Raw genomic sequence first — 501649 nt, forward strand, 5'->3', positions numbered from 1 at the left:
TAGTGATTGTAGATATTGTTGATGGCATATATGATGAATTTATTCTTTTAAGGGAAGTTTTTTCGTATCAAAAATCGCATTTGTCTATACATTACACATAAATATCATTTATATTTTATTGAATGATCGATCTGCCTCACGAAACGTGTTCGTGTGACAAAGAAAATGTAGTGCCTTTTGACAATTCCATTGCCAAATATCACATTCGTTCAGCACTCTCGCTAATGCCTTTTTGATTACCGGTCATTCTCGGATACGTTCGCACGACTCGATTCGAAGCGATCGCGAAAATTATGATATTATGCGTGGATTTCTTTCCTATTCATATGTAATGTGAAACAATTTAGTGTTAATATAGCCCGACGTTTTACATACATAGATTCGAGTTCACGTCAAATATGACAAGTTTAACGACCATTAACCCGGCGACCCCGTTTTAATCTCGCCGCCTAATGATCTTTACAATACTGTCGCTTTCCTTTTCATCAATTTCCCTCTCTCACGGCTTTCACCCCTCTTGACGGTGAGGCATTTTCGGCTGCCTATTATTATTTTTTCGAAGCCGTAAAAAATGAACGAAGATTTACTCAACCAGTTGATTTTGTAATGTAATTGTTTTGAAATATGAACATGAGAGTTCAATTTAATCGTTATGTGTAGAAAATCGGTGATATTAATACAGCAATATGACTGCTAAGTTTGCTATTAATTTCGAAGTTATTGAGCTTGGTCCTTTAACTTTGAATGTAATAATAACCCTTTGAAGTCGAACAATGTACGCTTCGCGTATTTTGTAATGTCGAATAGCTATGTTGGAGTTCAATAGGTTAATATTGAATTCGTATATAATAAAGTGAGCTAGTAGGTGTGTAGATATACGTGTATATATTCTATAAAAAAAAATCACCTTCAATATATTGGAAAATAAAAATACAATCTAATGGCAAGTAGAGCGTAAAACCGCTTGCAATCAAACGCCTGTCGATCAAAATAGAAAATTTTCTTTTCGAGCTGTCAAAAAGAAAAGCGAAGCCCCGTTTTTGTGCACTGAGTTGGGTCCTTTTGTTTCAGAGCCTGGTCTCTTTTCCGTGCTGGAAAAATAACGTTATAAAAAAACCGGAGGCAAAAATACATTTTCAGGAGAAATAATTGAGACGTTGACGGGTGAGACGTTGGGCCCGTTCACTTTGCGTTTTTCCCTAATTCTGCTCCGAAACGGGGACTTCTTCTTCTTCTGAGAAAAATAAAATTAAAATGCTTTCAACGTTTGATGTGGCGATATGCTTTCAAGATGTGCGATAAAAATCTACAATTTTTTCCCTATTTTATTTTCTACCCCACAAATAAGTACAGGCATATAAAAAGTGGGGCGGTAAGCCCGTTGAGCTTTCGTGGAAAATATTACATTATTATTTTAATTATAAACTTCAACACATCCAAAGCCTCTAATTGCGTTCAAAAAGTAATGGTAATGGCTCATATATATGTACATACGTACATGCATATGAGCCGTTATATTTGAGAGTCCAATTTTCAGTTCCAAAAACACTATTTCAGTTTTACTTTATTCACATTTTACTGTATTGTTATCACTTATTTTAATTCGATATGTCAGAATCTCGGAAAAGCAGAATAAACGTAATAAAAGCCACCAGTATTTTAAAAATTGTTAAACGCAAAACATTATATTAATTTTTCGTGACATATTTAGACTAATGCCACTTTAAATTTTAGCAACTCATATGTATGTAGCTTAATGTAAATAATTCACAAAATCAATAACACATTTCATATACATAAAAAATTACTGCTTTATGTATGAATTAAAAATATTTAAGAAAGCCAAGATTGTGTATCTATCAATATTTAAAGAATTCAACGTTTATTTTGGATCATATTTTGCTGCAGCATATGTAAATACAATACAATACTAACAACCAATGTACATATGTATTTATGTATGTAAATAACAAAATAAATTTTTATGTGATCATAGTACCTATACCTCGTATTCTATAAAATTACCATACACATTTTAATTGTTTTGTTTTAATTTGTTTCAGGTGAGTTCATACTTGCACAGATGCCATTAATTATTTCAAAACATTCGATCGATCAAATCGTAAGTACGTAAATTATTCCGTTCATTTGTATGCAAATTTCTGAAACAGAACAATCGTTTCAAGTTTCAAAGAACTTAATTACACTATTTCGAAATATTTTAAATTTATTTATTGGAGATAAAATCTTCAGTGTTTACATAAAAAATGCGAGAAAAATAGAAACGAACCTCTCCGAGTGAACGTTGCGTGTTTGTAAAATGCGACGGAATTTTTATAATGATTTTATACTCGAAATATGAATGAAACGAATTTACATAAAATTCATATGCAATTCATTGCGCAAATTCTTTGCAAGCTATTAGCCAAATGTAAAAATATACTCAATTCAATTAAATTAAACAAAAACTGGTTATGTAATCTAGTAAAGTCTGTATACAATTTTATAAAACTGAAATGAATTGTGCGCTTTTACTAAGCCGTATACATTCTCGTGCAATTTAGCTTATAAAAATCCACAGTCATCTTGTATTATAAAATATAGACTAGGATTAGGTCTTAAAAGCATCCATTTAAAAAAAGATATATCTATTTTCCGATCACACTATATGTGTGCAATCAATTATAGTGCACGAACACAGCACCCCCGATCCATAAGGGGTGACCACCCCAACTGAATAATTGGTCGGCTCACACCTGAGCCATAGGGGGTTGAACCTAGTAAGAAACTACCGCAATTAGTTACCGGCAAGAATCACGTGATTCGAACGAACGTACCAGAACCAAATGGAAGGGGGTTAATTCGACCACTTGGCAGTGCGCTTGGGGTTAACGGGCACTCTCATACACGCAACATCCGCAGCGCATCGTTTAGATTTGATATTACATCGATTATAACTCAAGTTTAATGTTACATACATGTCTATGTATAATATGTAATCATAATCCCACTTCTGACAAATGCCTCTTGGATTTTTGTTAAAACAATATGGTTTTAATTGAGCTGTTCTTCGAAAGAGTAATAGATGAAAACTTAGTCGATTGTTCGTCTAAAAAGCTATCTTCAAAAAATTCAAATCTATAGTTCAAAAAATTTTAAATACTTGAACCCTAGACATAGTGGATAAACAGTTATATCTTAAAATCGAACTTTTAGCCTTTTTCAAAGATGGGAAAAATAAAATTGGGAAAAAAAAATTGTTTTGCTTAAAAGCAACTTACAAACCAATCAGTTCATTAAGTTCATCAAGTTTTCGGTTTCTCACAATTTTGTATGTAGATTTTTAGATACTTTCCACATTTAATTTTTAGATATAAAGAAAAATGGTTCAGATTTATTAGGTGTAAAAATTTAAATATATTTCTTGAATGAATGAAAAAGATCTTCTTGTAGAAAAGCTGAAGAACATTCTTAAGAAAATTGGAAAACTTGCCACATATGATGTAACCTGATGAAATGATTTAAAGAGAATCAAATTGCTTTTCAGTGATAATGTATAGTCTATGGGGTGCAAACGATAGAAAAGCGCCAGAAGACTGAACCACAGATTAACGACACGTGTACCTTATGCGTGCGCACTGCTCGCACTTACACACATCAAAATCTACCTGAAGTCCCGACATACCTACCCTGTCTACGTTCTGTGCTTCTGATACTTAAGTTCCGAATTTTTCCTTATTAAATTATTAAAACCTCGCCAAAAACATCCAACTCAATTTTAATAATTACCATTTTAATAATTGCATCTGTGCACATCAAAAGGTTACTCGTCATCTGATGTGCAATTTTTCATTCGTCAAGTCGAGAATTGCGTTTAAAGCAGCCATCCAGTTAATCTGTGGTTCAATCTGTCTGGCGCTTTTCGATCGTTTGCACCAAACCCTGTATAGTATATATTTAGTTTCTAATATAAAAACTGGATATAGAAACTAATTTCTAATATAGAAACTTATCTTTAAATAAGAGTTAATATTAAAAGAAGAACTTATGAATATTATTCGATTAACTATATTATTTATTTTATCTTTAAATTATACAGGTAACCCTAATGGACCTTCCAGGCCAGAAACATTTTTCATTTGATAGATATATTATTAGTACTATACAAAGTACATAAATAAATATCAATTATTATCCACGGAGACATTTACGGTCAAATTCCTAAATATGCAGCATTTCAAACAATTCAGCAAAATTCGAGATTGCTGAGAACTCGAAATTTTGCGAGAAAATGGGTAGGGTTTGGCAATTTGTTAGAAGCGTTTCAATTAAAATCAGATAAATTGGCAAACTCTGATAGGAAACGATCGACTTGAAGTAACAAATCCAAGGTCTGACCAGCAGAAATTAGTGGGATTTGAACTCGTTACCACTCGCTGGTTCTATATATAATATAAGGAAATATTTTAATTATAGTACACATGGATTTTGATGTAAGAAGGTATATAAATATACATAGATACCTGTATATGATATTTTTAACAGGTAATGGATAAAAGATTTTGTGTACATGTTTTTGGATAATCTGGGGCATGCATTGGAAATAATGCGATTTGAGTTGCATGCTACAAAATGATTTATTTCACAATACTCTTTTCTATGGAGGTTTCGTGCAAAACTCAACTCGTTGCCCATTATGCGATACATTTTTTTTGCTCCACTTTTACGATGCCGATAAATTATGACTTCCAACACGTAAACTTCAATAGCGAACATAAAATTATAGAATTTGCCATATTTTTTTCCGTCTTTCTCTTTCAATTTTCCCTGTCGGTAGGAGGGGTGCGGGACGCAGCAGCAAATGACCCGATTTTGAGAAAAGAAAATAATAATATAAAAAAGTTCCGCCACGCCGTAATAATTTTTATGCAAATATTAACGAAAAGCGTTTTACGGTTCGGGGAAAAAAATTATGTCTGCGACTTAATGGATTTTTCGGGTTTTACTGGACGTTGCCACTTCGGTGCTTAATTACCCGTGTTTGAATGCATTACCCCCCCCCCCCTCCCCGAATTTATTGCTCGAAAACGACAAAATATTATACGTGTGTGTGCAATTAACACGTTAACGCTTTCCAAAAGTGACACGCGTTAATTTAATTAATAATTCAATTTGCGATCGCTCTTTTTTTTACTGCTTTTTTGTCGTATTTACATGCACTATGCTAATTGAACTCTGTGTGGTATTTTTCCCTTTTTTAGTAAATTAATCATTTCAAATGGAACCTAATTTTTAACAAACGTATCTAAAAATAACTTTACATTGATGAAAATTGCCTTTATCATAATAAACATGACAATATAATCAGACCTGGTCAACGTTTGATTTTAATTTTATATTATTATATTACATAAACACTAGAATTTCATTAATTCGTATCAACTAAAAACATTCCAATGGTTTATCTGCTTTATGTATCCTTTATTTAAAATCATTATGCATACTCTATTGAATGTATTTCATAAATATTTCATCTATTTATTTAATTTCTTATCTAAAAGAAATCAAAATAAACACTAACACATTCTTACTAGCATAATATTACATAGCTTCAATGAACAAAATATAATATACATACATATGTACATACGATCCATTATTACATTTCAAAGTGGAAAAAGTCCACTTTTCTTCATTTCGAAAAATATTTTACAATTTATAACGTTTAATTATATTTAAAAATATTGGAAATACATTTATTCTGCTTTTCCCAAAATCTGAACACATCGAATTAAAATAAGTGATAACAATTTGTGAATTACGTCAAACAGAAATAGTGTTTTCGGAATTGAAAATAAGACTATTGCCACTTTCAAATAAAACGGCTCATATGTTGATAAAATAAAACATAAATATGTGTATATAAAATAATTCACAACAGTTCTCGCAATAATCAGGACTAAAGTAGATTTACTCAGTGTATTTAAACGTACATAGTACTCTATTTCTTAAATTTCTTGGTGGATCATATATGACAGTAATTTAAAATTTAATACAACACTACGACTGACTGTTAGTAACCAGGCCAAATGATCAGCATTATTTACTTGCTCTAATCTTCTACATATAAGTATCTGTGATTTATATGCTATTTTTTCATAATAGTAGCAGCCTCACGATTAAATACCAATATACAAATACCTCCATAATCCTACTGTTCTGAGGCTGCTGTACAATCTGCTGTGTATCTTGGAATACGCCTCTATGATCTGGAGTCCTTCAACCACATCTCTATCTATCAAACTAAAACTTATCCAAAGACGTTTTCTTCAGCTACTTTATAAGGAGCAATATGGGATTTACCCATATTTATTTCCATCACAATTCGTCATGGATATGGTCAGCTACAATTTTCTTGAACACAGGAGGAGTGTTGCCCACATCAAGTTCTTGTTTTCAATATTTAGAGGTTTCATCTCCTATTCATCTCTTCTGGCTGAGTTGGGCCTTCATGCTCTGGAGGGTTATATACGAACCCGCCATCGTCCCCTTTTTTGCACTCTTCTGGTTAGAACTGTGGCTTATAGCAATTCTCCCAATCCTCGTGGCCTTGGTTTCTTAAATTCACTGGATGGTGCCATTGACATTCGTCACATCTCTTGTCATTTTCTGCACCACTTTCTCGGTTACAGAGGTTGCGACCAATTAGAACAGTTGAGTTAGTTTGATCAGTTAAGAATTTTTATGTCCATGTGTATTTTTACAATTATCTTCTTACTTCAGAAACGATTTGGTCGTGTGACAAAGTTTGGGTTCTTATCCGATCGTTTCAAACTTTGCCATTTGCTCAGTTTGGTCATCAATATAAGTGGAAATGACGTCCCTCATTACGACGGTGAAAAATAATCGTAATAGACACGTTTGAAAATACTCCATCATATTTCTTCTTGACGTCTATCGTCCGAATTGATCGTTCAGACTGTTCGTCGAGTTTGTTCGTTTTAGCCTCTTCTTACTTTATATCCCTCTTAGCTGCCATCTCGCTATATCAGATTTTAAGTGTTTAAACGCCTATAAATTTATCTTTTTTCACTCTATATTTTTCACACTCCTTTGGCTAGAACTGTGGCATATAGCAATTCTCCCATTTTTCGTGGCCTCCGTTTCTTAAATTCACTGGATGGTGCCATTGACATTTGTCACATCTCTCGTAATTTTCTGCACCACTTCCTTGGTTACAGAGATCGCTACCAATTGTAGCAGTTGAGTTATTTTGATCAATTAAGAATTTTTATGTCATGTTTTTTTTTCTCTTTTTCTTTTCTTCTATTTATGTATTTTTACTTGTATTTTCATATACTTTTTTTCCATTCTTAGTATATTCAGCACACTCGTCACTTTAGAGCAATCTGTTAAACGAGTGTGCTTGATTAATTGATGTATAATAAAAATAAAATATGTACATAATATTACGTCAAAAACATAGATAAAGTAAAAAATAGCATTCAGAATTAAAAAAAAATATATATGATAAATGACAAAATGTCCAACAATTACATAAATTTAAGCGCGCACGATACGACCATACAATATCCGTTTTTTAATGCATACATTACCTGCAGTCGTATAATTCCCGTATTATATAACCCATTCCGGCACACGTGGGGTACGCTTCCGAACCCATACACACACACACAGGTAGGTAGGAACTCGGTTAAAAAAAAGAAACAATTTATTCTTTCTGTGGTAAGCAGACACGGCCGCTCACAAAGCCTTGTTACGGCGAAAGCTTATGTGTGGCGCTCATAATTCAGTGAGTTATAAGAGTGGGGAACGTTGAATACATGCATGCCAAATGAACTTCCTTCCAAAAGCTCGGCGCTTTCCCGCTCTTTTTTTTAACGGCAGCATCCTTAGTACAGCCTTCGAGCCAACGCTCGAATCAGACGAGAAGAATTTTAATGAACGACTAGTAGAAAATGCCGGACGATGTTGCCAAGACGCGGTTGGGTTAGGCGGTTGAGTGTTTTTTTTTTTTGCATAATGATATAATTTTTGGACCGCTTTGAAACTAACTGTGGTGACTCTGGAAGTTGTGTTTATGAAGTTAAAAATAAAAAAGTGACACTTTTACTACGTGATTTGAAGAAAAACAACTTTGAAAGTTGATTTATGGTAATGCCGTACATACATACTATCGGGGCCGCTTTGCGTGCAATTATGTGGAAAACGATGGTTTTTCCGAACAACGCTTTAATATAACTTAACTAATATTATTCTTATTTAAATTGTTATTCTTATTTAAATTGTAATATTCTCAAAATATTATTATTTTTTAAATTGTTAAAAATATAACTTTTATTTATATTGTTATATTCTTATTTAAATTATTATTCCAAATGTATCGTTCATATGTTTAAAAATGAAATCAAAGAAAAAGGCTTTCATCAATGATTAGAAATACAGAGGATATAATAATATTTTAATTCAACCTGATTTGAAGTATTGGTTGTTTGATTGATTTTTATTCGCTATTTATTAAATATTCAATATGCACAAATACTATATATTGCAGTTTATTTATTATAAATTGATATAATTATATATCTCAGTTTTGTATTTAATATAATATGTCAATATATCGTTACCTTATTTTGAAAGAGTTGAACTGTAAGTTAGAACATTTTCAAAGAAAGGTAACGATAATATATAAATCATGATTAGAAATACATTGCAAAATTTTAAGCTCTAACTCATGTATAAAAAAAACGTAACGTATAAAAATATGTATTAATAAACTAATACATTCATACGTTCATTTATAGATTTGATATCTTTAATTTATAATTATAATAATATATTATATCAACAGCCATTGTTCCTAGATTTTGTCGATTACGAAAAAGCCTTCAATACAGTTAGTTATATAGTGCAGTATTTAGCGATTTAAAAACACATGGAGTACCAGGACCCTTTTTGGGGCTGTTAGCTGCAATATAAGAACGCCACAGCTTCAGTTAAACTTTGTTCAGATACTGATAAATTAAGCATAGGAAAAGGAGTCAAAAAAGGAGATACGAAAGGTGGACAAAAGAAGTGCTTGCATGGTACCCGAAAGAATTCAAAAGGGTAAATGGAAGACCGCAGGGAAGATGGGTGCACGAAATTAGGAAAATATGTGGGGTGAGATGGGTGAGAGTTTCGCAAAATAGAGACGAGTGAAAGCGTGTTGGAGAGGCCTTCATCCAGCAGTGGATGGTGAATGGCTGTAGATGACGATTATGATATTTTAATAATTATAAATTTAATAAACTAGTTGTAATCCCCCGGTGCCCCCCATCCCCCGTCCCCATGTCGTCATGGAAATTTTGACTTGTTTTCGAAGTTCCCAATCATTTTCCAACCAATAATACTTACATACAAAGTCTCTGTCGAAATTATATATTGACCTAACCTAACCTAACCTAACCCAACCATTTTCCAACCAACAATACTTACATACAAAGTCTCTGTCGAAATTGGGTGACCGTAAAAAAGTCGACACAGTGAAAAAGTCGAAAATGTTCATTTATCATGCATATATATGAAAAGCGGTTAGTATACATGTATATTATCAGTGGCGTGCGACAAAAATCTCTCTCCCCTCGTCGTACATCCTCACTTAATTTGCGCGATCAGGATACAACAGGAACAAGAGTAACTGGCTTTTCCTCCCATATCCTGCACGCGCACATTAAACAAGGTGGTATGACAAAAAGAGATGGAATTTCACCGCAGTACTGTTTACCATGCTCCCTTTTTTATCTTTCGACTTAAGATCTTTTGATTTTCGATCTTTGCCTTCCGATATTTCTTTTTTCGACCTTTTCACCTCGGTGCCGTGAGATGAACCCGTCGAAATTATATATTAGATATATATGTACATATGTATGTACGTATACAGGTTTTCATGTTTGATACAAGTTGATTGCTTTTAAGATCCAATGTATTAATCCCAGTATATACATATATGACTATTGTATTATTAAATTTAAAAAAAAAAGTCCTTAAATCACCAAAAATATTTAGTCCCAAAATATATACATACGTAAAATAATAAGATAAAAATCCTGTCATTAAAAAAACATGCTCAAAAAACTTTTATCCTTGCCAAAAAATTGTGTATACAGAATGAACGCTCTCAGAGCGTAGGCGAAAATGAGCGGCTTTTTTTTTTAGATTTTTCCCCTTTGCGACTTTGAATTTCAAAGCGCGGAAAATTGTCTCCGACTTCCGGTTTTCCCTTCTAGGCGTCGAATATCGCGTTACGACGCCCAAAAAGGTTCGAATTATTTGGTTCGCAATGCGAAATTAGCCAAATTACAGGGGTCCCGCATACTACGGACCCGTTACGGTCGCACAATGGACCCCGGTTCAGTGATCCGTAACCTTTTCCGCGCCGGGGACCTTTTGAACACACACACACACACATACATAATATACACGTCGTGGAACTTGTAGTGTTCACCTTTGTTGTTCGTATGCAAATTCAAAATGAGTACGTGATCCCATATAATGGGACGACAAAGAGCCATTCGCCATTATGAACGTGTGTACGTATTATAGATAGATGTGTGTTTGGATAAGTGTGTGCGCAAAGGGTTAATTTTCAATGGAATTTTCTTCGACGAATTTATACACAGTGTAATTTTATATATGTATATTATAGTTATAATAATGGTGATTTTAGTTTCGGTTAATTAATTCAACGTGCTCGCTTTCGTTCCGAGCGAGTGAACTGAGAGCAAATTTGAATCAATTTACGATGCATATGCTCAAAACTGCATTAATTTCAAATGGTGGATTTAATAAGTTTATTAACGCATATGATGCGGCGGCAATCTGTGTGCGGTCGATTAATCAATTAAAAATAATGCTCCATCCACGAAATTTTCATTTTAATCTGTTATTGTTGATGTTACTTTAGATGTTTGATTCTGTCATGGAAACACCCCTTATTTTAAAAAATTAATTGAACAATTTAAAAACTTCAACAAACTTGATCTTAAATGTTGCGATGAAAAATTTTCCAGAAAGACTCTTCTTTTAGAACAGGGCTTCCCAATTACTTTCATGTAGCGACCCTCTAAATCTGAAATAATTAATTCCCGGCCCCTAAAAAAATTTTTTTTCTAGTTAAAACATTTATTTGGCAGTAATTATTACAATTATAATACACATACATATTTATATTCAGCAGAAAATTATAGGAACTTGCTTAAAAACATTTTTTTTAAATAAAAACTATACACACATGAAACAATTTAATAACAAATCGATCATCGTTCAATGTCAGAATCTTCCAAAGTCTCCGTGGAAAGGCATGACTTTTGCTTATTTTTTAAATATAAGTAATGACGAAAATGCTGTTTGGCATAGGTACGTAGTCGCTAAAGGAATAAGAGTTACCAGGGCTTCTTTTCCAATAGCAGGATATTCTTGCTGTCGCCTTAACCAAAATTGTGAAAACTTTTTTCATTAAATTCCACTTCAAGCAAATTATCTAATCTGATATCGATCAACTCTTCTTGGGCTCTCCACGTAATATATTAATATTTTAAGGACTTGGCAAATGGTGTTATTATCCAATTGCTTTCATCCTCATTCAAGTTTGGGAAATATTTCCTTAAATATATACATTTCTTAAATATATAATATGGAAAAATATTCATAAATGAATATTTGTACTTTCTATTGAATATTTTCGCGGCCACCGCGAGAAATCCTACGGCCCCCCAGGGGGTCTCGACCCCCAATTTGGGAAGCACTGCTTTAAAACAATAGGCGAGGGAAGAAACTTTTCAGTCATGGCTAAGCAATATTCTGAATATGAATTACAGACTAAAGACCAGATACAAAGATAACCACACACTCCTGATTATCGTTAAACTTTAAATCGAAAAATAGTTTATAGAGCAATTTTTGAATTTTTCTTTCATTTTTTAATGTTTGCGTTCCCGTTTCAATTAATGGTTGGAGATCAAACAGCGTATATTTAAAGCCGTGTCATCATAAACCAACTGGTAACATGGTTGCTTACGAAGATATTTCCTCGAATAAACAATGACGTTTCAAACTTTTGCTTCGGTGAAATCTTAATTACGAATATTATTATTAAAAGATTTTTTCACAATATTTTTTTCCAAAAATTCATACAACAAACCCTGAAAATTCCATCGTAATCGGTTCACTGGTTTAGGAGCCTATACGTGACAGACAGACACACCAACAGACATTCAATTTTATATATGTATACATACATACAAACATGTAAGAAATAATTAAAAAAAATATATATTATTTCAAGTCCTTACAGCATTCTCAGTTCTCGTAAGTCAACCATATATGTTGCCTTGAGATAAATCCTGTCACGATTTAAATCAAAATAAAAAATAAAATACTATAATATACATATGTGCATGTATTAATAGAGATTTATTTTTAAAACAATACAACTAACAGTCTGATTTAAAGTCCTGCACACATATATACACAGAACTACCCCATTTTGAATGTCCACCGACCGGTCGCGCAACATTCCGGTCGACGTTGCGTATGTAAAGCGACCCGATCCGACGAGGCAGGTTCGATATATCACGCGGCTTTTTGTCGACGTGTTTTCGGGTACCTTTTTCTATCGGAGTAGGCGTGAGGAGGGGTGGAAGAGAGAGACCGGGGGATGATTTATCGGGGTGGCAGCGGCCACCTGGCGCCCGTGTCGCGAGATGTCGTGACCACAATAACGCGACCCTCGAATTAACGACCCACCGCACGTGACCACCCCTTCGCTACCCCTTCGTCACCGCTGCAATTGAGTAACGACACAGCCTCCAGATCCAGGTTGATTTTTACCCACATTTCCCTAGCGAGGTGGTGAGGTGTGACGTGTGACGTCACTAGCAGGATTTTCCAAGCTTGATGGTGGTAATTGGCGTTGGACGTACCTATATGTACATATGTACATACATATGTAGTCAATGTTGTATAGACTTCATTGGTCAGATAATAGGGTTGGAGCCAATAAAAGCAATATCTTCTTATGTCCAAACATCCAAAATAGCGTTTTGTGTCTATATATGTATTGGTACGTACCTTGCTTACCAATGTTTTAACTTTTTGTTATATTAAATTATTTAAAATATAATTAATTTATTATTAATATTAAATTAATTATATTTTAACGATATTTGAAAAAAATAGAGATAAGAAATCGAACACAACCTGTTTCTTTATATATAAAATAAAATAATATATAAAATAAAACTTTATTTTAACTCGTGTATCAAATCCTTTCCGAAACCACCCGATGAAATCGGGTTTGGTGCATCCGCTCTAAAATCGCCAGATTAACAGAACGGCAGCTTAAAACGTAATTTTCGTTTTCTCGAATGATAGATTGCACATCAGATGACGAGTAACCTTTCGATGTGCACATATGCAATTATTAAAATTGAGTTGGATCTTTCTGGCGAGTTTAATAGGGCAAGATTCGGAACTTATCGAATCTTCCCTTATTAAACTCGCCTGAAAGATCCAACTCAATTTTAATAATTACCATTTTAATAATTGCATCTGTGCACATTGAAAGATTACCCGTCATCTGATGTGCAATCTATCATTCGAGAAGACGAGAATTGCATTTAAAGCAGCCGTCCGTTTATCTGTCGTTCAATTTGTCTGGCAACTTTAGAGCGGATGCACCGCATCCGTTGAAATCAACGGGCCTAAAACTAGTAAATAAATACATATAGTGAAAAGGATGGTTTAAAGCCAATTTGATTAAACCCTTTCAACAGTGAAACCAAATAAATTGGCAAAATCTGATGGGAAACGATCGACTTGGAGTCGCAAACATCTACATATGTAAGGCTGACCAGCTGGATTAATAATAACCTATTTATTCCAGACGAAAGGGAGAATAGTGCAATTCCCATCGTCCATATAACAATATATAGATAATAAATACAATAGTATAGAATAATTTTTCATAAATTTAAATAATTAAACATTTCATTTGGCCCAGTGTCCGGTCGGCCAAACATCCATCGGCCTATTGCCCGTTCGGCCAAGCGTCCGTCGGCCGAGTGACCGTCGGCCAATAATCCATCAAGCAAATTTTCACATACTTACCCATTCCAGAAAATTAGACCAAGGTCAATTTTCTCCAGGCCTCCTCCTCATAAACGTGTCGTCAAACACGACATTCCCGAGTGTACGATACGACAGTCCAACATCAGAAATGGGCTAGGACGTCATTTAGTCAGCTCGCATCCGAGCAACCCCATCCTCCCCCGCATCCCATAACTACCCCGTATGTGAATCGGTGTATACACGTGTGTCGGGCGTAACGTACGAGCGGGGCCCCCGTCACAGGTGTGCGATAACACCTGATTAATGACAGCCAAGATAACGGGGGCTCGAGCACATTCAGACACGTGTAATTGCCGCGGTATTTATTAACAGGCGGACATAAATTAGCGTGCGGCCCAACCTCGGCTGACAATCGGGCCAGGTATTACGACACCTTCAGGCGTTCTAATAGTCGCTCTAAATATAGCGTTTAGCTCGAGCGTGTCAAAAGTGTGTGATGCTGTTGCCCTCTCACTCGCACTCGTCTGTGTGCCGTAGCGTCTCGCTCGTACAGCGCGCTTTATTGTTTTGTCTGCTGCGGAAATGCGCCTTTGAGCTGTTTCTCTTGGTGGATATTTGACTTGAATACGACTGGTATACATACAGACATGTTGACTGTATGAACAAGACTCTGTCGACTTGGATATCAATGCCTCTGAACCACTATCAAAGGTGTAAAATCTTCTGGCTCAAATGTATCAGACTTAATATATGGTGGTTGCGTTTATGCTTAGCACCGAGAGGTTACCGGTTTTGATCCCGTGACAATCTTTAATAATGCTGGTCAGACTTCACACGAGTTTCATTGCTGAATCATCAGGCTAAATAGAATTATTACTAGTTCAGCTCAAATTAAAGCTACCCAAATTTTATAATAATAGAAGTACCTTTACCAATAAATTGCCTGTTTCAAATTAATAAATGTACCGTCTTACATATTCACTTCAGAAATAAAAGTTTTATTTTGATATAGATTAATTTACAATTTGAGTATATGGTGGTGTTTGGCGTTGGTAGCCAATCCGTTTCTTTTCTCAATTGATGGATTATTTTTATCCACTTTTTTGTATTTGTCTATCCTTGGGAACTCTTAAATTAACGTGTAATGTATAGTTTCAACAAAAATATGTATAATATAAAATGAACGGTGTTTATATTAATTAAACTTTAATAATTGGTTACTAATATAATTGATTATTCGGTGCCACCATATTACATGTATTGGTAAAAGAAATGTTTTTAAATTTGTTTAAAAATATGTGGTGCCACCCCTGAAATTGTATGTAGAATGCATGCAGTCACCATAACACTTAAAAACTGTCAAACTACGATGTTATTTGAATAATATGTTACTTACATGATTAATTTACTTATAAAAATGTATCTCATGTTGTTTATTTTGTTTTTTTAATGCATTGTGCAATTTTTAACGATGCAATTGCCCATCTTGCGAGTAAAATTAACAAAAAATCGGACATTCGTCGAGCACTAAGCATCAAACACGACTACCGGACTAATTATTATGAAATGTCCACAGACCTTTTCCACTTAACAACAATACGACGCCTAAAGCCACTTATAAGTTGTAAACTCGATTTTTGCGAGAAACAGAACAGGGTTACCAATTTGTTGGATCCGTTTCAATGAAATCAGATAAATTGGCAAACTCTGATAGTAAAGAATTGACCTTAGTGTCACATATCCAATCCAGGGATTGAACCCAACACTACGCAATTGAAAGCTTTACAAATTGCATTTATTTATTTACATAAATGTTTACAAATATCATTACTTGGAAATATTGTCTATGAGTGTGTCCACAAATTACTTATATATGTACCCGTTGTAAATGTACCAATGATATGTTCTCTACAGTCTACAGTATAGATGTAAATGAACCTTAATATTATATACATATATGTACCTATAAATAGATATGTATATAACAGCAAAATAGTTAGTAGTTCATTCCTTATTCACAAACTAAAAAATTTCAGATATATTAAAATTTATATTACAAGCAAGGGAAATTTAAACTTCTGAAATAATTTTTAATTGAAAACTGTTATGCATTATGGGAAAATGCTCCGTCTGCCAAAGTTTTCAACTCGGGTTTTGTATTATTATTAGACACAACGACAAAATTGGCCAAAGTTGCAAAATTAACAGTTTCACCATAGTCAAAGTTTACGTCGGCCACGTAGGATATCAAAAGTGCCAGAAAAATTCATAAAAATAAACCCAAAATGGAAATTTCCAACATGGCAAGCTCATCTCCGGATCACGTGGGTACCACCAGTACCTCTCTGGTCTAGGGAGCGTTACAAAAACCGCCAAATCATGGTCGGAAATTATCCGCATGATGTGCTGAAAATGCCCCTAAGCAAAGGACACGAATTATACACGGTCCTGACAATCAATCGGGGGTCGAACGCACGGTGTGAGAGGGATAAGGGGGTTGATTTCGAATAAACAATGGTAGGTTTAAGACACTTCATAAATTATCCATGGTTTGTGGTTTGACGTGTGCATTGATGTCTTTTATCGTTGCTCGATTTTTCTATGGTTGATTTTGATTGAAAATTTAATGGAAAACGATGCGATCCATACTTGGAGTGTTGGAATGTGTGATGGAAAATTTTCAACGTTTTAATTTTTATTTTTTATATATGTAATAAAAACAGAGTATAAAAAAAACTGCAGTAAAAAAATAAATGTATATAGAAATAACCTAATGTACTAAAATATAAAAAAAATAATTATCAAATAAAATAAAAAGGCAATTTAAACAACATTTTAACAACAAATGTACGACAGTTTAATCTATAAATATATAAAATGTGTGGGAATTCATGATTAGGATTTCAATCAAAAAGATTTCAATTTTTGGGATTTCAATAAAAATTATGATCCCGACTTAAAATAATGTAATCAAATAGAGGTTTGGGCCGCATAAATACGTATGTAATGATATAAATGCGTATGAAATGATATAAAATATCACAAAAGTGAAAGTTAGAAGAGGTTAGTAAAAAGCGGACCTCGTACTATTTGAGTAATATCTCTAAATTTATTTCCAAGTAGCGGTGCAGGGGGTGCTCTTGTGTGTGGTGAATGTCTATATAATATTCATATTTAACTAATACGAAAGAGATTTCACCATAAGAAATAAATGGAAAGTACTTTTCGTTACCTTTTCGTAAAGTTCTAGCTGGTACAGTCGCGCTCATAGAAGTTAACACTGCAAGATTCTGAGAAAATTGCGTTTGTAGCCTGTCGAGAAGGGGCGTTAAATACGTAACGGTTTATTTTGAAAAACACAATATTATAACGCTTTAAAGTTTTCATTGAAGGGGAACAAAGCTGGACATCCATCACGCGCGATAAAATCGCTTTAGTCGCGCGCGCGCAAAAGGTTATGGCACAATTCGCATTTCGTTAGCATAAACTAACTATAATCAAGCGAATAATCACGCTGTAAAACCTGAGAGATTAAGGCCGCCGCAATAATCTCGAGCATATTTAAAATTCAAAACATAAGGCACCCCACCTCCCTCTACATATATATTATATATACAATTTACGCATGTTATATACGACAGGGGTACGAAAGCTTTTTTTTTAATATCCATATGAGTCTAAAGTAGCACTTACATAAATATACTTTAACATGTACATACATATATGCATGTATATTTAAATAAACGTAAAGTATTATTTAATTTATTAGTCATATTTAAAGCTATAACATAAAATATATTTCCATAATAAACATTAGACTATAGTTGGGAATAAACTTATCGCCAACCACAAGTAATATTATTGTTAATCCCGTACTAGAAATAGTATTAATGTTGTGCCCGTTGATATTTCAAAGTGTGGCTTTGGAAATTAATTGATTTATTATTATAAGATAACGCTTGCCATACTACATATACATAATATTCGTTTCGATTCGACATACATATGTATGTACGTCACAGCCAAACCACTGCCAAAACGTACATTCAAATACAATAATAAAAAAAAAATTATATATATATACTATTTGCTACCAATGTTTCCTCTTGGCAGAGAATTTACCGCCATATATTGAAAATTTATGGCGGTAATTTTTTTATTAATTTTTCTATTGGTGTTTTATATTATTTACATGTAGGTAGGTAGGTAGTTCTTAATTTTTTTCATATTTAACAATTGAATATAAATATTAAATTAAATATAATTTAAAGGTATTTGAAAAAATATTCGAGCGCGTGTGGATCGAACCGACACATTTCTTTTAATTTTTTTTTATTTAATAACTTAATATGCCAACACCCATGCGACGATATTTCATCAGGTACTACACTAGCTATTTATATAATAACCAGCATCGTTGTATAGTGGTGAGTATTGTATTATTTCACGAAAGGTGTCACGGGTCCGATTCCCACTAGAGTCTCGTTGTTGGCCAGACCTTGGTTTGTCGAGGTCGATCGTTTCTAATCAGAATTTGCCAATTGTTCTGATTTTCATTGAAACGGTTCCTGGAAAATTGACTTTTCTTATCCAATTTTCTATTGCAAACCTCGAGTCATTGTTATATCTCAGGTTTCGCCAGAATTTTTTCCATATATGTCTCTGTGGATGATTATTGAATGTAAAAATTCGTATTGTTACATGAAAAATGTTATTTATCATATTGTTTACGATGTTTGTAATGTCTGACCATAGATGGCAGGCGTTGTTTCAATTTACATGTACAATTTCTCGAGTCTTGATCTGTTTAGCACACTCGCCACTTTGGAGCAAAATGTTAGGCGAGAGTGCATGATTATATGAAATAAAATAAAAATAAAATAAAATCCCCTCAATATTATTTTAACATGTGTATATTCAATGGAATTTTTTTTATATACATATATTTATCAGTTTCGGACAACCATTGGCTCGCTTGCTACAACCCGAAGAGAGGTCTCCGTAGATTTTTCCATGGAACCCCTTCTCAGTACCTACCCTCGATTTTTCGACGCTGCTAACGATTTGTTCGGCGGATATTCGCGCGGCTAACGACCGGGCGCCGTTACGTTGCCGTTATGTTACGGCTCGGCCGTTATAAAATAATAATAACGGCCGTTAAGGCGCTAAAAGCCGACGCCTCTTCTCACACCACAACCACCACTGTTCCTCACTCCCTTACACACCTACACATACCCCTCAAATCGCCAACCGGGCATTGCGGATTCGTATCTGAGGCTTTTATTGCAAAGTCGAGTGTTGCTCTCCTCTCCTCGACCTGGGCCCTCGCAATTATTAAATAAAAAAAGCCGAAGAGAGGCTGTGGGGGATGGGAGAAGGGGGGGGGGGTTCAGGAGTTTTATATGTGTGCGGAATTGCGTTTGTTCCGAAACAAAGTTTGTAAGCGCGGTTTAGTCGTTGACCCAAATACGTACAAATTACCGAGGCATCCCTGCCTTCCCCTATGCCCACTTCCCACATTCTGAATACATTCAACTGTTTCACCACACTTCACATATTGTACAATGTGTAATTGTGAAATTATATTTTGATTGATTAACTTATTTGATGCTGTGTGTGTAACGATTTTGAATGCAGATTGGAATTTTCCGGTGTGGAATTTATCAAAAGTATAGCAAAAGTCTACCGATGCGGTGCAAGCGATCGAAAAGCGCCAGACAGACTGAACCACAGATTAACGACACGTGTACCTTATGCGTGCGCACTGCTCGCACTTACACTAAGCGAAATCTACCCGAAGTCCCGACATACCTACCCTGTATACGTTCTGTGCTTCTGATACTTTAGTTCCGAATTTTTCCTTATTAAATTATTAAAAACTCGCCAGAAAGATCCAACTCAATTTTAATAATTACCATTTTAATAATTGCATCTGTGCACATCGAAAGGTTACTCGTCATCTGATGTGCAATTTTTCATTCGTGAAGTCGAGAACTGCGTTTAAAGCAGCCATCCAGTTAATCTGTGGTTCAATCTGTCTGGCGCTTTTCGATCGTTTGCACCAAACTCCTCACATATGTACATATGTACATATTATATGAACAAAATTTTAAATTTCATTTTACATATGTAGATATACATACATATATCAGGAAGGCTTGATAGGAAGACCCCCAATGCGCCTTCCTGGACAATTAATTAGAAACAATGCAGCATTTTATTATTATATAAATGACTGTATTTCAAGAAGCTGAAGAACACGAAATAAAATTTAATTAATTAATTAATTAAATAGTTAATCCATTGAGACATCTATGGATTTACATTTGTATATAATTTTTACAAATTGTACATACAATAAATACAGAAGATTTGTGACAACAGGAAAGATGATTTTTTGCCAAACTCTAGGAACTGTTTCAACAATGATCAGATAAAAGTGGAAAACTATGATAAGAAAGGATCGGTTTGGAGTCTCAAATACCCCTAAATCTAACCAGCAGTATAGCGGATTGAACTCACTGATCACTTGGTGCTAAACATACACGCTACCATTGAGCCATACTGCTGGCTAAATATGTAATTAAACTTAATATGTATTAAGAAAAAAATCCGAAATAAAGGGTTATTGTTTGATTTTTAAATTAAAACTTCATTGATGACGAATGAATCAAAAAATTGTTACGGGATTGGTGTAACGGAATCGTATAGTTTGGTTTGGGACTATTGACCGAATGAACACTTGGCCAGTGAACATTAGGCTGACAAACGCTTGACCAAACCGACACTTGGACGACAAATTTCAACTAATGTTGTGCCCGTTTATATCTTCGGAAATGATACAAATTGATACACAAATTAAAATAAAATATTTTATATATAAATATAGTGTAAGGGCCGGGCCGCACCGTGCAACTTTGACACGAAAAAATGTATGGAAATGTGTGCGACAAACAAGTTGACGGGTGCGGCATGTCCCATCTACCTGCATGCATTGGTCTGGTCGCCCTCAACCAAGTTGTTCGCGAGTTGAGCGGTGCGGCCCGGCCCTAAGGTTATTTATATGTAAGGAAATAAGGCGCGCGCGCGAATTAATCGTAAAAAGTCATAAAATAAATACAGAAGATTTGTGACAATAGAAAAGATGATTTTTTTTGTCTATTTTGAGGAACCGTTGCAACAATGATCAGATAAAATTGGTAAACTCTGATAGAGAAACGATCGATTTGGAGTCACAAAGCCCTCGAATTTAACCAGCAGTTTTGGCGGATCGAACCAGTGATCGAATGGTGCTAAACATATACGCTACCATTAAGCCAAACTGCTGGCTAAATAGAAGTTTTATTTTGTTATTGTATTCGTATGTACGTTTTGGTAGTGATTTAGCTGTGACGTAAATACATACATATGTATGTATGTGAAGTCGAAATAACTATTATACCTATAGTACCGTTTTTGTATTTATTATTATATATTACATATAACTAATATGTTAATTCTTATTTGATGAAGCCCTATATCTGCAGGTCTAAAACAACACATATGACAAAAAGTAACAAGTGTAGCAACAAGCTCGCCATATATGTACACTTGAAACAATTTCCACGAAGAGAGACAGGGTTAAGGCAACGTGAAATCACACCAAATATGAGCTGCAAAAAAATCTGAAAATCCGTGTTGCGAGTTTGCACGTGGGGATTCGCTCCTGCCGCGTAAACTCTCGCATTAACGATCCATAAAAAAAATCGTCCTGGATCGCACGCGTGATCCTCGCAGACTCTCAGGATGTGGGTGGGTAGGAAAAACCCCACAGGCAACGTCGTCGTAAATATGCGCTCGTGCCATCGTACACCACCAAAGTTTATGGCTTCATAAAAAAAGCTAGCGAGCTTCAAAACGACATGGCGGATTTTCGGCACGTGTCATATCCGCACCGCGCCTAATATGGATTTATTGAATACGAATAATCCCGTTCAATATCATGTTAAAATGTTCGAAAATCAATGGCCTGCTGATTGAGCTCTCATTTGTGGAAAAACTTTGTTCTTAACAATTGTACTGAATCTATAGATATTGGGGGAGCTGAAGGGGATCGAAGTAAATATAGGGGAAGTCACCCTTCAGTTTGCCTAAATGTTGTTTATTCTGCTGATGAACGAAATAATAAACTGTGCAATTAGTCTTAACTCTGTCTATGTATATATGTATATGTATATGTATATAAAATTGAATGTCTGTCTGTCTCGTATAGTCTTCTAAGCCACTCAATCGATTACGATGGAACTTTCAGGATTTGTTATATGCATGTCCGGGAAGCTTACTGTGAAAAAAAAACGGGAAAATCCTGTTGATAATAATATTCGTAATTACGATTTTACCGACGCGAAAGTTTGAAGCAGAATTGTGTAGTCGAGGAAATGTGTTCGTTGGTAACCACGTTACCAATTGGTTTATGATGACACGGCTTTGAAGATACGTTATTTGATCTCCAACCATAGTGGCACTTGGTCTAAATTTAATTTTAAATAAATAAATTAAACGAGCAGCATGGATAAGTGGTAAACATATATGCTTTCGAACATAGTGATCACGGGTTCGAGTCCCACTAGCTGCTGCTGGACAGACCTTAGTTTGTCACTCCAGGTCGATCGTTACCTATCAGAGTTTGCCAATTTATCCGATTTTCATTGAAACGATTCCAAAAAATTGGCAACCTTACCCATTGTGTCACAAGTCTCGAGTATTCAGCAATCTTGAATGTCGATGAATTGTATAAAATGCTGTTTATTTACAAATTTGACCATAAATTTCTCTGTGGATGATAATTGATATATCTTTATTAAATTTCGAAGAATTACAAACAAATTTGACCATATACATATGTATGTATGGATGAACGTATGTATGTATGTATGTCTTTATGGGTTTTAATCGATATTTTTTTGTATAAAATAATACTTGTATCAAATGTACAATATTTCTGGCCAGGAAGGCGTATAGGGGTTACCTGCTAGCCCTTCCTGGTATAAATTAAAAATAAATAAATGTATGAAATCCCATAAATGATTATATATAGTTAGCATCAGTAACTTATTTAACAATAACAATAAAATTTCGCTGAATTGTATAAAAAAATACTGCAAATTGACACAATTGACTAAAGATGTCTCTGTGGATGTTAATTGGTATTGATATTTACTTTGTATAATAGTAAATATTAATACCTGTTAGGCCTTCCTGATACCTTCCTAATACCTGTTAGGTCTTCTTGGTATGCATTAAAAATAATTGAATTATAAATTATATATGGCTTCATTCACAAATTGAATTATTATAATTATCCAAAACGCTAATTTATTAAAAAAGAAAATTTTCTACTACATATCACTTTTGACTACATATGAGGATAAATATTTAAAAACGCTTTTCAAAGTAGCAATAAAAGCTTTGAATCCACGTGCTTGTTTATAAATGCATTGGTTTAATTTTTCAAACCGATTAATACACATGTATAAAATATTTTTGAACGCTCAATATACCCACTGTGTCATGATAGAATGTCCCTTTTTTATTAAGCATATTTTCATCGTGCATATTTACTACAAAAAAATAAAATAAAAATACGGATGATAAATGTGACGCGTTAATGGACGCTCTAACCGTTGAATATGCAAATAATTTCACGTATATGCGAAGCTTATGAAAAAAAATTAAAGCTCGATTTAATTAAATCACTCTTGTAAATATTTAAATTCTAGATTAACATATTTATTCCGACAATCACAAGACCGACGATCGCCTAAATCCGCGACAGTTTCTTCAACGGTTCCACTTGATCTAATTGCATTTGAAACGCTGCAGTTTATTTTTAAAGGAGTGCTGACTTGTTTGTATTTGCAACGTACGTGGAAAGTGGCTGCGAATTCTGTCCGGATTCCGATGAATATTTTCCGGATTTAGCGGACGGTTAGAGGCGCCCGGTTAACCGGATGCTGGGAGCTTTCGCAAACGTTTCCGCCGATAGTTTTCCGGGTCGTTTTCCCGTAACGATAATCCGGATAGTTATCGCCAAACACGGCGACGTTGCTTGCACTTTGGTAACGACGTAACGGCATAACGGACGTTACGGTCACGTCGCGAAAAACACCCCGTGAAAATATCGTTGGCCATATTTCGCGTTTTATCGGCCAGATTCTATCTCGCTCGCTTCGATTCAATTACACAAAAGCGTCTACGAAACACCTACGCGATCCAGAAGAAGAAAACAAAAAATGTACGATGAAAAATCTTCAGTTTTTCTATTGAAATAAATCCACCATATACATATGTACCATAAAAAATTAAGCTGATACTCATAAGAATGTTTTTCAATTTAAAGTTTCTTCACAAATTTATTATATGTCAAGAATGATATAAAAAGTATGCGCAAAAACGATTTTTAATGAGCAAAGTACACACCCACATACATTCATTACAATACAATCATATTCCGTTTGTTACAGACATTACTAACAAACTAACAAGTAGATTCTATGACAGAATCACTAATAACCATACTAACACACTTGTGAAGAGTCTCGGTGATTACAATTAAATGTCTATACCCTTTAGGTATAACACACAGATTACCTAAATACAATCTGCTTTAGGTCATCGACTTTAGAGAGTATTTCATTAATATTATGTATTAGATGTATTATGACCATTTATAAAAATTGGAAATAGGTTTTTTGGGCTCTTTTTCCTATTATGTTGTACATTAACATTAGAAAAATAAAATTACTAACAAAATTAAATTAAAATTGTAAAATAGAAAATGATCAGTAGCTATTAAAATAGATATAAGATGTATTGTGAACATAATTTCGTAACAATAAAAAGCATTTAAAAATCAAAATCAAAATACATTCATTACAAAATATAGAACAAACTCATTTCAAAATTGTTTTTATTCATTACTAGCTGTATTACCCGGCTTCGCTCAGTGTTTATAAAATAAACCGCTTAAACATGACTAAGCTAATAGTAAACATTTAATTAAAAAAAAAAAATTTTTAAAAATTTAAAAAAAAAATCAAAAAAAAAATTAAAAAAAAATAATAAAAAAAATAAAAAATAATAAAAAAAAAATCAAAAAAAAAATCAAAAAAAAAATTTAAAAAAAAAAAATCAATTTTTTTTTTTTGCCTTCTAGGGCTTCGCCCTCGGCGCCCCCTTGAGCCTTTGCCTTCTAGGGCTTCGCCCCTCCACGCCCCCATGAGCAATTGCCGTTTAGGGCTTCGCCCCCATGATCAGTTGCCTTTTAGGGCTTCGCCCCTCCGCGCCCCCATGATTAAATGCCGTCTAGGGCTTCGCCCCCCTTAGCTAATGCCTTTTAGGGCTTCGCCCCCCTTAGTTAATGCCTAATAGGGCTTCGCCCCTCCGCGCCCCCATGATTAAATGCCGTCTAGGGCTTCGCCCCCCTTAGTAAATGACTATCAGGGCTTCGCCCCTCCACGCCCCCATGATTAAATGCCATCTAGGGCTTCGCCCCCATGATCAGTTGCCGATAAGGGCTTCGCCCCTCCACGTCCCCATGACTAATTGCCGTCTAGGGCTTCGCCCCCATTATCAGTTGCCTTTTAGGGCTTCGCCCCTCCGCGCCCCCATTATTAAATGCCGTTTAGGGCTTCGCCCCCCTTAGCTAATTTATTTTGGGGCTTCGCCCCTCCGCGTCCCCATGGTTAATTGCCGTCTAGGGCTTCGCCCCCATTATCAGTTGCCTTTTAGGGCTTCGCCTCCCCCTAGTTAATGCCTTTTAGGGCTTCGCCCCTCCGCGTCCCCATGATTTAATGCCGTCTAGGGCTTCGCCCCCCTTAGTTAATGCCTTTTGGGGCTTCGCCCCTCCACGCCCCCATGATTAAATGCCGTCTAGGGCTTCGCCCCCATGATCAGTTGCCGATAAGGGCTTCGCCCCTCCAAGTCCCTATGGTTAATTGCCGTCTAGGGCTTCGCCCCCATGATCAGTTGCCTTTTAGGGCTTCGCCACTCCGCGCCCCCATGATTAAATGTCGTCTAGGGCTTCGCCCCCCCCTAGTTAATGCCTTTTAGGGCTTCGCCCCTCCGCGTCCGCATGATTTAATGCCGTCTAAGGCTTCGCCCCCCTTAGTTAATGCCTTTTGGGGCTTCGCCCCTCCGCGCCCCCATTATTAAATGCCGTTAAGGGCTTCGCCCCCCTTAGTTAATGCCTTTTGGGGCTTCGCCCCTCCACGCCCCCATGATTAAATGCCGTCTAGGGCTTCGCCCCCATGATCAGTTGCCGATAAGGGCTTTGCCCCTCCACGTCCCTATGGTTAATTGCCGTCTAGGGCTTCGCCCCCATGATCAGTTGCCTTTTAGGGCTTCGCCCCTCCGCGCCCCCATGATTAAATGCCGTTTAGGGCTTTGCCCCCCTTAGTTAATGCCTTTTGGGGCTTCGCCCCTCCGCGCCCCCATGATTCGGGGCCCCACGGGGCTGCGCCCCCTTTTGAGCCCCATGGGGCTGCGCCCCATGAGGCTGCGCCCCCCTTGCGCCCCCTTCGGGGCCCCACGGGGCTGCGCCCCTTGTGGCGCCCCTGGCGGGGCCCCATGAAACTACTCGTCTTGCGCCCCCGCGGGGGTGAATCCATTGAATCGAAAAAAACAAATCGGCGCCCATGGATCGAAAAAAAAAAAAAATCGAATCACGTGTTCGATGACGTCACCGATCTACGGACGACGTAAACGACGACCAAGGATACTTACATACAAAGTCTCTTTCCAAATTATAGATTAGACTAGCTGAACCCGGTTGCGTTGCAATGCCACAATAAGGCATGAGTTAAGGGCAGAGGACAACCCTCTACCATTCTATTAATATATCACCAATTCGTCACTAGTATGACACCATCATGTTTGAATCAATTTTAACAATTAAAATAACTAAACAGTAGGAATAATACACACCATTGATATGTGGCACACCTTATTTAATAAGTAGCTCCATTGATTTGTGGCACACCTAATTTAATAAGTAGCACCATTGATTTGTAGAACACCTAATTTAATAAATAGCACCATTGATTTGTGGCACACCTAAGCACTTACTAACCGAAATAGTACGACACGTCTCTTCAACACTTTATTGTTTTAAAGAAGAGTATATAAACTCACTACTGTTTTTTTTTTTAACTTGATACGTTCAGGGGTGTGGACAGAATCGTGGCGAAAACATTTTTGACCTTTCTAAGAGGAAAAAATCCCACTTCCGGTTCATAAAATTTAGTGATTTTTTTTTTATTTTCATCATATTAAAAGAAGAATTAGGCTTGAATTTTTTTGTGAAGAACACACATGTTTAAGGGGTCGAAAAAAAGTGGTTCGATGGAAAGAGAAACGAAAGTATTGGAATTAGATTTTATTTTTTTCTCGTTATATATTAATGTAATATAAAACATATTTCTATAGATAATAAAATAGATATCCTTTACTTTTGTGTATTTTTCATTAAATTTAAATTATAAACGTACGGTTTAAATATTAAATGAATTTTTGGAATTGTGCTAAATTCGTTTTTCGGGAACGGTTTATATTCTCGACGGTCGTCACCGTTATTATTGTAACGGTAAAGTGTGTAATTATTTATCTTTCTTTGCGTTTCTCGACAACGTTTTCTTAGGGCTAGTCGTTAATCGCTTGATTATGGCCATAAATTAACGCGAGAGTTTTCCGAAAAGGGAGCGTCGGCGTCGTCCCTTTTTGCTCTTGAAAAATATAAATTACTTTTCCTTTTACAGTCGCCGCAGCTTATTTCATATTATACGGTTTTGCTTATACATTTTATTATATAATACATATTTCTGAAACACTTTCATGTTTTACTTAACCCAGTTAATGAACTTTCATTTAAAAATTTATTCCACACACTAAATACATAAATATTTATGGTGACTAAACACATATTTTCGTTTAAATCTAAATTACATATAAAAAACGTACATTCATATTAAAAATTAAATGAATGTCATTTTTTTCATATTAGAGACGAAGTAGAATTTTCTCGTTGAATATATCGACGGGAAATTTTGACTGTCACACAAGTGACACCGTGTAAATTGATCGCCTGTCAAAATAATCGTTAGCACTTTTTCATAGAATCGATTGTCAAATTTACTTGTATGAAACATCGACGTATACATACATACATACATACTTAAATTATATTATTTTTTTGATAAAATCATTAAAACACCATTTTATTCGAACTTATCCACAACATAATGTTATATCATTTCACATTTTCAGAAAGATTTTAATACAACGAGAAACCTTATATAAAGACTTGTATATATTTAAGTTTTAAAATTCAGTTCTTTTGTAGCTTAAAACTTTTTTATTTTTTTTTTACAAATTCAGTCTCATATACATTGTTATGTATATGTGTTTGTACATATTTATTTATTTATTTATCTATACAGGTAAAAAACCCATTTAAGTAAATTACTCAATAAAAACATATAATGAAATCTTATAATATAAAATTAACAATAAAAGAAAAAACAAAATCAGAAAAGAAAGTAAAAATAAAGGAAACACAATATTCTGAATGGATCCTATAAACCGACCAAAAGTAACACTAAATATGTCAACGTCCGTCTGATCAGTTAAATGGGAAAAAAGCCATATAGGCTGTGCATATAAGAGTATTTAAAAGTATATTGTTTTTTTATAATAAAATGCAGTTTTAATATTACTAAAAATTTAAATTAGAAAAATTTACTATTGAACTATTTTCCTCCAAAAACATTCGCTTCAATACTTCGACTGTTGACCCAAAAATATACTGTCTCATTGAAAAAGATTCTTTATTTTCATCAATATAACTCTTTATCAAGAGTTATGATGTCTTCAATCAAATGGCGTTACATAAAATTGAGTCTGATGTAATTCAGTATAAATTTTAATAATTGCATATTACAGTGTTGAAAGTTCTCTTAAAAAAAATGAAAATAATTTTTAAAATATATGGAAAATAAATTTAAATCAAAATTAATTCTAACATCATTCCGGCAACTTATATCCACTGAAAGAGCGTTTTACGTTTTTCGCTGTGTGCATTCTCACGTATGAAGCTTTGCACGTAGAGTGCATCATCACTCTAGTGAAGTAGTTCTTGCCCACCGAGAAATTCCTTCTTCGCTCGTTCTCGGGCGTGTTTTATATTATTTTTTCCATTTTTTTATATACGTCAGCGTCTGTAAAAAAAGCGAACACAAAAACGCGACGACACAAGCAAAACATTTCCACAGAGGAGAAGAAAGAGCCAGTAACTTCTTTACGACGCTAAATTATGTTGGAAACTTTAGAAATGCGCACTTGGAAACTCTTACGAGTGCATTATGCAAATGCGCACCGAAACGCAGAGGGTTCGCGGCGATCTTCCGAAAACTTGATAAGTCATCAAAAGATTATGTCGTTTTCATGACGAGAAAGAGCTTAGTCTCTCTGGCTATGTACATACATATGTACTTGTATACGTCTGTTGTGCATGTGCGAGGTGCAGTCGAACGTGTCGGTAAAGTTTTGACGTGCTCTAGCTAGCTAACCGAGTTACACTCTCATGTTTTTCATAATAATCTCCAACTGCATTTAAAATATATAATATAAAATATATAATATATATATAAATATATAATATAAAATATATAATATAAAATATATAATATATATTTTATTAGCTTTTTAAAATATATCAACGAATAAACTTTATTTTTATTTCATGCTATTCAATTTGCTTTAGAAACTATGACATATAAAAAATATTAGATTAAAATATTATTATACTTTAGTTAAACGTACTATACAGTTTCATGGAAATATTATAGTAGATCCGATTAAAATTTATTCAACATAAAATTTTTGTCAACATTTAAAATGATAATTCATAAATTAAAAAATAAACTGATAATTGTACATGATTCATATTTATCTTATATTTAATATTTGCTTAAAAATATATAATTTCAGTCATTCTACATAAATATAGATCACAGCAGCATATATCAATGGTAAGCATGTAATGCTTCGAATTATGTGGTCACGAGTTTTATCCCTGGTGTGTGCTGCTAGCTAGACCATGAATATGTGACTTCAAGGTCATTCGTTTCTTATCAGAGTTTACCCTTAGTTTATCTGATTTCATTGAAATGGTTCCAACAAAATGTCCTATCTCTGTCCTATCTCGCTCGCAAAAATTAGAGCTGTTTGGCATCTCGATTTACGCTGATTTGTATAAATGCTGTTAATTTGTTCATAGATATCTCTGTGGGTATTAATCGTTGTTTGTATTTGCCTTGTATAATACTTACTATATTTATTGTAATCGTATTAAATTTAAAAATATAATTAATTAATACTTATATACCTTATATAAATAAATTATAATTCTCAATCTGTATAGCAAACTCGTCGCATTGGAATAATCTGTAGAGTGTGTGTGTGATTGATTGAATAAAATAAAATAAAATATTTAGGATCTGGGTGTCAGGCGATACAGTAAAATGTCTCGTTGAGCGGTTTAAAATATTTTTTACTCGGTGGAGCGCCACAACGATCTAAGCGTTGCATGTATAAGATGACAACTAAACTATTCTCCAGCTCATGCACACCAACCTAATAATTCATAAATTAAATATCTATTTAATACCTATGTTATGAAACTAAATCCCCTAAATATGTACATATTATAAGTTAATAAACAAGACTACTTAAACTATTATCTGCCCATTTTATTTAGTTTATTCGATTTACTCGATATTTACAAGTACGTCTATCGCTGCCGGTAAGATTTTGATGGTTATTAAATCTAGTACGACCATGTCCTGTTAGGGTTCGCCCATTTATCTAACTGCATTGTTGTAATAAAATCAAAACATTTCCCTTCCTGTCTCTCGCACAAATGCGGCTAGTCCGAATTCGTTGATTTTCGCAAGCATACATATTCTTGCTGTTTGTAATTAATATCTGTACACGTATGTATATTGTATAATGTGTTTGAACATGTACATATTAAGCCGTAGTGTCGATTTAAGAGACGTCATAGCAGTATGACATACATAAATAAGTGAAAAGAATACTTAAAAATGAAATACAAACTATGTTTGTATTTCATTTTATTTTTCCTTTTTCCCAGACGCTTATTTGCAAAGTAAAATTTTCGGTTATTTTTTTTTCGTAGAGCACTTATCACAAAAATCTTTCTGGAAGAGAACGTACGTACGCCTACGCCAGAGGCTTGAAATCAGCATCCCAGTTCATTTCATTATGCTCTCCACAGCTTTTCATTTTGCTCACTGACAGCGGTGTACCTTTCAATTTGCATAAATTTGCTTCGGACAAGCGAGACAGGACCGGCGCTAGTGGGCGAAACTGGGCCAAGAGAATGGAGAATGGAGATAGGGCCCTTCCATACAACCACTCGCACTCGCCCTACCCTCCTACGTACCTACAGACTCCCTTTTTATTTCCACATTTTATTGTCAATAGTAAAATGCGACGTGTCAACGTAATACCGCCATAATTCACGTTCGGTTTCCGCCACCCGCTCCATTACAGGCTTGTTTTTCGAATTTTTTTCCTCCTTTCCTCCTACGCTTTTTTTCATCCACCCCCTCCCCTTCTCGGAGCATAGTGGGTCAGCCCGTACGACGATAAAACCATCCCATCGGTGGTTGTAAATTTGATCCTATTGCAATTATCAAGATTTACGCAGCTGGAATGGACATTAATGATGGCCAAAAAAAAAAAACCAGCGCCCTATTGGGAAGTGCATTTTAACGCGAGACAATTGATTGTACGAAAAAGTAAAGTAAACCGAGACGATTTATGCTCTGCGACAGCAACCCCTGACCTCGTGCACCATCAATAGGATCAAATGTTAGACTAGTGTTTTCAGACCATTAACAAGCTTCGACACATTCTCGTTTATATACTTCAAAGATAGATCACTGTTCACACTTACAAATACTCCCAAAAAAATAAAATTACATGACGTACATCGGATTCAATCTTGGCACGTGAATTCCTTTGTTGTACGCAAACGGTTCTGGGAAGAATTCGAATGTTTGCTTTACAATGTAAACTTTGTAATTTTACCTACAGAAATTTCACACTTGAGTTTATCGATAGGATGTGAGACATGATAGCAAATATGGCACCAAAGGTACCGAGAAAACCACACGACACAGTTCATTGAACTTTAAATGTAGATATTTTAGATAAAGCTGATCACTTGGTTTGATTATAACAATTTTGGTAACTTACATAATTGTGTTTTGTATACAAGCAGCAGAATAGACTAGTGGTTAGCATATAATGCTAACCACTAGTCTATAATTATATTTGAAACCAAGTCAAAATTTGATGATTTGGATTTTCCGGATTATCCGAGTATTATTAGTACTTTGTAAAAAAATACTAATAATATTGGAATTAAATGTACAGTTTCTATCCAGGAAGGCGCATTGGGTTTACCTGTTAGGCTTTCCTGGGATAAAATAAAAATATATAAAAAATATATTACCACTGAGCTCTAACAATGCAATATAATCGTGTGTACATTATTTAATTAGAAAAAAACTATATTGCATTTAACAATTCAGTCAAACGTACTATACATTGTCCGGCATACTTTTATATAGTACGTTGAACTATATATATAACATTTAACATTTTATGTTTAATTAATATTTAATTTAGAATTGAGTTGAGTTTGCTTTATTCGATGTTCGCAAAGTTTTGGCTCATAGCAATGTTGGAATTTGAGATATGGCGAGGGAGACAGCGAGGGGGGTGGGTTTTGGTTCACATAGGGATTATATCGTTGGACGTCTATTCGTCACCGAATTTGCAACACAGAATCCAATTAAATCTAACGTTCGCGGCCGGAATTAAAAATTTTGATTGTGTCCTCCCCTGTGCGACGACAATTGTTTGTTTTGTGAGAGAGCGGCTGTCCGCGTACTAAATAATACCCTACATTCCCACCCAAACCCCACCCCCAACTCCACCTATCCCGCACGCGTATAAATTGCTAGAATTTCTGTTCCATTTCATTTTTTTTTCCAATTATAAATTCGTATAAACTTTTCTAAACTAATGGGAATTGATGTACTGTACTCTATGTAGCGAAAAAAATACATACACATGTATCTATTACGAACACGAAATACAATTCGATCAAAAATAGGTTTTTCATTTCATTTAATTTAATCTGACATGCCTTTTTTATTTCGAACGTTTCAATTTCATTTATTTGCTCGCTAATATTTGTAATCATATTTATACATATAAACCTATCAAGATCATAATTCGTAATAAAAATCCTTGCTATAATAAATAAATTTTTTATCCAATATAAAGACTTTTTAATTAAAAACATGTTTCATTCAATATTTATTCTGAGCCTTATTTTATATTTTTAGCATTTTTGTAAGCTTAAATTTGTTTGGAGGTAATCGTGAATTAAAATCTGAAAACGCTCACATTATTTTCTTGTATCGTTCATCAGATTTCATTAAAAAAATCAGATGAGTTCAAAGTACATATGTACATATGTCTACTACCAGTTTTGCTTCTTTTTCTTTTTCAATTTACATCATAAACTATGAAAAATTACTTCATACCACATACTCAAAAAAAATTGAGCTCAGTTTTCGAAAGTCTTCATGGATAGAAAAGTTTTTCAACAATATTTTTAGTCAATCTAAAACTATTTTCTCTTTATGTCAACTATTCAAATATTTGCTTTATAATTTTAAAAGTATTTCCTATCTTTGCAAATCTTCAAACTTACAAAACCTCATCTATACATAAATATCACAGCCTTACCAATGCTTTTGGCACTCTTTGCAAATATCAAATAAGCGCCCCTTTATGTATTTTTAAATAGCTATATGGCAAAAACATAATTCAATAAATAGTTCTATTATGAAAATTATTTCTTGTATTAAAATTACGTTATACAAAATTAAGCTTTATTTAAAACAATACAATTGTAAAACATAAATTTATTATGATAAAACATTTTATTTCGTTGCCGTACTAATTTAACTGCTTATTCATACTTAACATTTATATAATAAAACGTTTCTATACTCTTATTCTTCTCGCTTTTAAATTGAAAATACTCATAAATGATTTAAATACTTATTAACGTTTTATTGATAATAGACTTGAATCAGAAGTGAGATTTTGACTCTCAAATAATCTCAAATAATTTTTCATTAATTTTGGAATAGAGTACCTATACATAAGTTTAAAACTAGAAATAAGAATAAATTAATTATAGGTAGAGTTAAGAAAGCAAAAACTGCAGGAGGTGTTCAAATATATAATGCCCTTCCTGAGAGCATTAGAGGTGCTAGTAACATTGGTGCTTTCTTGAGGGTTGTTAATGGATATGTAAGTTTAATAAAATGTTTGGATTTATATTATATTATTTTAGGGTTACTAATTATAGTTTTGTTAATTTTGTTATATTATATGTTATATTATAGTTGTAAGTTTTAGTTTAAAATTGTTCATTGTGAAATAATTCATTAGCAATTTGCTATTTAATTATAAATAAATAAATTATTCTTAATTTCCTGAAACTTCTTTCGACTTGTCTATTGTTGGTGGCATCTTCAGAAATGTGCATATAGTTTGTATTATACTTGAATAATTGAATTCTTGTAAATTCCACTCGCTCAGTACATTCAAAATATCCATTTGATAAACAGTGCTGGGGTCTTTATTTTCCAGTATATATTTTTTGATTTTTGCGCCCTTGGCAAATGTCCGGCTGCTAATGCCTTGATACGGTTCTGCATATAATCATTGGTTTACACTTAAATTTCTTTCAATATATGAAAGCTACCCAATCTCGAATGAAAATCAGAGCGTCTAATCAAGCTACACATCAAAAGCATAAACAAACATCTTATCAAGACTAGACCTTTTCCAAATTGAACCAATATATTTATCAAGTATACACACATATGAACCCAAAATCAAAATAGAACTTCCGTAATGGAAATTAGAACCGGCCGGAGAACACTTCGATCCAGATCTTTGCCCACTATCTTCCACAATTTACCAATTATCGCGGACCGGTCATTGTCGAGATCACCCCGCCACCCACAAACACGCCCATCCCGATTTCGGCTACCACTTTTGTGGTGTGTGAAAATACAAAAATGAAGTGCGGCCAGCGTTAATAAGTTTTACACGTAGCAGAATTGCCGGACGGGAGTTTACAGACCCTGGCTCGAGTGGGCATTTTCCTCGGAAAGCAATTAACGCTAAGGCGTTTTTCCCACACCCCCTCACTCCTCCTGTGTATTTTCTTTAGAGAGAATGGGAAAAAGATAGAGTGGGTGAGCTTTTCTGAGAGCTTTTTTCATCTGCTCGCGTCGAATTTTTCCCCTCGGCGGGAAAGCATCATCGCGCCCATCGCGTCGAATTTATCGCTCTCTTTTCTAATTAAAATAAAATTCCACTTCATAAGGAACCCAATATACACCCGAAGAAATTGACTATCGCTTCAGACTTAGGTATTACACTTTATTGTGTCTACATTGGGTTGTAAATTGTTACCCGTCCGACGATTAAGGTGAATCTCTCGTGGATTTGCCAGCTTTAACTGCCTTTCCCAAGAGCAAACTATTATTTAATGAATGCGCACATATAAACGTACAAGTGTGTTAACTTTGGACTGTTATTATTTAAGCTTTGTCTTGTATACATAAACTGCATTATCTTTGATAAACCGAGCTCGTCCTTATGATACTGTTTTGGAATAGGATTCGGTGCGGTGAATAGTTTAAAGGTAAACCGTCGTTTAATTTAAATAAATGTGCAATTATGAGCTATGGACGTGCACATTCTCTCTATTGTCACGGATATTCCATTAGATCCGTCTTGTTGAAGCGTGTGGAATATATGGTCGATTTGGGTATCACTTTTGATCCTCAACTCACCTTTCACAACCATATCAAGAAAGTCGCTGACGATTCCTTTCGTCGACTTGGATTTGTTTTGAGATATGCAAGATTACTCTCCAATCCTTTGTCTTCTCGCTTGCTTGAGAAGTAAGCTATAGTATAATGCGATTGTGTGGAATCCGCATGAAGCAAATTACTCTCTGATGATTGAGAAAGTGCAAAAAGCATTTCTTCGTTTCCTATATAGGAAAGAATATGGGTATTACCCATATCTCTACCCCACTCATTTCCTTTTGGGCATGCTTGGGTATAATTCCCTTGAACTTCGGAGAAACTTCTCATTAATTCGTTTCGTTCTCCTGCTCTTACGTGGTAATACGTCATGCCCGTTGTTGCTGGAGCAGTTGGGATCATTTGCTGGCTGTACCTCCTGCCCGCAGAGTTCTTTTTCGAATGGCTCCTATTCCAAGAGCTATTCGACTTCTTAATGAAATCGTTGCTGCCGAGACTGAATGTGATATTTTCCACCTTTGTGAGCGTAAATTGTCGGAAATTACTCTAACCCATTTATCTGGTAGTCTGCGCTCATCATTGTTTTCATGATTGATTGTGATTTATGAGTGAAATTTTGATTAACTCTCTTCCATTTGGGCCTACATGTTTTGTATTTGTAGTTGTTTCTTACATATTTATTGAAACTGCCTGTAGGTGCAAGGCATTCCTTATGCTATATATTTTTTTATTTGATATTTTTACTTTATCTGTTATTATTAAATGCTGTTTTTTATGTTTATGTTCAAATGTATTTTTTTTATGTATAATTGATGGGTGTATTATTTTTGTTGTGTATTGATTTGTGTTTAATTGTTATTTTGTTTTTTTTTGTGTTATGTTTTTGACCATTGTGGCGCTTTAGGAATTCCTGTTATGCCACAATGGTCTGTTTAGAATAAAATAAATAAATAAATATTGCTCATGCTGTTTAAATGGAAATCAGTTTGTAATACTGAGATTATTTAACTACAACAAAAGGGTATCTATAATTTTAAAATTCAGTATATGTCACAGATATGTACCTCGTGGTAGACATATAATGTCACGGTTTGATTCCCACTATTAGCTGCTGGCCAGACCTTGGTTTGTGACTTAAGGTTGATCGTTTTCAATCACAGTGACCCAATTTTTCTGATTTTCATTGAAACGGTTCCTGTTAATTGGAATTCTTTTCCAATATCTTTTTCAAATCTCAAGTTATTTAGCGCCTTGACGTTCGTCAATTTGTTTAATAAAAAGCTGCAAAAATTTCTCAACATATGTATGTCACTGTGTATGAGTTTTTGTATGAATTCGCATTATATAAAGCTTGTCTTAATTGTATTGTATCTGTATGAGTTCACTCGTCGCTTTAGAGTGATCTGTTAAGGCAAGTATTCATATTTGATTGAAATATAAATAAAATTAAAATGTAAAGGTTTATGTATGTAGATGAGTAATGAAATTGTAGCATTTAAAATCATGATTCATAAGAGATTTTGCTCCATAACAGGATTAAAACTTCAAAACAATTTCTACGTTCTTCTATTGTTGATTCATTTATTTATGAGTATTAAAATTAAGATGCAAATCCTTATTGGGCCTTTATCGTACGTGGCTTTTCTTGTAATATACATATTATTCCACTATCCTATCAATGCGTGAACCAATAAGTAGGGATGTTGCCAAGTTTTCTTTTATTTTTGTCACTATCAGCTTTGCTTAACGACAATATAGTCCTCTAAAAAGATTTTTTTCATTTTTTTAATCCTCTTTTCCAGCTTATACATACATATGTACATACATATGCATATACAATTTCTGATATATTCTTTTTTCAAAACAATTACTCAAACATTTCTATTTTCTTCTTTTGATTATATTCACCGATCAAAATATATGAAATTTGTAATGAATTTTAAATTTGATACTCATTTTATTGTAATTCAATAGAATGAAGACTCTGAAATTATGTCATTGAAAATTTAAGCTGTGATACTATTATGCAATATTTATCTTGTGAATTTTCCATTATAATTACACTTTTAAATGTCGCCAAATAAAGACCACTTAAATTTTATTTTATTCTTATAAAATGCTATTTTCCTAGACATTTGACGATATCTTTTAAACCATCGTCGACACAATTCAAACACTTCAATCGTATATTTGTTGATACAACTCAGTTCAAACATACGTCTTACTTTATAAATATAGTCTTTCAAAACAACCAAACACCTTAACCGTCTTATCCGCGTGATCTTTTTTTTAAATCTCATCTTAGAATAAACACATTTTCACTATTTTCTTTGTACACTGAACTACGGGGTAGACATAGACTATGCACACACTAAAAATGCCATTCATGGCATTTATTAATACTATATTATACCATTCGGAAATTTATATTCATCCTATACTAAAACAGAGGGTATGGGTGAGGTCCTTCTGCCCCACAGAGATAGTGTCCCGTATTTAGAAGGTTCAATAAGATAACGGACCGGTTGTGTAATGATATCGAAACGCGCGTCGGTAAAACGAAGGGTTATTGGCCCACATCGCCAACCGGAAGTGAGGTTTATTGCGGGCATTCGGGTCATTCTGACCCCACCCAGCATCCCAGGGTTGCTGATTTTGCAACCCCGGAATAAATATGGCGGCCGTCTAAATAACAACACAGTTTCGCGCAAATCCCACTAGGCAAACGTCAAAATACACATACGCACGTGTATATTTGCACGTGTGCCCTTTTTCCCTTATCTTCACTCCTCCCCTTTTTTTCCTCTCTTTTTCTCTTTTTCGTATCCCACTATATTATTGAGACCTTGGGGGTTGATAGGTCCAGGAAGGTGCGCGAAGGGTTCCGGCGAGTCAGCGCAGATTCATCTCACACAGAAATATGGTCATGGCTTTACTAAGATCTGCTTTTTTCTCGGCTTTCAGGCACAAAGAGATCGATTTCGCATCGGTAGTTTTGGGAATTGAGGTCTCGCTATCTGTATTGAATTTATTATGGGCGTTTTCCATCTATGTTGTATGTTTAAAAATTAATGTTTATTAAATTTGGGCACGGCTCTGAGCGCCTTGGCTGTTGTTATGTCTGATAAATTGATCAATTTCGGCAAGTTTATTGTCGTTCAATTTATCTCGCAGTTCGTAAAATGTCTTCGGCTTACAATTCAATTATTATGAATTGAATTCGGTTTATGGTTCATGGGTCTGTTAAGCCATTATTATTATAATTTATAAGTGTTTTGTGAATGATTCACTTCCATATAACAAATAACGTTATTGAGGAAAATGTTCATTATTATCATTCTTGAGTTATTATTGAGCAAATCGAACCAAAACATGTATTCGATTTCCTTAATATCGTAATTTTCATAATAAATCCTCCTTAAAATTAAAACAATGTATACTTAGACTAAAATTTGAAACCTATAATAAATGTTTAAAATCAATATATTACTTTTATACAAAATTTAACCTTTTACTCTTGTAAAATATCCTTTATAAAAGGAATTGCGATTAAGACTTAAAACTGCCAAATATTTTGTTCAAACTTTTGGTAAGAATTTCAGCTTTATATTTGGGTGTTTTACTTATCAAAAAGCCATCGGATAAAAGTTTACAGCGAATTTCTTACACATTAAGAAAATAATGGAAGAAAATATACTCCAAATTGTTGTTTGACCAAGTTAAAAATACCATACGCGGAAAATGGCGAACTTTTCCACCAAAACCACGGTGAATTTATCAATTTGCGGAAAAACCATATCAAACAGCCCACATCTAGGAATCAACCCATTACATTCCACTATAAAATCCATCACAAACACAAAGCCCTTTAATACCATTTGAGCCGCAAGTTTCATCTGCAAATTTGCACACAGCTCAAAGCATAAATTCACCAAGCGTAAAATCTCCCAAGATTTCATCACGGCACAACCCCCCAAACCACCATAAAGAACGAAGACCCAAAAAAAGTTCATTATCGCATCTGGCTCACGGAGATAAAATCATCCCGGAACCGGCATCCAAATACGTGAATATTTAACCGGGGGATATCTGCGGGCATCCCCAAACGGTCATCCGATAAATCAATGTCTGGAAGTCGTTGAAAAATTTATCGGACATATATCATTCAGCTGTATATCGGATGTTTGGCTCCTCAGGGTTATCCCCAAATCGTGGATATATCCATACATATCCGGTATCCCGTCGAGCTCGAGATGTATCTAATATTAAAACTGGCCGTTGTGCTAGCTCCGGGAGAGATTACTCGAGCAACGGGATACCCCTACGCTAAAACACGTGTAATACGCACGAGAACTAGTCTGGACTACATAATATATTGAGTGGATCACCTACTGACCTATATATTCAAATCGGAATTCTGGGTGAAGATGCCCGTGTGGAAGTTGAGAATTTGAGATGTAGCTAAGTGAGCTCGAATATGTTATGCAATACTTGAATCGATTGAAAGATCATCTACATATTTATCATTAGAGGCATCTCAAATATCACACATATTTTACTTACATCATACTTAAAGTCCTCCATACTTCTCTTGGGTGCTTTGTATTTGATGTATTTTCGTGTCGATGGTTTATCCATATATTTCCTCTTTATACCGACAATACCATATTTTTATTACATACCTCTTTTATTTTTCACTTACGATTACTATTAAGAAAAAAATTTTCCTCTTATCGGATCGTTTTCATACTTTGCCATATTGATCATTTTGGTCATTTATATAAGTAAAGGTATCATCCGCCATTACGATGGTGAAAAAATATCGTATTAGACGCGTTTGAAAATTCTCCCACAAAGATGTGCCTGACGTTAATCGCCCAAAATGTTCATTCGCACTGTTCGCCTACTGCGATCGCTTTAGCATTTTCTTGGTGAATATCCCTTTTTGCCGTCATCTAGCTTTGTCAGATTTTAATTGCTTAAACGCCTATAACTATTTCTTTTTCACTCTATATTTTATGATTAGCTCTGGACAATCTTAATATGCTACCATTATGCTACAATCTTCATAAGTTCCCATTAAGCCAGCATTCACGGTAGCGTGTTTGTTTAGCACCAAGTGATCAGTGGGTTTGATCCGCCATACTTCTGGTTAGATTTAGGGGTATTTGTGATTCCAAATCAATCGTTTCGTATCAAAGTTTGCCAATTTTATCTGATCATTCTTGAAACGGTTCCTCAAAATAGGCAAAATATCATCTTTCCTGTTGTCACAAATCTTCTGTATTTATTGTGTGTATAATTTGTAAAAATTAGGAACAAAATCTAAATCCATGGATGTCTCAATGGATTAATTCTGTAATTAATTAATTAATTGTTATTGATTTTGATTTTGAAATGCTTTTTAGTATTACTAAATTATAAACATCTGCTATCTATTTTCATAGCTACTGATCTACTGATCATTTTCTATTTTACAATTTTAATTTAATTTTGATAGTTATCATAGTATTATATTATTATAATGTTAATGTACAGCATAATAGGAAAAAGAGCTGAAAAACCTATTTACAAATCTTATAAATGCTCATAATATATCTAATACATAATATTAATTAAAACTCCTAAAATCGACGATCTAAAGCAGATTTGTGTTTAGGAAATCTGTTTTTATACCTGAAGGGTATAGACATTTTGTTGTAATCACCGAGACTCTTCTCAAGTGTGTTAGTATGGTTATTAGTGATTATGTGATAGAATCTACTGGTGAGTAGTTTTCATCTACTTACAACTGTAATACATTGCGATCCGAGCTCTCTTTTGTGTCAAAAGTGCAATTTTGACACATCAATTCAAATTTAAATCGCTCTATTAAGTCAGCTAACCTTGTTTTTTGTTTCTTTTGTCAATTTTTCACGATGAGAATACAAAATTCCATACTTTTTACACAGAAACTTTGTTTAGATTGTGTTTAGTTTGATATAAAAAATAGTTTTACATGTATGATTTAATTAAATACTGTACCAGTTGATAATAATCAATGAACTAATTGTGATTCTCTGTATATATTACGTATATAATATACAAAATGGCATATTCCAGCATTCCAAAGGCACGAAGCACATCTGCAATAGGTAAAGGTACACACAATATCCCCGGTATTAATTATACATACACCAAAGGATTCACTTCTCGTCGGCTAATCTACGACTAATGCGAGCAACATTCGCAGAATCAGAGTATTGAATGAGGTCTGTCTCGGTGTAAGGAAACGGTCTGAATGGTATTGTGAGTCAAATCCGTTCGGCGCATGCATAATGCACAGACGTTTCTCTCCATGTGTGTGCCTTCCTGGTCCGTCGGTTGGTTACCCCTGATTGATGAAGGCCTGTGAGTTATGGTTGTCCATGATTGCCTTCCGACAATGCTGCTGTGTGCTCGTCCTGCGGGAAATTTACCGCAAGATCGATTCGTGGCAGTGGTCTCAGGAAAACCAATTAAATTCCACACATTGGTCCACTTCGAATTTATTTGTTCGGCGTACACGTTTAGCGACCACATTGTTATCAAAGTGTTTTCCGGTATATACAATGTGGGTCAAATCGTGACCGTGCGATTGGTTTCATACTTGTGAGAATTGTTCCAATGTGGTTTTGATTATGGTATTGTGAGGTTTTGAAAGCTTACTTTGTATGTACATACGTAATACGCATATTAAAATGTTTAAGAATTTAATTGATTTTTGAATGCTTTTTATTATTACGAAATTATGTTCACAATACATCTTATATCTATTTTAATAGCTACTGATCTACTGATCATTTTCTTTTTTACAATTTTAATTTAATTTGGTAAGTAATCATAGTATTATATTATTGTAATGTTAATGTACAGCATAATAGGAAAAAGAGCTCAAAAACCTATTTACAATTATTGTAAATGCTCATAATACATCTAATACATAATATTAATTAAAGACTATCTAAAGTCGATGACCTAAAGCAGATTGTGTTTAGGTAATCTGTGTTTATACCTGAAGGGTATAGATATTTTTTTGTAAATGTGTGAGAATTTAATATGTGCGATCAAATCAATACGTAAACACAGTTTGATAGCTCAATTTAAAAGTTGCCAAGTTCAAAATGGAACCAAAACAGTATACATACATATATGTACATATAATATATTCTGTAAAATGTTGTATTTTAAGAAGGCTGTATACCCGAAACCTTAATTTTGTTGCCGTTCCTTTCTTCGATATATATATTGAGTGAATGCGACAATATATGTATATCAATATATGTATTCGACCAGATAATACCTATTTTAAATCGACAAAATTGAGGTTTCGTATTCTCCAGTTTTCTCCTCCGAAACTGGACCAATTTAAAAAAAAAATCATCATCTGTATGAGAAAGATATTTTCTATGTTTGTGTGCTCGTATTTTTTTTTTTAAATCAACCGTTAAATAAGCACGCTGGACTCTTTTCGTGGGTGTAAAAAAGAGGCGATTTTATAGATGTTTGGCGGCTCCTAGCTCGTATAAAAAATAATTAATCAAAAAAATGAAAATATAGAAACATGCCTATGGTGTATATCCATAGAATATTAAAAAATAAGTTCTCTAGTACCATAATTTAGGAAGGTAATACGTTTGAATGGACAAGGCGCTGGTGTCCAGCCCTCTTAATAGCTACTTATAATATCTTCGATTTTATTATGTACAATCATTTTTGGCGCCACTTTAGTATGCGGTCTACCTTAGCATGCGATGTACCATTGAATCGCAATCGACTATTTTTTTACTTTATTTGTATCGTAGCAACGACTTGTTTATTATAATTTTTGTTTTTTATAGGGCCAACCCTAACTTCACCTAACTTAACCTTAATTTAACCTAATATTAAATATTCATTTGTTTTTTTATTAAATTTATTTGAATCGAAAAAAAATAATATTCAACCAATCGAATCGTCATAGTAACTGACTTGTTTTCGATTTCCAACAAACTTAAGTTACAAATTTACAAAGTCTCTTTCGAAATTATATATTAGATGTATTATATATTATACCAGAACCCGGTGGCTCGCCCGGCACCCTTCGCCCCCGGCACCCCCGTCCCCCATCCCCATGTTGTCGTGGAAATTTTGACTTGTTTTTGAAGTTCCCAACCATTATCCAACCAACAATATTTACTTACATACAAAATCTCCTTCGAAATTATATATTAGATTTGTATTATGCTTATATGTCTGGTCACAGTGACGCGTTAGAGTATTCTGTAATATCACTGTAGCTAATATTTAAATAAATAAAATTAAAAATTTTATATATATATGCGGATATTTCTTCAAATATATATATAAAATGTGATTTTTTTATGTTTGTATATCATACTTTCGACATTGAAAGTATTTATTAGATTCACATCTCTGATTTTATTGTGTGCATTTTTTTCGACTGGGCCATAAATTTTTATTGCGCGCACTAAATTGTTTTATGACTTTTCGAATACGAATATAAAAACGAAATAAGGGAATTGCAGACGGGAAGATGAACATATCATTTTTTCCTCTCTCATCTTATTGTTATCGAAAACGAAAAAAAAAAAATGAAATATTACATTCGCAAATCTCCGGAGACTGAAAAGCGAATATTTTACTCGTGCCTATTTATTTTGGCAAATCCGAAAAGTGAACGGTTCGTTTTAAGATTATTCTGTTATTGATAGACTTGGCTTGCGCGACATGGCCGCGTTCCAGCCTGTTACGACCGATGGTTTTCGCACGACTATTAACATTTTCCACTAGGTTTGCTCTACATACGTACATCGCACTGAGAGCGACTGGGGGTGGTTTAAAATTCCCGTTTTAAAACGCGTTTGCGCTCATTCACCATATTGTTTTAGTGGCACTTCAACCATGGTGGGTTTATGGGTGTGTATATGGTGACAATGAACACACGCCATGAAGAAGGGGTGCGTGAGCACACTTGTCGTTGAAAGGCATGAATTGAGGAGTAGTTAATTCCCGCAACGCTTCCATGAATTTAGCGCGAGCAAATTTGAGAGGATCCCTTGCCAAAGATCTTCCTGTGGGAGCAGGCACCACTTAATTAATTATCCTGGAAAATTGAAAACCTTTACTCAAGCCCCTCTTTTGTGAAAGGCGCGTCTTTCACCTGATAGCGATCAAGGAAACGTATCTCTATTATATTTCTCTCTATTATATGTGAATAAATTTTCTCGTGTGCGAAATTAAATAGACGATATCTCAATGCGTGTTTTATGTATGGGATTATTCCGTGTTGTTAATTTTGACTGTTTTTCTTCCACTATTTTTTTCGACCCCTTTAACATGTGTGATCTTTACGAAAAAATTCAAGTGTAATTCTTGTATTAATGTGATGAAAATAAAAAAAAATGATTAAATTTTATAAACCGAAAGTGTGGTTTTTTCCTCTTAGAAAGGTTGAAAATGTTGTGTCCACTATTCTGTCTGCATCCCTAAACGTGTCAAGCTGAAAATTTATATTTGTATTCTTTATGTACTAACTTAGAGCTGATAATGTTTTGGTCAGAATTCGTAAATCGGAAGTAGTATTAATTTTTAAAACAGTATTTCATTATTTTATTTTGACCTCTTAAATTATTTAATTTTCTTGATATTTATGGCGTACACTACTGATAGTAATTGTAATTAATAAAAAAAAATTGAAGAAAATCCAACAATCGGTAAAACTTTTGTCTTGTTCAAGTTTCCATACATTTGCGCTCAATTTGTAGCACAAATGCTGTCATTCTATTTTTAGAGTATATAATAAAATAATTATATATCATATAAAATACACAAGGCCGACTTTCTTCAAATGAAGGCCCGGGGGAAAAAAATCTGAATAGACTAAGGTACATGACATGAATACGATATATATTATAATAATCAATACTATGAATGATCACAACATTTTCTAGGTTAGATTTCAGACTTTAGTTAGATATATCAGTTTCACTCTGAAGAAACTATGTATACGAAACTATAACACCGGTGAGATAAGATGTATCTGAAATAGTTTTAGTCCCATTTGTCGATCGGTACAACCATACAGTATTTATTTACAACTGCCAAATGTCAAATCTGACCCAATTGGCCATAAGACAATATTTATCAATATATATGAAAGATAATGAGAACCTATAAAGCAAGTTTAATAAAATATAGAGTGAAAAAAGAAAAAGTTATAGGCGTTTAAACAATTACAATCTGACAAAGCGAGAGTGTGGCTAAAAGGGAAAAAACCATCGGAACATTGTGGATAAATACGGCAAATAGACGTCACCGAGAACGATAATGGAATATTTTCAAACATGTCTATTACGATTATTTTTCACCATCGTAATAGCGGATTTGATTTCCACATATATTGATGACCAAACCGAGCAAAATGGCAAAGTTTGAAAATGATCGGTTAAGAACGCAAATTCCGTCACACGAAATTAGACTAAATAAAAATAGAAAGCGAAGTAAGAAGAGACTAGTAAAAAAAATTTTTGAAAAAACTCGTTCTTGGTTCGAATTTGAGTTAAAAATACTTGATATGATTTTTAATATATTCATATTATAAGATCTCAATTAAATTGGCCACATATCAGAAACATGCATTCTTAATCATTGATAGCTTGATCAAAAACTGTTACTATCGTTTTTTTCATTCGTCTGTTTAAAAGAAAATATTATATCAAATTCATTATGAATTGTATTTTAATAAAATTAAATATTGCAAATAATGTTATTTTTATATTAGCTACTTTCTCTTAACTTAAAAACTTAATAAATTTGCTTATGAAATCTGTACTTGTTTGAACTGTACTTGTACATTTATTTTGATACAAATATGTACATCTTTAAAAACGAAGATTTTTTTATTTTATCACTTAATTTATATTAACACGAATAAAAAAATATTTTTTGTATGTTAAAATCCTCGTGAATGTTTTAATTAATAAAAACATCTTCCGTATTCATCTCACTCAGCGAGAGCGTCACAAAATTACCTTTTAAAAATAACTTTACAACATCGTACTACGATATTAAAACGTGTTCAAATTAATAAAAATACACAGTCGTTGTTTTTTTTCATTAGCACTGAAAAGGTCAAGCAAAAATATACTTTAATAAGAATAATAATACAAAGAATAATCGAGTCGTCCGAGTGGAATTTTTCAGTTCTCAATTTTATATTCCTTTTAATTGTGAAAAATCTGTCAGCTGCCGCTGATCGTAAAAGCTTTTCGAGCGTAAGTAATAAAAAAAAAACTTTTCTTGGAAAGTTTTTTCCCCTTACAACCCTTCTGTTCTTTCATGTCTTCGCTTAATTTAATGGGGTACTTTTTTCATCTTTGCCGAGAAAAAGCGCTACGCCATGAGCCGTATCCGTTTTCGCGAAAATTCCTACAGCGAAGCTCGGAAGGAAAAACAGGCAAAAGCAAATTGATCCGCAATTAATATTTAAATACACATCCTGCAAACGAAGTTTCATAGTTTTTCCTGAAACGGAATAAACCTTTGAGTGATTCTACACAATCGAATTGATTTTAGCCTTTCCCCTACCATGCCAAAAGGTTGCTTCTACGATGTCAATTTATTCAGTTGACTATCAAACTTTTAGGTTAAGGTTAAGCCTTGATAGTTATAGTAAAATTATACAATAAAGAACAAAAAAAAACATATGACACATCTATGTACATATATCTCGAGCCAACTGGCTTTTTGCTACTAGTGTGTTATACCTATACAAGAGCTGTCTCATGGATTCTAAAAAAAATTCATAAAGATACTGTATCATAAATTTTATACTTAGCAATTTCTTACTAATAGCAAGTTGAATCAAAAGCCCTTTACTGAAAAGTAACTTAAATTAAAATTCAGTATATTAACAGAGGTATTCACATAATTCGTAAGAGTGTAAGATACAGTAAGGTTTAATATACACCTACCTACATATATTCACTGTAAATTCGTCGCATTGATCCACAATCCATCACGCTTGGCATAATAAAGCGCGGCCATTTTTTTCCGTTTCCAAACACTGCATACATACGTCGAGATAAGGTCTGGGTTTCAGTCCCGGTTGTATATCTCAGAATCAGTGGTGTATGCAAACTACAAAGCTCAACTTTATACCTAACCCTGGCTAGGTACACTCTATATGTACGTGTAGGAGGATTGATATACGCCGAAACGATGGGCCGGGTCGGAAAACTTATCGCGGAAAACGGGCCGACTCGGCTCAAGTTTATATCGAAAAAAGTATATGTAAAAAACGGAAGGGAATAGTGGAATTTTTTTTTATTTTTGGGGGTGCAAAAAAATTGACCCAGACACCAGGGCGACCCGGTTTATTTGCGAATTAAGTTTGGTAAAGTTACAACCGCGTCGACTTATAGCTTTCAGGCCGCGAGCATATTTCATAAGGAATTTTCCTCCTTCTCTCTACCGAACGGGAAAGTGAAAAACATTCCGTAATCGAATTTGCCTCTCGCTTTATCGACGCTTTTTAAAATGTTTGTGACAACTGGTTGTTTACAAATAGTACGCATTTGCCCCGATCAACTTTGTGGTGCGAGCTTTTTAAAAATAAAAGGAAAATTCAGCGTAAATAATGCTGATATTTATGAGGAAAAAAACATTTCTTACTTTCGAGTGACGACAAATAAATATTATATTTAATAATATTAAGAATGTATTCCTAAGTATACATTGTACATCCATATATGTACGTCACATATATATAATTCATACAATCTTTATAATAAACAGCATTTTCAAATAGTTAGTAAAATGATCTTTGAAAACTAAAAATAAAGCGATTAACATTCATATAAGTATCTTTTTATATATTTTATGAATATTCCTAAGCATATTCAATGTGGCTATTCCTAATAATATTCAATCTAAACACATAGATAGCCAGATAAAGATAATGTCATATTAAATAAAACCAATTTAAATAATTAGTTTTGAAGTCTTTATTTCATTTATTTCAGGAGAAGTAGCTCTCCAAAAACCCATTTTATTCAAAGCCGCTATTTAGTGAATTACATCAAAGTATAACTAAGTATAAAAGAAAAATCTAACAAGATATTTAGTTAAAGAGTCTATGTTTTAGTCTAGTTTTTAGGTCTTTGAAAATGACCTAGTTTGCTGAAAAATTAATATTGTTTTGGTTTTTACTCATTCTTTTGGGGAAAAACTTACAGTTTAATTCGTTTCTTTTGACAATTTATTTCGATAAGTGTTTTTTTTAAGTTTTAGAAATTTTAATATTCGTTAAAAATAAAACAAGTATAATTTTTTTGTTCTTAAATAAAGAACATTGACCTGTAAGATTTATATAAATAAAAGTATTTATAAGCTAATGAAATCTTAAATATTCGACAAAGTAATATCTACATGAATAAGAAAAGATATATATATACATACATGTACATATGATAAATGTAATAAAGCTTACATTAAACTATATATAGTAAAACAAAGCGAAATAATCAGTTGATTGATGATTTTGTTTTTGATATTAAAGACTTGTCTTTTTTCATTATGTAAATAAACATCTTTTCATTTTTCATATGTATACATACGATTTTCTATATATTATTATATTTCATATTTTCATATATTGAAAAAAATATATTTACACACGCGGGATAATATAGCTGGAATAATCGTTTAATACATTTATCGACAACACTCACTTATCTCTAAGAACATATATAGGTACATATGTATATATACACACGTTTCCATTGAAAACGTATCGGAAAACGCGCATGATTTTGGAAAGTGACAAGATAGTTGCTCGCATCACGGAATCAATGAAACGCGAAAAATCGTCATACCCATTCATTCCATCACATTGCGCGAGCGAGCCTTCAGGGGAAAATTCACGAACATATTTTCCCGCGATTCGTCGCACAAAAAAGAGGGAAAAATGCGAATTTCCCGCGACAAAATGACACTTTTTCCACGGCTCGAAATATCGAATTTTTCGATAGCGGCGCGATATCGCCTCGTCCCTAATCGAATTATGACGCCATCCGATGCCTCATAATGACGCGAAATTAAAAAAAAGGTTCGATAGGCAAAATTCTCCCTTGTCTTTTTATCTCTCGGACTACAGACGTGAATTTCGGATGATTAACCATTTTTACACTTTGCGTTTTTTCATTTTATTATATGAACGGAAGAGGAATTCTCGGAACGCCTACAGCGAGCTTCGAATACTTTTAATTTTTATTAATTTTCTAAATTTTAAATACAAAATGATTCATTACTGCTAGTAACATATTTTGAAAGACTTATAAAACTATCCGCTTTTCTTTGAAACAAAAATACGTTTGTTTTTTTTATTATTTCCACAATATGAAAATTTTCTTTGTGGGTTAACTTTTCCGGAGGAATATTCACGGTTTGCGGTCGTTGGTAATCCATTTTCTGTTGAAGCTCCCGACGTAGAGGCTGTAATCTGCTTTTGCAACTGTTAGCTAACAACTTAACGTATAAATTTTTGCTTTTTCAAGGTTTCAAATTAGAAAACGAATGAAAAAGTTTTTATCTTGGTAAACTCGCGAGGGAAAATCCTTTGGCTTACATCCTCTTATTAATTCTCCCGCTCGTCTCGGTGAACATTCGGAGAAAAAATCACCATCTCTTTTCAAGAATTAATTTTTGATATAATATAATACTGTAGGTATATTTAAGTATTTAAATTCAACTTTAATCTAGTCCATAAAATTAAACCCAAAATCACTCAGACGTATTACACATATAAGCTGTTGTATTTGAAAGTGGCAAAAGCCCAATTTTCTCCATTTCAATCAATATTTCGCAAAAAATTAAATATAATGTCTAACGTTTAACAACATCTAATTAATTTGAAACGTAAAGGAAGTTTGTAAAAATACTGGTGGCCTGTATTACATATACATATATTTCGCATTTCCAAAATTCTGGACTTATTGAATTAAAATAATTGATAACAATTTGTGAATTAAGAATCAGACTTCACTTTCAAATATATCATCTCATATATAGTTAATCTTGACTAATATTAATGTATTAATATAATTAGTATCTGCAAACAATCTTAATAGTTTAAATCCCAAGAGGCACTTAACTCATTAACTTCACTTACTTTTACCAGCAAACTTAAATAAACCGCACATTTCATTTCGTAAATTGAATTTCAGACAAATCTTTACATTTTCATGAACATATTTGAATAACTTTTAGCAAAACACGCCTAAAATTAGATTTTCTATAACTACATATATTCTGTTTATATACGTAGTATTTCCTAGATTTACAAATCTAAATTTAAAAATCTAATGTTTTTAATTAGACGAAATTTCCCTACATAGTTACATATGTAATACAAAAATGTATAATCCATTTTTGGTGAATATTTTATGCCACTTTTGCCACTTTCAAATATAACGGCTCATATATTGGATATTTTATTCAAAGTTCCATATACCGAAATCAAACATTATTCAATTCAAACGGAATCCAACGACCACCTACCGCAACCGTTTGAATTCAAATAAGCCAAGACACTCTCCAACCAAATGGTACATCTATGTATATTGACGCCGGTAATCGCGTTTCGCCTAATGGTATCCAAATATCGGACATGTGCATCCAACCTTTGCCAAAATGCATCTAACCAACGGCAAATAGAGGTAATCGCTTCAAATACACAACCTGTAAATACATACATACACCATCGTACAATATCATATGTAAGCATCATACTAGAATACATCTTTTAAAATGAAACCGTTTCCTTCCGCATTGTAAATTTAAATTTCATTCAAAATAAATGCATTTTTTATCACCATTTTCTTTCTTTTGTGTACGAAAGCGCAGCCAGGGTCGTTATTTACGTCAACAGATGTTGCAAAGGGGGTCCCTTTCTCTCGGTATAATAGTAATTCGCGGAAAAAATGGAGATTACACCGCAAAATGCAACGACGCGATGCAAATTTGCTTTAGCGACTGCATAATAAAATCAAACGACGATAGCCGCAAATTCCAGTCCCAATATTGCCGTTTCGTATTTGTCGAAAATTTTGCAACGTTTATTTTAGCAATTCGGATTTATTGCTATAAACGCAGCAATCCATTCGAATCTGCTTTAAGTTCAATTCAACGATACAAAAACGCGAAATCAATAAAGTTTCAATTTAAATTGCTACAATATATATGTAGATGTATGTACGATTTTCGTTTATGGACGATTTTATTTACCTTCATGGTAAATAATATCCATCAATTGAAATAAACGTTATTTTGCAATTATTCATACAATTCTAAGATTTAAATTGAAAAATGTATATACATATATCAAAGTAAAGAAACAATTTTAATCAATTCAGTACAAACATAAATTAATTTTTCAACAAGAATTAATAATTAAAACAAAACTAAGTTGATATGAGACATATTTAATATTTAAAATTTAAAATTTCATATTTCTTCATTTTATTTGATCACTATGGATCGATCAAATACGATCTTTTTTTAATTCTACTTCATTTAAAGGCTGTCGTACCTCCAAACGAAAATCCTGAAAACATTAACAGTATTATTTAAAAAAAATGGTATCAAACACCCAATCATAGATATCATGCCAGTATATCCTTGTTCAAAATATCGATAGTTTAAATTTAAATACATATTTTTGTGGTTTAAAGCTTGACTTTTCTTTCAAGGAATTTATCGAAAATATTCCGAAATTCAGAAAAGATTTCAAATCCTCAGATATCTAGATTCATTGATTTTTTTCGCGTAACAAACTAACATTATAAATTGATCGCTGTGTTATTCATTCAAATGAATAACACAGCGATCTTAAAGATATGTATCGTTTGTTACGTGAATACATATTGACATATGTATGTATATAAATTTTATAAAAAAATGAATAAAACAATCACCACAGTTTGATAAAAACTGATCTGATCAGAACTATAAATAAGCTGTATTCCAATTTAATAAATAGATAGGTTTCATTAATATTTTAATTCATTGAAATTCATTTATATTTTAACTCAAAATTTTCCTAGTTGTTTATTTAAAAGTTTAAGCTCATTCACAATATAAAATTCACAGATAATAAGCTTTTAATAATTTAACAAATTTAAGACAAAAATAAATCGTTTATTCAAACTTTTTAGCATTCAAGTAGATTAAAAAAATAATTAGTTAAATAGATCAAGTAGATTTAAAAAATAACCAGCAGCGTTGAATAGTAGTTAGCATATTATGCTTTCGAGCAGAGTGGTCACGGTTCAAGTCCCACTAGTAGCTGTTGGTCAGACCTTGGTTTGTGACTCCAGGTCAATCATTTCCTTTCGGAATTTGCCAATTTGTCTGATTTACATCGAAACGGCTCCTGTTAATTCAAATTTCCATGACAATCTCAAGTTATTCGGTGTTTTGAGGTTCGCCAATTTCTATAATAAAAAGCTGCAAAAAATTCCCCATCAATGTCACTGTGGATGATGTTTGTATGAATTCCCATTGTATTAAAAATGCTTTTACTAATTGTATTATTGTATTGCATCTGTATTAGTACACTTGTCGCTTTGGAGCAATATGTAAAGGCGAGTGTATGTACATGTTCGACTGAAATAAAATAAAATAAAAATAATTGATTTTTTGATTTTTAAATGCATTTTATTATTACTAAATTATGTCCACAATACATCTTATATCTATTTTAATAGCTACTGATCTACTGATCATTTTCTATTTTACAATTTTAATTTAATTTTGTTAGTAAGCATAGTATTAGATTATTCTAATGTTAATGCACAGCATAACAAGAAAAAGAGCTCAAAAACCTATTTACAATTCTTATAAATACTCATAATACATCATAAATATTAAAGACTCTCTAGAGTCGATGACCTAAGGCAGGTTGTATTTAGGTATAAAATAATGTGTAGCTATGTACCACCAAAAAAAGATAAGGTAATAGGAAAAATGAGCATATGTAGTTGTGAACTTTTTCATTCGTCATATTTGATTAATATTTACATGTTAATAAAATATGATGCTTACACTTTTTTATACTTAAATGTAACATAATAACCAGTATCAAAAATACAAAAAGACTCGCATTATACAATAATTAAATAGACAAATAAGCGAAAAATGCGTACTCATTATAAATGTTCCGTTTGAAATGAAAACTTGTAAATTGGTGTCGGGGCGCGATTAATTCAATCTAAAATTCAATTAAAGCTCCGACACTCGATGGCTGCTCGAAACGTATAATATTTTGTTAGCCGTTGTTTATTTCAATTAATTTCAACAATATCGGGGGGGGGGGGGTAAACTTGTTATTCCGTTTCAGGTTATATATACAAATTCAAGATTGATTTACCGAATCAACACTCGAGCGAGAGACGTAATTCGAACGTTGTCTTAGCGATTTATTTACGCCCCCACCAGACGTTACCAGTGATTAGTAATGTAATATGATTACGTGGAAACCAGATATTTATTATACATATTTATTTATCAAATATTATCTATAAACATATATGTATGTACATATATGGCAAAATATCAAATCCCAAATAATAATTCTAGAAATGTATAAACATGTTATATAATGAACGAATATACATACGTAACTCCCCTGATATGTATGTTCTACTTATTTACGACTTCTTTAGATACCATTTTTCATATAAAGAGTATTTAAATTTATTTTTAGACATACTTTACTTTTAAAAGAAGGATTGTTTAACAGTATAAGATCTTGATATAGATTTATATACATACATACATATGTATATATGTAGATCTGAATAAAATACAGTCATAAAACATCCAAAATTACGGTCATTAAAATTAGCAAACCGCAAATCTAAATACAACCAAATTTACAGACAAACATCTTCACATATAGTATGTATGTATATGTTCAAGTGAAACTGTAATAGTAAGTGAAATTATAATTTCACTGACTCGAGCAATCAATACGGTAGATTATAATAGAATTACAAATTCAATGCTCAATGTCAGTGATTTTGTCATTCAAATTACGAATTTGAATTACAACGAACTACCAACCGTAACAACCTTATCGTATATAAATAAAACTAAGCCATAACTTAACCTATCCTAAAATTAAACAAATAAAACCAACCGTAACTTAATTTTGATTTTTAAATGCTTTTTATTATTACGAAATTATGTTCACAATACATCTTATATAAATTTTAATAACTACTGATCTACAGATCATTTTCTATTTTACAATTTTAATTTAATTTGGTTAGTAATCATTGTATTATATTATTTTAATTTTAATATATGTACAGCATAATAGGAAAAAGAGCGCAAAAACCTATTTACAATTCTTATAAATGCTCATAATACATCTGATACATAATATTAATTAATGACTCTCTAAAGTCGATGACCTAAAGTAGATTGTGTTTAGGTAATCTGTGTTTATACCTGAAGGGTATAGACATTTTGTTGTAATCACCGAGACTCTTCACAGAGCCGTAACTTAACCTAACCTAACCTAACCTTAAATAAATTAAACCAAAAACGATGAAAAAAGTGTTCGTGAAAAAAGCAAAAGTGTGAAAGTGATTTCAGCATCGGAGTGGGGATGGAGAGGAGCGGGGCTGTGACGTGGGGTGGCGCGATTCGTATCGGTGACGCACTATCATCTAGCTCACCTAACCTAACCTTAAATAAATTAAACCAACTTAACTTAACCTAACCTTTAATAAATAAATGTTGGCTTCTAAGTTATTATGATGTGTTTGCTTCCGCATTGAAATGGATAGAGGATCACGAGGAGAGTGGGAATATACAGAAGTGGGGTTGCGGGGAGGCCGTGTGAAAGCGATTTCGGCATCGGAGTGGGGATGGAGAGGAGCGGGGTTGTTACGTGGGGTGGCGCGATTCGTATCGGCGACGCACTATCATCCAATTGTCAAACATTATAATTTCAGTGATAGGGGCCACTGAAAATGTAACTGGTTATTATAATTTCACTGCTGTTTCACTGTGACATATACATATTATAATATAAAATACATTCGATTAATTTGAAAACATAAAAAAGTCTAAAAATTGTATAGAAATCAAACATTAACCATAAAATAGAAATCTTTTCATTTTCAAAAAAAAATCTCGAGACACGGAAAGGGTACGACCATTCCCCGTGATACATTTCCACCCCGTCCTGACATGAATTTTCACATTTTTTCCCACCCATACACACGTATATACGTTTTATCTGACATACGTACGAATTGCCCGTCATACGTTCACGTCTTTCGCGCAAATGGCGCGTCACGGCGAATAAACAATTTCCCTCATCCTTTTCGCCCTTACGGTCTCGGCTTTTACACTAAGTCCTGGGGCTTTACCCCACCTGGTCCGGCAGTTGACGTCCTGCATAATTCGGCACTACTCGCATATAATATGTATGCCCGTGTTACCGACATTATCTGCCACACTGCTCTGCTGGACCCTTTTTTTCCCTTTACCCGGAACTAATTTTGAATATCTTTCGAAAGACCCAACAGTCTCGTTTTACGGTCTTCAATCGACGCTTTGACACGTCGACACACCTATCAAAAAGGACGCAAAATTCGTATCGTGACTTGCTTTGTAAAATTGTCACTCATTTGTCACGCCCAGGTGTGTTTATAAAGTTGGGCAATAATCCCCGTAGAATTTATTTCATTTATGAACGGTATTTGATAACAATCTTAATGAATTATGTTTTTTTAATTATATATGAGTGTGTTTTCAAGTATTTTGTTCCGAGTGTAAAGCAGCATTGAAGTGATTTGTAAGGAGTTGAAAAACTTAATTGTGAGTTTGAATTCTCTAAGGTATGGTAAGATACGGAATTATAATAGTTGCTAAAACTTTTACTCCAGTTAACTACCAGAGGGGTGTATTTTTATTAGTTCGCGTTTTTTTTTAACTTATTAATATATGCAAAGCTAAATAAAAGTAATGTTTGCAGGAAGTATATACATACATTCAGGTGTTAATCCTTTCCAGATTAGATTATTCAGAATTTACTTCAACACGATTAAAGAAACTTTTTTTTCTCAAATAGACCCACTATATTCCGTTCCTTTTAAATTTATCATAATTTTGGATCGTTATGTTTATATATACAAATTAATAATTGAATATATCTAGAAGGCTAATAGACAAATATCAGCAGTAGCTTTATTGAAAAAATAATAATGAGGCATCAATTTTGGTTCATAATAGATACTTCTAGGTCAATTTTGAATTGCTGAATTTGAATTTGAAACTGATCCGATCACTTTTTTATATTGGCAGTATACATATTAATTATACTATAAATATTATTGCCAAAAAAAATAGAAAAATTCAAAGTACGATAAACTAATGAGTCAGTAAGTAAGAGAAAACTTTCTGGAAAATTTTTGGTAAGTAGTATGAAGAAAATAACAAGAGGTTGGTAAAAATATAAGTATTAGCTAATGAACGTGCTTTACACATTTGAGGAAAGGTTGCCAAAAACAATTCTCTTAAATGTACAATGCTCTTAAAAGGACCCAAAAGATCTTTGGATTATATGTATTTCTGTAAGCTATTTTGTAGTAACTTGAAAGGTCGTTGTAACCCAATTTGCCAAGGGAAAAATAATAGAGAATGTTAAATTACAAACATATCTTCTGTGGGTTCAGAAAAAGTCAAAAAATGTTTTCGGTCTACTGGCTATTGAGCAGATTCTAGTGATAAGTCACAGGTTATATAAGTAAATATTTCTTACATAAATCGTTACATTCATTTTTAATTTTGATTCGTTTAAGTAACAAATGCAAACTACCTTAGTATAGGTTATAAAAAATGATCCTCTCAATAGTTCAGTATTATAAGATAAATATGTAATGGAATTACCCAAAAATAACTGATTTCAGTAGTAGCAATGCACATAATAAATTCACATGGAAAAAACTTTTGATATCTTAACCTGATATTGGATAAAAAGGGAAGCAAATAATTTCACTCACATTTATCTTTCTAGGTTTATGAATGATGCCTTTATGGAAATAAAGAGATGGCATTCAATATACTAAATCTTAAGATAAAGATCATCATTTCATATTCAGATCGGTGTGTGTATTATTTTCACTACATTTCAATATAAAATATTGTTTTCGTGTTGAAATAGGCATAGAATAATATTTATTATTTTGAAAAACGTCCAGAGATAGTAAAGCGTTTGTTTTTCCAGCGGCAACAAAAGAGCAAACTAAACATATCAAATCAAAAGCTTTCGTTCCACCGAATAATATTTGACTTTTGGTACAGAAACGAAAGCGCACACACACACACACACACACACACACACAAACATATATCATTTTACTTCCCATAAACTCAATTTCCTCACACAAAAGAAATTACTTAACCAGAAAAAAATAATATGATATTTTCGTACAGGTTCAATATCTGCGAGATTCTCGTATATCATTCGCATTCTTTGTTTCCATCGCGATCAAGACATTACTTGGGAATGGGAATTTTCGTGGACGAGAGGTTGAGAGGGGGGGGGCTATATTTATATACGTATATGATATAATGTAATCCAATGAAAATATCTCTCGGCATTTTTCCGTATAAAATATTTTATATCCTTTTATTAATATGAAACGAAAGCCTTCCAGCATAATGTCACATTTCAAAAGTTATTCTTTCCAGAATTCTTCGTATTACTCCTCTCCTATACGTAATAAATATCAACGAAAGAATGGAATCTCACGACGTGCTTATTCTTTAAGAATTATAACCCGCGCTTTTACATTCTCCGCTATATTATGTTGTATTATATTAAAGCGTATCAGCCGTGGCATTAAAGTTATTTCCAGTCTCTCTCTATGTCGGTTTAATTGTATATTCCTTACATTTCCAGATGAATATCGTTCGCTCGGAACTTAATGGAACAGATGTAGGATTACCGTCGAGAAATGTACATATATCCACATTCACGTGCCTCTCGGCATACCTAATATTACATTCATGACTTTATCCGGTCTAATTCAATGCTGAATCGCGCAGTTGAAGGACAAATATGCAACAAAGTTGATATTTGTCGAATTGATCCCATGAGAAATCATATGGGAGTTTTATCGTGTCTTCAAACGTAAACATAAACATGCCTTCAAAATAAACATCATAGTATGACTTACATATTTTCAAAATGATGGTATTTTTACTTTGATTTGTATCTGATATGCTTTACGTGTAACTTCAAAGTCTAACAGCTTTATTTTACATTATTTAAAAATATTATACTAAAACGTATATCCATTCAAAATAAAAATTAAACTAGCAAAATAGACTAGTGGTTAACATATAATGCTTTGAAAATAGTGGTCAACAGTTCAAATCCCACTGGTTTCCGCTGGCCAGACCTTGAATTTGTGACTCCAGGTTGGTCGTTTTCTACCAGAGTTTGCCAATTTATCTGATTTACATTGAAACGGCTCCAACAAATCAGCAACCTTACCTAATTTCTAGCAAATCTAGAATTTCCAGCAATCTCAAATTTCGCGTAATTGTATAAAATGCTGCAAATTTATAAATTTGACCATAAATGTCTCTCTGGATGTTAATTTATATGTATTTACTTTGTATGTATAATACTAATAATACTTGTATTAAAAATACAATGTTTCTGGCCAGAAAGGCGCATTGGAGTTACCCGTTAGGCCTTTCTGGTATAAATAAAAAAAAAATGAAACCTTCAATCAAATAAAATATATATATGTATGTATATTCTTAAAAGTATTCTAACTAAATAGCCTACATTCAAAATGGCCCACGAGAGACAGCCCTTAAAAATAGCTCACATGTGTTAACATTAATTAACTGTTAAAAAAAATAATGTCATTATAATAATACATACATACATAATAATTACATGAATTGTTTAAACATTTTTGGCTTTTGTATTTTAGTACATGCGAATGTTATATTTAAAAAAACTGTTCGATTTTGTATTGAAGCTATTTTTATTATAAATACATACATACATATATTCTCACTAATTCAAAATCATTTTTAAATAAATATATACTTAAGGATATTATTGTAGGAAAAAAATCAAGATCGAGGCTATTTTGATGGTTTATAATTCAATGTAATAACAATACATTTCAAAAACATCAAAGATAAAAAATAGAATAAAAATAATACTACATATAAAACATGTTGTATGTATAGGTATGTACATATGTATGTGTTTGGTCTTTAAATATAAATTGAATCCGTATCTCATAGAATATTTGCATGGAAATAAGGAAATTTGCATCTACGCATTGAATTTCCGTTTGATAAATAAAATTGAATGAAATTTGGACGCAAATAATTTTGCTTCTATATAATATGAGCTTTTGAAATATCGCTTCAAAATATCGGATAAAAAAATTAAAATTGAAAATGTTTAAACGACCTCAAAGCCGCCGATGAAACGCGGCCAATTTTTTACGATACATTTTGTAAAAAAAGCGATAACAATTTTAATTTCAAATTACACAGCGTGTTTGTACCACCCCCCCCCCCCCCCGCACTATTTTTTGTCGATCGATCGGTTGTTGGAAATGTTTAAATTAAAAAAATTACTCAATGCGAACGTTGTTGCATGAATAATGTACGTGTAGTATGTGGGCACAGGCTTCGGCTATGTGGGCAAGGATTATAATAATGGAAGGGGTGATTTATGCGCAGATAAGGGTTGAAAAAATTGCCCTGAAAACGTCAAAGCTCGAATTTAATGGCACTTATTAAAGCATACAAATACGTATAAGGCACCCACACACACAAATTCAAAAAGAACCCCGACGAAGAACCTCGTAATATAATATGAAAAAAATATATATTTTAATTTTATAACGATGTAACACGAACGTGCCTGATTTTCATTCAAAACGATTATGTTTTTTACAACTGTGCTGTATATTAGATTTAAAACTTAAATCGGGAATTGTCTAAAATTGCCCATTAGTGGAGATTTGTCTTGTGACAGAACGGCAGATATTTCTCTAATGATTTGTTTGTTACAGAATTTTAACAGTCGCAAGTAGGTTTTTTTGATATACATTATTTTTTAGAAGCAGTTAGTATTTTGTCAATTAAATCTCTCAATTGTATAATAGTTTGTAAAAAACATTTTTTGTATAATAGGAAGATTTCAAAAGATTTATCTCTCTGTGTGTCTCTTAATTTGTCTTTAGTAACATCTTTACTTACAAAAAATTACACAGAACAGAATTAATCATAAACAATCATCATTAGCATTTGTAGTACACTTTTAAAGGGTGCAAGCGCTCGACAATCACCAGACAGACTAAACGACAGATAAACTGGACGGCAGCTTTAAACGTAATTCTCGTCTTCTCGAATGATAGATTGCACATCAGATGAGCAGTAACCTTTTGATGTGCACATTTGCAATTATTAAAATTGAGTTGGATCTTTCTGGCGAGTTTGATAAGGCAAGATTCGATAAGTTCCGATTTATTTATAAGTCGCGGCTAAGCTTTAATTATATAGTTGATATAAAATGCTTAAATGATTATTGTAAAGATTAAATTTGTTCTGTGGCTGTAATCACGCATGTGTTTACATGAGCAGAAATGACATTGGAAATAAAATTTATTCATTTCAATGAATTAAAGCTTTCTCTCACGCACGAGTTAGAATGTAAAAGGTTAATAAAAAGACGATTTATCACGCGAGTTATATTATATATTAAAAAAATTATATTCGTATGATCAAAATACAATGCTAATTGTTTAGTATGGAAATTAGAACATCACATAGTTCATACAAACATACATAGGGTTTTATGGCAATGAATCCATTTATGAGCTAATCTTCGTATCCCATGTGCGCCAATTCATTAGCTCTCATGCAGACTAGTTCAATTAGTATTTCAATAACCTATCGGCTCTGCGTTGGAAATCAGTATATGTAATAAATTTGAGGATGATTGTGTGCAATGAAGCGATTTATCGCTAAAAAAAATAATATACGACTGAAATAAGTATTATAGTAAGCTATTTCGTAGGAAAATTACTTTTTTGATGTAAATTGTTTAAATTTACATACGCGTATGTGGGACGATAAGATTCGTCAGAATCGGAACGAAAAAAGTTCATATTGAAAATGTGTAACAGCCAACTTTTTCCCTTCGACGGATAAAATAAAAAGGTAGAGAGGGTGAAGCGTGGAGAGTACTTTCTAATTCGTACAGATTGAAAAACTCGAAGAGTTTTTCTTTTTTTTATTATTATTAAATCGATTCAATATTAATAAAACGCTCCGTCGAGAGATTCAACATTTTTTTTCCGCTCGCCAACTTTCTTTTCAATATTCCGGCACAAAAGATGGGGAAAAATAAAATTGCAAAGCGTATCGCTCTGGAGATCTCACTTGATCAAATATGTGAATCAAGTGCTAATTAAGAATTTAAAAGTTGACGGAGTTCGTCTGAAACGGTTCCCGACTAAGTACGAAAAGTTTCCAAAGATATTTAATATTCATGAGAATTTCATGCTTTCAAAGATTTACACTTAATTTTATCCCGAGTGCTGTATATACAATGCGCTAATATTTTTATGTATATAAATAATATTATATATACAATATCCATACACACGAAGAACTTATTTTTAAAAAATGCTGAAAAAACATGTGAGAATGATTTAATTTACTTTCATGTGTAATGGTCGAAAAAATACAGAAAGATGAGAAAAATAAAAATACATATAACCAGACAAAAATACATTTATTCATAATCATAAAAACAGCAATAACATTATTATTTTATTTTATTTTATTTAAATAGGCACACATAGAGAATAAAATATAAAAAGAAAGTTGTATAATGATACAAAAAGATAATAATAAACATAAATAAAAATATAATATTATAATAGCAGATAAAGTAAACATATCAAATAATAAAATATATAGAAGGGATGTCTTGCATCTACAGCCAGCACCAAAATATGTAACCTGACGCAAATACAAAACATCCCTGCGAGGCTCAAATGTTAAAGAGAACATCAAAATTCCACTCATACTTCCATTAAATCATGAAAATTACGATGAGCGGGATACCAGACAGACAGGTTAAAATGACATATAATTACTGAGGTAGAAAATATCACATTCGAGCTCAGCAGCAACAATTTCATTGAGAAGTCGGATAACTCTCGGCATAGGAGTCATCCGATAAATAACTGCGCGCAGAAAGTACAAGCATCAAATGATGGTGTCCACCGCGCACATGATCATTAGGGATATAGAGTCCCAACTGTTCCAGCAACAACGGGAATGACGTATTACCACGTAGAAGCTGAAGAATAAAATCGAATTAATGAATTTCTTAAATAAAGTGTCTCCAAAGTTCAAGGGAATTATACCCAAGCAGGTCCAAAAATCTATACTGGAACCAATCTGCTGTCGTGAAGATTGAAGACTTGGAAACCGAAAAAGTCGAAATTCGTCAAGGGGTACGGCAGGGATGTGTATTGTCGCTCATGTTCTTCAATCTGTATTCGGAAATGGTGTTCAACCAGGCAGTCGATGGTCGAATAGGACTAAGAATAGGCGGCGAAATTATAAATAATATCCGTTTCGCTGATGATACGGCAATATTGACTGAGAGTGCCGAAGACCTGAAATCATTATTGATCGCAATTTATCAATCATGTCAAAAATGGGGTCTTTCTATTAATATCAAAAAGAAAAAATCAATGGTCATATGTAAAGAAAATACGGATCCATTAAACCTGAGTGTGCGCGGACAAATGATTGAACAGGTCGAACACTACAAATACCTAGGAGCAATGATCAATACGAACGTCAGTTCCGAAATGAAGATAAGAGAAGAAGGATCGAAATAGCAAGAAATGCCTTCGGTAGCATGAAAAATATTTTGTGTTGTCGAAGGTTGTCTATGAAATTGCGCTTAAGAATACTGCACTCCTATGTTTGGTCGGTGTTGCTGTACGGATGCGAAACGTGGACGCTGTTAGTGGTATCCATAAACAGGATAGAGTCCTTTGAAATGTCGTGCTACCGGAGGATGTTAAAGATCTCGTGGAAGGAGCATGTAAGAAACAAAACAGTCCTCCAGCTTCTTCATAAAAAGAAAGAGCTTCTTGACACGGTGAAGCGCCGTAAGATGGAATATTTTGGCCACATTATTCGCGGCCCAAAATATCGCCTTCTACAAACAGTCATAGAGGTAAAAATAGAAGGCAAACGGTGGCTTGGGAGAAAGAAGCTGTCTTGGCTTCGGAACATCGGGTCATGGATGGGACTCGGTCTCGAAAAGTTATTTCGGCTTGCCCATGATAGGGAAGAATTCGCACGGGCCATAAACGATGTCTGCCCATGGTAGTCGCCTACGTTCGAATACAGATTTGGCATTAGAAGAAGAAGATGTCAAAAAAAAAGGAGTAGGTTAGAGATATGGGTAATACCCATACTCTATCCTATATAGTAAACGTATAGATGCTTTTTGCACTTACTCAATCATTATAATGATAATTATAAATAAGTTCCATAAAATAAAGTAAATGCCATGTACACACAAAATAAATGTCTCACGTGACTACTTCTAAGTGACAGTTTTATTCTGTAGTATCGCGAAAGCCAACGAGCAAACACTCGTTTTCGATACAGATTGTTATCGTCGAATTGTTAAGAACCACGGAGGGCTTTTCGACTTACGCCGAATGGTAAGTAAACGTTTTACACGAGAAAAGGAGAAAAATTTTAGAAAGAACGTAAAGTGGCATTTTATCAACACGAGGATCGACATATAACCGTCGAAAGTAGCTTCTGCTTTGTACGTTCGAATGACTGAAAACGCTAGCGGTGGAAAAAAGAGAGAGAGAGAGAGAGCAGAGTAGAGCATCCACTTCCGTATCCGATTTAACAGCATAGCTTTTTTATATGTGAAAAGTGGAATCGGATAGGTGGGCGGTGAGAGTGGAGTGGGCGGGTGGGTGGGGTGGGCTCGCAAAAGTATCGTGTGTCGGTGGAAGAGCGGCTCAGGGTACATAACATATGTCATCTGAATGAGCTCGCAGCGTAGTCGTCTGGCAAAAAAATCGCTTTCGCTTGCTAAAAGCAATTTCAATATTGTAATTTGTCATTTTTTATTCATGACGATTTACTTTTTTTTTTCAGTACATCTCGCACCGCACCGCGCCACTGCGATGCGCCTTGGGCCGATCAGGGGCGTGCCAATATTTTAAAATATGCAATTGAATTGAAATCACTTACGTTATTGCTCTATCGTTGAAATTTTTTTGATTCAAAATAAACGTATATACATATTGTCATGTTCCAAAACGCAGTTTATATATTTTTTAAATTACTTCCGGTCAATTAGCATTTCATAAATAAGTGTCAGTTTGGTGAGACTATCGGTGTTCAAAAAATCCCCAAAATGCACACCCATTTTTTCTACATAGATCATGAAAACGTAATCAGTGATCGATTATTTATTCTAATCAGTCAAAATCTCGAATTCAAACTTTCACATGATCACAAAACTTCATATATTGTTACTACGTACTGTCATGTTCCAAAACGCAGTTTATATATTATTTAAATTACTTGGTTACAAACCAAGATTTCTTTCTTATCATAAAAACGTTACATTTATGTTATTGGTAGATATATTCGAAAACTACAGATTTAATTATGGAAAGATGATGAATTTAAAATGAGATACGTAAAACTTTGTTTCACTAATTAACTTTGGTTCACTTTGTTCTGCTGCTGTGCTGACCGTCACTTGATAATAATGACTACTACTCTCGGAGTCTCGATGGTGTTGACTAACTTATGTGATCGAATCGTGATCTATATAAATGATTATTATCTTATGAGTTGGGCAAAGTCTGGCAAAGTCTGGCATTCCTGGGTTGAGTTACGTTCGGCACTCCTGTTTATCCGACTATCCTTTTACAGGACGTACATATATGAATGTGAGAAAGTGAATTTGATTATTGTGGGAACTACATGTACATTGATAAGCGAGGTACATAAGAATATGTATGCAAACAAAGCATACACAGTACACAATTAGTCGACTTAGACTTTAGAGTCACTTGTCATAGCACTATAATATACATATGTACATATATTAGCCAGAAGTATGGCTCTGTGGTTGCGTTTATGTTTAGCACCGAGAGGTTACCAGGTTCGATCCCGAGCTAATCTTAAATGTTGCTGGTTAGATTTGGATATTTGTGACTCTAAGTCGATCGTTTCCTATCAGTGTTTGTCAATTTATCTGATTTCATTGTTGAAACGGTTCCTTCATCAAATTGGCAATAACCATCCTACCTGAATATCTGAATTTGATTTTTATGTACAAGTCTTAATCCATAGATGTCTCTATGAATTCATTGATTAATTAATTTTTAATTTAATTTAATTTATACAGCGATTTATTTGATAAAAAAAATACTGCAATGTTTGTAATTAATTGGCTAGAAAGATGCATTGGGTTAACCTGTTAGGCCTTCCTGGTATATACATACATATATGTAAAATAAAATAATCATCATCATCATCATCATCATTTACAGCCATTCGCCATCCACTGCTGGATGAAGGCCTCTCCAACACGCTTCCACTCGTCTCTGTTTTGCGCAACACTCATCCATCTCATTCCGCACATTTTCCTAATTTCGTTCACCCATCTTCCTTGCGGTCTTCCTTTTACTCTTTTGCCTTCTCTCGGGTACCATTCAAGCACTTCTTTTGTCCACCTTTCGTCCATCCTCCTAGCTACGTGTCCCGCCCATTGCCATTTCAATTTCTTCACTCTATCCACTATGTCCACTACCCTTGTCATATTTCTCACCCACGTGTTCCGCTTTCTGTCTTTCCTCGTTATGCCAAGCATACAGCGTTCCATACTTCTTTGAGTGCATTGGATTTTATTTAGCATCTTGGCGTTCAGTGTCCAAGTTTCACATCCATACGTCATCACTGGCAAAACGCATTGATCAAAGATCCTTTTCTTCAGGCAGAGTGGCATTTTTGATTTAAAAACAGCATTCATCCGTCCAAATGCACTCCATCCTAATTTCATACGTCTCTTTATCTCTTCATTTTTACTACCAGACATGTCAATTATTTGACCTAAATATAAATAACTATTTACTACTTCTACTGGTTTATCATCTAAGGGGATGCTATCAGGCATGCAATAACTATTGAACATTAGTTTAGTCTTATCTACGTTAATTTTTAATCCTACTTTTCTACTTTCCCTGTCCAGCTGTGTTAGTCTGATAAGTAGGTCAGCTGAATCACGAGCTACTAAAACTATATCGTCTGCGAACCGAAGGTGACTCAAAAAGCGACCATTGATGCTTACTCCGGCTGTATCCCAATCCAAGTTCCTGAAAACTCCCTCAAGCACCGCATTGAATAACTTGGGCGAGATTGTATCTCCTTGTCTTACTCCTTTTCCTATGCTAAATCTATCTGTACCTGAAAAAATTTTAACCGAAGCTGTGGCATTCTTATATATTGCAGCTAACAGTCCCACATAGGGTTCCGGCACTCCCTGTGTTTGTAGAGCGTTAAGTACTGCATTATGACTAACTGTATCGAATGCTTTCTCATAATCGACGAAACCTAGGCACAATGGCCGTTGATATTCGTTGGCGCGCTCGATTAGTTCGCCAACTACTTGGAGGTGGTCCATTGTGCTGAAATTTGCCCTAAACCCTGCCTGCTCTATAGGTTGGTTCTCGTCGAGGATATTCTTCAGCCTTTCTGTAATAACCTTCGTGAAGAGCTTGTAGACCGCTGAAAGTAAACTAATGGGTCGGTAGTTCTTGATATCGCTTTTGTCGCCTTTTTTGTGTATTAAAATGATAGTTGCGTTATTCCATCCTTCTGGTATAGCTTGGTTCTGGATGCATTTGCTGAAAAGCCTAGCTAAGATATTAATTAGGGGGGGGCCGCCACATTTTAGTAAGTCAATGGGAATATTATCTTCCCCTGGGGTTTTACCGTTCTTTGCAGTTTTTAGCGCGGCCTCTACTTCACTAGGCAATACTGCAGGAACCCTTTGGCCGTGTGTCGATTCCGGAGCGGGAAATTGACCGTTGTTGTTCTCGTAAAGTTTTGCATAGAACGTATAAACTCTGTCTATGATCTCTTCTCTATTCCTAATTATTACTCCGCTCTCTGATCTGATTGCGTTTATATATATACATAAATACAATTGGATTATGTATAAATGTCTCAATGTTTCTTTCGTTTGGTATTTGGTAATCCAGAGTATAGCATCTATCTTAAGCATTCAAACAAGTTATACTTTAAAAAAAAATGACTGTTTTACATACTCTCGTGCATATTAAAATACAGAATACCATTGCATCGAATTGTAAAAATGCAGATTTTATTCGAATTATGAATATCAAACGAATCTTACCCATTAATTAATTTGCTTCTTATGTACTACGTTTTAATTCGAATTGTTCATTTTCTTAATTTGAAATGTGAATTTTGGATATATGTATGAGTTGAGAATTTCTAAGCTATGCGATATTATTTTTATTAAAATCACTTTTATACATTTTTTTGTCAGTGGAGTTTGTCCATAAGATAAGTTTCTAAGCTACGTAAGTACCTCAGCTTCTAGCTTTACATAATGTGTAGAAAACATTGATAGTTTCTTAAATGAAAAAAATTCAAATCTTATTCTTGTTTTTAAATTGTAGAAAACGTTATTAAAAATATTAATTCCTTTCCGTTTCTAAAAATTTTGTTACAAATTTATTCATACATGCAAACTTATATTATGTGCATATTATATATAATTTCACATTTTTTTTTGAATACATATTTAAATGTACATATAATTGAATATTAAACTTTATTGTGACACTGAAGCTGAAGCTTGTTACCTTCAGTTCAAGGCCAATAATCATAGAACTGTGATTAATTCTTTAATAAATTTCAAAGATGACCAAATATGCACATGTATGAATACATAAATATTTATATATGTATATATATTTCGTGATACTTGTTCCTTGAAAACACTATATTTATGTAAACCATGTACACATACACATACGTACATACATATATAATTCAATTTTGTTTTCCTTAACAAAACACACTTAACTAACCAGTTTCAAAGTTTTGTCATTGTTGTTGTTTATAATTAAAGCTTCAAACTCAATACACACATGTTTGTATATCCATAAGTCGTGGCAGCTCTGAAATAAATAATAGAATCAACAATACACATGTGAATAAAATATGCATAAAGACACTCTTCCCACCTAACTGCATTTCAAACATGATAAAGCGGTGAACCACGTAAAGAAACCCCGTAACATACATACTTTCCACCCCACGGAGATATTCCAGAGGGGATAAGAAAGAAAATACCTCAGAGCACTTTATCCAGAGCTGGAGGAAATTTTGCAGAGCTCATGCGGCCTCGGGACGCAGTCGACGATCTTGCATTATTTAAAACGTGACTTTGAAACATTTCAAATTATCACGCAACGAGCATAATTGGACCAAATTACAGTTTTATTTAATTATGTAATTACGTACGTATTACAGTTTTGTGTAATTACGTACGTATTTTTAGAAGGGAAAACTTTTGATCCAAATATTTTTAAGAAACAATTCCGAATCTTGAAAAAAAGTATCACGCAATAACTGTATTATATTGTAAAATTTAGTATATACTCATGCGTATCTATTTCAATGTGCGATTTCAAGGAGAATCTACAAAAAAACCCTTTCATTGTTATTATTATTATATTTCGCAAGTGAAAAGGGTTCGTTTGGAAGCGAAATAGAGAGAGAGTGAGAGGGAAGCGGTCCTGCATTAACTTTTCGCACGGTCGAAAATCTTTAATCCGGGAAATTTTCATACGCGCTGCGTTGTCAAACAATAAATTAAATCTTTCGAGTCCACCCCTGCGTGATAAATTCTCGTTCGCGCTTTGCGGGGGGTGAATTTAAAACGGGTGGGTAGAAATAAAAAAAATATCGCTCAATACAATCCTTGTGTACACACGAAAAAAAGAACGAGAAAAACTCACTCACAACATGCAAAAAAGTATTCATAGTTTGCTTAATTGAAAAATATACTGTTCGGATCTGAACAGCTATGTATAATGAAAGTCTATTGTGATTAAAGTTATGTTGAATTGAGGTATTTTATATGAACTTATATTAGTGATAGCCAGCAGCATATATCAGTGTTTAGCGTATACATAATTCTAACGACTGAGAGGTCTCTGGTTTGACTTTGAAAAGAATTTTGTTTGAAGTATTTCTAAATATACAAAATGAAAAATAATCAATTTTTAAGATGAATTTAGATATTAGAAAGTCTACTTGAAAAGAATTTAAATACTATTATATGTACATATGACACTATAATACAAATCAAAATTACTAAAGGTTTATAAAATCATATATAAACAAATATAATATATTGCTTACAAATCAAGGAAACACACTTTATCACACAAGTCATGAACACTTTGAATAATTAATTATAGTATCCCATCAATATTTTCACCAATCTAGGACGACCCACGAGATGATACCCCTACTATAGACGTTTAATTTAATAATCGACCGTCGTAAATAACCGGTGCAAGAGCACACAGTGGCGCATCCAACGAGAAGTCTTCGGGGATGGGCTCGAGAGGGTATAGGGGGGGGGTGGTTAATTCGGAGGCTCTGTGGGGTGGTCGGGAGGTGGCTCAAAGGGGTGCCCAAACGGGGGAAGTTTGATTGCACAGTGACCCAGATATATCCCTTGCCTGAGGGGGGAACCCGAACGGCAAAATCTCTACAGGCGGGAATCAACCCCGCATTATACGGAATCCAACCCCCCACATACGCCCCCTGGTACTATCCCAGTACAGTGTGAAACTACTTCCAACTCTCCTTTCTGAAATTATTATGTACATATTAACGCATGCGAGTACTTTGTGCTCGTAGTGTGCGATGTTTTAAAAGACGCATTGGGGTTTAATGATGTGGGTTTTATGGGTGCTTTGGTTAATTCAAAAGTGGTTGGTATTTTTTGGCAAGGTTTTATGATCGTTTGATTTTATCTGATTTCGCTTTTGAATGGGTTGTGTACAATTTGGCAACGTTTTCATCTCGATTAGTATACTTGAGGTGAATTCTGTGATACAGTTAATATGATGAAGATAGTTTGGAATGAATTTTCTTGGTTGGTGACGTAAAGTTAAAGAGATTGTATATATATTTTTTTAAATATTCGTAATATTTTGTTAATATATGTACATACCAATAGCAATATTTAATTTTAAAAATAATAACAAAAGGAAACAAATCTTTCATTTTAATTAGAAATAAACCGAAAAATACAATGTAATATATTTTTAATAAGATATTTAAATATTGACTTTAATATATTAAACGACTAAATAAAATAAATGTGTTTAAATTTATTTCAAATTTAAAAAAAATGGGTTTTTGTTCTTTTGTTTATGGAAAATTTTCAGTAATCACTTAAAATATTTTAAGGCGTGCTAGAAAATTTCAAATCTATATTTTAATACATCTATCTATCTATCTCCATGATTTATCTGTCATCAAAAATAAATGAATATGAAGATTACATACATTACGTAAAACAACAATAAATTATATATTATACATACATATGTATGTTGGTGCTTACTTAACCTATTTAATTTGATTTTTTTCGCTTACAGAAAGTAGTTGTATTTTTACATACCTCCTTTATTATTCAATGAAATATCTTCCTGAAGACATTTTAATGGCTATCAAATGAAATACAGATGAAGAAATCAATGAAATACAGGTTGAATTCAGTGAGTAAATATTTATGATATTTTGTTTTTTAAAAACGATGAAAATAAAATGGCAAGCATTCGGTTGATTTTAATGGATTGATAGTTGATAATAATTTTTATTATAATTAAAAATATGATGAGTTAGTTTTGTAGAGACTTTTTTTGACATATCTGCAGTCAATTTTATTTAAATCAACGCAAAATACAACGAACTTCATAATTCTTCCAACAAAAATAACAACCAACTTGAATCCAGTTTGTAGAAAATTTCATAGTTCAGAATTTTAATTTGAAAATTTTTCTTCGTCTCCGAATTTCCGCCGTTTTTAATTTGTCAACACATTTTCGAACGATTGTAGAAGTTTTCTTTTGAATTACTCTCGTTAATGACCTCTTTTTCTTACAACAAAAGCCGGACTTGCTCTTTCGTATTTTAAGACGAACCCGATTCATTGGAAAGCGTATTGTCCTCGTTATTTTTTCGCAGAATAAATCCGAGGCTTAAAAATCATGTTTTGTAATATTTATATGTAGATTCGCCACATTAAGATCACGTTGAATTAGCGCGAAATGGCAAAAACTACTTTGGCCGGGATAAAAGGGCAAAACGACCAATTGAAAAAGAAGAATGAGGAGTGGGTTTCTCTTAAGCAAAGATAGCAACCATTGTGGTCGGAATAGAAGAACAATAAACGAGTCTCAAAGTGGAACTAAAAAAATAAAAGCTCTATTCGTTTCCGGGATTCTCTAAAGCTCCATTCGGGCTTTGGTGAATTTTTCATTTAACACTCCACTTGACTTTTATTTTGTTTTTTTTGTACGTTTCGAATTAATATTTCATACTCTAAATGAATTTAAAGGTACAAGCGAAAGTTTTGAAGAACAAGTGGGTAAAAATTTTACGAACCAATTCCCAGTGTCAGCTGAAAAGTCGTTAGTTTGAAGGTGAAAAGTTTTTCCGACAAGGTAAAGGACGCTAATTAGAGACCTATCGTCATCGTATCGTATCAACTTTTCCATTTGTGAAATCGGCCAGTCCTATCAACCGCAAAGTTTCCGTTTGATGATTTCCAAAGGCAGATAAACGCCGATAATTGATTAGATTCGACAGCTTCCAAGTACTATTATGTATATACATAGGTATAATAAAAGAGCATGTAGTTAAATTTTAAGAAATAAAATTTTCTACTCGGCAATTTATATTGTGATATTGAACAATTCTCGATGAAGACGTTTCGAGAGCAAAACTTGGACTTTCAGAATTCTCATTCGCTAATGAAACAAAACTGGTATGAAATACGACTGCGGATTTTCCCGAAGGCTGCACTAACTTATTGTAGTTTATGACCGGCGCAATCTTTGCCTAGTAATGGTTCAGTGCAATCAACTAATGCATATTTTCTGTATTTCCTCGTATTTACACGCTCTTCAAATAGTCAATTTCCAATTCTAATGTAGAAAAAAGATGCATGAAAACGATAATCTTAGAATAATTAATCATCATAATATGTCTTCATACTTTCTAATATTATACAATATCGTCCGAATTGATCGTATAACGTTTGATATTCGGTTTTTTTTTCATAGATTGGACCTAAGTCTATATTCCATTTCAGAAAAGGATCAAAGCATGTGTATCGTTGGATCCGCTTATTAAAACTATTTATAAACTTATACCTTTGAGAGATTTAGGTCATAATTAAACGCCAATGCCAGGCTATGAATTTATTAATATTTTGAACTTTGATAACTTAAAAGCAAATGTATATAAAATGAAATACACAAATGTAAATACATATGTAGTAAATATTATATTCATATGTTTGTCAAGTATTTTGTTCTTTTAAATTACATTGAACGGTATAGAAAATCACTTGATTTTTACGATCGATCTTACTTATATCAGTGAATCTTTTAACTATTTTTATCCCATCCAAAATATATAAATCTTTCTGCTTTATTTTCATGTTAAGTCACATATAGACATATGTATGTATGTATGTATAAAACATTCCCAACTAAGCACTTCTACCAGAAAAGAAAATGCCAATATTTACTGTTATATAAAGAATCATTAAGTTTATCTTTATCATCATTGTTTAGTAAATTGTTTTGTGGACATCATTAAAGTTAATCATTTTTGCAATCACATAAAAAACATCATACATTTTTCTGATAACTTCAATGCAATGCACCACATAAATTGTAAATCAAATACCAGATGTATCGTTAAAATACAAATCGTTGCAATGTGAGAGATTATTTCGCACGTAACGAAATGATTTCAAATAATTTTTAAAATTGATTCCTTTAAATTGAGCATTAACATTATTTAACATTATGATTTACAAATACAAATGTTTCCTTATCAAACGAACCCTTCGAATACAAATATTATTATTACAAACCCCGCATGTACCAAGCTGCAGGTGAATGCTAAACAGCACACGGCGACCCTTAGCCGAATATATTCAACCCCTTCGAGGCTAATAAGAATAATAATCCTCCGAGTTTATATTAACATCCGGTTTTAATTCGCGTATTAAAAATACATTTGTAATCGGATTTGATGCTGACCAGTCAGCCGGCTCTCTCACCTTCCGCTTTCGCCTCTGGGGTCAGATAGAGAGAGAGAGAGAGAGATCTCGGATTGGACCGAGGCCAGCTTCCGGTCTGAAAAGGAGTCCAGAGACTTTTCCACATGGGAAATGGGGGAGGAGGTAGGAGAGGGGGAAGCTCTTGGCCGTAGGCTCTTCTAGAGGCCCCACTTCTGAGGGACCCTCGGCTTCCGGTCGGCGTGCCAGCACCAAATTATTCCAATCGGAGAATTGCCGGCTACAAAAACATTTTTTTTCAATATTATTTTTCGGCGCGTCATGTGTAAGGGTGGAAATATAATGGGGACCATTTTTAACAAGGGCGCGTGTATTAAGGGGACCTCCCCCCCCCACCCACCGTTTAAGGGCCTTCCATATTAGGAAAGAAAGAGTGCGCATTTGTGAAGGTCGGACTTTATCGTTTCCCCTCCGACACTAAAATAATTGTACGATGATATTTCTAGGCCGAGAATTAATGTTTGAGATATTTGTATTGTTCATAGTTGAATTTAATGACTCGTTTTTGTATTGTAAAGCCCCGTTTGAGTGAGTTTGAATGTCTGTGATGTTTTAATTATTTGGTTCATATATTAAATGAAACATTTGCATCTATGATTATTTGATTGATGGATTCTTAGTGTTCGTTTGTTCTTAGTGTTCGAGATATTTATTCAATTACACTTGTTATACAAATAAATTTTTATATTAGAATTTCCATATAAACTTTTATGTTTATCCACAGTTTTCAACTTAAGACCACCAAAATTGTTATACTGCTTTGTAGTACTCTAACTAAAACGGGTTTTAAAAGTGGGAACTTGAAACATTAATAAGAATGTACAGATTTGATATTGAATCGTAAGGTATGTATATAATTTGAAAGGTCTAACTTTAACTGGCTCGCTTCATGCTTAAAGTATGTATGAGTGAAAGAACATACCTAAAGAAAAATACAAGTAACTTCCAGGGTAACTTTATCGATTGGTAGAATAACAAATTTCATGAGCTAATGTTAATGGGTTCAATTTATATAAATGTTATACCTATATATATTACAATGATATCTACCATTGTAAAAAGTTACTTATTTTTTTCATTTGAATTATAGACAGCTTCCATTGTTTCGAAAGATGTACTATGTAGTAGTAGGTTTACTGGTGTTATAATTCTTCCAGTTTCATGTTTCATATATTATTCCCCCAATGTATATTTTGATACGCCCATAAAATATATATTTCCTAAAAAAGCACCGTATTTCCCTTAGAAAAATATATTTCCGGATTCGCATGAGAAATTATTATTAAAAGAAAGCAGGTGAATCTATGCAGAAGTAAATCAAAACTGAGGCTTCGCAGCAAGCGGTTTATCCGATAAACCGAAAGTTGGCCTGCTCTGCAAATCTAGCATATATATCTAAGTTATATAACACACACATACGTATGCATACGTATATATGTACATATGTATGTACATACAGACATGCCACCGAAATCCCGTAGGCATATTACAAACTTTCAGCCATACATTATTATTATATTCCTCTTTAGCGGCACTTCTTCGGCGCGGCCGTAATGTACGCTTTTTTCAGCGCCGCTGAAAGGATGACAAACACATTTTCCTCGGGTATTAAGTAAGCCAGATGAAAAGGCTTATGTTGACGCCGGGGGAAAAATCTGAAAAATGCGTCGCGCGGGAAAACTCCCATACGATTTACATACGCGTGCGCGCTCGCGTTTATACCGCACGTGTGTGCGTATGTGCGTAATATAATTTCTCATTGCGGAGCGAAAACGATCAAACGATTAAACGCAATGCTTGTCAGGCACTTTAATAATATATGGTTTATAATATTTTATCAAAAGTTTAGCATAAAATTTTATTTTCGTTGAACAAAAATGGATTTGAAATACGCCCATATTTCTGCCGCACTTTTAATATTAGTGCTTAAATGAAGTTGATTTTTTTGCGATGGAATTTTTTTTTGTATTTTGTTTGATTTTTATTACATTGAAAATTACTTATATTTTATAATATAATGATGTAGTTTTCAAAATAGATTCTATTTTTAGTATAAAATGTAGATTTTTTCCAATGCGAGTGTGGGTTACGCTTCTCTAGAGGCATTGAGGCGCTGTCATCGATATTTTTTACGCCGCTGGAGATATCTTATAAACGATTTTGAAGAGCTGGAACTGAATATAACGATCGTCGACAGACAGACAGACACTTACATCCACTTCTACTGAAGAAAAGTCGCCTGGGTAAGTGAAACGACAGGCGCGCTGGAGAACGCAACAAACAAAAGGATAAAAGGGAGAACCGACCGTGATTCACAAGTTTTGCAAAAGGACAACAAGCACATCGAGAAACAAGTTGCTAGGGGATTTGCGACGAAGGATAAAAAGCATGGGAGGAGACGAGAGGATGGAGTTTCGACAGAATAGTGAATTTTTTTTCCGTTGCGCGCTTCTCTTTCGGTTTACAATTTGACGAAAATTGATATTCGCTCGCTTGTTTCGAAGCGCTACAAAATTGAATGACTTTTCTATGGATACTTACGTTCGCTTTGGATCAACAATACGTAGCCGTATTGAGTTCGACTCCATATATGGTACACATAACAAACACGCCGATACTTCAGAGCATCCATTACAAATATATTGAATGACATCAATCAATTTTATACTTTCATAATATTGTTGCGTAGGGGTGGGTGGAGGATCCAAGTAAAAGGCCAACAGCCGTTTCACAGCATTTATTGATGATTAAGGAGATACACGCAGTGTCACTGCCAAGTCCAGAATGAATTATATTGCCTACGTACCGCCTTATAAAGGGTAGATCTCTCAGGACGCCTAATCTGTTTACCTGTTGTATAGTCACGTATTCGGATATGTATTTCCAAGACATTGGGTCTTCCCGTACCGATTCGGAGAAATAACTAATAACGGTCATTGTTTAGCCTAAATGCACTTAGAGTCCAGATATAATCTTTGGAAGTAAGTGCATGCTTAGTTAATCCGATAACAGATATCCGTTGGTCTAAGTGCAATTCGCTCAATCCGCGGCGTACGTAACATTGCCTCCCTCTTAGGTCAAATCGTCCCGATTGACCAACAAATCCGAACTGATAAATCTACAGCAGTTACATTTATCTTTGATATCAGTCACAGTTACATTTACAATTACCGTCGTTATCTTTACAGTTACAATGGAAACGATGACATTTAAATTCTATTACCGTTACCTTTACAATTCTAATTCTGTTACAGTTAGATTAACGTCACCTTTACAATTGAAACAATTACATTAAACCTTCGTTAAACTTCAATTTACGTCACCTTTACAATGGAAACAATTACATTAAACTTTCGTTACACTTCAATTTACGTCATCTTTACAATGGAAACAATTACATTAAACTTTCGTTAAATTTCAATTTACGTCACCTTTACAATGGAAACAATTACATAAAACTTTCATTACACTTCACTTTACGTCACCTTTACAATGGAAACAATTACAGTAAACTTTCGTTACCCTTCAATTTACGACACCTTTACAATGTAAACAATTACAGTTATATTTCTAATCCCTAAAATTAGTCATCCGATGTTCTACATTTGGAAATCATTATTTGTTAGCTCTTCGGTCCAAAATTTTCTCACGTGCTTGGTCCATGTTGCTCGTATCACCAAAGTCCAAATTTGCTATGGCAGCCCCGTTTTCCTGTCATGTGGTCCAGCATCCTGCTGCAGACCAACGTTCAACCCAGAACGTGCTCCAAAGCCATGTCCCACAAGAATTGCTCCCATCCTCACAAAAGTGACTTGGTCCATGTCTCTCGTGTCACCATCGTCCAAATTTGCTACGATGGCCCAGTGTTCCTCTGTCATGTGGCCCAGCATCCTGCTGCAGACCAACGTTCAACCCAGAACGTGCTCCAAAGCCATGTCCCACAAGAATCGCCACCATCCTCACAAAAATGACGATTGACCCTGGAAAATGTGCACACCTCAGTCTGCCACTCTGCTGGTTGTGCTTCTTTTCCGTTCCATTGACCTTGGTAAATGTGCACCCAACAGTCTGCCACTCTGTTGAATGTGCTTCTTTTCCGTTCCATTGACCCAACTGAAATCCATTTCTTTATGATGTATTTTCCCGTTACATCTGCGAGATGATCTAAACACTGCTGCAACTGTCCATGTATTTTTTCAGGTACTCGTGTTTCCACTAGTTTCCAACTAGATTTTTTTCAATGTTGACGTATATCAATTGTTCCGCTCTCTCTCGTTGAAGTCGCGATCTGGCGTTTCTTCGGTTTCAAATGCCCTCACGTGGTTGATCCAAGTCGCTCGTTTCCCCAACGTCCAAATTTGTTGCGGTGGCCCCGTCTTCCTGTCATGTGGCCCAGCATCCTGCTGCAGACCAACGTTCCACCCAGAACGTGCTTCCGTTGCCATTCCCTCTGAAGCGGTGCCTCTATCCTCCCAAAAGTGACTTGATTGACTCCGCCGACTGACCAACCAACATTTATCCAATCTGATAAATGTGCCTCTCTGCTGTTGCATGGTTCCGATTGAATTCCATTTCAATCCGTTTGCTTTCCGACTCTTCCAATTAGACTCGACTAGTTTCCAATTAGATTTTTTTCCAGTTTGTTGACATCTGCCGTCAACAAACAGTTGAAGGGAATAGTGGCTTGTAATCGACATCTCTCAGTTGTAGTCGATCTCCGCTCCTCCTCTGACGACGATGCTTTCCCGTGGATCGTCGTCACCTACAGCCGCTAATTCTTGCTACTTGCGGCGTAAGTAGACTGGCGAACTGCACTCGTCCCGGTCGCCCTTTGGATGACTCTGCAATTGCCGGATGCTGCTCCTCGATGTTGCCCTTGACAGCGCCTCAAGTTGTCCTCTCCCGGCATTACTTGTACGAAACCTCCAGTTTCGTAACCTCCTTCCGTCATCCCGATGAATTCTTGGCGGCCACCGCCGATAATGTCAAAGTCGAGTTGCAGTGATAACTGCAATTCGACAACCGAATATGTGATGACCGATTCTGTGTGTTGCAGTGAAAACTGCATTTTTTTGTTTCGTGTCTCCATGGATCGAACTCTCTCCTACAGCTCCCGAGGATGGCTTCGCTGTAGCTTCTCTTCCTTTGCTGGTGACTTTGTTCCACGGCCCATCTTGGATCCCACTTCTGACACCAGTGTTGCGTAGGGGTGGGTGGAGGATCCAAGTAAAAGGCCAACAGTCGTTTCACAGCATTTATTGATGATTAAGGAGATACACGCAGTGTCACTGCTAAGTCCAGAATGAATTATATTGTCTACGTACCGCCTTATAAAGGGTAGATCTCTCAGGACGCCTAATCTGTTTACCTGTTGTATAGTCACGTATTCGGATATGTATTTCCAAGACATTGGGTCTTCCCGTACCGATTCGGAGAAATAACTAATAACGGTCATTGTTTAGCCTAAATGCACTTAGAGTCCAGATATAATCTTTGGAAGTAAGTGCATGCATTTAGTTAATCCGATAACAGATATCCGTTGGTCTAAGTGCAATTCGCTCAATCCGCGGCGTACGTAACAATATCAAAAGAATATTGACACCCAAGTAGCCCGTCTTTCTGTTCATACATACATATATTCAAAGGTTATGTTTTTTCCTTTTGCAAGTATGTAATACAAGTGGATTTGTAAAATTGTAATTGAAAAGTGAAAAATGAACCTATTTGTTATAGTCTGAGATCTAAGATACCATTAGATAGTTTACCAAATTTGGTAATCCTCAGTTGAAAAGTATGACTTTGCATAGCACACTCTCCTAGTGTAGTTCGAGATCTTCTGTATGGGATTCAATCCCGCTAAGGTCTTAAGTTTGAAATGGATTGTCAATGATTTATTCATTTTGAAAAAAAAAATTATTAGCTTTACTCTTGTGGGTTTCATTCTGTTTATCAGCTTCACACCATGAAATTCCTGAGCGTCAAAAATTTATTATCTGATTTTGACCTAGCTGACATTGAAGTAGGCTAATGTTTCCGGTATGAAGCTAGAGGAGTTTAATCATTAACGAACTCGTTTAAAATTACAATGGAATCTTGTCTAAGATCAAATCGATGACAACTAGCTATCCACTCGCGGCTTTCGCGAAAAAATTGATCAGTGGTAAAAGTAACTTTACATTTACTCTCAACTCATTTAAACTTGATATTTCAAACTATTTTTGCATAGGGGTTGGTCGATCATCCAAATAAAAAGCCAAGGTCACTTCATAGCATTACGATACCACCACTCACTTCAGAATAATCTGACCTACCGTGTGTACATCCTCATAAAGGACAAGTTGCACATCACAGCTTCCCCGACCCATTAATGTTTCCATTGTCTAGGAACGCAAAACTCTACCCTGGAGATTCTAATCGTCCAATATGTACTTTCGCAGAAGACGTAATTCTTAGATGTGTTTTTTATATGTACACAAAGCAAAATTTCAGATGAAATATATTGTAAGTATGTGTACTGTTATGTATGTACCTCGCTTGTTTCTCACATTTATACACGTGAGTAACAAGTCCATCCAAATTCATGTGAAGTAATAGTCAGATAAGACAGGAGTGCCGGGCGTTGCCCAACCCAGAAATGCCGGACTTTGCCCAACCCAAAAGATAAAAATCATTTATATAGATCACCATTCGATCACATAAGTTAGTCATCACCATCGAGACTCCGAGAGTGGTAGTCATTAATATCGAGCCCGCAAGTGACGGTCAGCACAGCAACAGAACAAAGTGAACCAAAGTTAATTAGTGAAACAAAGTTCTACGTATCTCATTTTAAATTCATCATCGTTCCATAATTAAATCTGTAGTTTTCGAATATTCTACCAATAACATATATGTAACGTTTTTATGGTAATGAAGAAATATTGGTTTGTTAACCAAGTAGTTTAAAAATATATAAACAGCGTTTTGGAATATGACAGTACATGATATTCTTAGTAAAAAAACACACGCAATAAATCCAAAAACGTCGACAATCCCGATTTTAATTCAAATAGAATTATTCTGATATTCGCGTGCCAAGTGCGCAAAATTTCGTAAAGATTTTCATTCCATTTCTGTATTCTGTGTGTGTGTTGTTTGTCGTTTTTTTTTTTTTTCATCTTCGTTGATATTATTGAATCGGGTGATATACGGCCGTACTTTCGGGACAGTCCAACGGTCCACAATCGGAGACTTTGGAAACTTTCCGATCTGTTGTGCTCGTCCATAATAGAAATTAGATTTTTGAGAGCCACTTGGCCGCCGGCCATGAAATCTCACCATTGTAAACTTTGTCGACAATGTCGCTCCGACGACATATTTGTACACAACCCTCTCGCACAAAAGAATACCATCATCCCCCGACCACCCCCCGGGCGCGGTTGAGCATCCCAGAAACGGTCCAGGACCACATCCCTACTAGGCCAGGACCGTCCTTCTCTCGGGACACGAGACGTTATGCAAGGGGTAAGGTCTCGTCAAGAATAATACACGACGAAAGTCTCTTCTTGTCGTCTGTGAAATTTATACGGCTAATTTGTCCACGAGGATGAACACAAGAGCTGGTGCAAAAGGAACGAATGCAACTTTGCCGCTCTCGGAACTTGTTTGTCTCGCAACTATTTGCTCAAGAATGAAATTGTATATATCTGAACGTGTGTTACGTAGCGTTCCGTAACTTCTCGTTAAATTGTTACACTATTGTTCTTCCGGTAAACTTTGAATAGGGAACGTAAAAGGACAATTAGCGACGGTGTGATACGTAAATATGAATTCATATACGATATCAAATGGTAGATGTATATGGTTCTAGGACACTTACCCCCGGGAAATACAGATCCAGAAATCAATAATCAATAATAAAAAATCAGTAATCAATAATAATAATTAAAAATATACAAAGCTCAAAAATCGATTACATATATTTGAGTCTCTTTTTCTGTATTTGCTTTTCTCGATTTTACAAATTCCATCATGGATAGTCTAAAAATATTTAAAATAAAATAATAATAATATAACAATAATATATTATTTTATTAAAATTTAATTTCAATACCACAGAACGCAAACTGGTGACTAAACGGCTCTACTACACTTAATTTATTCTTATTTATTACTTTACTTTATTATTAACTAGTTGTTTTACCCGGATTCGCTCAGTATTTGTAATATAAACAGCTTAAACATGGCGAATCTCATAGTACATATTCGTTGTTGTTTTATTAAATTTATTTGAATCATTAACTTACATACTTCAACGTTGGCTAACCCCCCGTATGTCGGTAATATATCAAAGTGACCTAAAGAGTGCAAATGGTTCAAAATGAGATCACAATTTTAAATTATAAAAATAAAAGCTTATAAAAATCTTGTAAAAAAATCATTCTCTCCCCAATAGTGATTGCTCACCCTAAGAAATCTTATCATATTAACATGGCATAAATACTATATAGTATTTAAATACAAAATTTTGTGGTTCAAAATGTAAAACTGCAAATTTGCATAAAAAAACGTTAATCTACAATATATACATATGTGAAATGCATCTATATACATATATGAAAATTTAAACAACAATACATACATACATATATGTATGTACATATATAAAAATTTAATTGATACTAATATGTCAATAAATTTATTTAAAGGTTTTCGTATTTTTCGATGTCAAACCTCGTGAATTATTATTACTATATTTATAACTTAATAATGAAATTAATTTAATAATACTTTATTCTCTATAGAATTTATCATTTAAATCGGATAAGATAGATTTATTTAATATTACGCAAAACTGCGTAGGAGTGGGTACACGTTTTATATTACTTACATACATATATCTATTATATTTGGTTGTCAGCCTCGATATAAAGCATCTTTCGTCTCTCTTTCCCGGTTCCTATATGTAATTCAAATTCGAGATAACAGATGTATTATAATAAAATTTGCTTTTAGCGTATTGTAATACGAGAAGCTGTTCTCGACGTCAAAACAAAACGAATTGAAATATTTCCACAAAGAGTTAAATTTTCAACAGAACGTCGTCAAATTAATCTCATATTTAATTTGAAAAGTTTTCAGATTTCCAAAAACCTACCTGTGAATATAAAAGCAAATCGAATACTTAAATATGAATATGAATCTCGAACAAACTCGAGTGAAAATTGGTATATGTACATATGTAAATCAGTTTTATTATAATTTTTTGTTTGCAAAAAATGCATACGGGAAATGAGCAAATTCATATACCTTTAATATATAATATAAGCAGAAGGTAAAAACAAGTAAACGAAATATCAGAAAGTATAGAGTGAATATTATAAAAATTGCTCAAGTGAGTGAAGTGCAACTTGAAACTGAGATATGCAAACTTCAAGTATAATATTTTAATTTTAAAAAGGCAAAAGTAAAAAATTTGCGTTATTATTTTAATATCCACCATTTACAGAAAATAGATTAAATTTATATTAAATTTTTTCTTCGAAAATAAAGAAATTAACAATGAAGGAGCACTTGAAACTTTATATTTATTTTTATTTTATATTTCTTTTTTAATACAGCATTATTTACTTACGTTTTTTTTCGTTTATTTTACTATTCAAACTATCATCTGTTTAGTATATTTATTTGATTTGAGTGCGTAAATATAAATTTAAGCGATATGATTTATCATAAAAACCTTTAAATAATAACTATAACCAATATATTATAAGTATTATAAAAAAATCGATCAAAATCAGTTGGGAAAAAATCTTTTAATGTTGTTTAAAGCATTTTTTCCATGTCAATGTAGATAAGTGTCCATTCGTCTCCGAAAAACTGTATAAAATGTTCAAAAACATACACTTTAAGCGGGTTTAATATATCACTCTTGATTTATTCAACTTGTCTTTGAAAAATCAATATCTGACCCAGTTCAATGAACATAAAGTATGAAAAATAAATTTGTCACGACGCTTTTCATCGGGTAAAAAGGGTAAACTTTTGAAAATTTCTTTCGACCGGTTCCGCTTTAGTTCCGGTCCGCATAATGAGAAATAACGCCGCGTTACGCAAAACCCCTAACGAAAGAAAAAGGAATAAAAAAAAAGAGAAACTCTTCTGAAAAGAGTAAAAATCTTGAAGCGGCAAACGAAACGTGATCCATCTTGCGGTAATTTGTCTTGCTGAAGATAAATCACCTGAGGAGGAAGTGAATTCGGCTTCCGAAACGTCTCGCGCTTCCACCAGAAAGAAAGGGATTAATATTGGACAGAGCGCGAGAAAGGAGTGTGGGTCCGACGCGAATACAAAACAACAACAACACAAGATTTTACCCGTTTTGGCGAACCCCATCATCCCTCATCAACGGTGGGAAAATCGGTCTAAAGTGGTCCGAGTTTCTCCCCCACCACCTCGCCGCTTTTCCGCAAATTCAGAGTCGCACACATGCTTCGTACTTAATAACTGCTACATTTTCTATTACGATCATAAACCAAATATGTTATTTTGACCCAGAATTACATACTTTTGTATATACACCAGATTACGAAAATTCGGAGTCTTTACAATCTCTTTTACTTCGAGGTTATCTATCAACAATGCTAGTATCGATTTACAGTCAATTCGTTGTATTTTATTTAGATATGAAATGAATGAGATTTTGTATGATAAATGGCCGCAATAAATGAAACTATTGTTCACAAACTAAATATGCAAAATGGTAATATCGATATAATATAAACTTTGTAATATAAACAACAACTAAATATGATATTTTAAAGTTTAAAGACATGAGATTAATCCAGCGATTTTACAATGTTAATTTTGGTGTTGAAATCTTGATGTATTAAAAACATTAGTTCTATACTTTATTCTTTATTTATGTAGATGTTGTTTAATATTTTTATATGTATAGGTAGATGTTGTTGAATATTTTTTTTTAATATTTTAAGTCAATTTGGTTCGATTGTTTGTTAAAATTTTAAATAGCATAAAATATTGACTTATGTGTGTTATAATTTATATTATTAATATTATAATTATTGAATTACCCTCTGGTTGTGTAAAATATGAAATAGGCAAAAAGCCATTTCGAAATATAATCAAAACCTTTTTGATTGCATTTTAAATATTATAAACATTTTTCGATTTATAAAAAATATGTATTCACAAATATATACGAATATTTATAAAATTCAATCATCAAGTACTACTGTAAATTTGCTAAAGCTTGGTGTACTTTACTAATATTTGAATTTAGCTGGAATTTTCTCCGATAAATAAACATTAGTACGTTTGACTCAAAGCTAATAAAAGAGTTTCATAATTAAAAAAATCCAATTATATTTTTCGATCAAAAGTACCGAATTTTTCATTAGAAATAATAATTTCCAACATTGCTAAATACACGTTCAAAGGACCGTACTTTCGGACGAATCTCGTTTAATCGCTCGCCGAATTAACTTTACAGACCGTGATAAATCGAGATTATGCAAAATTATGAAAACGTCGTTGGAAAAACGGGCTTTGGTCTGGAAGAGGCATTAGCCTCGTTTTATCAATCTGAAACTCTACCGATATTTTTGGAATAAAATTAAATTGGGGGTGGATCGAGAAAGAGAGAGAGAGAGTTCTCGGCTCGATGGTAGGGGATGGCATTAATTTTCGTGTTGACTTAATAATAAACACGCTGAGGAGTATCGGCTTGAAAAGAGGTTTATCGAATGAGTTGTTAATTTTGACCTTTCGAGGCCCGTGTAAAATATCGAGGGGTAATTTATCACCTGGAGATGTTAAGCGTTGCGATTAAATTAAGATTTGTGTATTTTACACGAACGTATCCAATTTCCAATTGTGATTTATCCGTTAAGGTTTCTTTAGCAAGAGTCGAATGTTTTCAATGAAATTAAAATCTTTCGCTGAAAATTTTCTGAATTTTTAAAATATTTTGCGTTGTGACGGTTCATTGCAAATTATTTCTTTTAAACCTCATTAATTTATATTCAAAGGGAAAAAAAGGGACCCATCTTTGGCCGCTTCGGTAATGAATTCCAACGGCAAGTCCTAGGGTGAAATTCAATAGTGAAAGTATTAATAATTTTTAATTGAATTTGTGGCTCATTTTCCTCTCCTTTCGAGTCTTCGTCCTTTCGACTGAATGATTTTTAACGTTCACTATTTTAAGCATCAACATTTTTTCATTACTTAGGCTATGAATATGAAAAAAATGAACCTATATACGTACATATTATATATTCATACGAAGTAACAAATTATAAAGTGTTGAATCTTTTTATATATTTTTCTTTGAGAAAATGTCGTTTCAATTTATGGGGAATAATTTCATTAAAAATTACTAACATTTAATTCTGAAATTAAAGAAAGTTTAGCTGTTTAAATTATATGCAAACAAACTTTAAAACGATTACAAAAATTGACAATTCGATCTGGAAAATGGACGGCCCATACTCATAACTAAACAACTTTTTATGATATATGCTACGTATGTATATACAATAACCTTCACTCATATGTACATATTTATTTATTTATTTTAAAAAATCAATACCACAGAGACTTGACAGGTTGCCCCAAAGCGTCAATGTGATTTTAATACAAATAATAAAAATCATAAAAATTACAAAAAAAACATCATAAAAAAAATAATAAAAATCATAAATAAAAAAAACATAAGAAAATAATAAAAATCATAAATAAAAAAAACATAAGAAAATAATAAAAATCATAAATAAAAAAAAAAAACATCATAAAAAAATAATAAAAATCAAGTAAAAAATATGTACACAAAATAAAAACAAAGAAATAAGATTGAAAAATTTATATCGTGCTATTTAGGATGTGTTCCACCAACTCAACATAACTGGCATCGAATAGGTCCAAGTAATGTGCCAGTAAGTTAAGGAGTCGAACAGCTCTCGAGAGGTGGGAGTTCATGAGCACGTTTGATTTAGCCCTAATTGGTAAAAATATATCATGTTTTCTTAAAACTCTACGATTTTCCGGGGCCCAGAATTTTAGTTTCTCCAGGATAGTGGGATTGTGAATCTCTCCTCTAAGTAATTTTACGAAATGTTTCCCAAGAAATAAATCTCTTCTCTTTGCCAGGGAGTTGAAACCCAAAGATCCCAAGACAAAGGCACTAGGGAACAGATATGGATAAAATCCAAATGTCTTCAGATATAAAAATCTAAGGAATTTCCTTTGGACTCGTTCCAACATTAGAGAGTAACGAAGTTGATAGGGAGACCATATAATGGAGCCAAACTCGAGCACACTGCGAACTAATGTACAATATAAGAGACGAATGGCAGTGAGCCCTAGTTCGGACGAATTACGGATTACGAATCCAAGGATTTTTGTTGCCCTATCACAGATATTCTCAATGTGAATGTTGAAACTCCAACTATTTTCGAAGACTATTCCCAGATCAGATATAAATAATTCTCTCTGAAGAAGAGAATCATGAAATTTATACGGATATTTAATAGGAGAACGAGAACGAGAGTAAGAAATGACCCGACACTTTAGGATATTGAAGGGAAGTTTATTAACATTAGCCCATTCATAAATAGAATTCAAATCCTCTTGCAAATAAAGAGCGTCAGGTAAATCAATTATTCTCTTATAGATTTTTAAGTCATCCGCATATAATAAAAATTTAGAATGGTGAATAGAAGATTGAATATCGTTGATAAATATTAGGAATAATAAAGGGCCAAGATTTGATCCTTGGGGAATCCCAGAAGTGGCAACATACTCATAAGAAAAGCAACTCCCAAACTTAACGAATTGACGTCGATCCTGTAAATAAGAAATAAAAAGACCAACAAGATTATAAGTAAATCCAATAAAACTTAATTTACTAACCAAAATTTTATGATCAACTTTATCAAACGCCTTCTCAAAATCAGTATATATTACATCCATTTGATTATTACAATCCAAAGTGCTGGTTATGTCATTAGAGAAACATAACAAGTTGGTAATGGCTGATCTGGCCGGACGAAAGCCATGCTGCTGATCAATGAGCATACTTTGAAAGTGATTAAAAATGTATCTGTGTAATATTACCTCAAACATTTTGGCTGGCGCTGACAAGATAGTTATTGGTCTGTAGTTCCTTACACAAGATTTATCGTCCTTCTTATGAATAGGAGTTACTTTAGAGCATTTCCATAAATTGGGGAATGAAGAGTTCCTTAGAATTAAATTAAAAATGAATTTTAAAGGTTCTAAGAGACTAACCTCACATCCTTTTAGGATGTAATTAGGGATGGAGTCAGGACCGGAAGAATAAATATTTTTTAACTTTAGAAAGCCATATTTCAGATCGGAAGAGTCAAGATGATTAATCGCTAAAGTGGGGAAAGTAAATTCCGAGTCATTGGTAGGTTCCATGGAATCAGTAGGATTATTGAAAACTGATTTAAAAAAGTCGGCAAATCCATTAGCAATGTTTTGATCACCCTCTAACAATCCAGAATCATTGTACATAATGGTCGACTTTACACGATTTACACGTTTAGAATTAATGAAGTTCCAGAATTTCTTAGGGTTTTTAACTATGGAACTTTCAAAATCAGCTACATAAACATTATATGCATTATTAATTAATTTCTTAATTTCCGTACGTAAAATACGGAAATTATTTAAGATAAGAGGATTGCTCGATTTCTTCCAGAGTTTATGTGTTTGATATTTACTTTTTAAGAGATTAATAATTTCTTTAGTAAACCAAGGCGGATAAATCCTTTTACTCGTCACTAATCCTTTCAACCGAAAACAATCATTAAAAATAGAATATATAATGTCATAGAAATTAGAGAGGGCCAAATTAACATCTTTGCACTCAAAAACTCGCTCCCATTGACAATTACAAAGAATATCATTTAAATATTTGAAATCAACATTTGTAAATAACCATCCATTTAGGACAGAGGTATTAAGACAGTTATTTATTAAACGAAGTGAGGAATAAGTTATAGTTAATTTTAAATGAATATCAAGAGCAGGATGATAGCTGTCTTCAGGAACCAAGGAATCAACTGAATTTGAAATAATAATATTCTGACAATCTAAATTTGTTAATAGAAAATCCAACATGGAATTATTAAAATAGTTTCGAATAGTATTAATTTGTTTTAAGTTGAATAAAGATATAAAAAAATTAAGGTCATCAGGAAAACAGTTAGAAGAATTCAGATTAAAATCTCCAGATATAAAAATGCGACCATTACTTAAATGTGAATAATTAGATATAATTAAATCAAAAAATCGCTTATAAATATTTGGTGGAGATCTTGGTGGAAAATAAATAGTACATATGTATATAAAAAAAGGAATGTTAACAAATCTTAGTTTTAGCCATACACATTCATGAATGTCCTCAAGATGACAAAGTCTTTCAACCGAAATAATATTTGTATTTTTAACTGCTAGAAGAACACCACCACCTCTGGCAGATCTATCATGGCGATATATATTGAAACTGCTGTCAAGTACTTCGGCATCATGTACAGATGAGTTTAGCCATGTTTCAGTAATAGCAAGGACGTCAATAGATCTAGAAGCGGCGTTGTTGTAGAATTCCTTGAGTTTTGTATTTAAACCCCGCACATTTTGATAATAAAGTTTAATGTTACGGGTCACGGGTTTGGGCAATCGGTTTCGAAGAGATTTTTTTGAGAAATAACCATTCTCTTATGCCAGTACCCATAGGCCAAAATTCAGGATTGATAATTATATTAAAAGTTTCAGTATCTACACTAATTTTAAATGACGAGCACATGTCAGTTTTAGCAACCTGAGAAACGTTGATTCTTTTATTTTTAATTTTATTTAATATGAACTGTTTCACAGTATCACAAGTGCAGTTATTTGCCAAATTAAAAACGTGTACATTCTTCAATTTCGGAATAGTGGCCACCTGTAAAGTTTTATCAGGTGCTCCAGATCCACGAGTGTATGGCAGTCTCCCGGAAGAAGTCCCAGCGACCTGACTGAACGAATTTGAAGGATCTACAGTAGAAGCAGAAGCAGGAGCACAAGAGACAGGAACATAATCAGATGTTGAAGCAGAAGCTGATGCAAGTGTAGCTGAAGATGAAGATGGCAGAGGTGAAGCAGTAGAAGATAGCGCTGCGACCTGACTGTAAGATTTCGCAGGTTTTATAGGAGAAGGAGGAGAAGCAGAAACAGAAACAGTAGAAGCAGAAACAGTAGCACACCCAGGAGTAGATGCTGAAGCTAAAGCAGACGCGAGTGAAGTTGAAGCTGAATAAGGCGGAGGTGAAACGGTAGAGGATGCCGCTATAACGTCATACGGGCATCTGACAGGTGTTTGTTTATGTACTGTAGTATTGTTACATTCAGTTGACAGTGTGGAGAGTTCTCGTAATGTTACCTCGCCCGATTGCAGAGTTGTAGGTTCAACAAAAACAGCTGGAGCCAGAGCTGCTGGAAAGGGACGACACATCATCCTCTTTATTTCACCGACATCAGTGTGGATAGTCTGGAGGGACTCCACAGCGATTTTTAGCGAGGCCAGGTTATTAAAAGCGACGCGTGCGATGGATACTATATTTTTAATTTCGTCGCTGATGTATCGCACCCTGTCCTTGGTAAGGACATTGGCACCAGATCCTTTATTTGAAAGGTCCGCGAGTATTCTCTGGCTTATAGTAACAATATCCTCCATGGTAGAATGCGAACGATTTAACACGTCCAGACACAACGATAGCACAGATATGAATGTATGTATGTATACCATCTTAAATAAATCCTGATTGGAATTTAGTAGATTTTTTTTCATAAATGCTGCAAATATTAATTATAAATGGCAGCTGAACCATTCTTGACGATTAGTTATTCGAAAAACTCTGACTCTGCAGAGATAAGTTTTTCGTTGATTTTTCATTTATTAAAATGGTTTTCTTTAAATTTTTTATTTGTAGTGATGCGCTCAAAGCTATCTAATTTCATTCACACTACATATAGTCTCTTCGAAAGTTCTTAAACGATTCAAACTAAAATACAACTCATCTCAACTTTTCTCATTTGAAATCGACATTTTTAAAATTAAATTTGTTTTATATTGAAAAATGAAAAAGTTTGCAATAAAACACAGAAGTTCACCGGGGAAAATTGTAAAAAATTGCACGCCCTACCCTGGCCAAATTGAAAAAATACATGATTGCTATTTTACTCATCATTTTTTGATCCATTTTATTTGTGAACAAATTCTTCAAATCAAAATTTATTTCAAGATTTCATTGAAAGTTTCGTTAATATTTCTCAATACTAAGACAATACAATAACATTATGCTTATATCTGACTTCTCGTATAAGCTTCAAGACCAATTTGTTATTTTTACAAAGTGACTTTTTTGTTTATTTTAAAATATAAGAGTTATTTCTTTGCGAGAAATAATCTTGAATTTATGTCGATTTTAAAGGCGACATGCATAAACATGGTTTTAGGTCAAAACTATTATCATTTTTTAAATAAACTGGAATAGTATACTTTGAAATAAATACACTCAAACTACACATGTATGATAGTCGCACAAAGCAAATTTTCCAAACATTTTCCCCTTACACTCATCGCCTTCGGTCTTTCTTTATGGTAAAACGTGGCCAAGATTTTCCAACAATTGCACCGGAACCGATCAACCGGACATGGGAGTAGAGGGGGGAATAAAGTAGACGAAGTGGTGGGAAGGGGGTAGGGAAAGTGCGTCCGTGCCAAAGTAAAACGATTTTTCGCATATCGTATGAAAAATACGCGTCGAAGGGTGGAACAGTGGGAGGGTGGTGGGGGTGTTTGGGTGTGAGTACGACGACCATTCGTCTGCTGTGTTTATCTGCACTACCATCCCCTTCCGTCTCCAGCATCCCCTTAAACCCCTCTCCCTTCCCTTCAACCCCTCGAGCGCCTACCGGGCAATCCTGAGCGCTCGCGTTCCGATCGATTAGGCTTCGTCGTTTTGCGACCCAGCAATATTTCACTTCCCTGAAATACATATATATGTATATGTACATATATACATATATATAAACCTGCCGAACCTCTTTCCTTCATCCCCATACCTTCGTTCCTCCCTTAAAGTGTGCCCTCTCTCACACTCATCTTTCTACAGATCTACACACTTTGATGTCTCGTTTTCGTAGTCGTGCGTGAATATTTGAATTCACTTTGAATTGTAAAATATTTTTATTTATAGCCTCGGGTCTCCAACTGTCACTTTTCAAGTGTGGAATTTCACAAATGCAATGAGTGTCTTAAAATAATGGTCTTAAGAATTTATCGATTCAATTCTGCGGTAGCGTGCGGTATTTAATAGGGAATATTCCTGGCAATGACACGGGTTTTGTTTCTGGATGTGTTTTATTGCCGTAATTGATCAATTTAAATGTGAGAGATCGGCGTAAATTACGCTCATAATGTTGTACTAATATTATCAAATACCGTTTGTGACGTTAATGATTCATTGAGAGGAAAAAATTATTTTAATCTCATTTGATTTATATTGCTGTGAAAACTTGCAAACTCTAAAATAACCTATGTAACCTATGTATAGTAAAACGCTATGTATATATAATTAAGATTAATATTTTAAAGATTTTTTATAATTATCTAAGCCGTAATACTCTTTGACCTTCAAAAGAAGAATCTGGCGAGATAAATTGGATATTCGTTATCTTGTTTAAATGTAATGGTTAAAGTTAGGAAATCGTCTGTATAAACTCATACATATAATTCAACTAAATAGTAAACTGTAAGAATATAATCTTGAAGATTTATTTCACAAATTTACCCAGTTTTTATTATTTTTAATTTATGTTCTTGTTTAATGTAATATTTTCATCTGGTAATATTACATAAAATCCCATTAGATAAATACATATATAAAAAAAATGTTGCTTATGTTCATTTTGCAGATAAAATCTAAATATTAAAAACAACATTCAAAATAATGACTGCGTTGATTTTATATGAAAATAAACTTTTCGCATAAAATTTTCTCTCCACAATAAGATCCTTAAAATGTGGAATTTATTATACAAAATGCAAAATTGAAATCATATATTTTCAAGGATTTTATATCATTTGAATTAAATTCACAATAATGTTCGTCTATCATACATATACATACATATGTATCTATACATATAAAACACTAATGTTTGGGTTATGTATGTATGTGCCAGTGCGTGGTTGGGTGGTCATTGGTTGGGTCCGTCGTAGGTTGGGTGGGAAAAACACGTTCGATTTTTTTTTTTGCGCAGCCAGATGAGGCCCCGCCGGGGGCACAGCCCCCATGGGGCCCCGCCGAAGGCGCCACAGAGAGTGCAGCCCCCATGGAGCCCCACTGAAGGGGGCGCAGCTTCCATAAAGCCCCACCGAAGGGGGCACAGCCCCCATAGGGCCCCGCCGAAGGGGTCGCAGCCCCCATGGGACCCCGCCGAAGGGTGCGCAGCTTAAAGGGGGTACAATTAAAAATAAAAAAATTCGGGTTTGACCAACACATGACTTTATCTATGTATTTGAGGAATATAAGAAAGTCACAAAACAAAATTCTATATTGAACTGTACAGACACATTCTCACATACCGGCAGCATTATGAAATACTAATAGCTAAAACAGCATTTTCGGTACAAATTGAGCGCAAATGTATGGAAACTTGCACAAGACAAAAGTTCTACTTCCGGTTGTCGGATTTTATTCATTTTTATTCACACACAATTTTTTTCTAGATCATGAAAACGTGATCAGTAATCGATTCTGATATTATATAATATCAGATCTTAATAATACCAATTAAATTTTATTGAAACTCAACATGGAGCATATTTCTACCGATTATTTTTTGAGAATAGTGCGACGATCGGTAACAATTATATTGTATTTAATTAAATACCTTTCAGCATCCACACTGTTGACGGGACACCAAATAGATTTTAGAGCTGCTCAACCGAATTCTTTAATTTTTGTTGCTATCAATAAAAGCAATATATCCGGCTTGGATTTACTTTTTATATTCTCTATTAATTGTCTAAAAAAGTGCTGATCCCCTTCCAAAAACTGAGCCTCTGTTAATACATTAAACAATGGCAGGTTTCTAAAAAACAAAACTGTTTTGTACCTGCCACAGATAGATTGAATAGTTTACTCAATGTTTGGAGGAATAGATTTGTCTCATTTAGTCTTGAATGCGATTATAGTTTTGAAGCGCTTTTTTGAGCAAACGTACGCACAATGGTGTAAATAATGCAAAAATTGAATTTTAAAAATAATTATTTTTACATTTCTTTGTTATTTTAGCATCTATTCGCATATTTTACGAATTGAGCATCTATTAGCATCTTTTCCGAATTTTAGCATTTATGGCAAAATGCCCAAAATACGTGTCTCTAGCCATAACCCATACGATGATATTTCATCGGGCACAACACTAGTATTGTGTTTGTGTTAATATTCTGTTGAAATCTTTGTAAAATGCCATGTCAGTTTCTGTGTGTGATATTAAATGAAGGATGATCGTTTTTTTATATCATATAAATGTATGGCAATTTTGCTATACTTTTAATATATAATAGTTTTTACATTCACTTTAAATCCGATTGAAACCATTAAAGTTTAGAGCGCGAATACCGCACGTGCATTTCTAACAATGGATCAAATTCTTGGAAAATCGTAGTTTGTCTCCGACCATCGAAGAATATAAAAGGAACACACATTGAAAGGGATAGCAGCGAGGGGTACGAAGAAAAGCGGTTAGGTAATAAAAAGCGATTTATGACGATATTTTCGTCCGTCAACACCGTTAAGTGGGGCTGTTAACTTAACGGGGGTTGGGGATTTACCCCGCTCAAAATATACATACATACATATATTGGGTGTAAAAGAAGACGAAAGAAGATAAAAAAACAACTCCAACTGAAGGGCGTCTAGTTAAACAACCGCTAATAACCCCAAAACGCCCCTCTAATATAATCCGCGTAATGGATTGTTAAATTAACCTTTTATTAGCGACTATTATCGTCGTTCGCGTGTTTGAACCGCGCGATTAAACTTCAAACTATCCTCCTGTTGAACTCGCTAATTTCGCATCTGCGACTCGCCGACCCGAAATCGCATTATTTTGCAAGCTAATGTGTGTATGTGCTATCGGTAATTGAAATAATTCCGCCATTGAGGAAAATTCTCAGGTGGTAGTTTGTATAATTTCATTGCCTGTTGTAATGTGGAATGGAATTTTCCAGGTACTATTCATGTTTTCGTTAAAATATTCAAAATTGGCCGAATTATGTACGTGTGCCGGAAAAATTGACTTTTATTGGTTCCTTAAAATCATCCCACAGTAATAATTAATTCAAATTTATGTAAATTTACAAACTTTTAATCATTATATTCAGTCTTCCGTAACAGATCAGGCTTTTTTTCATAAATTACCTACTGATACATAAATGGCTTTTTTCGATTTTCATGGTATAAAAAATTATTAAATCGTTCATTTTCAATCTTGAATTTATAACAGATTGATAGTCGTCTGTTTAAATTTGTTCTTTTTACGTGGATGTGTATATTTTCAGAATATGCTTAAGTCCACGTCAAAACATTTCGAGAATTGTTCATTTAATAGTTAATGATACTTCCGTGTGCTTTGTATTTTTCGGGAAATTTCAAATTTTGACACAGCATTGAACTATGGACGATACGAATCCGGCCATTTTTCGGCTATTATTTGACGGGAAAATCTTCAACAATCTCGCCTGTCAAAGTGTCCCATCTTTTCTTTGTTTGCGTCCTCATTTTTTCCGTCACAAACAGAGGAAAATTCTGCGTCTCGCTCGATCGAATCGTCGGTTTTCCAATGCTACCCCTCCTCCACCTCTGTCTTTTTTTTCCGTATGAGGGAAAAATATAGTCACAAATCCGAGTGTCAAACGATGTGTGTCTACGACGACCGACCGTTGCTTTTTTTTTTCCTTTTTTTTCGACGTATGTGTGTGTATTTTGTGCAGGGTTGTTTCAATACATTGGTTTAAAGGCTTGAATGTGACGCCTTAAGTGACTTAAATTTGTATTTATCAGAGGATAAAAGTAAATGTTGGAGAAGATACGGTCATCGGATCATTTGCTTCTAATCTCGTTGCCTTAACACGTTATATATCGGTCGGAAGCTCTATTCAAATCGAAATGTATGTACTATTTTAAACGAATATACGTATTTTTCTTTATAAATAAGATAGCTTGCTTTGAAAATTTAATTTTGATTATATCGGAATTGTTTCCAACAATTAATAATGTTGTTTTTCAAATATTTCGCCTGAAGTACATACATATTTGTTCCTTTTATACAATTTCGAACGAATAATTATTCATAATGTTTCATCTTATAAACTTTCAATTCTATAATTTATTTAATACAAAGGATTACTCATTTCATGACGCTTTTTCTATACCTTTTGTTATGTATACAATTGAAAATATTTCTCGAGTAATAAATTTCATTAGATTATATGTTTTAATATATGTATATATATATATATATATATACATATATATATATATATATATATATATATATATATATATATATATATATATATATATATATATATATATATATATATATATATATATATATATATTTATATATATATATATATATATATATATATATATATATATATATATATATATATATATATATATATATATATATATATATATATATATATATATATATATTTATATATATATATATATATATATATATATATATATATATATATATATATATATATATATATATATATATATATATATGTGTGTATACATATATACATATACTCAATTACATAACAATTAACAATAGTTACATATATCTCTATTACGTTTCTTTTATTTAATTCATAATACAGATGAAAAGTCGTAGAAGAATTTGTGTGGTTTTTTACATACCTCCTTTGCATTTCACATGGTTTTCGTGTAAGTAGTCATCTCTTATTTACTCGATTGATTCTAAAGCACGTTTCAATGTTTTCTTATTGAGCAATGTTTATCTGTTTGTTTGGTTTCAATCTTGCAGTCATTTTTTGATTTAAATTTCACAAGTTGAATTTTTTGATGATACTACAATATTTATCAAAATATGACTTACCTTTCTTAAAAAAATCTTTTAACCGTCAAAAGATAGCAAAAGTCAATAGATAATAGTATATCTCAATATAACTCGAATACGATATCATTTAAAATTCAGTTCAAGCATTGTTAAAGTGCATATGTATATGCTATATTTTTAATATAATTAATGGAACAAAATATGTAACTTTAAAAAATGTTATCATGGAGTTTTTTGTACGTATGCATGTATATTATTATGACTATCTTATATTTAGCGTTTGATTTCGGAGAGAGCCTAAAACACAATTTTAATCAAATTAAAAGCAGTAAATAACAGCTCATACGTTAAAATATATAGTGCATGTGAGGGTAGCCACTGTAATATGATAAAAAATTCAAAAGGAAGTAGATAGAAGAACCGCACTTTCTAGTCCGGTCCGGCTGCAACGACTTCGACTTCGTACATTATTAACTTCAAATTTATATACGGTCGCACACATATTTCGTCTAGACCTGTGTATCTCTTTCTGTGTGTGTATATTCTATTTTCAACTGTTGTGCACATACAACCGAACAAACATTTGCCAGAAAGTGAGAAGAAACAACGGAGAAGTTTCACCTAGGAAGAAAAATAGAACATGGGAAGGAACCGGTGGCGGAGAAAGAAGCACTGCTCTGTAGAAGTTCTCGTCGAACTTTCTCCGAGACAAAGCTTGCGGAGCTTTTTAGTCGCACAGATGAATTTACGATGCAATAAAGCGCATTTGTGCATTGTGTGTGTGTCGTTGGCGTCAATAACGCCTCGTTAACTTATTCGAAAACTTTCGAGAGCGCCGCGAAAATGCGGAAAATGCAAAACGGTTAGACTCGGCGTGGTGTTGTGGCAAAATTGCACACAATGCTCCCGAGATCAAAAGATTAATGAAATATTGTTGTAATATATATAGTTTTTGAAACTTTATGATGGAAAATTGTGTTTTCTTTGGTTGTGTAGTGTTTGACTCACTTCGACGAGGTATATGAAAAGGTGTATATGCTTTTTGAAAGCTAATGCACACAGTATAAATAATAATGCTATTAAATGAAATACATACATATATGCTTTACAAGAATAATTTTCTTATTAGAATAATCTTATATTTGTGAAAAATAACCCTTGCTAAGAATTTTGCGACAATTTGTTGTTTTTTTTTTGAAGAAACTAGACTGAAACATACACCAAATTAAACACATTATTTATTTAACATACTTGGGAGAGGTGGCAAAGCAAATAGACCCAAGGAGTTTGATTTATACATATTATATCAATTTATACATAAGTAACATATGTATTAAATAAATAACATATTTATAAAAAACAGAAGTTTTAGACGATCAAAGTTTTAATAACTACCTTCAAATTACACTGATACACATTTTATTTTTGAATCCATGAAAAGGAATCAGGGATCATTGCTTCCTACATAGATAAAAATAAGTCAAAATATAAAGGCCAGTTTTCTCACGTTTACAATACTTCCATCTATTAGTTTTTTACTTCGTATACAAAACTAAAATCATTTTATTCGTTTTAAGAGTGATACTTGATTCTTTTTGATCAAAAATATTGTGTTTAATAATATTCCGAAAATATTTGTTATTCGTTTTTGTCGTGTTTTTCCACTTTTTAAAGACAATTATGAATATATTCAATCGCATGGCAAGTTGGTTGCGTTGATACTTAGCACCGAGAGGTCACCAGGTTCAAACCCGTGAGCTGACTAATATTGAAAATAATTTATTCTGAGTATATATTTAATGCTGCTGGTCAGACTTTGATATTTGTGACTCCGAGTCGATCGTTTCCTATCGCGTAGTTTGCCAATTTATCTGATTTCATTTTAAAGCGGTTCCTCCATCGAATTGGCATAAACCATCTTACCCACTATGTCACCACTATTTGAATATGATTTCAAAAATATATTATCTATAAACATATGTAAATGTCCCGCTAATTTTATTATATATAGTATTTGTATTATGCTTATTATTCCTGAAAAATTGTCTGCTTTAAATAACTCGTATCTTGTAAAGGCTTTCCGGTTCCTTAATGTGATAGATGAGCATTTTGGACCTGTTAAATTGTCATGTTGATGAGCTGGTCAGTTTCATGAGATTCACCACGAGTCTATTTTAATGAGATGAATGATTGGTAATTTTTATTGTTCTTTTCTTTGCCATTATCTTTTTTTGTAAGACTGGTGTGACACTTTGGGGCAACCTTTCAGGTCACATTGGTCACATTATTATTATAGAATAATAAATAAATGTCCAGTCAAAGTGACGCGTTATAGTATTATGTAATGTCACTGTGGCTAATTTGTAAATAAATACATATGTATGTAAATATTGTAGAAAAATTTACCATATTTTTTAAGATTTTCTTTGTCAACGACATTCAACTGATAAATTCATATTAGAATTCCAATTAATTGGTTGATTCTTGCAAGAGGAGAACATGGTGAAGATCACCATTACAAAACATGAAGTGTTCTTAGTATTTTGTACCATTTTTTTATTATTTTACGTATTATGGTTTGTGAGGTAGACATGTAAGAATTCAAAAAACGTGTAGTTTCCATTTTTCCATTATAAATATGTTGGTATATCTACATATTTACATTGTTCTTATTAAACATACATATATGGTAATGATACGTATATAAAATTTCGTTTGGGAACAATTCATGGGGTAGGTAGCACAACAACGACCCACCCCCGCTAATGTCCAAGAGCATTATGTGGTCATTGTGACCCGAGCATAAATTCTGCATCGGTCAAGGTACCCAACATAAATTTAATGAAGTGTAAACGACTAACTGTACAACCCTCTTTTATCGCCCGTTCACCTCGGAGATGCGAATACATTTTCAATGTTTGAAAAGCTATTCAAGCCCCAGTTTGAACCCACTCAGTAAGAATAGAAAATGATTTTGTGGTATTTTAAAAGGAAATGCAGTAACAAATGTCGATTTGCATTTACGTGCGTCGATATCTTTGCACATTTCACGTTGCAACTTGCACATTTCTCGGACAAGATGATATATCGAACGCTAGCTTTTTCCCGAAGTGGTCGGTTTTTCCGAACGGTTCCCGAAAAACTAATAGGGGTGGGGGAATTTCCATTGTGCTCGCTCAGATTTCAAACGAACTGAAAGTGAATTATTGCTGCATTTTCCGCGAGAGCAAATCCAATACAACAACCTTGCGAAAACTAGACAGACGGACCGATAAATAAAACTTAAAGTCACTTTTCTACGTATCGATTCTTCGCTTGTTTTGGATTTTCTTTTTCGTCTTTTGCTTCTCGCAACTTACGTTGTTTTCCGCGTGGAAAATTGTCGCAAGACATATTCTGTATTTACATATGTATGTGTGTATATTTGACGTTCTACATTTCGAATTCCGTTCGACTTTGCATTGTGTCTATTGTTATGTAATATACATAAATAGCACACGCTTTATCGTAAAATTATCATTAAAAGTTTTGTATTACGTTTCTATAATAAATGACACTAAATAAGAACCTTTATATGTATGTATTGGGTTTTATATTAGAAAGAGTATTGAATGTTTTCGAACAGACATATTTTCTACTTATACAATCTTTTGTGTTATATTTTTTCTATTCTTATAAATTTAATAATCATCATAGCGTAATATAGGTAAATAAACTATTTAATATTGCGCTTTTATAAGCAACAACAGATATTAAAAAATGCCACTTAAAAAAACGTTAGTACACACTTTACACAGAATGTAGCCAAAAATTTATTTATTTTTATTTAGATTAAAAATATCAGAATTTTTCATCTAGCTACAGAAAAACATTTGCAGAAGTTTTTTTGATAAATCTTTCAATTTATACATTTATACTTTGATATACATACTTTCAATTTATACATTTTCTTTCGGTATTATACGTAAATTAAACCGAAACTAATTTTTACAAGCATCTCCTATGTTTGCCTTCGCTTGTTCTTCAGAAAACATTTGGATTTGATATCATAAATTCTTCCCATCGTTTTGAAACTTTGAAATTTTGCGTGGTTTGGTCAACAATATATGTACGTGGTTTTTATACAACAATTTACGTGGTTTAGTCAAATCAAATCCGCCAGTACAATGGTGAAATATAATGTAATAGACAAGTTTAAAAAAAAGAGGCTAGTTAAAAATGCTACAATTTTGACCATATTGACCTCTAAGTATATGGTAAGTTGCCATATTTATTTTCCGTTCTGCTACCCTCTAGCTTTGTCAGATTTTAATTGTTAAACCGCCTAGCTATTTTTCTTTTTCACACTATATCTTATAAGATTTGAATTTTGGGCTCTTATTATCTCTCATATATATATTTACTTCACTCATAAGTTATATAATTATTTAATAACTGACGAGGGGTTTTTGACCGGGGGGTAAGTTTCCAGAGGGTAAGTTTCCTAGAACCGCTTTTACACACATGAACAACTACTGGTTATGTACGTATGTACATATATTTATGCAGTTTTTGCACACGAATGAAGCTTTGAGGTATTAAAGCCGTTCATTTCAAAGGAAGTATTACAAGTACAGCTTAGCACAAAAGTGCGAGATGAAAATAAATAAGAAAAACTGATTTGTAGCGAGAAAAAAAAATGAGAAAACTTTTCACTGCTGAAGAGCTCCTGTGAATTGCAGGCATTTTTTACGCTTATCACAGCCTTAAAAGGAAATCTCTATTAACGCTAAGTCGTGTTTGAATTAAAAAAGCCGTTGAGTGACCGTTTTTCCTCATTGTATGTATGTACATATATGTCTATTTAATTAAATTTAAAAATAAAATAAAAAGTGTCAGTGAAGAGACGTCAACGTGGAACGTACTGAAGTGTCGGAATGATACGGAAGGTTGTCGTCGCCGTCACGGAGCAGGTGCCAAATTATCTATTCGGGTCACGACTATCTCCGGTGGTGTCCCTTAATGAGGTATTCAGCCGTCAAAAGGTTGGGCACGGCTGTTACGCTAATGACTCGCTGTTCTTCACCTGCCGCAAGACGGGAGCGCGCTTAATGGGTTAGATTCAAAACGGAGACTAACCTCGTTATGAACTCTCTCTATATATATCTATCTCTCTAAGTGTGTGTGTGTGTGTGATAAATAACGAAGTAGGAAGTGCCAAATCAGACATTCAGAGCGTGTAATCAATGTTGCCAGCTCAAGCTTTATCTGTAGGGTTGAGTGTTTATATTGATGATTTGTGCGCGTGTGGAAGTAACGCTTTCGAAAATGTAACAACACATATATATTGTAGAAGCGATGATGCATTAACAGTGATTTTTACATTGCTACCAGTAAGTAATGAATTGGAATACCATTGAGAGCATAAAAAATACTCAAATGTTTTAGGGTTCTTATATTGTATTTTTTATATGTTATCTTAGCTATCAAGCTAATTTAAAAATACATCTTAATAACTTAACTCTAAAATTTATAATTAACTTATATGTACTGTCCCTCACAGAGGTGTCTCTTCGCACCTCGCAAGAATGCATCCATGGTCTTAGCAGACCCGATGCACTCAGGGAGGGCATTATATGTACATGAGCACACCCCTGTGAAAAACACCCACAGATGTCTTATTTTTTACATACCTCTTATGCATTTCACATGGTTTTTTCTTACTCTACAACTAGTTTGTCCTTATTTCTAGTATAAAAATTATGTTTATCTCTATTCCTTATTATATTATCATCAAAGTAATAACTTATAATCTTAACTTAAGGCAATAACTTATGATAAACAAAAGACAATATACTAATATTTAAACTAATTCTAATACTCATCCATCCCAATTCATTTAACATACTTCCAATACTCTTAAATCTACTCACATTCAAAATACCTCTCATAGCTTTATTCTGTATTTTTTGCATTTTTTCTAAATCTTGGCCACTAAACAAATTAAGCACAGTGGCACAATAAACCACAAGTGGCAAGACAATTGAATCATACAGTAAAATCTTACTTAAAATATTTCTTAATCTACATGACTTTTCTAGCCATTTTTTTATTATATAGTAAGCGTGCATTTTATATTTTCAACTTTTTTAATTAAATTATCATCAATTCTAATTTCATTCAATATATTTTTATTTCTACCATTGACTGAGAGTGCCGAAGACCTGCAATCGTTATTGATCGAAATTGATCAATCATGTCAAAAATGGGCTCTGTGTATTTAATATCAAAGAGACAAAATCAATGGTAATATGTAAAGAAAAGACGGATCCATTAAAAACCTGAGTGTGTGCGGACAAATGATTGAACAGGTCGAACACAACAAATACCTAGGAGCAATGATCATACGGACGTCATACAGAGTGGTATTTAGCCTGAAAACCTGGGCAAAAATATTTTTTTACATTTTTTACCAGAGAATAGCTTTCTATACTATTACATGCGACTATGGATCCCAAGTCCGAATATTCGAATACTTTTTATATGAACTTATCTTTTTATTTTAAATCTACAACACATTTAGTTTTTTTTTGATGTTCCGGATAATGGTTCTCTTAAAACTTTAATAATATCTTCAACTTCTTAAAACTACAAATAAATAATTTAAAGCTACTATTCGATATTCGATATTCGAATATATTCCAATATATTCGAATATTTGGGATCCCTACATGCGACCTATTGACGATTGCAAACAATCTAAAAATTGTTGATAATTTTTCGAAATTCCTCAAGTTTCGTAGGAGGGCACTTTGTAACGTTTACTAGTTTTTTTCTTCTCAATCTTTGAATTTTTTGAATAAAAAACCTTTCGGTGCTTCCTCTTATTAAATCATGTAGATGTTTTCGGGTAATAGACATGAAAGAATCCTCAGAAACTGGAATATAAATCAAAGAATGAAAATAAGTAAATAATTTGAATTAAAAAATACGCTTAATTATTATCGATTATTTTTTTAAAGTGAAAATTCGTGCAAACTTTGTTTGTCTGTTAGAATAAAAATATAAATCCTAAAGTTTCATATCACATAAATTTGATTCGGCTTAAATAAGCTCAATACGTTTAAGAATATCAATTTCTACAAAAAAAGTAAATGAAATAGTGGAGTTTGTGGACAGGTCTAAACATGTAAAATAAAATTTTAAAAGTAATGAAGAATATGCTCACTCTTTCCTATTTCATAATTTTATACGAATTGCTTGTGAAATAAATTCTATGAATTATAATGGAAACTTACATATATTCTCTATTTTTTTGTTTAAAGTATGCAATAATTCGTTCGAACTACATATATTGTTATTTATAAATCTATCTGAATATCTATAAACGATTTTGTATGTATTTAAGTACATTTTTTTTTTGAAAAAACGGCCTTTGAAATAAGGTTGTTTATCTTTTCATTTGATAAGTATTATTAAATAAGGAGTCCCGTTCGAAAAGCACTCAACGTAAGGACGGGAAGAGATTAAAGGTTTAATTAAATTTAAAAAGAAAACTCTTTTTTTGTTATTATTTGAAACTCGAAAGCCTCGTTTTTTTAATGATCCCCCTGAAGTCTGGTATGTCGGAAAATTATGCCGGATTAAGCGCAAGGATTAATCGCGCTTTCCATAAATAGTACTCTTTCTGGAAAATGATTGCAGCTTTCCACCGCGGCGAATCCCTCGAAAGGGCTCGAAACATTTCGACTGTGCCAATCTGTAGTAGGGAACTTTTTTGTTTGTTTTATTAATTAGCGCTGCAATCAATTTCGAATCGCCAAGGTTTTCTTTCATTTCCATAGACACGAAAGCGTACAAATGCCGCCGCGAAAAGCGACTTTCTTCCAAATTTACGAGCCTGAAAGTTTTCGATAAAGTTTCTAATGCCTCTCTCGCTCCCTTCTGTTTCTTCCATCTCTCTCCCCATTCTCCGGTCTTCGAGGCTCGACGTTTCGGTCGTAAAACTTCAGAGCTATTTAGGCCGTGAAATTTTGAAGTGGGTAATTAATACCTATATTCATCGCAAAGTTGCCTTCCCCATCAGAGCATGCACACACATTATATTAATTTCAATTTGATGATATTTAACACTATTACAATGGATTTTTTTTTAAGCTATTTTCAATCAAGAGAATTGATTTGATGCTTGATAAACAATTTTCTTAATTATTTTCTTCTCAAAGTCACATCAATTTATGTATTATATATAAATTGAAAATAAGCCTCTTTTTTTCTGTGATACATTACAAACACTTTCATCATTAACTTCCATATATACTAACTTGAAAAAACTGCATACCATAAATAATATTCCGTTATTTACAGACATTACTAACAAACTAACCAGTAGATTCTATGACAAAATCACTAATAACCATACTAACACACTTGTGAAGAGTCTCAATGATTACAACAAAATGTCTATACCCTTCGGGTATAAACACAATTTACCTTAACATAATCTGCTTTAGATCGTCGACTTTTGAGAGTCTTTAATTAATATTATGTATTAGATGTATTATGAGAATTGTAAATATGTTTTTTTTCTCTCTTTCCTATTATGCTGTACATTAACATTAGAATAATATAGTACTATGATTGCTAACAAAATTAAATTCAAATTGTAAAATCGGAAATCATCAGTAGATCAGTAGCTATTAAAATTTATATAAGATGTATTGTGAACATAATTTAGTAATAATAAAAAGCATTTAAAAATCAAAAACCATATTATATTGGTACCAACCTTAAAAGAAAACACAACTAAATATACAAAGGTACATATGTATGTGCATAATGTATGCTGTAAAGATACATTAGTAAAGATTCACGTGTATGTACACGTGAAAGTGAATTTATATTCACGTCCAAACAATTACTCGAACTCACCTACCCGTGTTCCAATTTACCTGTAGTCTTTTGCTAGCGTTAATTTCACGGTTTCTTACCTTCCCATTGTCGAATTATTCACCCTTTGAAGTGGGATTTCAGTGGGGTGGGCGTTTGTTGATGTGATCTTTCCTTCTCTCGTCTCGTCTCGCTACGAATAGTTGAATTAAAATTCCTCGAATGTACAAGCTGCGAACTAACCCCCGAGATCCTGTTATTTACATTCGGTTAATGTACAAATAAGGACATCTTAATAACTTTAACGGATCGTATATCTCTCTACGGGGCGCGGTGGCTTTGCGACATTCGCTCTGCATACACACACGTGTATGTATGTAATATGTGCGAATGTCGTGTTTAAGGCTAAACTTACGGTAAATAGGTTCAGAATGTCTTCGAGCTGTACAGCGAATGTTTCAGATGAGAGTTAATCTTGTCAGTTTTATAATTGTATTGTTTGTTTTTTTGCAGTACCGTTGACTCAAGTTGTGGCAGTGGCTGGTGAGCCTGTTTATCTCCCTTGCGACATCTCCACGACTGATTATGGAGATGCTGTGCTTCTGGTGTTGTGGTATCGAGAGGATCTCGGTACTCCAATATACAGGTAATATATTGATTTAATTTCGTTGCATATAATTATATTTAATAGTGTCGTGTTTCTCGATGCAATGTGTTGTTATGTGTACGTTGTTGCGTTTGAATTAGACATTCTTTGCAATATATTGATTGCGTGTGTAAGTAAACCTTTCTCCAATTGAAATTATTTGTCGTTTCATCCCCATTCTTCTTGCTAAAAATATATATTTGAATAGTTTATCGATTAAATTATAATATATTTATTTATTTTTTCAATCGAAAATGTACACCCGTCTATTTAGGCCGCTACAAGGCGACGAGTGCACTAATACAGATCAAAAATCATGTATAAATACATAATTATTATTATTCATTTATAGTTTTAGACAATTGTGGCATTAGACTATGCGCCACAATAGCCTACATTTGAAAAAGAGAAGAACACAAAGTAAAACACAATAACATGCATTAAATAAAATATAAAAAAGCAAAAGCAGATAAACATGATAAAACTAGAGTAAAAGTACTACTTCCGGTTCAGATAAAAATATTTAAAAAATATAAGGTTATAAAAATTATTATTTCTATCACATGTAAAAAAATTCAGTCTGATTCAGTTAGCGGCTTGGGAGATAATTGAATTCAAAAACTTAAAAAAAGAGGACACCAATGTTATAAGGGGAGGTACCATTTCCAGCCAACTTAAAAATTTGAAAAAAATTTACGTCTCGTCGATAAGAATTTCAGTGACCAATATTAAGTTTCACTTCGATAGGACTAACAGTGTTCAAAAAATCTTCAAAATACACAGTCACACACACGGACACACAAAAACACACACATTTTTTTCTAGATCATGAAAACGTGATCAGTAATCGATACCTATAATAAGGGGAGGTACCATTTCCGGTCATCTTAAAAATTTGAAAAAAATTACGTCGTGTCGATAAGAATTTCAGTAACCGATACTAAGTTTCAGTTCGATGGGACTAACGGTGTACAAAAAACTACACACACACACATTTTTCTATAGGTAGATCATGAAAACGTGATCAGTAATCGATTCTGAGTTCGAATCAGTCAAAATCTCGAGTTCGAATTTTCGCATGATCACAAAACTTCATATATTGTTACTCCGTACAAAAAAGACAAACGAATAATAATACATAATAAGACAATATATAAAAAATAAATGTATATAAAAAATTACTAAATACTAAAATATAAAAAAATAATTATAAAATAAAAGAAAAAAGCAATTTAAACAATATTTCAATAACAAATGTACGACAATATAAATTATAAATATATAAAATGTGTGGGAGTTTTCATGATAAGGATATCAATCAAAAATATTTCAATGATTCCCGGCTTAGACTAATGTAATTAAATATAATACTAAGAGGCTTGGGCCGCGTAAGTACGTATGTAACGATATAAAGGCGAATACGATTATTTACGATGTATTAGGATTATTTTTCACCATCGTCATTTCCACATATATTGATGACCAAACGGAGCAAAATGGCAAAGTTTGAAAACGATCGGATAAGAACCCAAATTTCTTCTGACTAGAAATCGTGAGTGAAAGTAAGAAGTTAGTAAAAATGAAGATAAGGTGAAAAAATCAAATAAAACAATAAATAAAATCCTCAAATCCTATTCTTAGATTCACATTGAATATAAAGTAAGTGTAATATTTATTTAAACATTAGTTTGTACCATTGTGGCATTTCAGGAAGAACCAAATGCGCCACAATGGCTTCCATAAGAAAATAAGATAGAAAAATAAAAACAATAATAATAATAATAATAATTCATAGATTAAAAAGAAATAAAAGGCAGAAAAATACTATAACACAAAAGAAAAATAGTACATCAAAAATCACAGTGAGGCCCAAATGTTAGAGAGTATATTAAGATTCCACTCATGCATCACATTTATATTAAGAAATTATATATTTTTACATTATATACGATATCTATGGTCAAACATTGCAAAGGAGCATTCCATGAATTTGCACAGTACGATCAATACAAGAATTTATACAATGCGATTTTATACAAACATCATTTTACAATTTTTACAATTTTGCAGTATTTATATAAATTATAAAGCCAGCAGCGTTTCTTGGTGGTTTCGTTGATACTAATCACCTATAGGCTATCGGGTCCAATCCCGTGAGCTGACCTCGATTGAAAAGACTTTATTCTGAGTATAATCTTGAATGCTGCTGGTCAGCTTGGATATGTGACTCCACGTCGATCGTTTCCTATCAGATTTTGCCAATTTATATGATTTTCATTGAAAGGGTTCCGAAAAATTGGCATCCTTTACTCTTTTCTCGCAGATTTCGAGTTTTCAGAATAAGTATGTAGTATATTGTACATTCTAAAATGATTTTCCACGATTCAAAATGGAAATACATAATCTATTATTCAGTTTATTTTTGTCAAATTTAGTTGTCGAAATATTGCTAATTCTAATTTTTCTAATGTATATTAAATACAATTTTATTGTTTATTTGACTTTCGAAACGAAATCCGTAGTAAAATAGATTCGAAGCCATATGGCTAAACACATTCTCCTTTATTTATCAGATAGTGATTTTGTATAGGAGGGAAAAAATTTCATTCAAAAACAACGATGCATTTTACGGGAGCGTTATCCATTTACCAATTTCCAATTTTCGCAGTTTCGACGTGGTAGTTTTTTCGCAGATTTGACATCGCCAAAACTGCGTTGAATCGCTGATCCGCTACAGTGATTTTCGCGGATTTTCCGCGCACAGCTCAGAGGACGAATCGACACTTTATCGCCGTCGAGCTGATTTTCCACGCTCGCAGCGAAAAACGTCACGTGTGTGTATTCTCGCACACACTCGTATATACACATATGTATATATTTATATATGTACTGGCAATAAAAGCCTCCAGTCGGTTAGGTTGTAGGTCGGCGAGATGAAGGAGGATGGGGCTCGGAATGGGAAAAACCCCCGTGTACATATCTACCGGTGCTGCACCCCTCTTTCGTCGGTGGGAAGATTTTTCCCAACCCTCGGGAGCCAATTGATTCCGATAAATTTCTTTGGCGGGAAGTGACCCAGAAATATCTCATGTATATTGAAAAATCTGCAAAGTGCCGCACATAAATAAAAGTCGTGCCGGGGATTTTATTTCGCCACACTGTCTGCATACATCGACGGACAAAAATAATATTTTATTACGGAGGCTAACGTTGTTTGTCCTCTTATTTATTTTTTCCCCTCTCGTATCAATTTCTATCAGGTTGGGGCGGCTTGTCCCTTTTTTTGCAACCCTTCTTAGAATCTCGTTCAATCATAAGCGGGTAAACAAGAAGGAAAATATACAACACGCGAATATTTCATATTAAACGGTAACTTTTTGTAAAATCTACTTTTTTTATATATGTATGTACATATGTAAGTATGTAAAGTTTTGATTAATGTTTCTCATTGGGGATGTATGTATTTATACTGTAAAGTTTATTTTTACTTTATCTATGCACATAGTAACAATAGATGAAGTTTTGTGATCATGCGAAAATTCGAACTCAAGATTTTGATTGATTCGAACTCAGAATCGATTACTGATCACGTTTTCATGATCTACCTATAGAAAAATGTGTGTGTTTGTGTGTGTGTGATTTTTTGAACACCGTTAGTCCCATCGAACTGAAACTTAGTATCGGTTACTGAAATTCTTATTGACACGACGTAATTTTTTTTCAAATTTTTAAGATGACCGAAAATGGTACCTCCCCTTATTATAGGGTCCTTTTTTTTTAAGTTTTTGAATTTAATTATCTCCAAAACCACTTACTAATGGGACTGAATTTTTTACATGTAATAGAAATTATAAATTTTGTAACGTAATATTTTTACCTGAACTGGAAGTATTACTTTTACCCTAGAGAATCAAGGCTTTTTTTATATTCTTCTCAGAAGTATTTTAGTTAATTGAACTGAAATTTCATATCTAAAAGTTTTAGTTTAATATCAAGTTATGTATAAAATTTGGTAAGTATCCGTCAACCGGAAGTGGCAATTTACTATTATTCGATTTTTCTTCCACTATTTTTTTCGACCCCTTACAAATGTGTGTTCTTCACGAAAAAATCCAAGTATAATTCTTGTTGAAATGTGATGAAAATGAAAAAAAATCACTAAATTTATTAAACCGGAAGTGGGATTTTTTCCTCTTAGGAAGGTCAAAAATGTTGTGACCACTATTCTGTCCACACCCCTAAACGTATCAAGCTGAAAATTTATATTTGTATTCTTTATGTACTAACGTAGAACTGATACGGTTTTTATACATACATATATAAAAATTATCTCAACCATTTATTTTCATATTAATGCTGTATGTCCTGATTTTCATTTCTAAGCTAGTAACAATTAAATACAATGTACATAAGTAGTAGACGTTATCAGAATTTTTTCTTTTATGTAACTTCAAATGTTGATTATTTCAATTATTCACTGTTTATTGCAATTTGTATAATTTGGAAATAAATTATACACATTGCAATAAATTATACATCCTTGGTTGGTAATAAGCTTTTACATTTGAAATGAAAATTAAAAACATATACTTTTTAAATGAAATAAAAAACATTTATAACAACTAATTCGGATTGTTATTATTTAAAGAAGTCCAAAATATTTGAATTGACATTAATATAAATTTTAAATATTAAATCACCTTAATTTATTATTAAAGTAGTTCAAAGATTTTTGTCGTTAAAATATTATTGCATTTGTAAAAATTTAAGCCGTAATCATTTTTCATAATTAATCGTTATAATAAAAAATACAAAACATCATAATTGTATCATTATATTATATTTTATTTATCTCGCATTTTCTCTACTATATATGTATATGATTCCAAACGAAAAAAATAGTATTTGATCTAATAAACACGTGAGCCTTTTAATAGATATGAATGCTTTGGGCGTTACGAAAGATAATACCTCATTTATTTACACAACGACAAACTTTCGCAGTATGTAAGTTTTGTAAATAGGATTAGGCCCTATTGATATATTGTAGAAGTGTTTTTAATTCTTTTGCAACGTATCGTTTTGGCGTTTTGATAACATACATATAATTATATGAATGTAATCCGAGTGAATATTGCGGCTTATGTGAGTCGTTTAATTTTCAAATTAATCAGGTCGCTGGTTGAGCCTTCGAAGTTTCAGGTCTCAAGTCTTGACCTAGTTTTATTTACAAACCTAAGCGACAAACAAGATCCCGTTGGCTGCAGTCGAATGTATTATTTGTTTGTTTTCTGTAGTAAAAGTTAATGATTCTAGACGTCGGGAAATTCCTGTCGCAACTAGAACTTCATTAAAACAAACAATTCCGAAATCGATGTATCTCTCGAAGGATGCTGGAATTCCGATACGAAGGTACTTTTGACTTGTGTTCGTATTGGGACATCCCTATTGGTGTGACCCAATCTCAGAGATCGAATGATAAACTTTTTTTAAGGGTGAAAATTTCGATTCTACTTTTGCAACTGATTGAATTGTATTTTTGTTTGGTGCGAAATTTTATTTTATTTCATTATTTCATTGGAATATTAACATGATTTAGTATAACTTAATCGGATTTGGAACTGAAACAGAAATCGGGAATCGGTTATGCCAATTGAATTATACAATTAAAAATAATAATAAAATTATAAAACCCGAAGTCAACAATCGAAGTCGATATCGTATTTTTACGTATTTATAAAAGTACGTATTTTTACATTGCGTGACGTAAGATTATGTATGTTTAATTTACTAAACCTAATACCCACAATTATAAACTAGTGGTTTTACCCGGCTTCGCTCGGTATTTGTAATATAAACCAATTAAACATGACTAATGTAATAGTAAACATTTTATTAAATTTATTTGAATAGTTCTAATTTATATAAATTTATTTGAATACTCGTTTGTTTTTTTTATTAAATTGACTGACACGAACAAACAAACATATATAATGTTACTTTGAAATTATAATATATACCAGAATCCGAAAAAAATCGAATCAACGCCTATGAATCAAAAAAAAAAATTTAACGTGTCGTCTACGAACGAAGGTTACATAATACTCGTACATATATACAAAGTCTCTCTCGAAATTATATATTAGATTACATATATATGTAGATCGCAATTAAATTATTTTTTATTAAGAGCACTTTCTCTATCGGGACTATAGTCTATCGGTCTGCGTACAGTGCTCTAGTCGTGCGGGGTGTAGGTTCGATTCTGCGATATCGAATTAATTTTATTTTTCAAATATCGTAAAAATATAATAAATTTTAATTAAAAATATATATTTAATTGTTTAATATGAAGCCAAAAAAAATGGTTCAAAACCGCGCTAAATAAAACTATTATTACAAATAGGAAAACATTGCAATTAATGTTTAAAAAAAAGGCCATTTGAAAATTCGACGCTGGCTTCATCGCGAACTCTCTGAACTCAGGTATACCTATAAGAGGATATTTTTGTTTGCGCGAGGGTACGTGGGTTTGATTCCGAATGAAATTATACAAAGTTTAAGCTTTTTATCGATTCATTATGTTCGGCTTACATTAGGACACACACACACAGAATAGCGTCTTTGTATACATATATAACAATACTTCATTATAGGTTTTATTTTATGATATATATGTAGTTGTTTGTTCTTTGATTACCGATGGTTGATATTTGAATTTGATTTTTTTTTTCAGTGTTGACGCAAGGGAGAGGGACTTTGCCATAGCAGAGCGATGGTCAGACGAGGACGTTTTCGCAAACCGAGCATATTTCATGCCGGAACGTCGACCAGCTCAACTTGGAGTTGACAGGGCAAGAGAGTCCGACCAGGGCTTGTACAGATGCAGGGTAGACTTCAAAGTGGCCCAGACCAGAAACAGCAAGGTCAACCTCACAGTCATAGGTGAGATTTTGCACAAATTAAACGTAATCTTGACAACTCCACCCCACCCCCACCCCTCCCCCGAACACCCGTGCTATTTCCACTCGTGGAGCTATTCGAGGCGTTCACTTTGAGGTTCGCTTTGGGTTGTTCAGCTGAAAATTCCCGTTTGATACGAGCCGGCGGCAGCTTGGCATTCTTGAGGATATCCATATTCAGCCGACTCGCTTGTAATAAGATAAACATGACAGCTATTGTGTTTCGTATAAAGTGAGTAGTGCCACGTCTCACCCAACCCTCCCCCCCACACCACATGCTCTTCTTCTTCGTCCTCTTGGAGATGGAAACCCTTGTTGTTTGTGCGGCAGAGGCTTGTCGTCGTCGGTAGAGACGAAGACACTTGAAATAAGTCAAAATTTGAATACCAAAAGCGTCCCGTATCAAAATAGTGGCATTTTCGTGTCGGCGTCATGTTGCTTGCTCGTTGCCGATTTTCCGTTTTTCTTTCGATTGTTTATGTACGAACGAGTTTGCACTCGTGTACGCAATTTTGATTTTGATTTTTAAATGCCTTTTATTATTACTATAAATTATGTTCACAATACATCTTATATATATTTTAATATCTACTGATCTACTGATCATTTTCTAGTTTACAATTTAATTTCATTTGGTTAGTAATCATAGTATTATATTATTCTAATGTTAATATACAGCATAATAGGAAAAGAGCTCAAAAACCTATTTAAAATTATTATAAATGCTCATAATACATCTAATACATAATATTAATTAAGGACTCTTTAAAGTCGATGACCTAAAGCAGTTTGTGTTTAGGTAATCTGTGTTCATACCTGAAGGGTATAGACATTTTGTTGTAATCACCAAGACTCTTCACAAGTGTATTAGTATGGTTATTAGTGATTCTGTCATAGAATCTACTGGTTAGTTTGTTTGTAATGTCTGTAACTAACGGAATATTATTTATGGCATGCAGGGTTTTCAACTTCGTATAGTGTGTTATAAATTATTTTGTATTATTTGGAGCTTGGAAAGGTTGGTATTTGAGGCATTTTTCCATACAGGTGAAGCATAGGTTTATAATGGTAATATGAGCGTGCTATGTTATTTTATTTTATTTTTAGTTGATAAAGAACTATGTCGATTAAATATTGGGTATATTGAGGATATACCTCGCATCGCCTTGCATTTCATTGCCTCAATGTGAGGTGCCCATCTCATTATTTTATCGAACGTTACTCACCTTCACCTTCGGTTCGCAGACGATATATTTTTAATAGCTCGTGATTCAGCTGACCTACTTAACAGACTAACACAGCTGGACAGGGAAAGTAGAAAAGTAGGATTAAAAATTACCGCAGATAAAACCAAACTAATGTGCAATAGTTATTGCATGCCTGATAGCATCTCATTAGATGATAAACCAGTAGAAATAGTAAATAATGATTTACATTTAGGTTAAATAATTGAAATGTCCGGTATTAAAGATGAAAAGATAAAGAAATGTATGAAATTAGGATGGAGTGCATTTGGACGAATGAATACTGTTTTTAAATCAAAAATGCCACTCTGTCTGAAGAAAAAGATCTTCGATCAATGCGTTTTCCAATGATGGCGTATGGATGTGAAACTTAGATGTACGCAAATATACTACACAAAGTCCAATGCACTCAAAGAAGTATGGAACGCTGTATGCTCAGGTGATGAAATTCACATTTTGGTACGTTCAACAAATGAAGAGAACAAACTGCGAGATTCATTCATACATACATATGTATGCTGAGAACGCGAGTATTTCTCACCAAATCAACTACCAGTTTAAAGAAATGTTTCCCCAGATAGTATTATATAGTATATATGTACATATATACTTATATAGTATTGCAGTCTGTGAAATACAAGTTGATATGAGTGTTAAAATGAATATGTTTAATTTCTGAGTTCTTCTAACTGAACGTAATCGATTTTAATATGACACTGTCCAATACTCCAAAAGTTGCTCAGAATGGGGATCTTTCAATTTTATTGAATCGATTGTATGTTTTGTTTTTTCTTGTATTGTGCAAATTGTTAAAGTTGATATTTTTCTCCCCGTGTATTTTATTTCATTTTATGGTTGTATGTTAGTACATATGTATGTAGTTATCCATTCTTTGGAGGGCTGTCTCATTCCGTATTCTATATCTTCAATATACTCACGTTTACATGGCTTCTATCTATGAAGAGAATATTGTTCGTTTAAGGCTTCCACACTTATGTATGTTCCGTACAATTGAATGGAGAAGACACAGCATCTTGCCTATTCGAGCGCTCATTTTCAGTTAACGGTCACGATTGCACAAGAATTTTGCATTTGACATTTCTACATAGATTTCTCATTTAATATTTCATTTCCGTGGCTTGCTACCGTTTTTCATTCGCGTGTCTTTTCAAGTATTATTTTTGAAAATGATTATATATATGTAGTTTAAAGATTTACATAACATTTACATAACCAGCAGTATGGCTCAGATATTGCGTTTATGTTTAGAACCAAGAGATTATTGGGTTCGATCCCGACCTAATCTTTAATACTGCTGGTTAGACTTGGATATTTGTGATCGTTTCTTATTTATTTATTTTTACATACATAGATATATACCAGGAAGGCTTGACAGGAAGACTCCAATGCGCCTTCCTGAACAATTAATTACAAACAATGCAGCATTTTTTATTATTACATAAATCACTGTATTTCCAGAAGTTGATAAACATGAAATAACAATTAATTAATTAATTAATTACAGAATTAGTCATCTATGGATTTAGATTTTGTACATAATTTTTAAAAATTATACACAGAATAAATACAGAAGATTTGTGACAACAGGAAAGATGATTTTGTGCCAATTTCGAGGAACCATTTCAACAACGATCAGATAAAATTGGCAAATTCTGATAAGAAACGATCGATTTGGAGTGACAAATACACCCAAATCTAACAAGCAGTATGGCGGATCAAACCAACTGATCACTTGGTGCTAAACATACACGCTACCATTAAGCCATACTGTTGGCTTATCAGAGTTTGCCAATTTTATCTGATCATTGTTGAAATGGTTCCTCAAAATTGCCAAAAAAAATCATCCTACCTGCTGTCACATTGGGGTATATCTATGTATCTTCCTGGTATATATTTATGTATAATAAAATAAAATATTTGAAAGTGGCAGAAGACCTATTTTCAGCTCCAAAAACACTATTTGTCTTTGACTTAGTTCACAAATTGTTATCACTTCTTATAATCCGCATTGGGGTCTTCCTGTCAAGCCTTCCTGCTATCTATGTAATATTCTATGCAAAATAAAATAATAAAAAAAAACATAGCTCTGATCAATCAAATTATTATGCTTACGTTAATGCAATTTTTTTTGTTTAAAAACATTTGAATAACTATTTGTATATTTATTATTAAATAGAAAATTGCTATTGAAATATTTCACAATTAATAATTTTAAACTAAAACTAACAACTATAATATAACATAGTTCAAAAAATTAGCAAAAAGACTTATAATTAGTAACCCTAAAATAATATAATAAAATTCCAAACATAACATTTTATTATACTTACATATATGTATGTATAATAGAATAGTAGTCTTTATTATTATTATTATTATTGTGCAAAGATATTTAGAGTGTTTTGGAATAATATAAATGGACGTTAAGTGAAATTACTTTTGAATTTTCTTCGTTTTTTTACACTCAAACATCCAGTCAAGTTTTCTTTTGCCATTGGGTCAAAAAAAGATATTTTTTCCGACTCTCACTCTAAGAATGCTTTTCCCAAAGTTTGATCAAACAAAATGGAGAAAGCTCTGCAGGAGCTTTTCCCCTATTTTTCGGAGCTTTCATTGAATTCGACGATGTCAGCGCGACCGTGAAGCTTTCTCGCCTCCTCACGCCGAATAATTAAAACTCACTTTTTCCCCGTTCAATTTTGCGAAATGCGTAAATTTGATAATAGTACGAATAAAATGAAGCGAAAAAAAATGTATAATAAAGAGGAATGTTTTCGTCGAAGAATTTATCTCTTTCGACAGCTTGACTTTATCGTAAGCCCACTCCCGGTGTGTGTGTGTGTGTGTGTGTGGGTATGTATAAAAGATGGCGAACGGGAAAAGATGTAATGTCGAAATTCTTGCAGGATTCAGCTAGTTTTGCGAGTTATTTTATTGCCGATCGGTCGAGTGGATCCGGAGATTTTGATTGGACTGAACAAAGTTAACGAACTCGCTTTCGAATCCGCACTATGCGATATTTACGAGAGGATTTGTTTTCGATGGAAAATCGCTTGATTTATTGCAAGCGTATGTTTTGCGTGTGTAGATTTATTCTTAATATGATAACTATTACAATCAAAACATACAAAGTCATTTTTTAGATTAAATCCTCGATTTTTGATAAACCATGTATGTACGTACATATGTATATGTAATTGGAAAAGTATGAGTTCATACGTAGAAATTTAGACTCCTCCATATATTTTCCTTTCACTTTTTTTGCTTAAATTTGTAGTGTAGTTCAGTTATTTACATAAATATATTGGATGTATTTTTAATATATTATTATCACCAATTTTTTTTATTTAATTCTCTTTATTGACAATTATGTAAGAAATATTCTTTAAATACATAAATATATATAAATGAAGGGAATTTTGGGTTAGATGGGTTGAATTTTAACTAACTATGAATGTTTCAAGAAAGATAAAAGCTCCATTTACAATTATACTTATATTATATAAAAATTAACACTTTATATGTATTAGAGCAAATGTAAAGAAATATATGTAAAGAAAATGCTTGGCTACCAGTAAATAATTTTAGAATTAAACATCCTCATTTTAAAATTAAATATAATACTTCTGTAATAATCAAATGTGTATATATAAATACTTGTATGTTGAAAACAGGCGGAAATATACATAAATACAATTTACATATTACATTACATATCTTTCATTAAAATCTAATGAAAGCTGTTCAATCGACAATGAAAATGTACTTTAGATCTCCATCTCTCATTAAAATATCGATTTTTATTACTTTGTATTAAATATTTGGTTTCATTCAACAGGATATACATATGTATAATTTATTTTCTTAAGATAATCTTGAAATGTGTGTTTATATTCTTCTCGAACTATCCTATTTATCTTCTATAACAGTGTAACATATCTGTATAAATGCTATTAATGGCTAAACTTTAACATCTAACAGAAATATAATGCGGAAAATGAAATTTATATAATACTAAGGCAACTTTAGGTTAATATGAATATTTATGAAAGTCAATTAAAATCTTACCCAAGATACAATCGATATAAACTCGCATAAATAATTCAAATCCAAACATTTCGAGCAGCTTTTGTAGTAGGCACTCAAAAATTGAATAAACATTTCGATCGTATCTAAAATCGAATAACACAATGCTTCGCTCGTTCGCCTATACGCACAATGGGCATCGAAACTTTGTATATTACATATAAATAACAAACACATTGAGAAGTTTACATTGAGATAGAATCGCTTTGGTACGCGAAGATGGGGTGGCCATTCTTTCGGTCAGTTGATTCGGTCCTCAGACCGCAATATATCCTGCAATCCTGCAGATCTCCTGAAATATAATCCACAGAAGCCCGGTCCAGTCCAACAGAGACGGAGAAACAAAGTCAAGGGAGAAAGATAGACTAAACGTATAATACATAAATTCCCAGACCGCTTAGCCACCGCCACTGAGCCGCGACGCAAAGTTTTGCCAATATTTTATGTGATACTTTAGGGTCGTGCTTCATGCACACTTTGCACAATGGGGAAGTGGTTTCCCTTCTTCGGGAAGGGGTGGTGTTGGTATGGGGAGTCTTTGCGAATTCTGCCGCCTCTTTAACCCTCTAACCACCGGCGTCTTAGCGACAATTATGGCGACCAAAAGTGCGCAATGGCGAAAGACCCGCGACCGACTTTCGAGCCGCAAACATACTCCGTGTAGTGTTATGTTGTCTGAGTGTTAATTTCTGTCCTTGGAGTTGGAAAACTCTATGGACAATATACTTGGTGGTGAATCGTCCAAATAAATCATTGGTACGATTACACTACATTGTATATGCATATCATCAACCGTACTTATTCTCATTTTATTTTTATTTTTAACTAGCTGAACCCAGCATGCGGTGCAATGCTACAATAATGCATGTAATTCCCGTTCCCATTTGTCGGAATAACGTCGGCAGCGAACACATTTGAAAGTATTTAATTGTTTGTTTATTTTACCCTAACAACGCATGTCGCAACGCGAAAACATTTGAAATTATTGCGTTGCAATATCACTGATTGTCGTTTATCCCATTTCTGATCCCGTTTTTGGACGATCTTTTTTCAGTGTAAGATTTCCGAACATGCATACAACAAATCCTGAAAGTTTCATTGTAATCGGTTGAGTAGTTTGGGAGCCTATACGAGACAGACAGACAAACATACATTTTTACAAACCTCTTTATAGTTTCACTTCTGAAAAAAATTTGCGTCTTATCCGATCGTTTTCATACTTTTCCATATTGTTCATTTTGGTCATCAATATAAGTAAATGTATCCTCCGCCATTACGGTTGTGAAAAAATATCGTATTAGACGTGTTTGAAAATTCTCCTACGAATAAGTGCCTGACGTTTATCCAGCGTTTTTTTAGACTATTCTCACTTTTCGCCATGTCAGATTTCAAGTCTTCTTTCACTCTTTATTTTTTATATATCTACTAACTGAACCCGGCATGCGTTGCAATGCCACAATAAAGCATGTAATTCCCGTTCCCGTTCCTGTTCCCATTTGTCAGAAAAATGCAACGAACACGATGTTCGCGACACGAAAACATTTAAAATTATAGCGTTGCAATAACACTCATTCCCGTTTTTTCCGTTTCCGTTCCCGTTTTTTTTTTCAGATTAATCTTCCCAGACATGCATACAACAAATCTTGAAAGTTTCATCGTAATCAGATCAGTGGCTTAGGGGTCTATTCGAGACACACAGACGACAGACATTCACTTCAAATATAACGGCTCAAATATTACATTAAAAAAACATTAAAAGACTTTTAAGGGTTCTTTTCTTTTAAAATATAATTATATTTTAACTTTTTTTTAATATACGTAAAATTATTAAAATTATATTTTTAAATGATATTACATATTTTCTAACTCGTACAATTTTTATGAAATGCTAACGATTAATGCTTATTTGTTTTATAAAATGCGACTTTATATTCTCCCCAAATTTTATTTACATAATTAGTATTTCAAGTAAACGTTTGATCATTTCAATTCACATGGCTAATATCATAAATATTGATAATTATATATATGATGTATTCTTAAATATATATTATTAAATTGAACACTCTTCTTATATTTGTCTTTTCATCGTATCGCGTTGTTCTTTTTTTCGCGAAAGGAAAAACTTTTTTTTGCGTTTATAAGCGACGATATAAATTTTTCCAAATAGATCGCACCACTCATAGTAGAGGGCTTTCACGGACAACCCTTCTCAGAAAAACAACAACGACTATGTCCAATAAATAATATAAAAGGCTGCGGCAAAATAGGCAATTGCCGATAGAAGAATGACTTTTACGATAGATTTTCCGATGTTCCAGAAAAAAATTTATTCCCGAATGATGTGAAAAGCTCACAAATAAAAACATATTTATTTCACTTAGATGAAACATAATAAACGAGATCATTAAAATAAATAATGAAATTATTATCCGCTGCTTGTGAATTCTTCCAATTAACGACTGTGTCACAATAAGGTCCTCTCTTTCTCTGAGACGAGGACTTATTTTTGATTTGTTTGTGACACGCTCGAATTTTGTTTATCATCTTGAGAGTATTTTATAATCTCCCGAGAAATGATTAATTTTCTTGAAAATTGCTCTGAGCGTCGTTGTTTCATGTGTTTTTTCATTTTCTCACCTGGTTTTTCGCGAAAATCAGCTGAGCGAGGAGCGGGGGGGGGGGGAGGTGGGTAGAAGACGACATTATTAATGAATCGTTACGGCCTTTGTGCAACATTTAAAGCGGCGATAATGGAAACTCGTGACGAATATGAAAAACTCTGCGCCGAAAATGAACCGCAAAAGGAAAAGTGACACCCGGGAAATTCGGCCAGGAAAAACCTCGAGGCAAATTACGAGTGGCGGTGTCGAGTTATTAATGGGCGGGGACGGACTCGGAAAAATTGTGTCCTGTTTTTAATTCGCCATTGATTAATTAATGAGGTTTCGATGATTAATTGCCGCGCGTTCTGAATGGTATTTGGTTGCATGTGAATTAAATATCATATTCCTTATGAAGAATAATTATGTTTTGAAATATGAATGAATGTTTATAATTTTTGCCATTTGAACGATTATTATCACAAAAATTAACAATATGACTGAATTAAAAGCATTCGTTAGCTAAATAAAAACAAATAATATAGAATAGAATTATGTTTCAATGTCATTCTTTAAAGCTAAAATCAATCAGATGATTTCAGACATCACTTTTCGTAGGGTAATTTTTCACTTAGTGTCCTATCAAAAGCTTGCGTTGTCTTCGGTTTATGCGTTCGGTATAAAAATGAGTAGGGGGTCGCAAGATGGCCGTATATTATTTGTGTATTTGTTTTCCGCAGTGAAAGGTTTAGATACGACGGCACAGTGTCTTCATTTTCATTGTTTGGGCATTTATCTTCCCTTTGTTCCCTCGGGAGAGATCAACGAACGTTTCCTACTGGCATTTTTCTGTTTGGCTCATCTTCCCCACTTTTCCTTCCTCGGAAAATTCGCGCACCACGGAACGAATGATTGAATACTAGCGGGGAAACTTGCAGACATCATTCCTTATAAGAAAAATGTACAATATCTATACTTTTTTATGCGTAATGATTTTCTAAACAAAGTATTTTTTTATGTGAATATTATTTTAAATTGAAATCATTTTCTTTCTTCTTTCTTGATTAATTTTATTCTTCATATCGTAGATGGTAATAATAACTGATTTCATCAAAGTTTGTAGAAGTAAGCTTGTAAGTAGTTCTAGCCGAAATACCTGACATTGGTTGATTTTATACTAATCAATGCTGTCAATTAAATATACACAGATATTTATTTAAAGTTTGGGCAATTGTGGTTTTTCAGGAATTCCTATTGAGTGAAGAAAAAAATATATATTAACTATAAATAAATAAAAAATATGCTAAAAAAGCAGCAAAAATTCAAACAATAATATAAGTAGTCAAAAAATATATAATAATACTTAAATTCAAACAATAATATACATAGTCAAAAAATTGGGTCTTGCATCAATAGTCAGCACCGATATTTATTTATTTATTTAAATTCAGACCATTGTGGCATTACAGGATATATAAATATATAAAGGATAGAAAATGAAGTGATTGTTTTAAAGTTTCAATAATATAAGATTGTTTTTCAAAAAACTTTAGATTTGCATCCCAGACTGACAAACAATCAAACATTTATCTGCACAAACTGAATTAACCAACGTTTTTCAAGTGTTTGTAATGGAGGGCGTAGACAAAACCACAGTTGAAAATTTCGAAATGAACATTTCCAACATGTTTTATATCTCTACGAAAAACACTGTTTTCAATCCGCATTATTTTATAAAATGTTTCGTGAAAATTTTCACTCACAATCGAAATTTTAGAGTACACGCGACTAAGAGCAAAATGAATGATGACCAGGACCAGACTGGAACCATCCGAAATGTTTTAAGCTGCCGGGGTCGAGACAATGTGTCATGTGTCACGCAGCATGAGTGACGACCCCTGTCCAGAGCTGAATTTCGCTCCTTTTTTATCATTTTTTCGTAAAAACATTCGTGTGTCTCAATTTCGAGCGCATACAAAATTTATACATAAATACCTACATATGTATAGGTATATATGTACCAATAGATGATATCTTAAAAGCATGATCATCAAGTAATCCAATTCCAAGGTAATCACAATGAAACCGTTGAATGAATAATACATTCTTTTTGTAATTATACACTCATTAGTCTCACTCAGATTACCATTCCGTCCCTAATAGGGCTTTAATTCACCCTCTGTCCCTCCTCTGGCTGAACGAACACACACACACATTTACAAAAATACACATACAAGCTTTTCCGGGTGAATCAAAAGAGAACCTCTATTTAATGAAACACCGAAAAAAACAGGCATTCGATAGTCGCATTCACACACGATAGCCCTTACGACAGGGGGAGGGAAAAAAGGACCTTTCTACACAGACAAATAGGCGATTCGATGGCAGTAATTATTTGCCAAAAGCACACACTAACATGTAGATATATTATACATATGTACATGTATACGTGAAAACCAATCGGCAATAACTAACGAGGACGAAACCGTAGAAGAAAAGCGCTGAAAGTGGAGACTAATCACCGTCAACGTACGGTCGTCTATTTATGTACGTCTTGATTTGAGCTGTGGTGTGTGTTTGTGGGAAAGTTTAGTTTATTTTGAAGTGGGTGTAAGGTTTTTGGTGATGAAAAATATTGGTATATTTGTCATTTTACCTGGGCTTTGTTCACTCTTTCGTTCGGAGGGTAGAATGGCGTACTGGGACTGGCGTATTAACGAGACAACGGTAAAAGGTAAAAGGCTTTCATTTGTATGTCGACGCAAATGAATCTCGAGGCTTTCCATTTCATTAGGCGATCATTATTGGACCAGTGGCTTAGCTTTAGCCGTACGTGAAAACAAAAAGGTTACGTACCAATGGTAATAAATATAGAATTCGAGAAAGGGACGTCTGCGGGATGAATTCGTTTGATTAAACCGTGTGAATACATTTTTTTTAATGTCCAAGCAAAATTTAATGGAATTTCCATTTAAACATTTCTATGAATGTACATATGTATATATATATATATATATATATATATACACACACTCGTATTGATGAGATATTTGCTATAAAACATGTAGTATTTACTATATAACATTTTATTTCTCTATAGATTACATAAAGCTTTGAATTGTAAGAAATATCATTCTGAAAAGCTTCGCAATCTCAATTAGTTTTACTTGAAACTTTATTTAATTTTTTTATTAAAATATACAATTTTGATCTCAACTTTTGTTATATATTCCGAGGCCATTTTTTGTGAATATTTTGTGACAACGTATGATAGCGTGATGTTCGAGAATAACAAACGAAATAATTGGAAAAGGGGAGCAAGAGAAACGTGAGTTGTTTGTCTCGGTTACATATCCAGGTGCTCCCAATCTATGGTATTCCGGTGGATTCAATTATAATAATATTCCATAAATAGACCACAGCTATTGTGTATTTAATTTCTCTTTTTATACGGTGTAATTCAAATGTTTATATTAATAAAATTAAATTATTGTTAATTTTTATTCAATTTATTTAGATAGTATTTTTTTATATCAAAACAAATCGTTGGAAAAATAGTTTGGGATAAACTTAAGCAATAATTTTTTTTATACGGTAAATTTTTGGATGGTTTTTGTTTAATTTTAAACATTATTTTGCAAGACATACAAAAAAAGTAATAATCTTTGATGATGTTCTTATAATTTTCTGCAGTTATCAATTGAGTCGCTATATTTGAAAGTGGGATAAGTTCACTTTTCTTCATTTCGAGAAATATAATGATTTGTCTTTAACAATATTTTAAAATACTGGTGGCTTGTAATACGTTTAGTTTTCTAGATTCTGGATATATCTAACTAAAAGTAGTGATAGCAATTTGTGAATTAATTCAGACAGAAATAGTGTTTTTGGAACTGAAAATGGGACTTCCAATACTTTCAAATATAACGGCTCAATTATTGTTTCTACAGATTGCAATAGCTAAATATTGGTATATTAGAAAGAGACTGCATATGCAGGATAATATTATGCCAACAAACTCATTTTTTTAAAGATGATGTTGATCAAACAAGATAAATTCGTGTATGGATCTGGAATAGTAAAGTAATGGACAATATTCAACAAAGAACTCAATTTTATTTATAAATAATCTTCAAAAAAATTACTTAAACGAAGAAAAAAGTATCATAGTGCTATATTTGTATGTATGTACATATTTAGTTTGGTTTCATGAAACTAGTAAATATTTACATTATAATTAATTATTTCTGTCCATTATTAAATCATACATTTTCTACCCAATCCTGCAAATAAAATTTTAAGTAAAATTTTTTTAATATTTTTATTTTTTATAATGAATAATAGGCATATTTTTATAAGTATACGTATATAGAAAAAAAGGCTAGTCAGGTGGATTTTTTCCCACGGGCTTTGGGGGACGAGATGAAGAAGGGTAGGCGAAAGCGGAGTGGGGGGGGAGGCTTAATCTGTGATTATATACTGACCACCGCGGCTTGCGAGAAAACCGGAAAAATTGCCGGAATAACCGGGTATTCCCCGCGGTGAACAAATAGGGGCGCGTCAGGTAGGGGCGGTTGACTGATGGGGAAAACGCACACGATCGCGGAAAAATCCCCCCTAGGTACGAAATCACGGAAAAACCTGTCACACTTTTCATTACGGATAATACAAAACGTGCCGGTTATAGTTATCACGTGCGTAACTAGTGAACACACACACACACATGGGTTTCCTTTTGAATTATGTGTGTCTTATGTGTATAGTTTTGAGTTTGACCGAATTCGACCTACGTTTTGAGAGGCGTAGTAATAATAAAAATAAGATGCGTAAAGATATTATTTACGTACCTACGTTTTTGATGGTCTTTACGGATTCCGATCGCGTCGTCTCGCGTCCGGAAAGCTTCCGGAACAGACGTCACGAAAGTCGTTTCGCGTGACATCTGCTGCGATGCGTTTCACTTCGGGTATTTTTTTTTCATTTTATGTATTTTTTGCTATTTTTTTGAACACCCTGTGTCGCGTTATCACGTCAGACCTGTAACCGGGTTAAAATTGGGTTCTAAGAACCCGGTTTTATAACGGCGACTGTACGTGAGTTGAACCCCTCGACGAAATTAAATAAAAATCCGCACACGACATCACACACAATCACGGACGAGAGTGTGTTTTCATTTCAATTTAAATTAAATTAAATGTGTATAAAAATGTGCGGTTTTTTATTGAAAAACACTCGAGGATTATAGTCTATTTTTGTATACTTTTTTAGTTGAAAATTACACGAGCTTTATATATATTTTTTTATCTTAACAAGCTTAGCTTTGGAACACGCTCGTTAAAAGTACAATAATATTTTTGTGTTTTTACTCTTTTATACGAGAACAAGTCTATATAAAATTTTATTAATATGAATTTTTATATCTGAACTGGCACAATCCATACGAAAGTATAATTATGTTTGTCACAAGGATGATTTCTTTTAGTAATCAGTTTAACTTCACAATTACATAGTCATGACAAAATTTACTTAATTTTTTTGCGTTTTTTTGTAACATTTACAGTTTGAATTGAGTCATAGTATATTTACATTAAACTTAATGTTGCGTTCATTTTTAAAAGCTAAAGCACTCGCCCAAACGCAAACCGTATACTAATTAACCCGTTATGTACTCAAATGGGGCAAAACAGTTGTATGTTGTAGTCGACAATTGAATTTAAGTGATTTAAAAAAATCACATTTTATATTATATATTTGGCTCAATTGATTTATTGATTGGATTTTCAACTTGAATTTCAAACCATATATCAATTTCTTTCTAAAAATACCTATTGAAAAGTATACTTTCAAAACATACAAAATAAAAAATTGTCAAACTTACAATTTAAAATAAGATTAAATAAAACTGTGTTACTTTTTTTAATAAATTGGTTTAGTGCCATGAATAGGTCGTCCCGAATCAACATTGTGGACATACATTTACATAAATAAAACAAGCAACGTGATCTAGTGGTTAGCATATTATGCTTTCGAACAGAGTGGTCACGGGTTCAAGTTCCACTAGAGACAAACTGCTGGTCTGACCTTGGTTTTTGACACCAGGTCGATCGTTTCTTATCAGACTTTGCCAATTTTTCTGATTTTTCATTAAAACGATTGCTGTAAAAAAATGGCATCTCCTCTCCTATCTTTCTTGCTAATCCTCAAGTTACTCAGCGTCTTGAGATTCGCCAATTTGACTATAAAATTCTGCGAAAAATTTCTCCATAGATGTCACTGTGGTTGTTTGTATGAACTCGCATTTATAAAATGCTTATGTACATTTATTAATTGTATTGTATCTGCATAAGTGCACTCGTCGCTTTGCGACCGTTCATGTTCTATGAAATAAAATAAGTATTTATGCACCATGTAGGGATTGAAATAAAAATTAAAATCATCAGAAATCGGTAATTATGATGAAAATGAATGAGACGATTTTTGAGGAATGGTTTCAACTATTAAATCAAATAAATTAGAATATTATAGTAGGCAATTATCGAATTGTATGTCACAATTACTAATATGTGATCAGAAGCACTACAAGTTTATATTTAGTCCCTATGATTTCTTTGATTAATTATATGCTATGAATAAATCCCCATGGTGATAATGACGAGGTATACTAATATTAAATTATAAATGAAATTTATTTTTGATTTTGAATGAACCAATGTAACTTTTTTAAATTTAGATACGAGCTTTCAAATGTTGCTTATTATTTCTGTGTGGGCTTTTTTAGATTGAAATGTTTTTTGTTTAGTGGGCGTTAGTGTTGTTTGAAATATAATATAATACAATACGTCAAAAAAATATATATATATATTCACATAATCATAAAATCTCCAAAAATATTATACAGCATCATTAAGAAAGCGGATAAGAGAAGAAGAATGAAATGAACAAAAAAAAAATAAAGTAAGAGCAGTGTGTATCTAAATAATAACGCCAAGTTCCGAAAATGTGGGTTGACACCGTTGACGTAGACATGTGAGGATTTTTCCGAAAGCTCGAAACGTTAGCGAAAAAGAGTGCGTGGCCTGAGACGAGGATGTGACTTGTGACATTTTCGTCCTTTGAGCTTTGAGAAATGAAAATGGAAAATGAAGTGGAATGATGGAGCGAAGCCAGCGCGGATTACGTCTTCAGACATCGCTTTATTGAATATAATATACAGAGCGAAAACCCAAATTACGTTTAGAGCATTTATTATATATATGTAGGGATACGAAAATCTATATATATATATATATATATATATATATATATATATATATATATATATATATATATATATATATATATATATATATATATATATATATATATATATATATATATATATATATATATATATATATATATATATATATATATATATATATATATATATATATATATATATATATATATATATATATATATATATATATATATATATATATATATGTATACCTATATATATAAAATTCGGATTAAATTTGAGATTTCTAATTTATTATATTTTTTTAGGTTTACATGTGTGAATGTCGGTGTATACATACATGCGTAGATACGTCGATCCCATGCTCGATGTGTGGGATTTTCCGATTTTTTCGTGTCGAGGGTTCGAGATTGGTGGAGGCTGTTGGGAAATATATAACAATAATAATAAAATGGGAGGCCGTGTGGAAGTCTGTGGAAGTCCGGCAGGAAGTGCTCCCGCAGACACGCCATTAACCATTTCGGTGCCATCAGATGGCGCACATCGATCAGCCGTCGGTCTGCCATATTCGGCTATTTTTTCTGCACAAGAAAACCACGGCTCACTGATTCCGCAAAAATGATGAAAAAAAATCTTTTGTTTTTGGACCCTTGGAAAATTTTGTTTTCGCGAGATTTCCTCGTCTTTTTTTAGTGTGTATAGTAAGACGGTGAGGATTCAACTGATGTTTTTCGGATCTGCCTACTGTTCTTAATTAAATTGTTCTTGATTATAGTGAATAGATGTTTTGATATATGTATGTACCTCACTTATCAATTGACTTTGCCCAACCCAGTGTTGTGTACATACCTCGCTTATTAACGTAGTTGACTAACCAGTAGGGATAAGACGCATCATTGATATGTGACGCGCCTAAATTAATAACTAGTACCATTGATTAGTGGCACACCTATGTTACTGACACGTGTCTTCAACACTTCATTGTTTTAAAGAAAAGTATATAAACTCATTACTGTTAGAATTTAAGTCAGTCATTACCGTCGACTCCATATAGTCAGTCATCACCATCGATTCCACAAGTGACAATCGGTCATTAATATCGACCCCGCAAGCGACAGTCAACACATCAGCAGCAGAACAAATAATGAAGCAAAGTTAACGTGAAATATTTCTACGTATCTCATTTAAATTCGCCGCTCCATAATTAAATAATTCGTTTTTCGAATATATTTAACAACAAGATAAATGTAACGTAATAATAATTACAAAGAAATCTTGATTACTTAACCAAGTTGTTTTTAAAAATGATCAATCTTTCATTTAAACGCTGCAGTGATAATTTTGGTGGCATCGGTGGAGTGTAAACTTAAATGTATTAATCTTTCATTAGAACGTGACATAATGTATGTACATATTATATGTATGTAGAGAATGTATATTTTATACATATTTATTTATTTATAAAACATGTACAGAAATGGAATTTTAGCATTTAATAGAATAGAAAGCAGTATGTGTCAATGTTCATCGATTGGATGAATATCATCTGGTGTACCGCAAGGGTCCACCTTAAGTCCTTTTTTGTTTCTTTTGTTTGTTAGTGATTAATCACTTTAGTTAGTATGTCGATTAATCACTCTGAATTTCTGTATTTTGTTGACGATTTTTTTTAGAACAATCAGTGTTACCATTGGTTTATAACAACACGGCGTTGAAGAAACGTTGTTGAGCTCCAACCATCACTTGAAACGGGAACGAGAAGCATGCCTTATTCTGACATTGCAACGCATTCCGGGTTCAGCTAGTCACATATAAATTGCCTGTTCTTCCCATATGGCAGTGTCCAAAACCGATCTGAAGAAGCACTGTAAATCATCTTCCCCTAATCAGAGCTGACTATACTCGCATAATTGATGTTTCAGCTGATTGTAGACAGTGTGTAAACTGCCTTCCGACCCCTTTGCGACTTTTCATCACGTCGAAAGTTGCGCAATAAATAAGCTTTCGCTCTCTCGCTTAGCGCGGCGATTACGCGTCGCGCATAAATCGGCGGGAAAGCGCGTGGCGTGGCGCGCGACGCACACACACACCGATTAAATTACCAGCGGACGCTTTTGTCTCATAATCACCCAGTTTCCTACCGTTTCGGCGAACCTATACATCATCATTATTGCCTCAATTACGTCGCATTACAACAACTTTTGCATACAAATTTTTATTACACGCACACGCGCGTTTTGTGTTTTTCGCGCGGATTAAACCGCTTAAATTATTCATATTTGCGTATAGACTTTGGGGGCCGGAAGATTTACACCGCTCATTGGCCGCGTGTGCAAAATATTTATTTTTTCGTTGGACGGACGATTAATTAAAATGTGATTTTTCAATTTTTATTTAAATACGATTCATTGAAATTCTGATTTTTTTTTAATCATTTTTTCCTAATTTTGTATGAACGTTCAATGATTTTGATTTTTAAATGCTTTTTATTATTACTAAATTATGTTTTTAGGTAATCTGTGTATAAATATAATAGTAGTTCTACATTTTATTACAGTGGATAAATCTACTTTGATCTTTGATCATTTCCAAGTGCACACTCAAATATTGAAATAAAACATGCAAACAGCAAATTTATATTTAAATTTTGCATATTAAAAAGCAAATTACAGTAAAAAATCTAATATTAATTTTTTGATTTTGTTTTTTATATGCTTTTTATTATAACTAAATTATTTTCACAACACATCTCATATTTATTTTAATAGCTACTGATCTACTGATCATTTAATTAATTTTGTTAGAAATGATAGTTATATTATATTATTCTTAAGTAAAGGTACAGCATAATAAGAAAAAGAGCTCAAAAACCTATTTGCAATTCTTATAAATGCTCATAATACATCTACATAATACATAATATTAATTAAAGACTCTCCAAAGTCGATGACCTAGAGCAGATTGTGTTTAGGTAATCTGTGTTTATACCTGAAGGGTATAGACATTTTGTTGTAATCACCGAGACTCTTCACAAGTGTGTTATTAGTGATTCTGTCATAGAATCTACAGGTTAGTTTGTTAGTAATGTCTGTAACTAACGGAATATTATTTATGGCATGCAGTTTTCAAGTTAGTATATATGTAGGAGTGTGTCATAAATTATTTTTAGGGATTTATTTTGTATTACTTGGAGCTTGGAAAGGTTAGTATTCGAAGCATTTTGGTAATAGTATATAATGACTCCATTTTTTAAAGAGAAAAAGTTGAATGTTTCAAAATAATGATCAGCATGTCGTTCAATTGACAAAACAATATTCCATAAAATTATGCATCGCACACTATATGCAAACAATGATTTGGTGAATTGGTCATCGTCACGTACGCGGTCAGTAGGCAGGCAGTAGGCCAATACAGTGTGGACCGCGAATAAAGCGTAATAATAAAGGGTGGGTTATTATTTTTACAGCGTGTATTTACGTAGCATATATAATATATTTATCGGGGGAATGCGAGTCGTTGGTAGCGATAATGTTAAAGCGTCGTACGAGAGCGTAATATACGACGCCATTACGCTCAGAATTATTTCTGTTGCTGACGTGCGTGAGCTTACAGCTTCGAGGAAATAAAAGCGAAAGCTCGCTTTTTCACGCACATACATTCATACGTTCACGTGATGCCACGTATACGTACGTACGTTGCGGCGCGCTTATTTAATTACCGGAAACAACGCGATTATCCGCACCGGAAGTCGCTGCGGCGCCGGAATTATGCCGGACAGACTCACCACCTCATCACCCACCCCAACCCCCCTTTCGTTTTTACCATCCATTTTTATGAATGTCACTTTTTGGCGTGGAGATGCATCGGCTCGCGAGGGTGCGAAAATATGTCACTTTTATATCAAATGCGTATTTTATTGAATACAGAATACAATAGTGATAGTTATAATATAATTAGTCAGTTTAGTGATTAGAATTTAGTCTGCGTATGAATCAAATCAATGCTGTTGGATTTAGCAACGGTTTAACATTTGATCCAATAATCCTATTAGCGAAACTAATATATAGATATACTATATATGTCTATGTAGTACAAGGCAATGATTATTGCTATGAAATATATTGCTCTTTGTAAAACTAAGACTGTGATATCGTCATTCTAACAAAAGTGGCACTTTCCTTAAAATTCATCATACCTATGAATGTAATTTATCATAGCTTTGTTTACGAATACAATAGATTGAGTATTTTAAAAGGTAGTTCAAATAGAAAATTAAATATGAGAGAAAATTTACACTTCCAATCAACTTTGAGTACAAATCAGTCAAAAGCTCAAGATCAAATTTTCTCACATTTATTTTTAATTTTTTCATACCTTCTATAAGATGAATTAAATATGACTTGTATCCATTTTTTTAATAAATAGCATTCAGCATGCATATAAATCATAAATCATATACGAATTTAGTGTAATGTTATGTTTTCTTCATCCAGATAATTTTTTATGTATTTTTTTTTAATACTTGGGAAAGCCGGTGCACCCAAAGAGTTTTTTAAACACAAATACCTTATAAAATAATAAAATAAAACCCAAAAACAAGGAAAATAAAATAAACAAAATGAAAGAACTTCAAAAACCCATTTATTTTGAATAAATCATCAAGTTTATTTTATAAAGATTTGAGTTACTATTTCATTGGAAAGACTATTCCAAATTTATGCCAATCTATTTGAATAGAAGGATTATCTAATTTTTAAATTTAAATTTTTGAAGTAAATATATTTTTGGAGTCTGAGAGTTTGACCTCTCATATGAGTGTTTTCGTATAACTTAAGGAGATTAATCAAAAGACAATTTTTATGGTTATTTATAATGTTATAAACTTCAATAAGATCACTTCTCATTCTTCTCGTCTTCAAAGTAGAAAGATTTATCCATTTTATTTATTTAAAGTTCGGACCATTGTAGCATTACAGGAATTCCTAATGCGCCACAATGGTCAAAAATATAACAGAAAATTGATTAATAATCAATTTTAAACTCGTATGATATAAAAGTGTTTATAATTATCTCGTTATACCTTTTTAAGCATATAACGTCTATTTTAAAGGTTGTAAAGGTTCAAGTTTTTGGTGTATGCAATATACATAGGGTTTATAAATTTGAGCCAAAAATTTTCATTGAAACAGTTAAAAACACGTTTAATAACATGTAGGAAAAAATAACAATTTTTAATTATAGAATTTATACGAGTCGAACATTTTAAGTTGTAATAATTTCAATGTTTGTATTTTCAAATGAACGCCTTGCGTCAAATTTAAATTAATATAATATTTCGTATGTATGTATGTATGTATGTACACATGTGCATGTATTTTATATTGTATTTAAGCTCTAGGAAAATACGATTCGCTTAAAAGACCCAACAATATCCCGTTCCATCGCGGGTTCGGATTGCGTTTTCGCATTTTCCCATTTTGGATTTTCCAAAGAAGAAAATACGTTCGCTTTCGTTCGTTCGCGCTTTCCATTCTTTCTTTTGCTTTTCCAACGGTTAAATCCTTTTCTTTTGATGTATTTTAAATTTTCACATAAGCTTTTTCCAGTTGTCGTCGTCGTTTTCACGCTACGCTTACAATGCTCGCGTCTAATGGCCACACAATTGTGTGCCAACATATGCGAATTACAATGAAAAAATAAAAATAGAAAACTACACAAAGAAAATCTACAATGATATAAGCGGTATCGCGAAATGCCAAGTACAACTTTCTGATATTCAAAAACCAATTTTCAAACACCATTACGAAGTAAGAAGTTCGCATAACAATACGAAGTCGAATTTTGGCTTTCACAATACAACATGAAGGTTGAACTATCTTAATGGAAATTATACGTATTTTTCGATTTATGTTGTATTAAATTTCGATTCAAAAATATGTACGTACGTGTCGTAGAAACAATAAAGTTTTTTCGTGCATGTTTTATTCGGTGAAATAATAAAATTGCCAACGCGCAGTTGTCGCGAAATCTCGTTTCCGCAGAATTTTCCTTTTCATTTGAATTTTCTTGGCGGTTTGAAGGGCACTTTCCTTGGAGGCTTATCCTCCAATCAATCTTGTTTGTGTAAGCCGTGCTGTTTCATTTTATTTACACTGTGGACCCGAGCATCCATTGCTTTGTCGCCGCTTTTCATTTATCTTTCGCGAAATTTGAAAATGTGAAGAATTTCCTCACATTTCCCGAACCCGACGAGTTTCACTTTTACGCTCGCGCATCGCTTCCGCATTGAAATGTTACACAATATTTCTATGCACAAAATTCACGGCGCGTGTATTCATATTTCAAGGGTTGTTTGTTGACGTTTCATTTTTAATTGAGTGGATTTATAATGTTCCCGTCAATATACATTTTTTTGAAAATGGCCATAGAAAAAAATAAGCGATGTTCGGTAATATAGTGAGCGGCAGGTGAATGATTTCGACTGCCTTTCTTCTCGTGGATTTTCCCAGATAACCGTGTTTTCGACGTTTTATTTTTTTAATATGCCGTTAAGATACGAGATAAACGGCCGTTATAGCCGTCTCGGATACGCGGCCTCAATAAACCTCTCACGGCTATTTTTTTTCGTTTGAAAATAGAAGGATTTTTCAATATCGCTTCTTGGGTCGTTACAAAAAAGAATGTTTCCTTTTTTTCTTTCATTTTTCTTTTTTGATAAACTGAATTTATGATTTTTTTGGTAGATAGATTTATTTCAAGGTGAAATTTGAAATAATAAAATATGATTATATTTGATACTTTCAATATTGAAATGAAATATTCACTTCATTTTAAATCCAAATTGAAAATAACAAAAACCAATATAAAAATTTGAATAGCAACGTCTATAGATTGTTTTTCAATAGAATATAGTTTTTTTATTTTATTTACAGATAAAAACCACTTTGATAAATACCAAAATATAATTATTATAAAAAATAATAGATAAAATTAAATACATGTCATTGAGTCATATAAATGAGGAATAAAAATATAAATCATAACAATAAGGAAATGACATAATAGTAACATGCAAATGTAAAAATAGTAAAAAACATAATAGATAGAAGAGGAGAACATTAATAACATTCTAAGGATATACATACATATGGTTTAGTATACGTTTATGTAAAAAAATTATAATATTCATAATATTGACGTCAATATTTGAGTTTAATATACAAAATATTCTATCCATTTTATTTGACTCATTTTATCAATTTAAAATGAAATATTCACCTTATTGATACAATTCATTCTTTTGATACAACTCAATTTTATTATATTCCGGCTAGATTCCACTGGAGTGCGTTTAAGTGCTTCAATCAAGTCAAAATGATTATTTTTTTCAATATATGTTGGAAAATTTTCTTCGCATAATTAGTTTTATTCCTCGTAGTCTAGACTCAAGAAGCATTTTTTTCTATATTTTTTGCAATAAAATTGTGAATTTGTTTAATATAATTCTATTTTTTATTTGTCTTCCGAGATATTTCTGTAACCCTGCATTATTCTATTTTAATCAAACCGTAACCAATTATTTCCATAACAGTTACCTACAAAATACTACCCAAATTGAACTATTTTTAGACCGTTATTTTAAAAACTCATTCGTTTCCAACTAATGAATTGACACATTTCATCTACCTATTTTTAAATATTTTATTTTTTTATGCTAGGAAATTTAATTAAAGCATTTACATAAACATATGCAAAAATTAAATATTTTAATAAAATCTACAGTTTTCATATGTCATCTGCAAATATTGAAGCTTTCACTTTCCAAGATCATACACAAAAATATCGCAACTCATATATAGTGAACTAGCATTCGGTAATAAATGTCCACGATTGCGCAACAGTCCATGTGGCGAAATAACGATTATAAACTGCCATCGACCGCAATCAATCGCACTCCGACCGCGTAATAGAAATTGATGGCCATCGACATTTCGAAACAACAGAGTCGTTCGCGCTTTTCCGCTTTTCCGACATCGGCGGGACGAACCAATACGAAGGACAGGAAGGGGGTCAGACAGAAGATCGGGAGGGGTAGGAAGAGGGCATGGGTCGTTCCGGCGCGAATTCTTCCGATAATAAATGTATATTTTTTCGAAAGAGGATATTAACGTCAACCGAGTGATTTATTGCCCGGGGGGGTGGGAGGATTTCACCTCCTCCTCCCACCGGAACAGAAAACAAAATATCATTTCCCAGGGTGTCGACTCACACCCCGTTGACCGAGTGTGGGGGTTTGTTTCGACCCCCTTGCGAAACCTTTGGCCGTTACGTTTCTCGAATTAGCCGCTTAATACTAATTAGCGACTGCCTTTGAGATTAATTTCCATTATTATTATTGTTTTTATTATTATCACGGCGGGAAAAAATTGTATACGCAAGCGATTAATGCGGATTATACTCAGTGTTGTTTTGCACGATTATCTCGTGTTTGTGTGCTCACAATAAATAAATAAATATGTAGGTCGTAATAAGCTGATGAGTTCCGAATAGAAGCCTCTTTATAATACATAATGTATCTATCAAATTAATATTAGTCCTTTATCAACTCAAAATAAAATAAAATTATATCGCGCGCTCATATTACCTTTATTAACCTATGCTTCACCTGTATGGAATAACAACTTGAATACTAACCTTTCCAAGCTCCAAATAATACAAAATAAATCCCAAAAATAATTTATAACACACCCTTATATACTTACTTGAAAAAACTGCATGCCATAAATAATATTCCGTTAGTTATAGACATTACTAACAAACTAATCAGTAGATTCTATGACAGATCATTAGTAACTATACACATCTCTGTGTTAGATGTATTATGAGCATTTATAAGAATTGTAAATAGGTTTTTGAGCTATTTTTCCTATTATGCTGTACATTAACATTACAATAATATAATACTATGATTACTTACAAAATTAAATTAAAATTGTAAAATAGAAAATGATCAGTAGCTAATAAAATATGTAGAAATTTGTATTCTGAACATAATTTAGTATATAAAAAAAGCATATAAAAAACAAAATTAAAAATTAATATTAGATTTTTTCCTGTAATTTGCTTTTTAATATGCAAAATTTAAATATAAACTGTTTGCATGTTTTAATTCAACATTTGAGTCTGATAGATTTATCCACTGTATTGAAATGTAGAACTACTATTATATTAATGTAGGTGTTACAAATTGTATTTTTCAAAAGAGCATATTAATTTCGGCAAACGTACAATATAATTGTCGTTCGCAAATAATAGCCGATGAAATATGACCAAAGCTGTAATGTAAAGTCACAATGGCATGACCTGCCTAGTGTTGTGACAAATTATACACTATTCATCATACAAACTTATTCGTACGGCATGCAAGTGGCAAATGAGCGAAAATGGTTAATTTTCTTGTTCGAACCGCTCGTATAATGCAGTGGGTACTAACTCAAAAACTTTCAATTAATTACAATATGACTTTGTGCCCCCGTTGTTATAATATAACCCACTTATTCCATGCCTATTACCAATATTTGATTTAAATAGGGCATCGCTAACTGCAGGACTTGTAGCTTTAAGCATCTAAATTGATGTACATATGTGTATTATATTTTGTAGATTTTTGTTGACTTAGGTTTTGATATTATTCTACATTAAGCCGTTATATGTATTGCTAATCTTTAATTCTGCTGGTCAGACTCGGATATTTGTGACTCCTAGTCGATCGATTCTAAGTCTAAATCCATATATGTCTCTATGGATTAATTGCTCTTCTTCAAAGGCTTCAAAGGCTCTTCAAAGGCTCAGGACCCATTATAGTATTCATTGTTAATAAAAATATAAAGTAAATATGTAAAAAAAAAAGGCTGTAGGTAAATTTATATATGAACCGTATTATTTAAAAGTGGGGGTCCGATTTTCAGTTTCAAAACTACTATTTCTCTTTGCCTTAGTTATAATCCGATGTATTCAGAATCTCAGAAAAGCATTTTTAAATACTGTTAACCGCAAAACATTATATTTAATGTTTTGTAAAATATTTCTCGAAATGAAGAAAGGTCAACTTATGCCACTTTCAAATATAACGGCTCATGTGTGAGTTTTCAAAATTGACTTTGTATCTTTTGATCGTTTGAAATTTTATTCTTATTTTCGTTGGCAAATGGCATACGAAAATACTTTTTAACATACATTCTTGAATTCTTCATCAAAACTTCGGTCCAAATTGTTGTCAAATTTTGAAATTCTGTTTACATACATAGGTTGAAAAAATATATTTGAACGTACTTATACCATTAAGTTATTTTGATTGTACATTTTTTATAAAATGTGATAGTGTTTTATTCGGCCTAATTTTTTATTGAATCCAATTCAACTCTGTTCATAATTTAATACACTTTTTCCTCAAATGGTAGCTGAATTGATTTTTTAGAGGAAAGTTTACGTATGTACGGAAAATTCAATATATTTCAGCATCCAAACTGATTTGGTTTTGAATTTTGTTTTTCTTAAATTTAGGTTGAAAAAATATATTTGTACGTACTTAAGCCATTAAGTAATCCTAATTGTACGTTTTTTATAAAATGTAATAGATTTTATGTGGCCTAATTTTTTATTGAATTCAATTCAAATCTGTTCATATTTTAATACATTTTTTCCTCAAAAGGTAACTGAATTGATTTTTTAGAGCAGATCTTACGTACATGCGGAAAATTCAATATATTTCAGCATCCAAACTGATTTTCTTTTGAAATGTTTCCTAAATTTTGTATGGGTTTTTTTATATGATTGAATCCGAAATTTTCTTTTGATCCTTTATATTATATAAGTAAGTTTTCTTAATATTTAACTGTTATTCTTTTTATCGATGTTTTATTCTTAAAATCTACAACGCCATTTCAAATAAGCAGAATGATTCATCACTACAAATCTAAGATAGTTGAAAGGTTTATAAAAGTTCATCACAGCGTCTTCAATCTTACTCTTTATTTGATGTCGAAATCAAGACGAGTCGTATTCAATAAAAAATTTCCCAAAATCGCACATAAATTTTGCAACGGTGAGCGGTGGATCAAATTCATCAGTGAAAGGGTTAAATCCTGCAACCTTGAACGCCTTTAGGGCAAATTTAATTCGCACTCGAGTGATGCAACATCGGGGAATTAATTTCATAAAGCGAACGAGCGGCTTTCCGGTCGTTAAGCCAAAGAACTTGGACAGCTCGGCCCCAGCTTCCCCACAGCCTCTTATTATTGTGCGAAATAAGGGAAAACCGCATACAAACACGACCAATTTCCGGTCGAAGTTTGCCGTTCGCGGAAATCCTATTAGCGAACCGACATCTGCATTCGCACCATTCTAAATTAATTTATACAAATTAAACTGCACTGGACCGGAGACTAACTGCGTTGTGAATTCAGAGAACTGTATAAGTACATTCAATGGAAATACAGTGTAAGTTTTGTATTTATGTACATACATACGTATATGTACTACAAAATCTTCACAAGACCGGGTGTTGAATTATCAACGATCAAAACACTAAATCGTGTTAATCATTTCTAACCAAAAATCAAACATTGATTATTATACTATAGACTGTCTATTTATATTACCCAAAGAATTTTGTTTTCTACTACACTTTTCCGTGTTCATTTTCCGAGCAGAAAATATATCGGAAAATATCCAATAGGCAACAAACACGTCATTACAGATCGCTCCAATGCGACGAGTTTACTATACAGATGAAGAAACACACCAAATTTTATACATAATCATTACATTATTCGAAATTATCCCTCCCTCACCGAAGTCGGGTATTCAAGTGCCCCAATTTTTACGTTTTTCGTAATAACTATGTGGTTTTCAAAGCTATATACCCTATATTCCTTGTATTCCTAGAATTAACTACAAGAAATTTATTTTAATAGATTTTGTATGATTTCGAAAAGGGGTACATCGTAAAAAAATACATTCATACATTTTTACGTTCCAAAGTATGATTTAAAGACGGTAGCGATAAGTCATGTTTTTGACTGTTTGCTTGCATATTCTTGTTGATCGATGAATCAATGCGAGAGAAATAAACAGCTATATTTTCGTAAGATATTGTTTTCGTCGCTTTCGGCGCTTGGCTATTGAGTCATGCAGTCGCTTGTTGGCCTTACCTATGTGCGTTTGCGTGTTGATGCTTGTCGCTATTTTTTAATACAAAAATAGTCAAAAATATGCCATAGGACTAAAACTTTTTATGTTTATGTATAAAAGGATTAATAAGATATATGTTGAACCCATTTGTATTGAGTAAAGCTGTATTTTGATTAAAAAATACTCGATCCAGGTTCGGGACACTCGTTTGATCTCGACGCTCTGTCCTTCAAAGGTTATGCATGATGTCTATGTACAAAATTGGGGGGGGGGGGGGGGTTAGAATAAGAGGAGTCTGAGAGCGACAAATCAGCATTTGTGAAAAATGAAATAAAAGTTTATTTGAATATGAAATACGGCAAAGGTCGACCGGGTAACGGCCCTTTGTTTGGCGGGTGGTCTGGCGTGGCCTTTGTTTACGATAACGCGTCATGCAACCTAATTTTTACCCAAATTCAAACACGAAACGTTCATTATTGCCCTGCGTAAGATTCACCCGTTGGTGTATTGGAGTTGAATACCCCTAGATAATTTTTAACGTATCAAAATATCCATGAAAAATAGCACTAAGATATTGATAAATCTTTCCTACAAAGATTATCGAACACTTGTATTTTAATACTTAAAATCTTTTCAAAGTTTTTAAAATTATTCAACCGGGTTAAAGCTGACTTAGATGTCACATGTATGATATATCTTTAGTTTTCTTTACACTTTTAAAACAGGCTATATAAATCGGTATTTCATATGCGGACTATTTTATCTTAAGCTATATTATCCGAGCTATTTTAACGTGGGTCATTTTGTCTTCGGGGTATCTTATCTGAAGCAATGTTATCTTTACACTTTTTAAACAACCTGTTATGTTGGGATTTTATATGCGGGATATTTTGTTGAATTCGCTATATTATGTCTTAGGCCATTTTGTGTGCTTACTATTTTGTCTTGACCTATTTTATTCGATGCAATAAAGTCTATACACATTTCGATCAACCTGTTTGATCGAAATTAATACACAGGCTATTTTGTCCTGAGCTTTTTGAATCCGGTGTATTATATCTTAGATCATTTTATGTGCTATTTTGTCTTAGGTTATATCATCGGATGCAACGTTGTCTTTAAAACAGTTTTTAAGCCACCCGTTTGAGATTTTTCGGGCTATTTTGTCCTGAGCTATTTGAATTCGGTTTATTTTGTCTTAGGTCATATTGTGTGCTGACTATTTTGTATTTACCTATTTTATTTGATACAACAAAGTCTTTACACATTGCAATTAACCTGTTTTTATCAAGGGCTATTTTTTTCTGAGCTTTTTGAATCCGATGTGACTTAGATCATTTTGTATGCCATTTTGTCTTGGGCTATATCATGGGATGCAACTTTGTCTTTTGAATACTTTCTAAGTAACCTGTTTGATTGAGAATTTTGCGGGCTATTTGTCCTGAGCTTTTTGGATCCGGTGTATTTTACCATAATCCATTTTGTGTGTTGCCTATTTTGAATTGGGCTATTATATCAAATGCAACAAAATCTTTATACATTTCAATCAATCTGTTTGATCGAAATTTATACGCAGGCTATTTTGTCCTGAGCTTTTTGAATCCGATGTTAACTTAAGTCATTTTGTGTTTTATCAGATGCAACGAAGTCTTAGCACATTTCAATTAACTTTTTTGGTTGGAATTTTTCACAGGCCATTTTGTGTGCAATTTTATATTGGGTTATTTCATCGGATGCAACGTTGTATTTAAAACACATTTTAAGCAACCTGTTTAATTGAGATTTATGGGTGCTACTTTATCGTGAGATTTTTTGAATCCATTTGTCATGGGCTATTATATCATATGCAATGAAGTTTTATAACATTTCAATCAACCTATTTGATCGAAATTTATATGCAGGTGTATTATTCCTTTGTGGGCATAATACACCTGCATATATGCATGCTATTTTATCTGGTGCAACGTATACTATACATATTTCAAACAAGCTTTTTCTTTGGGAACTACCTGTACACACATATGCATGTATATGTATGTGCAAGTTATTATGTTCTTAAGCTTTTGAATCAGGTATATTTTTTAAGCCATTTGTATACGAGAGTTTTGTCTTTAATCAAGGTTATTTAATCAGGCTAACGTGTGTATGTACGCACATGTATGTATGCTTACATGCATATGTGTATATGTATGCATGTCTAGACTTTGATTTGTTAATCAACACGTTAAGTCACAACATTTCAACGTAAAATCATGTATCTATATATAAATAGCATATATCTATTCCCGAATTTACATTGGTTTGTCCTCGAAAGTCATACTCGGAATAATATTGTATGTATACGTATTCAAATATTCGTTCATGAAAACTATTGTTAAAACTGAAAACGTGTTTGCCAGACATTTATGCGCGTTTTTAATAATAAATAACGAGACGCTCACAACTGCATATTTTCACATGAGAAAATTCCGTGTGAATAATTCATGCGAAATAAACAATAACGCCAAAAAGTTTGAGCAACTCTGTGTGACGTCACATTACGCTGCTCGCTTTTGTTTTTATGAATACTTTGATATGACGAATAGCTCCGTTCCACACCTCGTCACAAACGAATTTAATACTAAAACTCAATTACATGAAGTTCGGGGGGGGGGGGGGCAAAAAAATTGACTTGCATTTTAGTACGCCACACGTGTGTAATATATAATTTAAGAATTATTTTTTAATTTGACATTCATCTCATATAATTCACCGGTAGGTTAGAATTAAAACTTTTTTATGAAATTGGTTATACATTTTTGTGTGGATTTTTTTCATAATAAGGCAAGAGTTGGGCTTAATTTTACGTTGCGTAATGACGTTCATTATTAACTGTTCTGAAATTGCTTATTACTCTGACCGGTGCAATTTGATCGATTTTTCTTATTATATCGTATATATAATATTGCTTAAAATAAAAACATCAAACGCCTTTTTAGGTGCATGTCAATAAATCGTTATTTTTTATACAGTTTAAGAAATGATTACCATACAATTAGGTATGTTATAACATGTATAAAATTCGATGGCTTAGAGTTGGTGGTAATTTTTAAGGTTGAAAGTCCCAACTGTTCGGCAACAAAGGTCTGAAATACATTAATACTCAAATGAGAATCTCTCGAGGATGGCCCCTAATTTACATCGGTTATTTGCAAGGCACTATAATTATTCAGGGTTTGAAAACAGATGGAGTACGAGCGGTGTATAGGGGTGTGGATGATAGGGGGTGGGGATGGCTTATAACAAAAGAGGCTCTCGATGAGACCGCGAATGTAGCGATCAATGTTTTTGGCTCTTTAGATAACACATACCAGTCCATGGAGCCCATACACACTCAAATGTACGTCGATGAATCGTATGTATAATATGTTGGTTGTGTAGAGCAGCAAAAGTAAATTTATGGCAGACCAATGGAGTGCTTTGACATGGGTCGCGGTTTCAACACCAATAGAAAATTTCGCTTAAATCTATTGCTTTGTGTATGTTTAAAATTTCATTCGGTTTTGGGTTGAGTATTGCGTTATTTAATGTGGTATTTAATTTAGACGCAATACTAACTCAATACATAGTTTTAGTATAGCTCACTTTATTTATCATTTATTTAAGTATTTGTCGTTAGTAGTATAGGAATATATGTACATATATGCATATAGAGAAAAAAACAAATTTCTTTTGAAGTTTAGCTCTAAGGAGAATATAATAATTTTGTTGAGTGCTTGGTGTCCGGAATGTTTATGTTTTGATATTTTTTATTTTAACAGCCACCTCTTTAAATAAAAACGTTGCACTTTTCTCATACCATTAGTGTAAGCTTTTAACCTGCTGTTCCTTATGAATATTTTTTGATGGATTGTGTGAAGCAGGTTTTTCATTAGCGTAGGTTATGATTAAGAAGAGGTAGATAAGAGTTAAGTATGATTATAGTAGGAAGATGGAGATGCTATTTAAATCATTTATAATCATTATAAATATAAAAACAAACAGCAAAAAATACTCATATAAGTGAAAGAGCGTTAAAAACCTTACAATTTTTTTTTTTTTGAGCTTTGGAATACTATATCTAACCAAAAATTTAATTCTAATAATATTTCAAAAATAATAAGGTTTATTCCTCTTAACAAATGAATTAATCTAAATATGTTTTATTTTCTTAATGTACTATTCGCTAATTTATCTACATACAAACATACATATGTAGTTGCAAATAGATGAATTTTTGTCATCATATTTGGTTTTATTTAGTTTTGTTTTTATCTACTATTGTTTGTTCTTCAAACAAATCGCTTTCCCAAATATTTTTTAAATAAAATAAAATTCATTTGATATTAAAAACTGTCAAATGAGATTTATATTTATTATAAAAGCTAGAATTTTTGACACTTTTATAAATATAAAGCAATTTCATTTAAAACACTTCACGAAAATAAATTAAAATTAGTATTTGACTTCAAATACTTGAATAGCGTATGAAACGGAAGTATACAAATATGTCTGCTCTACTTTCAATGTATGTGTAAGTACTTGAAACATTTTATTTTAACTCTATTTCTCATGAATTTTTAATAAGCTTTAGTGTATTGAAATGTTTTTTTAACTATATAATATTTAATAAATGTTTTCCTTTGAATAAAATAATTTTATAATGAGAAAATTTTTCTCCTTTGATTAACATTGAACATGTCTAATTTTCAATTTAAATCTAAAAAAAAGTACTGTAAAAGGAAAAACACGACCATATAATAGCTTTATGTGTATAACAGAGTTTCATACATACATACAATAATGATTGGAAGGAACACATATGTACATATTTCTTAATCAAACTCGTTCAAATTATGAATAATGCCTTGCAATTGTGTAAGATTTATTTTAGAGTTTTAACGCTCTGCACTTTATCTCAATTTTAATGGTGCTTTCAGCAGGCAGGAAAATACATATGTATAAAAAATAAAGCGAAAATACAAGACATTTCAAAAGCGAAAGCGCAAACGCTCGCTTTGAACCCTTTTCCTTTTAATATTACACAAACATTCATACATACTCAAGCAGACATAATATTATTACAATGCACCGGAAATTTCCTTTAAACTGAACCTCTTCGCCTTATGTAACAATACTTCAATCTGAACACCCGCTTATTTTGAATGTTTCGCATTTAATTTCCGTCCACTTCATTTGACGAATAAACTTCAACGGTCTTATCGCACGAAATGATTTCAATTTAGTTGCGAAGGAGCATTCTTTATCGCGGTAAGTGTCCATAAATAACGGTAATTTTCAATTTAAAACAACAGTCAACGGAGAGAACGGCTCCTCGTTACCTGAACCGCGCAAGCTGCGGTCGTTACTATGCAAAAAGCCTGATTATGTTTGGCCAGGGGCGTCCAGGCAAGGAGTCTTCAGAGACGGAGGTTAATGGCGCCTCCAGTTCCATTTAAAAAGTAGTGGGCGTGAAAGTGTTACGTGGTCGGTCTTGTCAGTTTTTCACCGTCTGAAAGGAGTGGAAATGAAAAAAAAAAAAAAGGAAAACCGTTTTGTGAGGTTTGGAAGGTAGGCAGGTACATACATACATATATACTACATATATGAAAAACAACAAGAGGCGTGGAGTATAAGAGACCCTTTGCTTGTCTAGACTCCAGCCACCGTGTAAAAGCATCGTTGAAAACTCGCATTCATTTCACCGACATGCAAATTCGATTTTCCATGCATATACTGAATATTCATTGTGTGTGTATATTGGAATCTATTGTTTCATTTGCGGTCTCATGTATGATATTTTTGTAAATATTTAAGATCGTAGAGGTGAGAGGATTACTCAGTGAGGCTAAGTTTGATTTTTAAATGCTTTTTATTATTACTAAATTATATTCACAATACATCTTATATTTATTTTAATAGCTACTGATCTACTGATCGTTTTCTATTTTACAATTTTAATTTAATTTTGTTAGTAATCATAGTATTTTATTATTCTAATGTTAATATAAAGCATAATAGGAAAAGAGCTCAAAAACCTATTTACAATCCTTATAAATGTTCATAATACATCTAATACATAATATTAATTAAAGACTCTCTAAAGTCGATGACCAAAAGCAGATTGTGTTTAGGTAATCTGTGTTTATACCTGAAGGGTATAGACATTTTTTTGTAATCACCGAGACTCTTCACAAGTGTGTCAGTATGGTTATTAGTGATTCTGTCATAGAATCTACTGGTTAGTTTGTTAGTAATGTCTGTAACTAACGGAATATTAATTATGGCATGGAGTTTTTTCAAGTTAGTATATATGGGTGTGTTATAAATTATTTTTATGGTTGAGGCCAAGTGAAAGTCATATACTTTATTAGTTATTTTTAATTTCATTTTTGTTTATTCTGTCTGCAAAGATATGTCGGGATGAATTTGATAATGTGATTCCTAGAAAGTTCTCCTCAAAGCACGAAAAGAGCGGTTTCATTTGTAAAATTTCATTAAATTTCAAATGTATAAATAAAACTGAAAAAAATATATAATATTTGATATGTAGTTGAAAATTTTCCTATAAAATATGTATGTATGTATTTGTGTGTTTCGGGACACCTTTGACTAAATGAAATATTTGCTCAATTTTAAACACATCTCTATATTTCCTTTCAATAGAGCGTCTTTGCATATTTTCTACAAATTATTACACTGAAAATTCGTCTACTTAAAGTTATTAAAAAGGGAAATTTTCAGCAGGAAAATATCCACAAATGCATCATTTTCCTTGGTTTATACACTTTGTTTTTCTTAACGGTACTTTTAGGAATTTTTCCATCAATTTTTAGTGTGTCGTATACAGGGACAAAATATATGAACATACTATGCTAGAAAGACAAAATTGTATGAAATTTTTGCTCTCAAATAATTTTGCGATATTTTAGCATAAAATAAAAACACATATCAATGACAAAAGAGACGAGCTCAAGGTTAAAAATTTACTTAACTGTTGGCAGAAACATCAGACTTATATGTATAGGTATATACAAAACTTCATCGTCTAAAACATTTATATGCGTATCACAAAATGCCTTAGTTTCCCACGCACATTCAGTGCTTTGACATTTATTATAAATGTATTCAAATTTAAAACTTTTCATAAATTTCAGAGACGAACAATCTTTCTAGCATTACAAATGTCTAACTAGTATACTAGCAGCTTAAACTTGACTAATTAAAGTCGCATCAAACAATGATTAAATAACATTGAATGCAAAGATCACAAGTAAATCGTATAAATATAGTGTTGTGTACAATCGGTTAGCAAGATATTCAAATTGTGTTATTCTGCGGAATTAGTGGTGAAAAACCAGACACATTCGGGTTTTCCGTGTGGGAAACTCGACACACTATAATTCGAATCGGGAACGGTGCGTCATTTGTGGTCTACCGCCGGAAAATTCGGAAAATACATTCGTTCGTATCGACACACATGACGGATCACGCGGAAAACCCATCCCTCCATTCGCGGAAAAACTAAATCGATTTGTCGAATATGGCCGCTGTCCACTGAAATGTACATGCCATGGAAAAACACACATCGGTCAGTTTTAATTGGATTAAAGTAATACCGAAAAGCGCACGAAAAATTTGTAATGCAGATGCATGCGTTCAAATGTATGTAGTTTCGTTATATCATAATAATAAATATTGCGACTGTCGAATCAAATTCATAATATAAGTTTCATTTATATATGTACACACATATCGAAACAAATTTTCTTTTCTAAAAATATCACGTTAACAAAACTAGTTTCAAAGACATTAATTTTGATATTAATTTAAACAACCTGATCAATTGATTTATGATCAACATTAAATATTAAAATTGTATTATATTACTCTATGGAGTTTATATGTAATTTGATATGGATGAAAGCATATTTGACTGCAAATATACATACATTAGCCGTTCGGCTAAAATTTAGCTATGCATGTTATATCCTTAACATACTTATGTATGTACTTTGGCAACACTTTTAAAATTTAGACGTGAAGCTTCATGTTCACACCACAATTAATTATTTTAATATTCAAATCCAATTATTTTTCAGCTGTCGAAATGGAATTTTTCAATATCGGATATACGTAACTTCATTTTTACTATTCGAAATTAAATTAGTATACAAATATGCCAATTTTTTAAAATGGAAATCCTTCAAATGAGGAAATAACTACTTGGAATGTATTGTATATATATTTTTTTCAAATTTTTTGATTTATCCGGAAATGGTACTTCTCCTTATACATAGGTGTTCTCTTTGTTTTAAGCTTTTGAATTCAATTATTTCCTAAACCGCTAACTGAATTGGACTGAAATTTTTTTACATGTAATATAAATTATAAATTTCATAACCTAATATTTTTATCTGAACCGGAAGTATTACTTTTACTCTAGAGAATCGAGGTTTTTTATGTGTTTCTAAAAAACCTTTCAGTTTGTTGAACTGAAATTTCATATCTAGAAGTTTAAGCTTAATACCAATTTATTAATTCTTCAAGCTTTCACTAACCGATTGACGCCTATTTTCTGGCAATTCTCACCGTTTTAATTATAATTTTTTAAATATGTAATATGAATGTGTGTATTAAAATTTATGTCCGACTAGTGCATTATCCATATAATTTATGTATGTCAGTGCATATAGCGCAGTTTGCCTCTATATTGACGATGAAAATCGTTTTTCGCAACAAATAATGATATTGCACAGCCTCTCTTTTATCAATCGCCTTTTGTTAGTTTTCGAGTGAGCTACGATCTAAGATAATATGACTTAGTGCGGATTCTCGCTTATCTTTATTTCCCCGGAGGTTTGAGCGAAGGGCGCGGCTCGCGTACGTCAAACCGTTTCTTCATATCTGAACCCGGCGGAAATCCGACGTGTAGGATTACTAAACTCGATGAAAACTCGATACACGAATCCATCCCATTTGGGAAACGGTGGGTGGAAGGGGGGGAGGGTTGTGGGCCTCCACAACAAATCCCTATTTGTAATCAAATTTCTCGGGAAATCCTTCGACCCGCTATGCGCAACGGGAGTTCAACTTATAATCGAAACATAGCACGTTCGATTCAATCAATTTGTCAGAATGTATGAAAAAATACAGTAAGGCTAACTTGATTCATTTGCAGTGTTTTATCAATAAGCATTTCCTTTCAATTCAATATATTATAACTAGAATTACAATCTAAAATGTTAATCATACTTGTGCTTAGACTTCATGTGAAGACTTGGTGCCATAAAATATAATATGTATGATTGCTAACGTCATGCTTAGTGTTTTCAAAATCTAATTACGATACGACTATATATTATGATTTATGATCTTTAAATGCTTTTTATTATTACTAAATTATGTTCACAATACAACTTATATCTATTTTAATAGCTACTGATCTACTTCCTATTTTAAAATTTTAATTTAATTATGTTTGTAATAGGCAGGTCATGCCATTATGACTTCACATTACAGCTTTGGTCTTATTTTATCGCCTATTTATTTGCGAACGACAATTATATTGTACGTTTGCCGAAATTAATATGCTCTTTTGAAAAATACAATTCGTGACACCTACATTCCTAAATATAATAGTAGTTCTACATTTCAAAACATTGAATAAATCTACTTTGATCTTTGATCATTTCCAAGTGCATACTCAAATGTTGAATTAAAACATGCAAACAGTTTTTATATAAAGTTTGCATATTATAAAGCAAATTATAGTAAAAAATCTTATATTCATTTTTAATTCTGTTTTTTATATGCTTTTTTTTATTACTAAATTATGTTCACAATACAACTTATTTATATCTATTTTAATAGCTACTGTTATACTGATCATTTTCTATTTTACAATTTAAATTTAATTTTGTTAGTAATCATAGTACTTTATTATTGTATTGTATCTGTTATTTGTACACTCGTCACAAGGCGAATGTATGTATGTACATGTTCTATTAAAATAGAAATATTCAAATATTTTTTACATAAAACATTTAAGATGAAAATCATATTAAACTTTATAAATTAAATAACATGAAAATCATGTTAAACTTTATTAATTAAATAAGATGAAAATCATATTTAATGGGTCTCAAGATGTTTTCTAGAAAGTCAAAATTTAATAATCAACATAAAATACGTTTTCAATAAGTATTTAATCATGTACGTATCTAGAAAATTCTCAAGGTTAACGTGATAAAAATTTTACATCAAAAAAATACTTCTTCAATTCCTCGAAAAAAAAAGAAAACATTACTATTCTGAGCATCTTAATTATATGTTAATCATTTCCAATAGAGTACAATAATGTATTCTACATGCATGTACATACATGTAATGTGATTTATTCTATAAAAAAATACAAAAACAGCAGAAAGAATGGGAAATGAGTGAAATTAGTTGTGTCCAAACCAATGAGACGCAAATTTGAAACTGCTGATGTGTAATTTCAAGCATCAAATCATAGTTTTAACGCATTTTAGTCACCCTATTACAAATGCGACTAGAAATATTTTCATCGAGATTTCAACCCCTAATCCATTCATACACGTATACGGTTCGGTACATACACGCACATTAATAATCCTGATATATGTAGATATGCAGGGAGAAATTAGAGCTGTGGCGCTTGCGTATCGGCGTTAACCCTTTCGGTGTTCGCTTAATTTAGTCATCCGGGCTTTTCCCGGTGATTTTTCACCGTTTCGGCAGTGACTCGGACGTCGGGTCATTACTCAGCGTTCGCCAGCCCTGGCATATAACTGATGTAGCATCATATATTTCAATGTCACTTTAGGGCAAAGTTGGTCCCAAAGAAGTTTTCCCAGGGGCGAGTCTCGAGCAAAAACCACTCCTGCTCGCAGCTCCATTTTTGAAACCCGGCGACTCGATGACTCAATTTCAAAGTTTCCTCTGTGTCCGAGGCGAATAGGTGATATATTGTCATCTTATATCTTATACCCAAATGCACACTCCGTATATGTGAGTTTGATCAGTGGCTACCAAACTTTTCCGACATAAAATCTTAAGATTGCAACCCTCATATAAGATTTCTTTTAATTTAATTGATTTTGATTTTTAAATACTTTTTATAACAACTAAATTATGTTCAAAAAAGATATTGTATATATTTTAATAGCTACTGATCTACTGATCATTTTCTATTTAACAATTTTTATTTAATTTTTTTAGTAATCATAGTATTAAAATAAAACTCTCTAAAGTCGATGACCTAAAGTAGATTGTGTTTAAGTAATCTGTGTTTATATCTGAAGGGTATAGAAATTTTGTTGTAATCACCGAGACTCTTCACAAGTGTGTTAGTATGGTTATTAATGATTCTGTCATAGAATCTACTGGTTAGTTTGTTAGTAGTGTCTGTAACAAACGGAATATTATTTATGGCATGCAGTTTTTTCAAGTTAGTATATATGGGTGTATTATAAATTATTTTTCGGGATTTATTTTGTATTATTTGAAGTTTGGAAAGGTTAGTATTCGAGGCGTTTTTCCATACAGATGAAGCATAAGTTAATAATGATGATATGAACGCACGATATAATTTTATTTTATTTTGAGTTGATAAAGAACTATGGCGATTAAATATTGGGTATATTGAGGATATACCCCGCATTGCCTTGCATTTTGCTGCCTCAATTTGAGGTGCCCATCTCATTATTTTATCGAACGTTATTCCTAAAAAATTTATTACTGACTGCCAGTTTAGACTTTCTCCAGAGGGGATTAACAGATCTGAGCTTGGCTGATGCTTTCTAACACTAAAGAATATGGCGTTTGTTTTGTTTTGATTATTTTCAATTTTCTACTTAGTGAATTTAAATTTATTAAATCCCTATCCTTATACTGTGTTTACTTAAATCTTCGATTTGTATATATATTTGTCTTTACTTAACATAGTTGAGACATAAATCTACAGTAAACTATCGTTTATAAATAACATCCATAGATTCTAAATGCGAGCCATAGATAAGTAAAAGTCCTTATATGAAAGGTAGTAAAAATAATAATAGAAATAGTAATAAAAAAAATTTAAAATGCAGATTCTGCAGTCAATTTGTAAATTAACAAATGTCATCAGTTTTACACATGTGTAGATAAAGGATAAATCTTTTGGTTTAAATAAAAATCCTTATGTGAAAGGTATCAAAGTCATTCATTATTTAAAAATATCAATAGATTTTCTTTGAAATACGTGGAGAAAATTATATAAAGTCCTATTTGCGTACATAATCACTCATATTAAACGTCACACTCTCGGACTCCGAAAATAAAAATCGAATAAATTGATCAGAGATACCTTATTTTCAAACAGAGTCGTTACAGCTTGGAATAGTTTTCCCAACAATGTATTAAAGTCTGCTAACCTTAATATTTTTAAAAACAAACTAGATATTTTTCTTTAACTTAAAGGATTATTGTAATTCATCTTTTCTTATATCTTTTTTCTATATTTTTATTTTCTTTTAGTAACTATGCTAGCGTTCCAATTCAAACCCCGTGGGTTTATCGGCATTGTCGCCTTCCCCATGTATTTTTTAATAAATAAATAAATATTTTATAATAAATAAATCAACATTGAAGAACGAGTATATTGGTCTTTGAATCAGTGATATAAATTATCTTTTTTTGGGGAATCATTGCGAATAGATTGAATTGACAATGAGTGGGTTGAAAGAAGTGCTCAAATGGTACCCAAAAGAAAATTTAAAGACTGCAAGGAGCGCCGCAGGGAAATGGGTGGATGGAATCATAAAAATATTATGGATGAAAGTTGATCAAAACATGACAATAAAAATTATGATTATTATAAATTAAGCAGAAAATAGCAACTGTGCAAATAATGATCAATATTTTTATGCATGTATATGTGAATCAAACTTACAAAATTACATTTATTTTTAAATATTACATACTAATATTTGATGGTTGTGTAAATTATGAACCGAGTTCATTGAAATTCATAGGCTAAAAGTCATTGTTTTATAACTCGATAACGATCAGTATAAATTTCCCAAAGCTTTCTTCGTCGGATCGACACAGTTTGAAGTGAAATGAAAATTAACGTGTAACAAGAGCAAATTCGAGAAAATGATCAATCTTTCAAGCCGGGGCTTAACCCTCACAGCACCGCACATTATCGTATCTCTGCTGTCGGGACGAGTTTTGCGGCCAACTTTATCGTTTCCGAAAAGCTATCCCCCGCACCCGAACTACCCTAGTTTTCCGCAGCCGTAGAAATTCCTGGGAAAATGGTCCACATCTCCCTGCTAAAGATTCAGCAACTTGGTTCCAGGATTGTTATCCGTTTGAATGGCGCACTGATCGGATTTGATTGGAATTCAATTAAATTTAATTTTCACCGCAGAAATGAAAAGCCGGCCATTGTGCCATGCCGTGGGAAGATAATGCGCGGAAAACTTTGCGAATCGAATAAATCACTATTCACCAGTTTGAGAGAGAGACAGAGAGAGAGTGTGTGTCTTCAGTGGAACTTTCATCCCTCGCTCAGACTTCCCCTCTATATTATTGTTTAATTTCATATATGCCCGTGTCTTGGTTAGCGTTCGTGTTACTCATTGTTCTCTCGTATCGATTTTGCGGTGAAAATCGCAATTGGTTTTCGGAAAAATGGACGGCCAAACAATGGTGTCGAAGCCAACAATGACTAACCGACGGTTCGGCGCCACTGTTCTCTCTGCGAGGTGGTTTTGCCCTTTTATTAATTAAAAAATTTGATTGATGACACGTCCACAATGGAAAATTCGGTTCATTTTCATAGTCCCGACTGATATTTCAAAATGAAAATGAAAAGTCCACAAAAACGTATGTGCATTTTCGCATTGAAAATATTTGATTTGCCCCGTATATAAATTTAATAAAGTTGTCATACGAAAAATCATACGTACAGGATAGTCAAAGAATTACTATAAGTATAATAATAATATTTATGTGTCTCTATCAAATAATTTATGTATCAATCGGACATATGTACATATATGCAGATTCAGAGTATAAAAGTAAGTATTGGTGATAGTATATGAAGGCTACATATCCCTCTCTGGTAAATAACCACGGTTTATTTTGAATAAAGATAAATGCTAGTATTTCTGTTGTAAAAACTTGCAGTTTTCAATTCGAAACCATTCAACTTAATATACATTTGTACTATTTCATGGTACTTTATTTTTTCAAACTCTCTTCAGACCGAGCAACGCCAGGCACATCGACTATTTTTTTTTATATATTTGTATATAAATAAGAATGTTTGATTTCTTCCTTTCCGATACGTGAATCCACAATTTTTAATTAAGAATTTATAAATTTGCAATAAAATTCATGGTTTTATGAATCCGATCGTAATTAGATCGTAATATTATATTATATACATAAGAAATTTTCAGATGGCATTGCATAATTTTCGATTTTCCTACGTGAATATTGATAATATTATAAAAATTAGAAATTTATATCTTATGATCTCTAACATTTAAAATAGACAGTATTTTGCAATCAATGTGATTTATAATATTAGTTTTATAAAATTTTTACTGAACCTTTTCTAATTTAACTTTATGTAACCAATACCAACCAAACTCACGTAACGTAACTAAGCCCTTTCCAAATCAAGCGTACCAATTTATCATTTTGACCGTTCCATATAATATATATTATACATTAGTACGACGTATTTCATAAGACTCGTGCCGTAAATGCTATATATTTTATATGAAATGATCAATATTTTGTTTTGTTTCAGGTAAGTGCGTCATACTTCATTCGAAAATCCCGTAACATTTCCGGGAAACCGACGCTCTCGTCTTCGGAGCCAGGTACATACGATATATGAGAAGGTAGGCAGGTGAGCCTTCGAAAAAACATACATATATGTTCGTATTTTCTGTAATATGATTTGAAGCCATTTTTCTCTCCCTACCTTCGAAAAAAGACATACGAAATAATTCAGCACTATTTACAATATTGTCGTAAATAGTGGAAAATTCAGTTTGAATTTTTTTTATTATATTTAAAAAAAGTGAGATACGAGCTTTACATCGTTCTGTATAGAAAAACCCCGTTTCCTCTGAATTGTGCTTCTCTTTTGGTCTGGGTCGGCCAAAGCCCGCTCGTATTTGAATATCATTTCGGTTCAATTTCCCTTCAGTGTACTACAAACCCTCTCGTAATATTTCACCAGTTCCGAGGTCACGAAGGGGTCTGAAAGCATCTTCTTTTTTCCCAAAAAGAGCGATCCCCATTTAGTTCGACACTAGGAGCATCCTAACATTTTTCAAGAATCAAACGATAGCCGCAATGGTCTTGCATTGTGTGAATTGTGTCAATACAATCAAAACTTACGTACATATAGAGTTCCGTTTGAAACTATATATGTATAATATATGACATTAATGTTTTGGAGCATATATTGTTTTCTTTGACCTGTGAAAGTATTTTAATCAGCCCGTTTAATATCTCATAAACTTATCAGAAGGAATGTCAGATGTTGAGGCGATGGGGTGGGAAAATAATTTTCTCTCGAGAAAACGCGAGTCCTTCCGGGACGAGCGGACTTCTGGAAAACGGGAAGCGTGTCCCGGGAGGGAAAATGGAGGTTAAAAGTGGAGATGAAGGCTGTGGAACAGGAAATAACTCGACTCCTACTATGACTAACGTAGAAAGGAGCGAGCGGGGTAGACGAAACCCCATTCAAAAATAAAAATCCGGAAAAATTCATTCGACGGAATGTTTCTTTGAAAATTTACGAGAATTTCTTATAAATTAAACTTTCACAGTATAGCAGAATAATTTTATTTATTCACTCATTATATCAAAAGTTGAAACAGATCTTTTTTTACCTTTTTCAAATCATTTCTTATTATATAATATTATGAACAATGTATAAATATTCAAAGTAAACATTCTCCTACAATTTGTATAAAAACATTATTATTTTATTATGCTAATACTAATATTTTATATCATTACAAATATTTACAATCTTCTTAAATGCAAAATAACATTTAAGAAAAATTAAAAACTGTTTATCGACTTTTTCAAATACATATGTACATATATATTACTTTTGGCCTTATTTTTATTTATCTATTTATTTGAAAATACATGAAAAAGGCGGCAAAGCCGATACACCCACGGGGTTTGAATAAAACAAAAACAAAAATATTCATAACAATAATAAGATAATAGAAATAGGAGAAAATACCAAAAGTAAAATATAAACAAACATAATAAGTAAAATAAAACAAAAATATAGAAAAGATATGGGAAAAGAAGAATCACAAAAATCCTTTAAGTTTTTGAAAGACATCTAGGTTGTTTTAAAAAATATTTAGGTTTACAGAATTTACTACATTGTTGGGAAGACTATTCCAAGCTCAATTTATTTAATTTTTCTTTTTGCAGTCTGAGAGTGTGACTTCTGAGATGAGTGTTTTCTGAGATGAATTATAATGATTATTATTATTGTATTATTTTACTACTTAAAAGTTATTTCATTATCCATTTTTATTTCAAAATAAAAAAAAATATGGTGGTATTTAATTCATTACCACAACTCAACATTCTAATGGTGAAAGAAACCGATAAGAAGAAACATTAATTTTCCAAATTCAATTCAATATAATTCTTGACCTTTAAATTTAAAGAAAATTAATTCAGTTTGTTATGAAAACGTCAAAATTCGATTCATCGAATTTCGGCTAAGTTAAATCAGGCAAACCCAATCACACAATACAAACCGAACTGATCTATATTTAACCCACTGTACAAAATGTTCAGCAAATTCATGACATGATGAAAGAACACGACCGATAGAATCTTGTGATGAAATTGCGTCAGAAATAGTTGAAATTAACCTCTGAAGTGGAAAACAAACGATCGCGCGTCCCAGTCGATTTGGGCTTTGACAGTTTTCGCTCAGGCGATTTCGGCCTTTTCGTCTCTTAATCTTATTATTTTCCCTGAGGAGAGGCGACGGGTGGGTAAAGGGCCACCCTCTGTCGTACAATAAAAGCCGACTTATCATCTTCAGGTGATCGGCCGAGCACAAAGGGGTTGAGGCCGAGCACAAACAATAGAACACGCTCCCGTGCCCGCAACGGGTCAAACTCGATCAATCAATAACACAAAATAGCTGCCAATCGTCGAAGCTCCCCTAATACACGTCATTGTTGTCGGCAACTACTATTATGTTAACTTGTATCTATATTTTTCACGTATATAACGTAATAGTACGATTCATCGCCATGTACCAACCAATCTTTGGTGGTGCTATCGATAAAATGCGAACTAAAGTATTTGTTTTGTATTTTTATTTGCAATATCCAAAATACATATAATCACTGGGCATCATTTACATAATTCCAAAACTAAATAAGCAGTGAGTTTTAGGAGCAATCGACATTTGGAGAAAATGATTTATCATATTGCTTGTTTCGAAGTTGAGCTAAATATGTATATATTATATATTTGAAAAAATGATAAAATTTGGATCGGTACTACGAATGGTAACATTTCCCTAATTTATTTTAATTACAATATAGCCATAGTGACAAAAGGATTTATATATGTAATCCCGAGCTAATATAAAATGAAGTATATTGTGGGATCGGCTTAGGTATTAAAAGAGATAAATCTATAAATATAGAGTTTTTGATGCGTGAAGTCTCCAAAATTTAGTTATATATATATGTATGTAGATTTAGCATCAATTTAAGATTTCAGTCGCTTTATATCCATATTCTCGAAATATGCATATACATATATGTATATAATTTATTAAAAAAGTTTTGAGACATTGAAGGTTGAAATTTCTATAAGACACAATGTTTGATTTTGATTTTTAAATGCTTTTTATTATCACTAAATTATGTTCACAATACATCTTATACATATCTATTTTAATAGCTACTGATCTACATTTTCTATTTTACAATTTTTATTTAATTTTGTTAGTAATCATAGTATTATATTATTCTAATGTATATGTACAGAATAATAGGAAAAAGAGCTCTAAAACCTATTTACAATTCTTATAAATGCTCATAATACATCGAATACATAATATTAATTAAAGAATCTCTAAAGTCGATGACCTAAAGCAGATTATGTGTAGGTAATCTACAATCTGATTCATCATATGGTTTGCTTCGAAGTTGAGATAAATATACATATTTGAAATAATGCTGAAATTTGGATCTTTACTATGAATGGTAACATTTCCCTAATTTATTTTAATTACAATTTAGCCATAGTGATGAACGGATTTACTTCCGGTCGTCACTATGGCTAATATAAAATGAAGAATATTGTGAGATCAATAGAACGAACGTCAGCTTAGGTGTAAACTTCTTTATTGTAGTGAATTAATATAATTTGATATGTAAGATAATTGAGGTAATTCGATGAAAATAGGTTAACTTCTCTTAATCCTTCCGTTTTTAGTTAAAGAAAAAAAGGATGATCCTAATGATAACAAATCATCATTTATATAATAGTGCAATTCTGTGAATGTGGGTGTGTGTCTGCGATAACACTCGCCATACTTTAATAGTCGTTTCAATTCTACATATGTACATATGTAAGTCACAGTTAAAGCACTGCCAACAAAATGTACTAATATAATACGAACATAATAACAATTCAAGAAAAAACTTCTATAAATACTGTTTGCTACAAATATTTCCTTTAGGGAAATAGTCTCGGAGCATTTATCGCCATCTATTGAAAATTTATTTAATTTATTTATTTTTCTATTAGTGTTTTATATTGTGTATACATGTACATAGGTAGGTATGTAGGTAGTTTTTAGCATTTTTTTTCATATTAAACAATTAAATATAAATATAATTAAAAGGTATTTGAATAAATATTCGAGCGCGTGGGGATCGAACTGACACATTCCTTTTATTTTTTTATTTATTTAATAACTAAATATGATGATATATCATCGGGTATAACACTAGTATATTATATCCCATGCGATGATATGTCATCGGGTACAACACTAGTATATTATATCGCTCTTTCGAGCAAAGTACTATTTAAATGTTTCATGTTAACGTCTTCATTAAATATTAAAATTTAGTTTCATTAAATATACTGAAATATTTACTCAGTTGGCTGTAATTAAAGTTTGCAACTTTCAAAAAACTGTTTGACCAGACTTAATAGTGAAAAATTAGCTTTAATAGAGATAAATCTATTAATATGTATATAGTTTTATATACGTGAATTTTCACTATATGTAACATTTAATATGTAAATTTATGTTAGTAAGTCTCCAAAATTTTGTTAAATATAGGTTAAGCATAAATTTAAGATTTCAGTCACTTTATATCCATACTCTCGAAATATATATAATTTATTTAAAAAGTTTTGAAACGTTGAAAGTTGAAATTTCTGTAAGACATATAAAATGTACATACGTAGAGTTGTTACAGAAAGATCGTGCTTAAATATATTTTCAATTCATAGTCGTGAATTTTCTATCCAATGACCATGAAGAATAAAATGACATTCAATTTTTATTTATTTTATTTATTCATTTTTGTAGAGATTTAGATTATATTATATAGCATAATATTTATTTTTGTATACAAATCCCAGTTTAAATTCGTCTCTTATATTTATAATGCCTTATTAAAATTTTAATATATCCATTCCGTTAGAAGTTTTAATCCAAAATTATTATAATTAAAATTTCAAAAACTCCAACCTTGAATATACCTTTCATAAACTAACAACTTGATTAAACTTCACAAACTTGTTCAAAAGCAAATCTTTCAAAATTGATTTTCTCTTTAAAACTGAAATTTATCCTATCGTAGTTCAATCCGTTTACGTCTTATAGCTCAGTCGTTTAATTAATACTCGTTTTATAAAAAGAATATATTTAATAAAAAAACTCTTATTCAATATAAAAGTCAATATGGAGTTGTACTACTAGTCTATACCTATAACAGTTGGGCTGAAAAGTTCGTAGGCTAGCATAGAAAAAATCTTTTTTTTGTTAGAATTTGATTTTATTATTCAATATCGTTGTATCGCCTTCGAGGGCGATACAACGATTATAGCGGTCATACAATTTTTCGATACCATTTTTATAGTACGATTTGTCTTTAGCCTCAAAATAGGCTTCAGTTTCGGCGATTACCTCTTCATCGGCGCAAAATTTCTGTCCAGCGAGCATCCTCTTGAGGTCTGAGAACAGGAAAAAGTCGCTGGGGGCCAGATCTGGAGAATACGGTGGATGCAGAAGCAATTCGAAGCCCAATTCATGCAATTTTGCCATCGTTTTTATTGATTTGTGACACGGTGCATTGTCTTGATGAAACAGCACTTTCTTCTTCTTCAAATGGGGCCGTTTTTCCGCGATTTCGTCCTTCAAACGCTCCAATAACGCTACGTAATAGTCGCTGTTTATGGTTTTTCCCTTTTTAAGATAGTCGATGAATATTATACCATGCGCATCCCAAAATACTGATGCCATAACCTTGCCAGCCGACTTTTGCGTCTTTCCACGCTTTGGAGTCACTTCATCACGTGCAGTCCACTCGGCTGACTGTCGATTGGACTCCGGTGTGAAATGATGGAGCCATGTTTCATCCATTGTCACATATCGACGCAAAAATTCGGGTTTATTACAATTGAACAGCTCCAAACACTGCTCAGAATCATCAATTCGTTGTTGTTTTTGGTCGATTGTGAGCTCGCGCGGCACCCACTTTGAACAGAGCTTTCGCATACCCAAATATTCATTCACGATATGTCCAACACGTTCCTTTGATATCTTTAGGGTCTCAGCTATCTCAATCAATTTCACTTACGGTTATCCAAAATTATTTTGTGGACTTTTTTGATTTTTTCGTCGGTAACAGCCTCTTTGGGGCGTCCACTGCGTGCATCGTCCTCGGTTCTCATTTCGCCTCGTTTAAACTTAGCAAACCACTTCTCAACGGTTGATTTTCCTGGTGCAAGGTCCGAATAATGTTTATCAAGCCAAACTTTGGCTTCAATAGTATTTTTTTTCGCCGAAAAACAATGCTTTATTAACACACGAAATTCCTTTTTATCCATTTTTTCAAACTAATAAAAGTTGCTTCACTCAAAATGCTATAACTCACAAACTAATAGTACGACAGCTGTAAAATTTATACACGTGTCTTTTTAAGGTTAGGGCTAACTAAAAATCATATGGATTTAATACTAGTAGCGCTATCTATGTGTCAGCCTACGAACTTTTCAGCCCACCTAATATATATGTAGTATGTATTATATGAACACACTTGGCATACAATGTCATACATGAATATTTAACTTGTCCATTTGAAACTGCGAGATAGCGACTATGTAGTTTACGGTTCTAAAACAAACACACACATATACGAGCCTCAAACGAGGGCAAGACGGGAATCCGGAAAAGTTCCCGGAAAAAGTGGAAAATTTCCCCAGAAAGATGACGAATTGTAGAAAAGTTGGAGACGGTCGCCCCGCTAATGAGAAAACTTATCTTCTACACCGCATCAACCACACACACACATTTTTATTTTTACTTTAACTTTTTACACAATATGTAGGTCATCTAAAGTACTTGTTCCTTTAAAAAAAATGTGTATCGGATAATTTATACGTAGTGAAATATATATTTTTTGCCCTTTTTGGCTCTATCTTTACGACCGGTCATTATAGACGAGACGTTGTAATTTTCCTTTTATTATATTATATATCAAGCCATTAAACGATACTATCATATGTATATGTAGTTGAAAATTTTATACGCAATATAAACACAGTTTCAGCTACAGTTATTTTCACAACACTGTTGGTATAAAATTCATAATTTATTGACAAATTTCTATGCATGTCTTAGGTGTATAATTTAATGATTTATTGTTGATAATAATAACGAATGTACTCACAGCTTATATTTTTAATAAAATATAAGTAAATCAAACACATTACATGTATGTACAGATAACCTAAACACAATCTGCCTTAGATCGTCGACTTTAGACAGTCTTTAATTAATACTATGTATTAGATGTATTTTGATCATTTATAAGAATTTATTGTAAATAGGTTTCTGAGCTTTTTTCCTATGATGCTGTACATTAACATTAGAATAATATAATACTATGATTACTAACCAAATTAAATTAAATGGTAAAATAGAAAATGATCAGTAGATCAGTAGCTATTAAAATAGATATAAGATGTATTGTGAACATAATTTCGTAATTATAAAAGCATTTAAAACATGTATGTACATGTTCAATGTTATATAGTATATAAGTTGAAGAAAGTTTTAGGCCTTTTGTTTTAAAAATGAGCACATTTTTACATGTGAAGAATGCGCTACATTATTTCAACGATGTAATATATGTCATAATTCAGAGAATTCCTTTCAAAATTCTCATATTTTGCAGATATTACATTATATTCTCTTTTTTTCGCAGAAAATTGCCAATATATCACATAGTTCAGCGTGGTAAACTACAATTTATCAAAGCTTATTTCTCGTACCATTTTTCAAACATTACCCCTTTCCGCATATACAACTTTATTTTCGTGATAAATCTATGAGCCTTTAAAGCACACGACGGCCGTCTTGCAAAATCAATTTTTTTTCATAATAAAGCTGTCTTCTCGTTTGATGCTCTTACAAATATTATAGTTTCCGTTATAAATATATAGGAAAATGGTCCTAATTTGGATGCCCAATTAGCGATAGAATCGGTACGCAATTTCGGCCGGATTTTCTGGACACTTCTCCGAAACGTCTGAATGGCGTTGTTGTTTGTTCGGCTTTCAAATTAAGTCGTTTGCTCGGTAATTAGAAAATTTGATTTATTTTCAGCTGAAATCTCCCGCCTGGAGGCAGCTCTCGAGGAAATGATGCGACGATCGCCACTCATAACTAGGTTTTACGTTTTGATTAAAATCTCCGTTCACCGAAGTAATTTATTATTGTTTCATTTTTTTAATTTTTACTTTTTTTTTTGTATATACGTCGAAATGAAACGAGAAAATTTCATTCGCAAACAATTACTTTTTAATGGGAATGTGTATTAAATTTTAATTTTGTATTATGCTTTGGGTGATTTGCTGGCCCATTACTGAGTATTATAGCGCGATACGTTCATATATACAACGCAATCCAATAAAAAAATCAACAGATTCAAATTAACATTCATCCTCGCAAATTTTTATTTCGGTTTTTAGCCTTTTCGATAATAAAACTGAAGCCGAAAATAATTCTTGAAAGTTGTAATATAAATTCAAATATGCAGTATGAAAATGCATCATATCGTAATCATAAAAATTCTTAAACCATTGTTTTATTTAGTAAATTATTACTTGAATCTAACAATTTCGACACTTAAATATCGAATATAATATTATATATCAAACATTTTGGAATTACTGACAAAGCGCATAAATTGAAAACTTAAGTTTTATTTTATAACATCTTAAAATGGCTGGCAGATATATAAAAGTTCTCCGAATTTAAAAGCAGCCATTATATAGAAAAATCATAAACCCAATCCTATACTTTTATACAATAACTAATATCAATAAAATATTAAGAATTATCTGATTTTGAAGTTGTTAGATAAGATTGTGACTGATTAACTTTCTTCTCTTGTTCATAAATTGATTATTCACGAACAACATGGTTTTCTCCATAAAAATTAGTAGAATCTAACCCTGATTTCATAACATGTTCTATGAAAATCAATATCAGACTGATGCTATTTATGTTGACTTTTCAAAGGCTTTTGATAAACTCTCTCATGACGTTTTATTCCAAACACTAAAACATTATGGATGTCTTCCTAAATTTCCAATTAAGTACATAAATCTTGTTTTATAAAAAAGTATTCTCGGGAGTAAATCAAGGTTTTCAATTGGGTCTTGTAATATTTCTTATTTACAATAAAGATATCAGGTCTTTCTTGAACTCATCTTTTCTGCTATGTATTTGCATAAATTAAAAAAATATGTTATAACCAGTTGTTTCTCAATGTTACGAAGTGTTCCCACATTACTTTTCTTTTAAAAATATTCCTCTTCATATTTATCCTTGTTGTTGCGGCTTTTTACCTTTTTCGAACAATTTTCTTAGTAATTGTCACGTTCCAATGAAAGATTAAATAATTTTTCTTATTAGTAGAATTAAATTATGGAACCGAGAATTTAAATGAGATACGTAGAACTGTTTCACTTTAAATTTGCTTCACTATTTAACTTTGTTCTACTGCTGATGTGTTGACTGCTACTCTCTGAGTCTCGATGGTGATGACTAACTTAAATTCTAAGAGTAATGACTTTATATACTCTTCTTTAAAACAATGAAGTATTGAAGACACGTGTCGTACAATTTGGTTAGTCAGTGTTTAAGGTGTGCCTTAAATCAATGGTGTTACTTATTACATTAGGTGCGTCACAAATCAATGGTGTGTCCTATCCCTACTGGTTATTCAACTAAATTGATAAGCGAGGTACATAATAGTACATACATATGTACATATGTATGTACATATATTTATCCTATATCCATATTCAGTGCTTTTCTTTTTTGTTTATAATTTTTATTTCACTGTGTTTATTCATCTCTAAAAACAAAAACTGCATTAATAGCCCAGTTTAACGATTCGATGTTCTTGCTACAATGGTGCTTTGAGGAGACGATATTGTCTCAAAACATTTTTTACCAACCCTAAGCAAGTTGCAAGATTAATAAAAACATCAACTGTAAATTAATTTTTGTGGGCTGCACCAGATTAGCCTTAACCAGATCATAATTGCTCTCCACAAGCCGTTCTTGCGAAAAAGAGACCACACAATACGAATAAAGGTGTGAAAGAGGTAGAGGGTTGGGGAAGGGAGTATTTGTCCGTATCTCGTGTGACCATTTGTTAACGATCTTTTGTTCATATGGGGTAGCAATTGCCGCAGGCTGCGACAAACGCGAATACATTCGCACAGCAAACCCACCTTTTCCATAGGAATCTTTAGCAAAACAATGCTAACGATATGTCCTTTGTGTTGCGTATAATAACTAGCTTAACAGTATAATCAGCCACTGTACAAATTTCAAGGAAACATTTCTAATTTTGCGCCAATTACAAATCTACATGTTTTCACACACACACTACTTTCACTTGATATCTAGATAATACTTTAAAGAGCAATAAGCATTACCGGTATAAATCTGTATTATTTGATTCTAGGCACTACACTACAAAACATTTCACTTCAAAACGATTGAAGTACTCATCGCGAGACCTATTATTTAGATTTCAACGATTTTTAGAGTGCTCTCTGCATTTACATTTTCCATTTTCTATCACTTTTCACTACAGCTTTTAAGCATGGATATTTTCATCAAAAAACCAACTTGTCTTTTATTTAATTTTCTCATGATCCAAATTGATTCATCGATCCGTAAAGATTTGTTTCTTTTTGCTTATTCTATCTATTTGATTATTTTAATTATTAAATGCTTTTTATTATAACTAAATTATGTTCACAATACATCTTATATCTGTTTTCATAGCTACTGATCTACTGATCAGTTTATATTTTCCAATTTTAAGTTAATTTTGTTAGTAATCATAGTATGGTATTATTCTAATGTTAATGTGCAGCATAATAGGAAAAAGAGCTCAAAACCTATTCTCCTAAAAAAGATTCTCTAAAGTCGACGATCTAAAGCAGATTGTGTTTAGGTAATCTATGTTTATACCTGAAGGGTGTAGACATTTTGTTGTAATCACCGAGACTCTTCACAAGTGTGTTAGTATGGTTATTAGTGATTCTGTCATAGAATTTACTGGTTAGTTTTTTAGTAATGTCTGTAACTACCTAACAGAATATTATTTATGGCATGCAATTTTTTCAAGTTAGTATATATGGATGTATTATAAATTATTTTTAGGGATTTATTTTGTATTATTTGGAGCTTGGAAAGGTTAGTATTCGAGGCGGTTCTATCTTTTAAAATATTTGAAAGACTCAATAATATCAGCTTTTTTTCTAACCAAATCCATGTTTGCAGATACAGAAAGAATTTGAATCTGACATTACTATTGTTCAGTCGTGCACAAATCCTGATAAAATAATTCTTAAAACCACGTTATATTTGTTATGAATATATAGCATTTTCCTTTAGAAAAATAGGAATTTTCCAAGAACTTTTCGGTATGCTTGTATATTAGGATATATATGTATTTGGTAGAGAGGCCAGAGATTAATCTCAAATGCGTGTTTTTCAGTCGGTGTAGAGAATTATTACAAAAGCGTGGCCAAGACGCCATAAGACAAATTATCATTCCGCGGCCATAAAAATGTTTTAAATTCTGGCAATTTTCATTAAGCGCACGCCATTGAACGCGCTGCACTCTCGGGGCGCACTTTCGGGAAAATGGAAATTTTCCCCTCGTCCTAATGTGTTTGTGTGCATGTATGTATGTATGTATATATTCTCCAGTGTAGCGCGCATTAAATTTACATTTCTCAATTGTTATGTTTTTCGTTGTTTTCCGAAAACCGAGTGGCGATCAATCATTTCGGAGCGAACATTCCCTTCTTAAAATTCTTACCAGTTCTATTGTACATAAATATAATAAACAAAAAGTTCCTTTTCAATTTGTATTTTATTTTTTAATGTATTATAATTTTAATATTTGAGTCTCCACAGTTCACTAGTCGAGAAATGCTGATTTAAATTAAAATTATGACGAGTATGTATGATTATAAACTAGATCAACCGTCGATGAATTTTGAGATGATTCCATATAATTTTCAACATTAAAAATCTTATCTACTAATAAAAATCGTCATAAATTCCTATTCTCTATTATTTCTTCTCCAAAAGGCAAACAAACATATAACTAAAAGTAATAACATTTTCCAAGAAAGCTATACTTAGTGTAAAATAGTACATATGATGTGCTTAGAATCGAATATTCATTTTAATTAGTATTCAGTTCATTGTATAATGTTTTTTTTACCATTTCATTGATATGCTTAAGGTTCAAATACTAACACAAATATAAACGAAAACAAAAAACCGTTATTCTGAAGGAATTTTCGAAATTAAAAATGAAGAAAATACGTTTAGCAATAATAAATTATAGCGAGTACAAAGTTTCAGTCTCGTATAGTTACATACATACATACATATATCACAAATTTTAATAAAATACAAAGCTTCAATAAAAACTTTTTATAAAACAGAACTAAAGAATTTGAATTTGCTTCTAGAAGTTTTTAGTTGAGGAACGCCTGTAGAAAAATATGTATTTTTGAGTCTTTTTATGCCCGTATAATAGTTTCAAAAAATATATTAAACTTTTATTTGTTTTATTATTTTCATTCTTCTTTGATCGTCAGTTTTATTTTAAGAAAAAAATCTTATTTAATTAAATTCTCACAGTGAATTTATGTAATTTCATGTAAAAATATACTCCTCTTTGTAATAATACTATGAAATGTGTATTTTACTTGTATAAAAAAACACCACCCAGCTCTCCTATACCTCAATATATTATACAAATTCAATTTTGATCTATTTATTTGCTATGCGAGATATGTAAATTTATTATTAGAATTCTATATCCTATCCCACAACCCCTGTTTAAATAAATATTTGAAGGTGATCAATCTAACCCAGTTTCAATCCAGCCATTCTAGATCATAGTCTATATACCATTCGAAGACAATTCCAGAAACTCAGGTCGAGGTCTAGGCCAAACGTTATTCACTATCTCTCCATTTCGGCAGTACTATGTACATAATAGGTATAGAGAACCACAGTAAGTTATTGCCTTTTGTCTGGTTGTAGCATTTTAAATGTAAAATGAGCCCTCGGGCCAACCATTTACATACTAGAGGGTCGTTTCATCCCCTCGAACCCACCCCATTTCGAACTCGATGTTCGCACATCCACTGTACCACGGCCTCGTTGTGAAAATTCTCAAATTACCGTGAAAACTGTGGCAACTTTTCAGCAAAACGTAACAAAAAATAATAATACGTATTCATGCGCTCGGATAGTATGCGAATGAACTGCCACTAACTTTGCACTTTTCCCAAGACTGTTCTTTTGCCTTGCCTTTTAATACTACTTTGATACCAACTTACCATATTTGGATTTTATTTATCGAAATTTTCCATTCAATTGCTTCTTTTATACACTGTTTTTTTGATATATTGCGTATATGTATACGTGTGTATATAAATTTTGCTGGTATGAAAGTAAGTAGGTGTTCTATTTGCGGAATCTTGCGGTCTGCAGACTGTGAGCAATCTATTTAGTTTGGTTCATTGGAGACGTCGGTTGGTACAAGGAACTTCGGGCTGTTAGTCAAGACCAACATGAGCAATTGTGCCGCTCGATACGAAACCGGCAAGTCACGGGTCGTTTGAGACCCATCTTTGCCCGATTTATTTCAGGTGAAATACCCTCCAGCTGCCGATTAATCGAATGTTTTAAAATCGGCGATTAAAATTTTCAAGTTAAGGAAAATTGGAAGAATGAACTCATTTCAATTTTTATGTACATATGTATACTGGTATCAAATTAAGGACTAAAAGTTTCTGATGACTCTTCGGACTTTGTTACCAAATCCATGTCCAATAAATTTGATTTGATTTTGATTTTTAAATGCTTTTTATTATTACTAAATTATGTTCACGATACATCTTATATCTATTTTAATAGCTACTGATCTACTGTTGTTAGTAATCATAGTAATTTTGTTAGTAATCATAGTATGGTATTATTCTAATGGTAATGTACATACAGCATAATAGGAAAAAGAGCTCAAAAACCTATTTACAATTCTTATAAATGCTCATAATACATCTAAGACTATAATATTAATTAAATCAGATTGTGTTTAGGTAATCTCTGTTTATACCTGAAGGGTATAGACATTTTATTCTAATCACCGAGACTCTTTACAAGTGTGTTATAATCTACTGGTTAGTTTGTTAGTAATGTCTGTAACAAATGGAATATTATATATGGCATGCAGTTTTTTCAAGTTAGTATATATGGGTGTATTATAAATTATTTTTAGGGATTTATTTTGTATTACTTGGAGCTTGGAAAGGTTAGTATTCAAGGCGTTATTCCATACAGGTGAAGCATAGGTTAATAATGGTTATATGAGCGTGCGATATAATTTTATTTTATTTTGAATTTTATTTTATTTTGAGCTATGGCGATTAAATATTGGGTATATTGAGGACATATCCCGCATCGCCTTGTATTTCGCCCCCTCAAAGTCGATGACCTAAACCGATTGTGTTTAGGTAATATGTGTTTATACCTGAAGGGTATAGATATTTTGTTGTAATCACCGAGACTCTTCACAAGTGTGTTAGTATGGTTATTAGTGATTTTGTCATAGAATCTGCTGGTTAGTTTGTTATTAATGTCTGTAACAAACAATAAATTTGAAAATCTGTTTCGGAATATTCTTCGAAAATTAATATAATTAACAACGTTCTAAATACTGATAACTTGTGAATTTGTACCAGAAAATATGTTCATATAAGGTATCTCGCTCCTGTAAAATTTTCCGAAAAAGGACTTTTTTCTTACAAACACCAATTTTCTTACAAGCACAGTTTTAGTAATCTCGCAATTATTTGTAAATTACATAAAATGTCATAACTTTCAAAGTATTTAATATATTTTGATATTTTTTTCAATATCAAACTCACCAAATCCCGGAGCAGCCGAACATTAAGATCCAATTAACTTTACAAAATAAAGAAAGAGAAAAAGAGTATTTATACTTTACCCGATGATAACCACCAGACTACGTAATCGGTAAAACTACCCTTCCCGCAAGTAACTATCAGTCGGCGTAAAGGGAATTAATACCCGTCCCACATTGAATGTGTTAAGATAGTTTTATGTAAAATCCACTACATTGCTACGCATATGGACATATCTTTTTCATAACTTTTCAATTAAAATTTAAAAAAAATTATATTATTTTATATACGAGTCAACGGTGATAAATTTCCTGATGTATATTTATGTGGCACTTTTTCTCTATACTTTTTCCTTTACTATCGCGCCTTACAATACGTCCCTTGAGCCGTGATTCATCCGGTATATGCCTTAGCCTCATCGGAGTGCCTATGGGTTATATTTTCAGGACCTAGCAGTTCTTCGCCGTCATAATCCGAGCCCGTTGACAGTTTTATCGCCCCAGTTGAGAGTTTCATATTAACGTGTATAATAATGGGCGCCCGTCTTAAATCTCCGCCTAGGATTAGCTCTGATCCGGACGAGAGCAAAAAAAAAAGAAAAAAACCATCCCCTTCGAACGTAGACTACCCCAACTCTGCGAATTCGCAACTCCGACTGGGATGGGTTAGGTTTCTCTCCACTTTTTTCTTTTTCGGCCTCTCGTAACAAAGCCTCGGCACTTAACTTTCGGTCGCCGGGCATAATAGAAGTTGCATTTTTATGTGATTAAGCTAATTCCGAGACCCTCGCGAGGGCGTGCTTCTCCCTACCCTGTTTCCAAATGCCTCGGTTAAAGTCTAAGGCTTTGGCCTAACGACGCCAGGATTAAGTGCGTCGACCTTAACTGGGAAAATTCGGCCCGAGAGCGGGAAAAGCCGGTCGACTTTTTAGGCTTTCAGGCTATGTATTTCGGCGCGTTTAAGTTCGTTTCGTTGATGGGGTTATGTAGTCGTAAAACTTTCGTGTTGAATTGGCCCTATTTTGGCCGTGCATTCGGAATTCGGATGCCTTTCGACCGGGGGACGGTAAAGGTTTCGCATATTTTGAATGGCGACGAAGCCCCGTTCCCCGGATTCCGATATCGATTTTCGATTTTGGCATGTTTTGACGTTCCTGCGTGGTTCGGTATTCGCAGTTTCAGTTTGAATACCTATGGAGTGACCTTGTGGGCTTCACATCAGGGCTGATTCAACTACAAAGATTGAAATTTGGAAAATTTACTAAACAACCCAAAAACAAACATGTTGTATAATATTCAAATTGCCTTGAGTCATTTCGTAGTAAGATAACGCCTTGATTTTTTATAAACGGGAACTCTAGTATTTTCTTTTTCTATAGAAACGCAAAGGTTTTCCACTTATATGATACAAGTTTGATATCCAGACAGATTGTCAGACGATTTCCTAATGATTTCGATTGGTTTGTATGAGATCAATTTATTTATTTAAAAGTTTGAACTAAAGTGACATTACAAACAAAGATAAAAAATTCGCATGCGTCAAACCCACTACTTTATCTATGTATGTATTTGAGTAATATAAAAAGTATAAAAAACAAAATTTGATAATGAATACGTACATAAACTTTCTCGTTTCAAATTGAGCGCAAATGTAGGGACACCTACACAAGACCAATTTTGTTCAAAATTTTTATGTTACTTAACAGCACTATACATATATGCACATATATGTATTATAAACGTAAAATTTCAAGAAGATAGAAATAATTTAAAAAGAAGACACCCAAGGGAAAGAACCATTTCCGTTCAATTGAAAAATTTACGTCATATCGAATAGCATTTCAGAAATGTGTCAGTTTGGTGAGACTATCGGTGTTCAAAAAATCCTCAAAACACACAGACACACACTAATTTTTTCTAGATCGTGAAAACATAATCAGTGATTGATTATTTGTTTGAATCCAGCAAAATCTCGAGTTCAAATTTTCACATGATCACAAAACTTCATCTATTGTTACTACGTACTGTCTTGTTCCAAAACACAGTATATATATTTTTTAAATAACTTAGTAAACAAACCGACATTTTTTTGTCATCATAAAAACGTTATATTTATGTTATTGTTAGATATATTCGAAAACTACAGATTTAATTATGAAACGATGATGAATTTAAAATGAGATACGTAGAACTTTGTTTTACTAATTAACTTTGTTTCGCTTTGTTCTGCCGTTGTGCTGACCGTCACTTGCGGGGTCGATATTAATGACTACCACTCTCGGAGTCTCGATGGTGATGACTAGAGGTAGGATAGTCACAGTGCTATACATTGTTCCAGTGTTGTAAATCCTTTGTAAAAAAGGTTCGGCAAACCTTTAACAATGCATTTACAACCTTTGAACAATATGCGGCACCTTCTGGTTCCGGTGACTAGTGATGACTATCTTATGTGATCGAATCGTGATCTATATAAATTGTTATTATCTTTTGGGTTGCGCAAAGTCCGGCATTCCTGTCTTATCTGACTATCCCTTTACAGGAATTTTAAAGGACTTGTTACTCACGTATATGAATGTGAGAAAGTGAATTTGATTATTGTGGGAGCTATGTACATTGATAAATGATGTACATAATATTACAAAGATAAAATAAAAAGATACGATACATATAAAACACAGGAATTGAAAATCCAAGTAGATGAGAGACAAATAAAACAAGATCACGAAACCTTCCAGACTTACTCCTACATAAAATTAATAACCAAATAAAGTGAATAATAGAATGTCTATGCTCACTTGGGCAAAGAAGCAAGATGGATTTTAACCTTTGAAGGACGGAGCGTCGAGATCAACGAGTGTCCCGAACTGGGGTCGATTAAGACCCCAGTATTTTTTAATCAAAATAAAGCTTTTCTCAATACAAATGGGTTCAATATATACATATCTTATTAATCATTTTATACATCAACATAAAAAAGTTTTAGTCCTATAGCATGTTTTTGACTATTTTTGTATTAAAAAATAACAAGTATCGACGTGCAAACGCACATAGGTAAGGCCAACAGGCGACTGCATGACTCAATAGCCACGCACCAAAAGCGACGAAAACAGTAGCTTACAAAAATATAGCTGTCTCTTTATCTCGCATTGATTCATCGATCAACAAGAATATGCAAGCGAACAGTAAAAACATGACTTATCGCTACCACCTTTAAATCATACTTTGGAACTTGGAAATGTATAAATGTATTTCTTACGATGTACCCCCTTTTCTAAATCATACAAAATCTATTAAAATAAATTTCTTGCAGTTCATTCTTGGAATACAATAAATATAGGGTGTATAGCTTTGAAAACCACATAGTTATTACAAAAAACTTAAAAATTGTTGCACTTGCATACCCCACTTCGGTGAGAGAGGGATAATTTCGAATTACATATGTAATGATTATGTATAAAATTCGTCTGTATAGTACACATGTCGCATTTGAGCGATCTGTAATAACGAGTGTACATACCTTGATTAAATAAAATTTGTTTGCCTATTGGATATTTTCCGATAGATATTCTGCTTGGAAAATTAAAATGGAAAAGTGTAGTAGAAAACAAATTTATTTGGGTAATATACATATGTACATAAATAGACAGTCTTTGAACATAATCACTGTTTGATTTTCGGTTAGAAATGATTATAATGAAAAACGTAAAAATTGGGGCACTTGAATACCTCACTTCGTTGAGGGAGGGTTAAAATAGTATAAATAAATAAATAAAAATCGCAACCTATACGGGAAGCAGAATTATTGTTATAATAGAATATGTATGTATGTACATATATCCAGACTTTCTTGCTCTTACCTCACAATCAATCAATCATGTCTACTTTATTTTAATATTAGATACACATCTTTCCCGTGAAAGGGTATAGATCGCGTCCCCCATCAACATGCATAAACAATGTGTATTGAAAGTTAAATTTGACCCCGTGAGATAATGCACTAGTGAGTGCATCGTCAACGTTGCATCGTCGTTGAACGAGACGAAGTTTCCAGTTTTTCGGAGCCCGGCCCCGGTAACGACCCTCGCATAAACTGCAACTGCACCCTGCAACTAATTGCATTCAAACTAACATGATCAAGTGAATTTATAAGCGGCGTGGTCTCGCTTTACGAGCTAGATGTACCTTCCCATCCTCTGTTTCCCCTCGACACACTACTTCGTATTAATTATAACCGGGACACGGACAAAGATCGAGTGCCCGATACTTGGCCGGCACGTAACAGCTTACTCGGCGATTGTTATTAATTTCACCGTTGAGGTCTTAATATAATATTATGTTATATATATAATATATAGACAGAGGGAGAAGCCGTCATAAATAACGGATCCGATACTGTTTTCGTCGGACGCTAAATATTAATTAATTCGTTCAAATGCGAGCATATTGCCGATGAAACGTACGTTTGGATTCTGAGATGAGAAATTTTGCGATGGAATGCGGGCTTATTTCATTCAGTAAAAGCTTTCTTGTATATTTTTTAATACACGCTCAAATTTTCATTGTAGAAGTATTTTATAATATTAACTCGTTTACTTTCAAATGTGTACTTTTTATTAAAAAAAAATTGGCTTCCAATGTAAACAAAATGGATTTCATATATGTATGTATATGTAGGTATATTATACAACTTAACCAACCATAGTGATATCAATTTAAAAACACATAACATATGCTACATAACACATAAAAAATGTGTTACGAAACAAAATTAAGTTTTGATGAAATAGGAAAATTTGTATTAAATATGTTGGTTGTTAATGTGATAAATCCGTTTATAATTATTAATAACCAGCTAATTTTATTAATAATATTATTATTTTTAATTTTTACAAACCTTTACGTTTAACTTATTACTTACTTTACTTACTTACTATTACAATAGAGAGGACTTTTTATCTCTTATCCAATCGTTTTCATACTTTGCCATATTGCTTATTTTGGTCATCAATAAACGTAAATGTATCGTCTGTCATTATTTACCAATGCCACTTCTAATTCACTGATTCTGATCAGTCTCACTGGTCGTTTATTATTAATTATAAACATATTAGTCACATAAAAACTTTTCATTGAATACTATTATATTAGAATACAAATCTTGATCAAATTATTATATACTATAGGTATTTATTGAAACAAATTGCGTTTTGCTTGACATTCCATTCTAAATGTACAAATAATTGGAAAATACTTTTCAGACATATATTTTTTGTCATTTTATCACCCTTCATTTTCCATTCTCATTGTTTCAAAATGTAATAAAAATTATTAAATATGAACTCACATTTCTTATTATTTTTCATTTTTGTAGAATATTACATTTTTATACTAGTTCTGATTCAATAAATGGCACTCAATCATATGATTTTGAAACATCATCATCCCCTCAGGCTTAAATTCAAATACACTTCAACTTTAAAAGCACTTTATGAAGTCTAAAAAGTTTGCGTGTATTTTCGAACTTTCGTTTTAGATACAGGTACTCTCCAAAATAAAAATGCCCTTTTTACAGAATCCCACTGAGATTTGAAGCAGTAAATTCACTATATATATATATATATATATATCGTATCTCCAAAATATATACCTCATATAATACATATGTATGTGTATTTTATATGAAAAAAATATATATACATATATATAGTATATTTAAACGAAATTTTGACCCCGATACAAAATACTCGTTTTGAGCACGTCGTCTCCATGGATCCATAAAACTGGGGGGGTGGTTGGACCGCAAATCCCCTCATTCCCCACTTTGGACAAAGGGGTGTAACCGTAGGCTTTGGTCCGCAGTCGAACACGGATCAAATTGCTTAACGACAAATCAAAAGGAAGTAATATAACGTTTTATTGCCGCCGATGTGTGGGGATGAGAAGGTTTGGGGGATGTGCGGGACGATGGGGGTTGTGAGCCCTTAGGGGCGGAATAGGCTTCGACGCGTTCTGTTGACTCTGGCCAAATCTGGGTACGATTCAATCATTGCCCGGGACCGACTGCCCTTTAATTTATATTTAAGGCTTTGGGGTAGAGGGTTTTCGGGGTGTGTGTATTTGTGTGTGTGCTAGGGGAGGCAATGAAGGGTTTCGCCCATCAGATTTCTCATAAAATTCCACTTGTTTTACGAGTAACCGTAAGTGGCTATTAGCATGCGGTCGTAGAGACGGGTTTCCGATTCTCGATCTATGTTACTGTATTTGGATGTATGTATATATGTATATATATGTATATATATATATATATATATATATATATATATATATATATATATATATATATATATATATATGTGTGTGTGTTTTAATAGGATTTTATAAACTATTGAAGTATAATAACATATAATGTATGAATTAAATTTCTATACTTTTAAATATTTATCCAAAATATCGATAATCAAATTTGCATATACATATGTGTGTCCATACATACATATATTATTTTTATATATGTACGGCCCAATATTTAAGAAATCACCATAAATTAACTCGGCTTACAATCTTATCTAAATTATCTCAATGGTTCCGGATGCAAATTTAGGTGCTTTATAGGAGGTCGTTACCTGAATAGATGTATTTATTATACCTACATACATATGTATATGTACATATGTAATATTATTACCAAATTTAACATTGTTTCATATGAACATACATACTTTAATTCAAATCAATTTTTTTATTAAATTTGATTTAATCGAAATTCTCCCTTAATTTTTTTGTCTCATATGTGAATATATATGTATGTACATATATTCATATTTGGGTATAAAGCATCTTTGTAATGATCTTTTTAATTCTAAATATAATAAGTTCTCATATGGAAGAGATTTCTATTAAACTGTCATTTTATTTCTTTGATTCTCCCAAAACATTGAGACGGTTTATCAATATATAAAATGATCATACAACCCCCTGTACTCAAAGCTAATATTGACTGAAAAATTATTTCATTTTCAGTCAATAAATCAACAATATTTCACGGTTAATACTTTAAATACATTCAACATTATATTTAGAAAATCAATGAATCATTCTAGAGTTATGTAAATTAACTTATTTTCAGGAATAAATCTAGTTTGTTTATAGAAAACTTTATTATCTAAGATTTCCTTATCCCAATAGACATATTTCAAACTTTAATAACAATAGATTTTTCGTTTGAAAATCTAAAATGATATCCATTTAAGATTCACAATTTTGTTGAAAATTAACAGAATTTTCATCTGACGTTTATAAAGATTATCAGGCAGAAGTAAATTAATATATTTATTTATAGGTAAAAACCTATTGAAATACATCATACATATAATAAAATAAGATAACAACAGTAGATAAAAATAATAATATGTCATTTAATTATATAAATATGACAAAAAAATAGTAGAATAGAAGTGAATTGTAAAAAACGTTAAAGATATGATAAAAGGAGATGACACTAATAAAATTAGAGGAAAAACTATATACTGTACAGATCTAACAAACTGACCATAAGTCACATTAAATATGTCGAGATCCGTATGATCGGCTACATGATTAAATAACTCTATAGCTGTGCATATTAAAGAATTGAAAAGAATACTAGACTTCGCAATAAGAGGCGAAACAGAACATGTTTACGTAATCTAAAATAAATTTTAGGTACATTAAGACTGGATTCACGGAGAATCAGTGGATTATAATAATGTTACGAAGAACAAGAAACATGTGTCGTAATAATAAAAACAACGACAAGAGCCTATCATTCCCCAAGGCTAGTACAGAATCCATACGCTTTAAAGTAGAGAAACCGTAAAAAAAATTGTGGACTCTTTCCAATAAATTAATATACAATTTTATGATAGGTGGCCAAAGTTCCAAAATGATGATTCCAAAATTAAATTGTATATTATATTCGATTACTACTACAGTCTCGTTGTTGGCCAGACCTTGGTTTATCGAGGTCCATCGTTTCTTATCAGAATTTTCCAATTTTTCCGATTTACATTGAAATGGTTCCTGTAAAAATTGACTTTCCCTTTCCAATTTTCTATTGCATGACCTTGAGTTATTGGTATATCTCAGGTTTCACAAGAATTCTCTCCATAAATGCTTCTGTGGATGTTTATTGAATATAAAAATTGGTATTGTTACGTGAAAATGTTATTAATCGTATTATATACGATGTTTGTAATATCTGACCATAGATGTTAATAATTGTTTTGATTATGTATTTAATATATATAATTTCTTGAGTCTTAATCTGTTTAGCACCTTTGGAGCAATCTGTTTCGGCGAGTGTGCAGATTAATTGAAAAAAAAAAAAAAAAAAAAAAAATATATATATATATATATATATATATATATATATATATATATATATATATATATATATATATATATATATATATTTAACAAGCTAACAAAAAGCAAACATTGATATTCATATATGTATACATATGTATTATAGTAAAAGACACAAAAGCGACTCTTGGAACAAATTTTATATTTAATCTGATAAAAATGCATAACTCCGAATAAATTGCGCCACATCTAGCCCAACATATGTGCATCAAATATAAAATATGCAAATAGTAAAATTCGAAACACAACATTGTCGTTTTCCGTCCGACAAACAAGACCCTTGAAATATAATATGCGAGGATGGTTAAAGGTAACGTGTGGTTCTCGCTCACGTGCCGGGAAAACGGCAATTTTTCCGCGATGTAACAAGTTAGCAATTCGCCGCTGCCACGAGGGGCAGAAGGGGGCAATAAAGGTGAAATAGAGGCTTTGGCCAACCGGAACCGGATGCATTACTCATACAGGATTCGCGGTTAAACAGCCGTTGCCCTTTCGAGTGCATCTCGTCGGTTATTGCCGGGGGAACGTTTCACAGATTTTTCTACATGGCCTTTTCTCTAAATAAAGCCTCGCTTCCAGTCGAAACGCATTTTATTATAATAAAACCACTTTCAAAATAAAAATTCGCCCCGTGCACTATTCGGTGCTCGTATGAATGCGTTTTTAATTGGCGAAAAAAGCTTCCAAAACGCTAGACATACTACGTGCCTAGATATATGTATGTAAATATATAAAATTCGACAACTTCAGCATTATATTATATTTTTATTTAGGCTTTACAGGTTACCCCAAATGCGCCTTTCTGGTCAGAAAAATTTTACATTTTGATACAAGTATTATTAGTGTTATACAAAGTAAACACTAAGGCTTCCAATTCCAATCTGACTGAAAACGTTTTACATGTAATAGATATTGTAATACTAATTTTATACCCCAATATTTTTAACTATTTTTTTCTAAACCGAATGTAGTACTTTTACTCTAGAGCAGCGGTTTCCAAACTTTATACTACTACGCCTCCCTTTTTTTCGCGCCTCCCTACTTTTTATTTTTTAATAGATATTATAATATAGACACGTTTTAAATAATAAACCTTTGTTTAAAAAAAAATACTGAAAACTACAATAGACAGAATGATAAAAAGGTTTTGCTATAACATAAATGTATACGAACATGTATATTTATTTTTGTATTAAATTAATAATTAAACTACATCTAACACATCAAAATTTAATGCGAAGGATGTTGTTTTTTATTGGCACAAAGTTTATCAAATCTTAGGGGCAATATGGAGAGTGCCACTCGTAACTCCTTTTCGACTATTAACCTGGTTCGATATTTGGTTTTCATTGCAGCTAGTGCCGAAAAGCCCGTTTCGCATAAATAAGACGTTACAAACGGTAGAAGCACTTGCATTACTTTGCAATACAAAGATTCATACTCTCCACTAAGATTCATCCAAAATTTAATTATCCTAGTTTGGATACCGCTGCTCTAGAGAATCAAGGTTTTTTATGTTTTTCTTAGAAACACCGGTTTATTAAACTGAAATTTCATATCTAGAATTTAAAGTTTAATACCAAGTTATGTCTAAAATTTGGAAAGCATCCGTCAACCGGAAGTGGCAGTTAACTTGATTTTTCTTCCACTATTTTTTCCAACCGCTTAAATTCGTGTGCTCTTCACGAAAAAAATCAAGGATAATTTTTGTATCATTTTGTGATAATTTTGATAATGTGATAAAAATAATAAAAAAAGTCACTAAATATAATAAACCGGAATTTGAATTTTTTCCTCTTATGAAAGTCAAAAATGTTGTGAGCATGATTCTTTCCACACCCCTGAACATATGAAGCTGAAAATTCATATTTGTATTCTTTATATATTTTAATATCTGTATTTCTGAATCTGTATTTTACAGACTGAAATAAATTAGCATTGATACTGACTTTTTTTTATTAAAGATACTGTCAAGTTTTACATACCTCCTTTACGTTTCACATTGTTTTCGTGTAAGTGGTAATTTTTTATATCTCTTATTACATACCTCTTATACGTTTCACTTACGATTACAATTCTGAAAAAAATTTGCCTCTTAACCGATCGTTTTCATACTTCGCCATATTGCTCATTTTGGTCATCAATATAAGTAAATGTATCCTCCGCTATTACCATGGTGAAAAAATATCGTATTAGACGCGTTTGAAAATTCTCCTACGAATAAGTGCCTGACGTTTTATCCAGCGTTTGTTTAGTCTCACTTTTCGCCATGTCAGATTTCAATTGTTTAAACGCCTATAACTTTTTCTTTTTTCACTCTATATTTTATAAAATTTTTTTTAATATATACATATATTTTTAGTTCACTCATTATAAAATATTTTTATCCTTCACCCGGGGGTTTAATGTCCAGGGGTTTTTTGATCGGGGGTATTTGTCCGGGGGGTATGTTTTCAGGGAGTAAGTGTCCTAGAACCGTAGGTAGGTAGGTAGTTTTTTCCTTTTTTTTCATATTAAATTAAATATATTTAAAAGGTATTTGAAAAAAGTTCAACTACGTGGGAGTCGACCGGGGATGACCGACGACACATTTATTCAAATTTTTTTGTATTTAATAACTTAATATGCCAATACCCATGCGATGATCATCGGGTACAACACTAGTGTAATATAACAGTCACAAAATGGCTTGAGAATCTGTGATGCAAGCGAAACGTCTTTGACTTCCTCACACAGCTATGTAGAAATCCTAAATAAATATTTGCACGAACCCTTCACTTGAGAAGTTGGACAGAGCAAGTAAAATTGTTAATTTGAACAATTCATAGAATTTGTAATGCAATTAAAGTTCCAATCCATACACAATTTTAAACTCGCACACCATAATAAAATTTACCATAAAGTGCGAAAATCGACATCGGCATTTTAGAGATGTTCACAGTATGATGTTTGCTCGTCTCAATACAGTTAATAAAAGCTATTTCGTCGGGGTAATCCAGCAAGACGGTTAATCCCCGTTAACCCTCTCAGGTCGCCACCGCTGATTACCCTTAGAGCCGGTCGACCGGGGCCTAATTGTGACCGCGAATTGTCTTTGGCCACCCCTGAAAACTTGCTTCATTAATATTTAGTAGGTCTGCAACGGCCAAGTTCGAACAATTTCGTAAACGCACACACACACACACGTACCCAGCTATCGCCAATCTGTGCAGCAAGTCTGGTGAATCTATCATACTTTTAGATCTATCGGATTATGTAACGCGACGATCTGTAACTTCGTTCTAATACTTTCCATTTGAAAGTCTCGGCGTTCGTTAAGCGTTTCATTCTCTTCGACATGAATATTTCATCTCGGTCATTTCTGTTTCTTTTGGTTTGGAGCGATCTTTCTCACTTGAGCGGTCGCTCGTTGAATATCAATGCTGAAGTGGTGGATCGTTGATCGTTGAAGTCGTTGAATTTTATGAAGGTGGATTTTAAGTTTTTAATTCCTTTCTTCTTTTGGATAGTTGAAAAGATGTGCGGATTTATGGGATTAATTTTATTTCGATTTATATTGTCTTATGTTTCATTTTGTTTGACGAAACTCCAAGTATTGAAATGGTAAATAAAATGAATTTTACTATCATTTATATAATATGGCTCCTCCGTCTGAGATAACGCTTGCCGTACTGTAATAGTCGATTCGACATACATTGTATGTACGTCACTGCTAAAACATAAACAAAGATATTACAATAAAATAAAAAAACTTCTATTTATATACTAATCGATGTCAATCTTTCTGCTTCGTTCACAATTTACCGTCAACTATTGAAAATTTATTTATTTAATATTTTTTTCTATCGGTGTTTTATATTGTTTATATGTAGGTAGGGGTATCCGGACATGTACCCCCTGGACATTAACCCCCGTGCAAATAGCTCGATGGATAAAAATTGTTTAAAAATAGTAATAAATAAGAATAAATTAAGTGTGGTATTTTGGTGAATCGGTGTTTTATATTGTATACTAGTTGTTTTACCCGGATTCGCTCAGTATTTGTTATATAAACAGCATAAACATGGTGAATCTAATAGTAAATATTCATTTGTGTTTTTATTAAATTTATTTGAATCGAAAAAAATATAATATTCAACCAATTGAATTGTCTTCATAGAAACTTTGTTTTGTTTACAAAGTTCCGAACCAATATTGTACATGTATATGAAGGTATGTACATAGGTCGGTAGTTTTTACCATTTTATTCATATTAAACAATTAAATATATTTAAAAGGTATTTGAAAGGTATCAGCCTAGTGCGTATCGCACACAGGCGGTAGCGTGAGAGCACGCGGCGATGCGCGGGATTTATTTTTGCGTCACAATTTTTTTCAGTTATATCGGGTTTATATTCCGACATACAGGACCGACACATTTCTTTTATTTTTTTTTTATTTAATAACTTAATATGCCAACACCCATGTGATGATATATCATCGGGTACAACACTAGTCATTTAATAATAAGCATCAAAATATCAATAGAGTGCACTTCAAATCTAAGAGATTAAACTCACCGAACATTGCCAAATTGAATCAATGTGCGCATAATTATCGGTTCATCGAATCGTCGATCAATCTTTCGAGCGAGCCTTTCGATAGATTGCACTAGGAGAGGGTGGCGAGAACAACCCTTAACTGGCGTCGTAATTAAGTGTATTCTGTCGCCGTCCAATGATAAATTACAGCGCCGAGTGTTGCCAGTAATATTTTCTAGTTCCCGTCTGTCGCCCAGCCACCCCCTACCCGGAAAACCCCACACTCTCCACATCGAAAACCGAAACTCCGATACTGAGCTCACCCTCCCCCCCCCCCTCCACCTTTCCCCACGGTGTATAGGCGACCGCATTTTATTTCACATGTAATTTCTGGACAGGGGTAGTTCTGGGGGGTGTGTTCGGGTTCAAGTTTTTCACCCACGTCGTTCCCGCCCACCGCTGTCCTCCTGTGTTGTTGTATTTTTATTTTTTTTATGCTCCAACTGCGAACACTCTGTAAACGAAGTCTATAAATTTTTACGCTCTTTATTGTTTTTTGTGTTTCTTTTTTCCTTTTTTTTCTCGTAGTAGGGTAGGACGCGTTTTGTTCATATTCAATCCCGGCATAATATATTTTCCGTGTTTTGTTTCGGTCTTTATTTTTTGTTTTACTTACAAATAATAAACTATTCAATTTTCTGTAAACTTTGAATGTACATGTAAATCGAGATTGATTTTCCGTTTTTTAAGTGAGTTTTATTTTTATTGCCGTGTTGAAATGTTTATGTTTTGATTTGTTTTCACTTTTAATAGATATTTACTGTTAGCGAACCAACAACACTTACAAAGTCTCTTTCGAAATTATATATTAGATATATGTGGCTAACGATTTATTCTAATTACTAACCCCTTTATTTGGTACTATGTAAATTGCTCGAATGTTATGTTGTTCGAAAACGAATTTCTCGAATAACATACTGCTCGAACATCATATTTTTCGCAATAAATTTTGCTCGAATGAAAACATGAAATTTTTTATCAATATAATATTTTTCATAATCCACGTGATACGACGAATTGTGCATAATTGACAAAAAGCTTTATCATAAAAAAATCAGTAAATAAGTGGAAAAATTCCTATTTCATTTCGAGCAAAATGTATTTCGAAGAAACGACCTTCGAGGGACTCATATTTAGAGCGATTTGAATTTTTAGAAAATGCTTTTTGAACAATTCATCAGATTTTCTCTTAATTTAAGTGATTTAAATAAGTAACGATTTATATTAATAAATGACCAAAAGGCATTTAAAGTTAATTGATGATAAGTAAAAATGCAAGCCATTTCTTATTTTAACTATCGTTTTAACTTTATTTTAAAGAACAGATAAGTAACATACATATTTTATTATTTACGTAGACTATCAGCCGAATATACACTTGGCCGAGGGATGTTTTGTCTAGCGGACATTTGGCCGATTGTGTATCAAAATTACTCGAAACGCGCTGAAAACAGATAAATTATTCAGAAATCACCGTGACCTCATAAAATTAAAATTTTTCCATAAATTTAGACAATTAAAGATTCCAATCAGTCAAATGTCCGTGGGCCTTATGTCCGATTGACCAAGCTCTCGTCGGCCAAGTGTCCATTCGGCCAATAGTCCGTCAACCATTTTATTTGCAAATTTCAATAACATGCGTATGTATTATAGTTTCGATTAAGAAAGGGTCACAACAACAGTGAATGATTGCATTGTGATTAGATTCAATTCGCCTGTTTCTCCATTGATTTTCCATTTTTTTTTTTAAGTCCGCATATTATTTTTGTAATAATAATTTAACGGTGCGGCCATTAGCCGCCGGATTTTCCGGGTCGGTCCGGACTCCGTGACGGGCATTTTCCGCTATGTGTCGGAATTTTCTGCTCCGTAAAGCTTTCCTGAAAATCTGTCGTTGCGTATACACACCCACCCACCCACCCCACCCACTGTAAACACGCCCAAGAATAATTTATTGCCTATGATTCATGGCAAATTTTTAAATAGTGGCCGTCGTCGCTTCGGTAATTAACGAAAGTTCAGATTTAATCTCTTTAACGACAAATTCAAATCCCTCACGATACACTGATTTTTTTTTTAAATAAAATCAATATCACCACCAAATTGACCCCAATACCAATAAAAATAGTAATAAAACGTATCCAATTTACAAATAAATATTTTTATACGTGCTTTAACACAATTTCTAGGAGTATTTTATACGGTTTATAACCTATTTTTATATAGTTTTCAACTACAGTATTTTTTTCAAGTTTGTTTTTTAAATCAAGACCTGCCTTGCAATAAATTATGTAAAAAATCTGGATTTAAAATATTACCTGCTATGAATTTTCAACGATTTTACAATACAATATATAAAAAAAAATCCATTTGAAGTATATAAAAGTAATCAGTAAATCATTTTTTTCTATTGTCAGAAATCAGCATTAAATCAGCTGATAACTAAAAATAAAATATCACTGTTTGATCTGTGTACATGTGTAGCTTGTATTGGTTAGAAAGTTTGTTTTAGAGAAATAAACAATGCAATTTGAGGTTATGGGTAGCTGTTGAACTAATTGTATGTATGTAAGCTTATTGTAAAAAACTAAATGTTTGTAAGCTTATTGTAAATCATATTAACAATTAGATACAACATAACTTCTTATTGAATACTTATCTCGCAGATAAAACTCCGTGAAGAGATATACTTTTAGCCGTGAAATGTCAGATTTGACATCTTTGGCCATAAATCAATATATATATCGTGTATTACCCTACACGCCAAATTTGAAATTTATATATATATACATATGTGAGTTAAAACCATAAATATTTATATATTAGAGACAAGGAGAACCAATAGAGCAAATTTCATAAAATATAGAGTGAATTATAGGCGTTTAAACAATTAAAATCTTATATCGCCATATCAAGGCGAACAGGTTGGAAGATACGGGACGAACGCTTATTAAACGTCAAGAAGATTTACTTTCCGCGTGTTTAAAACGCGTTGTATACGATATTTTATCTCCAACGTAATGGCAGACGATACATTAACGTGTATTGATGACCAAAATGAGCAATATGGCAAAGTATGAAAAGTATGGATAAGAGATAAAAATGACCACTGACACGAAAGCCATGTGAAACGTAAAGGAGGTATGTTAAAAATATTTAATGATCAATCTTTTCCATAAAATTGTCAGTATCGGTATTAAAATAAAAAAAAATGATTTGATTATTTGAAAAGATTTTGATCAATTTTTAAATACAGATGGTTAATAATTTAATGGTTAATTACTGTATTTGAATTTGGTCAGTTATTCAATCAGTTTGTACAATAAATACTATATTTTATTGCTTTCTGAATTTCTATAGGGTAATATTACAAAAAATCACTTTGCTGTTGTGAATTTAGAACTATGTATATGTCAAATTTCGAAGCTAAAGTCAAAATAAGCTTACGATTTAGTTAAAATACTGACATAGCCTATCAGAGTCACATGGTCAAGGAAATGCGAGGAAGTGGGGGGGGGGGTGGAGCATCATGTGACGTCAGGCCAAGCGAAGACAGGCATGTGCGATGTCAGACCGAGCGACGGGTGACACATAAACACATCCACGAAGACACACATATTCATTCATCATTTCGAATGGGTTAGATCACTGAGCGTGTAATGCGCGCACTCAACTTTTTACGATTAAAAATACGTGCGTGCGCACGCGTGCTTATAAATTACCTTACATCATATTTATTATATATAAAACACTAGCTATATCCGGCATGCGTTGAAATGGCACAATAACACATGCAATTCCCGTTCCCATTCCCGTTCCTGTTCCCGTTCCCGTCCTAATTTGTGGGAAAAATGCAGGTGGCGAACTTGACTTGACTTGACTAAAAAAACAATAGTAAATAAAAAAATAAAATATATATATATATATATATATATATATATATATATATATATATATATATATATATATATATATATATATATAAATATATATATATTTATTTATTTATTTACTTAATATACAAGTATACCACAGTGTCTTTACAGGTCACCCCAATATGATACTGTAGCCAGACAATACATAAAAGATCAAAAACATAAGAAAAAATAAAACAACAATAATAGAAAAACAAATAAAATAAAACATTAAAAAAATTGTACATAAAAATTAAAAATTGAAAAATTGAGAATTAAAAAAAAAATTGAAAAATCAAAAATTAAAAAAAAAATTAAAAATTACAAATTGAAAATAATAAACAAAAATCACATATATATAAATATATAAATATTTTAAATTGAATTAAAAGTAAATTAAAAAGCTTGCACATATGCGACAGTTCCATGCTTACATTCTTCAAAGTAACAGTGTTAAAGTCCCCTACAAATGAAATATTTTTACTCTTTAAAAAGTTAAATTCCTCTTGTAAAAAAAAAAAACTTCAGAGATCTTATCGTTTTGATTTGGAGGAAAATATACTACACAAATATAGATGGAACACCGCGGAAGATCAACTCGAACCCAAAGATGTTCACCAACTGATTGAAGACGGTGAATTTGTTGAGCAGACCGCACACGATCGGCACGAACAGCCAGTAAAACACCGCCTCCTCTGCTGCCTCTATCTTTTCTAAAAACTAAGTATCTATCATCGAATATCTCGAAGTCGCAAACAGATTCATTTAGCCAAGTCTCCGTAAGTGCAATGAAGTCATGATGCTGTGCCAGAACAGAAGAAAGGCAATCAACAGTTTTGGAATTAAGGCCCCTAACATTCTGGTACAACATTGTCATCTTGCGAATCTTGCGAACCCTATTGGTTATAGGGTGCCGGGCTCCGACGAAATTTCCATGGGTTGAAAGCTATACCAGCGGGCCAAAAGTTCGGATTCAAGACACTAGTATAGACAGCTTCGATGACAGATAATTTGAAAGAAGAGTAAACTTTAGGACCCTTCGAGTTTAATTTTACAGCTGTAGCATCACTGGATGGCAATTTCATGTTAACGTAATTAGTTAATGAGTCAATGGTGGTGTCATTGTGAAGATAAATAACATATATATATATATATATATATATATATATATATATATATATATATATATATATATATATATATATATATATATATATATATATATATATATATATATATATATATATATATATATATATATATATATATATATATATACATATATAGATATAACTTTATTTTAATTTTTTTATCAATTCTTTTCACCACACTAGTTCATTATAATTACTGCTCCAAATGGAATGACTGTTTGCTTAATTATAATGAATGAATTCCGATTGTACTGACCGTTTTATTTATTTACTGACCATTTATATAATTAACTGACAATTCATTATAATATCTGACCCGAATTGCTTAATCCTACTGCCCAATTTAAAATTACAACCACGTGTTACACAATATAGGCATCAATGCTATCTGATTAGAAAGAGGCGCCTTTTTGATAAAATATTTAATTAATATCCCAACCGGAACATGCCTCCCGTTTTTGAACGTTCACGCACGCCTATAACACAGGACTTGATTCACTTTCGCCGGAAAACGAACTCAAAGGGCATGCAAACGACGTTTATACCCGAGCACACCCCGGGGCTACATTCCGCACAAAGCCCCGTACACATACTTGTATAAACGTGAAATTAGCGTATTTGATAATTGCCCTTTGGGTATGTCTAGGACCTAGAGTGAGAGAGAGACCCAAGACTCAAAACCTAACCCCTCCCACCTCTTCGAACCCTTAAGAGTGTCATTGTGCGCGAACGTGCGCGGACATGTATCGATACAGGGTACACAATGGCGCCTCGACAAAGGCGCCCTTGATATTTCCTCGGGGCGTCAGGGCTCGCTTGACCGACAAAAAGCCTCGACCGAACTGCGATATAATTACCCCCCCCCTCCCCCTCTCACCCCTAGACCCGTGTTCTGAAAGCCTCTTTCTCTGGCTCTCAAATATCAAAGAATTGTCGCCGTTGTGTACCTTCGTTACGGTAAACGGAGCGTACACAATGGCGCCTCGGAAAGAACTCGACCGTGGAGGCGCCTTGTCGGTGCGGTTGACTCCCCGTTCCGGAATCCGTGTCAATTATTTAAAATGTTACACTCGCATTTCGGACAACTTTGTATGTGTATAAGCCTCTCTATATTTTAGCTTTTTGCTTACGTAAAAATTTGATAGGCAATTTAACGGTGAATAAAGCCTTTTGTCTCGCGTGATGGTCACATAAATTAAATTTTGAGCTTTCAAATAATGTTTTTCTTTCTATATGTCAGTCATTTAATTTGTTATTTCATAAATATTCAACCTCCCTCTCCTCCCCCCTCCTAGATGTATTTATGGAGCTCATACGAATTCTTGCAATACTTATATACATACATGCACTCAACTTACGTGCAGTCGATTTTAAAGGGTACTATTTATTGGCCTGGAAAAATAGTCCTATTTCCAGAAATATTAGGTATTTATCATGACATATAATGCAAATGACCATGTCTTAAACATTTCACCCCTCTCTAAAATAGCTCGCACGACACAATCAAACGTCAAATAGGTTGCCAGTAACAAAAATAAATACCGATCCTAACAACCTAATCTTAAATGAATAAAGCCAACCCTAACATAACTTAACGAAACCTAACCTTAAATAAATAAGTGTTGGCTACTATGTTTTTACGATGTATTTGGATGGATACGATCTGTGTACCATGAGGAGAGGGGAATGGACAGGAGCCGGGCGACAAGCTATCATCCAATTGTCAAAAATTATAATTGTGCCAGTGAAAATGTAACTGGATATGATTTCAGTTAACTATATATACCTTGTGAAAATGTAACTGGTTATGATTTCACTGAAACGTCAAATTTCATTTTTGTTACTGACAACCTATTTGACGTTTGATTTACCGGGCGGACACCGATTGGGTCGTGCGAGATATTTTAGAGACGTGAATTTGACATTAAATGTCGTTTTGACATATGTCGTGTAATTTATTTTTTGCCAAAAATAGTATCCCAATTTTTTAAATACGAAATTTATTGTTTATTTTTGTTTCTTTATTCGCATTTTAAATTAACAAATAAATGTATTTGTTTTTTATATTTTTTTTATTTTCATTTGAGAAATGCAAAATTTTATTATTTACAAATTATACGTCTGGAATTTTGTTTTAATTAAATTTAAGTCTGAAAAATGAGTGCGAAATTGACACCTCGTGTCAAGGCTTTTTAAACGTTGGATGTTTTTTTCCTTAAAATAGACAAAGAAAATTTTCTTTGTACTATCATGTTCAAAAGCCCATTCTGGAGGGTTCTTCTACTTTGAATATACCTACATATACAGTACATGTATATGTATGTAGATGTGTAAACTTAATAATAATTTTCGAGACGAAGTCGAGTTTGTTAGGGAAATCGTCCTTTTGAGTTTTCACAGACGCTTTTCCGGCTTTTGCACCAGCACACATACATATACAAACAAATATTGTTCGCAATCACCATCAAGACATCAAAGGATCTCTTTAAAAGTTGCGCCATGCGAGCTTTCAGCTTACACTAACCAGTCCTGAGTCTATTCAAAAAGTTAAATTAGAACGTTATATTTTACACAGAATCATGAAAATCCTTCTACAATATATTATAGAGAAATTTATGACATTTAAAATGATACGATTCATTTTGAAGGGACGCGTCGCATTTTTTATTTCCTCTGAAATGTTTTATTACTACACATGTTATGCGTAATGGGCGCGGAAGGAAAAGGTTTCATTTTTTTTATTTCTCCTAGTTGTAAAGGTAGGATGTAATTTAAAGGCTTGCCGAGCATTAAATCCAGTTGATGAGAAATTATGCTAATAAATATCCCTCGCATTTCTCGGATAACCGTGGGGGTGAATAAAACGACGGGTAAGGAGGGGGGGGTTCAGTTGTGTCCTTCGCATTCGCACATTTTTGCGCACACGAGCGCGACATTCCCACCCCCATCGACACAGGAATGATCCCAGGCACCATGGGGATGAGAGGGGAAGCTCAGGTGGTTTTTTGGAAAATTTAAAAAGTGAAATGAGAACCTTTCGGACGACGCCGTGCAAGCCGGGGGAAGGGGCCCGGCTTATCCCGGGTTTTTCCGGGGCAATACGTTTTCGGCGATTTCCCCCGAGGAATGCAAATAACAAAAGGAGCAGCCGGGGGTGGAAATAAGGCTCTCTAGGTCCATCTGCGCGCTTTTGCCCGGCGCGAAGAAATGATGCGAAAAAAGTTCAGTTTGTCGCGAACGGACCCAAGCCTAATGCGAGCATTTGTCACGACGACCGTGTGTAGGTTTTCCACCTCCAAACACCTATGTTTGTGTATTTTCCTCTGTAGCCTCCACTGACACTTCTTCGGCTCGGTGACCACATGTGTTCTCATATTTTAAAATGTGCGCTTTTGTGCCAAAACAACTTGAATAAATTTTGGCTCGCTTTCAAAGCATTCTAAATAACTCACGGCTCATCCTTAAAAAATATTTTTAAACACTACATATAAGTTTCATTCAGAAACTGAATTTTCTATAAAACTAATCAAAATAACCCTCGGCAAATATAGCTCAAGTCTTCCCTACAAAATAAACAACCATTTCATCAATTGCGTCCAACATCATTTAGACCTATGTACATACATATGTATGTATCATCACCACTTGCGACCTAAAATGGTCCTCTCATATTAAACATATTGTAAAAAAATGTTACTCATTTTTGTATGTAATAAAACGTGTATTCGATTTTCTGAACTTGACTATATTATCAAAAATATATGTATACAAAACTTTTATCAGACCTAAACTAGAATACGCTTTTAGCATATGGAATCCTCATTTTACAAAATTTAATATACTCGTATGTATCGAAAGCATACACAAAGGAGAATTAAAAAAATCCTTCTGAACTTAATTCACTTTCTTATAACGAAAGATTGAAAATATTGAATCTTACTACACTGGAGACGAGAAGAAAAAGAGGCGACTTAATCGAAGTCTTTAAAATACTAAATAATCATTATAAATTTCATATGTCAAATCTTTTTACATTCAACGAAAACACTCAACTCTGAGTTCACTCGCTTAGACTTCAAAAAGAAAAATCTAATAAATTGATCAAAGATTCCTTCTTTTCAAACAGAGTGGTTTCAGTTTGGAATAGTATTCCCAATAATATTGTAATTTCCGATAACCTTGAAATGTTTAAGAATAAGCTTGATGTATTTCTTGAACTTAAAGGATTTCTGTAAATCTTCTTATTTACTTTTTTCTCTCTTATTTTTATTTTAATATTTTCATTTGGAATGTTTTTTTTTTATTTTACTTATTTCTCATTTAATTCACATATATGTATAGGTAAATCAAACCCCTTGGATCTATCGGCTTTGCCACCTCCCCCAAATATGTTAAATAAATAAATAAAATGAACATTCATTGTCGCTGCTTCATTGTAGCTTGTGTAAGTTTATGAAGCAGATATTTCCAAAACGCTTCAAAATGTCTTTTATGGTGCACTTCGAGGAAGTAGAAAGGAAAATTAATTAATTGGTGGGTTGGAAGAACATTAAGCTGTGGCAATTTCATATATAGGTAGAACCATCTTATCTGTGTACTGTATATGATGAGATTGTAGACTTTTAATAGAAATCGGTCATATTTTCATTTGGCATATGTACATACATAGAAAGAAATAGTTTTGTCGAAAATTAAACCAAAAAGAGAATTGTTCTTTGGTATGTTTGCTGAAAATTTTCAATTTTAAAATTAGTACAAATCTATTCATGAAAGGTTCATAGTGCAATATTTTTAAAAGCACCAAAATATGAAAAAATAATTTAATCTTGACCACATACAATGTTTTATTATATTACAAATATTTATTATTTCAAAAATGTATTATAATATTATATTTATGTACATACATAAATTGATACTGTTTATTCATTTATATTACAATATACATATGTATTTTGGAAAGCGGCATAGCCGATGGCCCCAAAGGGTTTATCTTTACATTAAATAAAAAGCATATCAATTAAAAATTAAAGAAATATTAAATATTAAATAACAATATGCATTAAATAATTATGATAAATTCAACAAAAAACAAAACAAACGAAAAAAATAACAAATGAAAAACAAAAGTCGCAGTGTAGAAATCCATTCACTGTAAAGAATAAATCAAGTTCATTTTTAAAATGGTTCAAGTAACTATTATAACGGCTTTGGTAAGCTGTTTCAAACTTTATCCACTCTCTGTTGTTTATTTTAATTTGCATGTTATAAAAAATAGTTCAAAATCCAATTTAAAAATCCCAGAATCCGTCGATATATTTTGTATATATACATATAAACCGCTTTTTGTCCAATGAATAATATTTGATATTTTCGAATTTCGTTTTATATGAGAGGGCGATCTATTGTTTGCGAGCGATAAACATTTACATTTGGAACTATGATATTACGATTTTGCATAGTGTATTTTGTGTTTCAAGACTTTCGATCAAACATCTAGTCATAATCTAATTGCTTATTCATCGTACGTTTGATGTTTTTGAACTGGAGTCGGCCGGGCCGTTTGTTTTTCTTCGTCCGCATCTTTTACATCTTTTCTTCTGTTTGTCTTTCCTCCTCTTCTACTCGTCTTTGCCTCCCCGAAAACATCCCGCCCACTCGTCCGCCCACCCGCCCCCGCCATTATGTCGTCTGGTGGTGTTTTAGACGTATACTTCCATCGAATCGCATATTCAATTTAAATTTTCGTACACACCCGCCCACCACACGTAGCGGATCCGCAAAAACAAATACGACTTTCGAAACTCGTGCGATAAATATGTAGATTGTTTCTGTTTTCTTATTTATGTTTTAGTGGAAATCATTCGGAAAATTATTTACGAACGTTCAAGCCCCCATTTTGTGAACGATTTCAAACAGAATGCTATATTTGTTCTGGTAATAAATAATAAGCAAACATACATAAATTCCGATCGAACACGTGCAAATATTGTTTATATTTCGATTTTCAATACGTTTTCATATACCATTACAACCTTTATACATAAATATGTATTTCAAACTAAAACGAAAAAGCTTGTTAAGGAAACATCAACGCATGTGTATCATATTAAAAGCGCGAAACCCAACTAATAATATACACACTTAATAATATGTTTATACATTTGATCAATTCAAAAACGTTCATAGATCAGAGCGTGTTCGATTTTTACGCACATGTAAGTTTAGTTTTGCTCGTTTATTACTATCATTAGTTTTTACCAAACCGTGACACCAATTTTACGACTAACTGTACACAGTTTATGTACAAATCTATGTATACGTTTATACAATAATTTAATTTTAATTAATATTTTTTACATACCTCTTTTATGTTTCACTTACGATTATTTAAATATACAACAAATAAATTGCTTTGAAGCATATGTTTATGTTTATATATGGAATAAATCATTTCCGCCCATTTGTCGAAAATTTAATTAATTTGCTTCAATTTTCCGATATCTCCAAGTTAAATTAAACAAAGTTTCATTATTTTTACATAACAACATAATTTTATATGAAAAAACGTTTCGATAAATGTTATTCAAACCAATTTATACCAATATTATTTTTTCCTCAATACAGCATGGATGTATTCAACCCCGATGTTTACAAAAAAAAATTGTAAAAATTTTTCATCAAGGTATCGCGTTTTATCATATTTAATAATATAAAAAATTGGACACGAAAGCATGAGAACGTAAACAAAAAATGAAAGCAAATGGGCCAACTTTCAGCAAATACTAATTAATTACATATCGAATGAAAGGCGATCATCGTCAACGATGAAATGCACGATTCGATTTCGAGATTCGTTAATGATGTACCTGCCGTGCAAGAAGACGAGCAAAAGGTATATAAAAAAACGACATTGTTAGCGTTGTTGAATTTCATTACCGCTGCGAAGAAGCGGAAGAAGAAAAGCCTCGTTATTTTCCGGTCGGCGCGGTATGAACGAAGGATAAAAATTTAGATAGAATTTACGGAAGCAATTTCTTTTTAATTAGTCCACCGGTCGTATCTAAGACGAGACGGATATAATCGGAGAGCGAAATGCAGGTCTTTCTCTCTTTCTCTTCCTTGTGGGAGATAGAAAAGACCGGAGGGAAGGGGAGAGTTTTCCGCGGGATTGCTTCCAAATTAATTTCGGAAAACTCTTCCGTTATTCAAAGACGGCGAAGAAAAGCGCGACGCGCTCTGCCGCGCGAAAATTTTCCGCAGTTTAATCCGAAACGCGGGTCATTGGACTTTTAGAATTGATCGAATTGAATCCTGGGAAGCTTTCTCTTACGGCACTTGTACACACTTTCGAGGAAAATGAGTCCAAGAGATACTCGAGTCTATTAGTAACTTTGCCTGTATTGAAAAATTTCCAAAGAATGCGCGAAAAAAAGTCGTCTCTAACTTTTAATGAGACATTTTATTCTATAATGCTGTATTCTTAATGATGTAAGTGAATGTTTTTTCTTTGAAAATCGAAGAAAGAAGAATCTTAAATTATGAAAATAAATTTTATTTAAAAAAAAAAGTGTCACATGTTGCTTTATTCATTACTGAAAATCGTCCGAGATATCTTTGGAGATGTCTCTCCAATATTTTAGATTTTATTTCAGTTGACTGATTTATCTCAATTCAGTGTATCGGGGAAGTAATTTTTCTTCTTGTTTTCTCTTCATAACACTTTCTACGAACAGAAAATTGGAAAATTGGGTATTGAAATTAAATTGCTCTTCGGCAATATAAATATTGTGATAAAATTCAATTAACTTTTAAAAAATTTTATTTATAATTCTTAGATTGTTGTTTATATGCATATGTATGTACATACATACATACCGATATCTTCCTTTCTTATAATTCTGTGCCTTCTTAAATATCAGCTATCGTTCAAGGCTTGTTAAATTCGCTATAAAGGAGCTGCAAATGACTGCTAATTGGAATTTTTTTTTAATAGATATATGAAATTCTGTATTTTTTTGAAAATATAGTCTTGTTTATAATTTAATAGTACTTTTACCCGGCTTTGCTCGGTATTTGTAATATAAACCGCTTAAACATGGCCAATCTAATAGTAAACATTTGATTAAATTTATTTGAATAGTTTTATTGTATTTAAATTTATTTGAATATTCATTTATTCGATGACGTCATGGATTTACGAACCAACATTTCATATTTTCTTACATACTAACAAAGTCTCTTTCGAAATTATATATAAGATTAGCATTTTCAAACTAATTGGTACTTTATTTTAATACCCGTCTTTTTCCACAGTTTCTTTTCTATTGCGTCAATACTACCATAGAAAAAGACGAGAAAATGAAATAACTTTTATTATAACCGATATTATTATTTTTTTAAATAAACGTATAAATACATTTTGTGTTCTTCAGATTTTGTAAATACAGTGATTATATAATAATAAAATGCTGCATTGTTTATAATTAATTTTCACGTTGTCACAGGAAATTGGGGTCTTCCTGTCAAACCTTCCTGGTATATATCTACATATGTATGTAAAAATAAAATAAAATAAAATATATATCATAATAAGGAACATCGGATAACATTATAATATATATATTAAATGAAAATTGTATATTATCCACATAAAATATTTGTGTAGAAAATGAAATACCATTTGAACATACATACAATTACCATTGGCACGTTACCCAACATGTTTTCTTCTTTGTTGATATTCGATTGATTTTCCAACAAAACACTTACAATTCACCGACAATTCCCCGTAGTTCCAACCGAACAATACATCATACTAATCGATCTGTGTATTTCCCATTACAGTTCCACCGCAGAAGATCGTATTGTCGGACGATGCTGGCATCGAGAAGACGTCGGTCGTCGGTCCATTCATGGAGGGTGGACGTCTGGTGCTAAGATGCGACATTTATGGAGGTAAATAACACAATAAAATATCGTTATACGGCCGGCGATGAAAATTCGCGCGGAAAATCCTACGGAAAACGTAAACATCTCCCGTTACGCGGAGAGGGCGCGCACGAGCCGGCCCTTATCGTAAACATTAATTATTATGGCAATTTCGACCCGTTATTGTTGCGTAAACAAATTACGCCGAAAATGACACGGTGGTACTCCTTTGATTGCGACATCGTGAATCAAAAAAGTTGCCTCGTAAAACTGGTGGGTGTCGTAAAAACTTTCAGCGGTCACAAACATTTTTTTTCTGCCTGCACGAATGTTGTGCATTTTAAACGAAAATATTGTCACACATATTGTCGTGGAGGTAATTTCCATCATATTATATTGCATCATACACACGTATAACCTGTCCATTGTAGAAATCATAGTCTGTATGTGTAAATTTCAATCGTAATTAGTGTCTGACTTTATTTAAACCTTTATTCCACTATGTAATCTATATATTTATTTATTTAAAGTTTGGACTATTGTAGCATTACAGGAATTCCTAATGCGCCACAATGGTCAAAAATATAAGAGAAAAGAAACAAAATAATAACTAAAGAAATTAGACATGATAAAAATAAAACATATACATGTACGTACATATATACACAAACAACACATTTAACAAAATCATAAAAATAATAAGCTATATAATAGCGGATGATTATAATAATTACAAATTATAAAAAAAAACAACAAAGAAGGGAATGTCTTTTAAAAGAAAAAATATATAAACATATGTATGTATATACACAGACAAAAATACATTTATTCATAATCATAAAAAACAATAGCAATTAATAATAGCAGATAATGTAAAAATATAACATAAGGAATGTCTTGTTATATTTTTACAGCCAGTAGAACCAACTGCAAATACAAAACATCTCTGTGAGGCCCAAATGGAAGAGAATAAATCAAAATTCCATTCCAAATCACCATCAATCATGAAAGCAATGATGAGCGCAGACTACCAGACAAATAAGCTAGAATAATATCCGACAATTTACGCTCACTATATACATACCTATAAATAAAATTGAATGCCTGTTTGTCAGTTTGTCGGTCTGTCTGTCTGTCTGTCTCATATAGGCTCTTAAATCACTCAACTGATTACGATGGAACTTTCAGAATGTGTTGTATGCATTTTCGGGAAGCTTACTGTGAAAAAAAAACCTCTAAATAATAATATTCGTAATTACGATTTTACCGACGCGAAAGTTTGAAACGCCATTACGTAGTCAAGGAAATGTGTTCGTTGGTGACCACGTCACCAGTTGGTTTATGGTGACACGGCGTTGAAGAGACGTTGTTGAGCTCCAACCATCACTTGAAACGGGAACGGGAACGGGAATTTCAAGCCTTATTCTGGCATTGTAACGCATGTCGGGTTCAGCTAGTATTAAATAAAAATGTAGGATCAAAATTATATGCGAATACGTCCCATTAATTTTGAGACTCGAATCTACATAGTATGTAGATAGAATTTAAGGTTTGTGCCTAAAAATATAATCTCAAATGAACGACTCTTTCAGTATGATTAAACTGGAATTTTCCATTGTACATATCTAAGGATTCGTTTCCATTATTTCATTTTATATTTTTTCCAGTATTTTTTTTTTATATTTTTTCGTTCCACCTTGTTCATGGTTGATGAATACCGAGAACATCACAAAGAACAGCTTACATACATATATTATCAATTTATTATTATTACAGAAGAACATCGATTATCTGATAAAATATAAATTTATATTTTTTTCATCAGATCAGATTTTGAATTAATCACGGAAAATATACCCGTCGACATTTTTATTTCATTTTTTACGCTCTAAGCTACCATTAAAATTGTATCAAAAATTTTCTAATCTGCAATATTCGACAGTCAAAATTATATAACACTCCAAAAATACATATGTATGTATTTTTACTATAAACTATAGCTTTAGCAAAATATTATTATAACGTTATAATTTACGGAACCACATATGAATTTCTAATTAAAAAATTTGCCATTTTTTTCTATACAAAGATTGGATCATGCGAAAATTCGGACCCGAGATTTTGACTGATTCGATCACTGTTCACGTTTTCATCACATCATTCATCAATTCACATCACGTGTGTGTGTGAATTTTGAAAATTTTTTGAACATCGTTAGTCCTATCGAACTGAAACTTATTATTGATTACTGAATTTCTTATCGATACGACGTAAATTTTTAAGTTAAATGGAAATGGTATTCAATTATCTTCCGAACCACTAACTGAATTTTTGAATATTTTTACCTGAACCGGAAGTAGTACTTTTACTCTAGAGAATCGAGGTTTTTTATGCTTTTCTCAGAAACCTTTGGGTTTATTGAACTGAAATTTCATATCTAGAAGTTTAGCTTATGTAAAAGTTATGTATAAAATTTGGTAAGCATCCGTAAACTGGAAGTGACAAATTACCTTTGTTCGATTTTTCTTCCACTATTTTTTTCGACCCCTTAAACATGTGTGTTCTTCACGAAAAAATTCAAGTATAATTTTTGTGTCAATTTAATGAAAATAAAAAAATTTTTTTGAAAAAGAGATTTTTTCCATTAAGAAAGGTCAAAAATATTGTGGCCACTATTCCGGCCACACCTCGGATCGTATCAATCTGAAAATTTATATTTACATTATTTATGTACTAACTTAGAGATGATAAAGTTTTGGGCAGAATTACGAAAAATACTACGAACCAGAAGTAGTATTTTTTTTTTAAACAACATTTCATTATTTTATTTCGACCTTTTAAATTATTTTTATTTTCTTGATATTTAATGTGTATAACACTGATAGTGATTTTAAGTAATAAAAAAAAATTCGAACAAAATCCGACAACCGGAAGTAGAACTTTTATCTTGTGCAAGTTTCCACACATTTGCGCTCAATTTGTATCGAAAATGCTGTCACAACCGTTAGTATTTCACAATGCTGCCGGTATGTGAATGTACATATATGTACGGTTCAATATCGAATTTTGTTTTGTACCCTTCTTATATTACTCAAATACATACATAGATAAAGTCATGGGTTGGTCACATCCGAATTTTTTAATGTAAATGTTTTTGCTTTCAACTTATGTTTGAATTTAAAAAAATTTCCCTAAAGAATGTACTAATATTTACATTTTTTTTTTTAATTTATTCATTTCTATTAGTATTCTATCAGTCTACGATAAATATTTTCTGTCTTTATGTAGTTTTTATTTGAAGGATGTAAATAAGACCTTCGTGAAACCTAATAAGTATATATGTACATATGTGCATATGTATATTCGAGCACACGTCAGTCGGCAAAGGCAACCCCTATTTTTATACACTTTTATTAAAACTCGGAGCATTTCCACTGACAGAGACGAAGTTTTCGACATACATACTCGTGCATTTGTACATATGTACGTACATATAGTACGTAATAATGATTTTCGGTTGCGAGTGGAGAGGAGCGTGTGTGTTCGTCTCGGCAATTGAGTGACATTCAACCTTTATAACCCGGACTCGCGTCGTGTCATCCATCAGCGAAATTATTCAAAACAATCCTTGGCGCTTCGTCGTGGGAAATAACCCCGCCTATTTGCCGAATAACTGAGTTACTTGAGTAACTTACTTAAAGTTTGACTGTCGCGTTGCCCCTTTGTAACATCGTTGCAACGTCCCGAAACAGCCTCAAGGCTTCGTTTAAGCTCTCAAAACTCCAACTCAACGTTACTCAATCTCTTCGGAATTCCAGCGGTTCGCAGTTAATTTTAATATTTTGATCGATGAGACGATACGTGCCGTGAGAAATACTTGCATCTGACATTCATACAAATAACTTAACTTTTACACTCTGAAATATACTTGGCCTTGTCGTGTTATACATATGTATTATATGTATATATACTAGTGCTTCCAATCCCGGAAGATTACTTCAGTACCGGGATTGCGGTGCTAGGAATTTCCAATCCCGGAATCCCGGTGCTAGCACCGGGAAATCAAATGAACAACAAAAAAAAGGAAAAAAATGTTCAATTGCATATTTTCATATTTCAAAACCGTTCAATTGAATTTTGCAAACTCTCCCGATGTTTCACGCAAAAAATACTTCTCATATTGGCGTTCTTGTTTTGAGAGTTTGGCTACATTCTTTAAAATTTCGATTCGCATCCATAAATTTCTAAGATTAAATAAAAGACATCCTTTAATGTAATCAAATAAAGTAAAACACATCACTTTGATTCGTTGATTCGTTTTTTACAAATAGTTTGTACCGTCTAGTAATTATTCATCGAAACAAAAGAGTGTGGATAAGAACCCAAATATTGTCAGACGAAAAAATCAAAAGCAAGCTGAAAATAGATTAGTAAAAAATAGAACACCTATAATGGGAGGTACCATTTCCGGTCAACTTGAAAATTTGAAAAAAATTTACGTCGTATCAATAATAATTTCAGTAACCGATACTAAGTTTCAGTTCGATAAGACGAACGGTGTTCAAAAAATCCCCAAAATACACTGACGCACAGACACACATACAGACACTCACACAGACACACGTGAAAACGTGATCAGTGATCGATTCTGAGTTTAAATCAGTCAAAATATGCTACAAATATCATTGCAGTTGAGCACAAAATCTGCGACACAATACAGGCCGTTGATACCATTTCGTGGGAACGGCAAGCCGGCGTCAAAACGGTCGGAGAAAACAAATGGACTATGACTGGCATTGCTCACCCCACCATTGTTCATTATACATATAATAATGTTTTCTTATGTTTTTTCTTTATTATTTTTGTAAAAATAATATTTTTAAAGAAATTTTTCCAGCACCGTATTCCCAGTATTCAGACTAGTTTCAGCACCGGGATTCACAGTACCAGAAAACACTGGGATCCCGGGATTGTAAGCCTTAATATGTACGTGATAATATCAAACGCTCTTTCTCGTTGTCATTTAATATCATGTCAACTTTAGGTTCGCCCAAAGGTTTAGTTCAACATATATTCAAATTTGTATGAAAATTTCATCACATATTTGGAATTTGTTTTGAAAAAGTCATAATTTGTTATTTTCGTACTCTTAATCCGTATATATGTATATATAAACTTAAAATTCAGCCCAAAATTTTATTTAAAATTGGTCAAAATTCCATTTACAATATATAACCTGTAATTTAAATGCAAAACGAAACATGTAATAAAATTAGCATATATTCAAAACAGATATTTCTAAACGAAAGTAAGAATCAGAAGACGAGTTAGTTCAATGTGAATCTTTTGGATTAAATTACATATTTATAATTTGAATTAACACCGTTACATACAGAAAAATCTCCGAATGTATGTTTTTGAATAGAAATGATTAAAAAAAAAGACAAGTTGTATTAAAATAATAGTACATGTTCTTAAATTTTACACAAACTGTTAGTTCCTATACACTTATTACAGTTTCAAATAAAAAAAAAAAATGTAAGATAAAACGTAAGGAAAACATACTATTCAAAACATGGGTTTTATGCATTGCCAAAAATCAAATTGCCCGTATCTATATAAATCAATCTGTATCTGCTCGCATTTGAATCTTCATCAATTGCTCGAAATATAACATACATAAAAAAACGTACTATGAATTATTTAGGTAAATTTTTATTTGAATTTCATGTTATATAAAAAAATAGCGTCAAGAAAAAGTTTCGTAAAATAAAAATAGACATAAATAAGAAATTTTATATCTTTGTTTTTTTTTTCAAAGAAATTATGTTTCAAGGAATGTGACTTTCGAACAATTGCATTCAATCAATTTAACAGATACCTAAAACATGCTATGAGAAAAATATGTGAAAATTACAATCCTTAATATCGAATTTGAGCTCAATTGTGTGTCATTCCTGGTATTTTATTTTACTTTGTCTCATTATAAATGCAATAAAATAAATCTAGTTTGAATTTTCTACTTGTAATAAAACTCAGTTTGATCGTCAATACGGAATTTCGTTTCGAAGATTCGACGTCTCTTTTTTCACCGTATTTTTTTTAGGCTGAAGTTTTCGCTACTACTTGGAAACTTGATTGAATTTATATACAAAGTTTATCTGGCTAGTTGGGGGAGCAAGAGGATGGAGAAAGCATGAGCAGACGGGTAGGGAGGGGGGTTCAAACTCGTTTCCGCTTTTCCGAACGTCCGTCGTGGCGCGAGGAAAATACCGATGTTCGAAATTGAAAAACTGCCCCGTCTCGACGAAGTCAACATCGCCCTTTATAATACACATTTCACGTCAAATTTGACAGAGGGAGAGATAGATAGATGGATATACATACGTATAATACATTAAGGCGAAATTCATCGAAGGCTTTTGTTACATTAATATCGAGGGGAGGGAGAGAGACGCTGAAAAGTTGTAAGCTCGAACCTGTAAGCCTCCGGAGCTTCGGAGCTTAAATATGGCAAATACAAACGAAAACAAAACTTTCAGGTTTAAAACCTACGCGAGCAGTTTTCGACTGGAGCTTTTCGGCGTATCTCAAACACACACGTCCTACAAATTCGAATATAACGTTTTTGAAAAGTAATTTATGATTTTGTTAGTCGAACACTTGATACGTTTATAAATAACTGTCAGCTTTGTTTCTTTGTTCTTACATATAGTTCAAGTTTGTTCAAAACACTAAAAACATACGTTTGAAATTTTCACAATAACTGCAAAACGACTTATTTTATGTTTCGTGTCGTATTTCTTGTACAAATTTGCTCTACCAATAATAAGAAAATTTTATTTAAAAAAAAAATACTGATAGCTATGACAACATTTTTGATACAAATTGAGCGCAAATGTATTTAAACTTGCACAAGATAAAAATTGTACCTCCGGTTGTCGGATTTTGTTCGAATTTCTTAAAATAACTATCAGTATTATATCACATTAAATATCAAGAAAATAAAAACAATTTAAAAGGTCGAAATAAATTAATGAAATATTGTTTTAAAAAAAAAATACTATTTTTGGTTTACGAATTCTGCCCAAAACCTTATTATCTCTAAGTTAGTACATAAAGAATCTAAATATAAATTTTCAGCTTGATACGAATAGGGGTGTGGACAGAATAGTGGCCACAACAATTTTGATCTTTCTAAGAGGAAAAAATCCCGCTTCCGGTTTATTAAATTTAGTGATTTTTTTTATATTTATCACATTGATACAAGAATTACATTTGAATTTTTTCGTGAAGAACACACATGTTTAAGGGGTTGAAAACATGTGTGAAAAATAGTGGAAGAAAAATCGAACAAGAGTTAACTGCCACTTTCTTGGTATTAAGCTTAAACTTCTAGATATTTATTTATTTATTTATTTATTCTAAACAGATATGAAATTTCAGTTCAATAAATCAACAGTTTTCTTAGAAAAACATAAAAACCTCGATTCTCTGGAGTAAAAGTACTACTTCTGGTTCAGGTAAAAATATTAAGGTATAAAATTTATAATTTCTATAACATATAAAAAAAAAAATTTCAGTCCGATTAAATTAGCGATTAACGATTCGATAGCGATAATTGAATTCAAAAACTTAAAAAAAGAGGATATCTATAAGGGAAGGTACCATTTCTGGTCAACTTAAAAATTTGAAAAAAATTTACATTATATCCATAAAAATTTTAGTAACCAATAAGCTAAATTTCAGTTCGATAGGACTAATGGTGTTCAAAAAATCCCCAAAATACACAGACACACACATTTTCTCTAGATCACGAAAACGTAATCAGTGGTGGATTCGGAGTTCGAATCAGTTATAATCTCTAGTTGGAATTTTCGCATGATCACAAAACTTCATCTATTGTTACTACGTACATAGATAAAGTAAAAATTCGCATACAATCGTGAAACTTTGAGTTTATCGTGTTGTTTCGTAGTTGTGTGCTATCCTACGATCCACGTAACGAAAATGGTTAAGAACCCCTTCTCCGTTGTGTTATTATTTGTTACTTTCACTAGCTGGAGGGTTTGACTGCTTGGAAACTATAATACATAACTTCAGACGTTGAACCGTCTCTCGAGATTCAGATCTGCTAATCGTGAGCAATATTGTGCTATGCGCTGGTGGGTAATATCGCACAATATGCGAGCAAACATTTGCTCCTTGTATATAATAAATACATATGTATGTATGTATTATATGTAACGTATTGCAGAGTTCTCTATCCAATATTGAGGGATATTTAGACGGTAAATTTTACCCGAACGTATGTGCAGTCTTGTGGTTTTGGCTCACTTGGAAGATATGTGGCTTGTTATAACTAACCTGTCGTCTTATCAATGTATTCGTATTAACTTAATAATTATATAGAATTACGTATGTGTTGTTTCCAAATGGTTTATATTGTTTGTAGTCGTAAAGCAGGGGTAAAATACTTGCTGAATGTGTGCGTTTCATATTTTAAAGGCTCGAGAGTACTTACATAATGTGTATGATTTATATGAAAGTGTCAGATAAATTACAATGTTTTTTATTTTTTATTTTATTTATTTAAATAGGCACACATACAGAATAAAATATAAAAAGAAAGTTGTATAATGAGACAAAAAATAATAATAAACATAAATAAAAATATAATATTCCATTTACAGTGAGCACCACATGGTGAGATGTGAGCACAATGTGCTGATATGAAATCTTTGTGATGAAATGATTTGTAGTGTCGGATTTTTTTTTTTGATACACAAATCATATGAAAAAATGAAGATAAAGCTGTCTACTGTGTTTTTGTGTCATTTTAAAATATATTAGCTGTATTTATTTCATTAATGTATCAATCGTAACTAAAAGATAGAAAACGTATTATATTACACATTCTTAAACATCGAAGCAGTTATTTTATTATTCAAACTTGGATACTACTGGATCATAACAGCACAAATTGAAAGAAAGGACTGAGGACTGTCAAATCTATAAAAAATATGGCATTCTATTCAGGAATCAAATGGTTCCCATATGAAACTGGATTCAAACAAACTGCAAAAGTTGGTTTAATATCCATAAAATTCCATAAAACGCCAATGAAAGTGTACATATATGAATATACAAAGTATCTTGATTATTAGAAAATTGTACCTATTTTTGTACCAGTGGGGCTCGAACCCGTGACCACTATGTTCGAAAGCATATACATATGTACATAAATATGCTAACCACTAGTCCACGCTGCTGGTTACAATAGTATTTGGAATATTAGTATTTTTCTGCTTTTACCTTTTATTTATTTTTAATCTATGAATTATTACTATTATTATTATGATTTTTTATTTTTCTCTCTTATTTTCTTATAGATGCCATTATGGCGCATTTGGTTCTTTCTGTAATCCCACAACGGTCCAAACTAATGTTTAAATTAATATTATACTCACTTTATATCATCGTGAAACAAAGAATAGGATTTGAGGATTTTATGATTTTTGATTTTTTTCACCTTATCTTCATTTATATGTATTATTATTACTAGTCTCTTCTTATTTTTCTTTCGTCTCTTTTTTACTATTTTTTTTTATTATGTTTTTCTGCTTTTGCTTTTTTTCTTTTTATTTAATGCATGTTATTGTATTTTATTTTTGTGTTCTTCTCTTTTTCAAATGTAGGCCTTTGTGGTGCATTAGGTTCTTCCTGTAATGCCACAATGGTCTAAAACTATAAATGAATGAATAAATGAATAGATGAATAAATTAATAAATTAATAAATTAATAAATGAACAAATGAATAAATTAATAAATAAATAAATGAACAAATGAATAAATTCATAAATTAATAAATGATTGAATCAATAAATGAATGAATAAATTAATGATAATTCGAACAAGTCGACTGGAAGGGGTACCTCCCCTTATAGATAATTTTTTCCGCCATTATTTTTACTTTATCTATGTACGTAGTAACAATAGATGAAGTTTTCTGATCATGCGAAAATTCGAACTCGAGATTTTGACTGATTCGAACTCAGAATCGATTACTGTGTGTGTGTGTCTGTGTGTCTGTGTATTTTGGGGATTTTTTTCTTTGGATTATTTTATCTTCAATCCTTCCAATGGATTGAAAATAAAATAATCTTTTCGTTTCACATAAACGTAATAAGTCTTTTTCGTTTCGCATAAACGAAAACATCCCAAATAAACAAATAGTGAACGAACAGCCCAAAGTCTAAAAAAATTAGTTTTTATAGCCACTTCCGGTACTCGGGCATTAAAACACGAAGACTCGGAACGGCGCATACCTGAAGAGAAGACTCAGACACGACGTCTTTTAATATTATAGCGTCGAAATTTAAAAGCACTCGGAAAACTACCACTCTCGTCGAAATTAACACTTGAATTTGAGCGTCCGTCAACTTTATGACGCGGCATAAACTTGGGAGCCCACAATAAAAAAACTTTCGACTTCTCCAACATCCGGCCGACGCAACGTGTCGACGCACCTCTCTTTTTTTATTCGTTATTCATGACGTAGGTGTGTCCCCTGCGCCGCGATAAAAGGCGCAAGATATTTCCTCGGTGGAAAAAAAAATGTCGTTCCAAATTGTGCCGAAGAGGGGCGGAAAATGGGGGGGGGTGGGAAGGAGACGGGGTCGGCTTTCGCGGAATTAACGTCAGTTGTTTGTTTTACGCGCGGCTTTAACGGCGAATAACTCCGATATAACGACAACGGAAATGTGCGGTTATTGCGAAACGTTTTGTGTGGAAAAGTTTAAACGTAATTTCGCGGCGAAACGAGAAAAATGGCAATATTAAAAATTGTCCGAGACACAACCAACCTCCACCCCTCCCCCCATCACCCGTTGTGCTCCCCGTCTCTGTGTACCTGGAAAAGCGTTCATTTTGCGATAAGGCTGTGTTCTCGTTTTTGGGATGTCTCCGGTGCTTCCTTTAAGTGTATAATTAAATTCTGTAGCCAAATAAAGATATATGTATGTTATACTTTAACGTTTTGCAGTAGAACCAAATAACAAAAGTACTAATGCACTCTTATAATCTAATATATAATTTGGAAAGAGAAGCGAAACCTCCTAGGGGGCGAAGCCCTACCCGATATCTCTTCGGATTCTGGTATACATATATTGCGAAAGAGTATATATGTTTGTTTGTTGGTGAGAGTCAATTTAATAAAAAAAAACAAATGAGTATTCAAATAAATTTATATAAAATAAATTTAATAAAATGTTTACTATTAGATTAGTCATGTTTAAGCGCTTTATTTTACAAATACCGAGCGAAGCCGGGTAAAACCACTAGTGAATGATAAAACTTGTAATTCCATTTGTAATCGAGACAAACTGTGAATGTATGTACATAAAGGGAATCTAAATTCACTAAATATTTGTTTAAATAAGTAATTTTCAATATTAAAAAAAAAATTAATAGATCGGAAGTTTCGTGTTTTGTTAAAAATATATTTTATAAAAAATATTTTCACGAAATATAATATTTTCCAGACAAAACACAATTTTATGTGAATTGAAAATAGAATATCAAAATAAAAAATAGAAACAAAATTCAATCATACATCATATCCAATTATTTATTTAAGTATGGGCCATTTTGGCTAGGGATTGCAATTTACCGTCAAAATTCATAAACTAGTAATCGGTAAATGATTTTTCCTAATTTATTTATTTATTTTGTTTGGAAAAATTTACAGTTTTATTGATTATAAAATTGATACCAAAAAATAATTATTAGAAGATAAACCATTTTAAAAAATTTTCGCATATATTTTTTGCTAATACCGGTATACCGGTATTTACCGGTGGATTACATGACTATGTGTGGTTACTTTTCCAATAAAGGTAGCCTAGAATAAATCGTAAAATATTTCAAATTAATCTCAGATGAAAAATGTCATAAATATGAATATTAACATAAATTTGCAATAATAATTTGTTTTTTAACCAATCATATTCATTTATTTAAATTTTGGACCATTTGAAAGTTTGAATCTTAATTTAAATAAGTGAAAGTAAGAAGAGGTTAGTAAAAACCGTCAGAACGCTTTTATTTCGATTTGTTGGTCGAATATATCAATTTGAAATTTCATACTGAAAATAAACAAATTTCAGGCAACCTAATCCACAATACGCCATTTGCATCGAATTTTAATGCGATATCATGCAATAATATACCGTATACGTACTTATTCGCGATTAAATAGTTTCCGGTAATTACCGGTAAAATTAAAATTTTACTGGTATTTACTAATTTACCGAAATACTGGTATTTCAATCCCTAGTTGTGGCATTACAGTAATCCTCAATACACCACTATGGTTGAAAATATAACAAAGAGAAGAGAAAGAAAAACCTGCCGCTGTCGCAAAAACAATTGTAAACAGTATACCAGTGGAGACGACGGTGTGCAAATTCTGAGAAAACTGACGTTATTATTTGCGAGAAATGAGAAGAGAACTTGATGCGATATCCTGCTATTAATTATATTATTTCAGTTATAGCTACCCAAGCGCTTTCGTTACGAAAAAAATTGGCCGATGTCATCGCGAATATTTAAAAAGTTTTCAAATATCACAAAACTAAATTGTTATTGTTAGAAACGCCTCCCGCGCCCCCTGAAATTCCTTCTCGCACCCCCCCCCCCCTCCCCGGTTAAGAACCACTGATTTAGATAAATTGACAAACTCAAATAGGACACGGTCGTTATGGATATACATAATAACTATCTAGATGTCGGCGATATGTATTCGTAACCGTCGATATTTTTCCATTCCGGTCGTAATTTGAACCCAATACCATTACACTGATAAACAAGCGGTTAATCGCCGTGGTTGTAATCATAAAGTAGAATCATCGAAAGTCTACCATTTCAAGCAGCGTTCGTTCACTCCAATAAAAATTCCACCATAAAGTAGCAAATATGTGTTCGACGTCACATTTACACAATAATACAATACTTAGTAGCGGAAAAACGAATCACCCGACACACACACACACTTTACGAGGAAACGCTATTCAGCCGTTTTTACGAGTGCTCTACGAAGAGAACGATCGTGTTAACACCTCAACGCCCGCGTGATTCACAAGAAAGCAGCGAAAAGCGGTCGAACGAATTTACGCGCTTTCGAAATTAAGTCTATTGTCTTTGCTTCGTCGCCGCTTCTCCTCCTCCTCCTTCTTCTTCTGCTTCTTCTTCTACTTGTCGGTGGCCGCGAAGAAAAGGTTTGTTTTGTCGGCATGAATAATTCATCGAAACACTTGTTGCCGTCTATGTAGTGTTACCGCACCCAACATCCATACTCTCTATCTTTCTCCTGGCAACTTTGTTTACTTTCATTAAAGTTACTCGCTCGAGATGTGAAAGAAATCGCCGAAACTATCAACAGGCTCACGTCCTCGGATACTTTCGCCCTTTTATAATCAAAAGCAAACTACATATACTCGTGCCGTGCGGTGGGAATTCTTAATCGACGGTTCGTTGGTCTTGGTTGGATCAGTGAAACTTATTCTAGTATTTGATATTACATATATGATATTTATTTACTTAAATCAGACCATTCTTTTAAAACTATTGTAAATAACTAAAAAAAAAGATACTGTCCAAAAAGACCATCGTATTTGATGATATATATTTATTTATTTTACAAAAATCAATTAATCAAGCACACTCGTCTAACAGATTGCTCCAAAGCGACGAGTGTGCTAAAAAGATTAAGAAGTACAATAGTAAAAAATATAAGTTAAAAAACAAATTACATATACAAATATACAAATTAAATAAGGAAAGGATAACTAAATAAAACATGAAATCATAATTAAAAACACTAACGCAACCATTCTAAATGGTCGCGATCTCCATAACTTAGGAAGTGGTGCAGAGAATGAAGAGAGACGTGACAAATGTCAATGGCAGCATCCAGTGAATTTAAGAAACGGAGGCCGCGAGGAATGGGAGAATAGCTGAATGCCACAGTTCTAGCCAAAGGAGTGTGAAAAAGGGGACGATGGCGGGTCCATATCACACTCTCTGGAGCATGAAGGCCCAACTCAGCCAGGATAGACGGACAGGAGATACAGCCTCTAAATATAAAAAAAAGAACTTGATGAGGGCAACACTCCTCCTGTGGTCAAGAGAAGTGTAGCCGACCATACCCGTGACGAATTTTGAAGGAAATAAGTATGGGTAAATGCCATATTGCTCCTTATAAAGCAGTCTGAGCAATCGTCTTTGGACAAGTTCAAGCTTCACAGATAGAGACTTAGTGTAAGGATTTCAGATTATAGAGGCGTATTCCAAGATACTCCTAGCTAGAGCATTGTACAGCAATCTCAAAACAGCGGGATTATGGTAGTGTCGAGAATTACGAAAGACAAACCCAAGCATTCGTGAGGCAGAGGATCACACAGAGTCGATATGAACAGAGAAATTTAGGTGAAAATTTAATTTAGTATAACTAATTATATGTAAACCTGATGAAGTAACCTGATTAGGATCTGTCGGCACGTGCAGATATAAACGTCATTCGACTTTTGACCGAAACACCACGCTATTTTACATTCATTTTAACAATCATTATATGTATAACCTACGAGTTAAGTAAAAATATATATGTTTATTTATTTTATTTATTTATTTTAAACAGACCATTGTGGCATAACAGGAATTCCTAAAGCGCCACAATGGTCAAAAAATATAACACAAAAAAGAAAAAAAACAAAATAACAATTAAACATAAACATAAATACATCCATACATACATAAAAAATAGCATTTATAATAACAGATAAAGTAAAAATATCAAATAAAATATAGCATAAGGAATGCCTTGCACCTACAGCCAGTTTCAATAAATATGTAAGAAACAACTACAAATACAAAACATCCCTGTAAGGCCCAAATGGAAGAGAGTTAATCAAAATTTCACTCATAAATCACAATCAATCATGAAAACAATGATGAGCGCAGACTACCAGATAAATGGGTTAGAGTAATTTCCGACAATTTACGCTCACTAAGGTGGAAAATATCACATTCAGTCTCGGCAGCAACGATTTCATTAAGAAGTCGGATAGCTCTTGGAATAGGAGCCATTCGAAAAAGGACTGTGCGGGCAGGAGGTACAGCCAGCAAATGATGATGTCTACCACGCACATAGTGAATAGGGACATAAAGCCCCAACTGCTCCAGCAACAACGGGCATGACGTATTACCACGTAAGAGCAGGAGAACGAAACGAATTAATGAGAAGTTTCTCCGAAGTTCAAGGGAATTATACCCAAGCATGCCCAAAAGGAAAGGAGTGGGGTAGAGATATGGGTAGAGATATGTAAGAGAGATAAAGAGAGCCTATAATGCAAACCACACGGTAATTATTTACAACTTGAAACTCACCCCCATTCGAAGAGACGTCAACCGCCAAATTTCAAATATGACACAATTGGCCATAAGACAATATTTAGAGGTCATATACGACAATCATCAATATATATGACAGATAATGAGAGACAATGAGAACCTATAAAGCAAATTTTATAAAATATAGAGAGAAAAAAGAAAAAGTTATAGGCGTTTAAACAATAAAATCTGACAAAGCGAGAGGGAAAAAACAATGGGATCAGTGTGGACAAATGCGCCAATGTGGACAATAGACGTCGCCGAGAAAGATGATGGAGTATTTTCAAACGTGTCTATTACGATTATTTTTCACCATCGTAATGGCAGATTTGATTTCCACATATATTAATGACCAAGCCGAGCAAAATGGTAAAGTTTGAAAACGATCGGATACGAACCCAAATTTCGTCAGACGAAAAAATCGAAAGCGAGCTTAGAAGAGGCTAGTTAAAATGAAGCTTCTTTACATTTTAACCGTTGCTTGCCTTTGTGAAGTTACATTATGATTGTCGGAGTTAAATACCACTCGGTATAAAAGCGCCCCGAACCCGCGCCAGAATCGATTTCAGTTAAGACTTCGATTTCACTTGCAATTTTAGAATCGTTGTATGTAAAATTGTCAGAACCATAAGGGGATATACTTTCAAAGACTTCAAGTTGGTAAAAGAAGAAAAATTTGAATTTTCTAATCAAAAAGGTAATATGACATCGAAACAATCTTGCATTATGCAATTATCTGCGAAATTTAGGTGCTTAGATAATGTGAAACGTTTAATATCTGTGTGTTTTAAATATCACTATCTATTGTCTTTATTTATTTGTCAATTTTTAGAACGGTTTTCATCTCTTATCTAATAATAAACATATTTATTTAAATATGGATATTTCTCATTTAATTCTTTTGCATGTAAAATATTCGTTCTTCAGTCAATTTTCGCTACTCATTCTTCTGATGTCGTATCATAATAGTATTAGTTTCAAATTACACATTTACGTTTTTTTTATATATATGTACATATATAAAAGAAAACCATATTCAAATCGTTTCCGAATTTAGATCAGTAGCTTTTTCTTATAAGCGACTATACTAAAGAGCTTCGTTTGCTAATGTATCCTTCTTATAATTATTTAGTTTAAAAATTTTATACAAAAACTTTTGACCGGGAATATTAAGTTACAGTACACCTTTCACAAAGCTTGAAAACTATTGACTCATACCACAGATTTATTATAAAATTGGTTTAACAAAAGAACGTTTTAACGTAACGATAGAAAAAAGTCTCAACAGAACAGGTATTTAATTAATTATTGTGCTAAATAATACGTATCATAGTAGAGTGTATATATGTAAGATGGTTTTAAATTTCGTGACATTTTAATCTAACAAAAGCAACGACCTGTTGATGGAAAGTCTCTCGCGTATTTTCTTTTTGTAATAATAAAACCCGACGGTATTTCAATGTGTGTAAGTAAGTGCACATCTGCTAACACCTTCAGATTTCTATCTCGTTTAGCGGCAGTAAAACCGGGAGAATATTGCCGGGGAATATTTACTGCCAACGTTTATTGCTTTACATATGAACTTTATATTGGTATCATTACGCCCTTAAGTGGAAAAGTTGAACGGAGCGACCGTATATGGGGGATGGCCACACTTCATACTGAAACTTATACGCGTTATTTTCCTGGGCCATACCGGTCGACACTTTGCCGAATAGTTTTTATTATTTTGAATTATATCTCATATGCGTGTGTGTGCTTATTTTGCAGGTAAGCCCAGGCCGTGGGTTAAGTGGTTCAGGAACGAAATAGAAATAGAAGGAAAATTAGATCCAGTCCAGGAGAGTGAAGGAGCTTCGCACGTCAGGAGCGAAATAGTAATAGAAGATTTAGGAAGAAAGGACGTGCATTCTGAGTTGACGTGTCAAGCTGGGAACAATAATAAATCTACGCCTCTCAGTTCCACTCTCCATTTAGATATGAATTGTAAGTGTTGTGAAGTTTTTTATGATTATTTTGTTAAGTCGTTGGTTTTTTTGTAATGTATGTGTGCCTGTGTGCTTTCAGTTGGGCCTTTAAATGTCAATATTTTGGGGGCAAATCAGCCACTTTCGGCTGGAAGGAGATATGATTTGCTTTGCCAATCTTCTGGGTCGAGGCCTCCTGCTTCTATTACGTGGTGGAAAAATGGACAACGCCTAGACAAGACCAAAGAAACGGTAATTATTTTTATACATTTAAATTGTCTTCTGAGGAGCATCTTCAATTAGTTTAGCAATCAATTTTATTTACTTTTGTATATTCATACATATTTAATTTAAATAGTGTAAGTTCAATTGATTCATATATATTTTTATAAAACTGACAACCTATTCAGTTTCTAGCATCTCAGATTTGTTGATTATTATGAATATGCTACGGACTCTTATCATGTATTTATTCCTCGTAAAAACTTGCTGTATATCTTCATATCTTTATATCTTGCTGTATGCTGTAATTTTTCCATAATGGGGAGTATAATAGGTTTATCTGCAATAACAAGAAATATAAATAATTTTCATACAATGTATGTTATATTGAAAGATTAGTAACGTATTGTTTGATATGTATTTTGAATCGTGTGTATAAAGATTTAGTGGGACTTTTAGTCTTAAATTTGCAATGTTTTATAGATTTAATATATATGTAGGTATAATATTATATTTATATGACAATGGTGGACAATGCTAATGTCAATTTAATGATCAAATTCTAAGAAAAGCGAGTGCAGCCCGCATTGCATTGTTGATTCCCTTTCAGTGGAAAACATGTAAGACAGTTCTTTCCGACGTTCAGATTGAGAAAGAGGAGAACCTTTTACATTTTTGAAATTGAATTTTTCCCATTCGTAACTGCATCGCAGATGTCTTGAAAGCCACGGGCACGAGCACGGGACGGACGGACGGGAAAGAAAATAACATAAGGGGAAAACCAAAGAGACGAGGAGGAAAAACCTAGTGCGCCAACTCGACCGCAAAACTAAACCGCCATTTCGAAACCGCCAAAAATACAATTATATGCTCCGATTATTTCCCTATAATAACAATACTGGCCTGAGGCCAAAACCTGTATTACAGTACACTCTTCAAATTTGCCCGAATAACAGAGAGGAGATTCACGCGAGATAGTCCAGTTATAGGTTGTAATATTTGTTTCAATCGCAGACACTACTTAACAGTCGCCGTGATAAATTGTGTGACATATTTAGAATTGTGCAAGTCTGAATTTTCACCTCAAAGCAAAAAATCAACTTCTAGTTATTTAGACATGTGGAAAATCCTATCTATTTCCCAACAGCAAGCACGGTCATTTCCCAAAGGATGTAACCGTACTGTATTGTTCCGGCGATAAAATCTTAATACAATAAAATTTGCACACACGTTAAGGGCTGATAAAACAGCTACCAGTTTCCACGACGTGACCACGTAGCAAATATTTGATCTGGCGTGAAAGCCACCACCATCGTCGGAGCAAACTATCTAAGTGATATCGACAACCAACCACCATGCTGAGAGTTTTCTTTTGTTTTGCAGACGTCGAACGATGGTAACACCACGACATCTACTGTCTCTATATACGCCACCCAAGACGATGCCGGAAAATACCTCGCCTGCAAGGCGGAAAATCCCATCATCAACTCGGAGCCACTGGAAGACGGCTGGACGCTTGACATTCAATGTAAGATTCATATTATGCAATTAATTATAGTATTTTTATTTATTTTTTATTTTTAAATGCTTTTTATTATTACGAAATTATGTTCACAATACATATTATATATACTTTAATAACTACTGATCTCCTGATGATTTTCTATTTTACAATTTCAATTTAATTTTGTTAGTAATCATAGTATTATCTTATTCTAATATTAATGTACATACAGCATAATAGGAAAAAGAGCTCAAAAACCTATTTACAATTCTTATAAATGCTCATAATAAATCTAATACATAATATTAATTAAAAAATCTCTTAAGTCGACGATTTAAAGCAGATTGTGTTTGGGTAATCTGTGTTTATACCTGAAGGGTATAGACATTTTTTTTTGTAATCACCGAGACTCTTCACAAGTGTGTTAGTATGGTTATTAGTGATTATGTCATAGAATCTACTGGCAAGTTTGTTAGTAATGTCTGTAACAAACGGAATATTATAAATGTCGTGCAGTTTTTTCCAGTTAGTATATTTGGGTGTATTTTAAATTATATTTAGGGATTTATTTTGTATTGGAGCTTGGAAAGGTTAGTATTCGAGGCGTTATTCCATACAGGTGAAGCATAGGTTAATAATGGTAATATGAGCGCAGGATATAATTTTATTCTATTTTGAGTTGATAAAGAACTATGGCGATTAAATATTGGGTATATTGAGGATATTAATTATAGTATAAACATATATACTGTATATGTAGGATAGAATTATCTCACTATTAGCATTTTGTTTGAATGAATTTTTGATTTTTGAATTTTGAAAAATTTTGAATTTTTATTATCTCTCTATTAGCATTTTGTTTGAAATGTGTAATTAATGAATTTTTCCTTGGATGTTTAACTTGGACTCCTGGATAGTTTTCTGTCTGTATCAGAAAAAAAATGTATTCTGATAGAGACCAGGGAAGTGTGAAGACCAGGGAATATCTTCAAAACGTGTTGCGGCAACGTTTCTCGAAAAACTTGTATAGAGTTTTGCACAATATATGTATACAGATTCACTTAGCTGTGCTTTGTCATGTTGGAATCTAGTTATTCTAGATATCAAAATTACGGTATAAGTTCATAGATTGTGTTTAGAGAAGTGGGTGACATTATTTAAAAAAAATTATTTTCATTTATCTAGTGAATATTAAGCAGTTCGGGAATTCGCAATCCATTTTAACCTATGAACCTCTTTTCTAGTCCGTGGCATACCATATTAGCCCATTATTAGAATAAAATTTTCAAATCTAATTGTACTTTTAGCAATATGTCAACGTTTTTGTAATAAAATGCTAAATTTTAGGGTGATAATTCACAAGACAACACACATTATAATGTTCATCTAAATGATTTTGAGTTTTTGTTTACATTTTTACTTAATTATTTAATATTTTTATTAATGATCTGTTGTCAAACACTCCCAAATACTTCTTTTTATAACTTAGGAAATTATAACTTATGACGATAATTTTTGCTTGCAAAAAGATTTGGATGCGTTTTGGCAGTGGTCACAAAATAAACGTATGTCCTTTTCAAAAATGCAAAACTATCACCTTTACTAGTTCGCGAAACTTTTCATGTTTTCAATATTCAATGGATGAGATTGTTCTAAATCGAATTTATATGATTCGTGATTTTGGTGTACTTTTTGACAGTAAATTGACGTTTAAAAACCAAATTTTAAATGTTGTGAATAAGTCTAATCAAATCCTTAACATTTTTAATGTGACATTCTTTTGTGTTTTCCAATTTCAGTTCGATTAGTCTTTATAATTCTTTTGTTGGGTCCAAATTGGAGTATAATAAATGCATAATTTGGTCGCCTAGCAAAAATTATATATTAAGTTTTTGGAATAAGTCGATAAAATTTTGTCGGTTTCTCTATTTAAAAATAGTATATGGATACCCTTGGTTATATCCAAGCAAATTTATTTGGGGAATGACAGGTTTGGTTAGTCTCTTTAGAATCTCGTGGTCGTATTTTATTATTACGACACGTGTTCCTTCTTCTTTCATAATCCACCGATTCTCAATGAATTCACTTTTTATGCACCTAAAAATTATTTTAGAGTACGTTAACATATACTTCTTTCGCCTATTATTGCGAAATCTAGCATTCTTTCCAATACTCCGATATGCACAGTTATGGGGCTATTTAACTTTAAAAATTAAGCTGATCGTACGGATATCGACATATTTAATATGACTTTAGGTCAGTTTATTAGATCTATTTAAAATGTTGTTTTTCCTAAATTTTATTAGTGTCATTTTAAATATATATATATATATATATATATATATATATATATATATATATATATATAGTATACGATGTACTTAAATGGGTTTTTATCTGTATAAAAAACAATAATAAAAAAGAGTTGAAATCTCCGATTGATGTTAAAACTTCTATAGAAGGCATTAGATATTTTCCAAAGATCACTAAAGTTCTACAATATTTTTGAGCGTGTAGTAAGTATTTTGTACTAAGATTAATAAGCATCTGTGTTTATGTCTGGATCTTTGATAGTAGAAGAAAATGTAGCCTCGTTAATTGAGTTTTTCTAATCACAGACCCCCTTAAATCTTAATTCATTGGCTTACTAGTTTTTGTATAATTTAATAAGCAATTTATACATTTTAACAGACGTTCCTGAAACCAAAGTCCGTCTCGGAACGAACTTGAATCCAGACAACATCCGAGAGGGTTCCGACGTATACTTCGATTGCATCATCAAGGCACACCCGTACGTGTACAAAGTGGAATGGAGACATAACGTGAGTGAATGCAAATATTTATCCACCCTCATTGTGTTCAAACAATGGAAGTACGCGTGATACAAATGTACATTTATATATGATGGTGTTTTCTTTAGGGTCGAACGTTGAACCATAACGTCGGAGCTGGGATTATAGTCAGCAACCAGTCTTTGGTACTTCAGGGAGTTGGCAGAAGGACAGCCGGAAACTACACTTGTGTCGGTTTCAACACTGAAGGAGATGGAGAAAGTTTGCCCTTTCATCTGAACGTCATGTGTAAGTATCGACTGGGACGATTGAAATATGATAACGCACATACATATGTCTAGGTCTAGGAATATTATAATTTATGTACACAATAGCTATTAGTAGGGATTGCAATACCGATAGTACTGGTATTTGACCAAAAATATGCCTTTGATATATCGATAGGATCGATTTTTTTCAAATTCGTAAACTTTATTTGTCGAAAAATTATGAAAAAGACGTACATATATTGTTTGAAAGGAAGTATAAAAGTGGAGAATACAACAAATTAATTAAAAGCTGTTAAAAATGCTCATTGTAGGGGATTAAATGTATTATCGGCGTGGGATTTCAATGTAAAACAATTTAATGAAGTATTTACGTATTTATTTTTCGCCATTTCTGGAGAGGTTGCAATTATAAAGTACTAGTTGTTTTACCCGGCTTCGCTCAGTCTTTGTAATATAAACAGCTTAAACATGGCGAATCTAAGAATAGTAAATATTCATTTGTTTTTTTATTAAATTTATTTGAATAGAATCGTCGAGTCGTCATAGAAACTTTCCCAACAGTTCCCAATCAACAATACTTACATACAAAGTCTCTTTCGAAATTATATATTAAATGGTAGTTTTATATATGTATGTATGTAAGTATGCCAATAACGAGTGTAAAATCCGACACGTGTAGATTTGTCAAAATTACATTTTATAAATTAAAATAGAGATACTTTATATCTTTACTTTGATTAGAAATATTTTATTTGAAATTTTTAAATATAGCCCGTATGCGTCTTTTTCGTGATTCATTCGCCATTCCTCAGCTGATGATTAACTCCTGCATCTTCAGTGAGCGATGTTTGGATATCTGATAATAATATTTTTTAAATATTTTTATCTAAACCGGAAGTAGTACTTTTACTCTAGAGAATCAAGGTTTTTTATGTTTTACTCAGAAACCTTTTGGTTTATTGAACTGAAATTTTATATATAGAAGTTTAAACTTAATACCAAGTTATTTATAAAATTCGGTAAGCATCCGTCAACCGGAAGTGGCAGTTTACTCTTGTTCGATTTTTCTTCGACTATTTTTTTCGACCCCTCAATCATGTGTGCTCGTCACGAAAAAACTCAAGTATAATTTTTGTATCAATGTGATGAAAATAAAAAAAAATCATTAAATTTTATAAATTGGAAGTGGGATCGGAAATTTCAGTATTTTTGCCATCCCTAGCTACTAGTCTAGTGACATTTGTTTATTTTACAATGTTTCTCTTATTTGAATATCACCACGGCTTAGGGAATAATCGGAGACACATTTCAAAATATTTCCTATTAGTCATAGTCAAAGTCAACAATCGAGATCAATCTATGCTTTTGTAATTTTTGTTTGTTTCTGTGAAGGTAATTCGTCTTATTGTAATCTTACATAAGTGATATAAAATTTTATTGTTTGCATATAATATTTTTAATGTAGGATAATGTATGTATGTATGTTTGTTAGTCGTTAATCCTTTTGCAGTTCCCATTATTTTGTTACGTGTTGTGCGTTGCATAATGAACCCCCTTCGTTTGTACATAAGTAGAAAAAAAGCTTATTAATCGTCCGCTCGGCGAAAAGTCGGCGTAATTAAAATTCGAAGCCCGGCGTGTCCCGGGAAAGATCCATCAATTAAAACGGATCGACTTTTGATCCTGTCGCTGATTGACTTTCTCCCTTTTTTTTTCAATTTTCACCCCGTTTCTACATCGGTTCGTTCAACCCGAACGAGAGAAGTATGTAAATTAGGTCATTTTTTCCGGCCTATTTTATTCGCCGATCTCGGCTTACCGACTGCGAAATACGGCCAAATGGATATTCGACGTTTCTATCTCCCCTCTTTTTATCTGTGCAAATAAAAATATATATACATACATACATATGCGAAAACATAAATCCTTGATTACGTTTTGATTATAAATGCGCGCGCGAGGCTGTATTCAAATTTGGAATTTTGCATGAATACTAATCTTTCGTTGTATGAATTTCTATTACATTATGCCGTGTCGTAATTATTTTCATTGTGTAATATTGAGCTGTGTCGAAATTAACTGTGTAATATCAAAATTCAATAACAATATCGAACATCGTTCAATGTTGCGTTTGGGGGAGTAATTTGTTTAAGCAATAATTGCATATTAAATTATTTAATCAAAATTAATATGAATAAGGCACATAATTCTAAGTGCCCTAAAAAGGAATGTAAATGATGGAAGAAAAAAATTAGCTTTAATTTAATAAGCACAGAATAATTTTTTAATTTGATCTTTTTTAAATGAAAATTTTTGATGATTTTTTATTTGAATATTTAATTTTTCTTTTTATTGAAATTTAAATTGAAAATTATGAAAATATAAATAAACAGCTTTTATTTAATGGAATGCATAATTCAGCTAATACAGATACGCTGCTTTTGACCTCTACTTTCGTCGAATTTACAATATTTCTATATTTATGCGAATAGGATCTCTTTTGCAATGAGTTTTGTGTTCCGTGAATTACATTTTGTCCTAATGGTTAAAAATAATTTCAAACGCGTTGAAACAATTCCATTTGACGAAATTTATTTCGAGCTGATTTTTCGAGTATCGAAAAGGGATCGTATTCGGAATAAAACTATCCATTTTATGTACATACATATGTACGAATAATAAAAATGAAGAAGAGCACCAACTTAGGCACAGTCTCACATCCGAAGCGTTCGAAATTGATTTTGTCGTTTCAAGGTTTTAAGATAGGATACGCGGAAAAAAACACATTTCCAGGAATAAAAGCCGAAATGTCAGAGGCAGGAATCCAATATCTGCCGAGCAGGAGATACGAGCGCGTTTGAAGAAATTCGATGGAAACTTCAAGCGAGCCCAAGGGGTTCGCAGTTTTTCCGATAAATCATAGGGAAATCTTCGTCAACGCGAAGGTCACTCAAATCGCGATTTTCCAGTGCGAAAAACGTTTTCCCAGTCCGTTGCGATGGGATCGGAGGTGTCTCAATCTCGCTTTCCAATTTCGGGTCGACACGTCGAAGTGTAATCTTTTTTTATTCGAGTCTTGAACAATCATCAAAAATATGTACAATATGTAGAATGTAGAACAATATTCATGACCATTCGAAAACGGCAGAATTTCATCGTTAAGTACTGGCTATCTCATATATTATTATTGATTTTTACATACCTCCTTTACGTTTCACTTACAATTACAATTCAGGAAAAAGTTTGCCTCTTACCGATCGTTTTCATACTTTGCCATATTGCTCATTTTGGGCATCAATATAAGTAAATGGATCCGCCGCCATTACGATGGTGCAAAAATATCGTGTAAGACGCGTTTTAAACACGCGGAAAGTAAATCTTCCTGACGTTTAATAAGCGTTCGTCCCGTATTTTCCAAACTGTTCGCCTTGATATGGCGATATAAGATTTTAATTGTTTAAACGCCTATAATTCACTCTATATTTTATGAAATTTGCTCTATATGTTCTCATTATCTCTCTTATATATTTAGGTCACTCATATTGTTCTGAATTCTGAATTTCTGAAAAGTGACTGACGCCTATCCAGTTTTTAGTTTAAAACATAAATGGCGGTAGTAAAATAAAATTATCGGTATTTTTATTCAAAATAATAATTTTATATGCAAATTATAGAAGTTTTTAAAAAAGCTTTTTTTTATTAAGATTTTTTTTATACCTCCAGAGACAATTCGGGTCTAAAATTAATCCATGTAGACATATTGAGTAATTTTTATTCTATAATTAATTTTATATAAAAATGAATGTCTGTTTGTCTGTCTATCTCGTATAGGCTGCTAAACCACTCAATCGATTACGATAGAACTTCCAGGATTTGTTGAAATGCATGTCCGGGAAGCTTACTGTAAAAAATCGCCCAAAGACGGGAATGAGTGGCATTGCAACGCAATAATTTCAAATTTTTTCTCGTCACGACCTGCTTTGTTAGGGTAAAATAAACAAACAATTGAATAATTTCAAATGTGTTCGCTGTCTGTATTTTTCCGACAAATGGGAACGAGAACGGGAATTGCATGCGTTATTGTGGCATTGCGACGCATGCCGGGTTCAGCTAGTGTACATGTGTATATGATAATTAATGATACAGTGCCTATTTTTTTTTTCTATACATCTTTTGTTCTTAACTAATATGTATGTATGTAAGTACCAGTGTTTAAAACGCAATAAGAGGAAAAAGTCTATCAAAGTCATTTAATGAGCAGCTTCTTTTGTAAATAAAAACCATACCTTTATTTGTTTTAATTCAACATTTGACTAAATGAATTTCAAATTTCAGTTGCACCAACGTGTAAGCCGAACCAACTCAGAGTGCACGGAGTGGCGAAACAAGAGAAAGCTCAAATAATGTGTCAAGTGGACGCAAACCCACCGGAAGTTCAGGTAATTCATTTCAAACACTCGAAAGCACTTAGCCAGAAACAAATTGCTCGAATATTAATGCGACAAAACGTTTAGTTCCGGTGGACTTTCAACAACTCGGCGGAGAGCATGGAAGTGAGCACAGGACACATAGCCAGATCTGGAACGAGCAGCATCGTCTCCTATACTCCCATGACCGAATTGGACTACGGGACTTTGCTGTGCTGGGCCACCAACAGGATAGGTCATCAGAGAGTTCCTTGTGTTTATCACATAATCGCTGCCGGTGAGTTTATTTTCGTTTTCAGTATTGAATTTCAGATTGGACTCAATTTAATTCCATTATTTTTTATGCGGCCATAATAAAAGTCTCGCCGCCGCCGGTTGGTACAGAAACTGTTAAATTAAATTCCATTACTTACCATTCTTTAACGGCCGTTTATTTCTTGTTTCGTTTCATAAGCTGCGTGTACCGCTTTATTGTTTCGTTTAATCTTTCCTTGCCTTTTACTTGCCGGAGTGCAATATGAACTTTGTGTACGTCAAATGTACTTTGGTTTATTTGAAATTATTATTTTCGATATACATAATAAGTTATTAAGTTTCCTGAGGCCATCTTTGTACCAAAAAACAAAGTTTATTGAAACGAGTTCTTATAAAGAAGCTTGCTAAGCAGGACTCGACTAGGATATAAGATAGTAAAAGTGACTATTATTATATTATTAGTGTTGTGCCCGATAAGATATCATCGCATGGGTTATGGCATATTATTTATTTATATAATACACTTGGGGTAGGCGGCAAAGCCGATAGACCCAAGGAGTTTGATTTATACATATGTATATGTAAATTAAATGAGGAAAAAAGTAAAAAAAATTCAAAATGACAATATTAAAATAAAAATAAGAGAGAAAAAAAGTAAACGAGAAACTATTAAGCTATTAATTTAAAAAAAATTAAAAGAAATGTGTTGGCCCTGTGTTCGATCCGCACGTATCGTATTTTTTCGAATACCTTTTAAATATATTTAATTGTTCAATATAAATAAAATGAGAAAAACTACCACCTACCTACACATAAACAATATAAAACACCAATAGAAAAATTAATTAATTAAATAAATTTTCAAAAGATGGTACTAAATGCTCAGAGAATTATTAACCTAGAGGAAACATTGGTAGCAAACAGTATATATAGATGTTTTTTTGTTGATGTGTGATGTTCGTATTATATTCGTACGTTTTATTGGCAGTGTTTTTAGATATGTATGTCGAATCAAAATAACTATTACAGTACGGCGAGCGTTATCTCACAGACACATACACAGATATATATGATTATTATAGATCGTACGACTGTTTAAAACCAACTAAGGTGTACTTGATTAAATTCCATTATTTACTAAATTTATGCATCTTATGTAGCTTAATTTTACTTACATGGTTATGTTGTCTAAAGAAGAAAACTCGAATATGAAAACAAACCTATGAAATATATAAAATTAGGCAACTAAACTATGATCAAATGTTGTATGAATTTCGGAACAAAAGACTCTTGGAATAAACAACTTATGTACATATTGGAATGCCTTCCAAATACTTGACTTTTTATAAATGTACGAATTCGTGTATAAACTAGTAAAATATCAACTTATCAAATATAGCTTCTAACATCCGGAATGGAATATGTATAATAAAATATTTTTTATTATATTTTTATTTAAATCGAACATGTACACTCGCCTTTACAGGTCGCTCCAAAATGACGAGTTTACTTATACAATAATGCAATCAATTCAAGCATTTTTATACAATACGACCTCATCCAAACATCATCCACAGTGACATATATTGAGAAATTTTTGCAGCATTTTATTATACATAGAAGCGAATTCAAGACGCCGAATCACTTGAGATTTGCAATAGAGATAAGAAAGGTGATGCCAATGTACAGGAACCGTTTCAATGAAAATTAGAAAAATTGGTAAACTCTGAAAGGAAGCGATTGATCTGGAATCACAAACCAATGTCTGGCCAAGGACTACTAGTTGGAATCGAACCGTGACCACTCAGCTCGAAAGTATAATATGCTAACCACTCGTTTGAGGCACATTCAGTCTGTCCTGAATTAGATAGGGGTATGTACATATATGTAGGTATATATGCATAGCATAGCATAGCTCAGTCGTAAAGCTTCTGTTTAACACCGAGAGGCGTCGGGATCGATCCCATGAGCTGACCTCGATTGAAGAGAATTTTTCTGAGTAGATATGTAGTGCTGCTGGTCAGACTTGAATATTTGTGCTCCAGATCGATCGTTTCCTATCAGATTTCATTGTTGAAACGGTCCCCGTTTAAAATTGGCTAAAAATCCTTCCTACCTACTATGTCACCACTATTTGAGTATGATTAATGTACAATAAAATTCATAGATGTCTCGTTAATTTGCGGGTTTTTCAGTGTCTCGTAATAACGACTAGTAATAAAAATGCTGCATTATTTGTAATTGGCCAGGAAGGCGCATTGGGGTCTACCTGTAAGGCCTTCCTGGTATATATGTAAAAAATAAATAAATTAATAAAAATATGTATGTACCTACCTATTAAAGTTTTGCACGCGTCAATGACTTGAACCGGAAGTGGCGATTCGCACGCAAGCGTCATCACCGTGATAAATGCCCGCAAATTAACGTGAAATTGCGGTGATTTAGTGTGTAGCGCGACAAAAAGCCTTCGCAGTCCTTAATTTGAATAATTTCCGAATGAGTTATTGCAAAGCGTGAGATCGTCTGGGCACTCGACGGGTTAACTAACGCCACTAATCAGTTAACTTGTGCGTCTCGCTCGACCGAAACGAGCTTTTAATCTGTTTATGAGTATTCTGGGATCAAAATTCACTCTTGTGTTTCATATTTAAAATATTTGTAGATATTCTTTGGAGATTACGTACATTTAAAGAAAAAAATAACGAAGAATAAATTTATCAAAAGAATAAATGAATTTTTTGCCAATTTTAGAAATGTTAATAACATAGGTAGTTATAAAAAATATATAATTTATATCATAAAGTATTAAAAGTAAATTCAAATAAAAACCGGTTCTAATTTTAAAAACATTCTTGAAAAAAATATATTAAAGTAAGACATTCACCATGAGACTTTTACTCGTGGAAAACCCCAAAAAATATGCGTATGTATTTCAAGATTTCATAAATAATATATGCTATTATATAAATCAATGCTTCATTAAAATTTTAATGAAAATAAAATATATTTCGATACATAATCAATTGTAAATAAATTATACAAAACTTTCATTTGCATCATCAAAATATCTCTAAAAAATCAATGATGCTGTAATTAAATGTATACTTTCTAATTTTGAAAGAAATGTATTGTTGTATTTAAATAAAAATGTATATTAAATCTAAAATCATTATAAAATATCAAAGAACTCACTGAGTTGATATATCTATGCTTATTTTCTCAACTTTGATACTTTTAATAGCAATACATATAATAATAACACTCAGCAACAAAAAAATTGCCAGAGTAGAGATCGATCAATATTTACTAAACTTGACTGAATAAATTCTAATATAACAATGACTTTTTTCAATTAAAAATCACAATGTATAGAAAAAACATCTCACTGTTGATTTCAATACTTACGTTTAATAATAGATTTTGAGTTAAATATGCTCCTATATATCATAGACGAGACTAAGCCGACAAAAATCAATGTCATATTCGAATTTAGTAGATTAAACTTAGTAATTAGTCATTAGTCTCCACCATGATAATCAAAAACGTAATTTTTATTCCTGAGTGTAATCAAACGGCTTGTCTTTTTCAGTACAGACCTGTCTGTATTTTTTATATATAGCCATATTTACATATTTTTATATATAGCATTAAAATGAAGTCATATTTTTACAGTGTAAAAAGTTCATTCTCGTCATTGGCGCCGAAGTGCGCTTGAAATTTAAACCGGAAGTAGTCTGGAACAATCTCGATTCAAGCATCCTCATTCAGTTAATTGCGCTTCGAAGTGAAGTACCTCCAGCTCGGCGTTAATTTGTGTTTTAGTTTGATACAATTCAAATACCGACTTCTAAAGTGCTCAACTTTTCCTACGAACACTCGATCTTCCTTCCGAGAACGCTTCTTATTTTTTTCCTCAGACCCCTCGGACCCTTAAGGTGGTTCGGATATAAGTGGAAGCTTCAAGTCGACAAAGTTTTGATAACATTACCCCGTTTATAGCCCGGAGAACGTTTCGAGCGAATTTTCCAATGTCGGAGAGGGGCAGATGTCGTCGAATCTGTTCTCAAACTCGTCCCCTTCTCTCGTACCTTTAGTTTCCTCATACATTTTTTTTTCGACGCTCTTACTTTTCTCGGTGAAAAATGGGATTTTCAGCTTAAACGTTGATCAGACGGAAGAAAATAGAAGTCGTAATAAGCTGTAATTTAATACGGTTGCTCGAGCGGTTCGCGTGAGTAATGTGGCCAATTTCACTCTTCGCTCATACACGAGACGGTCGGTGGGATGAAGGAAAACGTGGAAGGGGAGTGTGGAAAATTGGAAACTGTGCTCGGAAAATATGTATGTGATTTTTCTTATCGATCAAACAGGTGGAAAGACGAAGACTTGTACGAGTGATAGAACGGCGATTGCAAACAAACGAGATGTAATACATTTGTCAAACATATATGTATACATATATATGGGAAACACATTTTATATGTATACTTATATTGTTTAATGTTTGCATTAAAGATCATAAATTTAAGTATCATTCACAAAAATTTGTGAAAAATTGTAACAGTCGAAAAAGTTTTGAAGGCGAGACATGAAACTGACATAAACATATTAAATTGATCAAAATTTCAAACAAGATTAATGGATTTAAATTTCAATTAAACTTTCTTGTAATCACTCTTACACTTCTAACATAGTGTGAGCTTTTGTTATGATTTATTTTTAATATTTCGTTTTTATCATAATTGGCCAAATGTGTTATAAATATATTGGAGACCATATATATATAGAGATAATCTCATAAATTGGTAAAATCTGATAAGAAATGATCGATTTGAATGTCGAAATTGTCCACTAGCAGCGTTGATACATTTATTAAAGCATTTATAATCAGCTAGTGTTTCCGATTTCAGAAAGGAATTGTTACACGAATTAAAATAAAATTTTATGTTAAATATATAAATATAATGTAAGGTAATTTATAAGCACGCGTGCGCACGTTCTAATAGAAAAAGTTAAGTACGCGCATTACACGCTCGTCGATCCAACCCGTTCACACGTTCGAAATTATGAATGAACGTGTTATTCGTGGATGTCTGTATGTGTGGACGCTCCCGTGCAGCGCATCTGACGCTGACGCCACCCGATCCTGAACTCACTCGATATCAGGAGCACATGTCAGACGCTTTACACCTTCTGCTACCCCGCTTCCCCGCTCATCACGCCACACCCCTATAGCAGATGCTTAAAATGCACCCATTGCTCGGAATTTCGATACTTTCCTCTAATTGGTCAAAGGTTTTGGTTCACGTGGACTACTTCACTCTGATTGGCTGTGCGCCTTGTTCGCGTGTATTTATTTTATTAAATATCTATAGGCTAACCATATAATCCTGGTATTCTAAAATTTGTTTATTTTAAACCCCTATTCTTGTCCACGCGTCCATCACAAACATACTCACATACAAACATCGCATCAGTTTTTATATATTTATATATTACTATGGCATGTTTTAATTTGCAAAGGGGTTACATGAATCAAGCTGTTTGTATGTGTATATGTAAGTAGATCGAATTCTCATCAGAGGAGCAGATTTAAATTAAAATATTTATTCCTTTGTTAATACGTTGTTATCTCAACACTCCCGCTTTTCCGAAAAGTTTGCGAAAAGTTACCGGAAACGAGGAAAAATCTTTAAGCTTTACGAAACAGTTATTAAAAAGCGCAAAAGTTTCTGTTTGTGAGTCTCCCACCCACCCACTCACTCTCTCTCTTCCTTTCCCTCTATGTACGTATATACATACATAAATATATGTATGTATACATAATAATATATGTGTATATATGTACATATACACACACAATTCCCCTTCTTCATCTCTTCAACCTTATATCAATTAATCATCGGGTCCCGCACTCTCATTATTCACACGTCAACCACATGTTTTAAGCTTCCATTCAAAAGCTCACTGCTAATTGTCGGCTTTGAAAAACTTTCGATATTGACTTTTCCATATTAAAAACTAGATTTTTAGTCCGAAAGTCGTACCAATTTTAGTCCTGAAGAATAATTGCACTTGTTTCATCGGTATTTAGTTTAAAAAAACATAATAATTCTATAAGTTTTAGAATCCGATAGATAAACTATAAAAAAAATTGTTTATTTCCCTAATCAAACATTGTACAAATCTTGTTTTCAATTATTAAGAAATATCAAAATTGGTACATTATTTTATAAAACTCTAAAGTAGATTTTTTTTACTTATTTTTTTCAATTTTCAACTCAGCTATACATAAATAAATGCAATCAAGATTATCATATTTCTTTTATTTATTTAAATTAAAATAGAATGGAAAAGATCAGTCAGTTTGAGACATCTATATAAAGTGTTTTAGATTAATGTATATATAAAAAATGTTCAATAAAATAAAAAAAATATCACTTTCAGTCCGAAAATACTATACGCATGTATATTTATAAATAATTAATCAAAAAATACGTTAATATTATATTTCATCGCTTTTTATTAGACTCAAGATTATTACACTTATTACTTTATATTGGTATAATAAATAACACGTTAATTTGTTCACGTTAAGTTAAATTACTTAATTAAGCTTTGAATATTTCCAAAGCTTATTTATTAATTTAATCATATTATGATTTACTTACGATGTCTTATTTGGAAACATCAAACTATTTTTTATATATTTTAACAAAGATTTAGATTTGATCTTATTTCGATCTAGGAATAAATAAGGATTATCAAATTGACTACACACATACATATTTACATATATTAGTTAGCTCTTAATGTGTAATTTAATTTATTCATTCTTCCAATACACAAAGCTCATTCTGCATATAAATATTTTACGTTATTAATTTATTAATTCAAGATGATTTTTACGCTGTACATGAAAATACTCATATCAAATATACAGTGTGTGGCTACGTATTCAATCTTTCTCGAGTGAGTGCGATGACGAAAGGAGTACTCGCGTTCCATTCATTCCCTTACCTTTAGGGATCCTCCCTTAATATCCCGTTTCTTTTGAACGATGACAAAGGTTCGCGGTCGCTCTTATGTCACGACACCAATAACTCACACGCAAGTCCCTCCTGGAGGGAAAGTGAGGGTCCCCAAAGTATGCCTGCGGTCATGCGAGGGTTGACTATCCAATGCACAATTTCGGGGGATGCATTTTCGCTAATGGTATATTGTGTTTCGAGGGGCTAGTTTTGATATTAAATATTTAAAAAACTTGATTTTGTTTAGCCACGCACGTTATAAATGAAACTTGTGAATTTTAAATGCTTGCTTTACCTAATGATATATGTATCAGTGAATGAATTTGAGTATAATATTATATGTATTTAAAACTAACCGATTTGCCCAGCGCTGCTCAGGCTAGTGAAAATTTAGAGAAAATATTTGGGGACACCTTGATGCGACCCCATTTAAAACTGAAGATTCAAATCTCTCACAATGTTTCATTGCAAAAACTAAAGCATTTTTGAATTTGCGGTCAGCTTTTTGATTGGATGTTTGCATATATTTCCAATCAATCCCAACTTTTAAAGGGCATATCTTGCCTTACAAAAATTTGCCCTCGGGAGTACCCCAAGGTTTTTAATGAGGTCCTCAACTATTCCTCATTTACATTAATGATATCAGATACTGCTTCTTCAACTCATATCTTCTGCTATTTGCTAAAGATTGTCTAAACTTGGAATCCTTCACTAACTACTGTCGCAGTAACCAGTTTTTTCTCAATGCTACCAAGTATTTCCATATAACATTCTGGAGATTTAAAATTACTGCCTTACTTTTCAAATTCATTTGTAAGAATTTGCTAATCCTGTTTAGAATCCTTTCTATCACGTATGTATGTATATGATAATAATTTATAACGCATACGTTAAAAATTTCCTTCCTACTGCACATCCAGATTTCTTCAAAATAATCGTTTCGTTTCCTTAAAATCGACTAAAAAAATTTATGATTTATCTTTTTTGTTTAAGCTTTCGACTTATATAATTGATAATCCTTATTTATAAAGTAAGATCTAATTCCAATTTCTAATCTGATCCCTCCGTAAATCTTGATTATTTCATACTAGTACTTGTTTATCTCTTCCTATAATTCATATTTATAAATATCTTGATATTTGTTCTTGTTTTAAATTTCTATTGTTCCATCATTTTTCTTGATAATATATGTACATGTAAATAAACATATGAGCCTTTATTTTATTTTTATTTTTTTATTTTATTTTACATATATACCAGGAAGGCCTTACACGTAAATCCCAATGCGCCTTCCTGGCCAATTACAAATACAAATACAGCATTTTTATTATAAGTCGTTGAATTGCGAGACACTGAAAAAACTCGCAAATTAACGAGACATCTATGAATTGTACATAATTTTTTATTGTACATCAATCAAATTTTTCAAATAGTGGTGACATAGTAGGTAGGAAGGATTTTTAGCCAATTTTTTTTCCGGGAACCGTTTCAACAATGAAATCAGAGAAAATTGGCAAACTCTGATAGGAAACGATCAACCTGGAGTCACAAATCCAGGTCTGACCAACAGCATACTCTGAAAAATTCATTTTTCATTCAGGGATAGAACCCGGCACCTTCTTATATTATTATATTTGAAAGTAGGTAGATAGGTTGGGTGGCTTTTAAATAGCTACTACATACATATATTAAACACATATGAAAAGGTATATGGAATCCCGTATTTTTTCCAAAAATGTATATAAATCAATATAAAATTAATTAAACACTAATGAATATCTAGGTTTTTAAAATTAATTTGGTGTCAAACTTTAACGTTGACATATTGGGAAATTCAATACTTCAAATAGACTATTTATTTATAATAAACATGCATGTTGAATATTTAAAATGTATATTTAATTACATGTTTTAAAAATGAAAACAAATTTCAAAATTAATACAACCTTTTAAGCCCGATAGCCTAACGTATGAATCACCATAACATTTTACACGTCACGAGCCCTTGACATTCGATATTTGGAAATATGGCCATAATGAAATCTTTGAAACGGCAAAACCGCAAATGAAATTATAAATTTTCCAAACAGTACAGTAGTGAATTAAAAGAAAATTCCAGCCGGTGAAAATCGTCAAAATTTCAAACCAAAGAGAGAGAAAGAAAACGGGGTGGCTAATGAGACGAACAGACAGGTGTGCCGGGTGGCTTAATTAAAACGCTTCGGCCGCGATTGGCAGGTAATTAAAAAGGCTACCAACCCCTTCACCCACCCACCTTCACCCCAATTCCCCTAAAGGGTAACGGGTGCTTTCGATGTGTACGCAATAATGCTGCGTTCATAAATCGCACGCGCCAAAGGTTTACATTTGCGGTTACGGTTGTGCGCCAGAGTATATCGACAGGTCTATATTACCTTTTTTCGAATTGTCGCTAACTCCGAACACCCAGCTCTACCCAAGCTATTATGTGTTTACTTGCGCAGTGACTGTAGAGAATTCAACCGAAAATGTCAGGAATGAAACATGTATTATACATGTGGCGAGTAATGTATCTGAGATTTGGCTGCTCGATCCAAGGAGCGCTGGTGCGGTAAAATAATAATGAAAAAATGAGTGAAACTTGTGCATATTCAATATTCTTGAAACATATGATAGGACAATAGTACATATAATTGTTTGTGCTAAGACTGGTGCGTCAAAGATTTATTTATTTCAAGTGTGCGTTTTTTTGCGCTCCTTTTGTAAAATTCTCTATATAAAATGTCATACAAAAACCAATGAAAAAGAAAGATAAATATCAGTGTTCTCGACTTTTGAAACATATACATACATAGACACACACACACATATAAATATATCTATAGATTTATGTATATTAACGATATTTGTATCGATATATGTAAATGATGAGACATAAACCTGAAAATACCAGATGGTGTCTGGAATTTTGACATATGTCATCGTGTATAAGAGGCTTTACAATACATGTATTGATGCAAATTGTGGCACATATTTTTGAAATTTGTATCAATTATATAATACCAACTGATATAGGACGCAGACATAGGACGATATATGAATATACATATTATAAAAATCACTACATTTTCTTCTTGTAATGAAATGAAAATCTCTTTATAAAATATACCTTTCAACATTTTGATATGATTTCAATAGAAGACAACGGGTTGAAAGTTTTATTATTAATATAATATCATAATTCCACATACAATCATATCATACTTAGGGTATGCTGACAATACAATCGATTCCAACTATTTGGGTCTACTTTGAAAATATAATCCCGAAATTGAACTGTATTTTATATACGCTAATTTGATACAGCGAAAGGGGTTAATTTGAATACAGTACAACTTATCGTAACTCATGTTTTATGCAAATTAATTTTCAATTCCATCCCTAACTCTCTCTATATATATGTATATGTACATACATATATTATGTATACTAAACTTGTACATATATCTTTCGGCAAGAGGCAAATTTTCCAAGGAAACCCCACACACACACGCACTTCGAAATTTATATAACACACACACATACACACACACACCCACTGAGAAAACACACTTTGTTTCGTCGCGGATGAATTATGCGTCGGCTAAAGGTTTTCGTTGAAACATCCGAGAGGAGAGAACGCCATAAACATGGGTAAGGTCAAACCGCGTTATAGAAAAAGCGTGTATCGCAACGTCGTAAAGTGGACCCCGAGCGACATGAAACATACCTAAGGTCCCTCTTAGCGACACGTGAATATTTTAAAGGACCCTACATACAAGCCCACGTGTCTTTCTCTATGTGTGTGTGTGTGTATACAACCCTTTACGTGTAGGTCGTATTGTTTGCCGGCGTTTGTTTTACTACGCATACGTGGCAACACGCGCCAGACTCTCTCACACGTGAAGGGATAGGTTGAGTGCCTTAGAAAGTGGTTTGGGTTCGGATACGGGTTAGTGTATCGGTATGTGCTTTTCTGTTAATGTAATTAAATCGGTTATGATTTTAAACCAAGATTGGGGTTACCTGTGATCGAGCGTTCCGGCGTTTTGAAATTTTCAATTTATATATTTTTAAATAAATTTAAAAGTATAAACAGGGAGTGAAGGAACTCTAGGCTCATAAGGCGTGAGTTGACATGTATATGAAAAATATAAAACTACTAGTGTTGTACCGGGTTTGCAACAAATCGCTGCAAACGATGCGGATGCATGCTCATTTCGATTTCGGTATTTGACGTCTCGACGAAATTCGCGACTGTTTGAATTTAAGCACGTACGAAAAACGAGATATTCATTGGGTTGCGCAGATGATATTTCGATGTGCATTGATAATTGGCAATTATTAAAATTAAGTTGGATCCTTCTGGCAAGTTTAAAAAGGTAAAAGTCGAGAAAAAAGTATCATTAGAGGGGAGGGGAGGGCTAAGTGCGAGCAGTACTCGTGGTAAAATATATGCGTGAGAAAGAGACATCCATACGTTCGATATCGATACAAGTTCGAGTGAACATGCGGTCGAACAGCCGCGAATTTCATCGATATGAAAAATACCAAAATCGAAATTAGCATGCAGCCGCGTGTTTTGCAGCGATTCGTAGCATACCCTGTACCCGATGAAATATCATCGCATGAGCGTTGGCATCTTAAGTTATTAAATAAATAAAAATTAAAAGAAATGTGTCAATGTTAGTTTCAATCCGCACGCGGTCGAATTTTTTTCAAATACCTTCAAATTATTTAATTTATGTATATAAACAGTGTGTGCTCTCAGCATAGAGATATCATTGGTCGATGAGTCGTGAGATCTTATTGGTTGTTGTATACAGCTTGTTTATTGGTCGAGGCCTTTTTGGCGCGAACGCGCGACCAGGTGATCAGTGCTAATAAACCAGTAGTCGAAGAGCACCAATCATCTAATATCTACGTTATAATCGTAATAATAATATTCTATTACTGTTATTTTTCTGTCAATAATAATTTTGAGCATTCTAAAACTATCTTATCAAAATTATCCTAAAAAATGTTACTAAAACTAACTATCATAGCTGTTCAAGTACGTATGTATGTAACGTTTTAAATTGCGAGTGGGTGGCATAAATGTCATCAAAACAAGCCAGATGACATCATGTCAATTTTACAGACTCATTCTTATGAAATTTAAATGATTTTGTTCATGAATAAACTCCTCTAGTCACAGACATTTACTTACTTTAAAGATAGCTAACTCGTGTGTGTCAGTGATGTGTCATAGTGCTCAGAGGAGTGAAAGTGGTTCAAAATCAGCAACATCTAATAAAACTAATAAAAGTAGAAAGCCTAATTTAGACAGTCTAATAGTCTATTTATCTTCATTTAAAGATGAAAAATCAGCATAAAATTTTTCAAGTATATCTATTTTTATCATAGAATTTCTGTAATTGATTAAAAATTATTTGTATAATCTCTTATAATTTTCCTGAAAGAAAGAGAAAGACTGATACATACTTCAGCTCTTTTTCTTTAAAACTTTAGTAAGAAATAAACTGTTCATTTAAAGCATTCAAGTTTTGAAACAATCTAAGTTGTCTAACTATTGATAAGTATGAAGAGTATTCAAAATATGCTCAATCAATCACATCTAGTCTGAGATTTATGCTACGATATTATGTACGTGAATAAATATATATAAAATCATTTATCATTAAAAAATCAGATTCAAGCGCAGTTTATGCGTAAATAGACAAACATATCAAGCAAGCAATTAAAAAAATGTAAGGGAAACTGTTGAAAATCTACAACTCTCTTGACATAGGACATAGTTGCACGTATTTTGCTCTAGAACTCTGTGGAAATTCATCAAAGCCTGCCGTGTCTTCAGTTGAATACGTGCTCGTGCCCGTCTCCTAATTTTCCAGTTGCGTTTCCCGATGCATCCGTATACAAAGAGATATACATATTTGTATATATATGTATATTTTTATGTATACAATCAAGTGGTGAAAACTCGAATATTATCCCGGCTCGCTAGAGGGATGTAATTCTACCGTATTGCATTTCAAGACCATATAACGAACTGCAATATACATATCGGTCTCTGCTTTGATCCGTATTTGTATAGGTGGGTTCGGGAAAGCTGCCCGACGCAGATAGCGAATCGAGCTTTGTTTTGACGTATTATAAAAATCACGAATGAAAATATTACTTCTCGTGTCAAATTTTTTAATTTTTTATTATTTGAGTTTTGGGTCAGCCTGCATACACATATGTACAATATACGTATTTGGATATTTAAAAATATGATTTTCAAGCATGTTTAGTGTGTAACATGAGTTGGATACTAATTTAGCAAGTAGCTAACATTAGTTTGCCTCGCCTGAGGCCTGGCTATGTTTATGGAAGTAAGTTGATATTACAGAATACGCTGACAGAACTTTATGCACTAAAATATCATGTTAGTACATATTAATGTATTTGTAAATAATAAACATATTAAATAAATTAAAACAAATGGTGAAATACAACATGCTGAACAATATACATATGTTTATGTAAATAACAAATTTATATGGGAATAGTAAAAACAGTCTGTAAACCAGGTATATATGTATAGTCAATTCTATTATGCTTGTTATCATGAAATTTTATTGATTTACAAAAAAGACCATTTTGAAAAATTGTGAAATTGCATAGCGAAAAAACACACTTGCCTGGCGCTGCCCAACGCCAAAAGTTCAAAGTTAGATAAAACCTTCAAACCTTTTTTTTACATAAAACCTTTATACCATTTACGGTTTAAATTAAAATGTCATGAAACTTTATCCGACATTTGTTGGTCCAAATTCGAAAACTGTAGATTTACATAGCAAACATACTACATATATATGTATATTTAATAAACCATCATATTTAATAATAATAACTTTTTATTTCAAACGATAGGTACATAGAATAGTGCAGTCCATATAAATGATAATACAAATAAATAATACATAATGAATGATAATGTAAATAAATATAATATATCAATGTAAGTTTAATAAAATGCTATTATATTATATTATTTTAGAATTACTAATTATAGTTTTGCTAATTGTGTTAACTATGTTATATTATACATATGTATATGATGTTGTTAGTTTTTGTTTAAAATTGTTAATTGTGTAATAATTCATTAGCAATTTGCTATTTAATAAAAAATAAATAAATTAATATGATAATTGTAATATATAGTAATAATACATATAGTAATAATATTTAATATTTAATAATAATTAATTAATCAATTGAAAATCAATTGATGGCAAAATTATTTCATTACATCTCAAAAGTTTTAGTAAAATTCTATCAAATTCGTTGTAAATACTCTCAAATTTATATATTATATTTCTTATTCCGTGATGTGTATGAAGAGATGTTTGAAGAATGATAATCTTGCATTTAGATTGTCTTAAAACGGTTGAAAGCTGCATTGTATTATTTTAAAGTGCGAAAATAGCATTTTTGTCGCACCATTGTAAGTCGTCGCATTTTATTCGCGGCGGAATTTTTTGCACGTTTTCGGTTTTTTATTATTTTTTATTGTGTTAGCCAACGACTGCATTGCATTTCGCCTTTTTCGCTCTTTTCGCGATCAAAACCATAAACACACTTGCAAACTCAACGTTTTCCATACAATATTCATATCCGGCAGGCTTTGCTCTCGGAAAATTCTCAGTAAGCGCTATTTCGCGTCAAATCCGCATAACTGAACACACACACACGCGCATCTGAAAATTTTCGCATACATGTACATATATAAATGAATAAATACGTATATTCGGAATCAGATAAATGCGAGTTGAGTCCTAATATTGTGGGTTCAGCCTATAAATTTTGATGTGAAAAGGCCGCGACGTCTCCCCTAATATATGCCCTGCAAATGGATTTTCTTCTGCCGGATGAAAGTAAAATGAAATAAATTGTTGTGACAAGACTTTTGTTGTCTCGTCCCCACTCTGTATGTGTGCAAATACACACGAGGTTCGATCTGGTGGCCGATCGAGACGATTTGATTTATTTGGCGCCTCGCTTTATCCACAGCTTCTAAAACTGTGAACGTTGCTGTCGACAACCCCATCCTATGCTGTTTGCAAGAACTAATTGCTATTATTTCACTCGCTCTTTTTACTACTTCTCTACAAAAAGATATTTCAATACATCAATTCAAAAATCTGACTTCTAATTTTGAATGTTATTGATTTTGATTTTTAAATGCTTTTTATTATTAAAAAATTATGTTCACAATACATCTTATATCTATATTAATAGCTACTAATCTACTGATCATTTTCTATTTTACAATTTTAATTTAATTTTGTTAGTAATCATAGTATTATCTTATTCTAATGTTAATGTATGTACATACAGCATAATAGGAAAAAGAGCTCAAAAACCTATTTACAATTTTTATAAATGCTCATAATACATATATGTAATAAATAATATTAATTAAAAAATCTCTCAAGTCGATGATTTAAAACAGATTGTATTTGAGAAATCTGTGTTTATACCGGAAAGGTATAGACATTTTGTTGTAATCACCGAGACAAGTGTGTTAGAATGGTTATTAGTGACTCTGTCATAGAATCTACTGGTTACTTTTTTAGTAATGTCTGTAACAAATGGAATATTATACATATATGGCATGCAGATTTTTCTAGTATATATGGGTGTATTATAAATTATTTTAGGGATTTATTTTGTATTATTTGGAGCTTAGAAAGGTTAGTATTCGAGGCGTTATTCCATACAAGTGAAGCATAGGTTAATAATGGTAATATAAGCGCGCGATATAATTTTATTTTATTTTGAGTTGGTAAAGAACTATGGCGATTTAATATTGGGTATATTGAGGATATACCCCGCATCGCCTTGCCATATTGATATAAACTCTTGTGAATGACTGGAAATAGAGACTACATAGATCGACAGTCATTTTAAAGTTCTTTAGCCTTTCGAATAGTATTCACATAACTTTTAATCATGCAGAGATATGGCGGGTTAAAAGCTAGTGTATATTTTAAAATCTTCTGTATTAAATACTTTTTTATCTTGAATGAAAACATTAATAATTCGTACGCTATTTGACAATGTATAGGCACGCATATCATATACATAATAACGGCAACGATCTAAAGCTGTTTGTGTTTAGATCGTGTATAATCTGATTTATCGTATGATTTGCTTCGAAGTTGAGCTAAATATACATATTTAAAATAATGCTAAAATTTGGATTATTACTACGAATGGTAACATTTCCGTAATTTATTTTAATTACAATATGGCCATAGTGTCGAACGGATTTACTCCCGGTCGTCACTATGGCTAATATAAAATGAAGAATATTGTGAGATCAATGAACACCTAAGCTGAATGACCGTCAGCTTAGGTGTTTAGGTAATTTTTGTTTATACCTGAAGGGTATAGACATTTTGTTGTAATCACGTATCACTGAAATATGAGCGCTCGCACAGAGGTTCGTTCGTACGTCCGTTAGTACAGAGCGTCAAGAGACGAATGGATTTTTATTGAGAAACGACATATGTATGTATTATTTGTATTCGATAATTTGAGGTTTAATAATTTTTTTGGTATAATTTGAAAGTCGACAGTTCAGTTGGTTTTCGTTGTTCCTTAATTAATTATTTGGTCAATTTCAATATAATATTTTTAAGTATATATGCATATTTATGTGTGTATTTTGGAAAGTGTTCCAAATAAAATTACAACTTAAGATAATTTTCCTAAGCCTTAAAAAGGTTTAACAATGAGAATATATACCATACAATATTGGAATTTTTCACATTTTCGAATTAACATACATACATACATAAAGTGTAGGCTTCCGAAAAATTTCCCTAACATGGATTTTAAGCGTTTAATACGTCCATAAAACAATAATTTATATGTCAAGATTATATCGCGGTTCTTCCGCTTTCTTTGTCGACCGTTAAAACTGAAACTAACCACTTAATCGTATTAAAAATTGACCCATAAACGGCTTTATGGCCACGTTATAATTTTTATACGCCCTCATAAAGGGCACTTAACAAAATTGACGCGATAATTTGATCCGGCTCTGCGAAAAGCGCCCCGTTCCGTTTATTAATCGTTAAGGCACACGTATTTTTGTTAATTCGCAATAAAGCAACACTCGATGAAATAATAAAATGAATAATACGAGCGAAAACAAACGCACGGGCGTTCAATTTGATAATAAAAACAACAAAAAAAAGTAAACAAATATACACGTTCGGCCCGAAGAGTGACGTTATCGTAGTCGTTGTCAGGGGAAATTAATTAATTTGCGTTTGCTTTGTGTCGTTTCTGAGCTTTTCCAATTGATGAAAATTTTCCCGCGCCACTTCCTCATCCCCCACCTCTCCCTTCCTTGTTGAAAAGTGAAAAAAAGCTCTCAAGACGACGCCGTTTGTTATTAAAAGGCGCTCTAGCGACGAAGCGTCGGAGGAAAACTCCGGAAAATTGAGTGATCTTTTAAGCCGAACGTAAAATTTGGCGTAAATAATACACTTCACGTTTCAATGTAGTAGGTTTTTGTTTATTATTTATATTTGTAATTAAAATTGTATGATGAAGCATCTGAAAATGGAGTACCATTCACTTACTCGTTGGTATATATTTTGCATCTTCTTCTAATATATAAAACAAATATTTGATGCCATTTATTTGTTCCGCATTTATAAGTATACAAAATATAAATCTTCCTTTAACTTTTTATTTCATATTTTTACATCATGTAGCCCAGTATAGAGAAAATTTTACAACCATCTACGATCTATGTATGTATGTAAGTTAGAGTACCATAAAATAATATACCAAATTGGATAGTTCTTCATTAAAAGCTGTAGATTTTCTTAGCAAACACAATTTAATAATGGAATAAGTTTTAAAATTAGATTAAATAAGTCGGTTAGATAGTTGAATAATAAAGTTTCTCAAACCTGATGATGAAAACGAAGAAATTTATGCATAACATAAAGTAAAGGTGCAAATATAAATGTATTGAAGGTTTCGAAACATTTGCAAAATTGCATCATCCTTTTGAATTGGGTTTTTTACTATAAATAAATAAAAAAAAAAAAACAATTAAGGTGTTTACTTTGAGTATACAAAGTCAAATTTTTGCATATTCAAATTGAGCTAGCTTGAAATGTGACGAAATAAAATAAATTTAATTTGATCGTGTAGCAACTTACACATACTGTAGAAGAGGATGAAGAGACCAATTGAAATTTCAAATGGAAACATAAATCAGCGAAAGATTTTTCAACCTGCATAATACGGAAAACTTGCCGAGTAGCTTTTCCTCGGTGGCGGAAAGCTCACGAAGGTCGATTTCGAGGAAAACTCTCAAGGATGCTCTCATGGCACCAATATTAAATTTTTCAACCGTTTCCACAAAAATTCACTCACAAATGTATGTATCAACATAAAGGAATGAGAGTATTTTGTGCGTTTATCCCGCTATATATTTCATTTTCTGTAATGCAAATTTATCTTGAGTTTCGCACCGGAATTCCTAAAATTTCCCGAAACGGACATCTCCATTCGCGTAATAATTCACTTAAACAGGATATATAATGAATAATACCATTTTTACTATACATATATATAATCCAGCAATATTAGTGATCTTATGTTCAATACTAATACAAAACTCAAACAATGCAAATTGTATTTGAATTAAATGTTAGTGCGCGCCTCGTACTGCAAATTAGCATGTTAATAAGATCAAATTAAAGTTAACGTAGCATTCAGCGTGTGGAAAATTTCTCGTGATCATATTTGCTTCGGAAAACTTCACCGCAAAGAAAATCTAATTAAAAAACTATGTAAAAGCAAAGAAAGCACTGACTGAAACGATACAAAAATAAATATCGGCCAACGAGCGCATAATAAGAGAAATTCTAAAACTAGGTTATATCGTAATGGAAATGGATTTTTGCAAGAGTATTACAATATAAGCTTGTGCAATTTCCCTTGCGAATTATATGTCCAAAGGTTCAAATGTGTACGTTTACCGATCGTTAAAATGCCACTATCGTTTGTATTGTATGCACTTTTGACTGCACTTATGGGCAATTGTTCTGTAATGATTCATACTTAACTTCATTTTGTAGGGAAGTTTAGTTTATATGTAATTGCTCTTTGTTATTTACGATATAACAAATACTATAATACATCATATAATATTAAAATGTTTTGTAAATCACGTATATAAATAGAAAAACAGTTGTCGTGCTATACTCATTTCTTAAAATGTAAAAAATAAAAAATCTTTGTGTTTTAATAGATCTAACAAATTGCTTGGTAATTAGTTAGATAATAAATTAAAAGATGACTAATTTATATAATACAAATGAACATAGGAGTATTATTACACAATTTGTGATTTAATAATTTCATATATAATATATAAATCAACCTTTTGTAATTTAATTATGTTAGATGTGATAAATAATATATATAAAAAAAAAATTAATTGATGATTTAACACTTTACTGTCCGCTCACGCGTATATGCGTGAATAAAAACTTTGAGTAAAAGTCCGCTCACGCGTATATGCGTGAATAAAAACTTTGCGTAAACGTCCGCTCACGCGTATATACGTGAATAAAATTAGCTTGCACTTTGTGTACATACACGCACACAAAATCAAATTTCCATACATATATGTATGCATACATACATATCTATATGTGTGTATGTATATCTATATGTATTTATTTTAACGCTGAGATGATCTCATCATCGGTTAAAGGTCATCTGAAAATCTTGATTTACTTTTTTTATATAATAAAATTTTTGAATTGAGAAAAAAAATTTAAAATATTCTCATCATCTTAACGATATAATTAATTGCAAAATTTAAAATGCAATAATTTTTTGTACCAGGGTAACCATCCTTTTTTTATAGAAAAAAATTTTTGATGTGGGAAAAAAATAATATAAATTATGTAATTATATATATTATGCACATCAATTTATTTTCTATAATATAAATTTATGTGCATCCATTATTAACTTAAAATAATTCTTATTTGATTTTCGTACTTATCAAAGACAATATAGAGCTTTCGAACAAGTTCGTACACTTTTCACATACAAGACGAATTTTTATGCGAAAAGTATAACTTAGTGATACGACACTACGCAGTCATATTAAATTCTTTTAAAACGGCGTCCTTTTGAAATGCAAAAAAAGTCAGACTCACTTATTTATAATGGTGTCCCGTTGGAAATATCTTCAAAGGCGCCAATCAGCCGACCTTTCCACGAGAGCAGCATCAACTCTTCAATTTTTCAGTGAAAATCTCCTCTCCGGAGTCTGGGGTCTTTTAATGACGTCTATCCGGCAAATAAAACAGTGCACGGTGACCGAAACTGCAATTCGGCGAGTCATAGTAATTATGTCCCGTGGGCGAAAACGTCACGAATTGCGCAAAAAGCGACTGGTGAATTTCCGCGATGGGAAATTGGACGAGATGCCTAGGAAAAGACCTCTCATGACGAAACGGCGCTGGAAAACCTCAGAAAAAAGCCCCCGAAGGCTTTTGCTTGCCGACTCTCGAGCACCAATTTCTAGATCGTCGTGTACATTTGAAAATATAAAATTCTTTTTTGGCTAATTTTTCTCTACAAATATGTAACGATGAAAGTTTGCGACATGCAATCGTAAAAATTGCTGACTCTATTACGTAAAGCATTCACTTTCAGACTGCTTAATATAATTTCAGTATAATATTATCTCATGGAAATAGTATAAAAATATGATTTTCACAAATAACAGCTTTACATAATTCTTCCTTTATACGTATTTAATAATATTAATAGATATGCTTATGATATAAATGTAAACATAAAATTCTACATATATGTATATTTCGCTATTACATATTTATTTATTTATTTAATTTATTATTTATAATAATAATAACAATAAAATGACCAATGTGACCTGACAGGTTGCCCCAAAGCGTCACACCAGTTTTACAAATTAAAAGAAAGAAAATAACAAAATAAAAACAATAAAAATTCCAATCATTCATCTCATTGAAATTGCCTCGTGTTGAATCTCAAGAAACTAACCAGCTCAACAACATGACAATTGAACAAGTCCAAATGCTCATTAATCACATTAAGGAACCGGATAACCTTTACAAGAGACGAGTTATTGAAAGCAGACGTTTTGGCAGGTTTTAAAATATAAGGGTTGTCGATTCTTCCCTTTAATACTCCAAAGAAATATTTGGAAATGGCAATAATTATTCGCGAAGATAATGATTCAAAGCCTAGCATACCTTGTAAAAAGGCAGTGGGAAATAAATAGGGGTAATATGTATATTTCTTCATATAAAGGCATCTTAGAAGTTTTTTTGAACTCTTTCTATCAAGAGAGAGAATTTAATTTCAAATCCAAATTACAGACCCAAACTCCAATATGCTTTGGAAAAGCGAACAATAAAGTAACACCATTATACTTGGATCTTGGAAGTAGTGAGAATTGCGCAAAACAAATCCAAGCATTTTGGTAACCCTACAGCACATATCAGAAATATGAGTGGAAAATTTTAAGTCACATCAACAGTTGAGTCATTTCACGTTAATTGATAGTTCCGAAGGCTATAAGCGAACTCAAAAGTGGAAAGAGACCTTGAGAAAGAAATAACATTGCATTTAGTCAAGCTGAATGTTAGATTATTATTTAAAGACCATTTAGATAGATATATGTATAACATATACCGACATACCCATAATAACATACTGAACTTTTTTACACCCAGAATTATTTGAGAGATATAAACGAAGTTATTTTATGCTAGACGGCAAACCCATCCAATTTTCGAAACCGTTCATAAATTTAATACTCAAAAATTGCATTTCTGCAATAGTAAATATTGAGAATTCGTGAATATCGAAACGTTTGATTTACATTAAATTCAATATTGAACATATCATAAAACTATTCGCTCACGTACCACCACTATATCGACATACATCTATACATCTATACGTGTACGATTTGCATATACAGGCTTTGTGGAAATTTCAGTCAGACGTCTGCCTTGGAACAATACCAATGAATTATAAATATTTTCGTTGAAATATAATACGACACGTAGAACTATGCAGTAGATGAGCGTCTGACCTTTGGCAAAATGTACAATGTCGAACGTAGCGAAAGTTTGCACGTTAATTTTCGATGTTTATAATTTAAAATCTAACTTGAAAAGCGTGCCACTCGAGTGATTTTACCACGGTTTCATTTAAAATTTCATACCGCGTTCGCTTTTCGCTTTAGCGAATTCAAAAATGAAGTGTATTTATTTATTTATGTAACCACGTCCAGACTGTGTTATTCAGTATTCATGAAATCTCGCGATTCGCGAAAAACTTGTAGCTTTGCGTGAAACACGTCTGAAAAATGACTGCTTAAGCACTTTGTTTGCAAAGACGTGATTATACTGTCAAAGTACGTTTACAGTTTGTAGAAATTCATATTTTAAATTGTTCATTCGTGTAATACTATAAGGGTAATACATACATCCATTTGAAAAATCAAATAACATTTTTTAACATTAAACTTATTTAATAATATAAGACAATCCAAATGTGCTTTTACGGTTGTCATTTTATTTTATTATTCAAAGCAGATGAAGCATGCCACATAGCATCCCCACAAGCTTTATTTTGAAACAAAGGCGATCAAAAGATTAAATTATAAGCTTTTAAAATTTCAAATTTAAAGTTTGAATACAGAATTTGATTTCTGTCTGATTTATAACAATTATTATATGACAAATAATTACTTTGATTTGACCACCATACCAAAGTTCAAAATTTTCACAATAAAATTGGTTCAATTGCTGATGTACTTGATGATTATTGGCACATGTATATTTTTCTTTTAAAATATGATCTTGTGAGCTTGATAAATCACATGATCGAAAAAATTGCCATAAATAAAAATTTCAGCTGCAATAATAATAAGGAAATAGCCGATAAAACATGTTTTTTTCTGAGGAAAACTTCAAACTTAGCCATTGGATTACTTTTATATCATTTTCATGTATTTAAACGTATAAAATCCGATCTGAAATGTCAGGGTTAAAATAAATTTGAACGTATTTTCAATATTTGCACACGGTTTTATTTGACGATTTCTCTTTGACACGTGTACTATGACTATTTATTCTCATGTGCCATGGATAGTTTTCAATCGAGAATTATGAAATTTCAAAACGATTTGTGTGTGGTTTCTTTGTATTTCTCAGAATCATTTTATACTGTGCAAATCGCACTAGTCAAACCGTATCAGATCATATTTTATATGAATAAACTCGCACGTTTCGAGGGGAGGTTCAAAAAAAATAAGAAAAATCGCACAAGTCACGAGGAGAAAGGTGAATAGAAAGAAATATGCATACGGTGGAAAGACTCGCAACCATTTGACATGAAAAGAGTTTTACTTGACAGAGGGAGGAAGGCACGAGAGGAGAACGAAGGTTTTATAGAAAACTCCACGTTTAGTATACGTGTGTGTGATACGTATAGTATATGTGAGATCTTCTCCGATACAAATGGGGTTAGACGTTTGTAAGTCGAAAACTTACATCGAAAATAATAAACGATGTCTCAAGTTTGAGTATATGTACATACTATGCATGAATGTATGTATGTATATCGACTTTTCTGTAAGTGTGTGTGTGTTTTTTTTATTTTATAATATATACGACAGATTGTACTTTTTTCATAGATAGTAAATTTTTTTACTATTTATAATATCGAGAAATTTTTGTTTTGTTTCAATCTTCGCTATACAGTTCGAGGTAAGGTTACTTTTCAATATTTTATACATTTATTATAATACATATTATCGTTTCATAAGTATTAATTATACATTTTAAAATCTATGTACGTTTAATTGAATTTTATAAATCATTTGTCAATCAATTCTTTTGTCATTCACAATAATCTTAAAAGATCAAATTTTTCGTAGTTTAATATTAAACTTGAAATATTTCGCTATTCATACATACATAAGTAGTATACGTACATAAATATTTTGCATTTTATTTGTATTTTTGCATTTATTATATGTTTGTAGGTAGAGGACGTATCGTGAATGGTTAATTTGAAATCAATATATTTTTTATTATACATATATAATTCAAAGAAAAACTAGCTGTTATGTTTAAATTTAGTTTAAAATAATGTTTGATTTTATATAATTATTTTTTTCTGTATTTTCTTTATTTTATTTTACATACATGTATAATTAAGAACCAAAAGATTTTTCTTGCACACTTATAAAACTAGATATGAAATTTCAGATCAATAAACCGAAATGTTTCTGAGAAAAACATAAAAAGCCTCGATTCTCTAGAGTAAAAGTACTACTTCCGGTTCAGATAAAAATATTTAAAATATATAAAGTTATAAAGATTATTATTTCTTTTACATGTAAAAAAATTTCAGTCCGATTTAATTAGGGGTTTGGGAGATAATTGAATTCAAAAAGAGGACACTCATAAGGGGAGGTACCATTTCCGGTCAACTTCAAAATTTGAAAAAAAAAATTACGTCGTATCGATAAGAATTTCAGTAACCGATACTAAGTTTCAGTTCAATAGAACTAACGGTGTATAAAAAATCCCCAAAATACACAGACACACATTTTTTCTAGATAATGAAAACTTGATCAGTGATCGATTCTGAGTTTGAATTGGTCAAAATCTCGAGTTGGAATTTTCGCATGATCACAAAACTTCATCTATTGTTACTACGTACATATATAAAGTAAAAATAAATAGACAATAGTAGCAATGAATAGAAAAAACATTAACTTTCATGATTTCGCAAAGTTTAAAGGCATTTTTGAAATTCTTCTTTTATAAAATTGAATATCATTTATGCAATTAATTTCTGTTGTAGATTTTTTTGACTATGTGTACATATGTATGTAGCTACTACATACATATGTACATACATAAATAAAGCCTGTAAAGACATTTTCCTGTTTTTTTTTTCGACAAAAAAGCAGGTTGCAGTGTTTCGTTTATTCGTTATAAATGTGGGTTGGTGTGCATCATACTCATAGTGCAATTGTGCACTTGCAGATGCATGCGAAGTGCATTAGGACCGAGTCGTCGGTAGGGTCGCATCCTGTTTTATCGGCAGACGCCTTTGTAACCGACACCGGAAGTGCCCGCCTGCTGCAGATGAACCGACGACAATTGCGCCCCCAGCATCCCGCGTGTACTTTTCCTCAACCAAAGGAAAAACGATACATTTTTTCCCGGTTGACAAACGTATGAAAAAGAAAATCACGCGCAGCGATATGCCTTCACTATGCATGCATAATATAACAACGAAAATTTTTCCTATTTTCAAGTTTCTTTGCGCTACATTTCCACTTTTTTATATTGCAATTTTTCATACGGAATTTTATTCAAATCATTTTGATTAGAACATTTCACGCACCTTATTCAGAAACTGATTCGGAAACGTCACCTTTGTACCTGAAAACATATTTTTTCTACCGCTTATATTACACTGTTCGACACATTACTACTTTTTTTTGGTTCAGAAACGAGATATAACTTTTCTTTATCTTGGTGTTGTTCGGTCGATGTCTCAAAATCTGTCAATTACCCGTTCAAAATGAATATTGGAATTTATAGTCGGGTATTTTATCTTTCATTTTTAGTACTTTTCAGCTTTCAAATCAAAAGTTCAAATCAAAAGTCAAAAATACGTATTTTCACTTGGGATTTTTTTCCACTGTTAATACTATTTTATATTGAGTATTTTATATTGAAACATGTTTATTGGGATAGTGTTCTGGTCACACTGTTTTTTGTTTTCGTTTAAAAGGGTTAATTGGAAGTGTGCTGAATTTTAAATCGGTAAAATTGCGAGCTAAAATCTCGTACTAGTATTTACTCGTATTTACATGAATTGAATTAATAGGGATAATATATATTTAATTGTCTTTATATGAGAAATAAATAAAATTCCACTTAGAAAAATCATATCTCGATAAAATAAACGAGTAATACAAATTAAAATAGTTCAATCAAAAAAATTAAGCAGCAAAAATATTGCTTTCCACCATTGAAAAATAGTGTCATTGCTTTAACATTTTGTATACTGAGCCCTAAGTTTTATTAGGGTACCATTTATCGGCCCGGCAAATAAAAAGAATGCGCCTCTCTAAAATAGCTCGAACGACAGATTCGGTTTTCTCCCGGAAAATCAAACGTCAAAACATTTTATTGTTGCCAATAAAATTTGATAAAAACAAATACCGATATATAACAAACAACCATAACAACCCTAATGTAACCTAACCCTTAAATAAATAAGTGTTGGCTGCTAAAATGTTAAGATCACCCAGTGAAAATGTATCTGGTTATGATTTAACTGAAACGTCAAATTTTATTTTTGTTACTGGCAACCCGTTTGACGTTTGATTTGGTAGGCGAATGCCAATTATGTCGAGCGAGCTATTTTATGTTAATTTGACATTTGTCGTGTAATTTATTTTACAGCCGTGCCAAAAATATTATCCGGTTATTTTATATTAAAAGTTAATCGATATTTAATTAGTCATCATTTATTTTATATTGTTTTTCAAGAAGCACTTTCTTCATAATATATATGTAAGTCGGTATTGAATCGGTGTTTAAAGAATGCATCACTTTATATAAGACAAATTGTCATTGACAATAACTTGAAATGCTTCAAAATGTATTTTTTAACTAGTTGGAATGTTATCTTTTTTATTATTAAAAAAAAAATCTTCAGTATTGAAAAATCGATTGAAAATTTTTATTAATTTAATGTTACATCAGATATTCTAATGAAAATATTGATAAAAAAAATTCACTATTTGAAATAGGTAAAATCAAATTTGAACACTGTTGAATGTTGATGATTTAAATTTTGTTTAGCCTTAAAGATTTAAATATGAATATTAAATAATGCAATAAAAATAATTATCATTTTTTTTTCCAAATAACTTACACAAAATGCAATGCAAACTGTCAATTTTTAATCGATATATAAAAAACTTTAAATTTTTAATTTTTAAATCTAAATTAATAAAATCCTGTCATAATTTGATTGCATACATATACCCTCTGGGTATATTTATGCACATATGTACATTATTATGAACACAGTTGGCTCGTTAGTTTCCGGGAAAACTAACTTCAGCCATAAATTGAGTTCGTCACAACTTCTCAGCATGTAAAAGATTTTAGCACACAGTAAATATGTACGCTCGCTTATTCTTTGATGTGATAACTTGAAAAAAAAACGTTCGAATGGAAAATTGTGCAAAATTGTAGGGGACGTAAGTTTCGTCGAGAGCGTTTCCTCAGCTTTGACTCTGCCTCTTAGTACCTTCGATGCGATTCGACGTGGAAAATTCAATAACTCGATTCACTTCCTGTTTTCAATTTGTTTTTGATTTATCACCGGTGAACTGTACAACTCACTCGCTACGCTCCCAAATCGGAAATCGGAAAAAAATGACTATATGACAATAAGCTGATCGTAAAACGATGCAACCCTGTACAATTCGAGAACTATGTGTTGTAACATTCGAAGGACGTGAAATAATTTCTTTATAATATTATTACAATATAATTCAATGCAAGGTCTTTCATAATATTACTGTAAGTTTTGCAGTTTTGAAAATAACTTTTATCGTCTAAAAACTTTAAATTTCCATTAATATAAAATATATACATAAGTATTCCATATATAAACTAATAATATCAACAACTAACTTATTTTAAATTAAAATTTTATAAATTTAATTATTTAAAAATACGAAACATGAACTGAAACTAACAAAAAATAAAAGATAAATTTTAGCGACCGCTATATTCCTGAACAATGTTGTATTTTTTGACCAATGCGAAACTGAAACGAAATGTACATTTTATATTTTTTATATATTTATTTATACAAGTGTGATTTTTTTCAAGCATTTAATAATGGTCCAATAGAGTACAAAAAGTAAAGATAAAGATTATGTTGATTCAAATAGAAATTTTTCTTGATAAATATTGATTTCTAAGCTTGTTTTGAATTGTTGTCTAAAACTACACCAGGAGTTAACAAAATATATATCAAAAAATAGATTATTTTCGTCTCTTTTGCCCAAACTTTGCATGGAATATCTTCCTATTCCCACTCATTTTATTAATTTATCATTTCACTTATATTAAAAAAAATTTAAACTTTCAAATTAGTACTATTGTTAAATTCAATGCTAATCAAATGACACAATTAAATACAAAGAATCAAGAAACGGACTATGCAGGTTAAAAAATATGATTAAAACTGATTTAGAAAAAGCTTTATGTTAAAATAAAAAAAAGAGTCTATAGAAAACGATTACTTAGCATTTGAATGATTTGAAAACGAATTTAAGCAAAACTTCCAAAGAAGAAGTTACAATTTTTGACTGTCAAAATACATCTTAGGTTTATTCCTGGTGATAAAGAATATGGTTAATTAGTAGCTCTGTGAAAATGCTTCTCAGTATGAAATTTATTTATATAAATAAAGGCAATAAACAGGTCAAATATTGAGAATTGTGTAATGTTCGCCTTAATAAACACCTCTCAACAAATTATCAAGTTTCTAGCTCAAATGCAAGAACAGAATACTGTTTAGTAAAAGTAATTAAATTATCCTCATATACATATGTATACATACCTTCCATCAAACTATTCATTAATTAAAACCAAAACCTAGTTGACGTCACGCACATCGATGACAAATGTTATTACAAGGTATGCATATAGGATACATAGTATATAACAAATATACTCATCAGAGTACGCACACAACCGAAACAAAGCCCGACCAGAACAACACGACAGCGTCGCTCCAACCTCCAAGATGAGCCTAACCTTTTCTCATACCCCGTCGATTTTCCGGGTTTCCGGGAAAGCCCCGATGCGGATGATTATATGATCGTTAGTGTGCGAGAATATCATTCGAATTTGAGCGGGAAACATCTGGCGATGGCAGCCTCCGAGCCCCATATTCCATACACTCCCTCTTTTAGCCCCGTTTTCACCTCCCCCTTTATCTCCCACTGGGTGAGCACGACGCAATATTAAGTTTTACCTAGGCGAAGCCCGGAACTTGCGGTCAGCACCATCCAGTGCTAATTTATATTTGAATTTGGTGCCACTAACGTCCTCACCTTATTAACGAGCGTTGCGGCACCATGTCGAACTTTAGCCGCAACTGCTGTTCACTACAAGCTATATTGTGACGATTTGACTTTTCCAATTTCCCTAAATTTCCTCCAACAAAATATATCGAACATTTGTACTACAATTGCGTATATTAAAAATCTAACCACTTTGAAAAACTTATATACTAACTAATTATAACTAAAAAAAGGTTAAAATAAATCTGTGAAGTTTGGTTAAAGTTTAGAAACGTTTATTAATACTATGAATGACCACAACATTTTCTAGGTTAGACTTCAGACTTCAGTTAGATATATCAGTTTCACTCTGAATGAACTATACACACCAGTAAGATAGATGTATCTGAAATAGTTTTAATCCCATTTATCAATCGGTACAGACCACACAGTTGTTATTTACAACTTGAAACTCATTCTAAGAAAACATCAACCGCCAAATGTCAAATCTGACACAATTGACCATAAGACAATATTTAGAGAAAGCGACGTAAGAAGAGGCTAGTAAAAACCACGTCAGTAAACTTTGCAATTTACATTAAGTCGATATACTCCTAAATATGTACATATATTTGTACATATGAACATTTGATCAATATTGCACCGTATTATTTCCAGTGGCGTCGAAATGGATATATTATGTGCATACAAAGATATGTCTTCTCACAATAAAGTTATAGGAATAATTTTTCACAACGTCATCTGACATCCATTCCGAAGTTCGACCTGCAAGTGACAGTTCCGACAGTGGCTTAGAGATATCTCGAGCTGTGTGCCTTAAAATCGATAACCGTAGCCGTGTTTACAATATGACATTGCATTTTAATGCATTTGCAGGCTTCAGTTTGATTTCATATCCCGCTGAATAATTTCATTCGTGGAATTTCGAATTTTATTTAAAATTCGAATTTCTGTTGTTCTGTTGAAATTAGCATTTTTGATACATCCTAATTAATAAGTCCATTTTACATGATATTTTAAATCATTTAACAATACCATGTATTCTGATTCAAATTTAAATTTTCATTCGATCGTATTATTTTATATAAAATTAGGGGTATTACCGGGCTTCGCGCGGTAAATGTATATAAAATAAAAACCATGAAAAAAACATTCAATTATTTTTTTATTAATTTTATTTGAATAAAAAAAATTATATTATTTAACGACCGACTAATCACAAACGTTTTTGAGCAATCCAGCCAATCAGAAGCGAATTACAGACGTTGCAGTCGAGTGGCATTTAGCCTGAAAACCTGGCCAAAAAACTTACCAATTTTACCTTTAAACCTATAAACCTACCATTCGTGTGATACGATTGTTTTTGTTCGAGACATATTGTTGATGAACAACCTTTCCTTGTGATCATTTTTTTAAGGTTGAAATTGTTTTTGGAGGAAAAACTTAGTATTGACGTTAAAGAATAAGGTATGTACATACATATGTATGTACATCAGATTAAACTAAGTTTCATTCCTTTTAAAATTTTATCTTCCATGTTTCGACCTGTCAACAAACCCTACTATTTTCACTTAGGTATTTTTTGCTTTTTTGTACAAATTGATGTTTTTGAGTGTATTGCTAAAGTTAGCCCAACAAATTTATGTGATATGAAACTTTAGGATCTCTACTTTCATTTTAGTGAAGCAAATTTGCCCAAATTTTGACATTAAAAAAAGTATTTAAGCGTATTTTGGAGCTCCTATTGTTTACTTATTTTCATTCTTAATATATAATCCAGTTTATGAGGATTCTGTTATGTCTATATAATAAGAAGGAGGCACCGAAAGGCTCTTTGATCATTCATTCAAAGTTAGACAGTACCTTCCTGCGAAACTTGAGGAATTTCAAAAAATCATCAACAATTTAAAAATCGTTTACAATCGTCAATTTGAATTTTAAATGCTTTTTATTATTACTTAATTATGTTCACAATACATCTTATATCTATTTTAATAGCTACTGGTCTACTGATCATTTTGTATTTTACAATTTTAATTTAATTTTGTTAAATATAATCAAAGTATTATATTATTCTAATGTTAATGTAGAGCATAATAGTAAAAAGAGCTCAAAAACCTATTTACAATTCACAATCGTCATTGGCATGCATTTAAAAGTATAGAAAGCTATCTGGTTAAAAACGTAAAAAATACTTTCGGCTAGGTTTTGAGGTCTAAAACCAGTCTATGCGTCGTTTTGGTTTTATATATAAGATATCAGCCAAAAATTCTGACTTGAACAGTTCCCACCGACAAAATAAAAACACGCGCAAAACATATCTCGCAAATAAATTCCAAAAGTTGTACCCTCGGCTTGAAACGTGAAATATTCTTAGCGAGGAGCTTTCGGCGGAAACTTCCGCAGAACAAAAGCGTCCGCTTATAACTTCCAACTAATACTATGTAATATAGATTAAGGCTTTTATTAGGCGAGCGATAAGTACGACCAGATAACAACTCGCGCACTCCCCAAACTTCAGAAGACGCCGTGCATTCGTCGCGCGCCGTCAGCTTTCCGCGAAGGCCGGAAAAACCACCGAATTTCCCATCGGAAAATTCAAATACCCAGTCTAATTGCTCGCACGTACCGTCTACACGGTTCGTATCGGGAATCTGTTGTGTTCGCTAGAGACCATTAAACGCGATTTATGCTCACAAGCTTCGGCACCGTCGATTGCGCAATCTGCCGCAATCATACTCCAATCCTGTCGTAGTACACGTCCGAACAGACGCTTACGTATATGGTGTGTGTAAATACAATGGCGAAATTAATTTGAACTTGTCGGACGATATTACGGGCGCGTGCCACATTTACGCGCTGCGTGTCATTTAAAAGTGACACTTTGACAGGCGGAAGCGCGTCACACGCATCCTTGTCGTTAAGCTCGCTCGTTTATTATCAAAAGCTCGCGTAGTACTCTCTCGATATTTACGTGTGTGTATGTTGTTTATATGTGTGTGAGTATATTTTGGAGGAGCTGATTCGAAATCAATCGATTGCTGATGATGCAATATCTGTAGCAGGCTTTGAAAAGTTTTGCCAAGATACCTTTAGCCTAAAAGGTGCACGCAGACACCTGTAGACACGCAGATTATATTATTAAAAAAGTTGGTGTACTATGAAATTTACTAAGTATAAAAAGTTAAATATTAATATATAATTGTATTGTACGGCCTCATACTGTATATTGCGCTACAGTGCTCAATGTTTTGATTTTTTGATTTTTAAATGGATTTGAATGGAAAGTACTAAATTAAGTTCACAATCTTATATCTATTTTAATAGCTACTTATCTACTGATCATTTTCCATTTTACAATTTTAAATTAATTTTGTTAGTAATCATAGTATTATATTATTATAATGTTAATATGTACAGCGTAATAGGAAAAAGATCTCAAAAACCTATTTACAATATCATACAACTATGCTCAATATATTTAGTATATTGTGTATTGATAAACTGTAGAAAGTGCAGAATAGAGCAATGCGTGCAAGTTTTAATGTAAGAATGTTAGAAGTATGTTAGATGAATTGAAATGGTTGGATAATATAAAAAGTGCCTAAATTAAGCACTTTAAAATTTGTATATAAGCTAGATAAGAATTTATTACCCATATACATATTTTAATAATCATATAGTTAGGAATAGAGATATACATAATTATAAAACTAGAAATAGGAATAAATAAATTAAAGGTAGAGCTAAGAAAGCAAAAACTGCAGGAGGTGTTTTCCACAGAGGTGTTCAAATATACAGTGCCCTTCCTGAGAGCATTAGAGTGCTAGTAATATTGGTGCTTTCTTGAGGGGTGTTAATGGATACCTATGTGGAAGATGACGTAATTATATATGTAAGTTTAATAAAATGCTATGTTTGGAATTATATTATATTATTTTAGGGCTACTAATTATAGTTTTGTTAATTTTGCTTACTGTGCTATATTATATGTAGTTGTTAGTTAGTTTTAGTTTAAAATTGTTAATTGTGAAATAATTAATTAGCAATTTTCTATTTAATAATGAATAAATAAATAAAAAGTTTGATAACTTGGCCTTGGCGCCTGACGTTATGATACGCATTCGATATTTGTGTGTCGCTCGTGGAAAGGGGTCGTGGGCGAGGAGTGAGGGGTAGCTCTGTGTAAGGGTATGGGAATGTCAATGTAGTTTCAAACATGTCAAAGTTCTGCCTTTACTAACAAACACCTTTGTAACTGGGAAGATTCCAATCTGGGGTCGATTGAATCTCCTTCCTGAAGCTAGAAGCCCGCCGATATATTTGAGTTAAAACAGTTTTTTTAAAAACAAGCCTCTTCTATATTTTGTATATAAAATTAAGACAATATATGTATAACAAATCGAATGTCTCGACTGGTGCACAAGTCACTCTGAGCGATAGTATGCACACAGGCAATTCAACCAGTAATGCGTTCTAGGCTTTTCTAGGCGTTCTAGGCGAGAACGACTTTTCAATTAATGTTTAATAAAAGGCGAATTGAAGAATTGGATTAGACGTGGTGTTAGTGACCGTTAAGCTCAGTTTAGACCTATATGAGACTATTTTGAGGTCACTGGTTCGATACGCGGCAAAATCTCGATGAAATAAATTTATACAAAGTTTAGGCTTTTTATCGATTTATTATGTTCGGCTAACATTAGGACACACACACACACAGATTAGCGTCTTTATATATATATATATATATATATATATATATATATATATATATATATATATATATATATATATATATATATATATATATATATATATATATATATATATATATATATATATATATATATATATATATATATATATATATATATATATATATATATATATATATATCAACGATTCACTGTACCGCTCATGTCTCCTGACAACCAAATACTACATATGCACATATATGTACTAATTAATGATAGAATGTGGTTTTTTATATATCATATATAATGTAAACAACGAAAATCCATTAACTTAATTATATTGATGAAGACATTATACTATTAAAAACTTTCAATTGTTTTCAAAATCCATCATTTATTCCATGTATCATCGTTTGATATTCTTATAATGACATGATTATTTTGTCAATTTTTCTACATTATTTTTGATAGAATTTATTATAAAAAAAAATAGCTTCTGCCTGAATGTTCATACATACATATGTGCATAGATCATAGATCAAAATTGTACTAATGGCAATCATTACTCAATTTCACAAAATATTTCAGTTAATGGATTTCCGATGTATTATATATAGTACGTACGTATAAATATGTAAGGTCAAGCTAATTTAGATTAATGTTGGGCTGGATAATCTAATTTTTACGACCCACAAACATATGTATTGCGTAGATTCTAGACTCAAATTTATTTAATACACTCGTATTATTCTAGACTCATTTATTATTCTATTCTATTCAATTATTACTCGTATTATTCTAGACTCAATTTTATTTATTACACTCGTATTTCCATTCAATTCGACCTATTATGATTTGTAAATGAATATAAAAAAATCATTATAAATAATTTCGTTTACCTTGAATTGTAATTGAAAAAAAATCAGATTATTATTCAATATGTAAAACGTATTTTTTATGATGATAAAATTCACAATATGTTGAGTTCACTAATGATTGTTTTTAAGAGCTTTTTTTTATAATGATGACTCCTGTTTAATACACAACCCCCCCCCCCCCCCCGCGTTTAAATCAAACGAAAATCAATAAACAAACTTCTGTTTATAGACATTACATACATCTCGCAGTTTCACATCGAGATGAGCCTTGTTTAAATTTTCACGCATGCCTTGATTTATTTTCCTTCCGTTTTTACTCGTTTTCCCTTCGACTATGCGAAATCACGCCACATTTCATTACATACTTTAAATATATTGTCGGGAAAAAAGTCGACGAACAGTGTATAAAAGTGATTCCATTTTATGGACATCGTAAACTTTATTACATCTGACCTTAATTCCGGGGGGTAGGCCCTGTACCCTCCCCCTCGCTCTCAAACCTGCCCCTCCCCGCTTTTCAGCCGTATTCGCTTTCATGGCGAAATTTCTATCCGATCAAAAATTAACTTTCGATACAAAATTTAAGTAATCGAATTCCTGCGAGGAGCGAGCGGAGGCTTTGTGTGTGCAAAAGAGGAAAAGTTTTCCCACTCTTTTTTTACGCGTATGGTGATTTTTCCGGATTCGGTTCGCTTTTTTTTTCTCTCGCTTCACTTTTTTTTTATTTCGCCTTAATAAGGAAATCTCGGGTGCGTGGACGTGACGAAAATTAATATCGGATATAAAAGATTTTACGGCGCCTTTTTATACGCGAATTATGTCCAATCTTCGACAAACGACACTTGAAAGTGTTCGTTATAAATTTTTTTTTATACGACTTTATTGCCGCATATGAAAATGAATCTCCCTCTCTCTTGTTATAATATATGTACATATTTCAGGAGAATCGGTTTGATCAGTGGCCCTTAAACTTTAAACTGTCACAAAATTTCATATCAAACTTTCAAAGTCATTCGTGTACAGTGAATAAAATTTTCGTGTAATTTAACTTGTCAAAATTTCAACATAATAAGCTAGCCACAGAATCTGAATGATCTATAACATTTAAAAAATATTATATTTCATTAAATAAATACCACCGAACGTTATTATATTATTTTATTTAATTTTTAATCACGTCAAGTTTATCTGCGTATACATATATACATATAGCGCAGCACCATAATATTGTTGAAAATTTTCATTCGTGTGCACAAAGTGTTAATAATCCATATTGTATTTGGTATATTAATATCTTCATTGTTGACTATGAATGTATGTATGTATGTAGGTAAACCCGTCCAATAAACGTGAGTCGCATTAATTTTGCAATACTAATAATTTCCGACCGAGGGAACAATAAAAAAAGAGGCCAGATTAAATCATATCGCTCAGCATCCGGATTTTCGTTCAACCGGAATAACGATACCGATTTTCACGCTAATACCGGACCGTATCGGGTCACATTGTGCTCAAGAATTATTATTTATACGTACGTGAATCGTTTTTATGTCTGCGAATTTTTTGTGCCTACTTCGTTGACTCGTTTTTTGTACGTACGTTGATATAATAATGAAAATATATTTGTGTGTATGCGCAATAATCTTTCTTTTTTTTCGAGCGAGGAAAACCCCATAAAAAGCGTGATTTATTCGAACGGAATTATTAAAATTCAAATTGGAACATCTTTATTTGAATAACGTAATTTATGGTCCGAACTGTGGCTTATACAGATTCTAATCTTTTTAATAAGTTATTCGTTCGCTTTAGAAAGCCACTCTATTATACGGAAAAGGTTAAGGTGCGTTCACACATTACACAATATCATCACGCAATATATTTTATATTATATATATGAACGTATTTGGAAATACCTATACATACATATATACAATTTTTTGAAAATACTATGAAAATCTACATACATATAATACATATGTACATATTGTATTTGAAGATTTTTTTTACTAATCATATTTAAAAGTACAAATCAAAGCACATATGTATGTACTAAGATAATACTGAAAAATAATTCCGTAGCATTTTAAAAACTTTGAATATCATAAATTTTGAACTGTAAAATCAAATTTTTATATTAATACAATAATTACATAAATATGTCACGATTTTTCATTATGTGCTTATAGAAATCGTAACCATATAAAATTATAAAAATAAACTAAAACTTGTTGAGGTTAGTATTGGAATAATATAGAATTTAGAAATAAATTATGTGACATATTTTTAAATGCTTTTTATTATTACTAAATTATGTTCACAATACATCTTATATCTACTGAAATAGCTACTGATCTACTGATAATTTTCTATTTTACAGTTTTAATTTAATTTTGTTAGTAATCATAGTATTATATTATTCTAATGTTAATGTGCAGCATAATAGGAAAAAGCTCAAACACCTATTTACAATTCTTATAAATGCTCATTATACATCTAATACATAATATTAATTAAAGAGTCTCTTAAGTCGATGATCTAAAGCAGATTATGTTTAGGTAATCTGTGTTTATATCTGAAAGGTAATGAAAATTAATAAAGATTAGTCAAATACTTCAGAAATTCATAATTTTATATAAATAAAGTAAAAATAAACAAACAAGCTGAATAAATTATATTTGAAACTAGCTGAATTGCTAAATCGGGTGAAGGCTTGATGAATTGACTTTTGAAAACAGTATTTTATATTAAAAGTGGCAAATATCAATAATGATATTATTTTTTTTATCCAAATAAAACTGACAAAGTACTCTTAAAGATTACAATTCGTATATTTGAACCCACTTAAGATTATTCAGTAGTTTTTTGTACATGTAATAATCTAGTGGCAGTATTTAAGTGATCAATACTAGTTTTACTTCATATTCAGTTGTTAATTGAAAGAAAACATTTCGTTATATTTTATAATGAATTTTCAACTGAAACAGTAATTGATAATGATGATATTAATAAAGCTACCAGTAAACGCATATTAAAATTAATTCATTATTTTTTTTTCTTCATATTGTATTAAGACTTTTGACTACTCTTTGATTGACAATTATTGATTTATCATATTTGAGTTACATTAACATGTTTATTAGGTCTTACAAAAAATATCGTGTGATTTTCTAGCATCTTTTTTCGGATTTGAAGAAACAATTTTACCATTTGCAGAAAATCTGAACTTTAATTTCGGAAACTTTATACCTAAATATTGAAAAAAATAAATAAACCAGTTTCATATTTGTATAGTTTGGAGAGGATAAGATAAATGATAATACACATATTATTTTTATTGTAATTGTATAATTATAAAATGAAAAATTTAAATAAATACCATTCGACCGACATGATCTTCCATCTTGACCATTTGCATGTACTAATATTTCATTGCAATTTTCCATTTTTGCAATGCACATATAACAATATGTTCGCAGAACGGCTACTACAATCGAAATCTGATATTTGAATTTGTATAGAAAATTCCGTACGATACGATATTGCTAGACCGTATCTTGTCGTAAAATTTTATTATAATATGCAATACTTTTCGAAATCTATCTATTGTATTTCATACGATGCGATGGTATCTCTCAAAAACATACGAGTACCTACGGAAAGTTTCTCTATATGCAAATTTCACGGAATGAAACTGATATATGAACAATATATATGACCAAATGCACGTTTTGCAATATTCGCAATATGCACTATGATATAATTCTGAATCGTTTCTATGAATTCATTATACAGGTAGAATATAAATTAGGGCAAAATAAAATAAACAATTACGACATTAAAATATCATACAGATAGGTTTGGAATTCCATGTACGTAAGCACATGCAAATATAGAGATATATAATTGTCATCATTTTCCAAGCCAAAATTTACCAACCCTTATTTGCCCCGGAATCCACCACCCCGCAAGCAATACATGGCGATGCAATTTCACGCGAAATTCTTCATTTCGCACACACAGCGTGTCAATAAATCACCACACAATATACATGCATATATTTTACGTATTATACAGATGAGGTCGTTGCTATTGTGTTTACTCGGTTGTGCAACCTCATTTTAATTATTTGCAAATTTAAACAAAGAGCGTCAACATATGTACATGCATACGTCATTCAATTTGCGAAAACCGACGTTGTTTTGCATCCCCTTTACATCACTCGGCCAGCGCTTTGCGTCAACGCAAAACGGGAAAAGGGTTAAATCGTCCTGTGGAAATAATACCCCAACGGTAATTGAATTTGCACACCGTGCGGGTTGGTTCTGTCTCTTATTCGAAATTCGAAACGGTCCAGTTGCCTAAATATGCACAGTTTTAGATCTATTTACGTGTCTGTTTGAAGCTTAAATAGTGTAGTTTCAATGGGTGTAAATTAATTTTGATTAATAATAAATAATATTAATATTTTGACCTAAGCAAAAATTGTTTGAAAATCTAATTGACCCATTTGCCTTGTCTTCAATAATTAATTGACGATACATTAATTGACGATACAAGTCGATAGGAAAAGTGAACCTTACACTATCAACATCAGCTTAGTGAAATAAAAAAAAATTATGATACTTATTAACTGTTTAATTTATTTCTAATCAGCAGTGGATGGCTGTAAATAATGATGATAATGATGAAAAAAAGATAAATAAAATGCCTTTGCAAATTATTATTTTTTTATTTTAATTATAATGTGATTGCTTTGTTATAAATAGTATAAAATAAAACAAAATTCAATAAGGAGGCATACAAAACCAGCGGCGTGGACTTGTGGTTAGAATATTATGCTTTCGAATAGAGTGATCACGGGTTCGAGTCCCACTAGAGTCCCGCTGCTGGCCAGACCTTGTTTTGTGTATACTAAAAGGTATATCTATTCAAAATTAAAATTAAGCCATCAGAATAGACTAGTGGTTAGCATATAATCCTTTGAACAAAGTGGCCATAAGTTCGAATACCATTGATTTCTGCTGGCCAGACCTTGGATGTGTATCTCCAGGTCGATCGTTTCCTTTAAAATTTTTGCAATTTATCTGATTTTCATTTAAACGGTTCCAACACGAAAACCTTTTCCCATTTATCGCAATTTTTAGGCTTTCGGCATCTCCAATTTTGCTGATTTGTATAAAAATGTTGCAAATTTGTCCAAAAATGTCTCGCAAATTACTAATTTTTCAGCATCAACGATTAACATATATAAAATTGCTCCGAAAAATTAATTTATATATGTACATATTCACATACACATTTCTCTATGATGCTTTGTTAAAATCCTTCTAAAAATTACATATGTTTGTAATTGGCTAGAATTGGCATTGGGGTTTACCTGTTCCTTGTATGTATATATGTATATGTATGTAAAACAAATAAATTTGTATTAATTTAACAAATTTTGACTTGTAAATGGAAAATATCAAACGAAAACGAATTTGATTTTTTGATTTTTAAATGCTTTTTATTATTACTAAATTATGTTCACAATACATCTTATAACTATTTTAATAGCTACTGATCTACTCATCATTTTCTATTTTACAATTTTAATTTAATTTTGTTAGTAATCATAATATTATATTATTCTAATGTTAATGTACAGCATAATAGGAAAAAGAGCTCAAAAACCTATTTACAATTCTTAAAAACGAAAACGAATGAATCTGGTTGTCTTATCTAAAGAATTTTTCTTATTTAAAACTATTTGGTTAACTAACCAAGATTTCTTTATTATTATTAAAGCGTTACATTTATCTTATTGATAGAATTTCATTATGGAACGGAGAACTTAAATGAGATACGTAGAACTGTTTCACTTTAACTTTGTTCTGCTGCTGATGTGTTGACTGCTACTCTCAGAGTCTCAATGGTATCGACTACCACTCTCGGAGTCTCGATGGTGATGACTAACTTAAATTCTAACAGTAATGAGTTTATATACTCTTCTATAAAACAATGAAGTGTTGAAAACACGTGTCGTACAATTTTGGTTAGTTAGTGTTTAAGGTGTGCTATAAATCAATGGTGGTACTTATTAAATTAGGTGTGCCACAAATCATGGGATGATGTGTCTTATCCCTACTGGTTAGTCTTATCCCTACGGTTAGTAAATAGCAATGTGTAAATTGGAATGACTTTTATTTACATTGTAGCAAAACTGCATCATATTTTTAATCAGAATTAACCCCCGCCCATAGTTGCCGAACGGGAAAGCGTTTTGCAATAAGGGGGTCTGATTACACGCTCGCGTAATTTCATTGAAAGTTTTTCGATTCGCTCGGTGAGACCGCAGCTTTAGCCGGGACCGAAGATCCAAGCGGTCGATAATGAGCCGGTTGGACCGGTTCGGCACCGGTTCTCGGGCATAATTGCCGCAGATTTATGTGGGAGGATGAGAGGGAGGGGGGAGGGGGTGGGGCGGGAAAGCTCGGATGTTTTTCCAATTGAGTTTTCCGCAATCTGCTTCCTCGGCGAGGCTAATGATACACGGCCGCCGTGGCGTGAAATATTGCGCAATTAACACACCTCGCCAAAATCGAAAATTATAAACCGAAATTCGCACACCGCACCGTATATAATATCTATTTTCCTTCGACGTGTGCGTGTCGTGATTATATTATATTATATTTTATGTGTATATTTCGCGTGCGTTTGACGCTAACTTACTTATTGGCGCAATCAATGTTTGATGGTATTTTAACTCGTTACGAACGCCAATCATTTTCGTGGGCTTTCATGTATGTACATACTTGACGTTTAGAAAGGTCTTGCTTTATAAACGCTTTATTTAAAATATATAATAATTAAAAGAAAAAAAGTATATATTTATTTATTTATTACATTTTATACTAGGAAGGCCTTACAGGAAAACCCCAATGCGCCTTCCTGGCCAATTACAAACAATGCAGGATTTTTATTATACAAGTCGCTGAATTACGAGACACTGAAAACTCGCAAAAAACTATACATAAATTTTATTGTACATTAATCGCACTCAAATAGTGGTGACATAGTAAGTAGGAAGGATTTTAGCCAATTTTTAATCGGGAACCGTTTCAACAATGAAATCAGAAAAAAATGGCAAACTCTGATAGGAAACGATCGACCAGAAGTCACAAATATCCAGGTCTGACCAGCAGCACTACAGATATAATTATTTTCAATCAACTCTCGGTGTTAGGCACAAGCTTAACGACTGAGCTATGCTGCTCTGAACCCCAACCCCATATTGAAATATGGGGTTGGCTAACATTGAAGTAAGCTAATGTCTCCAACATGTAACTAGATGAGTTTAATCTGTAATGAGCTCATTAAAATTTATATCAAAATCTTGGATCGGAGTGATGACAGCTCGCTTTCCATAACCCTCTTTCTACCACCCTTTCACAACTCACAGGTTAATAACTAAACACCTATAACAGCTGCTTTTATCACTCTAGTTTAGTCCGATCTTATATAAACTTAATATTACAAGCTTTTTTACCTTCTAATGTACGGTTTCTTTATCATAACATTCATCTTCCCAAATTGGATGGTTTTAAGCGGTAAAAAGTGTACAGTATTTAAATCAATTTCGATTAGTACATATATAAATCAGTTTTCGGCCAGTATTTTATTAACAAAAAAGTCAGTATTATACAAACTATTAAATAACAAATGGACAATATAAAATAAATTTATAATCTGATATACATTCGCCAGAACAAATAGCAATGCCTGTTGGATAGAATTGTCTATTAAGATCTTACCAACAGTGTGTTGATCCCAATTAAAAAAGTAATACTGGCCATCTGTCAAATTAAAACTTGCCATTTAACATTAATACTGCCCATTTATTATTTATATTGAAAGAATTGATCTATTATTTATACTGAATGAATTTATTATTTATACTGAACTGAACTTGTATACTGAACGATGGATACTAGCCGTTTAATATTTCAATCACTTTCATGTAAAATAATTATCCAGTGGCTTTTACTAGTGGTTAGCATAATATGCTTTTGAGTGGAGTGATCACGGTTCGATTCCCACTAGTAGCTGTTGACCAGACCTTGGTTTGCGACTCCAGGTCGATCGTTTCCTTTCAGAGTTTGGCAATTTTTTGGATTTTCATTGAAACGGTTCTTGTAAATTAGCATTTCCTTTCCGATCTCTCTTGAAAATCTCAAGTTTTTCAGCGTCTTGAGGTTTGCCAATTTCTATAATAAAATGCTGCATAAATTTTTCCATATATGTATGTATGTATGTCACTGTGGATGATGTTTGTACAAATTCGCATTGTCTAAAAATGCTTGTATTAATTGTATTATTGTATTGTATCTGTATTAGTACATTTATAATATTAGCTTTGTTTTTAATTTAATATAATAAAATTCAATTTGATTCTCAAATTGAACTTAATGTGCATATCTACATATACATATGTATATACAGTCTCAATAAATCTATTTCTTACTATTTATAATATGGTTTCCCTACTGTAAACTCACTTTAATACTTTCTCTGCGGTTTGAAATTGTGCAGATCTATCTATAAGCTTAAAACGTGTTCAAATATAATAGATATATTATAGTTGAATACATGTATATTTTCTATAAGGTTACAAAATATCATTTATCCGACCTTTCAACCGCTAATGGCCACATTAATCGTCATAATGGTCGTGTTAAAATTCTTAAATAAAAATACAGCATTAAAATGATATCCGTTTACATTTTAAAAAGGAAATTTATATATTTTCCCGTCGCGTAATTAACCGTATTCTTTTTTTCAATTATTAAAATACCGTCAAGAGAGAATGGGCAAAGGGGGGACGCGCAGGAGAGAGTTTCACTGTAATTAAACATTAAAATTACTAATTGCGCCCCCTCGTAATCCAATTCCGTAGAGATATATAGCAAAATAGTTTGCGAAAAACAGCTTTTCTTTTTCTACCGTAGCCGATCGTAAATTTTAGAGCGTAATCTGAGCGCAGATTTAAAAAAAAGTAGTAAAATTTCGCGAAAAATTAATCACACGAGTTGAATGTGTATCATTTCCTTTTTATTGTTACTCGAAACTGGATTAACGGCCTCTATTTAACCGATCAGTTTTTTGATTTCTCGCTTTTCTCTTGGACTTCGAATTAATTTTTCAACTGGCTTTCTTTCACTTGCTGACGCTATTGGCTTCCTGATTTTTTTCCCCTTGGACTGACTTTTTCTCGGATATGTGTTTGACCCGGCTTTAATAACTTGAACATCGTTCATAAACAAATATTGACCCCTTCTCCGTTTTCAAACCCCTCGGTCCTCGCCCCTCGCTCCAGGTTTATTTCAGTATCACTGTCTCAGTTCTCGCGTGTCTGTTAAATTAATAAATACCAACCATAACAACCGAATCTTAAATGAATAGGACAAACCCTAACTTAACCTAACCCAACCTAACCCTTAAATAAATAAGTGTAGGCTGCTAAGATTTAAGATAGGCGATGCGCTATCATCCAACTGTCAAAAATCATAATTTATTTGGTTTTACTCATCATTTATATTATTTATCTGATGACTTATTTAATTAATTACTGATCGAAAAATAAATTCATTTATATTATTTCATTTTTATTTTATTATATTTTATACCAGGAAGGCCTTACAGGTAAACCCTAATGTGCCTTCCTGGCCTATTACAAACAATACAGCATTTTTATTATACAAGTCGCTGAATTACGAGACACTGAAAAACTCGCAAATTAACGAGACATCTATGAATTTTATTGTACATTAATCATACTCAAATAGTGGTGTCATAGTAGGTAGGAAGGATTTTAGCCAATTTTTAATCGGGAACCGTTTCAACAATGAAATCAGAGAAAATTGGAAAACTCTGATAGGAAACGATCGACCAGAAGTCACAAATATCCAGGTCTGACCAGCAGCACTACAGATATACTCAGAAAAATTATTTTCAATCGAGCTCAGCTCATGGGATCAGCTTGGTGTTAGACTGAAACTTAACGATCGAGCTATGCTGCTGGCTAATAAATTAATAAATTAATAAATTATCATTAATCTAAATTTTTAACTGATCGTTTTCGTTATTTTTAACCTACCAAATAATTAGTTCCCGTTTTTTACTTCATTTGAGATCAATCAATTTCCTTAATACTATTAGAATTTTATAATATCTACATTGATAATCAAAATAAACGTATTGTAACTTAAAAGACACGATCTTGCGTATGTGTATGTTCTTAAACAAACCATCAGTTTAAAATCACCATCATCCCGAAGATACTCAACACGGGGATACCCAAGATCGAAAGTGCTAAAAGCAAAACGTTAGTTTTTATACACTACCATATATTTTTTTCAATATAGCGTATCTTACACCTTATGACGCGTATACTATCGTCTTAATCGACGTACCGGAATAATGTGCTCAGCAGATCGCTCATACGGCAAAATCATTAGCGAGGATAAGACAAGCATCTTGCTTTACGAACAACCGTGAAATTTCCCATATATTGTAGGTACATGCATATACATATATGTATGAAGCATCATCTTAATGCGGAACAGGTACTTTACCTTATGTCAAAATGCGATCTCTCCAGAGAACTCGGTTGCATCTATCTGAATATGCACACGCTAACCGTAACAAATCGTATTAATATCGAGCAAAGGCTCAATTTCCACGCGACTGGTTTGTAATTACTTGGTGCAAAGTTATCGTCATCGGTCCCTCGGTTAAGCCATGCATTTATGCATATATGTACATGTGGTGTTCATAAGTTGCATGTATATTACTAATAATAATCTGTGCATGTAATCTTCTTTGCATAGTATGAAATCTGCTGGGTATTACGTGAGCGTTGATTTCGGTAGAGACCCACTATATGTACATAATATCTTTGTGTAGGGGTTCCAAAAAACCACACGAAAGAAAAAGCCAGTTTTCGGTTTTTTACATACCTCCTTTACGTTTCACTTACGATTACAATTCAGGAAAAAATTTGCCTCTTATCCGATCATTTTCATACTTTGCCATATAGCTCATTTTGCTCATCAATATAAGTAAATGGATCCTCCGCCATTATGATGGTGCAAAAATATCCAAATTAAGATTTCGATTAAACATACAATATTCCTGTAAATTTCAATTTCAAATTTTATATTGATGAAATATCAGGATTCGTGAACAAAACGTTGAAATAAATAATTAAATCAAACATTAATGTATACGCAATACGGACTGATTTATACGCAATACAACTATTTATAGGTACAATTCGTCTTTCTTACTCGATTTAGAGAGACAACAAGAAATTTCGGATTAATCTATTATAAAGGCAACTCATTTATGTATCTCAGCTGCTGCTGTTTACATAAATAAAATATAGATAAAATATAAATCATGTGCTTTATTTCGCTATCTATAAAAAGTGAGGATATATTTTCGAATTTTCAAAATTTTAAATGGAAATCAAAATATGCAGCTTGAAAAGAAAACATTTTTGTGTGCACACGTATTTTGCTTATCCTACAGAACTATGTAGAACAAATACGTATCCGAGCAAATTTACATACAGGCAGTCGGCTTATGATTTCAAACGTGCATTTCGAATTTTTGTTTTCCGACTGCATAGCACTGGAAAACCGCTGATTTCAACGAAAAATACACACAATATACAACTATATTTAAAGTCGTACACGTTTGCCGAAACTGAACGCTTTTGAGTGTATTATATGTGTGTATGCGAGATTTATGCAACGGCTGCTGCCAGAACAGAGGTACAAATGAGGATATTCACCCCAGCCCTCGAGTCCTGACTAATATCGGGCTGATCCTGGCGATATAGACGAGCAAGATGAGGAGCATTAAGGAGCTCTCCTCCGGCAATATCCGGATATCAACGTGTCACGTGTGACAGATAGTTTGGTGTAACAGAAGCGACGACCCTTCAATGTGGAGAGGATGATCGTTCGAATGTGCAAAATTTTCAAAAATATAGCGAAACGACCTGGATGTCGTACTATCAAATAGCAATTTTGAAATAAGTTTGACATAAAACCACATCTTAACCAGCAGCGTGAACTGGCGGTTAGCATATTACGCTTTTTATTTTGCTCGGTTTGGTCATCAATATGTGTGGAAATGAAGTCCACTATGTTTAAAAATACTGCATCATCTTTCTTGGTGACGTATATTGTCCTCATTGGCGCATTTGTCCACACTGTTCCCATCGTTTTTTCCCTTTTCGCCACTCTCTCGCTTTGTCAGATTTTAATTGTTTAAACGCTAGAACTAGAGATTTTGACTGATTTGAATTCAGAATCGATTACTGATCACGTATTCATGAAATGTGTGTGTGATCTAGAAAAAATGTGTGTGTGTGTCTGTTTGCCTGTGTATCTGTGCGTGTGTGTATTTTTTTAACACCGTTAGTCCTATCGAATTGAAACATAGTATCGGTTACTGAAATTCTTATCGATACGACGTAAATTTTTTTCAAATTTTTAAGTTCACTGGAAATGGTACCTCCCCTTATAGGTGTCCCTTTTTTTAAGTTTTTGAATTCAATTATCTCCCAAACCGCTAACTGAATCGGACTGAAATTTTTTTACATGTAATAGAAATAATAATCTTTATAACCTTATATTATATTATTTTACATATTTTTATCTGAACCGGAAGTAATACTTACTTTACTGTAGAGCAGCGGTTTCCAAACTTTATGCAACTACGCCTCCCTAAAAAAAAATATTTTCCGCGCCTCCCTACCTTTTATTTTTAATAGATATAATAATATAGACACGTTTTAAATAATAAACCTTTATTTAAAAAAAAATACTGAACACTGCAATAGACAGAATAATCAATAGACAGCCTCCCCTGGCAATAGTCCGCGCCTCCTAGTTTGGAAACCGCTGCTCTAGATAATCGAGGTTTTTTATGTTTTTCTCAGAAACCTTCTGGTTTATTGAACTGAAATTTCATAAGTAGAAGTTTAAGCATAATTCCAAGTTATATATAAAATCTGGTAAGCATTCCTCAACCGGAAGTGGCAGTTTACTCTTTTTTTTACTCTATTTTTCTTCCACTATTTTTTTTACTCGTCAAGACCGAGTATTTGAAATCAATCAGATCTTCACATATGTATGCCAAGTTTTAACCAGGTATTGTTTTTGTCCACAGGTCGTCCAGACCAGGTACACAACTGCAGCATCCTGAACGTGTCCATGAACTCGTTCACGGTCCGTTGCGCTGAAGGATTTAACGGAGGTCTGCCGCAAACGTTTCTGCTCGAAGTCAGAGAAACTAATTCCCAGGTGAGCGAACAACTCCAAAGCCGCCCAAACTCCTACTTTATTACAGATCAACTTTGATTAATTCTTTTCCGATATTTTTCTTGTGCAGGAGATGAAAATAAATCTGACGTCTGCGGTCCCGAGGTTCGCAGCCTCTGGCCTGGAGCCAGGTCATCATTACCTGGCCGGTGTGGTCGCGTACAATCCGAAGGGCAGAAGCGAACCTGTCGTGATGCAGACGTCCACCTTGCGTCTCCCTGAAAAGCAATTGACATCAGAAAAGGGGATTGGTAAGGATTCCTATATTTATTAGTGAATAGAAGGCAATTTATTTCCCTTTTGATATCGAGCTCACTTTATCATATCTTACCTCCCCATCCTCCAGCTCTATTCTCGTCCGATATAAAAATCAATTCACTTATATTCTATATCGAATAAAAGGGAGTACTACAATATGCTCATTGTGTACGTATCTGTGTATTCCATCGTTTCTCACAGTACAATTGAAATAATAATGTGAAAAATGTTGGGCTTTAGCATATCGTTACCCTGTCTTGTATGCCTCATAAATCCACTTTCAGTCAACAAAAATAAAATCAAACTGTCGATGAAAGAAGTATATACAGTGTACTCTTGATTATCAGGATGAATGCTGGAGAGTATGCAACCGGATTATTGAAAAACATGGATAATCTAAATTATCAAATTTCAAAATCGTTTCCATTGTTTTTTGAATTCTTTTTATTATTACGAAATTATGTTCACAATAAATCTTATATATATTTTAATAGCTACTGATCTACTGATCATTTTCTATTTTACAATTTTAATTTAATTTTGTTGGTAATCATAGTATTATATTATTCTAATGCTAATGTACAGCATAATAGGAAAAATAGCTCAAAAACCTATTTACACTTCTTATAAATGCTCATAATACATCTAATACATAATACTAATTACAGACTCTCTAAATTCGATGACCTAAAGCAGATTTTGTTTAGGTAATCTTTGTTTATACCTGAAGGGTATAGGCATTTTGTTGTATTTCCATTGTTTGAGTGTCTTTTGTGAGTAAGTGTGTGATTGACAATAGAAACGATTTTCGTTAATCTCCACATTTCCGATTTATCACTTGCCTAATCACTAATCCGATAAATATATTAAATTTCAATGAACAAAACAGTTTTATTGGTTTTACTTTCGACCAAGATTTTGCTATTCCGTATACCTACATACTAATTTTTTCTAGAAATTGATAGTCATCATCTTCCTCAGCAAAAGCTTTGAGAAGATGATACCACGGTAAAGCTGTTTCATTGATGATATGATACATCCGTCCGTAGAATTGTAGAATTGTAACATTAGGCGGTAAAAATTCAGTTGTCATTCAAGACTAGAAATCAAAAATTTTGCTTTTTTTATAAGAGATTATTATTGAATGCAAAATGTAATTAAATAAATAACTCAACATATGTAAGAATTTAACGAAAACATCCAACTAATCAACCAATGCTCCAAATCTACTCATAATTACGTATTCTCGTTCAAAAATAAATAAAATAAAATTAATGAATTAATTTCAAGCATGGGTAATCGAGAGTACATTGTAAATGATTTCTACTCCTCTTGATAAAAATCTAATTTTTGTAGAAATATGAGGTTGATACAAGTGCTTTAAATATTTAAGTTTAAATAATTAAAATCACCTTAAAATAAATGCGCTTTTTAATATTATTATTTTTTTTATATTAACAAACAAGTTCAGCTCTACATTGTATCAATATTGACCTTTATTTATTTATTTCAAAATTAAATAACTAAAAAAAAGGTACACTAATGCGATAGGTAAATACATACAATGTATGTAAAAAGTTTTTGCCACATTAAAAACAATAATAAAAAAACTCGATTATATTTTATTTTAATAAGAATTCCGAAATGTCGTTAAATATCAGTTTTACACATGTCGCCGTTTTTATGTCATAATTTAGTTTTATGCCACAATAAAAGTCCTTTCCGACTTTTCTTATTATTAACGCAGATCTTGTGCTAAATATATTTTATGTATTAACCTTTTATAGCACATTTTGTATAAAATTTTATTTTATTCGGAATATATTTGTAGAATTTTGACCTTTCATGGGTCCTTCAATTATAACATTCTGAGAAAAATTTTGTACTAAATAAATTACAAATCTGAGAAAGGTGGTATCGTATGTTAAGTATAATTCAACCATTTTTATATATAAATAGAACATAATATAAAATACTCTGTAATAATGAAAATAATTAATCAATTTCAATTTGTGTAATACAGTATTAGTCATAGTTTTTGTACGGTATTTAAAACGACAAAACAAATCGTTATCAATCAGCTCGCCGAGTTTCAGATTTCCCGTTATCCGCAAGAGCGAATCAATCCCAATCCCTGAAGGGCTTCGAGGGTTAATCCTCGCAATAAACGAAGTAGGCAATTTAACTTGCGGTTTAATTTATGTTTTCGTACCAGAAACCAACCGGAGAAAGTTTAAACAATTTTTGATGCGGTGCGAGCGGAACCAAAAAGGAAAAACCTATAGACGAGAGAACGAGAAAGAGACGAGAGACGAGAAGAAAATTCGAAGTCGAGGAAAAGCGAAAGTGAGAGGAGAGGGGGAGGCGGCAAGAAACGAGAGGCTTAATTATATCTTTGTTTGGTAAATTACCGTTTAATTGTTCGTTGTTCGTAGTTTGATAGACGGCTTCTGTTTCCCTCGTTTCGCCAATAAAAACGAAATCCCCGATGCTCAAACATTCAATTAGTGGGCCGGATTAAGCGGTCCGTCTCGGAAATCGTTTTGCATTTTTGATTAATCTACTCTCCTCCTCTTTTCTCTCCCTCTCTCTCTCTCTTTCTGAAATTCTAACGATTCGGATGCTTTGTATACAATTTTACCAACAGATGACCGATACAATTCATTTTAAGCGGATTTATCAACCCCTGAAAAGTAATGGCATATTAAATACTTCTATGAATTTTGATACCACAATTTTTCATCATCCCTATTTTTATCAAAGTAATTACTCTCATTATGTAGGTATACATATTTACTTTAAGTGTAGACTTCTATAGTTTTAAATTTCCGCTCAAACTCATACAAAAGTACGCAACGTAAGCGCGTATATACAAAATCTGCTAACGTAAATGACGAGGGTAGTGAATATAGTGGATAGAGTGAAGTAATTGAAATGGCAATGGGCAGGCCATGTGGCTAGAAGAATGGACTAAAAGTGGATAAAAGAAGTGTTAGAATGGTATTGGAGAAAATGCAATGGTAAAAGGAAAATGGATAGACGAAATCAGGAAAATGTGTCGGGTGAGATGGATGAAAGTTGCGCAAAACAAAGACGAGTGGAAGCGTTTTGGAAACGCTTTCATCCAGCATTTAATGATGACTGGCTGTAGATGATGATGACGATTTTTTCTAATACTTCCTTTTTATTGTTGCCATCAGTGTCATGATAGATTGACCCAAATTGAGTCAATGGCCGACCTGCAACCATATATAAATTTAAAGATGAATTGAAATCATAATAAAATTATGAGCCGATTTCGGAAGAACAGTTTCGACAACTAAATCAGATAAATTGGCACTATAATATGAAACGATTTATTTTGATGTCAAAATGATTTCAATTTGACCAACAATGTTACAACAACAGTTATGTATGTAGTTGAGAAATACCCATGGCTTAAAACTTTGATACTTGAAACAAATTAAAAACAAATATATGACATTTGAATGAAAAATTGAATAACTTTGTGACTTATGGAGATGAGTAAAATTATATGGCGTATAATTTTACTTATACTATAATTTTACTTTAACGTCTACGTATTTTATTATAATAAATTTGTATTTGGAAAATTTTCTTTTGAAAATATAATGTATGGTTAAAAATCTAGTAAATTTTGATATATGTAAGTGTGTAGGTCCATATTTTTCAATTTCATTATGATCTTATTATATTATGTGAGCTGAAGCGTGTTATGATAGTACTTGTAAACGATATCTGTGTTGTCTGTCTCTCGCCGATTGTAAAACGCAAATGAGACGGAATAAAAACATTTTTTCGCATTTCCTCACGGCCATTATAATTTGACTGGTGTTCTCCATTAACAAAATGAAAATTTAATTCTGTTTCTTGCGAGTGAGAGTCAGATTTTGGCGGACGTTTTATACGAACGTAAATGGATAATTAATTAGCTGGCGTGGATACCATTAAGCCTGAAATGGATTCCCTGATTTTGCTTTAATTAAATCTACATCAATTTCACAGGTTTTTTTCTACGGCGGTGTTACGTTTTTATTTTTAACGAATTTTTTCCTTCCTTGCTTTTCTCCAGTTCACAATCACCGACCAGAAAATGTTCATTTTTATTTATTCGTGTAATTAATGTTTATTGAACGGTAACGATAACCCTCTCGAAAGAATACGCTCGCTAGATATAACATTATAGATTATAAAAATAAATCTCAATATAATAATAATCATTCTGGGAATTTATAAAAAAACTAAAATGCTCGTGTAATCATAATTTTTATTTAAACTTTTAATAAAAATAGTTTCTGAAAACCCAATCATCGCTTCATACAAAATTTTATTCAAATTCAATTTTAATCTTAAAATATTATTTTATCTGCGATAACAAAACAGATCATGTTTTACATATAAAACATACTACATATATATTATTACTTCGTAACTCAATTTTTTGTCCAAGTTGTGTTCATAATGAAATAATTAATTTTCAACCATAGCATACAGATAGTTACAGGCTTCATTAGTTTCATTCATTATTACTGCTTCGTAAATCACTCTTCCGTCCAATTTGTCGATAAAATCATTTATTTTCCACCAAGAAATTCTGATTTCATATATGTATGTATATATTTATTTATTTCATTTATTTTTCTATACATTTTAGCCAGGAAGTATGTAATATGTAACATATGTACATACCTATATATTTGCAAGAATTGTAAATAGGTTTTTGAGCTCTTTTTCCTATTATGCTGTATTAACATTAGAATAATATAATACTATGATTACTAACAAAATTAAATTAAAATTGTAAAATAAAAAATGATCAGTAGATTAGTAGCTATTAAAATAGATATAAGATGTATTGTGAACATAATTTCGTAATAATAAAAAGCATTTAGAAATCAAAAAATATATTTGCATAGTCTTTAAAATTAACAACACTTTAAATGAGCTTTTCAAAGTCGAGATCATTTTTAATTACTTTTTTGGGACCAAAAAGAGTACATATGTACTTTAATTTTATTATATCAAATACCGTGAAACTCACATATATCTACATGATAACTATTCATTAGTTTAATAGTATTGGATTAAACGTACTAAAAAATCTTAAAATTTGAAGGAGTATTTTTAAATATTTTATTTTACTGTCAAAAAGTATTTTTAAATAGGATATTTTAAAAGTTTTATAATGAATGGGATTGATATTTAGTATTTAAAATATTTTTAATTTCAGATTCACCACACACAGCCTTCAAATTCACACCGATGATGAGCGTCGTAGCTGGTGCAGCAGGCGCAGTACTAATCGTTGCCTTCATCATATTCATTCTGCTCAGGAATCAATGCACAAAGGTACGAATGCAATGTCATATCAAATTATTGCAGAATTTTTATGAAAAAGATGATGTTTTCCCAGAGCGAAGTGAGCCTTTGTCTCGCTTAGCGCAATTGGTATTTCTTTCGGATTTTCCGCCGGCTTTTCCGGGTGCGCAAAAGTTCGTCCGAGTGAATCCAGAAGGCTCTATGTACTCTGCGGAAGAATGTCAGAAGATGTGACAGAATAAGCGGTGCAAGCTATGCTGCAGTTTATTCGGGGCTTGCAAAAAGTTATTGCAGTTTTGTGCAACTCGGTGTGCGCTTGGCACACGCTTGCGCACCGTGAAAATAGAAAATTAACGCTTCTGGTGCTACTCCGAGCTTGCAAAATTGCATCCAAATTACTTACGCATTCTGGACGAATTTTCCGGATGAGAATCGCTGTGTTAAATATTGCGCAGACTCATTTTCCGACGTTCTTATTAGTTTGGTTTATTATTTGCAACGGAATCCACAGTGGCGTTTAATCACTTTTTTATGATACCGTGACATTAATTTAATATTCACTCTTTACGACTATACTAGAATGGTTTTGTCGTATAATAAACTATTCTATCAAAAAATTGCTCTTCATCGCTTCAAATCTAATTAATAATAATAAATTTTATCCCAGACGATAGGAAGAATAGTAAAATCCCCATCGCCCATATAAATATAATATGTATATGTATGTAGATAATAAACACAATATTATTGAAAAATAATTTTAAAAAAATACATAAATAATTAATGTATTTAAATATCTTTGAATCGCGTTTTTGTTTAAAATGTTTCCGTTATTTGATTTTAAATTTAATTAATTATTTAAACTAGAACGATATTCTCAACGCAATAACTTACCTAATATTTCTTAACTTAGCGAACATTACTTACTATATGATTATATATCATATCACTTGTGATCAAATGAATATCAATTATTCAGCATTTATGATATTATACTTTAGAAAGCTACATTCGTCAATCTAATATTCATTGTATAATTTATAATTTCAAGTATTCTATTCAAGAAACGAATTTCAAAACAGAATAATCGGATTAACCAAGATAAATAAATTAAAATCCACGTTCTGTTGTATAACTTTTTAGTACTTCAATTTATGACTTTAAAAGATATTTAAAATATATATTATCGTTTAAAAACCTTAAGCTTACCTGGAAGTGGGCGTTTTTTTACATAATTTATTTAAATAATTTCTTTACTTTGTATAAAAACAAGTTGACATTGCCTGGCGTTACTCGGGTGGATAAAAATTTGAGAAAAACACTATAAATGGCTCATTCCATGGCCCATCTACAATTTAAGTTAGTTTATCATATCCAATCCGAAATCTGTAGATTTGCTTATTGGGGGATATACGTATGTATTTATACTCACCTACAATTTTACAACCATCCATAAATACCCGGATCCGGCGGGTTTTGAAGCCCGGATCCCAAGTCCGGTTTTTAAGTCATTACCCAACCGGGTCGAGTCCAGAAATTCTAGTTACTACGTACATAATACATAAAGTAAAAAATATTCAGGAAATTTAAAATGTCAAAATACATACATTTTCATAAAACAAACCAATCAATTTCTCCACCCTCATATATGTATACAAAGTGTCCACTTTCAACAACTCCATACAAAGTGTATATCTGCATCAATTTGTAGTTCCAAACCCCCGGAACAGTCACAACACCCGATTCCAATTATTACACCATATTTTCACGCGATCGCAACACCCACTTCATACATAAAAAGATCTCGAAGTAAATGGATCACATCCCGCATATATCCTCGCCCTCTCAAATATTATACAGTGAGTAACATCGAAGCCACAGAGGCGCTTTGAATAATTCATGTGAAAAGCGATATGGCCGATATCTTGTGAATTATCGCCGTTGCACCCCTGAGTGCGGTGTCGAGGCTGGTTTTGGGGTGGGAAGGTGGGAGGGTAGTTTCGTCCCATTTTTACAGTACCCGATCCACCCCTATGTCACACGACTACGTCTGCACTGCGTTTTATTGCACTGCAGCGACTCATCGCCCCTTATTCATACCTCACTTTGTAGTAGCACTGCTTAAATCGGATACGAATGCTGCTCCAGCTGCTGGAGATACTCTGTCTACATACATATGTATGTACATACATCGGTGGTTCTTAACCGTTTTTGTTCTATGGAACAATTAATCAGTACGAAGCACGCTATGAACCTATTTTCAGAATAAAATTACAAAATCGGCCATATTGTTTAAATGCTTTTTATTATTACTAAATTATGTTCACAATACATCTTATATCTATTGAAATAGCTACTGATCTACTGATAATTTTCTATTTTTACAATTTTAATTTAATTTGGTGAGTAATCATAGTATTATATTATTCTAATGTTAATGTACAGCATAATAGTAAAGAGATCTCAAAAACCTATTTACAATTCTTATAAATTCTCATAATACATCTAATACATAATATTTATTAAAAAATCTCTAAAGTCGACGATTTAAAGCAGATTGTGTTTGGGTAATCTGTGTGTTATACCTGAAGGGTATAGACATTTTGTTGTAATCACCGAGACTCTTCACAAGTGTGCTAGTATGGTTATTAGTGATTCTGTCATAGAATCTACTGGTTAGTTTATTAGTAATATCTGTAACAAATGAAATATTATAAATGGGAAGCAGCTTTTTCTAGTATATATGGGTGTATTATTAATTATTTTTATGGATTTATTTTGTATTTCTAGAAAGATAGTATTGGAGGCGTTAATCCATACAGGTGAAGCATAGTTTAATAATGGTAATATGAGTTGCCCGATATAATTTTATTTTATTTTGAGTTGATAAAGAACTATGACGATTAAATATTGGGTATATTGAGGATATACCCCGCATTGCCTTGCCATATTGATATAAAGTCTTGCGAATGACTGGAAATAGAGACTACATAGATCGACAGTCATTTGAAAAATCTTCAGCCTTTCAAATAGTATTCACATACGTTTTAATCGTGCAGAGATATGGCGAGTTAAAAACTAGTCTATCTTTTAAAATTTTCTGTATTTAATACTTTTTTATCTTGAATGAAAGCATTAATAATTCGTATGCTATTTGACAAGGTATCATATTGGTTTTCTTTTACCTTTTTACTATTATTTATAGAATAGTTGCAAACGGAATTAAAACTTCTATAGCTAATAATAAGCTTCTTTCAGAGAACATCAAAATTCTTCAAGGTTTTTGAGTTAAACTTCAAATTTTGTAGGTTTTTTATGGCGAGCTAAAATTGGGTTTATCTTTTTAGGCACTCTTTTTGATACAGTTATATTTAATATGTTGTTTCTATTGAATAAAGCATTGGATTTTAGAAATAAAGATATTAGTTGATTTTTTAAATCATTGATCATATGCTCCCTGAAATCTACTGGTTATGAACCCCTGGCCTAGATGCTCAAGTGCATGTCTTCAGATTTCATCCTCAATCGTGCCCGTTTCTCAAGGATCGAGCTTATGTGCGCAACACTTTGTAAAGTCGTATCTCGATTTGTATTCAAATTAGCACAGCTGGTCGTTGATCGGCCAACTGGAAGATACAGTTCAAGCTTGAAATGTGTTTAGCTTCCGGTTTGATCGTACGTCTTTTAACTGGCGAAATATTTAAATATAGAATCCAGTTTCATTCGTGAAGGCATAAAAGGATTTTAAATTAAACTTTTTCTAGCATTGGACATACATATGCAAGTTCAAACGTAGCTGCTCATTTTTCGTCCCATAAAGAATCTTGGGTATTCTCATTTAGCATTTCTCGATGAATTCAATACGATAAATCGAAAGATTAATATTAAAAAAAAATACAGCGTAATGATAAAACTATTTGGTAAATTCAAGGGTTTATCTATTTTAGTTTATGAATTAAGCATGATAAAATAAAAATATATTTGCATTATTATGTACATGAAGGGCTTTTTTCCCATTTAAATACTATTTTTTTTTTAAATATAAATAATATTTTTAGAAAAAAATGCCACTATTTACATAAAATACTGATTAAAAATTTAGTTAAAATATTAATCAAGTAATAAAATCTTGCAAGTAGCTATGTACATACATATATTATTATAAATATTCTTTTTCGCGTTTAAGTAATGAAAAGTTAATAAAATGAAATATATGCAAAATAAGCGGAACTAACCAAAAAGATACTACATATGTATGAACCGTTATAATTTAATGTGGTCCATTTTACTTCATTTCGAAAAATAGCTCCTAAAACATAAAATATAATGTTTTGCGATAAACAATATTTTAAAAATACTGGTAACCTGTAATACGTTTATTCTTCGTGTCCAAGATTTTTGACATATCGAATAAAAAAGTGGTAACATATTGTGAATTAAGTCCAACAGAAATAGTGTTTTGGAACTGAAAATTGAACTTCCACTACTTTGAAATATAAATGTTATTATAATAACCATAAATCCTATATAAAGCTAGCTTTTTACTATATTCTTTAATACGTTTTGTTTAACGTTTTTGAAAAATATCACTTTTATTTTAACTATGCTTTTTATCTGTACACTGGCGGAAAATTTCCTTATTCAACTGGATTTTTCCAATCGAAACTGACAAAATAGGTCTATATAAATGCAACCCAATAAAAAATTGAAAATTTTAGCACTCGGCTAAAATTTTTATCACGGTTGACATTTTTAAAGCTCATTCACTTTAAAAACTTTTTATTTGCAGCTGCAAATATACGCACATCTACATACATACATTTAATTCGCGCACTGACCCCAATTAAGACAACCATATCAATATACTATTTTTTTAGGACGGAGCATCGAGATCGAACGAGTGTCCCTAACCGGGGTCGAGTAAGACCCCAGTATTTTTTAATCAAAATATAGCTTTTCTCAATACAAAATAATGTGTTCAATATATATCTTATTAATCATTTTATACATCAACATAAAAATTTTTTAGCCCTATAGCATGTTTTTGACTATTTTTATGTTAAAAAATAGCGTATCGACATGCAAACGTACATAGGTAAGACCAACAGGCGACTGCATGACTCAATAACCACGCACCAGAAGTGACGAAAACAATAGCTTACGAAAATAAAGCTGTCTCTTTCTCTCGCATTGATTTATTGATCAACAAGAATATGCAAGTGAACCAGTGGTGTAGCAAAGGGGGGGGGTTCAGGGGGTCTGGACCCCCCCCCCCCCCTTGGCGGAATGCAGTCGGCGGCAAAATATCCCACTCCTGTCGCAATTGATCGTGTGTACCATTTTTGGATAGTTTTTTATCCCGAATCCATGACAGATTTTTAGGACGTAAACATATACTTGAAAATTTCCAATGTTTGCTTCCTGATGGAAAAAGCTTTCATTCATCAAGTGTTTTAAAAAATAAGATAAAGATTCGGGGGAAATTTACAACCAAGATATATTTTGTGGGCCTTGCATTCTAACTGGAGAGTTAGAAATCTGGTTTGCTTGTGACTTGCTTTATTAGATATTCATAGGGATATAAATGTTAGTGCCGAAAAAATATTAGATAAATACGCGAAGATTGGATCTGTGAATTTCGTACATTTTTAAAGTATTCATTATTTTTATTTTATTTGAATTTCATACCATATGTTTATTACGTATTTACTTTATTTTTATATGTTGTGATTTTATATTAACTAAATATAAATTATCTTGCCTTTTTTCCTGTCAAAACCCCCCCCTTGACAAAATCCTGGCTACGCCACTGAAGCGAACAGTCAAAAACATGACTTATCGCTACCGCCTTTAAATCATACTTTGGAACGTAGAAATGTATAAATGCATTTTTTTTTCAATGTACCCCTTTTCGAAATCATACAAAATCTATTAAAATAAATTTTTTGTAGTTCATTCTAGGAATACAACAAATATAGGGTGTATAGCTTTGAAAACCACATAGTTATTACGAAAAACGTAAAAATTGGAGGACTTGCATACCCCAATTCGGTGAGGGAAGGTTAAATTCAGATTCATTTATAAATGTTATTTATAAATATCATTTATAAATGTTAAATAAATAAATAAAAACAATCGGTGTAAAACTTCAATTGCACTCCAATACATAGCAGACATCTGCGCGTTCATATCAAACGAGCAAAATTCAATTTAAATCGCAACCCATAACAAAAACGTTTCTTCCTATGAATAACACAGCAGCCACATAAATAATATTCAACACAGAGGGCGCCACAATCGCGACTTTATCACACCGAAAATAAATTTCCATTTAACTTAGCCTCGCCTCGTTGATAACAGCACATATCGTACGAACGATCAGTGCATTTCAAAGTGAGTATTTGTATTATATACGTATATTTTATATTTTATATGATATAATACAATGCGTACGTTTATACGTAGATTTCATTTACAATGGATTATTGGACGTATTGTAATCTCGTCCATTTCCGAATGGCCGCTCATCGGATCGCGATACGAATGGAAAACGTTGCACCGTGAAAAATGGCCGCGATCCGTTTTTTGTATGAATTTTCATCATTTCGTCGACTATAAATATAAACGAACACAATAGAGAACACAGGGGAAAGTGGGGCATGTCATCGACAATCAAACGGAAAATTTTAGGAATATATTATTATATAGGTAGATATAAATATATTGAATACAGCCGTTCGTTCCGTTCGAATGGAATCAAATTACGTACACATTACGGATAGTGGTAACTTTATATTGGAGGTACATTTAGATATTATATATTATGTATTTTACAAGGATCGGTGTACAATTTCGACAAATCTCCCAGTCGTGTGATTTATGAGTTAAGCCGGTTATAAATTTTCCACGATTAATCCAATTAGGTTATTGATTTTTGAATGATTCGAAAAGATTAGGGGCGCGTACTTTGTTTTATTGTTTTGTTATTAAACTTCTCGCCGACTTGAATTTTGCTAAATTTAAAATGACTCCAAGGTTGTCTGGAACGTTGCCGGTATAAAAAAAGTAATAACCATTTTAAAACGACTTCAATTTCAATCTAATAATAATTTAATTAAGTAATTTTTAGGGGTTGAATGTCTATAAAAATGAAGAGAAATTTCTCTAAAGATTACGCAATGTACTATTTTCATAGAATTTTCATTTTGAACATAATATTTTAAGGCCCCATGTTATTGTTATTCAAATGTATACCTACATTTACGTACAATTATAGTTTGGTTTACGTAAAACGAAGTTATTTGGGTTAATTAATTTCATATTAAAATGTGAAGTAATTATTTTTAATTTATTACAATAATAAATTTTCTTAGTTCGCATACTATCCAAATAATATTATAATATTATATATAGAATATGATAATCTTTCCATTGTAGACATTTATTTATTTATTTAATAGAAAATATCTAACATATAATACTTACAATTTACTAAAGAGTAATCGACAAACGGTGAAAAAACTGTTTATTTTGTCATTTAAGCTGTTAAATATACCAACTACCAATTAGAACATACATACATACATATATGACTCAGATTTGTATCGATAAATTGTACAACTAATAGAAAGATAAATCAAATTGTCTGTTTGCTCCAGTAGACAAAGGGACAAATTTAATTCTGTGATGCAATTATGTAATTATAGAAAGCCCCCAAAATAGTAACAACAAAATTTTTCAAATATATTTGGACATCATCAGCTAGCATAGAGCCGTTATAAACACTATTTCTGTTTGATTTAATTCACAAATTGCTATTACATCTTTTAATTCGATATGTCCAGAATCTCGGAAAAACAGAATAAACGTATTACAGGTCACCAGTATTTTTAAATATTGTAAAACGTAAAACATTATATTTAATGTTTTGCAAAATATTTCTCGAGATGAAGAAAAGTGGACTATTGCCACTTTCACATATAACGGCTCATATTATTAACCTTGGATTTGAGAAGAGAATCAAATTTAAATGTATAGTTATGTACATATATTCAATCCCTGCCCATTTTGCACAGTGACCGATTCCAATATTGCGATATCGTTCAATTCCCAATTTAATATCAAAATATGTACACATTGGAATCTGAATATGCTATTACTCTGATTTACACAATGTGAAATTTCGACATAAATTTTGATTATGGCTATTATCTATTTAAACGTACATACATACGTGTAGAATTTTTCCCCACCCTTATATACCTATACATATAGAAAATTACTTCTTCCCCGAACCTTAATAACATTATTGAAAATAAAACGAAAAATTATGTTATATTTAGATACATATATTATGTATGTATTTAGAGTAGATTTTAATGGGAACATTCCCGTAGGAGATGTTTTCAAATTTTATAATATAAATTTGTGAATTTGGAGAATTTTTAAATATAAAAAAAAAATTGTGTATCCATTATAAAATGATTAAATCAACTTCAATATCGTAAACCTAACTACAGGTGAATATTTAAATTCATAATATTCTACATAATAATAGCTACATTTGTTCATCTACATATTATACATATGTATATAAAAATGAATGTCTATCTAACTCGAATAGGCTCCTAAACCACTCAACCGATTAAGATGGAACTTTCAGGATTTATTGTATCCATGTCCGGAAAGCTTACGGTAAAAAAAATCGCCAAAAACGGGAACGGAAATGGGAAAAACGGGAATGAGTGGCATTGCCACGCAATAATTTCAAATGTTTTTGTGTCGCGACCTGCGTTTTTAGCGTAAAATAAAAAACCAACTCAATAATTTCAAATGTGTTCGCTATCTGCATTTTTCCGACAAACGGAAACGGGAACGAGAACGGGAACGGGAACGGGAACGGGAACGCATGCCCGATTTAGCTAGAATAATAATTTGTATATAAAAACTGAGGCGATATACATATGTATGTATGTGGATATGTGGTAGACGCGTCGACCAGTATGCTACCCACTACCCCGCTATTCCGGAAGTGGAGGGGGGGTATGGAGATGTGCTCCTGATATTGCACCTGACTTGGAACGGGTGACGTCAGCGTCAGATGCGCTGCGCGGGAGCGTATCTGCACAGGACAGATATTATACATAGTTATGTATAATATCTGTCCTGGATGTAACGTTTTCACGTTAAATAATGTAATATCAAATTCATTATTGGAATAAACATATGTAAAAACATATATGTGAATATAGGAATATATTTTTAATGATATTTGGTTTGAATTTCATGAACCTTCATTTTTGTGAAAATTTATTATCCACACTTATGTATGTACATACATATAATACATACTCGGTACGACTCACACATATCATTTCATTCAATATAGGGTGTTTCAAACTACACGAATACTTTCGGTGGACGCATTTTGACGTCGACTTCGTGTTATTAAATATATGTAGTACATATTATATGTATGTATATTATAAAACTTTTGCACACATTTGATTTGGTATATTTATTTGGAAGGTATATTGTATTTTTCAAAAGACAGTGCTTTGAGAAACGACTCCTACGTAAAATATAAAACATTATATCATATATACAGATATATATATATATATATTTGTGTAGTACAATTGTATGTACATATGTATGCATACATACATACATATGTCAAATTTCCATATTCGAATAATAAATTATTTCTCAATTTATATTCAATTACATTTGTATTATAAATGTAAACATTTCCTTGTCATGAACTTACGTATATAAACAAAATTTAAAATACAAAATATTAGACTTTTGATAGTCAGTGCTAAAATTTTAAACATTCTGAATTTGACATAGAATTGCGACTATGTATATCTGAGATTATGTCGTTCAAAAGTTAGCAGCATACATAGATCAATGGTTAGCATGTAATGATTTTAATTGTGTTGTCACGGGTTCTATCACGTATGTTGCTAGCCAGACCTTGGATATGTGACTCCAAGGTCGATAGTCCTATCAGAGTTTGTAAATTTATCTAATTTCATTGAAATGGTTCCAGCAAATTAACAACCCTGTCCTATCCCTTACGCAAAAATTCGAGTTACCCCGATCTTCACTGATTTATAAAAATGCTGCAACGATTTGTTCATTGATGTCTCTGTGGCTGTTAATCTTTTACCATAGATGTCGTGCTAAGTAAATAGGTGTACATCTGTTTAAATATATATATATACAGTCCCACGACAGGAAATTAGAGCACCCGATTGAACAGCCGCTCTACGTTCATTTGTGACGCTCATAAATAACTCACTATGGGACCTTTTGGGCACATTTTGTAAGCTCATCCTTAAAGGCAACTCTATTCACTGACAAAATATAGCGGTACATTATCCTTCAAAATGTCTTCAAAAATAAAAGAAAGATGTTAGAAGTCAGTTTGCTTCTGAATTACGTTAAGTGTTGCTGTGCGTTCCTGCGAAGATTAATAATTATTTCGATACCGCGTATATGACATATTTATTTTGTATGTTTAAAACTATCTAAAAAAATATCCCACGTACAGCATACCGCATCCCTCGCTGTGTGATCGCGCCCTTATTGTGGCATTGCAACCCATCCCGGGTTCAGCTAGTAATTAACAAATAATTTCTAATCTGTATCAGTCATCGCGTTGGAGCAATATTATAAACGATGATTGATTGAATAAAATAATAAAATAAAATATAATGTATGTCAGAAATATATGAAATTTTGTATGACCTCCAAAATTATGAAATAATTAAATGTTAATAAAAATATATATATGTACATATGTCATTTTAATTTTCGCAAGAAATCCATTCTTGAAATAATTTCTTAAGCAGGATATAATGGATGCTTAAGACTACGAGCCATTGATTTCAAATAATTGAAAGTGTACAACAATGTGTTTTAAAATTGAAGGTCAAATCGACGTCTTTTTAAAACATGACATTTCGACATAAGCCCTTTTGGATCAAAGCTTCGCATATACGTATAATATTAGACAAATGTATATTTAAACCTTATTTTGTATTCTCTCCGAAATATTGCACATCAAATTGAAGTTGTGACGTTTTGCGCAGGATCGCAGGAGGAGGGGGGCCAAAGCAGGGGGCAGATCACCCCCGCTGGGGGCTGAAAGCGGGTCCCCAGCTGGGTCCCCGGGCAAGCCCCCTGTGAGCCCAGCCAAAGGAATCGTACAGGGGCATCCTGTCCTGGATCCTACCGAGCCAGACGAGAGGAATCCAGATATCATACCAGATCAAATAGACGGAGATATACAGGTAGGACGAAATGCCGACACGAATATATTAATATATTTTTGGAAAGTTTATGAAATTTTAATGTCGTTTCGCTCTGCAGCAGATTGATTATATGAGGAAGAGACAACATGTGTCTACGATAGAGACCAGCTCGCCTAGTAGGGGTATGGGGCCAGGGGGGCGAACTGTCCCCGTGGCGCAGCCCCGTCTGCTGGGGGCTCCAGCGGGCATTACTTACCGCCCCAACAGGAATGGGGGACCTCTGCAGGATATGCAGCATCAAGCTATGCAACCCAACAATATGGTATGTATGATAGAATTATTCTGAAGTGTGAAAGTGATCGTTGTATGTATGGATCTTATCAAAATTTTCCAATTTTTAAATTGGATCTTATCTATCATTTTCTCTTTCCTGACTCTCTCTCTTCCTTTCTCTCTTTGAGAACCACCTTTCAAACCTAACGTGCTTCTTTCAAAATGTATATTTTCTGTTAGCTTAGTACTTAATTTTCAATATAAAATACCCAATCGATTTATTTTATTATTATATATTATTAGCCCTTTGAGTGATGTCGTCTTTTCTGTTGAAAGCCCATCATGCTGAAAATTTTGCCAACATTTCCAACTAGAATTATTTAGAAATCCAATAGAAAGCGGGTATAAAAATTGTAGCTAATCCAAACAAACCCTAGATAACTACCGCCGAGGATTTCGAGTGTTGTAACGGTGTGTTTAGACTCTCTAATATATGTATCTTGCAACAATATAAAACAAACAAAATAAGTATATTAATGAATGTATTTTTCCAAAACTAGTTCCATCTTCTTGATTGTTGTTAAAATTTAATGCCCACAATCTAAATGCCAAGCCACAATCTAAAATACTCAGCAATTAGGGATTTCCATCGAGAAATTCTGCTATGGTCATTAATTCAGAAATTCCAGAGTATACCAGTCTTTATAAACCTTGACACAGATTACACGACCCATGTTCAATGCATTTTTTTTTTCAATGCTACCTGGAAAGGCTTAGCGAATAGTATTCTTGTTTATTTTGTACATGCTCAAAATACAACGCCTATCGGCGTTTTTCATTTTTTGGCACAACACCGATCGGCGTTGGTCAGCATTCAAAGGGTTAAAATATGACTTACATTTTAAATGTATTCACAGTCACATTCAATTGTACGAATTTTTAGATTTTAAAAAATAAATTTACTTTAAAATAAGATTTATTTTCACTTAAAATATTTAAAAACTTATATGCAAAATAGTACGTAATTTAAGTTCAACGAATTCAAACGACTAATATTATGCTTACATGTATCACATCCATCGCCTCGATTTATATGTAAATTTTTCCATACGAGTTCTATACAGAACATATATTTCCATTGGCGTTAAAATATTTCAATTTTACACTAAAAATATTACAAAATCTACTTTTCAAACTTCCAAACCCTTTCACGTACACTTTTCATCCCCTGGCGTGTAAGATGGATATAACATTTCCAACGTCACTACGAGAGTTACCTACACAGAAAGTAGCAAGTTTAAATTGACAAACTTCACAAACACGTACAGGACATCTTTCTACTGACAAACTTCCATCTTTATACATATAATACAATGTCATTATTTACATGAATCTATTTAATTTAATGCATTTTGTGCAGATTCCACCACCAATGGCGTATAGCACGCTACCTAGGGGTGGGCATTGGCCCCCATATGGGGGCACCATAGCGGGCGTGCGCCCCCTGCCCCAACCGTACCCTGCAATACCCCTCCAGCACCTCAGGACACTACCCAGAGGATACTCGGCTTCGCCCAGAATCACTCAAGACGACCATCGAGTGGTACAACAGCAGCAGCAGCTACAGCAGCAAACGTACGCCATAAATGGCGATGCAGGAAATTCGCCAGGTCCTGCCAGCGACGAAGATGCAGCAGCTTCCACCCCGGAAACACCCCTGATGATCGCCAGGGACAAAAGGGAAAGTACAGTCTGACAAACGACCCAACTCTAAGGCTCCATGGATCCTTATCTGCCACTCGGTGGATGTGTATAAACTGTTTTTATCAAATCCGTGTCGATGAAAGCGTACGCCCTCACATGCAAGTTTTCTTAAATAGATTTTTTATATATTTGATTTTTTCTATGCAGATGTTCAATTCGGCACAGTGACGTCCCAAATGTGTAAGAAAAGTTGGTCGGAGTAAGGTTGGTTTATAAATTGAAGTGCTTGCAAATTCGACTCATATCAAAGTGCACTGTTGACGTTTTAAATTTAATATGAACGATTCAATTTTATCATTTTTTATATTGAAAAAAAAACGGTACAAGGTGTTAAATATAATATAAATATAAAATTGACATTAATACATTAATTCATATAAAAAATCAATGTATATATTAATTTTGTATCAATTACGTATGACTTCCTACGGTACGTTTACGATTGAGTGAAAAAACTAATCCGCATAGTGAATTTGTTAAGTTTTTATTATTATTTTTTATGTGATGATGGTAATGATAATATAATTATTTATTAGAAATAATTTTATTGTTATCAAAATATTAATATTGGAAAAAGAATTTCTGAAAATGATATATCTACGTTATTTGAATTTATAGTCTTTGTATTACAGTGTCTCAAACTATTATATATGTACATGTATTAAATATGATACAAAGCAAAAGGAAAAATGGATCTAATTTTCACAGTTAAATAAAAATAGAATCCAATCACTTTAGTACTTTTTTATTTAATGAAAAAACACATCTCTCATCAGACTTGGAAGTTTGATAAAAGACGTAGATATAATATATTTTCATTTGCGTATAATATAATATATACATATTTAATATGAAATTTTTCCGAGACTGATTGTTTTAAAATATTTCCGTTGATTTTTTCAACACTTGTCCGTCTGTCCGTCCGTGTCATCGCCACGCTTCGAATCTCTTCAATGGAGTTTTCACAAAATTTGATAAGCCCTTTCATATATGTATGTGGGCCTTTCGGAATTGTTAGAGCGGATCCCTCTTCATCCCCCACCCATGCACTTTTTGGGCCACACACACACGACCCATTCGGGCCAAAATGGCGGTGGATGGCCCTAACCGATATTACCCCGGAGGGTTGGTACATTTGTCCGTAGAGCCTCCAGTTAGGGGCCCTTACGTCGACCGTAACTCGACCTCAAGGGCTCCGAAACCTATCATTGACGGACCTTCATCACAATAAAAGATACCTTCAGCTTGGGAAGCAAACGCGCGCCAAAATTGAATCTATCTCCGATGGTTAATTAAGTTTACAACCCCTGGCCGCTAAAAATACCACTATCGGAAATACATACACCCCTCAAAAGTCGATCGGCCTTACTTTATTTCAATGGATTGATGAATTTCACTATTTAGTAACCTCTTCTTACTTTCACTTACGATCACTAGTCAAAAAAAATTTTGGGCTCTTATCCGATCGTTTTCATACTGTGCCATTTTGCTCGGTTTGGTCATCAGTATAAGTTGAAATAACATCCGCCATTACGATGGTGAAAAAACATCGTAATAGACACGTTTAAAAATTCTCCCTCGTATTTCTTCCTGACGTCTATCTTCCAAATTGATCGTTCAGACTTTTGGTCCAGTTCGTTCGTTTTAGCCTCTTCTTACTTTATACCCCTTTTCGCCACCATCTCGCTATGTCAAATTTTAATTGTTTAAACGCCTCTAACTTTTTCTTTTTTACTTTTCATTTTTAGTCAATGTTTTTTAAGTGTAAACTTCTTTAGGTGCAGTGCGAAAAACACTTATGAATTTGTGTATTTTTACAAACCTCCTTTACGTTTCACTTACGATTACAATTCAGGAAAAAATTTGCCTCTTATCCGATCGTTTTCATATTTTGCCATATAGCTCATTTTGGTCATCAATATAATTAAATGGATCCTACGCCATTACGATAGAGATAAAATATCGTTTAAAACGCGTTTGAAGCTTGCAAACTTGAAATCTGGGTGACGTCTATGTAGTCTTTAGTTTTATGCATAGATGGCGGTAGTAAAATAAAATTATTGATATTTTTATTCAAAATAATAATTTATATATCTTAATATTATATACAAAACTAAAAAAAAGGTTTGTTTTTTTTACCCTTTTTAACGGTATTTTGGGTGTTAATTATCACTACTAAGTTAAACTGCCCCTTCTTCCTTCAATTTATTATTTCATTACTAGAAAGATTAGTGCATGGCCCCACATATGTATGTATGTATGTATATCTGATTTATTTCTTACAAAATTAGCAATTATTTCTAATTTTTAAAGATATTTTAATCAAATTTTTTAAATTATTTGAAACTACTTTCGTCATATTTGTTCGAACGTAGTTAAAAGAGAAAAAAGAAGCTGAGAGTTTTCCTGCTCTCTACCTCACTATTACGCTCACTTTACTACGTATACAGTGTATTTATAAAGTGTAGTTTTCAAGTGTTCATTAAAAATTGTTCTCTTCCTATTATACAAACCTCTATCTGATGTTCTATAAATAAATAATAAACAAAAACGAAATCATTGATTTATCATGCATGATTTCGGCCGATGGAAAACTAGTTTCAATGAGATTTCACTGACGTATAAGTGTTGTAACAGATTGGTCGTAATTTTCGTTTATGGAATTAATTGCAAATGAAACTATTGAATTTATTCAATCGTTGCCAAAGGCACTGTAGTTAAATTATACGTACGGTTAAAATGTACCATTTTAAATTTATATACATATATAATATATGAAATATATTCTTTTTATTATATGGTTGTGAATAAATCAATCTGTAAACTAAATCTACCTATTAGATAAAAGTTGTATATAAAAAAAAAATATTATTATAAAAATTTAAGAAAATGTTAGGTGCTGTATAAAATTAATTAAAAATATTGTATACAATATGTACAAATGTAATTAAATTTTTAAATGTATGATATTTCTAAATTAATTTTTCCAAATACGTATAAAACAATTACTACACACATTGATCTATAATTTTTCGACGTTTCACAATTAAGTAAAGATGAAAAAAAACCACGCCCATTTTTAAGGGACGTACATATGAATGTAAATAATAAATATACAAACGATCGTGCTATTGATAAAACGATATATGGAATAGTTACGATACCTTAATGTTTAATGAATAAATAAAAATAAAAATCAGCCAAATTCATATATTGTACTTTTGAATATATTTTATTTAACGATAACTTATACATTTCCTATACATATATGTACATGCATACATATTACGACGATACGATAAATGAACTCTTTTTTATTTATATTTTAAAAATAGATTTTCTCCAATAAAATGACAGTCGTTTACTATACATATTATTGTGTAAATATTTATTGCAAGAAAAACAGTAATCGGATTTAAATGAGACGAATCAAAACATTTTTTTCTATGAAAATTTTGTATAATATAAGAGCGTAAGATTTTTTGTATTTAAAATACATGACTCTAGACATACCATTACGTCGTAAGTTGTAACTATTACACTGTTAAGTTATTATGGAATGTGGAAAAAAAGATTAAGAAAATAAATAAACGTAACTGTACTGTTTTTAATCATAAGTTGATTTGTATAAACCGAATTATCAAAAGGAAAATTGTAAAAAAAAATAATATGAATGAGTAAGATTTATATGTAAGATCAAATCCACTGCTGTGAACTATAAGTGAAAATTAAATAAAATGAAAATATCAAACAATGACTTTTATTTATAATGAATGATATTAGGAGTTTAATCCAAATAAAACATATTGTAACTTGATAATATGAGAGAGAGAGTATCTATGTACTGTCTAAGTGCATTCGTGGGTGAACAATAAAAACCCCGGATTAGGCTAACGGGACTCAGTAAGTACCCGAACAAAGGATACGCTGGAGTTCTCACTGACCTGGGCGATTGTGTGAAGACCTTAAAGCGCCTATATAACAGACACATCAATGGATCGGGGAAGCTGCGCTGGGCAACTTGTCCTTTATAAGGAAGTACACACGAGATATCAGATTATTCCGGAATGAACGGTGGATCCGTATGGACCTCTTAAATCGATGAATAAATGCTGTAATGTGACTTTGGCCTTTCATTTGTATCCTGACCCACCCCTACCCAACAATATTTTAACCTTTGAAGGACGGAGCGTCGAGATCAACTGTGTCTCGAACCGGGATCGAATAAGACCCCAGTATTTTTAATCAAAATACAGCTTTTCTCAATACAAATGGGTTCAATATATATCTTATTAATCATTTTATACATCAACATAAAAAAGTTTTTGTCCTATAGCAAGTTTTTGACTATTTTTGTATTAAAAAACAACAACACGCATCAACATACAAATTCACATAGGTAAGACCAACAGGTGACTGCATGACTCAGTAGCCACGCGCCAAAAGCGACAAAAACAATAGCTTATGAAAATATAGCAATCTCTTTCTCTCGCATTGATTCATCGATCAACAAGAATATGCAAAAATACTTTGTTAAACAAAATACTATTTAAATCATACTTTGGAACGTACAAATGTATAAATGTATATTAAATGTATCCCTTTTCTAAATCATACAAAATCTATTAAAATAAATTACTTGTAGTTCATTCTAGGAATACCAGAAATATAGTGTGCATAACTTTGAAAACCACATAGTTATTACGAAAAGCGTAAAAATTGGGGCACTTTCATTAACGAAAATCTTTGCTTAATCACAACGAGTTCATATAAAGTGCAATGAAGGAATTATTTGATGACTTAAATGGGATTTGCCACAGTCGTATTGAATTACATCGATTTCATTCAATTTGGACCATAAAATTCATATTGTATTTCAATCAACCGAAATTTCAAATATGACAAAGATTTTCATTGTAGTATACTCATAAAATACACACTTTATATATGTAAGAAAAACTTCTAACATAACCATTGTGTTAGCCATTCCAACACTCATTCACACAACAAAGCGAAATATCGTTTAATGAAATATATAACGTACCGCACAATATAAGCATTTCCTCTTTTTTTTAATGAAACTGCTTGAACACAAGTGAACGAAACGAGATCGCTATTGAGTAGGACGAGCCAATTTTTTTGGCTCGTTTATGAGAAGTGTACGAGTTGAGTTCGTAAATAGAGTGAACGTAAGGGCCCTCGACTTGTAGGGCTCTCGAGGAAAAATTTTGTACGGTGGCTCCATCATCCCCGATTTATCACCCAATAAACCCACTTAACAGCATCGAACCAATATAAAATTATGGCCCAATTCTTTGTCCAGATATGCCTCGAGCCTTTTACGGGGCCGTAATTTCAACTCGTTCGCTGATAGGGACGACGACTTTAAAAGAACCGTTAAATTTTACACTAACTTCTAACTGCCGTCGCTTTCGTACTTGAAATATCTCTGAAGATACATCTATTAAATTTCATATCTGTTTTACATTCATATCTATGTATTTTGATCGCTCAGACCAGACTTGAAACCAATATAAGTTTCAATATATCATTATGAGGCTATTGTACATACATATATATTATAATAAATGGACGTTCAATTGATTTAGATAATCAGTCACTGACTAGTTGACTATTTATCAATAAAATTCTTAAAATAAAAATCAATTTACTGACCGTTCATATGTGGCACTTTGGCACTCGATCCTTATATATACATCTCACATATACATAAAATATATAATACTTCAATTACACTAAACATAAACAAAAAATACGTTTTTCACTTACCAGAGCGAAAACTAATCAATCATTACTAAATTTGAACCATTAAATTCGAATTTTACCAAGATATTTATCGACTTTTTTATCGTTCATGAGATAAAAGCGCTTAAAAATGCAATTTTTTTAACTAAAAATATAATATTGCTGAGCTAAAAATCAGTATTGAAATCAATATTCTTTAAAATGCGTATAATTAATTAAATTTATATAGAAATTATTATAATTAATTATCTATAGAAAATATATTCGCACCTTTACAAGTACATAACATACATATGTATATGTATGTATATCACAACGAAAACTACCTAATGATCATCAATTGTATATAACAATTCGTCATTATATACACAAAGATATTCGTCACAATGTACAATATCATTAATAATACATACATATATGAGTATATTGTATTATGATATTCGTCATAGATTTGCTTTGATTAATATACCTAGTTCTATATAATTTTCCATGTATATTTGTGGATCACTTTGTAACATTTTGAATCAAAATTATCAAACTAGATCAAATTATAACATGAAATACTCGGTTTAGTTTCACTCCAAATTAAATTCGATTAAATTTCAGTGCGTATGTATGAGTACGTATATATTTTACTAGTAATATGTTCACACGTTTTTACATAGATACACATACAAACAGTTCGTATACGAGTAATCAGATAAAATGTAAATTATTGTTTTGCAACAACTCCGATATTCGAAAATGTGAACAGCGTTGTTTTAAATCCCGAAAACATTGAAGAGGCAGAGAGAGGCAACAGGGAGGGGTGGTAAAATAAAATCGTAACGAGTTTTGCGTCAAAGCTCGTTGAGTAAATAAATATGAAATACGATTTCATATTGACATATTTTCCGAGCGCGCAAGCGAGTATCTTTATTGAATTTTCCGTGGCGAGCGCATGGCCCGCTGATTGATGGGCCGCTGACAAATATTTGAGTGGGAGAATTTCGAGTTTCCCGATAAAGAATTTCCCCGCTTTTCAGACGAGCTGCGAAATCGATACAGGCGCAATATCCACCCCCTACGTCGTCGATGACCATTTTTGACGAAATATTTATAATTTTCGATTCTTGTTTCATTATTACTAGCCTCTTCTTAGCTCACTTTCGATTTTTTCGTCTGACGAAATTTGGGTTCTTATCCACACTCTCCCGATCATTTTCTCGGTTTGGTCATCAATATATTTCATTTTATTTTTATTTTTATTTTTTTTACATATCTAATATATAATTTGGAAAGAAACTTTGTATATATGTATGTATGTATGTATCCTTCGTTCGTAGAAATCCATGACGTCATCGAACAAATAATTCGCTTTTTCCGATTCAAAGGATTCGAAGTTCCCGGGGAAGTAGGTGCTGAGGGCGAAGCCCTAGGAGGCGCAGCCGCCGGGAGCGAAGCCCTGGGGAGGGCGAAGCTCTAGGGCTCCACCACTTAGGGGGCGCAGACGTCGGGTGAGACATATATGTTTGTTTGTTCGTGACAATTAATTTAATAAAAAAAACAAATGAGTATTCAAATAAATTTATATAAAATAAAACTATTCAAATAAACTTAATAAAATGTTTACTATTAGATTAGTCACGTTTAAGCGGTTTATATTACAAATACTGAACGAAGCCGGGTAATACAGCTAGTATATGTACATATTAGCAGGAAAACTTAGCATGCTGACCCCAATGCGCCTTCTTGGACAACTAATTACAAACAATGCAACATTTTATTATTACATAAATCATTGTATTTCCAGAAGCTGAAGAACACGAAATAACAATTAATTACAGAATTAATCCATCGAGACATCTATGGATTTAGATTTTGTACATAATTTTTAAAAATTATACACACAATAAATACAGAAGATTTTTGATGATGGTGGAAAATTGGACTTTTTCTAAAAATAATGTAATTTATGGTATTGGTTAAGGTACGATAAGATAATTGTATACTAAATACACTACATTTTTACAGTGAACAAGCAATTACACAATCTTCTTTATATGTAGTGTAAATTTAAAGTAATCAAATGTATATTTGATTAAGTATAATGTATAACATTAAGTTTCATTTAAAAAATAAAAATAATAACCAATGAATATATAAAATAATAAAAACCATAAAAAACTGATACAGAATGTGTTTATGAACAATAAAAAAAGATACAGAAAATATAAGCCAGCTTTCAACTTGTCAAATAATGGACATAAGTAATACAATACATTGTGAAAAGGCACCTTGAGAGACATCTTACAGGCGACTTTTCCGAGCCTATGAAGCGCTTAAGAGCCCCGACGATAGTGAAAAGAGTCGGAAAATCACATCGGCGATAATTTCCCGAAGAAAAACTTTCCAACGAACGTTTAGTATCGGCAGTGAACGTAAACTTTTACGCGTGCCCGAGATTGTTACATTACGGCCACGGGGAACGGGTTCATGTTTTATTAGCGCTCGTCATATCTCCGAGGGGAGGCTGGCGATAAGGGGTAGGGATCGGTGGACCACCCTCGATCTCCCATGACCCTCGTCGGTGCATCGTCTGCGTCTTTGAGACTCTTTTACGGTGAATGGGATGGGTGGGCCTGAACGTAAATGTTTCGGTCTCGCAGTATGGAAGGGTCGTAACGGTTTTCTGTTAATAATTTTCACTCTATAATTTTCGCTTAACCCTTACCCTCCCTCTGTAGTAGGAGCGTCTTTCCGTAAAAGGGACAGTGGGCGCATTTATGGTGCCAGTATAAATTTATATGAGAGCTTAAAAAGTATACCCAAGAAATTCTTTACACATAGTTCTATTCTCTTCGTACGTATAAATATTCTATTAAAAGCCTCATTCTACGATATAACGATAGTTTGATGGATTATTTTTTTATCTTCAAGCGAAACTTTATGATAATTTATAAAATTAAAACTTATTATAAAATTGATCCGAGATTTAACAATACTAATTATAAAGTAAAGTAACGATCGCAAAAATACTTATTTATTTAAAGTTTGGACCGTTGTAGCATTACAGGAATTTCTAATGCGCCACAATGGTCAAAAATATAACAGAAAAGAAACACAATAATAACTAAAGAAATTAGACATAACAAAAACATATATGTATATATATATACATATATATATATATATATATATATATATATATATATATATATATATATATATATATATATATATACACACAAACAAAACATTTAACACAATCATAAAAATAATAAGCTATATAATAGCGGATAATAATAATAATTGCAAATTATAAAAAACAACAAAGAAAGGAATGTCTTATAAAAGAAATAAAGTAAAAAGAGAAAAAAATATATATAACCATATGTATACGTATATGTATATGTGCACAGACATCTAAGATAAATATTCAGAATGTTTTACACAATCGTAACAAAAATGATCTCCAAAGTATTGGTGAGTAAAATCCAATGATATGACCAAATTAGGTGCTCTTAACCCAGATGACTCAAAAGCAGATGAAGTAAATATTTGTTCAAGATTCAAGTTCCTGAGACAGCGGTAACAGTAATAATTTCTCCAGAAAAAAATCAGGTTATAATGAATAGTTACATCTTAATTATAATTCTAAGATCTTAGAATCACCATTGAATCTTCGGAATGGGAAAAGAAGGAGATGTGTATAGAATTTCAATTATTTTAATAATAATAATATGCTAGTGGTTTTATCCGGCTTCGCTCGGCATTTGTAATATAATATATGTAAACCGCCTAAACATGGAAATTTAAATATATTATTTAATACATTAAATTTAACGTCACGGATTCTACGAATCAAAGCATACATACATACAGGCATACAAAATCCCTTTCGAAATTATATTTTAGATGTACATATGTATGTATGTTTCCAACCAAAGTAGTGAATTCAGAATTAAAATAGCACGAATTTAATATTTCAAAACCAATGTTAAATATGTGTAATTCACGAGTGAATAATGACAGTGGCGTCTAAAATTCAACAAAATAAACATAATATGCAATGATAACACAGAGCACGTGCATGTACATATGTATTTGGGGTACTTTAATTACTTTTTAGTATGCAAACTGTTGTGACGTTTGCTTTTTGACGACTGTGACAATTTGGCGAAGGGTCATCGTCACACACAGCGTTCCCTTTTTAAACCTGATTAGCCCATTACCAAGGGACAGGGTGGGGGAGGGGGGGGGGGTGACGAATAAAAACGCGCATCGCATTGTAGGGGTTAAAACGTGCCGCCGAATACCTAATGCTCTTCGACTGCCAAGTGGCGGGGATGGAGGACAGCAGGGGGTTGCGGAACGGGCTACTGTTAATTTAATAACCCATCGGCTGCGGGTCCCGTAACTTGCTTAACCTTTACGCTGCGCGAGTTCACTTGGTGGCTTCCGGTGTGTACACACGCGAGCGCGCGCGCACACAGACTCGAACGTAACACTTTAATCCACTTTGGATTGTAATAAGCGAGTTTTGGTGGCGTATCAAAGCCCGCCATTCGGACGGGATGATTTTCGGCTGAAAAACTAGTCCATCAGCGTGGGGATGCTATGTGCCGGCTCTCCATCGTGCGAGATTTCGCACTGCAATTTTTAGTTAAAGCGTACAATATTAATAATTGGATTGAAACTAGGGCTGTAGAGTTGGAGTCGTGAAGTCGGAGTCGACTCCACTTTTGGATTAAAATAGAAAAAATATATTTTTATATTTCTACTTAATATTATATTTTTATATAAATAGTTTTGAATAGCTTTAGTTAAAACGGCAAACACACGCCAAAGAGGACGTTATAATTTCCCAAAGTAATTTGTCCACTTGCATATTCTGTTCCAACTATATAAATTTAAAAAAAATGGGTGGAAACGCGTTCTCAGCTTTTTAGTTTAGCTCAACAACGCAAATGAATGGGGGTGTAAAAGTTTCGTTATAAGCTCATCCTCATAAACCCTATTTGTGTGTGTGCGTGCGTGCTTATGCACGCATAAACATACATATGTACATGCAGTGGCGAACTGGCCATACAAGCGAACATGCCCGATGGCATGTGGGCCCCACTATCTGTTAGAAAATATGGGCCCTCAGTAAAATTAAATAACTTTTTAACTATTTCATGTGTGTAAAAATTTATAGTACCTAAAGTTTGGGTATTTCAACAAAACAAATTTCTTACGATATACACAAACAACTAATACCTGCTTTAACAGCCCAAGAATCGGTTAACTTTTTTATTAGGCTTGAAATGTAAGTTTCAACATTTGCGTGGGCCCTTTTGTCAGGCCCATTTCCAACCTCAAGATTATGTATATACCAATACCTATATGTATGTAACAACTGAAATAAAAATGGGAATTAACAAATTTCCGTGAATAATATAAACTGAATTGCTTAAAATAATTTTGATAACATTTGATTATACTTCGATGATATAGTAAGTTTTAAATACACAATTTAAAACAGTTTCCGAATATAAAATCTATTCCTAATCTAGACACATCCATGTATATAGAAATATACATAAGATAGGGGCCCCCTCCCCGATTTTCGATTAACATTAATTGAAAATATTATGAATTGTTTTCAGGGACGTAATTTGGGGGGGGGGCATAGGGGGGGGGGCATAGGGGGCCTAAATTAAGGAATAGTGTGAATTTAGAAAATATTATGAATTTAATGATTAATGAGATACTATGGATCTATGAATGCAACGTTTATTTCTTATGTATGTTACTTTTGGGTAACTAATAAAATAATCGCTGCTATATGCTTTGAAAAAAAAAAGATTTTATTATTTCGAAGCAAGTATATTTTGGTTTTTAAGTGGTATGCCTTGGGTAAAATTCTTAGAAATTGTTCATCCTATGGAGCGAATCGTTAGAAAGGTCCCCTTTACTTTATTTTGTCTCAAAAACAGATGTGTAACTTTTATTTTTCCGAAAGTTCCTATACTTTTTGTTTTCAAGAAAGGTTTTTAATTAATATTTTACTGAATCGGTCCAATCACAAATGATTTTATTTCTCGTATTTTTATTTTATTTGCAGACGTCCATTCTCTCACAAAACAACGAATGAGATGATTTAAACTTCAAGTGTAACGAATTCGGTCCAAAAAAAGTTTTAGTTATTTAATAAAATTGCTTTCTGACCAAAACCTTATCAAATTTAGAACATAAAGAATACAAATATAAATTTTTGATACGTTCAGGGGTGTGGTAAAAAAAATTTTTTGACTTTTTTAAGAGGAAAAAATCCCACTTCTGGTTAATTAAATTTAATGATTTTTATTTATTTTATTTTCATCACATTGATACAAGGAATTATACATGAAATCGTGAAGAGCACACATATTTAAAGGATCGATTAAAATAGTGGTCGATTAAATCCGGTAAACTGCCAACAGGTGTAAGCTGTCACTTTCGGTTAACGGGTGTTCACGAAATTTTATATATAACTTGGCATTAGGTTTATAATTCTAGATATGAAATGTCAGTTCAATACGCCGAAAAGTTTCCGAGAAAAACATAAAAATACCTCGATCTTATAGGGTAAGAGTACTACTTCCGGTTGAGATAAAATTTTATATATACATATACATATATAAAATAATAAAAAGACACACAGAAATACACACTCAGACACACAGAGCCACACATATTGACCTATATTATGTAAACGTGATCAGTGATCGATTCTGAGTTTGAATTTTCACATGATCACAAAACTTTAATTATTGTTATTACTTAATTTATTTATTTATTTATTTATTTAATAGTTTTGGACCATTGTGGCATTACAGGAAGAACCTAATGCGCCACAATGGCCTACATTTGAAAAGTATATAAAAACAAGTAAACTGTAAATAAAGGAAAAAAGCAAAAGCAGAAAACATGGTAAAATAAAATAATAAAAAAAAAGTAACAAAAGGAAAATAATACATCATTCAGAGAGAAAAAAAAATAACAAAAGTGTAAAAATTAAAAATAAAATCCATATATCCCATTCTTTGTTTACACTGAACAAAATTAAAATAGTATATAAAAATGTACAAAGGAGAAAGAAAAAGTAAAATAAAATAAAACAAAATATGAATAAAAAATAAAATCACAGCGAGGCCCAAATGGAAGAGAGTAGATTAAGATTCCACTCATTCATCACATTCAAATTAAGAAAGTAACGATGAAATTCAAATTACGTATATATGTACATAAATAAAGTGGAAAGACAGTCGGTAGAAATTAAGTTAATTGATAGTTTTTTAGTGACAAAGTTTGATGGTCGATTTTTGTTGACCATGTAAAGATTTTGGAAAAAAAAATCTTTTTTTTTGGTTTTTTACATAATATAACTGTGTACATGTATGTTTACTTGAGGTGTGCGTGCATTCGCACGGCACATTTCAGGTATTATTTCCTAACACATGCGCGCTTTATGTGTCCATGCGTTATTGTTTTTTTTGTACTTGGTTACGTACAGTATGGTTTTTTTATTAGAACAGTGATGTGCGGTTGTTCTTGTACGATATTCATGAACAACCGTCTCGTTCTTCGACGAAAGGGTCTCTTAGACTGTATTTGTTGCGGGGTGGTGGCCTCATGTTGAGGGCTTTAAGGGTCAAATACCTTGATCTTTAAAGCTGGCTTAGAATACATACATCTCGTCTGTTGTACATATATTACATATATACAGCGTATATATGTTCGTGACATTTACTATCAAGATTCTACTTGCCAATAACGCAGCCCGCAAGCTCATAAGCTATTCACGTGTATATTAAACGCAGCGTAAAATTATTCACAATGTGCATACATGATAAAGTTATAATATATCGTTGTAAGCGATAGTATAAAGCATAATAGAGTGGTTTAGAAATTTCAATCACCTTTGTATGCAGCGCCCCTTAATGTAATTAACGACATCTACGTACTAGTAATAGCCGTGAGGTGCTGGTCGAAACAGGTCCACTGTAATGGCTAAGTTTGATCACATCTCCCTTAACCCCTCCCCCCATCCAAAGCCTCCCACTGTCCGCAAATTGCAGTCGATGCAACTTAATTAGTGATTAGCAAGCGTAAATGGGCACGTCATATTGCCATTAATGAATATGAAATCGAATTTGTTTATAATTGTTCCCGAAATTGCTTATCGGTTATTGCAACTACAGGGTAGCTTTTTAGCTCCTGTTAACCAGTAGAGTGATCGGCCGAAATCAAAATTTTCTATATGATGAAAGAAACAAATGGTTTCATCAAACTTCCTCACTGTCCATACAGATTTAGGTTTACCAAATTAATATTATATTGAACCTTACAGAAATAACAAAATCAGAGTACAAAAGCGTGTCTAACCGTGAGGAAACTCCAGCTATGAGGGATTTATCCTCAAAGCATAAGGGATTGACCGGAAAATTATACTATCCGACTTGGTCAGAATGCACTATTATTTTTTACTTTATACCAGTAAGGCCTTACAGGTTAACCCCAATGAACCTTCCTGGCTAATTACAAACAATGCAGCATTTTTATTACACAAGTCGCTGAATTACGAGACACTGAAAACTCGCAAACCATCGAAAACGATCCGATATGGCAACATTGCGTAAAACTGATCGTTTAATTTAATAATACTGTTTGACACGAAAAATGGTTCAGAAACAAGATATTACTTTTCTTATAGATATATGCCCAGTAAATACGAATCTGGTAATAAAAAATGTTGATTGGCTCGAGATTCGGAGATATATGTGTTTTTTAAATCGCGTGATTTTTCTATATCTTGGTGTTGTTCGGTCGATGTCTCAAAATCTGTCAATTTCCTATTAAAAATAAATATTGTAATCTTTATTTTGGTATTTTATTTTTCATTTATAGTACTTTCAAATCTCTCTAAGTAGTCGTCTAGTTCAAATCAAAAGTCAAAAGTATGTATTTTCATTTGGGATTTTTTCCCACTGTTAATACTGTTTTATATTGAGTTTTTTCTATTGAAACATGTTTATTAAGATAGTTTTCTGGCTACACTATTTTTTTTTTCGTTTAAAAGGATTAATTGAAAGTGTGCTGAATTTTAAATCGGTAAAATTGCGAAACGCTCGTACTAGTATTTACTCGTATTTACACGAATCTGAATTGAATTAATAAGGATAATATACTAACTTGTCTTTATATAAGAATTAAATAAAATTCCACTTTAACTATTTTTAAAAAATTTCGAAAAGTCAAAAAAACTGGTAAAAAAATGTCTTTTTATGTCAAACAGACGCTATTTTGCCAAAAAAATAGCGGCTGACTTTTCCGTAGTTCGGGCGATTGTAGCATTTATTTGCAGATTACTAAGAGGGTTGCAATCGTGTCAACCAGGGCGTGCCATTTTTTGAGACCCTTCACTTCATCGGCTTGTAACTTTTTGAATTTTGAATTTTTTCCTTTGATTTTTTTTATGTATTCTTCAAACATTAATAAATATTTGGTAAAATAATGGCTACTAAAAATATTTTTAGTTTTTTTTATAGCACCTGAAAAAATACCCACAGTTCATGACTATAAACTAGAATACCCCCTTAATTACTGCTCATATTATTTAAATATTTATCATTCTATTTAATAACTGATTGCATAGCAACTGATCAAGACAAATTGATCATTTATTATCATCATCATCATCATTTACAGCCATTCGCCATCCACTGCTGGATGAAGGCCTCTCCAACACGCTTCCACTCGTCTCTGTTTTGCGCAACACTCATCCATCTCATTCCGCACATTTTCCTAATTTCGTTCACCCATCTTCCTTGCGGTCTTCCTTTTACTCTTTTGCCTTCTCTCGGGTACCATTCAAGCACTTCTTTTGTCCACCTTTCGTCCATCCTCCTAGCTACGTGACCCGCCCATTGCCATTTCAATCTCTTCACTCTATCCACTATGTCCACTACCCTTGTCATATTTCTCACCCACGTGTTCCGCTTCCTGTCTTTCCTCGTTATGCCAAGCATACAGCGTTCCATACTTCTTTGAGTGCATTGGATTTTATTTTGCATCTTGGCGTTCAGTGTCCAAGTTTCACATCCATACGTCATCACTGGCAAAACGCATTGATCAAAGATCCTTTTCTTCAGGCAGAGTGGCATTTTTGATTTAAAAACAGCATTCATCCGTCCAAATGCACTCCACCCCAATTTCATACGTCTCTTTATCTCTTCATTTTTACTACCAGACATGTCAATTATTTGACCTAAATATAAATAATTATTTACTACTTCTACTGGTTTATCATCTAAGGGGATGCTATCAGGCATGCAATAACTATTGAACATTAGTTTAGTCTTATCTACGTTAATTTTTAATCCTACTTTTCTACTTTCCCTGTCCAGCTGTGTTAGTCTGATAAGTAGGTCAGCTGAATCACGAGCTACTAAAACTATATCGTCTGCGAACCGAAGGTGACTCAAAAAGCGACCATTGATGCTTACTCCGGCTGTATCCCAATCCAATTTCCTGAAAACTCCCTCAAGCACCGCATTGAATAACTTGGGCGAGATTGTATCTCCTTGTCTTACTCCTTTTCCTATGCTAAATCTATCTGTACCTGAAAAAATTTTAACTGAAGCTGTGGCATTCTTATATATTGTAGCTAACAGTCCCACATAGGGTTCCGGCACTCCCTGTGTTTTTAGAGCGTTAAGTACTGCATTATGACTAACTGTATCGAAGGCTTTCTCATAATCGACGAAACCTAGGCACAGTGGCCGTTGATATTCGTTGGCGCGCTCGATTAGTTCGCCAACTACTTGGAGGTGGTCCATTGTGCTGAAATTTGCCCTAAACCCTGCCTGCTCTATAGGTTGGTTCTCGTCGAGGATATTCTTCAGCCTTTCTGTAATAACCTTCGTGAAGAGCTTGTAGACCGCTGAAAGTAGACTAATGGGTCGGTAGTTCTTGATATCGCTTTTGTCGCCTTTTTTGTGTATTAAAATGATAGTTGCGTTATTCCATCCTTCTGGTATAGCTTGGTTCTGGATGCATTTGCTGAAAAGCCTAGCTAAGATATTAATTAGGGGGGGGCCGCCACATTTTAGTAAGTCGATGGGAATATTATCTTCCCCTGGGGTTTTACCATTCTTTGCAGTTTTTAGCGCGGCCTCTACTTCGCTAGGCAATACTGCAGGAACCCTTTGGCCGTGTGTCGATTCCAGAGTGGGGAATTGGCCGTTGTCGTTCTCGTATAGTTTTGCATAGAACGTGTAAACTCTGTCTATGATTTCTTCTCTATTCCTAATTATTACTCCGCTCTCTGATCTGATTGCGATCATTTGGTTTTTGCCTAAGAAAAGATCCTGTTTGCACTTTTTCAGGCTACGGTTATTCTTAATGGTATTTTCTATTAGCTTGCTGTTAAAATCCCTGACATCCCTGACTATTCTCTTCTTAATTTCCTTATTTACTAGATTGTATTCTTGCTTATTATTATCCCTATCTAAATTCCTTTTATGCTTAATTAGGTTTTTTGTTTCCGCTGAAATTTTGCTTAATTTAATCTGTTTCCTGAAACCACCTAATTTCTTACCTGTTGAGGTTAGAACCGAACTAATTACAGTGTTCAATTCCTCGATGTCTGCTTCTGGGTTTAATTTCCCGTATCGATTTCCAAGTTCGAGTTCGAATTCCTTTTTCCTAGACCTTAGTTGAGCGAAATCTGGAGAGTTACTGCATCCTTTTATTAATTTCCTACGTTCGCAATTTATATTAATGGCCATCTTGGCACGGACTAATCTGTGATCGCTGCCTATATCTACTTTACTTAAAACACTAACGTCTTTAACGGAGTGCAGGGCATTTGTTAGGATGAAATCGATCTCGTTTCTGTCTCCTTTAGGACTCTCCCAAGTCCACTTATTGTTGGTGTTTTTCCTGAAAAATGAATTAGTGATGAAGAGCCTGTTGTGTTCTGCGAATTCTATGAGGCGATCGCCTCTGTCGTTTCTTTGGCCGGTACCAAAATTGCCTACTGCTCTTTCTGTGTTTGCCTTTTGTCCTATTTTTGCGTTAAAGTCGCCCATGATTATTTTAAAGTGGTGGCGGCTATTATCGTATGCGCCCTGTAGTTTTTCGTAGAAGTCTTCTATTTCCTCGTCTGGGTGGCTAGATGTGGGGGCGTACACTTGGAAGATTTGACAAGTGTACCTGCTCGAGATTCTTAATACTACATAGCATATACGTTCCGATATGTCGTTTATTTCTATAATATTTCTTTCTATTCTCTTATTGATAAGAAACCCTACTCCTCCTATTCTACCATTTGGTAGCCCTCTCCAGTAGAGACAGTTACCACTTTTTAGGATTATTTGGTTTTCCTGTTTTCGTCTTACTTCGCTAAGTCCTACTAAATCCCATTTGATACTTTCTAGTTCATTCTCTAATGCAAGCACACTTCCTTCACTCGATAACGTTCTTACATTGTACGTGGCTAAATACAGGTTTCTATTAGCTAAGCTATCATCCATCGTCACTCTTACCTTGTTGGAGGTTTGGATATTATTTTTCTCGCATTTATCCAAGATGTGTTGAGAAAAAGGCGGTACTTGAGAGAGATTTCCATTCAAGGAGTGAGTTCTTACCGCCATAAACTCTTCTCTGTGGTCAGCTTTGACATATAGTCATCCTAGGTATCACTTGGATCACTTATGAGTTATTACATGCCATTTAACAGGGTTACTTTGTAAGTGAAAGTAGTTAGTTATGAAAATAATAGATTAGCAATTGTTATACTACTTTTTTACAGATCTTTATCGTGAGACGCCTCTTTGGAGACAACGGATTTATATATGTGAGTGCGGTTTGCAATTTAATATTTTAATAATAACTTTAGTAAAGTATATAAAATTACAGTAATTTATTATATTCACTGATTAATCCATTATTTTTACCTACTAAATGTTTTTTTTTACAGATGAAAATGTGAATTTTTTACTGATCGGTTAAAAAAAATTAAATATGCCTATCTGTTGAATAATTATATATATATTTTAACAGCAAAAAAAAATTCAAGTTCCACATCCGGGAAATTATAAGGCTTTCATAAATAAAACATAAAAAAACTTTTGGCGATAAATTAAAGCGGATCCAAAATAAAAATGACGCATGGCGTAGTGCTCGTATGTAGTTGCGATATTTCAGTGATCGCGCCGCGGGGTGTCGCTGCGAACGCCGAGTGCGTCCATTCCGTTGTGACGCTCAATTGATTGATTACATCCATTTGTGACGAAACTCGCAAAACGCGAGCTTCGTCGTTGTCGTCGACATTTATATCAATACACCGACAGGGTATAACACTCGAGCCTCATCCCCACACATAAATCATCATGGGGTTGCGCATGACCCCCACCCCAGCGCACCGTACGCGTCAACGGCTATATTTCACCGGCTGTCTATACTCTATACTCGCTAATGCACTTCGGGTCTCTTAACTAGTTAGTGATGCTATGTGTGCGCTCCTTCATTTTGTCAAACAAGAAAGCTTGATTTGAATATACGTATGTATGTATTCATGCATGCTTTAGGGCGAAATCACACAGCGGTGAATGTGGCAAGTGGTTTTTTACTTTATTTTTTATACTTTTAAAAATGCGAAAAAAATGATGCGTGCCATTCAGTGCCGTGCCGGCAATTCATGGGATACCCGGCATGCTCCGCCCCACAATGCTCCACTTTGGACCTTTTTCGGTTAAATTTTATGCTTGTATTTATCCTTGCTTGACAGTAATCGATAACGGTCTATCCCATATTTGAATAAATATAGGAGACCACCCACGGTGAGGAGCCATGCACGCGGTGTGCCGTTCATCGCTGTATGTTTTCGCCCTTAGAATTCTTACACTACACAAATCCATTAAAATTCATTCCGAAAATATATATATATACTGTGAGCATACGCCCTCAATGGAGATTTTAAACAAATCCCATCCAACTTTATTCATCCGCTGTTTAAGGTCTGTGCATACCTATCCAGCACGAACCGGCAGCAGCAGGTATCCATATATGTACATATAATGTACCAAAGAATACTATCCGTACTTGCAGGATACCTGCTGCTGCCGGTTAATGCTAGATAGGTATGAATTGACCTAAACAGCCGAGGAGCGCATGCACAAAGTAAGTCAGGGCGAAATCAGGCAGCGGTGAATGTGGGACGTGGTTTTTTTAGATAGTTTTAAATATATAGAAAAAATGCGGCATTCATGGGACTCGTACATAGGATAGTCCTTTCAAAACGATACATTCGACCTTTGTCGTTGAAATCGTATAGTAGTATTTAGCCTTGCTTGATAGTGATCTATACCAAAACGACCCTTTGGACCATTTTCAGTAAAATTTTATCCTTGCTTGACATCGGACAATCGATACGAATATGGGATACACCGTTATCGATCACTGTCAAGCAAGGATACTATTTTACCAAAAATGATCCAAAGGGTCGTTTTGGTACAAATCACTGTCAAGCAAAGATAAATGCTACCATACATTTTCAACGACAAAGGTCGAATGTATCGTTTTGAAAGGACTGTCCCATGTACGCGTCCCATGAACGCCACATTTTTTCTATATGATCAATTGTCACATTTTACAATCCTAAAGCAAATGTTGCATACGAAGTAAGTTGCGTTTTAAAAACAAATGTAGAATAATTTTACTCTGTACCTGTTAAATCATTTTTATCATGCACAACGGGTAGCATAATAGTGTAAGAGTTGGGTCGCTTTTAATTTGTGTGAGTGACGACATAAATTCGCGGGCGAAACGTTCTTTTTCCTTATTAAACGCGCGGCTTTCTAATTAAAAAGGGCCGTAGTTAGGAAGGGAGACCAAGGACCAGGTTTCCCGGTTAACTTGTGTAATATTTCGCGAGCCACACTGTTCACTACCCCTGGCCGACACCGAGACAAAGCCAGACCTTCGCAATAAACCGCACACTTTATTAAACATTTAAATCACTATTTCTACGTCGGCTTTATTTTTCGTTACATTTTTTGCCCTCCAGTCTGACGTTTATAAGCTGTGACTATTTTTTTATATATATTTTAAAAACCGTTTAATTTTTAAGGGAAATTAATCATTTTTTACATACCTCCTTTGCATTTCATATTGTTTTCGTGTAAGTGGTAATTTTTATATCTCTTATTTACTAGCATCTTCTTACTTCACTTTCGATTTTTTCCTCTGACGAAATTTGGATTATTTTCCATACTATTCCAATCGTTTTCAAACTTTGCCATTTTGCTCAGTTTAGTGATTAATATATGTATGTATGTATATGGAAATCAAGTCTGCCATTACGATGGTGAAAAATAATCTTAATAGACACGTTTGAAAATACTCCATAATCTTTCTTGGTGACGTTCATTGTCCACATTGCCGCATTTTTCTACACTGTTCAATTCGTTTTTTTTCTTTTCGCCACCCTCTCGCTATGTCAGATTTTAATTGTTTAAACGCCTATTACTTTTTTTTTCATTCTATATTTTTCTGTCACTGATACTCTCATAATTTTCAGTGCTGCAAGTAGATTTGTTCTCGTCAACGACCATACCATTCTGAATTCACCGGTTCTTGTCCGTTCACCGAAGTTAAGCAGCACTGGGCGCGGTCATTACTTGGATGGGTGACCACTTGGGAAAACCGCGTGCCGTTGGTTTCTCTTTTGCTTGAGCTTTGTTCGGGTTTCTGAATTTTTTTAGTGCTGAAGAGTTCTGCAAGCTGAGTGGCTCTCGTCAACTTCTGTTCCATGTTGTTAACACGGGTTCTTAACATATACACATTTTTATTTATTAATTAATTACGTATTTATATAATAAATAAGTTGCTTCATCCTCATTTTCGTATTATTTACTCTCGTATTATGCAATATCAAATCGCACAAAAAAAAAGAGTAGCGTCCTTTTTTCCAGGCCCGTAATTAATACGGAGATTCTTTTATGAAACCCGATAACCGGCTTATAGGTAGGTAAAGGGAGAGGGGGGGGTCTGTGAAAAAAAATTATCATCACTCCCGTGAAATTAAATTGACGCCGCGTCCCCTTTGTACCCGACCTTTGATGTTACCCCCTATCTACGCCTCAGCCACCCCATTTTCTCTCGTCCACCACCCTCTATCCAGGAATATGAATACTTTTTTTCCAGGGCTTCGGTGTTGAACTCGTTTTAATTAGTCAATGAGATCGTTAGCAAGGGCGAGGATGAGGCGGAGAAGGGAATGAAAGTGAGGGAGGGTACGCTTTAATAGGCTTAATGTACAATTTCGTAATTAACCGCGCTACAACCTGCCCAGAAAGGGTTTTGAAACCCCCGTCTCTTCGTTGAACCAGCTCGCCCCATTCATGATGTACACGAGCAGTATTGGAATATCGGATCAATCTGTGCAAGCTTAACTGCGAGCGAAAAAATTTGGACCGGGCGTGAGGGTGTTAATTAAATAGCAGACGATAGCAGTGGGGCTTCAATTTCTTCCATTTGAATGAATTAAGAGATTATTGCTTCAAAAAGGGCGCTACTGGAATCTTAACGTCTTTAAAGGTTTAAAGCTGTTAACAAAATGTGAAACATGTTGCTTCAACTCACCCCCCTTTGAAAACATTCAGCGAACTGAAAAAAACCGAGAGAAATGTAGGACCAACGACAAGTGGTGTTCCCAAGCGGTCACCCATCCAAGTACTGACCGTGTATTCAACATGGTATGGTCGTTGGCGAAAGTTGCACAAAAGAGTAGATAATTTCTGCGAATAAAAGTTCGCGTTTAACAAAATATATCACGAGCAGAAAGAAAGGGGGCCAATGGCACGCGGTGTTCCCAGGCGGTCACCCATCCAAGTACTGACCGCGCCCAATGTTGCTTAACTTCGGTGATCGGACGAGAACCGGTGTATTCAACGTGGTATGGTCGTTGGTGAAAGTTGCACAAAGGGTAGATAATTTCTGCGAATAAAAGTTCGCATTCAACAAAATATATCACGAGCAAAAGAAAGGGGGCCAACGGCACGCGGTGTTCCCAAGCGGTCACCCATCCAAGTACTGACCGCGCCCAATGTTGCTTAACTTCGGTGATCGGACGAGAACCGGTGTATTCAACGTGGTATGGTCGTTGGCGAAAGTTGCACAAAGGGTAGATAATTTCTGCGAATAAAAGTTCGCATTCAACAAAATATATCACGAGCAAAAGAAAGGGGGCCAACGGCACGCGGTGTTCCCAAGCGGTCACCCATCCAAGTACTGACCGCGCCCAATGTTGCTTAGCTTCGGTGATCGGACGAGAACCGGTGTATTCAACGTGGTATGGTCGTTGGCGAAAGTTGCACAAAGGGTAGATAATTTCTGCGAATAAAAGTTCGCATTCAACAAAATATATCACGAGCAAAAGAAAGGGGGCCAACGGCACGCGGTGTTCCCAAGCGGTCACCCATCCAAGTACTGACCGCGCCCAATGTTGCTTTAACTTCGGTGATCGGACGAGAACCGGTGTATTCAACGTGGTATGGTCGTTGGCGAAAGTTGCACAAAGGGTAGATAATTTCTGCGAATAAAAGTTCGCATTCAACAAAATATATCACGAGCAAAAGAAAGGGGGCCAACGGCACGCGGTGTTCCCAAGCGGTCACCCATCCAAGTACTGACCGCGCCCAATGTTGCTTAACTTCGGTGATCGGACGAGAACCGGTGTATTCAACGTGGTATGGTCGTTGGCGAAAGTTGCACAAAGGGTAGATAATTTCTGCGAATAAAATTCGCATTCAACAAAATATATCACGAGCAAAAAGAAAGGGGGCCAACGGCACGCGGTGTTCCCAAGCGGTCACCCATCCAAGTACTGACCGCGCCCAATGTTGCTTAACTTCGGTGATCGGACGAGAACCGGTGTATTCAACGTGGTATGGTCGTTGGCGAAAGTTGCACAAAGGGTAGATAATTTCTGCGAATAAAATTCGCATTCAACAAAATATATCACGAGCAAAAAGAAAGGGGGCCAACGGCACGCGGTGTTCCCAAGCGGTCACCCATCCAAGTACTGACCGCGCCCAATGTTGCTTAACTTCGGTGATCGGACGAGAACCGGTGTATTCAACGTGGTATGGTCGTTGGCGAAAGTTGCACAAAGGGTAGATAATTTCTGCGAATAAAATTCGCATTCAACAAAATATATCACGAGCAAAAAGAAAGGGGGCCAACGGCACGCGGTGTTCCCAAGCGGTCACCCATCCAAGTACTGACCGCGCCCAATGTTGCTTAACTTCGGTGATCGGACGAGAACCGGTGTATTCAACGTGGTATGGTCGTTGGCGAAAGTTGCACAAAGGGTAGATAATTTCTGCGAATAAAATTCGCATTCAACAAAATATATCACGAGCAAAAAGAAAGGGGGCCAACGGCACGCGGTGTTCCCAAGCGGTCACCCATCCAAGTACTGACCGCGCCCAATGTTGCTTAACTTCGGTGATCGGACGAGAACCGGTGTATTCAACGTGGTATGGTCGTTGGCGAAAGTTGCACAAAGGGTAGATAATTTCTGCGAATAAAATTCGCATTCAACAAAATATATCACGAGCAAAAAGAAAGGGGGCCAACGGCACGCGGTGTTCCCAAGCGGTCACCCATCCAAGTACTGACCGCGCCCAATGTTGCTTAACTTCGGTGATCGGACGAGAACCGGTGTATTCAACGTGGTATGGTCGTTGGCGAAAGTTGCACAAAGGGTAGATAATTTCTGCGAATAAAATTCGCATTCAACAAAATATATCACGAGCAAAAAGAAAGGGGGCCAACGGCACGCGGTGTTCCCAAGCGGTCACCCATCCAAGTACTGACCGCGCCCAATGTTGCTTAACTTCGGTGATCGGACGAGAACCGGTGTATTCAACGTGGTATGGTCGTTGGCGAAAGTTGCACAAAGGGTAGATAATTTCTGCGAATAAAATTCGCATTCAACAAAATATATCACGAGCAAAAAGAAAGGGGGCCAACGGCACGCGGTGTTCCCAAGCGGTCACCCATCCAAGTACTGACCGCGCCCAATGTTGCTTAACTTCGGTGATCGGACGAGAACCGGTGTATTCAACGTGGTATGGTCGTTGGCGGGAGCGATTCGCCTTGCAGCTGTATTCAGTAATTATAATTTTAGCAAGTAAACAGCTATTTTATTTCGTCATCATCAAAATCATTTACAGTTATTTGTCATCCAATGCTGGATAAAGGCCTACTCTGAACGACATTTCATCGATCACTCATCTTACTAACAACCTTTCTTGCACCGTTTTATACTCTTTTAGGTACCATTTGAGTACTTACATATTTATTTATTTATTTTATTATTATAATTAATAACCAAAAAATGAATAAATAAAAAAAATAACAAATTAATGACCAATATTAACTGACAGGTTGCCCCAATGCGTCACATTAGCCTTACAATTAAACAAGAACAGTTAAAAATTAACAATCATTCATCTAATTCAAATAAACTCACGTTGAATCTCATAAATATTTTATTTTAATTTTTATTTAATTACTATATATATGTAAATACATAAAAAATAATAAATAACAAAAATAAAAAAAATAACCAATGTGACCTAACAGATTGTTTTTGTGAGACTGTGTCACACTAGTCTCACAAAAAAAAACATAAACAAGAACAATAACAAATTAGAAATTGTTCATCTCATTCAAATAGACTCGTTTTGAATCTCATTAAACTGACCGGTTCATTAACATGAAAATCAAACCGGACAGCCTTTATAAGAGAGCAGACATTTTCACAACAATATGTTGAAAAAGTTGATGATAACGCAAAGCTCTACAGTATTCAGGTGCCCAAAATTTAAGCTCAGACAAAATTGAAGGGTTATCAATACTTCCCTTTAATACTATCTTCGAGATTTTACTGACAAAATTGAGCATGCAACAGTTTTTTGTCATAATTTTGGGAAGAATATTCTTAAAAAGCTAATGATGGTTTTAAACTATTGCACGGGTACATAAATAAAACAAAGAAAATAAACATTTAAGTTCAAATTTTCTTGGAAAACAATAATTATATATATGTACATATGTATACTCTCACTACGGGCTCACTGTTGCATCCTATTATTCAAAACAAAGTTGTTATCGTAGGTCAAATTGATTGAAAAAATAAATCATAAATGAAATTCATTTTTAATTGAAATAGTGTGTTCAAAACTAGAAGTCGTTATAGATAATCATCTTTTTGAGTGAATTAATGAAGGACAGTTGCCAATCAATACTAAAATACACAAATAGTAGTTGTAAAACCATCACATCAACATCACCATTTTAAAGAAAAAGTGAATAAAAAAATATCAAGTAGTAATATTTCTCTAGCGCTGTATATAAATTATTTATTGTTTTCCTAGGAAAAATCGTCAGTTTGTCTCTTTCCTTTTATTTGGATATTCACTTAAAAACTCAGTATTATTTCAATAATAAATACCTATGTTTGTAGCTATTATGAAATAAAAACGGCATGAAAAAAGTACGTTCTGAGAATTATCGTGAATGATTTTCTAATTTGAAAAAAGTGGCAAAATGTCATAGAGTCTCTCCGGTCACTGATCAAAGGATAGATAAATTCTCGAAGATAGTGAGTCAAATCCTAGGACACTCATATTGGTCCACATGCGCATGTTCCGAAGCCAAGACAACTTTTTCCTGCCAATCCATTTTTTACCTTCTATTTTCCCCCATGGTTATCAAATGGAGAAATTCGTATTTTGGACCCCGTATCATGTGTCCAAAGTACTCCATCTTTCTCCGCTTGATGATAGAAACAAGTTCTCTGCCTCTCCCTATCATGCCGAGGACAGCTTCATTTGATATTTTTTTGGTCCACGGGATCTTCAGTATACGCCTGTAGACCCACATCTCAGCTGATCATCCTGGTATTCAGAGTCCACATTTCACATCCATGGAGTAACACTGTCCAGACGTAGCTCTTCGCGAATCTCAAACGCGTATGAAAATTGAGATGCTTGTTTGTAAGCGCCGCCTTCATTTTGATAATTGCTGTTCTAGCCATCTCGATGCAGATTCTTAGATCTTCATCTGGGTCCATCTTTTCATTCAGCCAGGTACCCAGGTATTTGTACCCAGGTATGTACACATACAAATACATATGTATATTGCCATACAATTTTAATTTAAATGAAATTCATCCAGCGATACTTATCTCAAAGTTAATCGGCCATTGTTGGCGATGAGAAGATCCTTGTTAGGATTATGTCAATAAAGTAAACATGAAAAGAGTCGACGGACGGACAAAAGGTGAACGCGCGTGTCGGCAGCTGCTAAGCCTGTGACAATAAGGGGCCATATGATTTTGTATCCCTGGCGCGAGATTCTTATCTCCAAGGATACAATGTAAAACGCGGTATAATACTCGCGGCACAAAGGTGACGTGGGGTGTCAGGCGTTGGGGTGGTGGGTGGTGGTGGCGGCTGTTTCCCACCCATCGCGGCTGATAAAGGAGATGAATGGGTACACAGACAAGCGTTTGTATTATTCTCTGAAAAATGCGCTTCAGCCGGCACCCAGCTGATGGATGCCTGAAAATCATGAAGCGGCAGGTAGTACCCTCCTCTGCCTCCGCTCCTGCACGATTTATTTACATAAATTATTTTCGCGTGCTCCTTTGGCAGGCAAAAATGTAAACAAAATATATCATGAGCTGGTCCTTCTGGGTCACTTGGACGAGGGTCTATAAATCAGGCGTAATTAAACATGTTTATATTTCAATATATCCGTTCATATAATATTAATTCATACTTGAGTGTGAATTGAAGTATAATACATATATGTATAATGAGTAACTAGAGTTGTACATATTGATTTCAACGGGTGATTTCGGAAAGGAATTGATACACTGATTAAGATAAAATTATTTATAATTTATTTTATTTTATTTTTACATAGATATACCCTGTACCGGTCTCCGTGACGAGACAGAATGTTAAACGACAGAAAACGCAAATATCGGAAGGCAAAGATCGAAAATCGAAAGATCTTAAGTCGAAAAATCAAAAAAAAAAGGTGCGTGGTAAACGGTACATACTCACGTACGTACTCACTTAATTTGCGCGAGCAGGATACAACAAGAACAAGAGGAACAGGCTTTTCCTCCCGTATTAATGTGCGCGCGCAGAATACGGGAAGAAAAGCATGTTCCTCTTGTTCCTGTCGTATCCTGATCGCCCAAATTAAGTGAGTATGTACCGTTTACCATGCACCTTTTTTTTTTGATCTTTCGACTTAAGATCTTTCGATTTTCGATCTTTGCCTTCCGATATTTGCGTTTTCTGTCGTTTAACATTCTGTCTCGTCCCGTAGACCCACAATGTACATATACCAGAAAAGCTTGACAGGAAGACCCCACTGCGCCTTCCTAGACAATTAATTACAAACAATGCAGATTTTTATTACATAAATCAATGTATTACAAGATGCTGAAAAACATGAAAATAACAATTAATTATATAATTAATTAATTAAATTAAAAGGTAGAGTAAGAAAAAACAAAAAAGAAGACAGCTGGTGGTATTTTTCACAGGGGTGTGCTCATGTACAATGCCCTCCCTGAGTGCGTCTTATTCTTAAGAGGTGCGAGGTGACAACTATGTGAAGGACAGTGCTTATAATTTTATCGGTCTCCCTCACGGGACCGAAAGTGAAACGCCCGAAAACGTAAATATCGGAAGGCAAAGATTGAAAATCGAAATAAAGGGTCTCTCCCCCCGTCGTACATACTCACTTAATTTGCGCGAGCAAGATACAACAGGAACAAGAGGAACAGGCTTTTCCTCTTGTTCCTGTTGTATCTTTTTCTTATTTTAATAGTGGCGGATGTCGCACGGCCGGCTGCACCGTGAGGGACGGCCTGCATGTTGCAGCTTATAAAGTATGCACCGTGCACAGACTCCAAAGGAGCTTTAAACAAGGCTGTATGACAAAAAAAAGAGAGATAATTTCACCGCATGCCACTCATATATATTATATATACATAGTACCGTTTATCATACACTCTTTTTTTATCTTTCGACTGAAGATTTTTCGATATTTGCGTTTTCGGGCGTTTCACTTTCGGTCCCGTAAAGTAGACCCAATTTCGAAAGAGACCCAATACGTATATGCTAAACGTTTGTTTGTTCGTGACAGTTAATTTAATAAAAAAGACGAATGAATATTCAAATAAATTTATATTAAATAAAACTATTCAAATAAATTTAATAAAATGTTTACTATTACATTGATCATGTTTAAGTAGTTTATATTACAAATATCGAACGAAGCCTATGACATCTATGGATTTTAGATTTGCACATAATGTTTACAAATTGTACATACAATAAATACAGAAGATTTGTGACAGCAGGTAGGATGATTTTTTTGCCAATTTTTAGGAATCGTTTCAATAATGATGTGTATGTATATATTATATATTGTTATGTACTTCGCTTTTCAATGTAGTCGACTAACCAGTAGGGATAAGACACACCATTGATTTGTGGCACACCTAATTTAATAAATAACACCATTTATTTGTAGCACACCTTAAACATTGACTAGCCAAAATTGTATGACACGTGTCTTCAACACTTCATTGTTTTAAAGAAGAGTATATAAACTCATTACTGTTGGAATTTAAGTTAGTCATCACCATCGAGACTCCGAGAGTCAACACATCAGCAGCAGAACAAAGTTAAATAGTGAAGCAAAGTTAAAGTGGAACATTTCTACATATCTCATTTAAATTCTCCGTTCCATAATTAAATTCGACCAATATGATAAATGTAACGCTTTAATAATAATAAAGTAATCTTGATTAGTGAACCAAGTAGTTTTAAAAAAGAAAAATTATTTTATCTTTCATTGGAACGTGACAATATGTATGAATATATTTTTATTTTTCTTATCTCTCTGTATTTTCTCGACCATTGAGGCACATTAGGGATTCCTGTAATGCCACAATGGTCCAAAATTAAACTTAAAATAAAATAAACATCAATTAAAATTCTAATCTACCGTATTTAGAAACGGAACCCAAATAGGCACTGAGATTAAAATACTGAATCCACATGCGCCAAACTAAGCAGCGAAAGCCATCTTCCCCGGCAATAATTCAGCAAATTAACCATCTCCAAAGTAAAACCAAGATACATCGGAGTCCTTCAGCGAGGATGTGCATCTGTAAATTTTCCTCGGTGGCATTATCCTCGCCCTGGCAGTTTTCCGGCACTCGTTCCAATTTTAATAGTGGCGGATGTCGCACGGCCGGCTGCACCGTGAGGGACGGCCTGCATGTTGCAGCTTATAAAGTATGCACCGTGCACAGACTCCAAAGGAGACTCTGCTATTGTCTTGTTTGAACCGAGACGGTTGCATTGGCCTGCATAGACATATCTCCTCACCTCCCCTTACTCCAACTTCAACCCCCTCAGTCGTGCACGTTCACCTTCCGGTTTTCCGCGGCGGAAAACCTCAATCGTTCAATGCACACGTTTTCATACAGATGCAACAAAAAAGCTCGTCCTTACAATGCTAGAAGTGTGGCGTTTTTACAAATCGATGTGTGGCGTTAAAAATGAAAATTTCATATAATATTTTCAATGTCGAGAAAAATTTACTTCGAAATTTATCTCTCTAGCTTGCATCAGTTCAAAGAAAGTATGGAAAATCGAATACTATTAAACGAGTTATTTAGTATTTGTTGATTTTTTTTCCAAAAACTGGATCTGAAACAAGATTGCTGAAAATGTTCATCCATTCCCTATTTATAGCTTAAAAATTTCAATGAAATGGATTTCAATTTTGGTAAAACTCAACCAGTGGATAAAATAACCGATTTAAACCCCCTACACATAAACTCGTAAAAATAAACGATTACATAAAATGTATGTATTTTTTTACTAGCCTCTTATTATCTCGCTGACAATTTTTTCGTCTGACGATATTTGGGTTCTTATCCGATCATTTTCAAACTTTGCCATTTTGTTCGGTTTTGTCATCAATATAATTTCATTTAAATTATCAGTTCCATAATTAAATTCTACCAATAAGATAAATGTAACGTAATAATAATAATAAAAAAAATCTTGGTTAGTTAACCAAGTAGTTTTAAAGAACAATACAAGTGACAACGCTTGTTAAACGTCAGGCAAGTCTACGCGCCCCGTTTTTAAAACGCGTTGTATACGATATTTTATCTCCAACGTAATAGCAGACGATACATTAACGTATATTGATGACCAAAATGAGCAATATGGCAAAGTATGAAAACGATCGGATAAGAGATAAGAGATATAAAAAATTACCACTAACAAGAAAACCATGTGAAATGCAAAGGAGATATGTAAAAAGAAAAATTATTTAATATTTCATTAAAACGTGACAATGTATGCATATGTATATAAAATCGCAGCTGAATGAACCGCTCTGAATGTGCCAATTTAAATTTAAATGCGTTCAGTCATCTGCCATGTCTGCATGTACACATGATGCTATTCATCGTGAAAGTGCAAATACTATTCGATAAGAAGTCGTTGCTAAAATTTCGCAGAATTAGTTAGAAACGTTACCGTTGTCGCATTTCGAAATAATTACGTGTTTTCATCGCCAACGTGCAAGTTTGTAAATAGCGAAAGCACTACTGGCGTATTTATAGCCAAGCTTTGCGACCTTTGAGCGGGAATTCATCTGCACGTGCATCCGCTGCACGTGTACCAGAGACGGTGCAGATAATGTGACAATATGCAAATTTCAATTAGGAAAAACGACACGTGGAGAAGTCGTCGTCGTCGACTTAACGAGGTATCTCTCGGTACATATATATATATGTATTTTACAAAATAGCGAGCGAATATATCGTTCGAATTGCATATGAGCCGTAGGAGCTTAGCAACTGCATCAATGCAATTAATTCAACGAAATCGAATTTGATGTGGATTTTTTACTGAATTTCACGACCATTAGTTAACAAAATATTGAATTTTAACCAGCAACATAGACTAGTGGTTAGCATATAATGCTTTTGAACAGAGTGGTCACGGGTTTGAGTACTACCAGTCTTACTTACCACGAGTCTAACTAGTGGTTAGCATATGATGCTGCTAGTTAGACCATAGTTTGTGAATCCAGGTCGATTGTTACCTATCAGAGTATAAATTCTTGTATTGGATCGTATTGTATAAAAAACTTGCAATGATACTTTGCAACTTTTGATAATAGACGTCGTGTATAATGTAAAATTATATAATAATTATGTATTTATATATAATTTGGTATTTCTTGATCTGTATAATACACTCATCGAATTGGAGTGATCTGTTAGACAAGTGTACATGATTGATTGAATGAAATAAAAATAAAAATATTAACATTTAATATATAATACCGCCAAGAATATATAAATTTATTTTCGAAGTATCTATAGATTTGTTAGAGTGCCTTTTTAATGAGAAATATAATCGTGGGCTTGTAATGTAAATGGAAAGACTACGAGTATTAGCCATATCTCTTCCCTACTCCTTTCTTTTAGCAAATTTTTAAATATTTGGGTACAATTCCCTTGAACTTCAGACAACTTCTCATTAATTCGTTTTATTCTCCAGCTTCTACGTGGCAATACGTCATGCCAGTCGTTGCTGGAACAGTTGGGACTTTATGTCCCTGGTAATTATGTGCGTGGTAGATATCACTATTTGATAGATGGACCTCCTGCCCGCACAGTTCTTCATCGAATGGTTTCTATTCCAAGAGCTACATATCTGACTTCTCGATGAAAACGTTGATACTGAGCCTGAATTCGATATTTTTCACCTAAGTGAGCGTAAATTATCGGAGATTATTTTAACCTATTTGTCTGATAGACTGCGCTCATCATTATTTTCATAATTGAACATGATGTATGAGTAAAATTTTGATCTTCTCTCTTTCATTTGGACCTCCCAGGGATTTTTTTGTATTTGCAGCTGAATCTTATATAAGTATATTGGTACTGGCTGTAGATGCAAAACATTCCCAACTTTGTATTTTATTATTAGATGTTTTAATTTTATCTGCTATTTTTTTATGATTATGTTTAAATAAAATCACAGTGAGGCCTAAATGAAAGTGAGTAGATTAAGATTCCACTCATATGTACATCACATTCAAATTAAGAAAATAATGATGAACCAAACAAATATGTATGTTAGAATAATATACGCTCACCAAGGTGGAAAATATCCCATTAAGGCACAGCAGCAACGATTTAATTGAGAAGTCGAATAGCTCTTGTAATAGGAGCCATTCGAAAAAGAAGGTGAATTGTAAAATATATATGGATCGACTTCTTTGATACATTATTATCTAATTTGTTTAAGTACCATATACGTGTAGACTGGATTAAATATAATCCAATTTAACTTTAATCACAGACTTATTCCCAGTATGAAATAGCCGCTCGTACAAAAACGTACCAGTGCGATCGTATTTTACTCGTAGGTAGCAAGTTAGTCAGTACTTTATCGTTTTGATAGTGGCGTTGCGATAGTGCCAGGACACGTCGCTTGCTCCGTATCCTCGTTACATCCTGCAGGATTTTAGGTGTGGACGCAAGGAGAATAATACATTCTGGGGACTGGGATCTTGTGTCGAGACCCAGACGACGCTAAATCTGGAATCTCGTGACTATGCGGCCATAAAACAATACAACTTTATATTTATGTATGTACATACCACACGTATAAATCCAACGTTGAAACCATCTACCAAAGCTCACTTTTGCACGCTTTCGACCAAAAGTGAAAAAAAGTGCTTTCGCGAATCGTAAGCTTGCCGGTCACGAAACTCTTCTGACGTTGTCTGTAGTTCTGAATGAAATAAATGCGATTTAATTTTAGTATGAAAATGCTTCATTGACCATATGCTCCAAATAATACAAAATAAATCCCTAAAAATAGTTTATAACGCACCCATATATCCTAACTTGAAAAAACTACATGCCATAAATAATATTCCGTTAGTTACAGACATTACTAAAAAACTAGTAGATTCTATAACCGAGTTACTAATAACTATAATTACACACTTGTGAAGAGTCTCGGTGATTACAACAAAATGTCTATACCCTTCAGGTATACACACAGAATACCTAAACAAAATCTGCTTTAGATCGTCGACTTAGAGTCTTTAATTAATATTATGTATTAGATGTATTATGAGCATTTATAAGAATTTTAAATAGGTTTTGGGGCTCTTTTTTCTATTATGCTGTTCATTAACATTAGAATAATATAAGATACTCTGATTACTAACAAAATTAAATTAAAATTGTAAAATAAAAAATGATCAGTAGATCAGTAGCTATTAAAATAGATATAAGATGCGCTGTGAACATAATTTAGTAATAATAAAAAGCAATTAAAAATCAAAATTTATTTATCTTCTTGAAAATTTCGTCATCCCATGTATCCCACGGATTTTTAACATGGTGCTAACATTGGATTTTGAAAAAAAATCTTCACAGTACAGTGAATTGTTTTTATGGTAACGTTACTTTTGCAACAGAAAATTTTTACTCGAAAATTAAGTGGAACAGTTAGAAAACCCCATCTATTCTCACCCTCTCTCTCCTTAAGAATTATCTCACAAACCTGACATGTTTCGGGTCTACGTGACGAGACAGAATGTTAAATTACAGAAAACACAAATATCGGAAGGCAAAGATCGAAAATCGAAAGAACCTAAGTCGAAAGATCAAAAAAAAAATGGTGCATGGTAAACGGTACATACTCACGTATGTACATACTCACTTAATTTGCGCGAGCAGGATACTCAGGATATTCTGCGCGCGCACATTAATACGGGAGGAAAAGCCTGTTCCTCTTGTTCCTGTTTTATCCTGCTCGCGCAAATTAAGTGAGTATGTACCTTTTACCATGCACCAATTTTTTTTGAACTTTCGACTTAAGATCTTTCGATTTTCGATCTTTGCCTTCCGATATTTGCGTTTTCTGTAATTTAACATTCTGTCTCGCCACATAACCGGTAAGTATCATAGATCTTATCAAACGAGTTAAAAATGTTGATTTTTTTTCTTTTAAAATGTAAATACAATTTTGAGTTTTAATAATTAATCTTCATTCATCATATGCACTGTATAAAAAGTAATAAAGTACGAAAATTACCGATGTACGTGATTGATAGAACGGTTAATGAATTATTTTTAACGTTTTAAGGTATGCGCGATTAAAAGTCCTTGCATTTGAAATAAATTAAATCCAAAAATGTAATCTACCATCTACACTTGGACTTGGCTCACTTTTCCGCTCGCGGTCTCGTGTAACATTATATTAAAACGTTGTGTTTTCATTTGAAATTGTAAATGTTTCATGCTGATAACGCATGCAATAATTGGGTCATTGCGTGCAAATATGCACCGAAAATTTTACTTCGAGCTTGTTTTAATTTTATTATTGTTAATGCGAAGGCTATATATTACTAAATTTGTACGGCTAAATATAAATCATGCAACGATTGGAAACCTTGTACATAATTATAAAAATATATAAATGTACAATAGCACATTCATCAATCGCTTATATTTATATTTTTACTGCAAGGTTTTTATAAGTTTCACTTCGCCAATTGGTCAAAAAAACTTCCTACATTCTTCCAATCACTTTGAAACTTTGCCATTTGAGGTTTGGCCGTCAATAGAGATTTCAATCGGGTCCATTAAGTCGATGGTGAAATATAGCTCATCCACTGTCAATAGCCAGTAGCCTTGTTTGTCTGACTTTCCACCCCCCACTTGTTTTGCCAGATTTTAATTCATTAACCGCTTAGCTGCCCAAAGCGCCTTAAGGCGCAAACAGCCGTATCTATTATACCCTCAGCGCGTCGGCTAGGCGTCTAAGTGGTTAAACGCCTATAAATTTATCTTTTTACACTATATATTATAAATTTGCATTGTCGGCTCTCATTATCTCTCATATATATTTTTACTTCACTAATAGGTTATGTGATGAATAATAATAAATATGTTTTTATATAATTGAAATGGTGAAATGGCGAAAACATACATATGCATAACCTCAAATTTGTAAATCAATCTAGTTCTACAGCTTCTGATTGCTGTTATTAGTTTCAATTTTATACAGCACTAGCTGTATTACCCGGCTTCGCTTAGTATTTATAATATAAACCGCTTAAACATGACTTATCTAATAGTAAACATTTTATTAAATTTATTTGAATACTCATTTGTTTTTTTTTATTAAATTGACTGTCACGGACAAACAAACATATATAGTAAGTCTCTTTCGAAATTATATGTATATACCAGAATCCAGCGCCTGCGCCCCCTTAGCGAAGGTGGCTTCGCCCTCGGCGCCTTCGCCCCCGGGGACTTTAAATCCTTTGAATCGAAAAAAAAACTACGAACCAACGAACGAAACATGCATACATACATATATACAAAGTCTCTTTCCAAATAATATATTAGATATTTACATGCTACGTAGGGCTTCGGTTTAAACCGAAACCGAAACACCGGCTTTTTGACCATCTTTCAACGACCATTACAACTATCAACTTTCAAACAGAAAAAATCCCAAATTAAATGCATCCTCAATATGCAAAAACAAAATAAAAGCACGAAGCTTTATCGGCCGAATCACTCTTGGGAATTGTCCGTGAAATGAACGCGTGTGATTAATCAATTTGTATCGTAATTGACGCAATTCCCTGGGGCAAGTTACGTGCGACAAGATCCCGAGGGACATGTGTTGGATAGAGGTTAATATGGGGCTTGAATCGCAACATCCCGTATGGGGAACATCTCCACAATATATGTACATATGTATGTACATATACATAATATCACGTGCAAGTTAGTATGTATGTACTACCCGAAAGTATGTACACTTCGCTCAACGTGCAAGAAAGCTCTGCGTCGGCTTAATTAATTGCTTTTAGGAAATGCAGCGTCTTCTATAAAATGGCTAGGGGTGTGTGTGTATACTCTAATAGCATTAAGGGTTAATATAGTGGAGCACTTGACGTCTTATAATTAACCTTTTCGATCGTAGTGGTGCTTCAAAAAGTTCTTTGTCTTACCTACAATCCAGGTGTATCTCTTGATTAAGTTCTTGCATGGCTTCTATCTATCCGCGTACGGTTAATTTAATAAGAAGTTTCATTTTTAATCTGTAAATCTTTTAAGGAGCGAATATAATATAATTTTATCACGATGTGGCTTTGAAATTTCAATGAGGGGATGTGACGCGAAACGCTTATTACTTAGTGGCAACATCTATCGATTGTTTTGAAAAACCTAACAACTTGCACTTTGCTTCTGACATTTTGTCGTACATTTATTTTATTTTATTTCATTAAATTTTACCTCAGTGTCATAACATGTTGCCCCAAATCGACGGACGGGGCACTTTTGGCTAAATGGATACTTGACTATAGACTTAGTAAATAGTAGACGATAAAGATTATGTCTTAAAGCACTTAATAAGATTTGTGACAGAAAGTAGGATGATTTTTTTGCCAATTTTAAGGAACCGTTTCAACAATGATCAGATAAAATTGGCAAACTCTGATAAGAAACGATCGACTTGGACTCACAAACATCCAAGTCTAACCAGCAGTATATTAAAGATTAGCCCGGGATCAAACCGAATAATCTCTTGGTGTTAAACATAAACCCAAACACTGAGCTATACTGCTGGCTGATATTGAAATAAATCTACATTTATAGCTAAAGTTAACACTTCTATCTGTCTGTAAATGTAAATTTTATTCTGTCTTGAGAAATTCCAATCCTAATCCGTCACCTCTTTTGGCGTTACACAAACATCGAATGCGCATCAAAACGTCAGATGTCAAAATATCCAAAACCGATAGCTATCACGAGTACGATGCACTAGGTTAATTCATTTATGTTTGAGTACCTATGACATTCACATTTTCATAAAAGAAAAACAAAGATGAAATTTAAATATGAACAGTGTTGAAAATTTTTAATTAAATTGTTTATATTGTTGCGTAGGGGTGGGTGGAGGATCCAAATAAAAGGCCAAATTCGCTTCACAGCATTTATTGGGTGATTAAGGATATCCACGCACTGCCAGTGCTCCGTTCAGAATGCCTTCGTATGCCCGAGGTATCTGCTTATAAAGGGCAGGTCGCTGACTGCATCTTCCTCGACACGTTTGTTTACCCATTGTTATAGTCACGTACCAGATATGCAATCCCACGGTCTTGCACAGTCAGTTCTGAAAACTCTATCGAGAGTGCTTTTACCAACCACCGTGTCAATTCGGGGGTCTCCATTGTTAGCCGACTGCACTTAACCCTGGAGATAATCCTCGAAAACTAATTAAAACGGCGGCTCGTTTTCGCATATGCTACAACCTACAATACATATGTTCACATGAAATAATATATTTTTCTAATATTTATATCGATAATCTGGTGTATATTTCTTATAGCTCGTTTAACTTTACTATGGGAGAGTTTCTCAGAGGTTTCAATTGCGAATTGTATAGACTTCAAAGTCAGCGACAGAAACTTTGATTGTGCAAAATCGTATAGACGTCGAAGTGACCCGACTGGTTGAAATTCTTTGTGATGGCTTCCGACATTTTACACACAGTACATTCGAGTCGATCAGTATTTGGACTTGGACCAAGTTTTGCCGAGTGTCAGTTGAACCGGATCCGGCATATCCGGCTGACTGCATTTGACACTTGACAGCCTTGTTAAAATTTCGCAAAAATTGAACCGACGACAGCGACCAATCTCACTTCACTTCCAATCCCAACGTACTTGCATTGTGTGTTTCTTTTTTTGTTTTAGAACTTTCCTCGGTGGGAAAACTAACGTCGATGGAATTTCCCAGACCTTATTACGACGTTTAATTGACGTTTTCTGCTGCCAGTCAGTGTTTCTTCACCGCTGCGTCCTCAATTAAATCTCAATTCGCCAACAAGCAGCAGCAATAAAGAGGGTGGAATTTAATGATGCGAAAAGTGCTAAAAACGTTTTCATTGAGAGCTGCGAGAAAAAACGACATTTGCATAGAACGTCGACTGTAAATAATGAACGTGGCATTTTTATTATGTCTGTGAATGATTTTACACTCGCAAATTGCGACCTTAATTAATTTGATGTATGAAAAGGATGAACACGTACAGCTTGATGTTGCTTAATCAAAGGAAACGTATGAAATCATCTTTTGCCATTTTGAATATAATCCAACGACAAATGTTGAATGTTGAAAGTCACAATAAGTTGTTTATAGTTATTTTAAGTTAAAATAAATATAACATGGGATACATTTTTACAAACCTCCTTTACGTTTCACTTACGATTACAATTCAGGAAAAAATTTGCCTCTTATCCGATCGTTTTCATATTTTTCCATATTGCTCATTTTGGTCATCAATATAAGTAAATGGATCCTTCGCCATTATGATAGAGATAAAATATCGTTTAAGACGCTTTTGAAGTTTGCAAATTTGAAATCTGGGTGACGTCTATGTAGTCTTTAGTTTTATACATAGATGGCGGTAGTAAAATAAAATTATTGGTATTTTTATTCAAAATAATAATTTATATATCTTAATATTACATATAAAACTAAAATAGAGGTTTTTTTTTAAAAAACTTTTTATACAAGGCTATTTTTACTACTCAAAATTGTTTATTATAAGTAAATTGATCGTTAAAGTAACATATTATTCAATTAACATCGTAGTTTGAGAGTTTTTAAAAGTGTCATGGCGGTCGCCCGCATTCTACATACAATTTCAAGGGTGGCACCAGTAAAAAATATTTGTAAATAAATGTAAAAACATTTCTCTCGGTGGTGACGAATATTCAATTATATTAACCAATTATTTAAGTTTAATTAATATAAACAACGTTCATTTTATATTATATGTACATATTTTTGTTGAAACTATACAATACACATTAATTTAAGAGTTCCCAAGGACAGACAAATACAAAAAAAGTGGATAAAAATAATCCGCCAACCGAAAAAAGAAACGGATTGGCCGCCAACGCCACCATATACTCAACTACTATCTACCAACTACCACCATATACTCAAATTGTAAATAAATCTATGTATATAAAAATAAAACTTTAATTTCTGTAGTGAATTATTCTGACCCTGACTTATATTCCGTGCATTGTAGCGTAGTTATGGAGACGTACCTAGTATTATTGACAAAATCAAAGAATTGGTAGGGTTGTCAGATTTCATGCAAGTCAAACCGGGACACACCCCCTCCCCCCACGAAAAATCAGATCTTTGACTTTTCTATAGATATATTTTCAATCGAAGTGATAATATTTAGAATATCTATAATTGATTTTTTCCCTTCTATTTTTAATATAAGTAAATGAAAAGTGCAATGAAGAAACCAAAGATAGACTTCACTGAGAGGATTAGTGAATAAATCTAATAAGGTTTTTGGTGCTTTTTCTTCAGCTAAAAAAAAGCTTTAAAGCTTCAAAATAGTGCGTTATATTGCAGGTAATAGTGATAGCCACCTAGATTTTGAATGTGAGAGTGGATTTTTATATTCAATATTAGCAAAATCACAGAAATCTTTGTCTTTCTGTTCTGGCAGTGGTCTATTCCGCGTATGCGTGTGATGAATCATTCTGAGTATGAGAAAATTATCGATTCAAAATAAATTGATTGATGCCTGATACACATTTTTTGTCTCCCTTCTACACATAGTATAAGACAGAGACAAATAGTTCATTGTTGAAAATTGCTGCAGTTTTTACCAGATTGTCTGGTCCAGACATCGACTTTTTGTTTATAGTTTATGTTAATTCTGAGTAAAAAATTTCTTTAGGAATTTAAAAAGTAGTAAAACGGGACATTTGGGCGTCCCGAGAGTTTTATTAGAGACACCGGGACACAAGACTTAAAACTGATGACAATCCCGATTAATCGGGACGCCTAACAACCTTATTCATTGGTTAAGGCACTTCTATAATTATAACATTTCTCTGATTAAAACTATTAAAAATTCATTGTTGTAATACTAGTCACAATTAGTATGAAAGTGCATCAACACATTGTGTAATAATTTTCTCGACACCTTAATTTCAAAAAACTGTTGAACTTTGCACTAACATGCCCAATCGCACAAATCGTTAATTATAGATGAACCCAACATCTCAATCTGTATCGGGAAACTTGCGTGCCTTCACCGAGCCCACCCACCCATCACGAACCCATACACAACCCCATTACCGTCTCGTCAAAGGAAAAGGGCACCGTGTAATGATTTTCCCGACGATTGCACGATTCTTTCACGGAATCGTTATTGTTCCGAGTGGAGAAGGGGGAGGAGGAGGAGGTGGAGGGACATCCTCTAACGGTCCTCCCTCTTCCGGTAATACAATTTCCTGCTCCGGGTTCATCTCCGGAGATCTCCTTTATCGTCCTTGCAAACACGCCATGCAAACAACGCTATCATTTTCATGTGCACACCGGAGGGACGACTACGATATGGATATCTTATTTGTGCACGTAGAGCAGACGAGCGCCGGGCACTTCCCCCTCGCCTCCTTCGACCATATTCGATATTCGATTTTGATAGAATATGCTGCTGCCATATCTAAAATGCCACTGTTCAGTTTGTGTTTGCTCGAAATTCGTTACAAATTTGGTAAATGCGCGGGAGAACACAATTCGTTAATACATTCGGTTGCAGTTCAATCAGTTGAGCAAGATGAAAGTTTTATCTTTTTTACATACCTCCTTTACGTTTCACTTACGATTACAATTCAAGAAAACATTTGCCTCTTATGTGATCGTTTTCATACTTTGCCATATTGCTCATTTTGGTCATCAGTATAAGTAAATGGATCCTCCGCCATTACGATGGTGCAAAAATATCGTGTAAGACGCGTTTGAAATTTTAATTTCTGAAAAGTGCCTGACGTCTATCCAGTTTTTAGTTTTAAACATAGATGGCGGTAGTAAAATTATTTTTTTGGTATTTTTATTCAAAATAATAATTCTATTAGCAAGAGAGTAAGTATAAACCGGATATGAAACGAATCACTTCAGCCTAATTGATGTCTATCGGTTTTTTTTAGAAATATTGAAAAACCGGGCCTCTGACGTTTTGATATACATTCATATGCCTGCGGAAAGCAGAGAAAAGTTACGTACTTTTAATAAGAGACATAAAAAATTCAAGATTGAAGTTTTGATATTTATTTAATATTATTTTATTTTATTTTTACATAGATATATACCAGGAAGGCTTGACAGGAAGACCCCAATGCGCCTTCTTGCACCATTAAACACAAACAATGTAGCATTTTATTATTACATAAATCACTGTATTTCCAGAAGCTGAAGAACACTGAATAACAATTAATTAAATAATTAATCTATTAAGACATGTATGGATTTTAGATTTTACATAATTTTTACAAATTGTACATACATACAATAAATACAGAAGATTTGTGACAACAGAAAATATGTTTTTTTGCCAATTTTGAGGAACCGTTTCAAACCGGTGACATCTCGGTGCTTAGTATCAACTCGACTAATGGTTAGCATATAATGCTTTGAACAATGTAGCATAAATCACATAAATAACTGTATTTCCAGAAGCTGAAGAACACGAAATAACAATTAATCCATTGAGACTTCTATGGATTTATATTTTTGTACATAATTTTTACAAATTATACAAACAATAAATACAGAAGATTTGTGACAACAGGAAAGTTAAACCAGCAGTATAGTGGATCGAACCCACTGGTCACTTGGTGCTAAAAATACACGCTACCATTAAGCCATACTGCTGGCTTTTTTGTGATCTATTTATGTGATCTCCAATACATGTGACTTCAGGTGTGTGTAATATGTTCAGCTATGCAACAATATTTGCTAATATTATTGAGGTTCATCATTTCAGACTGTTAGTAGGTCAACATAAGATGAATCCAAAATAATTTCAATGAACTAAATATAAAAATTCAAAAATCCAAAACCTGTATAAATTTCAATTACGGAATAAAATGACCATTTTATACACATGTACGTTCACGAGAGATTCTTAACTTATATATAAACTGACGAGCTCATATACCTACATATTATACTTACCGGCTATATTTGATTATGATAGTGTGAGGTGGCCTCGCCTAATGAATGTCAGCACGAGCCGCCCCTGGAACGACAACATCTCGCTTTGTGCTCATCTCTCAAGGTAATTAGGAACAACAAGTCCTCGTACATACACAAGCCCTACATATAATACATACATACGTATCTACCAAGTATAGTACGTATGTATAGGGGTGTCCGAATTCATTACCGGCATAATTAATTTCCTTTTGTGCTAAATTGATTGTGTTATAGCGTCCAAAGTATGTACATAATTCTATCAATTGACTGTGTATACTATTGTAGCATATGCTAAAAGGAGCCGCCGTTATAATTGGTTTTCGAGGATTATCTCCAGGCTTAAGTGCTGTCGGCTAACAATGGAGACCCCTGAACGGACTAAGTGGTTGGTAACGGCACCCAGCCACTTCTCAGAATTGACAGTGCGAAAGCGTGGGACTGCTTGCCGAGACCGTGGGACTGCATATCTGGTATGTGACTATAACAATAGGTAAACAAACGTATCGAGGAAGATGCAATGAGCTACCTGTTTTTTATAAACAGGTACTTAGGCCATACCAATGCATTCTGGGCGGATCACTAGCAGTGCGTGGATCTACTTAATCACCCAATAAATGCTGTGAAGCGACTTTTGCCTTTTATTTGGATCCTCCACCCACCCCTACGCAACACTATTATATGATTAAAGATTTTATTTATTTCTAGGTTTGGATGCAATTTAAGTGTCTGTGTGCGTGCATTGTATCCTTATTTGGACGGCACATTAATCAAACAATATGTCATTCTGACTTTTCGATTGGATTTAAATCAACTAACTCTTTATAAGTGTAGTATTAAAAGCCACACTTGCCAGTCTTCGAGTTCAACAAGTGTTGAAGTGACCTCAATGAGGTTGAAACCAATCGACTAAAAAGTGGCGAACTCAATTCGCCTTTGCATGTCTCGAGGCCAGACCAAAGGGGAGGACCTGGGATGGAGTTGGGGGGTAAATTAGAATCGAGAACCACACCGGTGAGACTCAAGTTGACTCAACTCGAGTGTAGTCTACTCGGCGAACAAGCACGCAACTCCGAACAGCATTATTCACGGGCGGACGTTCGAATTAGCCGAACAAAATTGTCCCTGTCTAGTCTCGAAGTCGAGGCTATATACATATATTATTACGCTGTAAAAATGTTCCTCGTCGCATGCAAAGTGTCCGTATATTTATTTACAGGTTTGCTGAAAAATGTATGCTCCCCAGGAAGCTGTGTAGTAAGCCTTAACATAGTATGTAGTTCAATGGTCGGCGAAGTATTGGATTTGAATGCTAGATGTTTGATTTTATAAAATAACTAGCTTTGGTTGACAACGTTCGGAAATTTCCGGGCTTTGCCCGGTGTATGGATACCTTTATTTATTTATTTTATTTAAATTGGCACACATACAGAATAAAATATAAAAAAGGAAGTAGAACAGTGAGACAAAAAATATACAAACATAAATGAAAATATTATATTCCATGTACAGTGAGCACCACATGGTCATATAAAGCAAACAAAAAAGAAAAATTACAAAAACATATTAAAATTAATAAACAAATAAATCAACCACAGATTTGCTTCTCAAACTAAGCCCTAAAAGTACTGAAAGAGTCAGCAAAAAGGTCGGGACAATCATCCATACCATCGTAAAGACGGCATATATGTACGTGCGATTTAACTATTAAAAGAAGTGTTGTTATGACAAATTGGTGGATAAAAAAGATTTTTACATCTGGTGAACCGGACATTAACGTTAAAATAAATTTCGTTCAAAACACATGTGTCAAGGATATCATTAGCAATCTTGTATAAAAGTAACAAATCAGAAACCCTTCGGCGCTGAGACAATCTTGCTATCTTGAAAAAAGACAGTTTGTCATTGTACGTTGGTAACAATCTTACAAGACCAGTGTTATGGGATTCATGGCGCAGAAAACACTTCTGAATTGTCTCTAAATGATCCACATGTGTTTGGTAATAAGGAGACCATATTACTGAAGCAAACTCCATATTATTACGAACCAAACTGTTATAGAGCAATATTAGAGTTTGCGGATTCTTGTATATACTTTTTAATAAAAGTTGAAATTTCAATGAGCTTTGACGCCTTCTAAAAATAACAGACAAACATATTTCCCAGGCTTTGCTAGGGCTATTAAACCTAAGTTTCTAAGATCTTCTAAAATGCGTATGTGTAATTTAGGACACCCTGAAATAGTTTACAAAATTCGGTGTCCACTTTTCTCCATTTCCTTAAATATAATGTTTTGAGTTTAACAAAATTTAAAAACACTGGTGACCTTTACTGTTGACGTTTATTCTGCTTTTCTGAGATTCTGTACATATCGAATTAAAGTAAGTGATAACAATTTGTGAATTGAGTCAAACAGAAATAATGTTTTTGGAACTGAAAATTGGACTTCCGCCACTTTCAAATATAATGGCTCATATATTAAACTTTGTAATTGGATATCAGATAAACACAACTTTTTTTTCCGGATGCCAAGGTCTTCTAGGATCTAAGATGACAGCCCGACTAGAATCTAAGATAGCATGACATTAGATATTTATTTATTTATTCGATTGAACATGTAAATACACTCGCCTTTACAGATCGCTCCAAAGCAGATGCAATAAAATAATACAAGCATTTTATACAATTCAAATTCATACTAACATCATCTCCAGTAACATGTATGGAGAAATTTTTGCGGCATTTTTATTATAGAAATTGTCGAACCTCAAGACACTGAATAACATGAGATTTGCAAGAGATATGGGAAAAGAGACTGAAAGGAAAATGACAATCAGAAAAATTGGCAAATTCTGATAGGTAAAGACCGATCTGAAGTCACAAACCAAGTTCTGGCCAGCAGCCACTAGTGGAACTCAAACCGTGACCACTATACTCGAAGAATTATACGCTTGTCACTAGACTAGGCTACTGGTTATATACCAAATTTTGTAGTTTTAAGTTGAAAGCTTTGATTTTTGATTTTTAAATACTATTTATTATTACTAAATTATGTTCACAATACATCTTATATGTATTTTAATAGCTACTAATCTACTTATCATTTTCCATTTTTCAATTTTAATTTAATTTTGTTAGTAATCATATATTATATTATTCTAATGTTTATTTAGTACAGTATAATAGGAAAAAAGCTTAAAAACCTATTTACAATGAAAGCTTTAAATCTGCATACCAGATAAATAAAATACAAACATATGTATGTACATGTATATTGTACAAACAAACAAAATAATATTCTATTGAAAATTTAAGATTATTTTCCTTTCGTATTAAAGTAACATAGTCAATATCTGAATTATACATCATTAAATATATATATTTTTAAATTGAATATATGTAATATATGATCACATTGACAACCAAACTGAAAACGAGTATCACACATATTTGTAACACTACGACATTAATCCTAACACTAACAAAAATTCTAGTCTATTTGTTACATCACAAATCCTAAAATTTTGCATCAAAGGGTATAAATCTTGTGAAGAAACCCTTCCTGATTTTTGAAATCTTAAACTGTTGAACCGTTTGTTAAAATCTACTGCTTTGTAACCCTTGTAAGCCGTCATAAAATTAACCTTTACATTGTACGTTGCCGCGTTGTAATGTTGAATAATCTCGAGGGAACGTATCCACATACAGAGTGACCCAATTATTACATTATTTTATTAGTATAAAAGACATTACACAACATGAATAATATAATATATATCACAATCAAAAAATGTGGCGGATCAAGCGACAGGAAATGCCAATAGAATTCAGAGTTATCAGAAACGAGTATATTCATAGCTGTGACGACCTATTCCCCCTCCATTCACTGTAATGCTCTATCAGTTGCAATGCTCACGCATAGTCAGACAGACACGTGAGAGACACCTTAGAGACATGTAGAAGTGGTCAACCGAGACACTTCTCTTAGACGAACTGTTTACATCACTGAGCTGTTCGAAGGAAAGACACGTGAAATCAGTCACTCGAGACCCACTCAGACACACGGCAGTCATCGGTACGCAATTTATGGAGAAATAAAGGAAAGTTTATTTTAAATTACAATACGAATTTCATTACAACATTCTGGATTCCGAACATAATCCTGATACAACTCCAAATATGGTCCTTCGAACAGGGTTCTTCAATCTCAAACAACATACTAACCAGGAAAACTGTTGTTGATCTTGAATAAATCCAATTTCCATGGACCCTTTGAGAGTCCATGGACTACCGGTTAAAAAATCCTGCTTTAGACGTATTTGTAAGGTTGCGTGAAAGAGTCCCCATACTCTCGGGTCACGCTAAGAAAACACACAAAGTGGTATAATTCAATTTGAAAAAAAAATCGTGAAAGACGAAGAATGGATTCAGAAGAGGCGTTAGGGTTGCCATTGTACCTCGAGACACCCCAACGAGTCACCCTACATTGTCTAAGGGTCGCGCGTGCGGGCAACAACAAAGCGCACGACAACACAGTTTAAATCCGTTCCAGGTTTAAAGGGACGCACTCAGGGAAGAATAAAAATAAAATAAAAACGACGACAAAAACTGTTAACTCCACCCTCCCCCCCTCCATCCCCTCATCCTCCTATCGCCTCCATCCCCCGTGTCTGTGGGCGGATCCGGAGGAAAAGCGAAAAATGTACGCGGAAATCCATTTCCGGCTACTTCGTACAAGCTTTTCCGGGTCAATTTTAATCTTTTCTATGTAATAAAAGATTTACTGTTTGGTTTTTTTCTTCTCAAACGATCAGCTACTTAGATCGCTCAAAGCTATTTTTTTGCCTTTTCACTCTGCAAGTCTTCTTTATTTATTTATTTGCGAATTCAAACACATTCATGTTGAAGATTATGGTATCACAAATTACAATCTCAACCTAAGTGAATGAGTTTCTTGTGCTTTCTATTTTAAAACATCAAATTTATACACTGATAGGCCATGATTTGATCCCGATTATGGATGTCTTTATATTTTCAAATGATTTTATCTTGCTTTCTACAAACGTTGATTTCATTTATTTGAATTTAGAATTTTTGACTCTAAAAAGTTAATGAAGTCACCTGTGTCTATTTTTATTCATTATTTATTTTTATTATGGCAGAATATATTGATGTTTACTGTTAATTATTTTGAGACTAAAAAATATTATTTGGACTTTTAGAATTAAATTTTTTTTATTATAGAGATCATTTGGAGATACGCTATGACCTAATATGATAAATAAAATAAAAATAAGTGTGTACACATGTATGTATGTCTGGAATATTCAAATAAACCATCGCCTTCATTTACACTTCATCACTTTTTGACTCTTATTCATGCTATTTCTTTTCCCCTTTCTTATTATTATTTTTTTTAATATATATGTAAATTCGCCATGTTTACGCTGTTTATATTACAACTAGTGAATAGCCCGATGAAACATCATCGCATGGGTATAAAATTATTGTATACTCGTAAAACCTAAAAAAAAATCCGGAACCGGAACCGTTATTTTCGTAGACTCTCATAGATAGTTTTCAATTCTTTATTTGTAATAATTTTCAATTCTTAGAGTTAATTTAATTTAAGTTAACAAAATGTAATATTTTCCGATTATACACAAACGGTCATTGACCTCGTAACGTTGAATATTATTATAACACATAACAAATTACGTGCATATACATATGATGTGTATTTACAACACGTATTCTGGGCGAGGATATGGCGTGCGGCGCGGGCTCGTGAGGACATTGCGTTTGGATCGGAGGGTCCGAGGTTCGATTCCCGGATTCACACACACAGATTACCGTCTTTATATATATGATACTGAGCGAAGCCGGGTAAAACAACTGGTTTATAATAAGTTTAATTATTTTGTATGATATTATTGATTTATATGAGAACATATTTGTATTATTATAGTAAGTCAAAGCTTATTTACTTATTATTTCTTCTACCAGAAACTATTTTTGCTTTGATATTTTACTACAACGATAATAATTGTTCGGAAAATCACTAGGTACTTAAGTAAGGGTTTTTCTTGTTGTTAACAAAATCTGTTTCATTTAACCAATCAAAATACAAGTTGTTTGACTTATTTCTACTTTCTTTTTTTATCCTATGTATGTATGTATGTATGTATGTATATACACAAAATTTTTGTTCTCCGAAGAAAAAAGCCGTTAAATGTAGCATCACATTAAAAAAATAAAACAAAACCATATAAATGGACCAACGAACAAATAGAAAAACATACGCTAGATTGAACCGAACAAAAAGGGAAGTAGTTATCGTCAACTCAATTATTCTACACACACAACGTATCCCATGTATAGTTAGTAAGATACCAATAATACCCCCAACCAACCAACCTCATTTGTAGATACAAACATAGAAGATATAATAGAATACTATACGAGAACTGACCGAGTTCTATTTACGTTCCCATCAATGGGGGGGGGGGAGGAGGGTTTTGTATCGACGGAATTTGTACAAAGTCCCAATTCCTTACCCCCGAAGTATACACGGCGTGCATTTAACCCCCTGCTCACCTCTCGGCTGTACGTCAATGGGATTTGTGCTCTGGCCTGATCAAATATTGATCGGCGAACGGGGCGAAATGGAGATTAAGGGCGCGTAGTCTTTTGTTCCTCTTGTTCGCCATTAAGGCGATCATGGTCCAAATGGGCACTTGCGCCGAATTATGAACTCGCTCCTTAATCGCCGTTACTCCCCCACCTCTCCCTTTGAAGGCTTACTATCGGGCGAAAGCCTCCCCTGTAGGTATTTAGGAACAACCATCTGATACCGGTGACTTTTGACCCGCCGAATATTTCGGCTTCGAGTGGCACAATCTGAGCGGACAATCGCAACGATAATTCACGGTTCGATTGCCAGCCTACTGTCGCGTAAGGTCGTAGCAAAAGTGGATTAAGTCCCCTGGTGAAGTTTTCAAATATCCTAATCGGAAGAGTTCCAACGGTGAAGCGAATGAGACTCGAAAAGACAAGTCAATTAGTAATCACATCCAATGACTAATGTCTACAATCTCTAATCTGTAGTTTTCAGCTTCAGACATTTCCAAGACAAATAAATTGATTTGGTAGAGTTTGCAAAAAAATCTCTAGCAATTTGTCTATCGTAAGTGCTTCAAATAAGTCGGTGTCTACCAACATATATACAAAACTAGTTTTATGCTCGTTGAAATTTCAACGGGTGCTTTCGGATTGATACATGATTAAAAATACATGTATAGTTACAATATGAATAGGAATAATTAATCGGAATCGGAACTGAAACAGAAATCGGGAATCGGTTATGACAATTAAATTATGCAATAAAAAATAATGATAAAATTATAAAACCCGAAGTCAACATCGAAGTCGAAATCGGAATCGGAATTGGATAATACTGCAGGAACCTTTTGGCCGATAGATATATATATATATATATATATATATATATATATATATATATATATATATATATATATATATCTATCGGCCAAAAGGTTCCTGCAGTATTGCCTAGCGAAGTAGAGGCCGCGCTAAACACTGCAAAGAACGGTAAAACCCCAGGGGAAGATAATATTCCCATTGACTTACTAAAATGTGGCGGCCCCCCCCTAATTAATATTTTAGCTAGGCTTTTCAGCAAATGCATCCAGAACCAAGCTATACCAGAAGGATGGAGTAACGCAACTATCATTTTAATACACAAAAAAGGCGACAAAAGTGATATCAAGAACTACCGACCCATCGGAATTGGATAATATGAAAAGTTCGTATTTCTACATCGCTTGACGTAAGCAAAAATGTATGTTGAATTTACAAAACCCAATACCCACAACTATGTATAAACAAACCCCGGTCATTGACCTCGCAACCTGAAATATTTTTAATTACATAACGCTTTCTGTGTCGGCCGTCGTGGTGTACTGGTTTAAAGCCCAGTCAAGCAACCGAGCGGCCCGGGTTCGACCCGGCGATCACACACAGATTACCGTATTTATATATATATATATATATATATATATATATATATATATATATATATATATATATATATATATATATCGATCACACACAGATTACCGTATTTATATATATATATATATATATATATATATATATATATATATATATATATATATATATATATATATATATATATATATATATATATATATATATATATATATATATATATATATATATATATTATATATATATATATATATATATATATATATATATATATATATATATATATATATATATATATACATATACATATATATATATATATATATATATATATATATATATACACATACATGTGTGGAAGCGTGTTGGAGAAGCCTTCATCCAGCAGTGGATGGCGAATGGCTGTAAATGATGATGATATGATACATGGGGATCTAATAATGAATAAAGCATCGTTTAGATACTTTATTCATTATTAGTTCCCCTGGATGCTACTACTCCACTTAATTGCAAAAGCATTAATGAGTTCATTTTTTTATTTTTTTATTCTGTGAATGTGTGTGTGAGTGAGTGTGCGTTTTCTGTTTAGGTGTATGTATGTATTTGTGGTTTGTGTGTGTGTGTGTGTGTGTTTGTGTGTGTGTGTGTGTGCGTGCTTATGCATGCATATCTAATCTATAATTTGGAAAGAGACTTTGTATGTAAATATCCTTGGTCGTCGTCGTCGTCGTCTTCGTCATCGTCCGTAGATCGGTGACGTCATCGAACACGTGATTCGATTTTTTTTTTTTCGATCCATGGGCGCCGATTTTTTTTTTCATTTCAATGGATTCACCCCCGCGGGGGCGCAAGGCGAGTAGTTTCATGGGGCCCCGCCAGGGGCGCCACAAGGGGCGCAGCCCCGTGGGGCTCAAAAGGGGGCGCCACAAGGGGCGCAGCCCCGTGGGGCCCCGAAGGGGGCCCGGGGGGCCCAGCCTCATGGGGCGCAGCCCCATGGGGCTCAAAAGGGGGTGCCACAAGGGGCGCAGCCCCGTGAAGCCCCGAAGGGGGCGCGGGGGGCCCAGCCTCATGGGGCGCAGCCCCATGGGGCTCAAAAGGGGGCGCCACAAGGGGCGCAGCCCCGTGGGGCCCCGGGGGGGCCCAGCCTCATGGGGCGCAGCCCCATGGGGCTCAAAAGGGGGCCCGGGGGGCCCAGCCTCATGGGGCTCAAAAGGGGGCGCCGTGGGGCTCAAAAGGGGGCGCCACAAGGGACGCAGCCCCGTGGGACCCCGAAGGGGGCCCGGGGGGCCCAGCCTCATGGGGCGCAGCCCCATGGGGCTCAAAAGGGGGCGCCACAAGGGGCGCAGCCCCGTTGGGCCCCGGGGGGGCCCAGCCTCATGGGGCGCAGCCCCATGGGGCTCAAAAGGGGGCGCCACAAGGGGCGCAGCCCCGTGGGGCCCCGAAGGGGGCCCGGGGGGCCCAGCCTCATGGGGCGCAAGCCCTAATAGGCATTAACTAAGGGGGGCGAAGCCCTAGACGGCAATTAATCATGGGGACGCGGAGGGGCGAAGCCCTAAAAGGCAACTGATCATGGGGGCGAAGCCTTAGACGGCATTTAATCATGGGGGCGCGGAGGGGCGAAGCCCTAAAAGGCATTAACTAAGGGGGGCGAAGCCCTAAACGGCAATTAATCTTGGGGGCGCGGGGGGCGAAGCCCTAAAAGGCATTAACTAGGGGGGGCGAAGCCCTAGACGGCATTTAATCATGGGGGTGCGGAGGGGCGAAGCCCTAAAAGGCATTAACTAAGGGGGGCGAAGCCCGAAACGGCAATTAATCTTGGGGGCGCGGGGGGCGAAGCCCTAAAAGGCATTAACTAAGGGGGGCGAAGCCCTAGACGGCTTTGAATCATGGGGGCGCGGAGGGGCGAAGCCCTAAAAGGCAACTGATCATGGGGGCGAAGCCCTAAACGGCAATTGCTCATGGGGCGTGGAGGGGCGAAGCCCTAGAAGGCAAAGGCTCAGGGGGGTGCCGAGGGCGAAGCCCTAGAAGGCAAAAAAAAAAATTGATTTTTTTTTTGATTTTTTTAAATTTTTTTTTTGATTTTTTTTTTATTTTTTTTTTGATTTATTTTTTTATTTTTTTTTAATTTTTTTTTTAAATTTTTAAATTTTTTTTTTTTTAATTAAATTAGCTTAGTCATGTTTCAGCGGTTTATATTATAAACACTGAGCGAAGCCGGGTAATACAGCTAGTCTAATCTATAATTTGGAAAGAGACTTTGTATGTAAATATCCTTGGTCGTCGTCGTCGTCGTCTTCGTCGTCTTCGTCGTCTTCGTCCGTAGATCGGTGACGTCATCGAACACGTGATTCGATTTTTTTTTTTTTTCGATCCATGGGCGCCGATTTTTTTTTTCGTTTCAATGGATTCACCCCCGCGGGGGCGCAAGGCGAGTAGCTTCATGGGGCCCCGCCAGGGGCGCCACAAGGGGCGCAGCCCCGTGGGGCTCAAAAGGGGGCGCCACAAGGGGCGCAGCCCCGTGGGGCCCCGAAGGGGGCCCGGGGGGCCCAGCCTCATGGGGCGCAGCCCCATGGGGCTCAAAAGGGGGTGCCACAAGGGGCGCAGCCCCGTGAAGCCCCGAAGGGGGCGCGGGGGGCCCAGCCTCATGGGGCGCAGCCCCATGGGGCTCAAAAGGGGGCGCCACAAGGGGCGCAGCCCCGTGGGGCCCAGCCTCATGGGGCGCAGCCCCATGAGGCTCAAAAGGGGGCGCCACAAGGGGCGCAGCCCCGTGGGGCCCCGAAGGGGGCCCGGGGGGCCCAGCCTCATGGGGCGCAGCCCCATGGGGCTCAAAAGGGGGCGCCACAAGGGGCGCAGCCCCGTGGGGCCCCGAAGGGGGCCCGGGGGGCCCAGCCTCATGGGGCGCAGCCCCATGGGGCTCAAAAGGGGGTGCCACAAGGGGCGCAGCCCCGTGAAGCCCCGAAGGGGGCGCGGGGGGCCCAGCCTCATGGGGCGCAGCCCCATGGGGCTCAAAAGGGGGCGCCACAAGGGGCGCAGCCCCGTGGGGCCCAGCCTCATGGGGCGCAAGCCCTAATAGGCATTAACTAAGGGGGGCGAAGCCCTAGACGGCAATTAATCATGAGGGCGCGGAGGGGCGAAGCCCTAAAAGGCAACTGATCATGGGGGCGAAGCCTTAGACGGCATTTAATCATGGGGGCGCGGAGGGGCGAAGCCCTAAAAGGCATTAACTAAGGGGGGCGAAGCCCTAAACGGCAATTAATCTTGGGGGCGCGGGGGGCGAAGCCCTAAAAGGCATTAACTAGGGGGGGCGAAGCCCTAGACGGCATTTAATCATGGGGGTGCGGAGGGGCGAAGCCCTAAAAGGCATTAACTAAGGGGGGCGAAGCCCGAAACGGCAATTAATCTTGGGGGCGCGGGGGGCGAAGCCCTAAAAGGCATTAACTAAGGGGGGCGAAGCCCTAGACGGCTTTGAATCATGGGGGCGCGGAGGGGCGAAGCCCTAAAAGGCATTAACTAAGGGGGGCGAAGCCCTAAACGGCAATTAATCTTGGGGGCGCGGGGGGCGAAGCCCTAAAAGGCAACTGATCATGGGAGCGAAGCCTTAGACGGCATTTAATCATGGGGGCGCGGAGGGGCGAAGCCCTAAAAGGCATTAACTAAGGGGGGCGAAGCCCTAAACGGCAATTAATCTTGGGGGCGCGGGGGGCGAAGCCCTAAAAGGCAACTGATCATGGGGGCGAAGCCTTAGACGGCATTTAATCATGGGGGCGCGGAGGGGCGAAGCCCTAAAAGGCATTAACTAAGGGGGGCGAAGCCCTAAACGGCAATTAATCTTGGGGGCGTGGGGGGCGAAGCCCTAAAAGGCAACTGATCATGGGAGCGAAGCCTTAGACGGCATTTAATCATGGGGGCGCGGAGGGGCGAAGCCCTAAAAGGCATTAACTAAGGGGGGCGAAGCCCTAAACGGCAATTAATCTTGGGGGCGCGGGGGGCGAAGCCCTAAAAGGCATTAACTAGGGGGGGCGAAGCCCTAGACGGCATTTAATCATGGGGGTGCGGAGGGGCGAAGCCCTAAACGGCAATTGCTCATGGGGCGTGGAGGGGCGAAGCCCTAGAAGGCAAAGGCTCAGGGGGGCGCCGAGGGCGAAGCCCTAGAAGGCAAAAAAAAATTTTGATTTTTTTTTTTGATTTTTTAAAAAAAATTTTTTTAATTTTTTTTTTTTTTTTTTTTATTTTTTTTTTTATTTTTTTTTTTGATTTTTTTTTTTTTTTTTTTTTATTTTTTTTTTTAATTTTTAAATTTTTTTTTAATTTTTTTTTTTTTTTAATTAAATTAGCTTAGTCATGTTTAAGCGGTTTATATTATAAACACTGAGCGAAGCCGGGTAATACAGCTAGTACATATATATATATACATGTATGTTTACTTCAGGTGTGCGTGCATTCGCACGGCACATTTCGGGTATTATTTCCTAACGCATGCGCGCTTTATGTGTTCATGCGTTGTTGTTTTTTTTGTACTTGGTTATGTACAGTGTGGTTTTTTTATTAGAACAGTGATGTGCGGTTGTTCTTGTGCGATATTCATGAACAACCGTCTCGTTCTTCGACGAAAGGGTCTCTTAGACTGTATTCGTTGGGGGGGTGGTGGCCTCATGTTAAGGGCTCTAAGAATCAAACTCCTTGACCTTTAAAGCGGGCTTAGATTAGATATATATGATACTTTCTGCCTTGATTTTGACCTGAGAGCTTCTATTCGGAACTGATATATTTTACGAACCTTTTATCATACTAGATTTCATGTCATTTTATTACATCTAAATACATATGAGCCGTTAGATTTGAAAGTGGCGGAAGTGCAATTTTCAATTTCAATTTTTGTTTTTACTATTTTTTCACTATTTTTGTTTTTCCTTAATTCAGAAATTGCACTTCTTTAAATTCGATACGTCTAGAATCTCGGGTAAAAGGAAAATAAACGGGCAGCAGTATTTTTAAATATTGTTAAATTCAACATTATATTTAATGTATGGTGAGATATTTCTCAAAAGAAGAAAAACGGACTTATGGCATATTCAGTCATAATATTTATAATATATAGTTCATATATTTATAAATAATGAAATAAAGTCTCATTATCAATATAATTTATTAAAGATTTTTTCCCTCAGGAAAAAAAGTCTGATGATTTGTCTCTCGTTAGATCTGTCGTAGCGTCTTTAGCAACGACAAATATAATTATCAAATCATAAGGTCAAATCATATAATTATCAAATCTTAGCTGTTATAACTTCTATAAAGTTGACGTGTTATAAAGTCTAATAACGTCTATAAAGTTTATTTTAAACAATACTACGCAGACTAAGCTATTGATCTCCACGGTGTCAAACTTGAATAATCAATAAGATTCTAACATTGAGGCCAATTTAATGAAACGTTTTTGAAAATTTGCTATGAAAAAAGTGACGCAAATTCGATATATGTACATATGTTTTTTTTTTAAATAATACAAACAAAACTTAAAAATAAAATTAATTCCATAAGTGCAAACTTACGTGCTAGAGAGTTACCTATGCAAACCTTTGTTTGGGAAATGGGAACAAAACCGATGCGAATTAATGGTATGATTCTACCAAAATCACGTGGAAAAATTACGTAGTTGCTTATATAAGTGACTTTAAAAAATAACAACATACATACATACTTTTCAGTAAATAAGTCTTAAAATGAGATTCTATTCCGAGAAAACTTTTTCAATTAAGGTTTAATAACATTTTATGGTTCATACAAAGATAATATTTTATACTGTAGTTTCAAAAAAGTAAATAATATTAATACTTTAATGAAACGTACGAATCTAATATCGGATTCGAATATGATAATATAATTATTTTTTTTTTTTATTTAATTTTTAATATTTGAAGTTTTCATATTACACGATCAACATTATATAAATATTTTTTACAAAACGCACTTTTTTCATACTTGATACGACAGTAAAAGAAGCGAATGCAAACTCACGCATAGATTAAATGATACAAATTTCATGGCTCAGAGCGCAATAAGACTGCGCACACGATTCGGCGAAAATTGGCCCGGGAAAATCTTCTCCATGGCGGCGAGGGAAAATTTGAGGAAAATTCGCCCGATCCGTAGAGCGCCAACGCGTGCTAATTAAAAAATATTAGATATTCGTTCGGTCGGTGTAATTTCGAAAGCTAGCACGTTGATATTGTATAGTAGGAGGGAGTTCCCTTTTCCCCCGCAGTTTCCCTACCTACCAGCTCGTTTTTGTTTTTCATCCGCTGAAAAGTTGTTAGCGAGTTGGAAATGGTACACTTAAGGTTTTATCGCTTTAATATTTCCCGGGAAACGGCGTTTTCCCGCAGCGGGATGCGCCCGGGACGATGCGAAATCTTGATACTGGGATCGATATTGGACACAACAACACCTTCAAACTTGGCATATTACTTTTATCGAGCTCATGATTTTATATAGGTGTGTATATGGGTATGACGAAAATTCGGGCATTTTTATTTCTTAATATATGTTATTATAGTAATACAAAATTGAAATCAAGTTTTTACACTTGATATACAAACAAAAAACAAAAAGTCTGTTTTATGGTATTCACTTCATTCATGACTCCTATAAACTAATAAAGATTTTTTGACAACCTTTTTTACACGTCTAAAAAAGAATAACATGCTCAAATATTTTAACAATAATCAAAACCACTGGTTTTCAGACCATGACTCTTGGCTAAGTTTAGCTCTGTGAATCTATGAAGCTAAACTTATTAATTATCAAAAAGAAAATATTACAAACATTACAAACACTTTGACCCCTTCAAATGAATTTTAAATAGGTTTTTGAGATTTTTTTTATTATAATCATACATATTTCCCAAGACCCAAAATGGGACGCTCCGCAAATAAAAATGTCCCCCCCCCTCGGCTGAGCGGCGAGTGGCGTTCCCCGTTCCCCCCTCCCCCCTCTCGGCCCACCATACGAGATACGAGAGTGGAACGTTGGGGACGGGTGAGGTTGCGACCAGCGGGCTAAGGAGTGGGGGTCACTACGCTTGCCGTATCGCGCACTAACACAATCACACCGGTGTCGAAACGTAGCCCTTTGCGTATTGAAGCGACTCGGCCGGGTAATGTCTTAAAACCCGGACCCGGACCCGGCCTTCAAAACCCGCCGGGTCCGGGTATTTAAAATTGCGAGTATTAACGTAAAAATTCAAAATGATTTTCAGTTGATACATATATATGTGTATTAAATATAAAATATCCAAATATGTATGTGTTATTTATAAATTCTGTGTGTACATGATTCATATACATATATATGTATGACCTTATTTGTTCGAGAACTTGATTTTACGACTTGTGACTTCTGAGAAAACTGCGAATGATGGAACGCAACCGAAAACGATACGTACTGAAATTTCGCTAAATGTAGAATTTCACTCATATACGGCGTACATATTTTTAAGTTAATTTCAATAGGTCACAAACTGAAACAAAGTTCATTGATTGAAAAATCCTCGGCGTAAATAATAATGTAGCAATGAGGTATTTTAAATTTAAAAATCGAAAGCATATTGATAATTTTAATTATGAAATCGTTATGAAACGTTAAACATAATATGTACATCAATATACAGTGATAAAAATAAACATAAAACGTAATAGTTATATATAATAGATGATCTTAAGAACAATACAATTGATGATAAAACCCATGTCAAAATAACAATTTTAGCCAGTTTCATATATATGCACCGGAAAACAAAAAAGATTAGTAAAAACCTCTTTAGCGATAGTGGACTTTTACGCTACCTTTTTTAAATAAGGGTAAAACCACAAGTTCCTTTTTTATAGGTAAAGTACATTTAGTCTTAGTTCAACTTTCATTTAAAACATTCATCCGTTATTTGTTTCATTTCACTTCACATTTATCCGGCCTGTTTTTTTATTGATTAGCGACTATCGAACTTATCTACTTCCCGCTACACATCTACAACCTGGACCGCCCTTGGATTCATCTTAGACAGTACAGTAATTAAATAAATGTATGAATATAATATTTCTTTTCATTAATCATTTTGAGATTTTTTATGTTGATGTGGTGAAATCTTAAAATTAATTAATATTGGGTATCCTATTAAGTTTCACGTGTTTTGAAATTAAACAATACACTTACCTTGAACCCAACAATGAAATAATATCATGATATCATAAATTCTATTAGGACAATGATACATTAAATTATTGGAATTTCATCAAGCCATGAATTTCGTATGATCACGACATTTGCTACACTATCTAATATATAATTTGGAAAGAGACTTTGTATGTATGTATGTATCCTTCGTCGTCGTCCGTAGATCGGTGACGTCATCGAACACGTGATTCGATTTTTTTTTTTCGATCCATAGGCGCCGATTTGTTTTTTTCGATTTAATTGATTCACCCCCGCGGGGGCGCAAGGCGAGTAGTCTCGTGGGGCCCCGCCAGGGGCGCCACAAGGGGCGCAGCCCCGTGGGGCCCCGAAGGGGGCGCAGCCTCATGGGGTGCAGCCCCATTGGGCCCCAAAGGGGGCGCAGATTTATGGGGCGCAGCCTTATCGGGTGCAGCCCTATGGGGCGCAGCCTTATGGAGCGCAGTCTTATGGGGCGCAGCCTTATGGGGCGCTGCCTTATGGGGCGCAGCCTTATGGGGCGCCACCTTAAGGGGCACCGCCTTATGGAGCTCAGCCGCATGGGGCCCCGAAGGGGGCGTAGCCTCATGGGGCACAGCCCCATGGGGCCCCAAAGGGGGCGCAGCTTTATGGGGCGCAGCCTTATCGGGCGCAGCCTTATGGGGCGCAGCCTTAAAGGGCGCAGCCTTGTGGGGCGCTGCCTTATGGGGCGCAGCCTTATGGGGCGCCGCCTTATGGAGCTCAGCCGCATGGGGCCCCGAAGGGGTCACAGGGAGGCGCCAAAGGGGGCACAGCCCTATGGGGCCCCGAAGGGGGCGCAGGGGGGCGCACCCTCATGGGGCGAAGCCCCATGGGGCGCAGCCTTATGAGGCAAAGCTCTAAACGGCAACTGATCATGGGGGCGAAGCCCTAGATGGCATTTAATCATGGGGGCGCGGAGAGGCGAAGCCCTAAAAGGCATTAACTAAGGGGGGCGTAGCCCTAGATGGCAATTAATCATGGGGACGCGGAGGGGCGAAGCCCTAAAAGGCATTAACTAAGGGGGGCGAAGCCCTAGACGGCATTCAATCATGGGGGCGCGGAGGGGCGAAGCCCTAATAGGCATTAACTAAGGGGGGCGAAGCCCTAGACGGCATTAAATCATGGGGGCGCGGAGGGGCGAAGCCCTAAAAGGCATAAACTAAGGGGGGCGAAGCCCTAGACGGCATTAAATCATGGGGGCGCGGAGGGGCGAAGCCCTAAAAGGCATAAACTAAGGGGGGCGATGCCCTAGACAGCAATTAATCATGGGGGCGTGGAGGGGCGAAGCCCTAAAAGGCAACTGATCATGGGGGCGAAGCCTTAGACGGCATTTAATCATGGGGGCGCGGAGAGGCGAAGCCCTAAAAGGCATTAACTAAGGGGGGCGAAGCCCTAAACGGCAATTAATCTTGGGGGTGCGGAGGGGCGAAGCCCTAAAAGGCATTAACTAAGGGGGGCGAAGCCATAGACGGCATTTAATCATGGGGTCGCGGAGGGGCGAAGCCCTAAAAGGCATCAGCTAAGGGGGGCGAAGCCCTAAACGGCAATTGCTCATGGGGGCGCTGAGGGCGAAGCCCTAGAAGGCAAAAAAAATGGTTTTTTTTTATTTTTTTTTTAAATTTTTTTTTCAAATTTAAAAAAAAAAAATTTTTTTTTTAATTAAATGTTAACTATTAGCTTAGTCTTGTTTAAGCGGTTTATATTATATGTAAATACTGAGCGAAGCCGGGTAATACAGCTAGTACTTTTATATTTAGAATATGATCAATTAAATTATTTTCATTTTTTTGAATATATGGAAACTTGCACAAGACAAAAGTTCTACTTCCGGTTGTTGGATTTTGTTCAAAATTTTTTTGTTCTTAAAATCACTATCAGTATTATAAACAATATATATGTCAAGAAGATTATATAAAGGTCAAAATAAAATAATGAAATATTGTTTTAAAAAAAAATACTACTTCCGATGTACGAATTCTGACCAGCTCTACTGAATTCTGATCAGCAAGTTAGTATATAAATAATACAAATATAAATTTTCAGCTGGTAAGTTCAGGGGTGCGGACAGAATAGTGGCCACAACATTTTTGACCTTTCTAAGAAGGAAAAATGTCACTTCCGGTTTATTAAATTTAGTGTTTTTTTTTTTCATCACATTGATACAAGAATTATAATTGAATTTCTTCGTGAAGAGCACACATTTTAAAGGGGTCGAAAAAAAAAGTGGAAGAAAAATATGACCAATAAAAAGCTTTTGAAAATTAAATCAAAAAGAAACTGAAAATGATCTTGATAAAGACTGCATTGGTACTAAACCAATTCTTTACTCTATTAAATATAGCTACAAATTTTGAAATGACCAGATCCAAATACTGTTTATTATAAAAGCGCATAATTTCGCATACAAAAAAAACCACACACGAAAATTTTCAATGTGCAAAATCTTATCAGCAGTTTTTTTGTGCGCTTTTATCAAATCAACATACAACAATCATCGCATTGAACCTGTTACAACAATTGTATTTAAATCATAAGCAATAAAATATATAAAATAAATGTGAAAGTTGTATGATGTTGTCCGCTAGGTGGCACCAGGGGTCCATTGCCGATACTAGTGGTGACGTACGATATTAGTATATAGAGGGGGATTCATGTTTCCAAAACATACTTACCTGGCGTAGGAGATACCGTGATCAATATGGCGGTTCCCCCAGGGCGAGGCTCTTCCATTGCACTTCGGTTGAGCTGACCCTTGCGATTGCCCCTAATGCGGGCAACTCGGACGCGTAATTTTTGGTAGCCGGGACTGCGTACGCGCTGTCCCGACCCCTTATACAACCATATTAGCTACAAGCGTTTTCAACAATTTACACCTGTAATGAGTTGTCGGTTGTGGATTTCATTTACAATCCGTTACTGAAATTCTTATCGATATGACGTAAATTTTTATAAACCTCCTTTACGTTTCACTTACGATTACAATTCAGAGGACAATGTTTACCTCTTATCCAATCATTTTCATACTTTGACATACTGCTCATTTTGGTCATCAATATACGTAAATGTATCCTCTGCCATTACGATGGTGCAAAAATATCGTTTAATGGTGCGTACGCACCTAACCAACAAACGGCCCACGGCCAACTTTTTAAACCAGTAGGATACAAAATATCGAAATAAAAATTAAATTAAAATATCAAAATTAAGCTAAAGAGCGAGATTGAGCTAAAATTTTTTGAATTACGACGATATGCATTTACAACCAGAGAAATATTATAATTTCTCTGCTTACGAGCGAAAAATAATGTTGTTATTATTTCTTAAAAGTCGTGCTATGTATTCTTCCATCGATGATTGGTAAAAAACACATTCGACAAACCAACGTAAATGTTGTGGCCACTATTTTTTCCACACCCCTTAACGTATTAAGCTCAAAATTTAGGTCTACGTTACTACTTCGAATGTGATAAAATAGACAAAATATCGAAGAGATGGGCGGAGTGAATGAATATCCCCTCATACGAGTGTGAAGAGTTTATCCATTTATGAGTGCGTTAGAACGAGACAAAAATTATCTATGTAATGCGAGTGAAAGAAACAAAATATAGCGTTGTGCGAATATGTAAATTTATTAAATTGGTCCGACAATATTATTGATATAATTCGTCGTTTTTCGATGGGTCGATGCAAATTGTTTTAATTGGCTTATTTTTGCTAGCCATTTTGAATTGTAACATGCAAATGCAGGTGATGCTTCAACTTTAAAACTTTTTTATTAAATTTATAAAATATGCATTTTTGGAAACGATTCATATTCATACAAAGTACGCGTCGCCTCGATCACTTAAATATATCCATCAAATATAAGTAATAAATAAAATTTCAATTCCATAGAATAGGTGAAAACAGCCCTTTCGAAATGTATTTGTCGAAACGTATTGAAACGAAATGTAATTGGCTATCGCTAGTCAAGCGGGAGGTGAATGCGACCATTTTACGTGTCTTACGTTCAAGTTGGAGTCGAATCATAAAATAAAGCCGGAATCGGAGTCGTTAAATTTTGATCCGACTCGATTCAGGGATGATGAGAGGTCCCGAGACGCAATTATTGAAAAAACTAAAAAGAGAATATATGTATTTAAAAAAAATAATTCAAAATTGACAGCAAATAACGAATGCGCTCCTGCCAGGGTAACCATGAACAAGGGTTACATGTACAGCACAGGTAACCCTTGTTGTACAGACAAGCAAACCCTTAAAACGAGTAATACAGACTGTACCACTCGTTTTTAAAACAAATAATATTTTTCAACAGATGTGTATACTATACAAAGTATACTTTTAATTGCAATCTCAAAGGAAGCTTAAAATAAAAATAAAATATAGGTTTATTTTTATTACAACCTATTTATTAGCTTCACTTGGTTATTCATAATTCCACAAAGCATGTATATGCACGTTACAGTTGAAGTGTATCTTTCAATTGCAATACATTCCATCTAACCTGGTACCAACTACATACATATTTAGCTATACATATTTTGACTAGTTGGAATATATTCCGTCTAACCCACGCAAGTGGATCCATACCGACTAGTAAATTGAGTTGGAAAGTCGAATTTTTGAACCTTCACAAATAGTCGTAGTAGTTATAATACATAAGTAATTTCATGGTCAAAATTCGTCGATGATTTTTCAAATAAGCTTTCAAACTCAAATAAATACATAGATACATATGTACATATGTAAGTACATAGATATTTACAATATGAGATGTTCGACTCTATGTACCTATGTATATACTGGATTGAATGCATATTTTACAGTATAAGGTGCTTCGATTTTATAGGAAGAAATGTAAAAGCAAGGTAAGTGTCTATATAAAGCCTTTGTTCGAAGAATTTTCCAAACAGGTGAGAGCGAAGGAGACGTCTGTGGAGATTTGGGGAAAGTCTAGTATTTATTTATACACGAGCAAATCGGTTGCACTTTCGAAACGAAACTCTCCACAGCGATTCGGTACGTATTCGCCCGAGGCTAATTCAATTTTCCCCCAAGTATAAAATACGAGCCGGGAAAATCTCGTCTTGGAAAACGCGCCGAGAAATATGCACTACCGTGCAGAGAGTTGTTCTCTGAATTATCCGCGTGGCATCTGCTGGAAAACTTGGCTGGATCCCGGGATTTCTTGGATTGCATCCCGAAAAAGTTTGTCGGACACTTGGCCGGAGACTTTGGGCATCTCTCGTTCTCCTCCTCTCTGCCTGATTTTCCTTACTTGGCTTTAATATATAATGATTTCAATTTTCCAATCGCATTTTCTGCACGAGTGAAAAGTATTCTGTACGTGCTGTTGATTCGATTACTACAATTTTTACTCGGATACTCTATGTGATATTTGATTTTTCTGGTGCATTTTATGGAAAAATCGTAATTAAGTTAGTCCAGGAAACTCCAAAATACATACATATGTAGATACATATTCACTATATAGCCAGCAGTATAGCTCAGTGGCTGCGTTTATGTTTAGCACCAAGAGATTATTGGGTTCGATCCCGAACTAATCTTTAATATACTGTTGGTTAGACTTGAATGTTTGTGAGTACAAGTCGATCGTTTCTTGTCATTATTGAAACGTTTCCTTAAAATTGACAAAAAAATCATACTATCTGCTGTCACAAATCTTCTGCATTATGTATGTACAATTTGTAAAAATGTATGTACAAGTCCATAAATGTCTCAATAGACTAATTAATTAATTGCTAATTTCGTGTTCTTCAGCTTCTCGAAATACAGTGATTTATGTAATAAAAATGCTGCGTAGTTTGTAATTAATTGTCCAGGAAGGCGCATTTGGGTCTTCCTATCAAGCCTACCTGGTATGTAAAATAAATAAATAAATATTTCATTCAACTGCTACGCTACGCTTACCGTCTGATCGTAAGTCAAAGCTCGTGGGGATGTGGGGATGCTATGTGGTATGCGTCATCTGGTTGAACAATAAAATAAAGTGACAATTACAAAAGCATATATCGAGTGACGCAAGTTTGGAAGTGCAATAATTCCTGTGGAAGGCAAGTTGCACACAAATTCACCGAGAGGCACGCTTTAACCCGTTAACGACCGTCGCAAATCTCCGACACTATCGCAGCCGAGGCCAAAATAATCAGCTAATTGAATTTCTAATTGTGCAACACGACTTTGCGAACAAAAGTTGGGTGTGAGCGAAATTCGCCCTAGCGAGTCCCTGCGGTAAGGTACAATTTCGACAACCGCACGCTGTAATTAAGAAATCGGATGCAAAAAACGGACCTTCATGAATGCAAGCCGATTGTATGTACATATATATAATGTGTTTAGATATAATGTAGGCAATCAACTATTCACAGCGACTAATGTATTTTGCCGATTTTTTCTTTCGATCCTTCTATTTATGTATTTTCTCTCGATTTTTTATACTTGTTTAAACTAAAGTAGGACGATCGTGAAGAAGTCTCAGCTTTCCAACTACCCCTATCTCTCTCTCCCTCCACCCTTTCTCTCTCACTTCTAGAGAATTACCTCAAACCTAACCTGCTTCAAACCTAATGTTTATACAGTAAATATTGTGAAAGACAAGAACACACACGGAATAGCACTATTTTATTATGTAATATATAGATCTACTAGCTGTATTACCCGGCTTCGCTCAGTGTTTATAATATAAACCGCTTAAACATGACTAAGCTAATTTAATTAAAAAAAAAAATAAAATTTAAAAATTTAAAAAAAAAATTTAAAAAAAAAATAAAAAAATAAATAAAAAAAAATAAAAAAAAAATCAAAAAAAAAATCAAAAAAAAAATCTCTTTTTTTTTTGCCTTCTAGGGCTTCGCCCTCGGCACCCCCCTGAGCCTTTGCCTTCTAGGGCTTCGCCCCTCCACGCCCCATGAGCAATTGCCGTTTAGGGCTTCGCCCCCATGATCAGTTGCCTTTTAGGGCTTCGCCCCTCCGCGCCCCCATGATTCAAAGCCGTCTAGGGCTTCGCCCCCCTTAGTAAATGCCTTTTAGGGCTTCGCCCCCCGCGCCCCCAAGATTAATTGCCGTTTAGGGCTTCGCCCCCATGTTCAGTTGCCTTTTAGGGCTTCGCCCCTCCGCGCCCCCATGATTCAAAGCCGTCTAGGGCTTCGCCCCCCTTAGTAAATGCCTTTTAGGGCTTCGCCCCCCCGCGCCCCCAAGATTAATTGCCGTTTAGGGCTTCGCCGCCCTTAACTAATGCCTTTTGGGGCTTCGCCCCTCCGCACCCTCATGATTAAATGCCGTCTAGGGCTTCGCCCCCCTTAACTAATGCCTTTTGGGGCTTCGCCCCTCCGCACCCTCATGATTAAATGCCGTCTAGGGCTTCGCCCCCATGATCAGTTGCCTTTTAGGGCTTCGCCCCTCCGCGCCCCCATGATTAACTGCCGTTTAGGGCTTCGCCGCCCTTAACTAATGCCTTTTGGGGCTTCGCCCCTCCGCACCCTCATGATTAAATGCCGTCTAGGGCTTCGCCCCCATGATCAGTAGCCTTTTAGGGCTTCGCCCCTCCGCGCCCCCATGATTCAAAGCCGTCTAGGGCTTCGCCCCCCTTAGTAAATGCCTTTTAGGGCTTCGCCCCCCGCGCCCCCAAGATTAATTGCCGTTTAGGGCTTCGCCCCCCTTAGTTAATGCCTTTTAGGGCTTCGCCCCTCCGCGCCCCCATTATTAAATGCCGTTTAGGGCTTCGCCCCCCTTAACTAATGCCTTTTGGGGCTTCGCCCCTCCGCACCCTCATGATTAAATGCCGCCTAGGGCTTCGCCCCCCTTAGTTAATGCCTATTAGGGCTTCGCCCCTCCGCGCCCCCATGATTAAATGCCGTCAAGGGCTTCGCCCCCATGATCAGTTGCCGTTTAGGGCTTCGCCTCATAAGGCTGCGCCCCATGGGGCTTCGCCCCATGAGGCTGCGCCCCCTTCGAGGCCCCATGGGGCTGCGCCCCAGGAGGCTGCGCCCCCTTGCGCCCCCTTCGGGGCCCCATGCGGCTAAGCTCCATAAGGCGGCGCCCCATAAGGCGGCGCCCCATAAGGCAGCGCCCCATAAGGCGGCGCCCCATATGGCGGCGCCCCATAAGGCTGCGCCCCATAAGACAGCGCCCCATAAGGCTGCGCCCCATAAGGCAGCGCCCCATAAGGCGGCGCCCCATGAGGCTGCGCCCCCTTCGGGGCCCCATGGGGCTGCGCCCCCTTTGGGGCCCAATGAGGCTGCACCCCTTTCGGGGCCCCATGAGGCTGCACCCCCTTAGGGGTCCCATGGGGCTGCGCCCCCTTTGGGGCCCCATGGGGCTGAGCCCCATGAGGCTGCGCCCCCTTCGGGGCCGCATGCGGCTAAGCTCCATAAGGCGGCGCCCCATAAGACTGCGCCCCATAAGACAGCGCCCCATAAGGCTACGCCCCATGAGGCTGCGCCCCCCTGCGCCCCCTTCGGGGCCCCATGAGGCTCCGCCCCCCTGCGCCCCCTTGCGCCCCCTTGCGCCCCCTTCGGGGCCCCATGTGGCTAAGCTCCATAAGGCGGCGCCCCATAAGGCTGCGCCCCATAAGACAGCGCCCCATAAGGCGGCGCCCCATAAGGCGGCGCCCCATAAGGCTGCGCCCCTAAGGCTGCGCCCCATAAGACAGCGCCCCATAAGGCTGCGCCCCATAAGGTTGCGCCCCATAAGGCTGCGGCCGATAAGGCTGTGCCCCATAAAGCTGCGCCCCCTTTTGAGCCCCATGGGGCTGCGCCCCATGAGGCTGCGTCCTCCGGGCCCCCTTCGGGGCCCCACGGGGCTGCGCCCCTTGTGGCGCCCCTGGCGGGGCCCCATGAAGCTGCTCGCCTTGCGCCCCCGCGGGGGTGAATCCATTGAATCGAAAAAAACAAATCGGCGCCCATGGATCGAAAAAAAAAAAATCGAATCACGTGTTCGATGACGTCACCGATCTACGGACGACGACGACGACGACGACGACCAAGGATACATACAAAGTCTCTTTCCAAATTATAGATTAGATTAGACTAGCTGTATTACCCGGCTTCGCTCAGTGTTTATAAAATAAACCGGTTAAACATGACTAAGCAAATAGTAAACATTTAACCCTTTGGCTGCTACGAGGTTTTTCAATGTCCAAGCGAAAAATGCTAACATTTGTAATTATTTTGAAAAAAAATAAATATAATATTTTTTTTACATACTTACTTCGCCGAACACTCGTAATTTTTATAATACTTTATATACATTTTTAAGAAGCAGTCGTGAACTCGTGCTCTCTCTTTCTGTCTTGCTTTTACATGCGTGCGTGCGAAAGAGATACCTACATATATACACTAAATAAGTTTTGACGGTTGTTTTCCGAGGCTTTATTCTTTTCAATAATCTATTTTTAGATATCGATGCATCCTTACAACATGCGATATATTCGAAACAGGTAGCGGTCTCTCTCTCTTTCTTTCTTGGTTTTAATTGTGTACGTATGAGCGAGACACACAAGGATGCGAAGTTTCTAATAATCAAATAATTTTTCAACATGTATCATAAACATTTTGTATGCCTTTCAGTTGCATTTGATTGATTGCATGAATTCGTGACCTATATAATTGAAAGCGGATTTCTATTGTTTTTTGCCATTTATTTTAACTCTGCAAAATGATATCGGACAGTGAAAGTGATGAAAGCGAAATAATAACTCCTCGCCGAGGAACTCGACAAATCAGCAGCTCTACTGATTCTGAAAATGAATTTATCGATAATAATCAATTCCCAAGTAATAACTCCTTATATGACATTGACAACGAACCCGAAATTTACTTTGATGATGAACCCGAAATTGAAGAGCTTTTATTTAAAAAATTGATAAATATTTATAAAGCCTGATTGAAAAATAAATATAAATACGTATATAAAAAAAATGTTTCGTGCCACTGATGCGCTGGTGGCTCAAAGAAAGTATTGAAATACGACAATTAATGACGTCAACAACGATCGTCGTAGCAATCTTCGCCGATTTCAAAACAACGATTTATCGTTGTTGTAGCAGTCAAAGGGTTAACTAAAAAAAAAAAAAATTTAAAAATTTAAAAAAAAATAAAAATAAATAAAAATAAAATCAAAAAATTTTTTTAAAAAAATCAAAAAAAAAAAATTTTTTTGCCTTCTAGGGCTTCGCCCTCGGCGCCCCCCTGAGCCTTTGCCTTCTAGGGCTTCGCCCCTCCACGCCCCCATGAGCAATTGCCGTTTAGGGCTTCGCCCCCATGATCAGTTGCCTTTTAGGGCTTCGCCCCTCCGCGCCCCCATGATTAAATGCCGTCTAGGGCTTCGCCCCCCCCTAGTTAATGCCTTTTAGGGCTTCGCCCCTCCGCGTCCCTATGATTTAATGCCGTCTAGGGCTTCGCCCCCCTTAGTTAATGCCTTTTGGGGCTTCGCCCCTCCGCGCCCCCATGATTAAATGCCGTCTAGGGCTTCGCCCCCATTATCAGTTGCCGATAAGGGCTTCGCCCCTCCACGTCCCCATGGTTAATTGCCGTCTAGGGCTTCGCCCCCATTATCAGTTGCCTTTTAGGGCTTCGCCCCTCCGCGCCCTCATTATTAAATGCCGTTTAGGGCTTCGCCCCCCTTAGTTAATGCCTTTTGGGGCTTCGCCTTTCCGCGCCCCCATGATTAAATGCCGTCTAGGGCTTCGCCCCCATTATCAGTTGCCGATAAGGGCTTCGCCCCTCCACGTCCCCATGGTTAATTGCCGTCTAGGGCTTCGCCCCCATTATCAGTTGCCTTTAAGGGCTTCGCCCCTCCGCGCCCTCATTATTAAATGCCGTTTAGGGCTTCGCCCCCCTTAGTTAATGCCTTTTGGGGCTTCGCCTTTCCGCGCCCCCATGATTAAATGCCGTCTAGGGCTTCGCCCCCATTATCAGTTGCCGATAAGGGCTTCGCCCCTCCACGTCCCCATGGTTAATTGCCGTCTAGGGCTTCGCCCCCATTATCAGTTGCCTTTTAGGGCTTCGCCCCTCCGCGCCCCCATTATTAAATGCCGTTTAGGGCTTCGCCCCCCTTAGTTAATGCCTTTTGGGGCTTCGCCCCTCCGCGCCCCCATGATTAAATGCCGTCTAGGGCTTCGCCCCCATTATCAGTTGCCGATAAGGGCTTCGCCCCTCCACGTCCCCATGGTTAATTGCCGTCTAGGGCTTCGCCCCCATTATCAGTTGCCTTTTAGGGCTTCGCCCCTCCGCGCCCCCATTATTAAATGCCGTTTAGGGCTTCGCCCCCCTTAGTTAATGCCTTTTGGGGCTTCGCCCCTCCGCGCCCCCATGATTCGGGGCCCCACGGGGCTGCGCCCCATAAGACAGCGCCCCCTTTGGGGCCCAATGAGGCTGCACCCCCTTCGGGGCCCCATAAGACAGCGCCCCATAAGGCTGCGCCCCATAAGGCGGCGCCCCATAAGGCAGCGCCCCATAAGGCGGCGCCCCCTTCGGGGCCCCATGGGGCTACGCCCCATGGGACAGCGCCCCATAAGGCTGCGCCCCATAAGACAGCGCCCCATAAGGTTGCGCCCCATAAGGCTGCGGCCGATAAGGCTGTGCCCCATAAAGCTGCGCCCCCTTTGGAGCCCCATGGGGCTGCGCCCCATGAGGCTGCGCCCCCCTGCGCCCCCTTCGGGGCCCCACGGGGCTGCGCCCCTTGTGGCGCCCCTGGCGGGGCCCCATGAAGCTACTCGCCTTGCGCCCCCGCGGGGGTGAATCCATTGAAACGAAAAAAAAAATCGGCGCCCATGGATCGAAAAAAAAAAAAAAATCGAATCACGTGTTCGATGACGTCACCGATCTACGGACGATGACGACCAAGGATATTTACATACAAAGTCTCTTTCCAAATTATAGATTAGACTAGCTGTATTACCCGGCTTCGCTCACTGTTTATAATATAAACCGCTTAAACATGACTAAATCAATTTAATTAAAAAAAAAAAAAATTTAAAAATTTAAAAAAAAAATTAAAAAAAAAAATTAAAAAAAAAATAAAAAAAAAATAAAAAAAAAATCAAAAAAAAATCAAAAAAAAAATCAAAAAAAAAAATTTTAAAAAATCAAAAAAAAAATCTTAATTTTTTTTTTGCCTTCTAGGGCTTCGCCCTCGGCACCCCCCTGAGCCTTTGCCTTCTAGGGCTTCGCCCCTCCACGCCCCATGAGCAGTTGCCATTTAGGGTTTCGCCCCCATGATCAGTTGCCTTTTAGGGCTTCGCCCCTCCGCGCCCCCATGATTCAAAGCCGTCTAGGGCTTCGCCCCCCTTAGTTAATGCCTTTTAGGGCTTCGCCCCCCGCGCCCCCAAGATTAATTGCCGTTTAGGGCTTCGCCCCCCTTAGTTAATGCCTTTTAGGGCTTCGCCCCTCCGCACCCCCATGATTAAATGCCGTCTAGGGCTTCGCCCCCCCTAGTTAAAGCCTTATAGGGCTTCGCCCCCCGCGCCCCCAAGATTAATTGCCGTTTAGGGCTTCGCCCCCCTTAGCTAATGCCTTTTAGGGCTTCGCCCCTCCGCGCCCCCATGATTAACTGCCGTTTAAGGCTTCGCCCCCCTTAACTAATGCCTTTTGGGGCTTCGCCCCTCCGCACCCTCATGATTAAATGCCGTCTAGGGCTTCGCCCCCATGATCAGTTGCCGATAAGGGCTTCGCCCCTCCACGTCCCCATGGTTAAATGCCGTCTAGGGCTTCGCCCCCATGATCAGTTGCCTTTTAGGGCTTCGCCCCTCCACGTCCCCATGGTTAATTGCCGTCTAGGGCTTCGCCCCCATGATCAGTTGCCTTTTAGGGCTTCGCCCCTCCGCGCCCCCATGATTAACTGCCGTCTAGGGCTTCGCCCCCCTTAGTTAATGCCTTTTAGGGCTTCGCCCCTCCGCGCCCCCATGATTAACTGCCGTTTAGGGCTTCGCCGCCCTTAACTAATGCCTTTTGGGGCTTCGCCCCTCCGCACCCTCATGATTAAATGCCGTCTAGGGCTTCGCCCCCATGATCAGTTGCCGATAAGGGCTTCGCCCCTCCACGTCCCCATGGTTAATTGCCGTCTAGGGCTTCGCCCCCATTATCAGTTGCCTTTTAGGGCTTCGCCCCTCCGCGCCCCCATTATTAAATGCCGTTTAGGGCTTCGCCCCCCTTAACTAATGCCTTTTGGGGCTTCGCTCCTCCGCGCCCCCATGAATAAATGCCGTCAAGGGCTGCGCCCCCATGATCAGTTGCCGTTTAGGGCTTCGCCTCATAAGGCTGCGCCCCATGGGGCTTCGCCCCATGAGGCTGCGCCCCCTTCGGGGCCCCATGCGGCTAAGCTCCATAAGGCGGCGCCCCATAAGGCGGCGCCCCATAAGGCGGCGCCCCATAAGGCAGCGCCCTATAAGGCGGCGCCCCATATGGCGGCGCCCCATAAGGCTGCGCCCCATAAGACAGCGCCCCATAAGGCTGCGCCCCATAAGGCGGCGCCCCATAAGGCAGCGCCCCATAAGGCGGCGCCCCATAAGGCAGCGCCCCATAAGGCGGCGCCCCATGAGGCTGCGCCCCCTTTGGGGCCCAATGAGGCTGCACCCCCTTTGGGGCCCCATGGGGCTGCGCCCCCTTTGGGGCCCCATGGGGCTGCGCCCCATGAGGCTGCGCCCCCTTCGGGGCCGCATGCGGCTAAGCTCCATAAGGCGGCGCCCCATAAGACTGCGCCCCATAAGACTGCGCCCCATAAGACTGCGCCCCATAAGACAGCGCCCCAAAAGGCTACGCCCCATGAGGCTGCGCCCCCCTGCGCCCCCTTCGGGGCCCCATGGGGCTACGCCCCATGAGGCTGCGCCCCCCATGGGGCCCCATGGGGCTGCGCCCCATGAGGCTGCGCCCCCTTGCGCCCCCTTCGGGGCCCCATGTGGCTAAGCTCCATAAGGCGGCGCCCCATAAGGCGGCGCCCCATAAGGCTGCGCCCCTAAGGCTGCGCCCCATAAGACAGCGCCCCATTAGGCTGCGCCCCATAGGACTGCGCCCCATAAGGTTGCGCCCCATAAGGCTGCGGCCGATAAGGCTGTGCCCCATAAAGCTGCGCCCCCTTTTGAGCCCCATGGGGCTGCGCCCCATGAGGCTGGGCCCCACGGGGCTGCGCCCCTTGTGGCGCCCCTGGCGGGGCCCCATGAGACTACTCGCCTTGCGCCCCCGCGGGGGTGAATCCATTGAATCGAAAAAAACAAATCGGCGCCCATGGATCGAAAAAAAAAAAAAATCGAATCACGTGTTCGATGACGTCACCGATCTACGGACGACGACCAAGGATATTTACATACAAAGTCTCTTTCCAAATTATAGATTAGATTACATATGTAATATATAGATCTATTACATATGTAATATATATATATATATATATATATATATATATATATATATATATATATATATATATATATATATATATATATATATATATATATATATATATATATATATATATATATATATATATATATATATATATATATATATATCATCATTTACAGCCATTCGCTATCCACTGCTGGATGAGGGCCTCTCCAACACGCTTCCACTCGTCTCTGTTTTGCGCAACACTCATCCATCTCATTCCGCACATTTTCCTAATTTCGTTCACTCATCTTCCTTGCGGTCTTCCTTTTACTCTTTTGCCTTCTCTCGGGTACCATTCAAGCACTTCTTTTGTCCACCTTTCGTCCATCCTCCTAGCTACGTGACCCGCCCATTTCCATTTCAATCTCTTCACTCTATCCACTATGTCCACTACCCTTGTCATATTTCTCACCCACGTGTTCCGCTTCCTGTCTTTCCTCGTTATGCCAAGCATACAGCGTTCCATACTTCTTCGAGTGCATTGGATTTTATTTTGCATCTTGGCGTTCAGTGTCCAAGTTTCACATCTATACGTCATCACTGGCAAACCGCATTGATCAAAGATCCTTTTCTTCAGGCAGAGTGGCATTTTTGATTTAAAAATAGCATTCATCCGTCCAAATGCACTCCACCCTAATTTCATACGTCTCTTTATCTCTTCATTTTTACTACCAGACATGTCAATTATTTGACCTAAATATAAATAATTATTTACTACTTCTACTGGTTTATCGTCTAAGGGGATGCTATCAGGCATGCAATAACTATTGAACATTAGTTTAGTCTTATCTACGTTAATTTTTAATCCTACTTTTCTACTTTCCCTGTCCAGCTGTGTTAGTCTGATAAGTAGGTCAGCTGAATCACGAGCTACTAGAACTATATCGTCTGCGAACCGAAGGTGACTTAAAAAGCGACCATTGATGCTTACTCCGGCTGTATCCCAATCCAATTTCCTGAAAACTCCCTCAAGCACCGCATTGAATAACTTGGGCGAGATTGTATCTCCTTGTCTTACTCCTTTTCCTATGCTAAATCTATCTGTACCTGAAAAAATTTTAACCGAAGCTGTGGCATTCTTATATATTGCAGCTAACAGTCTCACATAGGGTTCCGGCACTACCTGTGTTTTTAGAGCGTTAAGTACTGCATTGTGACTAACTGTATCGAAGGCTTTCTCATAATCGACGAAACCTAGGCACAATGGCCGTTGATATTCGTTGGCGCGCTCGATTAGTTCGCCAACTACTTGGAGGTGGTCCATTGTGCTGAAATTTGCCCTAAACCCTGCCTGCTCTATAGGTTGGTTCTCGTCAAGGATATTCTTCAGCCTTTCTGTAATAACCTTCGTGAAGAGCTTGTAGACCGCTGAAAGTAGACTAATGGGTCGGTAGTTCTTGATATCGCTTTTGTCGCCTTTTTTGTGTATTAAAATGATAGTTGCGTTATTCCATCCTTCTGGTATAGCTTGGTTCTGGATGCATTTGCTGAAAAGCCTAGCTAAGATATTAATTAGGGGGGGGCCGCCACATTTTAGTAAGTCAATGGGAATATTATCTTCCCCTGGGGTTTTACCGTTCTTTGCAGTTTTTAGCGCGACCTCTACTTCGCTAGGCAATACTGCAGGAACCCTTTGGCCGTGTGTCGATTCCAGAGCGGGGAATTGGCCGTTGTCGTTCTCGTATAGTTTTGCATAGAACGTGTAAACTCTGTCTATGATTTCTTCTCTATTCCTAATTATTACTCCGCTCTCTGATCTGATTGCGATCATTTGGTTTTTGCCTAAGAAAAGATCCTGTTTGCACTTTTTCAGGCTACGGTTATTCTTAATGGTATTTTCTATTAGCTTGCTGTTAAAATCCCTGACATCCCTGACTATTCTCTTTTTAATTTCCTTATTTACTAGATTGTATTCTTGCTTATTATTATCCCTATCTAAATTCCTTTTATGCTTAATTAGGTTTTTTGTTTCCGCTGAAATTTTGCTTAATTTAATCTGTTTCCTGAATCCACCTAATTTCTTACCTGTTGAGGTTAGAACCGAACTAATTACAGTGTTCAATTCCTCGATGTCTGCTTCTGGGTTTAATTTCCCGTATCGATTTCCAAGTTCGAGTTCGAATTCCTTTTTCCTAGACCTTAGTTGAGCGAAATCTGGAGAGTTACTGCATCCTTTTATTAATTTCCTACGTTCGCAATTTATATTAATGGCCATCTTGGCACAGACTAATCTGTGATCGCTACCTATATCTACTTTACTTAAAACACTAACGTCTTTAACGGAGTGCAGGGCATTTGTTAGGATGAAATCGATCTCGTTTCTGTCTCCTTTAGGACTCTCCCAAGTCCACTTATTGTTGGTGTTTTTCCTGAAAAATGAATTAGTGATAAAGAGCCTGTTGTGTTCTGCGAATTCTATGAGGCGATCGCCTCTGTCGTTTCTTTGGCCGGTACCAAAATTGCCTACTGCTCTTTCTGTATTTGCCTTTTGTCCTATTTTTGCGTTAAAGTCGCCCATGATTATTTTAAAGTGGTGACGGCTATTATCGTATGCGCCCTGTATTTTTTCGTAGAAGTCTTCTATTTCCTCGTCTGGGTGGCTAGATGTGGGGGCGTACACTTGGAAGATTTGACAAGTGTACCTGCTCGAGATTCTTAATACTATATAGCATATACGTTCCGATATGTCGCTTATTTCTATAATATTTCTTTCTATTCTCTTACTGATAAGAAACCCTACTCCTCCTATTCTACCATTTGGTAGCCCTCTCCAGTAGAGACAGTTACCACTTTTTAGGATTATTTGGTTTTGCTGTTTTCGTCTTACTTCACTAAGTCCTACTATATCCCATTTGATATTTTCTAATTCATTCTCTAATGCAAGCACACTTCCTTCACTCGATAACGTTCTTACATTGTATGTAGCTACATACAGATTTCTATTAGCTAAGCTATCATCCATCGTCACTCTTACCTTGTTGGAGGTTTGGATATTATTTTTCTCGCATTTATCCAAGATGTGTTGAGAAAAAGGCGGTACTTGAGAGAGAATTCCATTCAAGGATTGAGTCATAACCGCCGTAGACTCTTCTCTGTATTCAGGTCAGGTGTCGGATTTTCATCCTAGGTATCACTTGGATCACTTATGGGTTATTACATGCCATTTAACAGGGTTACTTTGTAAGTGGAAGTAGTTAGTTATGATAATAATAGATTAGCAATTGTTATACTACTTTTACAAATCTTTATCGTGAGACGCCTCTTTGGAGACAACGGATTTATATATGTGAGTGCGGTTTGCAATTTAATATTTTAATAATAACTTTAGTAAAGAATATAAAATTACACGAATTACTTTAATATAATTTAAATATGAAAAAGAACTGATAGACAGTTGGGAAACACCGTTTCTGTTTGCTATTATTCTATTAAGTAAAGTTCGTTAAAAATTTTTTGGCTGGAAGCAATTATGTGGAAGATTTATTGCTTCTGTGGGACCGAACCTTGACTGACGAAGGACCCTTTTTTGTATTCAGGTAAGGAGATGTATCTCGTTCATATATGCTTTTGCTCAGATTCGACACAAAAATTAACACAAAATTTTTGAAATAACTGATATAAAACCGCTTTTTACGACTGATTTGCTGTTTATTTTTACACTTAAATTATACTAGGATGCAATTAGTAAAATAAGTGAGTAGATGGTTAAGTTTTTAGATTAAATTTCGTGCAATAGCCGGGTTTAAGCGAGTAATAGCGGGGAGAACGCAGAAGCACGTCTTCCCCGCATGACACGAAAGACCGAACTCCATATATATATATATATATATATATATATATATATATATATATATATATATATATATATATATATATATATATATATATATATATATATATATATATATATATATATATATATATATATATATATATATATATATATATATATATATATATATATATATATATATATATATATATATATATATATATATATATATATATATATATATATATATATATATATATATATATATATATTTTATTTTTATTTTTTATTTTATTTTTTATTTTTTTTTATTTTATTTTTTTTTTTTTTTTTTTGGTGCCATCTTATCGATTCCCGATAAATCATCACCAGCGATATCGTTGCTCTTCAGATCATGTACGGGCACTACGGAATCATCACTCCGTCCCCAAAATTGTGAATTGGGCTTCTGAATCTCTCACATTCAGAACACCAATTCGTGAGGCTTTTTTCGCTTTAAACGCCTCTGCTGGTGAGTTGTGTCCAATAGCTGCAACGCTTCTATGTTAGGGTGACGGTGCAGTCTCAACTCGTGCCTCCCGGCGCATTCTCGGATGACTTCTTTTACTTTTTTGATTTTAAGGTCCTTGTGGATCTCTTCATTTGTGACGAAGCGATATGCATCGGTGATAATCCTCAAAAACTGGTTTTGACATCTTTGCATTTTTTCGATATTGAATGGCTTACTGCATCCCCACAGTTGTATGCCATATGTCCATATTGGCTTCACGATTGCCTGGTATATCAGTTTTTTGCATTGTAGGTCTAATTTGGAGTGTCTTCCTATTAGCCAATGCATTTCTCTTTGTTTAATTCGAATCTGTTCTATTTTTTTTTTTAATGTGATGCCTCCACGTAAGCCTTGAGTCAAGATGCAGTCCTAAATATTTAGCTGACAAAGCTTGTGGAACTTGGATTCCGTTTATGAAAGTCTGAGTGCTGACACTATTTCGTCGCAGTGCAAATGTGACCTGCATTGATTTTAGCTCGTTGAGTTTCATTTTCCAGTCCTTGGTCCATTTGCTGATCTTGTCCAGTGCACGCTGCAGGCGTTCAAATGCTTCCTTCTGTGACTCGCTCGATGACATAATGACTGTGTCATCTGCAAATGTTCCAATGAATGTCTCTTCGCTTGTCGGAATGTCAGCAGTGTATATCAGGTACAGTATAGGCCCTATTACGCTTCCCTGTGGTACTCCTGCAGAGGCTGTGAAAAAGTTAGAGAATGCCTCCTCATGAGCAACTCTGAATTTGCGTCCGGATAAGTATGATTCCAGTAATTTGACATAATTTCCAGGTAATGACTTGCTGATTTTGTGGATTGCTGATTATAGTCCTTCGTGCCATACCCTGTCGAAGGCCTGTGAGACATCAAGAAATACAGCTGGACAATACTTTTTTTCCTCTAGCGATTGCTCTATTTTTGAAATAACACGGTGCACTTGATCGATGGTAGAATGTTTCGACCTAAATCCAAATTGGAAGTCGGGAACATCGGTTAAGGGCTTGAGTCTTTTTAATAATAGTTTTTCGAATAGCTTAGAGATCGCAGGCAACAAGGATATTGGTCTGTATGATGTCACTTGTTCGGGTGACTTTTCAGGTTTCTTCAACATTATGATTTGAGCAGTTTTGAAGCACTCTGGCACATGCTTGAGCCGGAAACATGCATTGTATAAGTATGTTAGCATGATAATAGCCTTTTTTGAAAGTTCCTTGAATAGTCCCGGTGAGATTTCGTCAATTCCAGGTGCCTTTTTAGGATTTATATTGTCATCTATTTCTTTAGCTACTTCCATAGGGGTGACAGTTTTGATTAGTTGCTGTGGTTGATACATTGGTGTATAATCAGCATCAGATTGAATATTGTGTGGTTGGAATACTGTCTCTAAGTGTTGTGCAAACAGCTCAGCTTTTTCTTTGTTGCTTCTTATCCACTCTCCTTTCGCATTTTTCAGAGGTGGTATTTGTAGAATTGGTCGTTTGAATTTCCTAGTTGCTTTCCATAGTGAGTGATTTTTATCAGCTGCAGGGCCCAAACCTTCCAAATATTTTTCAAAACAATTTTGTTTATGCTCTTTAATAAGTCGGTTAACTTTGTTACTTATGTGGTTAAATTCTCTTTTGTCTGCAATATTTCTGGTTCTATGCCATATTCGTCTTGTTCTACGTCTTTCTTTAATCAATTGTCTAATTTCCATGGGGTAATTAATGATTTGGTCTGGTTTTTCTTTTGGTACAGGTGTAGCTTCTTTCGCAGCCTCTCGTACAGAGTCAATAAAATTTTGAGTGTGTAGTTCGAGATCTTCTATAGTTTTAAGTTTCACTATTAAATTTATTGATTGGTCTAGTTTTTTCCTGAACATATCCCAGTTAGTGCGTTTATTTGTCAAGTTCTGTCTCCTTATTCTTTTAATTACCAGTGTGCTCAGTGTCATTAGCACTGGTGTGTGATCAGAAGTAAGGTCCTCTATTCCTTCGACCTCAATGTGGTTTGGGGCTATTCCTTTGGATATAAAAAAGTCAATTAAATCTGGTACCTTTTTACTGTCGGTCGGCCAGAAGGTTGGTTTTTGTGAGGAATGATACTCGCACGAGGAGCTCTGAATCGCGTATAGAAGGTTGTTTCCTTTACCAGGAGTTATAAGTCGTGATCCTTGAAGCTGTATGTTTAACGTTGTAGTCTCCTCCAATAATAAATCTTGGCCCAAGGGAATTAAAGATGTTTATAAATTGGTATTTTGTGATGGTATGCTTTGGAGGACAATATGCTGCAGCAATATTTAAGTCAGCATTGCCATATTTAATTGTGATGATAGTAGCTTGCATAATGGTTCTCTGATATCTTTTTGTTCGAAGTGCTGGATATTTTTTTATATATATATATATATATATATATATATATATATATATATATATATATATATATAGGTAATATTACATATGTAATATATAGATCTTATGAAATATCATCTTTATTTAAATAGCATTATTGTAATAAAATTTCAACATTTTAGATTTATAACATGATATACGATATACGATGTATGTACAAACATCTTATATCGTATATCATGTTATAAATCTAACTAGAGGAAAAATTCGCCTTAGGTGGGTTTCAAACCCGTAAGTCTCCTACTGACAACTCGAACACGTTATCGTTGAGCTAATCACAGATTTGAAATTAGACTTTAAATCAACCAGCATAATAGACCAATGGTTAGCATATAATGCTATAAACAAAGAAGTCACATGTTCAAATCCCACTGGACCTTAGTTTGTAACTCCAGGTCGATCGTTTCCTATCAAAGTTTGCCAATATATCAAATTATCTGTTTATTAACTTTGTATAATAATACTTGTATGAAATGTACAATATTTCTCGCCAAGTAGGTGTTTTAGGGTTACCTGTTAGGCCTTCCGTGTATAAATAAAAATTAAATAAATATTATATACCAGGATGGCCTAACAGGTAAAACCCAATGCGTCTGGTCAATTACGAGCATCATGAAAACATGTATGAATGCTATAAATTTAAATTTTGCCAGAATCCGTTTCACTCACATTAATTTGCAGACTGGTAGGATCGACCTGTCACATATCCAAGGTATGTCCAGCAGCACCGGGCCAAGAAAAGAAACCGTGACCACTGAGTTGAAAGAATTACACGCTAGCCACTGAGCTATTCGCCTGGTTAAGATAGATATACATGTTAATCTTCTAAAAAAAAGCCTTTAAGATACATATACATATTAATCTTCGAAAAAAATCTAAAAAAATTCAACCATATATGTCTCTGTGTATGTTGATTGATATGTATTTACTCTTTATAATATTAGTTATCCTTGTATCAAATGTACAATGTTTCCGGCCAGGAAGGGGCATTGGGGCTATCTGTTAGGCTTTCCTGATATAAAAAAAAATTAAATTAATTACCTATCTAATAGAGTTGCAATAAACGAACAAACCGTTGGAATTTGGCTACTATATTTATACACTAGCTGAGCCCGGCATGCGTTGCAATGCCAGAATAAGGCATGCATATCCCGTTCCCGTTCCCTTTGCGTTCCCGTTACCGCTCCCGTTCCTATTCCCGTTGCAAGTGATAGTTGGAGCTCAACTAACGTCTCTTCAACGCCGTGTCGTCATAAACCAACTGGTAACGTGGTTACCAACGAACACATTTCCTTAACTACACAATGACGTTTCAAACTTTCACGTCAGTAAAATCGTAATTACAAATATTAGTTTAAAGAGGTTTTTTTTCACAGTAAGCTTCCCGGACATGCATACAACAAATCCTGAAAGTTCCATCGTAATCAATTGAGTGGTTTAGGAGCCTAAACGAGACAGACAGACATTCCATTTTATATACATATATATGTAGATTACTATTTGTTTTACCCGGCTTGTATTTAATATAAACAGCTTAAACATGGCGAATCTAATAGTAAATATTCATTTGTATTTTTTATTAAATTTATTTGAATCGAAAAAAAAATATTCAACCAATCGAATCGTCATAGAAACTGATTTGTTTTCGATTTCCAACCAACTATAGTAACAAACATACAAAGTCTCTTTCGAAATTACATATTAAATTTGAGCTGCCAATATAGCCTATACAATATAGCCTGCCATGTACGACTGCCACTAAGACCAACAATCAAGAAAATCGAAAACATAAATAAACTGCATCAGACATGTCCTCAAAGCAATCATATCGCATAGCAGCCGTAATAAAATGATCGATAATAAGGGTCACCGTGATTCAGACGCAATTACCCTTCGCATGGTAGGCTCGAGGCCGAAGGGATGGGGTCGTCGGCTAAGTGTCGCTCACGACGAAGTTCCACTTACACTTATGAATATTTAAAAGGGGGTCCCTCCCATCTTCCCCACCCCCACCCCTCCTCCTCCTCACCACCAGCGGCAGTCTTCGGCTAATTAAGTTATTGGCTTAAATTGGTTCCGCCGCTAACCGAGCGACGGGTTAAAACTTGGCCCATTCGGATTTAACAAGCCGCGCGCGCCTGATCTAATTAGCCGCGCTTCTTAGCCGAGACCGGACGCCTAATTGGATACCGTGACGGATAATCGAACGTTAGAGAGCCGGATAAACGGGCCGACGCACCTTTTCAGTGCCAGGCTTTTGAGCTTTGACCCAAGTGCTTGAAGATCAAATTTGACTAAAGAAAAATATGCCTAACGTGACTTTTAGTGAAAAAACATATTGACCAAGTATGTACCTACTGTTATGTACCTCGCTTTTCAATGTAGTTCCCACAATAATCAAATTCACATACGTGAGTAACAAGTCCATTCAAATTCCTGTAAAGGGATAGTTAGATAAGACAGGAGTGCCGGACTTTGTCCAACCCGGGAATGCCGGACTTTGCCCTACCCAAAAGATAAAAATCGTTTATATAGATCACAATTCAATCACATATGTTCAGTCATCACCATCGAGACTCCGAGAGTGGTAGTCTCACCATCGAGACTCCTAGAGTGGTAGTCATTAATATCGACCCAGCAAGTGACGTCAGCACAGCAGCAGAACAAAGTTAATTAGTGAAACAAAGTTATACGTATCTCATTTTGAATTCATCATCGTTCCATAATTAAATCTGCAGTTTTCGAATATACATATCTACCAATAATATACATATAACGTTTTTATGATAATAAAGAAATCTTGGCTTGTTAACCAAGTAATATAAAAAATATATTTAACTGCGTTTTGGAACATGACACTACATCTTTATGTGGTTAACATAGTGTAACGTAGAGATTAGGTGATTGGTGTTTGTCGACCAAAGGATTACTAGCGCCTGAATCTTCGGCGTATAAACGAGCCGTATGCAACAGCCAATAAGGTCTCGCGACCCATCGACCAATGATATCACTGTGCTGTGAGTACACGATATGTATACATATTAAGCGGATTTATTTCGTGCTTCATTTGCGGCTAGCTGGTTAGCGGATCGACAATAAATTACCTCTACCAACTTTCACTCCAATTTCAGAAACCACTCTACTACACAGTGACGTGCCATGACATTTAAAACAGGCGACTAGGTATGGATATAAATAATATATGTATGTATATAAAAAAATATTTTCTGATTATAATAATCTGTCTTGAAGTGATTAGAAATATCCTACCTTTCGTAGCCTACGTAGCCTACCTTTCTTAATAAAATTTTGTTTGTCTTCAAAACTTAATGTTCTGAATGATTTGTCGAACAATCGATCGAGAATGCAACATTTTCAAGGAAGGTCTTCAAAACTTAATGTTCTGAATAATTTGTTGAACTGAATCGATCGAGAATGCAACATTTTCAAGGAAAGCCTTGAAAATAGCAAGGGTCATTTGTTTCTCCACACTCATTTATTTTGAGGGAATCTTTTCGTAAGCCGAGTCCCTTGCCAGATTTGTACTCAATAATTTCTGTGAAAATGTGTGTTAGTTTAACAAAAAAATAGTCCGTAATAATGTTTGTAAGACACAATTTGAAAGAATTTGAAAGAAAGAAAGAACAGTTTGAAAGAATGTTTGATCAGATTATTCTTATTGAAAATAACATAAATGCTTTACGAGACGAGTAAAAGAAAAAAAATGCTCTATCTTCGATGGAACGCCTATACATAATTATCGCAAAGATAAAAAAATTGAAACGCAGAGTCAAAGGCAAAGTTGCTTCACAGAATTTATTGGGTGATTAAGGAGATCCAGTGCTCCGTACAGAATGCCTTGGTATGGCCTAAATACCTGCTTATAAATGGCAGGTCGCTCAGTGCATCTTTCTCGACACGTTTGTTTACCTATTGTTATAGTCACGTACCAGATATGCAGTCCCACGGTCTTGGCACGCAGTCCCACACTTTCACGCTGACAGTTCTGAGAACTCTAGCGCGAAGTGGCTGGGAGCCGTTACCGACCACTTAGTCCATTCGGGAGTCTCCATTGTTAGCCGAAAGCACTTAAGCCTGGAGATAATCCTCGAAAACCAATTATAACGGCGGCTCCTTTTAGCATATACTACCGTATTATCTTATTTTAATATTTATGTTAACAATATACATATATCTATATATAAATACAAAAAATGATATGTTATGCATTAATTTTGTTTCATGGTATAATTATGTACATATGTATGTATGTATCTCACAAGCCACTTCGAGGTCACATACAGGCCTCTCCAATTTGAATTATAATATTTAATTAAAGCTATTTCAGTCGAAATGAAGAGACGGCGCGTTTGCCACGTGCTAATTTATTTCCTTGAGCACAACAGCAATGGGTGTGTATAATTTCCAAATAACCTTCAATCACACCCTCGAATAACATTCAAACATACTCAATTCCAATAGCACAAACACATTATGAGTACACGTGCTCATAATTGTCAACACGATGTAATATGACTCAATTACATACATATGTATTATATTAATTCTGAGTCATACAAATCCTTCGGTTGTTTGAAATTTGCATTGTGTACACAGAGAGAGAGAGAGAGGTACATACCTCGTCTCGGACTTAACTAAACAGTTAACCAAAGCGAGCAAACTTAATTGTCCCGAGGGAATTGCCGAGACGCGATGGTCTCTTAGTGAGCTTTTAAATCAAACAATTTACAGAAGGATTAATCTTGAACTGCGTCTGTTGCATTTGTGGTTCTAATTTATATTCCAATCTCAACAGAGTCTTAGAACATTGATAAATCGATATAATATAATATTGAAGAAAGTTTCAACAGCAAAAATCGAAAGTACATATATTTTATACTATTAGAATTGAAAGAACTGAATTTTCTCGGCCACCCACGTGGTATTTTATTCTATATTATTTTTATTTCATTCAATCAATCATGTACAGTCATTTATATACACGATCATGAGTGTACTATACACAATCATGAATGTGCTATACAGATTAAGAATGATTAATTATATATATACACCCATTTATTTATGTACATTAAACACGACATCTATGGTCAAACATTATACAGAAATATTGTAAGTATTATACATAAGTAGTATACGTAAGCATTATAATATACGTAAGTAGTATATGTACGTAAGTATTATACGTAAGTATTATACGTAAGTATTATACGTAAGTATTATACGTAAGTATTATACGTAAGTATTGTACGTAAGTATTATACGTAAGTATTATACGTAATTATTATACGTAAGTATTATACGTAAGTATTATAAAGCAGATACAAACATCGCTTAACATCCACAAATAAATATATGGACAAATTTACAGCATTTATACAAATCATCAAAAATCGAAACATATAATTCGATTGTTTGCAAAAGAAAGATGACAGGTTTTCCAATTTGTTGAAACCGTTTCAATGAAATCAAATTAATTGGAAAACTCTGATAGCAACGATCAACCTTGGAGTCACACAGTCTGGCCAACAGTACAGTACAACTAGGGATAGAACCCGTGACCACACAATTGAAAGCATTGCATGCTAACCATTGATCAATACTGGTGATATAATTTTAAAATATCTTAAATTGATGTATTTTGTTCAAGTATTTTGAACAATCAAGTATTTTGAACATGTACAAAGTAAACAAGAATACTACCCGCTAGGCCTTTCCAGGTAGCATTGAACAAAAAATTCATCAAACATGGGTCGTGTAATCCTTGTAATTTGTCAAAATTTATAAAGACCGGTTTACACCAAATTTTTTTAATTTATAACCATAGCAGAATTTCTCGATAGAAATCCCTAACTGTTGGTATTTTAGATTGTGGCTTGGCATTTAGATTGTGAGCATTACATTTTAACAAAAATGAAGAAGATGGAACTAGTTTTGGAAAAATACATTCATAGACTTCTTTTGTTTATTTTATGTTGTTGCAAGATATATTAAAGAGTCTAAAGACACCTTTACAAAACTCGTAATCCTCGGCGGTAGTTATCTAGGGTTTGTTTGGATTAGCTACAATTTTTATACCTGCTTTCTATTAGATTTATAAATAACTCTAGTTGGAAATCTTGGTGAAATTTTCATCATGGCGGGTTTTCAACAGAAAAGACGTCAGCACTCAAAGGGTTAATAAATTTATATAAATCAATATCGGGGTTTTAAGTGCATATCTATATATAAACGATCATATTTTTACTTTATTTTTATAAATGTATAATATTAGAGTAAAAACATCTGGCAAAACGAGTGGTGGGCGGAAAGTCAAACATACATATATGGCTACAGGCTAGTGGAAAATGGCTAGCTGTCATCGTCTCCAAAAATTTTGGATTCTTAAACGTGTTTCTTACGATTATATTTCACCATCAAATTAGCAGAAGCAATTGAAACCTATATTGGCGGCCAAACCTCGCAAAATGGCAAAATTTCAATCCGATTGGAAGAATGTAGAAATATTTTCAGACCGATTAGCGAAGTGGACTTAAATAAACCTTGTAAAAAGTCAATAGCTTACTTTATATTATTAGAGGATCAAAAATCAGTTTTTAAATAGCGCTATTTTTTAAATAGTACCTGTATCGGATACCGCCGAGAGACTTTGAATGGGGTTTGAATAAGCGTATTTTGCAAGGGGGATGGAGGGGGGGTGGTTTTGCAAAGGAGTTAGTTGACGCATAGCTGGTTCGTTAATTTCCTTCTCACGTCGGCAGAGAGCAGCACGCGTGCTCATAATCCGAAACAACCCCTTCTGCACCAGACTACGGGGTGCAACCCCTCGGCTAATAATACACCCCGCGAATGAAGCTACTGAAAGTATTTCCCGAGCGCGAAAATTGCAATTTTGCACCTCATATTCGATCGAAACTTTGACTCTCTCGCTCTCTGTCTGTACTCACTACAACTAACTACTCGTTGAAACAACCCTCAATATTCTATTACGTACGTGCATAATGTTATACGTGAACTTTTACTTTATATGGGGTTATTTATAATGAAATTTTCATTGAGCAATGTTTTCATTTGTGGCATAATATTATTTTAAAATACTTCATCGCTTTTGTATAACATTTTCATCCAATTATACAATTTTAATGGAATTTCGTTGAATCTATTAGCGAGATTATTGGTTTATGTTAAACTTTGAACCGTACATTGTGGCAGTACGTTAGTTAAAACAATTAATAAAAAAACAGAAAATAAAATATAGTATAAGGTCGACTAATACTCATGAAATTCAGAAATCCATAATCTCGAAAACTTTGTAGGTTATTTTGCTATAAAAGCATAATTTAAAATAATAAATAAACATTTGATACATAATAATTACTACATACATATATGTATATTCGAGTAATTCTAATATCATTAATAGTTTCAGATTACATCATAATAGTTATTATCAAAAGATTGAGAGCATTTAGATCGTAAAAAAATATAAAAACAGATTAAATTGAAATAAAAATAAATATGACTTGAAAAATATTTTGATTTTGATTCTTAAATGCATTTTATTATTTTTATATTATTACAAAATTATGTTCACAATACATATTATATCTATTTTAATAGCTACTGATCTACTTTATATTTTACAATTTTAATTTAATTTGGTTAGTAATCATAATATTATATTATTCTAGTGTTAATGTACAGCATAATAGGAAAAAGAGCTCAAAAACCTATTTACAATAGCACTTACCTTACTGTGCTAAAAATATCCGCTTATCGATTTGTGTCTAACGTTAAAGTAATGCAAAATCTACGATTATTATTATTGTAATTGGCTAAAAAATTATTTTATCATGTATTTAGTAACGTTAAATAATATAAAATAAGTGAAAGAAATGAAAAAATAACGGCTGAAGCAAACCCGTCATTCCACAGAGGATATCATTCTCACACTGGCCGGTGAGCACGGTGCGTACTGAATTCCTCCTTTTTCTCGCATATGTTAGGCAGGCGTACAAAACGCTAAAATAATTATTTCTGTTTATATCGATTAAGTTCAATGCACTGAAAAAAGTATGGAACGCTTATGCTTGGCATAACGAGGAAAGACAGGAAGCGGAACACGTGGGTGAGAAGTATGACAAGGGTAGTGGACATAGTGGATAGAGTTAAGAGATTAAAATGGCAATGAGCAGGCCATGAGGCTAGAATAATGGCCGAAAGGTAGACTAAAGAAGTGCTAGAATTGCTCTTGAAAGAATGTAAAAAGGTAAAAGAAAGACCGCAGGGAAGACGGGTTGATGAAACGAGGAAAAAGTGTTGGTTGATATAGATGAGAGCTGCGCAAAACAGAGACGAATGGAAGGATGTTGTAGAGGCTTTCATCCAGCAGTGGATGGTAAGTGGCTCTAGATGATGATGATGATGATATTTATCAATGCTTTTATTTATCAATTTTTTATTTAGATAATTCCAATCGTAGAGGTTTTGATGAGGAATACATAAAGACCTAAACACAGATGTGTGGCAGGTGTTGAAAACTTTAAAATGTTATATACACTAAATATCCGAGATTTATAAAAAAAAATTTACATAAAATGTATTTTATGAGAAAATTTCTATACTGTGATGTATGTATGTACATATTCCATATATTTGTATATTTAGAGTGAAATTTGGTAGATTAAGAAATAATACCTATATACATATTATCATGTTACATACACACGCCTATAACTCGATATGAAACGTACATTTCTCAACTTATTATCTTCAAGGACTCCCAACATATAAGTACATATATAAGTACATATGTACATACATATATAAAAGGAGTATCCAAAGAGCGGACAACACATTTTAGCCGGTGATGAATGTTCTCCTTGGTCGAGTGCCCTCGAGACAACAAATTGTGATTGACTTTCGAGTGGCTGCAGAACGATATTTAACATCCTCGTTCCCTCGTGCTCCCCCATCCGAGGCTCCTCTTTCTTTTACCGTGTCTTCGGACCCCTCCCCAACCCTCAACCAACCCCTATTCGAACCCCTAGCCACCCCTTCCGGTAACAAACAACCGCGCTCCGGTCTCCAGGGGCTGCTTGGAGACAGTATAAATTCTGCACGAGCTGGACATTACCTATTTCATTTGCTGAACCGTTAAGTTTTTTTTTTGTTTTTTGTTTCAACACTCTTGAAAAAATCCTTGGAAAGTATTCACAAACAAGGCCAGATGTCTGACGTGTGTTTGGAGATTTTTTAGCATTGGATATATTACCGCCGTTCGACGGGAATCGTTGTGAAACTTTGGCAAGCGCCGTTTTAAGTGTTTAACGGTGGAAATTTCGACTGGAAGGTACATATTACAGATCGATGCGAGAGATTTTGATACTTTTAACGAACGGCTGGTTCTCCGGTCTCAAAGGCTTTATCCAAATTAGAGCCGATAAGCCGAAATTAATTGACCCAGGGGGGAATATTTTACAAACTTAAGGTCGTATGAAAGCGTTCGAGTGCGATAAAAAGACGAAAATTCTCAGATTAAAAATATAAAAAAATTTAAAAATACAGTTGTTTCTTCAAGTTTACGTTTTAAATTCCGAATACACTTAGCCCTTTAGATAAGCTGCTTTATCTAGGAAATAAAAGTTAATTTGCTCTCCAATACGCTAAATAATTAACTACGCCGAAACTGAGGGTATTATAATTAATATCGTGGAAAGTTCAATTGGTGTCGAGGAGTTTTCATTTTGAAAAATTATCTTGCAGATTATATTGTACCTTAAATTTACAGAAGAATAAAAACACTCCACAACTTTAAAAGCTTTCTTCAAAAGAGAGCATTTACAAAAAAATAAATAAAAAAGCGCGTTTATATTAGCGCCTCAGCTTTGAAGATCTAAGCTTCTTATAATGCAAGCGTTTCAAGCAAAATAATAAGTCGAAAAGTGTGACAATGCTTTTTATATACAAACACATATATCTATTTTTTAAATTTAACCTGAACACTTCCAATTAACAATGAAAAAATAATACAAACAAAGTATTCACATTTTGCGAGAGCGAAAAGACGCCCACTGGCATCAGATTATTTCTAACAATAACGAATCCTCATTCATCGATACATCTTTGAACAATCCCTATTAATTCCGAATGGGCATTATTGAGAAAACGTATTATATTATTCATAAATAATTGATCGAAAGCACGGTGGATATTAATTAATTTTGCCTTATAACATCCACTTATTATTATATTTTTCGAGATAATATTTTTCTGATCTACGACACAAAAATCACCTGTAGTATATACATATGTATGTATGTATATACATAAGATGAACATTATTAAAGCGAAGCATTTTCCGAGGGAAAAGGAGACACGAAGGCGGTTTTATATGAAGATTATCATAAAAACCTACAACGACTCCGTGGCTTAGGGGAAACGTCATTTGAAATCGACACACAAATTTTTAAGCACTCACATAAAAAATATATATTATATGAAAAATATTAAACTACTAGAGAGAATGCTATGTTTGGATTTGCTGCGAATATAAAATTTAAATGGAAATTAAGTATATTTTAATGGAAAAAGTGGTTCCAAAGACGCGTTACGATACGAAATAGACACGATACAGCGGTGTTGGCAAAAGAAGGCAAAGTAGAAGAAATGGAAGACGGGTTGGGAGGGATGATGGGGAGGAGGATGAGGACTTGGAGCTGAAGCTTAAGACGGATTAGAACCGGTGGACGTCAGCACTTTACATTTGCGGATGGCAGAAGCTCCCCGGCCCTGACAGAGTTTTCCTCTTGATTGGGGAAAAAGCTTCAGAATTTCTACCTTTCTCGACTTTGCCACTCCTCCCCCCCCCCCCCCCCGTTCACGCAAAAACCAGGTAGATGGTGCAAAGAAGATAATTTCAAGCGATGCCAAATTAATTTGAAACTCAACGTCTACGCAATGCGTAACTTAATCCGCCACGTTGGGAAGTTTTTCCGGTTAGTACTCGGGACAGAATTTTCACTAAATTTGCCGCATAAATTAGTTGTGTTCATCTTTAATGTATCTAAATAAATATATTGCGCCGAAACCTTTTTTTAATAAGTAAGTCAATCGAATTTTAAAAAATATATAGAGTGAAAAAAGAAAAAGTTGTAGGCGTTTAAACAATTGAAATCTGACATGGCGAAAAGTGAGAATAGGCTAAACAAACCGTGGATAAGACCCACATCTCAAAATCTTCGATGCGGCTGATCATCTTGGTCTTCAGAGTCAACGTCTCACATCCGTGTAGTAATACTGTCCAGACGTAGCTCTTCGCGAATCTCAACCGCGTATGAAGATTGAGATGCTTGTTTGTAAGCGCCGCCTTCATTTTTCATTTATTACTTCATTTACTTATATTGATGACCAAAATGAGCAATATGGCAAAGTATGAAAACGATCGAATAAGAAATAAAAGATATGAAAAAGTCATCTTAATGTGAAACGTAAAGGAGGTTTGTAAAAAAACCATCTGGATCTACATACATATATACTGTTATGTACCTCGCTTATCAATGTAGTTGACTAACCAGTAGGGATAAGACACACCATTGATTTGTGACATTACCTAATTTAATAAGTAATACCATTGATTTCTAGAACACCTTCAACACTGACTAACCAAAATTGTACGACACGTGTCTTCAACATTTCATTGCTTTAAATAAGAGTATATACACTCATTACTGTTAGAATTTAAGTTAGTCATCACCATTGAGACACCGAGAGTGGTAGTCGATACCATCAAGACTCCGAGAGTAGCAGTCAACACATCAGCAGCAGAACAGAGCTAAATAGTGAAGCAAAGTTAAAATGAAACAGTTCTATGTATCTCATTTAAATTCTCCGTTCCATAATTAAATTCTACCAATAAGATAAATGTAACGTCATAATAATAATAAAGAAATCTTTGCTATTTAACCGAGTAGTTTTAAAAAAAAAGAAAAATTATTTAGTCTTTCATTGGAACGTGACAAAACAAAAAACTTCTCGTTAATTCGTTTCGTTCTCCAGCTATTGTGTGGTAATACGTCATGCCCGTTTTTGCTGGAACAGTTGGGACTTTATGTCCCTAATAATTATGTGCGTGGTAGACATCATCATTTGATAGTTGTACCTACTGCTCGCACAGTTCTTTTTCGAATGGCTCCTATTCCAAGAGCTATTCGACTTCTCAATGAAATCGTTGCTGCTGTCCCTGAATGTGATATTTTCCACCTTGGGGAGCGTAGATTATCGGATATTATTTTAACATATTTATCTGGTAACCTGCGCTCATCATTACTTTCTTAATTTGAATGTTATGTATGAGTGGAATCTTAATTTACTCTCTTCCATTTGGGCCTCGCTGTGATTTTATTTTTTATTCATATTTTGTTTTATTTTATTTTACTTTTTCTTTCTCCTTTGTACATTTTTATATACTATTTTAATTTTGTTCAGTGTAAACAAAGAATGGGATTTATGGATTTTATTTTTGTTTTTACACTTTTGTTATTTTTTTTTTCCTCTCTGAATGATGTATTATTTTTTTACTTTTTTTATTATTTTATTTTACCATGTTTTCTGCTTTTGCTTTTTTTCCTTTATTTACAGTTTACTTGTTTTTATATCATGTTTTTATATATTTTTCAATTGTAGGCCATTGTGGCGCATTCTTCCTGTAATGCCACAATGGTCCAAAACTATTAAATAAATAAATATGTATTTATGTGGGCATTGGGAACTGCAATCTACCGTCAAATTTCATAAATGATTGATTATTTTTCCTACTACCAGTATACCGGTAAATGATTTTTTTTTTTTTGATTAGATAACTGTGTATCGTTATTTTTCCTAAAAGACGTTAACCTAGTAGATTGAATCGTAAATAATTAAAAATAAATGTCAGGTGAATAAAGTTATATAAATACAATAAAGTAAATTCGTCATAAGAAAAAAAATTTAACCAATCATATTAATTTATTTAAAGTTTGGACCGTTTGAAATTTCGATCATAATTGAAACAACCGTTTGATAGCATTTCTTACGATTTGGTTAGTATATGTTGTCAGTGAATATTATCAATTTGAAATTGCCACATTTAATACTGATAATAGACAAATTCCAAGGAATCTAATCCAAAATAAGCCATTTGCATCGATTTTTAAAGTAGTATTATGCAATATCTGTATATTTACTTCATTCGCGATAAAATAGCTAACGGCGAATACCGGGAAATTTTAAAATTTACCGGTATTTACCGATGGCTAAATATTGCCGATTTACTGGTTAATTGGTATACCGGTATTTCATTCCCTAGTGAATATAACCATTTGCTAAAATCTGATATTATATGAAATACTAGAAACAAAATAAAATTGGCATTTAATTTTATAAGATATTAACGTTTTAGGTAGGGAAAGGGCAGGCGAAAAAATATTCATAATAGCGGAAAAATACTCCAATTATCATTACTGACCTTTCTACTCACTGATTATTGATTATTTTTTTTATAAACGTTCTAAACGTTCCGCATTACGGCTTCCTCTTACTATTCGTTTATATTAAATGTAATAATCACAAAAAAAATAAATAAATGAAACAATTAATTAATAAAAAATATGCCTGAAGCATTATTTAGAATGCAAATTAGCAGCATTTTAATAAGCTATTGCCATAAATATAATAACTTTTATGATGAGTTTACAAAAAGGTACTGCAGATTTGTCTATTAAACATTTATAGCAAAGATTTAAGCATGTATGACTTATTTGAAAAGGTAGTGCTTAAGGTTGGTAAAATAAAAAAAAATAAGGGGTACGATTTTTGGAATTGGGCTACCAATGAGTATGCAAATCAAACAAAAAGGTTAGGAATCCTGAGCTTGAAGAGCGGACTAAAGATGGACAAGAATAGTACCAAAGATAATGGGTTAAGAAGATTGGGCGGATGGGTTTTGCTCAAAGCAAAGTTGAATCATTCAACAGTGGAAGCCAAACATATACATATGTATATAAATGATGAAACATTGATTTTACAAAAAGTATCGTTTTACGCACTATATAACGAGAGGTCAAGTTTAACCAGACACTTACTACTACTAGACTACGAGATCAAAATCAATACAATTGAGTAGACCTTCTCGGAAACGGCCAAGACGCTCACGCCGGCAGGACTCACCCTTCCAACACCACCCCACCCCCCAGGTGATATTAAAATGAGCTTAGCGGGACAAGGGGGTCGGAACAAACGGCTGTAGATTAAAACTCACCTGGCAGCCGGCGCGCGGGGTAATTGGCTCATAAAAAATGAAATGCCGCCAGGGCCGCAAGGAGCCGGCACACCATTCAATGGAAATTTAATTTAAAATCCTCCCCGAAACCTCCCCAAAAAGAATATCCGCCATCGGTTAATGGGATGAGCGTCCCACTACATGACTTTTCGTCGGAGAGAAATTGCCCACGGACGGAACTCGCCGTTACGATTGGATCTATCCATGTACACGCATATATACATACATATGTACATACATATTCAAACAAAAAAAAATCTGATGACTATGTCGTCAGAGTGGGTGTATACATATGGTTCCGGATTAAAAGGGGCAAAAAATGAGGCTTTATGCGGATTTCGATATTGGGAAAAATGGTTGAATTTTTTAAAATCAATATGCCTGTTCGATTTTTAGAAGAATATTTTTTGATACTAAAATCATTTAGTAATCAAGATTATTATTACATAACGTATGTATATTTTGATTATTATTACATAATTTTGATTAAGATTATTATTACACTAGTTTTATGACCGTTGAAATTTCAACGGGTGCTTTCGGATTGATACGTGATTTAAAATAAAGTTACAATATGAATAGTAATAATTAATTGGAATCGGAACTAAAACAGAAATCGTGAAATCGGTTAGGCTGATTAAATTATGCAATAAAAAATAATAATAAAATTATAAAACTCGAAGTCGAAGTCCGAATCGGAATCGGATAATATGAAAAGTACGTGTTTTTACATCGCGTGACGTAAGCAAAAATGTATGATTAATTTACTAAACCACAGTTATGTATAAACAAACCCCGGTCATTGACCTCGCGACCTTGAATATTATAAATTACATATATGTACATATGTATATCAAATTTAGAACGCCTCCTTTGACAGCTGGCTTATTATCGATTCATTAATTATGTTCGGTTAGTGGTAGGACACACACACACACACAGATGATCGTCTTTATATATGTACATATATAATAATAAAATTTTGAAGATTCCAATTATCAATTGAATAAAAAAATTATACAAAAATAATAAAAAACCTTGTTTTTAACAATTTTATTTTTTAATACAGTTTTTTAATTCAATACGAAAAATACTTTAATATTAAAACAAATTTCTAGGCCAACGCAGCATGTAAATATGCTGGAGAAAATTTAAACTGATCAAAGCAATCGGACACTGTAGAAACAGATAGATTTACAAATTTGAGGTTATGTATTCGCCAATGACTATCAAAAGGGATTTCAGACAAAAGTATACATATATTTAAGTTTTGCGAAATATCAAATCGATTTGACGATCGGGTAAAACACCGATCCGTCCGATTTACTTACATACAAACATAAATTGGTTGCAACTCACAAGTGCATCTAAAAATATGCAAATCCACTAATTGAGAAGGTAACGATGATAATACACGTTCTCTGCCACCAGACCTTCAATTGTGAGGAGGATCAACCTAAACTAAAATAGTCGTATGTATGTAAATATGTATGTGGCTGTATCCGTTACGTATGCAGACTTGGAAGGGTTTATAACTACATAACATTCTAGAAGTGCAATGGGTTAGCGAAGCAGCAGCGTTGCACCGCAATGCACGTGTGAATCTAATTAAGAACAACCGTTGCAAATAAAATAATGCAATTATGCACTTCAAGATGCGCCCGAACTCGCATTTACTTTTTAATCAGATGCAATACACATGCAGCATGCACGTGTAATGTACATACATACGTATATGTGTGTACATCGAACTTACCAGTGTACATAACTAGTTTCAAAGTTCTAGAGTTTATTTGTCAAATTTTACATCAGACTGGGGAGCCGTCGGCAGCTCAGAGCTAGGGCTTCCAAGTCAGCTTAAACCGAAACCGAAAAGCCGGCTTTTTGACCATTTTTCAAAATACCGAAAACCGGTTTTTTTGACTCGATCAACCGGCTTTTTAAAGTTTTCTTTAAGGGGGTATTCTAGTCTAGAGGCATGAATTGTAAGTATTTTTTAAGTTGCAATAAAAAATATTTTTACATAGCCATTATTTTACCAAATATTTATTAATGTTTGAAGAATACATAAAAAAAAAAGTGAGGGGTTCCAAAAAAATGGCGCGCCCTGGTTGATACGATTGCAACCGTCCTAGTAATCTGATATCAAAAAAACAATTCTATCTTAATTCAAACAAATGGTGCAATTGCCCGAATTACGAAAAAGTCGAAATTTTTGCAAAATAGCGACTGTCTGAAATAAAAAGACATTTTTTACCAGTTTTTTTGACTTTTCCAAATTTTTTAAAAATAGTAAAAATTGTAATTTTGTCATCATTCTAATTCATGCGATAGAATAATGTATAGAGAAGGCTCACACCAAATTTCAAGTAAATTGGTTCAGTAGATCATGAGATATCATTACAACCGTCTCGAAAAGAGTAGTTTCGAGAAAAACGCGTTTAAAGTTTCGGGTAAAGTTACGCGCCAGTTAGATTCCACGTTACTAAAACAGCTATATCTCCAAATTAGAATTTTGAAACATCCTCTTAAGGACATACTCTTAAATGTTTAAGCTTTGAAAATATGAAAAAAATCGATTTTTTTCAAATTTCTAGACTAGAATACCCCCTTAATTTTATGATTTTTTTCCTCAAAACTAACATAATTATGAATAATGAATTATTAATTTCAAATTTCTATGAAATATCAAAAAAACTGTGTACATCCAAACATGCTTCGGAAAGGCGTATATTTCTTTGAACAACAAAAAAAGGTACAGCATTTAGCGGTGATTGAACCAAACGAGTAGAATTAATTTACCATATGATTACGTAGCTTTTCCGAACCAAGTCTACATAGCTGTCGTCATGACAGTCTCAAACCATTCTAAGCAAAACTGGAAAAATTTGACTAGAAACACTTGTTTAAAGATGATTAACATGACTTTTGATTCGCCTTTCAACGCTCCGTGCGAGCACTCATATCACAGCGATGCGTAATTTCTTCAAAAAACCCACACTTTTTCAACATACACATCAGATACTACCTTGAAAAAACTGCATGCCATAAATAATATTCCGTTAGTTACAGACATTACTAACAAACTAACTTGTAGATTATATGACAGAATCACTAATTACCATACTAACACACTTGTAAAGAGTCTCGGTGATTACAAGAAAATGTCTATATCCTTCGGGTATAAACACAGATTACCTAAACACAATCTACTTTAGATCGTCGACTTAAGAGAATCTTTAATTAATATTATGTATTAGATGTATTATGAGCATTTATAAGAATTGTAAATAGGTTTTTGAGCTATTTTTCCTATTATACTGTATATTAACATTAATATAATACTATGATTACTAACAAAATTAAATTAAAATTGTAAAATAGAAAATGATCAGTAGATCAGTAGCTATTAAAAAATATATAAGATGTATTGTGACCATAATTTATTAATAATAAAAAGCATTTAAAAATCAAAAACATGCATTTTTACTCCGGATTTGTTTTTCTGAAGTTCGTATATACATATGTATTATCTATCCTATCAAGCTTTCAGTAAATCAAATTCTTCACCATAAGGCGAAATAGCGATAAAGTTCGTTCCCAAGATGAAATTAAAATCCAGTACACTGTATGGCAGAGTATACATATTCGGCCGGCCTTTTGAACGTGGTTGACGTGCGTCGTTCTGTCTATACTTATTAATTATTAATTAGTATGTCGCGCTTCGAAGCGATATATAAATTGTGTGGTGCGATTACCGATGACCTGTCTGGGAAAACTAATATCCTCTCAAACTCAAAAAAGGCTGATTTGATGGAGGCCACCTCTCAAATAGCCATGTTGGCGCGAGCTGAAGAGGAATCCTCGCGGGCGCCTGACTCTCCCAATCTGTTGTCCAACCTCAAGCATGCAGTGGACCAGCTCACCAAGGATTCCCGTGAACTAAAGCTGTTCATTGCTGATTCTTTCAGTTCTCTGGCTGCTCAAATTGAGGCTGGAAAGATTGCAACAATACCACCATCTGTCTCTGCACTCTCTCCGCCCCCTTCTACACCTGCATTGCCTCTTGCATCCAATCAGCGCAATACTTCGTCAACCAATAGCCGGCCAAGACGTAGTAAACAACGATATCAGCTGTTAAACGCTGCTTCATCGACCCGTTCGGACTCAGCCATTGTTTCGGCTGTTGCCTCTGCTTCCGTCTCTACTGCAGCTATCACTGGTGATACAGTTGGTTCTTTGGCGCCGTTACGACCCTCGCAGCCCTCGCTACCACGCTCAGAACCTGTGTCTGTTCCTGCTTCAGTGCCATCCACTCACGATGTCGACCAGCCTTCTACTGATCCTTTGGCGACATCTCAACCCTTGCGGCCCTCGCTACCTCGTTCTACTAGACCGTTTATGCGTGGTTCAGGAGCACCACATGCCAATCTTCAGGTGACGAAAATTAGAAAATATCTACATATTTTCCACCTAACGAACGATTGTTCTGTGGAAGCAGTTAAGGAATATGTATCAAAAAAACTGGGCCATGATAACGTTTCAGTAGATCAATTACGAAAGACTTCTTTTAGTACATCTTTTAAAATTACAGTGGATGTGGATAATTTTAAATTAATTAATGTGTCCGAATTTTGGCCAGAGGGAACCGGTATAAGGGAGTGGTTTTTTCGGAGAAGTACAAAGATGCCCACGTCCTCTTCCGAGAAAGTCTCAATTGATCGGCAATAATATAAGCACATCCATTTTTTATCAAAATGTACGAGGCCTTAAGTCTAAACTGGATGAATTAGGTTCTAACTCGGCTATACAATGTGCTGATATCCTGGTACTAACGGAAACCTGGCTTGACGACTCTGTGCATAATGCGGAATTGCTGGACGGAACTTACTCAATCTTCCGCAAGGACAGACCTACGAGAGGTGGAGGAGTTTTGTTAGCAGTGAAACGCAACAAGTATGTTACAATAGAGAGACTTGATCGTTTAGAGAAAGGAAGTGAATGTGTGTGGCTTAAGTTGAAACTGTATTGTATTCCATTCTTATTATATATATGTGTTGTTTACTTTCCGCCTAGATCAACGCCTGAATATTATAGGGATTTTTTTAATTTGATTGTCTCAAATGTTTTAGATTTATCCAAGGGGCGTGTAATTTTGATTGGGGATTTTAATTTAATCTCCTCGAACTGTTCGAGTGAGGATCTTAATTTTGTTTTATCTTTGTTAGATTTAAGTCAAATCAATTTTATTAAAAACAATTATAATGGTTCTATTTTAGATTTAATCTTCACTAATATTGATTGTGTTAATATATCTGTATCAAGAGCGTCTAATCCTTTAGTTACAGAGGATATTTTTCATCCAGCACTTGATGTTGATATTATTTTTAATTCAGCTAAAGTTAATATTAATAATATGTTGTGTTCTGATGGAAAAATGATACCTGGATGGAAATTTGAATATGGAGATAAGCTGGTTAAATTAGGAAATAGTCTGGCCAATTGTAATTGGAATGAGTTGTATAAGTGTTGTGATGTAAATATAGCGGTTTCCACCTTCTATAATATTGTATATAATGAATGTAATGGAATTTTTAATAAAAAGAAATTTGCCCAGTTATCCAACGATTATAAGTATCCTAAATGGTTTTCAAAAGATTTAATTAAGATTATTCAAAGAAAAATTTACGTCCATAAAATTTGGAAAACAACGAAATGTTGCATAGCACGTGCTGATTTTGTATATCTGCGTAAATTAGTAAAATCAACTATGGATGAATGCCGTAAAAAATATATTTTAAATTGTGAAATTGCACTATCTAAGGAGCCGTCTGCTTTCTGGTCACTTATTAATTCTAAACGTTTTACTAAAAATATGCCTGGCACTATGATTTATGAGAACTGTGAGGTACATGGTTCCCAAAATATTGCTGATAAGTTTGGTGAACATTTTAGCAATATTGTGCGGAGTTGTCAATCTGTACAAGGTCAGTCTAACAGTATATCAGACAATGGCTGGTTCCCTTTTCTAAACCTAGATTGCTGCAATCAAAATGACTTAATTTATGGTTTTAACAGACTGAAACCAAAACTGTCGGCTGGTCCAGATCTCATTCCTGCGTATGTGTTGAAAGCTTGCAAAGCTCCTTTAACGCAACCACTATGCTTTATCTTCAATTTGTCATTAAATTCGGGAATTTTTCCTGATTTTTGGAAAATCACAAAAATTGTTCCCATTTTTAAAAAAGGTGACATTTTATCAATTACAAATTATAGACCGATTGCGCTACTTTCTGCTCCTGCCAAGGTGTTCGAGGCAATTTTACATCGGTATATCTACAATCACTGTGAACCATATTTGATCGATCAACAACATGGATTTAGAAGTTCTCGTTCAACAGTTACTAATTTATTATGTTTTTCCAATTATGTAACCAAATCGGTTGATGCGGGAAACCAAGTTGATGTAGTATATACCGATTTCATGAAGGCCTTTGATATGGTAGACCATAATGTTTTGTTTGTGAAGTTAAGAAATTTTGGGTTATCAAATGGCTTGATGCAACTTATACAAAATTACCTTGAAAATCGGAGGCAATTTGTCTATTTTCACCCTAATTCCTCAAATGAGTTTATTTCACATTCTGGGGTACCTCAAGGGTCCAACTTAGGGACATTATTCTTTTTAATTTACATTAATGACATCTCAAAAATAATCAAGTATTCAGACTATCTTTTATTCGCCGATGACCTTAAGATTTTTATGACAGTTAAGTCTCATAGTGACGCAGCCCTTCTCCAATTGGACTTAGATGCGCTGTCAAGTTGGTCTGTCGATAATAAATTATTTTTTAGCATTCAAAAATGCGGTGTTCTCAATGTGGCAAGATCTTCAAATCGCTTGATTTATCCATATCGCCTAAGTGGTGTTGAATTAAAGTTTGTGGATGAATATTGTGATTTGGGGGTCTTGTTCTCGAATAATTTTCAATTTAAACGACACATAGACAATATTTGTTTGCGAGCCACAAAAATGCTGGGATTCTTACTAAGAGTTAGCAAACCTTTCCAGAGTACGTTGGTGCTTAAAATTCTTTATGAATCTTTAGTACGTAGTATTCTAGAATTTTCTTCTATTATATGGAATCCTACCCATATAACTCATTCATTGAAGATTGAGAGAATCCAAAAACGGTTTCTCAGATATCTTTATTTGAAACAGTATGGTTATTATCCTTGGCTATATCCTAGTGCATTCCTATTAGGGGCGTTAGGTTTCAACTCATTGGAGTCTCGTCGGAATATGTTACTGGGAAGGCACTTTTTTAAGCTGTTGAATGGGATAATTCACAATCCTCAGGTTCTAAATGAATTTAGGTTTAATGCACCTAGCAAATTCAGGGACTTGAGATATCGTGATTTGTTTGTTCCTCCTGTGGCTCGCACAAACATGTTGACAACGGCTCCTATATCTAGGGCTATATATCTGCTCAACCGGATTTCTGGTGAAATTGACCTCTTCAATATAAAATATACTAATCTGGTTGAGTGGTTGTTGAGGAATGCCAGTGGTTGATTTTGCCTATTAAATATGAATGATTGTTATTACTTTATCTATGTTTTTTTTTTTTATGATTTTATGATTTTAATGATGTTGTGTCAATATTGTTATTTTTATAAGTTATTATTACTGTTATGATGTTATTTTTACTGAATGACCGGCCACAGTGACGCGTTGGAGATCTCTGTAATGTCACTTTGGCTAATATGTTAAATAAATAAATAAATAAATATATGTAGATAGATATGTATAAAAGGTAAGCGGATTTAGTGGGCTACAACCTGGGTTTAGGTGATGTACTGGAGTATTTATCGACACATCCCGTGACGTACGAGCGTACGGGGTTGTACATGGTGAAGTGCAGTTGATTTGTGGGGCAGCAGTTTACCCCCAGCATCCGTTAAACAGGGTCGGCTTATTGCCCCAAGAGTAACTCACCCCCTCAGTGCTGTCGTCTGCGGTTACTTACAACCTTGTCAAACCCATGCCCTTGTTTATCGTGCGTCGGACTCGTGCTGAAAGTGTGCTGAATGCGGCTTTCGTTCGACTCCACTGACCCACTTGATCGTTGTGGCTAAAGTGAGATTAACTTATACATATGATTTTTTTAATGTTATATATATATATATATATATATATATATATATATATATATATATATATATATATATATATATATATATATATATATATATATATATATATATATATATATGTGTGTATATATTATAACGTACAGATTAAGTGATTGGTGCTCGTCGACCCCACTGCTTTTCTAGCACTGATCAGCTGATCTCGCGTTCGTGCCAAAAAGGTCTCGCCGTATGAATAAGCAGTATATAACAACCAATTTTTATTTATTCATTCAATTAATCATGTACACTCGTCTTACAGTTTATATGACAATGATAAATACTGGTGAGAAATTAATCTCAAATTTGCATGAACACGTGCACTCTGACCGACTCAGATAGTGCCTTTCTTTGCACACCCACTTAGCAGTTGAGTGCCCTAAAGCGTCCTGTACTTGTTTAAAATCATACGAGTTCCATAAAAAACACCTAAGCACTCATTCTTATAAGGATTCAAAGTTTCAGTATCCCAGCTTTGGAAAAATAAATTGAGTAAAATTTTGGTTTAAATTTTTCTTTCGGGTACAAACAAGTATACATCGTATTCATTTTATGCGGCTGTTCGGGTATATTATAATGAATGTGTGATATTTGAAGTTCGTTCGTTAAAATGCGTCGCCATAAAAGCGAAAGTGCTTTTTAAAGCTCGGCGATATAGCGCCATTATGAAAAACAAAGCTTTCGGCCGGGGAAAAAAGTGGAACCATTGACGCGTTTGTTTTTTCAGCGGCTCTTCGCAGTCCTTCGTTACGTTTTTTTTCCCCCTACTTTTTTTTCGGTGCGAACAAATGAATTTAACGAGTCAAAAATAATAAAAAGAAGTCTGAAAAGTGTTACGGAGACGATGAAAAGGTCTACGAAGCAACTCTAATGGTCGTTGGCCACTGTTTTCAGTAATTTTTTTCATATTTATAATTAAAAACGTGAACGTACCATTGTTCGCCGTAATAGATATGACAATTTTCACTCATTGTTTTAACAGAATGTTTATATCTACTTATTTATTTTAAACAATACCTTCATTTGAAATTTCGTACCATTTAAATAATATAATGAAATGATTGAAGTACATAATTATTCTATTTAAAGTAACCTCAAATTTACTTCTGACTGTACCTGTTCATCAGATAATAACTCAAATTAAAACAAACTTGAACGAAATTCAGTAATTAGTAGTAGAGTCGAAGTTTCAGTCGCAAAGAATCAATCAACTCCTATTCCTTTTTATTATTTTCATTAATCAATTGTATTACAGTATGTATCAACTACCTATAGACTCTCCAATTTTACTAACGTAAATTCACTAATTCATTTAAATTTAATAATTTCTTTATAAAAATCATAATTTTAAATTACATTATAAATAAAATCGTTGTATTGCAGCTTGTTTCCTCCGTCTCATTTTTCGCATATATTTACTTGTGTGTGAAATGTGCTTACTTATTATTTTTACCTCTTTCATTGCCAATAATTCAATAAATTGGGTTACATGTCAGTTTTTAGTGATTTTTAAAATTCCTTTTTTTTATTATTATAACAAATACATAAAAATGAATAAATAATAATAATATACAATAACAAATTAATGTCCGATGAGACCTGACAGGTTGCCCCAATGTGTCACACCAGTCTCAAAATATATTTTATTATATTGTGATACATATTTATTATATTTTAATGTATTTTATTTTGAATATCGCTATTACTTTCATTAATAATAATTTTATATGTTGATAAAAATAGTCAATCCTACTAAAATCATTCAAGTTGAAGTTGGAGTCGGAGTCGGCAAATTTTGATCCGACTCTACAGTCCTGTTTGTAGGAAGAACAATATGTTGTCCTGGACATTTGTTGTTTTTCTGACAAAACTCATAACTAACAATTTTATCTCGATATCTTTAAAGACGATATCACTAAAATCGTTCAAGTTGGAGTCAGAATTTGGAGTCAAAAAGTCAGAAATTTTCATCCGACTCCAAAACCCTGATAAAATCAAATCATCGGAAAACTCTTTACAACAGATTTTGTTTGTTAAAATACTATTCCAATACTAAATGTACTATTTTACAATACTAAATGTTGCTATAATTTAACATTCTCATCGTATTTGATTTCGGAATCCAAAATTTTTATGAGTTGAATTTTATAGTCGAATTTCCGGCGGGTTTTCCGCGCTCATTACGTTGCCCATATTCGACCGGCTCTCGCAAAAAAATACACACAATAATTAAAAAGGGCGACGAAACAAAACCAAGAAAAAAATACATAGGAAAGCTTGCAAGAAGCGCAGGTGTCTATCTGTCTTTGGTCTGAATTTTCACGATTTTCCACCGAGCCGTAAACTGTTGATGAATGAAGTCATTTGCGGCAGTTGTAAAGGTAAACACCGCAGGCATTTTGCCGCGAAACTTTTCACCATTAATCACCAGCGACACAAGTTTGCTGGAGAGAGATGTGCCGCCATTTATACAAGTGAAAAGCCCTTAGCGCTTTGCGTTACGTCGGGTTTTCCCGGAACAGATTGGATCCGAATTGATTTGACCGACAAGTGTCCGAAGGAAATCCTCCTTTGAACGTCTCATTGGGAAATTTATATAAGGACGTATAAACTGCAGTTTGAGATTCCATTCAAATCACTTACCGATAACCAATTCGATATATAATGTATGTAGACAGGTCTGACGAGAGGGGGGGGGGAAAGGATATGCAAATAATCCAGGGCTCGGCTTTCAAAGGGGGCCCGGCGCCCAAATAATATGTACTTTTTTAACAAAAGTATAAAAGCATTATTTTATACTCTTAGGGTTTTTTGGACACTAAGCAAAATGGTATAACTATTTTCAAGTAAAATTTAGGGATAGATCCGTTCTGGTGTTCAGAATGGTCAGTTCCCTCGTCACAATAACCAAAACAAATTAGTAAAATAGCCCTTGGCCGATTCAAGCCGGTAACAAACGGACAGTTAAAAGTACGAGATTAGTGCATTTTTACATCGATAAAAAAGATAAAATTTACCTATTTGCAAATTTGCTATGAAACTTTTAACTTAAAATTGCAAATGCGATGCACGTGCTATTCCTAGAATACTATATATAGCACGTATATTCCTAGAAACGCTTTAAAATTTTGCTGTATAATTGCGAACGGTAGACTGGATTAAGAATATTTCAAATCAAAGTTAGTATTTAAATTAATAATATTTGTCATTTACAAATTCATTTTTATTATTCAACTGTTTTCTATGTTGACCCATAATGAACATGTATCAATCTGGAGTATGGATGTATATGTATATAGAGATTTTAAAAATCTTTCACAGAAAAAAATCATCCCAAATTCAATACATTAATACCTATTATGTACCTGCTTTTCCATAAATAATATATGTAAGATGATATTTTACGGTTTTTTTGTGTTATATAATGTTATATGTTTAATTTTTATTTCATGTATGACAGCATTATTTTTTTTTAAATGAAACTATTTTTTAACGTGTGTATACATATGATTTAATTAATTAATTTTTCATGTCAAGTGTTTATTGTTGTATTTATTTAATTTCACTGTATTGTATTTATGTATATAAATTAATATGAAATATATTTTTACATAGCAATGATTTTAATTTAAATATATATCCATATCACTTTTTTTTACATATTTTGAAAAAAAAAATCTACTAAAATGGTTCAAGGAGGGCGCGGATTTTCTCTGTACTGCCCTGTATGTAGATATGTATTAACCCCCTACTTTTTGATACATACCTACATATGCATACTCACCATATAATTTCACTCTATGTGATATATTTCGGGTGCACTCATATGCAAGTCGTGCATCCCATCGGTCCAAAGTTCCGACTCGGAACAACGAACCGGTCGCACCAAACGAACTGTAACCGGTTCGGCCGAGTGTCGCCCCATCAAATACGTTAAGGGCCGAAGAAGTGGAAGGCCGGAAAATTCACACCCCCGGAACCGGAAAACTCTCACCGCGATAAAAGAACATTCGCGTTTTGCAAAAACAAATCGACTTTTACAAAATATAAAACGGCGGTCTTCCTTCTAGAGGTCGTACATTTTTGATTAAGTTGAAGTTTCCGAGTAAAATCTCCTAGGTATTTCCCCGACTGGTAATCACGTGCAGCCGCTTACATTCGCTTTCACTTCCACCACCGCCCCCCCCCTTCCCTCCTCACTCCCTACTTCACCATCCCTTAAACTACGTCGTCCGTTCCCCCTGTAAACCGGGAAAATTTTCATTAAAATTCTGCGCGTGCATCCGCAGCAATGAACTTCATACATTATACACGTCCCCGCGCTGGGAAAAGACGCTTTTCACCGGAAATGGCTAAAAATGCGAGTCTAATAGAGCGAAAACTGGCTTTTGCCTTGCAAAGGGGACAAAACTGCTTTTTACAAGAATTAATTCTACTATTATAATCAATGAAAACTCCGAATTCCTAAATTAAAGGAATTGACAAAAAGGCAAAAATTCTAGTCATAATGAATTTGAAAACGTAATCTAGTCTAATTTATAGCTTATGCATAAAGGTTCCTAAACCAATTACAATGGAACTTTCAGGATTTGTTGTATGCGTGTCCGGGAAGCTCTTAATAATATATGTGAAAAAAAAACGGGAAAAAATCTCTTAATAATAATATTCATAATTAAGATTTTTCCGACGCGAAAGTTTGGAGACCCATTCTATAGTCAAGGAAATGTGTTCGTTGGTAACCACGTTGCCAGTTGGTTTATGACGACACGGCTTTGAAGAGACCTTAGTTGAACTCCAACCATCACTTGAAACGGGAACGGGAACGGGAACGCAACGGTAACGCGAACGGGAACGGGAACGGGAACGGGCACGGGAACGGGAAAAGGAACGGGAACGCAACGTGAACGGGAACGGGAACAGGAATTGCATGCGTTATTGTAGCAATGCAACGCATGCCGGGTTCAGCTAGTTTTCTATAAAAAAATGTGTTGGAACACGAGCTATTGAAACTGCTACGACATGCAAATTATTACACTTTTATATCTAGAAAAAAATTCCTATACATCTGATCTTATACCAATATATGTACACGTCAACATTTCTATGCATCTACAATTGTATACATATATGTACGTAGGCACATATTACAAACATACATATTTGTTTCTCTTTGGATTTTTCCTACAATAATTTCAGCACGTCTGAAATGCAAAACAATTCGTCTGAAAAGCAAAATGATTGCCGCACAGACAAATTGGTTTTGCCGAGTAACAAGCCGAACTAATGACCGCTTCTCCACTCTTTGACTATGGTCTGGCTGAAACAAAAGGCATCGCGTGAACCAAAACCAGCATAAAAACTTCATTCCGCAAAAACATACATACACAGTTTCAGCGATCGCACATTGCGGACATTTAATGTTGATGCATCGTTAGATTTAACGTCGTTCACCCCAATTTTATCCGTTAACGAAGCGTCACCCTACTACGTGGTCGACGTCGCACGTGCAAAAGGCCAAAATCCAAGTGATGAAGGCAAAAAAATATACACACACACATATGTATGTATATGAAATAAAATACACGTTACGTTTTTGCGCGCCCCGACCCCTAATATACAGAGAGTACGATGTGATAATTTCGTTTGTGCAAAGTTGCTGGGCGAATGCCGCAAAAAACCACACTCAAAAGCACGTATGGTCACCCTGATTATAATATATTTAATTCAAGCTGTCATTTCTTTTTTATATTTAACAATTTCATATTTTTTCTTCGTGGATTTTCTCTATAGACATATTGAAATATATTTTCGCGTGCATACTTACATTAAAACAAATTGTTTTAAAAATTAATTAAAAAACGATTGGATTTTATTTTTATTTATTTCATCGACTTGAAGAGTACTTTAGATCTATAAGTGTCAATCAAGCTACACTTCCAATACCAATCGTCCGAAATTCATATGTTAACATGTATCTTAAACTTTATACTGTTGGATGAAAGCTCAATATTCCTTCATAGCGTGCCGAAGATTCTCTTTTTTGTTCATTAATAAAAGCTTGCTTTATATCTTCTGTATCATATTGGATACTATTCGAGCACATTTAAGATCATTTATTCTTATTTATCCGTACATGTACATATAACTATTATTTCTCCACCAAGCATTTTATTTTTATTCAATTATCGTATAAATTAAAGCGAAACTTGAATTGGTATTCAAGTATCGCTTTAATACATCCAAAGTTATACAGCATAATAAACTTTCACTCTATTCTTCGCCACATAATTTTCTTGGCATTCTTGTACCCAATTATTTAACTATCGTTACTGGTAAAACAATTTGATTATTTATACTCATTCATAAAATAAAATTCATTCTACTTATTGCTAATGTCGTTAGCAAAGAAACCAAAAATTCTTAAGTATCAAATAAAATATCACGAAGATAGAAATAATGTCAAAGGTCAATATAGAATAATAATATACTGTTTCACACACACATTTTTTCTAGATCATGAAAACGTTATCGAAGAGATCGAACCAGTCAAAATCTCAAGTTTGAATCTTCGTATGAACACAAAATTTCATTTATTGTACATAGATAAATCATTTATCATTCAAGTACATATAAAGAATGAGATGCTATGTGGGGTATATCCTCAATATACCCAATATTTAATCGACATAGTTCTTTGTCAACTCAAAATAAAATAAAATTATATCGCGCGATCATATTGCCACTGTTAACATCTGCATTCCATTACTATCAAACTAACAAGTAGATTCTATGACAGAATCACTAATAAACATAATAAAACACAATTGTGAAGAGTCTCCGTAATCTCGGTGAACAAAATGTCTATATCCTTCAGGTATAAACACAGATTACCTAAACACAATCTGCTTTAGATCGTCGACTTAAGAGAATCTTTAATTAATATTATGTATTAGATGAGCATTCATAAGAATTGTAAATAGGTTTTTGAGCTATTTTTCCTATTATACTGTATATTAACATTAGAATAATATAATACTATGTATGTTTACTAACAATATTAAATTAAAATTGTAAAATAGAAAATGATCAGTAGATCAGTAGCTATTAAAATAGATATAAGATGTGTTGTGAACATAATATAGTAATAATAAAAAGCATTTAAAAATCAAAATCAAAATTCAATTATAATACATACATACATAAAGTAAAAATATGTTAATTAGAGTTAATTGAGTATTATGGGAACGTATGTACATATGTTTAGAAACTGAAAGTCGATAAAATTGAGTATCTTCAAAAATTTCCCCATCACAAAGTTAATTAAAAAAATAATAAACTACAAAAGGACGATTTTTCATCACGCGCGATGCATTTTTAAAACTAGCACAACTTAAAACTTTCGAGCCTCACGTTTTCGACCCAGTTCCAAAATTAATTTCACCGAATCCACCCCCGGAGATTAGAACTTGGTCCACAGCCTCCACCAGACACACTTGCATACATACTGTGACGTAACCCTTTTTAAACATTACACGCGCTGCAGCACTAAAATTGGAAAAACGTCAGTGCACAGACTGCACTCAATCTTACCACAGACCCCAACCTCACCCCCCTCCTGGTGAAGGGGTGTGAGGCGGGAAATTCAAAATGAAGTCGAGCGGCGTCATCAAAGGGGAAATTTGTCGTCGAGATTATTCAACCAACAAATTGTTAAAGTGGTGTACGTGCCCGCAGTCCGTATTGATTCGAACAGTGGTCTGGGGCAGCCTTTTAGTGCTAGCCCCAGCACAACCTGCAATGGTGCACATTGTTGCACCGAGTGCATCTCGTCGATGCAGCGCATTCGCGGCGAAACAATGCGCTGTCGCATCTTCGCAATTACCGCCGATGCAACTTCGTAGGCCGACTCCGAGAGAGCTGACTCTGCGACGGTGACACTTTTGGTGTCGGACGCGAATCGCGACAAATGAATTTTCTCAATTGAAAATTTCCCACACTTCATTTGAGTCTGGTGAATTTTGTGATATTTTTTATTGTACACATAAACTCCACGTTTGATCCTCTCTAAAACCCGTGTGAAGCCTTTACAATCCATTCTCAAGACAAATTTTTCCGGGAAACGTCTTCACAATGCAACTACATACATACATACATATAATAAGTGACTAGCCGTTATTAAAATAATATGTAACCTTTCCGAGCTAGAGTTGTCTGTACGATTAAATAGAATCTTTATAATATTGTCTATATATGTATGTATGTAGTATATTCAGTACATTCCCATTTAATAACCAAATATTTAATTTAACAGACATCTCAGTGACGACAAATAAAGCTAACGCAATGAATTCAGATTTCAAGTCTTAAGTGTACGGTTAAAATATGCGTAACGTCAATCCAAGTCTATCAAAGTTTCTCCAAGAAACTTTTATCTGTGGTGAATTATCATTTAAATTTCAAAATTATATTAATCTTATATATAAAACCGAAACGGGGCCTGTAATTCGTTTCTGATTGGCTGTCGTCAAAGTCGTTTCTGATTGGCTGGATTGGTCAAAGACGTTTGTGATTGGCCGGTCGTTGAATAATATTTTTATTTTCGATTGAAATAAATTTAATATAAAAATTCATTTCACAAACGGTGTCATTTCATTTCCATTTACCGAGAGAAGCCGGTAGCATCACTAGTATAATATAATAATCCTTTGTTTAATATATTTGTAATAAAACATTCAATCTGTGACGCGAATAAAGAATTGCAGACGAATGGTTTGAATAAAAAATAATGATTTATTAATATATTCAGTACAATGGCTGATTACGGACTAACTTAAATTCTAACAGTAATGAGTATATAAATACTCTTTTTTTAAAACAATGAAGTGTTGTACAATTTTGATTAGTAAGTGCTTAAGGTGTGCCACAAATCAATGGTGCTATTTATTAAATTAGGTGTGCCACAAATCAACTGGTTAGTTGTTTTAATTTTTAACATTGATTACACATCATGTGACAATGAAGCAGTCATACTAGTGTCGAATTGGTGATATCTTAATATAATGGTAATGGTATAACTCGCGCAAAGGTGAAAATTTATGATTCCAATGCTTTTTTACCATTATCAAAATTTCACCATTATCATATAATAGTAAAAATAGACGAAATTGACGTTTACATATACGCATCTAACAAAAATTGAGAGAAACAATCCTATCATACGCAATGATAAATTATTGAAAAACAGCCCAAAAGACCAATCTCCAGAAATAAATCGTTCACTGCTAAGGATTCTGCATGATAATAAGTATTGCCTTCAAATTACAAATTTGATTAGACTTTTGCTGCAGAGAGTTGTTAAGTGGGGGATGGGGGTGGGAGGGGTGAGAATTCGATATCACGTCAAACTTCAAACAAGTATAATTAGGCTTCGGAGAGTTTGCAAACCTCAAATTAGAACCTCCCGTCTTCGACGAGACCCCATCATCCCCCTTCGAATCTACCCCCGACTTCGTTGTCTGCGTAAAAACGCTAAACAAACAAGACACTTGTTAAGTGCTCTCTCTTAAGTGAGTTACACGCTGCAGACAAGGTCGTTGTCCAACACCACCATAATGGCTCTCAATCTTGAATAAATATCGTTTTGTTTTCCCACAAAGCGATATCGATATGACACAACACTGATTTGTCGATTTTGACTTGACCTTACGTATCGCTGTTCGACTTTTCCATTTGCTGAATATATATAGAAACAATTTTCTTAGCAATAATTCAATTGCTCGATAAATCTGTACAAAAAATATTTCGAATTTTTAATTGCTACTGATTGCAGTCATATTCAATATGTTACCAATTGTTGTCTAAAATTCTACAGTACAACATGTTCTTCATCACAGAATCTTCAAACATTCGTCTGTTATGTATCGCACAAAGTTGCAGGAAACATTTTCCCCGGTAAACGTAATATTGCATCGCATTTATCGAGAGTTAATAATCTTCGGAAAGAAACAGAGAGAGCAATATTCCCAGCAGACAATACCAGGTAGTGAAAAAGAGGTTTGGCGATGAGGAACAAGTAAGCGATTCATTGTTCAACAATATTCCTAGAGTTTGCTCCAGATGTGCACAAAGGACGAAGCGAATGAATTTACCAGAGAATGTACCACCCCTCTATGAGATATCCCACCCCTACTTTGGCTACCCCTTCCGGTCGCAAAAGTTTCCGACGACTTTATTTATCGCCGACGACTAATAGGTACTACCATTCGCCGATAGTTGAGCGCAACTTCTCTGTTCACTCATACAATTTACTTCAATATGCCGTTTAATACTCGCCAGATCCAACATTTTCCGGGCAATTTCGATGCTAACGAGTCGGCCCACTCTATAAACTGTACCTGCCTTCTATACAAATTTCTTATATAAACGATTAAGGCGATAAAATAGTACCCCATGAAAATCAAATAAAATTGAGTAAAATATGTTTTTCGTATAAAATTTATGTATTTTTTACATTCCAATATTAGACTAAAACTTGAATTTGCTTATTCCATTAGGAATCCTTATTTTAAAAAAATGTTATATTTTATTTATTTATTTGCCACAGTGACATAACAGAATACTCTAACTCATCCCTGTGACCAAACATACATATACATATATAAGCATAAAACAAATACTATATATAAGAATACGGACATATAGGCATAATACAAATACTATGTATATGTTATAGTGAAAGCATATTTCAAGTGAAAATATATTTTCACCAATTCAAGCAGTGAAAATTTATCAAACAATGAACTTCCAACGTTTAACTCTATAAATTTAACCCTAACAGGGGCAACCTTTACTCGACCTAACCTATCCTAACCCTTAAATAATGCCAACCCTAACAATCTAATCTTAAATGAATAAAACCAACCCTGAAAATGTAACTTGTTAGGATTGCACTGAAAATTCAGTGAAAATACATATATTTTCACTTGAAATATAATTTCACTGTGACATATTCATATACATATAAGAAAAATGGCGAGTCATCTATGTTATAGATAATAAATTTTTGACATAATATTCAAATAGTGGTGACATAGTGGGAAGGGTGGTTTTTGTCAATTTGATGGAGGAACTGCTTCAACAATGAAATCAGATAAATTGGCAACTATGATAGGAAACGATCGACTTGGAGTCGCAAATATCCAAGTCTGACCAGCAGCATTAAAGATTATACTCGGAATAAATTATTTTCAGATTTAGTATCAACTCGAGTAGTGGTTAGCATATAATGCTTTGAACAATGTAGCAATTTATTATTACATAAATCACTGTATTTCCATAAGCTGAAAAACATGAAGTAACAATTAATTGCAGAATCAATCCATTGAGACATCTATGGATTTAGATTTTTGTACACAAATTATACACACAATAAATACAAAAGATTTAACACAACAGGAAAGGATTTTTTTGCCAATTTGAAGAACCGTTTCAACAATGATCAAATAAAATTGGCAAACTCTGATAAGAAACGATCCATTTTGGTGTCACAAATACCCCCAAATTTAACCAACAGTATGGGGGATCGAACCCACTGATCACATGGCGCACATACACGCTACCATTAAGCCAAACTGCTGGCCAAATGATGAATTTAGTTGACCTGTTATGACACTACGAGCAAGCTTGAAAAACGAAAATTCCACAATTGCGTTCTAACAAGACTTACAATGTTCACATGTACTACCTCACACGTGCAGGGTTGGGCCAAAATTGAATCCGTGCCGATTTCCAAACACTCCAGCCGTGTTATATCGTACGTACCGTTAGCGTTAGTTGGAGGTATTATTACACGGTGTTTTCTTTATTTCCAGGGCGAGTTTATCGACGAGAAAATTGGTCTGTCGGAATGTGCGCCTCTCGGCGGCCATTTTATCTCACCTCCAACAAGTCTAACACCCGCCCGGACTAAGGCTGCTTTATCTCGTAGTCCCCGAGGGATCAAAGGATCACGAGACGGGGACCGGGGATATATAGATTCTTTCCTTGCCTTGTATTATATGTATATACATATACATAGGTACATACATATGTACATACACGTGCGACGACAGAATCCTTTCGATACATTGTGTGCGACCCCTGCCCGTCCATTCCACCCCTATACATAAAAATGTTTTTCATACTCGCCCCTAATACTCCCACACTGTATATAATAATATACGATATGATACGACGACAAAATATCATTCGATAGTTTGAAAGTATCTGATTCGTTTTTTATATTATTTTTTTACGAGAGCTTGTTGCATTTGAAATTTTGACATCGGAATATTACGACCACTAGTTGCTTCCAGTTTTGAAAGCCGATGAAATTTTTCCGATCAATACGGAATTGAACACTCTCTTTTTTGTTTTTCAGTTGAAGCTTCTTTCAAGAAATTTGTCGTACAGTTGAAAGTTTGAATTTAAGTTCAGTCTCTTTTTTCTTTTAAATGGTCATTAAAAATACAAAGGCTAGCTAACTAGAAGTTTTTGTTGTTATAAGTACGTATGTTCACGGCCATTTAAAAATAAATCTTATCAAACGATTAAATGGCCTATTTTTTTATTAATATTTTTTTCATACACAATATGCCATGACAGGAACTAGCCCCAAAGTGATACATAAGGGTAACAATTTTTTAATCATTACAGTACGAAGAATTCATTTGAATACACATCTATAGACAATCAACAAATTTTTGATACATAATGAATTAGTGATAAAATACATATTTTTATGTTTTATATTTTATTTTATTTCTGCATATGTAGATACATACATATGTAGAAATGAAGTCCGCCATTACGATGGTGAAAAATAATCGTAATAGACACGTTTGAAAATACTCCATCAACTTTCTCGGCGACGTCTATTGTCCACGTTGGCACATTTGTCTACACCGTTCCCATCGTTTTTTCTCTTTTCGCCACTCTCTCGCTATGTCAGATTTTAATTGTTTAAACGCCTATAACTTTTTCTTTTTTCACTCTATATTTTATAGGATTTGCTGTATAGGTTCTCATTATCTCTCAAATATATATATTTTTAGTTTTATCTATCATATATATTAATGATTGGCATATATAACCTCGTGGCGTATATAACCTCTAAATATTTCCTTATGGCCAATTGTGTCAGATTTGACATTTGGCGGTTGACGTCTCTTTGAATGGATGTGATTTTCAAGTTGTAAATAAATACTGTGTGGTCTGTACGATCGATAAATGGGACTAAAACTATTTCAGATACATATTATCTCACCGATGTGTATAGCTTCGTATAGTTTCTTCAGAGTGAAACTGATATGCATATCTAACTAAGTCTAACCTAGAAAATGTTGTGGTCATTCATAGTATTGTAGCATATGCGAAAAGGAGTCGCCATTTTAATTGGTTTTCGAGGATTATCTCCAGGCTTAAGTGCAGTCAGCTAACAATGGATACCCTTGAATCGACTTAGTGGTCGGTAAAGGCACTCCTACTAGAGTTCTCAGAACTGACAGCGTGAAAGCTCGGGACTGCGTGCCGATACCGTGGTACTGTAAATCTGGTACGCGACTATAACAATAGGTAAACAAGCGTGTCGAGGAAGATGCACTGAGCGACCTGTCATTTATAAGCAGGTGCTTAGGCCATACCAAGGCATCTGGACGGAGCACTGGCAGTGCGTGGATCTCCTTAATCACCCAATAAATGCTGTGAAGCGACTTTGGCCTTTTATTTGGATCCTCCACCCACCCCTACGCAACAGTATTTTGCGCTGATGAATATTCATAAATTATGAATAATGTCTTGAATAAACATTCGGAAATACTATTCAATTTTATTATTTCACCACGAAATTCGGGCATATATTTTCCTAGTATTTTCACGATCAAAATACTCAACTTTTCTTCGAACGAGCGGAGGGAAAAAAATAAATACTTGTAGTAGAATCGTTGTGCTTTCATGACATTCTTCGTCGAGGACGTCGCCGAGGACGAGTGAGTGTCCTTCTAACCACTCGACCGCTTGTTCGCAATATCTATTCGTCCTTTTAATATTTATTCCATGAATTATGAGCTGTGAATAGGTGGGTGGGAAAAAGTTTGACCTCGCGCAAAAGATTGAACCAAAGTTCCGCGAATAATTGCAAACACGCTCTGTCTGTTGAACCGTAATCCTGGAAATAAAAGCATTGAATGTTTCCCTTTGCGCTCGTATCATCAGTGAGATATTATTATTGCACATTTTTATAGAATTATGAAACCATTCGCATTAACATGATGAATAATTAAAATCCAACCAACTCACTACCAGGTTATAAAAATAAGATTCTTGACAGATATTATATTCATATTATTTTAAAACACAACGATTCATTTATTATTCCAATGTGGTTTTTCTCTTTGAAATTATTTTTTTTATGATACAATTATTAGACTTCTCCGGATCGATTTATTACGATTTTATAGACTATGAAAGTTCATTGTTTCGTGAACTTTATACCGATTTATTTTCCACCGATCGAAAAGCTACACTATCGTTTTTTAAACCGTATAAATTTCTCGTTTCCTTTGATTTGTTACGGCAGTGAAGAAGTTAAACAGCGCCACATGTTTCTATTGATTTGTGATGTTCATCCTTGCAACTAACGTACATATTTTGAACGTTATTTTACAATTCTATAATATAATTTCAAATTTTTATATAAATACAATCGATTCCAAAATAATTCAACGCTATATATAATATTTCCGAGTCAAATTTGCAATAGAAAATTTTAGTGCAATCAATATATAAAAATGGAAAAATTTCTACAGTCATAAACCTGGATTTTACTAGCTAAAAATGCATTCAGACTCGGTGTACATGCAATGAAATACATTTAATAACGCTTTCATGTGAAAATTTAACCATTTGAACCCGTTAAAAATTCAAACACGCCCTCGTGCATCAGCGCTCACTTTTTAAGCTGTTAACGTTCGCTTCGATAAATCAAAATGAATTTTATAATACGATCGGATAGTAACTGCTTAAAAGCTTAAAGTATCAACTTTCACCCAGACAACAATTAAATGTTAAATAATAAATCTGAAAATCGTTCTTGAAGTTTAAAATTTTCTTATACATATCTAACAAAAACTTGAATTTATTTTTGTACATATAAAAATGAAAATAAAATTGTATATTGAATACATATATTACATATAACCGACGCTTAAATTGTAAAAATAAATGGCATTGTAATATTTATTTACTATGTGACATTATCATAGTTCGTTCCAATGGAATGGTCTTATTGAAATTAGTATCCAAAAAAGGGGAAAAGTTACCGAAATGTCTCCCGTTGATCTTTGATTTGTTCCTAAGACATCTACATATGTGTATATGTAGTTGTAAAATTAAATTAAATTGAGTCAAATTTAGTTTGGTATGCAGACTATTTTATATGAAAAGAAAATGTTAAAAAACACTAATTAAAAATATATCCTTTTCGCTTGTTTGTCGAGATTTTTTTTCAACATGCGATTTGATTACAATTTTATATAAATAAAAAATGCTTACAGGTAATTTGTCTTCACGATTTAAATTGAATAGCCTACCTTCACTGCAATCTAAAAAATTAAATATAATATTTAAAATTAAAACACAGGCATTTTTGAAAAATATTGCGAAGCAATATAAAACAATTTAAAAATTTACCAGCTGTATGCAGCAATAGTTTAAGCTCCTTTAACAATTAAATTCTTCCACATATACATATATATGTACATTAAAACGATTGTACATTATTTAATAATCACTGATATTTATTTTTAGTACATTTTAAAAAATATATTAATTATTTTTAAATTTTAAATTCACTGTATAAAAAAAAACAAATGAATTTATCTTTCACACGTAAAAAAATTTCAACACAACGAAATAATTAAAATTATTATTTAAAAAACGCACTGAAACCACTTTCTTTAACGATAAGTATATAACTATAATAATAGTCATTTGTAACCGGCGCGATAATTTATCTGAACAAATTACTCGAATCTATGTAGGTGCAAAGTTTCAATTCGCAAACAGTAAAACTATCACTTTAATTGCGATGTATTTTCTTGAAGCTCTTAGCTTCATTCGCGAACGATATCGCTTCACCGTTATACGTCGACTGAAATTTAATAAAGATAAAAAAGTGAATTGAATATATTGAATTCAAATTCTTTTTTTTTTATTATTTTTAAATGCTTCTTATTGTTACTTAATTATGTTCACAATACATCTTATATCTATTTTAATAGCTGCGATCTACAGCATAATAGGAAAAAGAGCTCAAAAACCTATTTACAATTCTTGTAAATGCTCATAATATATCTAATACATAATATTAATGAAAGACTCTCTAAAGTCGATGACCTAAAGCAGATTGTGTTTAGGTAATCTGTGTTTATACCTGAAGGGTATAGACATTTTCATTCAAATGCACATACATATGTATAAGAATATGAAATGCTATTTATTTTATCATTTTATTTTCATTCTACAACATGAGACTACTTTTTACTTCGGTAACTAATTCATTAAATTGAAACCTCTTTCGGCTTCCGAACTAATAATTGCAATCGTGCTAGTTTTTATTCTTTGAAGTTTTACTGAATAATTTTTGATCGTGTGAAATCACAAGTCTCGAAAAACAAAGCTGGACTGCTGTATGTATTATTCAAATGCAAATTTTGGATTTCCCACGATGAACTTAATGGAAAACTTACATCGTATCAAGGAAACGTTAAGTAAAAAGTTTTATCGATTTTAGCACTTGCCTTACTGTGCTAAAAAAAAATCCGATAGCGACTGCGCTGAACGCTAAGCGTCCAGTTGAAGTTTTAATTTGAAATAATGCTAAAACTTCGAGGTTACTTATTGTAATTAGCTATAAAAATCTTTTTATCGTGTATCAAACGATGAATAATATAAAATAAGTACTAGAAATGAAATAAAAGCAGAAGAAGTGACGTCATTCCAAAGCGAATATCATTCTCACACAGAACGTTAAGCGCCGCGTATTTAATTATTCTTCCCTCTCACATCTGTGAGGCACATACATATGTACATTCATATATACATACACGAAAATGATTATTTCTGATGATACTGATCAATGCTTTTATTTCGTAATGACATAATTCTAATCATATGGCTTTTGATGAGGAATACATAAAATATGAAGACCCTTCATTCAGTGTATTTGGAGGAATAAAATAAAGTCCTGGTATGTCGCTTTCCATCACAGTGTGGCAAGTATTAAACAATAGTCTATGAATCTAATGCCAGTCAATCGATTCAACTCGACAAAAATTTCGAAAAAGTAGACTTTTCATTTATCTTTATTTACTTTTAGATATATTTTCGATTTTTTTACTATTTAAGGGTTGTTGAAAGCTTTATTTGGTATAAATCTTTATTTTATACACAATAAATTCCTAGAAAATACGAGAACTTTATAAAATATGCTTAATCGGGAAATGTCGTATATGTACTTTCACGATCCAATGAAAGATTAAATAACACTGCTCGACACGAAAAATGGTTCAGAGACGAGATATGACTTTTTTATAGATCTATCCCCAGTAAACACGAATCTGGTAATAACAAATGTTGATTGGCTGGAGGTTCGGAGATACAATGTGTTTTTTAAATCGCGCGACTTTTCTATATCTTGGTGTTGTTCGGTCGATGTCTCAAAATCTGTCAATTTCCAGTTCAAAATGAATATTGAAATCTATAATCGGGTATTTTATCTTTTATTTGTAGTACTTTTCAGCTTTGAAATCTCTCTAAGTAGTCGTCCAGTTCAAATCAAAAGTCAAAAGTACATATTTTCACTTGGGATTTTTTCCCACTGTTCATACTATTTTATATTGAGTATTTTCTATTGAAAAATGTTTATTTGAATAGTGTTCTGGCCACAATATTTTTTGTTTTCGTTTAAAAGGGTTAATTGGAAGTGTGCTGAATTTTAAATCGGTAAAATTGCGAGCTAAAAGCTCGTACTAGTATTTACTCGTATTTACACGAATCTGAATTGAATTAATAGGGACGATACATGTATTAAATTGTCTTTATATGAGAATTAAATAAAATTCCACTTAGAAAAATCATATTTCGACTATTTTTGTGGATTAATAACAAAAATTCGTTTATTTAATCGAGGTATGCCAGTTATCAATAGAATTATGGAACGGAGAGTTTAAATGAGATATGTAGAACTGTTTGACTTTAACTTTGCTTCACTATTTAACTTTGTTCTGCTGCTGATGTGTTGACTGCTACTCTACTCTAAGAGTCTCGATGGTGATGACTAACTTAAATTCTAATAGTAATGAGTTTATATACTCTTCTTTAAAACAATGAAATGTTGAAGACACGTGTCGTAAAATTTTTTTTAGTCAGTGTTTAAGGTGTGATAAATAATAAATCAATGGTGCTACTTATTAAATCAGGTGTGCCACAAATCAATGGTGTGTCTTAACCCTACTGATTAGTCGACTACATTTATAATCGAGGCACAAAACAGTACATGTATATGTCTGGCAGTACAAATATATAAATTACAATAAAAATAAAATAAAACGAATTAGCTTTGGCAATATTTCAAACACGTTTCACATCCTATATCGCTTTCAGATTAACGTCAATAATAAAAGCGAGGGGATGAAGCGGAGCAGGGAACCGATCGCAAAGCGGACATATTCAAAGGTTTATTGAATACCTGGCAACATTGACAACAACGATGACACATACACGCATACGAGCTATGAAAAAAAACACGTACATATGTACATCCTCCTCCTTTGACATGGCGTTCCCTATTTTAATCCAATTTGCGGTCGATCAAAGGAATCGCGCATTTTATCTAAAATTGAAGTTTCCTTATCCAGTGTGTGGGTCCTGCATCTGGCATTTCGGCTGAAAGAAGACTCTGAAGTGAAAGACTCGGTGTATTGTAACCGATAAAACGATTCAATGCCAAAGAAGATCCATTCGAATAAAGGTACGTATTTTAACCCTTTCCACTCTCGGTGATTTCGATTGATTTAGTTCGCTGTCGTTCTAAACGGGGGACTGTCTGACTTCGCGTGACTTTTAAAATCGCTATTAATCTTTTTTATAAAAATACTACTTACATATATCGTTAAATATTCCAATAATGATACTTTTGTAAGCTTTAATTTTATCAATTATTTTGACCAAATTGCATTTGAAGAAAGATTTTTTTGCCATATAAAAGATTTTTTTATTTTTATTATTATTTTAATTTAACGTTTGGACCATTGTGGCATTACAGGAGTCCCTAATGCGCCACAATGGTCGAAAAAATACAAAGAGATGATAAAAATAAAAATATATACATATATACACAGACAAAAAAAACATTTATACATAATCATAATAAACATATAGATTTTAAAAGACTAGGCTTTTCTTTGTTTTGTATATAAAAATATAAATCTCGTAAAATATCGCAGATCGGTCTTTCTGAAGAAGAGCCAAAATCAGAAAGTTGTTATCAGACATGAACTTCATGTCAACAATGAAATCTCAGCGTTTGGCCATAAAACGAATATCGAATTATAATATAAAATTTATATACGAATTATAATAATTCATTATATAACCTATTAGTGAAGTAAAATATATACATATGAAAGATAATAAGAGCCTATAAAACAAATTTTATGATATAGTGTGAAAAATATAAAGCTATAGGTGTACAATTAAAACCTGACAAAACGAGAGGGTGGTTGGTGGAATGTCAAACATACATATAAGGCTGACCACTAAACGTCAAGATGTCCAAAATTTTTGCATTTTTAAACGATTCTATTATGATTATTATTCACCATCGAACTATCAGAATCGATTTAAATTTCCATCGTTGACCAAGCCGCGCAAAATGGCAAAGTTTCAAAACTGTAGGAATAGATACTGATTAGTTAGCGAAGTGAAATATAGAAAGTCTATTAAAAACAATTGCATTATAATAATAGCAGATAAAGTAAAAATATCAAATAATAAAATACAAAGTAGGGAATATCTTGTAACTATTGTTAGCACCAATATAAGAACCAGCCGCAAATACAAAACATCCTTGCGAGACCCAAATGGAAGAAAGAAGATCAAAATTCATACATCACATTCAAGACAAGTTCTATTAATTTCTAACAAGATAAATTTCATAGCTAGAGAATTGTCTGCCAACAACGAGTGTTTTATTTTTTGGGAGAACATGACGTCTACAAAGGGTTAACGCTACTCTAATCCACCTTAGCAGCATTTTGCAACTCCTTCACATAGAAAAATTCTTTGCAATGGGAAATTCAGAATAAAGAGCGTACCGAATTATCAAGTTAATATACATAATATCTCGATAGTTGGGTAGTAACCACAGTTGGTTTAAACAAGATGGCGTGCATAAAATGCCTATTGCCGGGTACACGCTCGCCAATTACGACCGGGGCACTCGTCCGATGATTAATGGCCGTCGAAGCGAAGGCAAGGGGAGGGATTGGGGAGGAAATAAGACCGTTATAGCAAGGTAAGGGGGTTGGAGGGATTGGAGAACGCGCCAATCGTCACGCTCCATTTGAAATTGAAACTTTTGCAGCGGCGCCAAGTTGGCCAACTGCGTTCATATCCGACTTAAGTGAATATGAACAAAAACTGCTTATATATTACATACATATATACTTTATTATATGTACATTTATACTTATATAAAATATAATATGTACTTTGTCGAACTTTGATATTGAAAGATTTTTCAAAAGTCGTAGCGAAATATGGAGTTGTTTTTCCGTGAAGGATTTTTCCGATATGAGAAAATTCGACATAAACTCTGTTATTATGTGAATGAGTTCATGTACTAAATATGACTAGTGTACTGAAATGTTGGGGGCTAATATTTGACTCGAAAGACCAACCATCAATATATGTGACTTTTGACTTTTGAACCGAAAAAAATGGCTACACACATACATACAAACATGTCGTAATTTTTTTTTCTTATATTTGCTTTAATCATGATTTTTGTATTTCTATTGTTTTTCAGAAAGTTTTTTTTTTATTCATATTTGTACATGTAGATTTTTTTGTATTTATTTCCTAGCATAAGAAAGGGTAAACAAATCCAAAATCTTATGTTATATTTGTAACAAAAATTCCATACCATTTCATCGTTTAGCACCAAGTAATCAGTGGGTTTAATCCGCCATACTACTGGTTAGATTTGGGGGTATTTGTGACTCCAAATCGATCGTTTCTTATCAGAGTTTGACAATTTTATCTGATCGTTGTTGAAATGGTTCCTTAAAATTGGTAAAAAATCATCTTTCCTGTTGTCACAAATCTTCTGTATTTATTGTGTGTATAATTTGTAAAAATTATGTTCGAAATCTAAATCCATAGATGTCTCAATGGATTAATTCTGTAATTAACTAATTAATTGTTATTTCGTGTTCTTCAGCTTCTGGAAATACAGTGATTTATGTAATAATAAAAATGCTGCATTGTTTGTAATTAATTGTCCAGAAAGGTGCATTGGGGTCTTTCTGTCAAGCCTTCCTGGTATATATCTATATAAAATAAAATAAAAAATAAATAAAATACCATGTTTTTTCCATGAAATGAAACATGAGAATATTTTTTAAGCAAAAATAACTTTATAATAAAAAAGTAAATAATATAATAAGTAAATAAAACATACATAGATAAAGTAAAAATTCGATGGAAATCTACAGAGAAAATTCACTTGATATTGTTTTATATACTACTTTCAGAGAAATTTTTTCACCACTTGACCAGCAGCCACTTTTGACGTCTCTCTTTTCGATCTCATCTATCTTTGTTTTCAACTCTCTGATTTTGAAATTCCGGCTTGATTTCGGACTGATATTCCAAAATGCGATATTTTATGAACCTTTTATTATACTAGATTTTATAAGCCATTTTCATCCCAGATCCTTTTTATACATCCTTTACGTTTCACTTACTATTACAATTCAGGAAAAAGTTTGTCTCTTATCCGATCGTTTTCATACTTTGCCATATTGCTCATTTTGGTCATCAATATAAGTAAATGGATCCTCCGCCATTACGATGGTGCAAAAATATCGTGTAAGACGCGTTTGATATCTGACCGGCGAGATAGTCGATGACGTTTATCCATCGTTTGTTTATTAGTTTTAAACATAGATGGCGGTAGTAAAGTAAAATTATTGTTGTTATTCAAAATAATAATTATCAATCCACATGTCATAGGTTAGAGCTGCAAAATTCCGTTGTTGAATTACAAGCCAGAATGATTTTGAAAGTGTGATCCAAAAATTTAGTAATAAAATCAGCCTAGATCTTAGTTTTAGTATTGTGTCATCGATTTCATTTGACAGTCATCGGTGAACACATAGCCTCAAATTTGTAAATCGATCTGTTTCTACAGCTTCTAATTGCTTTGATCCGTTCCAATTTTCTCCAGCATATTTACATACTGCGTTATCACCATATAAAGAACAAAGTTCATCGATGCACTCTTGTTTTGATAGTCGACGTCGAAAATTATGAAAAATAATCGCATGAAAATGTTCACGTGTTAAATCCATTTTTGACAGCTATGAATTTTTCAAGTCCCAGGAAACAACAGAATATGTTATTGTAAGACAAAGTGTTCTGAGAACGTTTATGCTAAAAAAAATGTCAAACTTTACAATAAAACCAATTTCGATGATAAATATTTGTTTTTTCATTATAAAGCCAGAAACTTAAAGAGCAAGACTCGTATCATTTTTTTTATCTTATTTAAAATGTCTATCATTTCAGTAAGTATAATATAAGGGTCCTTAAGCCCTTTTGATCTAAAAAGTACCTCAAAAGAAAATATTATATAGGTACATATAGTCATATACATAAACTGTATCTTTTACCCCGAATTTCAAATTTTACAGAAATCAAATCTTTCTTTCTATCAAACAAAATACTCGAAAGCGTTCAACAATAAAACCGCGCATTATTGCACACTGAAGGGCAGAAAAGTGAACCAAATCTAATCAAATAAATTTCAATATTCACACACACAATTTTTTCAACGTGCTTTTAAACGATCATTTTGAATTTGCACCCTGTCTTTGCCCGAGTTCACCGATTCGTAACGATAAAATATGCGCTTTCGGCCGATTTTTTTTTTCACAAACGGCTTTTTGGGCTTTTTATACGCGCTTTATTCCCCCCCCCCTCCCCCCACCTTTCCTATTCCAGATTCAGCCAATTTTTTTTAATTTTTTCCATTTTTTGTGCGCGCGCTTGCGGCCTCGTTTTCGCGCTAACGTATGCGAATTTTATACAATCGCGCACGATCCGCAAACATCGAAAGGCAAATAGTCGTTTTGCGAAATTTATCCTGTGGGCATTATTCATAATTAATGTGTCACATGTTGCCAGGGATAATGAATGTGCGTCCGCGGCCACGGCGACCGGCCCGCGGTTGACAAACCCACGGAATTATCAGATTCGATCGCATTACCTACTAATATCATACGTACAAATACACCAACGTGCCATACATACTTTTATCTCATTGCAAAATCGGTCAACCAGCAATAAAATCCTCTATATGTGTTTGGAAAAATAGGCATACGCACATTAAACGGTTAATTTATGAATCACATTGAGGTACATTCATACATATGTCAAGTGTGAGTCAAGTAAATTATACTTATAATAAATAGTCCAATTCCGCATATTTGTTTGTTTGTGATAATACTATTATAATAATAATATCAACAAGTGATAATTTGTGATAATAATATCAACAAGACAAAATCAATGGTAATATGTAAAGAAAAGACGGATTCATTAAACCTGAGTGTGCGCGGACAAATGATTGAACAGGTCGAACAATACAAATACCTAGGAGCAAAGATCAATACGGACGTCAGTTCCGAAATGGAGATAAGAAGAAGGATCGAAATAGCAAGAAATGCCTTCGGCAGCATGAAAAATGTTTTATGTTGTCTATGAAATTGCGTCCTGCACTCCTATGTTTGGTCGGTGTTGCTGTACGGATGCGAAACGTGGACACTGTTAGTGGCATCCATGAACAGGATAGAGTCCTTTGAAATGTGGTGTTACCGGAGGATGCTAAAGATCTCGTGGAAGGAGCATGTAAGAAACGAAACAGTCCTCCAGCTCCAGTTCGTAAAAAGAGAGAGCTTCTTGACACGGTGAAGCGCCGTAAGATGGAATAATTTGGCCACATTATTCGCGGCCCCAAATATCGCCTTCTACAAACAATCATAGAAGGGAAAATAGAAGGCAAGCAGTGGCTTGGGAGAAAGAAGCTCTCTTGGCTCCGGAACATCAGGTCATGGATGGGACTCGGTCTCGAAAAGCTATTTCGGCTTGCCCATGATAGGGAAGAATTCGCACGGGCCATAAACGATGTCTGCCCATGATAGTCACTTACGTCTGAATACAGATTCGGCATTAGAAGAAGAAGAAGATAATACTATTAGATACCTGAATTTTACTACTATTTTTTCCTGAATTGTAATCGTAAGTGAAACGTAAAGGAGGTATGTAAAAATACATAAATTTCAAATATTAATATTTATAGGAATAAAAATACATAAATTTATTTTTAAAATGTACTTGGGGATATTCCGTCGGACTTATAGTATATGTATAGTGTCACAGTGAAATTATATTTCGAGTGAAAATATATTTTCACTGACGTTTCAGTTAAATCATAACCACATACGTTTTCAGGGTTGGTTTTATTAATTTAAGATTAAGTTTTTAGGGTTGGTATTATTTAAGGGTTAGGATAGGTTAGGTTAAGTAAGAGTTGGCCCTATTCATTTAAGATTGGGTTGTTAGAGTTAAATTTATATATTTAAATGTTGTAAATTAATTCTTTGATACATTTTCACTGCTTGAATTGGTGAAAATATATTTTCACTAGTGAAAATATATTTTTACTTGAAATATGCTTTCACTGTAACATACATATATATGTTTGTACATATACATGTGTGTACATATGTAATAATGTAAAAAACCTATTAAATTTAAAAATACCCTTAATTTTATTTTATCCAGCAACATAGATCAATGGTAAGCTTGTAATGCTTTCAATTATGTGGTCACGGGTTCTATCCCTGGCTTTGTTGACGGCCAGACCTTGGATATTTGACTCAAAGGTCGATCGTTTATTTTCAGAGTTTGTCAATGAAACGCCGATTCCAACAAATTGACATTCGGGTTTACATCATCTCATAATTTGTTGATATTGTTGCGTATGGGTGGGTAGAGGATTCAAGTAAAAGGCCAAAATCGTTTCTCAGCATTTATTGATGATTCAGGAGATACACGCACTGCCAGTGCTCCGTCTAGAATGTCTTGATATAAAGGACAGGTCGCTCAGGGCATCTTCGACGTCCGGTTACTTCCCTATTGTTTAGGCATATACCCGGATATGTATTCCCACGACACTCAGTCCCACGCTATCGCTGTTACTTCTAAGAAGGGATCGGGTGCCGTTACTAAGCCAATTCGGTGGTCATTGTTTAGCCTATGTACTTGCACTTAGCCTGGAGATAATCCTCGAACACCAATTATAACGGCGGCTCCTTTTAGCATACGCTACAATATTTTAAATGCTGCAAAAATGTATCCATATATGTATCTAAAGATTGTAATGTTTGATGATCGATGTTTGTAATTTGTCTAGAATAATACCTATTATTTTTATTTTATTTCATAGAACATGAACACATTGAAACTGAAGCATACGATAGACTTAATCCTTAAAATCGATAATCTGCAGTATCAAAACGAGCAAAAATAACGCAAACCGAACGTCCACACAAGCAACACATAAATTTGACGTTTTGGAACGGTATCAAAACGCTTTAATTGGCGCATTTCGGCTACGCGTCCCGAACTTTCCGGCATACTTGCGTGACATACGACGTCCTTTCCACATCCGGAAAATTTGGAAGACACCCACGAAACTTTTAAAAGATCGTCCGCGCAAACGTGACGTCGCTAAGTAGCCCAGCGGAATTTTTGACAGAAAACTTTCCATCCTTGCGAATTCGAGAATTGCATCAGGGTTGCACACCGGACTGCAGTAAAGTGCAACTGTTCGACCGGTGGCGGTTAGCTGGCGTCAGCAACTGCACCCTATTTATGGTCACCCTACACACCCGTCGACATCCACCCAGTCACGGAAAACGGTATTAAATTTTCCGATATACGACTCAATAAATTCGACGGTTTCATATGTAAAAGAAATTGCAGTTTCCGCACGATAAGTTGGTGTCAGCCGCTTGAGAAGTTTTGAGGTAACATTGAACTTAGTATAGTACATAGATTGGATTTAGTATAGTACATATTTTGGAATCGTATAGATGTTTTTATTTTAACCAAAATTATTTAATCGCAACTACACAGGGATTGTCACGTGAAATTTGTTATATCTCACCATATATGTATGTCTCTGTGGTTGTTTACCGAATGTAAAAATTCGTATTGTTACATGAAAAATATTATTAATCGTATTTATTAATCGTTTGTAATATCTGACCATAGATGACAGGTATTGTTTCGATTTACATGTGTATGTATGTAATAGATATAATACGTATTTAGATGTTTCGTTAATTATGTGTTTTCAATGTCGTGTAATAAATTCGCCATAGTTATGGCAAAATGGAAAAAAATAAATAATATCGAATTAAAAGAAGTGATACAATTTGTGAATTATGTACATAAGTCAAACAGAAATAATGTTTATGGAACTGAAATCACTGTTCGACAAATGACGACTTTTTTTGGTTCAGAGACGAGATATGACTTTTCTTATAGATCTATGCCCAGTAAACACGAATCTGGTAATAAAAAATGTTGGTTGGCTTAAGATTCGGAGATATATGTGTTTTTTTTAAATCTGGTGATTTTTCTATATCTTGGTGTTTTTGGTCGATGTCTCAAAATATGTCAATTTTCTGTTAAAAATGAATATTGGATTCTATATTCGGGTATTTTATCTTTCATTTGTAGTACTTTTCAGCTTCCATATATCTCTAAATAGTCGTCCAAATCAATCAGTTCAAATCAAAAGTCAAAAGTACGTATTTTCACATGAGATTTTTTTCCACTGTTAATACTATTTTATATTGAGTATTTTCTATTGAAAAATGTTTATTGGACTAGTGTTTTGGCCACAATATTTTTTGTTTTCGTTTAAAAGGGTTAATTGGAAGTGTGCTGAAATTTAAATCGGTAAAATTGCCAGCTAAAATCTCGTACTAGTACTTACTTGTATTTACACGAATCTGAATTGAATTAATAGGGATAATATATTAAATTGTCTTTATATAAGAATTAAATAAAATTCCACTTAGAAAAATCATATTTCGACTATTCTTGTGTATTAATAACAAAAATTCATTTATTTTATCGAAGCATGCCAGTTATCAATAGAATTTTTGTTACCATATTCGTGTTTACTGGGCATAGATCTATAAGAAAAGTTATATCTCGTCTCTGAACCATTTTTCGTGTCGAACAGTGAAATTGGACTTCCGCCACTTTCGAATATAACGGCTCATGTATTAATATTTCTTATGAAAAACGGATTCAAATGGAATCACATAGTATCACAACTTATTTAAAAAATTAATCTATGTTATTTGTTTTTAAATAAGTTTATATTCTTCGAATTTAATATTTATTGGTAAAACTTACTATATACCTATGTATGTTTTATTGTTCTTTTAATTTGTATCAACAGATTGTCGTCCATAATAATCCGTCACATAATACAAAGTACCGATAAATAAAGTACATATATGCATAGTTTATAAGCCGACATCATTTTATCATAAGCGACACAATGTAATATGCGAAAGTACTAACATTGTCAGTGGATAGATAGATAATGCGCTCGCGTCGCACTTTAGTATGCAAAATAATGCATAGTGCAGCGGCGAAAAATGAATTAAAGTTTAGCTATCTTGACTCGAACGGGAAGTTCATTATTCATCGTTTTCTGTAATGAAATGTCAAGCTGAGAGGGCCGAGATAAAAGCACAATAACCCACTGCCGTCGGGACAATTAAAATTGCACCGAGAGCTTTTGTGCAATCGCGTAATTAATTTCGTCGCTATCGGAGAATTCTCGCACATGGACGAAAATGGTATTATTTGGACCACTGGATCTACTACTGCGGTAGTCCTGATAAAGTCGTTTATTGATAATTCAAATGAACTAAGCCTATCAACGATCTAACGTTGGATGGAGAGGTTTTAGAAAGAGTGAAAAGATTCAAATACCTGGGTACCTGGCTGAATGTAGAGATGGACCCAGATGAAGATCTAAGAATCCGCATCGAGATGGCTAGAACAGCATTTATCAAAATGACGGCGGCGCTTACAAACAAGCATCTCAATCTTCGTACGCGTTTAAGATTCGCGAAGGGCTACGTTTGGACAGTGTGACTACATGGATGTGAAACGTGGACTCTAAAGACCGGGATGATCAGCCGCATCTAATCTTTTGAAATCTACAGGGTCTACAGGCGTATGATGAAGATTTCGTGGACCAAAAAAATATTAAATGAAGCTGTCCTCGGCATGATAAGGAGAGGGAGAGAACTTGTTTCTGTCATCAAGAGGGGAAAGATGGAGTACCTCGGACACATGATACGGGGTCCAAAATATGGATTTCTCCGTTTGATATCCATGCCGAAAATAGAAGGTAAAAAATAGATTGGCAGGAAAAAGTTGTCTTGACTTCGAAACATTCGCATGTGGACCGATATGAGCGCCGAAGAGCTATTCCGAGCCGCTGAAGACCGATGCGGATATCTTCAAATAATCGACGAGGTGGTTGCCAACATCCGGATGCGAACAGGGCATTGATAAGAAGAAGAATAAGCCTATCAGTTTATTTTATAGTAGGGGCCTGGTGCACGAAAATTTGTGCTTGCAGTTTATAACTGTATGAAAAGCTCGTCCGACTGCAAAAATGCATCGCGCCCGTCGAAACGCGCTCTCAAATTTCGGATATAAAAAGGTATGTGTAACCAGCAGCGTGGTCTAGCGGTGAGTGTTGTATTTTTTCGTGCAAGGTGTCATGGGTTCGATTCCCACTAGAATCTCGTTGTTGTCCAAACCTTGGTTTGTCGATGTCGGTCGTTTCTTATCAGAATTTGCCAATTTTTCTGTTTTTCATTCAAACGGCTCCTGTGAAATTGGCTTTTCCTCTCCAATTTTCTATTGCAAACTTCGAGCTATTGTTATATCTCAGGTTTCGCCACATTTCTCACCATAGATGTCTTTGTGGATGTTTATTGAATGTAAAAATTCGTATTGTTACATGAAAAATGTTATTGATCGTATTGTATACGATGTTTGTATTGCCTGACCATAGATGTCATGTATTGTTTCGATTTCTATGTGTATGTACATATGTAATAATTATGTATTTAATATATGTAATATATAATTTCTCGAGTCTTAATCTGGTTAGCACACTCGCCGCTTTGGATCAATCTGTAAGGCGACTGTGCAAGTTAAATATCTACTATCGTAGCTCTTCGAAAAACACTCTCTGGAGTTTCTGTGATATTTTATCTCTGTAAAGACATTCATATGTAGGTTTGCCAGTGATCAATAACGGCGATTTCCATATTTGAAGAAATGTAGAGGAAACTTGACACTTGTTAAAAAAATATGTGTGAATTAGCAATGTTATGAAGACACGCCTGTCACAGCTGGAGTCCACCTACATATCCCGTTTCGCACTTTTGAGTGTTTTCTAACCATGAAACGTGTTTATTGTATGTAGAGGTGTTCTAGATGTTCATCAACTGCCAAATATTTAACTGATTTTTTTTAATTTTTTGATTGTAATAAATATTTCATTATCATATATTGTATATGCTAAGTATAAAAAAGATGTGTAGTTTCTTAGCGAGATTTCTACAAGATTCCAAGGGTTCAAGATCAGTAATTGGAAAAAATCTACTTATTTTCTTTGAACTCGTTGACTTTGTGATAAAATCTTTCCACAAATGGAGTTTATCTCAAAAATTTTTAAGATTTCCGATATTCTCTGATGTAAGCTAGTGGAAGCGTTTTGTAAAGTAAAATTAAAAATTTCAATTCGGTTAGGTTTTCAACAATTTTTAAATATTATATATGGATATAAAAACTCGAATTCAAATGTTTAACATGACATGCGTATTTTAAAGTAGCTTATTTCCTTTGCAATTCTAATTCGTGCGTTTTAATACTTAATTCTAAGAACGGGCAAAATGATCGGTAGAAAACAAAAGGTTAAGAATCCTCGGTCTTTAGGAATCTGAAGATGGAACAAATGAGAATTAAAAAATATTGAATTCCTTACACTGAATTTCTGAGCTTACAAAAGGAATAGCTAAGAGATTCAAACTATTATTATGATAATTTAATCCATTCAGTCATGAAGTTCAGTCCCTTAACATTAGAAAAATTATCCACGTATGTTTTTTTTATTTAGTAATATTTAATACATACAATTCTATAATCAACGATCTACATATATACCTACTATACATACATATGTAGTAGCAGTTTTTGTTACAAAAAATAAATCAGTTTTCTTTTGGTAAATATTTCAAAGCACTTTGTGGCAGAAATATTAATCGAACAATCTGAATACAAAAGACACATTTACTAGTCGAATTTCCAATGAATAAATTTCCATTTCATCCGACATATTTTTAAAAAAAAATCTTTGAACGTCTATCACTCAAAAATATCATACTCAATCGCTTTGTTTGATTTTACATAATTTCTCAAACAATATATTATATATACATCAACGGAATTAATACAACAAGCAGAACCATCACAAGGATTTTAAAAACAATACAACCAATACTATATATCAATTAATATAAAAATTATACATTTGAGACCCATATGTACATATATACATACATATGTAGTCGTACATCTTCGTTCATAACCAAATTGCAATCTAAATTTGCGTCCATTTCACTACGTAGATCTATTTAGTTCATCGCGCACAAAACTATGCGACTATCTCGCCGGCATCGTTTCAATTCCAACAAAATAAATATATTTGCTGGAAACGCCGCCATAATGGAAGCGGAGATTAATGGAGACACATGTATCTCCTCCAGAAAAAAAGGAGGAATAAAAGAAGAAGCAGGAAAAGGAAAAAAACAGGGAAGAAAAAGAACAGACGTCGAATTGACACGAGCCCGATAGCCTATGAAGGGGGAGGGAAAGCTTACGTAGTAGAGACGATAAGTCGAAGAGCACTTCATCACGGAGTCCCCATTCCAGTGGGATTGTTTGTAATGAGACCCCGTGACATATCGTATGACCCTTCCGATGCATCTGGAGATGCAGGGCGATGGTGGATGAGGGATGTCGTTATTGTAGATGGTCACGCCGAGCTCTAAAGATGAACTTGTCCATCGGTGGCAAATAGCCTCCAGCCATACATAGGTACAATGCATGTATGGGGCTCTTATGGTCGATATGGATACAGAGGATGCCAATTAAGCTAAACCAAACACCGAGTGCTTCTGCGATTCGTCTACATGCCTGTATATGTGGGTTCAATTATCTATGCATGCTCCTGGCCTTCATCTTTGACGGTATCTATCCTGGGTGTATCAATATTAGGCTATCGTGTTATTTTTGTACTTTAATTATGTTCTATGATTTGTTTATTTATTTAAATTGGCACACATATATATAGGATCCGGATGTGAAGGTTTCCAAGTGAAACGCAGATTAAGTCAGAACTATGTATTTATTAACACATATCTTCGGGCTTGTTCTCCAACAAGTGACCATAACAACACGCATCCGGTCTTTCCCATGCATACCACACACACTTTATCCCAGCTTGACCAACCATACCTACGGCTCGTTTAAAAATCATTCCTACATTTCGGTCATTCCTTTCATTCGTCATTCGCCCTCGGATGACATTATTTGTCTTTTATATTTTTACAGCATTTCATCTCACATTCTTTTACATTTCATCTTCTACTCTATACAATGTATCATCTTACATTCTTTTAAAACATTTCCTCTATCATCCTCAACAATGTTTCATCTCACATTCTTTTAAAACATTTCCTCTATCATCCTCAACAATGTTTCATCTTCCATTCCATAAAATCATCTTATATTCTTCTAAACATGCTTTCAATTGTCACAATTACAATTTAAATCACAATTACAATCATCATCACAACTACATTTCAATACACTTATACATCAATCATTTTACAATTTACATAACAATTACAATTATAACAAATTAATCGTTACACATTTCACTACAAATCAATTTTTACATTTCAACACAATTCAATCTTCAATAAAGTTACACATAAATCATCACAATTAAAGTTACACATGAATCATCACAATTACAATTTAAAATTATTTCAAGCAATACAAAACTGAAAGGTATCACAATTACTATGTAAAATTATTACAAGCAATACAAAACATTAAAATCAATACCTTTACAATGACAAGTTAAATCTTTACATCGGAAACAATCACATTTTAAAACATTACTAGAATTAGCAATAAAACATTAAAATCAATACCTTTACAATGACAGGCTAAATCTTTACATCGGAAACAATCACATTTTAAAACATTACTAGAATTAGCAATAAAACATTAAAATCAATACCTTTACAATGACAGAAGTTAAATCTTTACATCGGAAACAATCACATTTTAAAACATTACTAGAATTACATTTCAACACAATTATCTTATATTCTTCTAAGCATGTAACCAAATTAAAACATGATTCAATATACAAAGCACTTCCCAAAAAATACTAGAATAAGCAATAAAACATTACACCTTTCAATCATCAAATTACAAGTAAGGCTTAACTAAAAACCCTCCAGATATTTCACTTATTCTCTAATTCACAAACGCACACTTCACTTCCATCGGTACAACTTAAATACTATCCAATGCCAGCGGCGATTCTCCGTGACCTTCCGATGAATCTGCCGTCACCCCACAGATTTTCTGATAGTAATTTACCATAAATGAAGTCAACACATATTGGTTCTGGCTCACTGATACATCCAGTAAGTCTTTTCTCAATCCATGGTTCTATTTTCTTTTCCATTGAAGTAACATCAATCCGACTACGACCAAGCTTGAAAGTGAATACAGTGTCTTTTGGTGTTGAAATTTTGACTGGGTCCCTTAATCCTTCTTGTGATTTAGCCATATCTTTCTCTTTGTCTTTATGTTTCTCGTTTTCTTTATTCTCATCTTCAGAATTTTTCAAATGACTATAATCCTTAGATCCTTTTCTAACTTGATCATCGGGTGGTTCATCTGTATTTGAAGACGGTATGTCTCCGTAGTCCCAAAGTCTTCCTCTTTGCAAACCATCACCGTCCATACTTCCATCAGCCAGGTTCACACCTCCATCAGCCATGTTCGCATCGTCCTCTTCATTATTGGAAACAATGAGTTCTGCTTGAGCAGACATCTCTCGTGAAGCCCGTTGCTGCAAAGGTCTTTTACATGCCTGTTGCCACACTTCCTTACGATCCCTCATCTCTTGCTCTTTTTTTCTCCTCGGCAGACTCCGTTCTAAGTTAACCTCCATCAAAACACACGGTTTATTAACAAATTTCACAACGGATTCTGTTATGGGGCTACCCAACAGGGCGGCACCCGGGATACTGACTTATTTTCTTATTTCTTCTTGTATTGGAATACTGACTGGTTCTCTTATTTCTTCTTGTAATTTAGTCATATCTTTTTCACCCGTGTCTAGTCGCACCGAAGAAGCGTCTAAAGTAGTTTGAGACGGCGATGCTGCAGGCTGTGTACCATTTGACATCTTTGGTGTTTCACCGGCCCCACTTGAATCGGAGTCAATGGGCTCTGCTTGAGCAAGCATTTCTCGTTCTTCAAAGACGAGCTCTTCGTCATCCCACTGGAACTCTTCTATCAGCTTCTGCTTAAGGATAGTCCATGATATAATTATCCCTTCTGAATCCAGGAACATTCTCGCTGTTCCTACGCAATATACTCTCCCGTAGACCAGTTGCTGCAGGGGCGTCCAGTGGAAGAACTTCGCAAATTCTTCCATGCGCACAATCCACTGGCTGATTGGCACACCGGAGATCCCCTTAAACCGTGGCGCGTAAGTCTCGAATTTATCTCTATCGAAATATGGCACTTCGTCTTCTTCTTCCTCTTCATCGTCGTCATCATCATCTTCGTCTAAGTCCGCAAACCTCTGCATCTCCACGACAGTTAGCCGACGTACAACTGACGCTGACAATGGCGTTATTGTCTTGGATATCATCATCGTTGTGTGGCGTGTTCGCTGACGTGACGCCACCGGCGTCGTCTTTATGCTCATACGCGTCATCGCGCGTCCTAACCTCAACTGTCAAAACTCCGCGTCGTCGTCTGACCGCTTCTGGCTGTCACTGGAATGTCTTCGGGCATCCCGGACAAAGCCCCCAAATATAGGATCCGGATGTGAAGGATTCCAAGTGAAACGCAGATTAAGTCAGAACTATGTATTTATTAACACATATCTTCGGGCTTGTTCTCCAACAAGTGACCATAACAACACGCATCCGGTCTTTCCCATGCATACCACACACACTTTATCCCAGCTTGACCAACCATACCTACGGCTCGTTTAAAAATCATTCCTACATATATAATAAAATATAAAAAATAAAGCAGTATAGTGAGAAAAGACAATAATAAATACAAATAAAAATATAATATTCCATGTACAGTGAGCATCACATGGTAAAATAAAAAAAAAAAACAAAAAAGAAAAATTACAAAAACATATCAAAATTAAAAAAAAATAATGAATGACAAAGAAGGTGAAGAATCATCAACCACAAATTAGCTTGTTCACCTTAGCCCTAAAAATACTGAAAGAGTCAGCAAAAAGGTCGGGACAATCATCCATTCTATCTTAAAGACGATACGTGCGATTGTACTATTAAAGGAGGTGTTTTTGAAGTGAAGGTTTGAAGAAAGGTTGTGAAATTTCTTCAGAATATGTGAGGGAGGTAGAAGAAAGGTACATGGTTTTATGGGTACCATTTTTTAATTTTCTAAATCATCATACACTTCTTCGATCCCACTAGGCTTTCTAACCCAGGCCAACTAGGGACAGAAATCACCGGAATTCTGGTAAAGTGTTTCAACCAAAACCTTCTTTATATGCTTTAATAAAGGCGAATATATGTACATACATATATCTTAAGTACAATGAAACTTTTATAAAAGAAACTCTTTTAGATTATGATTAAGATAAGACACTTGTGTCTTTGGCGATGACTGAAGAATTAAATATAGAGATATATCAGATCTACAAAATTACGTAAATATTTTTTTTTATCTGATGAATCTGATTTTACATTTGTAGAATCGGGCATTAACATTAAAATTAATTTCGTTCAAAACAGATGTGTCAAGGATACTATACTTAATCTTGTATAAAAGTAACAAATCAGAAACCCTTCTGCGCTGAGACAAACTTGCGATCTTGAAAAAAGGGAGCCTGTCATTATAAGATGGTAACAATTTTACAAGACCAGACTAATGGGATAAATGGCGCAGAAAACGCTTCTGAATTGTCTCTAAATGATCTGTGTGAGTTTGGTAATAAGGAGACCATATGACTGAAGCATACTCCATATAACTGCGAACCAAACTGTTATACATATGTAGAGAAATATTATAGTATGCGGATTCTTAAAGGGCTTTGCAACACGGCAGATAAATCCCAATAGCTTATATTTATTTATTTTAAACAGACCATTGTGGCATAACAGGAATTCCTAAAGCGCCACAATGGTCAAAAAATATAACACAAAAAACAAAAAAAAACAAAATAACAATTAAACATAAACATAAATACATCTACATACATAAAAAATAGTATTTATAATAACAGATAAAGTAAAAATATCAAATAAAATATAGCATAAGGAATGCCTTGCACCTACAGCCAGTTTCAATAAATATGTAAGAAACAACTACAAATACAAAACATCCCTGTAAGGCCCAAATGGAAGAGAGTTAATCAAAATTTCACTCATAAATCACAATCAATCATGAAAACAATGATGAGCGCATACTACCAGATAAATGGGTTAGAGTAATTTCCGACAATTTACGCTCACTAAGGTGGAAAATATCACATTCAGTCTCGGCAGCAACGATTTCATTAAGAAGTCGGATAGCTCTTGGAATAGGAGCCATTCGAAAAAGAACTGTGCGGGCAGGAGGTACAGCCAGCAAATGATGATGTCTACCACGCACATAGTGAATAGGGACATAAAGCCCCAACTGCTCCAGCAACAACGGGCATGACGTATTACCACGTAAGAGCAGGAGAACGAAACGAATTAATGAGAAGTTTCTCCGAAGTTCAAGGGAATTATACCCACGCATGCCCAAAAGGAAAGGAGTGGGGTAGAGATATGGGTAATACCCATATTCTTTCCTATATAGGAAACGAAGAAATGCTTTTTGCACTTTCTCAATCATCAGAGAGTAATTTGCTTCATGCGGATTCCACACAATCGCATTATACTCTAGCTTACTTCTCACAAGCGAATTGAAAAGCAAGCGAGAAGACAAAGGATTGGAGAATAATCTTGCATATCTCAAAACAAATCCAAGTCGACGAAAGGAAACGTCAGCGACTTTTTTGATATGGTTGTGAAAGGTGAGCTGAGGAACAAAAGTGATACCCAAATCGACAATAGATTCCACACGCTTCAACAAGACGGATCTAATGGAATATCCGTGACAATAGAGTGAATGTGCACGTCCATAGCTCATAATTGCACATTTGTTTAAATTAAGTTCAAGGCCTAAACTAGAACTGAACTCCAAGACAGCGTTAATATCAGCTTGAAGGAGAGAGGCTTGCCTCTCATCCTTGACAGCAAAAAATAATTTAACGTCGTCAGCAAACAAGAGACATGATGCATTACATAAAACTCTAGGGAGGTTATATGAATTAGTGACTACATATTTACGAAATATATTATGAATTCAATAACCTTTGTATATAAAATGGGATTTTGGGAAAGAAAGTGCTCATTTTTGCATACCATTAACAATAAATAATACGAAGGCTTTCAAATGGCATAATCCAATCTGATAGAACATACCTGTATAATGATTGTTCCGATCAACATTATTACATTGCATCATGTCCGTACTACTCATTTGCAGCAATTACGGATTTGATGAATTCATGCATTTTGCAGCAAATGCGAAAGCGTATTGAATTATGAAATTATCGACGATGCAACGGACTGAAACTTCGTAACAGGTTCGGTTCGGAATAATTGAATCAAAACGATTTGAAATTAAAATCTGGCGAAGAATATGAGCGGGGTGCGGATTAGTGGTGGGAGGGGTAGGGGTGGAAAGTGAGGAAGTTTTGAAATCTTGCCGTTAAAGTTTCCCTCTACAAAATGGAGTGGTGAGTTAATTCAACTGTTAGCAGGTCTTCGACTAACTAACACTGCTATCATAGTCCGGAAAATTTTTAACCAAATTATCAAGTTCTCCAAATGTTCCTAAAGCTCTGAGAATCGTTTCGTCGTAATTTCAGCTACCTACAGTTCTACTAGTACTTTGTGACATATTTTGCACTTTTTTTTAATGAAACCATTCCTCTTATTCGGCTTAACACTTTTTTTTCCGCTGGTAGTTGGTTAACTTTCCATGATAAAATTTAAATTCACAGAGAATAAATTGTGCTTAAATTGTGGAATATCCAATTACACATATAGCCAGCAGTATGGCTCAGTGTTTGCGTTTATGTTTAACACCAAGAGATTATTGGGTTCGATCCCGGGCTAGTCTTTAATACTGCTGGTAAGACTTTGATTTTGATTTTTAAATGCTTTTTATCATTACTAAATTATGTTCACAATACATCTTATATCTATTTTAATAACTACTGATCTACTGATCATTTTCTATTTTAGAATTTTAAATTAATTTTGTTAGTAATCATAGTATTATATTATTATAATGTTAATATGTACGGCGTAATAGGAAAAATAGCTCAAAAACCTATTTACAATTCTTATAAATGCTCATAATACATCTAATACATAATATTATATTAATTAAAGACTCTCTAAAGTCGATGACCTAAAGCAGCTGGTTAGACTTAGATATTTGTGACTCCGAGTCGATTGTTTTTTATCTGAGTTGGCCAATTTTAGCTGATCAATGTTGAAACGGTTCCTCAAAATTAGCAAAAACAATCAAGTCACAAATTTTCTGCATCTCAATGGACTAAGTCATGAATTAATTAATAAATTGTTGATTTCATGGTCTTCAGCCTGTTGAAATACAGTGATTTATGTAATAAAAATGCTGCACTGTTTGTAATTAATTGTCTAGGAAGGCGCATTGGGGTCTTCCTGTCAAGCTTTCTTGGTATTTACATATATATATAAAATAAAATAAATAAATAAATATATACACAAGATGTAAAATATAGATTTAACCAGCAGTGCATACTTGTATGTAGATCACTGGTAGGCGTGTAATTATTTCAATTGTGTGGTCTCGGTTTCAATCTCTGACGTTGTACTGCTGGCCTGAATTTGAGTATGTGACTCCAAGGTCAATCGTTTCCTATAATAGTTTGCCAATTTTTCTGATTTCGTTTAAATAGTTCCAACAAATTGAAAACCCTGTCGTATTTCTCGCTAAATTCGAGTACAGCATCCCAAATTTTCTGATTTATAAATGCTGAAAATTTGTTCGTAGATATATCTATGATCATTTGCTAAAATTTACAACTTAAATCTCCAATCTAGATATTACATATTTATTTGGAATTAGTGATATTTGAAAAAAAAATTCAAATGGCCTGCGGCTCATATTTTTATTATTAAGAATTTTGAAGAAGAATAATATTTTATTTCTGATATTCTTATGTAAAAAATATGTCTACTAATATTTTATAAAATGTTTTAAAAGCACTTACAAGACGTCGCCACCCGTTAAATTAAAATTTGCCCTCTTTATGAAGAAAATATTTTGCAGCCCCCAAGATACCCAAAAGTATTTTTTTTGCAGCCCGGTGACCCGAGACGATTTAACAGGCCTATTTTGTATGCAAAATAACCAAGGTGTTCTGTCAACATTTTAAGACCATCTATTCAATTTTCCGTCGTAGAAAATTTTTGGAAAACCCTGGTCTAGGCTGGGTCTACCTCTTTCCACCAACTTGAAATTTTTCCAGACTCGTTTATCCAACTTTTTTGGTGCATTTCACCGTCGAGTTTGTATAAATACATAAAAATCAAATATACGAAAATATTTACCACAGTGAAATACTTATTTTACGAGATAAACATATATGTATATTAAAAAAAATTTTAACGTTTGAAATTGTTTTAAAGGTGTATTTATAGCTTAAAAATCTATGAATGATCACAATATGTCTCGTATAATAAATATTATATTACATACATGTATACCAATAAAAATTGTATACAATACACAAACTTCTATTCAAGCAGAAGAAAAGTTAAAAAACGAGTCTCGAGAAATTGCATGTCGGTAGAATGAAGTGCACCGGTTTGCTATGTTTTATTTTTATTTTTCTTATTTGTGTCTTTATATTATTTTTTACACACTTATAATATAAATAATCCGATAAATTTTAAAATATATATGTAGGTACTAGAGTGCCCGTTGATTTCAATGGGTGGTTTCGGAAAGGAATTGATACACGAATTAAAATAAAGTTATATATTAAAAATAAATATAATGTAAGGTAATTTATAGGTGCGCGCGCGCGCACGTATTAATAGGAAAAGTTGAGTGCGCGCATTACACGCTCGTCGATCCAACCCGTTCACCCGTTCGCAATGATGAATTAACGTATGTGTGTGTGTGTGTGTATCTTCGTGGATGTGTGTATGTGTGTTCGCTCCCGCGCAGCGCATCTGACGCTGAAGTCACCCATCGCTCGGTGATCAATATTAGGAGCACATGTCGCTCCACGCCTCCCCCCCTTCCCCACTACCCCGCTTCCCCGTGTCTCCGCCGGTCACGCCACATCCCTATAACAGATGCTTTAAATGCACCAATTGGTCAGAATGTATCGTCATTGTTCTAATTGGTCAAAGGCTTTTAGTTCACGTGGACCACTTTTCTTTGATTGGCTGTGAGTCTTGTTCGCGCACAGCCAATTTTATTAAATGTTCAAATATACAATGCCCTTCCTGAGAGCATTAGAGGTGCTAGTAGAATTGGTGCTTTTTTTGAGGGGTGTTAATGGATGCCGCTGTGGAATATGACGTAATTATATATGTAAGTTTAATAAAATGCTATGTTTGGAATTATGTATATTATATTATTTTAGGGTTACTAATTATATTTTTTGTTAATTTTGTTATATTAGCCGCCAGTATGGCTCAATGGTAGCGTGTATGTTTAGCACCAAGTGATCAGTCGGTTCGATTAGATTTGGGGGCATTTGTGACTCCAATTTTGAGGAACCATTTCAACAATGATCAGATAAAATTGGAAAACTCTGAAACGGTTCCCGGTAAAATTGGCTAAATATCCTTACTACCTACTATGTCTCCACTATTGGAGATTGATTAATGTATAATAAAAAGGTATGTACAATTCATAGATATCTCGTTAATCTGTGAGTTTTTCAGTGTCTCGTAATTCAGTGACTTGTATTATGAAAAAAAAATGCTGCAATGTTTGTAATTGGCCAGGAAGATACCTGTAAGGCCTTCCTGGTATATATGTAAAAATATGAATAAATAAAAAATAATATCTTTAAGTCAGGCCTTGCATAAGGCAAGTGTCTTATCTATGGTTACTAGCTATAAAAGTAGTACATTCCACTATGCAACTTGCACGTTTTAAATAAATTTACAGTTGTCAGTTTTAGTTTAAAATTGTTAATTGTGAAATAATTCATTGGAAATTTTTGCTATTTAATAATAAATAAATAAATATATCTAGGCACAACATATGTATATTCTAAAATTTGGTTTTTTTTTTAATTTTCATACTTGTCCACGCGTCTGCCACAAACATACTCACATACACCGCGTCCGTTTTTATGTATGTTTTATTCGATTTTTCAATTTTTTTATCTCTCGCTCATCGACATTGTGTAGATCAATGATTGCATATTAAAACCATTGATTGAACCATTCACTACCATGTTAATCCATTCGCTACCCTTGTCACACACGATCGAACACAAGAAACTTCCGACGCTGTCCATTCGCCAGAGGGCGCCACGGTCGCTCGGCTCGTTCTCTCGCACAATGCTCACCGCTTCGTCCGCATAATCTGCAAATGAGTGGGTCGTTAATGGGTTGCAGTGCCCACCCACCCACCACCCCCAACCCAAAACCCCCCCGCCTCCTCACCACCATCACACAATTAGGCCTGTAATGCATTCGAATCAGATTAGCATGCAATATCTGCTATACTGCGTGAGCCGTGACGACGGCTCCGATGAAACGTCTCGTACACACGTGCACATCCCATAAATGCATTCTGAGTGGAGGGGATGTGTGTGGGTGTGTGTGTGTGTGCACGTGCACAATTATGCACCGCAAACCGCCGAACAGGGTCAGCTTAAGTGCTTATTACGTATGCCTTTGTTATGCATCTGTAATGCGACGAGTCGCGTCATTGACACAGTTGAATTTCGCAGGTGGCTCGAAACGATAAGGCGAATTATAAAGTTCTGCATGACTGATCCAAACCACATCGTGAACATTTAAAAATGTTCAATGTTCAAACATTGTTATTTCATACGTATTTCGTGCGTATTGACATGACTTCGCAAGTAGCGCGTATTTACATGGCGCGCTTCACAAATTGCTTACCGAACTAGACACTTTTCGTCAAAATAGAGCTTGCAGTTTTCCACTTGTGAATTTTGAATTGTTTTAAAACAATCGAAACACTTCACTAATTGAAAAATTCAAATTAATCAAAACAAAAATGATGCGATCTTTTTTAGCCAAATTCAGATCTGAAAATCCCCTCTGGAGAAAATCTGAAATAGCAAACAGTAATAATATGTATATTTAGGAGTATAAGGGCACATCCCATTCTTTCGATAAAATAATGGGATGTGCCCTTTACACTGAGGCAGCAAAATGCAAGACGATACGTGATATATCTTCAATATACCCGATATTTAATCGTCATAGTTCTTTATCAACCCAAAATAAAATGAAATTCTATCGTGCGTTCATATTAACAATATTAACCCATGCTTCACCTGTATGGAATAACGCCTCCAATACTAATCTTTTCAAGCTCCAAATAACACAAAATAAATCCAAAAAAATAATTTATAGCACACCCATGTATATTAACCTGAAAAAATTGCGTGCCATAAATATTATTCCGTTAGTCACGGACATTACTAACAGAATGATCAGTAGATTCAACGACAGAATCACTAATAACCATACTCACACACTTGTGGGGAGTCTCGGTGATTACAACAAAATGTCTAAAGCCTTCAGGTATAAACACAGATTACCTAGACACAATCTGCTTTAGATGGTCCACTTTAGAGAGGCTTTGAATTAATATTATTTATAAAATGCATTATAAGCATTTATAACAATTGTAAATAGGTTTTTTACCTATTTTTTCCTATTATGCTGTACATTAAAATTAGAATAATATAATACTATAATTACTAACCAAAAAATATATAATTATAAAATAGAAAATGATTGGTAAATCAATTGCTATTCAAATAGATATGAGATGTATTGTATTGTGAACAGAATGTATATGTATTGTGAACAGAATTTAGTAATAATAGTCAAAATCAACAAACGCATTTTTTCAACTTGCTGCCTATTTGTCAACATTGGTCTATTAGTCTTAAAATAGAAATCCAACTTTCAGTATTTTATTTTAAAAAATCTATTATTTATTTATTTATTTATTTATTTATTTATTTAATATACAAGTATACCACAGTGTTTTACAGGTCACCCCAATATGATACTGTGGCCAGACAATACATAAAAGATCGAAAACATAAGAAAAAATAAAACAACAATAATAGAAAAACAAATAAAATAAAACATTAAAAAAAATTGTACATAAAAATTAAAAATTAAAAAATTGAGAATTAAAAAAAAATTGAAAAATCAAAAATTAAAAAAAAATTAAAAATTACAAATTGAAAATAATAAACAAAAATCACATATATATAAATATATAAATAGTTTAAATTGAAATTAAAGTAAATTAAAAAGCTTGCACATATGCGACAGTTCCATGCTTACATTCTTCAAAGAAACAGTGTTAAAGTCCCCTACAATCAAAATATTTTTACTCATTAAAAAGTTAAATTCCTCTTGTAACTTATTAAAAAAAAAAAAAAAACTTCAGAGATCTTATCGTTTTGATTTGGAGGAAAATATACTACACAAATATAGATGGAACATCGCGGAAGATCAACTCGAACCCAAAGATGTTCACCAACTGATTGAAGACGGTGAATTTGTTGAGCAAACCGCACACGATCGGCACGAACAGCCAGTAAAACACCGCCTCCTCTGCTTCCTCTATCTCTTCTAAAAACTAAGTATCTATCATCGAATATCTCGAAGTCGCAAACAGATTCATTTAGCCAAGTCTCCGTAAGTGCAATGAAGTCATGATGCTGTACCAGAACAGAAGAAAGGCAATCAACAGTTTTGGAGTTAAGACCCCTAACATTCTGGTACAGCATTGTCATCTTGCGAATCTTGCGAACCCTATTTGTTATAGGGTGCCGGGCTCCGACGAAATTTCCATGGGTTGAAAGCTATACCAGCGGGCCAAAAGATCGGATTCAAGACACTAGTATAGACAGCTTCGATGACAGATAATTTGAAAGAAGAGTAAACTTTAGGACCCTTCGAGTTTAATTTTACAGCTGTAGCATCACTGGATGGCAATTTCATGTTAACGTAATTAGTTAATGAGTCAATGGTGGTGTCATTGTGAAGATAAATAACATGAACAAACTTCCTATGTTGTGCTGGCAATAAGAGGTTGCTAGTAGAACCGGTACCAGTAAAGAACTGTCGAGAAGGACGAGATGATGTTCCTGGAGACGAAGATAGTGCGGTGTTCTGTAGAATATTATCAGGTGTAGAAGCAGAAGCAGGAGCACAAGAAACAGGAACACAAGCAGATGCTGGAGCAGAAGCTGATGTAAGTGTAGCTGAAGCTGAAGATGGCAGATGTGAAGAAGAAGAAGATAGCGCTGCAACTTGACTGTAAGATTTCGCGGGTTTTATAGGAGAAGAAGGAGAAGCAGAAACAGTAGCACAACCAGGAGTAAATGCTGAAGCTGAAGCAGATGCAAGTGAAGTTGAAGCTGAAGAATGCTGAGGTGAAGCGGCAGAGGATACCGCTGAAACGTCATACTGGCCACTGACAGGTGTTTGTTTACACACAGTGGTATTGTTGCATTCCGTGTGTGTTGTCGAAGTGGAGAGTACATGTAATGTTACCTCACCCGATTGCAGAGTCGTAGGTACGCCAGAAACAGCTGGAGCCAGGATTGCTGCCGGAGAAGGACGACACATCATCCTCCTAATTTCGCCGATATCTGAGTGGACAGTCTGGAGGAACTCCACAGACTGTTTCAGCGAGGCCAGACTGTCAAAAGCGACGCGTGCGATAGATACTATACTGTTAATGGAGGCGCTGATAAATTGCACCCTGTCCCTGGTAAGGACATTGGCACCAGAACCCTTCTTTGAAAGGTCAGCAAGTATCGTCCGACTCAAAGATATAATATCCTCCATGGTAGAAGTAGTTGTAATTTTGTTCAAAACACAGCACAGTGCGACGTGCGACTCGAGCGAACGCCGAACGCCGAATTTATCAATATATAAACAAACACAGAAGTTTTTATCGGACATACGTCGAGCACCGAGCGTCAAATACGACTGATTATACAAACGTCGTTCAATGTCGCGGACTGTTCATACGTTTTTCGCGCGTATCGACATGATTTCAAATGCATTTTTTCTTTCAAACTTTTACCTATTTGTCGAGTTTCTGATTTTAAAATTGTAAATCTACGATATTCTATCTATATATTGATATCTAAATCAAAGCCCAGCTTTGTCCAATACATTTTAAATTTCAAGTTGAATATACAATTTGTAAAATAAAAAGCTCTTAGATATTACAATAAATTAATCTGTATTTTTCACGCTTTGAATAACTCTGAAAGCAATCAATATTATATTTTTAAAAATTTATACTTTGATTGTTCACTTCTATATATTTTTTGAATTGTGCATAAATTATACCGATTCAAATGCAACCGCCTAAAATTTATTCGCACGTCTTATGGTGCGTACGCACCAAGCCAACGAACGGCCCACAGGACAACTTTTAAAACCAGTAGCGTACAAAATATCGAAATAAAAATTAAATTTATATCAGCTAATCTTCAGCTACGGACTCATCCACTCCACTGTGCGGTAGAGCGAATTGATTTTATGTAGCTGACCACGTTACGAAACGTTGCAGTGCTGAAACATTGCACGGATTCTAATGAGGAAAACGCTCTTGATTTGCCACATCAATTCAAATACAAAAATCTGTTTTTTTTCAATGTTATTGTATATGGAGTTTCGACTTACACCGTTATTCCACCGAGTAGTGCACCAAAATGTCATTGGCACGGCTGTACGCTGATCAAAACCGTCCATTTCCAACGATAAGACACGGCTTATTCCGTCAAAATAATCGCACGTCCCCCGACATTATCCAGCATTACGGTTGTCTCGATCGAGTTTGACGGACGCCACCGCGTGCGTCATGCGCTCTACAGCAATGAAAAACCACCCACATAACATCACATAACACATACACATGTCACGCAATACTCGTTCGTACGTGATCAAATTGGATACATTCCTCGTAAATAAAGGATTGGGGGGTGGTGAGTAGGTTGTGAGGCTTTCGTTGAAACCTTCTTCCCCATCTCCGGAGTATTCCTTTGTCGTTGGACGCAGGAAGTTGAGACGTCGGAAAGACAAACGGAAGTCTCCAATAACACTACTTGGTCAATTAACGTCATCCTTGGCAACGGCCGAACCGGAAGGATACTCGCCATACTCCATAATAAAAAAAAAATCAATTAAAAATATTTCTATGAACCGATGCTACACAAAAGCTTACTAGCTGAATTTACTGGCATTTCTCGGACAGATGAAAAATGAAAAATTTGATCATATACAAATATTTCCATATGTAAAATCTACTAGATATATATGAACATACTGAGTAAGAAACAGATTTATTTATTTATTTATTGAAAAATCAACAGGCCTCAGATGTAGAAATTCATAAAAATAAAGAATAAATATAACACAATAACATCTGAGCCCAATTATAGATTTTTACAAAATACATAATATATCTAGTACGTATAGACAAACAAATGGAAAAGAAAAGAATAAAGACTAAAATATGACTAAATAGGACATGCATAATTAAACATAAAGTGATATAATATAATTGGATAAAGAATATATAATAGAAATAGAAATATAAATGGATCAATCAAACAAGACTCTCCTGATGGCAGTCCTGAATTTATGTAAGGAAATACCGATTATAATATTTTCAGATTATAATTTATTTAAACAGATTATATTTTCTAGGTAGTTCCCAAGGTAAGGAAATATAAAGGTAAATATTAGGGAAAAGGGGGGAGAGAAGAGCCTTCAGCAAGTTCTATTAAGATTAAATTTATTGGTCCCACGTTAAAAAATTGCATAGCAGGACAACCACACATTTATTGTCATATTGATATACAACGGTTGGCTTGAACAAGAATTTATTTATTTTTTTATACAGGTGTTTGTCGATTTATTTTATTTTACACGATATCTATGGTCAAAAATTGTACATATGTACATGAGTATTGTTATTATTATTTAAGGCCAATTACAAACATCGATTAACAATCATATAGACATCTATGGTCAAATTTGTTGCATATTATAAATCAATGAATTCGATATGAATGAATGAATTCGAGAAATTGGACAGAATTGCTGAAATTTTTTGATACCATTTCAATGAAATCAGATAAATTGGTAAACTCCGATAGGAAACGATCAACCTTGGAGTGACATATTCAAGGTTTGGCCAGCAGCACAAAATCGGGGATTAAGCCCGTGAGCACACAATTGAAAGCACAATAATCACTGATGAATGTTGTTGTTTTTTATACATGAACCAAAGGTTATTGTCGCTAGTGGTTTCAACATTCCATCCCCGCACGCTCGCCCACCCATCCGCGTACAAATGAGCATGTATATATGTAAATGTACTTATGTATGTGCCTTCATGTATGAGTCTTTTTTACAAGGCTTTTCTATGGTTCACTTCGCTAACAATTCAGTATCTATTCCTACAGTCTTCAGTTTTCACAGCGAGATTCTGATCATTTTTATTTTCATTATTTTGAATATTCATACTTATTCATACAAGAAAATAAACATACATTCATTTATAATATGCAATATATTATTATACGAATAGATTAGATAAAAATATGTATGTTTTTTTTTATCATTCATTATACATATTACATTTTATACCAGGAAGGCCTTACAGGTAAACCCCAATGCGCTTTCTTGGCCATTTACAAACAATCAGCATTTGTATTATACAAGTCGTTGAATTACGAGACACTGAAATCGCAAATTAACAAGACATCTTTGAATTTTACATAAATTTTATTGTACATCAATCATACTCAAATAGTGGTGACATAGTAGGTAGGAAGGATTTTAGCCAATTTGTAATAAAGTAAATCAGAGCAAATTGGCAAACTCTGATAGAAAACGATTGACCGGGAGTCACAAACATCCAGGTCTGACCAGCAGCACTACAGATATACTCAGAAATTTTTTTTACAATCGAGGTCAGCTCATGGGATCAAACCCGGCGCCTCTCGGTGTTAGGCAGAAGCTTGACGACCGAGCTATTTTATATGTATATAATAATAGGAATAAAAAAAATGTTAGTTTATATATAAAACTGCCATCATCAAAGTATATATATATATTATTTGATTAAATTAAATTCATTAAAAAATCATGAATATTGATTTTATTATATTTAAATCCACTATACTTACCAACGCAATAGAAATGTAGGAAATTCGCTCGGTTGATTAGAATAATTTAGCACGACAATAACATGCGATAAAAATCTGAAATAAATAATGTTAAAATTTCAAGATATGACGTAAGATAAAATGTAGAATATAAATGCATTCGTTGAATATGGCTGGAATAAATTAAATAAAAAGAAAAGTGTATGAATTTTTCAACAACGCATTAACTTTCCCATAGTGTAATTTTGATTGAATACTTTCATAGTTTTAAACGACTATTAATTTACATATTCGTACACTAGACAAAAGTAGAACGCTCCCCCCCCCCCTCTGTCGTAAATAAACGACTGAAAAAAAAAACAATAAAAAAATAACCCCATAAATCAACGAGCGTATATTTTCTTTCTATTATCCTCGCTTTTCCGTTTTTAGTGAAAATTGTCATGAATATACAGGAAATTAAGCGTCACTCTTATTTACGGCTAATAGCGTCGAATGCAAAAGATTCCAAAACTGTATTATTATATTATTAGCGCATAGGTAGGTTTAGTACGCATTCAAATGCTATTTTTTCGCACACTCGTACAATAGAGAAGCTCGTTTTAAAGCTTTATCGGCCATTAAGGTTAATTAAAAGCCTCCATCCCCGCGGAAATTATTTATTCGGGCCCATAAATAGACGACGGGGTGGGAAATGAAAAAAGTACACTTTAGATAATGAATTTATGCTTCTAAGTTTATTTTCCATTTCTTGCATCCCCTTCGCTTCACTCCCACCCCTACCCCGAACCACTCTCCTCTTTGTATATTCCGTTTCAAATTTCTTACTGTTTTGTTTCTGTCTCGGTAAATGCACTTTTACATTTAAATTACTTCGGTCGAATTAAAATGCGAGTCGTTTTTACGGCAATTAGCGCGAAAAGTACAGTGCAAATTTTAATTATAAAAATGTACTTTATTATCGCAACAAGGCCATATATTAACATAATCACACCAACAGATCAGTTTTTTAGTTATTTTTAACAGTCTGTATTATTAGAGGAAATTAACGAAAAAGAATTAATATTTAAAAAATAATAAAACCATGTACCTAATGTACAAAAGTTGTAAGTTTTAAAGAAAATTTCATCGAGTTCATAACCATCGATTGAAATGTTAACGGCTAAAATACTAATGTAAAAAATTGTAAATTATTATTAAAAATAAAGAAAACGATTTAGCTAGGTCTCGACTAGAAAATCTTAATTTAGGGATTTCCAGATTTCCAACCAAATATATGGATACATTTTATATATATGTATGTACATATTACAAGGGCCTATTTATACATCTATCTGTGCCCCAATCAGTACCGTAAAAAAATAACGAATATGAAAAAATAAATAGTCGTGTGCAACTTGCGCACATTTTTACTTTCACGTGCACAAAACACTCGCGAGTGCAGCCTTTTGTAATAACGTTGACGTTAGGGTGATGTATGACCGGCCCGGTCCCAGCCACTGGATGTTCGCATTAGCCCATTTATAATATGTATGTATGCGATACATATTATATACATATATACGTGTGTGTGTGTGCTTGTGTTTGGGTATCTTTGTAAATGGAAAAGCTTGGGTCTGGGTAGTTTTCCGCGATGCTAAATTATCGCGAGGGAATAAATAGAGCGCAATATGCACCATGAAAGGGCACCCATACACACCGGTTGCTGATTTCAATGCAACACCTGCTCTCTACCTGAACAATGGTGCACCCTGTACGCCCACGATAGAATTACGATGGTATATTTCGAAGGTGTTCAAATTCAACCCTCTCCGTGTGTGTATACTTTCATGCTGGGAAAGTTTGAGTATGGTGAAACCGGTTTTTCTCGGATGGAATTTTTGATGACGTTTTGTATGAGTCTATTCGAAGTGAAGATATAGGAAATTGAAAGTATTTTCGTATGTTCGTTCGAATATTTATGTTTCGTGCTTCCGTTTTTATAAAAATTATGCGATATTTCATTCGATACATATATGTTTGTTTGTATAATTATATATTTATGAGATATGAGGCATGTGATGATGTTTAAGTCGTTCTTTATTTGTCGCAAATAACTTTCCACGAGTACTACCGAAAGTAATTAACATCTAAGCTACTGAATTTTGAATACGGAATATGAATTTGACTTCTAAGAATTTCACGTATTCTGAACTCCCAAAAGTCGAAGACTTCTTTGAATTCTGAATAGAAGAATTCTTGGATTTCTGCAATCTGAATATTCTATTATAATTATTCTATATTCTAGGAATTCTAAAACGTCTGAATTCTGAGAACTTGAACAAACTTGAATTCAAAGAATTCTGTTGTCCAACAAAAGTTCTTTTGTCAAACGCAATTTTGGAATCATAATATTTTAGTCCTTGAGAGACTATGGAGTCCGTAGCCAGAATCACCAGACTTATTACAGTATGCTGTGAACAAACACTTTAGGTACTAACAAGACAGCTAATAAACAGTTAAAGTTAAAAGATAAAATTTACAATTTTAACTGTTGACAACTTAATTTCAACATATACATACATACATAATGTTACGTATACTAAAAAGAGCCGCCGAGTAGTTGCAAATCGGATTAGGCCGGGTAGCATTCCAGAGACTGTGTGAACGTTATAATTGGTTTCAAGGATTATAGCTAGACCCTAAGTGCATGTAGGCTAAACAATTGCGACCGAGTTGGCTGTTATTGGTCCCTCCGCAGAATTGACTTTTACCGTGGGACCGAATGTCGTGGGAAGACATATCCGTACGTGACCATAACAATAGGTAAACAAATTAGACGTCGAAGATGTCCTGAGAGATCTATCCCTTATAAGGCGATATCAAGTCATTCTGGACTGAGCACTGCCAGTGCGTGTATCTCCTTAATCATCAATAAATGCTGTGAAACGACTTTGGCCTTTTACTTGGATCCTCCACCCAACCCTATGCAACAATATAACTAGTTCTTCTTGGATCTAACTGGTTAAAATGAATCCATAGAAGAAAAATTGTTAAAAACCACGTTTGACGGATTATTGGCCGAATGGACGTTTGGCTGAACGGGCACTTGGCCGACCGAAATTTGGCCGAATGATATTCTTAATTGCTTAAATTTATCAAAAATATCAAATTTTAATGGGGCGAAGATGATTTCTGAATAATTTATTTATTTAAGTTCAAGTTTCGACCATTGTGCAATTACAGGAGTCCCTAATGTGCCGCAATTGTTGAAAAAATACAGAGATATGAGAAAAATAAAAATATACATATAAATAAATAATAATGTATACGGTTTCAGTGGATTTTAAGTAACTTCAATACACAATTGGCCAAACGTCCAACGGCCAAGTGTACATTAGGCCAAAAGTCCAGACACGAAAACCAATGTCATGTATTTCCTGTGTGAATTTGCTCTACCGACACTTGAGAAGTTTCTACTTCAAAAATTATGTATTATTCTAAAGCTAATAAAAAAGTACTCTTAATATGTAGGCGAAATCACATAAATGGACATCTTTCCTCAATTTAACTGATAATATTATGTATTAGATGTATTATGAGCATTTATAAGAATTTTAAATAGGTTTTTGAGCTCTTTTTCCTATTATGCTGTACATATATTAACATTAGAATAATATAATAATATGATTACTAACAAAATTAAATTAAAATTGTAATAAAGAAAATGATCAGTAGATCAATAGCTACTAAAATATATATAAAATGTATTGTGAACATAATTTAGTAATAATAAAAAGCATTTAAAAATCAAAAAAAATATATTTAACTGAATTCAACTTCTCGACAATATGTAATAGACTTATTAAGAATATGGCAAACAACCAGCCCGTGATTAGCTAAACTTTGTCTTTTCAAAATGTTATACTAATTGTTTTACCCGGCTTCGCTCAGTATTTGTAATATAAACAACTTAAACATGGCGAATCTAATAGTAAATATTCATTTACTTTTTTATTAAATTTATTTGAATCGAGAAAAATATATATCGAATCTTTGTTTTTTTTTCGAAGTTCCCAACCAAAAATGCTTACATACAAACCTACAAAAGTCTCATTCGAAATTATACATACATATATTAGAAGATTACATAATTATCGTTGAGATATTGATTACTTTGAAAAACCTAATCCAAAAAACCGTCTCCTTCGTAAGTAGATATGTACTGTTATGTACCTTCCTTATCAATGACATAAGTGCCAGAATTTGCCCAATCCAGTGTTACATACCTCGCTTATCAATTTAGTTGACTAACCAGTAGGAATAAGACACACCATTGATTTGTGACACACCAAATTTAACAAGTAATCCATTGATATGTGACACATGTAAATTAATAAGTAGAACCATTGATTTGTGGCACATCCAATTGACTGACTAACCGAAATTGTACGACACGTGTCTTCAACACTTCATTGTCTTAAATAAAAGTATATAAACTCATACTGATAGAATTTAACTCAGTCATCACCATCGACTCTGAGAGATGACAGTCGTTTGTCATCAACATCGACTCCGCAGATGACAGTCGTTAGTCCTCACCATCGACTCCGCAGATGACAGTCGCTAGTCATCATCATCGACTCTGAGAGTGACAGTCGTCATCATCGAGACTCCGAGAACATTAGTCATCACCAATCGACCTCGTAAATGTCGGTTAGCACAGCAGCAGAACAAAGTGAACAAAAGTTAATAGTTATAGTGAAATAGTTCTACGTATCTCATATTAAATTATCATCGTTTTTCAAATATATCTACAACATAATATAAATGTAACATTTTAATATTAATAAATAAAACTTGGTTAGTTAACCAAGTAGTTAAAAAAATAAATAAATCTTTCATTGAAACGCTGCAATGATAATTTTGGTGGCAGCGATGGAATGAATAAACTAAAATTTATTAATCTTTCATTGGAACGTGACAGTACATAAGTATCAACGATAGCAAAATGTACTCCAAACCGATTCAAATTAATTTTCAACACAATTTTAAACAGCAATCGAGAAGCTCTAAAGCCGATAAATTATATCGGAACACCCACACAAAGTGCTAAGGACAAATACGACATAAAACAATTTAGCAAACGACCTGATAAATTGACTGTAGTGGGGAGAACGAGAACAAGCTACCGTTTATTGGCCCCTCGCTGTTCAATATTGTTGCCATCGTTGCTAATAATCCAGATTATAAGACAGAAACGTGGGATTTCGTCGACCGACCCACCTACTCTCACATTCCTCCCCCTTACCGATTTTCAGACCATATTGCCAGGGATAGTTTCCAACCTGCCGCGTCGTCCTGGCAACTGAGAGCGAAACGGGAGCCGAAGAGCTTTAGATCCTCTTAGGACGAAATCTGCTTCCATCCGAAACGCTTTGATTAATAATTGATAAAGTTCACCATGTGTACATATGTACACACTAAATAAATACTTCAGTGCAACATATGCATATTTCGGCAGTGCAGATTCCAGTTTCGCATCCGAGTGCCAGGCAAAAGTCGCCGAAAGAATTACAGTGCCATAAATCTACAGGCTCCCGTATACGAGGGTCTTCTGTTTACGACGATCCTAAATCATATCCTCGGCAAAGTCCCCCCATACACCCGCCCAGATATGAGGGAAAAGTAATCTTTGAGGGAAAAGAGCCGAAAGCCTCGATGTACAATATATGTGTGTTTAAGTGTGGATAGGTATGTGTGAGATGTGTTTAAACTGAAAATAAATGTCCGGCAATAATCCGGTCGAGAGAACGGAGGCAAAGGCTTGGGACTAAAGAAAATACACTGAAATAACAGCCAGCTTCAATCGTTGGAAAAACAAAGATAAGAAACGGATATACGCCATGTGTTTTCACTCAAAGAACACTTCACAATTTATGTGTTATCACGTGTGTTCTCTGACTGCTTTTTGTTCGCCGTACCTACTCTTACACGACACTTTTTTCCATTCGGCTCTCTAAATTGAACTGTCAACCTCTTGAATTTCTAATATCACTTTTTAAATATTATAAAAAATAATCTATTCAAAAACTTGTTAAATATTTTATTGATAATTCAAAATCAGGAATAATTATGATAAATATTCGGCTGAATAATGCTTTTTTTTTGTACTAAATTCTTCTATCCAATTCCAGAAGATCCATTCTACAAGATAACGAAAATACCACTTGCTGCCGATTTCAACTAATCATTTCAAGAAAACGGTTTTTCATATAAGAATCTTTTAAGGTTCTAGAATACATACAAGTCAGGTGATGCTATATTATATAAAAAGTATGAATAATAAAGTAAATTACGCTTATTATTATTATTGATACATTACTTAATATTTATTTATTTATTAAAGAATACTTGGGAAAGGCGGCATAGCCGATGGATCTGAAAAGATTGTTACTACATAAAGTTAAATATTAATACAAATATCAAATAAGATAAAAAACTGAAAAGAAATATAAAAAACTCAAAATAGAGAAAAATAAAACAAACAATTAAATAAGAGGTATGTAAAAAATAAGAGAAAATACAAAATGTAAACTGAAAAAAAGGAAAAACTACAAAAATCCATTTATTTTAAGGAAATCGTTGAGTTTACTTTTTAAAAGATTTAGGTTCATTGAATAGACTATTCCAAATTGTAATAACTCTATTGGAAAAGAAGGATTCTCTGATTACTTTTAAGTAAATATATTTTTGGAGTCTGTTTAGTTAAACGTAAGGTTTATCATATGAATATTGTATTGGTTATTTATAATTTTAAAGACTTCAATAAGAACAACTCTCATTGTTTTCGTATCCAAAGTGGAAAGATTCATTTTTTTCAATATCCTATCAGAGGGATTTTTTGTAATTCTTCGTTGAACCTTTTCCAAACATTCAGAGTTTAAAATTAGGATTCCAAATGGAATAATCAAATATTTATTTTGGTCTAATATAGATTTTATAAATTGCGGCCAAAAGCTAACATAAAATTGATTTTCGTATTATTAATATATTAATTTATGTATTTTATTATGTTATTTATCGATTGTATAATATTAATTTTATAAGTAAGCATACTAATATACCCTTATTTGACTATAATTTCACAATTTATTGATGATTTAAAATCACTCTTGTATATATAAAGGTTTTACGGGATATTCCACATCAAAGAGTTGACATTTGAACTCTCCGCGTCACTTTGACAACACCCTCCGGTCTAAAAATCCTAAAAATAAATAAACTACAAACAATGATATCCCTCCAACAGTTAGGGTGTATCCACTTGCTCACTCTCCGTTTGTAAATAGCACCTGACGACGGAAAATTGGTATGCCAGTGGCGGCGCGCGTGGCGAAAAAAAAATTTCATTAACATGAAAATTGATATTCAGCCGGGGGAGCGAACGAGCCCTGGCTCTGAACTTTATTGAATTGCAGCGATGAAAAATATAGGAAAATATTTGCCGTAACAATCGGCCACCACCGACGGATAATTGGGTTTGTGTCGTCGCCGGAAAACCCTGTTTGTGTAATTTCACGACTTTTCTTGTTTTTACTTTCAGACCGAGGCTTTGACGGGGGGGGGGGGGTTTTAATGAGCACCCTCCCCCAAACCTCCCTTTCAGCCCACATACTTTCGTCTCTCGCATCACGTAACAATGTCTCATTCTCGACGACAGGTGAAGTTATGGTTGTAAAAAAATTCGTGACTTACATAAAAATAATTCGGGGCGAAACTTTCCCAGTGTATGTGTGTCGTTTCGTATTAATATTTTAAGAAACGTGCAACAAGTAAAATTTAGCTTCAATGTGCCTTTGAATTCTAAATTGGAATACATTTCCGACGTGTCTGTCAAAATGTGACGTAAAAGAAAAATATACTTATGAATGATTTTGTAAGCAGTGTAATAACTTCAACCAGCAGAATAGACTAGTGGATTTTTTTTATTTATTCCAGGATGGCCTAACAGGTAACCCCAATGCGTCTTCCTGGCCAGAAACATTGTACATTTGATACAAATAATATTAGTATTATACAAAGTACATAAATACATATAAATTAATATCCAGAGAGACATTTATGGTCAGCGAAATTCGATATTGCTGAAAACTCAAGATTTTGCGAAAAAATGTGTAAGGTTGCCAATTTATTGGAACCGTTTCAATGAAAATCAGATAAATTGGCACACTCTGATAGGAAATGATCGACCTGTAGGTCAAGGTCTGGCCAGCAGAAACCAGTGGAATTTTAACCTGTAGTCGAGTTAATACTTAACACCGAGATGTCACCGGGTTCGATCGCGCTAGTCTATTCTGCTGGTTATTTTATTTATTTTTATTTTATTTTATATCAATTAATCATGCACACTCCCCTAACAGATTTCTCCAAAGTGACAAACAGATTAAGAACAGAAGAAAAAATAAATAAATGTCATTAAAAATTCTTACAATAAATAAAAATATAAAAGCCAAGTCAACAGTTAACAATTAAAATTGTCAACTATTAACTGCTCTAGTTGGTCGTGAACCCCGTAGCCGAGGAAGTGGTGCAGCGAATGAAGAGAGATATGAAAAATGTCAATAGCACTGTTGGGGTCCGTACGAATGACCTTGTTCGGGTTTGTATCAGGATTGTGTTCGGGATCCAGAATGATGACATGAAATGCGTCCTTCTTTCTTTGTCTTATATTTAATTGTAATTTAATAGCACACTTTCCTTTGTTGCTCCATAAGATGCGTGCCGATGACTGCTGTGTGTATAAGTCGGTCTCCAGTGACTGATTTTACGTGTCTATGCTTCCGAATTGCTCAGTGAAGTGAACAGTTCGTATAAGAAAAGTGTCTCGGTTGACTACTTCTACGTGTCTGTCTGACCGTGCGTGAGCATTGCACCTTATAGAGCATTACATAGAATGGAGGGGGAAATGGGTCGTAACAACCATGAATGCAAGTCTGTCCAAGCACCATCAAGTGTATTTAAGAAACGGAGGCCTCGAGGAATGTGAGAATTAAAATATGCCACAGTTCTTGCCAGAGGAATATGAAATAGGAGACGATGGCGAGTTCAGATCAAACTCCGCAACATGAAGGAAGAAACATGAAGGCCAATCTTCGCCAGAATAGACTGGCATGAGATAATACCTCTAAATATAGAAAACAAGAACTTGATGAGGGAAACCTTCCTCCTGTGTTCAAGAGAAGTGGAACCGACCATACCCATGACAAATATTAAACGAAATAAATATGGGTAAATCCCATATTGTTCCATATAAAGAAGCCGAAGAAAGCGTCTTTGGATAAGTTCAAGTATAATTAGTTAAGTTAGCATATAATGCTTTGAATAAAGTGGTCACGGGTTCAAATCCCACTGGTTTCTGCAGGCAAGACCTTGGATTTGTGACTCCAGGTCGATCAGAATTTGTTACAATATTATATGTACTAAGTAATAAAAATCTAAATGGTATCTTAGAATTTAAGTTTACTAAATATGGTTTTTGTAGAGACTTTTAAAAATCGAGGTTCGTTTACGGGCTAGACTAGATTGTGACTACGAGTCACATTCTGACTCGCAAACCATATGTGGCTTGAATGTTAAATACATATGTTGATGTTGTTTTCATTGCAGATTTTAATCAAAACGTCATTGATGACAAAACCTCAATTGATGACAGTTTATCACTTCACGCATCTTTTTACGTAACCTTGAATGTGCTATTTTTTAATATAAATACTATAAGTGGCCGTTATTTTAATTTTTTTATATTGTATGTTGGTAAATTGGCAAAAACTTTCCAAACTTTTATGACCATACATCAAAATACTCAATAAAAGTGGTGTGTGAGTGACCCACGGGTCATGATCTACCCTTCATTATGAATTCGCAGAATTACTCCGAATGTTATTCTTCAATTCTATTTTAAGCCCTTCATAAGTGTAATAATATCAGTGGCTTGTAATGTTTATTTTTGGACTTTCATTAAATGGCGCCTAAGGGAAGGCCGGAGGGATGGGGTGAGGAGCTAGAAGGGAAGAGGGATGCGAGAGGTGGTTGAAAATATTGCGCTTCGGTAGCTGGCCGACTTTTTTTCCGTTTCGTGCAAAAGCAGACAAGAGAATAAATCCGTTGCGTCTGACAGCTGTCATTTTTTTTTCAGCTCTGTTTCGTTTCGTTCGGACGCGTTATGAATGTTTTTCGTACAGAAATAAACGAGACAACTTCTTTTTACTTTATTCATAAACAAAATGATATTTTAAACCTGCGCGCGCCATTAATGACGTTCAAAATGGACGCCAAACGAATGGTGGGAAGGGGAGACTCGGTCATAACATCGAATCGTGCAACCATTGTACGACAACAACGACTGCATTCATTAAATTAATGTATATATAATAATTACCATATTCTAAAAGAAGTAATATGGCTCGGTGGTTACGTTTATGTTTAGCACCGAGAGATTCCCGGGTTCGATCCCGTGTTAACCTTTAATACTGCTGGTTAGACTTGGATATTTGTCCAACTCCAAGTCGATCGATTCTTATCAGAGTTTGTCAATTTATCTGATTTTCATTGTTGAGATGGTTCCTCAAATTGGCAAAAATCATCCTACCTGCTGTCACAAATGTCTGAGTTTGATTTATGTACAATATGTAAAAATGTATGCATGTACAAGTCTAAATCCATAGATGTCTCAATGGATTAATCAATTTTTAATTTCATGTTCCTCAGCCTCTCTAAATACAATGATTTATGTAATAAAAATACTGCAATGTTTGTGAATAATTATCTGAAAAAACGCATTGGGGTCTACATACCTGTCGGGCCTTCCCGGTATATACATATCTATGTAAAATAAAAATAATAAATAAACAATTTGAAAATAGACAATATTTTGTATTCATGTTTTTTTTTTCTTTATCGTTTTCCTGATCCAAAAGTAAGCGCGCGTCACAGTATAAATTAATAATAAATAAATAAAGCTATATTTGCCTTGAAAATGAAGTACATTTTTTCTTGCGAAATCGTTTCGCACTTTATTTTTGCTCAGTAGCAATTAAATCTATACAAAGAACATTAAAAGCGAAACGCGCCGCTTGGGTAAAGTCATTTCCTTAATGTTGCCAGTTTATCACCCGTTTATAACGTGTTTCTGAAGCAATTTTTAATAACTCTCACACACTTTTCCTCCTTTTGCATATTTTTTCCCGTTTTGCCCTTTTTGAAATTCAACTTTTCTTACGTTGCCGCGCCGTCGCGTCGTTTACCCTTGTGTGTTGATTTTTTTCCTTTCCCGTTTTGTTTTCATAATTTAATTATCCAGAAAACACTTAACAATCCGCCGGTTATTTTTTTTTCGGTCGGTTCACAATTTATTTTCTTCCCCTCGGTTGCTCCTCGCCACCCTCCCCCTCTCCCCATAGGTGGGCTTGTTTGCGTTTTTCTCTCGAAAAGCGCTCTCCGCACCCGGGAGGGGGTTAAAAAAAAGCAATTTTCCCGGTGTGGGTGGGCGGACGTGAAAGTGTTATCCCAAAGTTTATAATCCGGTTTACGGGATTATCCCGTTTAATTTGCAGGCTTCGCCCGAGGCCGTAAAGTTGATCACTCCAATAAAAATATTAATAATTCCTCGATGACGCTGCAAAAAGCGGCAACTTTCTTAAACGGTCTGTGTAGATGTTGCGCGCGAAAAACCAAGATTTTTCCTGCACGCGCGAAAATTTCACCCCTTCCAACAAACCGCCAAACATTTCCACGATACCTTATATATATAAAAAAAATAAACTGCCACTTCCGGTTGACGGATGCTTACCAAATTTTATACATGACTTGGTATTAAGCTTAAACTTGTAGATATGAAATTTCAGTTCAATAAACCAAAATATTCTCTAGAGTAAAAGTACTACTTCCGGTTCAGCTAAAAATATTTAAAAAATATTAGGATATAAAATTTATAATTTCTATTACATGTAAAAAAAATTAAGTCCGATTCAGTTAGCGGTTTGGGAGATAATTGAATGCAAAAACTTACACGTTTACACGGACACCTATGTATAAGGGGAAGTACTATTTCCGGTCAACTTAAAAATTTAAAAAAAAATCACGTCGTATCGATAAGAATTTCAGTAACCGATACTAAACCAACGGTGTTCAAAACATCCTTAAAATACACAGACACACATTTATTCTAGATCATGAAAACATTATCAGTGATCAGTCAAAATCTCGAGTTCGCCTGAATTTTCGCCTGATCACAAAACTTCATCTATTGTTACTACGTACATATGTAGATAAAGTAATTAATTTAACTTCATTCCACCAAAAAATAATAAATAGTTACAAAATACATAGTACATATGTAGTTACAGAATCAAATATATTCTGGAGAGTGTTACGAGGGTGATCCGGATCAAACGCCCGGAAATGCCTGGTACCAACAAGCAACAATTGAAATTAAATAAATACTTACAAACTGATAGGCATGCCTATGTATATGTACATATATACATATGTACATATGTAGATTCCGTCATTTGCTGGTACATTAGGCATTTAAGCTCGCTCTCATTCATTTGTGAACGGCCTCCCTTTGTATCTGACGCATTTCTCGTTGCATTGACATGACATCTTGATGTGAATGCAACTCCGCTATGCAATAATAGCGGCGAGGCTTCCGGTCGCACGCGCCCTTTGTAACTTGACGATGACAAGGGTATGTCTGAAGATCCAACCGCCATACCGAATCTAAACGTCATGATGCATCGAAATTCAACTAAATTTCCACCAAAATCGAACTGTAAGTACGTAGTATTCTCTCTTTACCCATTTGAACCTACTGACATAATACAAACAATGTTCATATACATACATATATACTCGTTATTATCTGGGTTAATCCAAATACAAATAATGTACATCAGTGTTGGACACGCTGACTTTTGTCAGATAAATTATATTTTGGATGTGAACCTTTATTTTTCAACTAATGAATGACCAATACCAGTCAAGAATTGATATTTTTCTCGCATCTTTTGAATGGAAAAAGCTGAAATGAATACTCATGTTATATTACATATAGTAGCTGCTATGCCCGTTCATTGAGACAATTTTTGTTTTAAATTATTGTTAAATAGATACTATTTTATCTAAGCACGACATTATTTAACTACCAGCAGGTATGTTCATTTTATTTAAAGTGATACTTTCAAAGGAGACGAATAGTTAAAAACAGGAAGTAACACGGACCGATTTCGTTAAATATGTATAAGTGCAAGCCTAAATACCAAAGTACATACATAGGTATAAACCTCCCCAATAAAGATAAAAATGAAACAATGGAACTTATCTCAAATATTTATCACGAATATATTTACATTATTATTGATTTATTTTATTACAATACATATTTAGTACTTGTATTTTAACTTTATTGTAATTTATTTTATTAAAATACATTTTATATTCTCAGAATGAGGGTGGCCTCCCTACGTCGTCGTGATTTTTATCATTAAATTGGTTATTTGCTGCCTTGTTTTCTCATTTACTCTCATCTCTGTATGTTCACTGTATGGAGCTACTTTATCGACCGCCATAAATAGAAATAAAATTGATTAATTGTTATTATTATTACTATTTATTATTTAATATTATATATATCTAGAAATGATTTTTAAACGAGCCGAGCCGTATGTATGGTTGGCCAAACTGCTAGGGATAGAGTGTGTGTGGTATGCATGGGAGAGACCGGATGCGTGTTGTTATGGTCACTTGTTGGAGAACGAGCCCGAAGAGACATGTACAATAAATAGTCTGACACTTAATCTGTGCGTTTCGCTTGGAATCCTTCACATCCGGATCCTATATATATATATATACAGTGGCGGACTGGCCATACAAGCGTACATGCCCGATGGCATGTGGGCCCCACTATCCGTTAGAAAATATGGGCCCTCAGTAAAATTAAATAACTTTTTAATTTAACTATTTCACGTGTGTAAAAATTTATAGTATATTGCACTTTGGGACCTAGGGTTTGGGTATTTCAACAAAACAAATTTCTTACGATATACACAAACAACTAATGCCTGCTTTAACAGCCCAAGGATCGGGTAACTTTTTTATTAGGCTCGAAATGTAAGTTTCAACATTTGCGTGGGCCATTTTACCGGGCCCATTTCCAACCTCAATATTATGCATATACCAATACCTATGTAACAACTACCTACTGAAATAAAAATGGGAATAAACAAATTTCCCTGAATAATATAAACTGAATTGCTTAAAACAATTTTGATAGGACGATTCATCATCAACCAGCGATTTAAATTTACTTCATACATACTTTCAAAATAACATTTGATTATACTTTGACGATATAGTAAGATTTAAATACACAATTTTAAACAGCTTCCGAATATTAAATCTATTCCTAATCTAGACAAATCCATGTATATAGAAACATAGGATAGGGGCCCCCTCCCCAAAATCCTGATTTTCGATCAACATTAATTGAAAATATTATGCATTTTTTGTTTTCAGGGACGTAATTTGGGGGGGCACTCGCCCCCCCAAATTTTATTATTTTGAAGCAAGTATATTTTGGTTTTTAAGTGGTATGCCATTAGTAACATTCTTAGAAATTGTTCATCCCATGGAGCGAATCGTTAGAAAGGTCCCCTTTACTTTATTTTGTCTCAAACTCAAACAGATGTGTATCGTTTATTTTTCCGAATGTTCGTATATTTTTTGATATAGTGATACATTTTGATGGTCGATTTTTGTTAACCATGTGAAGATTTTTGGAAAAAAATTTTCGCCTGCGGCGCTTTTTTGGCTTTTTACATAATATTTTTTTATAATTATTTTTTCAAAAATAAGCTTAATTTTTTCATATTTTATATTTTCCATTTTTATTCCGATATAAAAAAGATTTTTTGAAAAAAAATTCAATTTGACCAATATTTGCCTGTCCCCCCAAAAAAAGCTGAAATGACGTCCCTGATTGTTTTCTGAAAGTAAAAGCCGCTTTTATGCCGCATTCTTTTATGATGCATTATATGACAAGGATTAAAACGAAATATACAATGTAATTTATGGATCTATTTTGCTTTTGCCATTTTTCTTGTACCTAAATTTGTTAATTCCCATTTTTGAAAATTTTATTTATTTTTTGCCCTTGATTTTTAGCGTTATGGAAAGAAGAAAATTTTGTTATATGGGGGGGGGGGACAAATTTTTTTAACCCTGGGTGGGGGCCCCCTTTGACTCCTGGCATGCACTAATTTCAGTCCCAGTCCGCCACTGTATATATATATATATATATATATATATATATATATATATATATATATAGAATAGCAGACTAAACTAGTGGTTAGCATATGATACTTTAAACAGAGTGGTCACGTATCCAAATCCCACTGGTTTCTGCTAGCCAGATCTTAAATTTGTGACTCCAGATCGATCGTTTCCTATCAGAGTTTGCCAATTTATCTGATTGTCACTGAACTTCATCCATTTTCTTGAAAAATTTCGAGTTTTCAACAATCTCGAATTTTGCTGAATTGTATAAAATGCTGCGTATTTCCAATTTTGACCATAAATGTCTCTGTGGATGTTAATTGATATGTTTTTAATGAATTTCACTGGATTGTTTGAAATGCTGCAAATTTACAAATTTGACCATAGATGTCTCTGTGTATATTAATTCATATGTATTTATTTACTTTCTTCTTCTTCTCAATGCCCTGTCCGCATGCAGACGTTGGCGACCACCTCATCGATTATCTGTATCGGTGTTCATCGGCTCGGAATAGCCCTTCGGCGCTCATATCGGTCCACATGCGCATATTTCGAAGCCAAGACAACTTTTTCCTACTAATCCATTTTTTACCTTCTATTTTCCCCATGGTTATCAGACGAAGAAATTCGTATTTTGGACCCCGTATCATGTGTCCGAGGTACTTCATTTTTCTCCGCTTGATGAAAGAAATAAGTTCTCTGACTCTCCCTATCATGCCGAGGACAGCTTCATTTGATATTTTCTTGGTCCACGGAATCTTCAGCATACGCCTGTAGACCCACATCTCAAAAGCTTCGATGCGGCTGATCTTCCTGGTCTTCAGAGTCCACGTTTCACATCCGTGTAGTAACGCTGTCCAGACGTAGTACTTCGCGAATCTCAAACGCGTACGAAGATTGAAATGCTTGTTTGTAAACGCCGCCTTCATTTTGATAAATGCAGTTCTAGCTATCTCGGTGCGGATTATTTACTTTGTATAATACTAATAATCTTTGTATCAAATGTACAATGTTCCTGGCCAGGAAGGCATATTGGGGTTACCTGTTAGGCTTTCCTGGTATAAATTAAAAAAAAAAGATGAAAATTGATTCGTGCAAAAATAATCAGTCCCCGAGTATTCGAGAGCATCTTGTACTTAAATGCAATCGTTCATGGTAATGTATCAAGTTAGGAATGCATCAATTGATAAGAGGGTACATAATCCAAATCAGTATCATCAAAAGCAGCAGTGGCAGAAGCAATGTTGTGGATGGGTGAGTGGTCGAGTGCATTGTGGCTGACCCGGCAAAATGGTGCACTTTGGCCGCCGATACTACGTTGCAGTTTTGGCCGAACCTAAATCTGGCCGGAAGTGCACACTGCACACGCTAGTTTGATTCTCGATATATGCACTCTGCACTCTCCCACTCAACGGATGGATGGGTTTTCGATCCAACTCTACGCCCTCTGGTATGTAAGATTTCTTAAAGATATATTACACCTACTTGAACTTTTATTCTTCGAATGAACGAATAAATGCATTTTTACTGCAATTAAACACCTTAAGAGTTGAGTTTGAATTTGAATCTAATATTACTCATTAAAAATTGTTGTAAAAGTAATGACTACAGCCATTGAGCAATAACAAACAATGCGGATGTGACCAACCCATGACTTTATCTATATATTTGAGCAATATAAGAAGGTCATAATTAGTCACCGGACCCAGAAGGTGCCGCGTATTGTTCAAAGGCTGTAAATGCATTGTTAAAGGTTATCCGAACCTTTTTTACAAAGGATTTACAACAATGGAACAATGGAACAATGGATAGCACTATGACTATCTGGTGTCTAGTCATAATACAAAATTCGATAATTAAACATACATACACGTTCACACATACCGGTTGTGAGAGCATTTTCGATGACAATTGAGCGCAAATGTAGGGAAACTTACACAAGACAAAAGTTCTACTTCCGGTTGTCGGATTTTGTTCAAAATTTACTTTTACTTAAATTTACTTAAAATCACTATAATTACACTGTTCGACAAATGACGACTTTTATTTTTGGTTCAGAGATGATATATGACTTTTTTTATAGATCTATGCCCAGTGAACATGAATCTGGTAATAAAAATGTTGATTGGCTCGAGATTCTGAGATATACATATTTATATGTTTTTAAAATCGCGCGATTTTTCTATTTCTTGGTGTTGCTAGTTCGATGTCTCAAAACGAAAGAAAAATCTATAAGAAAAGTCATATCTCGTCTCTGAACCATTTTTCGTGTCGAAGAGTGTTATTATACACATTAAATATCAAGAGAATAAAAATAATTTTAAAGGTCAAAATAATAAAATTAAAAATTGTATTAAAAAAATATACTACTTTCGGTTAACAAATTTTGACGAAACTTGGTATTAAGCTTAAACTTCTGGATATGAAATTTCAGTTCAATAAACTGAAAGATTTCTGAAAAAAATTAAAAACCTGGAAATCCCGCAAAATTTCAAAGCAATCAAAAGAATGTTGAAATTTCTTCAGACCGATTGACGAACTGAAGTTTTTTTTTTTTTTTACATACATATATACAAATATACCAGGAAGGCTTAACAGGTAAACCCCAAATGCGCCTTTCTGGTCCACATAATTATTACATAGATACATGTAAATCTAAATAATATCTGACATCTATGGTCAGATATTACAAACATCGTTTTAATACGATAAATAACGATGAATAACTTTCATGTAACAATACGAATTTTATATTCGATAAACAACCACAGAGACATCTATGCTGAGCAATATGGCGAAACCTAAGATATAACAATAACTAAAGGTTCGCAACAGAAAATTGGGAAGGAAACGCCAATTTTACAGGAATCGTTTCAATGAAAATCAGAAAAATTAGCAAATTCTGATAAGAAACGATCGACCTTGACAAACCAAGGTCTGGCCAATAGCGAAACTTAGCGGGAATCGAACTCGTAACATCAAGTACGAGATAATTCAACATTCACCACTAGACCACGCTACTGGTTAATAAAATCCTACTAAAAAAAAATCTCACGGTTGATTTCAATACTCATATTTTGGCACAACAATACAAATTTTTTTGCTGAAGATTGCAAAAGCCAAAAATCTAAGATTTTAACACATTTTCAGACAATTTTCTTCTTCTAATTCCATAAAAGTATACAAATAATGCCCTGTATGAATTTAAATCTAATTTAATAGGACTTTATTACATTAAAACATATTACAGACAGGTATATCTGCCAGCTCTTTATGCAAAATATCCACCTAGTTTCTAGTAATATACTCTCTAGCATATTTATATATTATACATACGTGCTGATAAAAAGGCTGCATATCATAACGTTAGCTGGAAATAGTCCTCTCGAGATTTTCCCGGCTCCAAGGATCCACTGGGATTTGCTCCACGCCACGCTCGCGTTCCGGATTCGCTTACCGAGCACATTCACTGTTATAATTTACCATTATTTTAGATGCACGCGAACAACTCAAGCCTTATTACCCAAGCACCCACAAGTTCAACTGTTCTGGCAAAAATTGTTAAATTAATTCCGAAACCTGTACGTGTGACCGCAATGCGATTGTTCGAGAATGCCGTAAAGTATTCGAGAATCCCTTCACCACTTCCCCTCCTTTCACACGTTTCCCACCTTCATGATTATTATCGCCAAAGTTTGAAGATCTGGCTGCCAGCGAGACAAACTTCGCTCGTATGCCTGCAATGAATTGCAGCTTCGTGCTAGAGGGCAGGTGCTCAACCCCTGACCGACATACCGAACAAACTTGCTCGAAGAAATTCATATTGTGCTAATCTAAATCAAATATTTATCTTTTAGACGTACTACGTGTTCGAACTGACTGTTTAAACTTTTGAAACTTTCACATCATGCTCTAAGGACTATTAGGACTTAATGTTTCAAATGATAATACGAACCCACAACATAGTCATGTTCCAAAACGCAGTTTATATATTTTATAAATTACTTGGTTAACAAACCAAGATTTCTTTATTATCATAAAAAAGATACATTTGTTATTGGTAAATATGTTTATTCAAAAACTACACATGTAATTATGGAACGATGATGAATTTAAAATGAGATTTGTAGAACTTTGGTTCACTTTGTTCTGCTGACCGTCACTTGCGGGGTCGATATTAATGACTACCACTCTCGGAGTCTCGATGGTGATGACTAACTTATGTGGTCGAATCGTGATCTATATAAATGATTATTATCTTTTGGGTTGGGCAAAGTCCGGCATTCCTGGGTTGGGCAAAGTCCGACACTCCTGTCTTTTCTGACTATCCCTTTACAGGAATTTTAATGGACTTGTTACTCACGTATATGAATGTGAGAAAGTGAGTTTGATTGTTGTGGGAACTATGTACATTGATAAGCGAGGTACATAACACTATGTATATTCTTTCAAATACTACCAATCTGACTGGTCATAAAAATTAATGATAGTAGAAATTGTGAATTTAATTTTTTTTCATTTGCAATATATCATATACAATGAACATATTTATTTATATTTTTACAAAGCTTTTCTACGTTTCACTTCGCTAATGATTCAGTAGAAATTCCTACATTCTTCCCATCGGTTTGAAACTTTGTCATGATGCGTGGTTTGGTCATTACCAAGGTGCCATTACAGATTGTCTCAAAGCGACAACTATGGTTTTAAACCTGTACATATTTAATTTATAGTTTATAAAGTTGAAATTATATTAAAACGGATATTATTGTAACCTATTTGTTTGGAAGTCTGCGCTCATCATTATTTTCATTATTGAATGTGATGTATGAGTGAAATTTTGATCTTTTCTTTTCCAATTGGGCCTCGCAGGGATCTTTTGTCATATAGTATATTATAAATTTTATTTTATTCTTTTTTTTCCCTCCTGTACATTTTTCTTTTGTTTTTATCGTATTTTTCTGCTTTTTTCTGTTATTTCTTTTTATTATATGAATAAATTTTATTTCTCTCTTGTCTTCCTGTAATACCACAATGGTCTAAACTAATGCTTAAATAAATAAATAAATAAAACAGTGGTGAAAAATAGTATGTAGGTTGGTTGCCAGTATCGTGAGAAAACATTTCAACAATGAAATCAAACAAATTGGCAAATTCTGATAGGAAACTGGGAGTTGCAAATATTCAATTCTGGCCAGCAGCACTGCAGAAATACTCCGAATAAATCGAGTATTTAATCGAGATCAAACTAAAGCTCAGATCCAGAACCTCTCAGTAGTTAGCATCAACGCAATCTCCTAACTATACTGCTAACTATTACTGGTCGAAGATTATAATAGGCACACGCATCAGAAACTTAATTTTTCTTAAAAAATATATATCCACTCTTTTTTTCGGCAAGACCACCCTTAAAAACGTTATGTGCGCCCATGTTGCCTGTAACTAAAAAAATTCGACCAATGAGTCAAACTTCAAAATAATTTTTCATGATATGTATGTATGTGGATAGTAAAATAATATATAAAAATGTTTTCAAATTGAATAAAAATGTAAAAAAAATACATATGAAACAGATAAAGATATTCAACATCCTGCAGCTCAAAAAATAAAAATATATTTTAATTTAAAAAAAAAAGAATCTATGTATTATAAAAATGCCTGATAAACTTTTCTAAAAGTATATATTATTTAATAAACTCTTAATACGCTTTTAAAATATTCACTACCAGGCTCAGATTTTCTCAACGTGTAAAAATATACCTTTCTGCAATGAGAAATCACAACCTTGAACATTTTAGGATGCGCCCAAGCGCTTTGAAACCGCCTAATGAAATTTTCTCCTACGGGGTTGATGGCAGGGTCTGGGAATGGAGGGGGAGTTATGGGGTGGATTTGCATACGGGGAGGATGGCGAGAGGGAGAGGAGAGCTGCGGCTCTCGTTAGTTATGGAAATTAATGTGACTTTACGGTGAATTTGTAGCGGGCCTGCCCCTCAATCTTGCCACCAATCTTCCACTCGGAAAAGCTTGCCCTTCAACTCAAGTTAGGGAGGGTGGAAGGCGACTGCTCCTCACTTACCGGCAGTATAAGGGTTGACGCTTGCGGCCGCTTTTACGACGCCAGTCAAACTCCGCTAAATTGAATCACAATTCTTAAAAATGCTTTCAAAGATAATCTAATTTGTGTACCAAGCTTTTCCCGGGTCGTCTTTTTTTTTTAATATCACTGCATAACTAGTAAATAGTGAAGTATACACGTATATAAACTTACGTGAATTTTCAAGGAATACGATATTTTCTAAGTGCAAACTACATGTACATAGAGTAAATTTCTTTCATACAGTATTCCACCCCCTAACTTTGTGAATCGCAATTCTAACCTGCTAAACCTGTAACCTGTCCATTAGCATTCTAATCAATAGTAATCGTGTAACAGCCTACTTACTCCCTTAGTATCGAAAATAAAGTATTATATTTGATATTTGATGTAAAATCATGCCAGATGTCACTTGTGTATCCTCGACTTTTGAACAATGTTAGCGTGTTCTTATCATTGGATTTCACCCTTCATATTTATTGTTTGTGTTTGTAACTGGGAGGGGGTTGTTGTTCTGATTTGTACCTGCAAGGGACACCTCGGAAGGGTTGCTTGCGTTACCACTTTGAATGATTAATTAGTCTCATCCTCAGTTTTGCCCTTTCTGACAGTTGCCACCAGGTGTGCCCAACCGCGGACACAACCTACTTATGTACAAATTTGTGCGACTATTTTCAGTAAAAGAAACATTTTAATATTTATTTACATAAAAAGAAAAAACTACTATTATTACAACATATATATACAACATATATTTGCTAAGATATTAGAAAAATTAGTGTACGACCAACTTTTTCCAGCTATCTCGCAATCTCTTAGTATGCAACAACATGGTTTTCAGAAAGGACGCTCAGTTACAACAAATTTACTACTATTTAATGATTTCGTTACTAATGCCATGAACGATCGGTCTCAGGTTGATACTATATATACAGATTATAGTAAGGCATTTGACAAGATTGATCACGATATTCTCCTTGAAAAACTTTTACAGATCGGTATTCATGGTGATCTCTATAGATGGTTCACCTCATACATTACGCGTCGATCACAGGCTGTCTCATTAAATGGATTTATATCGAAATGGATGAATATTCCTTCTGGTGTTCCACAAGGCTCCCTCTTGGGACCTCTATTATTCAATATTTTCATCTTCGATATTGAAAAATGTTTTCAGAATTCAAATGTACTATTATTTGCTGATGATATGAAGATTTTCAAGAGAATAGACAACCGAAATGATGCTTTGGCCCTACAAGATGATTTGTTCAGACTAGAGGCTTATTGCAGCATAAATAAGTTGGAAATTAATGTAGCAAAATGCTCCTGCATAACCTTCACCAGAAAACTATGTCCAGTTGACTTTCCTCATTCAATTAACGGACATAGACTCACAAGGGTATCGGAAATTAGGGATTTGGGAGTCTTTTTAAACTCTGATCTATCCTTTAGTAAACATATTGACAATGTTGTAGCTCGAGCGTCGAAGGCCCTCGGGTTCGTCATCCGGTCCTCCAAATGCTTTACTTCTATAAAATCATACAAAATACTATATTGTGCATACGTAAGAAGTATTGTTGAGTTTGCATCCCAAGTTTGGAACCCAGATTACTCTGGTGCAAGAGACAGATTGGAGCGCATTCAGAAGAGATTCCTGAGTTACGTCAGTAGCCGTTTTGGATTAACCTATACTTCCTATGAAGATGCTTGTAGGTGTCAGCATCTACTTCCTCTTGTCAAAAGAAGGGAGATAGCTGACATCTCAACAATTTTGAACATCCTTAACGGCTCGATTGACTGTCCTCAATTATTGAGCAGACTATCATTGCGTGTACCAAATAGAATGACTAGATGTAATGAGCTCCTTTACATACCTAATACTTTTTCTAATTATGGAAGAAGCTCATTCATCTGGCGTGCAAGCTCCACCGTCAACACACTAATCTTAACAATTTCTATGTTTGACTTATTTAATATTAATGCTATACAAGCTAGAGTAATTATTGCAAATTTGTTTTTCGATGATTAATTTTAATGAAAGTTTATGATTATGATTATGAATTTTTATTTTGATGTATTTATTTTGTCTTTTTGTTTTTTGTTATATATTATATTTTTTATATTATTTCATAATTTTTATCATATTATTATTCTTATTATTCTGATATTTTTATTATACTGTTATTTCTATTTTTTTTCTTTTTTTGTTTTCTTTAACTATCTTACTCTATTATCATTTTTGTTTCTTATTTTAAATGTTTGAGCTTTTCTTTTTTTACCTATATGTGAAAATTATTAATGGTTTACTTAACATAATTATATTTTTTTTACTATCAATCTAATAAACTGTAAACTGTAAATTTTCCAAATAAATAAAAATAAATAAAATAAATAAATAAACATAAAATTCTCTTCTATCATATATTATAAACATATGTCAAAAAAATGATTTTATAAATAAATCTTATATTAAGGGGACCGAAGAGTAATCAAAAAAATATTCCCAAATTCCCTGTCTGTGCAATTTTCCTTTGCGACGAAGATGATCCTGAACTAAAGACCATGGACAGGCAATCTTCAACCATAATTCCTCGATGGTTTGACGAGGATCTGATTCCACCATTGACGTCAGGATATCATCTAATTTTTGAGCTCTTCTTTTCGTGCGATCTCCTTGATGTCCCTATTCCCATTTTCAAATTGTTTATACCACCGATGACACTTGTTTTGTTTCAGAATATCCCCGTAAGTATCGGTGATTTTTTTCACTGCTTCGTTTGCCTTCATTATTTGGTCTAACATAAACAGTATGAAATAACATAATTGCCCTTCCTCTATTATTGGTCTCGACATCTTTCCTCGGGTAGATTTTTTTTAATAGAAACAATAACTTCAACGTAATAACAAAACTTAAGTGTTTACTGGACCCTTTCTTGACACAAACTGACTGCGAAAGAAGTCGTCGAAGAATTTTGATGAATATTCGATCCCCCTAATATATAAAACCAAAACGGCATCTGTAATTCGTTTCTGATTAGCTGTCGTCAAAGTCGTTTCTGATTGGCTGGATTGATCAAAGACGTTTGTGACTGGTCGGTCGTTAAATAAAATTAATATTTTCGAATCAAATAAATTTAACAAAAATACAATGAAGATGTTTTTCATGGTATTCATTTAATTTCCATTAACCCAGCAAAGCCGGGTAGCACTACATGTTTACTATATTGTAGCTTGGACGTGTAGAAAGGTTTCCGAGATCGGAGTAAAAGACGTAGCTATTATAGTCGTGGTAGAGCTAGTTTATTGTACTTGATCAGTCGGCTTGCCAGTTCTAAATGAAGCACAGACCAATACCGCCAAATATTTATACCCATCTAGTACTCTCAGGATGGAGAGATTATTGGTTGATAGGTCGCGAGACCTTATTGGTTGTTGTATGCGGCTCGTTTATACGCTGAGACCTTTTTGGCGCGAACCAAGATCAGGCTATTATATAGTAATAGTAAACCAGCTGTCCACGAGCACCAATTACCTAATGTCTACGTACCAATATTGTAGAATATAGTTTGTAATTCGTAAAATGAAATTTAATAACTTTATTGAGGTATCTGTATAGGTATATACGAAGTATCGATATATGTAATTTTGTGATTTTGATTACAACTATATGTATGTATGTATATTGACATTATACCTATAGTATAATGTCAATATATGTATAATATAATAAAATATCAAATTGGATCCGAGTGTGATAATATTTAAGTGAAGTGGCCGAATTGGACCCCAGTGACCGATCGACGGTTGACCGTTTGACATTGGCGAAATTAATACGAAATTGTCGGCTATCTCTTTTTTGTGTTTTTTTTTTTTTTTGTTTTCCGACCCGGAGAGTTAATTGGATTCCGTGACGACAATGGCGAATGACGATGACACGGTTGGCGACCAATGGCCGTCAGATAATCCCAGTGTGATGTACGACACCGAGAAATAATCATCATTCATGGCTGCCCGGGAATGAATGCATACGAATGAGGAGTGTCCCGCGCACGGAAAATTAATTAAGCCTTTGGTCACACTACCCATACGCCATGTGAATAGCCTGACCCAGAACTATGATAAATAGTGGCCTCTGGAATGGAGCAAAAATCACAAGTAATAAGAAATTGAGCTCAGTATGACATGATTGGATTACTATAATTGGGATTCGATTGCGATATATTTCATTAATTCCAACTTATGACACTACAACGTTTTGAGGTTTCCTTATGAACTTGAATAATAAATATATATATTATTATATCCTGTGCATATTTTAAAGTCTATAGCCAAGAGTACGCCGAATTTACTCTTCACAATACAAGCGACAATTATGTAGAACGAAGTTCTCTTCATTAAACGACACTCCAGGCTAATATATTGGATTTAGACGTGTTCAAAACAGGGTTGCCACACATTTCTGTTTGAGCGAGGTTATTCCTAGTTGAAAAAGCAAATCATATTAAATTTAATAAATCCATCTTAAAGACAAAACATCATATATATAAACTACTACAACGGTTCAAATCCCACTGGTTTCTGCTTGGATTTGTCACATCAAAATTTGCCAATTTATCTGATTTTCATTGAAACGGTTCCAACAAATTGACAACCTTTAACATTTCCTCGCAAATCTCGAGTTTCGCTGAATTATATAATATAATGCAAATTTAAAAAAAATACTATAGATGTCTTTGTGGATGCTAATTATTGTATAATAATTAATGTATTTACTTTGTATAATTTTAATAACACTTAAACTAAATATACATACAATGTTTCTGGCCAGGAAGGCGCATTGGGGTTACCTATTGGGCCTTCCTGGTATAAATTAAAAATAAATAAATCCCATTGATTTCTGCTGGCCAGACCTTGGATTTGTGATTCCAGGTCGATCGTTTCCTATCAAAATTCGCCAATTTATCTGATTTTCATTGAAACGGTTCCAATAAATTTGCAACCTTACCCATTTTCTCTCAAATCTCGATTTTCAGCAATCTCGAGTTTCGCTGAATTGTATAAAATGCTGGAAATTTAAAAATTTTACCATAGATGAATTTAATAACACTTGTATCAAATATACAATGTTTCTGGCCAGGAAGACGCATTGGGGTTACCTGTTAGGCCTTCTTGTTATAAATTAGAATTTAATAAAATATTTACATATGTATTTAAGTCCTTAAAACTTCCTTACGCAAAATCACCAGGTAAGAAAACAAATTAAGTTTTTGAAGTTATTCTCGAAACGTGGGTAGTGGAAAGAAAGAAGAGTGGAAGGTAAAGAGAATGGAAGGTAGATACGGAGGAGAAAATTAGAGCCGGGAAAATATCGTATATGCTGGAGGGTTTCCAGCTTTGGGAAGAAGATTCAATCGAACCTAGATTAGAACCATCCAAGTCACGAATTTGGTTTGATTAGTGGATGAAGAAACTTAACATGCTTAAAACTACATGCATATGTATGTACATAGGTTTTGTTATATGCGAGTACAAATCCAGCATACAAAGGTTAATGCTAACTACCGAGAAATTCCCGGGTTCCCAACCTCGATTGAAAAGAATTTATTCGGAGTGTTTCTGCAGTGCTGCTGGTCAGATTGGGATATTTGTGACTCCAAGTCGGTTTTTTCCTATCAAAGTTTCATTGTTGAAGCGGTATTCATCAAAATTCCCATAAATATTCTAGCCAAACTTTAAATATATTTTCAAATGTATTGAAATACATATATACAAGTTTAATACAACAAAAAGTGTTGCTCTGGGGCAATTGAAAACATTAATTGAAATAAAAAACAATAATAAAAAATCCAGTTCAACACTATTGAACATATACATACATATGAACGATCCGTAAAGAAGTTTTACTTTAATAAAAAGTTATTCTCTCCTATGCTTTTAATGCGATACTTAAGGGCGTATTTCACGGATATGAAAAGTGCTACATGGTATCCAAGAAATTATATGAAGAAAGTGTGTTTATATGTTCAAAACAAGATTTCATTCAAGGCGAGATCTCAAGAATTTTATAAAAATCTGACACATTTCCCACGAGAAATACTTAAAATCATTTCGACCGCTAGACGATTTACACCCTTTCGGAAAATTTATAGCGAGCTACAAACACGTTAATAAACATTTCCGCACGCACAGGAAAACTAAAAACACTAATTCAAGCGAACGACCCCGGCGACAGGTGGGCGAGTCTTAATTAACGACATCCGCTAGATGGCGCCACCTTTGCGGTTCCATTTCCTGTTCCTATCCTTCAACTACTTTATTATTATTAATTCACAGCTCAAACCCGGTACATTATTGGCCTATTCAACGAGAATCGCGCATTCAAAACTCACTCTCCACCCCCCCGGAAATCATCCACCCCACGCCCACCTTCACTTCCCGTGAGAGAGCTGATATGTCGCGAGGAAATTGACGAAGAAACCCCACAAGCCCTATATATATGTAGCCCACTATTTTCACAACTTTTTTATTTACATTACCTGGATGTTCCAGAGGTGCTCGAACTTTGCAGCTCTAAAGAAAAGTGAGCGATCTATTTTTTTTCCTCCACTCAACCAATCACAACGATTCTCAACGAGTCGACACAACAATTCCCAATACATCTAATAACCTTTTTGATCAAAGCCTGCTCCAACTAAAGACCCAACTGATCGAAAATTGAGCTTACGTTTCTCAGCCCTTTCTAGATGTCATCATTTTGTCTCCAACTTTTCAAGCGTCCATAATATATGCCTCAACCAACTAAATTCTCAATATACTACTCGTAGATGCTTTCTGACTTAGATTCTGCATTATTGTTCTTACTGTAAACCCAACCTTTTGTAAATTGAGCAAAATGAGGGTGAGAACTGGCATTGCTGATTTCCCGGACTTTTTCAAATCCTAGGACTCAGGGTGGAGTTCGGGATCGTTTCCAGAACTCCCGGGATCCCGAAACATACATACATATGATGTAACTTTTTTCAATTTAATTTCTTTCTTATTTGTATAAAATTTATTTATTAATTTACAAAATATTAAAAAAAAAACGTAAACAATATATTTATTGACTGTAAAAAGTGTAATTATACATGTAAATTTATTTGAAACAGCTTATTATAAATTCGAAATATTCTAATGAGAATCTGAAAGCCTACATATTTGTAAATTAGGTACAAATATGTACATATGTATTTCGAGCAGTGGGAAAAACTCTTTCAGTCAAAGACAAAATCTTAAATTATTATTTTTCTCCTGTCAGCATGTATTTTTTGTTTCTCTTTTAAAGACGAAGCTATTTTATTTACGTAATTTTTTAGATTTTTCTTTGATATATCTCTATATTCAATTCTTATTCATCGCCAAAGACATCATTGTCTCATCTTCATCATAATCTAAAAGAGTTTCTTCCATAAAAGTTTCATTGTACTTCATTGTAAAGCATTTAAAAAAGGTTTTGATTGAAAGGTTTTCCCGGAATTTCTGTCTTCCTAGTTGGCCCGGGTTAGAAAGCCTAGTGGGATCCAAGAGGTGTATGATGATATAGAAAATCAAAAAATGGTACCCAAAAGACCATGTACCTTTCTTCCACCTCCCTCACATTTTCAGATGAAATTTCACAACCTTTCTTCAAACATTCACTTCAACAACACTTCATTTAATAGTACAATCGCACGTATATGCCATCTTTACAATAGTATGGATGATTGTCCCGACCTTTTTGCTGACTCTTTCAGTACTTTTAGGGCTAAGGAGAAGAAGAAAATCTGTGGTTGATTTGCTTTTTCACCTTCATTGTCATTCATTGTTTATTATTTTTAATATGTTTTTGTAATTTTTCTCTGTTACGTAAATACTCTCACCCTAAAGCAACTCTTATAGTAAGTTTTCTGTAAAATTCGGTGTCGATCTGTTTCCCTTTTTTTAAGCGCTACTTTTCGACATTGAAACTGAAAACTATACCACTGAAATTTAAACGGAATAGACGAAAGGATGGTATAAAATATAAATTCATGCTGAATTCTTGTTCCATTTGAGTGTTTCCAACGGACGGAATGAAATGCATCATCGTTCACGACCCCGACCCCGTCTTGTATGTATCCTCTCCTCCTTATGCAGGACCTCCGTTCCGCTTGAATTGCAGATGGCATTTTATATCCGGTTCTGAGGGGGAGGTGTGGCAATCTCATCTCGGATATCTGCCACCCACCCGCCCTAAGATTGTATGCATAATGAATAAAAGGCTTTTACCTTGACGTCCTTTCGCGTTGCGATTGCGTAAGTACGCGGACGAAGGAGACGTCCAGCTTAAAGCTCCACCAGCTTTTTAATCCACGTCCTGGTCCGTATCGAAAGCTCGTTTGGACGCCCTTTTTATCTCGTAAGGCTTCGTATTTATACCTGGGTGAAGCAAATCCTGCTCCAGTGAACCAAAGGACCTAACGCGAAAATAATAGAAGCTGCAGTACATACATAGTTCAAATTTGGTTAGGACTGTTACGACACATCACATTTTCCATATCATTTTAAACTAGAAAACATACCCGGCATCACCAGAGTATAAAACTGCTAAAAATACTTTACACAAGTACATACGAATACACCTCTAATATGACTATTGTAAATAAATAGCGATCATAAACAAATAATATATGTATAAAAATAGTTTTCTCTTAGCCTTGTCATATATGCATTTACATACTTATAATATACTATATATAAGTGAAGTTTAGGACATTTCATATATCAGTGGGACTTGCTGGACGTACATTTGTACATACATACATGCATATTACTTGCATAAAGCACCAGATATCCATTTTAAATCTGTAAAACGATGTAGACTTGCTGTAATACTGTCCGTGGAAACCCATCTTCACAAAAGTCATATTATTATAGTATGTAAGTATGTACTAGAAAAGACGTTCTCAAAAGGAATAAAAATCTAGTATCATGGAGAAGACGAATTAAAGCTTTCAATATATAATATTTATATGTAGACATGTACTATGTTTATCTATATACCTTTGTATGTTACATAGAACACATGTATGTTTGTCTTTGTAGGTTCGTCTGTATATGTAATATGATTTCGAGAAAGTTCAAAGTAGGCTCTGAAAATGCATTTCGCCGGTGCAACACGCGCTGCATAATGAAACTGCAAATAAGTTGCACGCCACTCGACTGCGAATGAGCCGATAAGCATCGTGAAACTTTGCGGTGTGGTTGAATTTGAATATACGAGTTTTGAAGACAAAATTTCTAAAAGCACTGTAGCTTAGGCTGAATCAATTTCAAATCATATTATATAAGACATTCTAGTATTAGATAAATTAAAAAATCCATCAAATGATTTTCCCATCTTCAAATATAATTTACTTCAAATATAGATTACTTAATTTGAACGATTTACCTTTGAATGAAAGTAAATCGTTCAAATAACCATCCTCTGTTTCTGCGGTTTGAACAGATAAAGGTCTGTTTATACTGGCACAGCACATAGCGTCAACTGCACGTAAACAATAGTACGAAAAATATTAGTTAGTGCATTCTATATGGTCAGATATGTACATACATATATACATTTTTAAAAATGGTTTATTTTTTTAATAATTATATTTTATTTTTATTTATATTATATAAAAACTGTAAATTTTCCAAAATAAATAAATAAAATGGCGCCGTCAAACCAAAATAGCGCGGTGATAAAATCGCGCAACGCATATATAAAGAAATATAAGCAATAAAATGAATACAAAAACAAGTAATATAAGTATTAAAACCAGGTCTTGTGTATAATAAAAATCCGTTAAAACACAGTAATGATAAAATAAGAATCGTTTATTAATTTTGAATGTGTATTATTGAATTTATTCACACTTTATTGAAACTTGAATAGCAAGAATCGACATATTAAATATAATTATATGTCCTAAATTTAAAACAATATTGAAGTATCAGCACAAATTCAAAAGTGCACTTTCAAAATAAATAAACGATTCTCGAAATCGGATTTTTCTTATACATTAGACCTGTTTTTAATATTTTTGTTTATGTATTTATTTTCTTACTTAATTTATTTATATTTTCATCCAAGCAACGGGCGCTGAATCATATTTGTATCATGTTAAGTGCACAACGCTTACTGGCCGCGGATTCACGACTACGTGAACTATTTCAGTCCGCTGATATATTTTTGTATCACGTTTTTGTTTATGATAAAAACGTGATACAAACATATGAAACAGTTCGCGCAGTCGTGAATCATGTATGTATGTATTATATATGTATTAGCGGCCAGTAAGCGTTGTGCACCCAACATGATACAAATATGAGTCAGCGGCCGTCATAGTATTTTAAGAAAGTGCGCATACGTAGGTATGTATATGCAAGGTTTCGGAAACATCATATAGTGACAGTATTGACTTGACGATACGACGCAAGCAATATTACGCCATATGGTCGCGCTCTGTAATATGTATGTAAGCCGATTTTGCCTTGCACTTGGCCAAAACTTGTCTGAACGTGCCGAAACGTATGCTGCTGTATAGTATGAATGAAAACTGTCATTTACGTGAGTTTCTGTAACCGTGAACTGCTGAAGAGTATATAGTTGTGAGGGATGTACGGGGGTATATCCATGCTAAAGAATACAAGTTGAAATACAAATTTTGAAACACGCAAGTTTTGGTTCCAATTTTCATTTAAAAATGAACGTAGCGGTCGACGCCTACGATGAAAATGTAAATATTTTCTAGTTTTTCTTATTAAATTTAGTGACGCGGTGTTTTTAAGGTTGTTTGAGTGGAGGATGAAAACTCACCCAATATCGGATCGAAGAATTCGACCGGAAACAAGACAACCCCAAGACAACCCCAAATAAGAAAATCCCCTCGCGAAAGTAAACCCTGCCTCAATTTGGTCTCGGGTAATTGAATATTGCGAAGAGCCTGCTACTTCCGGTGTAGGCATCCGAATTTCGCAGGTCGGTCGGTGCAGCGAAAACGCTTCGAAATAATAAGCTCTTCGGAAAGCTCCGCTGCTACGGTCTGTGAAAAGTTTCGCTCCGTTTCGTTATATTTCACATCTCCAATTTGGGTAAAAATCCGACTTGAAAAGTTCGCTCGTAAGACCGGCCAAAGCAGCTTTTCAGAAATGATCTCTCGTCCGGACGTAGGTACGCGAAAAGCTCCTCCACTCGAGCGACGGAGCTTTCGCTCGGAAATTTCAACTAGATACAAATTTATTTTTCGAAACTCCCATACAGATATAATTTGCAATTTTCGTTCGGAAAATTTTTGGGTTTATTTTTCGCCCGGTGAGAAGGGGCTTATCATTCGCGAAGCAGTTTCGCGTTGCGTTAACGTGGCACAAAATCATCAACATTATTTGTCGCACCGTGATTATGGATGGGAGAGTGGTAGAAGTAGTAGATAATATTAAATATTTAGGCATTTATTTGAATTGTAAATTAAGTTTTAAGGTGCACGCAGATTATATTATTAAAAAAATGGCAAAAAAAGTTGGTGTACTTTGTAGGTTAAGAAATTTATTAAGTATAAAAAGTCAAATATTGATATATAATTGTATTGTACGGCCTCATACTGTATATTGCGCTACAGTGCTCAATCTATTTAGTGGATGAGTGATATCTTGAAAAATCTGTGCAAAAAATCTGCATGAGTGATATCGTGAAAGAAAGAGCAATAAGCAGGCATTTGTTTAAAAATGTCTTACCTTTTAAAGAAAATTAAGTTATTTTTTTTAATTCTACTTCACAAATTTTTGAAAACTTATTGTACTTCTAATATTTTTCCTGTTGACACAGATGATTGTATTTGTTTTTATTTGATTGAATAAACATTAGAAAAACAAAAAAAATAATTGATTGACATAACACTATTAACTTGGGCAGTATAACATAAGACCTCGTACTGAGCTTAAAAATTATTTTAAACATATATTTTTCATGATTATATCTTTTATATAATTTTCCAAGAAATAGTGTTTGAGATTGAAGAACCCTGTTCGAAGGAACATGTTTGAGATTGAAGGAGGATTATGTTCGGGATCCAGAATGTTCAAATTAAAATCGTCTCTCTTTTCCTTGTCTCACATTTATTGTACTTTAAAATACACTTTCCTTGATTGCTCTATAAGTTGCGTGCCGACGACTGCCGTGTGTATGAGTGGGTCTCGAGTGACTGATTTCACGTGTCTAACTTCCAAACTGTTCAGTGAAGTGTCTCGGCTGACCACTTCTACGTGTCTCTAACGTGTCTATCTGACTGTGCGTGAGCATTGCAACTTATAGAGCATTACAGTGAAGGGAAGGGGTATTTCCCCTTCCATAGCAATTATAAACACAAGTCTGTCCAAATAGCGTAAAATAAAATAAAGAGTAGACTACATACATACATACATATATGTTTTTGTGATCTATTACATTCCAATGGTACTCAAATGATTTTTACGATTGTTTCTTTCCTGTTATTTCATATTTTTTAAAAACCAATTTAATTTGACCTTTATAGCAAAACGATTCAAATGAATATTACGACCGTTCGGCGAACGCGACGTATTGCCGCATCATTGTCGCTTCCGGTGCAGCGTGCATTCAAAATTGATTGCACGCGCATAACTTCGAATTAGACCGGTCAAATGGGCACGATGCAAACGTGCCGCCATCACTTGGCCGAATTTTCGAATCATTGAAAAAAAATGGCTGCTTTTTAAAACCGGACACACTTTACACCACTTCCGGTCTGTAATAAATGGCGCAAACTTAAACACATTATCTATGTAATAAGAAATATATTTTTCATCATTGTAATGGTCAACATTGCTCTGGGCGCGAGGGGATAGGTTCGACTCGACGTTCTGGAATTAATTTTATTTTTCAAATATCGTTAAAATATAAATTAACTTCAATAATTTCAATTAAAAATATATATTTAATTGTTTTATATGAAAACAAAAAAAACCATGGCATTATCGGTTAACTCCCAACTCGAATATATTTGTATTGAGGATATTTGTATTGAGAGGTGACCGGTTCGAGACTGCGAATGAATTTATACAAAGTTAAGACTTTTTGTCGATTCATTATATTCATTATGTTGCGTTAGGACACACACACACACACACACACACACACACACACACACACACACACACACACACACACACACACACACACACACACACACACACACACACACACACACACACACACACACACACACACACACACACACACACACACACACACACACACACACACACACACACACACACACACACACACACACACACACACACACACACACACACACACACACACACACACACACACACACACACACACACACACACACACACACACACACACACACACACACACACACACACACACACACACACACACACACACACACACACACACACACACACACACACACACACACACACACACACACACACACACACACACACACACACACACACACACACACACACACACACACACACACACACACACACACACACACACACACACACACACACACACACACACACACACACACACACACACACACACACACACACACACACACACACACACACACACACACACACACACACACACACACACACACACACACACACACACACACACACACACACACACACACACACACACACACACACACACACACACACACACACACACACACACACACACACACACACACACACACACACACACACACACACACACACACACACACACACACACACACACACACACACACACACACACACACACACACACACACACACACACACACACACACACACACACACACACACACACACACACACACACACACACACACACACACACACACACACACACACACACACACACACACACACACACACACACACACACACACACACACACACACACACACACACACACACACACACACACACACACACACACACACACACACACACACACACACACACACACACACACACACACACACACACACACACACACACACACACACACACACACACACACACACACACACACACACACACACACACACACACACACACACACACACACACACACACACACACACACACACACACACACACACACACACACACACACACACACACACACACACACACACACACACACACACACACACACACACACACACACACACACACACACACACACACACACACACACACACACACACACACACACACACACACACACACACACACACACACACACACACACACACACACACACACACACACACACACACACACACACACACACACAGATTAGCGTCTTTATATATATACATTTAAAAACAATTGTAAAAAAGAAAACAAATGTAAAAGGCAACATCGACAAAACAATAATGCACAATATATTTTCATATTCAGCGTCGTAAACGTAACTGACCTGCTTTAAGTCTCGTTATTACGTGAACAATAAACATGATAATGCAAGGATTAAGATAATTGGGTCAATTTGAACAAGCCCACTTTAAGCGTGACCGATTCGACCCGAGTTAATCCTTTACGGCGACCATTATCCTCGTGCAGAGGACGTTTAAAGTAGCCCTGAAAGTATTCAAGGGATAACGATACTAATTTTGAAACACGACCCTTACTTTAGGAAAAAATACAATGGTATCAAAAGTCGATTCAAATTGCATTAAAATTTGGACTATCTCTGGAATTTTCATGCGTAAGTTTATATTCCCATTTCACTGTACTGGCAACACCATACAGATGAAAAATTAAATTTAGTTCCGTAATTCATGATGGATGCAGACTAATCCTCTGAATTCTGAGCAATATTCATTTATATAACTATTATAAGCTACATATGCTAACCAGCAGCGTGGACTAGTGGTTACCATATTATGCTTTCGAGTGGAGTGGTCACAGTTCGATTCCACAAGTAGCTGTTTCCAGATCTCGGTTTGTTACTCCAGGTCGATTATTTACCCTCAAATTTTGCCAATTTTTTGATTTAATTAAAACAATTCCTGTAAATTGGCATTTCCTTTACAATGTCTCTTGCAAATCTCAAGTTATTCAGTGTCTTCAGTTCAGTTATTGAGGTTCGCCAATTTGTTTTTTTTACTCTTTCAATTTGCTCTTTTTGTTTACTGCCTTTGTTTTATCTTTATAATAATTACCTGACAAACTTAATTTTTATCTTCACTTCTTCGAGGTTCATATTATATTTTGTTCCCAAAACGTTTACAGCATCATTTATTTACGTAATTTTTATCCTTACAGTCCCATGGTAGCGAAAATTTTCAATAATCTTCTATAATATTTATTATTTCCTCCGATTTGAGTGTGTGACGCGACATGACGCACGAAAAGTTGCAAGAACACCCAATCGGCTCGGGATTGCGTGCGCTTCCCGTGCAACCTGTCAAAACGCGTCCATTCAACTCTAAGAACGAAAACACACCGAGAGTCTCGTGGCACATATTTTTATATTCCCATAAGTCTTACCTAGTCCCGAAAATCACGGTTGTCAGTGATATTTCATCCTTGTATTGAAATAAGTTTGATAGAGGTCGATAATGGTGATTCCCATATTTTAAGAAATTTAGAAAAAACTTGTCGAAATAATCAAATCGTATGAATTGAGAATGAACTAAGAATGCTCTTGCTTGGCTGGAAGCTACGAGGACTAAAAAAAAATACTTGCCGCATGCCCTTCAGTGTGGTTTTACCCTAAAGCGCATGCCTTTGCGCATACACTACATCCAGCAAGCGCATGCGCTCAACTTGCACTCAAAATGAACAAATGGAGACATTTGTTTGCAGGTTTGTTCTATACTTAACACTACAGAATTAAATATTCTTAGACAAAATTAACATCCATAACAGGTAAGGCTAGATGGCTAGGCGTTTCACTCTAGTTTCGCTTCACGTTCAAAAACATCACTACATCGTTTGTAGAAGTAGAATTTTTTATTTTTATATATTACATATATTAAATACATACACATGAAAATCGAAACAACATCTGACATCTATGGTCTGACATTACAAACTTAGTAAACAATACGATCAATAACATTTTTCAAGTAACAATACGAATTTTTACATTCAATAACCATCCACAGCGACATACATATATGGAGAGAAATCTGGCGAAACCTGAGATATAACAATTACTCAAGGTTTGCAATCGAAAATGGGATAGGAAAAGCCAATTTTACAGGAACCGTTTGATTGAAAATCAGAAAATTGGCAAATTCTGATAAGAAACGATCGACCTCGATAAACTACGGTCTGGCCAACAACGAGACTCTTGTGGGAATCGAACCCGTGACACCTTGCACGAAATAATACAACACTCACCAATTGACCACAATACTGTTATTTCAAAAACTTTTGTTATCCTAAACACCTATCAATAGGTAATCTTAATTATCCAGGATAACGCTTTTCAGTCCCTTAAATATTAATTCATCGAAATGAACAAAATTTAATCGATCTCGTATGCTCGGGGCACAAATGAATATGTTAACAGTTCGTGGAGGGGGAGGGGGAGAGTTAAAAAATCGACGCACTTTTGCGTCTACGGCTCCCGAGACGATTCCCGTCTCCTTTCAGCCCTCCGTTTCAGATTTACGAGCCCTGAGGAATGCCGAAAGCAATTTTAAGCGGACGATTAATAGGTCGATACTGTCCGACGATTGAAAAATTATTGTGAAACACGTCCGGTCCCCGTTGATTTATCGCCACGGACCGAACAAGTTTCCCGCTTAATCATTTTGCCACTCGAAAAAATCCAGACTTGCCTTACCCCCCTATCTCACCCCTTGTCTCCTCCTTCTCGTCTACAATAATGCGTCTTTTCCCTAAGCACTGTGAGGAACGCGGGGTGGGTAAAAGTCGTTCGGCTCGAATGATTTTCCTGTTGCAGACAACCCTGCCCTGTCAACTACAGGATTCAGAACTTTCGAGGGTTGCCACACACATTCTACAAGTGTGTAGATTTTTCAGAAATGCAAATAGACCTCTACTGTACAAAACATAATTTTATTTTACTACATAGCATTGCAAGCCGTCAAATTTTGCATCTCATGATTAGAGATAGGACCGAAAGCGTACCTTTTCCAGGAAACAAAGCGTTTTGGGTATATTTTCCAGAAAAAATACAAAGCTAGAGAGCATAAAAAAAAGGTTCATCATAAAAATAAACAAAGCACGGCGAACAATGAAAAATGAACGGCGCAAAGTTGGTCCACTCTTTACTCATGATACTCCTAAGAGTAATTATTACCTTTTCAAGTATCGTAAATGATATTTGAAAAGGTAATAATAGATACCCTGAATGCATCAGTGTGGCATTATATGAACGCTTATAAGCAATTTGTTTGTTTGTGCTGTAAATCAAATAAATAAATGTAAAGGTACCCAAACGTTTTGAAGTTGAGAGCTAATTTTCATCTAAATTTTCATGGCGATCGACTTTTTTGTTGCTGTTTTTTTTTAGTGCTTGAAAGTTAAAAATATTCATTCTAAAAGGCAAAATAATATCTTTGAATAACTGCAGAAACTAAATAATTTTAATTTTTTTTATAATTATGTTATATGTATGTCCTTTAAATATCAATATTCCCTCGATTCAAATACATTTAATAAAATTTTGCAGTTCAATTATTTGTAACTCTAAATTTTCTACATCCATTGGAAAAATCATTGCAATGGTCGATTTATTATTTTCATTCATATTTAAAGGTGATTTATGAGAAACTGCAAATTTTATTAATTAATGTCAGTAAACTTTTTATTGACATGATTCAATATCCTTATCCAACCATATTATGCTTTCGAGCAGAGTGGTCACGAGTTCGAGTCCCACTGATGCGCTTCGTTAGTGACTCCAGGTCAATCGTTTCCTATCAGAGTTTGTCAATTTTTCTGATTTTTATTCAAATGGTTCCTGTAAAATTGGCATCTCCTTTCCTATTTTTCTTGCCAAGCTCAAGTTATCCAGTGTCTTGAGATGTCACTGTGGATATTTGTATGAATTCAAATTGTATAAAATGATTACGTACATATATTGATTGTATTGTATCTGTATAATTGCACTCGTCGCTTTGGGGCGATCTGTAAAGGCGAGTGCTCATGTCCTACGAAATAAAATAAAATAAAAATATATTTCTTGTTTAAAATCCATTTCTTTTTTTTTTTAAGATAGATTGCACTATTAACTTATTTCAGGTTATTAATAGCTCTTGAAACAAAAACATATTATTTGTTCAACCACCTTATTTCATTGTGAATCATCAAATCTCTGGGATATATCTCAACTTATTCTCCCGCGTGCATTATATTTAATAGAATTATATTTTTTCTTTTTGTGGAATAATTGTGCGAATTTTTGCATATGTATATCTGCTAAATACATCTACATTTTTCCCTTTGCTCTAAAATTTATTTTCGATGGGTTTTAGAAGGGATTAAAGCACTTCTATGTTTTTTCTAAAATTTTTTTACCAACGCTAGACAAAGACCAGAAATGCAATTGCCTAACATTTTTAGAAAAAATGATTTTGGATAGTCCAAGACCTCCTGTTTCCACCCCTTCCTCTAGTTGTGCCACTGACAGACAACATACTGTATCTACTGCAAAACCTTTGTAGGTATTCTAAAATATAAATATCATATTCTTATTTATCGCAATTGTTCCACGTCCTGCTTTATTGAAATGCGAGCAAAATTCAGCATTTGAAATTATATACCAAGCGGGGCATTTACGCCTTCAAATGAAATAAATAAAAGCCAGAGTTCAACGACGAGTGATATTAAAATACACCTAATAAACGACAGAGGCAACCTTTGAGATTTTGACATTTCCAGCATTGAATCTAGGAAATTATAATTTTCGGCGGTCGCAATATTCGAAACAAAGTCGAAACCAAATTATTCGCAGACTTAATTCATTGTCGCCGCGCAAATTGTATTTCGCGAACGCCGACGACCGTTTGATCCCAGTCTGACATTCAGACAAATTACAACGCATCGGTATGTTCTGGAGATACCTATGTATTTATACATACATACATATTATGTACAATATATTGCGATACTTATTTCGCAAAAATAAAACCGTACAATTCCGGCTATTCGGACCGGAAAAAAGCGAGAAAATGACGTCACGCAGCCGACGCGCACAAAGCGTGCGAAAAAATAAAAGCTTCCGATGTAAAAATAAATAAAAAATAAAGGGGAATATTTGGCGACCGCGCCGCCATGACCTAACCGATTTTTATCAATAAATTGTTTACTTTTTCAGGCGTCTATTTTTTCATTTTCACGCAGACGGTTCTTCCTCGATCGTATTTCCTCGTATGTGCAAAAAAGTGTATACCTATGTATGTGTATAAATATATATATTATATATATATATATATATATATAAATGAATAAATTTATATGCCAGATTGGAATCAAAATGGAAACCGAAGCATGGCTCGCTTTTATTCCGTTTTATCCGCACCGAGCGCGCGCACAAATGAACTGAACTGAAAAAATATGTATACGTTTTTTAGTTTTATTTTTTTTTTATTCTTTCAGAAACGAACACAAAAGTCGAAAATTCCATTTTAACACATCGCCGATGCTGCAGAAAATAATCCTTTTTGTACGTGATACGATACGTCAAATGACGCATATTCTGCGTTCGATGGCCGCCATCTTGATTCCTCGGACAGCCATTTCTAATCACGGTTTAGCAAAATTTTTAAAAAACAATTTTACAACAGACCTGTTGTTGCTTTCTAATATATATATATATATATATTTCAACACTTATTCTATGAATGTACATAACTACATATATTCTTAAAAAAACTTTTACCTCCCACAATATAATATATATATATAAATGGACGCGATGTATGTATGTATGTTTTTGGCTATATATATGTACATATGTGGCAGACGCGTAGACAAGTATGGAGATTTAAAAAAAACAAATGTAAGAATTCCATGTTGTTGTGCCATATGTAGATATTGTAGCGTATGCTAAAAGAAGCCGCCGTTATAATGGTTTCTAGGATTATCTCCAGGCTTAAGTGCAAGTCGGCTAAACAATGAGAGACTCCCGAATGCACTTAGCGGCGATAGCGGCACTCTGTCGCATTCCCGTGGAGTTTTTAGAACTGACAACGCCAAAGCGTGGGACTCCACATCCAAATACGTGACTAAACAATGGGGAAGTAACCGGACGTCGACGATGCCCTGAGTGACCTGTCTTTTATAAGGAGGTACTTAGACCATATCAAGCCATTCTGGACGGAAAACTGTATCTCCTTAATCATCAATAAATGCTGTGAAACGACTTTGGCCTTTTACTTGGATCCTCCACCCACCCCTACACAACAATATGTTGTGCCTAGAGATATTTAATAAAATAAAACACGCGATTAAGATGCACCGATTTTCAATTCCTACTTCAATTTTGATTCCCGATTCCTGTTTCAGTTCTGATTCCTGATTCCTGTTTCAGTTCCGATTCCCGATTCCTGTTTCAGTTCCGATTCCCAATCCCTGTTTCAGTTCCGAATTCTGATTCATGCTTCAATTCCGATTCCCGATCACTGTTTCAGTTCCGATTCCGATTAATTATTTCTATTCGTATTATAACTTTATATTAAATCATATATCAATTTGTTGAATGTTTGAAATTTTTTCAATAAAACATCATGGTTTCTCAATTTTTTTTCGGTAGACACCATTTTACGTTATTAATATTTTAGCAGTTTTAAGCTGTTATATATTCTTTCACTTCAGTAAATAGATTATAATCTATTCTAGTCTTCAGAGATTATCAAACCTAATATTATATTTAATCGATAAAAAATAAACAGCAACAGCAAAATGATTGATAGTTTCAATAATCAAACCAAACATTTATCTGCCTTTTCAATGCAAAATGCCCCAATGGAGATTTTCTAAAAACCCAATTCCCAACGAGTCTTTTCCGGAACTGCTTAAAGCCCCAGCGTCTAATTTATACACCATAAATAAAGTGTAATAACAATCAACGAGTATATTTTCGAGTTAGCTTAAAGTCAGCGGAAAGGTCACCACCGCCAGGTGTGTAGGAATTACCTTGGCGAAAAAAAAAGCCGAACATTAGCAAGAAAGCAACGGGAAGGGAGAGAGTCGGTTCGGGGAAAAATTGCCATTTTCGCGAGCACATTCGCAATTTTGCGCGGGGCACGCCGAATTTGCATTTTTATTGCGAGCAAACTCACTAATTTGATACAATCTCTATGACAAATGGAAATAAACCCTCCCCCACCCCCTCCCTGCTTGAAACCCCTGCACACCACCTGTAATGAAGTGGAACTAGTGGGTGCGGCCGAGCGAAAAACTGACCCAGGAGCACCTACTCGAAACCCAAAAAAATATAAATTCACTTTTATGAATGAATAAAATGCTATAATACAAATACACACAAACACACAGCGTCGAACGACCGGCTAACTCGATTGTTCGGTCGTTGTTTTATGTGACGCTCCACGCAAATTACCGAGAATATATAATACGTATATAAAATACGTACACGAACGTACTATGGCCCCTTTATCGGGTCGAAACGGATGGCTATTCGGTCATTTTTTTGCACGACTGCAGCCGGGAGAAGCAAAAAACGCACGTGATGCTGATGAAAACGGATACATGGACATTCCCCGGTATGTTTCGGTGATGAAAATTGAGAGTCCTGTTTCGAATTAGCGAGGTGTGTTCCAGTGCACGATAAATCTAAGCTCGTCCTTTGTTGTTGCTTTTTTTCCGGCTGGAGCGTATTGCGAACTTTGAGCTGGGTTGAGCTTAAAGTAATTCAATAACAGTCCATCTGACTGAGCATACTGTTTTTGATTTTCAATGGTACTTCAGTTTCAAACTCGTGAGCTTTTTCCCGGCAAGCTTTTTACTGAATTGCTCTTGAGATGTAAGTAAATTTTACTGGATTCCCTTAAGTTAAGCTCATTAGTCAAATTAAAGAGTAATAACAGCTCTATTGGAAACCAAAAGTCTTCATGTTGTTGGCATACGGTAACAGTCCTGGACAGACTTGAATTCATGGCTGTTACGACCTACATATTTCCCCCTCTATAAGATGCAATGCTCACGCACAGTCAGACAGACACGTGGAGGTGGTCAACCCAGACACTTCTCTTACGTGAACTGCTCACATCGCTGAGCAGTTCGGAAGCATAGACACGTAAAAGTTTTCAATCAAGACTCACTCATACACACAACAGTCGTCGGCACGCACCTTATGGAGTAACATATAAAATTATATACTTACATAAGTGCCAATTCTATGAATCTTCTTCAATTACTTTTGATATATCCATCTAAAAATAAAACAAAAATATGTAAAACTTCATCTAAAAATTATTTGGAAATATGAAAAAGAAAATAAATAAATACACTGTAATTTTAATGATAACCTTTCGGATGAATTTGCGATCTTTGTTTGTAGAATTAATTAATATATTGTTGAAATTTAAAAAAGACAATCTCATTTATTGCATATTTTTATTTTTACATACACATATACAAATATACCAGGAAGGCCTAACAGGTAAACCCCAATGCGTCTTCCTGGTCAATTACAAACAATGCAGCATTTTGATTACATAAGTCGCTGAATTAAGAAACACTTAAAACTCGAATTATCGAGACATCTATGAATTTGTACATACTTTTTTATTGTACATTAATCATAGTGTATATAATCATATAGTGGTGACATAATAGGTAGGAAGGTTTTTAGCCAATTTAATCAGGAACCGTTTCAACAATAAAATCAAAAAAATTGGTAAACTCTGATCGACAAATATCCAAGTCTGACCAGCAGAATTTCAGAAAATACTCAGAATAAATTCTTTTCAATCGAGGTCGATCAGGATTGAACCCGGCGTCCTCTCGGCGCTAAGCAAAACCCAATTAAGAGACCATCAAGTTTAACATTTGAAGGACGGAGCTTCGAGATCGAACAATTATCCCGAACCGGGGTCGAGTAACACCCCAGTATTTTTTAATGAGAATACAGCTTTTTTCAATACAAATAGATTCAATATATATATTATTAATCATTTTATACATCAACATAAAAATGTTTTAGTCCTATAGCATGTTTTTGACTATTTTTGTATTAAAAAAATAACGACAAGCATCGTCATGCAAACGAACATAGGCAAGGCCAATAGGCGACTGCATGTCTCAATAGCGACGAAAACAATAGCTTTCGAAAATAAAGCTGTCTCTTTCTCTCGCATTGATTCATCGATCAACAAGAATATGCAAGCGAACAGTCAAAAATATGACGCTACCGCCTTTAAATCATACTTTGGAACGTAAAAATGTATTTTTTACGATGTACCCCTATTCTAAATCATACAATATATATATAATATACAATAAATGTCTTGTAGTTCATTCTAGGAATACAAGAAATATAGGGTGTATATAGCTTTGAAAACCATATAGTTATTACGAAAAACCATAAAAATTGGGACACTTGCATACCCCACTTCATGCATGTACATACATAGTTATTACGAAAAACGTAAAAATTAGGGGGCACTTGCATACCCCACTTCGGTGAGGCAGGGTTTGCGATGATTTGAATAATAATACAAATTGAACCCATCAAAATTAAATGTTATAAAACTGAATTCTTAAAAGGATGAGGGACGGGCATAAAAAAGGCAACAATAAATCGTCACATTTCCGGAAAGTTATCGAAAACGACCGTTAGGAAAACCTACAGGCAACAAATACGACATGGCGTCGACCGCGGCGTAAAATTGAATTTGGAAGTAGAGTGCGCTTCCCGCCAAAGTTAATTACCGGAGTCCATTATGGTGACGGCGCCTCCACCTGGCGGCCGACGAGCGCAGGCCTGGCCGCCATCTTTGTGCATGGCCGCTTAATAAATATCTCGCACGCCAGCTAATAAGCCGGGATGAGATTATCGTCATCGTTATTGTCTTGTTCGGCAGCGTTTCGTGTGCCATAAATTTATATGTGCATTCGAACCGTTTCGACGACTGGCACACCGCCAGCAATACCTCTTTAAAGTCAAATTTCAGAACGTGTGCTGAAAATTGATCGACATCGGCCATGTATTTGTCGAAATGCAAAAGCGGGGACAAATTTATTCGCAAATATTCGACAGCTTAAGCAAGTGAACATTTCTCTTGCTTTAAATTGAGAAATTGAATTTCATTCACATTCTTACACATAGTAGTTACATAGTTCTATTATTTTTTTCATTAAAAAATAGTCATTTTTATGACGACTTTTTTTGGTTCAGAGACGAGATATGACTTTTCTTATAGATCTATGCCCAGTAAATACGAATCTTGTAATAAAAAATGTTGATTGGCTCGAGATTCGGAGATATATGTATTTTTTAAATCGCGCGATTTTTCTATATTTGTTGTTCGGTCGATGTCGAAAAATATGTCAATTTTCTGTTCAAAATGAATATAGGAATCTATAGTCGGGTATTTTATCTTTTATTTATAGTACTTTTCAGCTTTCAAATCTTTCCAAGTAGTCGTCCAATTCAAATCAAAAGTCAAACGTACGTATTTTCACTTGGGATTTTTTCCCACTCTTAATAATATTTTATATTGAATATTTTCTATTGAAACATGTTTATTGAGATAGTGTTCTAGCCACACTATTTTTTGTTTTCGTTTAAAAAGGTTAATTGGAGGTGTGCTGAATTTTAAATCGGTAAAATTACGAGCTAAATGCTCGTACTAGTATTTACACGAATCTGAATTGAATTAATAGGGATAATATATTAAATTGTCTTTATATGAGAATTAAATAAAATTCCACTTAGAAAAATCATATTTCGACTATTTTTCGTGTCGAACAGTGTTATTGTTATTAAATTGAAATTTTCCTTTTTTCATTAATAAGTGTAGTATCTAATAGCAAGGGCCACGCGTTCAAAGGCCAAACTTAAATCGGCCGCTCTTTAATTTTATCAGCATTTGTATAAATCATATTAATAAAAAAAAAAATTAAAATATGAAGTGCATGTATGTAAGTACATAGTGCAAAAATCTTACCTTGTGATAAATATTGTGTGAGAAATATACATAGTGTTGAAAATTTTAATCACAATAAAAATTAACCGCAAAAACAGACAGAAAACCAAAACGTTTAGTTCTGAAATGGGACCAGACGACAAGAGAGACTGAACGTTTTCAAGTTCATTCATGAAAATATAGTGTTTTTACCCCCAATCCTACATCTATAATATTGTTTTTTCGATGACCAACCAATACTCAACACCCTTGAAGAAATACATCTAGCAGTCGCAAAGATAATAGAACATAAAATACCTAGTTATGTTGAACCGAAGGTATACCTGCCATCCCGTTTGTTCGACTCTCATTTCTCTCGGCCGCCTGTGTGCGTTGCACACATTTATACATATGGTAGGTGCGGCCCTGCTAATTGCGCATTTTCGAAAATTGCCATATGAATATAATAAAAATTAATTATATATGTTTACTTTTACCCAACCAAGCAACGCCGTGCAATTAATTACATATATGTATTCTTATGCATGCTTATTTGGGTCCACTATGCAAATCTATCATTTATAATTTACAACCTCCAAATTTAGTGTACTTAAGGTACTCTCTGTACCTGAGACCTAAGACCTAAGACGGTTTTTGGAAGAGACTCGGAATCTTAGTGACTCCAAGAAACTTATCTAGTTTAACATTTAGTAAAGGTACTGTGGCAACCCCGAGGTACTGGCCGTAAAACCATCGATTGGTCAGTGCTTCGCCGGTAAGCATTTACTTCTAATAAATAGTTGTGCATTACCAAACACGGTCGTCTCACTCGCCCTACCTCCATATTACCATTCACCCTCATGATCCAATATTTGATGATTTCATAAAATGAAAATTTCATTAAAACTTGCCTTACTGTGCTAAAAAATCCACTATCCACTGTGCTAGACGCAAAACGTCCAGTTAAAAATGTATGAAAACGATACAAAATTGGTGAGGTTTATTAATGTAATTAACTATAAAAATAGTTTAATCATGTATTAAACGTCGAATAATATAAAATAAGTGCAAGAAATGAAGAAAATAATGGCTAAAGCAGAGCCATCATTCTAAGGCGAATATCGTTCTCACATTGACCTACTAAATTACCCCTGTCTCTCTCTCCCTCGCATATGTGAAGCTTCCCGCAAAAATAATTATTTCTCTTAATATTGATGAATGTTTCGTAATGACGATTTTGATAAGAAATACATAAAATATGAAGACCCTGCATTCAGTATATTTGGAGAAATAAAATAAATTATAAGTTCTGGTTACTCGATATCCATCACAGTTAAAACGTGAATTTAACTACTTTTAATAAATCATCTTTAAGTTCCTATTACTTTCACTACTCATTACTTATTCTCATTTTGGTACTCAAGTCAGTTGAAAAAATAAATTGGTAACCTAAAACTTTGATATTACCAATTATTTTAAAGCGATCGTTTAAATTTGAATTCATCCCAAACCTAAACTGTCAATTCCATTCGAAAAACATTAAAATATTATTAAATTGCATTAAAACCGTATTGATAATACGTTCAAGGTACATAAATTTCATATTATTTCACAATTAATGACATGAATAGATTTTGTCATCCAATTGTATTGTTGCGCAGTTTCGCAAACGCTCGCCGATTTTTGATGACCGCTGCAATTATCGTAAAAATAAACAACGCGCATCGGTCGCGTTTTTGAAACGGCCGCCATTTTGTGCAACCGCGGCGGCCATTTTGCAGTCGCCACATGCGCGCGCGCGTACCATAAACAATCCGCTATAAAGATCATTAGACCACGCTCGCCAACGGCTAATGGACGATTCGGGGAAGTTTAGATGCGCAAGCGGTGCATTTAACCAGTGCACGAGGTATTTGCACTGATAATAAACTATGCTGTTTGAGTCTGGTGGATACATGGGTGCACCCAAAACTTCCTGGCTGGTTTTAGCCAGAAAATCACTAAAACCAGGAATTGAGAACTCGCTAATTCTTAGACCTATGTACGTTTATATGTACATCTTGTCAAAATTTATCACTGTCATTCCCTATCAGGTACTGGTAAGACTTTTTTCCCATGTAACTCAGTGAAACGGCGTTCCGGCACCTTTTCATCTCAGCATTTTTATGTCTCAAACGAATATTCTATATACATAATAAAATTTGAATATAATCTTTTCCAGTAAAAAACTTGACAAGATGTGAGTTCCAGCAAACAATAAGGGCGAAATCACACAGGAAGAAATGCCGAACATGGTTTTTTTGTGGCATGCCTTGCACCCACCCACCACCTTGCAGCTCCCACCGTCCCAAAGTCACCCCCTGGAGTGTTTTCTGTAAAATTTTATCCTTATCTTTATCCTTGCTTGACAGTGATCGATAACGGTTTATCCCATATTTGAAGAAATGTAGAAGAACCCCCAAAGCGGGGAGCCAAGCACACGACGTACCTTTCTTCCCTGTGTGATTTCGCCCTAAGGAGTTTTCCATGCCCAATAGGGGGGGGGGTCCTTTACGCGCTTGTACATATGTTTTATGTTTAATTTTCAACATTGGACTATTAAATTAGGTATACTTTCTCATATTATGATGGTCTTTGGATAGATTCGAAGGTTTAAACTGTCGATGTCGATTTTTTTATATTCTAGATACAAAGCTTTCACTATAAAGCAATAAAAAAAATTGATTCTATATTGAAAAAGTACCACCAATTGGCAACAGCGGCAGCAGCTTTCAATTGAATAAAAATTGCATAACGTCTATTGTCTGCACACCGCAGGTAATAAACGACGTTATGCAACACGTGCCATAAATGTGATGGAGAACGCAACTATTGTACAATACTTAAACACAAAAATAAATGCTTTTGGGTTTTTCAAACTCATATACTTTTTAATATATAGAATATAAACCTGTACACGTGTACACGTTTTAATATTCGAACACTACTTTCTGGTGATTTAAAGGAAAATATAGGACGAATACCAGTGAAGAAATTGATATTGTTCTCGAATCTTTTGAAAAGAAATAACTGCAATGAATACTTATTGTATATCTATTCGTACCTGCTATGCCCGTTCTTTATTCATATTTTACAATTTCCTTTTGAAATCTTGAATTCAAAGCAAACTCATCATATTCTTTTATCATATCTAGTTAATATCAAATTTTTCCTGTGATGAAATAAACTCTATCTTTCCAACCCATCGATTTTCTCAATACAAAAGAAGTATTGAAATACCATTGAAAATTCAAATATACATGTATTTTCGTACATACATAGATGCAATCCAAGAAAATGTGCAGTTTAACCAACCATCTCCAGAGATGCATTTGTTTAAGAAAAGACGACGAATCACAAGTGTCGCACTTTTCTTGGGAAGCTTCACAGTTTTAAAAATCAGACAGTGGTTAACAGCGACTGTGGCCATTCAAAATCGTCCTGTTCTGTTTTGCAAGCTAAGCGTTCAGACATTTAACACTCACGTAGGTACAAAAGACGAGACCGAGATCAAAACGGAAAAAGAAAATGGAACGGGCAGGGAGGGGTGGGGGGGGGGTTATAGAGATTTTGAACCCGAGCTAAGCCAAGGTGCTAAAAGTAAATTACACTTTATCGCGCCATTTCAACAGCAAATGGTCCATCAAAATAGCTGCGACTACAAAAGCGATCCGAAGTCGAATCTGATCGACCAATTGATACTCAACTGCATATTATTCCTCCGATGCTGTGAAACGACTCCGAAACAATGACCGAGTTCATTAAACGACTCGCTTTCGTTTAAATGCATCTGATAACACCCCGCCCCTCACCCTTCCTCCCCATCACACTCCGTGCACAAAGAGAATGGGGGTTAAAAACGAAAAAACGCGAGAATTTAACGTGAAATTAAATTTGATTCCAGCGACTAAAGCTCTATCGATACAATTCCTAGATGGAGTTAGGTCCATTTTCATTTTCGATTGTATTTTTAAATCGCTCATCCGTATTTTATAGCAATTTGCCGAATGCATGAAATCGGCGATGGGTAGACCAATTCGTGAATTAAGCAAACTCCTTCCTAATTTATATAAATTCTGCAAGTCCACAAATTCGGCGTACCATACATATATGTACCTACATATATATAAATCTATATATACATATATAAAATTGAATGTCTCTTTGTCTGTTTGTCTGTCTATCTGTTTCGTATAGGCTCCTAAACCACTCAACCGATTACGATGGAACTTTCAAGATTTGTTATATGTATGCATGTCCGGGAAGCTTACGGTAAAAAAAATCACCCAAAAACGGGAACGGAAACGGGATAAATGGGAATGAGTGGCATTGCAACGCAATAATTTCAAAAGTTTTCGCGTCGCGACCTGCGTTGTTAGGGTAAAATAAACAAACAATTGAATAATTTCAAATATGTTGGCTGCCTTTATTTTTCTGACAAATGGGAACGGGAACAAGAACGAGAACGGTAACGGGAACGGGAACGGGAATTGCTTGCGTTATTGTGGCATTGCAACGCATGCTGGGTTCAGCTAGTATATTATATAATATGTGCATATCAGTTAATCTTACAAAAAAATACTCGGCCTCGCCCAAGATATAAAACCTTTAGCATTCCCACTAGGGATTGCAATACCGGTATTACGGTTAAACGGTAAACCGACATCGGTAAATTATAAAATTTACCGAAAACTATTTTATCTCGAATTAAATACAGGCATATTATTGCAAAACATTAAATTTATTTAGTATTACAAATTTACTTTAATATACATATTTACATGACGTTTTTAGGAATCATATACAGCTATGAAATCCACGAATTATTTTTTTTACCGATAAATACCGTATACCGGTAATAGGAAAAATCATTTACCGTTAGCTGTTTATGAAACGGTAAATTGCAATCCCTAATTCCCACCGATTAAAAACCTGTAAACATCTTAGTATACTTCAGTCTACTACACAAGGCTAGATCGTCTACAATTTATGTAAAGAAAGTGCAGAATGATCACGGTTTCATTATTGTGCACAATTTTTTAATTAATTTAAAACAAAATATTTTATTTAAAATCAACGAAAATATGAAAACTTTTTCGACTATAGTGATTATATTTTCAGAAAACTTTAATTTTCAGATTCATTATTAACTCCATTTTTTTCCAAACGATATATCTATTTATTTCTTTAATTTTCGTCCCCTACTTTTCAACTCTCGAACGAATATTAGTTTCTTAATAGAAATATTTAATCGAATTCACACGTTTCTATATAGCATGTTACTTTGCTGCCCAACTCAATTATTACTTTATAGATTTTTAGAACTTACAACCCCTGTAGGTTGGCCTTTAATTAAAATTTGTTTAAAAAATTTCGCCAACGTATATTTTTACTCTTAACCGATATGCAAATTTTCATAATTTAAAATCATATTTTTTTCTATCCTCAATTTTAATTCGTCCCCACACATTTTACAGTGGAGAGTTTACTGTATCAAATATAATATTTTTTTCGTTAGATCAAAAAATATACTTATGCAAAGCTTATTTATAAACTAGCTACATAGTAGGCTCTACTGGCACTTCAAATTACTATTCTCAATATTCCTGCACTTTGCATTCCCATTCAAAGAGCACCAGACCACAATTAGTTATCTACCAAACGCCTCGAACTGGCAGTGTACACTGTCCGGGTATAGTATATTCACATTAACGATTAAATTCGTTTAGCTGGAGCCATATTAATTAAGGTGTAAACAGTTTGCGGCAATTTGTCGTCCCCGCTGGTGGCATTATGCGCCAAAATGAAATTTCACAGACGAAACTGTTTATTATTAAGATACCAACCTACGTCCAGCGTCGTAAACATAACGCTTCAATTAATTTATCCGAGAGCATAAATCACCAGATCAAAATTTCCAACAATCATATGTATCAATCGAAATAACTGTCGAATGTTCCTACATAAATATACGTTTGTGGAAATGTTTATGTATCAGTGTTGCCAGTCTTTTATAGTTGACATGCTATTTCTTCTGACGATGCTCGTTAAATTGAACCTTTAGACTGAATTTTGTAACCAATAAGTCAATTCAAAAGGAGAGGGATATTGTGATTCGTGGGGTGGATGCGAAACTAGAATAAGGTAGATCCCCAACTAGACCCAAATCGATGGAATCAAGGTGGCCAAAAGATTTTCTCCGGTTACTACTCCTTGCACAGCCAAATTGCAAGTAATTTGAATCTATATGCCATAATTAGCCTCAACATGGCTTAAACTGGGGATATTACCTACGACTCAATTCATGTCTTTAATTAGCTATTCTGATTTGATCGATCCAACTATTTGGGGCTTTCCATCTAACCGCTTCCTGTCAATTTGGGATTGCAAAAATACCGGAATTTCCGATACCAGTATTATATTGAAATAAAAAAGAACTATGCCGGTATTACTGGTACTTTCAGTATTTGTTTTTTTAATTAATTAATTAATAAAAAAACATTGCTTCCGATATCCCGAGCACCGCTTGTATTTTTCAACATGTTTATTGAAAAATACGCCAAACCCAAACATTCAAATACAGGATATTCGAGTACAAAACTGTGAAGTAGGTACGTCCCATGTATAAAGTATTATAATGTATCGTAGAAACTTGTGTATTATTTTGCAATTCCTACTTAAGCTTCTCAGATACCCAATTATCGCTCACTAGAGTTGCAAACGAAGAGTCAACCATCAGCTGGGGAATTAGCTGTTGTTGAATGACAAATTATAAGTTTTTTCCATACACTAATTATAATAAAAATAATACCTATCGTGTCATTGTATTTGTATACATCGTACTGAAAAATGTATCAAATAATATATTTTATCACGGTTTCAATGCATGTATGCACATACGTAATCTAAAAAATCGGCACTTTATAGTAAAGATTTTTTTTATTTAAATTAAAATTGAAAAGGTTTGCAAACTTGAGACACCTTTTCCGAACATTGTATTTACCGATATGTATCTGAAAACAGTAAAAATTAAAACAATTTTACATACAAAGATATAATTGGTCGTTTTCGTAGTTTTAGCAATGGAGATATCGTTTTCGACAAATAAAATGTACAAATTTGAAATAAAACCGATACTGTCGGTATATCTTTTTTTAATGCCGATATTACCAAGGACTTATTTTCGGTCAAATACCGATACTACCGTTGTCGGTACTTTCAGTATTGCAATCCCTACTTTCAATATCAACAATCATAACGAAAGTGTCCTGACGTGTGTTCGCACCTCTTTTCGCCACACGCCTAAAGAACTGAATTTACGAAAGCATAAAGTACATAGATAAACTGTCTTTCATCTCCAGCTCCTCCCAGCTATACTTATGGATCCTCTTCGCTTATTAAATCTTAGTGAAATATCTCCATTTCTAGATAGCCTTATCATTACCAATAGCTATCTGAAATGAGGCATAATATCGGGTCAGATATAATATCCGTAATCCTCTACACCCGTAGAGCTTCCAATGTAATCTAATTGGGTATATACCAATACCAAACTAACCATTCAAGGATATCTACTCCACTTCTTATACAAATTGCATCTAGACAAACCAAACTAACGAGGTGAGAAGAAGAAGGGGGTAGAAAGGGTGGACCAAAAAGGGCAGAGGAAGGGAAAATCTCAACGAAGTAGCAATACACCCCCAGAGGAAAGACTAGAAGCAGAAAGAGAGAGAGAGAGAGAGAGAGAGAAGGGGGGGGTGTAGCTTGTTAAATGGCGCGTTGCCTAATCGGGTCTGCTGTTAGCAACACTCGCTTCGTTAAAAGTTTCCGCAGATAATATATTGCGTATTATTATTCGAACTTAACGATCCGGTCGTATCGAAATACGTCCGTACACACGTGAAAACCCCTTCATCCCTCGTTCCCAGCCAGCCCTGGGGGAGGGGGTTGCTAGTCCGTCGAATTGCGGGTTAATTGGTAAAGTTCGAACCTATGTCAATTAGTGGAGAGAACGAACACAGGTGCGCGAGTTCGACACGCGAAAATTTCAACCAGAAGTGTCAAAAATTTCGCCAGTTTTGAAGCGAACTCATGTTCAAAAATGCGAATTGACGTTTTGATGTCCCGAAACATCGTGAACAAATACGGATGTGCGGTACGTGAATTACATATTATTTCATCAACGAGGAGGCAAAAAAATCAAGTAGCCCAAAGCCCATACAAAATTCATAATTGGAGAATGTAAAAATTATAAATAAAACAATATTTGCTCAATACCACATACATATGTACATACCGATGCGGTGCAAACGATCGACAAGCGCCAGACAGACTGAACCACAGATTAACGACACGTGTACCTTATGCGTGCACACTGCTCGCACTTACACTAAGCGAAATCTACCCGAAGTCCCGACATACCTACCCTGCATACGTTCTGTGCTTCTGATACTTTAATTCCGAATTTTGCCTTATTAAACTCGCCAGAAAGATCCAACTCAATTTAAATAATTGCCATTTTAATAATTGCATCTGTGCACATCGAAAGGTTACTCGACATCTGATATGCAATCTATCATTCGTGAAGTCGAGAATTGCGTTTAAAGCAGCCATCCAGTTAATCTGTGGTTCAGTCTGTCTGGCGCTTGTGGATCGTTTGCACCAAACCCATACATACATATATTTCACATTTTTAGTTATACAAATCTAGTTTCTAGTTGTAGTTAAATGTTTTTTTTAGTTCAGTTTAACAATTATATTTTGTCGTAAAAACTTTACTATAGATATATAAAGAGTTTCAGCTCAATCTGTTTAGTAGTTTGAAGAAAAAAAATGAAAAAAAGATAATAGAGAAAGACATTCTTCCAGCTGATTACAATCTAACGCTATTTGTACAGATCAAGCGCAAGGCTTATGATAATAGTATACTTTTTACATCCCCTTCAGAGTTTTGAAACATCCAGTTTCTGATCGGTACTCTTATGTATACCTTCGTATAAAAATTAAAATAAATTGTAATATTCAAACATTATCCTAGTACCTTTCATAAATTTCATAAGTTTCTCAATATAAACGCAGGCACACACTTCGATAAAGGAGGGTGTTAATTGAAGTACATACAAACCCTTTGGTTTTGGTTGTAACACGCGGCGTCGTGTGGCCAACCGCAGATTGAATGTGTATAAATGAAGCATACACGACAAAAACAACCAGCTCTCATTGTTCCCTGCGTTAATTGATTTTGTATGCTCGCTTTTACATTACAAACAGGTACCAGGTGCAAACCACAACATTGGAATATTGGACTATGAATTGAAAGCAGGGGCGACAAACTGTCGTCAATTTCCTCTTATTTGATTAACAAAACGAATGTTTGAATCATATGAATGTTTCCACTGCATCAGGACGAAACTTACTCCCCTCATTAAAATTAAAAAACTTAAATATATTAAACTAATAATTCATATCTAAATAAAGAGGCATTTTTTATCCAAGAAAACTTTTTGTAGTGAATTGAATTTATTAATACTGAATAGATTTTAATATAAAATATTGTATCTAACAATGAAATATAATGATATATGTAAATTCAAAAATGTACATATGTAGTACCTACACGTCCAACAGTGATAACCACCTGACAGAAGACCAACATGAAAAAACCCCGATAATACAAAATTAACCTTTCATTGCAATTTGAATTTATTATGTATGAATTTTATCCCGAGAAGAGCTGGATAATCCAATAGTGTGTTTCAAAGGAGACTCTCATAGCTCTAACTTCTCTTTTTTCCGGCGCTGGAAAGGGATGTAGTTTCGTGTACAAAACTGGAGATATCCGGCGGTGATGCTGGGCCCCCGGCGAGATGATTTATGCGTGTTTGTCCAAGTTAAGGAACATGTGTAAGGGACGAAAGGGGAGGCTGGGAGCCCACAAAGGGTGGAGGGATGGGGTGGGGCACCTTCGGCCATATTGCGCCCTTTAAGACCTCTGCCACCCACCCCACTTGATCAAATAACGACGATAGCACCGTAAATCTCTCATCTCAGACAATATCGCGCCGGAATATTAAATTTTTCAATCGAACCCAACCACCCTTCCCTTCACTGGTTAAACTCGTTTATAATAACAAATCGAATTACTTATCCAAAATTTTGGAAACAAAATTTCGCTCCTGTGAATGAATTTCATATTGGTTAGCCAATTTTGTTCGCATTTCCGAATAACATTTTCCACTTTTCGAGTACGAGATGGTTCAAGCCTTCGAAATTCACAGTTAGGAATCAATCTTAAACTTTGTCGAATCTCCTGTACTTTCTTGTACAATGAGATCATTATCAATGACTATTGATTCGTCAAACACGCAGCTTCCAATTGACAACACTTCACCATGTAAGTTCGACATATCAAGATTATAAATGTTTGACAGAAACACAAGACGTTAAACATCACTAGATACTGATTAATTATTAGAATAACTTTGATTAGACAAGAAAAATAGCAAAAAAAGGAATTGATTCACTTGGATTTCGTTATCAAAAATTATATTTAACGATTTTACAATCCAACTGTCTACTACTCTTATATGAATAACTTTTTACTATACATAACTATAGCTTATTCATACCATTACTAAATTTAACTTAAAATATACACTAAAATACTCCATGCACAAAATTTCATGACTATAGCATAAGGTGACTATTTGAACCGATTTTACCAGGACAGTATTGGTTTTATGAGAATCTGTCCTGCTAAGTCGTGAGATAAAACGAGTACATTTTTTTATGTAATAGAATTTTTTATCTATTAGATGGATAAATATACAAATTCTTCGGCGAAAATAATGTCTCCTACAAAAATTTTGGCAAATTAGTCAAATGTTGTTTCCATTTATCAGGTACAAATGCCGAAGAATTTTTTACTTTAACGAACAATATACCTGTATAGTTCAGTGATTGAAATTGAACGAAATTGAATGTTGAAACCTTAAAATGTTTGCTAATCATTTAGTATACATAATTTTAACCAATCTTATGTAGAATTTTATAAGAGGATCATAGGTATAGAATACCATAGATACGCCCTTACACTCTAAGCCGATCACCCTGTTGGACCATGCACACACAAAAAAAATACAGATCATGCACACTCTCTCTCAGTAGCTAGTTAGATTCTAAC

The 501649-nt window shown here is 34.0% G+C and overlaps 1 protein-coding gene, 13 non-coding genes and 1 pseudogene across 14 annotated transcripts; 3 read left to right on the forward strand and 12 right to left on the reverse strand.

Annotated features, from left to right (window-relative positions):
- The first annotated feature begins 686 nt into the window (after positions 1–686).
- Positions 687–279398, forward strand: side-VII (sidestep VII transmembrane protein). Its single transcript, XM_077445052.1, has 16 exons — positions 687–746; positions 102631–102655; positions 107260–107392; positions 114129–114337; positions 198476–198586; positions 215780–215995; positions 216077–216228; positions 217582–217726; positions 220394–220524; positions 220623–220782; positions 225099–225202; positions 225278–225467; positions 273528–273661; positions 273750–273930; positions 279189–279307; positions 279372–279398. Exons 1-16 carry the CDS (start codon positions 687–689, stop codon positions 279396–279398), a joined length of 2097 nt encoding a protein of 698 aa, XP_077301178.1.
- A 34554-nt stretch (positions 279399–313952) lies between these two features.
- Positions 313953–314071, forward strand: LOC143921786 (5S ribosomal RNA; annotated as a pseudogene).
- A 1131-nt stretch (positions 314072–315202) lies between these two features.
- LOC143921783 (5S ribosomal RNA) lies at positions 315203–315321 on the reverse strand. The gene has a single exon (XR_013261456.1). It is a non-coding gene; the product is annotated as a 5S ribosomal RNA (ribosomal RNA).
- A 79-nt stretch (positions 315322–315400) lies between these two features.
- Positions 315401–315519, reverse strand: LOC143921827 (5S ribosomal RNA). Its single transcript, XR_013261499.1, has one exon. It is a non-coding gene; the product is annotated as a 5S ribosomal RNA (ribosomal RNA).
- A 79-nt stretch (positions 315520–315598) lies between these two features.
- LOC143921838 (5S ribosomal RNA) lies at positions 315599–315717 on the reverse strand. Its single transcript, XR_013261510.1, has one exon. It is a non-coding gene; the product is annotated as a 5S ribosomal RNA (ribosomal RNA).
- A 79-nt stretch (positions 315718–315796) lies between these two features.
- Positions 315797–315916, reverse strand: LOC143921784 (5S ribosomal RNA). Its single transcript, XR_013261457.1, has one exon. It is a non-coding gene; the product is annotated as a 5S ribosomal RNA (ribosomal RNA).
- A 79-nt stretch (positions 315917–315995) lies between these two features.
- Positions 315996–316114, reverse strand: LOC143921828 (5S ribosomal RNA). The gene has a single exon (XR_013261500.1). It is a non-coding gene; the product is annotated as a 5S ribosomal RNA (ribosomal RNA).
- A 79-nt stretch (positions 316115–316193) lies between these two features.
- Positions 316194–316312, reverse strand: LOC143921829 (5S ribosomal RNA). The gene has a single exon (XR_013261501.1). It is a non-coding gene; the product is annotated as a 5S ribosomal RNA (ribosomal RNA).
- A 79-nt stretch (positions 316313–316391) lies between these two features.
- Positions 316392–316510, reverse strand: LOC143921830 (5S ribosomal RNA). Its single transcript, XR_013261502.1, has one exon. It is a non-coding gene; the product is annotated as a 5S ribosomal RNA (ribosomal RNA).
- Positions 316511–316589: 79 nt separating this feature from the next.
- Positions 316590–316708, reverse strand: LOC143921831 (5S ribosomal RNA). The gene has a single exon (XR_013261503.1). It is a non-coding gene; the product is annotated as a 5S ribosomal RNA (ribosomal RNA).
- Positions 316709–316787: 79 nt separating this feature from the next.
- On the reverse strand, positions 316788–316906 carry LOC143921832 (5S ribosomal RNA). The gene has a single exon (XR_013261504.1). It is a non-coding gene; the product is annotated as a 5S ribosomal RNA (ribosomal RNA).
- A 79-nt stretch (positions 316907–316985) lies between these two features.
- On the reverse strand, positions 316986–317104 carry LOC143921833 (5S ribosomal RNA). The gene has a single exon (XR_013261505.1). It is a non-coding gene; the product is annotated as a 5S ribosomal RNA (ribosomal RNA).
- Positions 317105–317183: 79 nt separating this feature from the next.
- On the reverse strand, positions 317184–317302 carry LOC143921834 (5S ribosomal RNA). Its single transcript, XR_013261506.1, has one exon. It is a non-coding gene; the product is annotated as a 5S ribosomal RNA (ribosomal RNA).
- A 79-nt stretch (positions 317303–317381) lies between these two features.
- LOC143921835 (5S ribosomal RNA) lies at positions 317382–317500 on the reverse strand. Its single transcript, XR_013261507.1, has one exon. It is a non-coding gene; the product is annotated as a 5S ribosomal RNA (ribosomal RNA).
- A 37023-nt stretch (positions 317501–354523) lies between these two features.
- On the forward strand, positions 354524–354685 carry LOC143921788 (U1 spliceosomal RNA). Its single transcript, XR_013261460.1, has one exon. It is a non-coding gene; the product is annotated as a U1 spliceosomal RNA (small nuclear RNA).
- Positions 354686–501649: the final 146964 nt, after the last annotated feature.

The sequence above is a fragment of the Arctopsyche grandis genome, chromosome 13 (assembly GCF_051622035.1).
Source record: "Arctopsyche grandis isolate Sample6627 chromosome 13, ASM5162203v2, whole genome shotgun sequence".
Taxonomy (NCBI): Eukaryota; Metazoa; Arthropoda; class Insecta; order Trichoptera; family Hydropsychidae; genus Arctopsyche; species Arctopsyche grandis.

Bases quoted from the DNA above. Each gene is read 5' to 3' on its own strand.
- side-VII (XM_077445052.1), top strand. From the start codon at position 687: ATGACTGCTAAGTTTGCTATTAATTTCGAAGTTATTGAGCTTGGTCCT. The intron at 273,662-273,749 runs GTGAGCGAACAA...TTTCTTGTGCAG, and splicing joins TCAGAGAAACTAATTCCCAG to GAGATGAAAATAAATCTGAC. The intron at 273,931-279,188 runs GTAAGGATTCCT...TTTTAATTTCAG, and splicing joins GACATCAGAAAAGGGGATTG to ATTCACCACACACAGCCTTC.